The 487,587-nt window shown below is 39.8% G+C and overlaps 1 protein-coding gene and 1 pseudogene across 1 annotated transcript; both read right to left on the reverse strand.

Annotated features, from left to right (window-relative positions):
• Positions 1-95,681: 95,681 nt before the first annotated feature.
• On the reverse strand, positions 95,682-171,713 carry LOC101277139 (60S ribosomal protein L7a-like; annotated as a pseudogene).
• A 57,170-nt stretch (positions 171,714-228,883) lies between these two features.
• PID1 (phosphotyrosine interaction domain containing 1) lies at positions 228,884-486,831 on the reverse strand. Its single transcript, XM_004262616.2, has 3 exons — positions 486,506-486,831; positions 371,473-371,619; positions 228,884-231,042 (listed from the first exon to the last, which is right to left on the reverse strand). Exons 1-3 carry the CDS (start codon positions 486,533-486,535, stop codon positions 230,566-230,568), a joined length of 654 nt encoding a protein of 217 aa, XP_004262664.1. The 5' UTR covers positions 486,536-486,831; the 3' UTR covers positions 228,884-230,565.
• Positions 486,832-487,587: the final 756 nt, after the last annotated feature.

Here is a 487,587-nt window from a genome sequence, read left to right on the forward strand (position 1 = left end):
TTTTTGGCTGCGAGGCATATGGGATCTTAGCTCCCCGACCAGGGATCGAACCCAGACCTCCTGCATTGGAAGGGGAAGTCTTAACCACTGGACCTCCAGGGAAGTCCCAAGGTTAAATTCTTGCTTTTCTTCTGAGCTGAGACATCCATCTTCTCCTGCCTGCCCTTGGGCATCAGAGCTCCTTGTTCTCAGGCCTTTGGACCATGGGACTTACACCAGTTTCCCCCACACCCCAGTTCCCAGGCCTTTAGTCTCAGACTGGGAGTTACACCATCAGTTGGGACTTGGACTGCCTTATACTCTCAGCATTCCGAATTCTCCAGGTTGCATGGCATAATTCAGCTTCCATAATGATGTAGGTCAATTCCTATAATAAATCTCTTCTTAAATATCTCTACATATGCTATTGGTTCTGTTTCTCTAGAGAACCCTGATCAGTACACTCAGTCTTGTAGATTTGCCTTGTCTTTCAATTTGGCACAATGTTTCTCAAAACACGGTGTGTGTAAGAGTCACTGTCCAGGGTTATATCTATGAGACATGTATTTTGTAAATAATGTAAGGGATGTTTTCAGGTAGTCATCAGAAGATAACCTCCATTTCATGTAGGTGAAACTCCACAGCTAGTCCCTTCTAAAATCAGATATTTCTACAATTAAGCAGTAGAATATGAACTCTAAAAAGAATGATATTAGATCAATACATTTAAAAATAAGACTCAGAAAAGGGGAAATACTCACTTACTGATATTAGAAGGCGGCAACTGACCTTTGCCTACCTTCGTCTTTTAAGTGATAAAGCCTCGTAAGAGGGAACACTTTTTCAAATCCTTTTACTGGATAAATAAAGGCTGGATATTCAACATTAAAGATCAGATTGTTCATTGAAAAAGTTATATTTTTATGATATGTGAAAGTAACTGTCTCTATTTAGTAGTTATAACACTATAATACTATAAGAAATGTTTTAGTCTAAAATGTCTTGTGTTAAATGAGGAAGTAAACAATGTAAGTAATTCACCCAAGGTCACATAGTGAGGTTCTTTTTTTAATATCTGCTAATGGTTACAAACAAACAAATAATAATAATTTCAGAAATTATATAGTTCCCAGCAATTACCAAATGCATCCTTGATCAGTGAGAAAACTCATTTTCTGCAGCTCAAACTCAGCCACAATGCCCGTGGGACCTGTAATTATAGTGACTCATCCTTGAAAAAGCTATTGTGAGTAGTCACTGTTCCTACAATAGTGCATTGGTTTTTGCTTATTAAATTCCCCCAAAGTTAAACCAACTTAGAGATGATGATTTTGGTGCAGAAATTATTACATCAGGGAAGTCCATAGGTAAATTGTTTCAGCACAATGGGTTTTATGTTTTTCTCGACGTTTTTTCTCTTAAGATTTTTCTCCTGCTCTTCCTCCAACCTCATTGTTTACTTACACGGCCTTTCTGTTCAGTTGAAATCATAGGCTTCATTATTTCTATTGTGACTTTACTGAGGATAAAATACAATACAGTTACTGGATTCTTAAAAGACCATAGAAACAAATCTGATTCAAACTCTTAGTTTTAGAGATTAGGCCACTAAAACAACAGAAATGTCTTCCTCAAAATCACATTTAGGAGGACCTCCTTCGTGGCGCAGTGGTTAAGAATCTGCCTGCCAAAGCAGGGAACACGGGTTTGATACCTGGTCCGGGAAGATCCCACATGCCGTGGAATAGCTAAGCCCATGCACCACAACTACTGAGCCTGCGCTCTAGAGCCTGTGAGCCACAACTACGGAAGCCTGCAAGCCACAACTACTGAGCCTGTGCTCTAGTGCCCACGTGCCACAACTATGGAAGCCCACGCACCTAGAGCCAGTGCTCCGCAACAAGAGAAGCCACCACAATAAGAAGCCCGCGCACCTCAACGAAGAGTAGCCCCCACTCGCTGCAACTAGAGAAAACCCACGCACAGCGACAAAGGCCCAATACAGCCAAAAATAAAATAAATAAAAAATAAAATAAATTTATAAAAAATTTTTTAAAAAGAATCACGTTTAGGGAATATGGACTAGAATTTAAATCACCTGATATTTATCCTGAATCTCTCCCATGTGTTATGTTGCTCTTCAGTGTTAGACAGACAGGTCAGTCTTCCTAAAGCTTTGGTTTCATGTTGTTGTCCTTATTTCCTCCAGGATAAAATTTGGACTTCTAAGCCTGGCATTCAAGACTCACCCCAATTTGGTTGAAGTTATTGCACTAAACTAATCATATTCACCATTAGTCCTCTGCATAGTACGCTACTGAAGTCAGTTTGATCTTTTCCTGTTCACAGAACACACCCTGCTGTCTGTGCTAGGTAATAAAATAGGTCAGAAAGATCTATAAGACTGATGAGAATGCCACATAAGCAAGATGTTAAGGCAAAGAATTTTACTATTACATCAGTTAACAGGGAGGAGTAAGTTCATAAAATCAAAAAATCAATGGGCTCTGACTCAGAGAGACCTTATAGTGCCGTAAAACAGAAAATTGAGAGGTAGAAATTAAATATTATTTAAACGGGCTGGCATCAAGATGTCATCAGTTATAAAAGCCAAGTGGCCCCAGGATGGAGATAAATTCTAAAGGAGGGTGTCAAGATCAACCTTCAAAGTTCTGAATAGAAAGTGGAAACATGCACGAAGTTAACTCTTCATAAAGATGTGTAGATCTGCATTCAAGTCATCAGATAGAACTGAATGAGACGGGTAAGAACATGAATTCTAGAAAGGGAGACAAGGATAAAGACCCAGGTCCAGGCTCTGATAACAAAGTGCTGCTTGTTGACAGCAAGACTATGGCAGTTGAAACAGAGACAGTGACACTTTTAACTCTGGTCTTCTCAGTCCTATGTAATCAGAATCGGCAAGTATTTCCTAATGGGCAAAGAAAGACAATAATTTGTTCCCCAATACTTCTGGGTAGCCAGGGGTCACAGCAGAAGTTTGAAGCAAAAAAATCTAAACGCACACGTACACACACTTAAAGACAGCTGTGCACCAACCATTTCCCCTTCTCCCTCTCTATCCAGGTTCTACCTTCTTTTGTTGTTTGAGGTGAGGGGATACATGTACACTATTATTTTGTGCACATGTTCATCCTGCTGGTTTCATCATTGATATCTGCATTGTTTTAAGATCATTCTCATAGTTCCTTCAGAGAAGAGATTCAAAAGGAAAACTAAAACCTGTAAAGAGCAAGACCCAAGTTCAGTTTATTTAAGTGCGCTGGTATTTGGTTTCAAAAAGAAAGTAGAGCTCTTCCAAGTTTATTGGTATTGAAAAAATATATAATTTGGGGAGATTTCCATCACCCCTGTATGTATACTCATCTCAGTCACAGAGAAATGAGGTAAAGCCAGAAACTTAAAAGCAGGGCTCTGCGTATAGACTGCTTTAAAAAAAATTATTGCTAAGGGTCAGAAGAACACAAAAGAGCAGGAAGAGAAGAACAAGAGACATTTATGAGAAATATTCATAAAATAGACAGAGTACCAATAAAATGTATTACCTCTAGTTTAAAGGAAACCATAAGTAAAACCTCATGCTAAGACATGGCTACCTAAACTGTCTTTTGAAATGGAAAAAAAATGGGGAGGTATTAATTAGATCTCCGTAGTATTTGTTGGAAAAAGCATCATAAATTCTTCATCTCAACAGTGCATTATATTTATTGTATAAAAACCGTGACTATATTCTGTTCAATACACAGAGATACTTATATTTTAAATATTAAAAAGTAACTGAGATACTTAGGATAATGAGTAAACCCCCAAATTCTTAGGGATCACTATGATGTTAATTTTTAGTTTTCTGCTAAGAGTTAGAATTTAAAAAAGCAGCCTGTTCCCTCCGAGTTATAAAACCACATTCATTTGTAAGGTGAGACTTGCCTTGTTGGTCTCTGCACAGGAGTTGTATCCGACTGACTCGCAGCATTATTCATGCTGTCTCCAGCCAGCACTACAGAAGGATGGCCTTTTGCCCTCAGGCCAAGCTCAACTCAGGCAAAATTAGTATGTACAAGATGAGCCCATCAATTGGGGGCAAGAGGCCGAATAGAATATGAAAGGAAGGCACATGCTGAGGTACCTGCTTCAAACTGTCTGGACTCCTGTCTTTCCAAGGGTGTTTGCCAGACATGTGGAAGTATTAACCGAACTAAGATTTACTGTCTCGTCTCTCCTCGCTGTCTGCTGTACACTTCTTCCACGAGGCAAATCTGTTTTCTGCCTTCAGTCTGTCTGATGACCAAAAGAGAAGGGAAGAAGCAAGAAGAGAGCCAAAAGCTCTACACGGGTTTTTAATCAAAGGGAAATAGCCGTTCCTGGTTGGATCCAAATACAGAAATTTTTAAGACAAAAAAAAAAACAAAAAACTGCTATCTTTACAATCTCTCTCGCTAGACTTTATTTGTCGTCCTTTGAAGAGACTCTATTTCCTTATTTGCCAAACTGGCCTATTTTAAGGGCTCTTTCTTGAGTCCCTAAAAGAACAGAATGTCCTGTTCATTTACATACAGTAAACAGATGTTTCCTCCAAACAGCACGAAGTTGGGAAATAATTCTGAAACTCAATCCATTCACTGAAGCTTTGAAAAACCTGGCTAACAAGAATCCCCAAAGGATGAACTGCCAGTTGTTTATATGAGCAGATTATGTTATAAAAACATGTTTATGAAAGACCATTCATCTTTTGTCTCCCGCATACTGAGCTTCAGTTTAACTACAATTTCAGAGACAAGCGTTATGGGCTTCTATTATTTATCTATTTGTGTTGCGATAAAACTGGGATTCATAAGCAGACTGGCAGTATACATGTCAAACTTACTTTACTGTCTTGGTTCAGTTCTACTTCGGAAGTTGAAAATAAAATCTTAAAGAGAAATATTGTCTTCCAGAAGTCATTGTCTAATCTTCATTCATCTGGCAGAGATCATTTCCTCTCTGTGTCTCTCATTCTGTAAATTAGGAAGAAGAAAAAGAATTCTTCCAACTGTTCTGGGATTGTTGTTTTCATTCCCATCAATGATCTTGGCCAGTCAGCCATGTGAGTATTCTCTAAATCCCAGATGGAACAATAGTTTGTACCTTGATGTTGAACATTAACAGATTCTAAAGTAGTAAGCAACAATGGACATAAAACATAGAGTAGATGGAATAATTGCTCAGGTCTCTGTAGGTTTTGTTTTGTCTTTAACAACTTAGCAAACTAGGTTGTGCAAAGCCTAGCAAACCTAGAAGTGCAAACTAATTGTAAAACGGAGCAAACATCCTGAAACTACCTTCCCCACCCCGTATCTGACCCCATATCAGAGGAAGAAGACAAATCCTGGAATAATCCTAAAATGAGATCCCTAGCCGAAGTACGTTTTGGATTTTCGGGTGGTTTCCCAAGATGGTCTCAATTCTAGACATGACCTGATACGTAGTTGTTTCACCAAGTGGGAGGTTAGTACTTGCTTTATCGGTGAGGCAGCATTGAAGATGAAAAATGTAGAATAAAAAACCCAACCTTGGACACAGCCAAAAAGTAAATAACCTGTAAATAACCCTAGGGCCAACACTGCTTGAGATCTATGAGAAGACATCACATGACTTTTCCCAAGCTACAGAAGAAAGTCTAGAATATTCTGAGGTGAAAAGTCTATATTCACATTTCTTTTATTAAAATGAGGTTACTTGACAGGCATTTATTAAGCACCTACTGTGTTTCTAATACTATTCTAGCTGCTGGGACTATAGTCACAATCAAAACACAAATTCTTTACTTTCTAGCTGGGGGGAGACAAACAATAAACAGTAAGATATAAGATATGTTAAATGGTAATAAGTGCTCAGGAAGAAAAAGTACATCAAGGAAGTGGTATATAAAGTGTCAGTGGGTAACACTTGAGACAGGGTGGATTGGGAGGCTTCCCCAAATGGGGGATTTTGAGTACAGCCTGAGTCCTTCCCAACGTGAAAGGGCTCTGTGGATGTTAACACAAGAGTGCTCCATACAGAGGAAAGTAGGTGGAGAGGAAGGGCCCTGGAATGCTCAAGCGACAGTAAGACGGTGAGGTGGTCGCGAAAACACCATGGCTGGATTTCCTGCTGTGGTGGCAATAGTTGGCTACAGCCCCGGCTTTCATTCCCCCTGGATTCCCACCATGTTCACACTGAAGCCATGCTTCCCGTAGGCTGCTCCCAGCCAATGACTGACCACGGTGAGGGCACGAGTGCAGGCCCCGACCTGTGGGATGGGAACTCCTTTCATTATACTTTGAGGACTTGTGAGGATTCCCCATCAGCCTGGCCAAAGCTTTCCTAGACTGACTCAGAGTCTGACACTATTCTAACCCAATTCTCTTTCCTCTCCTGTATCAGACCTGCAGACCTGGTGTGAAAACTCTGCCTACTTACTCCTTCTTCCTCCCCTTAATTCTCAGGCATTTTGAGAACCGCAGAATTGTCTGCAGACCCATATCAACACTGTCCAAACCCCTGCACAAAGAGACTTGACCAAACCCTAGCATGACTTCTAGCAGCATAAGGTGTGTCTCTAGGATAACCCTAGCTCCCTACTAAAATGCCTGCCTGAGAAAACTTAACACTGCCAGGAACATTTACTATTTGTTCTAGCCAACAGCTGATGATAGGTCCAGATCACCCTTACTTAGATTTACTGGAAAGGGCTTACAGTTGTGACTATGTATTTTATGCAACTCAGAAGCGTCTTTCTCTAGGACCTGAAAGCCATTCCTTTGCAATGTTATCATCAAAAAATAGGACCTCTGCCTCCCAGGTTCTGTGGGGTGATAGATTCTTAACTTCAACAATTGCCGGCCAACAAACACAGCTGGCCTAATCACATTGACACTGACCAACCCTTTGTGATTTTTCACTTTCTGACTCTCTTGAGCACCTGCTCTCCTCTCTCTTTTACTCTCCCTTTAAAATCCAAGCAGAATTAGAGACACAGACATAGAGAACAAATGTATGGATACCAAAAGGGGAAGGGGTGGGTGGGAGGAACTAGGAGATTGGGATTGACACATATACACTACTGATACTATGTATAAGATAGACAACTGATGGGAACATACTGTATAGCCCAGGGCACTCTATTTAATGCACTGTAGTGTCCTAAATAGAGGGAATTTATGTATACGTATGGCTGCTTCATTTTGCTGTGCAGTGGAAGCTAACACAACATTGTAAAGCAACTATATTCCAATAAAAAGTAATTTTAAAAATATGTTCAAAAACCCCTGTACAAATCTGAATGGAGCTCTTCTATTTTCCCTACTGCCAGCAGTTACTGAATAAAATCCGTTTTCGTCACTTTAATTAATGTCCAGCTGTGCTTATCTTTGACAATCTCCACCAATAAATCTCTTGTCCATCTTATTCCATCTTGAAGTCTTCTTCTTGAAGAAACTAAACTAACACAGGAGCCCAGTGTAGCTGGAGTCTCTAAAAGTGGGCTAGGGATGGACGGATGAAGCCAAGGAAGCAGCAGTGGATCAGGTCATGGTTAGAACTGAAACCTTTTATTTTGAGTGAGATGACGATGAAATAAAGAGTTTTGAGTAGAGAAGTGAAATGAACTGTCTCTATTATTTTTAAGATTCTTCTTAGATGTGGACCATTTTTAAAGTCTTTATTGAATTTGTTACAGTATTGCTTCTGTTTTATGTTTTGGTGTTTTGGCCACAAAGCATGTGGGATCTTAGCTCCCGACCAGGAATCAAACCCACACCTCCTGCATTGGAAGGCGAGGTCTTACCCACTGGGCCACCAGGGAAGTCCCTGTCTTGTTGTTTTTTGTTTTTAAAAAAACCAGGGTTTGTCTGGCTGCTCAGGGGAGGCAAGACCAGGAGTCCGAGGGGGTGCTACAGTAATAACGAACAGGAGCGGTGTCTTGTATCAGGGTGGTATCGGTGGGGGTAAGGGGAGATGGTCAAACTCTGGATATATTTTCAAAGCAGAACTAAACATATTTGCTGATGGAACAATTGTGGGGTTTAGAAGTAAAAGAAAGGTCAACTGAGAAAATAAGGCCATCAATTTGAGCATCTAGAGGAATGAAGTTATGAGTAAGTCTGCAAGAGGATGTGTTTTGGAGCAGAATATCAGGAACACAGTTTGAGCCATGATATGTATATATGGCTAAAAAGTATCTGAAAGTATTATCTCTTAGTTGCACATGAAGATTTCCAGTTGAGGAAATGAAGAGATAAGTGAGAGAAGAAGTAAAACATTCTCAGTAATGCAAATAACCAAAGGAGAACAGCTAAAATAACATGTTATTTGTTCTCAGTTAACAATTGAAATTTAGCTCCAGATGAAGATCACTGAATTTGCAATTGGGTAACATGTTGTTCTGATGGGGATCCCAAGGCATGAGCAATGGGTACATTCTGTCTGGGCTCCAAATAGTCTCTCTGTTCAAACTCCAGAGATTTATAACCACAAACATCAACAACCCCTTCAGCACAAATTAACTTGTCACGATGGTTCATCTTAAGCAATATCTCAAAATCTCATTAAGTTCAAAGTTAATTTTTTTGGTATCTTTATTTATATAGTTTATTTTCTCTAAAAGTTATTTTATAATACTTTTGATGTCACCCTGTAATCTATAATTGAATCCCTCGCTTATGCATCCTTGAATGTTTCTTTATCAACTCACCCTCAAATTCTTAGTGTAGAGTTAAGATTTATTGCCAGTAAAGTGTCTCCAACCTTCACCTTGTTTTAATACTGGGCGTCATCCGTTCCTCCATATCTCAAAAAAGTAATTTATTCACTTGATCTGGGATATACAAACTAAAAAACTTTATTTTAAAGCTTATTCCTCCTATCTAAAATAAAAAGAATAATAAATTCAACAGTTCTCTTAACTAGCTTAAAAATGGATTCTACTGAATAGAATATTATCCCACATAGCCCATGGCTTATTTTATTGTCAGAAAGAGGTCACTCTTCTTTTAACTGCCCGCTATTAATTGTTATTTGATTTGTAACAGTATGATATTTAATAAGGGATTTGAAGTTAGAGACATTGGTTAAAATATTGGTCTATCACTTTTGAATAACATTTCATAAACTTCAGTTAAGATGGAATATCAAAACTGTGAAATTTGTTCAACATAATTCGCGGCTAGTGCTGAAGATAGAGGACCCTCACCAACCCAGCTGAAGAAAAACAGTAGCTAAGGCAATGAGCATAAAACAGCATCAAGGAAGATTTAACTCTTACAGCTGGAGCCTACGCCACAATAACTTAGACATTGGAGGTGAAACTTTGAGCAATATCTGTGAACCCAGAGAACCAGACTGTAAACCTGAAGAAACAAGATAGAGAAAGCTCTGTTGATGAGCTGATGAGCCACAGTGAGGTAAGGTTAGCACCATAAACAATCAGGGAAGGAGAGGGAAGAAAATCTGGGTGAGTGCTCTGTGGCCTCATGGTCAGGGAGAAGAAGACTCTGGATTACAGATGATACAACATCTGAAGGAGCATCCAGGGGTATTTCCTAAAAGATTTCAGTGTGTGAGTCAGTATAAGTCCTCTCATACTTCTCATAACAAAATAGTCATCAAGATATACACACTATTGGGCTTCCCTGGTGGCGCAGTGGTTGAGAGTCCGCCTGCCGATGCAGGGGACATGGGTTTGTGCCCCGGTCTGGGAGGATCCCACATGCCGCGGAGCGGCTGGACCCGTGAGCCATGGCCGCTGAGCCTGCGCGTCCGGAGCCTGTGGTCTGCGATGGGAGAGGCCACAACAATGAGAGGCCCATGTACCTCACACACATACACAAAAGATATACACACTATTATATATAAAAGAGATAACCAACAAGGACCTACTGTATGGCACAGAGAACTATACTCAATATTCTGTAATAACCAATTAGGGAAAAGAATCTGAAAAAGAATGTATATATATATATATATATATATGAAACTGAATCACTTTCCTGTACATCTGAAACTAATACAACACTGTAAGTCAGCTATGCTTCAAAAAAATAAATAGATAGGGCTTCCCTGGTGGCGCAGTGGTTGAGAGTCCGCCTGCCGATGCAGGGGACGCGGGTTCGTGCCCCGGTCTGGGAGGATCCCACATGCCACGGAGCGGCTGGGCCCGTGAGCCATGGCTGCTGGGCCTGCGCGTCCGGAGCCTGTGCTCCGCGGTGGGAGAGGCCACAGCAGTGAGAGGCCTGCGTACCGCAAAAAAACAAACAAACAAACAAACAAACAAAATAATAAATAGATAGAGAAAGCTATTTAACAAGATCAATTCAAACTAAAATATGCAATTCCTCATCTAGGAATTTATTCTAGATGTGCAATAATAGGACATTGATTAAGTGCATTATGACATAATAGATACATAACGTGCAGTAGAATATAATACAATAGTTAAAAAGAATGTGAAAAATCTTGTATTTCATAATCAGTATTTCGTAATAACTGTAAATGGAGTGTAACTTTTAAAATTGTATAAAAATTTTAAAAAAATTTAAAAGGATAAAATAAATAAAGACTGCCCATAAGAGGACAGTCATAAATGAGTTAAAATAAATACCATAATAATAAGTGATCAATAGCAACATTTATAGTTATTGGTTATAATAATATATATGTTTAATTCTTACAATAACTAGTTTACCAGTAAAACACCACATATCATATTAAAAAAAAAAATTGTGGAAAGTCCCATATGGTTCAAGTGGAGAAAGTAAGCCACAGTGTAATACGGTCTGGAGAGAAAAGCAAGGACCAGTGAGACAGAAATATTAGGCCATATTAAAAATTTTGGAAACTATTAATTGACTTTTACCCAAGGAAGGTTTAAGTTCAGATTTAGACTTTTAAAATTTACTGGAAGTAAAGATAAAAATAATTTACTAGAGCTGGGCAAAAATTAATGCAAAGAGATTAGCTAGAGGTTATCATAACATTTTAGGCAACACAGGAGGGTGGTCTGGAGTAGGTAAGAGGATTAGGGTTAGAAAGAAGTAGGTGTATTTGATTTGCAAATATTTTTTCCCATTCTGAGGGATGTCTTTTCATCTTGTTTATGGTTTCCTTTGCTGTGCAAAAGATTTTAAGTTTAATTAGGTCCCATTTGTTTATTTTTGTTTTTATTTTCATTACTCTAGGAGGTGGGTCAAAGAAGATCTAGCTGTGGCAATGGACAAAGGATTAATCTTCAAAACATATAAATAGCTCATGGAGCTCAATATCAAAAAAACAAACAAACCAATTAAAAAATGAACAGAAGCTTTTGTGTCCAGGAGTCCCACTGGGTCCTGCTTGATTTCAGTAGGGGTTTGGAGCCAGGCAATTTACATGCATTTATTCTCCCAACAAAACCGAGTGCTAACCCTGACTCTGTTCTGAAGATGGGTAACAGGTTCAGAGAGCCGTGTGTCTGACAGGGTCTTGGTGTTCCAACTGGGTGTCAGGCCTGAGCCTCTGAGGTGGGAGAGCTGAGTTCAGGATATTGGTCCACCAGAGACCTCCTGGCTCCATGTAATATCAAATGGCAAAAACCCTCCCAGAGATCTCCATGCTAATGCTAAGACCCAGCTCCACTCAATGACCAGCAAGCTACAGTGCTGGACACATATGCCAAACAACTAGCAAGACAGGAACACAACTGAATCTATTGGCAGAGAGGCTGTCTAAAATCATAAGGTCACAGACGCCACAAAACACACCACTGGATGCTGTCCTGACTACCAGAAAGAAAAGATCCAGCCTCATTCTCCAGAACACAGGCACCAGTCCCCTCCACCAGGAAGCCTACACACCCACTGAACCCACCTTGGCCACTGGGGGCAGACACCAAAAATAATGAGAGTCACACACCTGCAGCCTGGGAAAAGGAGACCCCAAACAGTAAATTAAGAAAAATGAGAAGACAGAGAAACACAGCAGATAAAGGAGCAAGGTAAAAACCCACCAGCCCAAACAAATGAAGGGGAAATAGGCAGTCTACCTGAAAGAGAATTCAGAGTAATGATAGTAAAGATGATCCAAAATCTTGGAAACAGCATGGGGAAAATACAAGAAACAATTAACAAGGACTTAGAAGAACTAAACAGCAAACAAACAATGATGAACAGCACAATAAGTGAAATTAAAAATTCTCTAGAAGGAATCAATAGCAGAATAACTGAGGCAGAAAAACGGATAAGTGACCTGGAAGATAAAATAGTGGAAATAACTACCACAGAGCAGAATAAAGAAAAAAGAATGAAAAGAATTGAGGACAGTCTCAGAGACCTCTGGGACAACATTAAATGAGCCAACATTCGAATTATAGGGGTCTCAGAAGAAGAAGAGAAAATAAAGGGACTGAGAAAATACTTCAAGAGATTATAGTGGAAAACTTCCCCAATATGGGAAAGGAAATAGTCAATCAAATCGAGGAAGCACAAGGAGTCCCATACACAATAAACCCAAGGAGAAACACAACAAGACACATTAATCGAACTACCAAAAATTAAGTACCAAGAAAAAATATTAAAAGCAACAAGGGAAAAACAACAAATAACATACAAGGGAATCCCCATAAGGTTACCAGCTGATCTTTCAGCAAAAACTCTGCAAGCCAGAAGGGAGTGACAGGACATATTTAAAGTGATGAAAGGGAAAAACCTTCAACCAAGATTACTCTGTCCAGCAAGGATCTCATTCATATTTGATGGAGAAATAAAAAGCTTTACAGACAAGCAAAAGCTAAGAGAATTCAGCACCACCAAACCAACTCTACAACAAATGCTAAAGGAACTTCTTTAGGCAGGAAACACAAGAGAAGGAACAGACCTATAATAACAAACCCAAAACAAATTAAGAAAATGGTAATAGGAACATACATATCAATAATTACCTTAAAAAATAATAATAATTACCTTAAACGTAAATAGATTAAATTCTCCAACCAATAGACATAGACTGGTTGAATGGATACAAAAACAAGACCCATACATATGCTGTCTACGAGAGACCCACTTCAGACCTAGGGACACATACAGACTGAAAATGAGGGGATGGAAAAAGATATTCCATGCAAATGGAAATCAAAGGAAAGCTGGAGTAGCAATTCTCATGTCAGACAAAACAGACTTTAAAATAAAGACTATTATAAAAGACAAAGAAGGATGCTACATAATGATCAAGGGATCAACCCAAGAAGAAGATATAATAATTGTAAATATTTATACACCCAACATAGGAGCACCTCAGTACATAAGACAAATGCTAACAGCCACAAAAAGGGAAATTGACAGTAACACAATCATAGTAGGGGACTTTAAAGCCCCACTTTCACCAATGGACAGATCATCCAAAATGAAACTAAATAAGGAAACACAAGCTTTAAATCATACATTAAAAAAGATGGACTTAATTAATATGTATAGGACATTCCATCAAAAAAACAACAGAATACACTTTCTTCTCAAGTGCTCATGGAACATTCTCCAGGATAGATAATATCTTGGGTCACAATCAAGCCTTGGTAATTTAAGGAAATTGAAATTGTACCAAGTATCTTTTCCGACCACAACGCTATGAGACTAGATATCAATTACAGGAAAAAATCTGTAAAAAATACAAACACATGGAGGCTAAACAATACACTACTAAATAACCAAGAGATCACTGAAGAAATCAAAGAGGAACTCAAAAAACACCTAGAAACAAATAACAATGAAAACATGATGACCCAAAAAATATGGGATGCAGCAAAAGCACTTCTAAGAGGGAGGTCTATAGCAATACAATCCTACCTCAAGAAACAAGGAAAATCTCAAATAAACAAACTAACCTTCCACCTAAAGCAATTGGAGAAAGAAGGGGGAAAAAAAGCCCAAAGTTAGAAGAAGGAAAGGAATCATAAAGATCAGATCAGAAATAAATGAAAAAGAAATGAAGGAAACAACAGCAAAGATCAATAAAAATAAAAGCTGGTTCTTTGAGAAGATAAACAAAATTGATAAACCATTAGCCAGACTCATCAAGAGAAAAAGGGAGAAGACTCAAATCAATAGAATTAGAAATGAAAAAGGAGAAGTAACAACTGACACTGCAGAAATACAAAGGATTATGAGAGATTACTACAAGAAACTGTATGCCAACAAAATGGACAACCTGGAAGAAATGGACAAATTCTTAGAAAAGCACAATGCTACGAGACTGAAATAGGTATTAATAGAAAATATAAACAGACCAATCACAGCACTGAAATTGAAACTGTGATTTAAAATCTTCCAACAAACAAAAGCCAAGGACCAGATGGTTTACAGGCGAATTCTATCAAACATTTAGAGAAGGGGTTTCCCTGGTGGTGCAGTGGTTGAGAGTCCACCTGCCAATGCAGGGGACATGGGTTCATGCCCCAGTCTGGGAAGATCCCACATGCCGCGGAGCGGCTGGGCCTGTGAGCCATGGCCCCTGAGCCTGCACGTCCAGAGCCTGTGCTCCACAACGGGAGAGGCCACAGGAGTGAGAGGCCCGCGTACCACACACACAAAAAAAAAACATTTAGAGAAGAGCTGACACCAATCCTTCTCAAACTCTTCCACAATATAGCAGAGGGAGGAAAACTCCCAAACTCATTCTATGAGGCCACCATCACCCTGATACCAAAACCAGACAAAGATGTCACAAAGAAAGAAAACTACAAGCCAATATCACTGATGAACATAGATGCAGATATCCTCAATAAAATACTAGCAAACAGAATCTAACAGCACATTAAAAGATCATACACCATGATCAAGTGCGGTTTAACCCAGGATGCAAGGATTCTTCAATATATGCATATCAATCATTGTGATACACCATATTAACAAATTGAAGGAGAAAAACCATATGATCATCTCAATAGATGCAGAAAAAGCTTTTGACAAAATTCAACAGACATTTATGACAAAAACCCTTGAGAAAGTAGGCGTAGAGGGAACTTACTTCAACATAATAAAGGCCATATATGACAAACCCACAGCCAACATCATTCTCAATGGTGAAAAACTGAAACCATTTCCACTAAGATCAGGAACAAGACAAGGTTGCCCACTCTCACCATTATTATTCAACATAGTTTGGGAAGTTTTAGCCATAGCAATCAGACATGAAAAACAAATAAAAGGAATCCAAATCAGAAAAGAAGAAGTAAAACTGTCACTGTTTGCAGATGACATGATATTATACATAGAGAATCCTAAAGATGCCACCAAAAACTACCAGAGCTAATCAATGAATTTGGTAAAGTAGCAGGATACAAAATTAATGCACAGAAATCTCTCACATTCCTATACACTAATGATGAAAAACCTGAAAGAGAAATTAAGGAAACACTCCCATTTATTATTGCAACAAAAAGAATAAAATATCTATGAAAAAATCTACCTAAGGAGAGGAAGACCTGTATGCAGAAAACTGTAAGACATTGATGAAAGAAATTAAAGATGATAGAAACAGATGGAGAGATATACCATGTTCTTGGATTGGACGAATCAACATTGTGAAAATGACTATAATACCCAAAGCAATCTACAGATTCAATGCAATCCCTATCAAAACACCAATGGCATTTTTCACAGAACTAGAACAACAAATTTCACAATTTGTATGGAAACACAAAAAGCCTTGAAGAGCCCAAGCACTCTTGAGAAAGAAAAATGGAGCTGGAGGAATCAGGCTCCCTGACTTCAGACTATGCTACAAAGCTACAGTCATCAGGACAGTATGGTACTGGCACTATATATATATATATATATCAATGGAACAGGATAGAAAGCCCAGAGATAAACCCACACACATATGGTCACCTTATTTTTGATAAAGGAGGCAAGAATATACAATGGAGAAAAGACAGCCTCTTCTCTAAGTGGTGCTGGGAAAACTGGACAGCTACATGCAGGAGCATGAAATTAGAACACTCCCTAACACCATACACAAAAATGAACTCAAAATGGATTAAAGACCTAAATGTAAGGCCAGACACTATAAAACTTTTAGAGGAAAACATAGGCAGAAATCTCAATCAAATAAATCACAGCAAGATCCTTCTTGACCCACCTCCTAGAGTAATGGAAATAAAAACAAAAATAAACAAATGAAACAAATGAAACTTAAAAGCTTTTGCACAGCAAAGCAAACCATTAGCAAGACAAAAAGACAGCCCTCAGAATAGGAGAAAAGATTTGCAAACTAAGCAACTGACAAAGGATTAATCTCCAAAATTTACAAGCAGCTCATGCAGCTCAATACCAAAACAACAAACAACCCAATCCAAAAATGGGCAGAAGAGCAAAATAGACATTTCTCCAAAGAAGATATACAGATTGCCAACAACACATGAAAGGTTGCTCAACATCACTATCATTAGAGAAATGCAAATCGAAACTACAATGAGGTATCACTTCACACCAGTCAGAATGATCATTATTAAAAAATCTACAAACAACAAATGCTGGAGAGGGTGTGGAGAAAAGGGAACCCTCTTGCACTGTTGGTGGGATTGTAAATTGATACAGTCACTATGGCGAACAGTATGGAGGTCCCTTAAAAAGCCAAAAATAGAACCACCAAACAACCCATCAATCCCACTACTGGGCATATACCCTGAGAAAACCATAATACAAAAAGAGTCATGTACCACAATGTTCATTGCAGCTCTATTTATTATAGCCAGGACACGGAAGCAACCTAAGTGTCCATCGACAGATGAATACATAAAGCAGATGTGGCACATATATATAATGGAATATTACTCAGCCATAAAAAGAAATGAAATTGAGTTATTTGTAGTGAGGTGGATGGACCTAGAGTGTGTCATACAGAGTGAAGTAAGTCAGAAAGAGAAAAACAAATACCCTATGCTAACACATATATATGGGATCTAAAAAAAAAAATGGTTCTGAAGAACGTAGGGACAGGACAGGAATAAAGATGCAGATGTAGAGAATGGACTTGAGGACACACAGAGGCAGAAGGGTAAACTGAGACGAAGTGAGAGAGTGGCATGGACATATATACACTACCAAATGTAAAATAGATAGCTAGTGGGAAGCAGGTTCATTGCATGGGAGATCAGATTGGTGTTTTGTGACCACCTAGAGAGGTAGGATAGGGAGGGTAGGAGAGAGACGCAGGAGGGAGGGAGCATGGGGATACATGTAAATGTATAGCTGATGCACTTTGTTATAAAGCAGAAACTAACACACCATTGTAAAAATGTTATACTCCAATAAAGATGTTTAAAAAAACAAAAATGAGCCGAAGACCTAAATAGACATTTCACCAAATAAGACATACAGATGGCCAAGAGGCACATGAAAAGATGCTCAGCATCACTAATTATTTGAGAAATGCAAATTAGAACTACAATGAGGTATCACCTCACACCAGTCAGAATGTCCATCATCAAAAATTTGCAAACAATAAATTCTGGAGAGGGTGTGGAGAAAAGGGAATCCTTTTGCACTGTTGGTGGGAATGTAAATTGATAACAACCACTATGGAGAACAATATGGAGGTTCCTTAAAAAACTGCAAATAGAACTACCATATGACCCAGCAATCCCACTACTGGGCATATACCCTGAGAAAACCATAAGTCAAAAGGACACATGCACCCTAATGTTCATTGCAGCGCTATTTACAATAGCCAGGACATGAAAATGATCTAAATGTCCAACAATAAATGAATGGATAAAGAAGATGTGGTACATATATACAATGGAATATTATTCAGCCATAAAAGGAAAGAAAGTGGGTCATTTTAGAGATGTGGATGGACCTAGAGTCTCTCATATAGAGTGAAGTAAGCCAGAAAGAGAAAAACAAATATCGTATATTAACACATATATGTGGAATCTAGAAAAATGGTACAGATGAACCTATTTGTAGGGCTGGAATAGAGACATAGACGTAGAGAACAGCCATGTGAACACAGAGGAGGAAGGGCAGGGTGGGACGAATTGGTAGATTAGTTTTGACATAAATACACTACCATGTGTATGATTGATAGCTAGTAGGAACATGCTGTATAGCACAGGGAGCTCAGCTGGGTGCTCTGTGATGACCTAGATGGGTGGGATGGGGGGTGGTGGGAGGGAAGCCCAAGAGGGAGAGTATATAGATATACATATAGCTGATTCACATAATTGTACAGCAGAAAATAACACAACATTGTAAAGCAATTTTACTTCAATGAAATAAAGACCTGTGTAGTCAAATAAATAAATATTTTTTTAAAAAGTAAATGTATTCAATATGAGTCAGGCTTTGGTAATTTTTAGATAGAGGGAAGAGGTGAGAGAGAAGAAGTAAAGATGATGCTGAAGTTTTGGCTTTTACTAGATAATTGACACAATCATTTCCTGACATTAGAAAAATGAAAGGCAGAAAAAGTTCAGTGGGAAATATCACTTCGGACTAGTTCATTTTGAGGTGTTCAAAGGTACTTAGGTGAACATGTCACATAGACATTTGACATATTGGTTTGGATTTCCAAAAGCAGGCCACGGATTTGGCCATGGATTTGTCTGAAGACATGGAGTTGGGAGTCACTGTCTACCCAATGTTCACCTTCCCCTTCTCCATTGCTAGCAAGACTCTAATTTTGTTTAGTGATAATATGCCCAACTAAAAGTGCACACCTTCTCAGAATTATTAATATATAGGGTTGGTCAAATAACTCAGATTGCTCCAAAGAGACATAAAAGAAACTCTTCTAGGAACTGCAGGGAATGTCTTTGCTTTCATGACATGAGCATAACTTTTTTACCCACTTGCCCTTCTCTTTCTTTGCCTGAGGAACCGTGATCTATCTGGAGATGCAGCAGCTATATTACAACTACATTCCTAGGATAAGTGGTAATTGAGTGATGGGAATGGATAAAATGTAAGAGAAACACAAAGACAGTGTAAAACTAGAAGTGCATATGTTCAGAGACAAATCCTAAGAAAATTCAAAATTGAATTTTGATTAGAGGAGAAAATGCTAGATGAAAAAAATGAGGATGAGTAGCCAAAGATGTTGGGAAAAAATGACAGTGTGGAAGGAGAGAAGATGAGAAAAGAAAATGTTTTAACAAGGAAGAAGTGGTCAATCATTTTAAATGCTGTTGAGAAATTAATACAAATAGTTTATATTTTCCATCTAGAAAATCCAAGATAAACAAGTGAAAATTAATAAATGTATAGAGGAGTTCAATAAGTGGATCTGATCTAGGATAACAATGAAAATCTGCCCCAATTGAACCTTCAACCCATCCTGAAATATGAATGCCCCTTGAATATTACTTTTTCCCCTTTGACTTGACTCTTCTATTTTTTTCTTTATTTTATCACCTTCCTGGAGAATCCTTTCACAGGCATTGCCAGGTAGTCAGTGATATCCGCACAATGTTATTTGTACCCTCTCAATGCCACTTGCAACTCATTTACAGCAAAATGAATTTTTAATATTTGGGATGTTTAAGTGATTGTTTTATACTTTTTTTCCCCCGAGATAGTGAGGTTTTAAAAGTCATTATTCTGCAGAAAATCCTAGATTATCGCATAAGAAAAAATCAATCCTCATCTGACTGAGAAAAATCTCACAGCGATATTGAAATGAAGCAGATTCCCAACCAGTGTTTCATAATTTTCCTTTGTGACTACCTGAGCAAAACTTTTCCCAGCACAAGGACCATCTAAGAACATGACCACAATTATTTACTTATCATTACTGCTGAGAGACAGCTAAAAAGATGAATTGCTGGATCACTTTTATGGTTAGGGAGAATGCATTTTTTTGTTTTTGTTTTTTTTGTTTTTGTTTTTGTTTTTGTTTTTGTTTTGCGGTATGCGGGCCCCTCACTGTTGTGGCCTCTCCCGTTGCGGAGCACAGGCTCCGGACGCGCAGGCTCAGTGGCCATGGCTCACGGGCCCAGCCGCTCCGCGGCATGTGGGATCCTCCCCAACCTGGGCACGAAACCCGTGTACCCTGCATCAGCAGGCGGACTCTCAACCACTGCGCCACCAGGGAAGCCCGGGAGAATGCATTTTATAGAGATGAATGTCATAGAACATTTATTTTTACTTCAGGCCATGTCCACTGTATGGGAGCCAATAAAATATTCATTTTCTGCTGTCCTCCCCTTTTGGGGGGTAATGGGCTGTTATAAAGGGCTGTAAAGCATCACTATGCTAAGCAGCTTTGTGACAAAGGGAGCCAACTCACCTCCTCCTCAAGTCAGGAACTAGTGTCTGTGTGGCATGATTCTGTTCCACATGTTTGATGACCAGACTAATCCCCAAGAACTGGAGAACCAGGGCCTGGTCAGCAAGGGGAGGGCACCGTGCCAATGAAGAGCCATGGTCCTGGCTGCCAGGAATTCTCCAATGTGATCACAGAAAAGATGTCCCATGTGAGCTTCTGGTTGCTTTGCCTTCTCTGCCTTTTCCCTTCAAAGTGCAATTCTGGAAGCTTAGAGAGGTGGGATCTGGTAAGTAGTTTTTACAAGTTGTTTGGGTAGGTGGCTTGCCTTTTGGGAAAACAAAATCAAATCGGTAACTGTTAATATAATGCTGAATTCGTGGGGTTTTTTTTTTTCACTTTGTAACAAATTACCACCAACTTTGTAACAAATTACCACCAACTTTGTGTCTTAACACGCATTTCAAATCTCAGAGTTCCTGTAGGTCCAAAATCCAGGCATAGCACAACTGGGTTCTCTGCTCAGGGTCTCATAGGATTGAAATCAAGGTGTCCACTGGCTATTACCTCATCTGGAGTTAACTGTCCTTTTTCCCAAGATCTTTCAGTTCCTAATGGTTGTAGAATGGAGGCTCCCATTTTTAAACTGTCAATCAGGGTAGCTCTCAACAACCAGAGGTCACCCCCAGGTCCTAGTTAACCGGTTCCCTCCATAGATGGTTCACTACATGGCTGTTTGCTTTCTTCCAGGCCAACAGGAGAGGACTTCTGACTTCTGAGAAGGCCTGGACACTTTTAAAGGGTTTACCTAATTAGGTCAAGTTCACTCAAGAAAGCATCCCTTTTAATTTACTCAAAGTCAACTGATTAGGGATCTTAATTTTAGCTACAAGATCTGTTTTGCGATGTAATGTAATATAATCTCAATAACGAAATCCTATAATATTCACAAGTCCTACCAGCACTCAAGGGGATGGGATTATCCAAGGTATATCTATCAGGAGGAGGGGAGCTTAGGACCCTCTTTAGAATTTGGCCTCCCAGACCACTCTAACCATATTTGACTTCTTGAGACAAAACTCCTCCTTACTCTGCTTTATTTTTCCATAACACTTACCCACTGTCTCATACCGTATTGTTTATGTATTTACTTATCTATTAATTATCTCCCATTAGAATGTCAGCTTCACTGGACCTGGGACTTTGTGCCTCTTGTTTCACATACAGATAGATCTGCCTGCACAGAGTAGGCAGTCAGTACATATTGGTTAGTTGAGTAAACTAAAAAAGGAGTGAGTAAGTGAGTGAAGAGGGAATCAAAAATGTAGGTTTTCTACATCCTGATAGGTCCCCTTACCCTGCATGCTTCCCACAAGAAAATGAATCAAGTCCCACCAGCCCAATCTCCCTCTCCTTGGAGAATGGAGTCTTGCAGACAAGCCCCTAGATTCACACCAGTGCCAGCATGAACTGGAATTCTAACACTGCTCTGAGATTAATTATTTCACTAACCTTGCCTTTCATTTTCCTCTTCTGGTTTTAATTTCTGAAGTTAATTTTACATTTTTCTCTACATAATGCATACACAGAGCTAAAAGTATTTGATGGTACCAAAGTCATGCGTACAAGGGCACACACACACACACACACACACGCGCACACACACACACACACACACACACACACACACACACACACACATAAGCAGGCTCTTCCTTTTCCTTCCACACATCCACTCCCAGAAGCAGCTTTGCTTCTAACATATTTAGAAATAATGAACTTCTGCTGTTACTTCTTGACATGGCTTCTGGGGAGTATCTGCTGTGGTAGTTGAGGACTCAACTCCAGAATTCAAACACGTGGTGCAGATCCCCCAGCAGGCAGCTTCCTTTCTTTGGTATCCTGAGATTCTTTCAATATAATAGCTTCTGCATGAGGCTGAACCCAGGAGAGGTCTGAGGCTTTAGCTCATTAGCACTGAGTTCCCAGAAGTGGTAGAATTGTGGTCTCAACCACCTGTCATGAGACGGTGACATTTCTTCAGGAGAGTTGGATTGATTTGGAAGGTTGCTTCTGTCAGGCTGCCATGGAAGTAGAGGGACATCTAAACTGACATTGAATAATTGAAGCATTTTGTTACCTGAGTGATTGCTAACCTGGCATTCCTTCTCTCCTGTATGTGGCTCATTTGTCATTTTCTTTATTCTCTTACACATTCTGAACTTGTTCTCCAACATGCTTCCCCCACCCCAGATCACTGACAGCATAGGCTCCCTCTTTCCCTAGTCCATTTCTGCTATTCTTGAGTTTTTAATCAACCTGTCATCCTTGATTGTAATCCCAATGACTGACATCCTTGCTCCACTGGCATCTTGCAAGGTATTTCATTTTATGTAGCTTCTCATTTGTGTTTCAGTTTTGAAATTAAGGCATTTTGTCACACTAGGTTAAGTCATTTAATCTCTCAGACTCTCTGCTCTTTAGTCTGTAAAACCTGGATAAAACAGTCCTCTAATTACTTCACAGTGCTGTTGAGAGGGTGAAATAACATATGTAAGCATTGTTTGCAAACTATAAAACACTATTCTGATGTTATTATTAGAACACAGAGATGAACACGCTGTTCTAATAATAACATCAAAATAGTGATGTTATTGAAGACCCGGGTGCAAGTGTGTCACAATCATTCCCTACGTCTTGGGCAAGTCAATTCAAATGGACTTTCATCATTCTAACTTCTATATCACTTGCTTTGACTGTTTCCATGGTCTACAGTATTCATTCCCATTGGAAAATTGAGCTCTTGAACTGGATGGACTGAAGGAGGGGTCTGTCACTCCTCGATGCTTGCCACTGTCTGACAAACCAACTAGCTTCCTTTTGCTTTGACAGCTAGCTCCTCTGCAGAGAACCCGTGAAGGAGGGTGCTGTGATCTGCCTGTGCTCCCCCCTCCTAATTCATATGTTGAAATCCTACGCTCCAATGTAATGGTATTAGGAGGTGGGACCTTTGGGAGGTGATTTGATCATGAGAGTGGAACCCTTCTGAATGGCGTTAGTGTCCTTATAAAAGAGGCCTGAGAAAGACCCTTGCCCCTTCTGCCATGTGAGGACAAAAGAAGTCTGTGGCCTGCAAGAGGGGAAAATGATAGCACCTTAGTCTTAATTCGCAGGCTCCAGAATTGAAAGAAATAAATTTCTGTTGATTTATAAGCTACCCAGTTTGTGGCATTTTGTTATAACAGCTCAAATGGACTGAGACAGAGGAAAATACCCAGGTTGTGTGATCTTCCCCGTAACAGACAGGCTCAGGAGCTGCTTCACAAAGATGGACCTTAGCCTTTTAGAGGGCTTGGCAGGAGATGGCTCTGAGAAGGCCACTACTAAGTCAGCACTGCCAGGCTCCACAGAGCACCCAGAAGGGCCTGATCAAGTTCTCCCTTCCTAAACGATAAAATCAGAGGAACAGCGAGACCAAACAACAATCATCAAACTTCCTTGTTAATTAGGGAGCTTGCGGAATCCCCCAGTATCAGGAAAACTAAGACTCTTGGTCCTGGCGCCCTTTCTGTCTCACATTCAAATTCTTAAGTGCTTAAAAAGTTTTCTAGTTAGTCATTTGTATATTTATCTTCCTTATGACCTTGAAAGCTTGGGCAGCTGCACCAATACAACTTTCAAGGCCAAGTTGTCTTTGGAAACTGAATGACATAGACTATCCAAAGCTAGCCAAAGGAGGAATAAGGAAAGAAAGGGTGAGAGTAGGCACACAGTAAATATAAATACAGTGTGAAGGTCTACTTAAGCTTAAAATTTTTTAAATAGTAAAATTGTTTGACACCTAATTCTCTAATGGAAGTTTATACTGTACATTGAGAACAAGGACTGACCCTTTGCAAACATGTTCACTGAAAGTCTTTGGTGGCTGAAAATTATTAGATTAGAACACAGGAGGGACGCATAGAAAGCACATCTGTTTCTGTTAGTTCATCAACACAGAGACAGACAAGTTATAAAGTGAGCCAGTGTCCATCTCTAGTGCTAAAGGAAGGAGACACCAGACAGGAATGTTTGCATGGAGGTGAAAATTTCTGGCAGTAACACATTCTGCTGGATGTGGAGCAGAACAAGGGCATTGGCTGGGGATGGGCAAGATCATTCAAATGTCTTTGATCATGATGGACTGAAAGCAATCTATTTGACCTTTTATTTTGCATTACGACCCTGTAAAACCATACACATACATACATACACACACACACACACACACACAAACAGACACACACGACTGAAACAAAAATTTATAGAGCAATATTTAGCCTTGTAATATGTCATTCTGGCTTGCATTTTCTATTCCATTCTCTGTAAGTTTTTATAAAATATGATGATGACAGACTACATTCTGTGTGACCCTCTGAAAAATATGTCCGGGAAAATATTCTGAGAGTTATGATGGGTCTGTCTTGCCTTCTTTGTGCTTCCTTGGAAGTGAAGTTTTGCCTTTTTGGAAATGTTGGGGTTGAGGTGGGGAGCTCTGATAGTAAATGTGTGCAGTGTGATTTCAAAAACACCAAGGAATCAAACCTTTCCTCATCACTTTTCAGACACATGAAATTTATCATCAGTTTCATCTCCTGCTTCAATAGTGGTGTAACAAGCGTCTGTTGTATGTCAGGCACTTTTTTCTCTATGAAGGAACTTTGGGTGGTCATTTTCTCTTTTCTACTTTTTGATGGTTTCCTTTTTCCTAAAAAGCCCATTGTCTAAAAAGGAGGATGTTTCAGAATTATTTTCAGTGACTTGGAGAAAAACTACATTGATTTCTAGTTATTCAAAATGTTTTTAGCTGATAGAAATAGACATTTAAATTGTGGCTTTCACGTTCAAGGCTTAGTTTAATATTCTGGAAAGGAAGAGGTGTGTACATGTGAGGAAACCTATAATAATACCATTTGTGTCCAAGCCAGCTTTCAAATTACATAACCCATCACCTAGACCTATCTGTCCATGAATTTCTAACATCTTACTCCCATGTGGGAAAGCAAAAATACTTCATTGCCTTTTGCTGATAGAAAAAAAAAGCCATCAATAATCGCTGGACACTTGCTAACTAATAGAATCTTGTCCTTTCTCAATTTCTAATAGTGTGTCAAGCTGTCAGCCAGGATAGAACCACATAAAATGATCTGAATCTTTTGTCTGTTGGTTTATTTTCATTGGCATATTCAGGAAAATCAGTCTGAATGGCTTGTCTTACCTGTTGTAATAGCTTAATGTTTTTCAAGGTCCCAGGTAATATTTAGGTGCTCATCAAAAATGTTGTTCTGGGCTTTCCTGGTGGTGCAGTGGTTGAGAGTCCGCCTGCCGATGCAGGGGACAGGGGTTCGTGCCGCGGTCTGGGAAGATCCCACATGCCGCGGAGCGGCTGGGCCCGTGAACCATGGCCGCTGAGCCTGCGCGTCCGGAGCCTGTGCTCCGCGACGGGAGAGGCCACAGCAGTGAGAGGCCCGCGTACCGCAAAAAAAAAAAAAAAAAAAATTGTTGTTCTTTCTCACCTTTATTACTGCACTAGCTTTTTTTGACTGGTTTCTTTCTCCTCCACATTCATCCTTCTGCAGTTTAGCCTACTTACTATTCATATCAAAAAATATTCTTCACAGCTTCTTATTCATGTCCTCAAATGTTCTAACTCTGTTCATTGCTACATGTAATCCTTCCTCTTGGAATGTCTTTCCTAACTTCAAGTGTTGAAGTTTATCAGTCCTTCAGGGATCAACTGAAGTATTGATATTCACTCAATGATTTATTCATTCAGCAATATGTACTTATTACAGGCTTATTAGATCCCAGAATTTCTGTTAGAGCCCAAGGATAGGTATACCTATAATAATAATAATAATACACTGTTGTTGTTGTTGTTGTTATTTATTCCACCCTCTCACAGTGCTTACAGTCTAGTTGGGAAGGAAAGAGAGTAAACCGGCAATTGTATTACAATGTGATGATTACCATATTAAGGGATGTACAGAGTGTTCTGAGTTTCCATACGAGAAACAATTAAAACCGGTTTATTGGAACTAGGGAAGGTTGTAGAATAAGTAACATTTAGGCTAAAACTAAGATAGATGAAAGCTAATAGGGAACATAAGACAATGATCCAAATAAGGGGGAAAGCATGTATGAGACATCTATAACTAAGAGAGTAGAGCATTTTTAAGGAAGTAAAAACACTTAGTAATGGCAAGCCAAATAAAAGCAAAATTGAAGCTTGGAAACTAAGCAAAAACCAGATAAGGAAGGACTCCATCCTGAAAGAAACATGGAGCCCTTGAAATATTTTAAGCAGAACAGTGGCCGGATCAGATTTGCATGTGAGAACAACAGTTTTGGCTGCTCTAAGGAAATCTTCTTTAAGAAGGGAAAACTTGAAATAAGAGGCTCTGACAGAAGTCCAAATGCAAAATGATGATGGCCTGAACTGGAGAAGTGGCAGGGAGAGAGAGTGAACTGAGAAGGTTTGGGACATTTCGTCGTGGAATGCAGGCTTTGCTGCTGGATTGGATGTGCAGGGAGGGAGGGAGGGAGGAGTGAAGCATCATCTCCAGCGCTGTGATCTGGACGATGGGTCAGTGGAGGGTACCAAAGAGAACACACAGGAGAATGCATGATTTTAAGGTGAAAAATGGTTTTAGATTTGGGAATGTTAATATTACAGTCCTTGTGGGAAAGCCAAAAGAAGTAGGATATCAAGTAGGATATCAAGATCTGAATATCAACAGACACTTACGGGTTTTAGTTGTGAACCTGTGAATCCACATCACTAGATGGTAATTCAAACCATCGGAATGGATCGCATTTACAGGGGCAGATAATGAGCAGAAGATTTAAAACAAACTCTAAGGAACACAAAATTTAGTAGCTCAGAAGAGTAGGAATCCCAAAATAATGAAAAAGGATCACCAGAAGGAAATGGGAAAACCAGGTGTGTTGTCACAATAGGGAAGAGGGTGCTTTAGAGAAGAAAGGGTGTGCAATGTTCCCAAGTAATCAAGTCAGATAAGAACGGAGGTGTAGCATCCCTGTAAGTACTAGTTTGCCCAGGAAAGTCCCAATTTTTGTTATTAAGGCATCATTATTAGTAGCCCACCTTTCACTCTCAAAAGCATCCCATTTTGGGTGATAAATGGTAGAGCTATCATTGGTAAGGATAGTTTTAGGAGAATTGGGGAGTGCAAAAACTAGCAAAAAGTGGGTTGAGAACTGTGTTGTATAAACTGAAGTAGAAACACACTTAGCATAGATGGTTCTTTGGTTTGGCTGTGACAGAGAGAAGGTGGGCGGGTTGGATTTAGCTGAGGAAGTCCTGGAGAAGAGGGAAAGGTGTTTACAATAACCGTGTTTAAATGTTGACAGGGAAGAACCTATATGCAAAGGAAAGATAATGACCAGAAAGAAGTTTCTCAAAAGGCAAGAGGAGGTAGAGTTGGAGTTACCAAAAGATGAGCGTTAGAAAATAAAATAACTTTTCTATTGCATCTGAAGAGAAGGAAGAAAGGATGAAGGGCTGAATACAGGTAAGTCTGTAGATATATTGGAAATATCTATCAGATGACTTCTTTTTTCTCTGCAAGGTTACAGGCTAGATTATTTGCTTGGATTCCTTTATTCTAATATTCAAACTACATTTTTTGAGTGTTGTAAATCAAAGCACAGTAGGGTAGCTATTATTAGCTGAATTGTGTGAGGATAAAACCAAAGATTAGCTATTTTAGGTTAGTTTCCAGGGTATATTTTCAGTGGCAGGGGTGGCGGGCAAAGGTGGGTGCTAGCAGGAGAACTAAAGGAAGTTGCTTCTATGATGACAAAGCCTGAGCTCTGAATCCCATGTGAATCTGCTGCTATCTTTTCATTTCCACATATATTAAGGAACAAACTTTTCCAATTTCCAGCCCTTTTTTGAAAGTGGTAGGAGGTGGTGCGAGACAACACTTCAATTAAGTGTCTCCATGATTTCTCCTTTGGAAATCCTTCCACACTTTATAAAAGAGGAGAGCATCAGCATGTTATCACAGCCCTTCTGCATTCCAAAGAAATCACGCTAATGGTCTTACAGGTTTGAGGGCTGTATGGACATTCCAACTAATACGTAGCTTTAGGACTGGACAATATAAATTCGATTTTTTTTTTTGTACCAGGAATGGAAAGAATTCTGAATTTAGAGATAAAATACCTGGGCTTAAATCTCAATTTTGCTACTTAATAGTTATGTGAAACTATTAGAAAACTTACTTAAACTCAAGCTTCTGTTTTCTCATCTGTAAAAAGAGGATATTGAGCTGTGCTCTGCTGAATGCATACAGCTTCTGTGAGAATTAGATCGGGCAGTGCATATGAAAGTACTTCTAATCAAATACAAATTATAAGACCAAAAGAAGTGCCTGGGCCATCATTGCGTGCCAGGAGATATATACAGGCTCATGATGTAACAGAGTGGACTCACGGATGGAGTAGAAAACATAAGAACAATCTAAAGTCAAATTTCAACCAGCTAGAGTTCAATTAATCAAAACTATTAATTTATCAATCAAAGGTTTATTTGTATTTTATGTTTAGGAGAAAGACTTCCCCTCCCCATGCTCACTCTCACTCCCACACCCTACCACTAAATTCCTAGTATATATCCCTGAATTTAAAAAAAATGTTTAATACCTGAATCAACAATATCGAAGCCTTATACACAGTGAAGTTTAAATCACATTGGGTTCAGTAACTTCCACTACATTTTATGTCACAAGGCAGGGGCAGTTTTGGAGTTTATAATGAAGTTATAGTTTTTTCCCCATTAATTTTGAATCACCAAAAATGCAATGCCCTTGTTCAAGTAATCCAAGAAATTATAATTTTATTCTAGGCCATCATTAGACATTTGACAGTGTTCAGGCTAATCTATTTAAATTTGTTTATATGAATGACATACATTTGGTCTACATTTTGCAATCATCATATAATCATCTCACCCTGCCTGGAATATTTTTCCTCCTAAGTGGGTCCATCCAATAGTTGCAGGTAAGTACATTTGCAGCCTGGGTTTGCAGACATATGTCTGGAAGTGCATTCACTTTGAATCTCTGCTTTTGCAATCTAGAAAAGACTGTTGACATGCTTTGGAGATGGAGGCACTGTCCAATAATCTGCACCTGGCCCAACCTTTTGCTGCAAAGTCCCATGAGGATGGCAGTACAGACCAGGCCAATTCGCCTCAATCCATACCCAAATGAAGTGCCAACTGATATGGGGGTCAAACCTTACAGCAATGAGTGAGAGCAGCTATTATGAGGAGTTTAATTCAGATGTAATTCTCTTCCCTGATGTTGCGATTTCAAATGACAAAGAAAGACTCCAAAGACAGACGCAACCAACATGATGGTTATTTCCTTTCCTACTTCAGGTCTCACTTTCCCCTGTCATGTGCTCAGGAATGGGACTCACTCCATAACTCCAGTTTGTGAATGGCAATTAGTATTGTCCAATCACGGTGATTCTATGTCATTTGCCAACAATGAATAGAAGAATAAGCATATGACAAAAATTCTGGTCAACAAGATGTAGGTAAAAATCTCAGTCTTCTGGAACAGGTTTTATTCATTTTTAGGAAAAGATGTAAGAAGAGGCTCCAATGTTTTCCTGCCCCCGGTGAGGTTGTGTGTGGACAGTTGTCTAAGGGTGGGATACCTGAAGTCCAGGCTGCCATTTTGTGACATGAGGGGGCACGTTGGATGGTGACCGTCAGTGTGGTGCAGACAGCAGAGTGGAATCAAGGAAAGGAACTGGGTCCTTGATGCTGTTGTCACACTGCTGAGCAAACGGATTCTGTAACAAATAGACTCTAGGCTCACCGTTATCAGAAGCCAAAAATATCTTATACTACCCTTAATTAACTTTACAAGAGATAATTTTAATCTTTCATTCTCAGCAAGACAGGGTTCATTGGCAGTCCTTTCATTACCTTCTGATAGAATGAATACCCACAGGTCTGCTCCATAGAGGTAAAAGGTAGCATAAAAAGGAAAAAAAGTAGCAAAGTACTATTGTCATCGAATCAGAACTTCATCAGCCCCGTCAACCTCCTGACCCTCTGAGCCAGGAGCAAAACCTCTGCCTTTCAGCTGCCCCTACCATCCTCCCTGAACAAGGCCACCCGTTACCTAGACCTCAGCTTCCCCCGTGGCATTTCCTGTTTGTCTGGTTTTCCACACAATCCCAACCTCTGCCATGTGGTCTCATTCCACTGCCATTCACACAACAATATGGTATGGTCTCAATTTTGAGCTTGACTCATAACTTTGGCAGGAGTCAACGTACTCTCTGTGTCCTCAGCGTCCACCCTAGAACCCCTAACAGTACCTGAAGATCAGAAACCTGAAACCAGAACCTGACTGAAAGGACAGTTTTCAACTCAGACACTGCACTCCTGCACTGCTGTAGCATGAATCTTGATGCTGTCTTGTCTTAGGTTCTCATTAATGAGCCAGTTAAAACTGTCAGCCAACTTCTTACCCTCCTTTCCTGTCTCAGTCTCCAACATGTTCTCTTGATCCACATTGAGTCACTTAAGTCTTCCTCTGTTCTGATAACATTTAAAATCAATAATTAAATAATTTACTCCTGTTTTCACAAGCTCTATTTAAAAATTATTGACTACTGTTTTTCTTTTTTATATTATAATTAATATAGTACACATGATATAATGTATTTTATAAAATAATTTTATATTTTATGTTAAATGTTATATATTATGTATACCTTATATTTAAAAGTTCTCCTGATTCCAAAAATTACCATCCTTTATTTTTCTAATGACTTCACTCTAGCATCTTTTTGTATTTCTATTGTGAGCTAACTTTCCTATATTTCCAATGCCTTTTTTTTGTTTCAACCTTTTTCTTTTGTCTTTTTTTTCTTGGTCAAAACCTTCCTCCCCCATCCCAATGACACCACTACTCTTAAACAATTGGTAAAGAGTGATCATCTTCCACTGTTCTTTTTTCGTGTGTGTGTGTGTGTGTGTGTATGTGTGTGCACGTGCGTGTGTGTGTGTGTATGTGTGTGCACGTGCGTGTGTGTGTGTGTATGTGTGTGCACGTGCATGTGTGTGTGTGAACATGCACATACCTGCATGAGTTAAGGGGCATTTTGAGGAAGAGAGTAAAGGAAAAAGGGGCTCTTACCCCTTACACTCTCCACATCAACCATCAACATGCTTTCTTTAGAAGTTCCAGCTGAATCAGTCTCTTTTTAGGCTTTACATGTTATTTATGTCCAAGACTCCATGACACTCCTGAATGTATATTAGGAATTTGACATCAGACTCATAGTTTACATACTATTCTAAGGGTCTAACTTATTTAGGTAGACATAGGAGCCATCTAAGGGTTTGAAAGTTGAATGTGATTCTGTCATATTTGACTTTAAAATCAGTCACGCTGGAAGCTGGATTTAAAATGTATTTGAGGGAGACACATCTGGAACACAGGAGGCCCTTTGGGAGACTGTGTCAGTAATCCAGAAAATATTTGATGAGGGTTTAAATTAAGGGAATAGTATCAGAAATGAAAGGAGTGGACGAATTTAAGAAATGCTTAGATAGTAAAGTCAGTGGGGGTTAGTCATTGATGAGATACAGAGAGTGAAGAAGGCAGAATCAGAAACATTTCCCCAGGCTTCTAGCTTGAGTTATGGGTAGGCAGTAATGGCCCCCCCAAAAGAAAGAATAACAGTATTGAAATAATAATAATAGCCATCATTAATTGAGCACTTACATACCAGGCGTTCTTCAACATGAATTTTATTTTTTCCTTTCATCCTCACAACATCTTAAAGAGATTAAATTTTATTTTCATCTTCAGAAGAAAAATGAGAGGTACAGAAAGGTTAACTAGCTTACAGAAGTTCACGCAGGCACGGAATGATGGAACAGAATTCATACTGAGACACTCTGACCTCAGAACCTGTCCTCACAGTTTTACAAATCAGGGTCATGGGGACTTGAGGAGGCAAGGGGTGACGCAATGATGAGTTCCATTTTATAGATGCTGGATTTCAGATTCCAGAGTTTTTCTTAAGCAAGAGATTAGATATAAGAGTTTGAATCTCTGGATAAACTTAGAGATTTGAGAGAATCGTTAGCTTAACAGGAGCCATATTAGATAATATTTGAGTGGATGACATCACTCAGAGCACTACAGAGTGAGATTTAGAGTGCGCTCGAGACAGAGCCCTGAGGAACAGCAACATAGAAGGTATCAGAAAAAGAGAGCCTATGAATAAGAAGGAGGCAACTGTCATGGAACGTAGAAGCAGAAGCAAGAGACTATGCTGGGAAAGTTCAAGAAGGAGGTGAGAGCCATGCTGCTGGAGGGTCTAGTAAGACGAACCCTGAGAAACTTCCATTCGCTTCTCAATGTGAAAATCATTGGTGGCTCCAACAAAAATAACTACCCAAAACTTAGGAAAAGTGGAGGGAGCAGAAGCCGGGTAGAAACAAGCTTGGAAACAAATGGGAGGTAGCCAGGTGTTAAGTCAAATTTAGATTAATTTTCCATAAGTTTATATTAGAAGAGGAGAGTAATTAGATGACAGCTAAAGGATGTAGGATCAAGGGAGTTTATTGTTTGTATCATTCATTTAGGTATACATTTAGGGTGACAGAAAGTTAAATAGGCTGTTGCCTATGTAGAGGGAGAGGATGAAGACAATCTAGGGATGGTTATGGAGGAACATCCCCCCTGCCCCAAGGAGATCCCCTGATCAAGCCCATGGGAGGAGGTGGGCTTCCATGTAAATATGCCTCTGTGACTTCTCCCATTTTTTGGTTCACTCACTCTAATAACCGAAAGCCTAGCAAATAAACATAAGGGCAGTCTCTCCACATCTTTCTAAGGTTGGATACCACCTATCTGACCTTGATTCTATCCTTGGCTCAAGAACTTAGATCATCAGTTACCCCTGCCATCCTCTGTACTTCCAGCCCAACTCCTCCATTAATACTTTCCTCCTGGTCTCAAAGAAAGCCCAGGAGATGGCACTCCTTTTCCTCAATTCTACTTTTCCCTCCAGTTTCCAACTATACAACTTCTATTTTTCACTGCCAAGCTTTTATTTTTAACTTTTTATTTTATATTGGAGTGTAGTTGATTAACAATGTTGTGTTAGTTTCAGGTGTGAAAACTAACAGCAAAGTGATTCAGTTATATATATACATGTATCTATTCTTTTCCAAATTCTTTTTCCACTTAGGTTGTTACATAATATTGAGCAGAGTTCCCTGTGCTATACACTAGGTCCCTTTCGGTTATCCATTTTAAATACAGTAGTGCGTACAGGTCAAGCTTTTAGTAAGATTAGACTACAGGCAAAGACTTCATTTCTTTCCTGCTCATTCTGATACTGACCAGGGTTCTTTGCCTTCCCCAATCAATAGAAATTGATGAGGCCAGACAAGAAATTCAGGCAAGGCTTTACTGGGCCCCCTGCTGTGGCAGGGGGGAGCAAAAACAAGTAACAGTTTCCCTTGCTCACTCCCTCAGAGGGGCGTGAGGGTAGGGGGGTGTCCAGGTGTCAGGTTGGAGGGGCGGCTTAGGTGGCTTGCCCACCTTTTTGGTGGTGTTGAGTGCAGGGGGCATGCGCAGTACCCTGCTTTTGCTCCTGACACCCTGTTTTTCTCCCAGATCTTCAGAAGTGGCAGTTGGGTGTTTGGTCTTTTTGTATCTTGTCCATAATTTGCCCCAACTGCACATGCACACAGTTATTTTTAGTTCCTTATAGTTTCTTTGTATTTTGTTGCTCAAAAGGGTCCCAGGCCCCAGGGTACAGCCTGTCTCCATTCCTGCAAGTGTTTACAATTAGTCTTTAGATCCCACTCCTCTAGGATATTATTCTCTCAAAAGCCACTACCACTTCTCCAGTCTCCGTATCTGGTGAATTGAAACCTTTAGTTCTTTTGCAACAATTGCCTTCCATTTTCTTCTGCTTTTCCTGTTTCTGATTGTAACTCTTTCACCATTCCCGGTAGTAATAATATTGACTAAAACTTCCTGAGTCCTTATTATATCCTATAGATTCATCTTAACAACATTACAAATATTAAACATTTAATGCACATACTTATTTATGAAGTAGGTACTATTGCTATCCTCATTTTGTAATTGAGCAACGGAAATTCATATTGGTTAATTAACTGACTCAAGCTACTGAGTGACATAGCTACTGAGTGACGTACACAAGATTTGAACCCAGGCAGCCTGATTCAAATCCTGTGCCCTTAATCCCTAGTCAATGACACCTAGAAGCCGTCTTCTCCAGCATCATTTATAAGGGTGGCTATATATTTTGGTTGCCCAGGACCTTCCAAGTTTAGCCTGTTATTGCAGCATGATTTTTAAAGCAGCCCCTTTTATACTGAAAAATGTTCCAATTTGGGTAATAAATTATGTGGTCATGTTAACTTTATAGTCCCCTTTTCCTGTGTTCGCTAAAAAGCTGCCACTTCCAGAGCGCCCATTAACTGGACAAGGCATATCACACCCATCAATACTAATCCTTAGCCCAACGTATTGAGCTTTGTTTCCTTATCCTCATGTGAAAATTGAGCTTCAGGTAATTAAGGCCATATAGGCACTAAGTGGCTGAAACTGGCAGGATAAAAACAAAGGTATGTGTGACTCTGAAACCTCTTCAGTGTGTTTCTTCTCCCTCAGCATTCTAATCATTTCTTCACCTCTCTGGATTTCTCCAGATGATATCTTTGCTTCTGTCTTATGTTATGGCTGTGTGGTTGTCTACCCGTAGGAAATGGGAGGGCTCCACAACAACATGGCCGGTGCCGCAATCATTTTTATATCCCAAGGGCCCAAGGCATTGTCTGGTCCTTGTAAAGTCCTTAGGAACTGTATTTTTTGGGGTTTTTTGTAGTCTCCCTACTATTCACATTTGTCCCAAGTGTTGAATTTAACTTTCATGCTTTTCTGGCTTTCCTAGAGGCAGGCTTCTCACATATTCATTCCACACACTACTACATCCTCTGATATAGTCAGACACGGTCTGTTGAACACAATTTCCACCCGATGATTAGAAGAAGCAGTCCAATCTAAAGCACATCTGCCCCAACATCCTTTGTTATAATTTGTTAGCACGGCAGGCCACCTCTTGCATTCTGAAAGCACCAGTTTCTTCCTCCTACCCAAGCTGCAGAGACGGTGATGTTTCCTCCCTTGGCAAAGGAAATGTGTTTCCCTTTTTATGTTCACATGCAGCAAGTGTATCCTCCACTCAATAACTGAGGCTTCCCATTACATGGATTTAAGCTAGTGCAGTGGTCCTCGATGCTGGATGCACAATAAAATCACTTGGGGAGGCTTTAAAATATACTGGTCCTTGGACCCCACAGCAGACTAGTTACATCAGAATCTCTGGATACCCACGTTTTAGTAAACTCTCCCTCAGGCGATTCCAACATTCAGTCATGTTGAGAGATACTAAACTGAAAGGAATTTGTCTGTCCCCATTCACACTTCAGAGAATATTCTAAAAGTATCCCCAAATAAGAAAATCTCAAAATATGATTTAAAAAAAAGCCATCCTATTATCATGGTTCCAAGTTGTGGCTATTTATTTTTTGTGCTTACACAGTCTTTGCTTCTACACAAATGCAGAGTCATATCCATCCTTACACATAAGTATTAGAGAAATTCTTATTTATTGTTAAGGTGGCAATGTATCGTTAAGGTAATTCTACAGCTGCCATCCATAGATTGCTGTTCTCTTTTCATCAATAAATATATAATTTTAGTGAAGACATCTATATCACTAACAGATCATGTTATGGGTTGAACTGTGTTCTCCTCAAATTGATATGTTGGAATTGTAACCCACAGTTAGAATGTAACTTCAGAATGTGACTTTTTTGGGGGGGAGGAGGACAAAGAATAGTGACTTTATTTGGAAAGCCTGCAGACCAAGAAGATGATGGACTAGTGTCCCAAAGAACCATCTTGCCTGTGCTTGGATGCTTTTTTTTCTTTTTAAAATTTTTATTGGAGTATAGTCGATTTACAATATTGTGTTAGTTTTTGCTGTATAACACAGTGAATCAGTTATGCGTGTACATGTATCCACTATTCCTTGCCCCTCCAAACAAAGAAAAAGGGGAGATATTTTTAGTACCTGTCTACTAGGGTTGTTATGAGAATTAAATGAGATAAATATGTGCATGAGATAAAGGGAGATCAAAAACTTAGCTCAGTGGCTGCCTTATATCCAAGTAAGCATTTGATAAATGCCAGCTGATATTACTTAAGTTGCTATTGAGCTGTAGTTAATAAATTTAAAAAGGGTTTGATATTCCTGAGTCTTAAATAAGTGAACACTGGTTACTAAGGAAAAGAAAAAAAGAAGAATATGACCTTATTTGGAGATAGAGTCTTTACAGAGGTAATCAAGTTAAAGTGAGGTCCTTAGGGTGGGCCCTAATTCAATATGACTAGTGTCCTTATAAAAAGGGAGAAATTGGACATGGAGACACACACGCAGGAAGAACACCAGGCAAGTAAAGGAGAGATGTCTGGAATCGACCCCTCCCTCATAGCCTTCAGAAGGAATCAGTCCCACTGACACGTTAATTTTGGACTTCTAGCCTCCAGAACTATGAGAAAATAAATTTCTGTTGTTTAAGCCATCCAGGTACTGTGTTACAGCAGCCCTAGGAAACTAACAGAAATAACCTTCAACTTTGAATCAAGTAGCATTAGACAAATAATTTCTAAGTCAATTATTTGTATTCAGAAGACAGTTCCCCACAGAAACAACTTAGACATGGACACTGGTTCCCAGGTGGGCCGGGAAAGTTCATTTAAACATGAAATGCACTTTTAGAACTAGACTAAGGAGTCATGTGACAAGTGCTGCAAAACGAAGAAAAACTGTAGTAAAGAAAACTTGCAGAGGAGGTATATGGGTTTTCTATCCTTACATGGGAAGGCTGGGACTTAGATGTTGAGAAATGGTCAATTCTAATGGTGTGGAGGGCAGGGGAGAAAGGTCCTAAAGTTTGCCTTGTGAGTGTTTCCCAGCACAGTGAGTGTGTCAAAATCAGGGGCATATACATATTCAAGATCTGAGAAGGGCAGACCAAGATCCATATGCAAGAGAAAAAACTTTAGGGGAGCTTTGGAACGAGGAGGTGGGCTTCAGGGGTCTGATCCTGAAGGCACAGGCTTGAAGTTACAGAGAGAAGAGCAAAGATTGTATAACAAAGGAGCAGAAGGCTGGATGGTCAGGCAAGAGGGCAGCTTGGGCCGGTGTCCGAGGTCGGGGTTTTTGGGGGTCTCATGTACCTTAGGGTCAGCTTCCCAATCTGTGGACAGGGCGGCTCCACGAAAAGCCCAAAGACATGCATCTTGCCTCCTTTGAGAAAGACTATTCTTGGGCCAGACCACCAACCATCGTTAGACCAAATATGTCCTGACTTTTTCTTTTGACCTCAAATCTCCTGCTGGTGTTGTGCACCTTTGCTACTCTTAAGCAAACAGAGCCTTCCTGTGGTTGGGAACACTTTTTCCACTCAATTCTGGTTAAATTCAATGTATTTCATGTTTTGAATCATTCCCCATCTAAACTTGATTCCGCTTCCTCCAATGCAGGTGAATTCACACAGGGCATTGGATGCAACATCCTACAATTAACTCACAGTGAGTCGGTGACTGATAGCCCATTAAAAGACATGGCACTACTTGCATTATCCAATGTGGCTGCTTACCAAACTAGAAGGATCTCTGCTTCATGAAACTTCAGAGGCTAGAATTGAACTGAGAAATCCATCAATTTGGGCAAAGCCTTAGGGAAGCACTAAGAATGTGTGGCCTAGACAAGCAGGCAGACTAGTCCATCCCTCTAGTTTTATTGTCAACTACTCTCACCTCTTCATAGTTTGCTCTATTCTGATTTCACAAATTTTCGAATAAACCCCAAATTTTCTGCACAATTGTTCCTACAGCAGAGAAATCTGATCATATAGGTTTTACCAGCTGTCTCTCAACCCTAGACTCTGCAACAGTAGTGAGTGACTAGTCTCTCACCAGTCACTTCTCTGACTTATTCCTTACATCCCTATATATAAAAACTAAGCCAAAGGTGAAAGTGGAGACCTGAGGAATAACTGAAGTGTTCCTTGGGTCCTCCCTGGGAAGATAGAAAGGTGAGCTTGAAGGTGAGGGCAAAGGTAGATTCCTGCTCTGTCCTTTGCAGATGTGTGCCTCAGGGCTGGTTTCCCTAATTCCACTCTGAACCCTTTGCTCTTGGACACATTTAGAAATACCAATAAATGTCTTGTTAGGACTAAATGCCCTAACATGTTGGTTTCCTTTGTTCCTTCTAACTCCATCCCTCAGGATGAGGGGTACATAGGAAAGAAGGACTTCCTCACTCAAAGCCCTCATCAAAATGTAACTGTGAAGTATGATAATCTTGTTGCTGTAAATGGGGTTTGAAGATAGATAAGCCTTCTCTGTTGCATTTAACACCTTTTCCTATTTTCATTTGGATCAGGAAGGTATATACAGGGCACTATTGAAAAAGGAACCACCTTCAGCAGAAATTCTAGGAACAATTATTTCAACAGGATAAGGAGAAAAGCTGGTGCTGAAGGCCCCTCTCTGTCAATAGGTTGAAGGATCCTGCCTGGGAACCTATGCCTGTTACATGTCCTGAACACAGCAAGGCTGCTTTAATTAGTGACCACTCATTTTGTTTTCTACTCTCTCATCCGAGCTCTAGACCTCCCTGTTAGGTGAAAGTCCAGCTCCAGTGATGACCTTGGCTGAAGTGTCTCCAAACGTCTTAAATGGCTTAAATGCTATTGGCAAAGGAGCCTGAGCTGTTATAATACAGTAAATTCATCTAGGCCATGAAAGCTGGGCTTACTGGCTCAATAGAGACTCACATTTGGGCACAATTATAAAAATCATCATCACATTCCTCAGAGGGCTTAATCCCAATTATGCATGCTTTCTAGTGCCATTACTTAGTGTACCTTCCAGAGCGTACTCAGCTGGGCAAAATAATTATGTCTGTGTCCCAGAAATGGAATATGAGAAAGTCTTAAAAGACCCATATTTCATATTAATACCAAATTACATATTGGGTGGGCTTTTTTTCTTAGTTTAAAAAGAACTGGTGATGAAGGTTAATAATTTAAATAAGTCTTTTGCCCACCCCAGCACCCACACTATCACCTCCATAGCGCACGGAGGCTGACACAGCTCACAGCAGCCACTGGAAGGAAAGCATTCACAGAACAGCAGCTTGGATTTTTCAGTTGATGACAGTTTTATTATTGCATCTTGAACTAATGTCTTTAGCTCATGGAGTTGCAGGGGAGAAGTTCCTCTGATAAGGCTCAAGTACAATCTATGCTGGGAAAAAAACATGACTACAAGTGATCTATAAGGGAACCAAACTCTTCTCTTTGACAAGAACAAAGGTCTCATTCTTTACATAACTTCACTCTTAACCTAACAGTCCAGGGTTCAAGGCCATTTTGTAGCCAACCCTGTATTCAAGGACAGCAGAAGTGGCTTAGATACTGGTTCTCTTTTCTCCCTGGCATCTAGTGGCATAGCTCAGCCTGCATCTAATGAGTGAACGGTGGAAAGCAACTTGAATACAGGTCCTCTCTGCAGCACTCACCTACCATGTAATCATCAGCCAGTTCATCCATTCACGTACTCCATTCATTCACTCAACATTTGCTTATGTTCCTTTCAATGAAAGGAACATAAGCAAATGTTGAACATACGCAAGGTACTTGAAATATGTCACTGAACAAAATAGACAGAGCTTTCTATCTCCATGGGGCTTAGATTGCAGGGGAGCAGAAAGTAACAAGAAAAAAAAAATACATGAATTACATAGTTTGTAAGAAAATGGTAGAATCGGGAGAATAAAAGGGAGTAGGGAATGGCAGCAAGGGGAAAAGGGCATACAAGTTGCAATTTTAAAACATGAGGGTAGGTTAGACGTGATTGAGAAAGAGACACAGAACGTGATAGATGTAGCCAGCAGACATCTGGGAGAGAAGCAGTCTGCATCAGTAACCCAAGGAAACAGCAAGAGTGGCAGATCTGGGTGAGCCAGGTGAGAGAAGACACAATCTGAGAAAAGGCGACAGCCAGATCGTGTGAGGCATGTCATCATTCTTTGTGGGTGGCATTATGAATCAGTATTGTCCTCAGACTCTCTTTTTCTGAATGCCCAAAACTTCTGTGCACATGCACGTCACAACTTCCTTTGAGAGACCCCTCAAGACCCTAGATCTTAGCTCCTTCACTGATATTCAGAGTCAGAATGAGCTTTGCCCATTATGACCTTCCACACTTTCACTACCATAACAGACCACGCTGGCCAGACTAGATGAGTTTTCTCTTCCCCAAGAAATCTAGTTTTCCATTTCCTTCACCCAGGCAGTGTCTTTCAGCTTCCTTTATGGTGCCCATGGTTGCACTACTTTCCATCTACTCGCACGTAATTAGCTGGTAATGATCCATTTTTCTCTACTCAGTTCAGTCCCCAAACTTAGAGTGAATTGTGATTATTAACTTCTTTTTTTTTTTTTTTTTTGCAGTACGTGGGCCTCTCACTGTTGTGGCCTCTCCCATTGTGGGGCACAGGCTCCAGACGCACAGGCTCAGCGGCCATGGCTCACGGGCCTAGCCACTCCATGGCATGTGGGATCTTCCCGGACTGGGGCACCAACCCGTGTCCCCTGCATCTGCAGGCGGACTCTCAACCACTGAGCCACCAGGGAAGCCCTGATTATTAACTTCTTGTTAGACCACGTGACTATGTAGATTAAGACATAGTCTTAACTGTTAATTATGAATGGTATCTTCTTTGTAAAATGGTTGTTTTGACATTAAACATGATCTGTATCATTTTTTCTTTAAATGGGAAGATTCCAAAAGATTAGAATTCTAACAGAAGTTTTTCATCTTTGCCTGATCTCGTAGAATCCCCAGGGTTTGCTTTGTTTGCCATTGATTCAGTGTAGTTTTAACATATAGAAATTTTGGGGCTAAGATACTTAGTAATTCTGGGAAGTTGTCATATAACAACCTTTATAATTTTTAGACATTTGTTAAGAAATCGAATCCAGAGGCATGACTTGTAGCTCCAGATGTCCCTAAAGACAGAGACTTGTGGACTCCTTTATCATGACAGTATTGAAATTATGGGTAAAAGTTCCATTAAAATGCATTATTTCTCATCTTTCCTAACTAACACTGACTCTGGTTTCTGAGTTATACACACGATACATTAGTAAAACTCCATAAATATACGTCAGTACTTTGTCCCACCCAAGCCAAAACTGTTGTTTATAAACTCTGAAGATAAGATTTCTTCTAGTGAAGTAATACTTTGAGCTACAGCTTTGCCTTAAGTAACTATGAACTTTCATCTAATAAGAATTTAGTTACTATAATACTAAATTCTAAAAATTTTAAGAATGATTATATAATTAATGAGTTTATAATTAATGAGTATATATATAAACTCATTAATTATATATGTATATAATTAATGAGTTTATAATTAATAAGTATATCATTAATAAGCTTCCCTAATCTCACTTTAGCATCACTAATAATCAAATTAGTGTTCGTTAATACAAAGCTTTAGAAGTGTTATGAGTCTGATTCATGTGATTAGATTTCAATTTCCCTACCACATGATAAAATTCATGAAACCTGAAATTGTGTCTTCTGCTTTTTGGGTTTGTTTTGCTTTCTACAACACAGAAACCAGCCACACAGGGAAGATATGGCAAAGATTTTATTTTCTCTTATTTTTTGTCTCAACTCATCTGGGGGCCCAGAGGGGGAGATGGGGTGCTCTTAGCATCTGTGTGTGAGCATCTTGTCTTCCCACTGCTGAGTTCTCCAGAGAGCTACAATTTGGCCCATGGAACAGCATTATTAAAGTTCCATCCTCACCAGCTGCATTAATCTTCATTGTCTTTCAATCTCTTCCAACCTCCCCCCATCCATAGACTTCTAGGGGACTCAAGTTTATTCAAAGTCATGTGAATTTTGTCAGTAAATTTTATAAAATTATCAATAATGTATACTATTATTTCTAAATAGTCTATTAATAAAATTGTACTCCCTCTAAAGTAATTCCCTTATGTCATCAAATAAATCCATATGGTAGTTTCTTTCAACATTAAGCTTCAGTCTGCTTTTCTTATGGTTTGATTGATATTCCTTTAGGGCAGGCTAAGATTTGGGAGAAAAAATGCAATTCATTTCCAAACTGGAATCCAGGCAGGTAAAATCTATTTCCCATATCAGATTTCAAACACATAATCCACATGAACAATAAAATGAAGAGAAATAAAAAGGTCTGTGGTCTTCTGGCATGCAGTAATATTTGGGATGAAACATGCATGTTGGATGAATGTAAGAAAAATGTTAGGTGGTGTTTACATAATTGATAGAACAGAGCTGCATAAGATTCTGAGCTCATTAAATGGAAATATATATTTTGGCCCATCCAGGAGAAATGCTTCCAGAAGAAAATACTTGATATAGCAAAAGAAGAGTGTTGGCGTTCATATGACTATGATGTGACCTTTATTGAGGGGATAAAAAGCACCAAATGGTGATTACAGATGAATTACTCCATAGACTGGGATTTTCAAGAGAATCTTATTTCTAAATCTTGAGACAGTGGGACCAAAGAGACGTATCTGTTTCTATTATTAGGAAGAATGTGAATTTCGGAATGAAAAACAATCTGTAACTTCAAAGAGAAAGAGCTGACAGCAAAATATTTGAATTAATTAGAGAAATACAGTGTTGTTCATTGGTGGGTACTTTTTGTAGGCATATTTCAAAACATCTGTGCTTGTTTCCATGGAGATGGTGGATGGTTTATTTTGTTGTTAATATACCACATGGGCATGAAAGATATTTGAGGAAGCTACCTGATGGAAAACTAAATATAGACATTTCCAGACAGTCTTAGAGAAGTTACAACCTCCAGACCTAGGCAGAAGTTGGTACAATTCCTTGATGAACTATGCCAAGTTAAATGAACTTTGGCTATTTTCTGAATACTTGCAGCCTTCTTAGAAACGATACCGAAAATATTAGTCTCGATGTCCACTGGATAGGGGACTCAAGTTTGAAGAGTTCCAGAAAATAAAAATAAGTTCATCCATTTCAAATGTTTAAAAAATAATAAATAATAATAAGCAAACTCAGAATGTAAATCCCGCCTGTGAAAAGCTCAAATGCCTCAGGTTTTGTTTTCTTATACGAGCCTTCTACTTTTTCTCTCAAGGTCACCACTCTCCATTATTTTTCTATTTCCTTCTAAAGCAGAGAGGTCCTCTTGTTCCTTGGGTTATAATTTTCCCACCCAAATTTTTATCAAAGTGGAGAAAGTGGAACAGATATGAAGCAGTTTTAGTACAGTTATTTTTTTCCATCTTCTTTCCTTCTGTCACAATCTCTTCTTTCATTAACTGTGTCTCTTCAGATTTTGTCCATTAGTACAACTGAACTTTATCAATGGAGCCAAGACCCTTCTACTTCAGAGTGTTCAGTGTTGAAGGGAATGGAACATTATGTTCTATGGTTTGGCATGTTCATTCAAATTTCAGTGTAACTCGAAACTTATTAGTTTCATTGCTGGTCTAGCAAGCTTACATCCATGACATCACTTATTTACACCATTAACCCATAAGAATATATGGTTCCAACTGAACCAATTATTAGTTTCAGAATTTCCTATAAGATGGGCGGGTATCTGCAGATGCCAAAGACTTTTGGGTTGTTTTGAATCTAATTAGCAAGAGAATGATGGCACCAAATTAATTTCAAAAACTGCTCTGGAAATGCCAGTAGTCAAAAAGATTTGGTAATTTGATATCGTGCTATTTAGAGAAACAGATGGAAGTTTCTCAACATTAGTGTTGATCTCAAAGTGTCATTTAATAAAAATCAATACTTGAACTAGGCTAAGTTATTTTTGAATTATCTTCTTTTAAAACACACACCATGAAGTTAAAGGTAGTCAAGGTTCCCATTAACTTTGTTGCTTAACAGTTTACCTCTCATATTTGAAATACACTGGGGATCACAGTTCAGTGGGTGACACAACAAAAAGAATGTAAAATAAAGTACCAAATCCAAGGGTAAATGACTCCAAACTCAGCACCGATTTTCTGTTAAATTCTCAACCATACAGATGGATGGAGAAAACATAACTGATCAAAGAAAATATTTATAGAAGTGATGGAGTTTTAAATTCTCGGTCATGCTGAACTGCTATATACCAATAAATCTTGGAGAACATTTTCTTGAAGGGTCATGGTGACATAGTTCAATAAACAGAGCAGGAGACTGAGTGCCAGGAAATTTGGTTGTGACCTAGTTTTGCCTCTCTCTAGGTTAAAAATATTTATTATTTTTTAAATAATGATGTTATTTTCCAGATACATATTAGCTAAACTAAAAGAAACAAAGATAAAACAGCACATAAAAGTGACATATTTAGCACTTAACAATATGCCAGGCAGTATTATGATATCAGTATCAGTATTATGATAGCACTTGGACATTTTCATGTGTTGAAAAATTCTATGAATTAAGTAGTATCCTCACTTTTCTCATGAGGAAACTGAAACACAGCAAAGTGAAGCAGCTTGTTTAAGAAGATAAAAAATGGTTGGTAGTGGGAAGCAGCCTCATAGCACAGGGAGATCAGCTCGATGCTTTGTGACCGCCTGGAGGGGTGGGATAGGGAGGGTGGGAGGGAGGGAGACGCAAGAGGGAAGAGATCTGGGAACATATGTATATGTATAACTGATTCACTTTGTTATAAAGCAGAAACTAACACACCATTGTAAAGCAATTATACCTCAATAAAGATGTTAAAAAAAAAATGGTTGGTAGATTAATAGTTTGAAACTTGTTTCCAGAGTCTATGCCATTGACCACTGTGGTCCACAGCCCCTGAATAAGGATGGAAAGACTGGTCAGAAATTCTGATTAAACTTTTCCTGCTATCTTTACTTTATAGGGTTTTACATTTAATTATACTTGAATTTAAGAGAAGCAAAATAAATTGCAGTGAAAGTGAAGGGATTGTTAAAATGCAGACACATCTTTCTTCATCATCAGAGATAATTGTTTCTGAAAGTATCCCCAAAATTTAAGAAAAAAAGGAGTTCATGACAATATCAGGATTCGCATGTGTTTATTATTTTAGTGTATATCAGTTGACTCCCTGTTATGAATGTAGAAGGAATAAATATACTTTGCTTCTCCCACTGCCCACCCTGATTTTTGTGCTTTTATTATTATTATTAATAGCATTTAAATTCTGTTTTATAATTATAATTGCAAAAGTGATTAAACCTACCAATAATACTATATTTAAAAATGGTGAGCACTTATCTCTGAACTCTGAATTCTTCCATGCTTGAGAATTTGTCCTTTGCCCTTATACTCAAGTGCAAGCTTAACTAGGTATAAAGTTCTTGGTTATACTGTCCCTCCCTCCCTTCCACACCCATCACTATCAGAATTTGTTTTTTTAAATATTAACTCACCGTTTTCCAGCAGTGAATGGAGTTGTGAAGAATTCTGAAATCATTCTGCTGTTTTCCCATGTGTATGTGTGTGTGTGTGTGTGTGTGTGTGTGTGTGTGTGTGTAGGTGACTTACTTTTCAGTCTGCATCCCTATATAATTATCTCTTTTATTCTTGAATTTCAGAATATGTCTCATTGTTGATCATTCCATTTCAATTATTTTTCTCCCAGACACTGTGCACTTTCAAAATGAATTTTAAAAAATTTACTTCAGGAAAATTTTCTCCTATCATATCTTTCAGCATATTTTTTTTCAGGTTCATTATTCAGTTTGTATATTGGATCCCTGTGTCATATATGCACATATTCTCCATAATGATTTTTATGTCTTTGCTCTTTATTTATTTTAAGGTTGATTTGAGAGGCCAAGAAGAAAGTTTTTAGTTATACTTGTTCTATTTTTTTGTTGCTTCTAGTGTGCTTTTTTATCTCTCTAATATTTTTTGCTTTATGCTTCTTTGACTTTTTTTGTGCACAGCCAGATTGCTTTTTGTCTCCTGGTTTTGTCTTATTATCTCTTTGTTGAATCCTTGAGTCTCTTCTTTGAGCTTTCCTTTAAAAAAATAGAGTAATGAATTATGTTGTCTGTTATTACTTTGAGACTATGAAATGCCATTTTTCTTAATTTTCCTTCCTTTTTTAATAAATAAGGCTCCTTTGTATTCATATTTCATTTTTCATTCAACTATTGCTTATGTATTTTATACATTATTTTTGGCTTTGTGCATTATTTTTTGCTTCATGTATGTTTCCTTTGTATTTTTCCTCCCAGTATCTGTGCTGACTCCTTCTATGTCATGGAGAGTGGAATTATCTGGAAGAGTCTGCAGCTCTTAGTGGGTCTGGTTGTCCCAAATGTCTCATCAAGCCAGACACTGTTGGTACATCTTTCTTCACTTTCCCTCCTTTGATCCATGAGGACATGTTCCCTCAATTTTGAGTATCCAAGAGCCAGTAACATCTTTGAGGAAACAGGCTCTATCGTCTCCCTGCTATCCTGCCTCACCTGTCACCTCCCTAGGCTAGTTGGTTGGGTCATAGTCAAGTGAAAATGATGTTGCTGGTGTGAATACTTCAGTCGTGTTTCCCCTGCAATTTTGTGGTTTCTAGAAGGATACTTCCTAATTCTGCCAAAGGGTGACAGTGGCTCTAGAGCTCCCAGGTCTAATCAAAGGCTTTGTGACAAGGCAATCATGACTGCTGAATTTAATTCTGTTTCCGAGTTTCTTCACCTGTTTTAGCATAGAATTCACATTATTTGGAAGGTAGGCATCAAATAGGGTATGACTTTGGGTTATGGCCGTGTCCTTATTTCATTAAGGATATTATTTTTCTGTTACTTTCTACTATTTGTTATTTGTAGTGAACTTAAGGAGGTGTGAATAAACACGCAATTACTACACAATCTTTATTTAGAAGTTGCTTTGAAGGACTTCCCTGGTGGCGCAGTGGTTAAGAATCCGTCTGCCAATGCAGGGGACACGTGTTCAAGGCCTGTTCTGAGAAGATCTCACATGTGGTGGAGCAACTAAGCCCATGCACCACAGCTGCTGAAGCCCACATGCCTAGAGCCCGTGCTCTGCAACAAGAGAAGCCACCACAATAAGAAACCCGTGCACTGCAACAAAGAGTAACCCCCGCTCGCCGCAACTAGAGAAAGCCCGCGCGCAGCAACAAAGACCCAACGCAGACAAAAATAAACTGATTAATTAAAAAGTACTATTATTATAACCGCCTTTTAAAAAACTGTTTAAAAAAAAACAAAAAACGAAGTTGCTTTGAATTCTTAGAGCAGATTGACCAATGAGGCCCAACTAAGTGTGTGCCGAAGCCTGTTTGTTCTTTATGCTGATTGCCAATTATCCTTTGGATTTCTCCTTAATTGTGTATTTCCTGCTATGCTTCCTACTCCTCTACTTCAGGGACCCCACCTCTACCCACCCCTCAATACACTCCTGACCCAAATAAAAGCAAGAAACTAGTAAAGGAATATGATTCGCAGAAAATCTTCCATTGGTAAGTTCTACTTTAATATGATTAATTCAGTGTGACCCTGTCCCTGAGATGTTTATGTTTATATTTGAACTATATGTTTATATAGTTCTAGATGAAAGGCAGTTGCTATGTAGAAAAGAAATCCTAGGTATCAGGCAGAGGTGAAGGATAATTTTGGAGGCAAGGGGAATTTTCTGGAACTCTGAAAATCAACCACTGGCCTATACCTCAGAGCAGTCTCACCTTTTGTTCTTCAGTCACAATATAGGCAAAACTTGCAAGCAACCTGTCACATTTCCTTAGTCATAAGTACTTTATGAGAAAAATGAGATCTTGAAGTGTTTTGGCAACTCTTCAGTACAGAAAATAAATGTGTGTAAAATAACCATATGCAAATGAGGATTATTAAGGATTTTAACAAGCTCAATATTCTCTTGAGTATACTAACATTCTCTGATAAGCATGGAGATACTATTAGATTGCTTAGAAAATCCTGCTTTTATTAAAAATAAGGCAAAGATAATCTTCTTGCAGGTATGGAAATTATTGGACTCAGAATTGATAAGGTTGTCCTATATCATAGTAATAATCATATTATATAGGTCATATAATCTACCTTATTATGATTAAACTAACAACTTCACAGCATGCCTCATTCAAAATATACTGAATAGTAAATAGTTAGCAGAACAAATTTTAGTTGTGATATGTTTTATGATTTATGAAAATAGTGCCATTTTTCCAATTATTAAAGTAATATATGTTCAGGGTAAAACATATTAAGATAATATTAAGAAAAGAGATGTTTAAAAAGTTAAAATAATTCTTACCCATATAACCCACATGTAATCACCATCAAGATGTGAGATATACAACCTTACAACCTTTGCGAATTTTCTCCATGTCTATGCTTTACAGTTATTAAGAACAGGAAAAAATGGAAAACGTGAGGGCAGTCTTCTAAGAGTTGAATTATTATGAGAACATGCTTTGTTGTTGATATTGATAACCAAATTCAGGTTCCTAGAACATGTGTCTTTTAGCCACAAGAAACATGGTTAAAACAAATTTCCCACAGTTTGGAAAGAAAACCAAGGCATAACAATATGGGAGTCAAGATAGCACTGGCAAATTCTTAAAATATGTTTAAATATCAAATAAAAATACAAACTTTGAATTGTTTTCAGAATTGAGATTATTGATTTATACCCACAGCTAATTTTACGCTTTGATGTTAACATGGAGAGCATTCTTATCCTGGATTTTGCATAGAGCTGTTCGAACAGTAAGATATATATATGTGCATCTGTCACAGATTTGTGATTCATACGTCTTCAGGAAAGTCATGTGAAATGTTTAGTTTAAATAGTCTATTAGCCCAATGAACCATTTTACTTATGATTATTTCATATAGCTATCTCCTCCTTTGATTCCCCAATTATATAATCAAAAATTTTAAATTGTAATATTTGTTAAATTGGAAATGTAAGCCACTTCCAAGATGTGATAAAGAAGTTGTACTGAGAGCACTAATTAGGAACACTGAGAGGTCATTTTGAGCCTTTCACATCAGACATGTAGAATACATTAAAATTAATGTGATGGAATATACTCATTGATATCTGTCACCCGTTAACTCAGTCGGAACACACTGAATTAAACTCCATGGGCTCTTTCAGCCCTTGCTTCAGGAAGGGCAGGCACTTAGGAGGGAGCTGGGTGCCCCAGGGACCCAAAGTCACAGTCTAGTCGTCAGATACCATCTACTTGATCCAACTACCTGTGGCTCCCAGCCTCCAGTCCAGGGTAAGCACAGGCTGGAGGCAGCAGGTTCATTATGGGACAGCATGGTTTTTCTCATTTGATAGGTGGTAATCATCATGGAACTGGTTATGAAACATTCACCAAGCATGCCTTTCTGTTTCTCAGCACAAACAATTGTGAGAGCATTCCCGAAATTTAATATGACTAAGTATATGGTAAAACTTATTTTTATTTTTTTAATAATATTTTTATTTTAGAATAGTTTTAGATCTACAGAAAAGTTGTGGAGAGAGTTCCTGACAGCACGTACACACTTTCCCCTACATTTGTCACAGTTAATGAAACAGTATTGATACAATATTATTAACTTCTTCAGATTTCCTTAGTTTTTACCTCATGTCCTTCTTCTCTCTCACCGTCCTGTCCAGGATATCATGTTACATTTAGTTGTCATGTTTCCTTAGGTTCCTGTTGACTGTGACAGCATCTCACAGTCCTTGTTTTTGATAAGTTTCCTTGTTTTGACAGTTTTGAGGAATACTGGTCAGGTGTTTTGCAGAATGTCCCACAGGTGGGGTTTGTCTGATCGCAGCATATCAAGGGTACATACTATCAACATGACTTATCACGGCTGACATTGGCCCTGATTACCTGGCTGAGGTCATGTCTCTCAGGTGTCTTCACTGTGAAGCTACTCTCTTTCCCCACCCCTTCCATGCTGTCCTCTTTGGAAGGAAGTCACTATACACACACAGCCCACACTTCACTGGGGAGTTCAGCTTCAACTTCCCAAAGACAAGGTATCTACATAAATTATTTGGGATTCCTCTCCCAAAGAGGTTCACTTTTTTCTTTTTTAGGTTTGGTTGTTTTTCTTTTTTTTTAATACAAATTTTAAAGGTTATACTCTGTTTACAGTTATTATAAAGTATTGACTATATTTCCCATGTTGTGCAAACATCTTTGTAGCCAATCTTATACCTAATAGTTTGTACCTCCCACTCCCTCACCACTATATTGCCCCCCCCCCACTAGTTTGTTCTCTATATCTGTGAGTCTGCTTCTTTTTAGTTATATTCACTAGTTTGTTGTATTTTTTAGATTACACATATAAATGATATACAGTATTTGTCTTTCTCTCTCGGACATATTTCACTTAGCATAATGCCTTCCAAGTTCATCCATGTTGCTGCAAATGGCAACATTTTGTTCTTTTTTATGGCTGAGTAGTATTCCATTTTTCACAGAACTGGAACAAATAATTTTTAAACTTGTATGGAAGCACAAAAGATACCAAATAGCCAAAACAATACTGAGAAAGAAGAACAGACTGACTTCAGAAGAAGACATTTCTTGACTTCAGATTATACTACAAAGATACAGTAATCAAACAGTATGGTACTGGCACAAAAACAGACACATAGATCAATGGAAAAGGATAGAAAGCCCAGAAATAACCCCACACCATATTGTCAATTAATCTACAACAAAAAAGGCAAAAATATACAAAGAAAAGACAGTCTCTTCAGTAAGTGGTGCTGGAAAAACTGGACAGTTACATGTAAAAGAATGAAATTCTCTAATACCATATAGAAAAACAAACTCAAAATGGATTAAAGACATAAATGTAAAACTAGATACAATAAAACTCCTAGAGAAAAGCATAGGCAGAATCCTCTCTGACATAAATCACAGCAATATTTTTTTGATTTGTCTCCTAAAGTAAAAGAAATGAAAGCAAAAATAAACAAATAGGACCTAATTAAAAGTTTTTGCACAACAAAGGAAACCACCAACAAAACAAATAGACAACCTACTGAATGGGAGAAAATATTTGCAAATGATATGATCAATAAGGGATTAATATCTGACATATATAAACAGCTCATATCACTTAACATCAAAAAAAAAATTTAAAAATGGGCAGAAGAACTGAATAGACATTTTTCCAAAAAGGAAATCTAGAGAGCCAACAGGCACATGAAAACATGCTCAAAGTCATTAATTATCAGGGAAGTATACAAATCAAACCCACAATGAGATATCATCTTATACCTGTCAGAATGGCTATCATCAAAAAGAACACAAATAACAAATGTTGGCAAGGATGAGGGGAAAAGGGAACCCTCTTACACTATTGGTGAGAATGTAAATTGGTGCATCCACTGTGGAAAACAGTATGGTGGTCTCTCAAAAAACTAAAAATAGAACTACCATATGACCCAGCAGTTCTACTCCTGGCTATATATATATATATATATATATATATATATATACCCCAAAATATTAATTCAAAAAGATACATGCACCCCAATATTCGTAGCAGCATTATTTACAACCGCCAAGATATGGAAGCAACCTGTGTCCATCAACAGATGAATGGATACAGGTGATGAGGTTCACTAGCTTTAATCTGCATCCCTCAATTAATATTTAAAATGCAAGTTGGTCATGACTTCAAACTGGAGTCATTACACATCTTAAACTGCCATTCACTGTCATTTTCTACCCAGTTACTTAATTTCCTACATTCCTGGAAGACTGAGGCCACAGCAGGTCCCCATGGGTGTGGATTGATTTGGAACTCATTGAACACCTCAGAGGATGTGTTCTCTCTCTTTTATTCCTTTCCATTTGCTCTTCCTTTGATGATAAGTCAGTGAAATTTTTTCTGTGGAAGTTATAGTCTTCTTTTTTTTCTTTAACATTTTCAGAAGGTTTTAATTCATTCAAGGACACAAATAAAATTAGTCATAAGTTCTTTTCAGCGGATTTGTGTCGTTTTCTTTCTGTTTACTGGCTTTTCATTTTCTACAGTTGAGCACAAAATGTTTTATTAACCCACAGCCTGATTCAGATTTAAAAGCACACATTCATACTTAGGCTATATATTTAGTAAACAAGTCTATTAAGAAACTTTTAAAATATTTTAGGTGAACCTAGAAAAGACTCTTGAATTTTATTGGCCTCAGTGTCCCCATCTGTGAAATAGAACTACCACTAGCAATTTATTACAGTATATTATATACGTACTATTTTATATATATAATAGTATAGGTAATTTACATAAATAATTGGTATCATATATACCAATAAATAGTACATATTACTATAAAACAAAATAATAAAAATTTTAATGTATTTTTTATGGAATTCACATTTTAAAAAATATCATGCTTTCAATAAATTATTATCAAGTGGTTTTTTTTGTGCTGAGTCTTGTATTACAGTGGGGACATGAGGAGGAAATCAACAAGATCCTGTTCCCAAGAAATATCAATCCTATGGGAGTTCTGTCCAGGTAACAAACTCTCCATCCACATTGATCCAACGCAACAATCTGGAAATAATAACTCACAAAACTTATATAAGACCTGCAGTTCTGCACAATGTTTCCAATCATTTCTGTAAAATCAAAGACAAAAGATGTTTCTGATTTTGATGTGTGTGGGTGTATCTTCTTAAAAAAAAGAAATAAGAACAAAAATTTCAACTCACAAATAAATCATAAGTCAATTTGGGGGTGAAGAAGCTAGCAGAGGAAGCTTACAGAGAATTTATTATGATGCTTAAGTACTTTGAAATGTGAGTTTCCTAGCAGAGGAAGCTTACAGAGAATTTATTATGATGCTTAAGTGCTTTGAAATGTGAGTTAGAAGGATAAGTACTGAAGGAGGCTAGATTTCTGTGGCCTTTTCAGTATAAATTCAAACCAACATTTCTTTGGGTCTGTCATCAGAGCTTCAAAGTCCCCCAAGACACAATCACATCCTAATATTCTTGATAAAAGTCTGAGTGTTCAGCCTCAGATGCAGAATGAAGAAAAAGAAACTCTGTCTTCTAGGATTTTAGCACGAAAAAGCAAGCACAGGTGGGAAGCACAGGCTATGAAGAGACACAGAGAAATCCCTCCCTTCCTCCCTCTCTCCCATCCCTTGAACCCAAAATTGCTGACATTTTCAGCCCAGCTCCATTTCCTTTCTCATAAACACCTGGTTGCCAACTCACTACTCAAACACATCAGGATTCAGAGATGCTATGTCTGCAAGGCCAGCTATAGAACTGCCAGTCACAGTGAAAACGGAAAATGCAGGACCCTTTGTGCACAATTATTGAGAATTTCAAGATGGCAACAACGGAGCCTGAAATCAAGTACCAGTCTCTTTTGAGGGGCTGACCCTGTGCCATTGTATAGTCACATGCCCCTGAAGCCAGCTCTGCAGACTGGACATGCAAAATACTCAACAGGGAAAATTTTATTTCAGAATTCCAGATTGGCTTTTCTTTTAGATAAGTAGTTGGAAGTAGGGAAGAACTATTGTTTCCAGCCTGCTCTGTCCAATGGGAAATGTCAGGTGTTAGAACTTCCTTTAGCCAGGAGCCCCTTAATAAGAAGAGTGGGAAGCAGTGTGATGGGGAGGTGTCTATATGGGAAAAGAGAAAAGGAGAGTCTCACATCACAGCTGGGAGGGGGGTGTTTGGGGAACCAGAGAGAGGATGAGAGTAGAGAGAGGTTGTTCTTGTCATTGTTGTTTCCTTTAAGAATATGAGAAAGTTAGGACTTCCTTGGTGGCACAGTGGTTAAGAATCGGCCTGCCAATTCAGGGGACATGGGTTCGAGCCCTGGTCTGGGAAGATCCCACGTGCCGTGGAGAAACTAAGCCCATGCACCACAACTACTGAGCCTGTGCTCTAGAGCCCGTGAGCCACAACTACTGAGCTCGCGTGCCACAACTACCGAAGCCTGAGCGCCTAGGGCCCATGCTCCACAACAAGAGAAGCCACCACAATGAGAAGCTCACACACCGCAACAAAGAGTAGCCCCTGCTCGCGGCAACTAGAGAAAGCCCACGCGCAGCAACAAAGACCCAATGCAGCCAAAATAAATGAATAAATAAATAAAACAAATTTATTAAAAAAAGAAGAAAACAGTTGCAAAAAAGTTTTAAAAAGAAAGAATATGGGAAAGTTGAGATAGAAAGGAAGATTGGGCAAAAGTTTACTATGCATAAAGAATAAACTTCCATTTTAGAATTTTTTTCAAATGACATAAAGATTTGCATTTCTACAATTAAAGGTATTATACCACATTACAGTTTCAATGAATATGATTCCATAACCAAAAATGGCCATGTAGAACCCTGGGTTTCATAGGAGTTACGTAATAAAAATATTATTAGTAAATTCCTAATTCATTACCATCAGTTTTTTTGCCTTAATAGAAGTTCACTTGATGGACTTAGTAATGCAAGTCACAAATTAAGCCTTAAGTCAAAGATTCACTTGAAAGAGAGAATCCTGAGAACATATTGATTAAAGTGTTGCAGGGATGCCATTCACAGCTTTATTCTTCTCAATGCTGCTACAACTGGTGGAATAAATAGACCTCTCTGCTCTTATTGATATATTCCAAATTAAACAACAAAATAATATATAGGAAATAAAAAGTGTTATTAGGTTAAAATAGTTTTACCAGCATCTTGATCTAATAGCAGCTCTCGGTTGGTGTTATTGCGTCAACTATAGAATTTCGAAAGTCTAGAGAAAAAGACAAAATCATATTCTCCAAAAGATTCTCCCCTAATAAACTTCCCTGAACTGGGCATTGGGAAGCAATCAATTTAGGGTCTTAGGGCCTGACAACCCCTTGGAAGAGAGCAGAGCTAAGTGTTAGATTGACAGCCTCTTATGAAATCTGAGAAGCTGGACAAGAATATACAGGCTTTAGGGTGGTGTGAAAGCCATACGCATTCAATAGAAACCTTCCATTGAATTTTGCATTTTGCCCTTTTTGTGATCTGCAGCACCATGGCTATTCCCTCGAGTGAGGTGCAGCTTCCAGTCACCCAAACCATCACAAGGGTGAACAAATTACAACCGTTCTGGACCCAGACAACCTTCCTCTATTTCACCTTCACTACAGTATTCAATAAATTCCATGAGATAGTCGACATTTTGTCATAATATAGGCTTTGTGTTAGATGATTTTACCCAACTGTAGGCTAGTGTAAGTGATCTGAGCACATTTCAGGTAGACAAGGCTAAGCTATAATGTTAATTTGGATGCATTTTTGACTTATGATATTTTCAACTTACAATGGGTTTATCAGGATGTTACCCATCCTAAGTCCAAGATGATCTATATACCTGAATAGAAGGCTGACTCACCTTCACACAAATCAGCCCAACCTTACAAATGCCAAGGAAAAATTAAGGGCTATCCCACCCGTGGTTTCAGTTTTGTTGCTGAAATGTACAAAGAAGAGGGAAACAGAAAAATAGTACTAATCTCAGAAATTCTCTATTTAATTCTTTCCTCTAGAGAACTATTTTCACTAAATTGCACTTTGGCCTTATGGCACTGGTGTACATTGAAAACCAATAAAAATGCCTCTTTGTCTACTGTAAGAAAATTGTTGAAAACATCATTGTTGAGAACAGTCATATCTCTGACATAGGACCCTAAGGAAAAATGTTTCTTTGCACATGTTCTGAACAACAGATGAGTAAGGAGCTCCTAGTTCTGCCTTTGATGAGACTCTAGAGAGAAGGGCATCCCTTTCCTATCAGAATTATGTCTTCAATGGAGATGTTTCCTGTAGGTCCGAACAAGAAGCAACATTCAGAATTTAGAGAACAGAGTCACATTGGATAGGGATTGTGGCAGCCACCCCCTGATAGTGTTAGGGGTCCCAATAGAGACAGTTTAGCTAGCAACATCATTTATAGGACAATGCTGGTCCTCAACTCTATGGCATCTTTATACTTGAAAAATGTTTTTAAAGGATGAATATCAAAGCAACTTTCAGGAGGAAATTAAGAAGCAATGGCAATAAGTATTCTGAGAAATGCAAGAAGGTAAAGAGAAAAGTTCCATCCACTTAAAGATGTATGTGAATGAAAGTGTACTAATGGGTTGATTGTGTATGTGAAGTGTCTATATGTATACACACACGTAATTACATACTGTGTGTGCAGTGTGTATATACAGTTGTATGTGTGTATATACATACACACCATAAACACACTGTCAGCCCATTGGTACAGTTTCATACGCACACTGATATATGATTTTACATGTGTACATATACATATAATTGTATGAGCATATATATATGATAGTATATGCATATATAGTTTTACATATATGATTGTATATATATTGTATATGTTTTATGTATGATTGAATATGTATATATACACATATTATGGCACATAGATATGATTATATATGTGCATATGTATTTTTATATGTTTACATACGTGTATCTGTGCATGCATGTGTGTATATTATACATTTTTAGTTTTTAAAGCACTCAGCAGCAGTCTACCACATTATTCCTGAACTTGGTTACTTCCTTGACTTATCAACCAGTGAAGTAAAAATGTAACCTTGATTCCCAGTATAAGCTCAGGAAGCCCCGATGATTCACCATGGACTTTGGGACTTACCTGACTAAGGTCAACGTGGTGGGGAATTAGATATATTATATGTGTTATATATATATATATATATATATATATATATATATATATATATATATATATAACATACATAACACATTATGTATGTTATACATATATTATGTGTGTTTTATATATATATTATGTATGTTAATAAATTAACATATATTAGTATGTTAATACTGCTGGTTCCTACCTCCTGCAATACAGTATAATACAGAAGAAAAATAGTGTGACAGTGTCGGTCCCTTGACCAATCATATATATATAAAACTATATATGCATATACTATCATATACGTGGAACTGGTTTTCACTACCCCTAGGATGAGGGTTCATTAGTTTCATATCACTTCAAGTTGAGGTGGAAAGTCAGTTTGCTGTCCTCCATGGCTGTGGTTCATGGACAGTTAGTTTCAGCCTCACTGAAGAATGTGTTGGAAATTCAGAGTCTCAGGCCCCAGTCTAGTCCTACTTAAGCAGAATCTCGGGGAACAGAACCAAGAAACAAGCTCTCCAGGTGATACACACCAAAATTTGGGAAGCAAAGTTGCCTTAGAGGTACAAAGCTGATGTGTTTTTTGCTGGATTAATGCAGGCTGTCAGGAAAATATGCAGTCTCCAAGGGAATGAAAGGGTGGGAGGCTGACTTACTTTTATTCGGGGAATTTGGGAATTACTAAACAGCTGAGGAAGAGGAACGCTTTGCAGTATAGTATTAAGATTTGGTAATTACCAAAACATCTAGGGAGGCAATATCCTGCCAGAGGCAGGGCTATGAAAGTGAAATGTTCTTAATACAGTTATATTTCCTGATGCATTTAAAAACATATCTGGTTTTGCTAGTTTCTAAACTAAAGCTGATAAGGAATTGGCACTTGTGAGTCTGAAGAGGCCAAGAAGATCACACTTTACCTGTTTTGCTTTTTCCCAAAATTGAACAGCTTTGTATCATAAACAGTTGAGCACTCATCCTGAAATTGTAAGGAATTACTGCCAAAAAGAGCATCCTGCTATGTGTTTCATTACTGTTGTTATTGATCATTGATGAGTAATAGCAAAAAACTAGGGATTATTCTGAACACAGGTTTGGAAGTCCATCTGGCCATTGGGCTCAAAATGCAAATGAGTCAGATGAGTGTCACACTTGAAGAGGGAGAGCAGAGGAGAAAGCTATCACGTGAAGCCACCAACTCCATGTCACAGACCATCTAAATCATTTGGTCTATCACCTGTGTTTTCTTAATTCAAGTTTGCCAATGTCCAGATGCTGAAGCTACTTTCCTTTTCCTCATCCTGCTAGAATTTACATAGCACTTCAGAGCTATTAGGCTTTTACCCCGTTCACTGTGATAATCAAAAAGAATTGCAATTCTGTTTTCCTGGTAAAGAATCTAAGGCATTGACAGTTCAAATACGTGATGTATTTTTGAAGCCATCACAGTGGCCAACAGCATTGACTTGGGGAACCTTAATTCTTTACTTGCCATCTTCACTCCTGGACCGAAACACATTTTGCACATAGAATACTTGCATTGATTTAGTCATGAAATTAAAAGTTTACAGACGTTTTAAAAAACTAACCACCTCTCATCTGCTTAGGTTAGATCAGAAGGCTTAAAATCATAAAGCCAATCCCAGGTTGAATAATTGAAAACCAAAGGGGCATAGATGCCAGTTGTTACTCTCCCTTGCCTACAGACCCCCAGTTCTGTCTGGGTAGCAATATTCACCATAATTACATGTAGCCCAAGTTCAATCATTGGTGAGTCGGTTTCCTTTTGATGTAGGTTTGGACAAGGGACCAAGTTCTGGCAAAGATGTAAGAGGAAGTGTGCTTGAAGTTTCTGGGAAATGTTTTCTTCCTGATACAAAAGAAAACAAGAAGAGAAAGCCCCTCTTGTCACTGCCACCTTCTTTTCTGCTTGGGACACTGCCCAAGAGAATGTAGATGCTTGCCATCCTGCAGCCATAAAGGTGATAAACCATCAAAGGTGGAAGAACAGCATGACAGGAGGAGCCTGGTTCATGGATGCTTGCTCCCCAGCCCCGGAATGCACCACCCCCCGCAAGCTGTTATGTGAGATCAAGAAACTCCTATTACTTAAGCCACAAGAGTGAGGTACTCTGCTATTCACAGCCAAATGTGTTTCATTAATACTCTACAGAATAATATTCACAAGCCATTACCAAAACTCTATACGACAAGTAAGAGGAGAAAATAAATCAAAATTTGATAGATTTTATCATAAGGCATAGAATACTTGGAAACTAAAGTTTCATGTGGCTTGCTTTTAGTTCTCCACAATCCTTCTTGGAGTTCAGATTCAGTATAAAAGAACTCTTTTATGAAGTGAGACAGCATGGCTGAGATATTCACATAAGAGACAAAATAAGACTTTTTGCATCACCAGAATGTACTGGAAACAGCTAGCTGTGGGGCATATGTTGAAGAACAAAAAGCAGAGAAACAGTAGGACATGTGATATAGATTAAAATCTGGTCTAATTAAGTACCAGTTTCATAGTAAGAAAACTTAAGAGCAAATAAAAGCATTTTTCCCCCTCAAGTTAATATGGGAAAATCTCAGACTGAGAGATTTCTTTTTCCATTCCCGAAGTAAATCATAACTAATAAAGTTTTTTTTAAGTAAAATGCACTAATACATTGCATCATATTTGTGATGTTTATCAAAGAAAATTGGAAACTGTGAAGTGTAATAAGCAATAGTGCATCAAACTTTCAGAATGTGCTGCCCTCAGGGATTCAGAGAAGGTAACAAGCATAACATTATGCAGGATGCTTTTGCTGCTAGTTTTCCAAAATGACAGCTACGAGAAGCCTGGAGAGAGAGGGAAATAGTTCTTTGCACAGACACAGAATTGACTTTAGTTGGTCTGTGCCCACATACAGAGTCAAGATAGTGTCATATGGAAGGTAGATATGATCAGTGACCATGAAAGGAAGAGCCTGGAGAGGAGGTGTGTCTGATAAGTTAAAGATAAATGTAGAGGTGGTTAGCTCAGCTGAATAACCCTTCAGGTCCATGAGTATTTGTCATAGGAATAATCATTCGACTCTTAACTTTTCCATGATGTGGGGATAGAGCTGCTTGGAGTCAGCTGAGCCTCAGTTTTCCCACCCTCCAAGCCCTACATCGGCTGAATGAAAAATTCACTTAACTTCCCATGCCTCGGTTTACTTGTCTGTAAAATATGATAGAACTAAGTGATTGCAATGAGTCTGATTCTCTCATCTAACAGATGAAGCAAACCTTGAAGGTAGTACAGGATCTCAGAATTGGGATGGGTCTGGGGACCGGCTTTTCAAGCTTGCTCAATTAACAGATGAGAAATGGAGGCCCAGAGAGGCAGGTCCATGTCTGCAAGGATTCATGACTGACAAGTGATAGATAGGACTATAGCCCAGGTGGGATGACCAATCATCTCAGTTTTCCAGGGATTGAAGGATTTCCCAGGACGTGGGATTTTCAGTGCTAGAGCCAAGAAAGCTCCAGGCAAACCAGGATGCACTGAATACCTTAAGACTGGGTCAGCTCATTTCCATCTCCCTGAACCACTTCTATGTACCATAAAAATATGCTTCCAGTGTCACACCACTCTGGTGACATACAACCTCTGCAGAGGCACTCCATGAATGGCTGGGTCCCCATCCACTCACTGTTGGTGACATTGATGATCAGATCTTGCCCTGAGGGCTCATCCACATCTTCCAGCTCAGTCCACTCAGCAGGAACGCAGGAGATTTCATGGCAGAGACTCCTTCAAAGGAAAAGTAAGGAGGGATGTAACTTTGTGTCCACTCGGAGCTGTAGCTGCCTGTGAAACACAGTCTGCACAGCATCCAGGGGCCTCTGCAACCACCACACCTAGTCAAGTTTATTCATGATGATGCCCTAAACAACAAGTAGCAGAAACCAGGGCAGGAAGTAGCCAAAACAATAAAGAAATGTATTATTAAACATACAATACTAAGGAACAGAGTGATCAGGCATAATATGAAGAGTTGTAAAACTATTTCATTTAAAACATTTTTTTTCTGTCTCCTCTGTTTCCCTTAATAGCAGCCTCATCCTGGTCTATTCATGGCTTCAAAATGCTGCCTATGAAAAGTTATGTGCTTCCTGGTCATGTTCAGTAGAAGACTGAGATGTGAAAACATGCCCCTAAATGTAACTATAAATTCTAAATTGTGTGCCCAGCCCTAAACCACGCACTGTCATTGGGGTATGTCATGTCAACTGAATAAGACCGCTTTCTGACGCTAGGAATGAAGTGGATGCTTGAACATAAGTAGGACTCTGTTTTATAAAAGGAAATGGGAAAGGATGACAGGTAGACAACTGCACTTAAAATCTGTTGTCGGGGAGTTCCCTGGTGGTCCAGTGGTAAAGAATCCGCCTTGCAATGCAGGGGACGCGGGTTCGATCCCTGGTCAGGGAACTAAGATCCCACATGCCACGGGGCATCTAAGCCAGTCTGCCACAACTACGGAGCTCACATGGCTCAACTAGAGCCTACATGGTGCAAACTACAGAGCCCACGTGCCCTGGAGCCCGTGCACCACAACTAGAGAGAGAAAACCCCACCACCACCACTAGAGAGAAGCCCGGGTGCCTCAACAAAGAGCCCACTCGCTGCAAGGAAAGATCCCACATGCCTCAACCAAAAAAAAAATAAATAAATAACAACTGTTGTCAACCCAGCACCATCCCTATCCTTCCAACTCTCCCTTATATTTCAATGGTTAAAATCCCTTAACTGCATCTCCCAGAAGCCCTCATTCATTTGATACTGGTACAAATTCTTCCAAAGTGAAACAATTCTGTGAAAAGTGGAAGGCAGAAGAGAAGCAGATGCTGTTATTCTCTTCAGGCAGCAGCTGACAGAGTTGTGCACGGACTGCAGTCCCAAGGAGCCCCATGGCTTCCAGGGGTTCTGTGACTTACTCACAGCAGCAGGCAGCAGACATAATTGGAGGCAACATCCTATGATTCCTATAATTCCTGATTTCCTAAATGTTAGCAAGAGTTTTCCTTGACCTTTATTTCCCAATCCTTCCAAATAGTGCTGCAAATACCTATTGCTTGGTACTACATTTTTTCCTGTTTAAAATAGCTAGAAGATTGTCAGTGAAGAGTTATGGTCCAACTTCAACTTATTTCAAACCCAGCATCCACTACACCAGGAAAGGGAAGTTGGGAGGTGATATTGAAGAGGGTGACTCTGATGAGCATAAATGCTGCTAGATCAGTGGTTCCCAACCATTTTAGCACCAGGGACCAGTTTCATGGAAGACAATTTTTCCACGGTCGGGAGCCGGAGGGTGGTTCAGGTGATAATGCGAGAGATGGGAGCTATGGGGAGCGACGGGGGAGCCGTAGATGAACCCTCACTTGCTCGCCTGCCACTAACCTCCTGCTGTGCAGCCCATTTCCTGACAGGGTGCCAAGCAGTACCAGTCCGCGGGCTGGGGGTTGGGGACCCCTGTGCCAGATAACTCAGAGGAAGGAGTGCCAAGAAGGGAAGTAGTATTTGCACTGTCCTTTCTAATCTCCTTCACAACATTTTACAGGATTATTTTAGATGCTTAACTAACTTGTCAACATTCATGTAGTGACCAGATAGAGACCCCTTCACACACCAAACTTACTTACATTCGGTGGCCCCAGATTATACATGCCTGGAATCTCTCTGAATGGAACAAAATAAGAAGCACAAGAGATAAAGGAGACAGACTTGACAGGGTGAACGTAAATGACAACATCTTTCTCTCCACTCTCTGTTCAAACCCTACTGTAGACGTAGCGATGGCTCCTACCCTCCCTGCTACTTCTAGTCACAAGAATAGTCTCATTTAAATAATCAAGATGGCTATTTCATGGTAATAATCATAATTCTGAACTGTCCTTAAAGTTTTATCTTTCTTCATTTGGATAACGCCTTTTGTTGGAAAAGCTGTCACGAGCTAGGGGCGTAAGATCAACTATCCCTCTCTGCTTGTCTTGCTCTTCTACTTTCTTTCCCCTCCCCTCTAGCTACAATTCTGGCTTAGTCTTATAGATGAGGTGGTCAAGAATACAGTAAAACTGGATGGAGGTACTTGGAATCTGGTACCGATGCCTCAAGACTTTGAAGAGAAAGAGAAAGAAAGACCCCTATCTCACAGTGCTTATCAGAGCTTCTTCAGTATTCTGCCTCGGGTAATCTAATGTCTCTCCTTATTCTGGCTGTGTCCCTCAACCTCTGTGCAGTGTCAATCACCCCTCTACTGGGTGACTTTGCCTCTCTATGTGTCCTTTGTGGGTAGAATCTCTTTCAGGCTGGATCCTTTGCCTCTTCCCATTGTAAAGAGCCCACACCCTTGGCCGGCTGCCAGTGCCTGTGTAGTTGGCTCCCCTATTGCCCTTTATAACTTTTCTCTGCCGCAAGCATGCAACTGCAGCTTCAGGTTTTCATCTTCAGTCTTCAGGAGGCAGGAATCAAGGGTGTTTCTCTTTCGCTTACTAAGATTGCATAATCCATGACCTAAAACTTACATGTGCAAAAGGACCATTTATGTTGCTCAAGGAGTCTATGAGTCAGAGTTCAGACAGCATAAGGAGACTATCCCATGATGTCTGGGGTTCAGCAGAAAGACTCGAAGGTCAGGGGTTAGGTTCTAAAGGCAGTTCACTGGTATGTCGGGTGACTAATATGGGATTTTGGCTGGGGTCTCAGTCCCTCTCCAAGGAACTATCTATGTGGGCTAAATAAGGCTTCCTCACAGCCTTAGGGCTGTATTCCCCCAGAACGAGTATCCCTACAAGAAGGACTCAGATGGAGGCTGGATCATAAAATAGAAGTCGGGCTTCCCTGGTGGCGCATTGGTTGGGAGTTCGCCTGCCGAAGCAGGGGACACGGGTTCGTGCCCCGGTCCGGGAAGATCCCACATGTCGTGGAGCGGCTGGGCCCGTGAGCCATGGCCACTGAGCCTGCGCCTCCGGAGCCTGTGCTCCGCAACGGGAGAGGCCACAACAGTGAGAGGCCCGCGTACCGCAAAAAAATAAAAATAAAATAAAATAAAATAGAACTCACACAGCATCATTCTGTCCTCTAGTAGAGCAGGCACTTTCCACCCAGATTTAGTGGGAGGTCAGAGCCTCCTCCCTTTCTTGGCAACTGGTCAGGTTGTGGAAGAACATGATTACTCTGGGCGTTTTAGGAAAAGACAATATGCTAAAAAGTCCTTACTTTCCAAACTGCTATGGACAGATATCATATTCCCAAGCCCTTCTCACTTAGCCTGAGGTCAGGAAAAGCACCTTTATCCTCTCCTCCATGTGGGGAGTAGAAAGAGGAAAAAGATGCCACAAATATCAACTACACGCTGCAAAGAAATTCTCTTTTCAGCTTCCAAACTAGCCCTGTTTAACTTTCAAGGTGGATGTTGGGCTAAGGAGGCAAACAGGTCTTCACATCATTTGCAAATCCTGTATAAGAGGTCTGGCACCTGAGTTTGGAAACTTGAGGAAGATGCATATTTTTTCTACCCTTGCTCTTTAGAGACACTGCTGAAATGGAAACAGAGTCTCATATAAGCATCTCATTAATTAGAAAGTAGAATCTGGCAGCACATAAAAGGAATACTGTCATATTTAGTGGAGTTAATTTTAGAAATGCAAGGATGGGTCAATATTTAGAAATCTATCAACATAATATATTTGTCACCCATAAAATACTGAGTGCTTTTACAAAACGATAGAAAAAGCATAGAATTTCATGGGAAACAGGCTACGGACATAAAGTGGTAAGTCACATAGGCACACAGGTACAAATAATCAATGGATAAATGTACAACCTCATTCAATAAACAGATCATGCAAATTAAAGTAAGTACTATTTTTAATCTAAAAAAATTATAGATAATATAGAATACTGCTACTCAGGTTTTTTTTAATACTCTGTCAAGATTCAGCTAAATAATGTCATCGCTTTATTAAAGCTTTCAATGATTCCTCTAAAGGGAAGGAATCCTAGCCCTTCCCCCCCCCAACCTCCCCCATGCCCTTCACTGATAACACTCTTGTGGCATTTTCTACTATTCATCTTTGCTATTTGTGCATAGGTCTCATCTTTACCTCTAGATGGTATTTGCTTCAAAGGCAAGAACCAAGTCTTACAAATCTTTTGTATCCTTAATGGCACTTAGCTCAATACCTTATACAGCATTTATTGAACAACAAATACAAAAATAATGTTAGTAATAAGTCTGATATTTATTGAGTTCACTGTGAGCCCAGCATTGTACCAAGCACTTGATACGAATCATTTAAGCCTCACAACCTTAGAGATAGATACTGCTATTAGTCTAATTACAGACTAGGAATCGAAGACATAAAGAAGATAAGCAATTTGCCTATGCAAAAACAAATCTCTTCATTTCAACAGCTTTCTTTTCTCTAATGAGCCTATCAATGCATCCTGGAGGTCTTAGAGTATTTTTTTTTTTTAGCATACAATGATAGAGAAAGGGAGGAAAATGAGAAAATTTTCTGAAGAATAAAAATACAGGCAAAAGAATGGTATACACATTCAAAGAAGGAACCAAGGATTTTATTCTAAAGCTATCTGAAATAAGAATTAGAGAAATGGAAAATGTAAATGTAGTAAATGTATGTTGCTGTTTAAAGATGGTCATCTTAAGGAAAAAAAACTGGTTATATCACTTTTAAAAATTTAAAATCATCTTTAAAATGATGGGAAAAAAGAAAAACTCTAATTTACAGGTAGATCAAATGCGTGCCAGAATGCATTTTGTCTTCTAATTCTTCTTGAATGAGTGTTTAAATGAAATTTCTCTATTTTTATTGATTATAGCTTTCTGTAACTCAACCCATCTTCCTTTTAAAAGGAGTGTTAGTATGATAAGAACTAAAATTCTGTGTACTTTTTAAATTGACTCCCACAGCCCTATGCCTTTGAGGATATATAATTTGCATCATCCAGGGGGCAAAAGGACATGTTTTAAGAGGTTAGTTGTGGCCTTATCTACTTACCTACGGGATACAGTGCTTCTGTTCCAGAACAAAGGAAGAAACTGACTGTTTCTGCTTAAAAGTTCACAGGCTCAGAAGGCTCCAGACAATCTAGGCGTTCACCAGGCGCATGTTGTGTTGGATGAAGTTAGAACTTTGAGTCACAATTGAATGTAAATCTAAACCTTTCTGAGTATAAGCAGCTAGGAGTATGTAATTCATGGCAGAAACTTGAATTTGGAAAAGAGGAATATTAGAAGTAATAAAAACAGGAAGAAATGAAGTGAGAATCCCATAGCCTTCCTCATATCCCAGAATAAAGTAGACATGTGTTATATTCTTTCCTTCTGTGGGTCCCTTCCACACCTGTTGTTGCTTTCCTGGGGAATTAGCCAAAGTGATCTTATTTCTAAGTCCTAGTGGGGAGAAATGATTCTGTCCCAGGAACAGGAAGCCAAGGTTCACGTTTTCCACCATTCTTCTTTTTAAAAAATATCTTTGATACAGGAATATCAAAAAATATCTTTGACATATGAATATGGCTCAGGGAAAGCAAAAAGGCCCCTACCATATGCACGCAGCACAGGAAAGTTGGTTAATATGTTAATAGATGGAATTACTAAAGCATCACTGTGGCTCAGAGCTAGGTGGGTTTTTTGTTCTGTTTTGTTTTGGTTTGGTTTGGTTGGTTGATTGATTATCAGTTGCTTGGTTTTTTGGACATGTTTTGTTAGAGAAATGACCCCTAAGAGTTGAGTGGACTCTATGTCTTAATGATTTCATACATACTTAGTTGAAAATGGTTGCTCTCCTGGACACATGGTCCCCAAACAAAGTGCAGGCTCTGATTTTATTAAAGTAAAAAATTCTTCTGCACAAATCATTGCCCATTTGTTAAGGTTTACAGGAAGAATATTTTATGCATGTACTCATCCTTCAATTCTGTTTTGCACACTTACATGACCAGCACTGAGCTTTATCAAAAAATTGGAAACAGTAATTATCCCCAGAAAATCTAAAGGTAGCATGGGAGATAAAACAAGGGTGGTCTACTTGAGATCATTATCACACATTCTTGATAAAATATTATACTGCCAACAAAATCACTGTCACATATAACTGTGTTTGTATTCAAGCAGAGTTGATTGATGGGTTTTTTTTCCACTGTCACAATGATATTTGAAAGCACAATCATTCATCCATTCCCAGTTTATAACTCAGTATTGTCACCTTCACCAAGTTACTTAGCTTCACCAAGCCTCAGTTTTCTCATCTGTCTAATAATAATACTTACTTCCTGGATTTGATATGAGAAGCAAATGGGATAATAAAATGCATCTTTTCAGGAATCAAATAGCATAGCTCTTTTCAACTCTGCAAGCATATCTCCATGACTAAATCATAGACATTGGCACAAAATAAAATATAATTCTAGCAGTCAGAGGTTTCCAAGACAGAATGGCACTGGACAGTCATGATTGCTGCAACTGGGAAGTTTTAATCTTATGATACGCTGGATGGAAGTTTGCAGGAGAGATCCAAGCATCAGATGGGTGTTTTGACTAATTGACTTTCAAGATCCCCTTCTCTAACTCTCTTATATTGGTCTGTTCATGTTTCATACCCTTCCCCGGATGAGGTCTTTATTTCATTTTGTCCTAGAATAAATAAAACCCAAAAACAACAGCAGTTTGTACTCTCTGCCCAAATGCACTAGAAAAGGCCATGAGCTGACCCTTCTGATACGCTCAGCCAGTAAATACAGATGATCCCAAAGAATGTGACTTCGGTCTCCTGCCAATCTGAATATATTCATCAGGATTGACAGTTTTATGTGGCTCTTTGACTCCTGAAAAGAAGATCCAAGTGCCAAATCTAGGTCTATCTGACTTCAGAGCGCTATTCCACACAACTTTCCAGATGTATCTGTGCACTGCCATGCAAGACTGATTCAGCAGTGGAAGTACAATTTCTCAACCTGTCATCTTAACCCAGCAACCAATATTTACCATAAAGTTTGAGATCTCTACCAACAAATGACATTGTAAGGGTTGAGGAAGAGGGGAAACTGACACCATAGGAAGTTTCTGACACCCTTCTTGAATTTGATTCAGCTGGTATAGAGTTAGACATTTACTGTAATTTATTTTTCTTAAGCAGTGCTTGCAGTGGGCAATTCTAGATTTCTCTGATATCTGATGTACTGCTACTTGCAGTTAAATGAAATATCTCTTACACACCACTATCCCCGCCTTCAGTAGTTAGGCAAGACTGTGAAACTAGCTTTGGGCAATGAAATAGTGAAAGCTCTATGTCTTTTTTTCCAGGAAAACTTTGTAATAATTGCTAGAGCTTGACTTTTCAACCTCTCTCCCCCGTCACAGGGCACCTTGATGATGCATGTGAGTCTGTGGTACCATAAAACGATGTGGAATAAATAAACAGAGCAGAGCCTCCCACAGACCTGCAACCGACAGACACATAGCATGAGGGAGAAATTAACACTTGTGTTTCAAGCCACTGAAATCTGGGGTTTGTTTGTTCACTGCTAGGCTGTCTATCCTGACAGATACAATGCCCATGTATCTGTAATTAAAAGGGTTACAACAAACAGACTGCAACAAACAAACTTTGTACTCATTTCTTTCTCCAAAGCTATTGCACAGGTTTTTATTTTTCTAGAAATCTTTATAAAGGAAGCAAAATACTAGTGGAGAAATCAAAGACCAGTTGATAATGTGCTTGGTTCTTTCATTTCACAATGTGAAATGAAAGCTATCTCTATTATAGCTCTTTGTAATTAAATAGGCACTAAACTATGAGTTTTTGTAGGACAGAGAGTGAGACATACTTCTTCACGGGTATCCCAGTGCCTACCACAGAACTTTCAGAACAACAAACGCTTACTGAATAATTACTACTAAAAAAGCTTGCTCTAGGCTTCTCCTTCAAGTGCAAATTTCCATCTGTTGATGTTATCCTTACCTTAGCTTTCTAAGTTAATTTGATGTGATTCTTGGGTTAGTCAGTAGAATGTTTTGTCTATAATACTCTCCCCATCTGAAATGCATTCCTTACTTCCCTCTGATGAATTTAATTCCACCTCCTTCAGAATCACCTCCAACTGTAATCCAACTCAAGCAGTTCTCAAACCTTGTGGTCTCAGGATTACTTAACACTCTTAAAAACTATTGAGAATCCAAAGAGCTTTTGTTTACACGGAAGATAGTTATTTACATTTATTGTTTAAGAAATTAAAAACAAGAAGATTTAAAAATACATATTTATGTATTTCCTTAAAATAACAGTAATAAACCCATTACATGTGAATGTAAACAACATATTTTTATGAAAAAAACCCTTATATTTTCCAAATCAAAACATCTTTACTGAGAATGGCAGTGTTTTACATTTTCACAAATCTCTTTAATGTCTGGCTTAATAGAAGACAGCTGTATTCTCTTATCTGATTCTGCATTCAATTTGTTGCAATATCCCACATCATATATCATCTGAAGATTTTCACTGTATACTTGTGAGGGTATGAGAGTAAAAATGGAAAATGCCATCTTAGTGTGATTATGGAAATTGTTTTGAACTTGTGAAAGGATCTCGAGGACTCTTGGTGGTCCCTCTCTTTCTTCTGTGAAATGCTTTTGTATTAAGAAATCCTATGCAGAGTTTACTACTTGATTATTCTCCAAGTGTTTTCTGTATATTAGACATGGTTCCCAACCTAAATTGTAAATACTGTGAAGGCAGGGATAATGAACGCTTACAAAATACAGAAAAGTGCAAATCCTGCTATAAATATAATCACAGAATTATGACACAGGATTAGCAGGTACTAAAGTTCTATTATTTTTAGAATAAATATACCATTAAAAATAATCTAAACTTTTAACTCTTATCTTATTCAACCTCTTACCCCCAGAGACAACCAGAATAATTAATGAGGTAGTCATTTTTACAATAAGTTCTTACCCTTTTACACAAATATATCTGTGTATAATATTCAGTATTGACTTGTTTGAGTTTTCCTTATGTAAATATTGTTTTAGGCATCTTACTTCTTTCTAGCTCAGAATCTTGTTTTTGAGATCTATCCACATTGCTACTTACAAACCTCGTAATGCCATATCTTATTTTTTTCATTTCCTAGTGGTAGACATTAAAACTTCTTAAATGATCATACATAGCATAAATGACGCTAAAATTGAGTATCCCTGTTCGTGTTTCCTCAGCTTTTTGTACAATAATTGCTCTAGATTAAACCCTTAAAAATGGAATACCCGGTCCTTTGTACACGTGCGCTTTTCTGTCTTTCTATATGTAATCATTCCAAACTGTACACACCATTTATTATATTTCTACCACTAGGGTATGAGAGTTCTGTTTGCCACATACTCTATAGTGTCAGATTTTATTTATGTTTTATCGTGCGCTTTTGAGGCTAGCACTGTTTTAGGACATAGTGTGCCTTCAGCAAATACTTGTTACCTGAAGAAGCTCTAACCTGAGGTTTGGACATTTGGATGTGGACATGTGTTACAAGCATAGGCCTGCTGCCTCTTTCCTTATCCTATGTGATCCATGAAATGGACGAGCAAGCTAGATCTCATGTAGGCTCAGCAGGGTACAAAACACACCCAGAAGCTTCTTCTGTTTTCTTCCATTCCAACAAGAACTTCATGTTCCATGCTTCGTTTTGTTTTGTTTTTTTAACACCTTTATTGGAGTATAACTGCTTTACAATGGTGTGTTAGTTTCTGCTTTATAACAAAGTGCATCAGCTATACATATACATATGTCCCCATAACTCCTCACTCTTGCACCTCCCTCCCACCCTCCCTATCCCACCCCTCTAGGTGGTCACAAAGCACCAAGCTGATCTCCCTGTGCTATGCGGCTGCTTCCCACTAGCTCTCTATTTTACCTTTGGGAGTGTGTATATGTGTCCATATGCTTCTTAAGTACAGTAGCTCTACCTTCTTGCCCACATCCTTAGCCTTCAAAGCAGCCGTCCTGTTTTTGAGGTCACACTCACCAAAGCACCCAGACAAGTCCGGCTGAAGCACTTCATCCTGGACAGAAGCTGCCAGAATCCCCTTCTGCAAACCAAACTTTACTGGGGGATGCATAGTTGTGCAGTGAGAGGCTGCTGTCTGCATTCAATTACTCTACTGCGAGGCTAACGTGATTGTTTCAAGACCATACAAATTACCAGATGTCGACAACCAACTCAAATGTGTTTCCCTGTCCCTATAAGCTGATGGAAAATGTAAAACTTGAGAAAGTGTTATCTCCTTGATGGTAGTTACTTCAAAAATATATGTATCTTCTCATTTGAGGGGAATAGTGGATGTGTGTATGAGAAAATGTGATGATAGCCCTGTTGTAACCCAGCTTGGCTTAAATACCTGTGACAGACTAAGCTTGCAACCATGTGCACATTCTACATCAAGAAATACATACTAGGGATATCAATGGGAGGTGTGGAATGACATACACTAGGTACTTCCATGAACTAGGTAAAACTAGAGTCCACATATCTTTGTGATTTTCCTATAAAATAAAACTCAAATTTGCAATGAAAAATTAAGTTACATAGGGCTTCCCTGGTGGCGCAGTGGTTGAGAGTCCGCCTGCCGATGCAGGGGACGTGGGTTCGTGCCCTGGTCCGGGAAGATCCCACATGCCGCGGAGCGGCTGGGCCCGTGAGCCATGGCTGTTGAGCCTGTGCGTCCGGAGCCTGTGCTCCGCAACAGGAGAGGCCACAACAGTGAGAGGCCCACATACTGCAAAAAAAAAATTAAGTTACATAGCATGTAGGACATTTGAAAATACTATTATGATCATTTAAAAGACCAGTAATGGTTATATTTGACAGAAGAGTTGAAAGAGAAGTGTGAAAGTCACTCACTTGGCCAGACAGATCAGGATGAAGACCAGGACCCGGTGCCCCTGCACAAACATAATCATCCCTAACTCTTCTCCCCACTTTCGTGTTTATGAACAGAAGGTTCTGGTGCTCATTTCTACTGAGTTTCCAGTCCCTCAGTCATTTCCAGGGAAAACTCAAAGTTTACAGAACTTGCGATTTGACCCAACGATTTGCAAACTGTGAGTTGTTTCTGCTGTTATCAAATAACCCATAGCTACTTCCCCAGGGGATTTAGTGAATGAAGTGATCTCTGGACTTTACAAATTTCTAAATTGGAGCTTGGTTTTTTCAAATTTCATATTCTCTCTCTCTCATGCTAGAAGTTCATATGTTTATTCAGCCCACTTTTCTCCAAACCTACTGAAAAATCTACTGGGTTTTAAATGCTAGGAATGTCAATTTTAGCCCTATCAACAAAGACTTCCAAAGCTAAAGGGCTAATAATATTTGCTTTCAGTATTATCTTAGGATATTTACAACTAATTTACCATTCTTTCCCAAGAGAAAATAGTATCAGGAATAAGCAAACCTGGGGTAGCTCTACATTTAAATTTCTTACTGCTATTACATAAAAGTATTTTTTTGCATCCCAAATATACATTAATAAAGAGTTTAAAAATACACATTTTCTTTCAGAGCAGGAATTAGAGAAGGTGTAAAGTTTTGGTTTGTGAATTTCATGATTTCTTTGAATTTTGCAGTTGGCATTGGTAAGAACATACTTTTTCTCAGAGACTTATCACAAAGTCAGATAATCTGTGTACATAATATAAAAACATTCCGAAAATGGTAAACTCATTAAAATACAATAAATAAATTTCACTTAATAAAAGCAGGCAAGAAATTAAAAGGAACAAATATATCCTCAAGCTGGGAAAAATCATTTTAAACTCTCAAACATTTATTTGATATTATCTTTCCAAGAATAATGGAGCAAAAATAATCACATTCCTTTTCCTTTACATACTTTTGTTCAGAGAAACCAGATGCAGAATGAAGCTTTGCTTCCCTGCCAAACTGTCAACTTTGTTTAATATTTAAGTTTCATACAACATAAACAAAAGATGCGAAATTATTGCTAGTGGGGTAGGTTCTGATTTTGAATCATTTTTAACTGATCACTGTGTATTCTGAAAATAGACATACGTCTCCATATTCCCCAGATCTTTTGAGTGTTTCCCACTGTAATTCCAATGGTGATGAAAAGTGGAGTGGTTTTATAAATGTGGGCATGCATACATGCTTTATATAAATTTCAAGTGGTATAGTTTCCCACTACTGAAATTTCTCCATGTTCTTTTGTTGTTGTTGTTTTTTGTTTTTGTTTTTGTTTTTGTTTTTTGCGGTACGCGGGCCTCTCACTGCTGTGGCCTCTCCTGTTGCGGAGCACAGGCTCCGGACGCGCAGGCTCAGCGGTCATGGCTCACGGGCCTAGCCGCTCCGCAGCATGTGGGATCCTCCCGGGCCGGGGCATGAACCCGTGTCCCCTGCATCGGCAGGTGGACTCTCAACCACTGTGCCACCAGGGAAGCCCTTTCCATGTTTTTTTGAAGAAATATCTCTTTCAAAGAAAATTTAAAAGCTCCTCAAAGGACCCTCTTGATCATGACCAATTTCATATGAATCATAGACTGAGTACTCTTTTTACCTACTTCACTCCCCTGATCTGCTAAATTGGTAGTAAAAGGCTGATTATTCACAATTACTTATCCCTGCCCCATTGTGGCCATGTTTCGCTCTAGATGACATATATTTAACTATCCTGTTGACTTTGGGCTTGCCCATGTGATTTTCTTTGGCCAATGGAACAGGGGTGGAAGTTTTAGAGCCACATTCCAAGCAGAGACTTTAAGTGCGCCTGCGTGGCTTGACAATCTCTCTCTCTTGTGTTCCTGTTCTCTGCTTATAAGAACAACGTACTCCAGATACGAGCTGTTCCTTCACCCTGCGTGCCACGATGAGAAGACATGGGGAGCCCATCCAAGCCAGCATCATCAAAAAGAAACAGTGGCTGACCCAGAACCCTTATACAACACAAGTGGGAAATAAATCTACGTTGCAAGCCACTGAGTTAATGTGGTTGGTGGTTATAGCAGCAAAAGCTGACTGAAAAATAACAGAAGAGGAAAAAAGCTATAAAACCACAACAATAAAAAGCTCTAGAGAGAGGCCATCTGAGGATAAAAAGACTCAAAAATGTCTGCAAGGTGGGCGGTTGCTGGAGGAGTGTTGACTGGAACAGTTTAGGTGAAACCACAACCTACAACACTGCAGCCAGGTTGGAAAGGAACCTGCCTTGCAGAACCTGGGAAAAGCTTGGACCCAGAGATACTAGGGAACTCAAAGTCTATGAAGCCACTAACCTCACCTTCCAGTACTTACACAGCCTAAGCTCACTGGGTTAAGAAGCCCCACGTGGGTGACAATGCTCATGGTTAGCTATTGCCCCATTCTTGGATACCAAGAGATACCAGTCATTTGAGTAAAACCTGTGAGAGAGGCAAGAAAAAGACCATTATCATGGATAAAGCATATCCTTGGAGGAAAGAAAGATGATTCATGAAGAAAAGAAAAATTTAAAATTACACGAATTAGTATTCTCAGAGAGATTTGAGAAGACACTACATTTATAAAAATAAAGAATGAAACAAAACAGTGTCAAGGAAAAAGAAAAATCAGACAATAATAAAGATGTTTTGGAAATACAAAATATTGTCTGCAATACTGGTGATGCTAAGTTTGATTATTTAATTAAGGTGGTGAATACTGGATATATCTATTGGGAAGATGTATCTTCCCTGATGTAATGTAATTAAGAAATAATCCATGCAGTGGTACTTTAAGACTGTAAATATCCTCTTTCACAACCACTTTACATCCAAGCAATGGTTTTAGCCTCCATTAACAATCCTTGTCTGAATCAATTATTATATAGAAAATAGCAAAATGATATTTTCAAATATTATCATTCCTTTTACATTTATTGTCTGGTTCTGCCTTTCTCTCTCTCTTCACTAAGAAGAATATCACTAAGGACTCATGGATCTTTATTAATTTTTAGTCAATGCATTGTTATCCATTATTATCATTTTTACCTTAGATATTCAAGTTGTCACTAATTTGACTCTAGGAGCCCCTGTAAGTTGGCTCCTATGAATTATGTACTTTTAGATTAATAGAACATATTAAATGGCTAAAAAAATGAAAAATACAGAAATGTTAGATACATTATTGGGAGATAGGAACAACAAAAGAGTCTAAAAGTTTCCAGATTATAAAACAAACAAGCAAATAAATGAACAAAAAGATTTCCCATCAAGTAAAGGGAAACAGATATTTTATCAATAATATATGAGAAAATTTTCTAAAGGAAAAATAATTTCAATCTTGAATTCTTTAATTATCCAAAGTATGAATAAAGCGTGAAGGAAAAGTAGAGATATATCCAGCATGCAATGACTCAGAAAATTTATCCTGAGAACACCCTTTTTCAGGAAGCTCTATCAGGATGTATGTCTGCAAAATTAGAGAGGAAACCAAAATAAGGAAGGTGGAGTCTGGGAAGTGATAGCTGCAATGCAGGAGAGCAGAGACAGGAAATTTCACCTTGTCCTTTGTGCCACAGGCAGGGAGGGCACTGTGCTCAGCGTGGAGCTGGGCGTTGGAGGCTTCCCATGGGCAGAAATCTAGGGAAAGACAGTGTCTTGCTCACCTAGGGCTGCCATAACAAAACACCACTGGCTTGGTTGCTTAAACAACAGAAGTTCATTTTTCCATGCTTTTGGTGGCTAGGTGTCCATGATCAAGCCGCCAGCAAACTCAGTTTCTGGTGAGGATGTGCCTTCTGGCTTGTAGACAGCCGCCTTCTTATTGAGTCTTCACATGGCCTTTTCTGTGTGTGTGTTTGTGTGTGTGTGTGTGTGTGGAGAGAGAGAGGGAGATCTCTGGTATCTCTTCCTCTTATAAGAAGAAGAAAAAGTCGTATAGATTACAGCCCCACCCTTAAGACATAATTTAATCTCTATTTCCTCTTTATAGACCCTATCTCCAAACATAGTCACCTTGGGGTTAGAGCTTCAACATATAAATTTTGGAGGACACAACTCAGTCCAGAATAGGGCAATTTTAGAAATTTGATACTTTCTTTGGAAAGTTACAATAATAATACCAGCTAAAGCATGTTAAGAGTGTAGAGTGTTTCAGGTACAGCTCTAACAGTTATGTAAGTAGTAACACATTTAATCTTATAAAGTCAGTTAGTACTATCATCATTATACTCATTTTACAAATGAATAAATTGAGAAATGAAAGATTTAAATATAGCCTAAGGACACATAGCTAGTATTTGCTAAAGCTGGGATTTTAACTCAGGTACCCTGATCCTGGTATACTCATTATGATGTTATACTGAAAGACCTCTAGAATGCACCAGAATGCGGTAAGGGCAGGTAATACAAAATCAATTATGAAAACCAGGAAAAACAAAAGGGAAATGTAAACCTACTATATCACCTGGTTCTACAGTGGATAACATTTATATGATCATAATAATAAAAATACTGTTTATGGAATTTCAAATTTTGGAGTGAAGCTACAGACATAACATGAAAGGCTTAAATATGTTTATAGAACAGGATATAAACTTGGTCATCCTGTCGATTTAAAAGTAGAAGACAGATTATGAGAGATGGAGGGTTTAGAAGAACTTAAGGCCCAGAATGTTAACAGTGTCATCTTACAAAGTGAAGTGTCCAAAGGGAATTTCTAATATTGATGGAAATGAGAATAAAGATATAATCATTGTTATGGGATGAGCTGTGTCCCCGAAAAAAGATGTGTTGGAGTCCTAACCCCCAGTACCTGTGAATGTGACCTTATTTGGAGATAAGGTCTTTACAGAGGTAATCAAATTAAATGATGCCATTAGGGTGGGTCCTAATCCAAAATGATCAGTGCCTTTATAAAAAGGGGAAATTTAGACAGAGAGACAGATATGCACAGAGGGAAGATTATGAGAAAAGGCACAGGGAGAAGAGGGCCATTTACAAGCCAAAGGAACGTGCCTGGGACAGATTCTTCCCTCACAGCCCCCAGAAGGAACCAACCCTGCTGACACCTAGCTTTTGGATTTTTAGCCTCCAGAACTCTGAGAAAATAAAATTCTGTTGCTTTAGTCATCCAATTTGTTGTACCTTATTATGGCAGCCATAGCAAATTAATAGAACGGTATAGGTTAAAGTTATACATTTATCCAATAGAGAACCTGGGAATATTTATATCCCTATATGGGCGAAAGGAAGGAAAGGAGAAAATGCTTTACATTCATTTCATCCTCTTCTATCAAAGCAAAAAGGCAAGAGAGAGTATCTGAAATTGATGAATAAAAAAGTGGTATTAAACACATGTTTAGAGAGATTGGAGTAACTTTCTCAATTATTAGAAACAGACTCAATTAATTTCCTCTGGGGACAGGATGAGGGTGGGAAAGGATGGGACAGGGAATAGTTGCTTTTGATTAAAAGTTTTTCTGTAGGAATACATTTTAAACTATGGCATATATTAATTTAACTAATTTTTAAATGAATTAAAAATAATAGTCACTTCAAAGTTTTTCGGGGGTCAACATTTAAGGTCAAATTCTATGTAACCAAGTGTCGGTCTTTGTAAAAGAGATCTCTACACTATATACAAGTATAAGTTACATCTTTCAATTTATCAAAGCTGAAACCTCTCAGAGAATCCAAAGAACATAATACAGTTTGTCCCCAAATCAGGAGAAATCTCAGGCAAGTGAGGCTTTAAAGTCACAATGGTCTTTAAAATGAACAGTTCATGTCATTGTTGAATGTTTAGATCTAGTGAATCATAGTAAGAACAGAAGTATTCTCAAGCCTGCAATATGCTGATGCTATTCGGGAAGAATAGAATAAAACAGTCTTGGGGAACATGCACGGGGAATTAGATGCAGTATGGTAAAGTGACGTGAGAAGCCAATTTCATTGTATCCCATTCTGTAATTTAATCATACATAATTCAACTTCCCACCCATAGTAGGAATGCAGCCTGAAGGATTAATGGGATCAGTGTTTAAAGATTAATGGAACCATGTCAAAAGGACATAGGAACTGGCTTGCAGGGGCTCCCATTGGCCAAACGGGGGAATATATGAGCATCAAACAGAATGACGATGATGGATTACAACACACATAATTTAAAAAAAAACCATGGGTGCATTGTTATAATCAGAAAGAGGGAGGGTAGAGAGGGAAATGGAGAAGAATGTTCTTTACAGAAGAATACGAAAAGACTTACCTTGTTTTTAAATAGAAGAATATAATAACGCTTACCTTGCTCTTAAATAGGAAGACTCAACATTTATAAAGATGTCAGTTCTTCAAATCCTCATGATTTTAATCTATGAAGAGAATGCAATTTAATACAAATAGCTACGTGAATTCGTAAGGGATTTAGCAACATGATGTTGAGTTCTATCTTGAAAATTAAGCTGATAAGAATAACTGAATAATTCTAAAAAGTCTGTGTGTGTGTGTGTGTGTGTGTGTGTGTGTGTGTGTGTATGTGAGAGAGTGAGACAGAGAATTTAGATATTTTTACAAGAATACACTGAGCAATGAACGAAACCGAATTAAGTGTAAAAGTACACCTGGGATTTTATATACATTTAAATTTGCACTTCAAATTAGCGGGGCAAAATAGAATGTTTAGTAAGGGGAACTGAGACAACATCTAGCTATTTAGAGTTAAAAAAAAAAAGAAGCTGGATTTCCTCCCTTATTTCTGATTTCCAAACGAACTTTAAAAGTTTAAAAAGTAAGTAGATAAACCATAATAATAATGGAACAAACTAACAGTATATATCTTAAAAGACTGAGTAGACAACATACTGGCCAGTGTTCTTATTTGCAAGTAACAGGAAATAAGTGGTCAACTGAAGATATTAAAGGATGTATGAAAACTTAGAATCCCTGGGTGGGCTGGAGGAGCAAAAGCGTAGAAAATGAGCAAGAACAAAGGAAGAGCAGGCAGACAAAGCACAGCCTCATTCACTCTACAGAACCAGCCCATGGGGTCTCCATTGCCACCACCTTGAGCATCACTGGGCTACAGGCACCTGGCATGGCTTCTCCCACAGGCAACATCGCCACAATGACCCTGAGCTACAAATGTTGCCACAGCTGCTACTTCCCCAGATTTATGTGTTTACTTCACTGGCTTCTGATGTAAAGTCCTGGGCAAGAGACTCAAACTGATATCACCAAGGTAGCAACAGAGGTCGTTCCCAACTTTAGTCTCCTTCATAAGAAGACCAACTTGCAACTCTCCATAGATAAGACACCATGTGAAAATCCCCAAACCTGGGGGGTGAAACTGAAGTACCCCACTGGACCACAGGGACCAAGAAGGACCACATTAGAAGGGCAAGAGGAAAGATTTTGCTGACCTCATCGCCCCTCTTCCAGGCCAGCACAATTAGAGAAGATGCTACTTATATTTGATCTGAAAGGATAGTAGCAGATGACCAATAGGTCATCCTATTGGTCATGACCAATAGGGAAAAGTCATCCTCAGCAAGGAAATAGCATGTAAAAACATAGAGAAGTATCACTGGGGAAATAGCAAAGAGTTAGATGGGACTCAAGGTGAGGAGATGAATGGAGTAAAAGAAAGTTGGCATGGCATCAAAGGAGACTGAAAAAACAATTTGGTGAAGTTGTCTAGGGAGCTATTTTAGCTTCTAAACCAGTGTACATCAGAATCATCTGGAGAACCTGTTGAACCACAGATTGTTGGGTCCCTGTATACAGATTCATAGCAGATCTGGGTTAGGGCCTAAGAAGTTGCATTCCAAAGGGACACTGAGGCTGCTGGTCCAGGACTATATTTTAAGAACCACTGCCCTATATATTTGCAATGTTCTAAAAAATTTAAACAGGGAGCTAAGATAAGAAAACTTGGGGTTTTGAAAGATTGTTGTAGTGGCAGATTGTGTGAAGGATACTGTAAGAGTAGTAAGCAAAGAGGTTAATGTGAAGGTTTTTTCCAAGAGTCTAAATCAGAGATGATTAGAATGTGAATTTGATCTGTTTTTGAGGGGTGTATAATAGAGGATAAGGTTTTGGTACATATAGGAGTGAATAAAGATACACAGACCATGGTGATAATCTTGGCACGGGAATGAGAGAAAGGACACAGAGGAAAATAACCACAGATTTCTAGGCTTCCATAACTGGGTGAATTCTATTGCCCTTAACCAGAAGATATAAAGCAGCAGATGATAGACAGATAGATGATATACAGGTAGACAGATAGATATCAATAGATATTGATTATGTATATAATATTGATATGTTTACATACATGCACACACATATAATAGGATAGATGGACAGACAGATATACATAATTAGATGTGGTAGGAAAGAAGACTAAAATTTTGTCTCTGTGTATTTTTAGCATTTGAGCTTAGGGTACCTGTGGATTAATCCCCATTTGAGTGTGATATTCTTTGAATCAGTTTGTCAAAGGATCAAAGCTTTGTAAATTATTAACTGGGGGTGCTCAATGAGGGGTGCCTGGGGGGAGGGGGACGTGGTAGTTACTAATTAATGGGCATAAATTCTCAATTGTGAAAGACTAATAAGACTAGAGATCTACTCTATACCATTGGCCCTGGAGTCAACAGTATTATACGGTACACTTGAAATTTGGTTAAGAGGGTAGAGCTTATGGTAAGTGTTCTTACCATGATAAAATAAAGCAAGCAAGAGAAAGAAAGAAAGAAAGGGAGGAAAGAAAGAAAGAAAGAAAGAAAGAAAGAAAGAAAGAAAGAAAGAAAGAAAGAAAGAAAGAAAGAAAGGAAGGAAGGAAGGAAGGAAGGAAGGAAGGAAGGAAGGAAGGAAGGAAGGAAGGAAGGAAGAAAGAAAGAAAGGGAGGAAAGAAAGAAAGAAAGAAAGGAAGGAAGGAAGGAAGGAAGGGAGGAAGGAAGGAAGGAAGAAAGAAGAAAGAAAGAAAGAAAGAAAGAAAAAGAAAGAAAGAAAGAAAGAAAGAAAGAAAGAAAGAAAGAAGGAAAGAAAAAGAAAGAAAGGCATAAACTGTATGTCTCCTAGGCAAATGAAACTGTAAGGTCACCCAACCACTGAACACCAAGAAATTACTATTGTAGCACAGTCATGTGAAATATCAGTGGATATCAGAGGATTCCTTTTCTGGCTCCCTGTGTTTTAGGTTGGCCCTTTCTCTCCACCACTCATTCTATCTCCCCACCCACCTCCACTCTAATTCTGGTAGACAAGCTGTATGTGCATAGATTTCTATGGAGACTGCTTAAACCTAAGAATGAATACTATCTTTTTTTTTTTTTTTTTAGAATGAATACTATTTAATGGAGATCTATCCAGCAATGTGAAATCAGCAAAAATGATTTCTCTCTCATCCCTGGAAATGTTGCTGTAAGAAGATGAGGATGTGTGAAGGAGAGTGAAAACCACATGCCTGGCCTCCCCAATTTAGTGATGATAGGGGTCTGGGAGGGAAACTGGGAGACTCTCCCTTGACCTTTTGGGGGGATGCTGAATGCAAAACTCAGGTGGCTTCATATCTCAAATTTGCAGAGTAGTGGGACATGCAGAGATGATCTAGTCAGTGTTGCTTGGCTATAGGGGAAGATAGCAGAGCAGGGGAAGAGTAGCACAGCTAGGTGGGAGAGGGCCAAGTCAGGCCCCACTTCCCATAGAGCTATGTTTGTCAAGCGTCCCATGGATTTCAGAGCTTTCCATGGGTGAAGGGGGTGCCTCAGACAGAAGTCGGCTAAAATCCTGAACCAGCCCACAGCTCTTCAGGAAACCATGGGAAGGACTCTTCTGGGGACAAGAAATAGAAACAGTTCTTTGTCTGTGGTAGCACACACCCAGGATGCTGATAGGTGCCTGGTTGAGTGCCAGAAGCTCTTTTTAAATCAGATGTTTTCTGAGCCACACAAGAAGGACTACAGTGGATACAAGCACAGATCTGAGAGAGCTGGGAATTGAACAGTGGATGGAATAGACTCAAAAAAATAGATACTTGAGATGGAAGTTACCCTAGATTATGTTCGAAAAGTGTGTCATTGCTGAGCTAGAATAGGTGCTTCTAAAGAAACTGAGATCTATTAGCAAAATAAAATGTTTATCAATCTGCACTTCAGACTTGTGATGGTGCTGTGTCCTGTGACTTTTTCTCCCTTCCCCTTTGGCCCGTTACAATATTGCTTCCTACTGGAGTCATTGTCAGCTCACCTCCGAAGAATAGGGAGATACTTTACACCTTTTCCACCTCTTGTACTTATTGCTTATTTGTAGTTTGTTCTCAAGATGTCTACTAAATGCATGCAATAAAGGCTACATAACAAGGATAGAAAGCCTTCTGCAAGTACACATGTTTGTACAAGAGTTAGTTCAAAGGCTGGGACTTGGGGGTCCATTCACTGCCAGGACTCACTTGGCCACTTGAGCTGACTAGAGAGGATTTTGTCTTTTTTTTTCCACTACACTGTTTATATACTCAGAAAGCTGGTCTTCATAAAAAAAACAAAAGCCTTTTCTCAGTTAAAGAACCGTTCCTCAGTTGAGGATATGAATGGATTTATTTCCCCCACTACGACCTCTAAAGACCATTAGATTTTTAAAACAAGTATAATTTGAAGTTAGAGCAAGTTAAAGTTTGGTTAAATCAACACCTTGTTAGTTGCTGCAAATTTTAACTTATCAGGGCTATCAGGAAATACCAAAAGTGTTAGTTAGTTATGATGACTATAAATGAATGCTTTCTCTGTAATCTGTTGAAACAAAAACATGTCCTCATGATTCACCAGTCAGATGAGGCTTGCTGCAAGCCAAATAGTGTTTTGCTCTTAATAAAGGATAATTATAATTTAGTAAAAACATCTGATAATTTAAACAAGCTGAGCACCACCGGCAAACACTTGAGACCCCAGTACACAGTCCTTTTTTTCCAAAACATCAGATTGAGAAAATGATAAATATGGAGCATAGAATATAAAATACTTCACCATGTAGCTTGCAGATGTGTATCACACAACCCACATTTACAAACAGCCCACAGAAAACATTTTCAGTGTCCTGCATTATTAAGAAAGATTTCAAAAAGTCCTTTTAGAATACATTAGAAACAAAGGAATTCCAAACAGAGTCCAAATATCAATAGATTCCAGCTGCTTTTATGTTGATGGCCAATATAACAGCGGTAGTAAGTTCCAGGGGTTACAGCAGGATTCTAAATTCTGATTTCTGATTTGAGTTGTGTGCCAGGTCCTTCCTTTGACCTGGAGTGTCATCTGGGACAAGTCATTCACCTCTCATGAGTTTCCTTATTATTTAAGGATTTCTAAAGTTTATTAGCATTTTGACAATGTTAGAACTACAAGGAAGACTTTCATAGCCCTGGAGATGAGCCCTTCTCCCGTCTTGTAAGTTGGCCCTTTCACATATAATTTTTCTTGAACATTATGTTTAATGAATCTTGGACTCTTAGAACAGGAAGAGGGTTTGGAGATAAGGGAGTCTAGGACAACCATGTCACATACATATGAATTCTCATACTCAAAGCAAGACATAAACTGATAAGACCAAATATTCTAGAGGCAGAGACTAAAGAGGAAGCCAGGTGTCCTAATTCTTTCCAGTACAGCCTTGTGCATCTTTGAATTGGTGGAGGGTATATGTAACTTAATGCTGGAACAGGGATAGAAGCTTAGAGTCAACTGGTCAACTCAATCAAGGTGAAATAAAACCTGTATCTATTATTTACTAGTTCTGGAATCTTAGACAATCATTAAGCTCACTGAACCTCGGCGTCTTCCTTTATAAAGTAGTTATGACAGTTCTTAATTCACACAAATGTTGTGAAATGAATTAATGCATATCAAAAGTTTCAGTAAATTATGATTGATATGAGGTGAGACATAATTCATTCCCTGCATCAGATTATTATTCATTCCTCCCTCTCTCTCTCTGTGTGTCTCTCCCCAGCCATGATCTCTTCCCACCTCCAACACCTTTCCTTATTTTTACTAAAATCCTCTTGTCGATAAGGCTCCACACCCCTGTGCTAATGCCGTTAACGCTCATACTTCACATCCAATCAATCTCTAAGTCCTGCAAAATTGTTTTTCATGACTTCCTCCACTCCCTCCTCATTAGTTTGATGGAGGTTTTCATTTAAAGGCAGCAGTTGAGTACAGAGGAAACAAAGTCAAAAATTGAGATACATAGGTCCAAAAAGATTATGAAGCAGATGTGAATCAGGAGCCAGAGTAGACCAAAGATGGCAGGACGGGCAGAATGATGAACTCAAGAAGCAGCAGAACAGGAGGGTTAATGAGAGTCACCTGGCTGAACCCTAGAAAAAAGACCTCATTGCCAGTGTGGATGACCTCCACTTAAAGCGCCAAGACCAAAGCAGAGCAAACTGAAAGACCTTTGAAGGTCAGAACTCTGTGTATTTTATCTACCATATCTATAGTATGTATGCATGAAGGTGAGTTGAACTGACTCTGAGGACTACTTAACATACTGGATTCAGAAGAACTATGTTTTCTAAACTCTGTTTTCTGTTTTCCTGCTCCTTCAATCACTCATTCAATAAATATTCATTAGGATGTGCCGGCATATAATTTGAAAGACTAAAAATGATGAAAAAGAAACATGAGGCAACAGAGATCTCTTTCTTCCTAACCTTATTTTTAATGTATTTATTCCATTTTTGTTCCTAACCTTTTTATGCATGCCTTGAATTGTCAGAAAAGATGACCTTGTGGTTGCCTGTGGACGTGTCCTCCTAGCTTATGTACAGAGGTAAGATTCCAGATTGTGGGGTACAGTGAGAACCACAAAATCCAGGGATGGGGAAACTTCTACGGTTATCCCAAGGCCTAGGATGATCTAGGGCGAATCCAGCCTGAATCTTACCATTTCAGAGGTGTAGCTTCCTGGGGCCCCTGTTGATCTGGTAAAATATCTCAGGAATTGCCATGCTTTCTGAGGACAAACGGGTGGGGAAAAAATTGCATTCTTCCAGAAGTTAGTGTGTACCTAAGTAGTTGAAGACCTAGATATCTACAGTACTTGTCTTTTTCTTAAAGGTCATTTGTTACTCCAGCCCCTACGTCTTAGCTCTCAATTGAATGGAAGGACCTTGCCTCCTGCTAACTCCACCCCATGGGTCTTCCCCTCTTTAAAGTGCAGCTTAAGCTCCAATTCCTGAGAAAATCTTCCTGGGTCATTTCACTCTGCAGTGGCTTCACGCTCATCTAAACTCCTAGAGCATTTGCTTCGTTTATATTTCTAAATAACTATAGTTAATATTTATTGAGTACTGACTAATGAGGTGCTGCATTTTACATTCTATGTGCATTAACTTCTCTAATTCTCACAAAAATCCTATGAAATAGATACCATTTTTAGCCTCACTCTGCAGAGAAGGAAACTGACCCCAGAGCCCATGCTGCACTGCCTCTCACTAGAAGAAAAGTTAAGAAAAATCCTACTGACCTTCAGCACAAAAACTCATAGTATTAATAATACGGACACTTGCTTTCCAATTCGGGAATTTGTTTTGTTTTGTTTTCTCTTTATATGTAGGCAGGTCATAAATTCACTCCTGCTGGGCTTAGCTGTCCAAAGAAAATGTAGCTTTATTTCATTTAACTGTCCTGGTATTTTCCACAAGTTCCTACTCCACTGGACAATAAACAAGTTAGACCTGCCAGTGTGTACTATCTCAATGTCTGATGCGTAATCAGTCTCTCTGTGTCTTTTCAGTCTAAAGCAGTCTTTTGCAGTTCTCTCTCCTCCCCCTGACCTCCCCAGATGATGTCTGGCTGTGTGTGGAAAGTAGGGCTGAGGTTCCATGCGGCAGGGAATGAAGGGTACAAACAAACTCTCCTCCCAGTGGTCTTCTCTGGATCCTCTGTGGTGAGTACTGTGCAGCAGTTGGTCTGGTTTGCTCTCAGGAATGGTGAGCCCTGGGGGAACTGGTCATTCCTGGCCTTTGAGATTGTGAGGGGAGCCACTCACTGCTGGATTCTGTGGTCCTGGCCAATTGGTGGTCCACTTGCAAATTCTCACAAGTGGAGACTTCCTTGTCCTGAGCCCAGACTCTTATTGGTCTGCCATCTCCCTGTAGCTCTCTGTACCTTCTCACCAGGCAGTTAGTAAATGTTAAATTCCATGATTTCCCAGAAGCCCTATCTCAGGCTCCTAGTCAACCACTTCGTCCCAGCAACCCTGAATTAATGTTCCCATGCCAGACTGCACAAGGCCATGGGGATGGGTGTGGGCTTCTCCGAAAGGCATTACTTAGTTAGTTATTATTTGACTTTTCTGCTCTACCTCTGTCCCTCTCTTACATGATCTCCAAGAGAAAGGGTGAGCTTTGCCTGTTGTCTGACAGGAGCTTTTCTACAGTCTTAATTGCAGATAAAGTGCAGAGAGAGAAAACAATATACCACTAGGGAAAATAAATTAGCAAGTATTGCAAAGGCAAAATTGAAATCATACTACAACACATACCATCCCTAACATTCACTCGTAGATTACTCTTTTTGGAATTCACTGAGCACATGAATTAGATGGGATCTGTCAAATGATTCTATTATTTAGGATTCAAGATAAGCAGTGTTTGAGGCTTTTCATTTAGTTATTTCCTTTAATTTGATCACGAGAATTCATATCAACAACATTAATCCTACATGAAAAAATGAAACACAAAACTTACCATGATGTTTAAACGTGATCCTTAATTTGAAACATAGGCTTGGATAGCTTAAAAAAAAAAAAATTAGAGTAGCATGGAAGGTATAAAAGAGTAAATATTCCCTGGCCAAAAAAAAGAAAGTAAAATTTTCAAACAATGTCCTTGAGGCAGTTATCTAGTCTAATCTGAGATAAGAATGGCCAAAAGGAAGATATGGGTGGAAGTAAGGGAATTGTGCTCTCTTATACAAGACTTGTGATGGAAAACACAAAGTACCCAATTACTATGATTTAAGGATATTGCTACAAATAGGCACAGACCAAACATAAAAGTGCTGGTGGTGATGTATAACATCTGACCACCACCAATGTGATGCATTAAAAAATGAAAAGTTTCCAAGGAAGTTTTCCACAGCTGCAGGCCAATATAAACTTTTAACTCTGCTAAACTCTTTTCTAAAAACAAAACATTAAAAAATAATCCCTCAGTACATTTCATAAGTTTTAGTTAGTTGTTAATTTCAAATATATTTTTTGCTCAAAATAACTATCTACCTCTCTGCCCTCACTCTTAAGTCTAATAGTTCAAACTGTCATGTGTCAAGAATCTCTCAACCTTAAAAAACTCTGCCTTCTCTTTCAGGAAGCCTTCGTATTTGGCCCGACTATCTGTTGAGAAAGCACATGTAGTAAGTTAATTTACTCATTGAGGAAACTGAATAATAACTATTGTAAATACTGCATTCAGCCACCAGCTGGTCGCCAGCAGCAGTCTGCTATAAATGAAACTCATCTTCAGTTGGGCTTTCATCAGGAAAATTCACAAAAGCCTACTTTGCTTTAGAAACTGTCAGTTGAGGAAGTGGTTCAGAAAGTTAGAGGAACTCCTCTTCTCCCTCATATTGAAGCAAAAGAAAATTTAAAAAGGCCAAGTCAGTGCAGAGAGAAAGTAATCTAGGAATATGTTTCAAAGAGAATAAGGATTTCACTCAAAACTTGTCTATTGATTAATGCCTTATGGTGGTGATTCATTATTTCCTTACTTCATTTAAAATTATTGGATTAGTCCAAGACAGGAATAAAAGGCTAATTTCAGTTGGACAAGACTGAAAATTGATGTGGCTCATCCCACAACGTTCTTTCTTTTTTTTTTTTTTTTTTGCGGTACGCGGGCCTCTCACTGTTGTGTCCTCTCCCGTTGTGGAGCACAGGCTCTGGACACGCAGGCTCAGCGGCCATGGCTCACGGGCCCAGCCGCTCCGCGGCATGTGGGATCTTCCCGGACCGGGGCACGAACCCGTGTCGCCTGCATCGGCAGGCGGACTCTCAACCCCTGCGCCACCAGGGAAGTTCATCTTTCTTTTTTCCTTTTCAGAAAATCCCTCCTCTAACTAAGCATTCTTCTGACTTCTCCTTTATTCCATGTATAAATGAATCACACAGTAAAGCAGGTGGAATAAATCTAACTTTGTTCTTTGTCCTCAAGATTTTATCTATCTAGATCCTTTGGAATTACATATATCTTAAAATCAATATATCAATTTCTACAGAGTGCTGAGGTTTTTTATTAGAATTACATTGAATCAAATTGACACTGTAATGATATTGATTTTTCCAAATCATTTCTTTAGGCCTTCATTAATTTCTGTCAGTAATATTCTGTAGTTTCAGAGTAGAGATGTAACATTTCTCTCTATATTTTTCCTAGGATTTGATATTTTTTCATGTTACAGTAAATGGTTTTATTTTCAAAAGTTCTTTCTCCAGTTGCTTAATGATAGAAATGCATGCTTTCTATTGACCTTGTAGCACAGGACCTTATGAAATTCGCTTATGATAGTAGCTTGTTTGAGGATTATTTTGGATATTTTACATATACAATTATGTGGTCTGCAAATAAATACAGTTTTACTTCATCCTTTTTCATTTCTATGCCTATTACTTCTTTCATTTTCTTTTTTATTGAAGTATAGGTGATTTACAATGTCGTGTTAGTTTCTGGGGTACAGCAAAGTGATTCAGATATATATATATATATATATATATGTTATAGGTTATTACAAGGTATTGAATATAGTTCCCTGTGCTATAGAGTATGACCTCATTGTTTATCTATTTTATATACAGTAGTGTGTATCTCTTAATACCAAACTCCTAATTTATTCCCCATCCTTTTCCTTTTGGTAACCATAAGTTTGTTTTCTATGTCTGTGAGTCTGTTTCTGTTTTGTGAAAAAGCTCATTTGTATCATTATTTTTAGATTCCACATGTAAGTGATTTCATATGATACTTGTCTTTCTCTGTCTGACTTACCTCACTTAGTATGATAAGCCCTAGGTTCATCCATGTTGCTACAAATTGCATTATTTCATACTTTTTATGACTAATATTCCATTGTGTGTGTGTGTGTGTGTGTGTGTGTGTGTGTGTGTATACACACACCACAACTTCTTTACCCATTCATCTGTAGAGGGACACTTAGTTTTTTTACTTTCTTTATTGTACTAAGAACTCCAGCCCAAATTTAATTTAATTTAATTTTAGTTGTGACTGGTGGGAGTAGATATCCCTAAGTTGCTCAAGGTCTTAGGAAAAACATGTTCAGTATTTCCTCATTAAGCATGATAATAGTCATAGGTTTTGCATAGATATGCATTATCAGAGTAAGAGAATTCCTATGTGTTTACATTTTACTGAGAGTTTTTCATCATAAATGGGTATTGAAATTTGTCAAATAGATGTTTTTAATCTATTAAATTGAACATTATTCTCATTTATTCTGGTGTATGTGTGTGTTGTGATTTGAACCAATGGATTTTGGAATATTTAAAAAGAAAAACAAAAAAACCTTGTGAAAAGCCAAAACAACAAACGATCTTTCATTGATGGAATAAATTTCACTTGGTCATTAAGATATTACACTTTTTATATGTTTCTGGACTCAGTTTAACAATATTTTAAAGGAATTTTTTCCATCTAAAATCATAAGGTTGTTGGCCTGTAATGTTTTTTTCTTGTAGTATTCTACTTGGGTTTTAGCATCAGAGTTACGCTAGCCTCACGGCTGGAAAGTTTTTCCACTCTGTCTCTGAAAATGTTTACTGGTGATATATTTTCGTCTTTAACAAAGTCACCTGGGCCTGGAGTTTTCTTCAATGAATGATTTGGTTTTTGCAAATGTAATATCTTTACAACATATAAGAATATTCAATCTTTCCTTTTCCTTTTGTGTTAGTTTTATAAAGTGGATCCAACGAATTTGCTCATTTCATCTAATCGTTGAGTTTGTTGGCAAGAAGGTGTTAACAACAGCTCCTTATTTTCTTTTTAAAATCTGTGCAATCTGTAGTGAGGTCCATCTTTCATTATAGATAACTATTTTTGTGGTCACTCTCTCTCTCTTCCTTGAGCACTCTCACTAAAGGTTTACCAATATAATTAATCTTTTCAAAGAATCAGCTTTTGGTCTTGTAGTTGTTTTTAATTTTCTGCAATGTCATCTTTATTTTAATTTAGTTGCTTTTTGCTCTTATTTTTATTCCCTTTCTACTTACTGGGTTTAATTTCCTCTTTTTATATCTCCATGATGTAGAAAATCAGATCACTGATTTTAGATTTGTGTACTTTACCAATGTATGCACTAAAAACTATAAACTTCCCACTAAACACAGATCTAACTGTACCCAGCAAACTTTAACAAGCTGTGTTTTCATTATCATACGTTTAAAACCTTTTTAAATTTCTCTTAGGATTTCTTCTTTCACCCGTGGACTATTTAGGAGTGTGTTTTTAAGTTTCCAAATACTTGGGAATTTTCTACTTATCTTTTGGATACTGATTTCTAACTTAATTTCATTGGTCTTAGAATATATATCGGCATGTTTTCAATTCTTTGAAATTTGAAATCTGCTATATGAGCCAGCGTAAGTTTACTTTGGTGAACGTTCTGTGAGCGAATAAAAAGACTGTGTATTCTGGATGTGAAGTGTTCTCCTAATGTCAGATCAATTTGGTTAAAAATGCTGTTCAAATTCTTACAGACATTTGCCTACCAGTTACTGAGATGTGAATGTTTCAAGTAGAATTTTCATATTTTTCCTTTAGTTTTGTCAAGTACTGATTCAGTTTTTATAAATATGTTATTTGATACAAACACATTTAGAATTTTTGTATTTTCTTGCTGAAGTTCCCTTTTATCATTATAAGAGTTACCTTTTTTACGATAGTGTTGCTTATCTTTAAGTCTATTTGCTTATATTAAAAATAGCTACACCAGCTTTCTTCTGATTAGTGTTTCCGTGATCTATAGACATTTTTCATAATTTTACATTCAATGTAAATGTCTTTATATTTAAAATGTCTCTGGTATAAAGAGCATATATTTGGGTAATTTCTAATCTATCCCTTAAATTTATGCCTTCTAAGTGGAGTACTTGTTTATTTACATTTAATGTGCTTACAGGTGTAACTGAGTTTAAATCTACTGTCTTACTAATTTGCTCCTTATCTTTCACATTTATTATCTGTTCCTTTCTTCTTCCCTCCCTTTTTTAGATTAATTGTGTATTTCTTTCATTATTGGCTTTTTGTATTTACCATTTTGTGATAATTCTAATGATTTTTCTAGAGATTGCAATATACATCTCAGGTTATCACATTCTACCATAAAATTATAACACCTGTTTATAGTTTAAGACGTAAGAACACTCTGCTGTCACTGTCATATATTTTACTTCTATATTTTTTTAAAACTCCACAGCATTTTATTATTTTACCTTTAAACAACCCGTGGTCCATTTTAAATGTTAACTACTTACCAACCTTCACCATTTCTGGTGCTCTGTGTTTCTCCCTGGAGATCCATGTTTTCCTCTGGTACCATTGACCTTCACTCTGATTATCTTCCTTTAGTATTTCTTGTGATACAGACATGTTGACAATAAATTTTCTTAGATTCTGTTAGCCTGAGAATGTTTCTATTTTATCTTCATGATGAATCCCTTTGTTAGATGTGGAATTATGGGTTCATGATTTTTTATTTTGTACTGTCTTTTGACTTCTATTGTTTCTGTTGAGAAACCAGCTGCCATACTTATTGTCGTTCATCTGAACATGGTATCACTTCTTATTCTGGATGATTTTATGATTTTTTTCTTTTTCCTTGGTTTTCAACAGTTTTGCTTTAATGTGTCTCTTTATATTTATTCTAACTTTCTATTGACCTCTCTCTGACGTCCTGGTCCTTTCTTCAGCTGTCCAAAATTATATTAAATCTATCCAATGACTTCTTCATTTCATATGCTTTAATTTTCAGTTCTAGAATTTCCACTTGGTTTAATATTAGATTTTTGCTTCTCTGCTGAAATTCTCTATCTGTTCATCTGTGTTATCCATCTTTCCTCTAAATGTTTTAACCACTTCATAATAATTATTTTTAAATTCCTTTTCTGTTTATCCCAAAATCAAGGAAATCCATGAGTCTGCCTTTTGATTATGGGTCACATTTCTCTGTTTATTTGTAAATCTCATATTTTTAAAAATATATATCACGTATTTTGTATAAAGGAACACTAGAGACTAAAGTATGTTTTTGTTTTGTTTTGCTTTTCCCTGACAAAATTCACACGTTTCTCTGCCAGCCAGCAAGTGTGCAGGCTGACCATTTAGGTATCATCACAGGCCGAAACTTTAATTAGTTTCAGTTCATATCTGGTTTCAAATGAGGTAACAGTCATCCCTCAGCATCTGTGGGGGGATTGGTTCCACGATCCCTGCATCTACCAAAGTCCAGGAATGCTCAAGCCCTTTATATAAAATTTCATAGCACAGTAGGCCCTCTATATCCGTAGGTTCCACATCCGCAATAGGAGGGGCCGACTGTACATAAATCTCTCTTTGCATTTCAGCCCAACTCTTGAATTTCCCTTATTGCCTTCTGAAGGGATCATTTCTTTAATCTTATTAGAATTTGAGCTGGGAGGAAATAGGTGAGTTCCAGTTTACCTCTAGATTAAATTTCAGTCTTGGGTGTGAAGCAAGATCTTCTTTTGCTCTCCTGCTATTTCCCCACTGGGAAATCAGCAAGATTCCCAGAGCATGAGAATTTGCAGAATGAGGGATTTATTTTGGCACTCATGCTTCTCCAGACTTCTATCTATCATGCCAGTTCATTCTGTTAATTAAACTTTAACTCATTTCTCTTTGCCCAGAAAAGTGTCTCTGTTTAGGTATCTCCCTAGCTTCTACCAGTACTAGGACTAAGGCAAAAGTGTCATGTATGAACATGGCTACTATTCTTTTTTTTTTTGCGGTACGCGGGCCTCTCACTGCTGTGGCCTCTCCCGTTGCGGAGCACAGGCTCCAGACGCGCAGGCTCAGCGGCCATGGCTCACGGGCCCAGCCGCTTAGCGGCATGTGGGATCCTCCCGGACTGGGGCACGAACCCGTGTCCCCTGCATCGGCAGGCGGACTCTCAACCACTGCGTCACCAGGGAAGCTCGTGGCTACTATTCTTTACTCTTTTAGGAAAGGCTTAGCCCTGTCTGAAATTTAGTCCATACTTTGGTGGTTTTTTAAAAAGTATAATTTTTAGTTTATCCATTGTTTTCTTGCTATTGTAACGGAAGTGACGTTCATTCTATCTTAAATGGAAGTGGAATCCACTGTGTTGTTTTATTATTGAAAGAGATAATATCTATACATTGAAGGAAATAACTTCTGTGACGTAGCTATAAAACATAAAAAGAATGAGCTGTCTATGAGGGGATATATAGAGTAATATGCATATAATCTTAAAGAAGTGTCTGTAGGAGTGCAATGAAAAATAATCAGTGTTAACAAAATGGTGGAATGGGATTTGAAAGAATTGAGCAGAAGTATAAATAAAAACTGACAAACTTGTTGGGAGACTGTATCCACTACAAAAGAATAGGTAAAAGAATAGGTATCTGATAATTAATAAGGAAACATAGAGAATATTCAGAAATATTTTCACCAACTAACCTTTAGTGGAATTGCCAATATTTTGTCAAAAAGGTCCAAAGTGAGTTTGTTCCAGTATGTCTTATGTGTCTTGAAAAATGAGCCCAACTGTTATGGGCTGAACTGTGTTCTCCAGAATTCATATATTGATGTCTCAACCTCTGATAGCTCAGAATGTGACTATATTTGAAGATAGTCTTTAAAGAGATGATTTAGGTGAAATGAGGTATTTAGAGAGGGCCTTCATCAATCTGACTGGTGTCTTTATAAGAGGACATTTAGAGAGAGATACCAAGAGTGCACACACACAGAGGGATGACCATGTGAGGGTGCAGTGAGAAGGTGGCCATCTACTAGCCAAGGAGGGAAGCCTCAGAAGAAACTAAACCTGCTGACACCTTGATCATGGGCTTCCAACCTCCAGAACTGGTAGAAAATAAATTTCTGTGGTTCAAGCCACGCAGCCTGTGGTATTTGTAATGGTAGACCTAGGTAACTAATACATCTACAAAGAGTAAAAACCATCACAACTCATTTCAATCTAAAACCATAGGAACTCTCTAATAAAAATTTCAAGGGTATTTAAATAAACAAACAGTGAAATCTCTAATCATCCTTCAGCTTAGTGGGGAGACTAATTACCATTTTTCTCCTGAGAACATAAAATCTGTTGGTGATTTTATGAAAGAGAGTATTAGCTTTGTCTCATGCTTATAGCCCAGACAAGGTGGCCCCAAGGCTGAGGGAAGGATAGCCAATATCATCTTTTAATCACAAGGAGCATAATTCGTGCTGGCTTCAGAGCCAAGAATGTAAAAACATAGTCCTCTTGCAAATGAAAATAGTAATTACAAGCCAACTGGAATGAAGTGTGGCTTTGTGCTTTCTACCATTGTTTGCACAAACTAAGGACAAAACGTGTTAGTCCAGACAAGTCAGAACTGTCCTATGTTGTATAATTAACTCGTTCAAGTAGAATTATACATTATCTAATGTATGGTCAGTCCTATTTCTTCATATCTGCTACAACCATGACTTCTTTTTAAAGTTTTTATTTTATCTATTTTAGAAACTATTTTCAAAGGCTGAAGGAGAAGAAGGATATCTAGATTCTTCTCTAAGTACTCAGGCAAGACATAATACTCAAATATCTTAATTCTATTACAGTGTATCCAGAAAACGTCATCCAAAAAAACATTGTATCATTTATCTTAAGTAAACCAAGGATTAAAAAAATACATATTTAGGGCTTCCCTGGTGGCGCAGTGGTTGAGAGTCCACCTGCCGATGTAGAGGACACGGGTTCGTGCCCCGGTCCGGGAAGATCCCACATGCCGTGGAGCGGCTGGGCCCGTGAGCCATGGCCGCTGAGCCTGCGCGTCTGGAGCCTGTGCTCCACAACGGGAGAGGCCACAACAGTGAGAGACCTGCGTAACGCAAAAAAAAAAAAAAAAAATATATATATATATATATATATATAAATTTTTGTAACCTAGATAGAACTTTGAGATTTAATTTTGGTTTATATATCGAGGATTTCCTTTCATACTGGAGCTTGCATATCCTTTTTGTGTATGGTATTTTTAGTTTACATTGATATAGCTTATGTAGTTCAATATGTAGTTTTTATCAATATAAACTTTAGATATACATCTATCTTTTATATTTGTATCTTGCATTTTGAAGACATATTAAAAAGTAGAAACAATCTCCATTATATTACCTTTTACCCATATCAAATGCTCTGTAAATATTTATTAATTTATTCAACTAAATTAATACTTTTTCTTTTAATTGGTTAATTCTACTGTTTTCTCTTCAGTTTTAAAGGGTATGGGTTCAGTTACATATCAAAGAGTTCATTTTCACTGGTAGGGAACATATCACATTACCAGGCATTTTGTGGAATTTATACCACATAGTAAAATCTAATTTCCTTTAGTCTAGGACAATTTCAAGGTATAATGGAAATAATGAACTGGAAACTCAACAGGCCTGGGTTTAAATCACCCCTTTTCATTTTACCAGCTAAAAGACCTTGAATAAGTTATATAATTGCTCAGAGCCTGTTTCTCCACTTTTTAAATGGAGATAATAATATTTACAGGGTCATTTTGACATTATACATAGTGGTGAGCACATAGTTCTTGTTCAATAAATATATTTTCTTCCTATTTCCACACATCCTGGGGATCAGCCAATTATCTGTTTATTTAGCCTTTTCAAATGATCTTAATTTATTCTTTCTTTTTTTTGAAGGAATTTTTTTTTTTTTTTTTTTTACTTTTATGTATAGAAAACTCAATAGTGTATACTTAGCTTAGTTTGATGGCCAGTTCTTTGACCTTTGCCTTTTCCAGCTTGGCAATGCAAGCCACCAACTTTGGACCCAGGATGTTGCCTCCTCAGTGATGGTGGATTTCATCGTATCTGTCATTGTAATTGGTCCTAATAGCTTCTGCCAGCTTAGCCTGAGGTCCTCTGTCTGCTGAGTTAACTTGTGTGAAGGTGACAGTGGTACAATTCTTCCTGTGGAATGGATTTCCAGCCTGGCCTTCCCTTTGCTAATGTGGTAGGGAACCCCCATCTTATGCCACAGGACAGGCAGGAAGACAACCAGCTCGATGGGATCCACATCATTTGCAATCACCACCAGCTAAAGCTTCTTCTCCACCAACGTAGTGACTGTATTAACCCCTGCTGGAAGAATAGATGGTCCCTTTGTGGGGACACCCCCTTTGCCGGCAGTTTTCTCCTTACTCTGAGCCAGCAACCTCTGCTTCTTCTTTTGCTTCATATCTAGTCTGCACTTGTGGGCCAGCTTAAGCAGTTGAGTAACTCTTTGGTGGTCCAAGGCCTGGGTGAACTGGTTAACCAAGGGAGGCACTTTCAGCCACTTTACAGAGGATAGCTCTTTGCCGCTGCAGCCAGATGTGGTCAGGCCATTTGACAAAGCGGGTGAGGCCCCTTTGGGGCTGATGTCCTGTCCTGATATGTAAAGGGCAACACTACGAGTGATGCTCAAGTTCCTTGTCAAGTTCGTGTTTAGGGCCACTCAGAAGGGTGTAGGTGTATCAGTGATCTAGGGGGTTTAAGATGCCATCACAATTCTGAATTATTCTTAAGTTTCTTAGATTGAAAAAATTCTGGTGGATCTTTGAAAACTAGGTCAACGCACACTTGCCAACTTAGAGCTGCTCCTCAAAGTACAGGCAGACCTCATTTTATTGGGCTTTGCTTAATTGCACTTTGCAGATTGCGTGTTTTTTACAAATTGAAGATTTGTGGCAACCCTGCATGGAGAAAGTCTATCAGTGGCATTTATCCAATAGCATTTGCTCATTTTTTATCTCTGTGTCACATTTTGGTAATTCTTGCCATATTTCAACCTTTTTCGTTATTATTATATCCTATGATTTTCTAGAAAGAAAAGTAAAAAAAAAATTCCTACAAAGAATCAGGAACTCAAGTGACTTTAGATTCCTCAATAGCAACAAAAGGAACAACAAAACAATGAAATCATGACTCTACAATGCCGAAGAAAAGTTAATTCCAGCTGCGTATTCTATATTCCAACTACCTATCATCTGCCAGGGTAGCATAAAGCATATTTTCTTAACGCAAGTTCCCAGAACATTTACTTCCATTACATTCTTGCTAAAGGGGCTGCTGGAAGATGATTTCCACCTTAAAAAAGAGCAGACCAAGAAAAAAAGATGATGAGGGATTCATAACAGAAAAGATACAACCCAGGAGGGAAGTGATGAAAGTCTTCAAGATAATGGTGGAGGGAGATCTCAGGGAGACAAGTGTGCCCCAGACATAGACATTCCTGGAGCAGTGTGACACAGGGAACAGACATGTGGGGGGCTGTCCACTCCATGCCCTCTGTAGAGATGCCATCTTTAATCTGATCAAATTACTGGAGGATGTGCTCCACACCAAGAGAGTAAATCAAGAAAGAGCAAGGCATAACATCCAGAAAACAGCATCAAACTCCAGATTAGTAAATTCCAAGGACAATAGTTCAGATAAGACGTAACCTGATGATAGCGTTCAGAAGACCTGGAGCAAAACCAGCCCAGAGAGAACAAAGAAGTCTCCAGGGGAAGAAAAGTCTGGGTAGATCAACTGATCTCATTGACCTTACGGAAAACTGTCCTATGGAGCTATTAGGAGGTCAGAAGAATTAGCAAGAAGTGCAAAGATAACCTGATAAATGAAAAAAACAAAGCAACTACTTCAATCTCAAGAAAGACAGAAAGTAAAGCAGGAAAACATCATGATCCACTGGATGTCCGACAGTGAATAATATTTGCAAAGGCATCAAAGAAACACTGGATATTCATTTAACTAAAAATTATAATATAAATCTATTAGGAAGGGGGTAAAGAGAAGTGGGGGTGGGATGGCAGTGTAAAAGAGCTAACATAAAAGGAAATCAGTATGAGATTATATGCACATTTGATCTAGATGGATATCTGTATGTTTCAATAGGGACTTGAGGAAGAGAGGAGAGAGACAGAGAGGAGACCTGGGAGCTAGCGGGCATGATGTCCTCCCCTCGAACATAAACTTCACAGAGCATCAACATCAGACAAGGCCATTCTGTGCCTGTGATGGATCAAAACAAAAGAAAACCACTCCATAGTCACATCTGAACACAGACAGAACATGAGGATTGTTCGAGCCACAGAATGACCAAACTCCACTTTCCTGCTTAATATGAGTGATCACTGCCTCTTTACTATTTAGCTCTAGCCTCACTCTAGTCTCCCCTTCTTCAAGATACAATTTATGATGATAGCCATAGAATTGCCCCTGCTTGCAGATAGCATCCAATCCAGAGCAAAGACCCACTTCCTTAAACCTTCCCTCAAATCACCTAATACAAGCTCAAATCCTGTGAGTTTAATTAACACCTACTTAGTCGGACTTCCCACAGATGGTGTGGGGTCTTCCTCATGACAATGAATAATAAACCAACTCTTTCAACCACAGGTGTGCTCCTGGTGGTCTTTGGTGGGCGAGCCTTTCCTTATAGGAAGTATGGGGAGGGAAAACACTGGGTTTTGTTAAAATTCTTTTAGTACTTTTGGACATATGAAAGTATATAGGCTTGCTACTTTGATAAAATACAAATTAATTTTTAAAAAGCTTATCACACGTTACTTACCAAGGTGGGAAAGCATAGGCATATGCTGGCTGATGGGGGGATTGTAATTGTTTTAAGAGGTGTCATCTTAAGAAGAAGGTCCAATAATTTCCAGTGATGCTGAAAATAACTGGAATGATAACAATCCTCCCTGGTCCATGAAGGGCAACCATTTTAGACTCTGGGTCTGGTCAGCAGCAACAGGAAGGGGTTAACCTGTAGAAGAATTGAAACTGAATCCCTTTCACTTGCTCTGCTTTGCAAAGACCAGATATTAAGGGAAGAGAAAAATGAGTATGGTTATTCCACAAAATTTGGATCACTGCTTAAAATAAACTTGCAAGTGTTTATTCATTAGTGATCCATGAAAATAAAGTACACACTTTAAAAGCCTAATTTAACATGTCAAGCATTGGCTGCACAAAGAAATGGATACAGTTTGAAAGTATCTGGTAGGTGGCAGTTTGGGTTGATCTCTAATTCACACTTTGTTTCTAAAAGCCCATCTACTTCTGTGGCTAATGTTAGTGGTTTCTTTTAATTACAGATTCTGATTCCTGGAGGTAATTAGAATGGCCCGATATTTTTTAGCTGACATTAAAGCCTCTCTTAAATAACAAAGGGAAAATGGAGCCACCCAGCAACATAATCATGACCCAGATAATCCCTAAAAGGCTTCGTAGTATCGAGGCGCATGAGTCAAACGGAGTCACAATTTTTAAATCTGCCAGGATGTCATAAACAGACTTTAAGGGGAAAATTCCAAACTTTAATTTCAATCATCCAGTTTCAATAACTTTCAACACATTGTCAATCCCGTTTTATTTATTCCCCCCACCCACTTCTCCTATAGCCCCAGAATAGTTAGAAGCAAACACAAGACACCATATCATTTCATCTATAAACATTTAAGAAAACACCTATAGAAAGATAAAAGCACTTCCTTTTTTTAAAGCATAAACACCATATCGTTGTTGCACAAAATCACCGCCAATAAACTTGTAATATCCTCAAATACCCAGTCAGTGTTCAAATTTCTCCCAAATATCTCATAAATATTGTCACATAAATGTTTATACAGTTCATACTTTTGAATTGGGATAAAAAGATTCCACACACGGCATTTGGTTGGTATATCTCATAAGTCTCTTTCAATTCTATCAGTCTCTCCCTCTTTCGTTTTCCTGGGTGCAATTTATTATTTGAAGAAACCAGGTTTTTTGTCTTGTAGAATTTCCGTACTCTGGATGTTATTTTTTGAACCAATGTAGTGGGTTTTTTTTAAATGTTCTCTCCCCCCACACACCCCTCCAAGACTTTAAGACTTTTTAAAGGTTAAGATTAATCAGTGGATTTGGGTGGTGTCAGCTTGATTCATCCATTATAAAGGTTTCCATCTAATGAATGCTGGAGAGGGTGTGGAGAAAAGGGAACCCTCTTGCACTGTTGGTGGGAATGTAGATTGATACAGCCACTATGGAGAAAAGTATGGAGGTTCCTTAAAAAACTAAAAATAGAGTTACCATATGGCTCAGCAATCCCACTACTGAACATATATCCAGAGAAAACTCTAATTTGAAAAGATACATGCACCCCAATATTCATAGCAGCACTATTTACAATAGCCAGGACATGAAAGCAACCTAAATGTCCATTGACAGATGAATGGATAAAGATGAGGTGTGTACACACACACACACACTCACACACAATGGAATACTACTCAGCCATAAAAAAGAATAAAATAATGCCATTTGCCATGCTATTCTTGGCTTATCTTGTCCATTTTATGTCCCAGACCTGGAATCAGCCACTCTCCATGGTGTTTCTGTTTCTTGTGGAGACAAATGACATTTAGAAATCACAATCTGGATTCAACAGGTGTTCCTTGCTACAGATTGACCATTGTTTCCATGCTTTTTTAGTGGACAAAGATAAGCAAAAAAATCATAAAAATGTATCCTGAATTCATACTATTATTTCCAGTTCAGATTTAGGATTAACTAGTTTTTACTTCATTTTGATCTTATGTCTTTTTTCCCTTATACTGAAAATCTTGGTTCCTAATAGCAGTAACGTAATTACTTATTTGCTATATCGTGTGTGTGTGTGTGTATGTGTGTGTGTGTGTGTGTGTGTGTGTGTTTCAGATTCTCTTTTAGAGTCATTTATATTTACATGTTTTAGAGTCGTTTGTATTTACATGTTTAGAGTCATTTTAGAGTCATTTATATGTTTAAATATATTTAATGATATATGACAAACCAGCTAACTCAAAGATATATGTGTATGTATATATATATATGTATGTATGTGTGTGTATATATATATATATGTATGTGTGTGTGTGTGTGTGTGTGTATATATATATATATACACACATTCCTCCTGAAGTCTAATTTTACAGAGATTCCAGATAAGGAGCAGAAACCTCATTTCACAGAGAGGCTATTGCATAGAAATTTTGTCATTTCTATGAAAAAATTAAAAGTCTGAAACTCGATAAAAGATACAGATGTGCCTGTCCAGATCCCAAGCTGGATGACCAGGACTAGTGATCTTTTTTCAGGTTGACATGAGAGGGACAAGAAGGTTAGGAAAATTCGCAGTAAAATTTTTTTTAACTGTCTTGAGAAAGATGGCCAGTGAGATGGGTATGGACTATTCTCAGTGATGTCTGAAAATTTCAGAATTAGGTGTAGTAGAATGAGCTAGCTGAATAGAGAGTAGTAGAAAGGGGATATTTGACAGTGAGATTGAGTGGTGATGGTACAATATCTAGGATATAACACTTTTAGTGCAGGGCCATGGTATGGTGATTGGAAACGTACTAGGACTAAAGAAGTCAAGGAAATGGGAATCCAGGTTTGGGTGGATCATCTATGCAGGTATTGATATCTTTAAGCTGGGGTGTGATCAACTCAGGGAGTGATTCAATTGAGATGTAGGAATAAAGTATTAGAATTTCTACTTATACCTGACAATATCCTTTCAAGATTCCTTTCTAGTGCATGCCTTATGTGGTACACTATAGTACAATACACTTTGTAGAGGGACTGATTTACATGAACAAGCAGCCAATTAAAGATTGGAGCTGACTGGACCCTGCAATCTCTTCATAGTGGCTAAATTATACTCCATGGTATGGCTATGCTACCATAAATGTAACTCATTCCTTCTTAAGAGAATATTTGGTTTGTTTCTAATAAAAACAAAAATAAACAAATGGGACCCAGTTGAGCTTAAAAGCTTCTGCACAGCAAAGGAAACCATCAACAAAATGAAAAGACAACCCACAGAATGGAAGAAAGTATTTGCAAGTGATACAACCGACAAGGGATTAATGTCCAAAATATACAAGTAGCACATGCAACTCTATGTCAAAAAGCAAACCACCCAATCAAAAAATGGGGGGAAGATCTAAATAGACAGTTCTCCAAAAAAGACATACAGATGGCCAAAGAGCACAGGAAAAGATGCTCAACATCACTAATTATTATAGAAATGCAAATCAAAACTGTAATGAAGTATCACCTCACACCAGTCAGAAAGGCCATCATCAAAAAGTCTACAAACAATAAATGCTGGAGAGGGTGTGGAGAAAAGGGGACCCTCCTACACTGTTGGTGGGAATGTAAATTGGCAGAACCACTATGGAAAACAGTATGGAGGTTCTTTAAAAAGCTAAAAGTGGAACTATCATATGATCCAGCAATCCCACTCCTGGGCATATATCCGGAGAAAACCATAATTTGAAAGAATACATGCACCCCAATGTTCATTGCAGCACTATTTACAATAGCCAAGACATGGAAGCAAGCTAAGTGTCCAGAGTACAGAGTAATAGACAAAGAAGATATAGTATATATACAATGGAATATTACTCAGCCATAAAAAAGAATGAAGTAATGCCATTTGTAGCAACATGGATGGACCTAGAGATTATCATACTGAGTGAAGTAAGTCAGAGAAAGACAAATATCATATGATATCACTCATATGTGGAATCTAATTTTTAAAAAAGAGATACAAATGAACTTATTTACAAAACAGAGGCAGACTTACAGATATTAAAAACAAACTTATGGTTACCAAAGGGGCAACGTGGAGGGGAGGGATAATCAGGAGCTTGGGATGAACACACGCACACTACTTTATGAAAGACAGATGACCGACGGGGTCCTAATGTATAGCACAGAGAAATCTACCCAATATTCTGTGATAACCTATATGAGAAAAGAACCTAAAAAGAATGAATATATGTATGTGTATAACTGAATCACTTTGTTGTAGACCTGAAACTGACACAACATTGTAAATTAATTATACTCCAATAAAATTAAAATATTAAAATTAAAAACAAATATTTGGTTTGTTTCCAATCTTCAGTATTATAAAAATGGTAAAATAAACACTTTTCTTACATATTTTTCTGCATAGCTATTCAATTAGGAAAAATTCTTAGAAACAGAATTAGTGGGTGGGAATTTATGGATTCCAAAAGTATATTATTAGCTAAATTGGTACATATAATTGGAAAAAATAATCTTATTGCCAAAATATCACTGAAAATTCTAATTGACTTTGTATTTTATGAAAATTCTTATCAAGTCATAAATAAAAGAAAATTGATTAATATGAGAAGGGCAGAGAAAAAATTTCATCAACACAAACACTGATGTACCTGATTTTAGGAAACCTAGAGAAATAAATATTTTGTGTCATTGATTCTACTTTTCATTTTTAATGATTCACACTTTCCTAATATTTTCTTTTATATATCTATTTTGTTATATAGACTTATTTGTGTGACTCAACTAAGTGGCCGATTTATGTCTCCAGAATTATGGAAATTTCACTAAGCAGAACAGAAACAGGAAACTGGCTTTCCCTTTGCCACTCTTTTTTCTCATAGTATCTGGGAAGAAAGTACCATAAAAGATAACACGAGGTATACCTTGTCAAATTCAAGGTAGCTAACTGATTCCTTAAACAACAAGAACAAATACCACCAAAAGCCCTCAGTCACATTTTTATTATTATTATTTTACAATTTTGCCATTTTATTTTTTACTTCTTGACACTGGTCAATGTTACTACATAATTTCAATTCATTGCTTCAGTTTCCAGATCTGGAAAACTCACACGAGATTTAGTTGGAGAATCAATGACATTCAACTTTAGTATCAAGCTGACTGCTAACAAAATTGTCAGAAATGGCATTTCCTATAGAGGAGGAACCATTCCACTCATTCATGTAATAGAATGAGAATTAGCTTCTGTTTATGTCTTTAATTAGTCATGTTCTCTTCTTCCAGACTGACAATGAACAAAGGAAAAAACAGAAATCTGATCATGCAGAAGAGAACAAAAGAGTGCTTTTTAAAACATATTAACTAAGCAATGGAATTCCTGTGGTTAAAGTCATAAATGGTCCCCAGAGACGCCATTGATAATCGCTGTTTTGACTGAATGGAGTCCTTCAGTCAATGCATTCTGTTTTAGTTGTCTTTTTTTTTTTTTAATTACCTGATTCACTGTTTTTGTTGTGGTCCCATGAGGCTTTGCCTTCTCCTGTGGAATTTTCCTGAGGAGAGTCTCATGAGATGACATTTCTTCTAATTAGATTTCTTGGCTGTTAGAGATTATTATGCTAGAAAAACCCCATTCTTTCCTCCCTCTTCCCTTCTCCATTACTACTATCCTGTTCTTGTGTTTTTATTTATGCAAGATGCAAGCCAGATATTATATTAATAAGAGAGCTGATTTTCCTCAAGGAGCTATTCATTAGCATAGAATAGAATTGCAACCCTTTTGCAATTTCTGGGAATCCTTTAAATTCTTTCCATGCTTTTTTTTTCATTTTAAGTAGTAAATTTTGGAAGATACACTTGAACTACTTCTGTTTACTGTGAATGTTGATGGAGATTTGGAGTTTTCACAATTAAATTTTAAAATTGAAGAGAGGATTAAAATCAGGAACTGTATCTTATAAACATAGGTAGCATATCACATTTGATGTGTGTAAACTTTTTGAAAACTTAATTAAATGGAACAAAGGTGCCATATCAGAGCAAGGGAGTATCTTACACAATGAAGTCCAGATCCTTTGTTATTTGAGATATGTACATTAAAATACATAGAATTAGATGATATTTTTATTTCTGTCACAAATGCTATTTTATTAAATGAATAATATTAAAACAAAAAATAAAGACCTTCTTATACTCTTCAGATGAATACATCTTCTAGGGCACAAAAATATTTTTTTTAAAGACCACAGTTAAATTCATTATGATTCCAAAAATAATCTCTTAAAACAGACATGAGATCCTTAAACTCCCAAACATCCCAGGAACACTCAATAAAAATTTTGGAAATCTTTTTTACATCCTCAGAAGACTTATTTTGTGTCTTCTTTCCTTGCTGGTTTAGGTTCTGTAACTTAACTTAACTGACCAGACAAAAGAGGTCATCTGAAGTCCATGACCACAGCGGTAAGACTTGAACCTGGGGAGCAATGCAGTACTTCTCCCTTTCAACAGGTTGTCCAGGCACTCATAACCTGTATTATTCATAAGTTGAAGCACCACCTTGGTTTTTATGCACAGCATATTTTTAAATCAAAATGTATGGACAGCCCCAGCAAACACTGCTTGCTCCTCTAGCGCTATAGCAGGTAGGAGTCGATAAGACTCATCCCTGACTTAATTAAGCCAATTCTAGTAGTAGTTATCTGCAACTAAAAATAAAGTCCTCACTGTCTCAAGAGCTACCAGACTTTTTATCTTATGTCTGGTTGTGCTAGCAACCACAGAGGTGGGGTGGACACTCTCTTTGCTCATCATGGGCCCTTCCATACCATTATCCCTTGGTCATCCTTAAAAACCTCAGCTTTTTTTGTTTTTGATTTGTTTTGATTTGATTTTTTTACATCTTTATTGGAGTATAATTGCTTTACAAGGGTGTGTTAGTTTCTGCTTTATAACAAAGTGAATCAGGTATACATATACATATGTCCCCATATCTCTTAAAACCTCAGCTTTGACCTCCGGTCTGTCCTCCTTAAACACTTTTTGCTTTCCAGGACTCTAAACTCTGCTGTTCTTCCTACTCCCCTGGCTGCTCCTTCTCAGTCTCCTTTGCTGATTTGTCTTCATCTCTCTGACCTCTTATTATTAGAGTCCTCCAGAGTTCAGGCCTTGGACATCTTCCCTAACTACTGCATTCCTTTGGTACTATCACCCTGGCCCATCTTTACATGCTGACTCCAAAATTTAGACCTTCACTCTGTACTTCTCCCCTGAACTCCAGACTTGTATATCCCATTGGCCACTCCACACTGCCACTCCGGTGTGTAGAGGCTTTGCAATAACATGCTTTAAACATCACCCGACTTCTCACACTTCTCACCTCCTCCGCTGATGCCACCTAAGTTCAAGTTATGACTATCTCTCCCTTGGACAATTACAATAGACTCCCAACCAGTTGCCTTAAGGATCTATTTCTGTCCTGCAGTCTATTCTCGACACTAGAGCCAAAGCGATCATGATAACAAATAAGATAAATTATGTCACTCATCAGTTCATATCTTCCCATATCTTTCCAGCTCACTCAGAGAGAACCCCGATATATTTACACTGACCAAGAAGACCTGACCTCATCCACTGGGATTTTGCTGACCTGAGCTCATATCCTCTTGCCCCTCACCTGACTTCAGTCACACTGGCCTCCCTGATGTTATCCAGATGCCCCTTGCCAGGGACTCTCCCACTTCAAGTCTTTCGTAGATGCTTCTTTCTCTGCCTGAAGTGTTTCTCTGCCAATGTCTATGTGGCTTGCTTCCTCATCACCATACCGTCCTACTTCATTTCTCTTCAATGCACTTGTTGCCATGTGGTGGATCAGATGTTTCATTTACTTATTTTACTTATTGCCTGCCACCCCCCAGACACAAAAATTTAAACTCTGTAGGGGCGGGAATTTTTGCCTTTGTTGTTCACTGATGTTTCCATATCCCCAAAAAGAGTACCTGGCAATACAGTGCTTACTCAATAAGTAAGTGTTGAATGAATGAATTTCAGACAGCCTTGAAATCATAGATATTACTGGTCAATCTGTTGGCAAACATAAAATGACAACCTAGAGCAATTCCTTAGTTGTGTCTTCAGTGCTATGGTGGACAAATATACAGAATAACTGCCTTCAAAAGAATTATAAGAAGTTATATTCTACTCTGGGGTTTTAGACACATCTGTATAGAACACAAACAAGCCAATGTAAGGACAACACATAAAGTAAGAATCACAATTGCTTCTGTATCACTGCTATCTTTTGAGACAGGACATATATCAATAAATACATCATTCTAAGACCTATGTTTTTAAAAGCAAGTTCCAACTCTATTTGTTTGTCAGGAACAAATTCAGACATCAACATACAGGTGGACCACAAAATAAATATTTGTTCAAATTTCATTTATTCAAACAGTTATTCAAAAAACAGATTCTGTGAGCCTCTCATGTACCAGACACTGCCCGAAAGACATAGGCTTTAATTGTGGATGAGAAGGGCCAGTAACTTGCACTTACAGAGCTTATCATGATTTGCTTGGGCTTTGACCTAACAGATGAAGGAAAACTGGAAAGTTTTCTTTGTTCTTGTATGCCACAGAAGCATGCTTCCCCTTATACCTGGAATTCCTTCAACATCTATTTGCCAAATATTGATAAGTTATATGAGGAAGAAGAATAAGGGCACAGGGGCAGTGAAAGACAGTTTGCCTATTTCACGAAAAGTTAAATATATACTTATCATATAACCCAGGAGTTTCAGTCCAGTAGACATGAAAGCAACCACAGAAAGACCGGTACATGGATGTTCAGAACAGCTAAATTAGTAATATCCAAACACTGGAAACAATCCAGTGTCCATCAACAGCTCAATGAGTAAGCAAACTGTGGTATATTCACACAATGGAATAATAATAAGTAATAAAAAGGGCAAACTATTGATGCATGCAACAATTTAGGTGGATCTCAAAATTGTCGTGCTAAATGGAAAAAAAAGATAACAAAGAGAATGGTATAATTTCATTTATATAAATTCTAAAAAATGCAAATGAATCCATAGGAACAGAAAGCAGATCATTGCCTAGAGACATGGAGGAAAGAAAGTGAGGGGCTTCCCTGGTGGCGCAGGGGTTGAGAGTCCGCCTGCCGATGCAGTGGACACGGGTTTGTGCCCCGGTCCGGGAAGATCCCACATGCCGCCGAGCGGCTGGGCTGGGCCCGTGAGCCATGGCCGCTGAGTCTGCGCATCCGGAGCCTGTGCTCCACAACAGGTGAGGCCACAACAGTGAGAGGCCCACGTACCGCAAAAAAAAAAGTGAGGACTGCAAAAGGGCTCAAGGAACCTTTTAAGAGAGATGGAAATATTTTTTATCTTCATTGTGGTGGTGTTTTATGGGAGTATATACCTACCAATGTTCATCAAACTGGGCTCTTTAAATACGTACTTTTTCTTGTACAAAAGTTATACCCCAATAAAGTTATTTTTAAACATAGGCATACCATACAATTTATCAAAAAAGAATTTTGGAACCACATCTTCCTCCAAGAAAAAGCACTGGCTGAAGCACCTAGCAGTGTTTGGTACATAGTGGTGCTAAATGCTAAATGCAAAAAATAAATATTTATAAATAACTGTTAGCACTTACATAATGCTTCCTATCTATCAGTAACATTTGTTAATTTAATTAAGCTAATAACAAGTGTATAAAGCCATCTTTATTATTAAAATTTTTTTTAAGAAATACTGTACAATTGTCCTCTATTTTAGATTAGGACACAGAGCTTAGTCCTCAAGGTTCTCCAGCTGGTGAGTTGCAGAACTGAGACTCCAGTGCATGCAGTCTGTCTCTAGATGCATGTTTTTAGCTCCCTCAGCATATCACCATAGAAGAAAGGAAAGAAGGAATTAAAGAACTCAGAGAAGAGAGGCTTCTCTGTGTGCTTGGCAGTCAGAGAAGTCTTTTTAAAAAGACAGGATGTTTGCTGAGCTTTGAAAGATAAGGAAGCTCTGGAAAAGGAAGAGAGTGGATGTGCATCTCAGACAATGTAGATGCTGCCAGGCATGAAAGGGCCTGAGAAAGTATTTGTCCAGTTTCTAGTGACATTCTTTACAGGGTGAGTTAGATCAAATTCCACTGACATTTTATCTTATAAATATTGCATGCAGGCTAGAAATAGCCAAATCAGTGGCGAAGAAGGACAAGGGGAGGTGATTTCTCCCCTGACAGAGGTCCCAGGGCAGGAAAGGAGCAGAAGATGGAGATAGAGCTGACTGTTTAATGATGAATGTGGCAATCTTTTTCTTTAATGTACAATATTATATGACTGAGAAAAGGGGAAATGATGAGCCTTGGCTTCTCATACCGACAGGGAAAAGGAAATATTTCTTTCACAGGGTCATGTGCCCACACCCACATTGGTTGTCAGAATTAGGATTTAATAACAATAAAAATATTGCTCTTGAGATTTGACCATGGTGGTGAAGATGATGTTAACCAGACATCCAGGAGGACAAATACAGTGCATACATTCACAGCTAAAGAAACCAAGAGACGTCTTTCACGCCAGAGAACAAACTATGAGGAAAGGGCGGGTAGAGGAAGGGAAGGTCACACAAGGTTGCTGAAGAAGCAGAGAGGACCAAGATGCAGACCTTGAGAAAGCAACCAACAACTGAAGAATGGAAGGAGGAGAGCAGACTTGTGGTGGAGGTGGAAGCTGCCCTGAATCCACGCTGATACAAAGAGGATAAAAGAAAAGTGGACAGTAAGCGACATCACGCAGATACACCCTATTTGTAGGAAGCGGTCTGCCAATGGAGAAGTGAGAGTAGACATACACTGCATGATGAGCAATGCTGCTGCTACCAATCTGAGGGATTGGGAAGAATAGCACTAAGTTCACTCTCATATAAAATTATACATCATAAAAGAATTTCTGCTAGCCTAAAACATGGCTAGTGCCCTTATTCCCATGAGCCTCCTGAAAATGGTAGGTCTAGGAGGAATTTAACTTATATATGTGCAATGATCAAAAAAGTACCCACCTAAAAGTGTATTCAAAACAATTCTCAACAGACTATTAGTGGAGGAAATTCAGCAGCACATTAAGAGTACAATAATACAAAATAATCTAGTGGTCTTTATTCTTGCAGTATAAGTATGGCTCACTGATAAAAATATATTAACATAATTCACTATAATAATTTGTTCAAAAGTAAAAATTTCAACACCAATTATTTATAAGAAAAAAATTTAAATGATGGTAAGAGAAAGATAAGCCTTTAATATGTCTTTATCAAATTAAGGCCTGAATTACACAAAGTGAGAAGCAGTGGAAAATTTCCTCTTGAAAACTGAGATGACCACTATCAATAGAAAAAGAATTGAGGTATAAAAAGTGGAAAGGATATGGATACAAGTAGCATCAGTTGCAGATGATATGATCATTTACTCAGAAAACTCAAGAAACTCAAAAAATCATTAGAAGTAATCAAATCAGTAGAATCTATGTATCGGTAGCTATATCTGTATCATATATTAAAACAAGAACCAGTCGGTATAATGAAAGCAACAGTTACAAAAAAGAAAGTAAATTATCAAAGACCAAATGTTATAAGAAATATGAAAACCCATATTAAGAAAACTTTAAAACACTACTTAGGTACCCAAAGACTTAAAGAAAATATATATCATAATCTTAGATAAGAAAACTCAATGTCATCAAGCTACCAACTCTTTCTAATTTAACCTGTGAATTTATAACTTTCCCAAGAAAATGACTAGGCCTTAAAAAAACAGACAAGCAAATTCTAAAGTTGATACAGAAAAATCAACAAGGAAAACTATCCACATAATATCTGAGTGAGGTTAATGAATTGCATTATAAAGCCTAATGTATTACTAGAGTGTCTTATTGTGAATGGATCGATAGATCAAAGAAAGAATATATAAATAGAACCAAATACATGAAGAATTTTGTTTTAGGGTATTTCTATCAATAGAAAAAATAGAAATTATTTAGTAAATGGTGATGAGGGAATTGGTTAGCCATCTAACCAACACTGAATCACTGTATCACTCTGCAATAAAATTCAGATGGACCCAAATTTTAAGTGTGAAAAGTAGAACCATGAAATTACAGTGTGTGTACTAGTAGAAAAGGCATTTCTAAATCAGATACAAAATCCAGGAAAAATAATTGCAAAAGCTGACTATTTGAAATATATAAACCCAAAAATGTCTACATGGTAAAAATTATCATAAAGATAAAGACAAAAATAAAATATAGAAAAGTAATAAACTATGGTCTTTAATGTTTAAAACACATTATGCTAAGTGAAATAAGTCAGACAGAGAAAGACAAGTACCATATGATTTCACTTATATGTGGAATCTAAAAAGCACTAACAAACAAAAATCCCCTACTTCCTAGATACAGAGAACAGATTGGTGGTTGGTAGTTGCCAGAGGGGTGGGTGAAATGGGTGAAGGGAGTCAAAAGGTACAAACTTCCAGTTATAAAATAAGTCATGGGATGTAATGTACAGCCTAGTGACTATAGTTAATATTACTGTATTGTATATTTGGAATTTGCTAAGAGAATAAATCTTTAAATTTCTCATCACAAGAAAAAATAATTTTGTAACTACATATGGAGAGGGATGTTAACTAGACTTATTGTTGTGAACATTTCACAATATATACAAATATTGAATCATTATTTGTACACCTGAAACAAATATAATGTCATATGTCAATTATACCTCAATAAAAAAAATTTTTTTAAGCAATAAGGTATGGCCCTTAACGTTTAAAGAACATTAATACAAATCAATACAAAAATTTCAAAATGTCTAAGTGAATAAATAATTATATATAGTCTTTGGTTGAACCATATACTATTCTAAGTGCTCTACATTACATATACTATCTCACATAATTTCCCAACAATACTACTACTGTACAATACTACTACTATCTCATTTTACATATGAGACAAAAAGTTAAGTAACATGCCCAAGATGACACATATATTGAGTGACAGGACGGGTATTTGAATCCAGGAGAAACGTATTCCAAGTTCAGAGTTTGACCACCATACTATGCTGTCTCACCACGATATAATAATTAGTCTTATAATGAGAATGAGGCAGCTCCCCAGGTAGCAGTTGGAACACTCCTCAGGATGTAAATTTAAATGGAAAAGGCAAAGTTCAGAATATGTATACAGATTCCACCATTAGTGTAAAATAATTAATGGACTATAGACACACACATGTATATACTTACTTCTGCGAAATATACTGAAAAAAAAAAAGACCTGGTACTTGGAGAGATAACTGGGTAGGTAAGGGTGTACAGGAGTAAGGGGGACGTTTTGCGGCATGCTGCTCTATGTTTTTGAACGTCGTGCCATGTCATGTATTAACCGTTGAAAAAAATTAAATATTTTTCTAAAATAATACATATTTAGTGTTTAGTGCACTGCATGGTTTATTGCAATCACACTCTTTGTAGTGAAAGTGCTTATAAAGAGTGAAATGGCCAAATGTTTACACATAGACAAAGAGAGAAGGCTTGAGCTAAACGGCTGTTAACAGCATTTTAGCTTTTCCCCAGTAGCACAAAGCCAGTTCAGAGCTGGGTCTAGAGTAGACAGTGAATAAACACTACCCAGGTGCCAGAAAGCTCAGTGCCCAACTTAACGCTGGTCACACTAACTCCCTGGACCCTTAAGTTGACCCATTTGAGTTTTCCTTTCTCCCTTGGTTCTCACATTCTGTGTCTACTATATTCATTTTACTGTTATTTCCTATGTTGTAAACTTCAAATCATTTTGGAGTGACAGATAGACTCTTCATAGTTAGCATATACAAAAGCATAATTTTAAATGTTTGCTTACCAAAGCATTTCCATAAAATGGAACAAGAGAATTTGTTGCTCTCACCAGGCATGGGCACTCACTTTCCATTTAACTTAGTGAAATCACTCACCTGTAACAGTCTGTAATTTGCTGTTTTTAGCAAAGCATTTTGTTTCTTTCCAGTGTTTGTGAAGTAGTGAATCAATTCATCTCCCTGAACATGAACTCTAAACTAAATGATCGACCAGTGTGCTCCTTAAAGCTTAACTTGGAAATGATAGTCACTTTCTAAAACCACCACAAAATAACAAGAACCTACCTTAATGCAAAGGCTGAAATGTAACGAAGGCTTTGTGGTGCTATTTATAAATTGCTTAAGCATCTGCCGCCAACTTGAGTTTCATGTGTTCTCAGGCTGCTGAATTACATCTTTGTACACGGTAAGGAAGCACGTCTAACATTTTTTACGTAGGGGAGATAAACCCTGTTTGTGAGCTCTGCAGAGAATGAGACTGAACTCAGTACTTGTTTATGGCCCCCAAGATTGTTCACCAAGCCTGAAATGTATCAAATAATTACCTGGTAGCAGTAGAAGCTGGAGCTGTGCTTTGTGTGCTATTGGCTCAAGTCAATTATAACTTCTTTCAAACTGCTCCATCAACTTCTGCAAATTGTAGCATATATTATCCCCGTGACAGAAAGGAGGCTCATCTTTCATTTACATTGCACTTTTTCCAAAGCCTAAAGATAGAAAATCCTGCCTTGACTGATTATAAATAACCCTCCCCTCAGGATATGACTGAGAGACCTAAGGATGTCTGCTTTTCTCCCTCTTCATTGAAAGGTAGTTGCCATTCAATTAAATTGAATTTTCCTTTCATTTTCTATGGATAAGTTTACTTAGTATCTCTGCAGGCACATGGAGACATCCGGGTTGCTGCCTGTCTGGCTACTCAAGGCAGCACTGTCGTTTCACCAACCGAGTGGAAGCTTCAGGATCAATCTGGGACCAAGTCATTGTATACAGAGCTTTATAATTTTCCCTGTTGTCCTCATTCTTCTTCCTAACCACCAGGAAGCTTATTCCGGGACCCATTCAGACTTGGATCATCTAGGTTGTTCCTTACCCATTAAAACCCAGTCTTGTTTCTCATTCTTTCAGATTTACTAGACATTAGCGACTTACTCCATTCTGGCCAAGATTAAAGAAAAGAATTAACTGCTCATCAGCTCTACTAACAGAAAGGCCTCTGAGTTGCTTTTTAACAACCAGGGCATGGAAACTGCTAAACCATTAGAATGACTGCACTCTGGAAATTGAAAAAGACGTTAGAAATTGTGTATTCTCCACATCCCATAGATTAGGAAATTGATGCTCAAAGTAACCACCTACAGAGTTAGTTAGTTGAAGATCTGAAACCAAAACTCAGGTCTCCTTTTCTTTCCATACTGATTTACTGACTGCAAATCTTCAATAGTTTTTGAGGTTTTGAATTGCAAGATAACCCAAAAGTGAAGCATTGCTGTTTGAGTCTCTGGCATATGTCTATCATATACTAAAAGGTGTAATATAAAAATAGACTATATATATATATATATATATAGAGAGAGAGAGAGAGAGAGAGAGAGAGAGAGAGAGAGAGACTATCTGTATTTATATCTGTAATTTATGTGTATGTTTCTACAACAGAATAATAGAAGATATCTACTAGATAATAAGGAGCATGAGATAAAAATTGTCATGTGCATTCTTGTGGGTGAAGAGGACTCATGGGAAGCAGAGTCCTTTCTCTTCATTGGGGTGTGCGATACAAAGATATTTACACTAAGGATCATCCCCTTTTATTTTAACCAGATAAAATTGGTTTGAAATAACCAATATGTTTATTTTTGAAAAGAGAATTTGTTACCTTCTCCAAGCATCAACACTAAGGCTGTCCACTCACTCTGTGAAATCGTTCACCTGTAATAGTCACAATTTGCATTTTTACAAGGACTGGAAGAGGAAATATCACAAAAGGCTTAGCTTCTTCTTAGGGAGGGCAGAAGAGTGACAATTTAAGAACATAGACTTTAGTGTTAAATAGACGTGGTTTTGAGTTCCAGTTGCACTATTTATTAACTAAGACATCTTGAAATGTTCTTCTTTAGGATTGCATTGTTGGTGAAAGAGTCATCATAAAGAAAACCACTTTGTAGAAGTTTTCTAAAGATGAATGAGGTAACGAATGAAAGTGCTTAGCTCTTTGCCTGAGTCATAGTAAGCCCTGATTGAATATAGCATATTCTAACCAAAGGGGCTGTGGGAAAGTGAAGAAGCTGTTCCAGGTTTGTTTAGGTGGTAGGGAGTATTGGAGAAAGGAAGCTGTCTTGAATATATATAATAAGACAATAGCAGATGGGGCCCTAGAATGTCATGTCTAGTGTCAGTAATAGATAAGTCATCTCCAAAATCACCCTGAATCCTTTCTAACTGATCTCTAGTCGTTTTACATAGTTTCTCATCAGTGCATTTTTCCCATACAGTCCAGACTACCTGAAATGCTTTCCACTTCTCATTGGCACCCCAGCTCTCGTGGTAAGGCCATTTTTTTTTTTTGGTCACGCCAGGACAGCTTGTGGGACCTTAGATCTCTGACAAGGGATCAAACCCATGCCCCCTGCATTGGGAGCATGAAGTCTTAAACCCTGGACCACCAGGGAAGTCCCTCATGGTAAGGTTACATATTCTTCAGTCTCCGATCATCCTCCTGTTTCCAAGTTCATCTCCTCAGTGAACTGAGCTCTTTAAGGGAACAGGCTATGGCAATTATAAAGGTTTTAATGTTATGCATATTTTTATTCCTAATACTTAAAAGAGTGTCTGATGTATAATAGGTATCCAAACATTATTTGACGAATAAATGTATGAATGAACCACTCACTGCTCAGCCTACCTGGATTAGAACCCCTGGAAAAATTCTGCTGACGTCCTTCTTTCTAAAGTGAAGAGCTATCCCATTTGCTCTTGAATGGGTGTGACCAAGCACTGGGGATTCTGTGTCTATTTTTCCAACAAGTATACCTCACCAAAAACAACAACAAAAAAAAAAAAATTAAAAGAAAAAACTGGATGGTCAACTTTTTCACTGAATGTGACAAAGTGGTTTATTCTAAGAAACAACCCTTTCTAATAACCCAATCACAGTAGAAAAAGAAATCTAGTGCCTAACCAAGTTCAAGGACAAACTCTACTAAGTCTCCAAAGTTCACCCACTTATTTAGACGGACTGTGTATTATATAATACTATTGTAGCACTGTCAAATTTCTTGGATCTAATAATGTTCTCCATCTTCTAATACATTTATATCTGCAAGTCTATTCCTAGAGACTTCTTTACCATTTTGAGTAATTTCCTCATCTACACCATGGCTCAGTGTTCTCGTCTATAAAACAGACATAGTAAAAGAGCCTATTATGTCTTCATAGGGAGGGTCTGAGGAAGAAATTAGTGATAAAAGTAAAACATTCAAAACAGCACAATGAACAATGAATAAAAGTTAAATATGATTATATTAAAATATTTTACATTAATTTAGGGGACTTTATGGTTATAGTTACATAATTAGAGGTGTGTAAATAAGTGATTCTTGTAAACATTGGAAAATTCCTCCAAGAACTGAAGAAATTTACTTTAAAAATAAACATTGTACGCTTACATTCCCTCATATGTTTTGGATGACTTATCAGAAAATGCATTTTCTGGATTAAGAGGTGCGGGACAAGGAGGTCTTCCTTTATGTGAATATTTCAGTCTACCAATGGCCCCCTAATACCTTACTCTTTCTTTCTCTTATACTTCTTCCATTTTCTCTCTTCTTACATTTCTACCCCACATGCTAGTGTAGAATTAAAATTCTATGTGATCATCATTAGTGTATAGGAATACAAGAGATTTCTGTGCAGTAATTTTGTATCCTGCTACTTTACCAAATTCATTGATTAGCTCTAGTAGTTTTCTGGTAGCATCTTTAGGATTCTCTATGTATAGTATCATGTCATCTGCAAACAGTGACAACTTTACTTCTTCTTTTCTGATTTGGATTCCTTTTATTTCTTTTTCTTCTCTGATTGCTGTGGCGAAAACTTCCAAAACTCTATTGAATAACGGTGGTGAGAGTGGACAACCTTGTCTTGCTCCTGGTCTTAGAGGAAATGGTTTCAGTTTTTCACCATTGAGAACGATGTTGGCTGTGGGTTTGTTATATATGGCCCTTATTATGTTGAGGTAAGTTCCCTCTATGCCTACTTTCTGCAGGGTTTTTATCATAAATCGGTGTTGAATTTTGTCAAAAGCTTTTTCTGCATCTATTGAGATGATCATATGGTTTTTCTCCTTCAATTTTTAATATGGTGTATCACAATGATTGATATGCATATATTGAAGAATCCTTGCATTCCTGGGTTAAACCCCACTTGATCATGGTGTATGATCCTTTTAATGTGCTGTTAGATTCTGTTTGCTAGTATTTTGTTGAGGATTTCTGCATCTATGTTCATCAGTGATTTTGGCTTGTAGTTTTCTTTCTTAGTGACATCTTTGTCTGGTTTTGGTATCAGGGTGATGGTGGCCTTGTAGAATGAGTTTGGGAGTGTTCCTCCCTCTGCTATATTTTGGAAGAGTTTGAGAAGGATAGGTGTTAGCTCTTCTCTAAATGTTTGATAGAATTTGTCTGTGAAGCCATCTGGTCCTGGACTTTTGTTTGTTGGAAGATTTTTAATCACAGTCTCAATTTCAGTGCTTGTGATTGGTCTGTTTATATTTTCTGTTTCTTCCTGGTTCAGTCTCAGAAGGTTGTGCTTTTCTAAGAATTTCTCCATTTCTTCCACGTTGTCCATTTTATTGGCATATAGTTGCTTGTAGTAATCTCTCATAATCCTTTGCATTTCTGCAGTGTCAGTTGTTACTTCTCCTTTTCCATTTCTAATTCTGTTGATTTGAGTCTTCTCCCTTTTTTTTTTTTTTTTGATGAGTCTGGCTAATGGTTTATCAATTTTGTTTATCTTCTCAAAGAACCAGCTTTTAGTTTTATTGATCTTTGATATAATTTCCTTCATTTCCTTTTCATTTATTTCTGATCTGATCTTTATGATTTCTTCTCACCTGCTAACTTTGGGATTTTTTGCTCTTCTTTTTCTAATTGCTTTAGGTGTAAGCTTAGGTTGTTTATTTGAGATGTTTCTTGTTTCTTGTTGGTGGGAATGTAACTTGATACAGCCACTATGGAGAACAGTATGGAGGTTCCTTAAAAAACCAAAAATAGCACTACCATACGACCCAGTGATCCCACTACTGGGCATTACCCTGAGAAAACCATAATTCAAAAGCAGTCATGTATCACAATGGTAATTACAGCTGTATTTACAATAGCTAGGACATGGAAGCAAGCTAACTGTCCATTGACAGATGACAATGGATTAATGGATAAGGAAGATGTGGCAAATATATACAGTAGAACATTACTCAGCCATTAAAAGAAATCAAATTGAGTTATTTGTAGTGAGGTGGATGGACCTAGAGACTGTCATACAGAGTGAAGTAAGTCAGAAGAGAAAAACAAATACCGTACGTTAACACATATATATGGAATCTAAAAAAAAAAAAAAAAGAAAGAAAATGTTCTGAAGAACCTAGGGGCAGGACAGGAATAAAGATGCAGACCTACAGAATAGACTTGAGGACACGGGGAACAGGAAGGGTAAGCTGGAACGAAGTGAGAGAGTGCCATGAACATATATACACTACCAAATGTAAAATAGATAGCTACTGAGAAGCAGCCACATAGCACAGGGAGATCAGCTCGGTGCTTTGTGACCACCTAGAGGGGTGGGATAGGGAGGGTGGGAGGGAGACGTAAGAGGGAGGGGATGGGGGATACATGTATACGTATAGCTAATGCACTTTGTTATAAAGCAGAAACTAACACGACATTGTAAAGCAATTATACTCCAATAAAGACATTAAAAAAACATCTTCCCTGGTGGCGCAGTGGTTGAGGGTCCGCCTGCCGATGCAGGCGACGCGGGTTCGTGCCCCGGTCCGGGAAGATCCCACATGCCGCGGAGCGGCTAGGCCCGTGAGCCATGGCCGCTGAGCCTGCGCGTCCGGAGCCTGTGCTCCGCAACGGGAGAGGCCACAACAGTGAGAGGCCCGTGTACCGCAAAAAAAGAAACAACAAAAAAACAACAAAAAACCCACAAAACTATGTGATCAAGAACATAATAAATGGCTTAAGTCTGAAACTCTTACATGCTGCTTCTTGATAGAGCATCCTTTCTCCCTCCACCCATCCCGCCTGCAGGTAAATTGTTCCCTGATCTCCAGCTGCCACCTTGACAAAAACTGAACCCCAGAGCCTGGCATGTAGACCTGTAATTTCCCATTTTATTTTTCAATCTCAGCATGGTGCTCCCTGGTGCCAAGCATTTCCCACTTTGAAATGAAATAGACCCCTGCAGAATTCTCTTACAACTGGTCCCTCATCCTGGTGAAGAGACTGAATAGGACAGTGGAAAAGGCTTACAGGATGATTGGGGAATAATATTCAGTGCTAGGAGGAGCTCCTGAAGTGAATGCCAAGATGATTGTTTTGTTCAAAGGGCAGTGAGTCATGTCCCCAGGGAAAGGAAGGAAAACTAGTTCTTCGAAGAAAAAGGATTTTACTTTTGGAGTCAATTTTCATTTTATTTGGCCAGGCCGACTTTATTCCATTTTTTATTTATTTAACTTGTTTTCTGAGAGATCCGGTTGATCTAGGATGACAACACATTCAACTATATAGTTTGAGGTTCGGATTGGTGCAGAAGTGACAATTCAATTGTCCATGAGATCCAACTTCAGAATAAAATGGCGTGAGCAATCTACTTTCTCTTAGTGTTTCAATCCCTTTTCAACCCAGTCACAACTGGTCTTTATTTTTGACATCAAATTCACAATCAAAGTACTAGAACACTTTCTTCTTTCTTTTTATCATCGGGCAATGTTTCCAGGCTCAAACAGGCAGAAGATGCACGAAATGATGTCAAAATAGAATATTATACCACAAGCAGAATGGAAGCAAATCATCCGCCTATCAAGAAAGTTGCTATTACACTGTAGTTTTGCCTGACTAGAGGTATTGAAAAATGTGTCTCAAGGGAATGCTTTTGGGTCACGAGTAACACCAGAGCTTCTGCTCAAAGACATTATGATACTCATTAACCTCACGTGCCACCATCCATGTCTTTTCGAGTGCTTTCCTTTTTGGTTGTTTTTCACACCTATTACAAAATATAAAAACCAAAGTAACCTGCTTTCACTGAGTTCAGAAGGGAGAGTAAGGAAGAAAGGACACCAGTATGGAAAAAAAAAAAAAAAAAGCTTTGCTTAAGTATACACTTTTACTCATTTATTCATGCAGTAAATATTTATGGAGGACTTACTATGCCAAGTGTGGTAGTAAGTACCAGTTTATACTGGGGAAAAAGACAGACAGGATTCCCGCCTTATGAAATATTCATTTGTCAGCAGAGGGGGAACGGACGATAAACAAATAAGTCCCCGTACATGTCAGATTTTAGATGATAGATTCTCAAAAATAAGCACTGTGAAGAAAATAAGACAGAGTGATGTGAAGTGGGGAGAAAGGGGAGGGAGAGGAACCTCCGATTAGGATGAGCAGTTCTCCCTGAGGTCATGTTCAGCTGAGACTAAGTTTAAGAAGGAGCCAAACGCGCAAAATCCAGGCACACAGTGTTCCCAGTGGAAGGGACGGCAAGTGAAAAGCTCGGAGGAAAGAAAGCTCTTGGCCTTGGTGTCTGGAGCAGAGCCAGCTACGGGGGAAGCAGTGTGGGAAGAAATCTGAGACGTGGCCAGGGGCTGAATTGCACAGCCCAAGGGAAGAATACAGCCATAATTTTCCCTGTTTGTGAAAGGGGAGGAGGGCAGAAAATTCAGCAGATAGGAAGTGTAGCCTAAAGGTGTGTAAAGATCATGCAGAGGACAAACGAGGTCATCAGACGCTGCTCTCACTTTGAATCTATCTCTAAAAATAGGACATCACCACCTTGAGCAAAGTCACTTAGCAAATCTGTAACCCTCTTAACCATGTAGATATCAGGCTCTCCTTGCTCCGGTGTACTGGAAAGACAATATCCTAAAACGCTCTTTGAAAATATGTTCACTGTGGTTATAATGAGTAAAATATACAGGTACGAAGCAAAGAGTGGAAGAGCATGTGCCAAAGGAAGCTTTCATTCAGACGGTACTATAAGGAAATGCTTAGTTGTCTCTTGAATGTTATAATGACATCTTTAGAGTAAAGAAAACCCATTTTTGGCTTTTACGGTATCAAAGCATACATTCACAACTAGGAAGAAAAGCTTTCAATACTTGAAAAATAGAAAGCAACTTTGGTTTTTATTCAAAGTATTTCATTTGGTCTAGGTAACATAAAGCACCATGAGATATAATGCTGGTGATTTGAATTAATAGGTTATCGCTTTACAGAAGTCTAAGAGATTTCGAGAGAAGGGACAGGATTAAATGAGCATCCAGCTGTTCGTCAGTTAATTGAGTCCTTTAAAGTATTCAGTAAGTGTTAGATACTGTTATAGAGTCTCAGTATGAACCAGTCACAGGCAAATAAGACACATGATGCCTGCTTTATGAATTTTGAGCTCAGCATGTTTTCCAACTGGCTTATATCCCTTAGGAGATAAGTTGTTCCCCAAATAATTAAGCACCTTTAATGTGTTTTTGCAATCTGGCCTAATGATGTGACAGAGGAAATGGTCAAAGTGTCATATGGCCTATGGATATGAAAATTTCCCAAGTGGCCAGCTGTCCTTCTGTCAAAACTTCTTTAAATTGTTTATCAACTTGTGTGTTTAATATATAAGTTTTTGGAACTCTGAATTATTTTAGATATATTTTGTAATGTTTCGATCCAAGAGTAGGAGTTCTCAATAGGTGTAAGATTTCGAACAATGGTTTCTTAGATATGACATCAAAAGGACAAGCAACAAAAGGAAAAATAAATAAAAACTTCATCAAAATTAAACATTTTTGTTATTCTAAGTACATCATTACCAAAGTGAAAAGACAGTCTTCAGTCTAAGAGAAAATATTTTCAAATTATACATCTGATAAGGGGCTTGTACATCGAATATATAAAGAACACTTACAACTCAATAATAAAAATACAACCCCATTTGAAAATGAATAATAGACATTTCTCGAAAGAAGATACACAAATGGCTAATAACCACATGAAAATATTCTCAATATTATTTGCATTGGCATTAGGGAAATACAAATCAAAACCACAATGAGATGTCACTTTACACTCACAGGATGACTACTGTCAAAAAGTCAGACAATAATGTTGTCAAGGAAGTGGACAATTTGGAACCCCTGCACACTGCTGGTGGGAATGTAAAATGGGGCAGCCTCTTTGGAAATAGTCTAGTAATTCCTCAAAATATTAACCATAAAGGGGACTTCACTGGTGGTCTGGTGGTTAATACTCCGTACTTCCAATGTAGGGGGCACGGGTTCAGGGTTCGATCGCTGGTCGGGGAATTAAGGTCCCACATGCCATGTGGCATGGCCAAAAAAAAAAAAAAAAAGGTTAAACATAGAGTTATGACATGACCTATCAGTTTCACTCCTAGGTATCTAAGAGAAATAAAAACATGTCCACATAAATACACAGGTATGTAGGGAGGGTGGGAGGGAGGGAGACACAAGAGGGAAGAGATATGGGAACATATGTATATGTATAACTGATTCACTTTGCTATAAAGCAGAAACTAACACATCATTGTAAAGTAATTATACTCTAATAAAGATGTAAAAAAAACCCACAGGTATGTATGTTCATAACAGAATTATTCATAATAACCAGAAATGAAAATAATCCTAATGAGAATCAATGGAGAAATGAAATGTGGTACATCCATATAATTGAACATTATTTGGTAATAAAAAGAAATAAAGTACTGATTCATGCTATACTATGTATGAACCTTGAAAACATCATGCTAAATGAAATCAGTCAGTCACAAAGACCACTTATTGTACGATGCCATTTATATGAAATGTCTAGAATAGGCAAATCCAGGGACACAAAAGGAGATTAGTGGTTGCCTAGAGGTGGGGACGGGGCGATCTGAGGAGAAATGAGAGTGATTGTTAATGGGTATGCACTTTCTTTGTGGGATGATGATATGTTCTAAAATTGAGTGTGGTAATGGTTACACAACTCTGTGAATATGCTTAAAACTATTCAATTGTACACTGTACAAGGGTAAATTATAGGATTATATGGTATGTAAATGATATCTCAATAAAGCTGCCATTTTTTAAAAGTAAATATTCTTAACAGAGATTATTGCACTATATGATTCCTATCCCAGCATATTTCTCCCCCAAAATGGAAGATTTCTAACATACTAAGAAAGAAATGGTCAAGTAATAAGACCAGAATTAACTGATCTCTCACTGAGCTACCTATGCTGCTAATTAAGCCCTCAACGTGGATGTGGAATCTAAAGGGGACAAAAATTAAACAATTTCCCAAAATATACGATGGTGACAAAAGTAAAATCTACTCTTGCAGTCTATTAACTCAATTACTCTATTTACTAGGACTCTAGGATTATAGCTTCAGAGGACGCTTCAGCTATCGCCTCATCAAACTTCACCTTATAAAATAGGGCAACAGAGACCCAGAAAAGTTCAATCCTTTGCTCTCAGGTCACAGAATAAGTGATAGATGGAGCAAGGAATAAGGGTCAGATCTTCTGAATTCCAATCCAGTAGAAGGTCAATTAGATTATCTGTTTAATATATAAGGGTCTCAGATAACAGGTTCAGCCATTATTTTAAAAGGAAAAAGAATGTCTTTCCTAAAGTAGTGGTTTATCTTAAAGACAAACACTAGATTTAATGCATACAATATATTAAATGTAGTGTTCCATATTAAAAGAAAAGCTAGAATTTCTTTCTACCAGGAGTGGTCAAGAGTGTTATCCTGGTGGATTCTGGCATGTGGGATTAAAGCCAAGGACAAAAATGTCTGTCCCCAGACACAGGTAAGGGATAAGAAATGGGTTGTGAGTATCCCTACAGAGGGTTCTTTTAGGTCTTGGGCAAATCACCATTTACAATCTGTTCATACTCTCTTGTCCCTTCTATCCCCTGGGTTTCCAGAAAACCTCAAAATGGCAAAAATATCAAATGAGGTAGGGCAAGAAAGCCACAAAAAGAGTAAGAAGCTGATAAAAGACAAAAGCATTGGGCTTCCCTGGTGGTGCAGGGAAGAGAGTCCGCCTGCCGATGCAGGGGACATGGGTTCGTTCCCCGGTCCGAGAAGATCCCACATGCCGCGGAGCGGCTGGGCCCATGAGCCATGGCCGCTGAGCCTGTGCGTCCGGAGCCTGTGCTCCGCAACGGGAGAGGCCGCAGCAGTGAGAGGCCCGCGTACCGCAAAAACAAATTACCTACTCTGTGACTGGGGTGAGAAAGAACGGCTGTGCGTGAGCCTCCATGTTCTCCTATTTCCTGTGGTCTAGATAGTTTCTTAAGGTAGGGACCAGCATCACTTTGTTAGAAAAGCAGAATTCAACCCCATCTCATCCCAGACCAATCAGAATCTGCATGTTCACAAGATTCCCAGGTGATAAGGGTGCACATTAAAAATCAAGAAGACCTGGAGAGCCAGGGGGTCTCCATCAGTTGTTTCTCTGAAACACTGCCCAGGTGTCTGCATCTTGGGGGGTCCAGGTGCCCATGGAGGCTTAAATAATTGGTTAGCATCTCTACATCCTTGGGCAGTTCTAGCTTCTGGGTTTGCATGAAAGTCATCCACTGTGGCTCCAACCAGAAAAGAAGCTACGCTTGTAGGAAGAAGTGTTAAGTCAGCTGGCTACTAACTCAACTTCCAGTCGCAAGTAATTTTCCAGTTTTCTCCCTCTCTCTGTTTAAAAGCTCCTAACGAGTTCCTGTAGCATCTCAGTGAATACATTTTCGTTACATTTCTGTGCTTTCATCCATGCAAAATAAGGAAGTTCTCCTTTCTCAGAAATGAATGTCATATCTCCTGTCAAACTCTTCATTTTCACAAGTTCAGACTAATTATGGCTGCAGATGGTACCGCTAAATAAAGTTCTCTGTTGTGGACACTTAATCAGATCAGTATTCCCAATAGAAATGTCTGTCTTGTGGTAAAACCTGTTGCTGTGGGTTAGTTGAGATTTTAAAGTTATGTTGGGTTCTTTATCCTAATTTTACTCCAAGCCAAAGATTGCTATGGAAACTCGTGTGCAGGCGTAGAAATATCTCTTTAGGATTTCTGTTGTCTAAATACTAAAGAAAATACTGACATCCCATTAGCATTTAAACACTACATGGCTTGTGCAGAGGAGCAAACAGCAGAGTGTGTAAAATGACATCCAAGTTCAGCTGACCAGTCACTGGATGCTCATTTTTCCCCATCTACAGTTCGTCTAGAACTCTTCTTCCAATCGCTAAACTGTCTTGTGACTATCTCATTATTCTCCAGCATCTCCACCAGAGGGTAAGTGGCTCAGAGGAAAAAAAAAAAAAGGAAAAACAAACAACAGCAAAAAAAACAGTTAACGTTCTTTGTGAAAAACTGCCTTTCTGAGTAATGTTTTACTGGAGAAGGTTAAATCCAAGGGCTAAAATGTATCTTTAGGTGGTCACAGATTCTCCATTGTTCTTTCTTTCCTCTCATTGCTCACCTAGGCAATAAAGATCTGTCTTCTATGACTTAAAAAACCAGCATCAGTGGCACTTAATTGTATCATATTTCAGGAAAAGATACTAAGAACTTGTTTTGTTTTTGGTTTTTTTGGCCACACACATAGCTTGTGAGATCTTAGTTCCACTACCGAGGATCGAACCCATGCCCCCTGCAGTGGAAGAACAGAGTCCTAACCACTGGACTCCCGAGGAATTCCCAAGAATTTGGTTTTGATTTTATATTTTAGTGGCATGTGATGAACAAGGAGAGACTCGAACCTCTGTACCACCTGACAGCTCTGTACGAGAAAATGCCCAAGGTTTACAACATAGCCAAACAAAGAATTTCCAGTTTCAGAGTTCCCTTCTCAGAAGTTTATTTTCAATGGGATGAATTTAGATTATGCGAGAGATAAGCGGTAATTTATACCTTAGGTGGGACTCTAAGCCAATATGAAGATCCCCATTATGGGCCATGGTCAAGTGTGGTCTCTCTCATAACTGGGTGACCACTTGCTTGCTGGCTACCCCATGTACACTAGCTGCCTTTACAGTTTCTATCCCCAAGACGATGGATCCCCGGATCAAACATTTTGGTGGGGTCTTCACAAGAGCCATATCGGACAACCAAACTCTCCCAGCTGTTTCCAAACCTGTAGGGTGCCCTTAGACCTTCTTACTCTCCAAAGGATGGCCGCAAGCCTGTAGAGATGTGAGTGCGTAAATCCAAGTAATGTTTAATTTATCACAATATATCTTGTTGTTGTTGTTTTCCCTGGTAGCTAACAAAAATAGCAATGCTGAACATTGAGCAGTCTGTAGTCTGTCTCATTCAGTGAGAATCAAGCTCCCTGGCTTCCATTTCATCTCTACCACTTCCTCATCAGTTGAATTTTTAAAAACCACTCATCTCTCTGGGCTTCAGGTTCCTGTTCTACAAAATGGAGCCAAGCATTGTAGGAGAAGCAGCTCTGCCTACCTGTAGAGACAGGGCCCCAGTCTGGTTCCTGGGCACATCTGCCCCCAAGTGTCAGCTCTGATCGAGTCATCAAAACACTATGCTTTTCAACTATAATATAAAATAATTATTACATTTATGGAAAATACTTGCTGTGTTCTTTCATGCAAAAAAGTGGTTCCCAGCAGTTCAACCATTTACATGTATTTCCTTTTAAGTGAGTCTGAAACTTCTGTGCCCTCAGTAGGCTCTGTAAATAGGTTGTCTTACACGGGGGACATACGTTTGTGAAAAGAGATGGATTTGCCTTCATATAGGTTCACGGATAGGAATAAAATGTTTTCTCGAACAACAAAATGTGTAACCCTACACAGAAACATCTATGAAATACCCATGTCCATCTCCATCCCTATCTCTAACCTTACCTCCACCTCCATCTCTATCTCTGTAACCTCTGTCTCCATCTACAGCTATACTTCCTTGAAGCATGCAGGTCATGCTCCCCATCCAGATTTTTTCTTTTCTGATAAAGACTCTACCTGGGGGGAACTTCCCTGGTAGTCCAGTGGTTAAGAAGCCGCCTTCCAATGCAGGGGACACGGGTTTGATCGCTGGTCGGGGAACTAAGATCCCACATGCCGCAGGGCAACTAAGCCCACCTGACACAACTACCAAGCCTGTGCACTCTGGAGCCCACGCTCCACAACTAGAGAGAAGCCTGCGTGCCCAACGAAGAGCCCAGCTGCTGCAACTAAGACCCAACATAGCCAAATAAATAAAATAAATAAGTTGAAAAAAAAGACTCAACCTGGAAGACTAAACTTTAAGAGTGCAGAAAACACTTAGACAGAAGCATTTGTCACTGCTGTTAAACTAGTTTCAAGATAAAACCTTGATAAGAAATATAAATAACAATTTTTCCCATTTAACCTGAAATGCATTTCCTACTCCCTTAAATATAACAAAGCTGCTGATAATTTACAATTGAAATTAAAATGTTGAATTGTTCTGAAAATGTGGTTTTTGTTTATTCTGTTTGGCAGATTGACCTGATCTCTGAATGCTGAGTACCAGGATGGGATGATTAGGTTTAACATTTAACATACACGTCTATAAACATAGATCTGGACACAGACATATCCAGCAAGGTTTCAACTTAGGAGAAGAACATAGAACAATAGTAGAAAAATAATATTTTCATGGGTAGGCATTATGGACTGATTTATGTCCCCCTCTTCCAAATCCATATGTTGACGCCTTAATGCCAATGTAACTATACTTGGGTCTTTAAAGAGATAATTAAGGTTAAACTAGGTCATTGGGTGGGGCCCTAATCTAATATAACCAGTGGTCTTATAGGAAGAGGAAGAGATATCTTGGATGTGTATGCATTGAGGAAAGACCATGTGAGGAGACAGTGGGACCATTTACAAGCCAAAACTAGAAGTTGCAGGAGAAACCAACCCTACCACCACCTTGATCTTGGACTTTCAACCTCCAGAACCGTGAGAAAATAAATTTCTGTTGTTTATGCCCCCCACTCTATGGTATTCTATTATGGCATCCCTAACAAACTAATACAGTAGGTTATCATCAACACGGAGTAGAGGGAAAAACTGGAAATAGAGAGTCCTTTCCATTACAGACTCAGGGAATACCCCTTTTGTGACCTTGAGTAAGTCTGATATACTTATCAGTAAAATTAAAAACTTGGGCTAAGAGAACTCATATTTATTCTTGCTCTTGTTTTGTTTTGTCCTATAATGATGCTAATGATAATCATTCTATAAGCATAGCATTCTTCTCTCAGTGCCTTGGGACACAAGGATGCTGAAACCATTGCCCCTTACAGCTCTCTTAGGCTGCAACTCTACAACATCTGTTTACATTGTTAGCGTCTCTGCAGAAATAAAGAGACTTTATTTACATAAGTTTATGTATGCCTTTCAACAGCTGTACAGTGTTTCTAATCATCTATCCTTCAAAGAGTTAAAAGTCTGAATATTGTCATGCCATGATTCGAAATTTCCTATGTTCTCAACTGTACACACATACATACTCCCTCACATTGTAGAAACATGCTTTTGTGTGGTGTATTTTGAAAAAATCACCTAAACCTATTCATGAAAATGATAGCTAATATTTTATGTACTGGAAGGTTTGTTAAGCAATTTATATGCATTATCAGTTCTTTGAATCCTCCTAAATGGTGAGGTAGGGAGTATCAACTTCATTTTAAAAAAGAGAAACCAATGGAACGATTCAGGAGAAATTTAGCTAGCAAAAGGCAGAACAAGGGACCTGAACCAGAAGAATCTGCTTCCAAAGCATGCATGTTTAATGCATTATGTAATTCTGCTTCTCTGGAAGACTTCTAATTTCTAGGATGGACTGCTTTTGGTTAATATGTAGGAACAAACCTTCAACAACAATAAAACTCAATAAATTCCATTCCAAACATCCCTTCTTCCAAAAGAATGTTTAAGAAAAAGATTTTCCAATCTTTGACAGTTATCATTTAAGGATCTAAATAAGTTCGCATACAGTTCTTTCTATATCCTTTACATACAAAGCCAAGCTCTCCTTGCTGTGATTTCCAACAAAACCTCCAGCTGACAGCTGCATTTAGCACTTAATCTCCATCTAAATACTGTTGGCCCTGGCAGATCCAGAATTTGCCATGGACAGAAGAAATCACCCTTCTCTACCCAGCCCTATGAACAGCCAGCCAAGATCATGTTCGAGGTAAAACTGACACCTGACTTTTACCCCAAAGAGCTGCTTACTCTGGCCATGGCTTCACCAAAAGAAACTAACGTCCTTGATATGCAATATGTACCAAGTTAGTATGTGGGCCATCAGAGGACATTATGTTTCTTCCAGGTCTGAGAATGACAAGTTTGTCCAAATATAGTAGTGCAACCAACCAGAATGTTCCATTTCTTTTGAAAGTTATAAAATTATTTTAAATCTACATAGGAATGTTTTAATCTGCACAGTAAAATTTTCTAATTTACCTGAAAAATGATATTCCTCTAACACTATTGCCCTAGATTTCTTTTTAAATTAAAGTAATATTTGCACATTCTTTAAAAAACCAAATGGTATTAATAGGCTTATAAGAGGAACAGCAGTACCTTATCAGATGCCATTCTACCTCCATTTTGCACTCTATTAAGGAAATCATACACGGCATCCTGCTGTCTCTTTCAAATAACATTTTCATATCCCAGCTATTTTTTGTTTGTTTGTCTTTAGACATTATACAGGATTTTCTGCTGTCAGCTCACACCACCACTACCATTCTCATTTAAGGTCAAGAGCTATGTTCTCCAAAGTCACATATCCTGTGTGGTCCAGATTAGAGCTTGCCATCACATGACCCACAGACATAGAAAACAAACTTATGGTTACCAAAGAGGAAAGGGGGGTGGAGGGATAAATTAGGAGCTTGAGATTAACATATGCATGCTACTATATATAAAATAGATAACCAACAAGGACCTACTGTATAGCACAGGGAACTATGCTCAATATATTGTAATAACCTATAAGGGAAAAGAATCTGATAAAGAATGAATATGTGTATATGTATAATTGAATCACTTTGCTGTACACCTGAAATGAACACAACATTGTAAATTAATTATACTTAGATTTAAAAAATAAATAAATAAAAGTAAGAAATGTACCAGAATTGATTATTCTGGGAAGGTGGAATGGTCAGATGTGTGTACAGACATGAGCTTTAGACTGGTTCCTGCCATGTGTATAAAAAGTGTCAGGTGTCACTCAACTGCTTCAGACATATCTTAACTGCCACATTCCCACTCTCTGCAGCTGCCCCCTGAATTTTTTTTTTTTTTTTTTTTTTTGCGGTACACGGGTCTCTCACTGTTGTGGCCTCTCCCGTTGCAGAGCACAGGCTCTGGACGCGCAGGCTCAGCAGCCATGGCTCACGGGCCCAGCCGCTCTGCGGCATGTGGGATCTTCCCGGACTGGGGCACGAACCCGTGTCCCCTGCATCGGCAGGCGGACTCTCAACCACTGTGCCACCAGGGAAGCCCTGCCCCCTGACTTTTTGTAGCAGTTTTACTGATGATCGCTCTCTCCCACCTGCTCCAGCTCTTCCTTCAGTACCACAACCTCCTGATTCTATACAAACATTCTACAACCAGAATTCAGAGAGAGGTTTCTGTTTTCTTGCCTGAACACTGACTGATATGGTTGTTGGTAATGGAGTTGATTTCAGGGAAATAGAGCCTCAAGGATGAGAATCTGGATGTGGTTCTCTGACGGGACTAGATTCTAAAATAAAAGTAACAATGACCTATGTCTTGTAGCAAATGGGAAGTCATATGATCTGCAGAGGCAAAATGACTGTTAAACTATCACCTCTAGTCACCAGGAATGAAAAGCCAATTAGAAGGCTTTCATCCTTAAAAGATGAAATTGCTAACTTAATAGAATACTATAGTAGTAATTAGAGTGTAAAACTGTGAGGTTGGTTGATCGCTTCTGAGTGAGCCAGTAAATGGAGCATAAGAATAAAAGATGAGCTCAGTACTGAAAATTTCCAGGCCATGGTTCAGATAAAGAACCAGCGTGATCCTATAACTTGCCTGAACAAATTCCTTATCTTCTGTAGCTATAGGGCCACAATTTCTGATAAACAAAATCAAAATATGATCCTACTGGTGGACAAATTAAATTCAGAATTTTGTGGAGCCTTTTGTGTTGAGGTTAGGGCTTTGATCAGAAAGGGATGAGATTCTGAAAACTAAAATGAGATACATGAAAATTACAATGAGATTATATGAAGATATACCTTGAACACTCAAACCCACCAGGCCACCCTTGATGGGAGGAGCAGCCCTTCCTTTCTTATCTGAGGACATTAGCCCCTCTTGTCTTAAAAACTCATATTAAACTGTCTTAATGTAGCTGACTTGCAGGGAGAGGAATAATCCTTAAGACTCACCCTCACCACCACTCGTTTCAAGACTTAAACCAGATTCATATCCCAGCAAGCTCCAATACGACAGGAATAATGTATGAGCTAGCTGGAGGTTGCATAAACATGAAAACAATTTAAGCTTTTTACAATTTATGTTGGAAGAAACCTGAATAATGTATATGAGAATGGATCCTAAAGATAGACTGTGATGGAAAATTGAAAATATTGGATTGGGTTGAATGTATTGATTTGGTACACAATCCAGATAGTCTAGATTCAATGAGGTAGTTTGGCAGGGTGTGGATCTAATAGTTTTCTTGAAGACAATAGTGGCCTATGTTAAATGAAGTTGCAATACCAAAAATTCCTTGGTATACTCAAGAAGAAAGGATCTAAGGATTTAGGAAGTTATCTAAAAGCTTAGGGAAATAAGAATGTTGGAGTAATATTATTATTATTATCACCTACTTATTTAAACTTTAACCATGGTCCCAGGATATTCCAGAAGTTACCCCGTTTCACAGAGTTTTAAGAAATACATTTGTGAGGGGAACACCAGAATCCATGAAAAGCTTTCTAGTGAATGATATCTTTAAGCTAGGAACAAGAGTGAGATGTTGCTGTAAAAATGAGGTTTGTGAATTCCATGGGATTGATGGGATTCCAGAATGGCAGGAGCCAGGGGATGGGGCTTAACCTATAGAGACAAAGTGGGCATGGTTCCTGTAATGGGTACCAGGACTGAAGCTGTAATCAGAATAGTTTGACTTGCAAAGTTATTGGTGATGTCCCTGGGACAGAAATATATGGGCAGTCTATGGAAGTCTTACTTGACTTCTACAAATGATGAACTCTTAGCCTCGTGGACAGAAATCTGACTTGAATCACCACAAAAGAATCAAGATGCCGTAGCCAGTTTCTAGACATGACCCAGTTCACTAACTCAGAGTCCTCTGAATGGAAGCCTGGTTTCCCGTAAAGAAATCTCCTGATACAATGCCAAAACTTTGCATATATTTTCTTCTTAGTCTTCTCCAATGGGACCCAGAAAAACTTAACAGGGCAGTAAATTGAATAAAGGAAAATACCCATAAAATTGTGGAGTGGGGGTAGATTACTAGACACTGACTTAACTGACTAGACTATGCTTAATTATGAGGCTTAACTGTTGCTAATTCCAGGGACTCAAATAAGATTAAGGTCAAATAAGATTAAGGTCCATTAAAGTCCAGAATAGGGGCCAATGAAATCCAGGTGATGATGGAGTTTGCCTTTGATGCAGCTCAAAATAGGTCTCTTGGGTTGCTAAACCCACTGCATGGTTATTTTTCTAGTCCTGGAAAGCATTATTGCAAAAGACATACTCATCAACTGGCAGATTCCCCATATTGTTTTCCTGACAAAAAAAGTGAGGGCATTGTAGTAGGAAAAGCCAAGTGGAAGCCTCTAGAACTGCCTCTGCCTGTCAAAATAGTAAATCAAAATCAAAACTGCCTTTCTGGAAGAATGCAGAGATCCCAACCACATCCCCATTCAATTATCCTAGTTAGCCTATGTGTAAGAGGAATGAAGTGGATTATTGAAAATTTAATCAGGACTTCCCTGGTAGTGCAGTGGTTAAGAATCTGCCTGCCAATGCAGGGGACACGGGTTCAATCTCTGGTCCCGGAAGATCCCACATGCCGCGGAGCAACTAAGCCCATGCGCCACAACTACTGAGCCTGCGCTCTAGAGCCTGCGAGCCACAACTACTGAGCCCACATGCCACAACTACTGAAGCATGTGCACCTAGAGCCCATGCTCCACAACAAGAGAAGCCACTGCAATGAGAAACATGCGCACCACAATGAAGAGTAGCCAAAGACCCAACCAATTAAAAAAAAATTAATCAGATGGCAAACTTAAACTGAATATGATATTCCGGATGTAGTTTCTTTGCTGGAGCAAATCAACCCAGTCTCTATTCCCAAGTATGCAGCTATTGGTCTAATGAGTGCTTTTCTCCTCTATATTAATATATACTACAACAAGTAGTTTGCAAGACAGTAATACCCTTTCACTGTACTACTCCGGGGATACATCAAACCTATAGCTCTATGTTATAATCCAGTCCAGAGACACTTTTTCATCTTACATTGCACAAGAGATGATGCTAATTCATCATATTGATGATAGCATGCTGATTGAATGTGCCGAGGAGGAAGTACAAATATCCTGGCAAAATACATGCAAACCAGAGAGTCGGAAATAAATCCAACAACATTTAAGCAGTCCGCCAACTCAGTGAAACTTCTGGGGCTTGAGAGGTCTGAGGCAAGTTGAGATACATCCTCCAAAGTTGGGTACTAGATGCCAAGTTATTGCATCTAGTATCTTCTTCCACTAGAAGGAGGCACAACGTCTAAAGGACTGTTTGAATTCTGGAAGCAACATACACTCATATATATTGAATAAGAAGCAAATCATTTACCAAGTACTCTGTAAGGTGGCTAGTTTAGAATGTTTCAGTGGGGCCCAGAGTAAGGTAAGTTTTATGACAGGTCCACACTATTGTGCAAGCTGCCCAGCCATTTGCACTGTATGACCCAGCAGATGTAATAGAACTTGTAATGGATACAGCAGATCTGGATGCCATCCCAGTCTTTTTGGCCAGTGCAGTTAATACCTTTAGTTTCTTTACTCTCTTTGTAGTGGACTTTTCAGGGGGGGACAAATGTATGCATTCAGTCCGTCCTATTTAAGTATAACTCCCTATCATAGCGTTTTACAAGAGAATTGATCTTATGGGAATTGAGGACTGAGTTAAGTAATAAAATGCACTTATTTATTTTTATAATCGTTACAACCCTCTAAATTACAATTCAAAGTCAGTCAATGGATTAGCCAGTGCTAGTTCTTCCGTGTACACTCTGCTTGTGACAAGTACACTACTTATACCTTTCTTAAATGGAACTCGACTGCCTCAACTCGAATTTTGTTAACATGATAACTAGAGAGTTGGCCTCAGATTTAGTGTATGAGGGCTGCTATTTCTTTATTGTAGGACCCTCGATAAATCACTTGACCTTTTGTGAACCTCATGTTTTTCTTATCGAAAGAGTAACTGAAGTACTTGTCTTTATAAAGCTGACTTGAGGATTAATATAAGATAATGCACATGAAACTTCCTATATATACAAATCCCTCAAGTTGGTAGAATTTATGGAGCTTTTGGAATAAATAGGAAATGGCCGGCATCGCCATTGAGATAGCACCAAGGAGAAGAAAATTTCTCTTTGTTGGTTAACTACACCTCCTGGAAAATACCTAGTAAAGGACCAGGATGTGGAAAGCACTCTATCGTTACTATTAGTCCTTTGAATGAGAACAGCAGCAGCAACAAGAGATCCTCCAGTAATCCCCAGATGACACACAATGTGAATCCAAACAAAGGGGCCCAACCCTTCTTGGCTTACAAGTACTTTACAGGTAATAGTGGCGAATGCTGAAAAGGGAGCCAAAGGGTCAGTAGGCTGCCAGCAAATGGAAATTTTATTTTTTGAAAATAAAATATTAAATATTGACAAAAATTCTTTTAGTGCTGATACTGTACTTAGGGAGACTAAAAAGACCACTGCCAAATTTGATATTGCAGGATAAGTTGTGGAAAAGGCCCATGAATATGTTTTCGGCAAATTTTTAAGTTTTTTAAGTTTAAGAAAGATGACTGATGCATTAAAATCTATTGTTAGAAAAAACAGCTGCTGACAATTTGATAAATTATTCATCCAAGAGTTTCAATAATCTAAAATAACTTTTCCCACATATGTTGACAGGGGAAGAACTATCTAGCAAAACAGATGAAACAGAATAATTTTAGGGTATTTCTAAAATGATTAGAAAATCCGTTTGTCTTTTAAGCCTCGTTCTTAATTTTAAACTAAAATTATTGAACATTTCTGACAAGGACTTAATGTAGCTTTAAAAAATATTTGTTATACACAAAAATACTATTTTAGCAGCACAGCAGAATTTAACATATATTACAGTGATCTTTTATAACAAAAATAGAAAATCTAGACCACTTAGAAGAATATGATTATGACATTGCCTTAACTAAGATTTGGGTAAGAAAAAATTGTAGAAACTCAATAAACACAGAGTTGCACAGCTCAGGTCCCCTACAATGAAGGATGTCCTGTCAGCTCCTGCAGAAAGCCACTGGGCCCAGGCCATACCCTTCACATGCTGGCCCAGGTCCTGTGACTGACTAATGGAAAGGAATTATAAAGGCTGGGCCATTTCAACCTAACATGGGACAACCCTGACACAGGTCATTTCAGCTTCAGAGCTCCCTGTAGATTTGGCTAAAGTTATCACGGAGTATATATCACAGCTCAACTCTCCCTGGGCCTAATCCCACTTCCTCCTCCTCCCTTCCAAGGATACTCCCTAATAAACATCTGCACAATAAATTCTGTCTCCTAATGTGATTCCCAAGCAAATGATCTGCAACAAGGAGCAAATGGCAGAAGTGAAAAATCAACTTTTCCATCATTCATTCAGTAACTCGACAAGCACTAATTGAGCGCCAGTTATATAGCAAATTAGATTGCGATTGTTTGCAAAGAATGAAATAAAGTCCCTGCCCCAACGACTTCACAATCCAATGAGGATGACTGAATTGCAATGGAAACTGAATCACAATAAAATAAGTGCTATGAAATCTTTTTTTTAATGTTTATATTTACTTTTCTTATTAGTCATCCATTTTATACACATCAGTTTATACACGTCAATCCCAATCTCCCAATTCATCCCACCATCACCCCCGCCCCCCACTGCTTTCCCCCTTTGGTGCCCATACGTTTTTTCTGTACTTCTGTGTCTCAATTTCTGCTCTGCAAACCGGTTCATCTGTACCATTTTCTAGGTTCCACATATATACGTTACACTATACTTGTTTTTCTCTTCCTGACTCACTTCACTCTGTATGACAGTCTCTAGATGCATCCACGTCTCTACAAATGACCCAATTTTGCTCCTTTTTGTGGCTGAGTAATATTCCATTATATATATGTACCACTTCTTCTTTATCCATTCATCTGTCGATGGGCATTTAGGTTGCTTCCGTGACCTGGCTATTGTAAATAGTGCTGCAATGAACATTGGGATGCATGTGTCTTTTTGAATTATGGTTTTCTCTGGGTATATGCCCAGTAGTTGGATTGCTGGGTCATAATTCTATTTTTAGTTCTTTAAGGAACCTCCATACTGTTCTCCATAGTGGCTGTATCAATTTACATTCCCACTAACAGTGCAAGAGGGTTCCCTTTTCTCCACACCCTCTCCAGCACTTGTTGTTTGCAGATTTTCTGATGATGCCCATTCTAACTGGTGTGAGGTGACACCTCATTGTAGTTTTGATTTGAATTTCTCTAATAATTAGTGATGTTGAACAGCTTTTCATGTGCTTCTTGGCCATCTGCATGTCTTCTTTGGAGAAATGTCTATTTAGATCTGCCCATTTTTGGATTGGGTTGTTTGTTTTTTTTAATATTGAGCTGCATGAGCTGTTTATATATTTTGGAGATTAATCCTTTGTCAGTTGCTTCATTTGCAAATATTTTCTCCCATTCTGAGGATTGTCTTCTCGTCTTGTTTATGGCTTCCTTTGCTGTGCAAAAGCTTTTAAGTTTCATTAGGTCCCATTTGTTTATTTTTGTTTTTATTTCCATTACTATAGGAGATGGATCAAAAAATATCTTGCTGTGATTTATGTCAAAGAGTGTTCTTCCTATGTTTTCTTCTAAGAGTTTTATAGTGCCTGGTCTTACATTTAGGTCGCGAATCCATTTTGAGTTTTTTTGTGTGTATGGTGTTAGGGAGTGTTCTAATTTCATTCTTTTACATGTAGCTGTCCACTTTTCCCAGCACCACTTATTGAAGAGACTGTCTTTTCTCCATTGTATATCCTTGCCTCCTTTGTCATAGATTAGTTGACCATATGTGCATGGGTTTATCTCTGGACTTTCTATCCTGTTCCATTGATCTATATTTCCCTTTTTGTGCCAGTACCATATTGTCTTGATCACTGTAGTTTTGTAGTATAGTCTGAAGTCAGGGAGTCTGATTCCTCCAGCTCCGTATTTTTTCCCTCAAGACTGCTTTGGCTATTCGGGCTCTTTTGTGTCTCCATTCAAATTTTAAGATTTTTTGCTCTAGCTCTGTAAAAAATGCCATTGGTAATTTGGTAGGGATTTCATTGAATCTGTAGATTGCTTTGGGTAGTATAGTCATTTTCACAATATTGATTCTTCCAATCCAAGAACATGATATATCTCTCCATCTGTTGGTATCACCTTTAATTTGTTTCATCAGTGTCTTATAGTTTTCTGCATACAGGTCTTTTGTCTCCTTAGGTAGGTTTATTCCTAGGTATTTTATTCTTTTTGTTGCAATGGTAAATGGGAGTGTTTCCTTAATTTCTCTTTCAGATTTTTCATCATTACTATATAGGAATGCAAGAAATTTCTATGCATTAATTTTGTATCCTGCAACTTTACCTAATTCATTGATTAGCTCTAGTAGTTTTCTGGTGGCCTCTTTAGGATTCTCTATGTATACTATCATGTCATCTGCAAACAGTGACAGTTTTACTTCTTTTCCAATTTGTATTCCTTTTATTTATTTTTCTTCTCTGATTGCTGTGGCTAGGACTTCTAAAACTATGTTGAATAATAGTGGTGAGAGTGGACATCTTAGTCCTGTTCCTGATCTTAGAGGAAATGCTTTCAGTTTTTCACCATTGAGAATGATATTTGCTGTGGGTTTGTCATATATGGCCTTTTTTATGTTGAAATAGGTTCCCTCTATGCCCACTTTCTGGAGAGTTTTTATCATAAATGGGTGTTGAATTTTGTCAAAAGCTTTTTCTGGATCTATTGAGATGATCATATGGTTTTTATTCTTCAATTTGTTAAAATGAAGAAGTGTATCAAATGTATCACATTGATTTATTCGTGTATATTGAAGAATCCTTGCATCTTTGGGATAAATCCCACTTCATCATGGTGTATGGTCCTTTAATGTGCTGTTGGATTCTGTTTGCTAGTATTTTGTTGAGGATTTTTGCATCTATATTCATCAGTGATATTGGTCTGTAATTTTCTTTTTTTGTAGTATCTTTGTCTGGTTTTGGTGTCAGAGTGATGGTGGCCTCATAGAATGAGTTTGGGAGTTTTCCTTCCTTTGCAATTTTTTGAAAGAGTTTGAGATGGATGGCTGTTAGGTCTTCTCTAAATATTTGATAGAATTCACCTGTGAAGCCATCTGGTCCTGGACTTTTGTTTGTTGGAAGATTTTTAATCACAGTTTCAATTTCCTTACATGTGATTGGTCTGTTCATATTTTCTATTTCTTCCTGGTTCAGTCTTGGAAGGTTATACCTGTCTAAGAATTTGTTCATTTCTTCCAGGTTGTCCATTATATTCCATAGAGTTGCTTGAAGTAGTCTCTTAGTATGCTTTATATTTCTGTGGTTTCTGTTGCAACTTCTCCTTTTTCGTTTCTAATTTTATTGATTTGAGTCCTCTCTCGCTTTTTCTTGATGAGTCTGGCTAATGGTTTATCAATTCTTTTTATCTTCTCAAAGAACCAGCTTTTAATTTTATTGGTCTTTGCCATTGTTTTCTTTGTTTCTATTTCGTTTATTTTTGCTCTGATCTTTATGATTCCTTTCCTTCTGCTAACTTTGGGTTTTGTTTGTTCTTCTTTCTCTAGTTCCTTTAGGTGTAAAGTTAGATTGTTTATTTGAGATTCTTCTTGATTCTTGAGGTAGGCTTGTATAACTATAAACTTCCCTCTTAGAACTGCTTTTGCTGCAACCCATAGGTTTTGGATCATCGTGTTTTCATTGTCATTTGTCTCTAGGTATTTTTTTATTTCCTCTTTGATTTCCTCTTCTGTGATCTCCTGGTTATTTAGTAACATATTGTTTAGCCTCCATGTGTTTGTGTTTTTTACGGTTTTGTCCCTGTAATTGATTTCTAATCTCAGAGCATTGTGGTCAGAAAAGATGCTTGATATGATTTCAATTTTCTTAAATTTACTGAGTCTTGATTTGTGACCCAAGATATGATCTATCCTGGGGAATGTTCTGTGTGCACTTGAGAAGAAAGTGTAATCTGCTGTTTTTGGATGGAATGTCCTATAAATATCAATTAAATCTATCTGGTCTATTGTGTCATTTAAAGCTTGTGTTTCTTTATTAATTTTCTGTTTGGATGATCTGTCCAGTGGTGTAAGTGAGGTGTTAAAGTCCCCCACTATTATTGTGTTACTGTGGATTTCCTCTTTTAGAGCTGTTAGCAGTTGCCTTATGTATTGAGGTGCTCCTATGTTGGGTGCGTATATATTTATAATTGTTATATCTTCTTCTTGGATTGATCCCTTGATCATTATGTAGTGTCCTTCCTTGTCTCTTGTAACATTCTTTATTTGAAAGTCTATTTTATCTGATATGAATATTGCTACTCCAGCTTTCTTTTCATTTCCATTTGCATGGAATATCTTTTTCCATCCCCTCACTTTCAGTCTGTATGTGTCCCTAGGTCTGAAGTGGGTCTCTTATAGACAGCATGTATACGGGTCTTGTTTTTATATCCATTCAGCAAGCCTGTGTCTTTTGGTTGGAGCATTTAATCCATTCATGTTTAAGGTAATTATCAATATGTATGTTCCTATTACCATTTTCTTAATTGTTTTGGGATTGTTTTTGTAGGTCCTTTTCTTCTCGTGTGTTTTCTACTTAGAGAAGTTCCTTTAGCATTTGTTTTAGAGCTGGTTTGGTGCTGCTGAATTCTCTTAGCTTTTGCTTGTCTGTAAAGCTTTTGATTTCTCCATCGAATCTGAATGAGATCCTTGCTGGGTAGAGTAATCTTGGTTGTATGTTCTTCTCTTTCATCACTTTAAGTATATCATGCCACTCCCTTCTGGCTTGTAGAGTTTCTGCTGAGAAATCAGCTGTTAACCCTATGAGAGTTCCCTTGTATGTTATTTGTCATTTTTCCCTTGCTGCTTTCAATAATTTTTCTTTGTCTTTAATTTTTGCCAATTTGATTACTATGTGTCTTGGTGTGTTTCTCCTTGGGTTTTTCCTGTATGGGACTCTCTGCACTTCCTGGACTTGGGTGGCTATTTCCTTTCCCATTTAGGGAAGTTTTCGACTATAATCTCTTCAAATATTTTCTCGGGTCCTTTCTCTCTCTCTTCTCCTTCTGGGACCCCTATAATGCGAATGTTGTTGTGTTTAATGTGGCCCCAGAGGTCTCTTAGGCTGTCTTCATTTCTTTTCATTCCTTTTTCTTTATTCTGTTCCACAGCAGCGAATTCTATCATTCTGTCTTCCAGGTCACTTATCCACTCTTCTGCCTCAGTTATTCTGCTATTGATTCCTTCTTGTGTATTTTCATTTCAGTTATTGTATTGTTCATCTCTGTTTGTTTGTTTTTTAATTCTTCTAGATCTTTGTTAAACATTTCTTGCATCTTCTCGATCTTTGCCTCCATTCTTTTTCCGAGGTCCTGGATCATCTTCACTATCATTTTTCTGAATCCTTTTTCTGGAAGATTGCCTATCTCCATTTCATTTAGTTGTTTTTCTGGGGTTTTATCTTGTTCCTTCATCTGATACACAGCCCTCTGCTGTTTTATCTTGTCTGTCTTTCTGTGAATGTGGTTTTTGTTACACAGGCTGCAGGATTGTAGTTCTTCTTGCTTCTGCTGTCTGCCCTCTGGTGGATGAGGCTATCTAAGAGGCTTGTGCAAATTTCTTGATGGGAGGGACTGGTCAATAAGTGCTATTAAGTCTTTATGAAGACACCTTTAAAGAATCTCAAGTATATGTGGAAAGACCTCTAAAGAATGGACGAATCTCAAAAACATTATGCTAAGTGAAAGAACCCTGACACAATAGTCTGCATAGTATATCATTCATTTATATGAAATGTCTAGAAAAGGCAAATCTATAGAGAAAGAGAGTAGATTTAGTGGTTACCTGGGGTTGGGGCTGGGAATGGGGATTGACTGCAAATGGAACAGTGGTCTTTCTGGGATAATAAGTATTTGTGAAAATTGATTGTAATGATGGTTGCACAGCTCTATAAAATTACTAAAATTCTTTGACTTCTACACTTAAAGTGGGTGAGTTTTATGGTATATAAATTATACTTTAATGAAGTTGTTAAAAATAAAAGATATTTGACATTATTTTTCTTCAATGCCATGCAATAAGTCAGAAGACTTACAAATAATTTTTTCAATTCCTTCATTCAATCCTCAAAATCACCAGAAGAAAAATTTATTCATTCCAAAGGATGATCTGATATAGTCACGGTCTGGAACATCAAACAAGAAAAAAAGCAAGAATTATGAGCTAAATGTGAAAAGTCCCTTTGCCTCAAAATTGAGCATGTAATTTACAGACAGCTCAATTAGCAGAAAAGAGAGCTTAACATGGTCCAAACATAAAAATGGTCATGCTGTCCTCCCAGATTAGTTCTTGAACAGTGACTATTGTTTGTTCATTCATCTCAGCTGCCATCTCCTTCAGCATCTCATTTAAGACCCACCTGTACAAAGAATCTGTCCTTTCCATGAGGACGTTTTAAATAGAAAAATTAAACCTGAAGTATTAGTTCATCCCATTAGTAATTATTCAGGATTGCCTGGGTGCCCATAATTTAAATCTAATTTAAATCCAGTGATGGCTCAAAGAAGAGAGAACATTCATATATATTTAGTTGTCAGACATTTTGTTACTAGAGTTAGAAATAATTTCAGGGACATAAGGATACATTTCATCACATCAGAAAAGAAGTGTTAATACTACCTAGGATGCGGCTTTATCTCATAAATTCTCTCTCTCTTCCTCTGTCTCTCTCTCACTCTATCTCTATCTCTATCTCCATCTCTATCTCTATCCCCATCTCTCTCTCTCTACCTCTATCACTATCTCTCTCCATCTCTCTCTCTCTCTCTCTCTCTCTCTATCTATCTATCTACCTCTTGCTCCTCCTCCAATTTTCTCCCTCCCTCTCTCTCATAAGTAGTATTTGACAGACCAGCATTGTTATATTAATTACTCCAAAATATTTACTGCACTCCTCCTATATGTGAGGTGCTGTCATTTAATACTGAAAACTTAACAAGATAGCTCTGACTTCAAGGGCTTTTCAATTTAATGATTTAAGTTTTAACCCAAACATTGCTAGAAAATATTCCTAGAGAGTGTGTATATAATAGATTGATTTAAAATGTGTGTTATTGGAAAGTGATAAATAATTTTTCTTGTTATTGTGTTTTCTGGAAAATTCCAAGCTATACATATCCATGGCTATTTTTTACTAAGAAAGTATTTCGATTATATTTTGTATAGATTTATTCATTAATAATATTTGATATCTGTACTGCAGTTTTAATTTTGCAAGGGGATTTAATAGCTCTTATTTTACACAGGCATTATTGTTTAACTGCATTTTTCAGATGAAGAAACTGAGGCTCTAGGGATTAGCATCTAAAGCCCTGTCCTCATCCAAGGACTCTGTTGCTCTTCAGTATTACACATGCTCTCTGCCATCTTCACTCTTGGTTGATAACATCAAAAATTTAAGCAATCATTTAAGCAAGTAGGAAAGAATGTCGACAGATTCCACCACTATATCTGCAGGCTTTTCAGCATCTGTCCTCATGAACTCACCATCCCTTCTGTTGTTAGAGATGAACTACCTGTATGCCTACTTAAAGCAAATCCCCCCATTCATGCATTTGATTCCACCCCTTCTTTCCATCCCAAGCATGTTTTTTCAGAAGTAATTCCCTTACTTTTCTATGGTATCTATGTTTACTTCTCTACTGGATCATTCCATTAGTATACAAACATGCTACTGGTTTTTTCATTATTAAAAAAGAAATCCTTCCACTGGACTTCTCTTCCTAAATATCACCCCATTTCTCTGCTCCCATTTGCAGTCACCCCAAAATGTTGTATATACTTAAATATCTAACTTTGCTATTCCCATTCCCTCTTTATTGTCCTCATAACTCCATTAAAACACCTTTGGCCAAGGTCACCAGTGACATATCACAAATTCAACTAATTCTTAGTTCACAGCCTACTTGATCTTTTACATTTTACACAGTTGATAAACAGCTCTTCTTGAAAGCACTTTATTTACTGGGATATCAAGAATGCACATACGTTTAGTTTTCCTCCTACCCCATTGATTGATCATTCTATGATTCCTTTGCCCCCATCCTCCCTAACCTCTCACATGGAGTGTCCCAGGGCATGGGGTGCTCTCTACACTCACTCTTTGGTGACTGTGCTTGTTATTTAGTTCCTGAGTCTCACCTTCAGGCTATTCTTTTATACTGGGCTTTGTAATACTGAGCTTGGGGTTCTACAAACCACATTCTCCTTTGCCAGCTGGTCCCATTTAGGTTCTGCCAATGGGGGCAAGAGATAAATTGGAAGATGAGAAGAGGGAGAAGAAACTTAAATGGTAGTGGAAGAGAGACAGACAGACCCTGGAAGAGACAGCTGATTCCAGTAGCAGAGATTTTTCCCAGTTTGTAGGGTTCCCCCCCCCAACATATTGCCAGAATCAGTCCTCTCTGAAGCACTAAGCCACCTCCTCAGAGGTCTGAGTCCCATGGGCCCCTCTTCCAAGACTTTACCTTTCATTAATCCCAACCTCTTCCCTTTGCTTCCCCAGCAAAGGAATGGTGACTGCTTCCTGAAGTTGTGTCTTCTTGCTGCCTTTTCAGTTTTCTAATACCTGGCTACCATCGTCTTTATGTTACATCCTCTAGTTAAGATCATTGATGTGGTTTCTGGTTCCCGATTGAACCCTGGCCTATACAGTGATCTAATCTAGTCACATAGCTTGAAATACTACCTTTATACAGATGATTTCCAGACCTTTCTTCCAAACTCCCGACTTGTGTCAGGTCAAATGATACAAAATTGCCATTTTTACAGTTATACAAGTTGAATATCAGCAAGTACATATGGTTCAATGCTAATATAAAACTAATAGGCCCCTCAATGTTAACAATTTCATAAAAGAATTCCTCCCCACCATCTTTGAATGACCCCCCCACCTCAGTTTGATGGTGCATTCACACCTTTGGTTAATCAGGCCAAAACCCTCTAAGTTTCCTCACCTCTTCTCTTTGTCTATACCCTGACTTTAATTTGTAAGCAAATACCATTGGTCCTGCTCTCAAAATGTATGCAAAACCTTGTCATTTATCATTATCTGCAGCATTAGTCCAGACTGAGTCCTTATAGGGAATTCCCTGGTGGTCCAGTGGTTAGGACTCTTCACTTTTACTGCCAAGGGCACAGGTTCAATCCCTGGTTCGGGAAGCTAAGATCCCTCAAGCCGTGCAACATGGCCAAAGAAACCAAAACAGACTGAATCCTTATCAACTCTCATCTAGTTTATTGTGATAGCCTCACAACTAGTCTCCCTATGTATATCCTTACAGCTGTTCTCATCAAAACAGCCAGAATGATCCTTTCAAATCAATCTCACTCCTCTGCTCGTAGCCCTACATTGGTTTTGATTTTACTTAGAATAAAAACTCTACCACCAGTTTCACCACCATTTCAGTCAAAATGAGTCCGAGGTGTGACTTGAACATTCCCAGTATACTCCTGCTTAAAGCCATTATGCTGCAATTAGTGGAATGTTCTTCTTCAAGATGTCTACCTGAATAATTCCCTCACTTCTTTCAAAACTGAAATATCACCTCCTCCACGAAGACTAGCCTAACCACTCTATTAAAACTGCAACAACCCTACACTTTGGCATCCCATGCCCATTGAGCTTGCTCTGTTTTTCAGTTGGTTGGCTTACTTATTTTCCTCTTTGTAACTAATAATTTCAAACATACTATATATTTATTTTACTCAGGACATACTGGTCTGCAGCATGTAAAGCCAAAAGTATCTATGCCAAAAGTATCTAAGAGCTAAACACAATAAATTTTATGTCACACATGAAACAGACCAAAGTAGTATTCCTTATAAGAGGGAAGATTTTTTTTTTCACTTGTGATTCAGTGATTGGCTCTTTCTATTCTGAGGCACCATCATCCCCTAGGAACCTGCAATTTTTTTTATTTTTTATTTTTTTGCGGTAGGCGGGCCTCTCATTGTTGTGGCCTCTCCCGTTGCAGAGCACATGCTCCGGAGGCGCAGGCTCAGCAGCCATGGCTCACGGGCCCAGCCGCTCCGCGGCATGTGGGGTCTTCCCGGACCGGGGCATGAACCCGTGTCCCCTGCATCGGCAGGCGGACTCTCAACCACTGCGCCACCAGGGAAGCACCCCCTTTCCATTTTTAAAAGTGGTTTTCACTGTTGTTCCTTTTACTCAGGACTTAGTGTTGAATTTCATTCACCATTTTTGTTATAACTACTAATTTGATTTCATATTTTCCTCTTTATGTGTCAACACTGCAGGCTATACCCAAGCTATTATTCCAGGTCTACCTTACTAAAAGAAAATTGATTTTGTTCAGATATAGGGGGCTTATGTAGTTCATGGTCTGGATGGCTCCCCAGCTCCTACAGGGAATTTTGATTAGTCTAAACAAGCTATAGTAATTCTATTATCTCTCCCGGTGGTTGGTTTAAACATGGTGGAGTGACGTGACTGTAGCCAATGACACATAAAGTGTATTCTGCTTGGGGAACTGGCAAAAGGGTATGGCAGGGACTCATCCTTTTTGTGAATATTTTTAGTATTTCCACTACCATCTTGCAACTATGCAGAGAATCATCTACACATTGAACACCACAGAGAGAAAAGATGAGTGGAACCTGGTTTCTTGATAACACAATGGTGCTCCAGAATTAATCCTGAAACTGCCCAACCTCTGGGCCTCTTGTTTTGTGGAATAATACTTGTTACTTTTTTGTAGGCTTCTTTCTTACTTGAAGCCAAAGGCATGTCGACATGTGTTGATTTACTTTTGTAGGTTTCCTAATGTTAAACCATTCTTGCATCTCAGAACACACCCTATCTGATCTTGATGTGTTTTATTTACTTTATATCATCCAAAATTAAGGTTGGTCAAAATTTATTTAGGCATTTGAATCTTATTCCATAGTAAGATTGCTCTATAATTTCTCTTTTTATACTGTCAATATTCTAAAGACATAATAGCGCCATAAAAGGAGATGGAAAAAACTCTCTCACTTGTTTTATTTTTTTGAAGAGTTTGTATCAAACTTGAATTGCTTATTCCTTGAACATCTGCTGTAACTTGGCTTACTGTCTGGGGCTGGTGTTTATTTTGCTTGCTGTGGTAGTTAATGTGTGTACTTCTGTGCATACATTTTGCAGGAGGAGGAAAAGGTGCTGCTTTGAATACTAGTTTGATTTTTTAAAGGGTTATGAGACCATTAGATTTTCTATATTATCCTGAATCACGTGTGGTAATATATGTTTTAGTATTTTTTAAGAAAAATGTTGATTTCTTCCAAATTCCAAATGTGTTGGCATAGAATGTTTTAGTATATACTCATAATAGTAAAACATTTCCCCATTATCCCTTGTAATGTTCATTATATTCCTAATATTCTTATTTTCTTCTTTACAGCTCAATCTTGTCATACATGTGTATATTTTATCCATATTTTAATGCACTCACTTTGAGCTTTGTGGATCTTCTCTTGTTTCTTTGCTTCTATTTCACTAATTTTTGTTCTTATTTTTATTATTACTTTTTTTCTTTTCTCCAGAGTTTTGCTGTTATTTTTTGACTTAGATCCTTAAATTATTAACTGTTAATCTTTGTTTCTAATGCATAGATTAGAAATTTCTGCCTGCATATCACTTCAGTTTCATCCTGCTCTATTTGATATGTGGTGTTTACATTTGTATTCATTTCTAAATATAGTATGTTCCAACTTCCATTATGATTTCTACTTTGACCAGTAAATCATTGAAAGTTTGATTTGTTCTTGCTGTTAATATCAGAGTGAACCAGTAAGCAGCAATCAGGATTTGCACCCAAGTTTTCTGGCTCAGAGTCTGTGTCCCTGACCATCAGACATACTTCCTCTCTGTCACTCTGGCTTTGCTTTCTCTCCTACCCTGTGGAATATCGGCCTGGCCATTTCTCTCCTTGAGATGATATTTGCATATATTTTTTGTTATAATTTATCTAGCTTTTCTATATGTATGTAGTGGGAGATAGGTTCCTGTTAACCCATTCACTATGTGGCAGAAACTAGAACTTTCTCCCAGCTTATATTTTACACACCAATTTTTCTGTGGCTAGCAGAACTTACTACAATTCTAGATGATCAACTACTAACACTCTGTGTTGCTATTGTCTTGAAATAAGTTAGATGAACTCAATGGAAGTCTAGAGGAAAATGTGAAGACATTGATTCTAGTCTTCCCGTTTTGTTTGGTTTCCCTGGAATCTAGGTGAGTTTTCTGTAAGCTGATGTCCATGCTCAGCCAAGTGTGGTTGAAAGTCAAAAAAGAAGGATGGCCCAGGTAAGTGTGTGGAGGCCCAATGCCAATTTTGCAGGTCAAATAGAATTTACTGGACCCACTAGCTTTTAAAAAGCATCCACAAAATCAATTTTAGATGAGCATGCTTTTCTTCCAGGAAATTAAAAACACATCTACAGACCATCTTATTTCCCTTCAGAATTTCTCTGTAAGCAGGCACTGTGAAGACTTTACTTTTCCCACTTTATTCAGGAAGAATCTGAAGCTCAGTATCTGAGGCCTATTCCCTGACGAAGAATCCAGGGTGTCATTTAAAATACAGCTTAATGTATGGGAACTATCTCTCCAATATTGTTTTTTTTTTTTTTTATGAAACAAGACATTCTTCAGAGATACACTTGTGAAGAGGCCGCATATTTTTGGAGCAAAATTTGAGCACTCCTTGGGTTTTATTCCTTCTTCAAATAAGATGCAGATTTATAACAGGGCTAGGAAAATGTTGTCACATCGTTTCATCCCACTCTGTACCATATCTTTACATAAGTAGTTTTAAATGACTTTGTTGGTAGCCACACAGACAGAATCTAGAGTGATGGATATATTTTTTCTCTTCTATTTTTACCATGAGGATGATATCTTCTTCAGTTACAAAGAGGAGCAATTACATAGTCTTAGAGAAAATAGAAAAATGGCTTAATATCATTTTCAATATAGTAAAACCTCATTTATTTGGCCTATAAATAGAGAATTTGACGAATAGACGGTACTTATCCTGATGTTTCTCATTCCCTATGGGTCAGGAATCTTTTTTTTTTTTTTTTTTTTTTTTTTTTTGCAGTACACGGGCCTCTCACTGTTGTGGCCTCTCCCGTTGCGGAGCACAGGCTCTGGACACGCAGGCTCAGCGGCCATGGCTCACGGGCCCAGCTGTTCTGCGGCACGTGGGATCTTCCCGGACCGGGGCATGAACCCGTGTCCCCTGCATCGGCAGGCGGACTCTCAACCACTGTGCCACCAGGGAAGCCCAGGAATCATTTTAATAAATAACGTTATGATGCAACCATATGTGGAAATAACATTTAAAATCTGTAGGAAAACACATTGCTTTCAAATACTTCATGAATAAATAATTGATACTCTATTAATAAGTCAATCTATTCAAAATATACTGCCTTAGAACTATGGTAGTCTGTATTTGACTTAGTGGCTATATCTAGAAGCAAATAACTGGGAATGTCTTTTGAATTTCAACTGACTATAAGTTCGTGAGCTTATATTGTATTAATTGACATTTTCCTTTAAGAAGTGGCTCTTCATTTTCCTTTAAGAAGTAGCTACTTTCTCTTTGTAACTCAAGGGCTTATTGTGGGAAAGCTGAAGGAAGCTTAGACCCTCACCCATTATCTTCCTCCAGCTTCTCTCACTGTCTACTCTCTACACAGAGTTCAGAATCAATACCTGATTAGATCTAGTCAAATCAGCAAAATAGCAAACACATCATTTCCACCTTCCTGCATCAAAATGACTCTAAGTGGTCTGCAAGAAAATAAACCATCATCTTCTCCATTACTTTAAGGATCTGTTCCTGAAAAATCAATATCTATTGCTAAGGACTTTATACTCATATATATTTTAATTACCTCTGGAATATGTAAATACCCTTAGAACAGGATTGAAATGCTTTGCTCATTATGTGTGTGTCTGCTACATCTCCTCCTACTACTTTTTTGGCAAGGATCTTTGGATTTTCAATAGAATCTCACATAAAGAACAATTTTAAAATATGAACCTTTCACAGCCTTTGCAAAGAATGTTATAGACCACAGATCTGCTGGGATTTGGGAGCAGCGATATTTTATGGCATAAGAATATAGCAGAGCTTTTCATGCTAGTACAGTAGTTGGACACATGGCTTATGCCAGGTGGTGCTGAATAAATAAAACAAGATTGTTGACAAGAGAAAGACTATTGCAACTGAAATCTTACACCAGTGGAACTGCTGTGCCTCAGCACAGTAGATATAGTCTATTCTGTAGTATTAGTAATGTCCATATTTCAGTCAAAATGAGTAATATTTTTGTATCTTCAATTGCTCTTTCAGGGACTACAGAAGGAACAGTTAGTGGATATATTTATTGATCTGCTTAGCTGACTCATTAGGGGGCCATTTATAAGAAAACTGTAAGAAAAATCTCAGTCCCAGACATCAAAGAATATCAATATGCCACTTTGTGTTCTAATCATTTGCACAACTGTTTTATCTGTTTTAAACTTTTTAAATGAAGTAAGTATACTCTTATCTTAATAAATCTCTCCCTTTTTAAAATATCCTCTGTTCCCTTTTACCTACTGGATTTATTTTCTCATAACTTAAGGAAGAGGCTCAGGTGCATGCACACTCAATCAGTGGTACTGCAAAGAGGGAAACACCCCGCTTGACTTACCTAGCCAAAGTGTAGGCTGCAATTTTTTGGAAAATATGTATGTATCCCGATGTGTAGGTTGGGTTGATTTCATCTGACATTTTTAACCTGACAATAGTCATGGATAGATCAAGCGATATAACTGTAGGAGGGGGAGCAACAAGGGGGAAAAAAAACTGTCTTTTGTTTACTGTATCATAGCACAAAAAATTCATATATTTCATATCTATCCATGGAAGAGACATGAGAAGCAGCTCTGCATTATCACAGGAACTACTGTTGCCATCAAAGGAGGTTATGGAGGGCAGAACTATTTTTTTAGTGAACAAATCACTCTTGCATAGGCAAAAAAGGAGAAAAAGCCACAACAATGCATCTGCACGTAACTTCCATCCTCAGCCACAAATTGATTTGGAATGCCTGTTTACAATCATCAAGCTGAAGAAGAATATAGAGGAGAAATCATATAAAGCAACCTAGAAGAAGAGGTTGAGAAGCATTTAAATAAATCAGATGCCTTTGTTAATTGGTTGAAGAATTGAGGGGGAAAGGAAGGACTGCCCTGTCCTGCAGCATGAAGAGCCCTAAATGTCAAAGAAGTGGAACACTTTTGAGCAGCAAAACATCACAGAAGTTAGGAGCACAGACCCCAGAGGTGTGCAGCTCTATTTTCTAGCTGTGTGACCTTGGCTGACTTGGATAGCCTCTCTAATGATTGGTTTTCTAGACTGTAAAGTGGGGGTGACACTGGTACCAGGGACCTCCTCCACTGCCACCCACTCCTGAACATGCCAACCATCCCTGTCTCAGGGCCGTTGTGCTTTTATTCCCTATAGCATAGAATGTTCATCACCTAGAGACCCTCATGCTTCACCCCCATATTTTCTTCAATTTATGCCCAAATCTTTCTGTTTCCTGAATTCTGGATTAGCTTTCTCTATAGCATTATACATTTATTTTGGTTGCCTGTTTCCTCCACTAGAACATAAGGACCAGTGGAACATGGACTTAATATATTCACTGCTGGAGCATCACCTGTGTGCTTGGTACATATGTGCAGAATGAATGAATGAAAGGCTAATGGATGAATGAATGAAAGAAAGAAAAGGACGTGTGGAAAAGGAGAGGGTAACTTCACTGAAGCCTGCAGAAATCAAACCACACAGGCTGTGTAGACTGAGTTGTGGAATTTATCCTTCATCCCCAAAAACAGAGGGATGCAATTTCCAAGGGATGTTTGAAGATTAAGTGACAGAGGGAAAGTGATTCGGCCTGGAATCAAAAACATCTTTACTCAATTCATGTCAATTACCAATATATTATTAATGAATGGCCCAATTAATCTGTTGCACAATGGGGTCACCACTCAAGTATTTATGGGAGTTGCCACTTTCCCTTCCAGAACCTTACAGTTTTCATAAGAAAATAGAGTATGAAATCCTCAGGTCAGTTGCCATTCAAAACTGTTACTCAGACCTTCTAGACCAGCTCACTGGAAAGACAGTTTGATAAAATCTGCCCTCCAGGGTGCCTAAAACCTCCTATATTATGGTCATTTAAAAGAAGAAAGGTTCTGCCAACATGAACAGACTGTCACCTTATTCTCTTTCTTGCTAAAATAGAGTCTAGTAGGTTGAATATCTGGATTAGCTTCCAGGCATGGCTCATTTACTAAGTCTCAGGCACTGTGTTAAGCATTTATAAAGAGTATTGATTAATAAACATAATCCTCACAAAGACCCTATAAGATAAGCACTATTTTTATCTGAACATTACAGATGAGGAAACTTAGGGTCAGGGAATCTCAATGAAACAATCTGCCCATGGTGCCACAGTTGGCCACAGTACATGGCAGAGCTGTGGGTTCTAGCTCCAGCGATCATGAGTCCTCTATTATTCTGTCTCTAATGCAAGTAAAGTGAGGATCAGAGAAGTTAAGGAAGTTATTGAAGTCACACAGCTGTGAAGAGATGGAGCCTGGAATCAAGTCCAAGTATGCAACACCAAAGCCTGTGTTGCCAAATCACCTCCTGACTAGTCTTGTGTGCTCTTCATTAATCTTTCATGATTTGAAGAGGGAAGAGATATGGGGATATATGTATATGTATAGCTGATTCACTTTGCTCTAAAGCAGAAACTAACACACCACTGTAAAGCAATTATACTCCAATAAAGACATTAAAAACAATCTTTCATGATTTGGGTGCATTGGCAACCCCTCCGCCTTCAATGCAAGTCAGGATGTATCACCTTTCAGAGCTGCACAAAGTACAAATCAGTGTACAGATGCACCGTGGGCTCAGAAGAGTTATGGATAAACTTTTGATTTGTATAATCTAGCAAGATTTCAAGTTTTCATTCCCTCTCACATGATATAATGCTTGCACATGCATCTGCAATGCAGCTTATAAACACTCATTAGTTCTTCATAATGTGGCATTTCTGCCTTGAATATGATAATTGCAATTAATCCTCAGCACTTCTGTCTTACCCAGCACCAATAGAGCATGGAAAAAGAAAGGAAAATGCCAGTGTTGAGTGACAGAAAGTATTAACTCAAGTAGCTCTTTTACTCCTGGAATGAGAAAATTTGAACCTTAGAGAGACTTATTTAAATGAGCTATATGATAACAGCACTTAAGGATCTGGGACGGGATGTTCACTTGGAACTTACCCAGTAAAATAGCAAGGATCCAGTTTCTTCAAGAAATTTCTTAATGCGAGAATTGGCTCAAAAACATGATAATTGTGGTTCTCTCTTTTCAAGCCAACAGAAATGGTTTATAATCTTAGTATCAGCTTCTCAGATACATGTGTTTTCAGCTTGCTTTACCAGCCCCAGCTGGTATTTATTGGATAAGGTATATCCAGTGGCTACTGTTAAGCATCCTAGAGTTACAAAAAGTAAAAAGATGATAAACCCAAGAAGAAAGGATTCTGGTCATTTTTTTTAAATGACACATTACCTCTCCTTTTGATATAACCTTCTAGGCTTCCATCAAGGATTATTAAACCATTATCAAACCAAGCCAATGCCTCAGAACATTTCCCAGCCATACACTAACAGTTAAGAATGGGTCTTCTCATTGCAAACAACTGTCATTACCTCAACCTTGTCCTAAATAGAATGTCATCTCTTCCTTTGATGAGAATGAGTTAACCAACAGATAACTTAGTCTTTTCACTCTATCAATTGAGATAAGTCTCCATTAAAAAGAGTTTGATTCAAGTTCACAAAACTTTGATATATGCAGCCACCATTGAACCACACAGCCAAGATGCCATTTTATATATTAAGATAGAGAGACCCTCTGTCAACCTCTCAATGTCTTGGTTTTCCTCATTACAACCTGAATACTGTGGGAGGTTCGTGGTAACAGAAATGAAGAGAATATGGACGCATCCTGATGAACATGAAGGCATTCTTTACTTTCTTGCAAAAAGGTCTTTCCACACTCTTAAAAAGAGGAATGCAAGCAAGCGAGCTGAGCTCTAATTTTTCTTTTTGGGAAAATCTGGAATTTGGTACTGTTTTTTAAAAATGGGCATTCCATCAGCCCTAATTACTGTTGGAAATGATTCCATTGGAACTACTTGGTAATTCAATACAGAGTTTCTCTCCAGACCACCAGTTCAGAATTGGCTCCAATGAGAAAGAATTCTGAGTTATTATCAGATGGCGTCTGCCTGCTAGGATGAGAGAGATTAGGGGAATTGATCAGTCTCCATGCAGGGGTGCAGGGCCATGTGAGTCAAATGTCATTAGTTTCAACCCTTCATCACTCATCCCCTCCCATCCACCTCCCACTGCCCTCAGCAGCACCAAAGCCAAGAAATGGGTTGATATAAAGACTAAATCATTATTTTTGTTCCATGTGTGGTCCTGTCTTTCAGAGATATCTTCAAGGCCAAGAGAACTAGTGTCAACAGTTATCACTGATATGTAAGTCCCAAGAACTTCTGCCAAGCCAGCATGTTGGTACATGAAAGGTCAGATGATTGTATCCCTGGATCTTTTGAGAGCCTAAGGACTGAAAAATTTTACTGTGTCATGCAGACACATATCAATTGAAATGAAAACAGATAAAACCATGAAAGTACAGGAAATTTAACAAAATACAAAGCTGAAACATTTTAAAATTATCTATTTCCAAATATTTTTCTCATTTATGGGGGATTCCTGCTTTGCTGCTGCCCCAAACGTGCGCATAGGCTGCATAATGGATATTACAACAAATGGTGTGAGACCCAGTGTGTTGAAAAAGTTCTAAATATGCAGTCTAGAGACCTATGTTCAAGGTTTGACTCTATGGGTCAAGAGGTAGGGACCTCAGGCAAGGCAATGAACTTCCAAAACAGATTCTTTCTGGTTTTTTTCCAGTTTGCTTAAGTATAAAATTACAAAAAATGCTCAGCCTTTCTGCCAGTAAACTTTTGTTAGATTCAGTTTAATATATATTCAGTAATAAAATATTATTAATTAATGAATGTTAATTTAATATACTCTCTGACTAATGATAAATACTGAGAGCTGGCCATGTACCAGGCAGTATTCTCAGTTCATTACTTACAATAACTCATGTGATTCTCATAACAACACTACAAGGTAGATATTATAACCATTTTTTAAAAATATGAGGAAATAAAGGTTCAAGGATGAATCTAAGATGGTGTAACTAGTAAATGGCAGAGCTGGGATTTCAACTCAAGCTACTTGTTTCAGAATATAAATTACTCAATTATAGTGACTTCCCATAAAGTGTGATTTTTTTTTTCTTTAAAACTAGGTGAGGGAAACAATGCTATACCATGTTTTCATTTTAATGTTTTCATTCATTTACTCGGTTTTGCATTATGCCAGCCACTGAGGATACACAATCATGTTATCTCTAGTGAGGGAGACAGACAAGAAATAAAAAAAAAAATAAGCAAGAAAACAAAGAAGAGATATATGCTATCAGGAAAATGAACTGGAATTATACAGAGTGATTGTTTAGTTGAGGAAGACACCTTTAAGATCATGACATTTGATCCAAGATTGGAATATCAAGAACAAGTCCACCATGTGAAGATATGAGTGTTCCAGGCAGAAAGAACTGCAAGGGCAAAGACCTTGAGTTGAGAATGAGCTTGGAAAATAATTTCCAATGTAGGTAGAAGTGGTTAGGTGATACAGATTGAATGTTTGTGTCCTCCCACAATTCATGTGTTGAAAACAATCCCCAGTGTGATGACACTTTGAGGTGGGGCCTTTGGGAGGTAAACAGGTCATGAATGGGATTGTGTCCTTATAAAAGAGGTATCAGAGATCTCCCTCGCATCTTCCACTATGTAAGGTTACAGTGAAAAGACACTGTCAGTGATGAAGCTCGGCCTCACCAGGCACTGAACGTGCCAGCAACTTGGTCTTGGATTTCCCAACTTCCAGAACTATGAGAAATAAATGTCCATAGCTTATAAACCACCTAGTTTGTGGCATTTTGTTATAGCAGCCTGAATGGACTAAGACAGTAGGGAAAGGAAGAAAATGGAGGGAGATAAGGAATAAGAAGCTAGACAGTGTGCCTGGAGAGTGAGAATGAGAAGAGGATTCAAGGGCAGGTAGAGGCAGACAAAGCAGGGCCTAGAAGGCCATGCTCAGCCCTGAAGAACAATGAACAACCAAAGTAGTGTTTGCAGTAGTTAGGTAATGTAATCAGATATTTTTGACATGCTTTGAAAACTTACTCTGACTGCCCAACAGATAAACAAATGGAAATCATAAGAATGAGAGAAGGGAGAGTAGTCTGGAGACTATTTCAAATAGCAAAGACAAGAGATGGTTTCCTGGTTTCCTTGACTCGGGTGCTGGTGATGGAGATAGTAAAACATGGATGGATTTGAGATATACTTTGGATGTAAAATTGACAAGTCTTGGCAGATGTGAGAAGGAGGTATGGAGGTTGACTTCTAAGTTTCTAGTTTTTATTATGGAATGAATATATCATTCTCTATGTGCACCAAGTTGGGTTGAAAAAATTCTGAGTTTCACTGTGGACCTTTGAGGTCAAGAAAGGTATATTAGTGAAAGATAAAAACTAAAAAATCTAATGAGTTTGATAAATATTTATTGAATGATTAAAGTAACTTTCTTTCCATTTTTCTGACCATGGATCATCACCAGTTACATACATGCACATACAAAATTTTGACACTGGAAATGTTATGGACTGAATGCTTGTGTTCCCCCAACCCAACAATTCATATGTTGGAGATTTAAGCCCCCATGTGATGGTATTTGGGGATGGAGATTTTAGGAGATAATAAGGGTTATATGAACTCATGAGAATGGGGCCCTCATAATGGGATTAGTGCCCTTAATAAGAGACACCAGAGTGCTTGTTTCCTCTCTTTCTGCCCACACATAAAGAAGAGGTCATGTGAGCACAGAAACATGATGATGGCTACTTACAGGCAAAGGGAAGAGGCCTTAAAGTGAAACCTATCTTTCTGGCACCTTGATCTTGGACTTTTGGCCTCCAGAACCATAACAATAAATTTTTGTTGTTTAAACTAACCATCCGATGGTATTCTGTTATGGCAGCCCAAGCTGACTAACATATGAAATTAACTGGTGAAGTGGAATTTAATGAATTGACAAATTCCAGATGCCATTTCCATTCTGATTCATCCCCAGATGATTTTATTGAATATATCATCTGAAACCCAATGGAAGTATTTCTACATCCTCTGCACGTGGCAATATTCAGAAAATGTCTACTCCCCATCCATTGGTCCCTACTTCTGGAAATGTCTCAGAACAGACTTCGTTTCTAAGATGAGAGAGGGAGAAAGAACAAATATTCACCTCAATGAATTAATCTCAGTTTACCCAGACGAATCTAAAGATAGATTCGCTGTAAGATACATTCCAGTATCAATTACCTCCATTGACTCAGATGATTAAACTAATCAACTGCCTCTTCCTGGTCTTATTTACTAGTTAGAGATTATAGTAAGTCCCTGACATACGAACAAGTTCCATTCCCAGCGTGGGTTGGTAAGTCCAATTTGTTCGTAAGTCCAACAAAGTTAGCCTAGGTACCCAACTAACACAATCGGCTATACAGTACTGTACTGTAATAGCTTTATAATACCTTTCACACAGATAATACATAAAAAACAAACAAACACAAAAAGTAAACATTACAACAGCTGGCATACAGGAGCTGGCATCGAACAAACAGGCAAGAAGAGTTACTGACTGGAGGAGGGAGAGGAGGTGGGTGATGGTAGAGCTGAAGGATCGTCAGCCATAGGAGACGGAGGGCCAGATGCAATTTCACTCATGTCTGATGTTGATGGCACAGGTTCTGGTTCCACTGATGGCTGGATTCAATTCTATCTACCTCCCTTAAAAAAACGATCCAGTGATGCTCTTTTTATCTCCTCATAGATGACACGGCAGCACTGGATCACATTCTGAACAGCTGCTGCAAACTTTGTGCAATATTCTACGTTTGGGTTCTGTGCCTCAAAAACTAACAGTGCCTCCTCAAATAAAGAAAATCCCCTTGCTATTTCCAGTATCATGAATCTCTTCAGTTCTTCAGTTACTGCTTTCTCTTGTCTCTCTTCATCCTTTCTCTGGGCCTCCAATTCCATCAAGTCTTCATTAGTAAGCTCCTCATGTTGCACAGCAGTAGTACTGTACAGCAAAGTACACAAAAGCACAACCACTAGAGGATGCATGCACGCGAAAATGTACACCAGACACATGAACTAACTTACGTGATTGGACATGAGAACACACGTTCGCATCTTTGAAAGTTCTCAACTTGAAGTTTCGTATGTAGGGGATTTACTGTACTCAATTGAACAAGGAAATCTTTCTAATAGAAGAGCAGTCAGAAAACTTTTTCTGTAAAGGACCAGAGAGTAAATATTTTCAGTTTTGCAGACTAAGTGGTCTCTGTCACAACTACCCAATCTGTGGTAGAGTGAAAGCAGCCACAGACAATAAAGTAAAGGGCATGGCTGTGCTCCAATATGACTTTGCTTACAAAAGCAGGCAGAGGTAAGATTTGGCCCATGAGCTATAGTTTGCCAATCCCTATAACAGAACATTGTTTTGGTCACATATTATGTTTTCAGATAATTTCACAATTACTTTAACATATTACACACACATAGGGCAAAAGCTGAAATCATAAGTGCCTTTGTAATCATTACAGGGCATAGCATATGTATATAAATATGTGGCTGTCTGTTAATATCCTTCCCAGAGTGTCATTCACTATTTATCTGGTAAAAGTCCAATCTGCCTTTGGGAAACCACTCCTTCAAATTACATGGATTCTGGTGTGGCTCTCATAGTTTGCCTTCCAATAATCCATGAGCAGCCTACACAGGCCAGTTAAAGCATTCCATTCTGCTAGTCAAAGAAAAATTAGCTCAAAGATAAAAGCAAGTTACAAAACTTGGATTATGTATGCATAGAGGGAGGGATAACTTTGTTCCTCCTCTAAAATATGAGGCCATAAAGATGATGTAATGCGAGACTCATTAGAATCATCTTCCAAAGCTACACGAATGAAGTCATCTATAGTATCAGCAAATGAGATCAATGAAATAAAAGAACAGAACTATCCAGCATTGCAATGACAGAATCTGAGGCCCAGGATCAAGCCTTCTGTTACACAAACAATAAACTCCTCTTTTTAATATCTACTGGAAAGTGGATTTCCAATGCTTGTAAACAAAGGGATTTGGAAAATAAAATTTCACTATAGATACTACAAAATCACAATGAAATGAGGCAATTTCAAAGAGTAAGACACGCCAGTATCATAACTGTACCAATCGTTGACTTGATTAGGGAAGAAATAAGTAGTAATTTGGGGGTATAGTCTTGTAAGAAAAGTTACAGAATGCCAGGCTGCTAGGAAAAAGTTTTATGACATCACATCTGAATTAATATTTAAGAAGTACAGAATACTTCATAGACGCAACGGATCATAGATATATGGATCATTCCCTAGTGTAGTATAACTTTATGGACAGGCAGAGAATGAAAGCTTTTGAAGTATTAGTGAAGTACACATAACAGAAAGAAAAATAGTGCAAATACACTTTAAGAATACAGAATAGTCCCCAGATATGAAAGTCTTCAGTGTAGCCTGACTGATTTTATTGACATGTCTAAAAGAAGAATGTTTTAATCATTAGGGGAATATGATGAGCCTTGGAAGCAGAGTAAATGAAAGTAGCAGCTTCCACTCAAGCACAGCATAGAGAGAAGGAATATTTAACCTTGTAGTTTCCATGTTCAAGTCCTTTTGGCAGGCATTGCCAATACTGAGACAATGACAAGGAGCTATAGCCCAGAGGACACTGTAAAACCACCTCTATTATGAGATTATAAGATGAGATGAAGCCTGAAGTCACTGTGTATTCAGCCCATCTAATTAATTCCAATCAACCATACAGTTTTTTTTCCTGATTTCAGCATACTGAGGAGACTTCAAATTATGCCCTATATTACTGTGGGAAAGACTTTGCCAATAGAGAGGGAATTTTCTGACCATTGTAGTCTTTAAATATTCAAATTCCAGTGACAGTGATTTCTCACTGTCAATTTCTGAATTGATGAATCAGAATTCTGATTTTATGAATCAATAGAACGTGTTTGGCTAATGTTATGTCTGCCCCTGGAAAATGAGACTATTCTCTGCAAGCCCACAGAGTCCAATTTGTGAGCCTCTGGAAAGGAGTAAGATCCAGACTCTGAAATGGTGAATCCTCTAAGCCAGTAAACATGTTCCTTCTGCAGTCCTAGGTCCTTCACAGCCACTGAAAAGGGAGCCTGCCAGGTCTATCAACTGGAAACTTCCCCAACAAGACCACTCATTGTTCTGTCTCTATTCCTGTGTCTCTTGGCTCTGTCCTCTAGGATCTTGGTTCCAGGCTGTGGATCATCCTGCCTTTGCCTTAAATAATAGCCTGTATTTGACGGAATAGTTATTTTTATAGTATTTCCTGCCTGTGGAAATAAAGATGTCAAGAACTTCTCATTTTGTGCTGTCTCTATGCCTTTTAGCCCGCGTTAATGGTGTTTCTGCCAGTATAATTTCTTTAAAACATTGTGGGGTTTCTATGAATTATCTTTTGTTGCTCAAGCCATTCAAAAAACTTAACATTCACTAATTTCTTTGAGATAGACTTTCTTCATCCAGGGCCCCTTGTGAAGCTGCAGTGGGATAATTCCCTTAGATTGTTTACCAGAGAGTGTCTGCAAGTTATATCCTTTAGATGGTTAGGGGGCCTTTGCCATCAGAAAGGACCCCTGAGGCACTATCTTAAATCCTTTCTATAGTTTACAAAAGGTTTTGCAGTCACACCATTAGCTTCATCCTTACTCCAAGACTATTTTCCTGATAGTGCTCTGAATTTGATCTTTGCCATGAGATCTTTCCTTACTTTGAAAATCTTTTGCCATCTGGAGAGGCTTGGAATTAAAATCAATTAAATTTTCCAACCCAGAAAGTCATGGTTTTATTTATCTTTCTACTAAATTTTGCTTGAAAACTAAATATTTCCTTTTTTACCTTATCTCTCTCTTTTTCTACATCTTATGATGCATGACTAAGAGAAGCAAGTTGGTAGTTTGAATATTCTGCTTGGAAATTTCATTAGGAAACCCACGAATTTATTAAGCTTATTTTCTATATCACCACATGATAATTTGAATACCCAACTGTGTTGTCAAACTTTTTTCTAATTTCCCATAATAATTTTACTGACCTTCCAGCTTTTATTAATACCTTCTTTGACGTCCTTCCAAATTTTCTTAGCAGAAGCCTCAAAACCCTTTCGTTTTCCATTTGCAACCTAATCTCAAAGACAGTGACAAGTTTTAAGTTTTTGTTACGGGAACACTCTGTTCTTGGGTGAATTCTGTTACAATTATCTATTGCTGCATTAAACGCACTCATAAAACATTGTGGTGTAAAGCAACAACCATTTGATGTGCTCACAGATTCTGTGGTCATGAATTCAGGAAGGGAGCAGAAGGGATGGCTCTTCACCTCTCATGATGTTTGGGCCACAGCTGAGAATATTCAATTGACTAGGCATGACACTTGTACGGCCAGGTACAAGAATCATTTGAAGGTTACTTCAATTAGATGTCTGACACTAGGCAGGGGTGACCAGAAACCTGGCCTCAGTTGGGATTGTTTACCAGAACACCTATACATGTTCTCTCCATGTAGCTGGGCCTTCTTGAAACAGAAAAGCTAGGTTTCAAGAAGAAACATCAGGAGAGGAAACATTTCAAAAGACCCAAATGGAAGCCCTAAGACTTTTCTGACCTAGTCTTAAGAATCATACAGTCTTACTTCCACCATATGCTATTGCTCATTGTAATCTTAGATCTCATGTATTTTGTTGATATTTTTTCTGTAAATAGAATTTGAATTGAGTCTCTGAGTTCAGCCCAGTTTCAAATGGAAAGGATTTAGAGTCCACTCATTAATGTGAAAGCAGGAAGCTCACATCACCAAAGAGGAGGTCAGATGGAGATATTATTAGACCTTCTTTGGAAATATGTCATAGACCATTGAATTAAACTACTGAATAAGAAGGAAAATACGAGAAAAGTAACTGTGAAGCCACAAGCTTATGAAGAGAAGACAAGTGACTACAGAAACTAAAATGAAGCTTAGTATTTTTGGAGAATCACAGTCCCTATATCTTGCCATGAAATTCCATCCTTAGAGAAAAAGGTAAAATAACATACTAGGGCCACTACAGGATAATGTTTGATACCTTACTCCCCACAGGACTAGACGTATTTTGCCTTCAGCAAGAGATAAGGAAATGTAAGCTGAAGTGGAGTGAGGCAAGTCTCTGTTTTCTCTCCTGCTGTTGGTATGATAAGAGGAGACTGGTTTATCCTCCATTCAAAAGGCAGGTCACACTTCAAGAACCAAGTAAGACCAGGATGAAGTCCTTGGAAGAAAGAAAAATAAATTTGGTTGATCAGGCATGGGTCTGGTCAAGATGCTATGGAATAAAGACAAAACTATTCAGTGGTAGGGATTAGGGAAGTGCTGGAATTGATCATCAGTCATAGCAACACTCAGATCACAAAGTATGTGAACACATAGATATTTAGATTAAACATTGCTTATAATGTCTTCCTAGTTGGTGCTCTTAAAAGCTTTAAGGAAGCTATCCAGATGGCTAATGAGTACAGTGGACAAAGCAAAAAATTCCCAGGATAGGAGAAGTTTGCCTCAATGTGCCTTTTGTAACTGTAGTGCTTACTTAATTATTCAAAGTTTTCCAACTTGGTGTTTCCATTGGACACAAAGGATAAAAGCTGGCTTACACCACTGAGGTGAGATGGTTCCTCTAAATCTAGACCCACATTATATCTGAGGAAGGAAGCTTGACGAATCTTTCCTTCCTTGAGTTTTGTGCTTAATAACTCTACCATTCACTTTCATGCCCACTTGGTCAGTACTTCCCATCAGTAACTATTTCTCCACCGGTTATCCTGCAGTATAGCTCTCGCTCTACTGTTTATACTGAACAATTGATGGTGATAATCAGAGCAAGGTGAATGAGGATTTAACATGGAAATCTGAAATTGTACGTTTTTGTGGATATTTATTTATAAAACAAGAATTCCAAAGACATTGCTTGCCATAATACTCTTTCTTTTTCCATTACATCTCTGAGATTACAACTGTGTTTGTTTGTTTGTTTGTTTGTTTTATTCTGATGCCCAAACTGAAATGCTTACAAAAGAGCCTAGCAAAGTATGCTAGATAGATAAATTAGCTGAGTTCACAGTTCAAGTAGCAGTTAAGCATGATTATGCCAAAGAAGATGTTTAAAAAACTATACAGGACTCCCCAAAAAGCTATTATCCCCATAAATGTGTATAGATGAAAGGTATCCTCACTAATAAACTAACTATACATAATCTTTTCTCTGTTATGAGGCAAAGAAATGTTTTGTTCCTAATAGCATTAAACATTCATTAAGAATTTTTTTAAGAAGATGGTTATTCAGATGGTACTCATCACTATTTTTAGGATGCATGTGTTTCCATATAAACACCAATGTTCACTAGAGTAGGTTCATTTGAAAAAGCAAAAGGCAGTAGAAGAATGTACTGAAGCCTGTAGCTGCTATTAGGGCCACATCATCTGTGCACATGTGCTACTATGTCTGTAAGTCCATATAGATAGAGGTACTGGTCAGTGAACAACAGCATTTTATTCTAAGTTCTAGTATTCATAGCCAGTTTATAAGTGCCGTCCTCCCCAACTCCGTCTCCATTTTTGCCCTTACTAAAACATAGTCTCTAATGAATATTTTAGCTGTATCAATAAAATGCCTCACATCTAAGGTAAAAATGATGGTTCAAGGTTATCAGTCTTGGTATGGTTTCAATGGAAATGAAAAATTCTTGTCAGTTACAAACCATCTTGTAGCCAAGTCACAGGTACAAAGAATCAAAGATACAAAAGAGAAACTTCCAGAAAATCTTTTAAAATTATTATCAGGGTGCTTATGTGTTCTAGACATGTCCTTAAATACTTTTGATAAGGAAGTCCAGAAACACCAATTTAAAAAGTGGACAAGCCCAAAGAGTGGCAAAGCTCCTGGCACATCACCTATGAAAATGAGGCAAAAGCAATGGTTATTCTACCCAGTCTCCATAATTATTGCCTTGTCTCTTCTGGGCCTGATTTTTCTCTCCATTCACTCATTAGTTTTACAAATATTTACTGAGTGCCTTCTATTTCTCAGACACTTTTCTAGGCACTTAGGATATAATCAATGATCAAAGCAAAGCTTCCTGTTCTTGCTGAGTATTCACAGTTGGATCAGAGTAAAGTGAGGAAGTCATACAATAAACATATATAATAGATAAATCATGTGGTATTTACGATGATGACAAAGGCTATGTAAACAAGGTATCTGAAAATGTAGGGATTGGCGCCTAGTAGAAGTTTTTAACAGGGTGTTCATGATAGACCTCCTTGAGAAGGTGTAATTAGAACAAAGATTCCAAAGAGTCAGCAAGTGCTCATGAAAAGATGGTCAACATCAGTAGTCGTCAGGGAAATGTAAATCGAAACCAGGTAAGATACTCCTTCATACCTACTAGGATGGCTATAATGAAAAGACAGAAAATGACAAGTGTTGGCGACGATGGGGAGAGATTGGAACCTTCATTCACTACTGGTGAAAATGTAAAATGGTGCATCTGCTTTGGAACACAGTTTGGCAGTTCCTTAAAGGTTAAACATAGATACCATATGCCTCATCAATTTTGCTCTTAGAGAAGTGAAAACCCAGGATAAATGAAAACATAGGTCCACCGAACAACTTGTATGTGAGAGTTCATAGCCACATTGTCTATAATAGCCAATAAGTGGAAACAACACAAATGTGCATCAACTGATGAGTGGATGAATAAAGTATGGTGGCATATTATTCAGTAATGAAAAGTCCTGATAAACATTATGCTGAGTGAAAGAAAACAGTCATAGAAAGCCACATATTACATGATTCTACTTGCATGAAATGCCCTTAATAGGCAAATCCATAAATATATAAAGCAGATTGGTAGTTCCCTAGGGTTGGAGGTGGAAGGGAATAGGGATTGACTACTAATATTATGAGAAGTCTTTTTTTGTGATGGTTGCACAACTTTGTGAATATAAAGCCATGGGAATGTACACTGTAGATGAGTGAATTGTATGGTATGTGAATTACATATCTCAATAAAGCTACTTTGTGTATACATATATGCACATATATCCATGTACACACGTGTATATGCACACATGCGTGCACACACACACTCACATAAAAGAACCAACTAGGTGGATATTTGAGATGACAAGAGTGCATTTTAGGCAGACTGGACTGCTAGAGCAAAGATCTAAGTTAGAGGCAGAAAAACAAGGAGTGGCCAGCATGGCTGGTACAAAGGGAGTGAAAAAATAGAAGAGGCCAGAGAAGGGGCAGGGAGCTGGGCCACATGGCCTGGTATGTTTTAGCAAAGGTATGGCTTTTACTCTGGATAAAATCAGAGCATCGTACATTTTTGAGAAGAGGCACTCCATGATAAAAGTCATGCTTTTGAAAGGATATCCTTGATCTCCCATGGTCTTTCCTGAGGATAGTATAGCAGAGGCCTTTCCCTTGGATTTGGGAGGCCAAGGATAGAAGCAGAGAAACCTGTTGGGAGGTTATGAAATAATCCAGGTGAGAAGGTAGAACCCATAGGATTTGCTGATGGATTTTATATGAGGCATGACAGAAAGAGAGAATTCAAGGATGACTCCAAAGCTTTTCTCCTTGGCAACTGGCAGGATGGAAGTACCAGCAACCACGTGAGGAAGGACATGGGTGGAGCAGGTGTGAGGGTTGCAGAAACCAGGAGTTTAGTTTAGGGCATGTTGAGCTCCATATGCTCTTTAGAGATCCAAGTAGAGATATTGAGTAGCTGATATTGAATAACATTGAGCCTTACTGTATTTTACCTTTTCACAGGAAAGGCAATGGGAGATCAAGGATATCCTTTCAAAAGCATGACTTTTATCATGGTGTGCCTCTTCTCAAAAATGTACAATGCTCTGATTTTATCCAGAGTAAAAGCCATACCTTTGCTAAAACATACCAGGCCACATGGCCCAGCTCCCTGCCCCTTCTCTGGCCTCTTCTATTTTTTCAGTCCCTTTGTACCAGCCATGCTGGCCACTCTTTTTTTTCCTGTCTCTAACTTTCTAACCAGAAGTCGTGGTTCAAAATATCTTTAACGATATTTAAACTTCCTCAGGAGCAAGGAAACAATTAACTTAGGTTGTACTCCTATTGCTAAACAAAAGCATTGGCTAACCCCGAGTGATGGGAAACATTATTCTAAAGCTAACATTGGTACTAACAAGAAAAATAACCATGATTTTTAAAGCACATACTACGTGCATTCCATTGACATCATGTCTAATTCAACAGTTACTCAGGAAAGTATTAAGATGCAGAAAATAAGTTACTAAACTTACCCAAATACACAAAACTAAATGCGTGGTCAAGCCACGATGTAACCACAAAGCTGTCGAACGTAGTCCAAGGCCCCCAGCAGGGGGCCTTGAAATACAATTATTTGAGAAATACAATTTGAGAGGCCTGAGTTCTAGGCCAGAATCTTGACCATTCACTTGAGACACCTTGACCAAAAGTGACCTTTTAGGTGCTATAGTTAAACACTCTGAAATAGATATAAAAACACCTAGTTCATTGGTTTTTCTGGAGACTATATATGTTAAAATAAAAGAAAGTGATTTGAATTGCTTTTAGCACCACACGTGTCCAAGCTACATTCACTGAACTCATTGACGTAAACTGCATTGCCCTGGGTGATGCCAACAGCAAAATACTTCTCTGATGAAACATCTGTCTCTGCCGCCACAACAACTTTGCATGTGTCGTAAAGAGAAAAAACTTGAGAACAGCCGGCTCCTTTTGCCTTATTGGTCAGAAAAGGGGATTTTATATATATATAGAGAGAGAGAGAGAGAGAGAGAGACAGACAGACAGACAGACAGACAGACAGACAGAGAGACAGACAGAGAGAGACAGAGAGAATGATGATGAATAAGAAATGGATAGAAACCAGGGCAAAGTTTAGGGGAAAGGGAAACAGCAGGAAGTCTGAAGACAACCGGCTGATAGAGGCATAAAATTAAGTATAAAGTAAAAACCTATTTCAGGAAATATACATTTATTTTCAGAGAAAGATTTAAACCACTTTAAAAATTAGCAAGAGAAATATTCATGTTACTGGAGATACAAAAATTAAAGGAAACTGGAAATCAAGTGTTACAAAGTTAACAGACTTTGGTCTATCACTTACAGTAAAATACCCCAGAGCAACCTTAAACCCAGGGAACCAGCAAAGAAGAAGGAAATTAAGACAAATAAAAGAAAAAGAGGTTCTTAGCTTTGAAAAGACTATACAGACGTAGAAAAGAGAAAGGTGTTAAGTCGGGAAAGCATAAAACAAGACAAAATTGGAGCGGTAATGATGGGTATGCAAATGACTGCTTCCCAAAGCATATGTGGTAGGTTAAAATATTACTTTAAATAATGATTTAGAAATTTGCTTTTTAAAAAGCTCTTAGCGCGTATCTGGTGTTTCTCTTTGCAAGCACTCCAAGCACGTCCAGAGACCGTGGAAGACTTTGCCCACACACCTATAGCTGCCACACGCATCTCCAGTGGGCACTGGGCCTCTGGTTATCTTCCAAAGAAGAGCTGGCTGACATTTTGTTGTATGGTCTTAACATTTATTTTTTGCTAAGTAAAATGCAAACAAATCATCTCTTGAGCAAGACAGGCCTCCTAGGATAAATTTGGCCTATTATACACTTAATTGATTCAATTTGCCTTTGATTATTTGGCTGGCATTTTCACAGAAAACAAGTCTAGTGCAGAGATGACCCAGTTCTAAAAAAATTCTCGCCACTTAATATAGAGTAAGCTGACAGAAGCAATGCTTACAAAGTGCCCACAGTATGGTAAAGTGGTAGCAAATCTAGAAAACTGGTTATTGTTAGCTTTAAATTGTTATTTGGTAATGATTGTAAGGATTTTGCTAATATCTGTTGTGCTGAACCAACCCCTTCCATTTGCCTAATAATTTAGTGTGCAACTACTCTTTTCTATTTACTAATGGATGAAGCTAAATCTCAGTTATCTACAGGCATCTCCATGAAAGGTGACCTAAGTATAGCAGGCGATTATGTTTTTAGCAATTCTGTTGTAAAAAAAACAGAAGTCAGCACGAACTAACTTACACACAAAAATAAGTTATTGGAATGCTCTCGAGGTACTCATTTAGTTAAATAGAAAGTTGTACAACTAGTTCTGGGAAAGCAGGTGCTACCCAGGGTGGCCCAGAGGTCTTAGTTTCAAAGTCTGTAGGAAGAGGATGTAAATGGCCAAAATTGGGTTATATGCTCAACCTTGGGGGAGGAGCAGGGAGAGGAGATGGTTCTGGAATGCTGGTAGCAAAACCAACAGACAATGGTATCCACCACCTTTACTCTAGCTCTTATCAGTGACAAGTTCTGTCCCACCTCAGTGCCTTTATAACTTGTTGGTCTCCCTGCCTGGAACGCAGATGTTAGCTTAACTGGTTCCATCACGTTATTAAGATTCAGCTAAATGTCCCCTGTACAGAAAGCTCTTCCCTAATTATCCCAATTGTAATTGTCACAAGTACCCCTTTTATTCATTGCACTTATCAACTCCTGACTTATTATATACTATACTGGGATACAAACTCAACAGGAGCAGAGATGGTCCTGAAAGTCCAGGGTGAATGAATGAATGAGTGGGTGAATGAATGAATGAACACATAAGGAAGTGAACTCTCAAGGTCATTGGAATATGCCTGATTACAGCCTTGCTGACTTCTCTGCCTCTCTCTTTGTGCCCCTTCTCCTACTCCAATGGATATAAACAGCATTCAATGTGGGCCAAGCTTGTCTCTGGGGCTTCTACTCCAGGAGTCGGTTTCAAGGGAAGTGGGGCTGATGCTAGGCCATGGCCCTGAGCTGGGGCACCTGAGCTCTGGTTCTGCCTCCCGATGTGTCCTGGGGAAATGACTCCACACACACACACCCCAGTACAGTTGTCTCATCTCTAAATGGAAGCATTGGGACTGGCCCAGTGGCTCTCAGCTGGGAAGCAGTACCGACCCCTAGGGAGCATTTTATAAAGCTGTGATAGTTTGTTCTTTTTTTTTTCTTTTTATCATCAAGTATAGTCATTCCTAAGCAGTTATATGTTGAAATATATAATACTGTGAGTTAATTTCCAATTATGCCTACTTCAAAGTAGAGTTAGGGCATTAATGTTTGAAATTATGTTTGTGTGTAGGTAGGTTACACAATCTATTATTTTAATTCAAGAGAGTAAAGGGGGCTTCCCTGGTGGTGCAGTGGTTGAGAGTCTGCCTGCTGATGCAGGGGACACAGGTTCGTGACCCAGTCTGGGAGGATCCCGCGTGCCGTGGAGCAGCTGGGCCCGTGAGCCATGGCCGCTGGGCCTGCGTGTCCGGAGCCTGTGCTCCGCAATGGGAGAGGCTGCAACAGTGAGAGGCCTGCGTACCGCAAAAAAAAAAAGAGAGAGAGTAAAGGAATGGTATAAAAACATGTGTTTTTTAAATAGGGGTGTTTTTTAAATAGGGAGCTTTAAAAGAGGAAAACAAACACCATATGCTAACACGTATATATGGAATCTAAAAAAAAAAAAAAAAGGTTCTGATGAACCTAGGGCCAGGACAGGAATAAAGATGCAGATGTAGAGAATGGACTTGAGGACACGGGGAGGGGGAAGGGTAAGCTGGGACTAAGTGAGAGAGTAGCAATGACATATATACACTACCAAATGTAAAATAAATAGCTAGTGGGAAGCAGCTGCATAGCACAGGGAGATCAGCTCGGTGCTTTGTGACCACGTAGAGGGGTGGGATAGGGAGGGTGGGAGGGAGACGCAAGAGGGAGGGGATATGGGAATATATGTATACATATAGCTGATTCACTTTGTTATAAAGCAGAAACTAACACAACATTGTAAAGCAGTTATATTCCAATAAAGATGTTTAAAAAAAAAAAAAATAAGGAGGTTTGGGACTAGTGCTGCATGGCCAGGTGACTCCTACAATGAAAACACAGAATGCATGGCTTTCTCCTTCCTCCTCTTCAAAGTCACCTCAGCGTGGCATCATGGCCTTGTCTATTGCAAATCCCCAGACCAGACACACCCATGAGCAAAAATGAATGCAAGCACATCTTCCAAACATGGACATCAAGAGAACTGAAACTCTGGGCGGTGGCCCCAGACTTTGTGCAACTTCTGGGGCAGATCTGCTAAGACCCAGGGGCCGTGGTCACAGGAGAAGGAGGGGGAGGTGATGGCAGGACAAGTCCGCCCACTGATAATGAAATCCTGCATGCCGTCATGACAGCCTTTCTCCAATCTAGACCTCCATCCACACTTTCCCCAGCTCTCCTGGTCTACGATGAACTCTGAACTTTATCTACCATCAGGATGCTCACTGCCACTTTATATTTTCTACTTTCAGACCCCTGGCATGGACTCTGGATAGAGTAAAAGTTCTTGCTTTCCTCCAATGCATTCCTCATTTATTGCCAGAATGTTCTTTCTCAACTGAAAATCTCACTGAGTGCTAATAAACAGTGAAATCACCCAAATGAAGGACACTAAGGAAAAAGAAACAAAAACAGAGCATCTTAAGATCTGTCCCACGCAGATTACCTGCCATCCGCTGGTTACAAAGACAACCCATGCTCCGGGACAGCTCTGAAATGGTGTTATTGAAGATCACTCGAGACTGTGTGCTTGCAGCGGGGGCCTGGGCTTTACTTGTCTAGAGAGATTTCCATTATCGTGGTACTGACTGTGCTATGATTTGATTTGTACTGTGTATGGACAGGATTCTTAAGTTATGGGAATTGCTTGATAAAAACTTGTTGGCTATTGACTGATATGAAGCAAATAAAGTATCTCATGCAGGAAGATGATCTTGCCCCAACCATTCCCCAAATGGTGGTATATCTGAAACGACTTCATTTACACCATTTATCACATATGCAATACCAAACTTATTTATAGAAAGCAAAGACTAGGTGGTATAAGGCTCTTATCCTGCATAAATGCCAAATACAAGGTCAAGTATGTTAGTGTATTAGTCTTTGCCTGGAATCTTTTCCTTTGGGGAATTTCCTTCTCCCCAAGTCCCATGGTCAGGCTCTCATCACAGGGTAGGTCCATGACCCAGTTAGGTCTTTCTTATGACTTTCATAGATCAACTGAGAAAGATCTGCTCATTTTAATCTGGGACTGTGTGTCAAAAGTCTGCCTGAGAATAAAGTCAACCAAGAGAAAACCAAAGAAGTGTACGAGAAAGAGAAATGAGTGGCATTATTTGACCTTTGTATTCTGGCCTTACCTGAAGTCCATGGTCATTTCGAATTTTACTTAAGCAAGTTTGAGTTGAGCTTCTATCACTTGAAATGAGAAGTAAATATTAACTAATACATATGGAATAAATACTAATAATTACAGAGAAATAGCTTTTACTCTAAACCACTCTCATTTTCACTCTTTATTCTGTTGTGATATGAAAAGTTCAGTACACATGGATCTAAGCATTTAATATATAAATTAATCTTTAACATATGAAGAAAATTATTTTATTATCTCCTTTACAACTGCACGATCTCAGACAGCTAGTTATTTTCAGAGCTGTGATTCCTGCTTGTCCTTCTCTGTCATACAAGTTTGCCTCCCTGAATGTTATCAAAACTTTGACCTCTTTCTAGAAGGTCAGGAGTCATTACCTCATTGCACAAGGGTGAGAATTTTCCAGCTATTCTACACCCGTGTTCCACAAACAAATTCCCATAATATTCACAGGAACGTAGAGAAATGGCTTGATGGGCTCTCCAGCATTCATTAGATCAGCATTGAAATTCTGACTTTGCCTTTTATTCATTGCATTACATGAACCCATGTATCATTTTCCTTTCCTGAAGAAAATGCCGTATGACTACTATCTACCTCAAAGGGTGGTTGTGAGATCTAAGTGAGCTAAAGTGCAGGAGGCATGGTCCATGAAGGTACAGGGCCAGTGCACAGCAAATGCCACTATCAGGACAAGACCATTTGGCACTCCAGCACAGCCCATCTCTTCAGTACAATCCACCACTCCTGCCCCTATTTCTGATACTGTTGGCAATCACCCTGGGCCAGCATAAAGCTACTCCTCCCTAAAGCCTCCGAGTCTATTTTTCTCACCTCAGTCAGTCATCACACAAAACTTGAGTCATTGTACTTGCTGGAAGAATGCTCCAGCAGCCTGCCCACCACGGTCCTCAGAGCCTGTCCATGAATCCTCAGAGCTGCTAAAACAAGGAGCTTGTCCCTGGAGAGCCCATGCGGTTCCTCCCCTCAGTGTTTATTATCTGAGAGTCTGTTTCCCTTTTGCCAATCGCTTCACACGGTCCCGCTTAAATAAGGACCATCTGACTGAAACATGCCAGAAGAGGTCACAGAAAGCAAGTTCTTGTAGAGAGCAGGATCTTTTTTTTCCTTTCTTTTTTTTTCTTTTTTTGGTTGTGTTGGGTCTTCATTGGTGCACACGGGCTTTCTCTAGTTGCGGCGAGCAGGGGCAACTCTTCGTTGCTTTGCGCTGGCTTCTCATTGCGGTGACTTCTCTTGTTGTGGAGCACGGGCTCTAGGCACGCAGGCTTCAGTAGTTGTGGCACGTGGGCTCAGTAGTTGTGGCGCACGGGTTTAGTTGCTCCACAGCATGTAGGATCTTCCCGGACCAGGGATCGAACCCATGTCCCCTGCGTTGGCAGGTGGATTCTTAACCACTGCGCCATCAGGGAAGTCCCGGGAGCAGGATCTCAATAGGATTTCCCAACCCTCATCTAGCTGCTAGCACCATGAAAGGTAGGTCAGACCAAACCTGATCAGTCCCTTCAAGTCTGGATCGTTAAAACTAGACGAGGCAATTTTCCTAAGGCCACATAATGCCCTCGTCCATGTTTTAAGTGCAGGACGTGAAAGGAAGAAGTAAACTATTGAATAATTTACTCAGAATAAAATGATGCAACCTCAGCTGGATCTGTAACAGTCTGGTAGACACACAAGGAAGGAACATCATGTGCCAGCCTTCCTCTTCTGGAGCTATATGTCATCCCTGCCAACGCCTACGAATCCCTCTTCCACCCCTCCTGCCTGAGTTATCTACAGTTCACAGAGTCTTCCTCACTTAATTACTCTGTTTAATGCATTTTTGCAAAGGCATTAAATGAGTGCTTCTGAGAGCTTAGGGCATACCTGCTTTCACTGCTACAGTGCCCCCCAACGCTGTGTTGCGCAAACCTTGCTCCACCCACCCCCAGTGCCTTCTGGGATTGATGGCCCACCTCCCTTGGCTTCTGCTGTCTTCAATCGCGGGGACCATGCTGTTTGCCGAGGTTCAATAGACGGCATCCCTTCGTGACAGTTAATTTATACTTTTTCCAATTCATGATAATGCTTCTAGAATTTGAAGAATCTAATTTGCATGAAATCTGTGAAGAATTCAGACTAAAACTAAAGGGCTTGTGTTTCAAAAAATATGATATATCAATTTTACTATATTAAAACATTGTAATATATTGTTAAATGTAATAAATAATTATATATTTGTATAATGCAACTATGTAATAATAATCATTATATTTGAATATAATAAAAATTAAAATATGAAATTATTTTTATTACATAAAATATATTTGTCAAAAAATAATTTTCTAAAACATATATTTATTGATATTTCTGAAAATACCTTCAAATCTTTCATTCTCTCCTATCTATTCATTTCTATAGCTAATACCAATAACAGCGACATATTTAAGACTTTTACGTTCTTCCCCTGTACCGCCAAATGCTTTTAGTGTCGTCCAGCTATGGACTTGGACACTATTGACGCTGATAATGAATTGTGTTAGTGCTCATTATGCTGACAAAGTATTTATGTACAGAATAGGTGCTAAAAGATTTATGGATGTGAGTTAATGAGTAAACAAGTGAACCGATGATCAGCTGAATGGATAAACCAAGGAATAGATAAACAAATGGATGCAGATGGTCCCCTCTCAATAGCAGCCCACACTAGGTGTCAGTCGCTGCATTAATAATGACATGGATATTATCTCAATCTCTTCTCACATCAACCTTAGGAGGAGGAAAAATTTAACTGTGTCTCGATTTACAAATAACTGAGCCCAGTTCATTTAAGTTACTTGTGTGAACTAAAAATGCCACCTGTCATATCACTAAACAAAGGATGTTGCAGCCATCAGCCACTACAGCTACCTCCCTCCCTCCAGGCACAGTGACCCCTGAGGGAACTCAGGATGGAAGCATAACGCCCACCATCGAATCATCAGATTGCAGCCACCCCTGACAGTGCACCCTGAGGAAACTCAGGATGGGAAAGCACAGGATACTGGCCCTGGATGGCTAGGGTACATATCAAAGGAATGATTTCAGTGAGCCCAGACTCTTGCATCTTCCCATACATAGAAAAGCTCTAAATTACTTAACTTGAGATGTCTGGTTTTCTTTAATTAACAGTAATCTTTTGATGTTCTTTCTACCTGATCTTCGTTGCAAAAACTCCTATATATATCCTGGATTCCCCCTTGCTTCTTCAGAGCAGTCCCCCAGAGCTACCTGAGATGCTGTGTCCTGGGCTTAAGTCCTTAGTTTTGTCCGCCAAGTAAAACATAATTCTCAACTTTTAGGTTGTGCATATTTTTCAGTTGACGCTTGCAGAATGTCACAGCTAGAAAATGGGCTTTGTCCACAAGATTTATCTGACTCCAGAGTCCTTGTTTTTTCTACCACTTTAGCGTTTTTCCCAGTGTTGAACCATGATATATATCCCCCCCACCACCACACACACTCCGTTTCACACCAACAGAGAGTGACTGTGAGTCTCCAAAGGCACTAGGAGAATAGCTTAAAGAAACCAACTTCAATTTCAATTTCCTTTAAAGACTTGTAGTTTACTTAATAATCCATGTAAATTTTGCCCTATATTCCAAAATAGGAATGCATTTCATTACCATCAAGAGAATGTGGTTTTGCTGTTGCTGTTGTTATTTTTTCCCCAGATAGTCTAATAAAAATCATTGCCCCTACAGAAGGGCCACATTTTCACTGTGCATCTACGGAACAATCTCACACCCACCATACCAACCAGAAGCACTCCAGGTGAGAAGCACAGGGGGCACCTCACTTGTGCGTTTTGATAAGGGATCAAGGAATATGGCAGGACTTTCCATGGATAACTGACATCTGTGGGGTGCCACACTCAGGGACTCTGTGTATGTAAGACACAGCCCAAGAGTCCCGAGATCCTGAAAAAAACAAAAAGCACAAAAATGGAAGATGAAAATAGCTAGTATGAAGTGCAGGGCAAAAAGATTTTTTGTTGTTGTTTATTTGTTTCACCGTTGGTGAGGGCTAAGTGTGGGCTGTGTGAATGAAAAATGTTGCCTGCCATATCAGCGAACAAACGATGATGCGATGTGGTCACCAAGCTATCAGCCACTGGTGCTGCCCCCAACAGTGAGCCCTGAGGGAACTCAGGATGGAGACAAACAGCTGCCCACTGCCAAGTCCTCAGCCCCTGCAGCCACCTGCAACGGTGCACCCTGAGGGGACTCAGGATGGGAAAGCACAGGATATGGTCCTAGATCACTGCAGTGCATATCAAAGGAATGATTTCAATGAGCTCAGATTCTTGCATCTTCCCGGACCTAGAAAAGTGCTAAATTTATTAACTTGAGTTATCTGGTTTTCTTTAACTATCACTAATCTTTTGATGCTCCAACTATTTGGTCTTTGTTACAAAACTCCTATATATCCTCCCTTATCTCTTCAGAGCAGACCCTTAGAGCTATCTGAGAGGCAGCCTCCTGGGCTTGAGGTCCTCAAAAATTCTGCCAAATAAAACATAATTCTCAGCTTCTACATTGTGCATCTTTTTACAGTTGACAGGTAATCGCCAGGATCCCTTTTTCCCAAGGGCTGACATGTCCTTCCATGCAGGGAGGCTCTGCTACTGTGACATTCCCACATCCCTCCTTCCCCGGGAGAGGAAAGCTCTTACTGATGAGGTCCAGAGAGGAACGGGACATGTAGAGCCCTCCTACTTCCTTTCCCTTTGCTCTCCAGAGCCACTGTACCCAGGAAGTGTGGGTTCTGGTCTGTTCCACCATGCTGTGTTACGGTGACAGTCCCACTGCATGGGGATACCTATCATGGTCCAGCCCTCCTGCAACTGGTGGGTATATCCGGAAATTCTGTGGTTCAGTTTGACAAAGCTCATTTCCCCCCACACATAGGCCACATTCTCCAAAATCAGCATTATTGTTAATTAAGATAGTATTTTGGTCAACCATCTGCCTTATTTCTCAGTTGGTTCAGAACTTGGATAAGGAAGAGGGGTGCTATTCACTGGGTCCCTCTCAAGCTCCAGCTTTTTTGTGGAGGGCCAGAAACTTTCAGAAAGAAGGAATGGAATCTGTGGGTCAAAATAGCACATAGAGAGATGTAGACGAATTTGAGACACATGGCTTTGTTCCTTGAACTTCAGTATGTAATTCATGAATGGGATGTTTTGACTTTGCAGGTTGAGCTACTCATATTGGACCATTAAGTTGGAGGTAACCTGAGTTTGCAATTGACTTTTTACTCTTGAGACCTGATAGACAGTTGAAGTTTAGTTGTGTGTCACTTGGAATTCTCACCTTGGCAGATCACTGCAGTTGGATGGTGATTCTGTTCACAGGAAAGTAGCTGTCTTGATAGAGTAAGGGCTATGCATGTTAAGTCTAAAGCAGGTGGCTTTAAGACCTTACCTGTTTTGGGCAAATCCAAGCACTTCAGTAGAGGCTCAGGCCCCAGGGACCAAGCCAGATGTTGACAAGGAAGGTGGACTTTGCAAGAAATAGGGCTATAGCCTGACTTATAAAAATGTGCAAGCCTTTTCTTAAGCTTTTCTTAAGACAATATAGCTAAGGCAAAGATCCATTATAGGGAAGAGGATTTTTCCATATACAAGCCTTTCAGACATTAATGAACAGAAAAATACATGTCATTTTCAAAAGGGAAGGCCTCCAAGTACTCTATGATCTATGAAGCATTAGTGAGAATCAAGATCAAACCTTTAACTCTAGGCCTAGGAATCCCAAATTCCATTCTGCTTTTAGAGTCAAGGTCGGAATTATGACAAGACCAATCTCAGATTCATGTGCCTTCTCCACAGGTTCAGGAGTTGGGAAACACTCCAAATCAAAAGAAGCGTGTAAGGAAAAAAAGGTATTCATGCCAGCAAACAACATCTGTGTTGAAGAAGGGAGAAGGCTACTTAACCAGCAGGTTAAACTGTTACTGTTTCATCTGGATCATTCTGAAGATGTAGGGAATGAGCATCAGGAAATCAATCAAGACACCTCCCACTTCTGCACAAGAGGTGTGGAGACAGAACAGCAGCAAGACTTGGGGAGCACTGCCCACTTGGCTCTGAATTTTGGAAGTATTAAGAGCGGTTTGAGCTCAGGAATCAGGAAACAGCCATCCCTAGCTGAAACACAGATGAGGGTGAGGGCAACGTTCCCTGGGAGGCAGGTTTCACAGGCCTCTCTTATGTCATAGAAAGAGAAGACTAGGACTTAAGATGCTCACTAATGGGCTATACTGTGTTCCCCCAAAGTTTTTATACTGAAGTTCTAGCCCCCAGTACCTCATAATGTGACCTTACCTGGAGATAGGGTCTTTACACAGGTAATCAATTAAAATGAAGCCATTAGAAAGGGCCCTAAGACTGGCCTTATAAAAAGAAGAAATTTAGGGCTTCCCTGGTGGCGCAGTGGTTGAGAGTCCACCTGCCGATGCAGGGGACGCGGGTTCGTGCCCCGGTCCGGAAAGATCCCACATGCCGCGGAGTGGCTGGGCCCGTGAGCCATGGCCGCTGAGGCTGCGCGTCCACAGCCTGTGCCCCGCAACAGGAGAGGCCACAACAAGTGAGAGGCCCGCGTACCACAAAAAAAAAGAAGAAGAAATTTAGACAGAAAATTTGTTCTGTTTCTGTCTAAATTTGTTAGACATCTCTGTTCCAGACCTCTCTCCTTGGCTTCTAAATGGTCGTCTTCATGTTCACGTGGTACATAAGCAGAGAATACCACGTGAACATGAAGACGACCATTTAGAAGCCAAGGAGAGAGGTCTGGAACAGATCCTTGCTTCACAGCCCTCAGGAGGAACCAACCCATCCAACATTTTGATTTTGGACTTGTAGCCTCCAGAACTGTGAGGCAATAGATTTCTGTTAAGTATCCAGTTTGTGGTACTTTGTTACAGCACCCCTGTCAAAATAATATGCCTTCACAAGGATGTATGGACATTAGGCCACTGGATCAAACCTTCACTCCATCTAGTCTTTGAGAGCTGAAAAATAAAAATTGAGACTTTTGATAAAGAAAAGAAGAAATTCAAATTAAACCTTGTGAATGGTGCTTCCACCATTGCAAATTTCTGAGCTTTGCAAGAAGGTAACAACATTTCGAATGTGCTCTGTCAGTACAAGTTGTGTAATTTCCTGCTAAATAAGGTAAGTGCAGAGTGCAGAGTATCTAGGTTTACCTCCTGCTGAGAAAGTTCTCCCAATTCAGCTTAAGTTCACAGGTCATGGAGCCTGGCTGGTCACTGGCTTAGGCTGATAAACATTGTGGAGAAGCTAAAAACTAAGATTTTGTCCTTTTACCCTCATCTTAGACTTCAATTATTATTATTGTTATTATTTTTTACTCTACTTCCAAGGTGATGTAAGGTTTCCATAGGAAATTAACAAGAGAAGAGGACTTATTTTGACATTTGAGGCATCTAATATTGCCATTTTAAAATTGGAATATACTTATTGCACGAGCTCTTTGACAATCTCAGAGAGGTTGACTTGCAGTTGCCCAGACATATTTTGGGATCAGAAATATAATAGGAGTGAAATTTTAGCCTTGGGTAACAAATGGCCATAGGATTTGATCTGCATAATACACTGTTCTGACCCATCCCCAGAGGATCTAGGAGAGGAAGCAAAGGTAGGAATTAGTATTGGGAAGGGGACTGGTGGACCAGCTCACTTTTCAGACCACACAGCCCTAGGAGTCAGCCAGCCTTTCTAGATTATTCAGAAGGCAATATTTTAAAAAACCGGAACGAATTCCATTAGAAAAGACTGTCTTAATAAGACTCTATTACTGGGAGACAATTAGATTAGACATGCTTCTCTAACCCTCTCCAGGAAACAATGGCAACGCTCTTCCCAGGAAGCCAAGTTGACTGTCACCCTCCTGCATGCGCAGCAGCTGTTTAAATTCACAGCCGGTTTTTAAAGAAGAGTTATAAGATACTCAGAATTGCCAGTGATCAATAAAGTGGGAGATGAGCCACATCACTGGAATTGCTGGGCCCAAATTGAAGCACACCTCGAGAAACATACGAAACACCATTTAACGCAAAGTCGCGTGCCCACTACTCACTGAACCCATTTTCATCTGGTTACAAGGGTTCATCTCAAGGAGACATGCTGAGGTCAACTGGAGTTCTGCCTGCCGAATACAAAAAGTTCTGTTTGCACTGGCCGACAAAGGGGAAGGTGACAATCTACCTGAAGTGAAAACAGACACAGAACAGTCCCTGGATCCAAATTTGGCCAATACCGTTCAGCTGAGCTGCCAGGAACGCACATGACACGCTCATGAAAAGCGATCTGTCCCTGCACAGGCCCGCCCTCCATGGAAATGACCAAAGCTAAATAGATGTGCATTTCAACCAATATTACTCCCAACACAGATCAGAACAGAACTTGTGTCTCAGAAACACCCAAAGTGTGGATGTTTTTGTACCTGAACAGTGGGTGGGGTTGAACATAGATATAAGGAAAGATGGAAGAATACAACGAGGCCATCAGCTTCCAGTGTAGCCAATTAAAACCCTTTCCTTAGCAGAGTAAAGCAAACATGTGGGAATAAAAGTGGCAAAGTAATTGCATTTCAAAACTGAGGCAGCTAAAATCTGTAAGTATGAGGAATTCAATTATAACAATGTAACAAAAAGTAAATAGGGCAAGTAAACACATATTTGCCAGAAATTATGATGGTCATGCCAAGCTGATTCTGCAGTTGCAGTTCCAGTGCCGGTCTAATCACCCAAAAAGAAATAAAATAATGATTTCACTAACCCTGAATCCTGATCTGAATTTTCTTCCAATCACTTGGATCATCTCACAGAGAGAAATAATTAAAAAATAAAAGGTCTAACAAATTGTCCTCTTCTAAGTTTAATGAGAAAGGTTATGAAGCATTCAATCTGAACATCTAATTTTAAAAAAGAAATGCCTGTTTTTTTTTAATTCAAGAAAGATAAATTTAGAAAATAGAAAAGTGAATAAAAGTAATGGGTAAATAAATAAACTATTTCAATATTCAACAATTAACATTGGTATAAACTTCCATTTTTTCATATGCATAGAAATTCTAGTATATATAATGTTAGTCGTGTAACGTACATTATCATTTGTGTTTTCGCTTCTTACTTAACATTATATCATTAGTATTTTTAACGTTGTCTTCCCAGCCACAATTTTAAATAACTGCACAGCATGCCTTTAATAGATGTGCTTAATTTCCCTCATATCGTATTGAATAGTTATTTTTTCTTTCCTTGTTGTTTTCCCATTAGTATTAGCACTACTGATATTTAATAATAGCAAACACATATACAGTTAACCCTTGAGCAACATGAGTTAGAACTGCATGGGTCCACTCATACATAAATTTTTTTCACTAAATACGTACTATAGTACTATACAATCCACGGTTGGTTGAATCCACAGAGGGCCAACTGTGAAGTTACGTGTGAATTTTCAACTGCATGGAGGGTCATCACCCCTCACCCCTAAGTTTATTGTTCAAGGGTCAACTGTATACTGATCAGTATGTGAGATGCACTTTATATATTAATTCAATCCAAGGGAGGGGACCTTGTGAAATGGGTGCTTTTATCCCCATTTTACAGATGAAGAAACTGAAGCACAGAGCATTCACCCAGATACTATAGCAGAACAAAGTTTCTAACCAAGGCAATCTGGCCCTGAGTCCATGCTTTTGATCATTATACTATGTGTAGACATAATTTCTTTTCTCCTCTTACTTAGGATTGTTTTTCTTAAGATAGATTTTCTGAGAAGTAGAATAAGTAGACAAGAATGGATGAACATTTCAAAGATTCTCAAAATATTATCGCTGAATTGCTTCCCCAACTGTTACGAATATTGTACCATCATTTTCTCCTAAATCTACATATTCTGAAACCATGTATTCAGTTCTAAATATTCAACACTATCCTTTTTTTATTGTGTTTTCCTTTGGTCAATAGAAAATGACTCCCCAATTTTTCTATTAAATATTTTTCTAATAATTAACTATACTTGTCTAACTTTAACGCTATTAGGTTAAATTATTTTGTTTATTTGTTGTTATTTGTGTAGATTTTTTACATTCACCTAGTTTATACTTGTCCAGTCTTTTACTTTAACCTTCCAGTGTCCTTTTGTTTTTGATATACCTCTTATAAGTAGTAAATTATTGAATTTATTTTAAAGGTCCAACGACTTTATATTGTTTTTCCACCACTTTTATACCACTATACCTCTGGTATCACTCAGGATATCATATGTGCGTTTATAATTAAAATTGATCTACAGATTGATTAACTTCCTTCCAATCTTGTCATTTTGGATACCTGAGTCCTATTTATTTCTTAGAATCAATTTGAAAATTTCTCAGGTTTCCTATGTTGGAAAGTTTAAATGGCATGAGAGTAATCAGCTCACTGACTATCTGAAAGAACTCAAAGTAAACTTTCTGGACCCAGAAAAATTGAAGGAGGGGAGAACACCATACTTTTTTATAATGAGTTTCAATGTATTTCATAGTTACATGTCAATTCAGATTTTAAAAATTCTTCTTGAAGCAATTTTACAAATTTGTATTTTCAATAAATTGCCTATTTAACTGAAATTTAAACATGTATTAACATAAATTTTAAACAATATTCTTTCATAATTAAAAAAAGAACCTTTACATTTCTGGTAATATCTCCTTTCAAATTTATAGTGCAGTGTGTCTATGATTACTCATTTTACCTCTCAGTTATTATCCCATTTTATTGGATTTTTCAGACCACTGGGACTTAAAATAGTTCACATATTTCAATATTTCTTGTCTTTTGTTTATTTATATACTTCACTAATTTCTGCTTTGATCTACAGCAATGCTGTTTTTTTCTCCCTAGGAATGTGTTACAGCTGCTTTTCTTAGCCTCTTGAATTGAAAACATTCTTTCTTCCTTCATTCTTTCTGATTAAATAACAAAGCATCAGCTACATTCCACAAATATTGATGTTATGTGATTATAATCATTATATTTAAATCAGTTTAGTGTGGTGCTTTAAAATATGTTCACTATGGGACACTCTCTTCAAAAAGTGGAGCCTCATTTGCCTCCTGTTAGGTGTGGGCTGTTCTCAGTGAGTCACTTAGAAGGAATAGAGTAAGGTGGAAAGGACAAGGGGTAACTTCTGAGATAGGTCATAAAAGCTTGCCTCTCCCACTCAGTTCACTCCCCCTGAGCTGCCATGTTGCAAGCAGACCTATGGAGAAGCCCATGTGGCAAGGAACTAAGGCCTCCTGCCAACAGCCATGTGAGTGTGCCATCTTGAAAGTGGATCTTCCACGTCTAGTCAAGCCTCAGATGACAGCAACCTCGGTTCCCATCTTGACTGCTCATGAGACACCTTCAGTCAGAACCACCCAGGTAAACTCCTTCTGAATTCTGACCCACAGAAACTGTGAAATAATAAACGTTTATTGTTTTAAGTCTCTAAGTTTGGGGGGTAATTTGTGATACAGTAGTAAGTAATACAACAAAAAATCACAGTTTTTTATTTCTTCTTGGACTTTAGATTTGAGGTTTTTTGACCATACGTCATTGGATATACTTGTGTCATGGTTCTTGTAAACCTTTTTCTAAGGCCTTTTTGATAAGAAAGTAAATTTTATACAATTTCAGCTATTTATAAGTTAGTATATATAATAACGGTTTAATATATAATCAAAATTTTGGTTTAATATATAATCAAATTTTGTGAATACTGTGTGGGCGCTGAAAAAAGTGATGTGTGTCTATGTTTATGACACCAATCTGATAAATTAATCTGATAAAGTATATTATTCAAACCCGATATAAACTCATTTATATTTTATTTACTTCAACAACTGAGATTGCAATGATAAAATCTCTTGTAGGTATTGTCTTTCAATCCATTTCATCTTGATTTTGAACAAATTTTTATCACGGTAATGTTTTTGTGAAAAAGTTTGTTAGTAGTTATATACTCATTTTAAAATGAATTAGTTAAAATTATAAGAGAAACTTTTGAAAAATGAGTGTAATGAAAATTTCCCATTGATTTTTCTTATATTTACTGCATTCCTAATATTAATACTGTAGTACCCTACTATTACATTTTCCTGATACAGCTTTCCTCATTTTTCACACCTAACTTTTTAGCCTTTGTTATAACGTTGTCTCTTGTAAATAGCATTTAGTTGCTATACTTTGATCTGAGAGCATTTGACTTTTAATTGGGGGATTTAGTCAATTCACTTTTGTTTTTATAATCATTTAGTTCTAAGCTTTCCTCTTTTCCTTTAATTGTTCATGGATATATTTTTTTCTGTCTTTTAACATATGAAATTTTTTGTTTTTCTTGCTAGTCGTTTTGTTTAAATTAAACAATATTTTTGAGGGTCTCTATGCTAGTCATAATTTGAAGAGTTCCCTTTAAATTTTTCATAAGTGCTCCTTAACTTAGATTTATCTAAATATCAAAGACCAAAATGAAATGTTCACTTTTGGTTCTCTTTATGTGAGATCAATAGTTTAGTACACTTTCACTTTCCTTCATCTATCAATATATTTGAAGTTTTAGATCAAGAATATTATATTTGTTCCATGACATGGAACCAGACTACACCATAAGATGAAGTTTTCAAGAGTTTTTCTTCCTTATAATGAATGTCACTTCTTTCTATAGTCTAAGACTTTTAAAAGTTGCTCTTTTAATTTTCCCATCAGGGATATTCTAAGAGAAATTAGGAAAATCTGTATTAGAGAATGTAATGAGAGCCCATTTCCCATTTTCCACTAGATATCTACTTAAGACCATTTTGAAACTCCTCTACTCTCCTCTATCACATCTCCACTCATTCTTAGCAGATTAACCCTTCTCTTATTTCACAAATAGAAGGAAAAATCATCAGACAGGAATGCTCGCTATTTCCTATGACCGCATTAATCTTCTTGGTTTCATACAGTTCTTTTTTATTCTACCCTTGTAATAAAGTTATGTTTCGTTTTCATTTATCTTCTGCAAAAAAAAATTAGAAAGAGAATTCCTCTTGGTATACACATTATAGGTATATATTACATATAACAATATGTTTTCAACATCCAGTCTCAAATAAAATAACTTTAATGTGTTTGGTACTTCTGACTTGGGTTTATATAATCTCATTGTAAAATGAAAAATAAAAGATTCCTCTCAAATGTGAACATGGCTTGAATTTTAGATAAAGTTAAGGAACTACATTTTTGGTGGGATTACGCTATTGCATTTTATATTTGGCTTAGAAGTCCTTATCTTTTTAGATATGCATATTGAAATACTTATTAATAAAAGTATATTGTCTTGGATTTGTTTCTAAATCATCTGGTGTTGGGGAGAGTGGGTTGGAATACCAAAAAAAAAACATACTGGACTTGGGTTGATAATTGTTGAGGCTGAATGATGGGTGTATGGGAGTTCATTATGCTATTTTCTCTTTTTTTATATATACTTGAAATTTTCCGTAATGATAAGTTAAAAATAATCACCTTAACAACATTTTAAACTGTTATACCCCTACAAATACATAAACACATATGAAACTGATTTTAACAATCACTACCAGGTCCCTACTGCTACAACTTCTTTTCTAAGTTTCTAATCATTTGGTGAACAAGTTCACCTCTTTGGAAAATCTTTTTCAGGAATTACTACAGATAGTATGTTTTCAGACAGGCTGAATCTGAGCTATTTATGAAAGCTTAATACGAAAATGTGTCTGTTGTCTTCATCAGTTGACTTGGATATTCTTGAACCCAGGAAAATTTTACACTGGCATCTGGTTTACTTGTATAAAGTACTTGTGACTTGATAAAAATATCCTCTGCTTTAGAAGTAACAGGGACCAGTGCTTGACAATTGCTTCGAACAATTTTCCCACTCAGACCTGCTGTCAAGTCTTGTGAATCACAAAAGCATATTCACTGTGACCTAGAAGAGTTGGTCGAGTTATAAAAGTGCATTTATTCCTGTTCATAACCTCTGCTTGCAGAGCTAAAGCAAGTTGACATTTTTTTCCTGTGATGCTACTAATACTTTCTTCTGTTTACCCGCAGATCTCAACACTTTAGTTGACTAGACCAACATAAAAAGTGGAACAGTTTTATGAGAAACAGCATTACCAAACTACACTACATTATCTTATTTGATAAAATCCGAGAAATTGTAAGGTTTTTATTTTTCTCACTGTCCTATGTTAGTTTTGATTTTCTAAAGGAAAGTTACAGAAGTTACAGATGTGTGTGTGTGTGTGTTTGTGTGTGTGTGTGTGTGTATTGTTGGTGGTGGCATTATAAATTTAATAAGAAAACATGTATTGGGTCGTACTGCATCCATACATTCATTAATCCATTCCTTTAATCAAACAATTTTCCTGAATGTTTAGCTCACTAAGTGGTACCCTCCATCCCTGCCTTCATGGAATTTTTATCCTAGTGCAAGTGGATCCTTTGAGGGAGGATAAGAGGATAAATACCTAGACTGAGAGGTAAAAGAAATTAGGATCTATCCCTCATAGGTCCAGAGAGAGAAACCCAAGCTCTTCCCTCGCCATGGCTCCTAGCTTAGTATGGCAAATGACTTAGACCCATCAGTTTTGATAAGGAATTCCTGGACCACTTATGGATCTTAGGAGGATCCATGTAACCAGTTAATGCCTTGAGTATTCTTCTTGAGAGACGATCTATCTGGTTTAGTAAGACAAAGATTTATACTCAGTCCTTCCTTGGCATGGCTCACTTTCTTCTGAGATTTGCAGTTAATTATTAGAATTATTTATACTCATAGAATATGAGATTATGAGATTATGCTTATTTTAAAAAGCAAGAGAGTTTTTTTGTTTGAACTGTCGATAATCTTGAGTTTAGTGCAACAGCCCCAGATGATAACAGTTTAGGGTTTTTTCTCTTTTTATGTTTAATGCAGAATGTTTATTTGATGTTCATTAAACTTAGTTTCTTAAGCTATTTCTTGGCATCATACAAAGCATTCTTAATGTCATAGTAGAGATATAAAAGATCTTTACAAATTAAAATGCGATGCCCTTGTCCCCAAATATTTTAATGTCCACAAATGTGCTTTTAAAGTAAACATTAAATTCATGTTTGACACTCTAAATTTTGTGTAATCTCAATACTACCAATAAGTAAACTATATTATACAGATGTGGAAAAATCTAGTTAGTATATAAATAATACTTCGCACCATTAACAACTTTATGATGTGAAATTCACATATTGACTTAGGAAACTGTTTTGAGCCCCCAAAGTAACTTTGAAATATCATCGTATTACTACAAATAAAAATCACACTATATAATTGAAAAAATTTTTGAAAATACCAACTGCCTAGTGTTGGGCTATAACCCAAAGCATAAAACAAAATTCCAGAAGTCCATACAGATATAAATAAATGGTGCATAAATAAATAAATGAGGGAGAAGAGGTGAATCTCCTATACAGAAGAATTTCACATAATTTCTCTAGATACTATGCCATCATGGAGGCAAGCATAACTCCCCACTCTGGTGTGGGCTTTGCCTAGCGACTGGTGACTTCCTTCCAAAGAAGGCTGTATGGAAAGAAGGAAAATAAAAGAGGGACTTTATAGTGAAGCAACCTGACCCTCCCCAAAGCCCCATAGCTTCAGGCTAATCATGAGAATGACGTCAGACAAATCCCAACTGAGTCAAAATACCTGACCAGGGCTTCCCTGGTGGCACAGTGGTTGAGAGTCCGCCTGCCGATGCAGGGGACATGGGTTCGTGCCCCGGTCTGGGAAGATCCCACATGCTGCGGAGCGGCTGGGCCTGTGAGCCATGGCCGCTGAGCCTGCGTGTCCGGAGCCTGTGCTCCACAACGGGAGAGGCCACAGCAGTGAGAGGCCCGTGTACAGCAAAAAAAAAAAAAAAAAAAAACCTGACCAGGACTCCTCAAAACTACAAAAGTCATCAAACTCAAGGAAAGTCTGAGTAACTCACAGCCAAGAGATGTCTAAGGAGACACAGTGACTAAATGTAATGTGGTCTCCTGAATGGGATCCCAGAACTGAAAAATGATGTTGCATAAAAACTAAGGAAATCTGAATAAAGTATAGATGAGTTAATAATAATGCATCAATCTTGGTTCATTCATTGTGAGAAATGTACCATACTAATTTAATACACTAATAGGGACAGTAGGTGCAGGGAATATGATACATTCTCATTTTTTTTCTGTAAATTTAACACTGTTCTTAAAAAAAAGTTTATTTTTTAAAATGTTACCTGCCGATGTAATTTTAATTTAAAAATGTAAAAAGAAAATTTGCCTTATATACCAAACAAAGACATCCTGTTAGTGTCTGGAAGTACTTTCTGCAGAATCAACAAGGGCTTTTAATTTGTCAGCAGTGTTACCTCCCCTCCAAATATCTTTCCAAATACCAAACCATTATTCACTGAATAACTTTAATTTCAATAAGATACAATGTTTGTTTTTGTTTTTGTTTTGTGGTACGCGGGCCTCTCACTGTTGCGGCCTCTCCCGTTGCGGAGCACAGGCTCTGGATGCGCAGGCTCAGCAGCCATGGCTCACGGGCCCAGCCGCTCTGCAGCACGTGGGATCTTCCCGGACTGGGGCATGAACCCGTGTCCCCTGCGTCAGCAGGCGGACTCTCAACCACTGCGCCACCAGGGAAGCCCAGATACAATGTTTTTAATGACTATATAAACACTTCATCTTCCACATACATAATTTTTCTAAAATCTTTCAAAACACAATCTATATAGTGACTTCATAACTGTGGTTACCAACCCCACGGTGGATTTCAGGCCCTGTAGCCAGTCCAGCCCGCTCTGTTGGTAAGACCCCACCCTTCCACTTCCCAATCCCATCACTGTTTATGTTTATGTCAATAATTTGGCAGGTGTGTGCGTCAAGCCATGAAACAGGGATGCTTCTTGAACAGCAACAAAAACCCTACAGTACAAATAATCATGGCATTGATTTTAATTGTAGCATTTCCCAATAGATTTTTCCAGAAAGAACAAAGCAGGTAGAGAATTCCAATTGTTAAAATAAAAAAGAAAGCAGTTGGGATTTTCCTGGAGGTCCAGTGGTTAAGACTTCTCCTTCCACCGCAGGGAGTATGGGTTCAATCCCTGGTAGGGAAGTTAAGATCCCACATGCCTCACAGCCAAAAAACCAAAACATAAAACAGAAGCAATGTTGTAACAAATTCAATAAAGACTTTAAAAATGGTCCACATCAAAAAAAATCTTTAAAAAGAAAAAAGCATTCAGAAATCCAAACTGAATACCATTACGAGACTCTCCAAGTGGAGCCTTCTCTATGCTCATTAAGAAGGTTTTGTTTTTTAAGAATGTCATTTTATGCTTACTGAGCAATGGTAGAAAGAGAGGGCAATGCTATCATTCCTGAAAGGCAAACTTATAGTGGAAAAATTCACTGCTATTTTAGGCTGCTTACAGATTTATATGACCTAGTTTAAACCTAACTCTACTTCATAATTTCTAACCAAATCTCATGGAAAAGAACACCTTTGTATACTCTTTCTGTTTGTTTGACTGGAGATAGCAAATTCTTTTTTAATGAACCATACAGGTCATTCTCACAAGATTTTGTAGGACTAGCATCCACTACTGACTATTAATAACTTACTTCCTGTTACTTGCAAGTTTGGCTATAGGGTCTAGAGTTCTAATCTGAGTTTCTCTATTAGCAAATGTTTTGGAAGTTCTGCTCATAAATATGATCAAATTGGCCTTTGTCACTATATATTTTAAGTCACTCAAAAGATAGTCATCTCACCTGTTATTTATTTTACAAAAGCAACCTTAGATGTGCAATATTATTTCCTATTGAGAGAAAAATCTGACTCTTCAACATATTGCTTCATTAAGATGAAATGAAATCTTGTTTTCACAGGGAATGTGAGTTACAGGAGTCTATCAGGACATGAACTGCTCTGTTCCTCAACTTACTTGACTGAGTTTTATTTCAAATTTCTTACCATTAACCATGGAGAAAAAAAGAGACAGAGGGAGAGAGAGAGAGAGGTGGATAGGGGATCAGGAGGTAAAGAAAGAAGAAAAGGAAAGAGGGAGGGAAAATACAGAGTAGGGGAGGGAAAAGGGAGGTGAGGTAGAGAGAGACAGGAAGGGAGCGGTGTAGAATATGGAAGGCACGCTGAGAGGGAGCAATCACTGTATAACCATGATAAAAAAAATCTCTTTGCAAGATATACAGATGCCAACAAACACATGAAAGGATGCTCAGCATCACTAATCATTAGAGAAACGCAAATCAAAACTACAGTGAGGTATCACCTCACACAGGTCAGAATGGCCACCATCAAAAAATCTACAAACAATAAATGCTGGAGAGGGTGTGGAGAAAAGGGAACCCTCTTGCACTGCTGGTGGGAATGTAAACTGATACAGCCACTATGGAGAACAGTATGGAGGTTCCTTAAAAAACTAAAAACAGAACTACCATATGACCCAGCAATCCCTCTACTGGGTATATACCCTGAAAAAACCATAATTCAAAAAGAGTCATGTACCACAATGTTCACTGCAGCACCATTTACAATAGCCAGGACATGGAAGCAACCTAAGTGTCCATCGACAGATGAATAGATAAAGAAGATGTGGCACATATATACAATGGAATATTACTCAGCCATAAAAAGAAATGAAATTGAGTTATTTGTAGTGAGGTGGATGGGCCTAGAGACTGTCATACAGAGTGAAGTAAGTCAGAATGAGAAAAACTAATACTGTATGCTAACACATATATATGGAATCTAAAATAAAAATGGTTCTGATGAACCTAGGAGCAGGACAGGAATAAAGACTCAGATGTAGAGAACAGACTTGAGGACACAGAGAGAGGGAAGGGTAAGCTGGGATGAAGTGAAAGAGTAGCATTGACATATATACACTACCAAATGTAAAATAGATAGCTAGTGGGAAGCAGCTGCATCACATGGGGAGATCAGCTCAGTGCTTTGTGACCACCTAGAGGGGTGAGATAGGGAGGGTGGGAGGGAGACGCAAGAGGAAGGGGATATGGAGACATATGTATACATATAGCTGATTCACTTTGTTATACAGCAGAAACTAATACAACATTGTAAAGCAATTATACTCCAATAAAGATGTTAAAAAAAACACTTCTTTGCAAAGTTATTCAAACCAAAAACTAATGTTATTGCTCATAGAATTGATCTATTTCAGCTTCAGGAATCAACATGGTACTATTTACTTCTGTGGCATAAATTCATTAAAGAAGGAACTTGCAATATTCCAGACACAGACTTCAGGTTCAAATACTTCAGATTTCAAGTACTCTAGCAGAGTCTGAAAGCTTATTTAGTTTCTATTTGCAAATGTATGACCACCATATATACAATCCTTTTTAGGGAGGATGTGGGAGGAGAATCCTTGCCTTTAAAAACTAGTATTATAATTTAGAGAGTTGACTAGGTAATAGATAATAGAATATCCAATAAAAAATCACTAGAGATCACATGAAATATTTTAACTCCCCTTTCTTGAGAATGTTCACTGATGAAATTGGTTACAAAACCTGTCCTTGGGCTTCCCTGGTGGCGCAGTGGTTGAGAGTCCGCCTGCCGATGCAGGGGACGTGGGTTCGTGCCCCGATCCGGGAAGATCCCACGTGCCTCGGAGCGGCTGGGCCAGTGAGCCATGGCCGCTGAGCCTGCGCGTCCGGAGCCTGTGCTCCGCAACGGGAGAGGCCGCAGTGGTGAGAGGCCCGCGTACCGCAAAAAAAAAAAAAAAAAAAAAAAACTATTCTTAAACAAATCTACAAATTCAATGAAGTTAAATGTTGAGAACATGTGAGAATCTTCAGATGACAAGTTCTAGAAGTCTAAAATTCTAAGGTCTTCATATCACTCTACCCCTGTCTTTTAAATGAAAACACCAAATGAACGTTTCTTAAAGTAACAATCTCTTGACTATTCTTGCAAAAATGTTAAGGACTCAACTGAAAACTTTTAACAATGAACAATCTAGCTACTCTTGAATGGTGTTTTCACTTTGTTATTCATCCAAAGAAAGATAAATGTATTCATGCTTCTGCACCCTTGTCTTCTTTATTGATAACCCAATTCCATGACATATCAGGCATACATTCTTCTTAAACCAGTTTTCTCAGCCACAAAATGACAATATCACAATAAAAAATTAAGAGAGCTTGCCCCAGTTAAAAAACTTCTTAGTAAGACTTTCCCTGTGGGCACATGTATGTTGTCTAAGCCCAAGCTGTATTCACCAAGAAATTGCTGTTCCTTTCTTTCAAAACCCTTCCACTTGTGAGTGAAAGAAACACATTACAGAGTGGAGAAGAGCAGAAGCTGAGGCTGCAAAACTCATAATTTCGTATTAAAATGGGATCAGTGAAACAAAAAGCTTGGTTCAGAGTTGCAATTGGGATGCCCCATCCGGCAAACTGCACCTTCCTATCAAAGATGGAATAGGACCAGTAATGTAAAAATGACTTAAACATAACAAATTATCACTAGGATGAAAATATGGTCATTTTTCTCTTGTCCTTCTCATAATTTCTTAAATAATCTGAAGATTTTGATATCCTTTCTATAGCCAACTAATGCATCAGAGTAAGTCCATGTGTGTACACACACAGACCCTCACCAACACCACACACACAGGCAATTTCTAATGCTCCAGGCTCCATGGAAGTGATTCTACTACAACAGTGAGTAAGCGAGGTGGTTTGACTGACAACAGACAGGTTAAATGTACAGGTGAGCATGTCAAATCAAAATGCAACGCTTTTCAAGTAAACATCATAGGTAAATGTTTAATTAGTACCTTTTAAATGTTTCATTGCTATACTACACTTGTACTCTCCCAGGTTGCTCATTTTTAATAATCTGAGTACTTTTTTAAGATGTCTGCAGCGACTGGTTGACTTTTTTATGACTTACCTAGTCCAGTACTATAGTTTCAGAAAACACACACACACACACACACACACACACGTGCATGCACACCCATTTGAGCACGTAAGCATCTCTCTTTGATTAGATATTAGGGAGATTCCTGTGACTCTCTCTGCTCATTTGCAGTAGCTTTCTTTATTCTGATTAATGATTTCCTATCCCACCTCTGCTCCCACTCTTTCATTAATTTTATCTCTTCTTTTTACTCTTCTTGCATTAGTAGTTTTTACTTTAATTTTACTTGCACTTTTTAAATTTAAGCCACTTAAAATCCTTTTAGAAATAGTCATGGTATGTGTATGTACCTGTGTGCCTGAGCAAACTGACACAAAGAGGGAAGAACAAAGAATACATCTTGTTTTATTTTTTTATTTTATCAATTTTTTAATTGAAGTGTAGTTGATTTACCATGCTGTATTAGTTTCAGGTATACAGCAAAGTGATTCAGTTATACATACATATATATCTATTTTTTTTCAGATTCTTTTCCCTTACAGGTTATTACAAAATACTGAGTAGAGTTCCCTGTGCTATACAATAGGTCCTAGTTGATCATCTATTTTATATATAGTAGTGTGTATATGTTAATCCCAAATTCCTAATTTATCTCTACTCACCTTTCCCCTTTGGTAACAATAAATTTGTTTTCTATGTCTGTGGGTCTATTTCTGTTTTGCATGTAAGTTCATTTGTATCTTTTTAAAATTTCCACATATAAGTGATATCTTATGAATATATCTTTTTTAAATAACCCTTCATTCAGGTGAGTCTGGTCTCTCCTTTCATAATTTATTCTAATATTTAGTAATCTATGAGCTGGAAATTCTTTTTTACACAGTTGTATTGTGAAAAAAAATAAATTTTTGTAAGCAGAATCATCTTTTAAGTGTATTGGGGACAGACTCACCAGGGTTAAAGGAGGCTCTAGAGAACATTGATCACATCTCACTACAAAAACAGATTCCTAGTTTCAAATATTTACAGAGAAGGTTAACTTAAAGTTAACACAACTATAAGGTGATTGTACTATTTAGGGATTTTCAGTTGTAAACAACAGAAACTGCTTCCATCCACATGTTTCCCAGCATCGTAACTATCCCCTAAGATGCATTTTTCCTTTCTCATTTTACCAATACAAGTGTTCCCTTTCCCAAATAGTATTAAGGCACAAAGCATCCCAGCTAAAGATTTTGTTTCCTACCCTCCCTTTTAGCTAAGAGTGGTCATGTGACTAAATTTTCAAAGATCAAATGCAAGAAAAGATTATCTCTGTTACTTCTACATCCTTCCTTTAAAAAAAAATATATAACTTTCCCTCCACTACTGTCCTCCCCTTTCCAGAGGGTGGAATGTGGATATGGTGCCGGTGATCCGGCTTCAAATACTAAGACTAGAACAACACTCTAGAGATGTGGACATCAAGACAGACTCTAATTCCCTGCAAGAGGTTGGGGAGATGAGTTGCCTGATAGTTCTGAGTTACGTTCATCTCAACTCTTACATGACAGACAACGTATTTGTGAGATTCTTCACTACAATAGCTTCGCTTGCATTATATACAATATTTTAATTTAATCAGACACTGGATTTTTTGGAATTATATTGGGGAGTTCACAGAATGAATAGAAATATTCAAAACCAAGCTTGGAAAATAGTCAGGGACCAAGAGGTACAGGACATGTCCAAAATCTTACCACAGGCTGCTGACATCATTCCTCTCTTCTGAATGCTTGAGTCTGTGGCAGCCAACCACAAATGCTCCCTGAATATCCTCAGCTTTTAAATTATTCTTCTATGATTCAAAGTTTAGATGCTGGGCAGACAAAAATGACAATGTCCACCACAGTCTACCTTTGCCCATGGGGTAGTCCTACAAATCCTTTTCCTAATTCTTATGCTTAAAAAAAGTCTCCCACTAAAATTTAGCTAATATTCATATAGCTGCAAACATACCTTCTTTCCAAGATGAAGATCAGGCATCCTGCTCAAAATCCAGCATCCTTTTCATTTCTCTTCTGTGTATGAGGCAATTCCATGATGATATCATGCACTATGAACAAAATAATAACATTATTCAAAAGTGTATTTGGCATTAATAAGGGAGAAGGAGTCAAAATCAAAGGGAAATCAGTTAAGTGTATTAATATATATTTGACACACCAAGGAAGGAAAGATAAGTTAATGTTTCAGTCCTCATATCTGTAATTATCATAAGGGCACAGTTGGTTATAAAATTTTCCATCCTCCAATACCCATTCCATATTCCCATTGACTCAAAACACCTTTCTGTTGGTCAAGATGTTTACCTGGGACAACACTGAGTGATTTATATAACCCCAAGAAAAGGTAGTCATTCACACTCTTGTCTCTAGAAGCTGCTCTTTATCAGCACACACGCACAAAAAATCAATAGCTATATGCCAGGTCCCAAGGGCTCTACTGATTTGTTCTAATAAGAAGACCACGCATGGAGCAGCAGCTTTAATTGGTGTCATCCCCTGATTAAACTTACAATTACTAATGGGCTCTGCAAGACCAATCAATCTTCCCCACTGGTCACGCTGGAAAGTTGAATGGACACATGGTTGCAATTACCACCCATGCAGCTTTCAAGTCTTGCATTATGGGGTTTCCCTCAGCATCTTTCGCCCATTGAAAATGGGAGAAAGACTTTTTTCTCATTGAAAACATTTACTTATTTTTTCTTCTATTTTTGACATTATTTTGAACTTACATAAAAGTTGCAAGAATAGCACAAAAATCCTCTGATGCTCTTCACTCAGAATCATTCTATCCTTTCTTCTCTTTCCTGTCTTTCTCCATTATCCTCCTTTCTTCCTTTTTCTCTTTCTCATTGTTTTCTCTCTTTCATTCTTATTTTTTTCTTAACTATTTCAAAGCAAATTGCACACATGGTGCCCATTTACCCTTAACTACTATGGTGTATATTTTCTTAAAGCATACAATTATCTTAATTATCAAAATAAAGGAATCAAAATCAAGAAATTAATGTGGATGATATATTATCTAATTCCACAGCCAATTCTACAATAATGTCCTTCGTAGTAAAAACAACAACAACACAGTACAACAGATCAGTTATTTTATAGACTGTCCCTCAATTTGTGGTTGTTTGATTGTTCTTTATTGTTAAATTCAAATTATGCCTTATTGGCAGGAATGTAACAGAAATGAGACTGTCTTCTTAGTGCCTGATGTCAGGAAGAACATGCTGTTGATTAACCCAACTACTGGTAATGTTAATTTTGACCCTGTGGTCATAACATGTGATTTATCCTTGAGAATGTCCCATGTGTGCTTGGAAAGAATGTGTATTCTGCTGCAGCTGGATCAGTAAATGACTGTGAGAATGCTCATCGTTGCTGAATATTTGTATATATATTTGTATATTTAGCAGTTAGAAAAATAACTTTAGGATGAGCTCAAAGGTGGACCTAATGTGAGACAGACTCGGGTCAAATTTTCATTGATCACTTGACCCTTCAAATTCCAATATGACTGAAGTTTATTTCTGGATCTCTCTGGAAGTGTGAAAAAGAACCCCAAACCTCTCCGTGCAATCTTGTTGAATGGCTGCAAATCCCTTTAACGTAGACCAAGCAAAGATCCACAGTACATGCATGTGATGCTATTGTGAGGTCTTTCTTTACGGGTCTCTAAGTATTCACCTTACTAGGGCTTTGGATATGGAAACTGACTCAAATCTAGGAATTTAATAAGGTGCTGTGACTTTCAAGAAGATCTCAATTTTTTTTATTTTTTTTATTTCTTTAAAATTTATTTTTAGCTGTGTTGGGTCTTCGTTGTTGCATGCCGGCTTTCTCTAGTTGGGATGAGTGCAGGCTACTCTCTTCATTGCAGTGCACGGGCTTCTCATTGCATAGCTTCCCTTGCTGCGGAGCACATGCTCTGGGAGTGCGGGCTTAGTAGTTGTGGCACACTGGGCTCAGTAGTTGTGGCTCGCGGGCTCTAGAGCGCAGGCTCAGTAGTTGTGGCACAAGGGCTTAGTTGCTCCGTGGCATGTGGGATCTTCCCGGACCAGGGCTTGAATCCGTGTACCTTGCATTGGCAGGCGGATTCTTAACCACTGTGCCACCAGGGAAGCCCCCAATTTTTTTCTTCATATTTTGTTTAAGTTATCCAAATCAAACAGGTGCTTAGTGAGTTATCCTTAATTTCAGTCCCTGGGACTCCATGATCAGAACATCATAATCAAAGCTCACTTTCTGACAGTTAACTTTTCAGGACAGTTAGAATGTATGAGTGCTTTTTCCACTGTGCTTCTAGTTGTCAGATGCTACGTATTTGTGTCTGACATTCTACATACTTTCATAGCATTGAAATATATAAAACAGATTATTTTAGCAGTCATAGAAAGTTCCCGGTTTTGAGTTTGTGCCTGAGAAAAGAATATAATAATTTGAGTTTATGGTTCTTTTTAAAATTATCCAGTGCTGTTAGTGTGAACACCCCACCCTGCATTCTTTGGATAATGCATGTCTTGATACTAATCTACAGCAGTGGTCGCTTAGTGGCCTTCAATGCGTACTCAATTCCAGTTCAAAACAGGCAATGATTTAATAAATCATGTTGCGATCATATATCATAGGCTGACAGATTCCTATCCTTTAATACCAGAAGACTCTAGATTTCCATTGATTTCAGCTCTATGAAAGCCAGATATAATCTGAGCTTTCCCTAAACTCTATAAAGAAACAAAATCACTTCCTTAATAATCTCTGCACTATAAATCTTTGCTTATATTTGTGTGTGTATATATATATATATATATATATATACTTGTTTTACTTTGTTTCAAAAAATAGAAATAAGCACTAGTTTAAACAAAAGACTTTGGCTGAAATAATATTGAGGAGCCCATAGGTGGTGAATTGCTTTAATGTCCTCAATTCTTCACCCTTCCCTGTATACGCAGCCTTAGCCTTTGCAGTATCCACTCTCTGTGACTTGGCAGTTCCTTCCACAAGAGGGAGTGTATATTTTTCCACCCCACAGATGTTGGGCTTAACCACATGACTTACACTGACCAATGAAATGTTAGCAGATATACTTGCAAAATGCTTGCTCAGTTGGGCCTGCTCTTCTGCATTCTTGCCTCTCACCATCAGAAGGACATTCATCCAGTAGCTGCTAGTCAAGGGAAGATGAGGAAAATGTGGAGTAGACCTGCACTTAAGCACAGCTTGGTCAAGCCCCATTAAGTCCAGCCTAGAAGGGCCAACCTCCTATCAACTGGCATTCATAGGAGTTTGAAACAAATATTCATGTTAAATGTCACTGAGCTTTTTTAGGGTGGGGAATTGTCATGCAAAATTATTACGGATATAGCTGATAGATCCATCATGGACTAATTAGAATGACTAGGGAGCCAAGTCTTGGGACAGAGACAAGAGCCTAAGGAAACTAGGAATGGTCAAGACTCCACCACAAAAATAGTCTATTTAGGATTCTACTGTAGGTGTCGTTACCACTGGAGACTGGCTACTGTCACACCATATTTCACATTCCCCAGGCACACACGGGAGTTCGCTATACTGTCAATCATACCACAGCTCCAGAAAATAATCTCTAGTTACCTCTGTTCTCATTCACCACTCTTCCATATTCAAAACCCAATCTGGAGCATTTAATCAGCCAACCAAGGTCATATAACTCCATTCCAACACCAAGAAGTTGGGAGAAGGCATAACTGCCTCCCTGTGGCTTGTACCAATCTTGTGATTCCTGCCAAATATAAGAAGTATTTAAATTCTGGGTAGCCAAAATAAGACAGATGTCCGTTACATGGCTTTTTTTTTTTTTTTTTTTTTTTTTGCCTGAAGGGGGATGGAAATGCAATGGAACCCACAAGCCTATTTTCAAGACAGACCGTGTCTAAATACAACAGCAACAATAACAGCTAAGATATACTAGGCAGGTACCAAACACTGTGCTAAAAGCATGATCCACACTTTTGTTATGGATAATATATCTCGTCTATATATAGAAAATGAGGTTTAAAAAGTTTAAGTAACTTGTTCTAATTCACACAGCTCATAAATATGGTAAAGCCAAGAGGTAAACTAGGCTGGTCAGATTACAGAACCCTGACTCTTAAACACTGAGGTGCACTATTTCTCAAGTATTAAAGAATTATTTCCAGGAAATAATGAGCTCTCTATTTTTTTAAGGCTAAGAGAACTGGCGACTCCATAAGCATCATCAACATCCTTCCCTAGTTCTTAATTCCACAGCTAGTTATTAGTTTTTAATTGCATCCATGCTATATTTTAAGCCAAGTTTCTTTTTCTTCCGCTTGTAGAGGAAATGGGAAGTAACTGGTCTTTCCCAAATATCTGAAATCCTATTATTTAAGCTTTCTATCTGCTTCTCTTATCCAGATTCTTACAACTTATCTCTGTCTTTAAATGGAGTGTGCTATTTTTTTCTTTAATTTACTTGCTTTAATTAATTTTGAGGGGTTAAGTGTACAAAGTTTTTCTAGAGAGAGAAATAACTTTCCATTTTCCCTAAGCCCTGACTACCCATGGAAGTTTCTTGAGGTTGGTATTCTGTGTGTGTGTGTGTGTGTGTGTGTGTGTGTGTGTCTGTGTGTGTGTGTGTGTGTGTGTGTGTCTGTGGCATGCCCTATTGTTACTGTTGCTTTTATTTTCAATAAAATTTCTGAGAGGCGTGACCATTAGTTAAAATGTTTTTTCTGCTGATATGTTGACAAACTACAAAAAAATTTGCCATGATGGAGAAGAGGATGAAGAAAATAGCCTAGTGGACCAGATTCTCGTGGTTGAAATGCTTGTTTGGTCATTAACTAATTGTGTGTCATTGGCAATACACACAAATTATCTGATCATTTATTCCATTGCTTGTGTAACGGGATAAAAAAGAAATAATGCCACATACAGAACAGAGCCTAATGCAAGTGGGTACTCGGTGATAGCAACTATCATCAGTATTGCTATTGTTTCGATATTATTGCTGTTTTGATTGTAATGGTGGTGAAAATAGCTATGGATCTTTCAGACATAGTCATTGGAGTCCATTTCTTAGAATTTCTTTTCCTGGAAAACTAGCAGTAATAATATTAATAATAAAAGATAATAATCACTTTTTTCAAGAAATTAAAACTCTACTGAAGAATGCAGTAATATTTATTCCTGAATTTTTAAACTCATTGTCTTATGATATCATCCTCAGGGACAGTTTAAGAATTAGAAAAATATTCATGTGAGCATTATATAACTTATCCATGCTGTTGTCCTTGTGTTACCACCAAATAACTAAGCTGGTTATAACCACTAGTGACCTAACTGGGATCTAGTGAAAGCCAGGTCCAGGATTAAAACATTTCTCATCATACTCTCTCTACTTGCCTCACCTTGCTGGTGTTTCCTGCTGTTAAATCAGGAGCCCTATTTTGAAGAATTCCTTGTAATTTAACCACTAAAATAGGGCCCAGAAGAGGCAGAAATGAGTTCACAACACCTGGGCTAGAACATTTGAGGGGAAATCAGTGAGGAAACACCAATATATGTTGGTCAGAACCATTTTCGCATTTATTATTTTCATTTTATTCAGCACCTGAAGCACAAAAAATATAGTAGTTTGGGAACTTGAAGTCAATGTGTTTCCAACAACTCTATAAATTATCTTTCTGACAACCCATCATATTAGATAATGGAATTACTGAGTAAATAAGGGACCAGATGACTCAAAGTGTTTTACAGTTGGGGACATCATGTCATATCGAGGCAGTACAGAAAGTCAACTTTGTAAAAGTTTGGGATTTCTCCTCCTTAAGATATTACATTACACTTCGACTGCCAAGTCGGAAAGAAACGGAATTAGTGATGTCAGTTCAAAGAACTAGGGAGTGATTTCCTTTGAATTTCATGATCTTCTCATCAGCTGCATAAGCAAAAAGTGAGATAATTTGTATTCATGGAGACAGATAGAATTCCATGTCATAGGCAAGGAGAAAAATTACCGTGGCCTGGTTACACTAATAAAGGTTACTAGCTACCTTTAGCCCTTTCAGAAGTAAGTAGGATATAGATCTTTAATACTTTAAGAAGCAAAGTGTCGGGCTTCCCTGGTGGCGCAGTGGTTGAGAGTCCGCCTGCCAATGCAGGGGACGTGGGTTCGTGCCCCGGTCCGCGAAGATCCCACATGCCGCGAAGCGGCTGGGCCCGTGAGCCATGGCCGCTGAGCCTGCGCATCCGGAAGCTGTGCTCCGCAACGTGAGAGGCCACAACAGTGAGAGGCCCGTGTACAGCAAAAAAAAAAAAAAAACAAAAAAAAGAAGCAAAGTGTTTTAGATACCATGGCTATGAAATAAATCAGTGGTAATACTAAAGTCTTTGGGTGGGGTTGGGAGGGGGACAAAAATATAATTTTATTATTGAATCAGAAATAAGCTAATTAGCTGAAGAACTTTAAAAAGGGTCTTGAGGGTTCATGCTTAGGATTAAAAATAGCCAAAGAGAGAGAATTAAAAATAAAAGTTTTTTTTTTCCTGGATAACATTTTCACTTTGACTAATGTTACTGTATATCTTCTACTTTTATTTTTTATATAAAGTGATATACAGTAGAAAAGATGCTCTCAGATCCCATTTGTTTGTCTCCTTCTGCAATATAAGTAACAGAGCCGAATTTGTGCAGCAAACAAAATAAAGTTCTTTTCCTCCAACACACATTCCATCAGGCATCTGGAAAACATTTGAGGTCACACTTATAATCCTCAGATGAAAGAACTGATATGAATGAGAAAAGATTGTGTTCCTCCAAGGAATGAAAAGATTTGAAAATGAGTTTTTATCTTCTTTCTTAGATGTATTTTCCAGTCCTTACTGAAGGCCAACAAAACGGGCTCAAGACTCAACAGCAGAGCCCGCACGTAAATGAGCTGGGCTTGTGCTTCTGCAATCAATCAGATAATCACACTTTACCAGATAGTTCAAAAGACCGTGATCAATGCTCACCTTACTCACAAAGTTTTACAGTTCTCTGTACAGCCTTGCCAGGAGGCAATTTTGGTACTTCTGTCACCACCTGGAATTATAGACCCAGCTGTCAGTGACCTAACAGCCCATTCATTCTACTATGATGAGATATGTCAGTCAAGTTTTCCACTGCACATGGAGTGAGAGGAGACTGGAGTGGGACTGTCCAAGCCAGCCCATCATGGGACTATTTCTTGCACGCTCACTAATAGAAGGTTCTCAACTCTCGGTGGACCATGAATACAATTACATTAATTCGGATGGCAAAAATTGTCTCTATTGTTTTGTTAACTTCTATTGAAAATTTAGCAATTCATTCCATTTTATTTTTTTTTCCAACCTTAAAATATTGTTCTAGAAATTTCAGAAAATGAAGTGTTATCTTCTACCTCATTTTATTTTCATTCTCTTTTATGTTCTCTCTTCTTCTCTCTTCATTTTTTAATCATATAGTTTCAGCCAAACTGAGGGAACCCAGCCAGTTATGAATTCAGTTCTTTTCTGCACTCTCTAAGACAACTGAAATTCCAAAGCTTCAGAGTCATGTTCGCTTTTTAAAAACTTTCAGCGTAAAGGCTCTTGTTGCTCAATTCAGATAAGGACATTATACTGTGGAATGGTCTTTGACTAAACTCTATCCAAATATTGATCAACACATGATTATAAATAGGATGTACTGGAATGCATTGTAGATATTTGCATCATCAATGTGATAACATGTGGTTGAACTGTTTGGTAGAAAAAGACTTCTGAGCATGGAATTACTATAGCTGCTGGTTACAATGTACAAGAATCTGCAGAGAAAATTGTGATTATGCATTGTGGAGGGACATGTTTTTTTTTTTTTTTAATAAATTTATTTATTTATTTTTGGCTGTGTTGGGTCTTTGTTTCTGTGCGAGGGTTTTCTCTAGTTGTGGCAAGCGGGGGCCACTCTTCATCGCGGTGCGTGGGCCTCTCACTGTCGCGGCCTCTCTTGCTGCAGAGCACAGGCTCCAGACTTGCAGGCTCAGTAGTTGTGGCTCACGGGCCCAGTCGCTCTGCGGCATGTGGGATCTTCCCGGACCAGGGCTCGAACCCGTGTCCGCTGCATTGGCAGGCAGACTCTCAACCACTGCGCCACCAGGGAAGCCCGGGACATGTTTTAAAGACACTGCACAACATGTACTATTGTGCTAAAAATCATTCTGAGAAGAGGTATTCTCCAGGCTCCCCCAAAGAATCCATGGAACAAAAGAGATTAAGAATTCCTGCTCTGAATCACACATAGTGGTTTGTCCTGTGCTCTTCTTTGGTGAGATGATGGAAGGGCTGGTGAAGCCATATCTGGAGCAGGGTTATCATGATGGACACGTGACCAGTGCAGTTACACAGGAGCATGGGCTCATGCTCTGCAATCACCATCTGGAAATTGGGAATTTTGGTTTTGCAAATGAAGTTCATTCGGAAGATGACGCATGAACCAAGGACTTGGAGTCTTGACTCATGCGGAGTCCATTCTATACCCCATCTTCACCTTCCTGACTCCCTGAGATAGGTTCTTGTCCATCCAGTCTCCCACCTTGTCCTGCTTTTTGAACAAGAGGTACCACATTTTATTTACTTTTTACATTAAAATTTATTTATTTATTTATTTTTATTGACGTATAGTTGATTTACAATGTTGTGTTAATTATGCTGTACAGCACACTGATTCAGTTATACATAGGTATACATTCTTTTTTTATATTCTTTTTCACTACAGTTTATCATAGGATATTGAATATAGCTCTCTGTGTTGTACAGTAGGACCTTGTTGTTTACCCATCTATATATAAAAGCTTACATCTGCTAATCCCAACATCCCAGTCCACCCCTCCCCCAAACCCCTCCCCCTTGGTAGCCACCAGTCTGTTCTCTATGTCTGTGATTCTGCTTCTATTTCATAGATAGGTTTATTTGTGTCATATTATAGATTCCACATATAAGTGATATCATATGGTATTTGTCTTTCTATTTCTGACCTACTTCACTTAGTCTGGTAGTCTCTAGTTGCATCCATGTTGCTGCAAATGGTATTATTTCATACTTTTTTATGGCTGAGTAGTATTCCATTGTGTATATGTAAGAGGAACCACATTTTAAATAAATGTTTCATTGTAGAATAGCTTTTATTTACAGAAAATTTGTAAAGATGGTACAGAGAGATCCCATATATCCACTATTGAGTTAATTAGTAGTGGAGTTGGGATTTGAACCCAAGTATATGAGGTCCCAATACTCACAGTCATAAAAATTTATAGAACCATCACTTTCTTCCTGGCCAAGGGCATTGGGAGGGTATGTTGTAGACCGTCTAGTTATCATTGACGCTCCTGTAACTCAGCTTCCTCCTCCACCTAAATCACCTAACACCACTCTCTCTTCTTCCATTCCTGCCTTTGTAAGTTTTGCTTTGTGTTGTTTTCCATAGTTACCTTCATAGCAGCACAGGATTTCAATATATGCAGTGGCCAGGTCCCTAAAAACATGATTAGCAGAGCTTGGATCTAAAGGTGAGTGTTGAATTCTCTAATCCCACTGTTTTGGAAATTCAGAAATCTCCAGTATCCCTCAGAGAAGGAATATGGTAAGTCACTTTAAAGCAGGGACAGAGACTGTTCTAGTTCTGGGTAAACACTTATAGAGAAATGATCCAGCAGGTTCCTGCTAACATCTAACTCCTCCAATCAAACTGCCTTTCTCTGGCAGGAAATTCTCCTTTTCCAGCTCTCCTAAGTGTTGAAACAATCATTTGTTTTATTACCTATTGCAGTAGTGTTGGCCATCAGTCTCATATTTGTGACTAGTTGACATCTGTTCCAATTAAAAAATTAAATCCATACTCATGATAGTCTATAACTTCTCTTGAGCTCCCACCAATCATCAGCAGTAAGAAGCATGAAAAAGACTGTCCACAGAAGCCTACCAGCCCTGCCTGGCCTGTCCCCCTCAAGCCTGCAGTACACCCCCTCCTACCATGTGTCACTGCCACAGGAAGAGAACAGTAATTAAACAATATGATTAAAGCTCAGTTTGGCACTCATTCTGCATCCAGGATAGAAGAATAGACATTAATCATGTTCTAGCTCTAGATTTGTTGGAGAAGAGGTAAAAAGCCACCCTAAGTATAGCAGTGGAAAGTGTTCTGCTAGGTTAACCATCCATTTTTCACCTGTTACTATGGTTGGGTAAGGCTGACCTCTCTCACAGTTAGAAAAACAGCAAAAGAGCTCAAGATGTGAATTTGAGCATTTCTTCTTGCGGGTTTGCTTTGAACTCTTTCTGGCATTTCATTATCCCCCAGGGCTCTGAAATATCTTGTGTTTCTTGAAGCTGCACTGAATCTGGAATCCATTACATTTTCTTCTTCTTTTGGTTTGGTGGAAAATCATTTAATAACAGGTAGGATTCAAAATTAAAACCATGTTCACTAAGTCTGAAACACCAGAGAAAAGCAAAGGTATATAATCGAGGGAAGCTATTTTGATTAAATACCTTTCTCAAAATCATCCAATTTTTCTTTTCCCTTTTAAATGTTTCCAAATTACTTCTTTTCCATCCTTTATACATATCTTGCTGGGAGAGACATGGCTGAGGTCAAACGAATGATGTGACTTCTGGGAAAGAAAAGGAGACATACAACATGGAAACTACACTTGGCAACCTTGGAGTGAGAATCAGAAGTCCCCAAAACCGAGTTCTTCAGGAGAAAATGTTTGCTTTGGTGTGCTAGGATAGGATACGTGTGGCTAGACCTTGCAGCTGAAACCACCTTAGATCCTATATTATCCTTAGTTCAGTTAGAGAATAGTATAAAGCCACAAATATCATTTAATAATAAGGGGAAATCTTTATATTACTCTTCCCCTATGGTTTCTGTCTTTTCAGAAGTTCAAACACATATTCAGAACATAAAAATAATCTTCTCCATGAGTTGTGTTAACCTGGAGTTTGCTGATATTAAAACAGATGCCTAGTTTTATGTGTGGAGCAAAGATTTGTTTGTTTCCAATTTTCTTCTTGAAAATGTCCCAAAAGTGGCAAGAAAAATGAGATAAAGAGTGTTAAGATGAAATTCAAAATCCACCATTGATGAAACTAGATAAAATTGGTAATTCTGAAACACATTATAAGAAGTGCTGCCAGATTCAGTGAAGATCAAAGAGAAGTAAAAAGTGTGACTGGGTGAGGATCCTCGTGGCATGAAGTTTTGAGAAGCATGAAAGTAGATATGAATGAAGAATCACCCGGTAAATCAAATAACCCCAAAGCCATCAGCAAAGGTGGCAGGTGAAAGAAAAGAGACAGGCCTTCTCTGGTGAGGAGACCAGCATCAGCTCATCTCAGTGAGCTGGGAAGGAGCAAAGGCCACAGTAACTCACAAATATAACCTTGAATTACGAGGAGAATTCTCACTAGCTTATGACATGGCCTTTGCTACTTATTAATTAAATTTCATAGAATAGCTGTTTAAGAATAATTATGTCAATCAAATCTGGGTAATGATGATTATTTATATTATGATCTCACAGTAATACATATAGCTCATACTATGTGCGAGGCAACAGCCTAGGCATGTTACCTATATTTAACCCTCACAACAACCCTACAAGTTAGGTATTCCTATTATCCCCATTTGAGAGATGAGGAAACTGAAGCACAGAGAGGTTAAATAACATAGCGGGTTTGAGTAAGTTTCCCAGGGTCAGATAACTAGAAAGGGGTAGTCAGCGTGTGGACCCAGACAATCTAGCCCTAGAGTCCACATTCTTAACTACACAAGCACATCTCCAGTGTTCTGGTCTCAGTATCCCATCACGCTTTAAGAGTTACTGAGGATGTCAAAGAGCTTTTATTTTTGTAATTCATTTAAAATTAACAATAATAAGCCCATTATATTTTAATATGAATTTTAATGCAATATAACTATAGTTTGCAAACCAAAAAAAGAAAAAATGTGTGAGAAGAGGGCATTGTTTTACATTTTTTTAAATCTTTTTTTTTAATTGGAGTATAATTGCTTTACAATGTTGTGTTAGTTTCTGCTGTACAATGACATGAATCTTTTAATGTCTGGATTAATAGAAAAAAGCTGGATTCTAATATCTGCTTCCACATTTAATCTGGTGAGATATGTTGCTTTGGCTGGCATATATGAAGAAAATCTGGCTTTACACAATATGTAGTTGGAAAAGGAGCAGTATTTTAATATAAGCTTTTTCAAGTAATTGTGGATATTCTTATTTAATACTAAAAAAAACTTGAAAAGTTGTAGTTTCTTAAAAGGTAGTTTCAGGGTGGAATATGAAACCTCAATGAACTTTTCTTACAATCCATTGGTCTAATTTGCACTTTGAATGACTCTTTTACCCATGCATGATTTTGTAACATGATGCACTGGTCATTTGGATCATTGAGTAATACAGATCTTTTAACTGTTGACTCATTTTATTGTGCAATATTAAGAAATCATACTGTCGAAATCATTATTAAACTCAACAGAAATGTTGTTAAGTGTTGGGAAGCTGTCAAGCTCAGAATGGCACAACAAAGTTTTTCCAAACTTCCAATTTTTGCTTGAAAGTCTGAATTTTTTATTGGCAACAAATTGTCACTTATCTTCTTTCATGTGACAGTCTCACTTGATTTATTTTTGAGAAAATATCTGCCAAATGCTCAAATCTGAATAATCTTAGATTTTCTCTCAGTTATTCTTTCATGTAAAGATGGTATTCCATGAACTAATAAGAATCTGCTGTATAAAAAATAAATAAAATAAAATTCAAAAATTCAAAAAAAAAAAAAAAAGAACCCACATGCCAATGCAGGGGGACACAGGGGAGAAAAAAAAAGAGATGGTATTCCATGAACAAGGAGCTTATTTTCTTTGAGACAAACATCACATTTTCATACTCAGCAGAAGTGCTCTATGTGTAATTCTCATTTCATTGTGCAAAATATTTTAAAGACATGTACTTAAAAGACAAGATTTAATAGAATTAACAATTATCTCTGCTTCATTAAAAATATTCTTACAGAAAACTAAAACCAGGAATTTTTTAAAACCATGAACTTATCAGTGTGAAAACTACAGTGACAGCCAGTACATATTGATGCTGCTGCCTTAATTCCTGTTAAGGACCAACAGTTTCAGCCACCAATGCTTTTGCACCATTGGTATAAATGTCAAAATAATGAAAAGGCAAATAAGGCTTTAGCAGTGTTATCAAAATAGTTTTGACCTTGCAGAACCCCCAAAAATGTTTTCAGGGACCACCAAGAGTCTGTAAACCACACCTTGAGAAACACTGAGACACATTATACTCCTTATAAAGTTTAAAATGAACAGGTAGAGTGTATCTATAAAGATATTACAAAAGAAAAGAAAACCTGTTATGAACTAAATGTTTGTGTCCCTTTGAATTTATATGCTGAAGCCCGATTCCCCAGTGTGATGATATTTAAAGAGGGCTCCTTTGGGAGGTAATTAGGTTGAGATGAGATCATGAGGGTGGAGCCTTCATGATGGGATCAGAGCCCTTATAAGAAGAGACACCAGAGAACCACATCTCTCTCTTTGCCATGTGAGGACACAGTGAGAAGGTGGCTGTCTGCAAGGCATGAAGAGAGCTCTCACCAGAACCTGACCATGTCATCACCCTGATCTCAGAATTCCAGCCTCCAGAACTGTGAGAAAATAGGTTTCTTTTGTTTAAGACACCCAGTCTATGGTATTTTGTTATGGCAGCTTAAGCTGACTAATACAAAAAGGAACAGAAATAAAAGCAGATGAATCTAGACCCACCAGAATTATGCTGCTAAGCAGTAGATTAATACTATAACTAAATGTATTGTCATGAACTTAAAACAGGGAAAAACTTAAGCTATTGCCTCTATAAAGCAAGAGCTCAAATCTGAGATAAAAGGGTTTAGGGAAAATATAGGAAGACCAAAAAAAAAAAAAAAAAAAGGATGAAATAAAACTGAAGAAAAGGAAGCAAAAGAACAAAACTAATCCTAAGTCCATTCTAGAACAACACAAAGGAAAATACAGTAAAACATGGGAACACAAAACTGAGAAAAGGTAATCAAACAAAATTAACATGGAGACAAAGTTTAAAAAGTTTGATTCCCTCAAAGAAGAAAACCAATGTGGTGAAAGAAAAAAAAATGTTTAAAGATATATTTAAAGAAAAATTTCCCAAAATAAAAGAAAATATGTCTCCACAGATTGAAGGCATACACTATATCCCAGTAAACACTGGAATAGAAAGACAACATTGCATTTAAGAGTACTGAGGACAAGATATCTATCTTTGCAATAGAGAAGCTTTAGGAAGCCAAGAAAAAAACATCCAATCACCATTAAAGAAAAAATCTGGTTGTCCACACATCATCTTCTCATTCCACATCAGGTGTAGAAGAGAATCAGTGCAAGAAGGCATTTGAGTACTCTCTACAAAGTCCTCAAGGAAAGAAAGCATTAAACACAAATTTTATACCAAGACACACTGCCATCCAAGGGTAAAGGTAACAAAAATTCTGGACATGTTAGGACTCAGGAATAAAGTTCCAATAGAATGGAAAATAAAAATCTATCACAAAAAGTTACAAAAATAAAGAATCAAACTGATATACTATATACCTGATAGCATTTCAAATCAGTAGGAAGGAACTGGATTTAGACTTGTGGGTCAACTAGTAGCCATATAGGAAAAAGTTAAAACGAATCCCTACCTCATATCTTACAAAGAAATGAAATCTAATACCAAAAAAATTTACGTATAAAAAATAATAGTGCTAAAAACAGCTTGGGAAACTTTTTTCTTATTATTTTGGCTCAGGATGACCCTGCAGGGAAAATGCCAGGTGAATTAATACATTGACATCACCCTCTTCCAACCTCCAATCTCTGGCCAGTGTTCCCGATTAGCTAAAACCAGATGCTGCCAGAGGGCAAGTGAGCAGATGGAGGCAATCCTGCAATACAGAGGATGTTGGAGAGTGGCTAGGAGAGGAAATGGTCTTGGACAAAGGCACCAAGAATACATAATCGGGAAAGGATACTCTCTTCAACAGATGGTTTTGGTTAAACTCTATATCCACATGCAAAAGAATGAAATCAAACCCTTACCTTACACCATACACAAAAATCAATTTGAAATAGATTAAAGACTTTAAATGTAAGACCCGAAACTGTAAAACTCCTAGAAGAAAACATAGGGAAGAAGGTTCATGATTTCAATTTTGGCAATGATTTCATGAATATGAAACTTAAAGCACAGGTGACAAAAACAAAAATAAACCAGTAGGACTACATCAAACGAAAAAGCTTGTGTGCAGCAAAGGAAATTATCAACAACGTGAAAAGGCAACCTACAGACTGGAAGAAAACATTTGCAAACCATATAACTGAAAAGGGCTTAATCTGCATAATATATAAGAAAATCCTGCAACTCGGTGGAGATACTTAAAAATCATTTTTCCAAATCCTGTCTCAGATGGATGGATGGAGATTTCCAGGTGATTCTGTTTTTCTTTTTTCTCATTCTTTTCTTCGTTTTCCATCTTTTTCTTCCCCTTCTTCTCCTCCTCTTCCTCCTCCTCCTCCTTCTTCTTCTCCTTCTCCTTGTTCTCCTTCTTCTTCTTTTTCTTCGCATTCATCACTAGGGCACCAAGAGCTAAGTATTAAGCCCACATTTAGTCAAGTGTTCAAAAGATTTTTGGCGTTGAACTTATCTTATTCATCAATTTTCATTTTCCCTTTTTTTTTTTTTTCGGTACGTGGGCCTCTCACCGCTGTGGCCTCTCCCGTTGTGGAGCACAGGCTCTGGATGCACGGGCTCAGTGGCCATGGCTCACGGGCCCAGCCGCTCTGCGGCATGTAGGATCTTCCCGGACCGGGGCACGAACCCATGTCCCCTGCGTTGGCAGGCGGACTCTCAACCACTGTGCCGCCAGGGAAGCCCTTCCCTTTTTTATTCATATATATTTGTATGTGGTATAGTGTGTACCTCTGTAAGATACTTGAAAACATTTTGGGAAAGGAGTGGTATATAAACAAATAAACATGAAAAGTGATATCCATTTTGTACATTTGTCTCTAAACCAGTCAGCATGAACTCTGGAGCCAGACTGCCTGGGTTCGAATGTTAGCCCTGCCACTTAGGATCTGTGAGACCTTTGTTATGACATGTACGTTTCCTGAGTGTCGGTTTCCTCTTTTGTAGAATGGGAGTAAATAAATGTTAGTATTTCCCATAAGGTCACAGTGGGGATTAAATTAGTTGCTATGTGTTACACAGAACTGTGTCTGGCACTTACAATATGTATAATAACTAATACAATACTACTTATGGTTAATGTCGAACTTCCATATTATACTCTGTAGTACAGGGCTTGGGTTTAGAAATGATGACCAAGGAATCACAGTTTGGGAAGAGCAGAGGGTTGGTGTAGAATAAGAAATGATCTGCAGTTCAAAGCTACTTTGGACATTAACTAGCATGGCTCATTATTTTAATTGTGGGAAACCAAAGCCTGAGATCCCAAAAGGTTACTTGCTTGCCTAGGCCACCCTCTCTTCTTCTAGGTGGCAGGGCAAGCCTCCCATATGAGTGAGTGGCCCCAGGCATATAAGCAGCAGACTTGCTATCATAAGAAGCCGGAGTCTAGCCTGATGGAAAGAATGCTGGATTCCAGCCCTGACCCCATCACTGGTCCAGGGATTGTGGGCAAGTCACTGGACTTCTCTAGATCCCCATCTAAGAAAAAAGCAGTAAACCATCTTCAAGACCTTTCATTATTCTCACAACTTGTAATTCCAGTCATTACTGTTCGCTTTGGGCAAATGTCTGTGACTAAACTGGAAATATTAGCAATTTGGTAGAAACAGAGCTTCAACCAGGCTTTGACCCTCCTCTGTACTCTTGCCCAATCTTTCCCGTGAAGAAATCTCTTTGAAGTTATTTTGACTCTGTTGAGTAAGGAATCAGTCATTCTGATCCCCAGACTTTGATCCCCACACAGACCAGATAGTTTAAACAGATGAAATCTTTGTCCCACAGTCACTGACCATGCTTGAGTGCAGACAGCAAAGCCTGCTGCCCCATCAGACAATCCTCAGCTGCTTAGTGAAACTCGTGGTGAACCTCAGCAAGGTGGTCATGTCCACACTCATCTTACTCTAAGACCAAGTCATTAATTCATTCAGAAAGTATTTATGGGTCCCATCTAAGAGGCAAGCATTGCAGTAGGCACTTAGGGAATTTACAATTCATAGGGGAATAGACAGCCATTATTTGTAGAGTCATGCCAATGAAAGGACAATTACAACGATGATAAGTGCTAGGAAGAAAATACACACGGTGCTACGCAACTAGAGTACCGTGTGGGACTTCTGACTCCTTCAAAGGCTAAAGAAGTATTCTCTATGTCATAGGTGACAGGTTTAAGACTAGGGGACTGTGGTCAGGTAGTGGCACTGTTCCAGGCAGTGTGAACAACATTGCAAAGGCCATCGGTGTGGGTATATGAGGAACCAGAGGACAACCAGGATACTGAGGCCCAGAGGACTGTAAGTCAGCTCATTGTGGGTTTATTTAAGGATAACCCTATGAAGCAGTTTTCTCAGTTACAGTAATACCCAAGTCTCCCTCTACTCCTCTTCCTGCATCTTATCCAGCACATGCAAGCAGCCGCATGGTCTTGGTTCCGTCTCTCTTACTTTGAAATGTATGAAGCACTTGCCAGAAAACTTAACCAAAGGTTATCCATGACAGTCCTTTCCAAATTCTCTTCCATTTCCTACGAAAAATCTACTTTGATGATGCAGTTACCATCATCATTAACCTAGGATAACACAATCATACTGACACGCATTTCCACAAATTGTTTTATTCCAGATGGCATATTTTCTAGTAGAAATGACTTGGGTATTACCTTCTGTTAGTGAAATATCTCACACCATATTGTGTCTTCTGGGAAGAATTTTCATCAGGGAAACCAATATTGTGTTTGTATTTTTTTCCTTAAAATCAAAGAATTAAAGAGCAAGAGAAATAATTCGTATATGAATCATATATGAATATGATTATACATACATATTGTACATGTGAATATACATAGGTATGAAATGTATATGAATATATATTTATACATGTATATGAAAGGCAGTACATGTTTATTAGCAAACAAGAGGAAAATTTTGGAAGGAACAATCATTCCCAAATCACGTCAACATGAGAAATTTGCTCTTGACACGATGATGTATTGAGACTATGACTTCCTTTCTTCTCTGTTATAAACATATTTTCTTAGATTATGAAATGAAGTTATAGAAGAGAAAGCCACTAAATAAAGCCAGAGTCGTGGGATCTCCCTTGGAAATAACAATCTGGTTGTAAATATCAGCATGCTCTTTTAAAATTGGGAAATCAAAGATAATGAGGAAGAGATAATACTATAGAACAGGAGGGCCATCTCAGATTGATTTGTGCAAAAATGCTGATGGAAGATCGACACAATAGGTCCTGAAGATTGTATGTTTTTCTTTTCCCCCAGCCTCACCGCATCGCTTGCAGGATCTTAGTTCCCCAACCAGGGATCGAACCCAGGCCCCAGCAATGAAAGCACCAAGTCCTGACCACTGGACTGCCAGGGAACTTCCTCCAAATTGTATGGTTTTAGAAATTGAACCGTGATTATGATACAGTGGTCTCCATATTTAATGAAGTCATGAATATTAGTATTCTATCATTCAAGATTCATTAGAGTAAATGGTATGTTTGACTAAATGGCAGTGCATGAAATGACACATTTATAATAATGAGTGAGAAACAATCAATGATCCCATTGTTAAGATCCAACTGTGCTCAGTACAGTTTCAGTACTATTTTTTCTGTATAGTCTATTTATTTGGATAATAACACTAGACACTAGAGTCCTTAATTCATAATGGATTTTGCATTACCCCTATTGAACTTCTTGGATGAGAAATGAAACATTTTAAGGAAAAATGAAAAGAATGGTGTGTTATAGACACCTATAGCACCAACAATTTAGAGATAATCTTTGCCATGTTATGGAAGATGCCCTTTGTACAAAGAAAATCGGGAAGTTGCCATCTGTACAAAGAACTGTCAGTCTAGCTATGCGTAAAAGTGGGAGAAATCATTTCATCTCTCTAGGTCTCAAAAAACTTTAACACCACATGGTATTAAAATAAGTAATATGTAAATGTGCCCAAAACATTTGGAAGATCTTTCTTCTCAATCTTCCATCCTTGAGAAATAAAGCCTTTGAAGTCGGCTCCAAGGTGTAATTTACTTTACCAGGACGAAAGGTGCTGGACTGATAGAAGTGCAGGAGGAGAAAGCCAGGCTACAGAAATATCTTTGTGACTTACCTGACTGGAAGATGCCCTGTGCCAGGCCCTGAGCTAAGGGTCTTTACTCACTTGAGAAGCTGGAAAAGACATGCAGACTCAGGAGTCAGACCACCTCCCTAGAATGGTGACATTTAGCAAATATCTCTCTAAACTTAACTTCCCTCAACTATAAAATAAGAATAATCATAGCTCCCTCTACATATGGGTTTTGTGAGGCATAGCTTTAGAAAATGAGAGTAAAAAGCTTAAATCCTGATACCTGGTAAGCTCTCAATAGATGTTCACTTCTTTTTTGATCTCATTTAAATCTCACGCGATTCAGGCTCAGGGTTCAGATTCCTGATGTGCATAGAAGGAGAGGAGGACTGAAGTGTACTTTCTGACTGGACCAAGAAAATACATTTGGGTGCCAGGAAAGGGATCAAAAAGAACCATCAGAACTGTGCAGGGCAAGTTAAGCATTTTTGTTTTGTGAAAAGGGGCCGTATTGGTGACAAGCCATCTTGGGGGCTTGCTGGCGGCACAAGTGTTGAAAGTGAGGCCATGAGAAGCCACTGGTGGCTGGAGCATCAACAGCTTCACAGACAGAGCCACTGGGTCCTCAGGTGTTAGCACAAGGCACTTGGATCTGTTGGAAAAGCTTGGGACTCCATCTGGGAGACCCAAAGTCCAAGTGGTTGGACTGTGGCAGGTGGAAGTGACTTGGGAGTTTCCTTGGAGCATGTAGGTATCTCCTAGGTTTGGGGATCGAGTGCCCTGAGCTCAGTCCCAAGTCTGCTTCCTAGTAATTGTGGGCTTCGGCCAACTTCCTGAAGCATTTTCAAAATCAACTCTTTGTCCATAATAAGGGAATAATAATTCTGACCACGGGGGGTTCTGTGAGAATTAAATGAAATGATGCAAAGTGCCTTGCACCTTGTATATGCTCAAAAGTATAAGACATTATTTGAGTTCCTTCAAAATGCTCTTCTCTCTTTAAACTCCACACTCAGCTCTTGGTGGAGTTCATGGAGCTACCAGTGGACAGGGTTGAGCCTGAAGGAAATAACTTGCTAATCACCATCTGGCACCTGACTCTTACTCCAGCAGCGTGTTCAGGAAGAACCTACAAATGTGCGTTCCTGTGTTTTCCTTTCCTAGGATATTCTTAGCCTAAAAAGGAAAGCCTAGAATATATTACTTCGTATCCCAGGTCCTAATGCTTAAATATTTCCTAAGACAGCCACCAAAGACAGCCACCAACTGAGACTAGCTATATTACAGTGTCAGATGGATTTGCCTAAAAACAAAGAGAAACTTTAGCACCACTAAAACTATTAAGTTGAAAGGCATTGCAAGGCTCATTAATTTTGCAGAGGAAAGGCGAAAGAAAAAGTTTCCCAAGTCCTCTAAAGGTAGCGCATTGTGGAGAAAAAAGATCTTCCTCTACAGTGAAGCCAAAGAATCTGATTCTTCAGTGTGGCACAGAGCACACACTTACAAGAAAAAGTGAGGCACAACGAGTCATATGGAGCTGCAGACACAGAAGCGTACCACAGTCCCTGAGTTATTGGCAGATCCCAAAATCTGGCCTTCAAAGGCTTCCTTTTATGGGATGTGGAGATTTTAGTTGAATCATACTGAGATGCCTGGAAAACACCAATTCCCAATGAAAAACACAAGGGGCTCCATGAGGGCATTAGCTTAGACCATGGTTGGCCAGGAAAACTTGGCTTTAAGAGTTGGCTAATGTTGTCACACCCAGAAAGGGCCATCCTGCCTGTTTAAAATTTTCTTACTTTTTTAGTTCTCAAACTGCTTTTCTCTCACAACCTCATTTCCCTCAGCAGACAACCAAAACCAGTGATTACCAGACACCAATGCAATAAAAGGAAACACTTAAAATAGAGAAATGGAAGATGGAAAAGGACAACTACAGGGAGATTTTCATCTCCTTGAAAGGACAACTACAGGGGAATTTCATCTCCTTGAAATGCATGTGTATTAAAGAACCATGTTAATTTTATTTCACAAGGAAATTCAAAACATTTAAATGAAAATATACTTCAAAGAACTGTCTGCTCTGGCCTGGATAACCCAACTACAACTCTGGCTGGCCAAGAGAAACCAAGCCTAGACAAAGAGCACAGGGGCAGGAGGAGGAAAGGTGTTGAATTTGGAGTAGAGCAAGGGCTACTCTACTTCGAGATCAAGCCCTGCTCTGCTCCTCTGAGCCATGAGCCCTGAAGCACGATTCGATGTTATTACCTGCTTTCTTGTTATGGGTTGAATTGTGCCCACCCCCCAAATTCGTATGTTGAAATCCTCATCCCCAGCATCTCAGAATATATTGTGACCTTATTGGAAAGGTCACATGTGACCTTATTTGGAAATAGGGTCACTGCAGATGTAATTAATTAAAATGAAGCCCTAATCCAATATGACTGGTGTCCTTATTAAAGGGGGACATTTGGAGACAGACAGGTAGACACACACACACACACACACACACACATACACACAAAGGAAAAAAGCCACGTGAACATGAAGACACAGAAAAAAGTGATGGAGCAGTAGTCAAGGAATGCCAAAGATTGCCAGCAAACAACCAGAAGTTAGAGGAGAGGCATGGAACAGATTTCTCCTCACAGAAAACTATTGACAAGATAATTACACAAAGGCACCTTTCCTGGCTGATGGGTTGTAAAAAGGTACCTCTCGCTCTGAAATGACATCTCTCCTGGTGCCAAGGAACACGCTTTGCTAGGGGAACACAGCCTGGTTGTCAGTGCTGCCCCCGGTCCTCTCTATCACAAGCTCCATTCTGTGTGCTCTCACCCTCAGAATCTCATACACCACGCAAACGGAGCAAACATGATGATCAGGTAGTTTGGTGGTGGATCACTGCAAGTCATACACATATTCATTGGTCTGAAAAAGTATTAAATGTTAAACTTCGTATATAAACCAAAGCACTAAACATAATTGGTAATAACTGACTTTTTATATGATCTTGATGAGTTACTGAGCTTCTTAGGGTGAGTCACAAAGATTTAGCATCCTGATAACTTAAGGGAGAAAAAAGACCTAATAACCAAGAGAAAATGATTAAAACTTGATGATCAGAAAATAACTTCAGTTGAGATTTGAGAAGATGGCGGAAGAGTAAGACGCGGAGATCACCTTCCTCCCCACAGATACACCAGAAATACATCTACACGTGGAATAGCTCCTACAGAACACCTACTGAACGCTAGCAGAAGACCTCAGACCTCCCAAAAGGCAAGAAACTCCCCACGTACCTGGGTAGGGCAAAAGAAAAAAGAATAAAGAGAGACAAAAGGATAGGGACGGGACCTGCACCAGTGGGAGGCAGCTGTGAAGGAGGAAAGGTTTCCACACACTAGGAGCCCCTTCATGGGCAGAGACTGCGGGTGGCGGAGGGGGAAAGCTTCGGAGCTGCGGAGGAGAGCGCAGCCACAGGGGTGCGGAGGGCAAAGCGGGGAGATTCACGCACAGAGGATTGGTGCCGACTGGCACTCACCAGGCCGAGAGGCTTGTCTGCTCACCCGCCGGGGCGGGCGGGGCTGCGAGCTGAGGCTCGGGCTTCGGTCTGAGCGCAGGGAAAGGACTGGCGGCGTGAACACAGCCTGCAGGGAGTTAGTGCGCCACGGCTAGCCAGGAGGGAGTCCGGGGAAAAGTCTGGACCTGATGAAGAGGCAAGAGACTTTTTCTTCCCTCTTTGTTTCCTGGTGCGCGAGGAGAGGGGATCCAGAGCGCTGCTTAAAGGAGCTCCAGAGACGGGCGCGAGCTGCGGCCATCAGCGCAGACCCCAGAGACGGACATGAGACGCTAAGGCTGCTGCTGCCGCCACCAAGAAGCCTGTGTGCGAGCACAGGTTACCATCCACACCTCCCTTCCGGGAGGCCTGTGCAGCCCACCACTGCCAGGGTCTCGGGATCCAGGGACAACTCCCCCGGAAGAACGCACGGCGCGCATCAGGCTGGTGCAACGTCATGCCGGCCTCTGCCGCCGCAGGCTCGCCCCACATCCGTGCCCCTCCCTCCCCGCGGCCTGAGTGAGCCAGAGCCCCCGAATCAGCGGCTCCTTTAACCCCGTCCTGTCTCAGCGAAGAACAAACGCCCTCCAGCGACCTACACGCAGAGGCGGGGCCACACCCAAAGCTGAACCCCAGGAGCTGTGCGAACAAAGAAGAAAAAGGGAAATCTCTCCCAGCAGCCTCAGAAGCAGTGGATTAAACCTCCACAATCAACTTGATGTGCCCTGCATCTGTGGAATACCTAAACAGACAATGAATCATCCCAAATTGAGGAGGTGGACTTTGAGAGCAAGATTTATTATTTTTTCCCCTTTTCCTTTTTGTGAGTGTGTATGTGTATGCTTCTGTGTGAGATTTTGTCTGTATAGCTTTGCTTTCACCATTTGTACTAGGGTTCTGCCCGTCCATTTTTTTATTATTATTATTTTTTTACTTTTAAAAACTTCTTTTGTAATAATTATTTTTTATTTTAATAACTTTATTTTATTTTATCCTACTTTATTTTATCATCTTTCATTCTTTCTTTCTTTCTACTTTTTCTCCCTTTTATTCTGGGCCATGTGGATGAAAGCCTCTTGGTGCTGGAGCCAGGAGTCAGTGCTGTGCCTCTGAGGTGGGAGAGCCAACTTCAGGACACTGGTCCACAAGAGACCTCCCAGCTCTACGTAATATCAAACAGCGAAAATCTCCCAGAGATCTCCATGTCAACGCCAAGACCCAGCTCCACTAAATGACCAAGAGGCTACAGTGCCGGACACCCTATGCCAAACCACTAGCAAGACAGGAACACAACCCCACCCATTAGCAGAAAGGCTGCCTAAAATCATAATAAGGCCACAGACACCCCAAACACACCACCAGACGTGGACCTGCCCACCAAAAAGACAAGATCTAGCCTCATCCACCAGAACACAGGCACTAGTCCCCGCAACCAGGAAGCCTACACAACCCACTGAACCAACCTTAGCCACTGGGGACAGACACCAAAAACAATGGGAACTACAAACCTGCAGCCTGCAAAAAGGAGACCCCAAACACAGTAAGATAAGCAAAATACGTAGACAGAAAAACACACAGCAGATGAAGGAGCAAGGTAAAAACCCACCAGATCTAACAAATGAAGAGGAAATAGGCAGTGTACCTGAAAAAGAATTCAGAATAATGATAGTAAAGATGATCCAAAATCTTGGAAATAGAGAAAATGCAAAAACATTTAACAAAGACATAGAAGAACTAAAGAGGAAACAAGCAATGATGAACAACACAATAAGTGAAATTAAAAATACTCTAGAAGGGGTCAATAGCACAATAACTGAGGCAGAAGAACGGATAAGTGACCTGGAAGATAAAATAGTGGAAATAACTACTGCAGAGCAGAATAAAGAAAAAAGAATGAAAAGAACTGACAACAGTCTCAGAGACCTCTGGGACAACATTAAACGCACCAACATTCGAATTATAGGGGTTCCAGAAGAAGAGAAAAAGAAAGGGACAGAGAAAATATTTGAAGAGATTATAGTTGAAAACCTCCCTAATATGGGAAAGGAAATAGTTAATCAAGTCCAGGAAGCACAGAGAGTCCCATACAGGATAAATCCAAGGAGAAACATGCCAAGACACATATTAATCAAACTATCAAAAATAAAATACAAAGAAAAAATATTAAAAGCAGCAAGGGATGGGCTTCCCTGGTGGCAGAGTGGTTGAGAGTCCGCCTGCCGATGCAGGGGACGTGGGTAGGGGCCCCGGTCCGGGAGGATTCCACTTGCCATGGAGCAGCTGGGCCTGTGAGCCATGGCTGCTGGGCCTGCGCGTCCGGAGCCTGTGCTCCGCAACGGGAGAGGCCACAGCAGTGAGAGGCCTGCGTACCACAAAAAATAAATAAATAAAAAATAAATAAAATAAAATAAAAGCAGCAAGGGAAAAACAACAAATAACACATAAGGGAGTCCCCATAAGGTTAAGAGCTTATCTTTCAGCAGAAACTCTGCAAGCCAGAAGGGAGTGGCAGGACATATTTAAAATGATGAAGGAGAAAAACCTACAACCAAGATTACCCAGCAAGGATCATTCATGCAGATTTGATGGAGAAATTAAAACCTTTACAGACAAGCAAAAGCTGAGAGAGTTCAGCACCACCAAACCAGCTTTACAGCAAATGCTAAAGGAACTTTTCTAGGCAAGAAACACAAAAGGAGGAAAAGACCTACAATAACAAACCTAAAACAATTAAGAAAATGGGAATAGGAACATACATATCGATAATTACCTTAAATGTAAATGGATTAATGCTCCCACCAAAAGACACAGACTGGCTGAATGGATACAAAAACAAGACCCATATATATGCTGTCTACAAGAGACCCACTTCAGACCTAGGGACACATACAGACTGAAAGTGAGGGGATGGAAAACAATATTCCATGCAAATGGAAATCAAAAGGAAGCTGGAGTAGCAATTCTCATATCAGACAAAATAGACTTTAAAATAAAGACTATTACAAGAGACAAAGAAGGACACTACATAATGATCAAGGGATCAATCCAAGAAGAAGATATAACAATTGTAAATATTTATGCACCCAACATAGGAGCACCTCAATACATAAGGCAAATACTAACAGCCATAAAAGGGGAAATTGACAGCAACACAATCATAGTAGGGGACTTAAACACCTCACTTTCACCAATGGACAGATCATCCAAAATGAAAATAAATAAGGAGATACAAGCTTTAAATGATACATTAAACAAGATGGACTTAATTGATATTTATTGGATATTCCATCCAAAGACAACAGAATACACATCTTTCTCAAGTGCTCATGGAACATTCTCCAGGATAGATCATATCTTGGGTCACAAATCAAGCCTTGGTAAATTTAAGAATATTGATATCGTATCAAGGATCCTTTCCGACTACAACGCTATGAGACTAGATATCAATTACAGGAAAAGACCTGTAAAAAATACAAACACGTGGAGGCTAAACAATACACTAGTTAATAACGAAGTGATCACTGAAGAAATCAAAGAGGAAATCATAAAATACCTAAAAAGAAATGACAATGGAGACACGACGACACAAAACCTATGGGATGCAGCAAAAGCAGTTCTAAGAGGGAAGTTTATAGCAATACAATCCTACCTTAAAAAACAGGAAACATCTCAAATAAACAACCTAAACTTGCACCTAGAGCAATTAGAAAAAGAAGAACAAAAAAACCCCAACGTTAGCAGAAGGAAAGAAATCATAAAGATCAGATCAGAAATAAATGAAAGAGAAATGAAGGAAAGGATAGCAAAGATCAATAAAACTAAAAGCTGGTTCTTTGAGAAGATAAACAAAATTGATAAACCATTAGCCAGACTCATCAAGAAAAAAAGGGAGAAGACTCAAATCGATAGAATTAGAAATGAAAAAGGAGAAGTAACAACTGACACTGCAGACATACAAAGGATCATGAGAGATTACTACAAGCAACTCTATGCCGATAAAATGGACAACCTGAAAGAAATGGACGAATTCTTAGAAATGCACAACTGCCGAGACTGAACCAGGAAGAAATAGAAAATATGAACAGACCAATCACAAGCACTGAAATTGAAACTGTGATTAACAATCTTCCAACAAAGAAAAGTCCAGGACCAGATGGCTTCACAGGAGAATTCTATCAAACATTTAGAGAAGAGCTAACACCTATCCATCTCAAACTCTTCCAAAATATAACAGAGGGAGGAACACTCCCAAACTCATTCTACGAGGCCATCATCGCCCTGAAACCAAAACCAGACAAGGATGTCACAAAGGAAAACTACAGGCCAATATCACTGATGAACATAGATGCAAAAATTCTCAACAAAATACTAGCAAACAGAATCCAACAGCACATTAAAAGGACCATACACCATGATCAAGTGGGGTTTATTCCAGGAATGCAAGGTTTCTTCAATATACGCAAATCAATAAATGTGATACACCATATTAACAATTGAAGGAGAAAAACCATATGATCATCTCAAGAGATGCAGAGAAATCTTTCAACAAAATTCAACACCCATTTATGATAAAAACCCTGCAGAAAGTAGGCATAGAGGGAACTTTCCTCAACATAATAAAGGCCATATGACAAACCCACAGCCAACATCGTCCTCAATGGTGAAAAACTGAAAGCATTTCCACTAAGATCAGGAACAAGACAAGGTTGCCCATTCTCACCACTCTTACTCAACATAGTTTTGGAAGTTTTAGCCACAGCAATCAGAGAAGAAAAAGAAATAAAAGGAATCCAAATCAGAAAAGAAGAAGTAAAGCTGTCACTGTTTGCAGATGACATGATACTATACATAGAGAATCCTAAAGATGCTACCAGAAAACTACTAGAGCTAATCAATGAATTTGGTAAAGTAGCAGGATACAAAATTAATGCACAGAAATCTCTGGCATTCCTATACACTAATGATGAAAAATCTGAAAGTGAAATTAAGAAAACACTCCCATTTACCACTGCAACACAAAAAATAAAATATCTAGAAATAAACCTAACTAAGGAGACAAAAGACCTGTAGGCAGAAAATTATAAGACATTTTGGATTGGATTGGCTTTCCATCTTGGATTGGTAGAATCAACATTGTGAAAATGACTCTACTACCCAAAGCAGTCTACAGATTCAATGCAATCCCTATCAAGCTACCAATGGCATTTTTCACAGAAGTAGAACAAAAAATTTCACGATTTGTATGGAAACACAAAGACCCCGAAGAGCCAAAGCAATCTTGAGAATGAAAAATGGAGCTGGAGGAATCAGGCTCCCTGACTTCAGACTATACTACAAAGCTACAGTCATTAAGACAGTACGGTACTGGCACAAAAACAGAAATATAGATCAATGGAACAGGATAGAAAGCCCAGAGATAAACCCACGCACATATTGTCACATTATGTTTGATAAAGGAGGCAAGAATATACAGTGGAGAAAAGCTAGCCTCTTCAATAAGTGGTGCTGGGAAAAACTGGACAGATGTATAAGTATGAAATTGAAACACTTCCTAACACCATACACAAAAATAAACTCAAAATGGATTCGTGACCTAAATGTAAGGCCAGACACTATCAACCTCTTAGAGGAAAACATAGGCAGAGCACTCTATGACATAAATCACAGCAAGATCCTTTTTGACCCAGCTCCTAGAGAAATAGACATGAAAACAAAAATAAACAAATGCGACCTAATGAAACTTAAAAGCTTTTGCACAGCACAGGAAACCATAAACAAGACGAAAAGACAACCCTCAGAATGGGAGAAAGTATTTGCAAATGAAGCAACTGACAAAGGATTAATCTCCAAAATTTACAAGCATCTCATGCAGCTCAATAACCAAAAAGCAAACAACCCAATCCAAAAATGGGCAGAAGACCTAAATAGACATTTCTTCAAAGAAGATATACAGATTGCCAACAAACACATGAAAGAATGCTCAACGTTCATTAATCATTAGAGAAATGAAAATCAAAAGTACAATGAGATATCATCTCACACTGGTCAGAATGGCCATCATCAAAAAATCTAGAAACAATAAATGCTGGAGAGGGTGTGGAGAAAAGGGAACACTCTTGCACTCTTGGTGGGAATGTAAATTGATACAGCCACTATGGAGAACAATATGGTGGCTGCTTAAAAAACTACAGATAGAACTACCATACGACCCAGCAATCCCACTACTGGGCATATACCCTGAGAAAACCATAATTCAAAAAGAGTCATGTACCAAAATGTTCGTTGCAGCTCTACTTACAATAGCCAGGACATGGAAGCAACCTAAGTGTCCATCAACAGATGAATGGATAAAGAAGATGTGGCACATATATACAATGGAATATTACTCAGCCATAAAAATAAACGAAAGTGAGTTATTTGTATTGAGGTGGATGGACCTAGAGTCTGTCATACAGAGTGAAGTAAGTCGGAAAGAGAAAAATAAATACCGTATGCTAACACATATATATGGAATCTTAGAAAAAAAAATGTCATGAAGAACCTAGGGGTAAGACAGGAATAAAGGCACAGACCTACTAGAGAATGGACTTGAGGATATGGGGAGGGGGAAGGGTAAGCTGTGACAAAGTGAGAGAGTGGCATGGACATATATACACTACCAAATGTAAAATAGATAGCTAGTGGGAAGCAGCCGCATAGCACAGGGAGATCAGCTTGGTGGTCTGTGACCACCTAGAGGGTTGGGATAGGGAGGGTGGGAGGGAGGGAGACGCACGAGGGAAGAGATATGGGAACATATGTAAATGTATAACCGATTCACTTTGTTATAAAGCAGAAACTAACACACCATTGTAAAGCAATTATACTCCAATAAAGATGTTTAAAAAGAAGAAAATAACTTCAATTTCATTGATTCTCATAGCGATTTTTCTATGAGAAACAAGAAGAGTTAGTCACGTCAGGGTTTTTTTTTGCGGGGGTGGGTCATGGTTAAGACCAAACATTTATACTAACTGAAGGTAAAGATATATGTAAATAATGCATGTTTTTTTAAAAGACGCATTTTATTACTTTCAAGGGCTCTGAATCCTACAATTGCATTAACCGTCTGTTGCTTTGTGGAGAGCCCACTCTAATCAATAGAAAAGAATAGCTTGAAACCAGCAATCAAAGTCTCACTTTCAGCTGGACCTGCTTCTACTTGTGCTGAAATTACACTATGTCCAGTAAATTGCTATTTGAATATGCAGAAGCAGAGTTTTCCTCAATAGGTAAACACTTCCAACAACAACATTAATTCATCCTATTTGCTTATTAAAAATAAGCATAAAACTTTAGCTTTTCAAGGCCAAAACCACAAACTCTTAAATAGTTCCAGCTAAATTAATGAGGTTTTTCTATACTAATTTCTAAAAGTGTGGTTCTAGATCCTAGGAAAAGCTAGGAAAGATAATTAAAATAGAGAAAGGCAACAGATAATTTGGCAAAAGACTGAATTAAAGGTCTAATTCCATCCTAAGCTCCCAAATTAAAATGTTTTTATAACCATAATAGCATCTACATGAAGTTAATCCAATTATGAACATAATAAAATTATTAGATTTCCTGTGCAAAATTGGTATCAGAACCATTATGGTCAGACCTGTGATGAAACTTGGTCTTAGTTGATCTTAAGTTTACTTTAAAAAGTGACCCTGGAATGGAGTCAACTCTTGGCTCTTCCTTGCAAGTTGGTGTTTCCTTAAATGTTTCTCTGAAGTTTTCCCCCCCAAGGACAAAGAACGTTCTGAAATGGTAATCAGGCCACGTAATTACAGGTTTGAAACCAAGCAGGTTCCATGTAGTGTCACGTTTCACTTCACAGATCTGATTATGTTTTCAAATGACTCAACCTTGGTCTAATATGTATGCTTAGATAAAGGGATAAAACCATTTTTACTAAGAAAATAGTTGTTAAATGAAGTTATAGATATGAAAGTATGGACCATTATTGGGAATTTCTATGAAGGAGTTGAAAATACGTGTAATGCTTCAGTAATTCCATTTTCACAATACATCAGCACCTTGTAGTTGCAGTCTCTAAGCCAAGCTATTGAAAAGTAGGAACTTGAGAATGTTTTAAAATGAAAGTCATTGTTTCCTAAGCAAAACACTATTCAGATTCTGTTTGAATGCCTAATTTTGGGTGCATAAGCAAAACCCAAGCTAATCTTACTAGGACATTCCATAAGAAAGAGTTCCCCAAATGTCTCTGTGAATGCCAGCTTTGCTCAAATGTACAAGACCACGTCTTAGATTCATTTTCGACAAATATAGTTTATTTGTAAGTAACCAAAATGAGATGGTTTAGATTTTTTCTTCCTCTTAGCAACTTGCTTTACCCATCAGTTGTTTTTCTTTCTAAGCCTGGGTTTATGCAACAAACATAGTTCTTTTCTGGTGTCTATTATCAGCTGGTACCTCTTCAGAAAGAGCAGCCAAAGTTCTTAGGTTGAACAATGCATCCCATAAAATGACTCCAAAAGCCCAATCCCGGCATCTAATAGGAACATTTCTTGAATATCAATAAGAATATGACAATTAGGGGAATCTTTCCCTTCACTGCTGTTTAGTCTAGGTTATATCGAGGAGATGAGAAGATAGCACACTTTAGGAATGCCTAAGAAATAGTAAGCTATGAAGAATTAAATTGTCATCATGTTCCATCTGACGGGAAAAAAAAATAATAAATAAGAGCAATTTAGGATCATCTGCAGGGTTCGACAGTCTTGTCAAATTTTGCATCAATGGACCATGAACCAAAACGTGATCTCAGATTCAGAGCATATATACTCTTCCCTGCTAAAATCAAAGAAAGTCTGGGATGTTATGATGTATATAATTAAATAGTTAAGGTAGGAAAGGAGGAAGGGAAGGAGGAAAGTCAAAGTGGAAAAAAACAGATAGAGAGGACAAAGAAAAAAGTATTTTCTGATGTATAAATTCGGGGAAAAAAGTTAAATTCATCTGCTTCATACTATCAGAAAAGTAAAACGCCCTCCCCCATCACTCTCTCTCTCTTCTCTTTCAGCAGCAGAAATAAACAAGCAAATGTATGACAAAAATTCCACAATCTACTAAATGCAGCTTCCTTAAAATACATTATCTGTCTACTTCCCTGGGATAACGTTTGTTCTACTTCAATCATATAGCTCACTTCGAACATTCTTCTTCTATCTCTAAGCAGCCACAAACTCGTTCTGGAATTAGGTAAGGAATGATGTTTTCCTTCAGTAAAAAGCCATTTGCTCACCTTTGAAGAAAGTGGGCAAGGGAGTCTCTAGGGTTCCATCCAGGATTCCAGGATTCTGTGCTAGAACTCGCAAATCAAAGCCTCACATAGTAACTTTTCCTTCCATCTGTCTCTCCCTCCCTCCATCCTGCTCAAAGAAACTTACTGAGTTCCCCCTAGATGACCGGTCCTGTGATGGAAGCTGAGGATAGAACGTGAACAAAAAGGAAAAAAAAAATCCCCATCTTAAAGACACTTCCATCCCCAGAGGCTTAAAAAATATTTACATAATTATAAAAATAAATATGTAATTGAAAACTTCAATGGAGGACATGAAGGGAAATTACAGGCTGCTATAGAATCCTGTAATAGAAGGATGTGATTCAAAGTTTTAACATGTCCTGAGAAAAACAAAACAAAACATGCATCTTGGTTTTAGGGGTAAAGAGAGTATTTTGTCCATTGACCACAGCCAATAAAATACTTAAACAAAATCTCATATTATGTTATTCGTGCTCAAATAAAATTTCTTGGGCCTTTGTTTGCTTTTAAAACTTTTTCTCTTGCTATAAAAAATGACTTCAAACATGAATAGCAAAGGATATTTACTACTAGTGGCTTAGGATGCTAATTTAAGATAAGCTAGAGGGTTTTAAGAGGAATGGAAATAAAATATCCAAATTAGAGCAACAGCCCTGGATCAGAAGTCAGAGGGTTTTTGTCCCCGTCAAACACATCTGAGCTGTGCTAGCTTGGCCAAGTTATACAGTGTCTCTGAACCTCAGTTTCCTCATCTCTAAAGCAAATGCCATATCTACCTTCAGTATCCTTCTGAGGGGCTTATGAGTTGAGGTACACAAAAGTGCTTTGTGCTCACCAGTCTAGAAAGTAGAGTATAAAAAGGGAGGAAACGAAGAGTTAAAAAAATAATGAATTCGTGTATTTATCTCTAAATTGCTTACTAATCACTAAGCAAAAGCTATTGCCAATATTATCAGAGTCAACTACTTAGCATGTCACACTTAGTACCCTGAAAAAAATACCAGCAAATGCTTTCTGCAATAAATAACCATATGTGCACTTGCAATCCAAATTTTGCTGAGAGAAGAAAGTGGCATTGTTTGGAAATACATGCTGGCTGGATTCTTTCTCCTCTTTCTCCCCCTCTTCAAAGCATATTCAAGGACAGTGGAGTGAACCTGAAAACGAGAAAAGTTCAACTTGAAAGAAAATGCCATTTTCATCGGAGGAGTGAGGTAGTAATTCTTCTTTGAGTTCCTCTCTTTAGCAGGCACCCGTATTTTCACTTTTGAAGCCTTTATATTTGGTACTGATTCCATGAAGAGTATTGCTCAAGACATACGGGCTCCATGGCCACCTGCCTTGCTTGATTAATGGGGCTGTTCTGAGAAATCATGGCCTGAAGGAGACATTTTTAACCAGTTCTGTCAGAAGGACTCACTCTGTTGACCTTCCCTGATTTCAGTGCAGGTTCTCCCAAGAGGCACGTGAGATTCTATAAATAGCCATCATTTGTAAAATATTCCAGAAGACTCACCTCTGAAATAAGCCCATCACACTAAATAACTTTCAATTATTGACGCGTTACCATCTCAATGAAGGGGCAGTCATTTTTACATAGAAAAAGAGCATTAGAAAATAAAACAAGATTTTTTTTGAACACCGTCAAGGAATGGGTTATTGATGACCAAGTTTTAACATATTTTTAGAGAGAATTCCCTATTTATTCAATCTGATCTATTTTGTCCTTCAGGTTTTCTTTACTTAAAAAAGGAACGACATATAAAATAGGAAACTCCTCAACTGTATTAATGCGAACATATTTTTTATTGAAGAATGAATGCATTTGTGCTAAAGAGTCGTTTACATTTGTTGTGAAGCAGCAAGCGTATCTCCAAGAGGTGCATATTCCCCTTGATGTGACTCCATGCTTATTCTACATGCCTTAACACCGGACCCACACTCGGGGGCACACGTACACACACACAGACGCAGACATGGACACACAGATACACAGACCAAAACGCCGGCACCACTGCTCTCTGGATTCAATAAACTCTCATTTAAGGCTTCTGTAAGGTGTCCTAGTGCCCCTAAATTTATTACCAGAATTCGAAACAGACTTTCAGAAAGGAGCAGTACCTGGAAAACTAGTCATCTGCTCTCGGCCTTAAATGCATGGATTTTAGCCAATCCTTTCAATGTCATTCAATATTGACTCTTTGCGTTTATGATATCTAAAGATTCATCAAACTGAGAAAACTCAGGCTCTCTTAGTGAGAATTTCTCATTAGAAATACCGAACAAACTGGCAACTCTGACCCTAAGAGATCAATCCGATTGGAAGATAAGGTCAGATTTCCCTTTAGAATGGACAGAGGTTCTCTAGATAAGTCTGGTTTATATCATTTGTCTCCTACTCGAGCGTAGTGTTGAGTGATGGGTCAAAGATTCCTTAGTGATACCAACTCAGATTTGAAGCTTGCCGTGAAAGGTTCATCAAAAAGGACCATCAACTAAATAAGTTACCATAAATCGGGGTTGAAGAAAGGACAGCCCACAAGGAGCTTGTTCAGTCGCTGATAACTCATTCCCTTTTTCCAACCTATCTGTGGTGGTAGTCTGAAACTCCCACTTTGTTTGATTGTTTCTTTCATCTGCTTGGTTATTTTCTTCCCTTTTGGTGTCCTGCAGTGTAGGGTGAGGCTGCATCTCTGTGGGGATGGTGGCGCGGACTGGAAGGGCGGAGAGGGAGGATGGGGCAGGCGGAGGAAGGGGGCTATTAGTAGTTCCAAGTGTTCTAAGAAGATAGATGAAGTGAATACAATAAGAGGGTACTACTTGATATACTTATGTAATAAAAGCACTACCTTTAACTGTGAATTAACTGCCAACTATCAGGTTGTTAGCTGTAAAGCTCAATAACAGCTGTGCTGATTTGCTTACTGAGGAGAGAATCTGAAGCCAGCCAGGGGAGAGGAGCTCTCAGGATCAGCCTGAGGTGTTCCTTTAGTCCAGAGGCCTCCTCGCCAGCAACAGCACTCACCACCTCCCCACACAACTAGGGATCCTATAGGGGCATCTAACATTCTTGTTGGGTTTCATAAGGCAAGTTGGGATGGTCCATCACATAAACAGCCGCAGTGTATTTGCCTGAGAGCGCTGAAAATCGGCATGGAGAGCTCCTACAGGGAGGCATTGGAAAATGAGAAAAAAAAAAAGAAGACCAGAGTCTAGAACTTTCCTCCCCAGCCACACTCCCACCTTCCTCATAGTCACAGCAGCAGCAGATTTCAATGTAATTACTTTAATAATACATTTCTTTAGATTTAGAATTGCTCTTCTGAATTTAAAAAGCTTGGTCAGCCAATAATTTGGCAGTCTTTTCATCCCAAATTTGAATCATTGCTTATTCATTGCTTGTCTTGAATGCCTTGACCAATGCTGCCTTTGCTGAAGCATCCTCAGTTCACTCAGCCGTCATCGGATTCCAATTCCTGGGACACCTCTTCCGAGGAGCTGTTCCTGTGGATCCGGCCGTCGCTCTTCATACTGTGGAAAGTCTTCTTGAAGGCCTCCATCATGGCGTGGGCCAGCTTCTTGGCCTCCAGCTTGCTCTCGCACTCGACAGCGTGGCAGTCCATCTGGTAGGACAGGTCGTCGTTAATCTCCCTGTAAACCCAGGCGAAGATGTCGGGGCTCACGTTGTGGTCGGCGGTGCAGTAGGCAATGCGGGCCACCTGGAAGGTATCCATGTGCACCGTGGCCTCCCCTTTGTGGTCGAGGTGATGGAGCCACACTTGGAACGGTCGGATTTCCAGGAGGGCATTGGCTGGAAAGACGTCTTCTCGGGCTAGCGTGTGCTTTTTCCAGAGCTCGATGACCGGCTTTTCTGTGCAGCCTGACAAAAACTGCATGCCTGTGGTGGGGACCTTACCCAGATAGGTCACCTGCAGAAGTAAGAGAGGAAGAAAAAGGAAGAGGTCAGCAGTAGGCTCTTCGTTCTGCTTGTTCACTGATGTTCTCAAACTATCATGGCGTCACCCTGGCAGGATGGAGAGACATCTTTCTTGCTCCCTAAAAGAATAACTGTCATCCGAATTTATATTTTTTCTCCCTAACAAGTTGACCCCTTGGCAAAGGTACTGAAATTTAAAAATAGGGTTAAACTTTAAAAATTAGAGTTTTACAGACCTACTCTCCCTCCCTCAGCCCCCTTTTAAACTCAAATTAGAATGAATGATTATGATCTTTTCCAAATTTGGCATTTCTTTGACACCGTAAATCCACTTGAAGTTTATTTTCAACCAAACACACGCAGAATTTAATGATAAAAAGGAGTCAAAAGGATGTTGCATCTGAAAAACAAAATCTTTATTAAACTTATCTCCGACTCTGGTTCTCTTTCCAAATCACTAAATGTCTGATTTCACCTAAGCTACTTGCTTCTAGCAAATGCCAAGGACACAAAAACTGTTCTATTTAAATTATGGCCTAAAACATGACTGTTTTCTCACCAACATAAAGTTTAAGCAATTCTTGAACTGATGGGCATCTGGTTAGAGTGATAAAAAATGAAAGATCTACAGATAGGTTAAGATTAGAACCCTGGTTTATCAAATAGCTAGATGGGCAATACTAAAACAAAGAAAAATAATTCCAGGTGATTCAGATAGTGTCCTTTAAAAAATTGGTTTATGATATACCAAGAAAAGATGTTCATTCTCTCGTTCTTGTTTTTGTTCACTCGTCAACATGGATAGACCCTCTACCCCTGGGCACCTGCATTATGGAAACACACAAAACTGAAGAAATCATTTAAGAAATAACACAAAATAGTATGTAATTTGGCTCAAAATTAGAGGCACGGATGTAAGTGCTATGAATTTTAGGAAAAAAAGACCAGAAAAAGGTCCAGAGAAATGGTGAGAACTGAGAAAGGACATTTAGCCACAATGATTCCAAATCAATGTTTCTGTTTAATGGGACAATAAAGTCCAGAGACAAAAAGTTCAGGGCACAGACGTTAAGTCCTGTTGCATCTTTTTGTGTTTTGGTTAGCTCTTATACAAGAGTTCATTGGCTAATCCCTTTGAAAAGATGACTCTTAGTAAAGAGGCACAAGTGCTGCCCACTCTAGAAATATTTACTAGGAATCTATTATGTACGATGGCAACGTGCCAGGTGGGCATGGGGGAGAGGGAGGATGGAGAGGTCCAAAATCAGTGGAAGAAAGTAGCTGAATACGTGTTCAGAGCAGCGTTTTTGAGGCAGGTGAAGATGAGAATAAATCCCAGCTCATCAGTTCACCGGGTGGGTGGTCCTGGACAAACCACCAGCCCTTTGCACATGCACAGATACAACTATGATGCGAGGCAGCCCATGAAAAGGAGAGGCGAAGGGTACCACCAAGTACCTGAGCATTTAGCAGAGCCAGTGATGGCACCCACCGTGCTCATGGAACACCTCTGGGAGGGGAGTCATTGGATTTCAAAGCATCAGAGCTTCAAAACCTAGATAGGAGCCCAGCAAATCAGATGGTGAGCAGGAAGAAGGAGCAGGAAGGCAGGGGCTGCAGTGGGGAAAGGCCTCACCTGTCTGGGCACATGGGGCACTTTGGCCTGACCACACATTTGCCCTAAGACAGCCATGAAGGAGAGACAGATGGTCCATGACCGCTGGATAAAAACAGGCTGAACTTTGAAAGCTGGCCTTGCATGCCCTCTGAGGAGTCAGGTCTTCTCTGCTCTTGATGGGATGCCACTGAGGGTCTACAGTCCAAGGGGTACCTGGATCTGATGGAGGTTGTGAACTTGGACGGCTTGACAGATGCCAGGAAGAAAGACGGATGGGGAGAGCTGCCTAGCAGCAGGATGATCAGGCAGGAAGTTGTTGCAGCAGCACAGCCAGGAGACAGGGGTGGCCTGACTTAGGAGTGGAGGTCGTGGGAAAGGACAGTGGGGACAGATGGGAACGAGATTCAGAGGTAAAACTGACAATACCTGGCAATACACTGAAGGGGGAAGATGACTCAGACAGACACTGCAAGTGCCTACACTCCCCAAGGAGGCGGCTGGGTGAATAGTTCCTTGTCGCTCTGGATTGGAGTCACACACTAAAGGTGGCTTTGTTAGGAGACGCACAAGATGCGGCTCTTGACTTATACTACTCACTGAAAATGTGCTTTCTGTATATGGTATTTATGATATCTTTATTAACTGTTAACAATTTTATTTTTTTAATTGAGGTGAAATTCACATCACACAATATTAACCATTTAAAAATGTACGCTTCAGTGGCATTTAGCAGTCAACATGCTATACGACTATCAGCTCTGTCTAGTTCCAAAGTATTCTCATCACCCCAAAGGAGACCCAGGCCCCATTAAGCAGTTACTCTCCACCGTCCCCTCGCTCCAGCCCCTGGCAACCACCCATCCGCTTTCTGTCCTTATGGGTTTACTATTCTACATAGTTCACACAATTAGAATCACAAAACATGTGGCCTTTCGTGTCTGGCTTCTTTCACTTAGCAAAATGTTTTCAAGGTTCATCCAAGATGTACCATGTATCAGTACCTCATTCCTTTCTATCACATCTTTACTTTTGGAAGTGGAAAAGCAAATGGAGTAAACTAGTTTTAGCGTTTGACGTGAAAAGTATTCTTTCTTACTGTCCCCCCGGAAACTAGAAATAACTATGTTTATATTTGTTATGTTTGATAGAAACATTCTTCAGAGGAAGGGAATCTCCTTTGATGTGCTTTAGTCTCTCTCTCTCTCTCTCTCTCACACACACTCTCACACAAACACAATTTTTAAAAAAAATTATACAGTGGCTTCTATCATGATATAATTAAAGGATGAGTTTTAAAAACTTTATTGTAAGTTGTTGATGGTTCCCTCCAGTGGAAAGCAACTTAATAATAGTAAAATTTTGACAAGTAAGAAAAAAATGCATTCCTCTCGTAAGTATTTATTACTTAAAAACTAAAGATTTTAAGGGAAATAAAGTTTTATTTTGGAAGTGTGCTTGAGAGAAGAATGGAGCAGAGATTATAACTCAAAGAGTTTAATACGACAACAATGAAAGCTATTTAATAATACGCAGACACTTATATAAAAATTTTTTTTAAACACTGAGGTTCAATGTATACATAGATGTAATCTCCTGGCACTAAAGTTACTAGGAAAGTAATATTTATTTACTGGCCCGGTTTCACTAGTATCACCTAAACAACACACTATATGCACCAAGCATAAGGTCCCACATTGCTGTTCATATACACCTGCAGCCAAATGAAGCCACACACTGAATAGTAATAACTAATATTTGTATCACACTTTAGGTAAAAAGCACTTTGCATGCATTAGATCCATTGACAGCCCTGTAGGTCAGGATGGAATATTATTATCACTAACCCGATTTTAAAGACAAGAACCTTAGATGGGGTGGTAGCACTGGGGTATTGAATTCCTAGACCACTTTGCTATTAGATGAGAGTCGTTTCCTTGTAGTTTCACTTTTCAGCCACTTATTCATTTTTCCCATCTTTGGGCTGTCAGAGAAATTTTAGCTTTGTATGAACACCCTAGAAGCAGTGGGTCCTCCCAAAGAAAGAATAGCATTCTGTTGTTTCGTGCTTTTGTAAATGACACTCCCTTCCATGCCTGGGCATTTCTTTAAAATTTATTCTTGTTTTATAACTGCAGAAAGTAAGATTCAAAATCCTAAACTTTTCAGGCAAAACAGAACACAAAAAAATAAGGTAATATATATTTATATGTTTTATATAAACATATAATATACACTTTTTGCAAATATTTATTATATGTTTATAATACGTATATTATGTTTTCTAAAACTCAAAAACACATATAATCTATTTACAACGAAATCAAAGAAAAAATACTTTTAATCTAAAGAACTGCAGGCTTCTGGCATCTTTCCAAAAGTTTTCTGTGAAAGGAGAGACATAAACAAGTTCTACCAGCACTAATCCTGAATATTCCATTAGCTTCATCTTGCAAAGTATTCCTAAACCTGCATATGGAGACAGGCTAAGAGCAGATTATGTGATGATGCCTCTCAACTTTGATATTGACAAGGGCCAACGTTCACACCAACTGTTTGCTGGAGCACCACAACTTATGTCTGCTCTCAACTGGGATTTGCAGTGGAGGCCACAGAGGCTGTAGTGGACAGACATGCCCTTCCTCCAAGCACAGAATTAGCAAACATGTATCTGAAATGCCAGAGAACCGCTGATTCTCCGGTGACGGCAGCTCCAGTCCTGATGCTTGAAAATACCAGCCTCTTGGCAAGGCTCTTAGGTGAGTCTTCTCTGATAAAAATGCGCTAACCCTGCCCAAACCTTCCCAAACAGTCCCGGTAATGAACTGCTCTCTGGTTCCTGTAAGGTGTGGCCAACACAAAACATGAGTCAGAGGGTCTAACTTATACCACTGGGTGAACCTTGGGAAGTCAATGAAATTTTGTTTTGTTACCTGTGGGGAGTTGATAACTTTGTCTGAAACCCCATGAGATTACATAAATACAAAAAATAATGTTAACAAGCGTACTTTTTTTTTTTTTAACATCTTTATTGGGGTATAATTGCTTTACAAGGATGTGTTAGTTTCTGCTTTATAACAAAGTGAATCAGTTATACATTTACATATGTTCCCATATCTCTTCCCTCTTGCGTCTCCCTCCCTCCCACCCTCCCTATCCCAACCCTCTAGGTGGTCACAAACCACCGAGCTGATCTCCCTGTGCTATGCGGCTGCTTCCCACTAGCTATCTATCTTACGTCTGGTAGTGTATATATGTCCATGCCACTCTCTCACTTTGTCACAGCTTACCCTTCCCCCTCCCCATATCCTCAAGTCCATTCTCTAGTAGGTCTGTGTCTTTATTCCTGTCTTACTCCTACGTTCTTCATGACATTTTTTTCCTTAAATTCCATATATATGTGTTAGCATACGGTACTTGTCTTTCTCTTTCTGACTTACTTCACTCTGTATGACAGACTCTAGGTCCATCCACCTCACTACAAATAACTCAATTTCGTTTCTTTTTATGGCTGAGTAATATTCCATTGTATATATGTGCCACATCTTCTTTATCCATTCATCCGATGATGGACACTTAGGTTGCTTCCATGTCCTGGCTATTGTAAATAGAGCTGCAACGAACATTTTGGTACATGACTCTTTTTGAATTATGGTTTTCTCCGGGTATATGCCCAGTAGTGGGATTGCTGGGTCGTATGGTAGTTCTGTTTGTAGTTTTTTAAGGAACCTCCATACCGTTCTCCATAGTGGCTGTACCAATTTACATTCCCACCAAGAGTGCAAGAGTGTTCCCTTTTCTCCACACCCTCTCCAGCATTTATTGTTTCTAGATTTTTTGATGATGGCCATTCTGACTGGTGTGAGATGATATCTCATTGTAGTTTTGATTTGCATTTCTCTAATGATTAATGATGTACAGGAAAAGAATTATCTGAATAGAGTTTCCCTAGAAATGGAATAAAAAAGAAATCTCTAAGTAGAGTTTCCTTGAAAATGGAATGCAAAATGATGAAATGATGTACCAAGACACTCTCCCCTCAGAATGACCCCTTTAAATCAGCCCTGCTATCATCCTTACTGGCCCGGGTTCCAGAATCCTGACTCTGTGCACTTTCCCCTAATAAGTCAATTATTTACTACCTGCCTGCAGATATCCTAATGATCCCATTACGTTCTCCAGAGTCTGGCATTCACCCATATTGCTGACTATAAGTCACTGAAAAAAATAAAACTATTCAGGCTTTAAAAAAGTGAATTTCTCTTTAATTTTTTATATATAATTTAATAGAAATGTGCCTTATGGCTCTGCTTTTCAAGGGAGACAGAGTAAAAACTTAAAAAAAATTATCTCAAAATACGAAAGATTCAGTTATGCTGTGCATGCAGCCATGCCCTCTGTGGTTACTGGACCACAGAATACATGTGTCTCAATAAATAGAAACCCTTGAAATACAGGGCTTTATCCATGTATCCCTTTATGTCAACACTCTTGCAGGGATTTACTCTAGCTGTATATAGAGATCCCTTCTTGCCAGTCTTTCTCATGTGGGAGACTTGCTTTCACACCCTCTGTAGGCACATCCTCCTTATGAGAACACAGGACTCAGTGTGCAAGGCTGCCTCGGGGCTCCCACCACTGATATAGCTGTGTAGCAATGTAGGGTCTGTGAATGAGAACCCTGTGATCCTGCCCGTCTATGAAAATATGAAAGAAGTGAATGTTTTCTACATGAATAAGTCCCTCTGAGCCTCATCCTTAGGGGTTGCTATTTTCCAGAGCCGCAAAGCAGACGAGAAACACAGAGTCGCGAAATTGTTCCCTACGTGTCCAAAACGGTAGACAGATTTTTTTCAAGGTGCCACCTCCCCAGGTGCTGGGAGAAAGGGACTTGGGAGACAACAAGAAGATTCTTCAGGAGGAGTAACAAGCCGTTGGAAATAAATACTGGCATCTCTTCCATGGTTGCAGAAACAGGCTTTGGGCAAGAAGCTCATGAATCATTCAGAGAGAAATAAACAAACAGAGCAAAGAAAAATAAAAAGTTTTTCCCTCTGTGTCATTCAGTGTCATAAACTGATGCCCAGACACAGACGTGTGTAATGTGTGTGAATCGGCTTTGCCTAATCCCAGCTGAAGAAAGTATTCGAGGATATTCATGGCGTGTAAAAATACAGAGAGGCCACGGAGCCAAGGGGCCCGCCAGAGTGTCTGCAGCACTTACAGTGTCTGACCAGGTGAGACCAGCGTCCTCAGAACTTCTCCTTCCCACGCATGAGTTTTCCAACACCGCAGCCAGCTCTCCATTCATGAATCACCATTCCCTTCTCATCTGAGGCAAAATAAACCCTGGCTGCCTGTCATGCATCCTTGTGGCCGAGCCAGCACCGTTGCGTTCCTTCCTCTTGGTGGCCAGTGCATATTTCATTCTGGCCTGAAAAACCCTTGTTTAAGACCCTGACTCATCTTACCTTACACTGGACAGGCAGGTGGAAAGGGTAATACCAGGGTCCCTAAATGAAGATGTGAGATGGAGTGGATGATCACGTAAGAAGCCAGGCACCTGGTTTCCTGGGGTCTTCCACCTTCCAGGCTGGATAAGCCCAGCTTCCCAACTTTGGAAGCCTGACTTTGGTTCAGTTTACTATGGGGTTTCTCCGGGATGACACGTCAAGAACAAAGATTCTCCAGAGGCCTTTCTTGGGATATAAAAGATCTTGTTGCTCTTTCATTGTCTGTAGGAGACTTCCTTTCCCCAGCTGACATAAAATAAGATGATATAAACACAGGATGGAGAAAACATAACTGGGAATCCCAATAGCTTTTGGGTTACAAGGCAAAAGATGAGAAAAAGAAAAGCCACTCTTACTCCTAGGCCAAATATCAGAATCAAGCTCTTCTGCTCTCACTTTAATTCCCATTTGCACATTTCCGAGAAAAGGGAAAGGACGAAATCCTGAGATTTATGATGTAGGCTTGAATCTACTCCTTCCTGGCTGGGTCAGAGAGGAGCAAGAATTCACTAAGCACTTTGGAGAGTGGGGATGGATCCAATACGCCAATGACCTAACAATCCACAATGCACAGACAGAAGTAATGCTAACCATGACCTTGAACTTGTATAATCTGCTTTAAGCCATGAAGACAATATTAAAGGATAAATACTGTGCACGGTGAAATCTATGAAGTTACTGTGAGAAAAATGAAATTGATTAGCCTTGAAAATTAAATTTATTTTCCTGTATTTTCATTTGATAAGCATTCACTAAGCACCTACTGGAAACCAGGTATATCAGTGAGTAAAACTGATAAAACTCTCTGCCCTCTTGGGGCTGACATTCCAGCTACATAGAAGATTCTTACGACTGAGTTTACAGAACTCAGCATTACATAGGCAAGTCTGGCGTCAGGGAGGAGAACATGCATGGGCCTCTGGGAATGTTTTTGATGAATCGGAAAACTTCTCTTGGGTTCAGAAAGGTCTTTCCTCTCATATGGCATAACTGGGATGAAAAAAGTCCCCATTTAGATTCTATTCCTTGGGTCAAGCTGTATCTCATGAAGGCTTATTAGTCTTTACATTCACTGTAGTTTGGCTTCCTGAGATGCTACCATGGTAGAGGGACCAGGCAGGTCAATGTCTTTGGAAGACTGCCAAGGGAGAGGGAAAGTGAGTGAGGGCTAGAAAGTGAAGGAGGTAGGAGATTCAAGGCTGACTCTGCCTCCCAAACAAGATGCCTCCCAAACAAGATGCCACTGGTAGTCTACATTTGCCCTGGCGACTAGACAGGTGGGGTGCCTGGCCTCACTTGACACCTGTGTTTTTACTCCCAGGATGCTCCAGGCACATCTAACTAATCTGCCTTCATTGAAATCTCATAGTAAAATTATAAGTTGTTTTAGGCTGCCCAGCATCTATTCTACTCTTCTTTGGTCTCTTCCTTTATTTTGGAGATCCAAAGAGCAAGTTTTCCCAGTGTTCAAACTCAAGGTACTGATAATTGTATTGCAATAAATTCCTAATGATTCGAAGGTATATCATCAGCATTATGGGCTTTTAGAGCTAAATGGGGCCAGTCAGACCAATCTAACACCACCCCTTTGTTGCAGAGATGATGATTCTGATACTTGCCCTGAATCACACAGCTGGTCCCTGAAAGAGCAAAGTGTGGAATGAAGGTCTCCACCACAAGGCCAAGGTTCTTTCCACTACTCCAATCTCTTCTCCAGAAGAGGATCTGGACACTTTTTTTCATCTTATATCATCTACTTCTCTCTGGCCATTTCTTCAATTGTCCACACTGAGACCAAGGTCTGGTCAGGGACACGGAAAGGTGACACGCACTCTATCAGGACTTGTTAAACATTCTAAAAGGAGGTTGGAATCGGAGTCAAACTGCCCTTAACCTGAGATGTGTCTGCATAGCTCAGGGATTTAAATTATGATGCTAGCATCAATAATTGAAAGAAGGTGACAGGAGTGCATACCTAATATTCAGATATCATATTCCTAAAGGACTCTGAAATGGTTCTTTACAAAGCAAACAATCCCTATTTCAAAGAATAATTCCAAAGAGTAAATAGTCAACATGTGCTAAGTGTGACCCACCCTGCTCTTTGTGGGTCAAAGAGCACGCCAGACGACAAGAGATGTGGAATAGCTCCAGGCGCCAGGCACCATGGTGAGCAGGCTTTGGCACAGCCCTTAACCAGGCCAGTCTGAGAGGCCTGAGCTCAGTTCACAGTGCATCTGGGCATCCTTTCTCATTGCAATAGCTCGAGGGTCCCACTCCTCAGTTCTTCAGGCTCTTTTAACTCATTCCTAAGAAGCCCAGATGATTCTGGACCAAAACTACAGTTTTCTTCTCCAGAGTGAGTCTTGGGTCTCATCCTGGGGCCTATTTTTTGGCAGATCTACCTCATCCTCATCAGGATAAGAGGAGACCCAGCCGTCCTATGGCTAGACAAGGATGGGGACCAATTGTGGTCATTCCCCATAAGGCCATCCTTCAAAGTCTTTTGCCTTCCTTATATCTCTTTGGCCAGGCTTGGATGGCTGACCAAGAGGCAGGGGGTGAGCCTGGCTGCCTAGGGTAAGCCTACCTCTGACTTTAACAGCACATTTCGGTTATCCCTAAAGGGGATGGTGATGACCCAGAAAGGCTTACAGACTTACTCATTTTTTCCCCAGTAGTAGCAACAATGCTGGCAGTAGAATGTAGATTTTCTAATATGCATATCCTCTGGAGCACATTTATGCATATGCCTTTGTTTAGTGCTATTTATTTCAGTAGCTTTCCTAAGGCCACACATATTGATAATACTTTTTTTTTTATTGTTTAGCAGTTCTTCCCAAGTATTGGAATGGGTTATGTTGATATAATCTATAAAAATATTAATAAAAATTTTACTGGAAGATATATTTTCTTTTTATTATGTAAATGTATATCATGGTGGGGAAAAGCAAATTTACTAAGACCCAATATCAAGAAATAATTATGTGCAATTTTTGCATTCTAACAAAGAGATGAACATTGCTTCTGCTGTTAAATACAGCATGTGTCTCACAATTAGGAATTTAAGTGACAGATTTATTTCTGTTATTCATATTACAGCTTAGTTCCACTGATGCAGAGTGACTTGAGACGCTGTGTCCCATCTTGCATTTATCAAGCAGTCCCAATGTGCAATATGTCCTGTCAGTTGGCTCTTGGATGTGTGAAGCTTGGAAATATTGTCATTGTCACTGTCAAAGACAGAAGCAATTAATCTAGAAGGCACTGAAGTGTGCTTCGGAAGACAAAGTCACTTAATAAAAATGACATCACATTAAAACGTACATTCCCTCATCTGGCCCCTTCTGGTGAGCTGGCCCAAGGATGGTATAACCACCGTTCTACTCAGTGGCACAAGAACAGTTTATTCCGAGACAAGTCTGATATCTCCTCTTCTGCCTTCTAATCCGTGGAATATACCAAAAAGGGAGAAATCCAGTAGAGCTCTCTAGGCCCTTAAATGTTCACAATGAGAAAATTCTCTAAATGATAAATCAGTATGAAGCACACTGCCTGTGTGCTATCCTGACAAATGGATTCAAGGGACAAGCGCTGGTGGCAGGTAAAAGAATGTCACCAATTTTTGTCCTTATAGCACTTTATCAATTCATTTTCCTTAGCACACAACTTGTTAGGAATGGGCCAGGAAAGGCAGTAAACATTTAGAAAGAATAACGTAGAGACAACATTTGGTTGAAGGTAATAAAATAAACACACCAGTCTGCTGGCTACAAGTCTAGAGCTCTTAATAGTAGGCCAGTGGAGGTTTGAAACAAGAGAGGTACTGTGAGGCTAACTAAACGCGGAATTACCAAGTAGTCCAGAAAAATGAAGACTTACGTTCAAACAAAACCTTTATGTGAACGTTCAAGGTAGCTTTATTTGTAATAGCCCAAAACTAGAATCAGTCCAGAGGCCTTTCAACAGGTGAACAGTTAATTGTGACACATCCATTCCATGGAATACTACTCAGCTAGAAAAAATGAACTACTGATACATGGAACAACTTGGATGAATCGCCAGGGAATTCTACTGAGTGGAAAAAAAAAATCCCCAAAGATTACATACTGTATGATTCCATTTATATATCATTTCTGAAATGAAAACATTTTAGAAATAGAGAACAGATTAGTGGTCGCCGGGGGTTAGTGATGGAGGCGAATGGTGGAGGTGGGGGGGGTGGTTATAAAAGAGAAACACGAGTCATTATTGTGAGGGACTTGTTCAGTGTCTTGACTGTGGGGATAGATACATGAATCTACACATGTAGGAAAATTGTATAGGGCTGAATACACAAACACACATAAATGAGTGCAAGTAAAACTGGGCAAATCTGAATAAGATTGGTGGATTGTATGAATGTGGTATTAAATCATAGTTTTGCAAAGTGTGATCATTGGAGAATACTGGGAGAAATGTATATGGGGTCTCTCTGGATTACTTCTTACAACTGCATGTGAATCGATTCTCTCAATGCAAATTTCAATTAAAAAAATCATCTCATCCATTTCATTGAGTTAGTTTTCTAATAAAACTACCTTTTACCTATAATTATTTATCAAAATTTGCAATATATTCATGTTGTTCTGACCAATGGATATACATACTAATTGTAAGGCTAACTCAAACCAGAGAAATATTTTAACTTACACATGTATTATATTTTAGAAAACTATTTTTGAAAATGTCAATTATTTATATATATATATATTGGGCTGGCAAAAAAGTTCCTTCAGCTTTTAAGTAAAAATAAAAGACATTTTTCATTTTCACCAAGAACTTCACTGAACAACGTATTCACCATTTTGTTCCACTACCTTCTGCTACTTTTCAGGCAACTTCGTAATTTCATTTTCGCAAAATTTTTTATCTTTTTGAGCAAAGAACTGTTCCAGGTGCCTTTTACAGTCTTCCAGGAAATTGAAATTTTTTCCATTAAGAGAATTTTGTAAAGACCAAAATAAATGAAAATCTTTAGGTGCAATGCCTGGTGAATATGGCGGATGAATCAGAACTTCCCAGCCAAGTTGTAACAGTTTTTGCCTGGTCAGCAAGGAAACATGCGGGCTTGAGTTATCCTGATAGAACATTATGCGTTTTCTGTTAACTAATTCTGGACGGTTTTGGTCGAGTGCTGCTTTCAGTTGGTCTAACTGGGAGCAGTACTTGTTGGAATTAATCGTTTGGTTTTCCGGAAGGGGCTCATAATAGAGGACTCCCTTCCAATCCCACCATACACACAACATCACCTTCTTTGGATGAAGACCGGCCTTTGGTGTGGTTGGTGGTGGTTCATTTCACTTGCCCCATGATCTCTTCCGTTCCACATTGTTGTACGGTATCTACTTTTCATTGCGCATCACAATTTGTTTTCAAAATGGAACGTTTTCATTATGTTTCAGTAGAGAATCGCATGTGGAAAAGCAGTCAAGAAGGTTGTTTTTGCTTAACTTATGTGGAACCCAAATATCAAAGCAATTAACATACCCAAGCTGGTGCAAATGATTTTCAGTGCTTGATTTGGGTATTTTGAGTATGTCAGCCATCTCCCGTGTGGTATAACGTTGACTGTTCTCAATTCATGTCTAGATTTGATCGCTATCAACTTCAACTGGTCTACCCGACCGTGGAGCGTCGTCCAGCGAGAAACCTCCAGCACAAAACTTCACAAACCACTTTTGACCCTTCTGATCTGTCACAGCACCTTCTCCATATACTGCACATATCTTTTTTGCATTTCAGTTGCGTTTTTACCTTTCTTGAAATAATAAAGCGTAATATGACGAAAATATTGCTTTTTTTCTTCCATCTTCAATATTAAAATGGCTACACAAAAATTCACCAATCTTGGTAAGTTTTTTTTTAAATGTACCCTGATATGACAGCTGTCACAATACAATCTAACAAAATCATTTCGAATGAAGTTAAAGACAAGGAAGTGCTACCAGAGCCAGCATACAGAAAAAAAATGAACAAACTTTTTGGCCAACCCTATATATATGTGTGTGTGTGTGTGTGTGCGTGTGTGTGTGTGTGATATATCAGAGGACATGTGACAGAGTGGGAAACAGATGAATAAACAGCAGCTCTGAAATCCATTCTCCCCCTTTCTTCAGGGAGAGGGGAGATGACCCTGGAACAGAGAGAAATAATCTCCTTGTCAACTTGTTAACAGCAGACCTGCTATTTGCTAGCAGGCAAGTCCTTACCTACGGAATACTTTGTGTAGGACGTACTTGTTTGCCTAGAGTTGCTTGTGCTGGAGTTATGGCACATGGCTTCCAGGAAAATGTCTCATAGGCTATGTAACGAAGTATAAAATGGAGATGTTTCTCTCCCATCCATTCTTCTAAGGGCTCACTCATCGTTCCTAAAAATCACTTCATCTCCCCTAAATTGCCTACTTTCTCTCTCCCCTTCCTCTATTAAGATGATATATAAGCTCCTAAATCTTGCTGCTCTTTTTAAGGGGGAGAGAATATTCACTTTTTTTCCTCTGTGACTCTTCTGTTCATGTGATATTAAAATAAATAAATCAGTACACCTTTAAAAAATGGAGATGTTTCATATTTCTGCGTAAGTAGTATAACTGCATATAGAATAAGGTATCTTCTATGTTAATTCGGGCTAGACTGTCTGTGATGCAGCAAGAAAGGACTGAAAGAGACGCACTGACAGTCCCAGATGTCAGCTTATTTTGCCTGTGCCTTCTGATTATTTGTTTCCCTGAAATTATTAGCAAAGTTTGGTACAGGATGAGATTTCTGATTTGAATATCCAACACTGTATGTAATCTCACAGGGTAATAAATAGAAGACTTTCAGGCATACACTTACTTATATTAGGATGACATTCTGTGGGAAATAGAAGGGTTATTAGAGACCACGAATGAAATGTGATAAAGTTTATGATTGTTAAAGAAGACCTTGTTCATGATATGTTTTAAACTACCAAAAATAAAATAGCTAGCTAGTGGGAAGCAGCCGCATAGCACAGGGAGATCAGCTCGGTGCTGTGTGACCACCTAGAGGGGTAAGATAGGGAGGGTGGGAGGGAGACACAAGAGGGAGGGGACGGGGCTTCCCTGGTGGCGCAGTGGTTGAGAGTCCGCCTGCCGATGCAGGGGACACGGGTTCGTGCCCCGGTCTGGGAAGATCCCACATACCGCGGAGCGGCTGGGCCCGTGAGCCATGGCCGCTGAGCCTGCGCGTCCGGAGCCTGGGCTCCACAACGGGAGAGGCCACAACAGTGAGAGGCCCGCGTACCGCAAAAAAAAAAAAAAAAAAAAAAAGAGGGAGGGGACATGGGGATATATGTATACGTATAGCTGATTCACTTTGGTATAAAGAAGAAACTAACACACCATTGTAAAGCCATTATACTCCAATAAAGATATTAAAAATAAATAAATAAATAAGATAAAAAAATAAACAGATGCTGGTTTGGTATTTAGGTTATATTGACTACATTTTAAAAAGCCATGCAGCAATTGTATTTAAAATTACAGTATTTAAAACATGATCAAAATTAAATCCTTTGCAACTATTTAAATGTATGATGGAAATATCTGCTATATACTTAAAAATGTGTGGTCAGCTACAACACTTACGCATTTTGTAAAAAACTAAACATAACCCCTAGAATATGTCTTACCTGACTGTTGTGTGAAACGTCTACTCATAACTAGAGAAATGCAAACTAAAACCACATGGAGATGCCTTTCTCACCCATCAGATTGGTGAGAATTAAAAAGTATGGCTCACACTGTGCTGGCAAGGCTCTGAAGAAACAGACACTCTCATATATTGCTGTATATGCAGTAAACACTGACACCGATACAGAGGTGTGCTTGTGTGTAAATGCATACGTTCACACACGCATTCCTATTTCTCTCAGCAGTGACCACTGAGAGGCTCTGCAGCAGTGACATGCCAGTAGCAAGGCACACACCTGAAACCCAAATCCTGGTTTCTAAATATCATTCTCCACTGAAAGGAACCAGCCCTTCTTAGAGAAATAGTTGATTCCAGAGCTGGCACACGAAAAGTATGAGATGACCTTGAAATATGCTGCGCCACAAAGTAGGAAAGTGCTCAAAGAATGACAGAAATATGTCCAAAGGACAGGGCACCAGCTTTTAAAGGGGCTCCTGTTAACCAAACCAAGGACAATTTGACCATCAAAATAAATAATGATAGTAATGATTACAACCCACAAAATAAGTAAGAATCCACGAGTCAATGTTGATATAAATAGATAAAGTTAATGGGAGAGAAGAAAAGTTCTTATAATAGAATAAAAACTAGTAAAGGTAGAGATGATGAGATTAGAAAATCACCATTTGGCAACCACCGTAGTAACAGACGGTTCAAGAAAGAATAAGCATCAATGAACGCTAAAACAAGGGGCTAAATGTCTGCTGAGAAGTTGGATATTTATATAACTTCAAAGCATCTCCCCACAAGATGCCTAGTAATTACAAATGGAGAGCAGTCAATTTTCAGGAGAGAAACTTAGCAGACCCCATCACAGCAAGTGACAAAGTAATGTGCACTGTGAAGGACACAGCATCACTTCTGTGACCTCCCTGCTAATCACCTGAAGCTGATCATGTGGAAATGTTGGACAAACCCAAATAGAGGGTACTGTTTAAACTTCAAAAACAAAAAGTCAGAAGGACAGAAGGGAAAAAAATGGGAATCTGTTCTAGATTAAAGGACACTAAAGAGACCAGTCATGTAATCCTGGATTGCATCCTGGGCCATCATTTATTTTTCTTTTGATATAAAGTACATTAGTCCACAACTTTCAAAATATCAATAAGGACTTTAGATAACATAATAGTACTGTATAAATGTTAATTCTCTGATTTTGGTATTTTATAAGAGAGTAACCTTATATATAAATATAGATAGATAGATATAAGGATATATAAGAATGGTTATATAAGATAATACCCTAGCTTCTAGGAACTACACCCCGATGTATAGGGGCATCATCTCTTATCATGAAAGGGGGGATGGGAAATGAATGATCAAGTAAATAAACATTTTAGAATCATACATATAGAAGTAGTTTATAATAACTTTTCAACATTTTTGTGTCTAAAATTATTTCATACTAAAAAATTTAAAAGAAGATAAATGAGTATATGTGCCCCTGACTCAACGCTAATTTAAGTAGAAAATAAAAAGAGTTTTATGAGCATATGTAGCTGACTAAGCAATGTTCATCTTCTGAAGGGTAAGTTTGCGATCAAAATCCACCCCCTCATGCTGACTGAATTAGTCTAGCTTGGTGACACGTGACAAATTCTACTCTAATCGTACCGGTGCACCTAAATCCGGGGATTTAAGTGGGCATGTGACAGGTTAAATTTTCTTCCATAAGCAAGCAGTACCTTTAGCAATCAAATCTGTAATGACTCAAGAGCTTTAAATGTCATATTTACCTTCTGTTTCCAAATAGAAACCAATGCATGATGTAAAGATCATTTTTAATCACTAGCATCATCAGAATTGTACATTCTTAGTTAAAACTTATCTTGGAAACATAGCTTTCCTGCTCTCTAACTCTTTGATAATATTGTTGCTATTTGTCTCTATACCAAAATTATCACGCTGAAAAAAAACTCCTATAGGATTTTCCTACTGGATTTCTTTTTAAGAAAGGAGAGTGATATCAAATATTTAGAAATACAGAAACAAGTACTTATAATATAGAGGCTTGTGTATTGTAGCTTCGAAGGGTGTCTTGTTCAAGTCACAGGTGATGAGTATATTCTTGAGAGGAGAAAAAAGAAGGAAGTTTCTCTTTGAATGCTGGGAAAACAAGAATACAGAATGAGGCGGAATCATAGGATCATTTTGAGATGAAGGACCACTTCAGCAAGTACAGTGATTTTTATTAAGAGTGCACTTGCACTGGAGCAAACGTTTCAAATCTTGATGGATTTAGGAAAAGCAAGAAGCTCTTCTGCTATTTTTCAAGAAGCACCTGCTCAGCGGTCAGAGTCTTACTTTCCGCCCCAGTGGAGTAGTACCAGCAGCGAAAAGGTGCCATCACCATCCAGTAGACAGATTCAGGACCACCTCCCTCCAACTTGCTCAGCAGAAACAAAGAGCCATGGAGGCCATCAGCCTAGATCAACAGAAAATGCAGCCTGACAACTCGAGGTGGAGACCTGTGAACAGCATCAGAAGGGACATCTGTGTGGACAGCAAAGGGAGAGCAAGGAGAACGTCCTGTCCATAATTTTTGAAGCCCTTTGCAAAGGGGCCTGTCTGACTCTCTAGACCCTGGAGACTTCATACACATAAAGCAAAGATGCAGAAACCATGACTCACAGGTTCAGGCCAGGAAAGCAGGAAACCTGTTTAAAAAAAAATTACTTTCATTGTTTTAGTATCTCCTTATAAAGGTGAAAGTCTTCCCTGTAAATTCACTGGATCTTACATATGGGTCTTGGCTTATTGATTCTGTTTTTGGTTGAGCGCATTCTATTCTTCCAGTGCCATGTTCTCACTTTCTCTCCATCACCTGCCCAACAGGGAGGCTGAGATGCTTAACGTGGTGAGATCTAAAGGGACCTAAAGGACAGTCCATGGGCGTGCAGAAATACAAAGGCCTGTCACTGAGAGAGCCGGTGCTGGTTCAGCCCATCTCTCCTCGTTCTACCAGGAAGGTGCTGTGACAGTTAATTTTCTACTCAACGGGGTCCTGGAGTGTCCAGACACTGGTTAAACATTACTCTGGGTGTGTCTGTGAGGATTGTTTCTGGAGGATATTAACGTGTGAGTCCTTAGACTGAGTGAAGCTGACGGCCCTCCCCAGTGTAGGTGGCCCCATCCAGATGAGGGCCTGGATAGAATAAAAGGTGGAGTAAAGGAGAATTTGCTCTCTCTGACTGACTGTCTTCAAGCTGGGACATTGGTCTTCTCCTGCCTTTAGATTTGGACTCAGGCTGGAACTACACCATTGGCCTTCCTGGGTCTTAGTGTGCCAACTGCAATTCTTGGGAATTCTCATAAGCCTATTACTTAGAATAAATCTCTTAATTATATATATAATACACAGAGGATCCCCCACCTACAGTGGTTCGACTTACAGTGTTTTGACCGTACGATGGTGCAAATGCGACATGCATTCAGTAGAAACTGTACTTCAAATTTTGAACTTGAACTCTTTTTCCAGACCTGCAGTATGATTCTTTCTTGTGATGCCGGGCAGCAGCCGTCACCACAGCCCCTGCTCAACCAGACAACCACGAGGGTGAACGACTGACACACTTTCAACCGTTCTGGACCCAGACAACCATTCTGTTTCTCGCTTTCAGTACGATATTCAATACATTACATGAGAGAGTCAACACTTTAGTATAAAATAGGGGTTTTTTTTAAGATGATTTTGCCCAGCCGCTGGCTAAGTCAGTGTTCTGAGCACATTTAAGGTAGGCAAGGCTAAGCTACGATGTTTAGTAGGTTAGGTGTATTAAATGCATTTTTGACTTATGACGTTTTCAATTTACAATGGGTATATCAGGATGGAACCCCACTGTAAGTCAAGAAAGGTCTTTATATAAATAAGTCTATCTATTAGTCTTTATCTGGTATGTTCCAGACAGAGGCCAGCTGGGTTCTGGACAAAAGACCACTGTGACTGACTCTGGGGGATGCTGGGATGAGCTGTCACTGAGATTGACATTGTCATCACAGCCTAATCTACACACCCTCCCCTTCCTCCCTGTGCATTCTTACAATAGTGGTCCAAAACTTTCACGCCATGAACAGTTTTGAAGAGGCAACCTGGATTGAAATAGGTGAATGTCCTCTTTCCAAGGAGCACATAAATACAGATCCTGTGATCTAGATCTAGATATGTGCGCACACACACACACATTCTATTGGTTCTGTTTCTCTCGAGGACCCTGACTAATACAGGTAGGATCCACCACTCCACCACCACCTGTCCTCCCTTCCCTGCTCGCACCCCACAAATTCTGCCCCTCATCATCCCCTCTCCTTACTTTAGAGGTAGCCCTGAATGTTCCTCAATTACTGCCAGCTCTCAAACTCTACACAGTGATTCCGTAAGAGTGATTCTACAGAGAAGCTAAGTTGTGACGTCTCTGAAGGGAAGTAGACTAGGGAAGTCACACTCGATTCCCCTTCATCACCAACTTATACTTGGGGAAAACAATGAGATGAATCTTCGTGCTCATCATTTCCTGACAGAACAGGCCATCCTTAGCCTCGCACAGGAAGTGCCCTGGCTTGGACTGTCGGAGTTCAGAGCAGAGACGCTGTGCCTTCAGGAGGTCCTGGCACCTCTCCTTCCCAGGACTCTCTCTTTGCGCTTCTTGTGAGGCTCCTCCATTCTGCCTTGTGTAAGACTGTCTAGGAATTGATAATAACAGCCCACTTTAGAGTGTAGACGCCTAGAATGCAGAGATGTGTGTCGTATTGACAGCACACTACACACTGCTTGAGCCCATTAAATACTAAAGGAATTAAAAAGTCAGTTAATTCTCCTTAACCTCCAACGTTTCCATGGCATAATAGCATTATAATTTTCCAACTCTTCATATTCATGCTAGTTTCATGTGAAGAGTTTCTTTTCCTTTTTGGTGTTGGTCTATTTGTAAGGGCGAATGAACGATAATTTAATAATAATTAATAACAATTCAATGACTAAAATGAATGACCGGTATCCTGAGAAAATAAAGAAGATATCAAGGGAACCTGAAATACAGCCAACCTGATATTTAAGGGTCTTTTAAAATTAATTTTCCTTACTCACTGGTTTAAAGGAACAGGAGCCGGCAGAAGAGGTTAGGAGCTGCTGGTGGCTTTGTTTGTTTTGGTGGTTCTCTTGATTTGCTCGAGGTTTCTCTACTGTCAGGCCCCTATTATCACAGCTGGCGGTGTTGTCTTATTTTGTTTGGTCAGTGCTTTTCCCAAAACTTATGCACATGCTCACAAGGTAACATGAGCACCAGCACGCCTGGATGGGCTGCACCAGGAACAAAAAGATGGAGACCAGAGTTTGGAGTGGAAATGAGAGGCTGGGGAAGACTTCCTCTTCTGAACGCAGCTACGAGGAAGTTTCAGGAAGCTGGGAGATTTCAATTAAACGGCAAACGTCTCAAGTCCAAGTCAAGATGCCGGCCCTGCCCCCCCCCCAGGACACGTCAGTCTTAATCTCTGGGTCTCAGGCCGAGAGCAGTAAACTGCAGCAAGGTCACTTAACACCGTCCGAATCTGTGCAACCACAGAACTGGCAGATGAGGCCCCTTCTGTGATAGGAATGCCCCCACCGCCTTCCTCAAGGGCCAACAGCTTAGACCAAACTCGACATCACCCATCTCTGTCCACAGTCAGTCTGCTTGGCCTGGTGGCAGTTCAATCCAGGGGCTAAAGGAGAAAATGGCTTCTCACTGATTCTCACTGATTCCAACAAAAAACCTACCCACCCTACCAGGACCCACATGGTAGTGAGGCGATGTTTCCTTCCACTGAACAAACAGATTCAGTAAAAAACTAAACAAGCTGGGAGTGATGCTACATTTTCCCACCAGTCAAACCTCAGTCCTAATACATAAATGTACGCACTCCACCAACTTCCTAAAATTCTTTTCCTGCAAAGCTTTTTTTGTGTGTGAATGCTAAAAGGAATTCATTTATTTTTATTGAGGTACAGTTGATTTACAATATTATATGTTTCAGATGTACAATGTAGTGTTGGTGTTCCCTTCATGTACACGAAGGGAACACCAACGTTCAGGCCAAGGGCACTGCCCAGCTATCAGCCATGGGCTTCCAGAACCATACAGGGTTAGAATCAACCCGGGAAAAGGGCCACCTGCCTATTCTAGGCCGCCCTGGGTCACTTGGACCTACACAGCTATGCTCTGCACCCAGAGTCATGCAGTTTCTCTTGAGTTGACATTTTTATCTGGTCCTCACTCTTCCAGCAAAAAGAATCCAAATTCAGACCAAAGGTCTGGACCAGAAGCAGACATCAGGCCACCCTCCTCTTTTCTGGTCAACATACCCAAAGAAAACTTTTCCATCCAACTCCAGCTCCAAATGGGAAACCCTCAGACACTAGGGAAGGGCAGGCAGGGAGGCGATTTCTGCTCTAATCACTTTGGGCCCCAGTTTAGCTGAGTATGGATGGCCTATTGACCCAAGAAAACACAACAAGAAAAAAACAAAACAAAGCATAATCCTCTTCATTAAAGCCAGTACTGCACTAAGTAACAATCTGATTAGGAAAAAAAGAAATAAACACAATATGAATTTTTTAAGAGATAATATTCAGTTTTATGTCACCAGGAAATTAAGTTAAAATAAACTTATTAAGACTTTGAATTATTTATGTAGGAGTCTTATCCAAAATATAAAAATAATAATAGCATCTAACATTTATGGAGTGATAGCTATCAGTAGCCTTGTGAGATAAGTACTGTTATCATTCCCAATTTTGTTATCATTCTCAGTGGAACTGAGACACAGAGAGGTTAAGTCACTGAGCCAGAGGTCACACAGGCAATCTGGATTCAAAGCTCAACTGTTAAGGGCCTCTCGTATCACTCCTTTGAATCAAAATAGGCTCTGCATTCAGATGCTATACGGTGTTGGCTCGAGAGCCTGAACAAAGAGTTTTTAATGGCTTGGTTTCAAGACTCTGCTCTACTTGTTAGAACAAGACCTCAACCAGAGGTGGTACGACGACGAGAGGAAATAAAAAAGCAGTAGATTCTGCATACTAAGATTGGGGATATAAAGAAACCAAAAGGTCCCCTTATGACATATACTGTGACTTAAAACAGATTTTGCTTTTTAGGGTGAGCCCTACGGTGGCAGATTACTTCTGCTTGTGATATGAGGAGTGATGCTTTTATATCTAGTCTCCTTCTGGGTGTGAACGAATGAGCTGAAGCCACATGGAATAGGATCTAGTGATTTTCCCCTCATTAAAAAACCCTCCTAATGGACCTAAGTCATGGAGAGTCCCCTGACCTAAGGGTCCCTTTGGAATAGCACTATGAACATATCCCAACCCTCTTTACTACCAAGATCTGTTCCTACCCACATGGTCTTGCCAACCCTCCCTTGGCCCTAGAGCAGCGGTCGCCAACCTTTTTGGCACCAGGGACCAGTTTCGTGGAAGACAATTTTTCCACGTACTGGGGTGTGCCGATGGTTTCGGGATGATTCAAGTGCATTACATTTATTGTGAACTTTATTTCTATTATTATTACATAGTAATATATAATGAAATAATTATACAACTCACCATAAATGCTGGCAGGAGGCAGAGCTCAGGCGGTAATGAGAGCGATGGGGAGCGGCTCTAAATACACATGAAGCCTCCTGCTGTGCAGCCCGGTTCCTAACAGGCCACGGACTGGTACTGGTCTGTGGCCTGGGGGTTGGGGACTCCTGCCCTAGAAGAAGGGACCCTCTGAAAGGGACGGGTCTCTCAATTGCAAAGAGGAGTTAGATCCATGCTGGGCTGGCATTTAATTTTTCTCTCCTATATATACTTCTCCTGGTTAGGAAAGAGGAAACAAAGCAACACTTGCAACTCCAAGGCCCTATCCAGAGGAGAGAAGCAACCCAAAGACTGATCCTGAATGCTCCACTCAGGGGTGCTAACCAGGGCAGGAAGAGGCTGAAATCCCACCAGCACCATGGAGTCAAAGGGAAGAGCAGAAGCAGTGGTTGATGACGTACGTTAAAACCATAATGTGTGCTACGGTATTTATTTATTTATTTATTTATTTTTTGGCGGTACGCGGGCCTCTCACTGCTGCGGCCTCTCCCATTGCGGAGCACAGGCTCCGGACGCGCAGGCTCAGCGGCCATGGCTCACGGGCCCAGCCACACTGCAGCATGTGGGATCTTCCCGGACTGGGGCACAAACCCGTGTCCCCCGCATCGGCAGGCGGACTCTCAACCACTGTACCACCAGGGAAGCCCATATTTTTTAATTTTTATAAATGTAAGATTTTACTTTGTTTTATTTTTATAATTTTAGACATGAAACATACTTTCAATATGAACTCTCACCGCTTTTGTTTTATGAATTCTTTATAAATTTTTAAAGTAACAGTATTGTGGGTTTTATGCAAAATTAATATTGCAATATAGAATACTGTCATATTACTGGAGGTTGGCATTCACCACATGACCTGAGAAATTAAATGCAAACTTGATCGTGCATTTGCATTTTTCCAAGAGAGGAGTCATCACTTTAATCAGATTCTCAAAGGGATTAGCAATGCAAAAGAAGACACTTTGCCTATAGTAAATTCCTAGAAGTAGAACTGTGGCAGCAATGAATATGAATGTTTTTAAGATTTTTACTTATCTTTTTAAATTGCCTTTCAGAAACACTTTGCTGATTTTTATCCTCCATAGCTGCGTATGAGACTCTTTACACATACTATAGACATTTTTCAACAATGGTGACCATCATCTTTAGTATCTTTGCCAGCTTAACAGAGGAAAAATGTTATCCTGTTGTTTTTTGATTGAAAGTAAGATTAATTTTTTATATGTTAATTGGTAATTTTTATTTCTTCCTTGGTAAATGACATGTTTAATTTCTTTGCCCCTTTTTGCTTCAACAGAGGATTATCTCCTTTTCAGTATTTGTATCTCACCTTGTTTTACATCTCACTCCATTGGCCAATATGTTCAGAACAATGCTAGTAATACTGGTGACAATGGCAACCCTGGTCAGTTATTTAAAATGCAAGGCAATTCCAGAACATCACAAACACACCCATGAGCAAACAGAAACAGCCAAATGCATTTCAACAACTTCTGTGTTACCTAGTGAGCAATTATCAGTAGCTCAGATAATTGATAAGCACGAGTGACTATACTGTAAGATAATATAAGAAGCATGTTCTAATTTCTTTCCCAAGTTCAACATCTCACAAAACCTGAAATTAATTTTCTAGCTCTCAGAAGATCAGGAGAAACTTTCTGACTATATGCATTCTGTTTTCAAATTCCATCAGAGTAGGGGAAAACAGGAGAGGTCATCTACAAAGATCGCACATAACTCTGGGAACAATTTGCTTCATTACAGTGACATGATATTGAATGGCCTTTTCTCAGAAGCACCTAATTCTCTAACAGTCAATTCAGCTTATCACAATCTTAGGAAAAAATTTACACACTAAGATATAAACATATGTACATTCATATCTACATGCACACATTATGTATAATTAACCTTGTGCAGTCGAAATCCTATCAATATTAATTATGGAAGAGGGAAAATATGAAAGAATGTCAAAATAATAAGTCATTTGACTACAGAACTTCTCCAAGACAACAGCTCCTGTTTCTTTAGGTTACCTTTTTCTGAATCTCAACAGAAGTGCATTCCCGGAGGCAAGACAAGAGATTGGGAGAACCAGCCCACTGTACAAAAGGCCCTGCAGTCCTATCTGTGAAATCCCCCATTAGAGCACACGGCCATTAGCTTTGCATCTCCCACACATATTACAGCGCAGAATGAGGGCCATGACTGATGAAAACCTTGGAGATTCCTCTAGCTGCCAAAATGCAGAGCCTCTCCAGCAGAGCTCTAAAATGGCATCAATTCTAAACTGGGAAATCAAGGGCTCAGAACCACTGTGGCAGCAAATCCATTATTCTGAGGTGAGCCCAACTATGTCCATCTAGAGAGTTTTTCAGGCTGTGCTGAATCAAGTCACTGGTCCTTAACATTTCCTTTCTAAAAAAGTCCATCTTCCCAAATACTTACATGGTAAGTATACTCTTAGCTGACAGCATGGTACCTACCAAATAATGGTGGATTTGAAACAGTCCCATGAATCTGTGGCCATACTCGTTAAGTGCTATGTGGATATTGGTGTGTGCGTACAATATTCCAGTACAGGACCCTTGCAGAGACATACCTGTCCCATCACTACCCATCTAAGCCCTTCAGTGCCCCATCTCAAACTAGAGTGAAGCTGCATATAAGTTATGGCAGACTCCCTAAGGAATAAGCCATGACACCATGATAAGCTGGGCAGTGGTCTAAGAGTCATACCTTAAGATCAAAAAATCACATTCTTAAATGTCAATCACTGCTCTTCGAATCATAAATTTGTTGAGCATCTCCTAATATTTCCTATGAAGAAAACAATCATTTGCTATGCATAGTAGATTAGAAACCTGTCAGACCGGCAGTGCATACAGTTCAAGAGAAAAGCTTGAACAGAAGCTAGGCAGGAGAGCCAACTGAAACAGTGGTCTGACTCCAGTGTCCCCCAGTTTCTAATTTTCTTCGAGGGTTCTCTACACACACTCCCGACTATCGCCACGACTCCTGATCTCTGTGGGAACTCTAGTCCAACCAAACCACTACTTCACGTGCAAACCCTTTTTCCTTGCCTTTTTCCTCCTACGTGGAGGAAATAAGCTCCAACTGTCTGTAGAATTTTATTTATAAAAAGGAACAAAAAAGGAAACTAAGAGAAATTTATATTTCATTTAAACAGATCAATACGCAAAAAAACACGATACCTTTTGGATCCTCAGATATTTGAATCCTTATTGCTATCTGAATCGTGAATTTTATGGCAAGTAGTTCGGGCTAATTAGCTGATGTGTGGTCTTGGGAAAATTAATCAATCTTGGTTTCACCTACAAAATGAGGATTCATTTAACAAATGTTTGCATGTTTATGCTCTGTTGGAGGTTGAGAACACAGCAGTGAAAAAAAAGACAACTGAGACTAACAATCGTTTATGTAATAAAAAATAATACCTATGGTATAGGATTGTGACAAGGAGGAAGTTAAATGAGATGATGTGAATAAATGTCCGGCACACTGTAAAGTCTCACAGTAAAAAAAAAAGCAGGGCTGGTGGAGGTTGCCTTTATGATTGTTACAAACTGATGTGACCCAGCTTACGGGTCCAACCTGGATTCTCTTCTCCTCCAGTTCCCAAATACTCTTTCTCCCTGCTTTCTAGGCCATGGGAAGGTAACATTTCCCTCCTATAACACTGGCCTAAACCCTTCCCATCCTGTCTCCAGACAGACTTAGACTAAGCAGCTTCCTTCAGAAAAGCTCTAGCTGCCTAGTGATAGATCAGGAGCGTCCTTTAGTCTCCAGCTCAGCGGAAGGACAGAGAAATGTGTGGCCTCAGAGTCCCACAAAAATCTGGAATCTTCCTGGCTTAGGTTCCGACTGCTGATCATGTCTGGAGGACACTGGTTAGTTCCTGCCCTCCACTGCCATTAGCAAAGGATAATTCTGCAAAAGCAATTTAACAATATTATAATGTCAAAATATTCAGTAACAGGAATTAACCTAATGTATATGTGTTAACACCTGTGGCTCCAAAGGTTACAATGGCCCAGAAAAAATGTACAGACAGGAAATCATTTTCTTGAGGTTACTGGAAAAAATCACATAAAAATGCACATATATGTGTGACAGTGCTCATGTATGAGCATTCCTGTCAAAGACGTTTTAGACTTTTTTATAATGCTGTATATGGGGGAAACTCTCCAGTTAAATTTTCTGTTTTAAAGATAGTCTTATTTTAACAAACACGTTTAGCCGTAAGATTCCATAATAAGTTTCCACTCCTCTGAAGAGCTGATTGACCATTTCTCCTTGCTATCAAGGGCCTTCCTACCTAATGGCTGGGATTTGGCTTCTAGCACCTCTTTTTCAACAAATAGAGATCGATAAAGCACTTGCTCCTCTGAAGACAGATTTATGCATTGGGCCATTTTCTCCTCCACAAGGCTTCCTACATGAAATAAATTTACTTGGTTATCCATTGTCTAATTTGACCTGTGGGAAATGTTCATTTCAAACAAGAAGAAAAAAAAATTGAACTGAAAACTACCTGGACATTACCTGGCATCTAGTTAAGTGAGGGAAAAAAGCATCAATAATAATTTCAGGAGCTGGTACCATGAGATCGATGGGCTACGTAGACTAGGAATAAGAAATCAGCAGAATTTTACTTTAAGCAATTTGAAAGTTTTCTTTACAAGTAGGAACTGTATTTACTAAAGGGCTCCAAGACTAAAGACTAATATAAGTTGTCTCAAACAACTTATAGTCTTTTATGGATGCCAAAAATAATCATTGTGAAAACTGCATTGCAATTAGTAAATGATTTTAAGTGGCATTTTAGTCAACTATGATTTGGAGCAACAAAAACTTGTGTCACAAAAATCTAATAGAACATTTGTAAACATATATGTAACGACCATTTCTAGGAAGAAAACAGATTTCTGTTTAAAACATCTATAAATGTATATAAATGTGTAATACACATATGGCATACTTTGGTTCAAATTATATTAACTTCTTTTCTTGACAGGACATTTCTCATAAAACTGGGATTCTTATCTGAGTTTCTAAACCTATTAAGGGAAACAATTTGAACACCACCAAAATAGGATTTTCAAAAACTGTAAGTTCAGAAACTATAAATATATTACACTGATTAGAAAATGAAAAACAAGCATTTGTTCATTCAAAAACAAACATTTCCTGAGCATCTAAACTATGCCAGATGCTACTGTAGGCAGGCAGAGACAGACGTGAATAAAACAGGCAAAATCTCTGCCTGCAGGTAGGAAGAGAAAAATCGTACTCTCTTATCTGCCATAGTCCAAACTAGCACGGGGGACGCCTGCCTCACCTGGGGCTGCATCAGCCTCAGGAGCCTGAAGGGAAGAGCGTCGGGTATCCACCCTCTCATCACGCACAGAGTCCAAATGCACTTCATTTTACACCAACCGAGATTAACTTTTTACCTTCCAAACTGGACAATTGCTTTTGGACATAATATGAAATGTAATTTTGTGGTTGATAGATACATTGAACAGATGCTTTGAAGGGACTTAATAATGAAATAAAAAATGACTGCTCCCAAGAAATATATTCCTTCTAAGGCGAAACCAGTAGTGAAAACCCAGTCAGTTGAGGCAGACCCATGATCAAGATTTTGGGATCTCTTGGGGGAAGGTTTGAGGATTAAGATTCAGAAAAAGTCCATTGCATCTTAGAACAACTTTAAGAAATGAAAAATTTCTTCATCTCTCCCATTTATTCAATTCTTGTTTTAATCATACAAATGGATGGTAATCAAGATTAGTAAGTATATAATGGGGGGTTTTAAATGCTCATAAAAGTGCAAGGTGAGATGCGACAAAAAAGAGTTTTCATACAATGAGGTACCACCTCACACGGGTCAGAATGGCCTCCATTAAAAAGTCTACAAACAATAAATGCTGAAGAGGGTGTGGAGAAAAGGGAACCCTCCTACACTGTGGATGGGAATGTAAATTGGTACAGCCACTATGGAAAGCAGTATGGAGGTTCGTCAAAAAACTAAAAATAGAGTTGTTATATGATCCAGCAATCCCACTCCTGTGTATATACCCAGACAAAACTACAATTTGAAAAATACATGCACCCCTATGTTCATAGCAGCACTATTTATAAGTCAAGACATGGAAACAACCTAAATGTCCATTAACAGATGAGTGGATAAAGAAGATGTGGTATATATACAATGGAATACTACTCAGCCATGCATAAGAACAAAATAATGCCATTTGCAGGAACATGGATGGACCTAGAGATTATCATACTAAGTGAAGTAAGTCAGAAAGAGAAAGACAAATACCATATGATATCATGTATATGTGGAACCTAAAATATGACACAGATGAACATATCTAAGAAACAGAAGCAGACTCACAGACATAGAAAACAAACTTGTGGCTGCCAAGGGGGAGGGTAGTGGGGAAGGGAAGAATTGGGAGTTTGGGGGCTTCCCTGGTGGCGCAGTGGGTGAGAGTCCGCCTGCCGATGCAGGGGACACGGGTTTGTGCCCCGGTCTGGGAAGATCCCACATGCAGCGGAGCGGCTGGGCCCGTGAGCCATGGCTGCTGAGCCTGCGTGTCCAGAACCTGTGCTCTGCAACGGGAGAGGCCACAACAGTGAGAGGCCCGCGTACTGTAAATAAATAAATAAATAAATAAATAAATAAATAAAATAAAAAAGAATTGGGAGCTTGGGATTAGCAGATGCAAATTATTATATATAGGATGGATAAACAGTGCGGTCCTACTGTATAGCACAGGGAAATATGTTCAACATCCTGTGATAAACCATAATGGAAAAGAATATGAAAAACAAGTGTGTGTATATATATATATATATATATATATATATATATAAAAAACTGAATTACTTTGCTGTACAGCAGAAATTAACACAATATTGTAAATCAACTATACCTCAATAAATTTTTTTTTAAAAAGCGTTTTCAATCAAGTTGGAGTCGACAAACATGAAGTGATCCCCGATAATACAAAACAACAGGGAATTGGGACTTCCTTGGCAGTCCAATGGTTAAGACTTCGCTTTCCAATGCAGTGGGTGTGGTTTCGATCCCTGGTCAGGGATCTAAGCTCTCACATGCCTCATGGCCCAAAACATAAAACAGAAGCAATAGTGTAACAAAGTCAATAAAGACTTCAAAAACAACAACAACAACAGGGAATTAAGTGATGGGTTGTTTGTTATTGATATAATCCATACACACAACACGCATCATAAGGGACAAGGTTTAACGAGGTTGAGGTGAACTGGCCTTCAACAGACGGTTGAGTAGGTTTAGAAGGAGACATTCCACAAAAGGTTGGGCTGAGGAATTAAACATGAGCACATGTGGAAGGCAGAAGATTGTCTGACTAAAGTAGAGTTTGTGTTTTGGAGAAAAGTGGCACGCAGTGCTAGAGATGTAAGAGGGTATGGAAGAACTTGATGACTGGTAAGAGTTCAGACTAGATAGAATCAATCAGGAAGCCAAGGAAAATTTGGCCAGAGTGAGTCAAATGATGAAAGCCATGCTCATGGAAGTTTAATCTGGTGGACAGGGTCAAAGTCAACCACAATGTGACCAGCCAGTCATAGAGAAAAAGGCTGTGCCTCAGTGGAAAACTATGCACTGTCTAGACTCTAGAGAACAGCCCTCTGAGTTACCAGATTCTGGTTCTAAGGGAGTATTTTACAACTCTGACCTGTAAGTGATAGAAATGCAACATAATTCTTGTGCAAATTCTGTCAAGAAGCGATCTGAGCAACTCCTATGCCCTCTGGGGGGCGGGCGTGTGTGCGGATTTTGCCTCCATCTGTACATTCATTTCAATATTCCTCATCTATCTGTAAGCTTGTTCTTCAGATTCTTTTTTGAACTGGCTATATCTTCTGCTTGGTTCCCTCACTGATTGATGAGATCGTAAGTTCCAAACACATGCGCATTTTATGTCCATATGAAAGTCAGGATTTTGCCTTTCCAGAAACCTACCCTGAAGGATAAAGTCATAGTGCAGGACAGAGGTCAGTACAAATGGAGAGAAGGGAGGAAACCAGACTCTTCTTAGAAAATGATGGACAAGACATGGTGGACTGAATAGATACCGTGAATAATTCCCAATTCATCACTGTGGTCTTTTATGTTTATCATTCATGATTAGTGCTCGTGCCCACAAAGTTTACAAATCTTCAGTCAACTGTGAGACCCTGCACAGGTGCCTGATACACGGAGAAGAGAGGCAAAGCATTTCAACCGACTTAGTTTCCTGACACCTGCTACTTTTTGCAACTCCTCCCGGCTCCTCAAGAACAGCTGCTCTCCTGAGACTGATGCCGAACACCAGTCTACCTGTGACTTATCTGCTGCTTCAACCTTCCCTGAGGAAGAAGAGAGATAAGCAAGGGTAATTTAACAGGGGTGGGATAGGGAGGGTGGGAGGGAGGGAGACGCAAGAGGGAAGAGATATGGGAACATACGTATATGTATAACTGATTCACTTTGTTATAAAGCAGAAACTAACACACCATTGTAAAGCGATTATACTCTAATAAAGATGTAAAAAAATAAATAAGCAGAGGAGAGAATATTGTCAGGAAAAAGATAAAAGGTAGGTTTGCCTCAGGTATGTCCCCATTTGATTAATCTATATGTGGATAATTAGAAATATACTCTGACCATAACTCTGATTTCTCCTGCTCATAGAATTAAAATAGAAAACCAAATATTGGTGTTTTTTAAGTTATCTGTGTAATATAATACATGTTTGGTTCAAAATACAGCATGTGATAAATTGAAGACCATGCTTATACAACACCATGCTTATAGCTAAACAAGTAAACTCACCAATGTATCTACCTATTTTGTTCTGAAAACCAGGATAGGGCCTGAGAATATAGCCATAGATGCTGGATTAGAACTTTTATAGGCACACAGTCTGGTTTCAATAATGATAATTCACTTGTAGCACTTTAAAAGTGTGCAAAGCATTTCCACATAGGGTATTACACTCAACTTTAATCTTGTAAGTCAAGGTTCCCAGTTCACATATGAGCAAGGTGAGGCTCAGAGGTTGGGTGGCTTGCCCAAGTAGACACAATTCATTAGGAGCTAGAATTCAAACCCAGAAAAATCTCAAATTCCAGTGAACTCTTAATTAAGCAGAAAAGGCGAGTTATCTGTGCTCTGTACACAGTCTGGTTCTTTTGAGTGATGGCGTGTATCTATTCACAGATGTTGTTCCTCATTCCCAATGAAATCTCAGTGGCTGCTCTTAGGAATCCTTTTCATAGTTCCTGAACCCAGATTAACCAAAGAATAAGAATATGGTAGGAGTATGAAAGCCACAGAGAAAGACACACCCTTTGGGAGACTGACTAATTCATGGCCTCAACTAATGGCCAAACCCTTGGCCACGTATGTCCATAATATTGCTGTTTAACTAGCCACTGGGTTTGGGGTGATTTGTTACATAGCAACACTGTAGTCACAGATAACTGATACACTCTGTCTTCTGTTAGGCACACTACCTACCTGGCTTTGACCTCTGAACATGTCTCTCTGGGAAGAAAGACTAATTTGAATAATTAATTGATCTCTCTTTAGGAAACTGGACTCTGAAATGGTAAATGCAGCACATTAATATGGCCTCAGCAAAATATCATATAAGTGAATCTCCTTTAAAAATAAAAATTTATCTCTGACTACAGCCCAGAATTAATCTTTTTCACCTGATTTGCTTCTTTTCTTTCCTTCCCAGTACAAACACCAAGCGATCTGATAGTCAAAGATGTTCACACACTTCTTGCTCAAATCACTTTCCAGGGTAATAAATTGCATTGCCAGCATGATTAAAATAAATTCACATCTTGTCCCTAGTGGGCCATCCTCTAATATACTCTAATATTAGAGACCCATATTTCCTGAATGTTCATGACCTAAAGTGAAAAAAAAGAGAAGCAGAATCACCTATGTACCAGAAGGGGAGCTGCTCCTTCCTTTGCAGGAAGAAGAGGCAGAGTTGTCTATTCAGCCAAAGAATCGCTGGCTTTACTGGACACAGTATTTTTCCAGGATGTTTTCTCCAAATGGAAAGTAATATTAACATAACAGACAGAAATTATTATTTTTACTGACCTCAAGATGTGCTGAATACCACTGAGGCAAAACCAGAAATAGACCAAAAACACCCACCCACAAGAACACAGAAGTTAATAAAAAGACTCATTTTTTATCTTTGGTTCTGTCTAGTGCTCCTTCCTCTTGCAAACAAGCACTTTGTTTGTTTGTTTGTTGTGTTTTGTTTCACTTCATCAAAGTAAACACTGAAAACAGAATTAATCTAAGTGAGTGAGAAAATGTCCTGCACCATGATAACTAAAATTATCTATGGAACTATATCAGGATTTAGCAAGTAAAATACCTAAATATTAGGTTAGAAATATCACTAGTGCGTGAGAGTCTGGTTGAATGATATTTCAGACTCTGTGAGTCAGTAGAACTGGTCAACCTTAAGAACTATCTATGGGCTTTTGTTTCAATGTTCCAGGAAGAGGTTGAGAAGGCATTTGAGAATTCACATGGAGAATAATGCTCATCTCAAAAAGTACTGTTGCACAGAGAATAGACACAGCGTTTTCTACCCGTATTCATTAAGAGCTGGATAGGAGCAGAGCTGGATAGGAGCAGAAAATATTTAAAATCAGTATTCAGTATGCATCGAAAATGGGACAGTGATATTTTGCTGACCTAAATGTTAACAAAAGAATTAAAAGGCAATTAGAAAGGCAGAGCCTTTCTTCCTCCGAGGCAGGATACAATTAGCAAGGTCAATTATGCCATGCTGAATGGCTATGAAGAGTAGGCGGAATAAATATAACTCCCATGGGCTTGCAAGGGCTGCTTCTCCGCCTGGACACCTGAACACCAGAGAACTATTTCCCAATCCTACTCTATATCGCATCATCTCAGGACAGTTACACAATAGAATACTGAGGAATATCTTCTTGGGAAATCAATAAAAACACATCGAGCATCTTTACCCACCACCTTTAGAGTATTCAAATCCGCTACTAGAAAACACCACATTCTGAGGAAGAGAAAAAGATGAGTTCACAGCAGGAACTCTTCAATGGTCTTTCTTTATTCTTCCACTTGTCTTGGTTTCTTGTAGTGGCTGTTCATTTTCCAGCAGAGAAGGTACCAAGCAGTATCAGTAGTGATTGCAACTCAAGTGAGTGCTAGCGGGGAGAAAACGGAGTGTCTTCTGGTTAAATGAATGTTCAAATTTATAAACTGGTCATACTGTAAAGATGCCCAGATGTTAGACCCTCCTACTGACACACATTTGGGAACTCGCCTGGTGGTTTTCCTTAGTGTGTGTTGTAGAACTACAGCTCTTTGCCAGCCACTCATTTTCATTCAACTTCAGTGCTATTGCACTTTCCAAGAGACTTGATAAAAATGCCAAGTCAATAGATGTGCTTTTGATCACATTAATTAAGTTAATTAAATTGAGAATAAGTTAAAAAAAGGGGGGGGGGGTCGGACCTCCAGGAGGGCAGAGACTCAATCTGATTTTCTTCTACCACTGATTTGTATCATGTCCTTAAGATATATTTGTCAACCATGACATATGCCTACAGAGAAAAAAAGTCCATTCCCACAGCTTCAAAAATCCATGAAAAGTGATGTATGTAGCCAAAAAGTGACGATACTTCAAAAAGGAGTCACATGTGAAATTAGCTGTAAGGACATAACTCTGTCCTTCTTCAGTGTCAATATAATTTTTAAATATAAATTTGAAATTATTTCAAGAGTCCTTAGCTCAAAACAAAACAAAGCTAACTTAGAAGTCCCTTCTTGAGGCTAAACTGTGCATTTTCTATAGGATAAGATACAAAAGGAGAAATGGATGAGAAATAAGGCAATGGATGAGAAATATAGTAGAACTGATGAAAATGGTGTGTGTGTGTGTGTGTGTGTGTGTGTGTGTGTGTGTGTGTGTGTGTTTGGTTAAGTTGGTTAAAGTTGTATTATTAGTTTTTAAAGTAAAAGGTGGACACTAAGACAGGACTGGTAAATTATATAAAACACAATGACATTAATTCATGTAATAAATACTGAAGCAACTTGACCAAGATGAAATGTCAGTATCTTTAGCTCTCACTCATGACAATATATGAAATTGACATTTACTGACTACCAACTATGTGCTGGGTACCAAGTGAGGTGTCTTCACATACAATCACACATGTAAACTTCAGGATCATTTCACCTCAGAGGAGGAAACTGAGTCTCAGAGAGGCCAATTGATCTGTCCAGTCCCCTAGGCTAAGGAATATCACTGGGCCTTGAACCCAAGCATTTTCTGAATCCAGTTTCAGTGTGCTTTCATCAAGCCATGCTAAGGGGTATAAGAACCGAACACTCAATCAAATCAGATGATCTCAGCTACAAGTCTACTACGTAAGTGCCATGACGCCTTCAGTTCACATGAGGATTGTAGCAAATACAATTCAATAAACCAATGGCAAATTCTGCTGAATGACATTTTTATCTCACCTTGTAACATCCCCCCAAAATGGCATTTCCTTCATTCAACAAATATCTACTGAGTAAATACCATGCACCAGGCATTTCCCTAGGTACTACGGATCTCACAGGGAGCAGAATCCCTGGCTTCACAGAGCTTACAGTCCAGTGGATGAAACGAAGGTAGAAACATATCCTTGCAATCAGTGTGCTAGGTGCTATGTTCTAGGAAACACGAGGTGCCATGGGGCTCAGAGGAGGACTCCAAGCCCAAACTTAAGGGAACAGAGGAAAGGATTCAAAGCTGAGATCTGAAGAACTGAAAGAGGGCGGAGGACTTGTCGAGGGTGCAGAAGAGATGGGTGTGTAAGTCACGTGAAGACGTTCGCCCTCTAGCCTGACCTCAGTGGCGCAGCCTTTCAAGAGTTTCAAGCAGGCAGATGGCATTCACAGATCTTTTCATTTGAGAAGGAAACTTTCTACTGCAATGGAATGAATGGATTGGGGGACTGGTGGCAAGCAGGCGAGTTAAAAGGCTACAGCAATAGTTAGAGTAAAAGAAGGCAGTGGTATAGATTGGGGGGGCGCGTGCTGAGAAGAAGTTAGTGGGAAGTAAAGTCAAGCTGATCATGATTGACTAGCTCTTGGTGATCACGGGGTGAGGATATTGGGTGAGTCAAGTAGTGGGAGGGGCGTAGTGCCACTCACGGAAGGAAAAACAATTTAGGAAGAGAAATGATGAATTAAACTTTGGATGAGCTGAGTTTGTGTATCCACCAGGCAGTCTAGAGGAAAGGGTATGGTCTGGGCTATAAATTATTGTGCTTTTCTGGAAACTTTTTTGAATGGTAGTAAGCATTGAACTTTCTTTCAGCTTCCTCAAAGCACAACTGTCTCAGGATTAATTCTCTAAATCTGAAAATTCTCCAATTTTTGACCAAGAAAGTTGCCATGTCGGAGAAGAAAAAAAAAAAGAGCTTGTTTGGGGTTATTGAAGAGCCACGCTGTACCTACCTACTACTGTTAATGACTTAAAATTACTGAAACTGTGGCCATTCTCTCTTTGCTGAAGAGAAATTTTGGAAAGTCATGATCACAGGACACGATCATATTAGAATCTTTCATTCTAATCTTTTACTTCTGGGAGTCAAACATAATTAAAGAGAAAAAAAAAAAAACCCCGATCTTACTTGGATGCTGGTTCCAAAGAAAGCCATATTATAATGTAAGCTTTCTAAAGCTAGCGTAATGGAAAATGTTCCGGAGTCATGGAAGGATACGGCAATTCCGTGTAGCAAACAGATGGTGCTTAGGAAAACTGTGAAATGTAAAAAAGCCTAGAGTAGCCTTTTAAGTGAGCCAGGCTCCAGAAAGCCATAACCAGATGCCAATCACTGGCCCCGTGCTGATAGTTTGCACTTTACTTTAACAGCCTGCGCAGATGGACAACACATTCTCAAGGTGCTTGGAAAGGAAGACCTTGGCTGAGCGCTAAGTAGCCGGGACCTTCAGAAACTTTGCTTTCAATTTAAACTACTCTTTTCTTTTTTTTTAATTTTTATTGGCGTATAGTTCTTTACAACGTTGTGTTAGTTTCTGCTGTACAGCAAAGTGAATCAGCTATACGTATACATATATGCCCTCTTCTTTGGATTTCCTTTCCATTTAGATCACCACAGAGCATTGAGTAGAATTCTCTAAGCTATACAGTAGGTCCTCATCAGTTACCTATTTTATACATAGTATCAATAGTGTATATATGTCAATCCCAGTCTCCCAGTTCATCCCACTTCCACCCCTCCCCCTTGGCGTCCATACGTTTGTTCTCTACGTCTGTGTCTCTATTTCTGCTTTGTAAATAAGATCATCTATACCAATTTTTTCAGATTCCACATATATGTGTTAGTATAGGATATTCGTTTTTCTCTGTCTGACTTCAGTCTATATGACCGTCTCTAGGTCCATCCACGTCTCTACAAATGACCCAATTTCGTTTCTTTTTACCCATTTAGAGTACCCTGAGGGAAACTCCTCTTCTGACCTCCAGCAAGAATCCAGGATTCTAGGGTTGTCCTCTTTTGACAAATAATGTTAAGTTCTAGAACAGTCTTTAGTGAAATAGGAAAAAAATAAACATTTTTCCAAAGCAGAGTAGACATAACATACATGATAAGCAATGTTGGTGACTGTTTTCCTCACTTTTGTGACCAATTAGATCTTGCACAGAGATTCCGTAAAAAAGTAGAAATGGCTGGCATGGTTGGCTGGAGGTCTCTGCTGTCATAAGGAATAGAAGCTCCATTTGCATTTCAATTGCTTAACTCCTTCCCCACTTGACATCCCCTATCCAAGTAATACACACATGCAATGTACACACACGCAGACACACACACGCACGTCAATCCTTAAATTCAAAGAATTAAAACCATAAGGATACTTTTCCAAGGTTTATTGAGATCATAATTTCCTCTTGAGAAAAGATTTGTTTTCTTTGTATGTCTTTTTAAACTCAAGTTACAAATGGGCCTTTTGTGGTTAAAACAACCATATAATTACCTTTAAATAACTCTTTCGGTTTTTTTGGTTTAAAGTAATTGCAGGAAGGTTGGGCTTATAAAAGACCTGCAAGGGTTTGAATTTGATGTGTCAGGTAGCAGATGAGGAGGGATGGGGGAGGTATATCAACTTCAGACCCAGTTGTTCTTCATTTGTCAAACTGAGGCCACCACCTGCCAGCCTCTGTAGCAGAAACAACCCTCTCCGCTCCCACTGCCCTACTCCAGGCCCCCAACGTCCCTCACATGCAGGAGAGCAATAGTTTACTAGCCGGTGACTGTTCTCCTTGCCTCCTTCCAACCTGCACCCCTTCCCCCATCAATGAGAGACACCTCAAACGCCTCCCCACCTATAGGATAAAGTCTAAGCTCCTGGCATGGCAAATAAGACCTTCCTTCACCCTTCCATAGACTGCATCCCTCTCCCCTCCAAGCTGTGGTCTCACATTGGAAGCCCTGTGATGCTGCCCCCACTCCTACCCCAGCCCACGTCGTCCCCAGTCCTCTGGGGCTTTGATCATGCTGTCCACCTCCTGGAGCAGCCTCCTCCTGAAACAAAAGTCAGTTCCAGAGCCTGCCCTGAAATCCCTAACGGGACTCCGTCGTCTGTGCACTCATAACTTCCCAGGCTGAAGGCTGGGAAGGCTCCCTCTGCACTCAGCCCATTCTGTGGACCGTCTCTTGTCTAGCTGTGCTGAGGAAAACGTCTCCGCAGCATCCGGAGGTGGATGGCTTCAGGGCTTGTCTTTTATTCCTCAGAGCGGCACGCAGCAAACAACAAGATCTTTTACCAAATTACACTGTCCAGCTGTCATGACTACGGCACCTTGGCTTTGACTCAAGATGATTTCCTCTGGAAGGACAAGCATCCTTTATAAAAGTGGACAAGTAATTAAATCAGGGTGTCAAGTTTCCCTTCTGCCAGGTTATTTCTTCAGTTATAGGAATTCAGATAGAAAGTGTGTTTTTGTTTCTCTTTTATCTGTGGGGAAACTGACCAACAGCTTTCTGACTTAGTTGAGGTCAAAAGCGTGTCTGGGTCTGAACATGAGCTCACCCCCATGATGTCTGGCACTGAAGGGATGAGAGTAGCTGTGTTCTCTGGACACAGGGACCTGCTCGGATGGAGGGGTTGCTGGCAGCAGACTCTGAAAACCAGGGACTTCATAGGCACCATCCATTTGCCCCCTCACAGCAACCCTGCAGGTGAGAATTAGTGTCTCCATGTTGCAGATGAAGAGAAACAGACCCACAGAGGCTAGGCAACTTGCCCTCTGAAGATCCTGCTGCTTTCAGGAAAATTAAGGCTGGGATTCCAACCCAGGCCTGACCATCTGGCTCCAAAGTCTAAGTACTTTCCATGAGCTGGGGCAGCCCGGACCAGTGCTGCCCTCTCAGAAATGCTACTGGAAGTCCCCTGTCTTCTGTCCTTTTTCTCTTCAAAGAAAAATATCTTTCTCATATTAACCAACCCTACCTCCAGTTTTAAAATGTATTTTAAAGTTTAATTCCTAAAAAAACATAATTAAAATTTCTTTCCTTTCTTTAATGAGAAGGATTGAGGTGAGATGATGGGGGAGGGGGATGTAGGGTCAAGTAGAGAAATTATATAATATTCTCCCGTATCCCATCTTTTTAAAAACAAAGGATTTTCAGGTAAGTTTACATAAAATGCAGCTGAATGCATTTTAAAGACTCTTTCCTTCAAGGGATAGTAACCGAAGGGTTCCAATATCTCCTCTTTAAATAGTAAGGCAGAGTGGTGGCAGGCACAGCAGAGGGTATGGCTGTGGATGTGATATTGATGGTTGGGAATGAGTCATAGTTCTAGAATTTACTATCTAACAAATCCTAGGCAATGGAGAAAATAGTCCTACCATACTGTCAGGACTGGAGTTGACAGGCATAAAGTAAATGGAACAGGGTTACACCTGGTGGTTATTTCCCTAAGGTACAATCTATGCATTTTAGACATAGCTTGATAGGTATCGAACAACTTAACCAACATTTACGGAGAAATGCCCACGTGTGAAGGTCTGCTAATGCAGTGGGTGATACAGAATTCAAGAAAAGGTTGGCTTTGAATTCTCGGAACTCACGACCTGGATGGGAAATCATACACAGATACAAAGAGGTGTCATTCCAGCTACCTGTGAGACAAGCCACCACGGAGTGCCAAGCATGAAAAGATCATTACTGCATCATCAGGCAAATGACACATTCCTTTAAGTATGCAATGTTTTTTCAAAAGTCTGGTCTATTATTCAAACTGATTTTTTCTGAGAGCATTTCACCCACAAGCACGAATCAGTCATTTCACAAGAGAAGAAAAAACACAACAACCGGAAGACAGAAAGCACTCATTCCTAAACGTTTCCATATTACTTCGCATCAAGAAACTTTTGTGGGTTGCCTGCTAGGCACAGGACCTGTGCGTGTTTGCCTGGGCGACAATTAAACCAGGCCCTTCCCTCAGTGTATGAGGATTTGTTGGAGACTACAATACGCAGAGAGCTTTGGATGTGTGCTATCATCTTTTTGAAATATGTGAGGGCTAAAGAGAGGAAATGCAAGGATGGCTTCCCCAATAAAGAGCCTTATAAAAATTGCATGCTAGGTTTACCTGAACGGGAAGGCAGCAGAGTACAGTGGTACCAAACCCAGACTGCCTGGTTTCAAATCCTAACTTGGCCACTTACTAGTTATGTGACACTGAGATTGTTATTTAATCTTCCTGTGCCTCAGTTTTCTCACTGAAAGTGGGATAAGAAGGATTAAATGACTGTTGTGAGGATTAAATGAGATCATTAATCCATGCAAAGGCTTAATACCCTACTTAGCAGAAGGAAATAACAGAATAATAATAAAGTCCTTCTGACAATATTTAGAACATACAAATAACATATAAAATGCAGATAAGAAGCTCTGATAATAAATCTTATATCCAATACTGTTGTGGCCACACTGCAGGAAGAGGGTGGACCTCCACCCAAATTTGGTTAGAATGCTGAGATTGAAGATGCCACACGCACACCAAAAGAGTATGAAAAGGCCTTGCGGGGAGGGGAGGGCAGGTTTCAAAAGCAGGTGCAACAATGGCTTGAGAAGACAAGGAAGGGCACTGGCTTGAGGTTTCCATAATGGTGAGGGGCTGGGGCAGGAGGTGAGGATTCTGAGTGTGGTTTCCTGTCGACACCAAAAGAGGGAGCACCTGGGCTTTCTTATCAGCTTTCCCAGATGTAGAGAAGACTTAAAAGCTGTCATCATACACACTACTATATATAAAATAGATAACTAATGAAGACCCACTGTAGAGCACAGGGAACTCTTCTCAATACTCTGTAATGACCTATATGGGAAAAGAATCTAAACAAGAGTGGATATATGTATATGCATAACTGATTCACTTTGCTGTACAGCAGAAACTAACACAGCATTGTAAATCAACTCCACTCCAATAAAAATAACAAAGGAAAAGAAAAAAAAAAGCTGTCAGCAGTTAAACATCAAAAATTGGAGTCAGACTCTTCATTACAGGTATACACAAACCTTCCAGAACAATCCATATACAGCTCAGTGAAAAGAATTCTGCACCCTACTACATGCTTCATACGTTGTGATTTTCAGGAATCTACGTCTACTTTTAGATGTATTCCATCAAGGGAAGTCAATGTGGATATTAATGTTTCATTTACTTGGGTTCATTTCTTGGAAAATAAATTAATATTATTAAAACTAAAGAACAGGAGAAAATTATGTTCTTTACATGCATCTTCACTATGATTAAAAAAAAAAACCTCAGAGTAAGAGGCACCTCTGAGTTGAAGAGTGTTATCCATGGGCTTGCAGATGGGTTGCCGCTAAGCTGACGGGGAAGGAAGTTACAATCCCCCCCTTCAACAGCCCATTCCATCCTTTCAGAGTCCTTGAAGCCACGTAACAATGAAATGACAGTATCACACTGGCTGTAAGTGAGGGTATTTCTCCTTGTTGAGGTTTAGTCCTTGTAGCTGTTGTTTTTGTTGTGGTTATAATTTAATATTTTCTGAGCACTTGCTAATTACCAGGCCCTCTGTTAATGACTCTACATTCCTTGGTCATTTAATAACAACCCTATGAGGTAGATGCTATTATTATCCCATTTTACAGATGGGAAAAAGCTGAGAACAGATGGAGTCCAGCTGGCCTTTCCTTAACAGCTTCTATATACATAACCAGTGATGTTTTGTCTTGTTTTTTTTAAACGTCTTTCTGTCACACATGGATTTATAGACATGTTGAGTTTTATTTGATGTGATTAACCTCCCCCACCCAGGAGGAATCTATAACTCTGACTTGGAAATTATATTGCTAGAAAAAAAGAGGGTATTGAGGAAAGGCCACAGTATGAGAAAACTCTCAGCATCTCCTAGTTTATAACCATAGCCAACTTTTTGAAACTATTAAAATCTATGGGGCAAAAGAACTTCCAGTGAAAAATAAGTAATGGCCCATTACAGGAAGTCCCTGTTTTATTTTTAAACATCATTTCTCAATAAATGGAAACATTTTCTACACCATGCTTACAAAAGTAATTTAATTTCTCTAACAGCCATAATACTGAAAAGTTTTGTTTGGTATTCTCAGATGGCTAGGATCACTCCTTATACAGTGATCCCTGTGGGATCATGTACAAATCTACCAAATACTATTTACAGTCTTCTCTTGTCAGCTGAATTTGCATTTTCAAAGGCACATATGTCTATCAATCTAGCAGTAGGAATGTCACGGAATCAAATAATATAGCTCACCATTTCATTATAAACCAAACATGTTCCTATACTTTTTCAAAGTTTGTAAACAATAATAGGATAAGAGAAAATAATATATATTTGGAAATGGGAGTTTAAAAACATCTTACAAGTTGAACTATTATAAGTTTAATATCCAGATGTCTACTAATTTTGTATAAAGCTATAAATGTACACCTCAAATCTAGGGTGACAGACATTCAGGTTCACTGACATTTTAGCTGTGGCTTTAAAGTTGCCACATTAAAAACATGTATTCTTATGGATTTGGCAGTTGTGCTTCTGCTGTTTTCAAGCCAATATACTCACCAAACTTGATGTAGGCTCTGAACACACCATGAACACAAAGACAGGAGTTTAATCAGGGGGAAAGATTGTAATAGGGTGCAGAAAGATCCTCTGGGAAAATAAGGAGCTTCTAAAAGGTATCAGAGTGCTTGTGAAATTGGAACCCAAGTTTAAAAGATCTCTTCATCACACCAGTGCTGTCACATGGACAGCACTACTCAGCAAGGTGCTTAAGCTAAACTGCAGGGCCTAAAATGGGGTTATCTTCACAAACTGGGTAATGAGTGCTATCTTCAAGCTGGCATTTGACCAAATAACTATAGTCAGCTTAAAAGACAATTTACTGCAAAACTAAGCGTTATGCAAAAATGAGAGGATTAGGTTGTGGTTTCATGCATTGTCCTGCTCTATACTGATGGAGTTTGGAGTAAACATGTCTTCTCACAAGATCAATACTCTCCTGTCTTTAGTAAATTTAACACCATCCCTTTACAATAGTGTACAACTTGCTCTGATCTGACTTGTAAATATTCAGCAGGAAGTCTAGACAGCATGCAGTACAACAGAACTGGAATCACCTTTTAAATAAATCAACAAACACTACTGCAGATCCAAACAAGTTTTTACTGGATTTAAGCAAAACTGAAGGTAACGTGCCCCAAGTTGGTGAATAAATTTTTATTGTTTAAGGCAATTTTGAAGAAAGCCAGAATATCTCGGTTCTTAAAGACTTTGGCTATTGGGAATACAGCTGAAAGAATATACGTTTTTATCAAAACAAACCTTATTTTCTTATTTTAGTGGCTGCAAAATGACCCAGAAGAATCAGTATGTGTAATTACATGTAAACAATATCATTTCCACACTAGTGTAAGAAAGCACACGTTCCCCTATCAAGGGGCTATATTACTTCCCTGCACCACGCAAATTCAATACGTTGTTCTTAAGCCTCCTCCAAAATAGACGCCATTAAAGCACCAATCAAGGGCTTACAGACTGACAAACTAAGATGTACATTCAGGTCTTACAGGGCTTGTAAATGGCACATCTGATGGTAAAACCTGTTTATGAAAACAGTGCAAGAAGCTTCTGCAAACGCTACAGTCTGTTCAGTCAGTGATGTTTAAGATAGTCGATTTCTGTGAACGCTACTCACTCTTCTAGGCTTTCTGGGACACAGACCCATCTCTGAAAACCCAGAGCAAAGTACACCTCAAGGGATAAATATTACTTAAATGAGAAAGAAGGATGAAGCAGCAGCAGTAAAATAGACATAGAATTGGAGACTAGTGGAAACCGGGAGTGAGGAAGGGAGGGAAGGGAAAGAATGAGAAGCAAACAACACAAAATCAAAGTACATGGGAGCTTTTCATAATATTTTTTTTTTTTTTTTTAAAGAAGATGTTGGGGGTAGGAGTTTATTAATTAATTTTTGCTGCTTTGGGTCTTCGTTTCTGTGCGAGGGCCTTCTCTAGTTGTGGCAAGCGGGGGCCACTCTTCATCGCGGTGCGCGGGCCTCTCACTATCGCGGCCTCTCTTGTTGCGGAGCACAGGCTCCAGACGCGCAGGCTCAGCAGTTGTGGCTCACGGGCCTAGTTGCTCTGCGGCATGTGGGATCCTCCCAGACCAGGGCTCAAACCCGTGTCCCCTGCAGTAGCAGGCAGATTCTCAACCACTGCACCACCAGGCAAGCCCCATAATATTTTTTTTAATGTAGTGTTATTAGTAAAAATAAAATGCAAAGAACTAATGAATTTAGGAGATGAGAATAATTTCTGACACTGAATTCTCATGATTCCTCATAATCCTTCAGCTAAGTGTTCCTAGATAGATACCAAGAGTTAGATGGCATTTATCTATTTTTAATTATTTAGGGTAGAAGTGACTTGATTAGACTGGTCTAGAACATGTCCAGCATATCAAATAGCTTTTAGGAATATGGTTTTGATGATAAATTATGTAAATAAATTATGAAAAAAAACCCTAACAGCTCTACTTTCTACAAATGACTTATAGTAGCCTGTAAATAGATGTTAAAATATATAGTGAGATTTCATGATGATCTGGCCTTGCTGTTGAGGAAATCTAAGAAAAGACAGGGACAAAACTAGCTCAACAAATAACTACTTGTTATTTTAAAAATTATTTTCTCTCCATGTAGCTAAAAGCATAGAATTTGTAATTACACAATACATATGCACTGGGAGACTTTACCTGTATTAGTATTCTAGTCAAATATACTAGTATAATAGCTAGTCACTCATATTTTTCACAGAAGCCTGGCTCATCTGTGATGCCATCACATATCAGTAAACACTGATGGATTTACAGATGGATGCTTTTACAGAAAAAATCCCATCATTTTAAATGTTTGAATTTTGAAGCATAAATGCAATGAAACACTAAGAAGTCATTTGAATTATGTCTGCAATCAAGGTAGACTGTGCAAGAGGTGCAAAGAAGAGCAAGTAAATGACGGCTATGTATCAATACAGGGCAAGATCACAAAGACAGCAATCACAGGGAAGTAGGTTCCCATTCATTGCACCATTCTCACGCTTTCCTCCATTCACTGTCACTCAAACTGGGCGCCCAACCCTCATCAAAGATCAACTCAACTCCTAAGTCTTTCCTCTTTTCCCGAGAAATAACTCAAGGATACTGGTCTCATACACGTTCCTGTCCTTCCTGGTATCTTCCCTGTCTTCCACCACTGGTCCCTTCCTCTTTGGGTTTAAATCAGAATCCCTTCCCCCATGGTGGCAGCTGCATCACCTTGCTGTCACTTCTCCCCACTGCTTTGTCTCTTGCCTTCCTTTCCCTGCTTCACTTCAAAAGCAGCAGCATATACTGGTTGCCCCTGCTGTAGTATTTCTCAAAAAGTGGTCTCCAGACCACCTACAGTTCAGAATCAGGAGGGATGCTTAGTTTAAAATGCAGCTCTATTAACCCATGCCAGGCCTCCTGAATCAGAATTTCTTTGGGTAAGGCCCAGGAACCTATACTTTTAACAAGCTTCCTAGATGTCTTAAATAAGTTTTCAGAATGACTGCTCTCTTTCCTCAACACCAATCTCTCCTTAACCCTCCCAGGTATGGCTTCTATCCCTGAAAATCCTTTGGCTCTTTTCTTCAATCCTCAATAACTTCCCCAAAGTCAAATCCCAAGCCTTTTTCCCATTCACTCTCCTGGACTACCCCGCTGAGCTTCATGAAACTCTCTCTTGTTCTCATTTTTACAGATGACACCATCCTTGTTTTACTTCCTACCTCTCAGAACATCCTCTCTTATTCTGCCCTTGTTTCCTAATAGTCCTCCCACTGTGGGTGCTCTCTGTGGCTGAATCCTGCTTTTTCTTCATCTCTCTACCACTCTTCTTTGTCATCTAAACCTTCTCTCTGAAAGAATTCCTCCTCTCCTGACTTCCAAGATTTTCACATTGTCAACTCACAAATGTACATCTCTAACGCGTGCATACACGCATATCTTTCCTTTAAACTCCCAGATATTGGGGCTTCCCTGGTGGTGCAGTGGTTGGGAATCCGCCTGCCAGTGCAGGGGACACGGGTACGAGCCCTGGCCTGGGAGGATCCCACATGCCGCGGAGCAACTAAGCCCAGGCGCCACAAGTACTGAGCCTGCGTTCTAGAGCCCGCGAGCCACAACTACTGAGCCCACGTGCTACAACTACTGAAGCCCGTGCACCTGGACCCTGTGCTCCGCAACGGGAGAGGCCACTGCAGTGGGATGCCCGCGCACCACAGCAAAGAGTAGCCCTTGCTCACAGCAACTAGAGAAAGCCTGCGCACAGCAACGAAGACCCAACACAGCCAAGGATAGATAAATAAAATAAATAAACAAACAAAAACTCCCAGATGCCAAATGATCTATCTGACCTTTGCTTGTCCTTGTTTATCTGCTGTTCCCTCCTACCCTCTATGATCAAAATAGATTATAACTCCCTTCTTCCCCAAGCTACTTACTTCTCCCTTGTAATTGAGAAATCTACATACACAACTCTAGGAAAATACATTTGTGAATTCCTCAAAGCAGTATCCCTGAGAACCTACATGACACAGAGCACCATGCTGACTGCAACCAGCTACCCAAAAGGCTGAGATCTTGCGCTTGAAGACCTAAGGTTAGAGTAGGAGATAAGCTATAGATAATGGTATTGATACATCCTCTAAGACTAGTGCAAACACTGCACTAGGAGTTTCAGAGGCAAAACGTAGATCCAACCAAATAGTCCCCATTCCCATGGCATAATAGGAAATGTGTTAACACTGAACCTAAGCTTTTCCAAAGAAGTAAAACCTGAAAATCCTTTTTATTGGCTGGTTACCAAATTAAATGTGCACTGATATTGGGTCATAATGAATTTTCACTCTTGCTCCCCAACTTTTTTGCAAAGAACAAAATATCACTTTGCAGAGAATAATGAGGAAAACTGGGAAAAATGCTGAGGTAAGTGTAGTTTAAATAAAAATGCTTTTATAACATTAATTGAATAAAACAAGCAATGTTACATTTCCAAGGTAGTATTGTTTGCGATATCAAGTACCTGTGGGAACACTAGTTTAAAATACAAAGGGAGAAACTAAATTGAAAATAACCAAAAGGAGTTTATTTAAAAGACCCACTTTTGCTTTTATTTTTAAGTTATTATAAATCAGAAACCAAAGCAATTTTGTAAATCAAAGCCCAGAATGAGCCTGAGCTTAAGTGAGGGGAGACAGGATTGGCCCTGGAATTGTTTTCGCTCCAGAAAAGCCCCTTTGGGGCATTTCTCATTTGCCGTGATTGTTACAAGATTTGTTGTATTTGAAATATCTATTCGTTGTTTCTATTCTGCCCTATATAACAAATCTTTTCAAGGATTTGAGGGTGTTTTTCTTTTCAACAAAAAAAATCTCTATTAAATCATTTTCTAATAGTTGCTCTGAGGAACAAAAGATGAGGAAGTGCTAAAAAGGTTTCATGAAACCATTTCCTTTGAGTCTCTTTCCTTCTATTACTATACCACCCACTGTCTTATCTTTTCTGGTTCCATTTGGGTTTTTACAATTTGTTCCCCCAAGTTCTCCACTCAAGCACAGGTACTTCCTGAGCACCTGTGGCACTCAAGGCATGGGAAAGAAGGTTGAGTATTAAATGTTTCCTGTCCTTCCCTTACATTCAAGAGCCAGATTTTTAGCATCTCACGTTGTTCCATTTGTGGAGATAATAGTGGAACGTAACAAAGTAAGAGGAGGCAAATCTTTCTCTGTATTCTTCCAAGAATCAATAAATCCAGAAGTTGAAAGAACAGAGCCTTGGATCGAGTGATTAAATCTCTCAAGTATTTATTGTTCCCTAAATGTACTTGAGGGAAAAAAAGAAGATTTCGAAGCAGAAACTGTATCAGATATTCCGGAGGGAGCAGTGAGGTTGAAGCCACAAGGAGGCAAAAAGGAAGGAGATGGGTAAGGAACAGTCGGCGTGGAAGCCGTGATGCAGGGGCCCGGTGGGAGGCTGGCCTAGGAGTCTATTGCCAGAGGGAGTGCGGCAGCTGAGATTCAGGCAGCTGTGCAGCCCAGCAACAGGGGAGGACCAGTCCTCTCCCGTGTCTACCTCCTCCGGCCCATCCTGCAGGGGGCACGTGCAGAGGCTCCACGGAGCACAGGTGCCGCCAGCGGGCTGCCTGGCCAGTGGTAGACTCTGGCACATTCTCATCTTCCCGTGGCTCGTATGAAAGAACAAAGAAAGTGAAATACTAATCTCATCATGTTACTTCCTGAAAACCCTTTCAGGGCTGCAAACTGTCTACTCGGCAAAGCTCAAAGCATTTGAGGCTTTTTCTAATCCAGTTTCTACCTCCCCTTACAGCCTTCTGTTCATCCCTGGCTCTCAGGCCCTAACAAATGAGGCACATTACGTTGACGGCACCACACCCTATACACACACCTCCACGCTTTCACGCATCCTGTGTTTTCCTCCTGGAATGGCTCTCCCATCCCCAATCCTAGCTCCGAGACGCGTGCTGTGATGCCCTCTCATCCTAAGACACATTCAAATACCAACTCCTCCAAGGTGCTTATCCAGCCTTCTCCTATCCCACCAGGTGGAATAACGTGCTTTGACCTCTGTGCTCATACATCATACACACCGCAGTTACAGCTCTCATCACAGAATTATGGAATCCATGTCTTTCTCCTGGAAGCCAGGATCTTCTCAAGGCCAGAAGTCACATGTATTCATCTTGCATCTTTCCATCATTAGCACAGTGCAGGAACACGGTGGGAACTCAATAAATATTTATGAAATAAACTGTGGATCGGTACATTCAAATCATTTCAGCCAACGTTTACTGAGTACTTACCACATGGCAGACCTATGCAAACCCCCAAGTTATAAAGGGAGGTAAGGCATGGTTAGTATGCTTAAGAGCTTCGAGTCTTGCAGGGAAGAACAAATGTGTAAAGCATAATTATAATACAACATAAGATGTATGGCGCTAAGGTATGTAATAGATTCAGAAGTAGTACATGGGATAAAACATTGAGATATAACTTGAGTATAGCAGAGGCTTTAATCTAGAAAACAGGGAAGAATAAATTTGGCCAGGAGGTGTTAAGCTGATTTAGCAGCCAGCAGAGAGCCATTGCGGAGCTTGGGAGAGGAATGGCGTGCTGATGCAAATGGTATTTTAAGAAGAACCATTTGGCCGCAGCATGATGAAATCACTGCGGCAGGGAGAAGGTGCAATGTGAGATCCCCTAAGCCTCCTTGTCCTGAAGTACAAAATAAGACTTTCTACTTTATAAAGCCACCTTAGTTCCTGCCATGAAAGGTATTCATTTCAGCGAGGGAAGGCAAGAAGTTCATGTCGCTTTAAGTTAAACGCTGCACAAACTAAAGGTGTGATGTGTGCAGAAGATGGTATATCTTGGCATGTACTGGGCCACGTAGTTAAAAGCACAAAAAATTTCCAAGTAGCTCAGGAAAAGTAGCACAGAATCCTCAAAGCGAGGAGAGTTCGGTGGGAGCACAGTGCATCAAGAAGCACTTTCATTCTGGAACTTCCAGCTGGTTTTTCAGAGAAACTGTTTAATCTCAGCAATACTCAAGTCAATTGAGGAAAACACAAAATAATAAGCTCAACCTCACAGAAAATGTGCATGAAACCTCAGTATTCTTTAATATATCTCAGAATTGTACTTCCATGGCTAGAGCTGCCTGTCAAGACCAGGAGTTCCTGAAATGTTGCCATGACACTGAGTAATTGCTCATGTCTGTAAGAGATTCAGGGCCTCCTTTAGACTCTGGAAGCAAAGAGGATGAGGCTGAAATGTGGGCTGTGATACTGAAAAGGAGGAATGATACTGTGTAGAGGAATGTACATCCCTGCCAGTGAGTTAAAAAGAAAAAAACCTTCTCTGCAGTGAATCTGGTATTTACCCCCCGCTCACCTACTGTGGTAAGCAGGATTCTAAGATGAATCCCCAGACTTCACTCCCTGGTGCTACTCTGGTGATTATGTTACATTACAGGGCAAATGGGATTTTGCCAGTGTCATTAAGGTTACTTATCAGTTGACCTTAAGAAAGGGAAATTATCCAGGTGGGTTTAATCACATGAGTCCTTTAACAGAGAATTTTCTCTCGATGCGGCAGAGGGGAAGTCAGAGAGATTTGAAGCATGAAGAGGATCCCAACTCTGCTGCTGGTTTGAAGATGGAGGGGGCTTCATGAGAAGGAATGTAGGCAGCCTCTAGGAGCAGAGAGTGACCCCTGGCGGACAGCCAGAGAAGCAACAAGGACCACAGTCCTACAACCACAAGGAATTGAATTTTGAATTGAATGACCTTGACGTGGGTTCACTTTCAAGTCTTCCAGATGAGAAGGCAGCTCAGCTGGTATCTTGATTTCAGGTTTATAGACCCTAAGCAGTGGGCTCAGCCAATCCCACCAGATTTTCTGACCCACAGTCTGTGAGATAATAAATGGGTATTGTTTTAAGCCACAAAGTCTGTGGTAATTTGTTGAGCAGCCACAGAAAACGAATAGGCCCTCCAATAATTATTATTCATTGATATATATTAATTGATGTACATGAAGGTCTTGAAAATGAATAGAGACTTCATCCTAATGTGATTTCACAAAGCAATTGTACAGGAAGCAAAAAATCAGAAGATAAGAGAATAAAAGAGCATTGAGGGTGGTAAATTTGGAAAAGGTAGTACCTGGGAGGAAATGTGGCCCCATAGGTACAATCTCTGCCCTGCGGTTCAGAGAACCCATTCCCTTCCGTAATCCAATTTTCCAATTTTCTGACAACATGGGCCCCATCCAGTCAATCATTTATTTGTCCAATATGCATTTGACCAAGTGATGGAGTGACCACCATACCCAGACCAAGAGTGCAAGGTCACAGAAGGTTACTTTGCTATGCTGCAATTCATCACTGCCTATGCTATGTTAAGAAAAATGAGATCCAATGTTACCAGCAAATAGAATGTTAAGATAGGTAAGGAAAAGGAGTCTCAGAGCCTCTGCCCAAAAGGTGAATCAAGGTTCACATAAACACTAGTATGAAGGCAAAGAACTCGAGGCAATCAAAATTAAAATGAAGAACAAAAGGTTTACTATTTAAAATACAAGTGTAAAGCATGATACTAGCAAACAGATTTGATTGATTCAGAACCATCTCTCTGGCTAAGCAATCAAAATATGGGGGGGGGGCGGTTATCATCCCTTGGCGATTATCAGAAATGATTCTGCTATGAAAAGATCTCTTGGTCCAATGAAAGTGAAATTGACCCAGGGAAGCTATTGGGACCTGAAGGTTATCTGTTCAGAGCTAACATGTTTATTTCAAGTACAACCACTGTTTAAAAACCCAAGCAAGCAGTCAGAGGTAATTCAGATTGCAACACTCTAGGTCATGTGCATTAGCTCAAAAAAGCCAGCACCACATGGGACCTGCCATGGGAGCAACACTCATGGCAGAAGGATGTGAGTGAAAGGTTGGCTGAATATTGAAGAAGTAGCCAAGGAATGCAAGACTGCCAGATTTTTACATTCTTGTGTTCCCTTAGCCAGACAGTGAAGTTCAGTATCCTACTACATGCTGTCTGCATAATAGGAAACATTTACTACAGTGAATGATCATAAACAGAAGGCTCTTAAAACAGCTCACAGCCAATCGGACCCTTGAAATATTTACATTCTGCTGGCTGACGCAGACCCAGTGTTTATTACTGTGGTTGCTCCATGCAAGGTCTAAACGAGACCTACACACAGTGAGGTTATCTGGCTTCCCTGGTCATGCCACTGGCTATCTGGGGGTTAACAAGGCACAAGGTCAGACCTGAAGCCAAAGAATGCTCGTCTTCCTGCTGTTGGCCACCTCCTGTGTTACTCATCATTATTATTTATTCAGTGCCCACATGGCCATCATTGCATACAAAGTGGAAATATTCTCTTGGCATACCTCTATGGGATATTTTCACTGTTCATCATGCCAATAAGTGGGAAAAAATAAAACCTTTTCTTTCTAACTGGTAATGGTGATGACAGCTCTCCGTATTGCCTCCAGGTTAACCTAAAATGATTGAGCTGACGATAATGACTTGACTCAGCTGGTAGGTTTACAACCACCTGAGCTGGGACTGTCTCATCCTGGCCTGCCAGGATAAATGATTTATTTTCCTTGCTGCAAACATAATTATGTTCTTGATTAATAACAAATGTTGAGACTCAGACTGTGAAGTGAGGCTAAGGCGACCGATTCTCAACCATCACATTTGTTTTTTAATCATTAAAAAAAAAGGGGTTCACCAAATTCAGAGCAGAGATGGCAAACGTTTCAAGAACAAAGGGCAAGATGGGGGCTTTGCGGCAAACTCTAATATAGCATCGTACATTAGGTGAAATGCAGGGCATTGACTCTCAAGTCACTTGAGAAAAGCACATTTTCTCTCTAGTGCATTAAAGCTGCATAATTCACAGCTAGCAAGCAGTTCATTTCCCTCTTAGGACGTGGCCCAAGAAAAATAATGCTTTATTTTCCTTAGCAGTTCAAAGGAGATGGTTCATGCCAGTAGGAAATCAAGTCACCTCTTTTTAAAAAGATGTTTTCTTCTTCCATTTTGCTCTTTCCTTCTATTTTCTGGATTCTGAATACCTCTCTCTTTAAAGAACTTAAGACAAAGCTCCCTAACTAGTAAAATGGAATAAAATAATGTACCACATGTTCTCTGTGGATAAACTCTCATGATTGCATCTATGTTATTGTGATTATTTTCACGAAACACAGGGCTTAGGAACACCATAGAATCCTATTGCATCCACAGCTCTCTCAGCCTCACACTCTACATCCTTGTGAAAAACAAACAAGTACTGTCTTTATGCAAATGAGGGAAACTTAATCACACAATTTGGATGTGACTTCTCCAGTCCTTCAGGAAGTTTATGAAAGATCTTGGGGCTTGATTCTAGATTTCTCTGATCTCCACGAGGGCATAAGTCTTTAAAGTCAGGAAAGCTGTCTCATTCATCTGTGCATTCTTGCCACCAGCCCCACACCTTGTGCTTTGAAGCGGTGTTTAATAAAGGTGTGTTAGATTGAATTCAACTAAGAGAGAGCTGACTGGACAACCAGTCAGGCATTCAGGTTCTGGAACATTTAAAAGCTCTAGGATGATGTGACTATTGTGGAAACATTAGCCGAATTGTAGTTAGAAGATACCCATGAAGAAACACTGCTTTAAAAATGTGTATCTGCGATATCTTGATAACACAAGGAACCGGTGACATAAATGGAAAAGCAAATTCCACCAATCAAGCAAGCTCCTTTCTCCTTCAGTCAGCCAGTTAGATGCATGTTTCGTCACACCCCAAAATTCATTTTAATTCCAGTTGATCTGCATTATCCCAAATCCTGTTAATCCTTATGATACTATGAATCGGGCAAATTTGAAATTATTAGGTACACGAGGAGACCTTCAAAACTGATTAAAACTTAGAAAAATCGATTTAGGGATAAACTGCCTTTTATTTAAAAAAATCATACAATTTTATTCAGACCAACAACATTAAAAATAAGAGTCAATATTTTATAGACTCTACAATCCACACACTTTTTTGAGCTGTTTAATTATATTTAAATTCTGGACCTATTCAAAAATATAGTGAACATGAAAAACCAACACATCTTTATTTTTAAAAGATAATTCATTTTGGATGATTTCTTATTTGTATTTTCTATAAGCTGAAGTTTCTATTACTTTGAGAGGTTTTATAAAAGTAAAACAGAGAGAATTTAAATAACATAAATGCTAATCCAGCATTTGAAAGTCAGATTTCACTTTTGTAAAAAACTTAAGGCCTTACTGGGAGTGAGACAGAAGTCCAGGTAACAGCTAAAGAAGACACACTAGCTAAAGACGCCAATTAAAGTCTCCTGCTGTGAGCGGCCAGACAGAGACGGTGATTCATACATAACATTTGTAGAGTTTCCTCTTTTTGCGGTACGCGGGCTTCTCACTGTTGTGGCCTCTCCTGTTGCGGGGCACAGGCTCTGGACGCGCAGGCTCAGTGGCCATGGCTCACGGGCCCAGATGCTCCGCAGCACGTGGGATCTTCCCAGACCGGGGCGCGAACCCGTGTCCCCTGCATCGGCAGGCGGACTCGCAACCACTGCACCACCAGGGAAGCCCAAGTTTCCTCTTTTAAACAGAAATACCACCTTTCAGGGTAGCAGACCTCATACTGGCAGAGCATACGTATCCACACAATCGATATTCTTTCCACCTCACCACCCTTACACGTGCGCTCACATACACAAACACACACTGAAAGGGCAGCCAGTGACTACCACGAAATTTCCAACCACAAAGCGCTGTCAGAATGTTTACTGAATTTTAGCTTTTCAAATAACTAGAAGTATTACCAGATTAAGTGGAGACGACAGCTGATGTATTTAAGGTTTCACAGTTTAAGGCATCACATTACACTCAACGTTGATCAAATTCACTGCATAACTGCTCATCAAATTACACGAGGTGTTTCCCCCCATGAGAAAAATCTAATTATGACACCAAATATTTGATACCAAAAAAAAGAAGTCTATCACGATCTAGAGAATGCCTGCATTCTTCAGATCAGGTGCCGTGGAACCCACCATAATTTTAAGAGTCGCTGTTAAGGACATGATGCTAAGTGAAAGAAACCAGATAGGAAAGAGCACTTGCTGTGTGGTTCTACGTAAGTGTAGTTCAAAAACAGGAACATCTCAATCTACGCTGTTGGAAATCAGGATAGCGCCCATCCTTGGGAGGTAGTGACTGGAGGTGACAAGGAGTATGAAGGTTGTGACGGTCCATTTCTTGATCCCAGGCTGGTTGCATCAGTGCATTCACTTCGTAAAAATACATCTGACTGTACATATCCCATTTCCATGCTTCTCAGTATGTACCTCATGCATCAATAAAACTTTCCTCAGAAACAGTCACCTTTGGGTAACCAAGTATACTACCTCTCAAGTTTCCCTTTCTCCTTAAAGCGTGCACACACACACACACACACACACACACACACACACACACACACACAAAAACATCAGGATGTCCTAGCTGAGCGAAGACTAAAGAAAGTGAACACAAAGTTTTGTCCTTTACACCTTGATTCTCAATTCGTCATGACCTTCAACATGGACACTGAAGTACATTCAGAAGCCAAGTCTTCACTTTGTATTTAAATTTTAAAAGTATCATTGAGAATAGCTGTGCAGCCACAGAAGGCAGACTCAGGGAGGCTAGGAGCATGGCCATGGTCTCACAGCCAAGGGGAGGGTCGGGATTGGGGTCTCAGATATTCCCAGCCTCAAAGCCAGCCAGCCGTCTGCTTTGTAGCCGTTTACTTGCCAGCCTCCTGGAAGCACAGGGCAAAGTCAAGGCCTGCCCCATGGAAGAGAGCTGCAGAATTCTGAGGCCATCGGTCTAATCTCGCTCTGTGCAGAAACCCCAGAGTAGAAGCTGCTGAGGGGTCCTTTCCTTCCGGGAGGTCCGCAAGAACAGCCAAGAGCGGGAACTAAGTCCAAAAAGACAGAACTGAGCTCCTCTCACGAACAGCTTCTTGCAAACAGTTCTGGGAGTTTCTAAACGTCATCCATTCTGAAGGTTATAAAGATGCTTAATGGAACAGGTGGGTGGGTCTGTCAGCAAGGATTTTTTTTCTCTAATACATGCCTTCATTTTGAAATGTTTCTTGAGCAACTACTATATGCCAGGCCCTGAGGATACAATGCGGAAAGAGGCAATGCTCTGCCCACAAGGAATTCTCCCTAGTAAGCTGAGTACAGGAATGTAAGGAAATACGACAACAGAGTATTAGTGATGAAATAAAGACGTGGACAGAGTACATCCTCCTAGGAGAAATGAGAGGCCCTGAATGATAAGAAACACTCTCTCCTTCTCAACTTTCCATCATTAGAGAAAGAAACTTGGAAGCACGGAGCTGAAATGGAGCCTAAATACACATAGTGTCAGCAGTTGAATAAATAGGAATTTGACCGTAGTTTTTAAAATCACGCTAAGCTCTTAATTCCAATTGTGTTCTATTATCGTAAACTACAAAAGAAAAAAAAAACAAAAAACAGAGGGGCAACAAATACACCGGAGCCCTGTGCTTCCGCCCTCCTGAGTAATTACCAAAAGACAGTTCACTATTTCCCATGATTACTGCCTAAGATTCCGTTCTTGTCTTTTCAGGAATTTATCTTTGTCCAAGTTCTCTTCTGTTTATATTTATAAGCCATATGGTAGCTTATAATGTTAGAACCACCAAAATAAATTCTTTTGCCTTTAGGATCAAAGAATTGTTGGCGCTGGCGACTCCCATAATTTTCCCAGGAGACTCAATCTTTCCTCTTGAAAGTTCATTTGACATCTTAATTCTAACTTCAAATTGGCATACAGAAGACAGACAGGAAAAAGAGCCTTGGTTTTCATACTTGTACAACATTCAAAAGTAAAATAAAGGAGTGAAGGAGAGAGAGAAGAGATTTCATAGTTTTTCATTCTTTTTTATTCCATCAGTAGCCATAGCTGGTCATCAATGGCTTTTCCACTGGCTTTTTGCCTGCAGCCCTTACTTAGCTGATACCAGTAAAGCTCTACATATTTAAAGATGGACCAAAAGCACTGGCTTATTTTTACACTTCGAAAGGCACTGGATAAAATGTATTTTGGTATCTCCTCTCAATCACTTAAACCCTATGGGTTAATCTCTACTAAGATTTTAGTTGTATCAACTTTGAAAAGACTGAGCTCCTTTAGAAAGAAAAGGTAATAATCAAGGCATTGGAATAACCTTGATCCCTAGACTCTGGCATTTCCCTTGAGTGAGCAATTCTTATTGTCACGCTCATTAAGTAAAAACATAAAGGCTTTCCCAACGCTTTACAGGAGGGAACTCTTCTGGCAGATTGTATTTTATGAAACCTGTGAAATGCTAGGAGGCATATTAATTAAGAACAGTAATGTTAAACATATATGGAATACATAATTAATTCACCAATATGATGCACTTAATACTTGAAATCCTAGAGAGCCAATTCGCAGTAATCTGTCTAGGAAAGGAGCTTTTGTTTCTAAAGAAAAGCAAGATAGGTTTGAGACCACAGTGGAGATTTCTGTTTTGTCAGCTGGAAAATGTCTGTTATCAGCAACTAAAAGGTATATTTCTGTGTGGACTGCAGTAAAGCACTCCATGGTGGATAAATAGGGGCAGAAGGTAGAAAGAAATAAATGAGAGCAGGAGGTTAAAATCGAGGTTGTGGCCTGTGGTTCTCTAGGTAAGTAGAAGACGCATTTGGTTGAAACAGTTTTGCACCCCAAATATGCAACATACGTGAGCAGCTCCTGCTATTTCCTGGTTAAAGGTCATTTAATTTATCCCAGTGAAATCTGATCTCAACTGTAATTACCATGCAAAGCTTAAACTCAATCCAGACCCTTCAGTTCAAATCGCCCTAAAATAAAGACAATGACCCCAAACAATTTTCCCATGTGGCCCCCAATCAGAACCCCCCAATATCAGCCTGCTGGTAATGTAATCCTCCTTGTTATTTTATGTCTAATGAAATTAGTTAATCAACTCAGAAAGAACAGGATCTATAAAAACACATTCAAGTAAGAGAAACCAGGGATCTGTTCAACAACAGATTAATTCAATTCATTTTAGCCAACTTTTTATTGAACACTTGAATACATTCAAGGCACTGAATCAGACACTGATGAGAATTAGGTCCTGGCACTCTCTACCCTCTCATGACACCTGGAAGAAAGGTGCAGATCATGGCCCAGCTGCTTTGGCTGTGTCTCTCTATCTCCACCTCATGGGAGGTGGGGTGTTGTCAAGACGCAATTATAGTGTCAGTGGCTTATAGCTTCCACCTTCCATCCTAGACCAGTGTTCTTGAACTCAACAATGCAAGGGCCCTCCTGAATTCTACTCCTCCAACACTTGCAGTAGTTTTTAAGTACTTCAGCCCGTGTATTAAATCCTTTTCCACTTAAAACATTGGGTTGGGCTTCCCTGGTGGCGCAGTGGTTGAGAGTCCGCCTGCCGATGCAGGGGACACAGGTTCGTGCCCCGGTCCGGGAGGATCCCACATGCCGCGGAGCGGCTGGGCCTGTGAGCCATGGCCACTGAGCCTGCGCGTCCGGAGTCTGTGCTCCGCAACGGGAGAGGCCACAACAGTGAGAGGCCCGCATACCGCCAAAAAAAAAAAACAAAAAAAAACCAAAAAAAAAAACCATTGGGTTGGCCAAAAAGTTCGTTCTGGTTTTTCCATAACATGTTGTGGAAAACCCAGACAAAATTTTTGGCCAACCCAATATTTAGTGCTTTTTTTTTTTTTCCTGCAATTAATCCTAATGAGTGCCCCAGTGCTGTATTTTGGTAAACTAGTGCTGAAATGGAACAGGAAAGAAATGGGAGAAAAGTAGGTTAATGGGTTGTCATCATTCATTCACTCAAGCATGCATTCATTACATGATTCACCCATACAAAAATTTATCGAGCATGTACTACGTGCCAGGCAGTGTGTTACTGCCAAATAGCTTTGACCTTTCAAGGAATCAGGGTAGTGATGGGAGTAAAAGAGAGAGCTGGTAACATCCATTAATGTCAAACCCTCTTGCTAAGGCCCCTCTACTGTGTTCCTGGTTTGAAAGCTCTGATAACTGGTTGGTATGCCTTCATCTCTGTATCCTTTACCCATTCTCTCTATTATCTGCTACAGTTTCTCCTGTGTACATTTTACACAAAAGAAAGCCCTGTGCAAGACTTTCCAAAGAGCTATTTCTCTTCTACGTTGAGTTTTACTACACATCTTATAATACAAAAATAAGCATATTCCCAATTATACACAATTAACATGATATGACTCGTTAGGGATAAAATATAGTTTTTTATTCCAGAATATAAGAATTAAATTATTTTCTAAAAACATGTGTACTAAAATCCATATACATGTTTACTAGCAAAAAGGACATGCAATTGCCTTTAAAAACAGTCAGGTGTTTAGACTGCCATGAATAAGTAAAAGAGAATCTGCTCAAAGTAAGAATCACAGAAGCTCCCTGTGGTTTAAAAAAAAATAAGCTGGACTTCCCTGGTGGCGCAGTGGTTGAGAGTCCGCCTGCCGATGCAGGGGACATGGGTTCGTGCCCCGGTCCGGGAAGATCCCACATGCCGCGGAGCGGCTGGGCCCGTGAGCCATGGCCGCTGAGCCTGCGCGTCCGGAGCCTGTGCTCCGCAACGGGAGAGGCCACAACAGTGAGAGGCCCGCGTACCGCAAAAAAAAAAAGCTGATGAGTTCTTACATTTTCAGGAAGTATCAACCAACTCTCCAAAATTTATCAGATGGTCACATTAGTCAGACAACCTGCACATCAGCCTTGATATTCACCGTGACTGGCAATGGTAACCTTCTGGCTGGAATCCTTTTGGATTTTTATTGGCACGTGTGAGTGGCAAGGGTCTGCTGACTTGCTTTGTCCTTCATGAACCTGGTACAAACAAACACTAAAGATGCATAATGCCCCACTGCACGTGCAGCTAAATCATATCTAGCCTTGGAAGCTCCACGCACATCCAACCTGCTTGAAGCTAATGCCAACTACCCCGGCATATACTGATCTCTTGTCATTACGAGTGTCTACTGCTTCACAGAGAGATCGATCTGACAAGGTTACCAGTAAGTTGTTTCCTACTTGTTTCAAGGATGGGTTTACAATTCTCAAGCTCATGTCTTAATATTTATGCATTTATTTAGTGCCTCGTCATCAAAGGGTCTCCACTGCAAGCTGATAGTACAAGATGGAAAAACATAGAACCATGGCTTAAGAGATGTACAGTCTAGTAAGGAAGCCAGACAGCACAGCACAGAGAGTATCTGTCTGAAATAAGGGAAAAGTGTGAGAGAGGCTTAGACAATTCAACTAACTAACCAGCTGAAAAAGAGAAAACAAAGGGAACAGTGATGAGGTGAAACTAGTTAAAAAGAAAGACAGCCACCGTGGGTTCAGGTGAAGAGTTGCCTTGAAGAGTCCCACATGCCTTCTCTCTGGTTCCAGAGGGAGGGTGGCACCTTGACCACGGTCCGAGCTGAGCGGCACTGTATCCAATCTCTCCTTCAACTAAATGACTAGGGGCTGAGATGGGCAAGACCCAAGGGCGCTGTCAATCAAGTAAGCGTTCGGCATCTTCTCTTTTCCCAGTGCTGCCTGGGGGCTCCTGAGGTCACACTTGCCTTCTGCTTATGTACCTAGAGCTCACATGGGTCCCAACAGGGCTCCTGGAGCTGCCCAGAAAACCAAATCACTCAGACTCATACCCGAAAATGTCCTTGCATAAAATAAAAGTACAATACACTGCTCATGACACCGTTTCTTAGGAATAGCTCTTTGTGTATCTTTCTGAACCTTTTTTTTTTTCCTTGCCAAGCTCTGGGAGAGGACAGTCTCCAAATCCTGTTTAAAGTTCTTCACCACGTGTTCACTCTCTTATGACCTGACTTTTGCTCCAGTCCCAGTGCTTGGTCCCACTACAACTGTTCTCCATCAAAGTTAAGAATGATGCCCAAGTAACAGGTCTGCTTCTCATTATCAGCCCCCTTCTCACAGTTTGTGATACGCTCTCTCCTCTGGTTCTTTCTAAATCCTGTTACTCCCTCTGCTTTTTAGTCTTTCTTTTCCCTCCTTCTACATCACTTCATTTTTGCTGTGTAACAAAAATGTAAGAAGCACCAGTGGACTGTAAAAAGCACTATTTACTTCGCATGCGTCTGCTGATTGGGGTTTAGCTAGGGGTCTGTGGGTCTGTGAAACTTGTGCATGTGTCTGTGCTCTGGCTGGGGCCTCTGCTCCAGGCTGGCTTGACTAGGGGACCTTGACTGTTTTTTGTCTTGTTTCTCCTCCTCCTCATGGGACCACTGGGCTAGTCTGGTCATGGCCTTCTCATTTTTCCTTTTTATTCTTTTTCAAATTCTTCTCCCATTTAGGTTGTTACATAATATTGAACAGAGTTCCCTGTGTTACACAGTAGGTCCTTGATGGTTATCCATTTTCAGTACAGCAGAGTGTGTACATGTCAATCTCACACTCCCTAACTCTCCCTCCCCCCCAACCCTTTCCCCCTGGTAACCGTAAGTTTGTTCTCTAAGTCTGTGAGTCTATTTCTGTTTTGTAAATAAGTTCATTTGTATCATTTCTTTCTAGATTCTGCTTATAAGCGATATCATATGATATTTCTCTTGCTCTGTCTTGACTTACTTCACTCAGTATGACAATCTCTAGGTCCATGGTCATGGCCTTCTCATGATGCTGGCAATAGTGTAGGAGAGCAAAGGGAGAGGTATGGCCTCTCGAGGCTGAGGGGCTGAACTTACAATCGTCAATTCCATGTCACAGTGTTGACCTAAGCAAGTCACACAGAGGAGCCAGACTAAAAGGATCATATACTCTGTCTCTTTAGTGAGAGAAACTGTATAAAATTACATGGCAGAGGGCATGGACATAAGATGGTATGAAGAACTGGAGATCAAGGCTATTAACACAATCTATCCACTCCTCTCCCCAATAATTCATACATGTGTGCACGCATTTATGTAAATGTATGTGTATATCCCCTCAACATCTACAAATATTCATTCATACACAAACACACACACACACACACACACACACACACACACTGCAGTGAATCTCAACCCAGAGCAATTCTGCCCCCTCCATCAGGGGACAGTTGGCAATGTCTGGAGACATTTTTGGTTGTCATGACATTGGGTGGTGGTGGTCTAGTATGATACTGGTATCTAACGTGTAGAGGCCAGGGATGCTGTTAAACATCCTATAGTGCACAGGCCCTCCCAACAACGAATGATCCAGGCCAAAATGTCTCCTGTGCCAAAGTTGAGAAACCCTAAAATATGCGCACACACACACACACACACACACACACACACACGCAGAAAGAAATGGAGAGTGAGAGAGATTTTCCTCTAAGTCTTGCAGTGATTGTTGGCTACGCCTCCAGCCATTTGGATCACTAATCTGGAAATGGTCCCTAAATCCACATCTCTCAGAGCTGATCCAACTGCCATCTTGCCAATCCCACTATAATGGTTCCTCAAATCTATGACAGAAACAGACTCTAACTGGATTTATCTCCAAACCGAAGTCCGTGATCCTGGTTTGTTTGTTTCTGTGAGTGGTACCTCACCACGGCCTAAGAAAAGCACATGGGTCCAGAGTCAGTGGGTCCTAGATGCAGGTCACTGTCTATCAGTTACTAGCTGTGTGTCTATCAGCCAAGCATTCAGCCTCTCTCAGCCTTAGCTACTGCATCTATAACATGACGTTTTCCAAGGCTGGCATAAGCATTTCAAATTAATTGAAATGTATGAAATTCAGTAAATATTAGTTCCTTCTCAAATAGTAAACCTTGGGCTTATCTTTGGTCCAATTAGTTACCAAGCTTGAAAAAATTCAAGAGCTATCACTCTTGAAGTTTTCTCATCTTCCAGGCACTCATTACCTGCTCACAGGAAGCACGTGTTCTGCTTATCATTTGAGATTGTTTAATTGTACCTGTTTCATAAGATTGTTGTAAGTATGAAATAAAATGGTGTACGTACATCCTTAGCAAAGAGCCCGGTATGGCTAATAAGTGTAAGCTGCTATTATTTTCTTTACTCACATTATTATTATTTATTGGTATTATGGGGAAAAAAAGGCACCTTTTTGCTTCAAATTTTTTAAAGTACTTTTTTTTTTAAAAAAAAATGTCAGGTCACCATTTATTACGGACCAGGTGCTATGCTGTCCATGTTATGTTACATGTATTATTTGATAAAATCCCCACCATACCCTAATGATAGTAGCATCCTACAGATGAAGGCAATAATGACTGAGGAATTAAGTCACATGCCAAAGCCACACAGCTAGTGAGTCTCAGAGCTGTGATTCCCTCTCATTTCCCACTTCAAAGGACAGGAAAGCTACTCTTCTGTGTCCTTCCCTAATCCCTAAATCACACAAATCCAGAAAGACTCTGGTTTCCCCTATTAGAGACAGAAAAATGGAAAATACTTGGAAAGATACAGATGTTAATGATTTGGTATATTACCTCTATCTTAGATTTCTGCATCTCAAGGCCAAGGTGAGAGAAAAATGCTTAACACAAAGAGATGAAACCTTCAATTCTCTAATGGCAAAATTCAAAGCATCACTGAGGTATCTATGTTGTGGTAGGTAATCCTCCCTCAAATTAGAGCATTTAGGGAAAATTTCCCATTTTGCATTTTTGGACAAAGGTTATATGTCTTCATTTTTCATTGCACAAATTTGGAGTAATTTCTGATTAACGAATTCCTTTTAAATTGCTTGCTATGCATGTTCCTTCAGAAATCCAATTACAATTCCATTATCGGGAGGCATGAATTAGAAAGTAAAGACATGCTTGCATAAAATTAACATACCAATGGTTTTCCTTGCATTGATAAGCAAATTTCTTTTCATATCAGAAACGATTCATACAAAGGTGCTCATTACAGACATTAGAATCTGTCAGTACATCACACGCTGTACACCCCCATCATGCTGCACCCAACATTTGCCCAATTCAAATAGACTCGTAAGTCCTTTACTGAAAAATGTTTCTCCTGGATATGGGCATAGTCATAAAATATCTTTCAGTTGTAGCCATAAAGTTACCGCTCACCCTTAAATGTGTAATAATTATAGGATTTTTCTGATCTATTTGGTTCTACCCAATTTGATTTCCAAGTTTTGAGGTGAAGAAGAAGACATCTTTGCATAAGTCCAATGTAAGAGAAAGTAAATTATATGAGCTTTATCTTATATATGACTTTTACAGGGGTAATCTGTAAGCACATCAAACGATGTTAGAGAAGAGTCATATAAGTAATAGAGCAATGTCTATAATTTTGTCTATAAGCAAAATGGTTTAATTGTCTATAAGCAAAGCAGCCATATTTGTATTAGAATTACTCTTACAAGTTTAAGCAGATACTCATTTAGAAGCTGAATCTAAGGAAATGTCATGCTTTTCCTTCTTTTACTTTGGGGAGAAAAGAAAAAACGGTGATTGATTTGAATTAGGAAAGGAGAGCACAATGTTAGCATTTGCTGATATATTCCCTTATATGCTCATTTTATCAAGTAAAAGGGGATGGCACTCTCTGGACAGTGTCAGCATTAGTCTAAATAATTGGTTTTGGAGGCAATATCCCTGCTAAATGGAGTGAAGACAGTTTGGAACCTTCACTCAAAAGAAAGACTCTTCACTCAGCCATTTTCCCTTAACATATCAATAAAGACATCTCAGTTTCACCCACTTAAGGTCCACGTCATGGGGTAATTTCACTAGAAGTTGACCACATGACATAAAGAAGAGAGCTTGACAATTACACATCTGACTCAGGACTGCATTATAGTTCTTGACTTGAGCTTTAGAATTATCTTTTCCACCCCGTGGTTCAACTGGAAGATAATGATGTGAGGCTCTCTGAAGAAGATCAGACGGGTAATATCAAAAGCCCTGGAGTCCTAAGTACATGAATCTTTCAGAAATTCAAGTCTGGGTTATATCTCCATGGGAGGAAAAACATCATGCATATGTTTGGTCAGAAAAGAAAATAATTTCTGAACTGTGTCTCTTAACCCCTCACTAAGGATCCCTGTAATGTGCCTTTGTACTAATAACCCCACAGTTGGATCTCAAGAAGAGGGTCCTGCTTACAAGAAGGCATTCAGATGTGTCATGAAAAATAAACAAGTCAAAAATGGAAAGCAAAGTAAGAACATATGAAACACACCATAAACCTCCAGCACTGGGAACTCAGCTGTGAAAATAGCTTGTTAAAATCACTTCGTGTTTGATTAAAAAAAAAAAAAAAAAAAACAACCTTTCTACAAAAACAGCCACGTTTGAAGTCTACCACTGCTACAAGATAAAATGTAGCCTTTAAGGAACTTCCAATATAGAAATACATGAAGTGTTTAGGAAAACAAAGTTCTGTTGACCTTATGTGTGAAACTGCACTTTTGCTGGTATACAAGTGCCTTACTGAAAACTTCAAGTTGAGGAAGTTTGACTTGGTGGGAAATCATCACAGAAGCAACAAATGTCCTCTGTCCAATGTTCTCCATCACAAATGGCAATACTGAGTTCTGAATACATTGAAGAAAGTAAGAGGAGACATAAAACAGGGTCTAGAACATTTTGACTAAAATTCCAAGCATATTAACTTGGGAAATCATTGCTAACATAACTGTCTCAGGCCGTCTTGGCAGTTATAAGGGAAATAGACGTCTTTAATTAGAAGTCACTAACTTTCTTTCTTTGCCAATTATCTCCAACTGAAGCATGAGAATCACATAGTATATGAACCCTAGCTTTTCTTCCTAAAAGGATTCATTTACTTGGCACCATCAAATACAGTTCTCCTGAAAAAAGAAAATGGCATCTTCAAGAGGGAAGCATAATTAGGAATAGATTCCAACTAATTGTTATGGCCACTTAGGCTCTTTCAAGCCATTCTGTAGAAGCACGTTCTAAACACATTTTCTCCTATAAATAACATTTATAAATTCCTCTTTCTTTTCTTAATCTAACAAGCCTAAAGCTCTCCTTTCTATTCTTACTGAAGAAAATGTGCCTTGCGTTGAAACCGCAATGGTCTGAATCTACAGAAAAGGGAAGCCATGGGAATTCCTCAGAAGATTTGCTTTCAGTAAGCAAAACCTTTGCTGTAAGTTAGATGGAACCTGTGATCTATCTGGAGCATTCTGAAATGCGAACTAGGAATTCTGTGAGGTCAAACTGCTGTTACACTGCCAGGGTCTCATGGGTCTCTTACCACAGGAATGAGCTTGAGGTCCAACAAAAGTGCAAAACCATCCTTCAGGGGCTGATTGAAGGCTGAATCTACATTGCATGGCACCCAGAGTGTTCCTGCTGAGGGCTGGGACCCTTATCAGTCTCAGAGGCCAACAGCTAACAATGGTCGGTTTGTGTATAAAACACGGGACTCTAACCTCACCTCAGTCCTTGAAGAATAAGGAATCTTGGAGAATTACACTTTCTTCTGGCCCACTTCTTCATTTATAAAATGAAAGCTATAGACAAGCACTCCTAAATTTCTTTCACCAACCAATGCCTCTGTAAAAAGCAAAAGCCTAAAGGAAGGGGAAAGGTCTATCGTAGTTAAATACATTTGGAAAATGTTGTAAAAGGGAACCATTTCTTGAAGACAGGACTCCTCAAAGCCTTTAAATAAAGTCTGTTTGTCTGATGTACTCAGAGCTAAACAACATTAAAACGTTCAAGCAGTTTCTACTTGCTAAAGTGGTAGGTGCCCACTAAGTGCCCCGAATTTTCTACTTCTCTCAAAACATCTCCTTTATGGTTAAAACATCTAGTAAATGCGGTTTCCTGGGGTTGGTGGAGAAGAAACTGGGATCCTAATATATCCTAAGTAAAGTTTCACATGCAAGAGTGACGTTCTCATCCCCATTCATTATCAACTCTTACAGCCACCTCCTCGATCCCATAATTCTCCCCCTTTCTGAGATCAGGTTCACCTGGCCTTTCCAAAGCTCGCTCCTCCATTCTGTTTGAAAGCAGCTCTCCTGCTATTGGAACCAGGGTTCCTATTTAAAGCAAGTTAGGAGTTAACAGACTATTTTCTTTGGCAGCCTGGGGTCATTTGCTTGCACCTTGTTGATGCTTTTTTTAAGTTTTTTTTTTTTTTTTTTTGCGGTACGCGGGCCTCTCACCGCTGTGGCCTCTCCCGTTGCGGAGCACAGGCTCCGGACGCGCATGCTCAGCGGCCATGGCTCACGGGCCCAGCCGCTCCGCGGCACGTGGGATCTTCCCGGACCGGGGCACGAACCTGCGTCCCCTGCATCAGCAGGCGGACTCTCAACCACTGCGCCACCAGGGAAGCCCGATGCTTTTCTTTTTCCAGTTTTCTTTCTTCCTTTACCCAACTGAATCTCCATCATCAGTTTTTGGCTTTTTGCTCCACTGCATTTCTCTGACGCTAAAGGGACTCAGAACTTTCTCTCCTTCTGCCAGAGCAAACAGCAAGAGGACTGGTTCCTGCCCAGGGCACTGTGGCCGCACTGGGGAAGTTGGCGGATGCTGGGGAATGCTCAGGACTCAACGCTTTTCCGCATCACCTTTTAACCATGGGCACAGTTTCAGATCAGCCTTCTTCTCTCCAGCCCCCAGCCGCCCACTCCCCAAATCTTGCCCTATAAAACCAGTAAGTTAGAAGCCAGGTGAGGAATTCTTAAAATATGTGCCTATAAGAGAAGAAAATTTTAATTCAGAGAAGTAAGGGAGCGGATGAGGTTGGGGAGAGGGCGGGTAGAAACACAGAACGCGCTCCTACTTTATTCCCTACCTTCTCACACATTAGGCAGCAGATGTGGTTTATATTAACCACATTATGCGAGCAGATTTGCACCCACCGGCTTTGGCACGACCATTTTGAGGCAGGAAATTCAGTACCCGAAGGCAGGGCACTAATAGCATAACTTACTGTGGGATTCCATGAATGTTGAACTAAACACGTGAAAAGAAATATATATATAAAAAATTCAGAGAAGTGAGAGAGTTCGTTTGGTTAGAAACCTGGCGTAAGCACATTAATGTAAAATTTAAATCCCATTTTAGAATGGCACTCTGATTGAACGTGACTGTCCAACTGCGAGTGAAAAGTCAGCCAGAGCGGAAGTGACACGAAAAGGCACAACATTTGATCAAAGCTTAAAATTTGGGGCTCCTTTCTAGAAGCCCTGCCTCTTGGTCAAGATATCCTCTCATTGCCCAAAAGGATCAAGCTGAAAGAGTATAAAATGATAGGGGGAAAAGACTTCATTGATCTCTTCTGCATTTGAAGGTGTATAATCCCCTCCTTTCTTCTACAGAAGTTTTTCTTCTTATATTGTAAAACTAGAACATCATACTATTATAATTATTTTATGCTCCAAACTCAGTTTCAATAGGATTGTAATAGTTTACAGTAAGATCATATATGTTAACAGCTTAATAAAATGTTTATATGTGCTAGTTTATGAGTTAAGATAGGTTATTTTTTATCACATCAGACAACATTTTGTGTAAAGGGAATTAGAAAACTACAAAGGAAATGAAGCCTCCCTAATGATCCAGTGCATTTTTTCCCAAAGAATAAAAACAAGCCTTCTCACATATAACAACAATGCAACTCAGGTAAAAAAAAAAAAAAAAAAATCACTGCCTCCTTCTGTGTGCTTCTGACACAGGCAACAATAATATTTAAAGACACACATTCACACACATGCACACACACACGCGCACGCCCACACACACATGTGCACGCACACACACACAGCCAGATTCCTCCTCTTCCATCAGCTACTTCTATAGAATTTAGAGAAATCTCTCTCTGTGCCCACTCATAAAGAGGTGGGTGCAAGATCCTTTAACTCCCCAAGATGAGTTAGTCCACTAAAAGCCCTGGTGCTCAGATCAAATCTACCCCAGGCCTGCTTTGGCGATGGACAACTATTAAAATCAGAGGCAGAGCTGGGTCCTCTCTGCCAGGGACGATCAGCAACAAAAGGTTCCACGGTGGAAACCCTTCCCTGCACTTACCTGCTCCTTGGCAAGCCAGATGCTCAGGGAAGCCTGACATCACAGAATAAGGTCTAGCAGCTGGACAGCCCTCTGATCCGTCAAATAGACCCACTGCACTATCCACACGTCTCAAAATACAGCTAATCTGTTCCTACTGAACAAACCCTCACGTGGTCTGTTACCTAAGAGATAGTCTGTGTTTTACACAATCCAAGCAGTTGGTGAAGTTGATTGACAAGGGTTTCCTCCCCAGGCAGAAACCTGGGGAGGATGGAAAAGGGATCTCGGCCCTGGTGGGAACACAGGATACTGGACATGGGGTGAAAAAGCATCAATACCTAGTGTCAGATCGGGGTGACAAATATAAACAGAGTTTCTACTTCTAAAAGGGTTCTCATGCTCCCCTGTAAGAAACTTGAAAAACAACTTTGCTGTCACCCAGGGAATGCAAAAGCCAACGCAGGTGTATGCAGAAGCTAGCTGCATAGGACACAGCCCTGCCCTGGGCGATCAACAATCATAATTCAGTAATTACTAACAGCTAGTCTATCAGCTCTAACTATGGCCTAAATGCAATGCAAAATTTTTGTGTGCATTATCTCATTTAAAACCACAATGATTCTATGGGGGCAGTCCTATTATCATGTCCAACTGATAATTCAAGGAAGAGAGGCATAGGGCAGATAGAGTTTGCCCAAGGTCACAAAGATGGTGATATGAAGCGAGAAATCCCAGACTTTCTGCTATTAGACACTGGACTCTCTATCAGCAGCTTCAGATGCCTCCTCTTAGCTCAAACTGTTCGTCTAAGACCACAAGCAAAGGGGTTTGCAGAGCCAGTGGCAGGCAGGATAAAGGCCTCCCAAAGACGTCCACATCTTATTCTCGGGAACCTTTAATTCCATATGTTAACTCTCCTCTACCATGTAGTGTAACATATTCACAGGTCCTGGATTCACAGGTTGCTAATCATCCGACTTTAAAAGAGGAAGATTATCCTGGATTATCCAGGTGAGCCCAATGTCATCATAAGGGTCCTTTTACATGGAACAGGAAGACAGAAGCACATCAGAGTGAAGCACCATGGGAAAGACTTGATCAGCCATTGCTGGCCTGAAAGATGGAGGAAGGGACACACACAAAGGCATGCAGGCAGCCTCTAGAAACTGGAGAAGACAAGGAAATGGGTTCTCTCCTGGATCCTCCAGAAAGGGATGTAGCCATGCTGACACCTTGATTTTAGCTGAGTACCATTCCAGCCCTACAGAACTGTACTAGAATAAATGTGTTATTTTAATTGGTTAAGTTTGTGGCAGCAATACGAAACGAATATAGAGCCCAAGACTCAGTCATCAGGGTTTTGAAACAAGAAGCTGATCAAGAGAAAGAACCACGTGGGCCTCCAAGTAAGGAGGAAGGTGAGACCTAAGCAGAGATGGTTCCTCCCAGAACTAGTTCAGAGCTCTCACCTTATCCTCAGGGCAGAGAAACGAAGGTGAGATAAGAAGCTGCTCTGCATCGTCTCTCGGGCTTGACTATAAGCAGGCAGGGAGATGTGTGTCGTTCTCTTCACAGACTGAGGGCTCAGTCATTCTCATCAAATCCCTGTTATCTTAATAGACTCCACAGGAAAAGAACCCTCTCGGTACTGTTATACATAGCATCTGTCCAGGGAGCCCTCTACCTGACAATGAGAGTCAAGACTGATGCTCAGAGTGGGCAAAACCAGGTACAGAGCACTCTGGGAGGATTCAGGCCAGCAAAACTGATTTCCATTTGCCATGCAGTCTGGAACACAGGACAGCTTCCGGGCAACCTTCAATAAGGGACTGACGGAAACGCCATCTCTCGGGGACTGGATGCTTTAGTTCCTTGCAGTTGTAGCAGAGATGTTATCCAGTCTCTTGGCACCAAGGAAACCAATGAAGAGGGAGGTTACCTCCGTGGTCAAACTGCAGGTCTGACAGGCAGGGAGGATAAACCTTATTCATCGGATACATTAACAGAGTTTAACCTCTTTAGGGCTAAGAGTTTTTCCTTTCGTCATGAAAGGATGCAGGGGTACATGCTGCAGAGATGGTAGATTTCTATCCAAAAAAAAAAAAAAAAAAAAATCTAGGTGTGGGAGAGACTCTGGTGCCTAGCAACCTAAGGGTCCCCTCTTGGACCTGAGTACCCTGCTAGAGGACTGTCACCAGCCCCCTGCAGCAAGGTGTGGTCATGGTGCTGATGTAGGTCACCTTTAGGAGGATGCACAGGGTCTCTCTTCCTCTGTCTGTCAACCAGATACGAAGGATCCAGGGAAGGAAGCCAAGGACTCTGGGTGTGGTGAGCACAGTGACCAGATGGCAAGAGCTGAGATCCTAGACCCTGGAGAAGAGCCCCTCGTGGACCATCCATATTGGACTTTTTGCTGACACAAGAAACAAAGGCTCATTGTGTTAAACTACCTGGGTTTCAAGGCCACTGGTTACGAAAGTTGTCCGGACTAATATGCTGGATTTTACAAACCAAGGAACTCTTCCCAGACTGATGATTCAGCAATTGCTAAAAACATTGCCCACCCTTGCATCACAACAGCGAGATGCTCTCCTGTATCAGACTGATATTTCTTATTAGGCTTGTTACCTCCCTGTTCAAGAAATTCTACCTTAACTGGCTTATTTCTCTTTTCTACAAGACTCTGAATTCCCTGAGTAGCTGTCTAATTTATCCTTCCACTTCCTCTGCTGAAGCAATGTTACCAAATGAGTGGGACTCAATCTGTATGAACGAATGAATGAATTCGCATCTTCTGCCACTGTCACTCACTTATTTGGTTCAGCTTACGTTACAGAAACCTTTCAACTAAATTTCCTCTGAATGGCCTCTGCATATACTGCTGTGGGACAGCTTTAATTAACCTGACAAAACAGCACTGCAAATGTAAATGTTTCCAAGAAATGTTTAACGTGAGCAGCATATGCTCACGATACAACTAAGAATAGACTAAGAATTGACTTCACGGTAGGAAACATAGAGTGTTATGAAGCTGTGAGTCGCCAACTATATGTTTTATGTGATTTTTAAAAATACATTAGACTCAAATTAGTCTGAACTCATAGAGCAATTATTGACTGTATCACTCATTAGGAGTTAATCATGAACTGTCTTATGGCATCTCCCCTGTTGCTTTGAACTCAGTAAATTGTTAATTATCACAGTGAACTTCCAACTTACATAAACCCAATATAGGCAGTGCTCACTCAGAAATGCCCTGCTGAAATTCTTAGGTTTTTATCTTGTCTCTGTTGCTTCCTAGATATGGAACCTGGGAGAAGTGACTTACCCATAAAATCGGAATAATATTGGTGCTTAACTCATAGGGGTGGGATGAAATGAGATAACCCACAAGAAGCATTTCACATCCCACCTGGCTAAGGAGGCCAACCGCCCATGCCAGCTGCAAATATCATGGGTGCAAGGTGTTAGGTGGGTCCCCAACTCTCTATAAACCTGAATTTCTTCAGGAAAATAAAAAGAGGCACAGACACAAATGTCTCCGGCACCACAGAACCACGTGCACTGCTCTGACAAAGTTCCCAAACAGTAAACACAACTTGTGGTAAACCAGTCATGGAGTCACCAGGACCCATGGGATGGTTATGTCCTGGGTGAATTTTTTTTTTTAATGGTCAACAAGCTTTGAAATAAACTTGTGCAAGAAAGCCCACAATGTTGTAACATGCGATTGTTTCATTTATCTCAGTTTTAGAATAACAGGAAGCAATTTCCATAAGCCACGGAGATGGGGACACTTCCTTTAGCCTGGACTCCAATCTGATCTGGGCACACTTCACTCAAACAGCTTCCCGCACTCCCAAGGGGAGATTCAATCAGCAACGAAGGGCTTCCTTCCGGCTGTTAAAAGCTGAAAAACCAATTCAGCCATGCTAAACCCAATCTCTCCCCTCAGGACAGAAGGAAATGGTCCATTTGGTAGATTAGAACAAATCTCTTGAGATATCATCTATGGAAAGGGAAAAAAGGGTTCCTATGTCACTGTGTGAGAGAGGAGGGCCCAGGAGTGTGGGCTCTGGGACGTGTGCGCTCGCCAGCTATTATAATTGTACAAATGCCACTAGTGACTTAAACTGCTACAAGGATTGCTGGTTCCCTGAGTCACCCAGAACCACACGCATGTCCAGGGCCCAGCAGAATGCCTGGGAGGGAGGCCAGAGCCTGAGCTACATACTTTATGTCCATCATTTATATCAGTCCTTACAAAAGCCCAGCTGCGTACATTCTAAGAAAAAAAAAGCCCAGCCTTGTAAGTATCAATCATCCCATTTACAGATAAGGAAACCAAGACCCAGACTAAGAAACAGATGGAGCTGACACTTGCCTCTAGTGAACACTACTTCTAAAAACATGCTTTTCCCATTATCCATACAGCCTGCCACCAAGATAGTGCTTAGTAAACGTCATCTTCAGAAAAAAAAAAGAAAACTGCAAGAAAAGGCAGGAGTCAGTGGAATCAAAGGAAAGACTGCCTAGGTTCTTAGTATATCTTCAGAAGGTGATTCCATTGAGGACTGCCTTCCCTCCCTAGTTTGACATAATTATTATAACGAAAAGCTCTTCCCTCCTTGTGGCATTTTATATTTTACAACACATTTCATCAGTAGCACCATATTCAATTCTTATCAATAACATTGTTAAGTTGTTACAGCCAATAGCATCATCTGCTTTGCGGGTATGGGAAAGTGATTTTCTTCAGACACTAGTCTGATTCTTGGTATGCACATTAGAATCAGCTGGGAGCTCTGCACACACACCCAGACCAGGGCTGTACCTCAGACCAAGTGAATCAGAATCATTAGTGTTGGTGGCCAGAGATAGGTAAAGTAATATATGACATTAATAATTTTGATCACATGTTGAAATAAAAAATATTTTGAATATACTGGGTTAAATAAAATATATTATTAAAATTATTTTCACCGGTCTATTTTCACTTTTTCATGAGGCTATCAGAATTTAAAATTACCAATGTGGTTCATATTAGATTCCTATTGGACGGAGCTGCTTTAGGGCACGTCTGTGCTCACCACCTCACATGTATTTTCTCATTTCACCATCCCATCCACTCTACAACCTGGAGACTCCAAATAACCCCATTTGAAGGATAAAATAACTGAGGCACAGAGGGTGGAAGTACTTTGCCCCAAACCACAGAGTTGGCGAGAGGCGGAGCCCAGATGTGCTCCAGGCAGATAGAGCCCAGTTTACTCTGAAGCAGGACACTATACAATGCATGCTCTCTTTTTCAGGTGATGGAATCTGTGTAGATTGGATAAGTAAGGAAGAACCTAAAGAAATAAGCTATTGTCCATTATTTTGCTAAAGGATCTACTACCTACACGTAAATTCAAGTTCACATGTTAGGACCAAAATAATTCGAAAATCCGACATAGAATTTTTTTTTTTGGCGATGGAATATTCCAATAGCAGTAATACGGCACAAGATACGTATTCTCATCTTTAAATGATGACGTTTCGAATCATTTGATTCTGGTTTAGCTCTCATTGTCCAACAGTAAAGAGACTGTATATTCCTTTCCGTGCTCACAATTAGAATCTTGGAATCCTATCTACGCAATGATATTGATTTCTAGGAAAATCTGATTTTAACTGATTCTAGATCCTGAAATGAAGCCTAAAAGAAAACAGCTAAATCCTGAGGGATGGCTCAGGGCCAACTGAGGTTCAGTATATTAAGACACGGTGAAGCATCCTAGAAGGCACTAAACACCTTGCCCTCCATGTATTTTCTGCTTGTTAACTCATTTATTAACTAGCCATTGTTTTGAAAGATGAGGACAAATTCCCTCCTCTCTAGTGGCAAACAGGTGAACAATATATTTACATCTTCAGGAGACTTTAGAGGAATGGTACAATTAAGAGTCTTTTACTTCCATCATCTTGTTCCCTGTACCTAATTGGCCAGGGAGGCAGGTGGTGAAATATGAAACTTACTTTATGCAAGGAGAATAATACATCATGCTTTGTGCGATCAGATAGCAACTGAAAAGCTGTGTAGACAGTGAATTTTCAATCAATTGAATGATCTTTTCCAACTGCCTTAGAAATACTTTACCTTCACATCAATCAGCATTGGCTTCTAAATCTTATTATTATCTAAGTAATTAATGAATGACAAATCAAGACTTACAGGCACTAATAACCCATATTCTTGAAAAATGCCTTCATGCTTTCTGGAATGAGATGGCATAAAAATAACTGAGCAGATCAGTAGACTGCTGTCTGGACAGCTAGGTAGCTCGATCAGTGGGTAGGAAAAAGAGGAAGAAATAAATAAATAGAGGCCATTATCTGAAAGAAAGCTTACAAATGAAGGAATCCATTCGTAATAGCATTAAATGACAGGTATCTCATAATTGCAAAGATTAAATGAAAACTTTAAAAAAGTTCTTTGCGCAGCCTCTGCCACATATAAAAAGCTAATACCTGTTCATTACTGTTTCTTTAATTATCATTACAGTTACTAGGAGGGATGGAACAATGGCGTTGGCATCTTCCCACCCCCCTCCTCCAATACACGGAGGAGGGGGTTGGGAGGATGCACCTCCCACTCTGCTCTGCACAGAATAGGGTGTTTGTATGTATTATTCTCTTGCACCAACCTTCACATCCTGATTCCACAATGGATTCAGGGTACAGTGGATCAAACAGTATCTCCCCAAAAGATATGTCCAAATCCCAACCCCCAATATCTGTGAATGTGATCTTATTTGGAAATGTATTTCCAAATAAGATATATGAATGTAGTAATGATCTAAGGACATCCTGGATTCAGGGTGTATCCTAAATCCAACGACTGGTGTCCTCATAAGAGACACACAGGGAGTAAGGCCATGTGAAGATGGAAGCAGAGACTGCAGTGATGCGGCCAGAAGCCAAGGAATTCCAAGAGTCACCAGAAGTTCGAAGAGGCAAAGAAGTATCGTCCCCTGAAGGCTTCACAGGGAGCGTGGCCTCATGGCTCTACCAACACCTTGACTTCGACTTCTGGCTTCCAGAACCGTGAGAGAATAAACTTCTGTTGTGTGGAGCCACCAAGTGTATGGTACTTTGTTACGGTGGCCCTAGGAAACTAATACACAGGGGTTTTCCGGAACAAATGGGAAAGGTTTCCTAATATCTGGATACAAGGATATTCTCCTACAAGAATATTCTAATCCTCACCCAATGGAAATGGGAGCCAATAAATTGGTTTCGGGAATGCCACAAAATGAACAGCTAAGTCTTAGTAAAATTTTACTAGAAAAAAAAAAAAAAAAAATTTTACTAGAGAGAATGGTGAGATGTGCCTCCTTTCACTCTAAACCCGAGCACCAGGAAAAAGGGCTGAAGGTCATCAGGATGCTGGATGTCTTGTTTCTGCGCTGTGAGCTTGCTTGCCTAGACTCCAAAATGTCCTGTGCAAGCCCAGAAAGACAACAATATGAGGCCTGTTCAGGTTGCTTATAATCAGATCATCTGTGGCGCTTTTTTACTGGAGCATTTTGAAACAGAAGGAAACAATTTTGCTTTAAAAGTCTCACCAGATGAAAATGCTGAGACACCCTCTGAATGCTACTGCCTCGTGCTCTAAATGTGGTCCATGGACTGGTAGCACGGACGTCCCTTAAGAGCTTGTCACAAATGCACAACAGCAGGACCCTTGCCAGATCTACTGAGTCAGAATCTGCATTCTTAATTGAGAGCCCCAGGTGTTCGGTTGGCACGTGAAAATTTGAGATACCCTACAGCGGAGTATTTAGTTGACAGCTTTTTCAACAACCATGAAATTATGCCATCTTAAAACAAAAATGGCCAGAAACTCATGGAACATGCACACCCACTCACACATGCTTTACCCTTCTCAGCTCTTTTGACTTTGGCAAGAGAACACTACACAGCCTTGAAATTTAAAAAAAAAAAAAAGGAAAAGAAAGAAAAAAATGAAAAAGAATATTTTATGTGTTTCACTGTATTTACTGAATGTAACATTTTCTAGCTGGGTTAGACTCCTAAGAAAGAGTTAGACCCAGAAATCCAAGGGATCAGAAGCTGCACGTTTTTAAATTATCTTTTCATTGTGTGGCTTTGATCTATTATTAGCTCAGTTTATTAGAAGAAGTCAATGCTCCCATGACAGCTCAGCTGGTGACCACCCTCTGAAGCCACCACTTACGAGCGCGCTGCACTGGGTGACAGATGACTCTAAGTCATTGGTAACAAGTGACGACCTCACCCTGCGCAAAGCAGAGGAGACAGAGACATGGTCAATTTCAGCGTGGAGAGGCAAGTGCTAACATAGATGGGGGTGGGTGCCCCCAGGTACAAAAGGGCCCACCTGGGGCGACCAGGGAACAGTTGCTGGAGGAAGTAGTGTCTACACAGAGTCACAAAGAATGAGTCGGAGGAGTCTTGGCAAAGAAGGTAGGGAACGGCAGTCTGGGGGAGGGAACAGCATAACAAAGGCACAGAGGCATGAAGGAATCTGGGTCTGGTAACCAGGGAGCACAAAGTAGCAGTCAGAGGGTGATGGAAGGGGCATGATGAAGCTGGAGGGGGTATTTAGGGGCCAGGCCACGGAGAGAGCTGTGTGGTCCATGCTTAAGAGCAAGGGCATTGCTGTATGAGTGATGGTCAGTCCATCTTCCTGCTACTGGTGGTAGGAAATCAAAAGCCTGAACTCTTCCTTTCTGGAGAATCCGCAAATCAGACTTAATAATGGAGTAATGAAACTGTATCCTTACTACAATACAGTATTAGAAAAAAATGGGACACTTCTAAAAGGAACACTTTTATCAATTAAATTTTATGTTGACAAAGTATATAGGAAATGCTTAGGTCATATCCCATGGTTAATTCAGTGTACTTAATAATAATGATAATAATAATTCAGTGTAATAAAATGTTATGAGAAGAGGCTAATACCAAGACTTGTAGGTCTTGCTGATTCAACAGGGATAAATGCAGACAATGGAGTTCAGTCCTTAAAATCATTTTCTGGGGCTTCCCTGGTGGCGCAGTGGTTGGAGTCCACCTGCCGATGCAGGGGACGCGGGTTCGTGCCCCAGTCCGCGAAGATCCCACGTGCCGCGGAGCAGCTGGGCCCGTGAGCCATGGCCGCTGAGCCTGCGCGTCCGGAGCCTGTGCTCCGCAACGGGAGAGGCCACAACGGTGAGAGGCCCGCATACCGCAAAAAAAAAAAAAAAAAAAATCATTTTCTGCTAAAAAATCATCATGAAAGACATTGTGGTGATTTGGCAGCCAGATCACCTATTTGAGGAGATCCTTTGAGCCTTCTTTAACAGAAGGCACTGGACGCCTTTGGGGGCACATACAAGCTTCTCCAGGCTGCAGAAACCTCTGAGTTCTAATACCGTCTGTACTTGTGTCTTCATGGCAAGGAGTCAGAAAAATAACATGGAAGCTTCCAGGTAATTAGGGAGGTAGAAAAGCCGGTGTGTCAGCCACACACTCGTTGACATATTAATGTACTGGAGGCCGTGGTGCTGAATTCCACGTGGCCCAGTCCGTAGACACAAACTGCATCATTACCTCCCCACCAGTGATCCTACAAATGCGTATTTCCCATCCCAGGAGGCATCAGGCAAGAGACGATGGGTGATTTAGGACCTTCATCAGTATCACCCCCAAAATCACCATTGCAGGTGAGTTACTGAGGGTGGGTGAGTGGCATAATCTTCATGAAAAGAAAAGTGAAGTGTGATCTATTTTGATGATTATTTGACGTAATCCTATTTTATATGTTTAATTAGAGCACACGCATCCAAAGAACACAGATGCAGTACCTGGAATCTACTACACCATGGCAAGGCTTGGTGTCCTGGGGGTTTGGAGGAAAAGCAGTCCAACCGATCTGCATCTGGTGAGTAAACAGCAGCTGCATAGATAGTCTGGCCAGGACTGCAGTGCATCGGGGAAAGCAGATTCAGTCATTGCAGCTGCCCTATGTTATAAACCCATTTTTTTTCCTTTAAAAACCCAAGCTGTTTAAAGTACTCTACCTCATCATACACAACATATTAACAAGGACTCCAGGTAGTTGCTCTATACCTGGAGGAGATGCTCCACCTGTTCATGTTCCTTGGAAGGATCTGGGGGAATGTCTGCCTCCTCTGCTGGGCAGGTGCCTGGATTTCACCCTGCAAGACATGCTCAGACCCCAGTGCCTTTGGAACCCAGCAACACTCTTAGGTCGACTTTAAAGGCTCTATGATAGAAGCAGCAAGATCCTTTGGTTTTATGTGCTCTGTATCCTTGTTCCTTGTCTTCTGGCACATGCCAGGGATGCCCTGGCACCTTCCTGGACATGGGGGTGGATCGGGACTCAGCTGAGCTGGAGATCCAGGAGGCAGAGTTGGGTGTGGGAATGACAATGACCCACCCACTGCTGGGAAAGACGAGCCGCCAGGAACCAAACTTGGGAGAGGTTAGGACAAACATAAGAGTCCCACCTGACCAGAAGAGTCTGTGCTGGGGAAAGACAAGGTTAAGTGAGGGAGGAGTAGGGAGGAGGGGTTCCCTGAGAAAATGGGAGACAGAGCCAAGGAGCAATTCCTCGGCTACAACAGTGTGGAGGGCATTCTCATGAGGCAGAGACAGGTAGGGACAGTTTTGCCATTAGAGCAGAAAAAGCTATAAGAACTGAAATTAAAACGTTGCAAAACTTGGGACTTCCCTGGTGGCGCAGTGGTTGAGAGTCCGCCCGCCGATGCAGGGGACATGGGTTCGTGCCCCGGTCCGGGAAGATCCCACATGCCGCGGAGCGGCTGGGCCCGTGAGCCATGGCCGCTGAGCCTGCGCGTCCGGAGCCTGTGCTCCGCAACGGGAGAGGCCACAACAGTGAGAAGCCCGCATACCGCAAAAAAAAAAAAAAAAAAAAAAAAGTTGCAAAACTTTTTTTAAAAATCAGAGATGACAGCTGAAAGAAAACCATTAACTGTATGGGATAAATAAGGAAACCTCATAAATAAATAAGGAAATAAGGAATTTCCATAAATAAGGAAATCTCAATGAATATGACTATATTATTTATAAGTATTATAAACAATTAAACATAAGGTAGACAAAAAAGGCAACTGATCATTTCTGTATGGATTGAACTTTCAACTCAAAAAATGTCATAACTATTGTATCTTATTTACATTCCCATGGAATCTAAAAAACAAACAAACAAAACCCTTAAATACTCCCTAGCCTATCACATTTTGGGAATGGTCTAGTCCTTGCTGGGGTGTGAGGAGTAATACCAGCGGGGAAGTGAGGATGGGTGGTCAGTGCGATGGGCCTGCTCTTACTCTCTGCATCCCCTCCATCATCCTCCCTGCCCAGACTCACCTGGACAGTCAAGAAGGAGCCTGAGGCGGCAAGGAAAGATGGCAGAATGGCAGATGCTAGCAGCAGGGGAGGAGTCACCCCTCCAGATATTGGCACAGAAGGGCTTCAAGTGGAGAAAAAATTTCAAATAAAAGTACTGAGGCATCTCCCATGGATCTCCATTACAGAACTGGCATCCGCTTAAACTGGAATTTTTATTGTCTCAGAAGTTAAATCATAATAAGATACAGTGATAGAGCGATATTTTCTGACCCAGAAAGTCTTCAGTTTAAGTGTTGTATATTTATTTGAAATCCGCCTTTTAAAAAGCATAAAAAGGATGGAGGAAAGATATGGGATAAGGGCAGAGAGATTCAAACAGGGCCACTTTTCACTCCCTGTATCCCAGCTTAAGTGAAAGAAAATGAATTCCTTTTCTGATCCTTTTTTCTGCACAGATTGAATACTCCATGTCGGGGAAACAACAGAAACACTATTCCAAAATGAGACAGAGGATTACAAATTTTAATGGACTTATTTTAAATCCTTTAAGCCTTTTAATATGGAATCTACTGATTGAGAAGTAAAAGAGATTTAAAACAGCCTGTCCAAGGACAGCAGTGGGCCTGAAGTCCCGATTATGTGATAAATTAAATGACATCAAAATAAGAATGAAAGTAATTTGAAATAACTTGGAAATGATCTTTCTAAAAATTGTCTCAAAATGTCAGAGACAAAATTCTAGTGACCTTAGCAAGAAAAGAGAAAAGCTGGCCCAAAGCTTCAAAGATGAATATCGTGCTCGAATTGCTGTGATGGAGGGAGAAGGTGATAGTTTGAAGGTCCTGAAATCTTTAGAGCCGTATGACAGTGAATTGCACAACGCTCCAACCACTGTATGGCATGTGATAACTGATTCACAAATGTCCACTAGCCCTGCTAATAGCTTCTCATCTATCATTTCAATGCTAAAACTATCTCATCCATACTGAGCTCTCAGCTCACACTGGCCCACATATACTGTCGGCAAAACCAAGTTAAACAAAATCTCACCCTCGAAAGGTAGAGAATAACGAAAAAGCTTTGAGTCTATCAGGTATTTTCCTAGGCTCTCTGACAACAAGAAAATGCTTCTGATGATTAACTTTTCCATCAGTGTTAGGGTTCACAACTTAAACTTCCCTAGCAATATACTCAGCAGTACCAATGCACGTCACGTCTAGAAACACTTGTCTTAAATAGAAGGGGTGAAGTGTTTCTAACATGTTTTTAGAAAAGTGAGCCATTCTGTCTATCTCTGAAAGCCTCACACCTGCAGGGGAGCAAGTCAACTAAAAAAAAATCAGCTCACAGATGCCACCACTGCACATGAAACCCCCCTTCCCAGAATGGGTTGATTCAGCCTCATAACATGAACAATGTTTCACTTTATCTGTGGTCTTGGAAGATTCTCTCTCCATACCAAGGATCTCTGCCACACGAAAATCCAATATTGTATGCTAATATCATGCCGGCCCACCCTGCATATTTTAGACTTGCCAGCCTCCACAATTATGTCAGCCAATTCCTTTAAGTAAATTTCTCTCTCTTCTCCGGAGAACTGTACACGTTACAAACTTGAATTTATAATCCAGATCTTTGTTTCTCGCTCCTTAAGGATGCTTTTGAGAGGTGCAGCCGTCTTTTCACTGCTCATTTTCTCTTGCTCTGCCTCCCTCCGTAGTGTATCTGGACCACTGCAATAGCACCTTTTTCAGTCCCCCTGCCTCCAGACCTGCTCTCCACTCTAACCCCTGCCACAGATGACCTCCCATGATACATAAATTACCTACTGAGCAACTGCTTGAAATTCTTCAATAGCTCCTTAACTTGGCCTGCAGGTCCTTCATAATCTGTCCTCTCTACGTTGACATTCTCCTCCATTCCACTAAACGCAACTTCGTGTTAAACGTGCCAAACGACCCCTTCCTCTGAGTCTTTACTCTTCACGTTGACTACTCAAGGTGACTCAGCTCACGTTATTATATCCTCTGTGAATCCTTCCCTATACCATTCCACGTTCCTCCTCTGAGTTCCTAAAATCCATCTTTGTAATAGAAATTATTTCCTTGTTTTGTAATTATTTGTATCGCCTTATTGAAATGTGAAGTACCTGAAATCAGAACCTGTGTCTTAAGAATCTCTAAGAATTTGCACAATGTATTTTCCATTAATTTTTGTTGCAGCTATAAACACCAAGTCTCCTGACTCTCAGTCAATAATAGACCTAATTTAACTGGAAAGGTAAAATTTAGTTATTTCCTTCCTTTATTTATTTTTCACGTTATTACTGAGAGATTAAAAAAATCAGAGTTTAGATTTGCACTTATATTAATTTTTTGAAAGAACGATAGATATCTGGAATTTATATCCAACTGAGAATCCAGTTTCTTGTTTTACGCTGCTCTTTTATGCAAAGAACTCAAACAATCAACCATAACAAGCAGCTACACTGTTCATTCAGCTGTTCATTCACACTGTTCATTCAGTTCATGCAGTTCTTAAGAATGACGTTCTATAAAACCAACCCCAAATTTGAGCATTTTCAACAATTTACTGTAAGCTATACTTTTCAAAGTAGAATTTAAGGAGAGGAAATACATAGTATGAATTCTTCAAGTAGTATTGTTTCCTAATCTGTATTTAAAAAATATTTCACCGAAATCTTTTTTGAATTTTATTTAAATGTTTTTATATAGCATGTTCTTATTAGTTATCGATTTTATACATATTAGTGTATATATGTCAATCCCAACCTCCCAATTCATCCCACCACCACCCCGCTTAGCCCCCTTGGTGTCCATATGTTTGTTCTCTACATCTGTGTCTCTATTTCTGCCTTGCAAACCGGTTCATCTATACCATTTGTCTAGATTCCACATATATGAGTTAATATACGATATTTGTTTTCTCTTTCTAACTTACTTCACTCTGTATTACAGTCCCTAGGTCCATCCACGTCTCTACAAATAACTCAGTTTTGTTCCTTTCTATGGCTGAGTAATATTCCATTGTATATATGTACAATGTAAATTTTCTTTATCCATTTGTCTGTTGATGGACATTTAGGTTGCTTCCATGACCTGGCTATTGTAAATAGTGCTGCAATGAACATTGGGGTGCATGTGTGTTTTTCAATTATGGTTTTCCCTGGGTATATGCCCAGTAGTGGGACTGATGGGTTATATGGTAATTCTATTTTTAGTTTTTTAAGGAAACTCCATACTGTTCTCCATAGTGGCTGTATCAATTTACATTCCCACAAATAGTGAAAGAGGGATCCCTTTTCTCCACACCCTCTCCAGCATTTGTTGTTTGTAGATTTTCTGATGATTCCCATTCTAACTGGTGTCAGGTGACACCTCATTGCAGTTTTGATTTGCATTTCTCTAATAATTAGTGATGTTGAGCAGCTTTTCATGTGCTTCTTGGCCATCTGTATGTCTTCTTTGGAGAAATGTCTATTTAGATCATCTGCCCATTTTTGGATTGGGTTGTTTTAATATTGAGCTGCATGAGCTGTTTATATATTTTGGAGATTAATCCTTTCCCTGTTGATAAGTTTGCAAATATTTTCTCCCATTCTGAGGGTTGTCTTTTCATCTGTTTATAGTTTCCTATGCTGTATAAAAGCTTTTAAATTTCATTAGGTCCCACTTGTTTATTTTTGTTTTTCTTTCCTTTACTCTAGGAAGTGGGTCAAAAAAGATCTTGCTGTGATTTATGTCAAAGAACATTCTTCCTATGTTTTCCTCTAAGTGTTTTATAGTATCCAGTCTTACATTTAGGTCTTTAATCTATTCTTAGTTTATTTTTGTGTATGGCGTTAGGGAGTGCTCTAATTTCACTCTTTTACATATAGCTGTCCAGTTTTCCCAGCACCACTTATTGAAGAGACTGTCTGTTCTTCATTGTATATCCTTGCCTCCTTTGTCATAGATTAGTTGACCATAGGTGCATGGGTATAGCTCTGGGCTTTCTATCCTGTTCCATTGATCTATATGTCTGTTTTTGTGCCAGTACCATATTATCTTGATTACTGTAGCTTTGTAGTATAGTCTGAAGTCAGGAAGTCTGATTCCTCCAGCTCCATTTTTTTTCCCTCAAGATTGCTTTGGCTATTCGGGGTCTTTTGTGTCTCCATACAAATTTTAAGATTTAATGTTCTAGTTCTGTAAAAAATGTCATTGGTAATTTGATAGGGGTTGCATTGAATCTGTAGAATGCTTTGAGTAGTATAGTCATTTTCACAATATTGATTCTTCCAATCCAAGAACATGGTATATCTATCTGTTTGTGTCATCTTTGATTTCTTTCATCAGTGTCTTATACATGTCTTTTACATGTCTTTTACCTCCTTAGGTAGGTGTATTCCTAGGTATTTTATTCTTTTTGTTGCAATGGTGAATGGGATTGTTTCCTTAATTTCTCTTTCTGATCTTTCATTGTTAATGTATAGGAATGCAAGAGATTTCTGTGCATTAATTTTGTATCCTGCAAATTTACCCAATTCATTGATTAGCTCTAGTAGTTTTCTGATGGAATCATTAGGATTATCTGTGTATAGCATCATGTCATCTACAAACAGTGACAGTTTTGCTTCTTCTTTTCCAATTTGTATTCCTTTCATTTCTTTGTCTTCTCTGATTGCCGTGGCTAGGACTTCCAAAACTATGTTGAATAATAGTGGTGAGAGAGGACATCCTTGTCTTTTTCCTGATCTTAGAGGAAATGCTTTCAGTTTTTCACCATTGAGAATGATGTTTGCTGTGGGTTTGACGCATATGGCCTTTATTATGTTGAGATAGGTTCCCTCTATGCCCATTTTTTGGAGCGTTTTTATCATAAATGGGTGTTACATTTTGTCAAAAGCTTTTTCTGCATCTATTGAGATGACCCTATTTTTATTTTTCAATTTGTTAATATGGTGTATCACATTGATTGATTTGCATATATTGAAGAATCCTTGTGTCCCTGGGATAAATCCCACTTGATCATGGTGTATGATCTGTTTAATGTGCTGTTGGATTCTGTTTGCTAGTATTTTATTGAGGATTTTTGCATCTATATTCATGAGTGATATTGGTCTGTAATTTTCTTTTTTTTTAGTATCTTTGTCTAGTTTAGGTATCAGGGTGATGGTGGCCTTGTAGAATAAGTTTGGTAGTGTTCCTTCCTCTGCAATTTTTGGAAGAGTTTGAGAAGGATGGGTGTTAGCTCCTCTCTACATGTTTGATAGAATTCACCTGTAAAGCCATCTGGTCCTGGACTTTTGTTTGTTGGAAGATTTTTAGTCGCAGTTTCAATTTCATTACTTGTGATTGGTCTGTTCATATTTTCTATTTCTTTCTGGTTCAGTCTTGGAAGGTTATACCTTTCTAAGAATTTGTCCATTTCTTCCAGGTTGTCCATTTTATTGGCATAGAGTTGCTTATAGTAGTCTCTTAGGATGCTTTATATTTCTGTGGTGTCTGTTGTAACTTCTCATTTTTCATTTCTAATTTTATTGATTTGAGTCCTCTCCCTCTTTTTCTTGATGAGTCTTGCTAATGGTTTATCAATTTCGTGTATTTTCTCAGAGAACCAGCTTTTAGTTTTATTGATCTTTGCTATTGTTTTGTTTCTATTTTATTTATTTCTGCTCTGATCTTTATGATTTCTTTCCTTCTACTAACTTTGGGTTTTGTTTGTTCTTTTTTCTCTAGTTTCTTTACGTGTAAGTTCAGATTGTTTATTTGAGATTTTTCTTGTTTCTTGAGGTAGGCTTGTATTGCTATAAACTTCCCTCTTAGAACTGCTTTTGCTGCATCCCATAGGTTTTGGATCATCGTGTTTTCCTTGTCATTTGTCTCTAGGTATTTTTTGATTTCCTCTTTGATTTCTTCAGTGATCTCTTGGTTATTTAGTAACGTATTGTTTAGCATCCATGTGTTTGTGTTTTTTAAGTTTTTTTCCCTGTAATTGATTTCTAATCTCATACTGTTGTGGTCAGAAAAGATGCTTGATATGATTTCAATTTTCTTAAATTTACTGAGGCTTGATTTGTGACCCAAGATGTGATCTATCCTGGAGAATGTTCTGTGTGCACTGGAGAAGAAAGTGTAATCTGCTGTTTTTGGATGGAGTGTCCTATAAATATCAATTAAATCTGTCTGATCTATTGTGTCATTTAAAGCTTGTGTTTCCTTATTAATTTTCTGTCTGGATGATCTGTCCATTGTTGTAACTGAGGTGTTAAAGTCCCCCACTATTACTGTGTTACTGTTGATTTCCTCTTTTATAGCTTTTAGAGTTTGCCTTATGTATTGAGGTGCTCCTATGTTGGGTGCATATATATTTATAATTGTTATATCTTCTTCTTGGATTGATCCCTTGATCATTATGTAGTGTCCTTCCTTGTCTCTTGTAACATTCTTTATTTTAAAGTCAATTTTATCTGATATGAGTATTGCTACTCCAGATTTCTTTTGATTTCCATTTGCATGGAATATCTTTTTCCATCCCCTCACTTTCAGTCTGTATGTGTCCCTAGGTCCGAAATGGGTCTCTTGTCGACAGCATATATATGGGTCTTGTTTTTGTATCCATTCAGTGAGCCTGTGTCTTTGGGTTGGAGCATAATCCATTCACATTTAAGGTAATTATTGATATGTATGTTGCTGTTACCATTTTCTTAATTGTTATGGGTTTGTTTTTGTAAGTCCTTTTCTTCTCGTGTGTTTTCTACTTAGAGAAGTTCCTTTAGCATTTGTTGTAGAGCTGGTTTGGTGGTGCTGAATTCTCTTAGCCTTTGCTTGTCTGTAAAGCTTTTGACTTCTCCATTAAATCTGAATAAGATCCTTGCCAGGCAGAGTAATCTTGGTTGTAAGTTCTTCCCTTTCATCATTTTAAATTTATCATGCCACTCACCTCTGGCTTGTAGAGATTCTGCTGAGAAATCAGCTGTTAACCGTATGAGTTCCTTTGTATGTTTTTTGTCATTTTCCCCTTGTTGCTTTTAATAATTTTTCTTTGTCTTTAATTTTTGTCAGTTTGATTACTATGTATCTCGGCATGCTTCTCCTTGGGTTTAGCCTTGACTCTCTGCGCTTCCTGGACTTGGGTGGCTATTTCCTTTCCTATGTTAGGGAAGTTTTCGACTATAATCTCTTCAAATATTTTCTCAGGTCCTTTCTGCCTCTCTTCTCCTTCTGGGACCCCTATAATGTGAATGTTGGTGTGTTTAACGTTGCCCCATAGGCTGTCTTCATTTCTTTTCATTCTTTTTTCTTTATTCTGTTCCGTGGCAGTGAATTCCACCATTCTGTCTTCCAGATCACTTACGTGTTCTTCTGCCTCAGTTATTCTGCTATTCATTCCTTCTAGTGTATTTTTCATTTCAGTTATTGTATTGTTCATCTCTGTTTGTTTGCTCTTTAATTCTTCTAGGTTTTGTTCTTTAATTCTTCTAGGTCTTTGTTAAACATTTCTTGCACCTTCTCGATCTTTGCCTCCATTCTGTTTCCGAGGTCCTGGATCATCTTCAGTAACATTATTCTGAATTCTTTTTCTGGAAGGTTGCCTATCTCCACTCCATTTAGTTGTTTTTCTGGGGTTTTATCTTATTCCTTCATCTGGTATATAGTCCTCTGCCTTTTCATTTTGTATATCTTTCTGTAAATGTGGTTTTCGTTCCACAGGCTGCAGAATTGTAGTTCTTCTTGCTTCTGCTGTCTGCCGTCTGGTGGATGAGGTTATCTAAGAGGCTTGTGCAAGCTTCCTGATGGGAGGGACAGATGGTGGGTAGAGGTGGGTTTTGCTCTGGTGGGCAGAGCTCAGTAAAACTTTAATCTGCTTATCTGCTGATGGGTGAGACCGAGTTCCCTCCCTGTTGGTTGTTTGGCCTGAGCCGACCCAGCACTGGAGCCTTGAAGCTCTTTGGTGGTGCTAATGGTGGACTCTGGGAGGGCACATGCCAAGGAGTACTTCCTAGAGCTTCTGCTGCCAGTGTCCTTGTCCCCACGGTGAGCCACAGCCACCCCCCCCCCAACCTCTGCAGGAGAACCTCCAACACTAGCAGGTAGGTCTGGTTCAGTGTCCTATGGGGTCACTTCTCCTTCCCATGGGTCCCGATGCACACACTACTTTGTGTGTGCCCTCCATGAGCGCAGTCTCTGTTTTCCCCAGTCCTGTCAAAGTCCTGCAATCACATCCAGCTAGCCTTCAAAGTCTGATTCTCTGAGAATTCCTCCTCTTGTTGCCGGAACCCCAGGTTGGGAAGCCTGACATGGGGCTCAGAACCTTCACTCCAGTGGGTGGACTTCCATAGTATAATTGTTCTCCAGTTTGTGAGCCACCCACCCAGAGTTATGGGATTTGATGTTATTGTGATTGCACCCCTCCTACCATCTCATTGTGGCTTCTCCTTTGTTTTTGGTTGTGGGGTGTCTTTTTTGGTGAGTTCCAGTGTCTTCCTATCAATGATTATTCAGCAGTTAGTTGTGATTCCAGTGCTCTTGCAAGAGGGAGTGAGTGCACGTCCTTCTACTCTGCCATCTGGAACCCTAGCTCCAATTTTGCCTCACCTAAATCATGTTCTTTATTTTTTTTTTTTATTATTTGGCCACACCACAAGGCATGTGGGACCTTAGTTCCCCAACCAGGGATCAAACCCATGCCCCCTGCATTGGAAGTGTGGAGGCTTAACCACTGCACCACCTGGAACATCCCTAAATCTTGTTCTTTACCCTCTGCCCTATTCATAGGCAGGATTCAAACATTTATCAGGAAACTATGGAAACATTAGTTCACAAAAAAGACACACCAGACATGCCCAACTTCATCTAGTAATACTAGAAAGGCTATTTTCAATATTTTATTTTGTCAAGGTCTTCAATTTAATAATTCGAAACAGCATTTATAAAAAGTTACTACGTGGCTTTTATGTGGCCCAAAATCCAGAGGCGAGTCAACTGAGTTCAGTTTTTAATCACTTCATGTGTTTCCAACTGGCTTCCAAGTGAAACTCAAAAAAACAATAAATCATTTTGATCATTAGAAATATTCAGTAGGGAGAATTCTACATAATTTAGAAATGAGCCATGGCGATATTAGAGAAAAATCACATCCTGAGACTTTCTACTTTAGTGTTCAGTCCAGTTTGAGTTGGGTTATCCACTCTCCTAATGGTACCACATCCTCCCCCTGCCCTCAGCAACATCTCACACATATTCCTTTGCCTTCCACACATCACTTCCTCCTGGCTTTTGGCCTGCCACCATGGTTCCTTGTTCTCAGTTTCCTCTCTGAGGTTCTTCTCCTGATCTCTAAATATTGCCTGCAACTCTGTCACACCTACCCTAACCCTTACCGACATGATCTCTTGTAATGGCACATCTGAACAGACCAAGCATCCATTCCTTGGGGCATGACCTGGGCCCTCCTCTTCTCTCATCTGGCTCTTCTCTTTGATGACCTCATCCCCCTCCATGGTTTTATATACCATCTATAAGTGGACAGCTCAGCTGTGTATATTTTCAGTCTAGTTCTCTATTCTGAGCCCTGGATCAACAGAGCCAAGATCGATGTCTATTTTAGTGGCTCACATATCAAACTTAGTTCTTCCAAAAGATAACTCTTGTGTTGCTGCCCACCCCTAAGGGGAAAAAAATTGTTCTTCCAGGTATCCCTGTATCAATAGATGGAATCATGTCATACCCCCAAGTCTCCAATGCCCCAATCCAAGAGTCATAACCAAAATTGTCCTCTCCCTCAGGCCTCACCTGCAATCAAGGCTGCCTTCAGATCTATCATGCCTCTCTCCACTGCCACAACCCCAAGTCAAAGCCAACATTACTGCTCCCCTGGACTACTGCCAAAATCTTCTAATAGGTCTCTCATGCAGCCCTGCCTTTCTCCATCCTTCCTTTCTCTGCAGCCAGAGTGTTGATACCCCTGTCTGCTCTGAGCTTTTTAATAATCTCCCACTGCTCTACAACACAGGTCAAAATCTTCTGCATCATCATCAAGGCTCTTGCAAGACCAAGACCAATGATCGTCAGTGGCTCTTACCTGCTTATCTCTGTCATCTCCCTCCACTTGCTCTCTCACTTCAATCTCTGTGTGTCTCAAATATGCCAAGATTCTTGCTGCCTCAGGACTTTTGTTCATGCTCCTGTCTTTGCCTGGACTCTCCGTATCCCTCTACCACCAAGCATCCACCACCTGCCACCTGCTACCCAGATTTCTAGTCTTAGCTAACAGCACTTCTTCAGGAGACTTCCTGAACTCCCATGCTCAGTTGAGATGCCCTGTTACAGGGGCTCATGGTACCCTGTATTTTCCTTTCAAGCATTTACTCTTGTTGCAATCATTGTTATTGAGCAGTTAATGATCCACTGCCTGCCTGTCTCTCTCAATAGATTGGAAGTTCCATGAGGCTGGAACGGTTCCTATTTTCTTTACCCTTTTATCTTCAGTGACTTAAACAGAACCTGGCACATAGCAAGCACTCAAAAAATACTTGATAAGAAAATTAATACATGGATAATTCAATGGGAAGGAAATGCGATTTGTTCAATTTCTTTTTCTATTTCCTCCTTCTTTCACATCATCCATCTCTTTTGGTCCTCCCAATGTAGACACAGGTTAACAAAAGGGAAAAAAAGTCGTGGCTTATCTGAATATTCTCCCCTATTCAGGATTGGTAACAATAAACAATATTATTTCAGTGGGGCACTAGAATATTATTTTCCATTTCTCCAGGCTTAACAAAGGATCCTCATGTCTACTTATTCACGTGCGTGTGTCTCAGAAGAATGCCAAGAGGTTGTCATTAGTATTATAACAGGGAAGGAAAAGATCCTAGCTCTGTTACTACAGCTCTGAGACTAATGGTAAGTCATTTATAGCTCCACACCCCAATCTTTCTTCTATGAAGGGGAAAAACAATCCTACTGACCCCATATTTTGAGATGCTATGATGCAATGCTTTGGAACAGCAAAAGGAACAGAGAAGAGAAACCATTATCTGTCCCACACAAGTGAGAAAGCAATCAAAAGCGACCTATGTGTTTGCTGGTCTATTCAAACAATGTTAACACACTGTTTCTTCACAGGAAAGTATTAACCATAAAAGGATTTAAAGTAAAATATATCCAGAAGGCAAAATGTGTCAATCCTACCAAGAAGGGCAGGATCTCTGCCAATGTAATGTTGTTTCCTTGAGTCAGTAAAAAAACAAGATGCTGACCTGTGTAACTATGAAAAGAAATCTGGTATATCTCAGCAGCAAAAGAGTCTTGAACACAAGAATTTAGCCAATTTGATGAAACTTCACTTACCTGCTCAAAAAAATCCAACTGGGGCAGACTATTTCTCAAGTTGCTTTCTAACTTATTATGCATAATTTGTTTTCTTTACCTGGACCACCTTTTTCACTCCAGGGGGAATATCATTTTCAAAGTTTCAGCTACTAAGGAGCAAATGCCTTGGACAGGAAGCTTGGGGTAATCATGAAGTCATTTTCTAAAGAAATAGAACTACCTTAAAAGTGTGTGCTGTGGACTTCCCTGGTGGTGCAATGGTTAAGAATCCGCCTGCCAATGCAGGGGACACAGGCTCGAGCCCTGGTCCAGGAAGATCCCACATGCCACAGAGCATCTAAGCCTGTGTGCCACCACTACTGAGCCTGTGCTCTAGAGCCCGTGAGCCACAACTACTGAGCCTGCATGCTGCAACTACTGAAGCCCACGTGCCTAGAGCCCATGCTCCGCAACAAGAGAAGCCACTGCAATAAGAAGGCTGCGTGCTGCAACGAAGAGCAGCCCCAGCTCGCCGCAACTAGAAAAAGCCTACACGCATCAATGAAGACCCAATGTAGCCAAAAATAAATAAAATAAATCCATAAAAAATAAAACGTGTGTGCTGTGGCAATGGTGATGTTACTTGCATAGAGCATTCTATAACAAAGCTTTTACATATATCGCTTCACTTATTTCTCACTACCCATAGAGTAAGTACCATTTTCTCTATTTTACAATCAAGAAACTATGGCTTAAAGATATCAATTCATTTGTCTAAAACCACACTGTGAGTACATGGCAAGGCCAAGATCCCCCACAAAGTCAGTGTACTTCCTGTTGTATCATTCATCTCTACAAGAGCAATGTATTACTTTATCAGGACAATGCCTTTACATTTTAGCACCCTAAAATAGTTAACACCCTAAAATAGCAGTAGCCAGTGGGTGAAAATAGTTCAAATGCTTAACCTTGTGTTATTTATTCTTTATTTAAAGCCAATGCTGATGGGAAACCACTCTTGCCTTCCTAAAGGAATGGTATAATTTCTCCTTTGATTTATCAAAATACCTAGAGAGGCAACTTGGGAGCATAGTGAGGTGACAAAGAAACAGCATGTACAAGAAAAGTCAATGATCTTGAACTAATTAGGACAAAGTAGGAATACAGAGCCTCCTCTCCCTACACCTCAAAATCTCTGAGTACCACATGGGTGATGGGGGTCTCAGCCAGTTATTGTTGAATCTCAAAGGAACAAGGTTCCCCAACTGACATCTGGGTTATACTTAAAATATAGTATTACTCTATGGTTAGTAAATATCAGGACAGCTAAACATTCCAATGTAACTTAGTGTTTTTCTACACATTCTAACTTCGAGAACCATGTACGTAGGAATCACATCATCTGAGGTATAGTCTTTGTTTTGTCATTTTCTTTTGACCAAGGGAAAGTCCCTTCACCACTTGGACCCTCAGTCTCCTCGTCAGGAAAGGGAGTTGAATAAGAAGGTCCTTCCAAACTCCTACATTCCCTCTACTTCATCAGTATGATCTAGGTTTCTGGAAGCTGGGTAATGAGTAGTTACAACTGAGAAATGGACATATTCATTCATTCATTATAAGCTCTGTGGGGCTCTCTTCTCAAACTGTAGTTTGGGGAGAGGAGTGTGTGTGATACTTGTTTATTCATTTAATAAATATTTATTGAGTACCTACAAGAAGCCAGACACTGATCAAGGTGCTAGGGACAGAACAGCAAAAAAGATGAATAGGGTCCTGCCCTAATGAGGCTTACATTCTATGGAGGAGATATAAACAATATAGAAATAAATATGCAGCAAACAGGGAGTGATTATGGCTGTAGAGAAAACAAAGGACAAAGGGATAGAGAAGAATAGGGACCCTGAGGTTTTTAACAAGTTATCAGGGAAGGAGACTGCAAAAAGCTCCCATCAAGAAGAGGCCTGGGGACTTCCCTGGTGGTGCAGTGGTTAAGAATCCGCCTGCCAATGCAGGGGACACGGGTTCAATCCCTGGTCCAGGAAGATCTTCCACATGCTCCCTGGCGGAGCAACTAAGCCCGTGTGCCACAACTACTGAGCCTGCGCTCTAGAGCATACAAGCCACAACTACTGAGCCCACATGCCACAACTACTGAAGCCCACGCGCCTAGAGCCCATGCTCTGCAACAAGAGAAGCCACCGCAATGAGAGGCCCGTGTACCACAACAAAGAGCAGCCCCCACTCGATGCAACTATAGAAAGCCTGCACACAGCAACGAAGACCCAATGCAGCCAAAACTAAATAAATAAATTTAAAAAAAAAGAAAGGGCTGAATGAAGTAAGAGAATGAACTATATAAAGAGCTGGACTGTCATTTCTTTAAAAAATGCAATTTTCATAAATATCTCTGAGAGAATCAGTGTTTGCTTTCCTTATACAGTAAAGTTTTACTGAGATAATAGTTTCCATAGCTGAAAAGTTAATGAAAAAGTTTATATAATTTATAACAATCCAGGTCTCTTTTGCACAAAGTGGCAGAGAGATGGTTTCTATGCAATTATTAATTAATTCAACAAAACTTATTATGTGCCTACAATGTTTAAATAAATGTAGTCCGTACAATGTTGGGCATAACGGCTTAAACAGTCACATCCATGTGTGTCTTTGCTAGAGAAAAGTCCAACGGCATTACATAGAGTGTGCAATGGCACACAGCAATGGCTGAATGGTTTTCCACTGGAATCCCAAGCAGGAAGTTACTCTTCCCTCTAAACAAGTTTTGCAACTCCTTTCCCCAAGGCCACCCTGCCTAGAGAATGCTGATGGATCACTGGAGTGTGTGCCACCCTACAGTGAAACCAAGACCCAGACCAAAGGCACTCAGATTAGAGAAAGCTCTAGATATTTCCAGCATCACACAGCCAGCTGTGTTCACTGGTAAAGCAGGCAGCCAGCATTTGTAGAGCATATTGAAGGAAAGCAAGCCTACCATAGTCACTCCTGGAAATCAGGTTTGAGGGCTTCCATACTGTACTTCATCGAGTAAGTTCATTCGCAAATATTATGAACTTTTAGCAAACCTTCTGCCCTGAAGCAAGAAGTGAGACATCTCAGTGTGGATGGTGTGGAATGGAAAGGGAGAGGTGCTGAGAAGGGGATCACTGGAACAGCTAAGAGCTGTTACCAGTTCCTTAGTAGGCAACTTTGAACCAGAACTTGGAACCCACTGGACAGCATTATAAACTACTGAGCCAGTACACCCTCCCCGGCAGGGTTGTATTTCGGTATTGGAACTGGATGAAATCAATCTTACTTTAAGAAGAGAGACACAATTGAGATACAATTCACATAACACACAATGCACTCATTTAAAAAGTACAGCTTACTGGTTTTGGTATATTCACAGAGTTGTGCAACCATGACCACAATCTAATTTTAGAACATTTTCATCACTCCAAAAAAGAAACCCCATACCCAACGAGCAGTCACTCCCCCACTACCTGCCCACCCCTGTCCAGCCCCAGGAGAACACTAATCTACTATCTGTCTCTGTAGATTTGCCCATTAGGACATTTCATATAAATGGAATCATATCATATATGGTATTTTGTGACCGGCTCCTTTCACTCAGCATAATGTTTTCAAGGTGCATCCACGTTGTAGCAGGTATCAGTGCTTCTTTTCTTTGTATTGCCAAGTAATTTTCCATTTTATGGGTTTACCGCATTTTGTGTATCCATTTATCAGCTGATGGATATTTGGGTTATTTGCATTTTCTGGCCACTGTGAATAAAGCTACTATGAACATTTGTGTACCAGTTTTTATGGAGCATATATTTTCATTTCTTTTGGGGTTTTTTCTCTTGGATATTTTTTCCTAAGAATGAAATTGCTGCTGGGTGATAAAATAACTCTAACTTTTTAAAGTGATATAATAACTCTAGTTTAACTGTTTAAGGAACCGCCAGTGTGTTTTCCAAAATGGCTGTACCATTTTATATTCCCACTAGCAGAGTATAAGGTTTCCATTTTCCCCAAATCCTCACCAACACTTACTATCTTTTTGATTCTAGCCATTCTAGTGGATGTGATAGGTTTTTTTGTTTGTTTTGTTCTGTTTTGTTTTGTTGTTTTGTTTTGGGTGTGATAGTTTTGATTTGCATTTCCTTACTGTTGAAAGACTTTGAGCATCTTTTCATGTGTACATTGACCCTTTGTATATTTTCTCGGGAGAGATGGCTAATTATCTACCCATTTTTAAAATTGGGTATTTGTCCTTTTTATTAGAGTTGTAAGATTTCTTTATATATTCTGGATACAAATCCCTTATCAGCTATATGATTTGCAATTATTTTCTTTAAGATGCTAGTGGACAAAGTAGACCAATTCCAGGTAATGAACTTCCCTCAGGAGATGCTGCCTTTGCAGGAGATGCTGCCTTTCCCTTTCTGTCAGACTCTGCTACATGGTAAATAAATCACAGAAAGGCTTGAGGATACCATGAGAGACTTTCTGTGTATGTGTTTGTTAAAACCTGGGGCAAAGACAAAATAAAATGAAATGTTTACTCTTCAGGCATCATGCTGAGTTAATTTTATTATTTTCTTTTTGACCTAAGGAGGAGTTTCGAAAGAGAAGTCTGGAGCTTTGCTTTTGTTGGTGGCTGCAGTAGATGGGTATTAGGCAATCTATTTTCCTATCATAATCTATCTATCCTGGGATGGCTCCATTTTACTGCTGTGGTATTCCTTCTGACTTCTCCCAGGCAACTGACATTTTACTTATTTTGGGTAAAGAAAAAAATGTTTTTTAATTGTAACAAAATAAGAAAAAGAAAAAAATTGATAAAAGATTATCTTAATTCTCTCAACAGTTACAAACAAGAAAGAACTGAGGTTATGTCTGGCAGTAAATCTGATAGCATCACCTTTAATTCTCTATAATTACATGTTAAAGTCCTTTTCTCATGCTTCATATTTGCCTTTAGTCAGTTTAACAGACCCTGAAAATGAGACTTGTGACTATGTCTCACATCTATGGACGTATTACTGATATCTGACCTGCTGTTTAGAAAGAAAAAAAAAAAAGAAAGAAAAATAAAAGAAAAAACCTAAATTTAGTCTGAGCTGCATTTTATTTTTTAAAATGAGGTGACTAAATTAAATGTTCCCAGTTCAGAGATTATACTATGCTTGCTACTGCATAACTGAGTCTAGGGTGGAGGAATAGCCCCTAAAACAAAATGCTTTACTACCACCTGTTGACTAAAGATTTATACAATGGAATACTACTTAGCCATAAAAAGGATGAAATTTTGCCATTTGCAGCAACATGGATGGACTTGGAGGGTATTCTGCTTAGTGAAATAAGTCAGACAAAGAAAGGCAAATACTATATGATATCACTTACATGTGGAGTCTAAAACCTAGAACAAACTAGTGAATATAACAAAAAAGAAGCAGACTCACAGGTCTAGAGAATAAACTAGTGGTTACCAGTGAGGAGAGGGAAGAGGGAAGGGGCACGATTGATGTAGGGGATTAAGAGGTACAAACTATAAAATAAGCTACAAGGATATACCGTACAACATGAAGAATAGAGCTAATATTTTATAATAACTATAAATGGAGTATACTTTTAAAAATTGTGAATCACTATATTGTACAACTGTAACTCATATAATATTGTACAGCAACTATACTTCAATAAAAAAAAAAAGATTCCTGAGTTGGAAGAAGAACCTAACTCTTTGTATATCTCCTATCCTGAACAGTATTTCTAAAATTGCCCCTCATGAGACTTCTTCATTTTGCCTTGGAGGCCAATTTCAAAATTGGGCTTAGGGTTAAATGTCTACATGGGTGAGTGTGTATCTCTCAGGGTGGGACGGTGAAGAAAATATTACCACTATTTACTGCTATGCAGTTTCTGCTTCTAGTATTCAGGACATCTCACTTCCCTGTCTCTCTGAGGTTGGTTTTAGCTATAAGACTTGCTCTGGCCAATAAAATTGAGCAAAAGTGATCTGTGCCTCTTTTGCTGAAGCACTGAAGAAGGCATGTATGGTTTTCCATGCTCTATTGCCCGTTACTGAGACCTGTGAAATTCCATAGGCAGGAGCCTCTGGCAGCTGGGGTCTCAGAGTAAAGATGACATGAGTCAGAGCCCTCCACCAGTGGGTATGTGCTGTAAGTAAGAAACAAACCTGCATCGTTTTGGTTACTGACACTTGAGGAATGTTTGTTATCAGAGCATAACATTCTGTCCTGACTAATACAGGCAGCAAAAAAGAACTGCTTTCATTCTGGGTCCAGTTCTTCCTCTGCACACTTAAAAATTCTCTATCAATTATTGAGGCAAATGACAAAGCAAATCAAACTTGATCTGATCAGTTTACAAAACCTGCCTCTTGGAACTCGAAAACAACAAAGAAAAAACTGCCTAGAATATAGGTTCTACTATACTGAAACGTGTAAGCAGTTCTCCCTTTCCTTCTCCCCTCACCACCATAAAAACAGACATTGTAGCCTCATATCCATGAAAATAAAATAAAAGATGAGAAGAGACAAGTTTTCTGAAAATCATCCCATTCTTTAAATATTTAAATATGGGCCATCGAGCGTTTACCTACTTACTATGTACTAGCCAAGCTCATCTCCCCATGTGCATTGTATGCCTGTGGGAGGCCTGTCTTCACACAGGCAGCTTGGTCTACCATTGAAGGCTGTCTCCATTGAAGTATATTGAGCATACTGAACAAAATGTGAACCTTCTGTCTCTCAGCAACAAAGCTCCTGCTAGGTTCCAAGATGGCTATGGACTGCACGTTCTTTGGGTGCTATTTAGGGAGCAACAGAAGACAATCCGACTCTAATGTGTTTACCAGGTCAATTTCCTGCATAGTTATAAAGCCTAGTTTCTCCTTGCAGCCATCCCACAAAGATCTTAAAATGTGACTACATCATGAGTTTGAAAGACTCTCAAAAAGAGCCACCTGCCAGATGCAACAGCAAATCTCTCTCTCGCTCTCAAAAAACAACAACAAAAAAAGTTTCCCTAAAAAGATGCTCCTGTTCGAAGAGTCTATGAAATAATGACGATGCAGCCCCAAAGGATATAGGATTTTGGAGAGAGAAAATTAAAAGAAAAAACTCATCTGAAGCCAGAGCACTGAGTTTTTCCCATTATGCTACATAAAAACGATGGGTCTGGAGGCAATTTAACAAGTTTAAATTACAACTTGGAAAGTAATAAGCTTTGGCTCTTGAGATGCACAACCAACTGGGAATGGTCTGGTAAAAAAAAATTCTCTGTCTTCCACATTTCTCAGCTAAATCCCAGATGCATATGCAACACTTAGCATTTAGGAGATAATATGTGAATTTATGAATCTGCAAGCAGGATTTAGGAGCCTGAAATCACTAGAATGATGGTCTGAGATATAAATAAGCTTTCACCCACTGTGTAAAATACCGATAAAGAGGTCTTAACGGATGCTTTGATTTTAAAACGTGATTCCAAATAGAGTGTTACAAATATAAACACCAGCAACTTCAGAAATGTCATTCATTTCGTATCTCTGCATATTCAGTTGAGGTGACTTTCTCCAGAAAGATGGCCACAAGCCAAGTGTGCCCTCATGTTTGCACTTGTCTATTTCACTGTCTTATTAGTGAGAGCAGGCTAATAACTTCTTTAACCAACATTTTGGAGGCTTAACAAAGTAAAGGTTTAGTTTTTGCGCCAGTAACTCTCCAAGGCTGAGCTTCCTGGTCAGACAGCTGTCCTCCAAGCAGCAGGTCCTCCCTCAGCCTGTGACTCCACCCTCCTCTTAGAACTTGGAGCCTCTCCATCCAGATGGCAGGAGGAGAAGGAAAATGGAGGAACATTTGCACATTTCATGGGCCAGGCTTGGACAAGGAATACATCTCTTCTGCCCACATTTCAGTGGTCAGGACTCAGTCATATGGGATATCTACCTGCCAACGAGATTGGGAAGTGTAATCTAGCCGCACGTCCAGGAGGGAAAGGGAAAGGATTTGGTGACTCCTTTGCTCCCTTGCTCGCTAAGACATAACCCTCTGTTTTCTGTTCTATAAAATGGGCATAGAAATTGTACCTGCTTATTATTATTCTACCTCCACTTTTGCCCAGGGTATCCAAAACTGACCGGACTCAAAACTGACTTGAATTTTAAGAAATTTATGAATGAGCAAGTTTGCCAGCTTATTTCAATTGGAGGCTAAAAAGTTGTCAGTCACCAGCTAGGACACCCCTGTTGGGGGCTGAATGTTTGTGCACCCCAAAAATTCTTATGCTGAAATCTAGTTCCCAAAGTGATAGTATGTGGAGGTGGGGGATTTGGGAGGTAATTAGGTCATGAGGTTGGAGCCCTCATCAGTAGAATTGCCCTTATAAGAAGAGGCCAGAGGGACTTCCCTGGTGGCGCAGTGGTTAAGAATCTGCCTGCCAATGCAGGGGACATGGGTTCGATCCCTGGTGTAGGAAGATCCCACGTGCCGCAGAGCAACTAAGCCCGTGAGCCACAACTACTGAGCCTGCGAGCCACAACTACTGAGCCCATGCACCACAATTACTAAAGCCAGCATGCCCTAGAGCCCATGCTCCGTGACAAGAGAAGCCACCGCAATGAGAAGCCCACGCACCCCAACGAAGAGTAGCCTCCGCTCGCCACAACTAGAGAAAGTCCGCGCGCAGCAACAAAGACCCAATGCGGCCAAAAATTTAAAAAGTTAAAAAAAGAAGAGGCCAGAAAGCTAGCTCACTCTTTGGACCAGGTGATGACACAGCAAGAAGGCAGCCATGTACAACCAGGAAGAGAGCGCGCATCAGACACCAAATCAACCAGCCCCTTGATCTTTGATTTCTCAGTCTCCAGAACTGTAATACATTTTTATTATGGATAAACCACTCAGTTCACGGTATTTTGTTATAGCAGGGCAAGCGAAGACAACCCCTTTCTTGAGTCAAGGTGTCCAAAATGCAAAGTAAGCCGTCAGAAGGTGACACTCTGAGCAGGGGTAAGTGAGAAGGACACGCGCCAGTCTGAAGGTGTGTTTTTTTTCTACACCAAGTATTTCTCACCCTGGCACTACGGAGCTTTTTGGCTGGATAGTTCTTTGTTGCAGGGCTGTACCACACATTGGAGGATGTTTGGCAACATCTCTGGCCTCTACTCACTAGATGCCATTAACACCTCCCCAGTTGTGAAGACCAAAAATGACTCCAGACATTGCCAAGTGTCCCCTGCGAAATAAATCTGCACCCCTTAGCTTTCAGAACGACTGTTCTAGATCATGAAAATGTATAATGAACTAACACAGCCCACCATGTGGCTGGAAAACTCCTATATGCCAGAGATGGTACCTGTCTGTCTATCTGTCTGTTTTTCTGTCTGTCTCTCTCTCTCTCTCTACCTCTCAGACAGTCTGGAAAAACAGTGCCATGTACATCCTCTTTGGCCCTCCTTTCTCTAGCCTCCATACAGTTCATCTTCCTCAAACGTCACATGCTTCCTTCAGATGTGTAGTGGCCATCGATGAGATTACACCTCTCTCCTCTACAGTGAAAGCTGTCAGAGGCTCTGTCTGTGTCTCCCATTCCCCCAGGACACCAATGTTACACATTTTGTTAGGGACTAAATTACTAAACAAGCTTCCAACCACAGGTAAATGGATTGGGACTGTTACACCAGTCCCCCCGCAAATGTCACCCACTTATTCTCAACAGCTAAAGGTGTTTCCAAGAAGGCAATAAGGAAACTCGACATTTACAACCTCATCGTAGGGCACTTATTCAAAGCAAAATCCAGTTTAGGGAAATGCATTCCCGTAAACTTCCTCTGAAAACTCAAATAGAAAAATATTTTTAAATCTTGGTCCAAATAGTGATACTACATTGTCTCCCTTCAACTAACTGTTGCATCTCAGCAATTAGAGAAAGACTCTCTGATGTTGGTATAACCGTACAAAGTTCCAAGTGTTTCAAGTTGAAATGTGCAGAGGGACTTATTTATTACTTTCATTGCTCAAAGGAGAATCTTTGATAAGGAAAAAAATGTTCAAAGCCAAAGAATGCTTTTATTTGTATAGAGTGGACTTACTCTAGGATGATAATGCTTGGAAAACCCAAGCTATTTAACGAATATTACATGAACACTGCAATAAAAAACTGTCAGCTTTCCTTCGTTTCAATTTATTTTTAAACTAAAAGCAACAATAATAATAATAATCACCACCATGCATTGAGTGTCTATCACCTTTCAAGCCACTCTGTTCATCACCTCTGATGCTTACAAATACCCTGTAGACAGGTATTTATATCATATTTTCAAAAGATGAACAAATTGAGGCTTAAAGAAGGCAAGCGATTTGTCTGGGAACGCACAGCTTGGTAAATACAGAACTGAGACTTGAAGACAAGTCCCCCTGACTGCAAAGCCCTCCGTGTTTATACTATTTCCACCAAACCGTGAAGTTATGGGAAGTTCATTTGTTGAAAATTCCACATCGGCAATCACAGGCATGCCTACACAACAAAATCTAAATGTCACCGTGGTAACAGATATTTTAATTTTCATTTCCTTGCCCAGAGGTTCTCCTCAACTGGATAACATGTTAGGTTCTGCATAAGTAGATTAAATCGAACCCCAGCTATTCAGAAAGTGTTCTTTCATTACTATCTTGGAAGAGCAGTTTATGCAAAGAGCATTATTAAGAAGCACATTTCTAACAACAATCTGATTTGCCTGTATCCCCCAAGTGAGTCATGGTCTCTTCCCTAAGAGTACAGGCAGAGGAAACGAAGCATAATGCTTCTCTTTCTCATCTGTCCCCTGACACTTTCGCCCCCGCCGCCCCCATGCAGTGACCTCATAAGCTAATGAGAGAGGTGGTGGCTCAGTAGAGCAGCACCCATGGCTGAGCTGTCGTGTTCGCACTCATTACAATGAAAATCTGTCCTGCTGCCCAGTGGGCTCAAGTCACCATGGCAACCCACCAGCAACATCACTCACACAAATTACAGCAAAGAAGCATGGACCAGCTCCACCCGGAAACTGAAGCAGTCACACAAAGAAGGAGGTATTTCTCAAGGATACTTTGCTCTTAAGTAGCCATTGGCAATCCCGCATCTGTTCAGCTTTATCACCAAAATAAACGTCAGTTCCCTTAAAAGTCGTTAAACAAAATACACTTGAACCTGCGTTGTGACTGAAATGTGAATCGAAGCTCTGAATAACTATGTCATGAAGGGCAGGATAAGGAGTCGTCTCAATAGCTTTCGAGCCCTCAGCCCATCTGGAATGCTTCAGGCACACATGTGCCCTCGCGTCCCCAGGGTGGCAGAACTTTCCCTACCAAGTGTGCAGGTCCCAGCAATAGGTCCAGGGAGGAGAAGCCTGGAGCCACAAAGGAAAGGGACAAAGTGATGCCTGTGTGATGTTGAGGCAAGAAAAGGAAACTTGGTCCTTTTGGAAAGTTCTTGTTTTCTTCTTAAAAAAAAATACATATACGTGTGTATACATACATATATATATATATATATATATATATATATATATATATATTAAAGTCTTTAAAAATATCATCTTTAAGAAATACCACACGAGAGGCAGAAGAAAGTCCTTTTTTACCGGAGGACAGTGGAGATGAAAGGAGGACAGCAGAGATTGAATAGTCACCGTGGAATGTGGTTGAGTAAGTCAATTAGGGAACTAGTAGCTTCTCAGATAATTTCATGGGTCCATTCAAGTTGGTGACTACGAACTTAGAAGGACACCAAACTTCCCAATTCCTTTCAGTCCACTTCCTTCGTGACACTGGACACTGAAGGCTTAATTCCCTCTGTGTCACAGGCACCTAGCTCAGCTTCTGGCACAAAGTAAAGGCTCATAAAAGGTAGCGGACCTCAACTAGAAATGGCACTGTCCCTAAGGTCTGATGCATTAGTTTCCTGGGGCTGCCGTAATGAAGCGTCACAACTGAGTGGCTTAGACAACAGAAGTTTATCATTCCAATGGCCAGGAGACCAGAAGTCCAAGATCAAGGTTTCAGCAGGGCCGTGCTAGGGAAGGGTCCGTTCCAGGTCTCCAGCCTGGCTTCTGGAACTTCCTTGGCTTGTGGCGGGATAACTCCAGCAGTCACATGGAGTTCTTCCCGTGTGCGTGTCTGTGCCCAAACTGCCCCTTTTTATAAGGACAGCAGTCACAGTTGATAAGAGGACCTCCCCACTCTGACATAACCTCACCTCAAGTACTTACACTTAACCACGACTCTATTTCTAAATAAGGTCACATTTGGAGGTACTAGGGAAATAGGACGTCAACATATTAGTTTTGAAGGGATACAATTCAACCCATAACATCTGAGCATAAATAAACCTTAAATAAATACTAGATTGTTCTATGCAAAAAAAGTATGCAAAGAGTAAAGAATCCCCTTCACACACAAAAATGACCATGGCAGCCAGACTTTAGGAGTAACTTATTTCCTGTAAGACTATAGCTTAGGCAAAATATCCATTCTCTCAAAAGGCACCAATTCACGCCAGACATGAATTCCACTCATTGATCCTACTTAGCAATTAAAAACCAAGATCTCAGCATAGACCTGAATAAATCACAAAGGTCAATCAAGTAAAATTCGGTTCTTAAAGGGGCTTAATATTTTCTGAAAGAGGAAACAAAACTCAGCTTAGGTTGAAAGGAGTACGAAATATTTATCTAACTCAGAATCAATCACTGTCAAGCAATTTCCAGGAGACAGAAGAAGGCTGGTTATAATCTAGTAATGGCATCTTGAGGTCTGGGAGCAAACCCGTTAAGCAATCTTAGAAAAAAACAGTGCAGACGCTGACAACTGTATTGTTCTTGGAACCAATCCTTGAGTATTAACTTCTGTGTTTCCCAGATGGTAGGCTGTTTCTCATTTATTTAATGGCACTTAGTAGGATCATCTCCTTTTAAAGGTGCACATCCTCCTCACTTCTGGGAGAAGGAAGGCTTAAAATTGGCTACAGGAAGGGAAGGATATACTTATCGCACAGAGTAAAGGGTTAGAAGATGAACACGGTCCTTTCACATCTCCAGTGACGGTCTGAGGACCACAAGCCCCCATTTCCAACTGACAACCTCAGCAAGAGGGTGTCCCCTTCACACACTGGCCCCTCTGTGCTCATGTGACAGGTAGTCACCATCCCAGAGAAATTAAGTGAACGGTCAACATTACAAAACTGACTTTCAAGCCCACAATTCAGAATAAATAAATAAACATGAGAATTCCAGCTTTTGGCCGTCATTATCACTGTATGCTTTTCTGGACTTGAACAAACCCTCTGTTTTGCTATTGGCATACATTGCTAAAACTTTGTCACAAAATGCTAGAAATTCTTAGTTTCTCTCTGATACATACCATTTTGAATTTTGTACAAATGAGCTCTAGGTTCAGGTGACAAATTTATCCAAGCTCATTATGTAATTAAATGTTTGATTAGGAGCAAGAATTAACATACTACACAGAGGCATATAATTTTATGAGACAAACTAGTTAACTTCAATGAAGAGATTCATCATGGTAACAAATTACCTGACCCATCCAATTCAATATGTAATTCAAAATAATTTTTCAAGTTATCTAAAAATGTAGTTATTAAAGAGATATATCAAAATGCATGCACTACCCTGTAGAATTTTTTAAAAATTACTTGGGCAAAAGATGAGGAGATTTTAAATGTACGCTTAAAAATATACAGAGAGTAAAGCTCAAAGCTGGAATTCAGAAAAAAAGGAAGAAACGTTGACAATTTTTTTGCAGCAAACACTATGTGCTTGAATTTCTATTTTTCAACTTGGTGATATTTGGAAATGGTGCATTTAATGCATTTTTCAGGCTTTCTGGTTATCTTGGTAAAGGGAACTGGCTGGTAGCATTCAAACTGGAGATGGATTTGTTTTAACTGCCAGATACAATCTCTATTAATCAATCCGAGGTCTTCAAGTACAATTTTGTTTGCTACTTCAGGAGCTGGATGGTATACAATTGCTCACAGCTGTTTCTAATTACACCTTGATCCAATAAATAACTAAATATTTTTTAACATTCTGGTAGTAACTACTTAAGAAGATGCACAGATCAATAATTAAAAGTAACACTTCCAGGCATCAACCTGCATAAATTAGAACCTGTCGAAAACACAAACACAATTCAGCAGGTGGCACTATTCCCTCAGCCAGAATTCTCTTCATTATGCTTGATCTGAGTACTCTCTACGTGGCAGTTACCTTTATTCCTTGCTTCCATATCTGGTATGGAATTCCATGACCTAAATCAGTATCAACATGCCAACCTCAAATATTGATATATTGCCTGGCTTCTTCTCACGATCCAGATTTAAAAAAACAATGGAACAGATAGCAGGTGTAAGAGGAAAGAAACAGCTTGATTTCTCATCATCAGAGTGCTACTTCAAAGTAAATTAATTCTTTATACCCCCTAAAGACAACCCAAGTGATGACCTTTTCTACTGATACTATCCAATGAGCTAATTTAAAATATTTAAACTAACCAATGCGCAGTTTTCTCTTCTTCAGCACTATTGACATGTGGGCTGGATAGTTCTTCATTGGTGAGGAGGTAGGGGGATGACACCCTGGGCATTTTAGAATCTTTAGCCGCATCTCTAGCCTTTACCCACTAGATGCCAGTAGCACCTCCCTGGTTGTGACAGCCAAAAGATACTGTCAAATGATCCTGGGGACAAAATCATTCCGTCTGAAAGCCATCATTCAATGAGTGTTCTTCCTTTATACTAAAGACAGATCTCTGGCTTCACGGCCCGAAATGGAGCTATTCCACTAGCACACTTTCAATAACAATGTTTATTATCCTTTTTTATCTGATTCCAAAGGTTGATGCATATGCACTGTTGAAAATTCTGAAGACAGGAAAAGCACCAAGAGGAAAACTAAAAGCACCAGTAATTGCCCCATACTATGACAATGACTGCTCTAATTGTATCACCTTAATTTTTTTCTTCATGAAGATGCACCCAGATTATGTATAATAATTATTTGGTTTGTTAAAATCTGAGGAAAATACAGCAGTACTATTTTGTATAAAAAAAGAAAAAAAGTCTTTTTAATCTCTAAATATATACTCTGGCATTAAATACTCAATTAAGCATGATTTTTCATGGCTGTAGATTATTCTTTACAAGAGATAAATGTGATCATTTGTTTTTTTTAACGAAGCTCTTGTACTGGACTTTTTTTTTTCTGATCCCAAAGGTTAATGTAAATTAATTTTACTACACTCTAGGGATAATCCCCACAAATAGGAAATTTTAGTACTAACCTATTTTAGTTCTACCTTCACGCAAAGAGAACAAAAGCGGGAAATAAAGAAGTGAAAAAATGAAGAGCGCTTCCCTGGTGGCGCAGTGGTTGAGAGTCCGCCTGCCGATGCAGGGGACACGGGTTCGTGCCCCGGTCTGGAAAGATCCCACATGCCGCAGAGCGGCTGGGCCCGTGAGCCATGGCCGCTGTGCCTGCGCGTCCGGAGCCTGTGCTCCGCAACGGGAGAGGCCATGACAGTGAGAGGCCCGCGTACCGCAAAAAAAAAAAAAAAAAAAAAAAAAAAATGAAGAAGGGGGGAACAAAGAGAGAAAGGAAGAGAGGGAGGGGGAGAAAGAGAGAGAGACTGAGAAGGGGAAAAGCAGGGGGTAGGGGAGGGGAGAAAGGGGTGAAGAGGTGCAAGAGAGCACAGAGGGAAAGATGGAGGGAAGGGAAGCAGTTTCAGTGGACGCTGATTTACAAATGAATTTGCTGGCATCCTTCCCACTGTTCTTTCTTCTCAGTCTTTGAATGGTTCCTGCGGTTCATCCTCCTACAAAGATGACACTGCTCTTGTCCACCATTCAGAGAGCACACGTGTTGAATTATTTTCCCTCATACGCAGCATACACTCGTGAAATGGCTACGTGAAATAAAACTGAGAAGCCTTGAAAACATGATGATGCTAAGAGAAAGCAGCCGGACACAAAAGGCCACATATTGTATGATTCCATTTATACGAAATACGCAGAAAAGGCAAATTCATACAGACAGAAGGTAGATGAGTGGTTGCCTGGGGCTGGGGTGTAGAGGATGGAGAGTAATGGCTTGACTGGTAGAGATGTCCTTTTGGGGTATGAAGATGTTCCGGAACTAGACCGTCTTGATGATTGACAACAGGGCGAACGTACTAAACGCCGCTGAATGATACACTCCAAAATGGTGAAAATGGTAAGTTGCACAATATACGTTTAAAGCAAAAGTCATGAATGAAATAAATAATAAAAGAATCTTTTTAGAAAAGCATTTGAGTTGAGTTGTGGGGATTTAAAAACTACATAAAAAAAAAAGCAAGAAAAATAATAGCTATTTTATTTACCATCCACTACCTGTTACTATCTTATTTGGCCTTCACAGCAACCTTGCCAGCTGAGTATTAGTCCCATTTTACAGATTATGTAAGAGAGACTAAGAAAATTAAGTTCCTTCAGGATAGGCAACTCCTTGCCATATGCTCCAGTAATCCCATTCCTGGGCATATATCCAGACAAAGCTGTAATTCAAAAAGATACATATACCCCAATATTCACAGCAGCACTATTTACAATAGCCAAACCATGGAAACAACCTAAATGTCCATTGACAGATGAGTGGATAAAGAAGATGTGGTACCTATGGACAATCGAATACTACTCAGCCATAAAAAGAATGAAGTAATGCGTTTTGCAGCAACATGGATGGACCTAGAGATTATCATACTAAGCAAAGTAAGTCAGAAAGGGAAAGACAAATATCACGTTATCACTTATATGTGGAATCTAAAATATGACACAAATGAACTTATCTACAAAACAGAAACAAACTCACAGACATAGAGAACAGACTTGTGGTTGCCAAGGGGGAGGGGGAGTAGGGAAGGGAAGAACTGGGGGTTTGGGATGAGCAGATGCAAACTATTATATATGGAATGGATAACCAACAAGGTCCTACTATATAGCACAGGGAACTATATTCAATATCCTATAATAAACCATAATGGAAAAGGAAAAAATAAAAGGATAGGCAACTACAGCAAGGTGGAATTAGAATTTGCTTCTGACTCCAAAACTTTGTGACCAGGTTAAGTAGGTGGATAAAATCCTTGACTGTGGCCTTACACATATATTAACTTCCTGAGTTAATGAACACACCTCATCCACACAGTCATTTAAGAAAGGAGAAAGGTCCTTACCCCGTCTGTGTCCTTGCCATGTCTCATCTCAAATGAGGCACTATTTCTCAGCAGGAAAAGAAACAGGATGAAAACACAGAACATAGAATTCTAACTCCTTTTCCCACAACCATCTCATGAGCAAAGTGGAGCTTAACCTCCCACTTCTGCCAAATGAGACATAATCAATCAAATTAACTAGCTAAGTCACTGAAGCCAGGATGGAATATCATGGGGAAAAAAATAGATGGTTTCATGCATCTATGACTGACTTCAGAAGTCATATTTTCTTTTTTTTCCAGCTTTATTGAGATATAATTGACATATAACACTGTCAGTTTAAGGTGTACAGTGTGGTGATTTGATACAGGTATATGTTGTGAAATGTCTACCACAATAAGGTGAGTAAACACTTCCTTCATCTCACATAATTACCATCTTGTTATTGTTGTGATGGTGAGAACGTTTAACATCTATTCTCACAGCAGCTTTCAAGTATAAGTACAGTATTGTTAACTATGATCACCATTATCCCTGGAACTTACTCACCTTACTGTGGAATGTTTGTACCCTTTGGCCAACATCTCCCCATTTCTTCCACCCTCCATCCCCTGGTAACCATCAGTCTGCTCTTTGTTGCCAAGAGTTTGATGTTTTTAGATTCCACATGTAAGTGAGATCACACAGTATTTGTCCTCCTCTGTCTGATTTGAGATCATACAGTATTTGCCTTCCTCTGTCTGATTTATTTCACTTAGCATAATGCCCTCAAGGTCCATCCATGTCATCACAAATGGAGAACTGCCTTCTTTCTGTGGCTAAATAATATTTCATTGTATGTATATATACACCACATTCTATTTATTCATCTGTCAGTGAACACCTAGGTGATTTCCATATCTTGGCCGTTGTGAATAACGCTGCAGTGAACATGGGAGTGTAGATATCTCTTCGAGGTAATGAAGAAATCATAAATTTTCATGATGCTTATAGCCAAATAGCAAACAGACAGGGATGACTGACAAATCAACACACCTCATATACAGAACTTTCATTAACATTTCATTAGTTCACAAACAGTCAGCACCTTAGTCAGTTGCCTATGTTTTGTCTTTGTTACACAGAAAAAGAAATCTAGCTGATGCTTCCAGCAGTGACTAGCTAGTTACACATATGCCAACATCTACTTCCCATGATCCGGGAGGGCTCTCCAGTGTGGTTCCTGTTGAGTTTGGTCAATCCTAAAATACACTGGCGCCTCCCTCCAATCCTGATGGAACCTTCACTTTCAAAAAACTATGGTACTTGACAGCTTCAGAGTGTGAGCTGTGTGGTCTGCAAAGGTGCACCCCAATAGACTATCTTGTGAAGAGACGGCATCCTCCTTGGCGGCACCTGATACAAAAGTTCTGTATAAAAATGCTTAGGATATAATTACAGCAAAACCTAGGGCTACAGAAAGGCTAGTCTCCAGCAGGTCCAGCTTTTCGAAACAACACTGAACAGGGGTGGGAGTCAAGGAGTGGTGCAGGGAATGAAAGCATCTCATTGAATCAAGAAGGAACTTCGGCTGCAAAGCTGCAATGAGTGTTTTTTTGGTAACTCCCAAATGTGGCAATTAAATGAATTACCGTTCAGAAAATAAAAGAAGGACACCCAGGGCAGCAAAGAAGACCCAAAGGTAAGGATGGGTACATTTTAAAGCAGGAAAAGAGTAATCATGTGAAATGCAGAACTCATTATTAGACAGTAAACAACAAGCTCAATTTATGCTTGTTGATTAATGGAATAAGGTCTGAAGAGCAGGCAGCAGATGTGGTTAGTAGTTTCTAAGATGGCCCCAACAATCCTCACTTCCCACTATTCACGTCCTTGTATAATCCTCTCCCCTTGAGTGTGGACCGGATCTTGTTGTGACTGGCTTCTAAGATGCCACTTCCAAGTTTAAGTTACAAAAAGACTCTGTCTTGTGTCCTGCTTATCCGCCTCCCCCACTGCTCTCTCACTTGCTTATTCTGATGGAAGCCAGCCGCCATGTTGGAGAGCTGCCCCATGGAGAGGCTCTCGTGGCAAGGAAATGAGGTCTCTGGCAGATGTCCTCAGTCCAGCCACCTGTAAGGAGCCGAATCCTGCCAACAACCACCTGAGTGAGCTTGGAAGTAGAACCTCTCTCAGTCGAGCTTTGAGACGAAACTGCAAGCCCAGCCAACAGCTCCATCAATGACAGCCACAGGAGAGACCCCGAGGCAGAGGCAGCCAGCCAAGCTGCGCTCAGATTCTTGAACCTCAGAAACTGTGAGATAATAAATGTTTGCTGCTTTAAGCAACTCATTTGGGGGTAATTTTTATGCAGCAATGGATAACTAATATAACAGAGTTTTCTGATATTTCACTGGTTAACAGAGAATCATTTCATAAAGTTAATATTCCTCCCTCTTGGACTTGGCCCCCTAACCTATTTCCTACATATGAAAATAGCTTCTTTGGCCTCTTTATGTGAATTAAGGATAACGGATTATTTACCCTCCACTAAAAAATCAACTAAGGATTGGCGCTTCCTCTTTGATTCAAACCTACTGGCTGGTTATTCTGAACTTCAGGGGCATAAATTGACTAAGGAAATTATTAGTACTGTTTGACCCCTGAGAAAATTTAGATAACTATTGGCTCAAAATTCTCAGCTCTACCTTAACCTAAAACTACACACTGCAGTGATGCAAAACATTAAGTAGAAGGTTCATACACCCTATGCCAGATCTCATCACGTACCTTTTTGGTAAACATGTTTTTCTTAGAGAAATGAACCATAAACTAAAGTCTATGCAGCAGAAAAATTCAACTCCCTTAAGACAAACGGCTATCTCCTACCACTAAGCTCTGCTTGTAACAGTGAAGGAAAAATGCAAGCGGAAGATGAGGGATTTTTTTTTTTTTTACATTTAAGAGCTTTAATAAATTAAGTTCATGATCCTTTTTCTTTAATCACAAACCTTTGTGTATGTCATCAATTTCAAGTAAAGTAAACTGCATGAGGCAATGCCCTTTTCTGATTCCTCATAAGTAGTTGTTCTATTTAATACATTTGGGGAAGTCCCAGGAACAAAAGCATAGAGAAAATGAAATGATTTCTGTCAGACATGCCATGCATATTTGTATGGGTAAGTAGGTGACATATGTACTTTAATAAAAAGAACCAGGGGCCCTGAGAGTGGAAAATAAAGCATCATCATTTATCCTTTTATCATTCTTTATGAGACAACATATTTAAGTTAATTTCTAACAGTAAAGATGATATTTATCTCTTACCAGAGGACTGAATTTCAAATCAAGGACACTAAATTCAGTCTGATGTTTCCAATTAGATGTTAATGGCTTAAATATATTATGTCCCGAATGGAGGCAGAGAAATGAACAAAGGCTTGAACTCAAAACACTGTAAAGTAAGTCAGTCCTCAAGCGCTGAAAGACACAAATAAACAAAATAACAATAAAGACACATACACACTTCTACGCGGGGATGAAGAGAATAGGTGGATTTAGGTCGAATGCATCTGCATCAATTACACAGGTAACTGAATCTCCATAAACCAGCACCAAGAGTTATGCTTTCTATAAATGATGCACTTTGCTTAGCTAATTTATAAATATACACACATCAAGGCCATTGAAAACTGCACGGAACGGGCCTTCCATTGTTCTGTTTGAGAAACTGGAAGAAAGCAAAAGACAGACTTTGATGGATCACAGGGAAACGCATCAGCCTTCCTCCGCGTAAGGCAGGCAAAGCTTTTCCTTTGTGCAGAAGAGGCACGGGTCTCCCTCCCACTGCACCTTGCAGAACACACTGGACCCTCAGCCGGTAGAAATGAGAAATGAAACGACGTGCCTGGAGAAAGGCAAACAAGTTCTTGGAAACGTAGAGGACAACGACAGCAAATGGCCTTTTGCTTCCATTGTCAAATCACAGCAGAAAGCAGCCCCCACCCCACGCACCTCCACGTTTCTCCTGGACCCTCAGAAGGAGGCAGGAAACAGTGGTGATGGTCACGTCACATGTGCAAAGACTAGAGCAACAAGTTGTCTTCTGAAAAAGCCTCAGCACTTATAAAAATTTATTAGACATATTTTAGCTTTATTGAGGTTTAACTGACAAATGAAAATTGTATATTTTAAGGTGTACAACTGTGATGCTTTGATAGATGCATACAATGTGAAATGATCACCACAGCAATGCTAATTAACATATTCATCGCCTCACACAAGTTGTCTTTTTGTGGGTGATAAGAACACTTAAGATCTACCCTCTAAGCAAATTTCAAGTACACAATACAATATTGTTAACTATAGTTGACTACGCTGTACCGTAGATCTCCAGAACTTATTCATCTTGCAAAAGTGAAACTTTGCACCCTCTGACCAACATTTCCTCATTTCCCCCACTACCCACCCCCTCGGACCCTGTCAACCACCATTCTACTCTTTGCTTTGACGAGTCTGACTATTTTAGATTTTACTTATAAGTGAGAACAGGCAGTATTTGTCTTTGTGCCTGGAGCATAATGTCCTCCAGGCTCGCCCACGTTGTCCCACATTTCTCCGGATTTCTCATGCAGTTTTTCTCCCCTATCTGTCCATCACTAAAGTCCAACCGAAACGCCTGCTCTTCAAAATGGGTTCCAAGAGCCTCTTTCTTGCAGAGTTACCTGCATACCAACTCCGCATTCTCCAAAATACTCATTTGACTATTGGGTGATCATTGAATCAAAACTGGAGCAGAAACAAGACACCCTGTGGCCTAAGATCTAATGTTCTACATCGTCATCTTGCTATTTGCTATAGACGTATTTTTGTTGTTTCACTGTGTCCGTTTCCCCTTTCCACAGTCCTAACGTATCTGATTTCCCTTTGGAAGTTCAGGTAGCCTGAGTAAGCTCCACCACAGAAGAAAATCCCCAGGCTGGTACCTTCCACCCCTGGACCAAGGTGATTTGCTCAGGCTGGGAAGGTAGTGTGAACCTATCTAATCAGAGGCCCTCGGTGCTTTTTCTGGACAGGTGAGATCCAGGGTATAGGAGGAGGGAAGGAAGCAGGAAAGGGGACAGTGGGAAAAGGGAAGAAATGGGTAGGAGAAAAAAGGGACTAGGAAAGGGTGGAATAAAGAGAAAAAGAAGGGCAAGAAAAAGAGGCAGAAGGAAAAAAGAGCTTCCTTATACCAAACGCTCCTTCACAATACACGAATTCTCAATCTTGCTTCCACATCACTGTCAAGGCACTTAACCTACCTTTATTCACACTTAAAAGAAAGAAAACAGGATACAACGTCTCAAATACCACCTTATTCACAGCCACAGCATAATCACTAGCTAATGAGTCAAATACTGAAGCCTAAAGACAAACCACTATGAATTCATGAGTGAGGTGAATCCATCCTCTATCCTACAGATACAGTGAAAACGACACTCTGCTCCTTTCACAGAATCCTACATTTTCCATGTTTCAGATAGTGCTGATCTCAGCATCCTTCTATTCCAGAAACCTGTGTTGTGATCTATGGAACAAGAAGAACGAAAAACGCCCAAGTCTAAACACTCAGGCACTGAGGAAGTCTCTTCTGCTTGCTGCAAAGACATCTCGACCCACAAATGTGGAGTCTGCCCTAGTTAATGAACCATCTTGGCTATGCTAACTGGCTGCTAGCTGTCAATAAATTTCAGAGTTTGGCCAAAGCTAGATGAGCTGCATTTCCTTTGATGTCTTTAACATCCACATGAGTGATTATGATTTCTTTTCTTATCTCTCCGGTGATACAGTAAGGAGGAGCAGTGTTACCGGATTGGCCCAGAAATGAAGAAGATGAAACAGTAAGGCTGATTTCCCATCTCTTTTTTAAGAATGTCACTCAGCCTGATGGGTCTAGGCTTTCTCACCTGCTGCATGGCCCAAGAAGGCATTTGGTCTAAATCTAAATATCTCACACCAGCCTATCACTTTTTCCTCCTGAAACAACAGCAAGTATCAATGAACAATCCTGGCATGCTCTTCTGCAAAGCCAAGAAGCAGCCTCAAGGTCTTTACCACCGTACTCCAGGTCCTTTGTCTTCGAAGTACACCCCGGGAGGTATGCAATAGAACCCCTTAGGTTAGGGATGGTGTACCTTAGAATTTCTATTTACAGTTATTTTTATCTTCAAAAATGTTAAATAAATTCAATATAATTCATGCTTAATATACAGACTGACACTGGCACCCTCAGCCAGTCCATATGTCAGATAACTAGTGTCACACACAGAACAAGAAGTCTCCAAGGGTGTGGTTCTGCCGTGGAAAAGGAGTTGACGGGGCCGCCCCACTCTTGTGATCACTCAGAACGTTACCCCATTCACATTTGCTCATCTCCATGAATTTGTGGGTTTCATAGTCTGATTTTAACAAAGCCCAGCTGAAATCCCCGCTAATAAACAACAGATTTAAGATAATAAAAAGAATTCACACACAACCAGACGACATCTCCTTCTGTCATGTGATCTCTTCTACCTCATTCTAGGGTGAAAACTGATGATCTGATTAGATCTGAAAGGTTAGACAAAGAATACTGAAGTCATCAAAGCCATGTGAAATTTGGTTTTACATCTACTGTAATTAAAGAACCTGCCTAAGCTGATGATAATATGAAGCCATTGCAATTAAAAAGATAGATACATAATATCATTTATTTCAGATTTAGCTCATTCTTCTAAAATTTCCATTTTATGTATTTTTAAATATACATAAATGTATCAGTAACCATTAATATATAGATTTACCCTATATATTAATAAATTTATAGTTATCAGTAGTGAATGTTTATTTTGTTTAAAAGGAAGCAAAAGGAAAAATGCATAAAGTCCCTAGTAGGGATTTTAGTGACAGATAAACTAATTCATTTCATGAATGAATAAACTAATTTTTTCTTTGTCCTAAGGGGACTCTAGATTCCCTTCCTTTGACTCTCTTTCTCAGAATGACTCCAGTATACACATGGCAGAATGAGTTACCTCCCTCCCTGCTCTTCCTCTCTTCTGAGGGGTGACCCTTGCTAAGAAGGACAAATGAAATCCAGATTCTGTTGGCATAGCTATGAATAAACCAGGTTTTTGCTATAGAAAAGAGTCAATTTTTGTCCTCAAGATAAAAGTTTGTTTGGTGGCAAATTTATGCTGAGGGCCCTGAAAGCCCCTGTAGGTCTCCCCAACCCCCAAATGCTCCCGGTCAGCCAGACCCAGTAGAGGATGGGGCTGTGAGGGAGGGGTAAGGACTGAAAGGACTTTAGGACACCTTTAGAATGAGAATAAGGAAGAGAGAACAAAGAAGGGACTTTTGGACACAAGCAAGGTGAGCTCTGAATGAACTGATGAGCTATTCAAGGAGAAAAGTAAACATTTGTTTTGCATCATCCCATGAATAGACTAATAGTAAGATGTCTCTGTGATCACGGACAGCACCTTCCCTGCCCTAGCAAATATTATAGGCACAGCTAGATGGTGACAAATGAGAATTTTAACACTGCTCATAAGTGTCACAAAAACAAGTTTTAAAGAGAATGGATTCATCCATCAATGATGTGGGGGGAAAACCTAATTTCAGTAGGATCATTAGCTCACAAGGTAGCTTTCCTGTTTCCCAGGATGATGAAACCTCATTTATCCCCATTACTTCCTGAGTAAATTATTTTATAATTCCCGGATTTGCCTTATGAAGATGACTGGTGACTCATAAACGCCAATCTAACTAATGTCTCACTCAGAGAACTCAGTATGCACGGAAGCCCAGACATCATTTCTCCTGCCAAGAAATGAATGTATAATATTTTCAGTAAAAACAAAGAAATGAACAGCCAGCACACCAAGGAACACATCTGCCCCTGTTGTCACAGTGGTTTTTATAATTACTTGCTGGTAGTCAGGAACTGAAATACACAGAGATGTAATAAGAAATAGCTGTTCCTATTTAAGAGCACGATTAATGACCTTTTTATGATCTGGGTAATTTATTGCCACTTTAACATCTATATCTCATTTGCCACCATTTTGTCTATAGTTCATTGACCTTTCCATTCAAACCAAGGGGAGCTGTATTTGAATAACAATGGTACTTTATTTATACAGCTCTACTCTTAGGAAAAGTTCAAAGTACTTTATAAATATCTCTTTAAACTTGAAAGCAAGTTAAGCATCACCATTTCTATCTCAGATAAAAATATAAAACAAGGAAGTTTAAACAGCTAAAATTAGCAATTTAGAGAGGGTTTAACAATTCAGAGAGGATTTCTGGATAAAGATGGTAAGTTGACCTCAAATATTTATGTCCTCTGCAAACTCCACTAAATTGATCATAACGGACATTTTTAAGTCATAAGCACAAAAGGACAAAATGAATGGGAGAGAACAGAGTAACATACTAGGGGTCCAACAAAGATTTGAAAGCTTGAGAAAACCCAGTGAGTCTATACAAATAAGCCACATCCTCCAAAGCAAGTTTTATAAAGCTGGTATTTTTATCTGATCCATCTATATTGTTTCATATTTGTCAAATGGTTTCAAAAATAGGAGGGGAAGGAGAAATTCTACTCAAGAGTCCCTAAAATACCAAGAAATAAGAGTCTCCAAATTGAAAAGATCCACTACTTTCCAATTAAATGAATTGGGGCAAGGGTGAAAAATTCACACCAAGACACAGAAGACACAGAAATCAATGGGCAGTGCCTTCACAATTTAAGAAATTATATCTAACTTATATTTCTATACCCAGCCAAACTTTCCAAAAGGTGAGAATAGAATGAAGAAATTTTCAGGCACACAAGGCACACAATTTTTATTTCTTAATATGTGTTCCAGCAAAATAGGAGAATAAATTTTTTTTAAAAAGAGGAAGAAATCAGAGGAGTATCCACCACAGGAGAGAGAAATTCCAGAGTTATAACAGTGAAGACTGCCTAGAAACAAATAGTCTAGTCTGGTGCAGAAGCACCAGAGAGAATCCCAGGAGAAGATTAAAAAGACTCACAGAATTTCTATAATTGACTAGTTGAGTAACATATTTATTGACAGGTATATGCCAAATCTGACACAGTACTGAGGAACAAACTATACTAACTCTAAACTTAAATTATTAATTCAAAGAAAAGTGAACAACAAAAAAATACAATCAGGGTGTAATGATGGACCCGTTAGTTATTACGCACATATTGAATAAACTAAAATTTCAGAAGTAACTATATTAGGAAGATGGAGGAAGGAAAGTGGGTAGGGTTATTACATACCTAAATCTTTATCTACCAAAATACACAGAAGATTTCTAAAATAGGTGAAAACATAGTACTTAAAATATGAAAGTAGGGAGAGGACCTTCAAGATGGCAGAGGAGTAAGACATGGAGATCACCTTCCTCCCCACAAATACATCAAAAATACATCTACATGTGGAACAACTCCTACAGAACATCTACTGAACGCTGGCAGAAGACCTCAGACATCCCAAAAGGGTCTTGGTGCTCCGACCAGGTGTCAGGCCTGGGCCTCTCAGGTGGCAGAGCTGAGTTCAGGACATTGGTCCACCAGAGACCTCCTGACCCCATGTAATATCAATTGGTGAGAGCTCTCCCAGAGATCTCCATCTCAGCGCTAAGACCCAGCTCCACTCAATGACCAGCAAGCTCCAGTGCTGGACACACCATGCTAAACTAGCAAGACAGGAACACAACTACAGCCATTAGAAGAGAGGCTGCCTAAAATCATAAGTTCACAGACACCCCAAAACACACCACCGGACATGGTCCTGCCCACCAGAAAGACAAGATCCAGCTGAATCCACCAGAACACAGGCACCAGCCCCCCCCACCAGGAAGCCTACCCAGCCCACTGAACCAACCTTACCCACTGGGGGCAGACACCAAAAACAATGGGAACTACGAACCAGCAGCCTACAAAAAGGAGACCCCAAACAGAGTAGGTTAAGCAAAATGAGAAGACAGAGAAATATGCAGCACATGAAGGAGCAAAGTAAAAACCCACCAGACCAAACAAATGAAGAGGAAATAGGCAGTCTACCTGAAAAAGAATTCAGAGTAATGATAGTAAAGATGATCCAAAATCTTGGAAACAGAATGGAGAAAATACAAGAAACGTTTAACAAGGACCTAGAAGAACTAAAGACCAAATAAACAATGATGAACAATACAATAAAAGAAATTTAAAATTCTCTAGAAGGAATCAATAGCAGAAAAACTGAGGCAGAAGAACAGATAAGTGACCTGGAAGATAAAATAGCAGAAATAACTGCCACAGAGCAGAATAAAGAAAAAAATATGAAAAGAATTGAGGACAGTCTCACAGACCTCTGGGACAATGTTAAGTGCACCAACATTAGAATTATAGGGGTCCCAGAAGAAGAAGAGAAAAAGAAAGGGTCTGAGAAAATATTTGAAGAGATTATCGTTGAAAACTTCCCTAATATGGGAAAGGAAACAGTCAGTCAAGTCCAGGAAGCACAGAGATTCCTATACAGGATAAATCCAAAGAGAAACATGCCAAGACATATTAATCAAACTATCAAAAATTAAATACAAAGAAAAAATATTAAAAGCAGCAAGGGAAAAGCAACAAATAACATACAAGGCAATCCCCATAAAGTTAACAGCTGATCTTTCAGCAGAAACTCTGTAAGCCAGAAGGGAATGGCAGGACATACATAAAAGTGATGAAAGGGAAAAACCTACAATCAAGATTACTATATCCAGCAAGGATCTCATTCAGATTCGACAGAGAAATTAAAACCTTTACAGACAAGCAAAACCTAAGAGAATTCAGCACCACCAAACCAGCTTTACAGAAATGCTAAAGGAACTTCTCTAGGCAGGAAGCACAAGAGAAGAACAAGAACTGCAATAATAAACCCTAAACAATTAAGAAAATGGTAATAGGAACATACATATCAATAATTACCTTAAATATAAATGGATTAAATACTCCAACCGAAAGACACAGACTGGCTGAATGGATACAAAAACAAGACCCATGTATATGCTGTCTACAAGACAGCCACTTCAGTCATAGGGACACATACAGACTGAAAGTGAAGAGATGGAAAAAGATATTCCATGCAAATGGAAATCAAAAGAAAGCTGGAGCAGCAACTCTAATATCAGACAACATGGACTTTAAAATAAAGACTATTACAAGAGACAAAGAAGGACACGACATAGTGATCAAGGGATCAATCCAAGAAGAAGATATAACAATTGTAAATATTTATGCACCCAACAAAGGAGTACCTCAACACATAAGGCAAATGCTAACAGCCATAAAAGGGGAAAACAACAGTAACACAATGCTAGTAGGGGACTTTAACAACCCATTTTCACCAATGGACAGATCATCCAAAATGGAAATAAATAAGGAAACACAAGCTTTAAATGACACATTAAACAAGATGGATTTAATTGATATTTATAAGACATTTCATCCAAAAACAACAGAAAAAACTTTCTTCTCAAGTGCTCATGGAACTTTCTCCAGAATAGATGATAACTTGGGTCACAAATCAAGCCTTGGTAAATGGAAGAAAATTGAAATTGTTTCAAGCATTTTTTCTGACCACAACACTATGAGACTAGATATCAATTACTGGAAAGAAATTGTAAAAAATACAAACATATGGAGACTAAACAATATACTACTAAATAACCAAGAGATCACTGAGGAAATCAAAGAGGAAATCAGAAAATACATAGAAATAAATGACAATGAAAACACAATGACCCAAAACCTATGGGATACAGCAAAAGCAGTTCTAACACGGAAGTTTGTAACAATACAATCCTACCTCAAGAAACGAGAAAAATCTCAAATAAACAACCTAACCTTAATAACCTAAAGCAATTAGAGAAGGAAGGACAAAAAAAAGCCAAAGATAACAGAAGGAAAGAAATCGTAAAGATCAGATCAGAAAGAAATGAAAAAGAAATGAAGGAAACAGTAGCAAAGATCAATAAAACTAAAAGCTGGTTCTTTGAGAAGATAAACAAAATTGATAAACCATTAGCCAGACTCATCATGATAAAAACAGAAGACTCAAATCAACAGAATTAGAAATGAAAAAGGAGAAGTAACAACTGACATTGCAGAAATGCAAAGGATCATGAGAGATTACCACAAGCAACTATATGCCAATAAAATGGACAACCTGGAGAAATGGACAAATTCTTAGAGAAGCACAACCTTCCAAGACTGAACCAGAAAGAAACAGAAAATATAAACAGACCAATCACAAGCACTGAAATTGAAACTGTGATTAAAAATCTTCCAAAAAACAAAAGTCGAGGACCAGATGGCTTCACAGGCAAATTCTATCAAACATTTAGAGAAGAGCTAACACCAATCCTTTTCAAAATCTTCCAAAATATAGCAGAGGGAGGAACACTCCCAAACCCATTCTACAAGGCTAGTATCACCCTGATACCAAAAGGAGAAAAAGATATCACAAAAAGGAAAACTACAGGTCAATGTCTCTGATGAATATCTATGTAAAAATACTTAACAAAATACTAGCAAACAGAATCCAACAGCACATTAATAGGATCATAAACCATGATCAAGTGGGGTTTATCCCAGGATTGCAAGGACTGTTCAATATATGCAAATCAATCAATGTGATAAATCATGTTAACAAACTGAAGTATAAAAACCATATGATAATCTCAATAGATGCAGAAAGAGCTTTTGACAAAATTCAACACCTATTTACAATGAAAACTCTCCAGAAAGTAGGCACTGAGGGAACCTACCTCAACATAGGCCATATATGACAAACCCACAGCTAAAATCGTTCTCAAAGTTGAAAAACTGAAAGCATTTTCGCTAAGATCAGGAAAAAGACAAGGTTGCCCACTCTCACCACTGTTATTCAACATAGTTTTGGAAGTTTTAGCCACAGCAATCAGAGAAGGAAAAGAAATAAAAGGAATCCAAATTGGAAAAGAAGAAGTAAAGCTGTGACTGGTCGCAGATGACATGATACTATACATAGAGAATCCTAAACATGCTAGCAGAAAACTACTAGAGCTAGTCATTGAATTTGGTAAAATAACAGGATACAAAATTAATGCACAGAAATCTCTTGCATTCCTATACACTAATGATGAACAATCTGAAAGAGAAATTAAGGAAACACTCGCAACAAAAAGAATAAAATACCTAGGAATAAACCTACCTAAGGAGACAAAAGACCTGTATGCAGAAAACAATAAGACACTGATGAAAGAAATTAAAGATGATACAAACAGATGGAGAGACATACCATGTTCTTGGATTGGAAGAATTAACATTGTGAAAATGACTCTAACACCCAAAGCAATCTACACATTCAATGCAATCCCTGTCAAACTACCAATGGCATTTTTCACAGAACTAGAACAAAAACTTTCACAATATGTATGGAAACACAAAAGACCCCAAATAGCCAAAGCAATCTTGAGACAGAAAAACGGAGCTGAAGGAATCAGGCTCTGTGACATCAGACTATACTACAGAGCTACAGTAATCAAGACAGTATGGTTCTGGCACAAAAACAGAAATATAGATCAACGGAACAGGATAGAAAACCCAGTAAAAGAATAAAATTAGAACACTTCCTAACACCATGCAGAAAAATAAACTCAAAATGGATTAAAGACCTAAAGGTAAGACTGGACACTATAAAACTCATAGAGGAAAACATAGGAAGAACACTCTTTGACATAAATCACAGCAAGATATTTTTTGATCCACCTCCTAGAGTAATGGAAATAAAAACAAAAATAAACAAATAGGACTTAATGAAACTTAAAAGCTTTTGCACAGCAAAGGAAACCATAAACAAGACGAAAAGACAACCCTCAGAATGGGAGAAAATATTTGCAAATGAATCACTGGACAAAGGATTAATCTCCAAAATATATAACCAGCCCACGTAGCTCAACATTAAAAGAAAAAACAACCCAATCCAAAAATGGGCGGAAGACCTAAATACACATTTCTCCAAAGAAGATATACAGATGGCCAAGAAGCACATGAAAAGCTGCTCAACATCACTAATCATTAGAGAAATGCAAGTCAAAACTACAATGAGGTATCACCTCACACCAGTCAGAATGGCCATCATCAAAAAATCTAGAAACAATAAATGCTGGAGAGGGTGTGGAGAAAAGGGAACCCTCTTGCACTGTTGGTGGGAATATAAATTGATACAGCCACTATAGAGAATAGTATGGAGGTTCCTTAAAAAACTAAAAATAAAACTACCATATGACCCAGCAATCCCACTACTGGACATATACCCTGAGAAAACCATAATTCAAAAAGAGTCATGTACCACAATGTTCATTGCAGCACTATTTACAATAGTCAGGACATGGAAGCAACCTAAGTGTCCTTTGACAGATGAATGGATTAAGAAGATGTGGCACATATATACAATGGAATATTACTCAGCCATAAAAAGAAATGAAATTGGGTTATCTGTAGTGAGGTGGATGGACCTAGAGTCTGTCATACAGAGTGAAGTAAGTCAGAAAGAAAAAAAACAAATACCACATGTTAACACACATATATAGAATCTAAAAAGGAAAAAAAATGGTTCTGAAGAACCTTGGGGCAGGACAGGAATAAAAACGCAGATGTAGAGAATGGACTTGAGGACACGGTGAGGGGGAAGGTTAAGCTGGGACAGAGTGGCACTGACGTATATACACTACCAAATGTAAAACAGATAGCTAGTGGGAAGCAGCCGCATAGCACAGGGAGATCAGCTACATGCTTTGTGACCACCTAGAGGGGTGGGATACGGAGGGTGGGAGGGAGACGTAAGAGGGATGGGATATGGGGATATATGTATACATATAGCTGATTTATTTTGTTACACAGCAGAAACCAACACAACATTGTAAAGCAATTTTTCTCCAATAAAGATGTTAACAAAATAAAATAAAATATGAAAGTCAATATAAGAAGAAACTGTTGAAATAATTATAATTTCCCTTTCAAGCAGGGCTAGGGTGTGAGGGAGAGATATAGTTTATGTTTCATTTTTCATTATTATTTAAAGCTTTTATTCATGCAGATATTGCTTTGATTAAAAAAATTTGAGGCTAAAAAATCTTCTGCAAAAATAAGTTCAGGCTTGTATGAGATTATTATCACAGTCTATATTGTCTAATGCGTCCTTATTTAATGCTCATTTTTCCATTTAACAAAGAATGAATTAAACTAGCCCTAGCGTATCAGTCAAAGTGTTGCTGTAACATTTCACTTCCTCATTACAGGTGCCTCTAATGTAAAATGTAAATAGAACACTGGGAAAAACATGATAAAACAAAGAATGATAAGTAGAAAATATATATAATTTAAAACGTCTTTTAAACATTAACTAATTGTATTCAAGCATTATATTTACATAAAGCAGATTTTAGTTTGGAAGTTATAATAACCTTGTAACCATCTCTAACAAGTAGTACAATCTCTGCTGCAAACAAACCATAAAGCATATTATTAATGAGTTTTTGCCAACTTAATTGGTTTTCTGTGTGGTGTTTCTGTTGGTTGCCTAACAGATGAAGTCTACCACAGAGGAACTATATTTTATCCACAGAATTAATCCAGGAAAACATGCAGAATAATTAAAATGTTTTCTGAATAAATGAACCCTAAATTCACATAATGATTAAATTTTCAGAGCTAAACCAAGAAGTTGTTTCAAAGACAAACTGTCTAATGAGCAAATCATGAGAGAAAAAATAACTTCATAACAAGATACTTCTCTCAGGCACACACATCACACTGATGATAGCTTCCAAACCATCTTCAAAATTATCCTTTAAGCTTTGATGGGAATGGGGAGAAAACATTATTCTCACTCCCTGTGGCAGAATTGTGGACTTTTTTTACAAACAGTGTTTAATATGCTCACTATGCTGAACCATAACTAACTACAAATGCTCACAACTTTGTGTGAGAAAGCTGACCCCATTTAAAATGTTAACATATCTCTTCTTTTTCAGAAATATTGATAAGTAAATAAGACAAAGAAATGTGGCTCAACACAGGAGCAACCTTCCTCATTTTTCTATTTTTTTAAGTAGTTTTCTGAATTCCAATGAAAGAATTTTGTTAGGCTCAAGAAATAATAAACTTAACCTAAACAACTTATTAACTATGAAGGTTATATTTTTGCCTGAAAGTTCTTACACTTCTAGAACTACCCACTTATAAGGGTAGAACCTACAGTAAATGAAATAATGGCCACCCAAAGATATTAGGTCCTAACCTCTGGAACCTGTAAATGTTATAAGGGAAAAGGGTCTTTGCAGATTTGGATAAATTAAGGATCTTGAGATGAGGGGATTATCCTGGATTGTCTGGTAGACTTTAATTCTGATCACATATGTCCTTATAAGGGAAAGGCAGAGATAGATTGATACATGCAGAAGAGGAGAAGGCAGTGTGGCCAGAGACAGAGATCAGAGTGATGGGGCCACAAGCCAGGTAATGCCTGCCGCCACCATAAACTGGAAGAGGCAAGGAACAGGCTCTCCCTTAGAGCATCCAGAGGAAGCGTGGAATTGCCGACATGGTGATTTCTGCCCAGTGATACTGATTTTGTCTTCTGGCCTCCAGATACGTGTGAGAATAAATTTCTGCTCTTTTAAGTATTATACTAAGGCTGCCACCAAGCAACTCTGAGGAAACCAGTACCCCATCCTTGCAAACATATAAGAGTAGGATTACACTTATTTTGCTGAACAGACCAGACTAGTCTGCCACCAGTCAAGTCACAAGTTAGATGGTTAGTCACTTTTCCTGAAGCTATGGAAATGTTGATTTGGGCAGAAAGAAGAAACAAATGTCTAAGTTGGTGACTTAGAGGGAGCTCTTTGCCAAATGCTCTATGGAGAATGTAGTTTCTTACAGATAACTTTCCAGGCAACCTCCTCATCCAAGGAATTTTTTTCTTCAATAATTACTTTTAAAAACTAGTTACAAAAGTAAATCTATGTTCATTGTTGAAAATTTATAAAAAGCAAAAAATAAGAAAATCAAAAGCTCTACCTATAATCTCAATATCCAGGATCATTTCTGTTCATATCGTAGTGGGATCCTTCTATTATGAATATTTGCATATAATTATTTTATTTTACAAAAATAGGATCTAATAACACTTTGCAACCAGCTTTTTAAATTCATTTAATACATTATGAACATTTTCCTCATCAGCATAATTTCTATAACAAAATTTTTAATGACTACATGTTTTCCATAGTATTGCAGAGCAAAAATATTATAATTTCTTTCGTTTAGATTATTTTCCCACTTTTCGCTGAGGAGTCTTTGCTGATTTCCGAAGAGTTTTTAAAGGCAAGAAGTAAAGTAGGCAGTGACATTACAAATTTGGAAATACAGGACGATATCATCTTTGACATTATACGAAGGTTAAGCTTTAATGTCAAATTGGTTCCCTAGAGTAAAATGGTCATTTTCAGCCACAGCCCTTACAGTGTGTGGGGCAGCAGGAAATAAATAGTTTGAAGGTATAAGGATCCCCAGAGAACCCCTCAATGGGCCAAATCAATCATGAGAAAGATTAACCTCTTAAAGAAGTCTGCCATCCTACTCAACAAGCATTCAGGCAGAACGATAATCTACATTCTAAATACTTCTGTCAGCTGAAATAAAGACACTTCCCAGGATGAAATGATTTTAGTCATCATATAACAAAAGTGAGCTCATGAAGGATGAAGAACTTTGTTGAAGTCACCACTGCTGTCAGTGGGAAGACTAAAGTGTAGAATTCAAAGTCATAAGTTAGGACTCACGGCCAAAAAGTTTACATTAAAACCATAAATGAAATCCCTCCACACTAGGTACCACAGCAGCAACTAAGTAGCCTGTATCTTGAACACACATACAGAGAGCAATCCTAAAATAATGTACAGGGGCTTCAGCTATCCCTAGACTTATATCCATTTTTCCTCTTGATACTTCTGAGAGTTGAACAGGATGGTGAGGGGAGTGGGCAATGTGTGTAGGATGAAGAGGAAAGAAGAAGGCTCAGGCGTGATTCAGTGCCCTGTGGGGAGGAGAGCATCCTCTGGTTTTCCTAATGCTCCTTTCCCAGTGATTCTTCTTTCTCTCTACCGTCCTTAAACTGCGTGATTACATAATAGTCCCTACTCACCAGGTCCTTGTGGAGATTAAATGTGTTAATCATGAGAAGCGCTCAGAACTGTGCTTGGTCTGCCCAGTCGTGCTCAGCGTGTTATTGTAATTGGTGCTCACGTATTTCACCAAGTCTAAGGTGACCATTGTTTCTCATGTTTTAACAATCCTAAGAATGAGACGTGTGTTAGCATCAATGGCATCATAAAAGGATCAGTGACAGCCTTTTCCTTTTATGGTGGTAAAACTGGAAGCGTCTTAGATTCAATGAATTCAGCATGAGACCTTCTCCTGCACAGGATGTTGAGATGTCTGAATCGTGGATTTAAGCCCTGAAGAGTATGTGCATATAAACTGTGAACACCGTACCGGATTCTGCCAAAGAAAAGTCATTGAATAAATAAGTTCTGCAGTCAAAAAAAAAAAAAAAAGCATGATTATATGTGTGAGTTTGTGTGTGGGCGTGCCTGTCTCATTCCTTCCTCTTCTCCCAGCCCCACTCTCCTTGAGAACATCCTCAAGACATCCATGAAGCTCCGAATCCATTTAACGAGATGCCCTTTGGGTGTTGCCACGGGTGGTCCCACAGACATCTCAAATTTCATAAGCTTGAACCTGTTACCTCTTCTGAAACCCTGCCTCTCTTTCTCTACTCTACACTGGACTAATGGGCTGCTATACAGAAACATCTTCCATAAGAATTCAAGGGAATGGGCTGGGCCATAACACAGGAGGAAAAGCAGCCCTTGCCTTGAGACCCGAGGACACTGCATTTTCCTCAACCACCACTGCCCTACCCTGCAGAGTATATGTGTCTCCCTCAAGGTCATTAAGCCTGAAGAACTTTTTTGTAGTGGACACTTTTGTTCCCTCTCTAACATCTCCTGCTCTCTCCCCTCCTACTGGAATTTGCAGATTCAAAAGCAAATAAATGTTAATGATTTAAGTCAGTTCGAATTAGGTTTCCTGTTATTTCAACCCAAAGCATCCAACACCACTGTTCATCTTTGTGTCCCTATTAATAGCCTTGAGGGTGTGCAATATATTCTTGTGGATGAAGAAAAAAATGAAAGAAAATCAGGAAGAAAGGAAGGGAGGAGGGAAGGGGGAAGAGAGGGAAAGAGAAAGAAAATTTACAAATCAACAGAGAATAAAAATTGCAGAAAAATAAAAGCTTGTTGATATGAGCTAACAGATGTTAGCTCGTATCACCTTTCACCCTCCTCCATTTGGGGAGACAAGCAGAAGTGACTGTGTTTTGATTTGTTTACAGGGAACTCTGAGAAAGAATGAGGAGAAAATAAGTTAGAATTAAATATCATCCACTCTGAATTCAGAGGAAAATAACCCATAAAGACCACGGGCCCAAATCTTATTTCATCTATCACTACTTTTTGCTTTATTTGTATTCTGTCTTCATATCTAAATCAGAAACTTATTTTGCAAGGAGCGAGGCTCTATAATTGGCATAACTGAGTTCATGCAATGTCCAAAAGGACCTACACCAAGAAAGGGCTGCAAAATGCATTAGATGAGGATGACAATATAATCAATGTTTCTCCCTTCTGTTAGTGTGTAAAAACAATGGGCCTTTAGCTAAAGTGAGAAAATATAACTGTATTTCTAATGAAATACACAACGGATCAAATAAACACAAAATACAAGTATAGAAAATAGATACCTATGATGCTAATTTTAAATATATTTAAATTCAAATCAGGAGGTCTTATTAGGTAAATGGGGTTGCTGGAATCCACTTCTAAGACTGGCCATTTCACATGCGCATGAAATGGTAGGAGTTGAGGAAGCTGAGGATTTCCTGCTACGCCTTCAGTTCAGAAACTCTCCTCTCTGTCCCATAAAACTGTAAATCAACCAGATCCTTTCTGAGAGCTAAGGGGCTACGACCAGCACGCCTAAGCACAGCAATCTCAAAGAGAGTAAAATAAAAATGGTCACGGTTTATGAATCATTAACTCCTTCTTAGAGACTAGTTTGTTTGATGGTTTCTGCCCTCACAATTGGGAAGAAGACAGCAAGGGCCTTAGATGCCAGGCCAAGTGCCTCACTCAGGAGGAGGTGAGATTTGGGAACCGGAGCATCACTTGGAGAGCAGGCCCAGGTGAAATGCTGGTGGGGCCCACGGGGAAGGGTGAAGGGACGGGGCAGCTGGACAGCTACCAAGCTGCAGAATGAAGGCAAAGGCACCCTCAGCATAAACGATAAGGGAATGGAAAGGGAGGGGATTGGAAAGAAACATCACATGCTTAACTAGCCCTATTCACCAGCAACTCCCAAAGCCTGCCTGGTGGCCAAAAGGAGCATCCCCTCTGGAGACCATCCCTCCAGACCTAGCTTAGGACCCTGGCTCAGCCCAGCGATGCTGAGAGGGTGTAGAGGAAGACAGCCAGGTAAATCCAGAGTAAAGGCAGACAGACCCAGACCCAAACAGGAGCCCTATGTAAATAACTTCTAATTTTCCTGCTTTTCCTTCTTATCTCTTTCCCCACACATCTTCCCTTGGTACTTCTCTTCCATGTTATTTCCCTTCTTAGAAATGACCACTAATCACAAACTTTATAAAAAGTTTTAAATAAAAGATAAATGCTGTAAGATGTCCCAAACCTCCGGTTACGTGTCAGTGTATTTGTTACAGCATTGCTGCTATCTTGCTTTAAAACTGTAAGCACCATGTAGCTGGGGACCATCTCTGTGGAATGGATGTTGTAGAGGGTCCACAAGGCTGTACAGGAGCTCACTGGACATTTCATGGTTTGTTCCATACATATTTGTTATAAGGCATGTGACTTCTCATCGTAGACTGTCCTTTCTTTTTTAAAGAAAACCAAATTTGAGAATCCAAGCAGTATATCTGGGATGAAATTATGATGCTGTGAGTACACTCTCCTGATCCTTCTGGCTTTTAGAAGCAAAGATAAGATTCTAATTCAATTAAACAAGGTAAATCCTTGACTCTTGGACTTTTAGGTAAGAGGATGCCTGATATATAATGACCCAGGTTAAGGCCTATGAAAGAGGCAGAAACTGAAACCTGCAGAAGAGAAACTTGCTTAAATGCACATGACACAAACAGTCAACCAGTTTTAAGAGCTGTCTTTGGTCACTGAGAAGCAGTGGACTCTAGTGGGAATGAGCACAGGCTGTGGAGCCAGAGTGATGAAATTCAAATCCAGGCTCTGCCAGTGACTCACTGGGGACCCTGGGACAGGCTGAGCCTCCCTGTGCCTCAACTAGCTCATCTGTGAAATGGGGCTACAGATGGCACTTGATCCGTTGAGGCGTCCTGAGGACTAAATGGCTCAGTACCATGAAAAGTACATAGGCAAATGCTTACTTATTGTACTAATAAACGTTAGCTTTTTACTAGCATCTATTTCTGTAGTATTAGTATTTTATTATGATTTTTATCATCATCAGGTCACCATTTCATGAAGGCTTTGAGGCCTCTGGTGAGTAGGCCCGGAAGTGACTCAATCCAAAAAAGGACAAGCACTTCCTGTAGGACACGACACTACACCATGCTGTCTGAAGGGTGCACATCTGATGCGAAAATGATAGAGCCCAATCTCTGCTTAGATGTCAGCTTCCTGGTCAGCTGTGTGGCAAACCCAGTCTGACCCCCCCAGTGCCAGCTGACCACACACACCATTTCCCCACATCTCCCACTTCCCTACTGTGTCTCCATTTACGTCACTTATATTGCTCTGTCCACACCCTCCTCTCTGGTTCAGGTCCTCAACCTCAAAGCACGTCCAGGTGCCACTTTCATGTAAATTACACATGAAATCTAAAGTGCAGGCTCTTGTTCCCACCAGTAAGCTGAGTGCCTGAATCAAAATCTTTGGAAAGCAGGTCCAGAAATCTGCCCTCCAAGGGTTTCTGTTACACATACCAGTATCGGAAGCACTCTCAGTTTATCTGGGCACTCACCTCATGCCTCCTACTTGACTATTAATTGCTTTACTCACTCACGACACCTACTTTGATTCCTTTCACCGCAATTCTATGTACACAGTAGGTTTCCAATGACTATTAATTTACTAAATGTTTGCTGACAAGCCAAAGCCACCTTAGGATCTCATCATGTTAGGCAGGGGAAGACGGGCAAGATAAGCCATCGTTTCTGCTGCAAAATCAGACACAGCCTCTGATACTCTGAACAGCTCCAACAAGCGTCCTAATGGTATGCGGTGGATTGTACAGTTAAATAACTCCACTCCAAAAAAAAAAAAAAAAAAGAAAGAAAGTGGCAGCAGTAGAGGAGAATGCACAAAGACCCAGCTGCCTGCAACATGAATAGCCTGGCGGGGCCATCCCACCAGAACCCACGGAGAATACAGATCAGAGGGAAACGGGAAATCTGAGAACAGCCAGGGCCTCGACCTCGCCAACCATAATCCATTTTCTACTCCCCTTTCCTTTGCTTCCCCTCGCCTCTGTCCCTCCCCAAACCTAAAGTTATTCAGCACAACTTGAGAGCTGTAAGGCAAAAAGAACCGGCACTGTGTGGAAACGAAGGGTCTCGATGCTGGCTCTGCAGCTGGGCCCCGGCTACATTGTGCTCATTATTCCTGGCAGGCCTGGGCCCAGGAGGGAGATCCTTCTGCAGCTGGCATTTGGTGAGCTAAATTACTCGCAAGAATCAGAGAGGAAACACTGCACTTTGTTCCTGGGGATGATCTGGGGGAAAAAAAAAAAAAAAATGGCGGAGGCCTGAAGATTTTAAACAGAAATTTCAAGGCTCAAAAATCTACCTTTGTTTTGTTGTTTTGAAACCAAGGAATATGACTCTGAACACAAAGGTGACATTGTCCCTGAGAATGAAAGGCTGTAACTCCAGGACGTTTGCAATTAAAATGTAAATATGTAAAGTGGATTATTGTACGCAATTTAAAGAATGATACCTTAGAGGTTTTCTTCCTTGCAACAGAATCAAAAAGCTGGAAAGTACCTCAGGAAGTGTTGGCCCAGATCCCTGACTCCAGGATTATCATTATCTACACCTGGAATCTCCTCTTCAAGATTTCTAGGGCTGAAGAGGTCATAAATTTTTGTAGCCCAGTGGAAGTGGTTTTCACGTTGAACACAGAAGTTCTTCCCTGTATCCAGCTGAAATCACTGCTGATTTCCCTTTGTCTAAGTAGCCCCACAGACTGATGCCAGGGCAACCCTCACGCTTTTTGGCATGCTCTTCTGAATTCCTTCTATTTCTTTTTCAGCATCCCTCTAGAAGTAAAATAAATAAACCTGACCTAAAGCAGTACACAGAAAAAAATAAGTCCGGGAATCTTGAACCCTATATTCCTTGTCAGAAATATTATAGCTTTTATTCTCCTAGCAAATATTTCTCTCTCTCTCTCTCTCTCTCTCTCTCTCTCTCTCTCACACACACACACACACACACACACACACACATATATCTCTTTTGTATCTGGATTGCATTGCTAGGTGTTTTTATTTTGTAATTGCATTTTCCCTCACATTTAAACATGCTCTCTAGACTTTATCAAACTTCTCCTTATACTGGTCCCTAATTGACTTCATCTTGCTTTTGAGGGACCATTTTTCCCAACAGGAACAGAATTCAAAATGACTTTAGGAAATCTCTAAAGGAAATATAAGCCAATTTGATTCCTTATCACTTTCAAATTTAATGAGTAGTTTTGTAATTCCTTTATATCACCAGTTCACCAAAAGCACTGCATACAATGGGACTGAATTCTGTGGGTCCACTCTCTCCCACTGAAGCAGAGCCACTGGCCACTTCTTTGTGGGAGCTGGAAGTTCACCTTAGCAGAATTACCATTTAAAAACACTTTTTCAAATGGAGTCATGTAACTCACTTGGCTAAATCCCTCTGATACTTCTCCATAGTACTTAGAGCAAAATCTAAACTCCCTGCCATGACATCAAGGCTCCCTATAGCAGGACGCGCACCAGACTCCACTACAAACCATAACATTCTCACCTTCCCAGGTTCGCTGGCCCATTGCTTTCCATTTAAAATGCACAAGACCATTAGCCCTCCTGATCCTTCTGCCTGACAGATTCTTCTCCAAATTCTTCACACACTGGCTTTCTCACCAGCCAATGTTTGTTCATCTGTGCTTATTCCTCCCTCTGCCTCCAACTAACAGTTAAGCCCCATAAAGATGCCCGGTGGGGTCTTGCTCTCAGTGCCTCCAGTGCTGGGTAGACACTGAGCACCCAGAGCATTTGTGGGATGAATGGACGTGTGTGAGGTTTTGTGCACACACTCAAGATTGCTGCAGGCTCCAATCTGACCACAGCTAAGAACTGGGGAGGGGATGGAATACTGCAGCAGGAAAGATCAATGGATCTTTGCTTCCCTAACCTGGAGAGCAATAAGGAAAGGAGCACAGCTACAGGTTATAAAAGAAATCCACAAGCAAACATGCATTTTCCTGCCCGTTAATTTAATTTCACTACTCAAAACAAATTTCTGATGACAAAATATGCATAAGACATATTTTCTTTGTTACCTCTAAACCGATGACTATATTCATCAACATATGCAAAAAAGAATATTGTGTGAGAAGGAAGCCAAAAGCTTACCAAAATTATGCATTACATTTCTGGTTTTCTTTCCATGTCAGCATTATGGCTTACATAAATGAGAAACGTTTTTTAAACGTATTCTGAGGCATGAATATTGGCATAAATTTTGAGAGCTGAAGAAAAACAAAAATGTCAAAATTACCCCCAAAGGATTTGGAAGTACAACCATTGAGAAACTTGTTTTGTTTTTTGATCTTTAAGATATATTTTATTCAGACTGCAACTACAAAGGGAGGAATTATCATCAAGGACAGGACTTTTCTTGTCAGGCACAAAGTTCCATAGGGCTACAGAAAATATGGTGAGAGTTGAGAGCGGTGAGCTCTTTGTGGTGAAGCTCTCCAGGGAGCAGGAGACCAGCCAGCTACTCAGATCAGGGTTCTGAAGACCCTTGGGCATCACAGGGGTTGAAAAAAGGATGCACGCAGGGAGATGAGAAAATGGGGGCCAAGGGAGTGACTTATCTGTCCAAGGTGACACAAAGTACAATTGGCTGAGTCAGGATTTGATCCCAAAGCCTGTGTTCTTCATCGCTATGCTGAATTTCTTCCGATAAGGCTCTTGTTAACACAGACTACGTGGGATACATACAGGAGCATATTGCTGGCAATTAACATGGACCTGCTGGACTGTCAGATAAAACAGACCTTCAAATGGTGGAAGAGTAAGACGCGGAGATCACCTTCCTCCCCACAAATACATCAAAAATACATCTACATGTGGAACAACTCCCACAGAACACCTACTGAATGCTGGCAGAAGACCTCAGACTTCCCAAAAGAGGAGGGGTGAAAACCAAAGCTGAACCCCAGGAGCTGTGCGAACAAAGAAGAGAAAGGGAAATTTCTCCACGTGGCATCAAGGAGCAGGGATTAAACCCCCAGAGTCAACTTGAGGTACCCTGCATCTGTGGAATACCTGAATAGACAACAAATCAACCCAAAATTGAGGCAATGGACTTTGGGAGCAACTGTAGACTGAGGATTCCTGTCGGCAACTGACTTGTTTTCTGATTTTTATGTTTATCTTAGTATAGATTTTAGCACTTGTTATCATTGGTAGATTTGTTTATTGGTTTGGTTGCTCTCTGCTTTTTCTTTAATTACTTTCTTATTTTTTCATTTTAACTATTTTTTAATTTTTCAATTGGATTATTTTAATTTATTCTATTTTATATTATTTATTTATTATTTTTAATTTTTTTCTTTCTTTTTTTCCTCCCTTTTCTTCTGAGCCATGTGGCTGACAAGGTCCTGGTGCTCTGGCTTGATGTCAGGCCTGAGCCTCTGAGGTGGGAGAGCCAAGTTCAGGACATTGGACCACCAGAGACCTCCCAGCCGCATGTAGTATCAATTGGCGAGAGCTCTCTCAGAGATCTCCATCTCAATGCTAAGACCCAGCTCCACTCAATGACCAGCAAGCTCCAATGCTGGACACCCCATACCAACAACTAGCAAGACAGGAACACAATCCCACCCATTAGCAGAGAGGCTGCTACAATCATAGTAAGTTCACAGATACCTCAAAACACACCACCGAATGTGCTCCTGCCCACCAGAAAGACAAAATCCATCCTCATCCACCAGAACACAGGCCCCATTTCCCTCCACCAGGCAGCCTACAAAGCCGAATGAACTAACCTTACCCACTGGGGGCAGACACCAAAAACAACAAGAACTACAAACCTGCAGCCTACAAAAAGGAGACCCCAAACACAGTAAGTTAAGCAAAATGAAAAGACAGATAAATAAGCATCAGATGAAGAAGCAAAGTAAAAACCCACCAGACCAAACGAATGAAAGGAAACAAGAGAAAGAATTCAGAGTAATGATAGTAAAGATGATCCAAAATCTTGGAAACAGAATGGAGAAAATACAAGAAACGTTTAACAAGGACCTAGAAGAACTAAAGACCAAACAAACAACGATGAACAACACAATAGATGAAATTAAAAATTCTCTAGAAGGAATCAATAGCAGAAAAACTGAGGCAGAAGAACAGATAAGTGACCTTGAAGATAAAATAGTGGAAATAACTACCACAGAGCGGAATAAAGAAAAAAGAATGAAAAGAATTGAGGACAGTCTCAGAGACTTCTGAGACAACATTAAACGCACCAATATTCAAATTCTAGGGGTCACAGAAGAAGAAGAGAAAAAGAAAGGGTCTGAGAAAATATTTGAAGAGATTATCGTTGAAAACTTCCCTAATATGGGAAAGGAAACAGTCAAGTCCAGGAAGCACAGAGTCCCATACAGGATAAACCCAAGGAGAAACATGCCAAGAGACATATTAATCACACTATCAAAAATTAAATACAAAGAAAAAATATTAAAAGCAGAATGGGAAAAGCAACAAATAACATACAAGGCAATCCCCATAAATTTAACAGCTGATCTTTCACCAGAAACTCTGCAAGCCAGAAGGGACTGGCAGGACATACATAAAGTGATGAAAGGGAAAAACACACAATCAAGATTACTATATCCAGCAAGGATCTCATTCAGATTCGACGGAGAAATTAAAATCTTTACGGACTAGGAAACCTAAGAGAATTCAGCACCACCAAATCAGCTTTACAGAAATGCTAAAGGAACTTCTCTAGGCACGAAACAAAAGAGAGGGACAAAACTACAATAACAAACCCCAAACAATTAAGAAAATGATAATAGGAACATACATATCGATAATTACCTTAAATGTAAATGGATTAAATGCTCCAACCAAAAGACACAGACTAGCTGAATGAATACAAAAACAAGACCCGTATATATGCTGTCTACAAGAGACCCACTTCAGACCTAGAGACACATACAGACTGAAAGTGAAGGGATGGAAAAAGATATTCCATACAAATGGAAATCAAAAGAAAGCTGGAGTAGCAATTCTCGTATCAGACAAAATAGACTTTAAAATAAAGACTATTACAAGAGACAAAGAAGGACACTACAAAATGATCAAGGGATCAATCCAAGAAGAAGGTATAACAATTGCAAATATTTATACACCCAACAAAGGAGCACCTCAACACATAAGGCAAATGCTAACAGACAAAAAAAGGGATATCGACAGTAACACAATAGTAGTACAGGACGTTAACACCCCACTTTCACCAATGGATAGGTCATCCAGAATGAAAATAAATAAGGAAACACAAGCTTCAAATGATACATTAAACAAGATGGACTTAATTGATATTTATAGGACATTCCATCCAAAAACAACAGAATGCAATTTCTTCTCAAGTGCTCATGGAACATTCTCCAGGAGAGATCACACCTTGGGTCACAAATCAAGCCTTGGTAAATTTAAGAAAACTGAAATTGTATCAAGTATTTTTTCTGACCAAAACACTGTAAGACTAGATATCAATTACAGGAAAATAAACTGTAAAAAATACAAACAGATGGAGGCTAAACATTATATTACTAAATAACAAAGAGATCACTGAAGAAATCAAAGAGGAAATCAGAAAATACTTAAAAGAAAATGACAATGAAAACACGATGACCCAAAACCTATGGGATGCAGGAAAAGCAGTTCTAAAAGGGAAGTTTATAGCAGTACAATCCTACCTCAAGAAACCAGAAAAATCTCAAATAAACAACCTAATCTTACACCTAAAGCAATTAGAGAAAGAAGAACAAAAAATACCCAAAGTTAGCAGAGGGAAAGAAATCATAAAACTCAGATCAGAAAGAAACAAAAAAGAAATGAAGGACACAATAGCAAACATCAATAAAACCAAAAGCTGGTTCTTTGAGAAGATAAACAAAATTGATAAACCATTAGCCAAACTCAGCAAGAAAAAAGGGAAAAGACTCAAATCAACAGAACTAGAAATAAAAAAGGAGAAGTAACAAATGACACTGCAGAAATACAAAGAATCATGAGACATTACTAAAAGCAACTCTATGCCAATTAAATGGACAGCCTGGAAGAAATGGACAAATTCTTGGAAAAGCACAAACTTCTGAGACTGAACCAGGAAGAAATAGAAAATAAAAACAGACCAATCACAAGCACTGAAATTGAGAATGTGATTAAAAATCTTCCAACAAACAAAAGCCCAGGACCAGATGGCTTCACGGACAAATTCTATCAAACATTTAGAGAAGAGCTAACACCTATCCTTCTCAAACTCTTCCAAATATAGCAGACAGAGGAACACTCCCAAACTCATTCTACGAGACCACCATCACCCTGATAACAAAACCAGACGAAGATCTCACACAAAAAGAAAACTACAGACTAATAACACTGATGAACATAGATGCAAAATTCTCAAAAAAATACTAGCAAACAGATTCCAACAGCACATGAAAAGGATCATACACCATGATCAAGTGGGGTTTAACCCAGGAATGCAAGGATTCTTCAATATATGCGAATCAATCAATGTGATAAACCATGTTAAAAAACTGAAGGATAAAAGCCACATGATATGCAGAAAAAGCTTTCGACAAAATTCAACACCCACTTATCATAAAAACTCTCCAGAAAGTAGGCATAAAGAGAACTTACCTCAACGTAATAAAGGCCATATATGACAAACCACAGCCAACATTGTACTCAATGGTGAAACACTGAAACCATTTCCACTAAAATCAGGAACAAGACAAGGATGCCCACCCTCACCACTATTATTCAACATAGCTGTGGAAGTTTTAGCCACAGCAATCAGAGAAGAAAAAGAAATAAAAGGAACCCAATTTGGAGAAGAAAAAGTAAAGCTGTCACTGTTTGCAGATGACATGATACTATACATAGAGAATCCTAAACATGCTATCAGAAAACTACTAGAGCTAATCAATAAATTTGGTAAAGTAGCAGGATACAAAATTAATGCACAGAAATCTTCTGCATTCCTATACACTAATGATGAAAAATCTGAAAAAGAAATTAAGGAAATACTCCCAACAAAAAAATAAAATACCTAAGAATAAACCCACATAAGGAGACAAAAGACCTGTATGCAGAAAACAATAAGACACTGATGAAAGAAATTAAAGATGATACAAATAGATGGAGAGACATACCATGTTTTTGGATTAGAAGCATCAACATTGTGAAAATGACTATACTACCCAAAGCAATCTACAGATTCAATGCAATCCCTGTCAAACTATCAATGGCATTTTTCACAGAACTAGAACAAAAAGTTTCACAATATGTATGGAACCACAAAAGACCCTGGATAGCCAAAGCAATCCTGAGAAAGAAAAACAGAGCTGGAGGAATCAGGCTCCCTGACTTCAGACTATGCTACAAAGCTACAGTAATCAAGACAGTATGGCACTGGCACAAAAGCAGAAATATAGATCAATGGAACAGGATAGAAAGCCCAGAGATAAACCCATGCACATATGGTCACCTTACATTTGATGAAGGAGGCAAAAATATACAGTTGAGAAAAGACAGCCTTTTCAATAAGTGGTGCTAGGAAAACTGGACAGCTACGTGTTAAAGAATGAAATTAGAACACTCCCTAACACCATACACAAGAATAAACTCAAAATGGGTTAAAGACCTAAATGTTAGGCCAGACACTATAAAAGTCTTAGAGGAAAACACAGGAAGAACAGTCTTTGACATAAATCACAGCAAGATCTTTTTTGACCCACCTCCTAGAAAAATGGAAATAAAAACAAAAATATACAAATGGGACCAAATGAAACTTAAATGCTTTTGCACATCAAAGAAAACCATAAGCAAGACGAAAAGACAACCCTCAGAATGGGAGAAAATATTTGCAAATGAAGCAACTGACAAAGAATTAATCTCCAAAATATACAAGCAGCTCATGCAGCTCAATATCTAAAAAACAAACAACCCAATCCAAAAATGGACAAAAGACCTAAATAGACATTTCTCCAAAGAAGATATACAGATCGCCAACAAACACATGAAAGGATGCTCAACATCACTAATCATTAGAGAAATGCAAATCAAAGCTACAATGCAGTATCCCCTCACACCAGTCAGAATGGCCATCATCAAAAAATCTACAAACAACAAATGCTGGAGAGGGTGTGGAGAAAAGGGAACCCTCTTGCACTGTTGGTGCGAATGTAAATTGATACAGCCATGGAGTTTCCTTGAAAAACTAAAAATAGGACTACCATATGACCCAGCAATCCCACTATTGGGCATATACCCTGAGAAAACCATAATTCAAAAAGAGTCATGTACCACATAGATAGCTAGTGGGAAGCAGCTGCATCCTACGGGGAGATCAGCTCGGTGCTTTGTGACCACCTAGAGGGGTTGCGTAGGGAGTGTGGGAAGGAGACGCAAGAGGGAGGCGATGTCGGTATATATGTATACATATAGCGGACTCACTTTGTTATGCACCAGAAACTAACACAACATTGTAAAGCAATTATACTCCAATAAAGATGTTTAAAAAAAAAAGAAAATATGGCAAGAAAACTATTTCATTCACACATACCAAACTTATACCTTTATGTGAACCCCAAAATGATGAAGAGTGCTATATCATCAAGAAAAATAGAGCAGGGTATGGATTCAGACTACCGTCACTCAATGAGCTTAATCTGTTAGTCGTTGATATTTTCATTCCTAAAAAAGTTATCACTTTGAACAAGAGCCTTAAGGGTATACATCCTTTTGTCTGCCCCACCAAGAGGTTCCCTGATGGCCATGTGCCTCCTACCTTGCAGCCACTGTGAGTTCTGGTCTTCATCAGGGGCGTGGTGGTGCACAGCTCAATGGCCTCAGGCTCATGGAAAATGACTGCTGGCAGAGGTTCCTTTTTCAGTGTTAGGACATTCAACTTAGACTTCAGCATGGTCTGAAAGTGCTGGAAAGGAGAAAAGAAAAAACCAAACAGAGTTAACTCATTTGGAATTATTCAGGGTGCAACTGTACAGCAAACCCAGTAGCAAAGTCTTTGTTTTATGAATTCTGTTTTACTAGAGCAGGCCAAAAGGTATCAAGTGAAATAGAAGGAAAAAACTGTCAGGATACCACCAAAATGAAACTGTAAGAGACAGCCAACCCCTACACAGATGCCATGAAAACATGGGGCAGTGGTAGAGTCGCCAGGACCTTGCTCTGAGAGGTTCTTCCAAAGTGATACGTATAGATGAGATTCTAGACGTGTAATCCATGCTGAATTCAGCAAAATAAGTGAAGATGTTGGGAAGGGGATGTTACAGGAGATACTTTGGGGAAAGTCTAGAGGTAATGAAAAAGGAGAAGAGCTGATGAAAAACACACACACACAGGACTTCTGTTTTCTGCCTTCTCTACTTCTGCCATGCATTGGCTGTAGAACTTTAGAAAATTTGCTGTTTCTCAATGGACCATTTTATCTGCTGCCCCAGGCCAGGACTCTAGGTAAATATTCATTCTATATGCAACTCCTGTTGGCACTAGTTTTGAAATATGCCCAGAATCCAGCCATGTTTAATCACCACTATCTATCTATATACCCAATCCAGGTACCATCATTGTTTGGCCTATTATAGCAGCTTCCAAACTAATCCTGCCATTTCCAACCCTGCCACATAGCAGCCAAAGGGGATCCTTCTAAAATCCCACCATGGCTGTCACCCTTCTGCCAAAAGTCTCCCAAGTCTTCCCCACTCCTCACCGAAAAATTCTAAGTCCTTACTTTGGCCTTCAAGCCCATGCATGATTCAGGGACCCAAAGTGGCTCTAACCTCATTTTCCATCCATTATCCTCCCATTTACTTGGGTCCAGTAAATGATGAATGATAAATTCATGTCAATAATCTAAAATTTAAAAAAATTTTTAAACTTAGAACAGGATTAAACAGCAAATTAAAAAAAAAAAAAAAAAAGAAGGAAAACCACCATGATTCCAGAGAGAGATTCATGGAAGAAAAGAAAAAGCTTTATTGTCAGTACTTTTAATGGTACTTTTTTCTACTTTTTGAATGGAGGACATTGATTTTCATTTTATACTGGGCCCCACAAATTATGTAGCTAAGTTTGGTACACATAAATACTCAGTAGAAGCTGTTTGAATCAATGAAGTCTCCCAAGTACCTAAAACATCACCTGAAACCTCACAGATGTCCAAGGAGTATCTGTGGAAGGTAATGCAGGTAATAAAGTGAAAGAAAAATACACAGCACAAATGTAAAAATAATGATCTCTAAACCAGGGTTCATGAAGTATACCTGCTCACTACTTCATCCAACTTGATCTTTCTGGACCTGCTATAGTTTGTGAAACAAGCACAGTCCTGAAAGAAGTGAATGATGACATATATACACAAGTACATTCACCTAAATATAAATCACCAAAAACAGTTCCCATACAATTCAATATAAAGGCAGTAGAGGTGTTGAAATCTGTATCAGGATTTCGAGGCCTGCATTTCACAAGTCCACACAGAATCTACTAGAACGCCAACTGACCACTTGGATGATCAGTTTTACATGTTAACTTGGCTAGGCTACCATGCTCAGATATTCAATCAAATACTAATCTAGGTACTGCCATGAAGGTACTTTGTGAATGTGGTTAAAGTCCATAATCAGTTGAATGGAAGTAAGAGAGATTATTTTAGATGATCTGGGTGGGCCTGATTAAATCAATTTACAGGCTTTAATATGTGAGCTGAGGCTTCCCTGAAGAAGAAATTCCACCTGTGAATAGCTATTTCAGTCTATGTCAGAGTTCCAGCCCACCCTTCCTGACAGCCTGCCCTAAGGATTTCAAACTTGCTTAGCCAGCCCCTACAATCACATAAGCCAACTCCTTGAATAAACCTCTTAATATATATCTCCTAGTACTTCTGTCTTTCTGACTTAACCCTAACTGATAAAGCCACGTTTTAGAATACAAAGTTGCCAGCTCTGATATTTTTTAAATGGGAGAGAGATTTGCACTTAGGTCTCCCAAGGAGTAGTGATTTGCAGTTTTTTAAATGTAAGGAAATCTTCATATTAATTGCATAAATGCAAGTCTTCATATTAATCTGGAAGTTTCTATCTTTGCTCTTAATTGATTCCAGTCCAAGAGGGTGCAGGTTTAGGGTTGCAAAGTGGTCTGGGAAGAGCAACAGAGATCCCTGGGAGGGACAGCTGAAGTTAGTTTGCCTCTGTGAGCAACTATATGGAGCTATGGGATGAAGATGATAAAGGGAGAGGGGCTCAGAAGACAAAGTCATGAGCAAGTGGGAACACTCTCCCTCGGCTGCCATTTTGATGGCGCTCTACGAGAGGTACATGAAATTGAAGCTCAACTCGGCCTGACTCGTGCCACACAGGAAGGTCCCAAAGATGGCACTAGAAGTGGCCGTGTTCTCATGCGGGTTGGACAGTCAAGCTGCCCAGAAGTTCTGACACTGTCTTCCTGTCCCCACTGTAATTCCTGTCAGAACCAAATGGTTCAATTACCAGGCACAGAGAGAGACTGGAAGTTACAGATGGGCACATGTAAGGCCCCCTTGCCTGGGAGCTAAGTAAAAGAAATAAGCTTAGGGATAGGAAAATAAGGGAGTTCAAATTCCAACTTCAACACAATGTGTGGTGTAACCTCAACTACATAATTCTACAGAGTTTGGGCATCTCCAGCCAGGTAGATAGCTGCCCTGTAATCACTCACCAATCCAACCACCCACCTTTACTCAACAACCCCACTCAGCCAGCACTGTGAGAGGCACAGCTCGAACAGAAATAAAATGTGAACCTCTGCTCGAAAGATTTCTCACAATCAATAGAGACTGTGAAATCAAATGACAACAATTCTACATGAGAAGTTCCTTACAAGAGCTAAAGAAAAAGGCTAAGACAATATTTGAAAGTGAAATAGAGAAAGTTTTTTTTAATGTCTTTAAAACATTAAAGAAAAAAAGTGTTTTTTTTTCTTTAATGGCATTGTCTTTTTTGTCCACTGTGAAAGGATGAAAGTAAAGAGGGAAATAAAATGTAGATTATGTGATGAATCATTGAGTCTACAACAATACATACTTTTACAGAAAATTAACATTTTTATGTAACTCTGAGTCTGTCTTGCAAACCTTCAGTGGTCGAAGTGCAATAGCTAAACCTGCTTCTGATAAGAACACTCTTCTGCCCCTCCCTTAGGGAAACTTCTCCACTACCATAGGCTGCTTTGTGAAATGGGGCTGTCATTCATAATTCCCCACCCCCTAACATTGGGAAAGAATACGTGACACAGGCTGACCATCGGAGTAACCCCATGTACCTGGCCAAAGGAATTGGTTCAGATGAAACTCAAGACTGGCTGAACAGAATCACCTGGGAGGTTGATATGTAGGGTTTTTGCTAAAAGGGGGTAAAGAGTTCAGAGCTGCTGCTGACCTTCTCTTCCCACGAGGTCCATCGGTGAATGATAAGACCACACAGAGACAACAGGAGAGCTTAGAAATGGAAAGTCACAGACGACAAAGCTGAGCCCCTGGATCCAGCTGCATCTGACTCAGATCTATCCACAGCCTTACTGACAGAATGAACCAATACAGTGCCTTTTATGCTTAAGTGAGCTTGAGTTAGGTGTCTGATCCAAAAAATTCAGAGTCTCACCAATACAAAACTGCTTTTTAATAAAAAATCATCTGTAAAAATAAAACGGAGATAAAAGTTTTAAAAGGCCCTCATAAATGTTAATCTGCATGAATGAACAGCAACATTATCTTTAAAAAAAAAATAGCGAATCCTGCACTTAGTTATTGGAATAGGCTGAGCCGTGATGACCAGGCACCAAATAATAACCCAAAGAAAGTATTTCAGTCCCTAGTTATTAATACTTAAGGCAAAGCTCTCTGAGCTACTGCCAAAAGAAGAGGAATCCCAAGTCTCAAGAGACAGTCGAATACTGTACCTGCAATAATACACAATTCTTGCTGAGTAGCCAAGACCCATTTGCTATAACCGACTCTGTCAGAACTGCATGGCCTTATACTTCCTGGGCCTCAGTTTTCTCATCTGTCAACTCTAAAATGCTTGTTATGACCAGTCAAAAATAATATCACTTGTGCTTTGCATGGACATACAAGTGCAGTAAAGATAATGCAACCTCAAATAACACAATCCAGTAGCATCATAAAAAGGCAACACAAGAGCAATCTAATAGAGTAGCTTGGAAAAGCTACAGTCCCCGAATGACGGATGCACAGGGTTCCATAAAGAAAATGCGTTATTCATTCTTAAAGAAGGGACGTGAATAGTATTGTAGAAAATTAGGGCACTGCCTAGGACAAATTAAACAAAGCTCTGCTTTCTACATTTGGTGCTTTATGTGCGATCCTAAAATAGAGCCTCTAAATCGAGCCCCATTATGCAGATGGGGTAATCGCATGCCCTGTATAATTTTACAGTTGGTGCTTCCCACTCCTATTCAGACATTAATCTCTGACAGTTTAGCAGGCAGAGATTTACATATTTTACCAATTCAAATCCAGCGTATCTCACCTTTGTATTGATTCTGCATCCAAAATACAGAACTTCTTTGGAAGGCAAATCCTGCCTCCTCTTTTTCTAAGATAACTGGAACACTGCCTTCACACAAATTAGAGGGAAGGCATTAAAGGTTTTAATCCCTGGCTCACCTTTGCATTTTGAAGGCTGACTAAAATGGTCAGTTTTAACTTGCAAATTACTGATTCAGTAATGCCCTAATCAAGCTTCAAAAATATTGCAAATGTTCTCAAGAGAACCGCAAGGAACAAGTGGGTGAATGGAATTAATGGAAGAATACTCAGTACCCCAAACAAATGTTAATTTGTACAAGTGTACAAAAATCAGTAGGGCTTTGACTTTCTACGCATAATCGTTTTATTACTTTAGGGTTCTGTAAGAATCAGTGGAACTCAGTTGTGCTTTCCTTACATTGTATACCACTTGTCTTTTAAAATAACAAGTGTATTCAGGCCCCACATATGAATAAAGAAACAGGTGTGATGACTTTTGTGTCCTTTAATAAATTAGATCTAATAACCTTTTGCTTCTATTTAATGTATATTCTCAGAGTTCTGCTTTTAAATATTTATTCTAGCACTTTTACCAAAAAAATCCCATAAAAATGAGAAAAATATGTTGTTAAATAAACAGCAAATGATTTGTTAGATGATTAGGAGTAATTACGTGAGTGAATAAAAGAAAATTTTACTTAAATTCAACTTTCATTTAAACACATTTTAGTGCAAAGGTTTTGTTTGTTAGTTTTTGTCCTTTTTAAAAGTAAAGCAGGGTTGGATAATCTCCCCATTTCTAGTAGGCATATACAAAATTGCACTATTTTATTTCAAGAATTAAATTTTTAATGCAATTTGTGCTGATCTGGTATTTCAAGAAAAGAAAGACATACACCAATTTGGCATGAAGCTTCTTGCTGCAAATTATCCTAGTAACTGCCATGTTCCAAAAAGTTACAGCTTAAAGGCCTACATCCAGATATTCATAAATTTAAAAGACTGTCTATATCTATTAAACTGATAGCTATTATTAAACTAACTTAAAATACTCATGTTCACACACCCATATTTATTCATGCAGTTTTAATTATGGAAGATTTCTTTTGAACATCACAGATTCTCTCAAGAGATTATGTGGGAGAAGCATAAAAATAACTCCATGCCCACAGAGTATGCAAAAAGCCCCCAAGACTTGTGAAAGACTCACTCAGGGGAGTGTGTGTATATGTGTTTGCGTGTGTGTATCTACTTATTTACTTTTTGTTACTGATCTGAAATACATACATATGCACATACAAACAAAAAAAATACCTATGTGCTGTATCCCTAGCTTCAGTGGTTTCTGTAATTTTCTAAACTATTTTTGTATATGTTAACAAACAATTTATTGTTGAACACAGGTTGCAAGCTCACAGCCTGAAGGCATACTTAGCCTGTAAATAAGTTTTATTTGATTCACAGACTGCTTTATGATCAAAATTTGAAGTAGTATTCAAAAACTGAGATACATATGATTAAAATCTGCATTTCTACTTCTCTTGAAAGATCAGAATATCTACAAAAGCAACTTGCATTCCCTCAGGGCAACAATGAGTTCCAGCTGGTTGTTGCAAACGCCCTTATTTACTTAGGCGTTTTCCTCTGCAATTCACCATGGTCCCTCCTTCCCCCAGTGCCAGATTTCCCTTCTATACTAAAGACCAGTGGGACTACCCTGGTGGCTCAATGGTTAAGAATCCCCCTGCCAATTCAGGGGACACGGGTTCAATCCCTGGTCCGGGAAAATCCCACATGCCGCAGAGCAACAAAACCCGTGCGCCGCAACTACTGAGCCTGCGCTCTAGAGCCCACGAGCCACAACTACTGAAGCCCTTGAGCCCTAGAGCCTGCGCGCTGCAACTACTGAGACCATGCACCGCAACTACCGAGGCTGCGTGCTGCCTGCATGCCTAGAGCCCATGCTCCACAACAAGAGAAGCCACCACAATGAGAAGCCTGCACACTGTAATGAAGAGTAGCCCCCACTCGCCACAACTAGGGATAGCCCATGTGCAGCAACGAAGACCCAATGCAGCCAAAAATAAAAAATAAATAAATAAAGACCAGTGACTATTTATGCCTTACCAACTTCACTCCTATACTTGCTTGACCCTTACAGGCATCTGAATTTGCAACCCCTGATGGAAAACGACAAATGCTAGGAGCATAGAACAAAAATTCCACCCACTCATGAAAAAAATTCAAGTACAGTTGAATTAACCCGTATCTATATTTAAATTATGAATATTCAACTAACAGAGTGTGAGTGAATGATAGAGAGAAGTATTAATAAAATGGGCCAATTGTCTGGTCATTCCACATAATTAAGTATGGGATAGGAATAAGCATTTAGAAATCTGTTCTTCTCTAAGTTATTCCCACATGCTCCTGGTGGTATGAGTGTCTTATTGCACTGAATTCAATTAAACTGCTAAAGATCAATGTTTTTTACTTCGGTTTCAATCCAGATGGAGTAACAGGAACCAAATAGATCCTGCCACCTAAAACAACCAAATAAACTAGAAAAAAAAATATGAAGCAACAGTTTGTGAGACACTGGATATCAGGCAATGAAGGACAGTGATCTCTGAAAGATGTGACACAAATGAGATAAGTTATACAATTGTCCAGCTTACTACCTTGAGGGAGTCTGCAGGCTGCCATGAAGGGAGGAGAAGGGCCCAGCAGAGTCCCTGAGCTAAAGGTGACAGAGATGAAAGCCCAGGGAGACAAATAAAAGGGGATATCTGCACACAGAGAGAACTTTGGAAATCTGCAGCGTGTCCCCTTAAATATTCAGTTGTGTACTAATCAGAGCATACATGAAAGGAAACTAACCAAAGGAAAAGAACCACTGGAAAGAACTAGAGATGAACGTGCTGGTGCTCACACAGAACCAGCAATATTGTCTGTTTCCACCAATGAATGGAAAAACTCATGAGTCATAGGGCACTGGGTAGAGTACTCAATGTCTAGTCACAGTAGTAGGAAATAATTAGCACTAGACTAAATGCCACTCTGATTTCACCTGCAAATCTTTAAAAGATGATCCAAAATAATCAAAGTACTTCAGAGTAATTTACCTGAATTCCACAAAAATTGTTGAAAAATATTTATAGGATTACAAAAATATCCAGCAACCAACAAGGTAAAATTCAAAATGTCTAACATCCAATCAAAAATCACCAGGCATGCAAAAAGGCAGGAAAATAGAACCCATAATAGAGACAAATCAATTAATAAAAACCAGCCAAAAATGACATAGATGTTATAATGACCCGGTAAAGACATTAAAACTGTATTTCATATATTCCAAAAGGTAAGTAGAGATATTGAAGATATAAAAAGATCCAAATTTAACTTCTAAAGATAAAAACTATAATGGTAAAGGGGAAAAGCACACTGGGTGCTACTAACAGATTCCATTATAGAAAAAAAACATTGGTGAACTTGGAGACATAACAATAGAAACTATTCAAAATGAAACAGAGAGAAAAGAAGAAAAAAAATGCATCAAGGAGCTAAGGGACAACTTCAAATATCCTGATATATGTATAACTGGAGCCCCAGAGGAGAAGTAAGGAAAAACAAGAAAAAAACTGAGGAAACAGCTAGAAATTTTCTAAATTTGAGGAAATTATAAACCCACAAATACAAGAATCTCAATAAGCCCCAAGCAGAAGAAATAGAAGAAAATTACACCACAGCAAATCAAGAATTCTGGGTATAGAATGAAGGTAAAATAAAATTGAAACAATTCATTGCCAGTGGACCTTTTCTAGAAGAAATGTTAAAGAAAGTCAGTTGGGCAAAAGAAAAGATGAAAATATAGATCTATAAAAGGGAATGAAGAGCAGAGAAGAGGGTAACTATATGGACTAATAAGTTTCTTTCTTATAATTTAAAATTCATTCAAAGATAATGAATAATTATAATTTATAATAATTATCAGATAATTTTGACTATTCAAAATTACTAAAAATAATAACAATGTGGTACGGGATTTTAGCAGATATAAAAGTAAGATGTATTGCCACACTAGTACAATGGTCAGAAAAGGTAAAAATGGAAGTATACTATAGTAAGGATCTAACAGTATATATGACGTGGTTTAATATCATCTGAAGGTAGGTTGTAATAAGTTAAAGGTGTATACTATAAACCATAAAGCAATGACTAAAATAACAAACCAAAGAGTTATATATAAGTATAAAGAAGATAAAATGGAATCATAAAAAGAAGGCAGAAATAGAGGAAAAAGTTAACCAAAAAAAAGATAAGACAAATAGAAAACAAATAAGATAAAAGATTTAAAATTAAATGTGTCAACAATTGTATAAAATGTAAATGGCCTAAATATCCCACATAAAAGAAATATATAGCGAGATTGAATCAAAAACAAAACCCAACTCTAGGCTGCCTATAAGAAATTCACTCTAAAAATGAAGAAGCAAATAAATATGATAGACCACAAGGATAAGTAGTAGACAAAAAACACAAATACGGTTGGCAATTTCAATACTGCTCTCTCCAAAATTGATAGAATGAGTAGATAGAAAAGCTGTAAGGATATAGAAGATTTGAATAGCACCATCAACCAACCTAACATGACTGATAATTATAAACCACTTTACCAAAAAACAGAATTCAAGTGTACATAAAACATTTACCAAGACAGACAAAATGCTGAGCCTCAAAAAAAGTAAGTTTAGGATTCAAGCTATACAAAGTAATAACAGAAAAATACCTGTAAATTTTCCAAATATATGTAAACTATATAGCACACTTCTAAATAACCCATGGATGAAAGAATAAATCAAGAGGTAAAACAGAAATTAGTTTGAACTGAATGAAAATGAAAACATAATACATCAAAAATTCTAGGATGCCACTAAAATGGTACTTAAGGGAAATTTTATAGCATAAATGCCAGTATTAGAAATATTAGAAATAGATTAGAACTGTAGAAGAAAGTTCTCTATTCAACAAACTCAGCTTCAAACTCAAGAAAAAAAAGCAAAGAATAAATGAAACCCAAAAGTAAGTAAAAGAAACCAAATAATAAAGACAAAGGAGAAATCAATGAAATATGACACAGAAAATCAATACAATCAACACAGTGGCCTATCTTCAAGTTCACTTATTTTTCCTTTGGTTGGGTCGAGTCTACTGATGAGTTCATTAAATTCTGTCTTCATCTCTGTTACTCTGTTGTTGCTGTTTTTGTTCTTGTTTTCCCTAGCAGTTTCATTTGATTCTTTCTTACAGTTTCTCTTTGCTGAAATTCCCCATATGTTCATGTATGCCCTCACTTTTTTCTCTAGAGCCTTTGATATACTAATGACAGTTATTTTAAACTCCATACTCAGGTCGCCACTGAGTCTGGTTTCACTAATGGCTTTGTCTCCTCACCATGGAGAAGACAAATTGTTTTTTCTCTTGATTTTTTGCACATCTTATATTTTTTACTGAATTCTAGACATCATTTCAGTAGTGTAGTAAATGCATTTATACCGGAAATGGACCACATTCCTTCTACAGCTTAGTGAGCACTGGTGCAGTGTGTCAAGTCAGTCTAGCCTGGAAATCGTCTGGGTTGGGGCTTTATTGCTGTAGTACAGACTTCAATTCCACCAGCATTTCTTTGTCTTCAGGATAGGGTCTAGTTTCCTGGGAAGAATGTCTCAATACTCGTGCTCCACCCTCAGCTTTCAGACTCCTCTGTACACCTGAGTGAGAGAGTCTCTCTTGACACTTCTTCCCTGCCCCTAAAGGTTGACTGAAATTTCTTGATACTAGGTGCTTTCTAGGGCATGTCCTGTGTCCTTTAGTCTTGGAAATCATGCTCTCAATGGTCTTGACTTTGCTACAAGGGACCTCTACTGTTCTGGATCCAGGCTGGTTTCCCACCTTTCCCCTAGATGTAGAGGATTTTTTCTTTTCCTCTCCACAATTTACAATGGGTCTTCACCTATGCACAATGGGTCTTCACCTTCAACCACCATTTCTTGACTCCTTCACCTATACCTTCACCTAAGGTAGGATTTGCCACCCTACCTTAACTGTGAAATCTTATGCTTCTTAGGGAGAAGACTGAGGTGAGGCTTTGTGCCTGATAACCACATGTCAAGGGAGGCTTGCTCTGGCCTGTAGCCTGCCTCTCAATCCCTCTCCTGAGCTCCAGTGGCAGTCAGTTTAGAGAAGCCTGCAAGACGGTGTGACTCCCCCATGGGTATACAGCCACCGTGGGTTCTATACTCTTGTGGTAGCCCATAATTGACCTTTAGAAAATTGTTAATAATTTTAGCTGAATTTTTCTTTCCTTCTTGTATCACAGGCCATCTTCCTCCCATCCTCTTCCACATGTGAGCCATAACTCATATGTAGTCGCTTTTTGGAGGTCTTATCCTCTGTATATTGCAGGCTGGTTGGATGTACTATGACCCTGGCTCTTTGATGGATTCAAGAGAAGCTATGATTTTATAAACTATCTGACTTTTTCCTGTTGATACGATGAAAGTGATGCATCCTAGGCAAAGGCATAAGTCAATTCATATTTTTAATCAGTTAAAAACTAAGTGCACCGAAGAATGCTTTGTGTTTGGGAGATACACATAAAATGTTGTGAAGTGCATATTAGCATCATCTATCATTTCCAAAGGTCCTTTCCTCCAGACTCTGTTTCTTTCCATCTCAGATGTTTACGGTTTCACCAATGCTGACTACTATCTGATTGTGGTCAGTTTCTTATCTCCCTTCTCAGATACCTCTTCTTAGAGATATATTGGTCCTATCCTCCCTCATAAATAAACATAGAAACATAAGCCATAAACTCTGTGGGAGGAACTAGCCAGCAATACAGACTACACCTTTCAGATGAACTAGACCAACTACCTCATTTCACTGATGAAGAAAACAAAGCCCAGAGAAGTGAAGATTATGTAAGATTCCGAAGAACTGTTTCTCACATTCTCCCAAGGGACTACATTCGGGCCCTGAGTATGGCCCCAGGGGCACCTAAATGTTCCCATTTGAAATGCTTGGCTTTATGGTGTCAGTAAATACCTTGCTCCACAGGACCTTGCAGATAAATGTTCTGAACACAAAGACATTTACATCTACACACATTTGGTTTTATTTTCACTTCATTTTTGCCAGACAAAATTCCTCTATAGGACAATGTTTTGGTTGATGCAGGATTGAACATTATCTTGGCAGGTTGGAAGGAAACTTAAAATAATTTTGTGCCCAGGCTTCAAATGGTCAGGAAGGTGACAAGACAGAGCTTTGGCAAGACCAGAGTTTGCTTTGATCAGGGGTCAGTGGAGAGCGCTACACTGCAGAGTCATCTACAGAGGACTGAGAATTCATTTGCTATACATGATACCTTTAGGAGAGTTTTTTAAAAAGAGCAAAAATTAATACACATTGAGGGAGACAGCAACTTTAATATTTTGTTGACTGTCCTCTCAATTATGATCACATCTATAAAGGCTTTTCTGAAACTCCTTACCTCCCAGCCCGGGTAGAATTAACCTCTCTGTCTGCTTTATGCTTGAACCATACCTGTACAATAGTGAGTATCTGCACACCACCTATAACATCTGAACGTACTGTTTACAAGGTTGTCTTTTCTTTGTAATCCTCGTCCCTCACAAAGCACCTGACGCAGAGCAGTCACGAAATAAATATTTAATGAATAAATGAATGATTAAGTGAGTAAAGAAAAACAACATAATTGGAATTTAAAAACAAAGCCATCAAACTACACATACGCCCAAATCACCCTGTTCTCATCTTCCTTCTCTTCCTTTCATTTCTTGACTCCACACCACAGCTCACTACCATCAACTAGACTGTTGCGTTCTGAAAATCACCTTGGTAATGATCTCTGGTCCAAGTCCACGACCAGACCACAATCCAGCCTCACGTGTAGGATGCTGACAACTCTCCCCAAAGGAACCATTACTACTGGCCATACTTGGTTCCCAGAAATCACACAAATTTCCTTGGAAAGGAAGGGCTCCATGCCTGCAGCCCCTAAAGATCCAATATGTAGGAGATACAGGCCATCTCTCAGGCCAGTCTCACCAAACTACAACAGCAGAAAAGGCTCATCTCCACCCAGTCCTGGCAGAGATGGCAAACCATTTCAATGAGGAAAATGACTCCTTCTTGAGTAACAGCCAAAAGGTCCAAACATCTGAAGAGGGGTTTTCTGCTGTTCTCCAAATGGTTCAAGAATGGAATTTCCTTTCTTACTCCAGGGAACCCACAAGCAAATGTCAACTATGTTATCAACGCAGCATATGTAAGAAAACAAGGAAACAGTAGGAGGAAGAGAGGGAGGGAGAGGACAATTATTTAGAAAAGTCTTCATCAAAAAAATAAAATAAAGAAAGGAAAAAAGAAAAGAAAGAAAAAAAAAGAAAGAAAAAAGAGAAAAGAAAAGAAGAAAAAAAAAGAAAAAAAAAAGAAAAAAGAAAGAAAAAAGAAAAAAAGAAAAGAAGCCCTACTTCTCTAGGGCTGCCATAACAAAGTACCAAAAAGAAACAACAGAAATGTATTGTCTAACAGTTCTGGAGTCAAGAAGCCCCAAATCAAGGTGTCAACAGGGCCATGGTCTCTTTGGCAGCTTGAGGGGAGAATCCTTCCCTCCTTCTTCTAGCTTCTGGAGTCTGCTGGTGAGCCCTGGCATTCCTTGGCTAGCAGATGCATCACTCCAGGCACATGGCTGCCTTCTCTGTGTGTCTTCACATCACGTTCCCTCTGTGTACATCTGTCTCTGAATCCACATTTCCCTTTTTTGTAAGGACACCATAGTGGATTAGGTCCCATCCCAATGACCTCAGTTTAACTTGATGACCTCTGCAAAGACCCTATTTCTAAATAAGGTCACATTCTCAAGCAACAGGGATGAGGACTTCCACATGTCTTTTTTGAGGGAGGAGCAGGCACAATTCAGCCCGTAACAGAAAGAGAAGGTGCTCACCACGTGGACTCTTCATGGTTTCAAGCTTATCTGGGCACAGATATTTCACTGGCCACTGCCAGTCAGTATTACTTGTTTTCACTGCACCTGAACCCAAGGTAATGCTAAATGCCTCAGGACCAGACAAAGAAAGTGGGCAGGACTTGCCCTGGGCTCGTCTGAGTTCAGTGGATCTGAATCTGAGTCTAAACTGCACAGTCATGAAAATGCCAGTGGTTCAATAAGCAGCCCTGGCCCCCTGAAGAAGCAATTCTACCCTGTGGTTAGTCTGTTTTCTAAGAGCTCTTGAAGGCAAACTGCACCTGATACTTGTCAGCTTTCATTACCACCTTGTGCCCTACCAGCTCTGACCTCGCTGGAACTGGAACACAATAAAGAACACATCTCAAACCTGTGCTGGTTTATTTTGACATTTATTCATTAATCCTCTCATTTGTTGAATCAGAGACTCTGCTGGGTATACAGTGTTGAATAAGACAAGCATGCTTCCTGTATTCATGGAGCTGAACTTCAACCAGGGAGACTGACATTGAGGAAATAAGAGTTCCCCCATTCCAAACAAAAACCATTCGTCACCTTTCTTCCTATTATTCGAGTCACAAAGTGCTAAGAAAGCCTACAGCTGACACTCCTGGTGCCCTGCCTTTAGCCCTAAGGCCTTCCCATGTCTGGCTGCCCTGTAACTTCACCGTCAGTACCTGCTTCTCTCTGCCAGGGGCCTTTCCCAAAGACAAAGAAGCAAGTGCAGTGGATGAACATCGTTGGGAGTCCTCAGTCAGTGAATGACAGAGAGTCAGAGTATAAATACCCCAGCTCCCCATCCTTACAAGTGGTTGAACTCTGAGTTGGGGGTACTTTTTTGTTTCAGTTTGGCTTTAGGCTTGGTTTTTCACATTTCTGAGAACTTCCCGCAGGATTAAGCTTGATAACATAGCTCACTGCCTCCTCTCCTTTCCTGCCCCACCTCCCTGCTCCCGACCAATGTTTCCTGAACTTCCCAAAAGGCTACTTGCACTTAAATCTCAGGGTCTATTTCTGGAAGAACCCAAACTATTATAAAACCTAATTTCCCTTTAATTCATTTTTATTCAATTCACAAACTACTGATTACAGGCATTCTATTGGTACTTGATAACATTATGAAGTTCATAGTCAGATAAAGGAGAAAAAGCTGAAATACAACCAGCTTAAACACACAGCAGAAGGACTTCCGGGAAGATGGCGGAAGAGTAAGATGCAGAGATCACCTTCCTCCCCACAGATACACCAGAAATACACGTGGACCAGCTCCTACAGAACAACTACTGAACACTGGCAGAAGACCTCAGACCTCCCAAAAGGCAAGAAACCCCCCACGTACCTGGGTAGGGCAAAAGAAAAAAGAATAAACAGAGACAAAAGGATAGGGACCTGCACCAGTGGGAGGGAGCTGTGAAGGAGGAAAAGTTTCCACACACTAGAAGCCCCTTCGCGGGCGGAGACTGCGGCTGGCGGAGGGGGAAGCTTCGGAGCCGCGGAGGACAGCACAGCAACAGGGCTGCGGGGGGCAAAGCGGAGAGATTCCCGCACAGAGGATCAGGGCCGACCGGCACTCACCAGCCCGAGAGGCTCGTCTGCTCACCCGCCGGGGCGGGCGGGGCTTGGAGCTGAGGCTCGGGCTTCGGGCGGAGCGCCGGGAGAGGACTGGGGTTGGCGGAGTGAACACAGCCTGCAGGGGGCTAGTGCATCACGGCTAGCCGGGAGGGAGTCCGGGAAAAGTCTGGACCTGCCGAAGAGGCAAGAGACTTTTTCTTCCCTCTTTGTTTCCTGGTGCGCGAGGAGAGGGGATTAAGAGCGCTGCTTAAAGGAGCTCCAGGGACGGGCGCGAGCCGCGGCTAAAAGCGCAGACCCCAGAGACGGGCATAAGATGCTAAGGCTGCTGCTGCCGCCACCAAGAAGCCTGTGTGCGAGCACAGGTCACTATCCACGCCCCTCTTCTGGGGAACCTGTGCAGCCCCCCACTGTCAGGGTCCTGGGATCCAGGGACAACTTCCCAGGGAGAATTCACGGCACGCCTCAGGCTGGTGCAACGTCACACTGGCCTCTGCCGCTGCAGGCCCGCCCCTCAATCCGTGCCCAAATCAGCTGCTCCTTTAACCCCCTCCTCTCTGAGCGAAGAACAGATGCCCCCCCCCCCCCCCCCCCCGCGACCTACATGAAGAGGCGGGGCCAAATCCAAAGCTGAGCCCTAGGAGCTGTGCAAACAAAGAAGAGAAAGGGAAATCTCTCCCAGCAGCCTCAGGAGCAGCGGATTAAAGCTCCACAATCAACTTGATGTACCTGCATCTGTGGAAGACATGAATAGACAACCAATCATCCCAAATTAAGGAGGTGGGCTTTGAAAGCAAGATTTATTATTTTTTCCCCTTTTCCTCTTTTTGTGAGTTTGTACGTGTATGCTTCTGTGTGAGATTTTGTCTGTATAGCTTTGCTTCCACCATTTGTTCTAGGGTTCTATCCATCCATTTTTCTTTGTTTTTTAATTTTTTTTTCTCTTAATTATTTTTTTATTTTAATAATTTTATTATATTTTATCTTATTTTATTTTACTTTATCTTCTTCTTTTATTCCTTCCCTCCTTCCTTCCTTCCTCCCTCCCTCCTTTCTTTCTTTCTTTCTTTCTACTACTACTAATTCTTTCTTTCTACTTTCTCTCCCTTTTATTCTGAGCCGTGTGGATGAAAGGCTCTTGGTGCTGCAGCCAGGAGTCAGTGCTGTGCCTCTGAGGTGGGAGAGCCAACTTCAGGACACTGGTCCACAAGAGACATCCCAGCTCCACATAATATCAAACGGCGAAAATCTCCCAGAGATCTCCATCTCAACACCAGCACCCAGCTTCACTCAATGACCAGCAAGCTACAGTGTGGACATCCTATGCCAAACCACTAGCAAGACAGGAACACAACCCCACCCATTAGCAGAGAGGCTACCTAAAATCATAATAAGTCCACAAACACCCCCAAACACACCACCAGATGTGGACCTGCCCACCAGAAAGACAATATCCAGCCTCATCCACCAGAACACAGGCACTAGTCCCCTCCACCAGGAAGCCTACACAACCCACTGAACCAACCTTAGCCACTGGAGACAGACACCAAAAACAACGGGAACTACAAACCTGCAGCCTGCAAAGAGGAGACCCCAAACACAGTAAGATAAGCAAAATGGGAAGACAGAAAAACACACCGCAGATGAAGGAGCTAGATAAAAACCCACCAAACCTAACAAATGAAGAGGAAATAGGCAGTCTACCTGAAAAAGAATTCAGAATAATGATAGTAAAGATGATCCAAAATCTTGGAAACAGAATACACAAAATGCAAGAAACATTTAACAAGGACCTAGAAGAACTAAAGATGAAACAAGCAATGATGAACAACACAGTAAATGAAATGAAAAATACTCTAGATGGGATCAATAGCAGAAAAACTGAGGCACAAAAACGGAGAAGTGACCTGGAAGATAAAATAGTGGAAATAACTACTGCAGAGCAGAATAAAGAAAAAAGAATGAAAAGAACTGAGGACAGTCTCAAAGACCTCAGGGACAACATTAAACGCACCAACATTCGAATTATAGGGTTCCAGAAAAAGAAGAGAAAAAGAAAGGAACTGAGAAAATATTTGAAGAGATTATAGTTGAAAATTTCCCTAATATGGGAAAAGAAATACTTAATCAAGTCCAGGAAGCACCGAGAGTCCCATACAGGATGACTCCAAGGAGAAATACGCCAAGACACATATTAATCAAACTGTCAAAAATTAAATACAAAGAAAACATATTAAAAGCAGAAAGGGAAAAACAACAAATAACATACAAGGGAATCCCCATAAGGTTAACAGCTGATCTTTCAGCAGAAACTCTGCAAGCCAGAAGGGACTGGCAGGACATATTTAAAGTGATGAAGGAGAAAAACCTGCAACCAAGATTACTCTACACAGCAAGGATCTTATTCAGATTTGATGGAGAAATTTAAACCTTTACAGACAAGCAAAAGCTGAGAGAGTTCAGCACCACCAAACCAGCTTTACAACAACTACTAAAGGAACTTCTCTAGGCAAGAAACACAAGAGAAGGAACAGACCTACAATAACGAACCCAAAACAATTAAGAAAATGGGAATAGGAACATACATATCGATAATTACCTTAAATGTAAATGGACTAAATGCTCCCACCATAAGACACAGACTGGCTGAATGGATACAAAAACAAGACCCATATATTTGCTGTCTACAAGAGACCCACTTCAGACCTAGAGACACATACAGACTGAAAGTGAGGGGATGGAAAAAGATATTCCATGCAAATGGAAATCAAAAGGAAGCTGGAGTAGCAATTCTCATATCAGACAAAATAGACTTTAAAATAAAGACTATTACAAGAGACAAAGAAGGACACTACATAATGATCAAGGGATCGATCCAAGAAGAAGATATAACAATTGTAAATATTTATGCACCCAACATAGGAGCACCTCAATACATAAGACAAATACTAACAGCCATAAAAGGGGAAATTGACAGTAACACATTCATAGTACGGGACTTTAACGCCCCACTTTCACCAATGGACAGATCATCCAAAATGAAAATAAATAAGGAGACACAAGCTTTAAATGATACATTAAACAAGATGGACTTAATTGATATTTATAGGGCATTCCATCCAAAAACAACAGAATACACATTTTTCACTAGTGCTCATGGAAAATTCTCCAGGATAGATCATATCTTGGGTCACAAATCAAGCCTTGGTAAATTTCAGAAAGTTGAAATTGTATCAAATATCTTTTCCAACCACAACGCTATGAGACTAGATATCAATTACAGGAAAAGATCTGTAAAAAATACAAACACATGGAGGCTAAACAATACACTACTTAATAGCGAAGTGAACACTGAAGAAATCAAAGAGGAAATAAAAAAATACCTAGAAACAAGTGACAATGGAGACACGATGACCCAAAACCTATGGGATGCAGCAAAAGCAGTTCTAAGAGGGAAGTTTATAGCAATACAATCCTACCTTAAAAAACAGGAAACATCTCAAATAAACAACCTAACCTTGCACCTAAAGCAATTAAAGACAGAAGAACAAAAACACCCCAAAGTTAGCAGAAGGAAAGAAATCATAAAAATCAGATCAGAAATAAATGAAAAAGAAATGAAGGAAACGATAGCAAAGATCAATAAAACTAAAAGCTGGTTCTTTGAGAAGATAAATAAAATTGATAAACCATTAGCCAGACTCATCAAGAAAAAAAGGGAGAAGACTCAAATCAATAGAATTAGAAATGAAAAAGGAGAAGTAACAACTGACACTGCAGAAATACAAAAGATCATGAGAGATTACTACAAGCAACTCTATGCCAATAAGATGGACAATCTGGAAGAAATGGACAAATTCTTAGAAATGCACAACTTGCCAAGACTGAATCAGGAAGAAACAGAAAATATGAACAGACTAATCACAAGCACTGAAATTGAAACTGTGATTAAAAATCTTCCAACAAACAAAACCCCAGGACCAGACGGCTTCACAGGCAAATTCTATCACACATTTAGAGAAGAGCTAACACCTATCCTTCTCAAACTCTTCCAAAATATAGCAGAGGGAGGAACACTCCCAAACACATTCTACGAGGCCACCATCACCCTGATACCAAAACCAGACAAGGATGTCACAAAGAAAGAAAACTACAGGCCAATATCACTGATGAACATAGATGCAAAAATCCTCAACAAAATACTAGCACACAGAATCCAACAGCACATTAAACGGATCGTACACCATGATCAAGTGGGGTTTATTCCAGGAATGCAAGGATCCTTCAATATATGCAAATCAATCAACGTGATAAACCATATTAACAAACTGAAGGAGAAAAACCATATGATCATCTCAATAGATGCAGAGAAAGCTTTCGACAAAATTCAACACCCATTTATGATAAAAACCCTGCAGAAAGTAGGCATAGAGGGAACTTTCCTCAACATAATAAAGGCCAAACCCACAGCCAATGGTGAGAAACTGAAAGCATTTCCACTAAGATCAGGAAGACAAGACAAGGTTACCCACTCTCACCACTCTTCTTCAACATAGATTTGGACGTTTGAGCCACAGCAATCAGAGAAGAAAAGGAAACAAAAGGAATCTAAATCAGAAAGGAAGAAGTAAAGCTGTCACTGTTTGCAGATGACATGATACTATACATAGAGAATCCTAAAGATGTTATCAGAAAACTACTAGAGCTAATCAATGAATTTGGTAAAGTAGCAGGATACAAAATTAATGCACAGAAATCTCTGGCATTCCTATACACTAATGATGAACAATCTGAAAGTGAAATCAAGAAAACACTCCCATTTACCATTGCAACAAAGAGAATAAAATATCTAGGAATAAACCTACCTAAGGAGACAAAAGACCTGTATGCAGAAAATTATAAGACACTGATGAAAGAAATTAAAGATGATACAAATAGATGGAGAGAGATATACCATGTTCTTGGATTGGAAGACTCAACATTGTGAAAATGACTCTACTACCCAAAGCAATCTACAGATTCAATGCAATCCCTATCAAACTAGCACTCGCATTTTTCACACAACTAGAACAAAAACTTTCACAATTTGTATGGAAACACAAAAGACCCCGAATAGCCAAAGCAATCTTGAGAACGAAAAACGGAGCTGGAGGAATCAGGCTCCCTGACTTCAGACTATACTACAAAGCTACAGTAATCAAGACAGTATGGTACTGGCACAAAAACAGAAAGATAGATCAATGAAACAGGATAGAAAGCCCAGAGATAAACCCACACACATATGGTCACCTTTATCTTTGATAAAGGAGGTAGGAATGTACAGTGGAGAAAGGACAGCCTCTCAATAAGTGGCGCTGGGAAAACTGGACAGGTACATGTAAAAGTATGAGATTAGATCACTCCCTAACACCATACACAAAAATAAGCTGAAAATGGATTAAAGAGCTAAATGTAAGGCCAGAAACTATCAAACTCTTAGAGGAAAACATAGGCAGAACACTCTATGACATAAATCACAGCAAGATCCTTTTTGACCCACTTCTTAGAGAAATGGAAATTAAAACAAAAATAAACAAATGGGACCTAATGAAACTTCAAAGCTTTTGCACAGCAAAGGAAACCATAAACAAGACCAAAAGACAACCCTCAGAATGGGAGAAAATATTTGCAAATGAAGCAACTGACAAAGGATTAATCTCCAAAATTTATAAGCAGCTCATGCAGCTCAATAACAAACAACCCAATCCAAAAATGGACAGAAGACCTAAATAGACATTTCTCCAAAGGAGATATACAGACTGCCAACAAAGATATGAAAGAATGCCCAACATCATTAATCATTAGAGAAATGCAAATCAAGACTACAATGAGGTATCATCTCACACCAGTCAGAATGGCCATCATCAAAAAATCTAGAAACAATAAATGCTGGAGAGGGTGTGGAGAAAAGGGAACCCTCTTGCACTGTTGGTGGGAATGTAAATTGATACAGCCACTTTGGAGAACAGTATGGAGGTTCCTTAAAAAACTAAAAATACAACTACCATATGACCCAGCAATTCCACTACTGGGCCTATACCCTGAGAAAACCATAATTCAAAAGAATCATGTACCAAAATGTCCATTACAGCTCTATTTACAATAGCCCAGAGATGGAAACAACCTAAGTGTCCATCATCGGATAAATGGATAAAGAAGATGTGGCACATACATACAATGGAATATTACCCAGCCATAAAAAGAAACGAAATTGAGCTATTTGTAATGAGGTGGATAGACCTGGAGTCTGTCATACAGAGTGAAGTAAGTCAGAAAGAGAAAGACAAATGCCGTATGCTAACACATATATATGGAATTTTAGAAAAAATAATGTCATGAAGAACCTAGGGGTAAGACAGGAATAAAGACACAGACCTACTAGAGAATGGACTTGAGGATATGGGGAGGGGGAAGGGTAAGCTGTGACAAAGTGAGAGAGTGGCATGGACATATATACACTACCAAACGTAAGGTAGATAGCTAGTGGGAAGCAGCAGCATAGCACAGGGAGATCAGCTCGGTGCTTTGTGACCTCCTGGAGGGGTGGGATAGGGAGGGTGGGAGGGAGGGAGACGCAAGAGGGAAGAGATATGGGAACATATTTATATGTATAACTGATTCAGAAGAAGAAAGAAAATAAATTAAAAAATAAAAAAATAAAAAAAAAATTTTAAATACACTGCAGACATACAAATGAAATGTCTATAAGTATATAACAATTAAGTTTGCTGGAATTGGGTTAGGATAGGCTTTATGGAAGAAAGGACAACAGAGCTGGGCTGAAAGTAAAGCTGTGTCTCTCAAAGTTTTTTACACAATCAGCCACCTAAGGAGCCCTTTTCAGACTTTTCTTTTTTCTCTAATTGCCTCCCTCACCCCCCTGAAATTTTAATAGCACAGGTATATTGTGCATCTCTTTATGTTCTGTGGTACAGATATTCCCATTATAATATCTAAGTTTTTTCCCATTCCAAGAACCCATTTTTGCCACCATTGAAAATGCATGAAGTAAAAAGGAAGGAAGGACGATACAGGTAAAGAAGCACCTTGAGAAGTGCCAAAAGATATGAATGTGAATAGCTTACAGAGGCAGAGATAAGTAGTCCAATTTGGTCTGTGATAAATTAAAAATGGCTGCACATTCTTTGACACCCCTCACCTCAAGAGGAAGGGTCTACGTCCTTCTGGTTCAACCTTTAAGAGACTGGCAGCTTCCAGCTATTGTCTCTTCAACAGTAGGTCTTGGAATCTAGCCACCATGCTATGAGGAAGCTCAAACAGCCCCAAGGAGAGAAACATGCAGACAGGAAACAGCACAACCCAGCTGTGCTCCTAGCCAACAAGCAGCACCAACTTGCCAGCCACACAAACAAGCCATCTTTAAGCAGATCCTTTAGCCCTTGTTGAACTGCCTCAGCTGACCCCACAGAGCTCTGTCCAAATTACAGATTTGTGAGCAAAATAATTGGTCATTATTGATCTACATATCTAATTTTGGAAAAGATATGTTATACGGCAGTACATAACTGGAACATGGTGCTTGTAACCACTACTCAAAGCTACCAAATCTCACAGCAAAGTCACTACACATTCACACACCACAATCTTAACCAGGCTTTATTCATTGCTTTTGACTGGGCTGCATACTGAGAAACTCAAGCAAACGCTGGGTAAACAAGGTGGGTAAACAAGCTTAAGTGACTGACTCATTAATATGGTTACAGGTCGTACTTTGCTTGTTAAATATATATATATTTTTTAATTTTACGTAAGGCTGTTCTTGTTTATGAGTCAATTAGCTTGTCAGTAAAAACTCTCACAAGCCTTTGTGAACAACAACATTTTTGTATTTCCAAAAACCAGGAAGATAATAAATATTTTCAAGTAGTAAAGAAAATAAGCCACCAGCCCTGAAAGAGTAGTTCCAAACAAGACGGAATCAAGTGGAAAATACTTTCAATTACACACAGTGGGCAACCTTTTCCACGCTCATCCTGGAGGACAACAGAAAGAGGGATACAGGAAAGGAGTAAATAAGTGACTCTAATACACTCTCACCCTCATGTTACCCTCATCCCTCTCTGAGGGCTGCTGGTCTTAAATTATCTTTTGATCTAAAACAAGACCATTTCCTATCATTGCTTCCATTCACCACCTTCAATCAAATATTGACCTAAACATGGGCCACTCAATATTATGATTCAGTTATTTTAAAAGGTATTTTTACAGGACTAACATGAATAATCATGGTATCACAAATGCATGATACAAATGACACACATTTCATTCACTTCCTCTCTCAGGAAACAGACCCAAGTGGACTTTCCAAGTTTTTGCAACCAAAAGGTGCGTTTGCGAAAGATTTTTTCTTCCATAAAATCTCCTGCTAATGCCAGCTGGACCTGTAGAGGGAGAGGGAAATTCTGTGATTGCTTAAGATGGCTTTTACTCATTGCCTTCCATCATGCCCCTCAAGTACAACACAGCTCCCTGCGCTTGTTCCAAAAAGTAATATCTATCAAAGCTACAAATTCAAAGCAGGTGCATATTTAGCATATAATTTTAGAACAACTTTATATTTCCTTAGTTGCGTTCAGCATGCTCGTAAAATCTGGATTTTTGCAGTTTCATCCAAAGTTCCTACAACCTTTTTTTCTTAAAGACAATTAGCAAATTAAATTAAAAACAAGAAGGATACAAAAACTTGACTCCCACCAGTGAACTGGCTTGGTAAACGACCTTAGGTGCACATCTAAGCATACATTAATTGGTCCCATTTGGCTCAGAGATTCCCCTCAGCTCACAGTCACACACCCAGCAGACTCTGGCCTGAGGACATATGACTTTTAGTTCCTGGATTCAGCACACATTCCAATACAGCTTTTGCTATATGTTGTTTCTGTTAGGTAACCAGGTCCTCAAATTCAAAAGCCTACATTCCGGCAAGTTTCAAAAACTTTAGTTGACACTGACAGCACTGATGATACTAACACAAGATCTTTTCCTATAACATTCATTCTGCAGATGAGCCATGGCTGGCTCCAATAATTCTTGAAGGATGTCTGCATCTACTATGTCATCTGTTAATGTTTTACTCAACCCTGCCATGAAACAGAGAAAGGAACTGTAGAAGCCCTAAATACCTAAATATTTCTTTTGTATGACAGACATCTACACCTGCTTTTTTCCTAATCATGCAATTAGCAAAAGGAAGCAAAATAACCTATTGTGGGCCAGGAGGAATGCACCAGTGGGTCAAGAATACATTTAAGGGCTTCTCTGGTGGCGCAGTGGTTGAGAGTCCGCCTGCCGATGCAGGGGACACGGGTTCGTGCCCCGGGCCGGGAAGATCCCACATGCCGCGGAGTGGCTAGGCCCGTGAGCCATGGCCGCTGAGCCTGCGCGTCCGGAGCCTGTGCTCCGCAACGGGAGAGGCCCCAACAGTGAGAGGCCCGTGTACCGCAAAAAAAAAAAAAAAAGAATACATTTAAGAAGCTTCACTTCTTCCACGACAGTGAGGGTCGCTTGAATTAAAATGTTGGTTCCACCTCTTACTAGATGCATGAACTTGGAAGTTCACATAACCTTCCAAGCTGCAGGCTGCTCATCTGTAGATGGGGACATTTATAGTGCCTACACTTCACTGGGCACAGGTCCTGACTCAGGGCAAGAGCTGGGAAGTTAGCCATAATTGCAATGCAAATCATTATGTAATTAATGTCATTCATTACTAGGCTTATTTTCTTCTTTCCTTCCTTTGGTTTTGGTTTTTGCTTTTCTCATTTCTCAATTCTTCATCATGTTACTTTCCTTTCCTTAATTGCACTGATTTCAACATTTCTTTTCATCTCTCTGAAACACCAAGTGACCTATTTCCATTTGTGACCTATTTATTGACGGGTGGATTCTGCAGATTGCTGGTTTTGCCCTCTGATAAAGAAAGGATTAACAAGAAAAGATGTTGATTGCACAGGCCAGGGAGAATGACTACCCAATTAAAGCCCTGACATTTTACATCATCATCGTGGTCGTCATCATCATCTTGCCTAACATTTATTGAACTGTATTTCAGGTGCTATTTGAGGTGTAATGACTCAGGAAATGCTTAAACCAACTTTGCAGAACTCACGACTGAGAAACAAAGAGGTCTGATAACTTAGCCCTCGTGTACCCAAAAGTCAAAATGCCCAAAACTGGGCTCCTTGTCTTCTCCAGGTCCCCTCCAGGAAACGTCTCCTCTCTCCAGAGTACCTGTCTCAGCCCCAGCATCAATAAAGAGGTCAAAGAAAGAGATTACGACTGCATTTTACTTCTCTTTCTTCCTTAAACTGCATATCCACTGAATCAGACTATCCAACCAGTTCTTTTTATCAAATCCCTCCACTAATATGTTTTTATATTATCAGAAACTAAGGGGAAAAGGTGGAACCTGCCCTACTTGAGGTGGTCCTGAATTTGTGTTGTGATTTCCCCCTCGGATTCTCTATCCTCAGGAGAACGACCGCAAATTCACAGTGGGGAAGGCCAGGCGTGTGGCTTCTCACAACAGGCCATCTCCTGTGTCCTGTCCCTTCTGGCAGTCATTAGTTCTTGTCTAGCCTAAACCAGTGAGCTGTGATCTCAAAAGTCATCTTGATTAACAGTGGTATATAAAGGTTTTAGCATATTTGCTTCAATTCACTTTTTAAGAAAAAAATAAAGGTAATTCTTTTGTTGGTGATTATCCTGTATTCTCACATTTAATTTTTATTGTTTACCCATCTTTCTCAGTTACTCAAATCCTCCTTGAAATCATGCCTTAAACTCCATGGTTCATTTTCTATAATTGGCCAGGATGAAACCATCCCATTCATTTTGCGTATATGTTTGTTAAGTACACTCAAGTAAATGTATTTTATTACTTATAAAGGCATTTGAATTGCCCAAATGGAAATTAAACCAAACCACTTTGGTTTCAAATAGAGCCAAACTATGTGATCGAGGCTATACAGACTCTAAAACTTCAGAGGAGGGAAGACTCTCTTATGGTCTGGAGGCATCAGAGAAAGATTTGCAAGAGAAGTGGACCCATCCATGTGCACTGGGCATGAGTCAGGAGAGGGAGGGATGGCAGGACATGTACACTGACCACACCAAGAGCCAAGCCAACTCAGGGTGAGGCTCAATCAGACTTTACACAGACTAAGGCCCCAACCCGAAGCCAGACCCTCTCTGTAAAGATCAGATACAAAAACTCCATCCAAAGAAATTGCATGTCATCTTCTTAACCACTGGCTCATTCACACACTCACCCCTCCAGTTTGCACTGCTTGGAATGGAGGGTGAAAATTCACTCCCCACTTGGTCCCAAGACCTTCAGTAACTCTTGCCACCCGTGAGCTCAATTCTGCTTCTCCTCAGCCTAAGGGTCTCAGCCCCCGCCCTATTCACACAAAGAAGGAATGCCAGTCCAGAGCTTCCCACAGCCCTATGCAAAAGTGGGGCATGGGGTGGAAAACTGACCCAAGATTGGTTGGTCCTCAAAGACGGAACCTGCAAACTGGGGACCCTCATAGCTCTGATTAGCCCACACCTGGTCTTGAGAAACAGAACTAATTCACTTCCATCTCTTCTAAGACACGAGCAGAAATCTGGGCTCCTCCCACCCCTGATCTTATGCCCCATGAGGAAAGTGCTTCTCACCCAAAGCTACAAAGTCAAACCGTTCAAATGGAGTGATGAACAGGAAACACCAAAGGTAAGTTGGGAGAGACACATGACTCAAAAGGAAGATGAAAGAACAAGACACCCTTAAATTTTTACACCATTTATATACAGATGATAGCATCCCTTTTAAAAACCCGAACCATTCTCATTACTAATCTATTAAAACGATATTTTCCCTTTAATGCAACATTATTATAAAACTCAGTCATGCAAGATTCCCAGCTTCTTTTTTTTTTTTAATTCTCCTAAAAGCAAAGGTTGCTAGATACAAAGTAAATGCCAGATTTTATCTGGCTGTATGAGAACAGTCTGTTGAGCTGATTTAAGCAAAGGCAGCTGTGTGTATGTCATTTGTTTGTCCTGGACTTAGCCCTGAATAGAGCAGCACAAAGCTACAAAAAAGGCTGACCCCTTCTTGACCACAAGGACCTTTGCTCAGAAACAGCCCAATCTGCCCAGACTCACCTTGTCCCTCTTCTCCTCAAGACAGCCCTTCAGAGGACATGCCCCGCTCACCTCCCTGCCCAGCACAAGCCGAAACAGGCACCAAATACAAGACCCGGGTCAAAGGGTCTGGCTATGTCTCCTGTAGTTCTAATAAATGCCGTAATGACATCCACATGCACTTAGTATACAAGTTCCAAATTTGAAGTCTCCTTCCTCTTTTAAATCTCTGCTTTATCAGCTTTTACAGAAAGTTCAAATGATCTAATTTTTTCTGGAGTACCATAAAATTATGATTGACGTTTATAAGGATACACCTTAGGCAATGCATGAAACAGAGGTGCCGACTGATTCATCCAAGATTAAATTATCTTCAATGTGATTTTGAGTATTGTAAATATTGCGGTTTATTGGAAATGAATAATCTTTCAATGTGCATAATCTGTGTGCATAGAGAAGACATTAGATAAATAATTATTGCTCAGTAAATATGTGCTAATATTATGTTTGCAGTGTGACAGAACAAAGCTTTAGCAGAAATAAATGTCAATGTAACTAAGAAAGACTTTAAACCTTTAGCATGGTGGTTCTCAAGATATAGATTCCAGGCCCAGCATCAGCATCACTTGGGAACTCAATGGAATTGCAGGTTCTCATGCCCCAACTCTGGGGATGGAGCCTGGTAATCTGCCTTCTAGCAACTTCTCCAGGTGATTCTGATATGCACTAATGTTTGAGAATCACAAGACTAAAGGGAAGCCTCATTAAAGAGACATCTTCTGATCAGGGCCTTGAAGGTCAGGTGAGCTCACAGGATGTTAACAGACCCAAGGACAGGAAGAGAAAGAACCCAGGGGCAGGAAGGAAATCTTTTTTTTTTTTTTTTTTTTTTTTTTTTGCGGTACGCGGGCCTCTCACTGTTGTGGCCTCTCCCATTGCGGAGCAATGGCTCCGGACGCGCAGGCTCAGTGACCATGGCTCACAGGCGCAGCCGCTCCGCAGCATGTGGGATCCTCCCAGACCAGGGCACGAACCCGTGTCCCCTGCATCGGCAGGCGGACTCTCAACCACTGCGCCACCAGGGAAACCCCAGGAAGGAAATCTTATATCTAGGAACAAGTAGGTGCTGTAGTTTGGCTGGAATGTGTGGTACAAAAAGGTGAACAGCAAAAGATGATGCTGCAAAAACTAGATATGGGTCAGGTGAGGAAAGACTATACTATATTCTGCCATCCATGTGGAGTCAATGAGAACCCGATGGGAGGGTCTAAGAAGATCAAAGCTACCCATCAGGAAATATCTTGGGGAGTCAGATTTGCTACCACATTATAAAATAACAAATGACAACAGTGAAGCCAAGAACTTACACTGATGCCTTATCTCCAAATATTCCTCTGAGGAAGACATCTCCACTGATAATCAAAAGATTCCAATTCATAGATTACAATATCCTTAGCATCTTAATTTTACATTTAGAAGTCCTGAACCATTGAACTGCAATAGGTCAGCTTGGAAATGACACTCTGCTTTACTTATCTTTGCAAACATTACCAGAGATATTTCTCCCCTAAATGATGAAGATGAGAAATATAGCAAGCATCAGCTGTATGAACAGATTACTTTTTATAATGAAAATGAATAACCCTCTGAATTTGCCTAGGGTAAGGAGGCTGAACACCATAATTAAAAGTAATAAAAGAGGCTCCCTGGAACAAGAGTTACGTGATTTTAGGCAACGTATTTAAAATCCTAGGTACTTAAAGGCCACTAGCCCACAGCTCCATTTTAAGCATCCAAGTCTCTGACCGTCATCTCTTATTAGTACCAGTGACCCTCAGCATCTTCAACTAGACAGGAACTTCAACCCACTCATCTGTCACCCGTTCCCTGTGACCCACCCTCTCATGTCCTCTCAGCCTTCCTTACCCAACTTTACATCCAAGGTCACTCATCATAACAATTCCCCTCCAAACACCTTTAATGACCACTTCATCAAATTCCCTTGGAAGACCAACCCTGGTAAAATACCAACTTTCTGCTCAAGCCAAGGCTGCACACACATGGCTGGAAACCCCACACATCCATGCTGGCTGGCCTCACATGCAGCTCATGACCGTGAACCACAGCAGGCAGTTGAGGTTGCTCAGCATGCTCTGCAATTCTTTCATCATCAACTTTGCCCCCCCTCTTATATGACTATTTTAACCTCTCCTCTTCTCCATCCTCATCCCCAGCTGAGTGTCCTGCTTCCTACTATGAGTTGAATTGTGTCCTTCAAAAGATATGCTTGAAGTCCTAACCCCTGGAGCCTGCATATGTGACCTTATTTGGAGATACAGCCTTTGCATATATAATCAAATTAAAATGAGATTATTCTGGATTAGGGTGATCCCTAAGCCAGTGACCTGTGTCCTTCTAAGAAGAGGGAAATTCGGACCCAGACACACATGGGTCTATGCCATGTGACAATGAAGGCAGAGTTTAGAATGATATGTACAAGCCAAGGAATGCCAAGGACTGCCAGCAACCACCCAAAGCCAGGGAACAAAGAGGCGTGGAGTGGACTCTCCCTCAGAACCACCGGAAGGAACCAACCCTACTGACACCAGGATTTCAGATTTCTAGCCTCCAGAACGGTGAGGGAATACATTTCTACTGTTTTAAGACTCTGTGGTGGTTAATTTTATGTATCAACATGACTGGACCATGAGGCGCCCAGATATTTGGCCCAACAATATTCTGGATGTTTCTGTGAGGGTGTTTCTGAAGGAGATGAACGTTTAAATCGGTGGGAAAGCAAGTTGTTTCCCCAGTGTGCATGGGCAGCATCCAATCAGGTGAAGGCCTGACTAGAACAAAAAGGTTGAGCCTCCCTGGCATAAGCGGGAATTCCTCCAGTCTGACTGTCTTGAACTAGGACATCAAACTTTTCCTGTCTTTGGGCAACAAATTTAAACATCAGCTCCTCTTGGGTCTCCAGCAGTCCAGCCTTCAGACTGGAACATGCATCCTCAGCTCTTCTGGTTCTCAGGCCTTTGGACTCAGACTAGAGCTACATCATGGGCTCTCCCGGGTCTCCAGCTGGTTGTCTGCAGGTCTTGGGACATTTCAGACTCCATAACTGTGTGAGTCAATTCCTTAAAATAACTCTGTTTCTATATCTGTATACGTGCTATTGGCTCTGTTTCCCTGGAGAACACTGACTAGCCCAGACACCTAGTTTGCGGTACCTTGTTACGGTAGCCCTAGGAAACTAACACACTTCCTGTATCTCTAGAGCGTTGATGCAGAGAGAAGAGAGCAACTCTAAGCATCTGTCCTGTGAGCCCCTGCCTTGCCTCCAGTTGCCATAGATACCCCGCCAATACTCCTAGGTATCACTCGCTAATCAGTCCACTTGCTCACTGATCCCATCCCCTGCTATCTGCTCAGACACATCATTCCAGCAACTCTCCCCCCTCTTACATCATTCATGTTCCCCTCTCTACAGGATCATTTCCACATGCAGAAAACACACTATAATTTCCTCCAGCTAAAAGAAAAATCCTCTTTGAACGTACCCCTCCTGACCCTACTACCAACATCTATTTTCCCATTTCTCTCATCCAATCTAAAGAAAAACTGAGTTTTCGCAGTTTGTTTACACTCTTCTCCAGTTCCCCTCCTTCCACTTTCTCTTAAACCCACTCTAATCAGGCTTCTGCCGCATGCCTCCCATGAACTGGCTCAACAAATACTTGAATGACCTACTGGTACTGCTCCATCACTGGGAATATTCTTATCCTTCACATTCCTGTTCCTATTATTCCTATTGGTTCTTAAAACCATACCTACCTCATACACGGCACACGTGACATGTCACGAAACACACAGGATCACAACTCACGAGCAGTATGCCGGCGGTAAGTCATTCATTCTCTCCAGATTTCTCCATCTTTCTAGCATCTCCAACAGAAATGCTAAGAGTTGACTCTGAACCCTTCCTGACTTGACTTTCTATGATTGGCTTCCATTCATTCCCTGGTGGTCAGCTATGGACTACCAGTGCCTGACCCATGAGGAAAACACTTCCATGATTGGAGACTTTGGGGTGCATGTACTTCTCCCCTGAAAGAAAGGGGAGGGAGAGAAAGAGTTGGAGAGGGATGAGAGGAGAGGAAGGAATAAAGCAAGAAAGGGAAAGAAGGCGGCACCACTCAGAACACTCTTCTGTTAAAGAAATATTCATTTTTATATCCTTATCCTAGAACAAGAAATGATCATATGAAATAATTGCTCCTCAAATCTCTTGGTCTTTATTTAGTAAGCATGCTTTTAAATATTTGTGTAAAGTCTATTTTTCTTCTACGCTCAATTTCTCTCAATGACAATTACTGGTAACTGCTTCTCAAGCACCCCTCAGAACAAAGAGAATATATCTAAGGCATATGTGACAAGATTGAGCTTCTCCACTTACCCCTAAATCTTGAGAAGAACCTGCAAAAGTCCTCTCCGTATCCATTAACCCACATCTCCTTTACCTTTATACAGACCAGCCGGGTGTGGTTGCATAGGTTACTCTTGCACAAGAGCAGCCCTTAGCCACGGATGGATGGAAATCCACTTGAAGGTCTGTTCACCAAGCACACACCCAGGGAGCTGGACCCAACCCTACTTCACACACACTTGACCTATGGACTACCTGGGGCCATGCACGGTCAGTGAGGACACATCTTCATTCAATCATTCCAGCGACAGATAAACATGGAGCCACTGCTCTGTGTGCACCAGGCACGGTGCTTGGCACTAGGAACACGAAAGGAAATAAGAAACCTCCAATGGTTCTAGTTGACTACTGACGACACTGCATGGGTAGACAGTCAAGGGGCAGAAAAGGCAAGGGCACAAAATTACCTGGGCTTACCTGACCAGTGTTTCTAAAATGTAGGAGAGACCCCTGGGGTACATGAGATGAGATGGTTTTTGGTTAGTACACAGATACAGCATTATATAGCATTCAGTCACCTGGTGAGGAGTTACGCCCACTTCAGTTCTCTTTCAAACAATATCAAGGAGAAAGTCTCGGTCTGGTGCCCATGTGTCCTGAATACCTCTCTTCCACGCTAATCTTCCTTTTTAGCCCAAAGTGTACTGGCTCCCAGTTCAGAGCCTTCAGAAAGCAATAACAGCTCATTAATTTTTCCTACTTTATTTTTATTGGCCCCATGTATTTATGGCAGTGCTACTGGTTTCCCATGTAAGGCAATGACATAAATATTTCACGACTTGAAGGTTCGTATGTAGGGGACTTACTGTATAATATATTAAAATTCAATGGGGAGGGTATCATTAGCAGAAAATGTCTGAAGAGGCTCCTTAGGGGGCAATAATGAAAGAACAGGGTTGAGAAAACCTACTCCACTTTCTCGACTTCGGCACTGTTGACATGGGGACCACATGATGCTTTGTGGGGGCTGTCCTGGAGCTGTTGGGTGTTCAGCAGCATCCCTGGCCTCTACCCACTCGATAATTGTTGCATCTCCCAGTTGTTTTCAGACGTTGTCAAATAGCTCCTGGAAGGAGGGCAAAATTGCCCCATTACAGAACAGCTGGGCTAGAGGAAACTGCTAGCAGGTATCAAATGCAGGTAGACAGTGACTCAGACACCTGGCCCAGGGCTCTGAGAAGAGGGACCTCCCAAGGATGTGAACGTCCTCTCTCAAGAGAATGGAAGGAAATTCTTATGTATCCAGGTTGCTCTCCCAGGGCTCATGTGGCATGGTGCAGAGCCCAGCAATCCTCACTAAATCACACAAAACGATACATCCATCAGTGCCTCAAACAGATCTTCACCATGAATAAATGTGAGTCCAACCACTAATGCACACCCTGCAACCTAAGGCCTAAAAGGCTTAGGGGTATTTTTCAATCCACTCAGCAAGTTCATTCATGAGCTTATATTTAGACACTCTTAATACTTCAACCAAAAGTAATAGGTTCAGAGCACCAGGGAAGCCATGCAATATGTGAATCAGCACTCTTAAATTGGATTAAGATTTTTAAAAGAATTGGTAAATCAAACCTAAGTAAAATCAATCTCGTCAACAAAAGAGCAGGCTTACAAGAGATAGTGAGGCATTTTACACATCAGAAACAAGGATTCAGAAGATGGATTCAAACTCCAATTCCATCTTTCACTACCATGTGGCTTTAGGAAACCAAAATAATCTCCAAAATTTAAAGTTATGCGTTTTAAAATTTAAACCTGAAATAGCATATGTGCTATGCTAATAGCACAGGGTTAAAGTTACCCAAAGAATATTAGTGGGTTTCCTTCTTTCCTTCTTTCAGTGAGCATGAACACATGCTCTTTGTAACTGTAAGTACAAAGCTAAAGAAAAAATGATTAGAAGAAAATAGGGGACAAAAAAACCACACAAAAATACAAAGAATGTAGGGGCAATTCATACTTCACTAATAATTAAGATGAAGACATAGTTCTTTTATACACAAGACAGCTCACCAATTGGCACTGAAGTACCTTTTTTCCCTCTCTACCAAGATCCATTTCGATGGACTATGTTATGTGGCAACTGCTGTAACCACTATGTTTCTACTTGTAAGGTGTACCCCTCACTTTCAAGTGTGGCTCCCTTACAACATGACTGAAGACCAAAAGAGGAACCTTTTGATGTTTCTAGTTCTTTCTATCGTCCCAATATATAAACAGTATTGGGATAAACTGCACTAAAGACTCTGACATTCCCTTTACATAACTGATTTTACTTTACAACTTTGAAATTTCTTTTGGTTCGGTAAAAAAAATTCTTGAGCTTTCACAAATAGGACACTAAATCACAAGTGATGATTCAAAGAATCTTAGAAACAGAATAATAGGAAACTAGAGGTTAGAAAAATATATTTTATAGAGCATATGTGAGCAGTTTCCTGATTTCTCGAAGCTTATTTTCCCATCTGTAAACTGGTATTAATAATGAAATGATAATAATAATAGCTATAATTTACAGAATTGGTGTGGAAATTTAATTATGTATTAAAACACCTAGTTCAGTGCCTTGTACAATACCATTCAGTAAGTGCTTTCTTTTATTACACTGAGACATTCTTATTATTCTTATTATTCTACAATTCTCTTTTTTTATATCTGAAAAAAAATAAAGTTCAAAGAGATCAGTCAATTTGCTCATAGTTACACAAGTTAGTAAGAATGAAACTGTAACTTAGACTTTCATGTCCCAGGTCCTTCAATGCTGCTTCCTCAATACACTATTCATCATATTCAAACTGGATTTAAGAAATCAGTGTACATATTCTATTCAGGTTATCTTTTACTGCATAACAAATTACTCCAACATTTAGTTGCTTAAAACTTTTTTTTTTTTTTTTTTTTTACTAAATCTTATAATTCGGTCAATCGGGAATTTGGGCAGGGTTCAGCTGGGTGATTCTTCTGCTCCACAGGATGCTGATTAGGATGGCTCAGTGAGGGTTTCCCTGGTGGCGCAGTGGTTGAGAGTCGCCTGCCGATGCAGGGGACGCGGGTTCGTGCCCCGGTCCGGGAAGATCCCACATGCCGTGGAGCGGCTGGGCCCGTGAGCCATGGCCACTGAGCCTGCGCGTCCGGAGCCTGTGCTCCGCAACGGGAGAGGCCACAGCAGTGAGAGGCCCGAGTACCGCAAAAAAAAAAAAAAAAAAGATGGCTCAGTGACTTTCAGCCGTGGACAGGTTGGTCAGAAAGGCTTCATTCACTTGTCTGATGCCTTGGCAGGCATGGCTAGAAGGCTGGGTTCAAGTGGGACTGCTGGCTAGAAGTCTTGCACATGGTTTCTCCAGGATGAACTCAAGGTAGTCAGACTTCTTACCTGGTGGCTCAGAGCTCCCAGAGAGCATGTTCCGAAAGGCCTGGGCAGAATCTGCTGCAGGAAAACTTCTTCTGACCCAGCCTCAAAAGTCTCGAAAGTCACTTCTGCCACATTCTACTGGTGAAGTCACTAAAGCCAATTCAGATTCAAGGAGGGTGGAATTAGACTCCATCTCCCAATCGGAGAAACAGCAACTAATCTGCAGCCATTGTTAGTCTACCTCACAGACTCCATGTAAACACAAATGATAATGTTACTGCTCTTGTGAGTCAGGTCTCTGGAGTATTACAAACAAGGGCTTTGTTCTGTTATGTCTCATGTCATGTGTGGATGTGTGTGCGTGAAGAACTTAATTAACATGTAATAAATAAATACAATGCACTTAATAAAGTTATATTATAACCTTATTGGAAAATGACCTTTCAGAGTGGCTTTTCCAGAAATAAAAAAAAGTAAAATTGATGTCAAGTACAATTTGCTCTTCCAGCCAAATTAAACACTGGTTTCACACAATGAAAGGAAAGCCATATGTTATTTTCAAAATGGCCTCCCCAGAGGACAGGTAATATTGTGAAGAGGCACTAAAGTTGTGAAATGGAACCACACTGTCAAAGAGGACTTATTACCTCCATGCGTAATAAGAATAATCTCCAGTCCCTTGCCACCGAGCTATGGTCCAGAAAGCCTAATGAAAAATTCTAAGAGGGAATTAAATTTAATTTGTTGTTCTGGCCTTCAGGAAGACCCACAGCTATTCCAAGAGTATACTGTACTTTCTGAGTTTTCAAAACATAATTTCAAAATGGCTAGTTAATCTCAAGGTCAGAAGAAGTAAAAAAAAATAAAGGACATACACACAAACTAAGTAATTGAATTAAAGCAACAGAAGACCTAAGATGATTTATTACTAACTCAATCTTTATGATTTAGGCATTTCCCTTAAAAAGAAAAGAAACCCACACAGAGCCTTTGAAAGATATCCTAGAACGAGAGAAAGAGAATGTCATTCTAAAAACTTAGATGAAGGAGGCAGGCTTTCACATATTGCTTACTATAAAAATTTGAAGAAAATTTTAGAAAACCATTCTGCAAGTTCACTAACATATAAGATGACATCACCTCTAAGAAACAAGGAATCTAAAAACTAAAAACAATATGAATTTTGAAATGAAATGAAAATAGGATTACATTAAATACAGAGATATTTCTAATTCAAATTCAGGATTATAGGGGGGTTTACATTTAATCCTTCAAATGTATATTTACTAAAATCTTGGTTCCTTAGTGACATGAACATAATCACTAATTTGGTTTATTTTATGATGTATACAGAAATATATAATAAAATATATATCCTACTATGTGTGTGTTAGTATATGTGAGTGTGAGTGTATGAACACACAAGATAAAGTAATAAAGTAATGAGTAATAAAGTATAAGATATTGTACAATAAGAAACATTAGATAAAATGATTACTTATACAAGTATTATGAATATATACATATATACTATATGTAAAAATACATGTTATATTATACATACACACATACACATATATACATGGAATCAGCTCAGAATAACAATGCCAATATAATTACTATAAAAAGATTAGTAAAACAAATGATTAATAAAAACATTTCAATATATCTTTGCTGATTTTTTTTTTTTGGTTATATCTCACTAGTAATGGACAAACAGATGAAAGTGTTTTAGTCATTTGACATAATTCTTCTCCATGAAGTTAAATCACCAACTTGATACAAAGTTACCTCATTGTTTAAATTTTGCCTTCAGTTTTTAGAAAGTACACATTTTACTCTGCTTTAATTTTACCTATAATTATGTAAAATATTTACATAGTTTTGCAAATTTTTTCTATATTTAGAAAATTCTAGTTTCTATCCCTGGCCCCTCTATCCCGTCCCTCCTTCCTCTATAGTAACCCGATTTTTTTAGTTCTTTGGTTTATACAAAGAATTTGGTTTTGTTTGTTGTACACACACAACATGTACATATATATAACACATACATGCTATACATACATATACACACATATATTCATATTTCTCCATTCCTTCCTTAAACAATAGGATACTATACACAATCTTCCCCACATTGGTGTTCTTTTTTAGCTTAGCAATATGTACTAGAGATAATTTTTAATTTCTTTTCATAACTGAATAGTATTCAGAGCACGGGTATTCCATAGTTTATTAAACTGGTCCCCTCCTTATGGATTTGAGATATTTCCAGGCTTTTGTTAACACGGTGTTGTAATGAATAGCCCCAGGATTATGTCTTTTTCTATTTTCAGCCAGAGCAATATAGAATTTTGATAAAAACAATGAAGAATCCATTCAAGAGGTCATTTATATAGATCGCGAGTGCTTAGAATATATTGCATCGACATTTCCTTCTTTTCTTATAAATGTACCAAAAGATGCAAACTGAGAGAAGCACCAAAATTAAGAATCCAAGGATATACAAACAAAAAGAAGATACATGATAAGAATGTGGTACCACTTAACGACAGTAATTAGGAGTTATGCTTTAACCTATCTTATGTAACTGTACAGTATAAATCATGTTTCTTTTTTTAGGAGCAGATGAAACAAAATTTGCTGTTACACATGTCAAATAAATATAATTAAACTATAGAAACAAGGTATATTTAATGTTAAATACATTGTGTTGAATGGTAAACAATTGCAACCCAGTACCATGACAAACTAAAAATTTCTTATCACAGAGTACAGCTAATATAATTCATCTTGCCTTTATTTCTGAGATTCATAAAGTGGGAGTATGAGGACACCCATGCCTTGCCTACAACCTAAACTATAAACTATACATTTTCTTTGTAATTCTTCAAATAATGAAATATTGATATTTACTGAATCATTTTTCCTTTTATGACTGTTGTACTACCATTTCAAATTCATTTCCTTCTTTTATTAAAAAAACAAAAAGAAAACTCTGAAAAACTCAATCAATTCAACATCTAGTATTCCGGCTCAAAAGCCAAGGTTAGAAAGTGGTGGTAGCGCTGAACAGCTGAAAGGAAATTTTTCGGAGTTCTTGATGCAAATCCAACCTATGACAAATAAAAATCCTGATAGCTTTCAGGTTTAAAGTAATAGGAGGCTATAAAATGTTGGCACACTAAGAAAGCAATCTCAACTTTTCAAACAAACATTTTTTGGAAACTATAGGCACAGATCCTCTCCAAATTTATTATCCTTCCCATGGTACTAGGAAGATACAAAAATAAGACACATGAGGTTTTTGCCTGAAAATTTCATAATTTATCAGGGAATGATTTATGCAGCATAAACAGCTTTCAAACCTTCACAGAGTGTAAGACAATAATCTGTTCTCAGCATCTGTCCTCGGCAGCAGTTGATATGGTAGCACAACATTTCAGGGTCTAGTTTAGGAGAATCCAGCAAAGGAGCTCTGTTCTCAGACCATCTCTCTGTCCAGAATCTCTCCCGGGTAATCTCACCCTGTGCTATGGTTTGAAACCCCAGCTATATTCCAATAACTCCCAAACATATATGCCTAGACAAGACCTCTCCCCTGTGATCTAGATTTGTATATACACTTGCCTTCTCAGCATCTTTGGTGCCTGAACGAGTATCTCGAAATTAATATGGCCAAAACAGAATACACAGTTCTTTCCCCAAACAGAAACTTGCCACCATCTCCTCCCTCCCAGCTCAGTAAATTCGCCTCTTTGTTTAAGCTAAAACCCTAGGAGACACTCTTGAGTTCTCTCTGTCTCCAAGAGTCTACTCCTTATCTATTGATAATTCTATTGTACCTATACTCAAAATAGATCCCAAATCCAACTGTTGCTCACCATCTCCCCCTGACAGAGCATCATCTCTCCTCTAGATTCAGTAATAGCAGCTTCATAACTGGCCTCCCCGCCTCCACTTTTGTTTGCTACAACCCATCCTCCAAAACAACAATCAGACATGTTCTTTCTGCAAAAATAGATCATCTGTCAGCTTGCTGTTTAAGGTCCATCACCAGCTTCCCATCACGCATGGGATGAAATTCCAAACTGCCCACCACAGCACACAAGGTCTAACTCCTGACTACTTTTCCAACCTCTTTGACCTCTTCTGTCCTGTCCCCTCACAATGTGCTAGACACTGTGACCAAGGTTGTTCCCAACCCAAAGCCCTCGCAGGTTCTGTCCCTTCCGCCTGCAGTGTACCTCCCCCAAATATTCATGAGACGACCGCCTTTTCATTACTCAAGTTTCAAAGAGCACCTTCTCAGAGAGGCCTCCCATCTCTTCCTGAGCTAAGTTATCACATTACCTACATTTTCTCTTCTATGCAGTACCAGCACTGCCTAATGTTAGGTTATATTATATTACTGTACTATGTTATTTTACATTTTCATTTTTTGTTGGTATGTATACTGTACGTCTCCCACCATGGTAATAGCAGCCCCTGGAAAGCAAGAACTCTCGTTTTCCATCACAGTTGTATTGGTACCATTGTTCTGGTACCTAGAACACTGCCAGGCTCATGGTTGACTTTCAATAAATATACATTTTTGTGGTTGACTATAAAACAATGAAATTAATTTTTTCAAATAACAAAGACACAGATAATAAAATAAAGTACAACTGAGGTTAATTAGGGTATGCTTCCACAGGAAGTTTTGAATTTATGAAATCTATAAACTTTCTGCATGACTGAGTTGGAAAGAAGCTGCTTAATGTACCATGGAATATATCTCTTTAAGATTAATAGGAAATTTCAATTTTAAAAAATTAATGTAAAAAATAAGGATATCTTTCTATCAAAGAAAATCAACAGTATTTTAGTATTTTGCAAATCAGAGCTTGCCTGTATAATGAAACACATATCATAATCAAAGAAATTTAATTTTGCAATCAAGTAACAAAATGTTCCTACATATGCTATACACACACATACACCCAAATATAATTTCTATCATCAACACTTTGAGGAAGTCAACTTGAAACTCATGCTGCAGGAGGCACAGATTCCACCACTAGGGAGAACGTGGAGAAGGGAATTGATTCATTTGTGAAGCTACTGAACTGAGTGGTAACTCTGCTGCTTCACTCCCCCAACTTATGCTGGGTCCAGTGGGAACAGAGGCCCTGGCCATCTATGAAGCTATTATAATTCCTTCTCAAATAAGCAAATCAGCCTGCCCCTCCCTTCTTTACTGGGGCCAATCAAGTGAAAACATATGGAGAGCTGTTCCCAGGAAGTGTATCCCAAAGCTTGTTGTTTTTTTTTCTCTTTTTACCAAACAGTCTCTGAGAAAATAATTGATGGTTGAACTAACATCAGTATGCGGCCCGTACATATAGATGCTATAACGGTATCTGTTGAGAAGCTGGTCCAAATCTCTATCTGTTGTATATCTCACTGTAGCATGTCTGTGAGTGACTGTATCTGCCTCCCCCACTCCACCAGCAGCTCCTCTGAGAAAAGGAAAAAGTCTTTTCAACCCAGTATCACCAGAAACCAGCATACATTTCAGCACATGGTAAGCACTCAAGGCATGCTAGTGGGATGAATAAATAACTCAGAACCAGACTCTGACAGGCTCTGACAGGCTCAGCATCTAAGAAGAACACAAGGCCTCTGCCAGATGTTCTCCTGGCCCCAAACTTCCCATGTGTATCAGTTGCCGCTGCCTCTGCCACCAGCCTGAGCTCCAGTGCCCATCATGCAGCTTCCATTCTGCTAGGACTTTCAACCACATTGCTCTTTTTATGAATTAATTTACTTCCACCATTAGAATGGCATGACGTTTACTGAAACATCTAACAAGCTCTTAAATTTCTTCCTAGCTGTTAAAAAGACAAACATAAAACTTGTATTATCATGGAATTATATCATTTGACATAATTCCATGATACTATGCCAAATGAGTAGGTGGGTCACGAAGCAGAATGCATCACTTGTTTCCTGTATTGTAAGCACATGCGTGTGCCTATATATATGTACATATAGAAAACGGAATGTAGCATAGACCCCAGAGCATTAACAGCAGAGTTTTAATGAATTTTACTTTCTTTTTCATACCTTTCTATACCATGAAACAAACTTCTTACTATAAAAATACCATTGCTATCAAACCAAAAACAAAACAAAATAAAGCAAAACAAAACCCAACAAAACAAAAAAGTTTAGACTATTTCAATTATTTAGACAAAAAAGTATCCTTAACCTGGTAGAACCATCAGGTTCAAAGAGAAAAAGATAAATCTTGTTTTGAGCTCTACTCCATCCTCCACACCTTTGCCAACACCCAGCATAGAGGGACAATGAACAAATATTTGTTAACTAAATGGGCTATTTCCCTGTGTTGAACGCTCACTGAGGCGTCTCCATCGGCAGGCCTCAGCCTGGCCCGAGTCGCCGCACTCTGCATTCTCATTTAAAAGGAGTCACGGTAAGATTGTTGTTTTCCATGTCTGTGAGTCTGTTTCTGTTTTGTGAATAAGTCCATTTGTATCATTCTTTTAGATTCCAAAAATAAGTGATATCATATGATATTTGTCTTTGTCTGACTTACTTCACTTAGTATGACAGTCTTATGGTTACCAAAGGGAAAAGGGTGCGGGAGGGAACAATTAGGAGTCTGGGTTTAGCAGACACACACCACTACATATAAAGCAGGTAAACAACAAGGACCTACTGTAGAGCACAGGGAACTATATTCAATATCTCGTAATAACCCACAATGGAAAAGAATCTGAAAAGAGAATATATATGTGTGTGTGTGTGTATTGTGTGTGTGTGTGTGTGTGTATATATATATATATATATATGGGAATCACTTTGCTGTACATCTGAAACTAACACAATATTGTAAGTCAGCTACACTTCAATTTAAAAAAAATTTTTAACAACAAAATAAAAAAATTAAAGGTGTCTCCAGCCCACAAGAGACAGACAACTAAGAAAGACATTTTTTAGTTGTGTGAAAACATCTTTAAATCATTTTTTTCTCCAATTTTTTTAATTGTGGTAAAAGACACATATAGTGACATAAAATGCACTCTCTTAGCCACGTTCAGTTCAGTGCTGCTAAGTACATTCATGTTGCTGTGTAACCATCACCACCATCCATCTGCAGAACTGCCTCCATCCTGCAAAACTGAAACTCTGTACCCATTAAACAATAACTCCCCCATTTTTCCCTCTCCCCAGCCTCTAGCAACCACATTTCTACTTTCTGTCTCTATGATTTCAACTACTCCAAGCACCTCATGTAAGTGGAATCATACAGTATTTGCCTTTTTGTAACTGACTTACGTCACCTCACAGAATGTCCTCAAGGTCCGTCCCTATTGTACCATGTGTCAGAATTTCCTTCCTGTTTAACGCTGAATCACATTCCATATGTATTTGCCACATTTGGTTTATCCCCACATCCATCGATGGACACTTGGGTTGCTTCGACATTTTAGGTACTGTAAACTATACTGCAGTAAAAATGGGTGCACAAATATCTATAAGACTCTCAAACAGGCAGGACACTCTATGACATAAATCACAGCAAATCTTTTTGACCCACCTTTTAGAGAAATGGAAATAAAAACACAAATAAACAAATGGGACCTAATGAAACTTCAAAGCTTTTGCACAATAAAGGAAACCATAAACAAGATGAAAAGACAACCCTCAGAATGGGAGAAAATATTTGCAAATGAAGCAACTGACAAAGGATTAATCTCCAAAATTTACAAGCATCTCATGCAGCTCAATATCAAAAAAACCCGAACAACCCAATCCAAAAATGGGCTGAAGACCTAAATAGACATTTCTCCAAAGAAGATATACAGATGGCCAACAAACACATGAAAGGATACTCAACATCACTAATCATTAGAGAAATGCAAATCAAAACTACAACGAGGTATCACCTCACACCAGTCAGAATGGCCATCATCAAAAAATCTACAAACAATAAATGTTGGAGAGGGTGTAGAGAAAAGGGAACCCTCTTGCACTGGTGGTGGGAATGTAAATTGATACAGCCACTATGGAGAAAAGTATGGAGGTTCCTTAAAAAACTAAAACTACAACTACCATACGACTCAGCAATCCCACTACTGGGCATATACCCTGAGAAAACCATAATTCAAAAAGAGTCATGTACCACAATGTTCATTGCAGCTCCATTTACAATAGCCAGGAGATGGAAACAACCTAAGTGTCCATCATCGGATGAATGGATAAAGAAGATGTGGCACATATATACAATGGAATATCACTCAGCCATAAAAAGAAACAAAACTGAGTTATTTCTAGTGAGGTGGATGGACCTAGAGTCTGTCATACAGAGTGAAGTAAGTCAGAAAGAGAAAAACAAATACCGTATGCTAACACATACATATGGAATCTAAAAAAAAAAAAACGGTTCTGAAGAACCTAGGGGCAGGATGGGAATAAAGACGCAGACCTACTAGAGAATGGACTTGAGGATATGGGGAGGGGGAAGGGTAAGCTGGGACAAAGTGAGAGAGTGGCATGGACACATATACACTACCAAACGCAAAATAGATAGCTAGTGGGAAGCAGCGTGATCTGCTCGGCGCTTTTTGACGACCTAGGGGGTGGGATAGGGAGGGTGGGAGGGAGACACAGAGGGAGGGGATATGGGGATATACGTATACATATAGCTGATTCACTTTGTTATACAGCAGAAACTAACACACCACTGTAAAGCAATTATATTCCAATAAAGAAGAAAAAAAAAAAAGACTCCCCTTTCATTCTTCTGGGTATGAACTCAGAAGTGGAATTGCTGGATAATATGGTAATCCTATTTTTAATTTTTTTTTTTTTTTTTTTTTTTTTTTGTGGTACACGGGCCTCTCAATGTTGTGGCCTCTCCCGTCGCGGAGCACAGGCTCCGGACGGGCAGGCTCAGTGGCCATGGCTCACGGGGCCAGGTGCTCTGCGGCATGTGGGATCTTCCTGGACCCGGACACGAACCCGCGTACCCTGCATCGGCAGGCGGACTCTCAACCACTGCGCCACCAGGGAAGCCCCTCTCCTTTTCTTTTTGATAGTAGCCAGCCTAACGGGTGTTAGGTAGTAGGTATCTCAGAGTTTTGATTTGCATTTCCCTGAAGATAAACCATATTCATGTTTGCTTCAATAACATTTTTTTCCTGACTCTGAAGATGAAAGATCTTTGCTGTCTTAACCAGCCAAAGCCACATTAGTACAGCTCCCACAGTATTTTCAGGCCTGTGCTTCCTCTCTGCCACCTGCTATTACATGAAGAGACATCGAAGGGAAGCTGGTAGTTAAATTATTTGTAACTTCACCCACAGAGAGCACCCTGACAACTCCAAGGAACAACTGTCAAATATTTCTTAAAGAGAAAAGTGCACCTAATCCCTAAAGAAAAACTACCTATTAATTTGACTGTCTGGAAGCACAGAAAACATGTCTGAAGAATATGAGGTTCTTATCACTACTCTGCAAAAAGTCCTTATTACCAAGAAGTTTTAGAAAACTGATGAAGCTATGAATCCAGGGTAGGCATCAATTTGGCTTTTATTTGCTTCTCTCTTTGAACCTCAAAGTGGAATTTTTCTTAGAATTCGAGTCAATTACTTTGATAACGTGATTATTTCATCTATACCAACACCATGTCTGCTCTGAGTTATTAATGCCTTCTTACCACTTTATCCCTATGAAAATGAATGAGGTGTTTGCCATGAGCGCAAAACTTCCAGGGGTATTGGGATGGGATGACTAATTGTCTGAAAGGGTTTTCAGGTTGCCTGTTCTACTAAAAGAACATAAGGTGTCTGCACAATCCACCTCAGGTAAGGTATAAGTAATGTACTTCTGCATCTATAACACCAGCTTAATCTTTCTGTAAATGTCCCTGGCCATTAACTATTATGTTTTAAGTGCTACTGGCAAAGTACCTAAAATCGTACTCCCAAAGTAGTCCATTTTTTAGTTTGAAAGTAAAAGTGGTTTATTCGAATAGTTCTCCCATTAGAATATGATTTCATCACACTACCTATGAATTCAGTCCATTTACCTCCCAAGCTCAAAAGGTAACAAGTGTATGGTTACAATTAATGTCCTTCATTTCAGTTACAAGAACAATGGCTCATAAACTCTTTTTGGATTTCAGACCCCTTTGAAAATCTAAATAAAACTTTGGATCCTGTCCCCAGAAAAGTGACAGAATCCAAAACTAGAAAACAGTTTCAGAGGTTTGTTGATCATCCCTCTATAAACGCCATGTAAAGAGCCTTTTCTACATCAGCATCCTTTGGGATGCCGGTTACAGCAGAAGACTTCTGAGTAGGAGAATGGCATCTCCACTTTTTTTTTTGGCGGTACGCGGGCCTCTCACTGTTGTGGCCTCTCCCGTTGCGGAGCACAGGCTCCGGATGTGGAGGCTCAGCGGCCATGGCTCACGGGCCCAGCCGCTCCGCGGCATGTGGGATCTTCCTGGACCGGGGCACGAACCCACGTCCCCTCCATCGGCAGGCGGACTCTCAACCACTGCGCCACCAGGGAAGCCCTATCTCCACTTTTAACAAAAGCTCCTGTTGATTCTAATGAACACCAATACTTGAGAGCCAGTGTCTTAGAGGATGACAGACCTTGAGGTTGATAGGACCAGGTGAAAAATTCCTGATAAAGAATGTAGGGCCACAAGGTAATGGGATGGGTTGGTAGCTCTCTGCAGAATCAGTTTTATTATAATCACACCTGTGGAAGGGACGGGGGAAGGAAATCCCAAATCTAAGATATATAATATAGTAGAAATAAATCATATACGTACATATGCTTTCTATACCAGAGATACTGTGCTATACTACTATAATTTAGCATTTCTAGGGAAGGGTTCTTCCCTTGAAGTGTTTAACCTGCTAACATTCAATGGATGCAAATGTGAGCAGTGGAATATGAAGAAGCCTGCACACAGGTGAACCCTGCTCGCAATCCACACATGGACGGATGTACCCAGCTGCCTGAGCAGCCAGCCCAAGCCTCATACATCTTCTCATCCCCAAGCGTGGAAAATAATGCCTGTTTACCGTGGATGCTCAACACACACCCTTTGGATTTGTTTAATATGTCTCTGCTAACAACTCCATTCCAAATCCAACCATGTGCCTCATGATAATAGACTGGATTGAGGTCCATTACAGTATTAAAATGGAATTTAATAAAGCTGGAAATTTGACAAATCATACATGTTCTTCTCTTAATTCTAGAAGAGCCCTGATCGATACACACTTGCCCATACTCGGTCCCTTCTAAGATGATGAACTTTACAACGCTCAGAAGACGTCAAGGCTCTATATCTGTTGCTGATTGCCAAAGCTGCCAGTTAGGGGTGGAGTATAATTTACAGAGTGTAAATTACTAGAGAGGAATGAGAGCAACTTACAAGTGAGTACTTAGGAAGATCAGTTTCTTAACTTCAGAATCATGTTTACTATACAAACATAATAACGATGATGATGAGAAACGGCACATGTTCATCCACTCCAGGATGATTAGACATGCACTAAGTTAATGATTTGGTATAAGGAAAAATGACCTTTGGGGAAATCACGGACCGCTTAAAGAATCAGATAAACTAGATTTGTGCCAACGAGCACAAGATTTACACAAAATTTTCACTTTGTGTCAAGGAGTTCTCTGATCCCTGGAAGCCCATCAGTGCCTACAAGTTTGTTTCAACAGCATTTGGTAAGTTTGTCCATGACAGTCATGACAGCAGTACAGAGGGGAAAGAGGGACACGAGGAGAGAGGTTACATGGATTTTGATCCTGTGACACAATACAACAGAAATAACATGAGATCCGGACTCAAATAATCCTGCCTTGAGACTTGACTCCATGGCTTTATAACCACAGAAAAACCAGGACTGCTGTAAGGATGAAGCAAGTTAAGCTGATGGGTACTCTCTGGCTAGTAAATGCAGATGACACTTTCATTAAACAAATATTATACATTCTTTATTATATAGGATCCTAGATGTTAATATCTTTTAGGTCACACTTATGGTATGAAACTCCCCAGATTGCAATCAGAAGTTTATAGTTACCTTATTTAAGTTTTTAAGACCCTCTGAACACAAGTCAAGAGAAATTTGACTATACCAGTTCTATCCCAAAGCAAAAAGAAGAAATGTATCTTCTTTACATAAATAGAATAACAGTTGTATAAATTTCTCCTTAAGAGAAAGCCAACATCATCATTCATAAAAAGGTGGATGTTTAAAAAGTGACTAACATACACATCATTAAATTACATCATAAACATTTACACCGCAAGCCAGCCACCGACACACACACCCATCACACGTACATACCATACACATACACACACACGCACACACATATTTTTATGTCAATCTATATGTGTGTGTATGAATCATCATATAATCTTCATTTGCTTTTCATTTCCTAAACTCTGCCTGGCAATAACTGACTTTCATCTACCAATTAAAATCTACTGCAAATTCATGTCTTCCACAGACTGACATGCTTTTCAAAAAAGAACATGCAATCTGGTGACAGGGGGATGGAGGGATTTTACTCAATTAGAGTTTTAATTAAATCATTATTTTCTCACAGTGTTTTACCAGAAACAAATTACTTTCAATCCTGAAAAGATATTCTTTGTTCGTGCTATATCAAGAAAATTTAGTTACAAGATCGGTAATAGTGAGCCCAGGATTTTGTAAGGTAAATGCCACCATTTCAAATCCCAAAGTCAATTCACAGTAGCGATTTAAGAGAAGCAAAAGGCCTGGCAAGAGTATTTATTTCCTCCAAGAATCCTCTGCAAGCAAACTGTCCATTCAGCAATTCTGCAGGCTACTGTTTCACCATGCGACAGGCCCACTTATTCATAAACAAATCATTAACATTCTTGACATAAATCCATAGTGGACCATTAATCCCAGCTATGATAATGTTTTAGAACATTTGCTCTGCCCATCATGAAAGGGAGTGTTGTTTCCCAGAACCCATCCCTGACAAATAAGAGACAAATTATGCCCCATGAGAAAACTCAGAGAATGAACGACTTACACACCAATTACTGTCTCATTATCAGGCTGATGCCGAAATAGATCCTGTGTGCTTTGGGTGAAATGTAGATTTTTCTTACTCAGACCAAAACCACAAGTATATACAAAACTATTTGCCAAAGTTAATTCCACTGCTCTGATTCTTCTGCAAGCCACACTCTGGGGATGTTCCTCATAAAAACAAATTAAAAAGTATTGCCTAAAGAAATAAATATTGCTAATAAGTGATTGTGGTTGCTTGCATAACTACCAAAAAATACCAAGAACCTAACAACTGTAATAAGAGATGATTAATATGGCCTTTTAGCATCTCAATGTTCATTATATTCTGCCTAAGAGTCATCAGGAAAGGGATATAAGTAATAGAGAAACAATAATCATGGCAAAAAAACCTTATTTCAGTTAAATAGATCCTGTGTCCTGACAAGTCTCTTAAATTCAGTTTATAGATTCTCCCAGCAGAACTTCAACAATAAACCTCTTCACAATCAAAAGGCATTGGTTATGCACTCATACATAAGAAGTACTCTGCTGTATGTTGTTTTTTTTTTATGTTCCAAGGTAAATGGATCCAATTCTAGCTCTTTAACCCTGACATTATAAGTTAAATAAATATGCTTACAATTCGACAAAAGCAATCAAATCAAATTTTTTATTTTCTATATCAGTACCCTTAGTATGACCTACAAATTATCTCCTGGGCTTAACTCCAGGCTTCTGCTCTGTCAACCATCACTTCTCACATCTGCACTGGCAGGGACAAGACGATGAGCCTGTTTATTTCTCCATAAGATATCTGGTTTCCAGCAACGGTTCAGTATTTCTCAAACTTTATGTGCATAGGCATCATTGGGGATTTTGTTAAGATGCAGATGCTGGGTCAACATGTGTGGGGTGGCACCTGACAATGGTCTGTTTCTCTAGCAAGCTCCCAGGTGACACTGATACTGCATCCTTGGCCCATCCTTTGAGAAGCAAGGTAGGAGATGACCACGTGTTGATAATGGCTTGGGAGATCAATAGCTTGGTTCTCCTTGGGCATGAAATAGAAACTCTTCTATTTAATTTTGCTTTTCCTATTACTAATGTAGTTATTAACTTTAATAAATAAAAAATTTTAAACCATGTTTTATATGATTCAACGTAAGATTTAAAGGGCACAAATCTAGAGAAATACTTGTGTGGCATTGTTATAGGGTCACCCTACTGATGACCTGGATTTGAATTTTTTTTTTTTTTTTGCGGTACACGGGCCTCTCACTGTTGTGGCCTCTCCCATTGCGGAGCACAGGCTCCAGATGCGCAGGCTCAGCGGCTATGGCTCACGGCCCCAGCCTCTCTGTGGCATGTGGGATCTTCCTGGACCGGGGCACGAACCCGTGTCCCCTGCATCGGCAGGTGGACTCTCAACCACTGCGCCACCAGGGAAGCCCTGGATTTGAATTTTATTCTACTCTTCCATTAAACAAAACCATGGGGCCATAAACGTGGCACTGAACTTCTCCTGGCCTCAGTATCCTGAGGTGGAAAATGTGAATGGAAAACACTCACCTCGCGGTGTTAGCATAGGATGAAATAATAACATATGAATACTGTTTTAGCATAGGAGATGCTCAACAATGAGTTTCTTTTTTTGCTGTCTTTGATTATTATCAAACCTTACCAAACATATCAAACACTTTAACCCTGGCTCCAACAGATGAACTCAATCTGCAGTAAAAGATGCAGTTGGAGTTGGACCTGGATCTGCTATTTATGAGCTATCCATCCTTCGGCAAATCACTTCACCCAGTGGTTCTCAGATGTGGACTGTCAGACCCACACCAAGCCGGCTGTATAACAATCACTTGATAAAAATTCAGAGTCCTCTGCCTGCCAGCCAGGCAGAGCTGTTTTCATACAAGTCTGAGATAAAGCCTTGGAGTCTGCATTAGTAAATACTTCTATAGTGGTTCTGACCTACAGCAAGGACTAGAAAACACCGTCTTCATATTTAGAGCCTCGGATACCTTGATTATGATGCCTTACCCCCTATCGCCGGGTTTTTAAAACAGGGCTTACTTAGTAAACAAACAGCAAAAGCTGCTACAGCGTTTAAGACTGAGTTGTCACTACTACCCTCATCTATAGGCTCAGAGGGTTAACTCACAGTAACTCCCCTTGGCTCTGAGTATCATGTGCCTAAACGCGCCCCTCACTTCACAGCTCTGGCCATACCTGGATCAAGAGCAGCTGCAAGCTTCAGTCCCCGGTGCTCTTCTTTGTTAATCACCACCACGATCTGGCTCCTGATGGAGATGGCTCCGTTGTGTCTTTCTGCCTGTGAGTTCAGTGAGTGAGGCCCGCCAGGTGACCTCCGGACTCTGGCTTTCTCTACCATGACTTTGCAAAGTAGAAAGACAAGCACCCCATCACTACCCGATCAGTTGCATCTCTAGAGCAAGGGCTTCGTAAATCCCCATGAAAAGCCTTTTCAGTCCGAAGGGAAGGATTTTCTCTCAGCTCACTGCTATGTCTCATCTCTTTTACCACTTCCCTTCTGGACATACAATTGGTCCTGGTAACAATTATCACAAAAAGAAACATATATTTCTCCACTCCTAGTTTTACAGGATTAAGATCCCATTTCCAATTACAAATCTTAGATAGAATAAAATGGGGCTTTTATATAAATAAAATATATAAAACATATTTATGCAGAATGCAGCTAGGTTTTTACGCAGAGACCCAGAAGAGTTTTTTTCTTTTTTTTCTTTTTTTTTTTTCCAAAAATCATAGAATGCATTCCCTTCACTGTTCCCTTCATTTCTCTTCCTCCTCCTTCTCCCTCCCTTTCTTCCTTCCTCTCAACAGTAATTGCGGGGCTTCCCTGGTGGCGCAGTGGTTGGGAGTCTGCCTGCCGATGCAGGGGACGCGGGTTTGTGCCCCGGTCCGGGAAGATCCCACATGCCGCGGAGCGGCTGGGCCTGTGAGCCATGGCCGCTGAGCCTGCACGTCCGGAGCCTGTGCTCCGTGACGGGAGAGGCCACAACAGTGAGAGGCCCGCATACCGCAAAAACAAAACAAAACAAAACAAAAAAAACCAGTAATTGCAATTCTATAAACTCACTGAAACCATTCCTAACCAAACAGAATATTATTTCTTAGACCTATCTACGTTATAGGTGAGTGTCTCCTATAATCCATCTGGTATAACGAGATAGAGAAAGAGAGAAAAATAGAGAAATACGGATAGATGGTAGATAGATAGATAGATAGATAGATAAATAGATGATAGAAGAGAGATAGAGAGAGAGAAAGAGAGACAGAGACAGAGACTGGGACTGTGTATCAGTGTTCTGGTTTCCAATCTTGGAGTCATGAAGGAATTAGAGAAGCAGGTCTGGTATAAGATGATAAGGGCAACTGATGCTTGGCTTTCTTGAGAGACAGCAGGGAATGCTATGGCAAACAAAAGAGTGCATGCCCACTCAAAAGGCAGAGCCCCCCACTGAACTCTAAACAAAAATGAAGCAAGAATAGAAGTAAACACTGCCAGAGAGTCACATTTTTCAAGAGAAGCCAAGAGGCCAGATATTTATATAAAATCTCCTGATCTTTTGGTGTCTGCTACAATTTAAAACTTCTACAAGCACTGTGTTGGCCAAAGGAAATACATCAGCAAGGCCAAGGTGGCTCACTGGCCAACCACTTGCACACCTTCGCCTAGAAGAGTCTCTGTGGCAGGGATGCTGGCTGGTCACCAGAATCTGTTTCCCCTCCTTCCTGGGTACTTGGTTGAACCATGTCTCTTCACATTCCTTGGAATTAGGAATGAACTGATGGTTGAGTTCTAGCCAACAGAATATGAGCAGAAAGGACACGTGCCTTCTTATGAGCAAGACAGACTACAAAGAAGCAGCTGCGCCTCCTCGTGCCGTCTTTCCACTTCCACAAACCAACAACAAGCCCTAAGGGCAGTGAAACCAAAGGAAATAAATGACCTTTTAAAAAACGGTTAAAATATGGAAAGACATTGGGAAGATGGGCATTCTAGATGACAAGGAAGAGTTTGTCAAAAAAAACTTAGAGTGGGAAAGTAAGAAGGCTTCAAGGCTCTTTTTCCAATACGTCTTGCTGCATAAGTAAAAATAAAATTCAAAGAATGTAGCTTTTTGTCTTATAATTTTGTTTATTTGCATGCAGATTATTTGTTGGGAAAGTGGAAAAAAAGGCTGAATGCCATACGCCAATATGGCGCCAGAAGCCAGCAGTGAACCATGGCTGCTCCGGAAATAAGATCCACCCCTACAGACAGGCTTTATATGTGCCAGGCAGTCCCCTACAGGCAAGGCATCTAAAAGCTTGGTGAAATCAGTTACAGAGGGTTAATAACTTTTTCCATTTACTTCCAGCCAATAAGATTTCATTAAGTATATTTTAATTAAAATTTAATCACGCTTTTTGTGCCTACAGACAGCCTCTGCTGAAAATTTCATTAACTAGTATTTTCTAAAACTCCTTTCCAAATCTGCCTAATAATGAAGAAATATTTATTGTGGTGATGTTGTATTCTCTCCTCAAAAGTGCGGGAAGGAGTTGAGGTGGGGGGCAGTGACATGATTATATAAAAGAGATTATACCACAAAAATGTGTGAACAAATATGGGAGGCTGGTTTGGGGGAAAAAAATTGATCCATAAATCAGAGGCTTAAGCAAAGGAGCATTTGCTAGATTCAAAATTAGAGTAACACTTTGTCTATGTAAGCACTGAAAAATGAGGTTTCTGCATAATCTAATGTCTGTATTCTTTCCGCCCTTCACTCGTTTATTCATTCAGTACATTCATGGACAAGAACTGCTCTGGAAACAGTAGTCTAAATGGCAAGCTGAGGTTTCCAAGTGCCAAACCTTCAGATGACTGTGAAGAACAAAACATCTTTATTTGCATACTTGTCATTTTCTTAAAGTGTGTAAGTAAAATATAGTTGTTTATTGATCACGTTTACTTCTGGTATGGGCATAAATTATACTACTCAGCTTAAGCAGAGAAATGCTCTCATGGGTCATTGAGAAAGGTATGCTTCTCTGTTCCGAAGCCACATGGTACCACATTACAGTTTCCATTTATTTGTCAGGCTCTCTATCACCTCCACAGAAGCATGGGCTTTGTGGTATGAGGCCCATGGGGCTTTCTCAAATGCTTCTGGCCAGACCCTGGTAGTGTTCGAGATGGATGAGGTGATCAGAAAAGTAACTTTTTAAGAAAGACAGCGTCACAATGCAGCTTTATACATACCTTCCAACAGCATCGTAATGAAATGTTTGACGCTACTAGCACATTTTGGTCAATCAGAATTTTAAGAAAATTATACATTCTAATAAATGAATACCTTCGTCAACTTGAGGTTGAATACAATTCTGAAAATAACTTAAGATTCCTCTAATGTATATGAAACTTAGTGGGTTCCAAGGTCACTCTTTGGAAATCAATTTTAATTTCATAGTTTCTCAAATACAGAAGGTGCCCTACTAGCCTAGTGTGTAACAATCCCAGACCCTCTAAGTCTGTGTTTTAAAGCCAGGCCTTTATCGTGGCCTCTTTTTCTTAGAATTTGCCTTTTACAGGGGAAAAAAAATAGAAAACAAAGAGAAAGTACCTGGTTAAGGGTTCTACCTATTTAGTTTCTTTTTTCCTATACTAATGTGCTTCCTAAGTTAAGTTTAAAATAGATTTGTCCTCAATGCCCTTGAATCAGGTGTCCAAAAGTTTCTTCTGGAGAAATTTATAATTCCCTTTCAAAGGACAACTTTTTGAAGTTCACCTAGAGATTAAGCAGTAAGCCATCACAGAGAGATGTTTTATAGCTGTCACATGTTATGTGACTTCTTTATTTTTTCCTCCTCTGTCAAAAGAAACGCAGTCCAGGTTCCCATGTGGCAAAGAGGAAACTCCTATGAGAATGTCACTAAGAATTGGAGGCAAGCCCTAAGCAGCTCTCTGCGTTCTACCTGTAGCTGGAAAGGGGGCTAAATTTGGAGAAGTGTGCTTTCCAACGTGCCATTTTAAATCTATTTCCATGCAAAGATAACCTTGTAAATATGCTAATAGGAATAGGCCACAAAGATATTCCAGAAGGTTTCCCTTCCAAGGGCTGGACCTCACAGTTATTGCTGCCATTGAAGGTTTATTAAGCAGAGTAGGGGCATGTGCCTTCGGCCAAAAACTACGTGGGGCCTTTTATAGGCTTTTGCCATTTACTTTTCACATAAACCCTGCTAGACAGGTAATATAATTTCCTTTTACATATGAGAAAACTGAGACTTAGTTACTTACCCGAAGCACAGCAAGGCAAGTGAGACAGAATCAGAAGCAGGGCACCTAAGCCCCAATCACAGTCATCCTCCTTGCCTGTGCGTCCCAGCTGACGCACCAGGAAATACACAACTCCCCTCCCCCCTGCCCCATGACCCTGAGCTCCTTTTCCAAACTCACTCTCAAGACTAATCCCCTTTGTAACCAACAACAGAAATTAATGACACCAGGGGAAGAGATTAAGTACCTACTCTGGGTTCTTGAAATAAAGAAGTTAACCAAGGAGACCAGAGGGAAAGAAAAAAACAATATGAGTTCAGCAGGTGAGACCTGGACTCCATCCAATCCAGGCTCTGTGACTTTCCAACTTTAGGTAAGTAAATGAACCCCTCTAAGCCTCCACTCTTCATGGATAAATGCCCAGCTTCCAGGGTATCTGTGAGAGCTGAGTGAGATGAATAAGCCAAGCCCGGGGGCCAGCGTGCAGGGGGCAGCCTCCTCTCCATCCTCAACACCAGCCCTCGTTCAACTCATCAGGCTCCCCGGCCATTTCAAGGGTCATGTCTCTCAAGGGATACATCTGTCCACAGCATCCATCCGCCTCCAGGGTTGGCTTTTTTCAGTTAGGAAAGTTAAATTCAGAGGATCTCAGTCAAACACAAAGGCAAAACTTAGAGACCAGAAAGGTAGAGAAAGTGTTGACTCAGGGAAGGGCAATTTCCCATCTTAAGCTCTAGGGCCCCTCGAAAGAATAACAAATCACTCACAATTTTCCTCCGACCACCTTCTCAGTCAATAACGTGTTCACTGACATAGTCCATTGTATGGGCAGCCCCTGACCCCAAATTCTACAAGTCACATGGCAGAGGTAGACACACTTCTCAGAGGTGGACATTACGTCTTCTTTCCATTCTTGGTCCTCAGCACAACAAATTCTTGACACGACTAGGTACAGAGCATGTATGATTTTTATCAGTGAAAAAAAAACCCCATAAATCATGTAATGTGCCATCACTTAAGCTAGCCAAAGACCCTTGATCAAAACATCAAGTCAGTAGGGCTTCCCTGGTGGCGCAGTGGTTGAGAGTCCGCCTGCTGATGCAGGGGACACAGGTTCGTGCCCCGGTCTGGGAAGATCCCATATGCCGCGGAGCGGCTGGGCCCGTGAGCCATGGCCACTGAGCCTGCGCGTCCGGAGCCTGTGCTCCGCAACGAGAGAGGCCACAGCACTGAGAGGCCCGCGTACCGCAAAAAAAAAAAAAATCAAGTCAGTAAATTTACTGTCAAACACCACAACAGCTGTATACAAGCTTAAGCCATGTAGGACTTAATAAAGAGCGCACCAGAGGACTTCCCTGGTGGCGCAGTGCTTAAGAAGCCGCCTGCCACTGCAGGGACTGAACACGGTTTCGATCCCCGGTCCGGGAAGATCCCACATGCCACAGAGGAACTAAGCCCGCGTGTCACAACTACTGAAGCCCGCGCGCCTAGAGCCCGGGCTCCGCAACAAGAGTAGCCCCCGCTCGCCGCAACTAGAGAAAGCCCACGTGCAGCAACGAAGACCCAACACAGCCAAAAATAAATATGTAAATTTATAAATAATAAATTAAATAAAATTAAAAAGAAAAGACTGTACCAGAAATGCAGATTTTAAATATCAAATTTTGAACTGGAAAAGGTGTTCCATTTTACTCTATCCAACCATCTTAAAGGTAAGAAAACTGAAACATAGAGGTGAGGTGGACTTGCCTATAAACATAAAATGAAAGAATAATATCTGATGTGATTAAGACTACGTTCCGGAGTCCCTTCTAAGTGTTTTGTAAGTAGTATGCCTTGCCTTTCATATAACCCAATGCGGTTGGTATTTTTTTCCAGCTTTATTGAGATATAATTAACAGCCCCATTTCACAGATGCAGAACAGAGGTTGAAAGAGACTAAATAATCTGCCCCACGGCATATCTCTAGCAGTTGGTAGAGCCAAGTCAAACCCACCTCATCTGACTCACAGTCCACTTTCACAACCGTTGCTCTCAACTGAGAACCCACAGCATGGATTCTCCCACCAGGGAATAAGCCGGGTGTTCTCACAGCCCCACCAACCCTGCCGTGGAGAGTCCAGGGAGCCGTCAGGATGGGTCAGTCAAAACATAATCACTTCTTAAGAAATAAGTTAAAAAAAGAAAAGAAAAGGAAAGAAATAAGTATATCTGAAGGCTATGGAAACCTTGGTCAATTAAAAAAACTACAAGTATTTATTTAGATTCTTAAAAAAATAGAATTCTAGAACCAAATATGGGGAAGGATTAGGGCATTATTAGAGAACGATTGAGAAAGAATGGAGGACTTTTTATTAGTTTTACTATCACTAAAGATATCCACATGCTTGGTATAAAAAAGGAAATTGAATTAACACAGAAGGGCAGATAGTGAAACATAAAAGACCCCTCCTCCTTTACTCTGAATGTTAATGTCAAATCCCAGAGTCAATCACTATCAGCAGGGTGTTTATTGTTGTTTTACTTGTTGTGTTTCTCTTGCAGCTCTTTCCAGAAATGTTCAGGGCAGTTAAAGGATAAGAAGATTTTTCTTTTCTGTTTCCTTTTTTTTTATAAATGTGATAATACCATATTACTATTTTGTAGCTTACTTTTTTCTCTTACTATATATTGAATATATTCCCCTAACAGCAACACACAGCACATCTAATCACTCTCTCTGTCATTCTCTCCCCCTCTCCTCTCCCTCCCTCCCTCCCTCCTTCCTTCCCCCTCCCTGTCTCCCTCCCTCCCTCTCACTCCCTCTCCCCCCCCCTTTCATTTCTCTAAGTTCTATAGTGTTCCATTAAATCGTGGCTACATATTTTCACTAATCACATAAGGGTATTGAGGCTGTTTCTTGCAGTTTGGGTACATTGTTGCTACTATTACAAACAATGTAGAAAAGTACAGGTGTTGGGGGCAACTGTGAAATCAATTCATAGGACGGAAACTGCTGTTGTCAAAAGAACGTGCCTTGTTTTTCTGGACACATCACCTAAAGCCTCCACAAAAAAAAAAAAAAAAAAAAAATCACAGCAGCAATTTACAGTTGTACAAAGAGCAATGAGGTCTGAAAGTGATGAGTATCCCTTCCTCCTACTGACACCTGGGGGGAAAGACTGTGGTGGGGAAGACTGACTACTGCTATATTGTCCACTTCTTTAAGGGAATGAGCTGACCATCTTCTCGAACGTTTACTGGAAATTGTACTTTCTTTCTGTGACCCTATTTATTTAAGTCTTTTGACCATTTTTCTACTGGATTGCTTGTCTTTTCCTTATGAAGTGTGAAAGTGATTTGAACTGAACAAAACAGACTGGTGGTCAAACGTTTTGCACTAGATTTTCCCCAATGACTTATTTAACTTGAGGTGGTGTTTCGGGTAATTCTGCCTTAGAGTCTGAAATGCCTATTTAATCAGTATACTAGATTACAGAACACCTCTTTATTCCCACAAAACCACTTGACCATGAGCAGAGCGTGGACCATGCAGGGGCACCTAGGCTCTCTTGGCATGTAACCGAGCATTCAATCATGCCACCTTCAGGTGTTCTCATGACAAGGGCATGTGTATGGACAGGTGCAGGCTTGAATTCCAGAACGAATTGTGTGGAGCTGACTTCTAACCAGGGATGCATCTTATCCTAAGTCCAAACATGTGCATAGACATGACAGGAGAAATTTTATTGTAAAGTCAGAAAAGCTTGAATTAAAAAGTTGAACCAGCGGTCTCCAAGTAACATACTGGTGGTCTCCAACCTGGTAAGATGTAACCCATAACACAGCCGACCACTTGTACTGCCTCGTTTACTACGGTTTCTAAGCAGTGAAAATATACCCTGAGTCACCTCTGCTGATGTGGTTTGGAAATCACTGGGCACCAGGAAGAGGCCAGCAGAACATCGCTTTTCCTGTAGCAGAGGATGTGCCCTTCAGTACCAGGCTTTTCTCAGTTTTGACAGCCAGGCACGTGGCTTTGAGAACAAGAGCTCCCAAAAGGTGAAATCATTAAAACTTGGCCTTGTGACCTGGCTCATAGGATCTTAGGCAGCAGAAGAACAAAATACGAAGAAAACTTGTAAAAGTGGCTAACAGCAAATACACTGCCTATCATGCGGTGCCACTCCCTGGGGCCATGCACGTAAGCGCCTGTGTGGGGGCAGCAGACACGCATGTTCACCTGACGGTTTCTCCTCCAAGTTGAAATCGTGATACTGCCAGTCCGCTTCTCAACTCCAGCCGCCAGCATCCCTGTCCCTTGTGGGTTTCTATGGCTTTAGCTCCAAAACGATGGGATGAGAAAGCAACACAGGGACTCAAGGGAGGAGACTATCCCACCACCAAGATGGCCAGCATCTGAATAACCACACGACCCAGAGAAAAGATCAGGAAGCTGACGGAGATGCTTTCGATTAAAGATGAAGGTCTTCGATTTTGATCTTTCAAAAAATGTGTGGGTAATCCTCAAGTTGTCAAGTTCTTAAACATTAATGACTCTTGCTGCTGTGACACCTTAAACAGTTTTTTTTACAAAGTATTCATTAAATAGTATTCCACTATGGAAGAAAAATAAACCAGAAACAAGACCCAGAAGTAAAAACCAAAAACCTAGCATGCCACAATTCAAAGGAGGAAACTGATACACAAAAAAATAGAAGAAATTGACCCAAAGCCACAAATGATATGATCACTGTCATCGTCCCTTTGATTTGCAAGGTCCTCTCCTGAAAAACATACCTCAAATTTCTTATTAAAAATAAAGAAGAAAGTTTTGGGGGTTTTTTAAATAAACAGATACCTTTCTTTACTTAGAATTGGTATTGAGGTACAATTTACATACAATGAAATGTACAGATCTCAAGGACAAAGAGACTGAACTTTTAAATAGGCAAACAGATAACAGCACTATATGACCGCAGCCCAGAGGTCCATATCCCAGTCTCCTGGGACAGGCTGGCCACAAGTGGCATTCACTTTCCATTAGCCCCTCTGCTGGAGCAGCCTTCTGGGGACAGAGCCCATTTCTATCCAGGATCTACAGGGTGACCCATCTGAGCTCTGCGATGACCTCAGAAAACTCTGTTCCAGATAGTACCGCACAGCGTGGAACACTCCACCAAAATGAACATCTGCACTAGGTAAGCTCCAAGCTTAACTTATTTTAATGCTGATGAGGCTTACAGGTCTCTGAAAATATGAAGCTCAGCCATTTAGGATTTGCTTTGTTTGTTTTGCTCTAATGAATGACAGTGCCTTTCTGGAGAGGAAACCAGGACCAAGAAGAAAGATGGTCGGAACTGATCTCTTCAAAGCCTCTCCTTTGGCTGCGGCCCTGAAGGGAACGAGATTCGTTCATCTCCCTCGGAGTCAGAGAAGCGGGGGCGAAGGCAACAGGTGTTTCCACCTGTAGACAGGGAGGCTTTGAGAGAAAAGATGAGACCCAGCGCAAGCGCCAGGCTAGTGGAAGAAGGTCAAGGCGTGGCTGGCGGCTTGTGGAGAGGAGCCAGGATGACCATGACTGGTCTCATCAACAAGGCCTCCAAAAGCACTGAGATACCCAACATGAAACCGTCAATAGTTACTTCCCAAGCCCCTCTCAGTCAAATCTCATTAATTTAGACTTAACTCATTCCAATTTTGCAATAATTCCCTGTCACCACGGGACAGTCTCCTTATCCCGGATTCTAAAGCACTTCTAAACCTGGTCCAGCTCTATCCCACAGCTTCATCTTCTACTTCTTCTCATGAACCCTCCAGTCACCCCAAACCCGTCCATTTTGTAAGCATGCCAGGCAGTCCTTCACTCCTCCAAGCTTTGGCAATAGTGTTTCCTCTCCATAGAACGTCCCTCAAGATTCAGCCTAAATGTCATTCACTCGGAGAATACTCCCCAAGCCCCACTGCAGACAGTTGGCTGTCTCCTCTGCTGTGCACCCCAAAACCTGTGTACATGCCTCTCTAACAGCCCTTTATTTTCAATACCTGATTATTCTCTCCTCCACTAAAGTACTAATTCCCTCTCCATGGCCAGAAAGGGGCCTGAGACAGTGCCTGCAATATAGCAGATGGTTGAAAAACATATGATTAAAGATGAATTAAGACTTCATGACATACACTTGTACAGATTCTCTCCTGAAATGCTTTTCCTTCAATGACCTTCTCCACAATTTTGTTTTGGGTGGGTGAGGGGGGGAATCATAACAATGAAAGAAATAGAAAAAAGAAAAATCACTGACAATCTTCTCCTGTTTCATTTCCTTTTGTTCCCATTCATCCCAGGTCCACACAAGGTCAAGTTGTATGAATTATAATCACAGGGTAAGTCTTGCTGCACATACTTTAGAAAATCAATAACAGAAACAAGACAAAGCCTGGGCAGTGACAGAACTGGACAGAGCAGAGGCCAAGGTCAGGGTCAGTAATTACCTAGAGGGCAGAGTGATTACCTCAAAGTGGGATAGTGCAGACAGGTCTTGGAGGACAGATCCAGGATTTGGGATAGAGTGGATGGGCCCCGTCCAGAACCAGACTCCATGTTTGGAGCCCTGAGATTCAGGGGAGAAGACAGTAGTGGATGGATAGCCAAGGTCCAGAGCACAGGCCAGACTCAGAAGTGGGGGAGAAGGAGGTACAGTAACAAATAGAAAGATGGGTAGTGGGGATGCAGGCAAAAAGCCCAAATTTTACCTAATTTATCGATCTGCTGAACAGAAAGCTCTCTGTACAGATCTTCCCAGAGTTTGATTAACTTATCTGATCCACATCCCCTTCTTTGTAGCCTTCTTGAGTCTTTTTTCCTCAACTAAATTCTCATTTTCAAATGTCAGGATATATTAAACTGAAACCTTCCCTTGAAGTCATTCTCTCAAGTCACCGCATAAACACACAATTATTCACCTTGGTCCAAGCTTCAAACAGCACCAGGAAAAATGCATTAATTCAAGAACTGGACAGGACCCTAGGGATCGACCAATTCAGACCTTTCTTTTTGTAGGTAAGAAAATGGAGGATGAGAGAATTGCCTAAGGTCATGTGGTTAATAAGCAATTGGGACACAACTAATAATAATAATTAGCACAGACACTGCGCTTATCACTATATTCAGGTGATTGACTCTAAACCACCCACGCGGCATCTTGCAACCTCTTTTCCAGGGAGAGCTGAGCCCCGGCAATGTTGGGTGGATTGTACAGACCTAGCCAGTGGCAAGGAGCCAAGTGAAAGAGCACCAGACAGAAGGGCATCTTTGCTTCACAAACCTTGTCCTGAATGCTAACAAAAGGACTGTACAAGGAATGAGAGAAAAGAGTCACAGAGAAATCAGAGATTGGTCCCAAGCCCACAGGGCTTGGAAAGCAGGAGTCCAGTGGCCCACACTCTCCAGGGAACCAATAGGCAGTGAGGTTGGGGAACCCTGGTGAGACTGGGGGTCTGGAACTCCAGTACCCAGGAGGTGGCAGGAGTCAGAGCCCAGCCCAGGGAACAATGATTCCACAGGTACCGTCAGCTCCACTAGATGACTTGGGTCTTTTCTAGGACCAAGGGTCTATGAGCCCTCTGTCTTTAAACTCAGTGCTTTCACTTATCAAACAGCACACCACTTCCCCATTACTGCAAATTAATGAGGTGTGGTTATAGGATTTTTATTCCCCATTGTGTCAAATTAAAACTAAATAAATAAAACAGTAACTGGAAAACTCAAATGGGGAAGCCATTTAGTGTAAAACTGTCAATGTTGACACCAGTGCTTTCCTTTCTACGGTTTTATTGTGCCACTCTGACTTGGTTTTTTTAACTAAAAATTTAAAAGAAAAACAACTTCTTTTTCCCGGAATTTCACCAGATTGCTTCAACCCAAAAATACTTTCAAAAATATTCCCAAACTCTCCATCCCACTAAATTGGCAGCTCAGCTTAGCCTTGTTCCCTTGTGTTGCCACTTAACTGCATTATGTATATACATCTGGTACCCTCGTCCAGGCTTAATTGCTCTTAGAGAACGGATATTTTAGCTGACACATTCTGTATAGGTTGGGTGGCCAACTTGTCCTCATTGGTCCGGGACTTTCCCGATTGGAGCATTGAAAGTTCTGCAACCTGGGAACGCCCCAAGTCCCAGGCAAACTCTATCTCTGAGCCTTTGAAAGTCCTGCATACTTTAGAGTCATGTATCTGCCTCATCACCGCCATTTTGTTCTTCCCTCTCAGTCATCTGGGTTCTGCTCCCATCCTTCCCCTCTCCATGCTCCAGTGTAACCTGTTCGGTCCAAGGTCCAATGACCTAACCAAAAGCCTCCAATGAGGCTTATTCATACCTATTCAGGCTGCTGAACCCGCAGCCTTGTTCAGTCCCACCATCCACTTGCTCTTTCTTAAGACTCTATCCCCGTTCCATTTCCACACGTACCTCCAACTGCTCCTTCTTCAACTGCTTCCTCTTTCCACCCATCTCTAGACCTCAGACCTTCCCAGGGTTCTGCCCGCCGCTGTCATCTTCTCTCCTGAGGCAAACATTGCCTGGACATCCTCCACTCTTCCAAATGCAACCATGCCCGCAAGCCAAGATGCCCAAGTTCCACCACCACCACTTCCCTGTCTCCCAAGGACAAGACCTGTATCCTCGCAGTCTAAGGACTGCACTGGAGGACACCATACTCCCAACACATTCAAAATGGAGCCAGAATCTTGCCTCTCTTCCCACTCTTCTAAATAGCATCGCCACCCACGCTAAGAAGGCAGCCTCCTCTCTCTCTTCTCTCTCTCCCACATTCCCACATCTGAGCACCTGACAAAGGCTCTCAGGTGCCTCTCTCCACTCCTCTCCATCCCCACCCTGCCCTGCCTGCTCAAGGCTCTCATTACCTCCTGCCCAGGCCATTAAAAGGCCTCCTAAGCGCATCCCTCCCGTTCTGAAGCTCTCGGTGCTGTGAGAGTTCCCCAAACACAGATTTAGTTATGACATTTCCAATGGTTTTTCCAATGCCCCTAAGGACAAAGTTCAAACTTTTTATGATGGTATCTGAAATTTTCCGCAACTTGGCTTCCACTTACCTATTCAGCCTGATCTTGGGACACTCCATTTCACACACCTAGAACTCCATGTGCCAGTGTAAACATCTCATGTGTTCACAGGTCTCAGGTGAACCCCTAACCTTCCCATCGTGTTACATCCATTATTTTTATTTTTCTGTATTTACTCTCAATGTTAATCCCTATATGGACTTTATTGCATTAAAGGCACAGAATAAATTTTTTCATTCCTTTTTCAATTGACATCATTAGTATCCTTATATTACTGTATAACTTCCACAATTAATTTGATGACTATACAGACCCATAATTCATTGAATCTTTTCCCTGTTTTGGGACCTTTAGGTGGCTTCCAATAGTTTGCTATTATAAACATTACTGCAATGAATATTTTTTTACACATGGCTTTCATTGCCTTTTTAATAATTGCCTCAAGATAAATTCCCAGGAGTGGGATTGCTGGGTCAAAGGGTGTGGAAATTTTATGATTCTTCATAACTGCTGCCAAGTTGCTTTTTCAAAGAGGCCATGCAAACTCCACGGCCACTATTCCAATGATCTCATAATTTCCCTAGCTTTGGTCTTCAAAACCAGAAACAAACAAACAAAAACTATTATTCATTTGAGGCATGTAAAATACCACCTCATTATTATTTTAATTTGCATTTCTTTTATTATTAATAAGCTTAAAATTTTGCAAATTTGTTTACTAAGCACATTCGAATGCGCTAATTCTAATGCATGTCCCTTGTCTATTTATCTGCACGCTGTTTCTTATGCATCAGTTAAAATATTTGCTATAAAATATAACCCTTTGAGGGCTTCCCTGGTGGCGCAGTGGTTGAGAGTCCGCCTGCCGATGCAGGGGACACGGGTTCGTTCCCCGGTCCGGGAAGATCCCACATGCCGCGGAGCGGCTGGGCCCGTGAGCCATGGCCGCTGAGCCTGCGCGTCCGGAGCCTGTGCTCCGCAACAGGAGAGGCCGCAACAGTGAGGGGCCCGCATACCACAAAAAAAAAAATAAAAAAAAATAACCCTTTGACTGTCATATGTGATGCAAATATTTTCCCAGTTGGTTTACTGTTGGCTTGCAGCTACATGGTTGTTCATTTCATAGAAGTCAACAGGTTTTCTAGAAAAGGAACTGCTAATTCCTTTCTTCATGGTGTCCTAAAGGTCAGGATGGAAGTGATCCTAAGACCCCAGGGCAGTTAACAGCACTGAATCTGGAGTTAGCATGACAAAGACAAAGGCTCTGGGCTGCAGAATTGTCTGCCACAGGCCACAGGCAGGTTTCTGGGCCTCAGTTTCCTCATCTGTGAAGTGGGGAGTAACCCTTTTAAAGCCCCTCCGCTGCACCTGGCATCCACTAACTGTAACACCTGACAACAGTATCACCTCCACACTGTCATCTCCCGGTCATCACTCCATACATTAAGCATTTATATCAAACTCTGGAATGAATTTTGGTATTTAGTATATAAGTTTCAAATTATTTTTTCAGAAATTGTTACTCATTTACTCAAATACTGTTTTCCTTCCTCTTGTTTTTGATTCACACATTATTCACCTCTTTTATAACGGACCATCACGGTTTGTGGGCTTTTCTTTTCTTTTTTGTTTTTTTTTTAATATTTATTTATTTGGTTGTGCCATGTCTTAGTGGCAGCAGGCAGGCTCCTCAGTTGCAGCACACGGGCTCCTTAGTTGTGTCATGCAAACTCTTAGTTGCGGCAGGCGTGTGGGATGTAGTTCCCTGACCAGGGATCGAACCCGGCCCCCCTGCACTGGGAGTGCGGGGTCTTATCCACTGCGCCACCAGGGAAGTCCCTGTGGGCTTTTCATTATGAGCAAAATGAAACAGTGATCCCTGAGGCAAAGCGGGGGCTGCTATTTAAGCAGAAGGTCTATATAACATGTCTTTGGTTTGGATTGGCTTGATTGAATTAAACTGTCCTGTTGCCAACATCTTCTAATTAGCAATGGGGTATAACTTGCCTCAACAACTGACTCAGAATCAAAAAACCTATATTCACATGCCAGCTCTGAGATAGTTTTGTAGCAGGTCATTTCACCTGAACCTTTGCTCTTTTCATTAGTAAAATGAGGCTAATAATACCTAACCTTTTAAACCCCCGAGAACACTGTGAGGGTCAAATGCAATGATGTCTGGAAACATAAGGCAGGGGCATTCTTCCCACTATTATGATTCTGACTGTCTCCATAAGGTGTGGTTGCCATATTTTTTCACCTTCTGATACACCTTCATGGCCCCTCTCACAACACGGAAGTTAAGAGCTTGGACTCCTGACTTGGGTCATTAACCAACTGTTGGATTTGGGGAAATGTGCATCACTTCCCTGAGCTCAATCTTCTCATTAGTAAGGTGGAGACTGCAGGGGATGGGGTTGGCTAATGTATGTGCGAGTACTTAGCAGCTTGTACACACACAGCAGCACTGGCCACATTACAGTCACATGTTGGTTATTCTTGTTGACCCTGAAGAGCCACTGTCCATCCTCTGTGGATCGCATTCTTCACTTGCCCCCAGGCTTCTGAGAGGTGCCAGGCAAAGGCAAGGACAGGGAAGCAGCTGGAGAAAGATACAGTGTTTATTCTCTCACTCTTCTTCCAGGGCTTCCACTCGCCTCGATCCAGGGCCATACCTCCTATTCAGCAGCCCCTCTCCCGAGGCTCCACTGGGCCCTTTTCAGGCCTAGAGGCCATACGAGCACCCCATGGATGCTGGCCTCTGGGGCTTCATTATCTATCTCCTCCGCATCCCACTAACCCTGTGGACCCTTGTGTAGACAGTCTATTCTTAAAGTCACTGCAACTCATCTGTCCGGTACTTCGTCTTTTGTTCAGCTGTGACACTGATACGAATCTTAGTGCTTGTTTTAATTGTTGAGCAAGTCTGTCTTAGACCTTCAAGTGCTGTAGGTCTGACAAAGTCAGTGTCCACAGCCCAGCAAGAAGTGTGTCTCAGTCAAAAAGCAAGTACTTCTCATGCTTCCCAACTTTCTAGAGCTACTTTAATGGTTCCTTTAAGGGTATAGAATTTCATGTCAGAGAAAGTAATCACTTTTGTTCTGAATATCACAGAAAGCGAAAGATGCGTTGTATGGAACCTACAAGGCACACGAACATTCTAACCTGGAGGCTAAGCTGATGTGTTGCTGTCATATTTCCTGACAAGACTGAACAGGGATGACACTGCCCCCATCCGCGTGACTCTGAGCTCCAGCGATGTTTCCCATTAGCACGTCTGAGGTCTGTACCCTTCCAGCTTGGATGTGTTCACTCCATCAGAGCTTTGGCCAAAGAGTACTGCCAGAACCTCCTCCAACACCCACATATACAAGGAAATCAGAGCTGGGAGGACTCTCAATACTGAAAACTCCCTGGTCTCCTCTAATATTTCTTTCTCATGAAACTTGCCAGGAATAAAATTAAATCCAAAATAAACTCACACATTTCAGAAATTGGGACCATTTCATGGGGGGAAACACATTTGCAGGTAATACAACAACAGACAGCAAGGAACCAAACTGTTAGAGCAACTGCCTTTACAGATTGCTTTGTCACAGTGTTACTGCCATAGTGCTGACGTGGACAAACATGAGGTGTTTAGTTGCTGGTTTTTTTAATTTGCAGTGGCATCATTTTTTTTTAGCTACAGAAGAGCAATCTCTAGAAGAGAAATTTTCTTTCAAAGAAATCTGTGCTAAGTCGGAGAAACTGATCTTTGGGCTAACTTTACAAAGCAAAGATAAATAAATATAAAATAAAGACAGACACACAGGGAAATAATCCTTTTGCAAAATATCAATGTTATAAAATCACGCTTAACCACAGAGGGGCTTGATTTTTCAAATGTCAGCACTGCGCCTCAAAATTATTCAAATAACTTTAATGAACAAACTGCGTTACCTAACATGGCAGCCGCTAGCCGAGCCGCATACGACTATTTAAATTTATTAGAGTTCAATACGATTTAAAAACTCTGTCACAATATTGACGCATTTCAAGTGCTCAATAGTCACACGTGGACAAAAGCCACCGTACTGGCCAGCACAGACTATTAAATATTTTCATCACCCCAGGAAGCTCTACTGGAGAGCGTTAAGTCACACTACTTCATTCTACGCACCCTGCACAGTTACATTTGCATTGATGGCAGATCAGCAGCAGCAGCTACAATTCATTGAGGTTGCAGACCCTGTGGCTGGCAGCAATTACCCATACCCCTCTGCCTCAGCCTCCCTCTTCAGAGGCTGGAAACGCCTAACAGGCTTTGTAGGCTTGGGATACAACGCCAGCCACTGGGGACTCCAGGGAAACCTTGTATTTTCCTCATAAAGGTATTGCTCCTTCTTCATCTTTGAACATAAATGTGATGACTGGAATTGCAGAAGCCATCTTGCAACCAAGAGGTAAATGCGCTAAGATGAAGGGCAAAACACCCAATTCAATAGCCTAGGAAGACAGAAAGAACCTGCAATTATGGTGGCACAGTTGAGGAACTAATCAAATCAATACCACCAGTCACTCATCTCTTGTTACATGAGCAACTGTATCCTATTTAAGCCACTGTTAGAAGCATTTCTATTAGAAGCAGTCATGGTCTTGTTACAGTCATCAATCTACAATGGTGAGGTTCCGTAAACCTGGGTTTCCTGAGCTCTAAGATCATGCATGTCATTGGAATCATTAAGTCCAAAACAATCCAACTGCTAATAACAATTTATATTTACTTTCATGCTAAGGCTCACACAGATGTAAGCAGATAACATAATCACCAAAAAATGATTAATTAAATTCTACACTTACTATTTAATATGTGCATTTATATATTGCAAATATGGAAAAATATTTTTAGAGTATGATGAGAAATTAAAGATCAAATAGCAATACACTGAAGAGTTTTAATAAATATCTTTGAGTGCAAGTATATGGATAAGTTTTCTGTTTTAAAAATATTCTTTAATGAGCACATACTCCCTTGCTGTGTATATATGTGCAATTTATAAACACCCAGGAAACATATGTGGATAGAGATTTTCACTCTCATATTTAAACAAAAAGGGATCTGTTAAAACCATGCTGGTAGTGTCTTCCTGAGACAATTTTAGAGATTAACGGAAAGATCCCTTTATAAACAGAAATACCATGTGTTGGTGCCTTAAATCTCATCATCATAAATATCTTTGGCTTAAGCAAAACAGGAGTTTTGAAGCCTGTTAAAAATAGAATTTTCCTTTAGGAGAGAACGTATCCCTTGTTGGTTGTTTACATTACATGGTACAGGAAATACACCTTATCTCAAAGAAACACTAGAATGTTGCTCTGGGGGCAGTGGCTTGAAATCTCATCAAAGTTTAATAACGGAGAAATGACAACTCCCTTTGTCAACCTAGTCCCAGTGTCATCTGGGACAGCCTAGGGCCATCACAAGTTTCTGTGGGTAGTAAAACTGAGACTCACAGTGGGAGCTGAGTAATGATTGGTTAGTGAATGAACGAATGACCAGAAATAAAACCCACCCTTTGCCCTGGAACACAAAGTTTCTCCAATACCCCCTACTCTCAGAAGGCTGTCAGCAAGCTAACCTTGAAGGCACTGTGGTCTCCTAGACTTCACACTGCATTTTCTGCAGCTTTGCATCATGTTTATTTTCACCCCAGCTTGAAAGTTGATGGGGTATCCTACTGTTGTCCTAAACACAAGGAATGTTTAAAAGCGATGTTATGGCCAAATTACAGTGACAAATACATCACTGTATAATTTTCCTCATATCAAAATGTTCCACCATGCAGACAACTCAAATACAGGATGTCCACAGATATTCAGGTGGGCATCTCTTATCTTCCATCTTACTTCTCCCATATGTGCCTTCTTTCCTGGCGGAGCTACACCTGGGAAAGGGTGCCAGTCTAAAAGAGAGTAATAATTTCTAACACATGGTAAAGGAGTTTTAGATCTGCAGGTAAATTAAAGGTGCTTGGAATTGTAATTTGGTGCTAAAAGCAGGTACTATATTGCACTCCACCATCAGAAAGAAAGGAGAGAGAAGAGGCGAGGGAAGCGAGGGAAGAAAGAAAAGAAAGACAGAAATAATAAACCTTGGTCGGTGAAGCAGAGACCACTAGGGTTTTAAAGTGCTGAAATTCTGCCCCAGACACAGGCCAGCGAGCCAGCTTCTGCACGTGCTGTTCACAGGTCTACAGATCAAGAGGAACTATACAGGAGGAGCTGTATTTGAGAAAGTCAAAAAGGCTCCTTCAGAGCCTCATCTGAACCTGGACCTGATTACATGACAAGACCCAGGACTTCAAGTTGAGGCTTTGGTGGAATGAGACATTGGGGAAACTTGGAAATGGGACGAATCCCCAGAAATGAAATTGTTGCATCATGAGCATGTTTATTCCCCTTGTCTGAGCCGTGTGGATGAAAGGCTGTTGGTGCTGCAGCTAGGAGTCAGTGCTGTGTCTCTGAGGTGGGAGAGCCAATTTCAGGACACTGGTCCACAAGAGACCTCCTAGCTCCACATAATATCAAACGGCAAAAATTTCCCAGAGATCTCCATCTCAACACCAGCACCCAGCTTCACTCAACGACCAGCAAGCTACAGTGCTGGACATCCTATGCCAAACAACTAGCAAGACAGGAACACGACCCCACCCATTAGCAGAGAGGCTGCCTAAAATCATAATAAGTCCACAGACACCCACAAAACACACCAGCAGATGAGGACCTGCCCACCAGAAAGACAAGATCTAGCCTCATCCATCAGAACACAGGCACTAGCCCCCGCCACCAGGAAGCCTACACAACCCACTGAACCAACCTTAGCCACTGGAGACAGACACCAAAAACAACGGGAACTACAAACCTGCAGCCTGCAAAAACGAGACCCCAAACACAGTAAGATAAGAAAAATGAGAAGACAGAAAAACACACAGCAGATGAAGGAGCAAGATAAAAACCCACCAAACCTAACAAATGAAGAGGAAATAGGCAGTCTACCTGAAAAAGAATTCAGAATAATGATAGTAAAGATGATCCAAAATCTTGGAAATAGAATACACAAAATGCAAGAAACATTTAACAAGGACCTAGAAGAACTAAAGATGAAACAAACAATGATGAACAACACAATAAATGAAATGAAAAATACTCTAGATGGAATCAATAGCAGAATAACTGAGGCACAACAACGGAGAAGTGACATGGAAGATAAAATAGTGGAAATAACTACTGCAGAGCAGAATAAAGAAAAAAGAATGAAAAGAACTGAGGACAGTCTCAGAGACCTCAGGGACAACATTAAACGCACCAACATTCGTATTATAGGGGTTCCAGAAAAAGAAGAGAAAAAGAAAGGAACTGAGAAAATATTTGAAGAGATTATAGTTGAAAATTTCCCTAATATGGGAAAGGAAATACTTAATCAAGTCCAGGAAGCACCGAGAGTCCCATACAGGATGACTCCAAGGAGAAATACGCCAAGACACATATTAATCAAACTGTCAAAAATTAAATACAAAGAAAACATATTAAAAGCAGCAAGGGAAAAACAACAAATAACACACAAGGGAATCCCCATAACATTAACAGCTGATCTTTCAGCAGAAACTCTGCAAGCCAGAAGGGACTGGCAGGACATATTTAAAGTGATGAAGGAGAAAAACCTGCAACCAAGATTACTCTACCCAGCAAGGATCTCATTCAGATTTGATGGAGAAAATTAAAACTTTACAGACAAGCAAAAGCTGAGAGAGTTCAGCACCACCAAACCAGCTTTACAACAACTGCTAAAGGAACTTCTCTAGGCAAGAAACACAAGAGGAGGAAAAGACCTACAATAACGAACCCAAAACAATTAAGAAAATGGGAGTACGAACATACATATCGATAATTACCTTAAATGTAAATGGACTAAATGCTCCCACCAAAAGACATAGATTGGCTGAATGGATACAAAAACAAGACCCATATATTTGCTGTCTACAAGAGACCCACTTCAGACCTAGAGACACATACAGACTGAAAGTGAGGGGATGGAAAAAGATATTTTATGCAAATGGAAACCAAAAGAAAGCTGGAGTAGCAATTCTCATATCAGACAAAATAGACTTTACAATAAAGACTATTACAAGAGACAAAGAAGGACACTACATAATGATCAAGGGATCGATCCAAGAAGAAGATATAACAATTGTAAATATTTATGCACCCAACATAGGAGCACCTCAATACATAAGGCAAATACTAACAGCCATAAAAGGGGAAATCGACAGTAACACATTCATAGTACGGGACTTTAACACCCCACTTTCACCAATGGACAGATCATCCAAAATGAAAATAAATAAGGAAACACAAGCTTTAAATGATACATTAAACAAGATGAACTTAATTGATATTTATAGGACATTCCATCCAAAAACAACAGAATACACATTTTTCTCTAGTGCTCATGGAAAATTCTCCAGGATAGATCAGATCTTGGGTCACAAATCAAGCCCCGGTAAATTTCAGAAAATTGAAATTGTATCAAATATCTTTTCCAACCACAACGCTATGAGACTAGATATCAATTACAGGAAAAGATCTGTAAAAAATACAAACACATGGAGGCTAAACAATACACTACTTAATAACGAAGTGATCACTGAAAAAATCAAAGAGGAAATAAAAAAATACCTAGAAACAAATGACAATGGAGACACGATGACCCAAAACCTATGGGATGCAGCAAAAGCAGTTCTAAGAGGGAAGTTTATAGCAATACAATCCTACCTTAAGAAACAGGAAACATCTCAAATAAACAACCTAACCATGCACCTAAAGCAATTAAAGAAAGAAGAACAAAAAAACCCCAAAGTTAGCAGAAGGAAAGAAATCACAAAAATCAGATCAGAAATAAATGAAAAAGAAATGAAGGAAACGATAGCAAAGATCAATAAAACTAAAAGCTGGTTCTTTGAGAAGATAAACAAAATTGATAAACCGTTAGCCAGACTCATCAAGAAAAAAAGGGAGAAGACTCAAATCAATAGAATTAGAAATGAAAAAGGAGAAGTAACAACTGACACTGCAGAAATACAAAAGATAATGAGAGATTACTACAAGCAACTCTATGCCAATAAAATGGACAACCTGAAAGAAATGGACAAATTCTTAGAAATGCACAACCTGCCAAGACTGAATCAGGAAGAAATAGAAAATATGAACAGACTAATCACAAGCACTGAAATTGAAACTGTGATTAAAAATCTTCCAACAAACAAAACCCCAGGACCAGAAGGCTTCACAGGCGAATTCTATCACACATTTAGAGAAGAGCTAACACCTATCCTCCTCAAACTCTTCCAAAATATAGCAGAGGGAGGAACACTCCCAAACTCATTCTACGAGGCCACCATCACCCTGACACCAAAACCAGACAAGGATGTCACAAAGAAAGAAAACTACAGGCCAATATCACTAATGAACATAGATGCAAAAATCCTCAACAAAATACTAGCACACAGAATCCAACAGCACATTAAACGGATCATACACCATGATCAAGTGGGGTTTATTACAGGAATGCAAGGATTCTTCAATATATGCAAATCAATCAACGTGATACACCTATTAACAAACTGAAGGAGAAAAACCATATGATCATCTCAATAGATGCAGAGAAAGCTTTCGACAAAATTCAACACCCATTTATGATAAAAACCCTCCAGAAAGTAGGCATAGAGGGAATTTTCCTCAGCATAATAAAGGCCATATATGACAAACCCACAGCCAACATCGTCCTCAATGGTGAAAAACTGAAAGCATTTCCACTAAGATCAGGACCAAGACAAGGTAGCCCACTCTCACCACTCTTATTCATCATAGTTTTGGAAGTTTTAGCCACAGCAATCAGAGAAGAAAAGGAAATAAAAGGAATCCAAATCGGAAAAGAAGAAGTAAAGCTGTCACTGTTTGCAGATGACATGATACTATACATACAGAATCCTAAAAATGCTACCAGAAAACTACTAGAGCTAATCAATAAATTTGGTAAAGTAGCAGGAAACAAAATTAATGCACAGAAATCTCTGGCATTCCTATACACTAATGATGAACAATCTGAAAGTGAAATCAAGAAAACACTCCCATTTACCATTGCAACAAAAAGAATAAAATATCTAGGAATAAACCTACCTAAGGAGACAAAAGACCTGTATGCAGAAAATGATAAGACACTGATGAAAGAAATTAAAGATGATACAAATAGATGGAGAGATATACCATGCTCTTGATTGGAAGAATCAACATTGTGAAAATGACTCTACTACCCAAAGCAATCTACAGATTCAATGCAATCCCTATCAAACTACCACTCGCATTTTTCACAGAACTAGAACAAAAACTTTCACAATTTGTATGGAAACACAAAAGACCCCGAATAGCCAAAGCAATCTTGAAAACGAAAAATGGAGCTGGAGGAATCAGGCTCCCTGACTTCAGACTATACTACAAAGCTACAGTAATCAAGACAGTATGATACTGGCACAGAAACAGAAAGATAGATCAATGGAACAGGATAGAAAGCCCAGAGATAAACCCACGCACATATGGTCACCTTATCTTTGATAAAGGACGCAGGAATGTACAGTGGAGAAAGGACAGCCTCTTCAATAAGTGCTGCTGGGAAAACTGGACAGGTACATGTAAAAGTATGAAATTAGATCACTCCCTAACACCATACACAAAAATAAGCTCCAAATGGATTAATCTTTAATGTAAGGCCAGAAACTATCAAACTCTTAGAGGAAAACATAGGCAGGACACTCTATGACATAAATCACAGCAAGACCCTTTTTGACCCACCTCCTAGAGAAATGGAAATAAAAACAAAAATAAACAAATGGAACCTAATGAAACTTCAAAGCTATTGCACAGCAAAGGAAACCATAAACAAGACCAAAAGACAACCCTCAGAATGGGAGAAAATATTTGCAAATGAAGCAACTGACAAAGGATTAATCTCCCAAATTTATAAGCAGCTCATGTAGCTCAGTAACAAAAAAACAAAGAACCCAATCCAAAAATGGGCTGAAGACCTAAATAGACATTTCTCCAAAGAAGATATACAGATTGCCAACTAACACATGAAAGAATGCTCAACATCACTAATCATTAGAGAAATGCAAATCAAAACTACAATGAGATATCATCTCACACCAGTCAGAATGGCCATCATCAAAAAATCTAGAAACAATAAATGCTGGAGAGGGTTGGAGAAAAGGGAACCCTCTTGCACTGCCGGTGGGAATGTAAATTGATACAGCCACTGTGGAGAACAGTATGGAGGTTCCTTAAAAAACTACAAATAGAACTACCATATGACCCAGCAATCCCACTACTGGGCATATACCCTGAGAAAACCATAATTCAAAAAGAGTCCTGTACCAAATGTTCATTGCAGCTCTATTTACAATAGCCAGGACATGGAAGCGACCTAAGTGTCCATCAACAGATGAATGGATAAAGAATATGTGGCACATATTTACAATGGAATATTACTCAGCCATAAAAAGAAACGAAATTGAGCTATTTGTAATGAGGTGGATAGACCTACAGTCTGTCGTACAGAGTGAAGTAAGTCAGAAATAGACAAATACCGTATGCTAACACATATATACGGAATTTAAGAAAAAAATAATGTCATGAAGAACCTAGGGGTAAAACAGGAATAAAGACACAGACCTACTAGAGAATGGACTTGAGGATATGGGGAGGGGGAGGCGTGGGCTGTGACAAAGCGAGAGAGAGGCATGGACATGTGTACACTACCAAACGTGGGGTGGATGGCTGGTGGGAGGCAGCCACATAGCACAGGGAGAACAGCTCAGTGCTTTGTGATCACCTCTAAGGGTGGGATGGAGGGTGGGAGGGAGGGAGACGTGGGAGGGAGGAGATGTGGGAACATATGTATGTGTGTGGCTGATTCATTTTGTTGTAGAGCAGAGGCTAACACACCATTGTGGGGCAATTATACTCCAATAAAGATGTTAAAAAAAATAAAAAAATAAAGTGCTGAAATTCTGCAGTAAGTCCTGTGTTTCGCAATACGAACACTTCTTGGCCCTCACCGCACACTCCAATTAAACACCACTCAGATCCAAAGCTTATCTCTTTTACAATTGGAAGTTTTTATGTGAATAACTTCTATAAGCCTCTTTGGTATAAAGCGCCCCTAAGTTGTTTGGTATGTCAGCTGTACAATTTCAACATTTGTTTCACAAGCTTGGACCCTAATGCGATTTAAATCAACAAGAGGAATTTATTGCCACCTTTGGGGCTTTGGTAATATATGCTTGTGAAGCCTTGTGTGAGTTACTGGGGATGAAAAAAGTTAACCTTTTTTTTCATTTTTTTATATCAAATCACAGTCTCCTTTTCAAAATAGAGCACACTAATTTCTAAAGGGATATATTTTACATGCACAAACATATACACTCTAGAAACATAAATAAATATATATGCAGGCCCTCTTGTGCATATATACATATATATATTGTGCTATCAATCCTCTTGATTTGTTTCTCTTTGTTTTGTGTAACACTTAGCAATGTTTATTAAGCTGAAAAGTCCATCAGCACCTCCTCATAAGACAATCATCAAAACGAGTAAACTCTTATCTTTTCAACTATGAGGGCTGCCCAGTGATGGGGAGACCACAGCCATGTGCGGCATTGTGTTCTCACCCCAGCCAGTGTCCCAGCAGAAACCCAAACCCCAGTGTCAGGAACAACACAGGACATCTGCACCTCAGTTCACCCACATGGCTAGAAAGAGGATTTGAGGACTTTGGAGATCATGGCAAATGCTCACGGCTCATGGGCAGCCAATGAGGCCAAAGCGTGAAAGGACCAGCTCTATTCAAATAAACCACACAGGCTCTTGAACCCAATAAACAGATCCAAGCTGTCCCTTTGGTCTACAGGGAACTGTTCTCCAAGCCCCGTATGTGGCCTTCTTCTATAATTTTCACATTCCAGTGTTCCTCTCCTCCTTAAAGCAGATCCCTTTGCTCATTAAGTCATCCTGGGATGTACCATCACAGAAAATATGACTCACTGGCTTTCAAGACCAAACAATGGCTGCCAGTTAACATCCACCATGGAGCAGGTATTTAATCTGTGGTCTCTCTAACCCTTCAAGGCAAGCATCAGCAGCCCCATTTTACAGGTGAAGGCAATGGAGCTCAGGCACTCTGCAAAACCTGCCCAAGGTCACTCAGCTGATCGACAGCAGAGACATAACTGAACCCAAATGTGTGTGGTTCCAAAACCACACACTGTCAGGTGAGTTCCCAAACTTGTGTCAGTTCTCTCCCATAAATGTAACAGAGGAAAAGCAGAACAAACACCACGTTGGAACTGCCGCCCTCATTCTTTAGCTTATGTACTCTATTACTCTAGCCCTGCACATAAGGAGTTAAATATTAGAGAAATGTTGCTTGTGCCCAAATAGCTCATTAAGTTCCCCGAAAGAGTCCCCATCCCATGGTCCCGAGCTAGTTATGGCTACCACTTGTTATAGATGAGTTTGATTTTGGCCCAGAAACCTTGCTAATAATCAGAGAAAAGAATGGTAGAGTAAAAATAACTGCTAATAATTTGAAGTTTTTGCACGAGATTTAGAATCCAGCCTATGTAAGCAAGCAGAAGAACAAAGAAATATGTTGTGCTTCCCTTGAAGGCCAGGTGGCTCCAAGAAGTCTGCACTCCACCTTTACCCTTTAATCTTGAACCCTCCTGCTTCTCCTTTCCCTTAACATAAAAGAAGGCTGCATTTCATTCCGAGTTAAGATGGTTCTTTAGGACACTAGTCCGCCATCTCAGCTTGCTGGCTTTCTGAATAAAATCACTATTCTTTGCCCCAACATCTTGTCTCTTGACTTACTGGTCTATTGTGTGGCAAGCAGTAGGAGCTTGGACTTGGGAACATAATCATGTTTTCATAATGTGAATTGCCACTGATGTGTCTCAATGTTCCAGACATGGGGTGCCATTTTACGTAACCCACTTCCCACACCTCTTGTTTAACCTCCTCCTTTAACCATGCACATGGGGACAGAAGTCACAACTTAGTCCCTCCCATCCTCTCCCATCCACACTTCACCAAAAATATGTAAGTGTGCATATAGATATTTATACACACACGTGTGTATGCATCTGCTCACACTCATGCTTATAGGAGAGAAACTGCTGGAAAAAGTATGTGAAATACGAAATGCAACCTAAAGCAGCAGAAAATCACTCTGAATTGAGTCTGGAGGATATGTTTATTAAGTCCACTTTTTAATAGCATCACATGGCCACTAAAACAAATGTGTGCTCTATGTATCCCTAAGGCCAAGTTGTAAGAGTTCAGATGGGAAATGTCAAGATACACTTATGAACAAGAAGGGCAAGAGGAGACAGTGGATTTCTTCACAAACCACAGTCCCTCAGTTTAAATTTTTAAAATAAAATTTTTGCTACCAAAAAAGAAACCAGAATAGTTAAAATTGCCTATGAGTTTTTCATAATATAATACAAATTATTCTAATCAGATTACTTGTTCAACGCTGGAAGGAGAGATTTTAGATATGCAGGAAAAGCAAGGGGATGAGAATAAAAAATTGTGTAATATGGGAACATTCAGAGGGTGACAGGCCAGCCAGCAAGCGATCACAAGAGTTTTTAAGTCACTTACAGGTTCTAGATGTATACATGGGCAGGGTGGGTGTGGGGGTAATGGAGATGGGGACCAAGATGGGAAAGAGTTACAGAAATGGAAGGTCTTGAAGTCTTGGTAACCAAAAGTACCCCTTGTGTGAGATTTCTGATGGCTACTGTGCAATAAGGAAACCTCTACTACCAAGTATATGTCTCCATTATTTTTAAAGAATCACTTTCAGTTAGTCAATCAGCAAACATGAATTTAACATTAACTATTGGCACATGGTATTGGAAGATCCAGAAAAATGTCTTTACTCTCAAGAAGTGTATATCTTGGAGGGCTAAGACTTATGCAAGAAATACCCAGAAAATAAGGCATGATGCCTAATTAATAAGCTGAACACTGTATGTCAAAGATTATAAATGCTATAGGGAGAAATCAGCATACCGCCCAGAGCTGCCAGAGCTTCCTGGAAAAGGTGTAACTTGAATTTAACTTTGAAAGATGAGGAAAAATTTGAGACCTTGAGACAAGACAGGTAATCTTGTAGGTAATCAAGAGAACACAGCAAGTACACACTGCCTTGAGGGTCGTCAAAGAAACACAACAAGGAATTGGCTGGACTACAGATACAGAATCCAAAGTTGGATAGGTGAGCTCTGACTGCTAGATTTTGAAGCTGAACTTTGGGCTTGTAAGAGGGATGAAAGAAAGCCACTGTAGTCCTTGGGCAAAAAAAAAAAAAAAAAGAGAGAGATGAAATAAAAATTACTCAGAAAGATGCATCCAACAGCATTGTGTAAGTTGAATCAAAAGCCATGTTTGTCATTTAACGCCTTCCCTTCCACCACCTCTTTCTGACTGCAGCTTGAGAAAGTCCTCTGCTTTTAAGGTTTCATTTGGTTCAGTGGGCCCCATCTGGGTGATCCAGGATAACATCCCTGTTTTAAGATTTCATAAACTTCTTCATTACACAGCAAAAGTTCCCTTTGCTATGTAATGCAGATGTAGGCAGAATAATGCCCCCAACGCCTGATAGATCCTAATCCCTGGAAACTGTGGATATGTTATATTTACAATGCAAGGGGGAATTAAATTTGCAGATGGAATTACGGTTGCTAATCAGCTGATCTTAAAATAGAAAGAGTATCCTGGATTACCCAGGTGGGCTCAATGTAATTACAAGGGCCTTTTAAAAGAGGAAGAGAGAGGAAGGAGAGTCAGTGTCAGAGGGATGCAATATGAGAAGGTCTTGACCAGCTTTGAGGACAGAAAGGAGCCATGAGCCAGGGGATGCGGGCCGTCTCGAGATGCTGGAAAAGGCAAGGCGACAGATTCTCCCCTTGAGCCTCCAGGGGGAAGTCAGCCCTACACATTAATTTGAACCCAGGGAGACCCATTTTGGACAGTAAGATAATAATCCTGTGTTGTTTTAAGCCGCTAAATGCGTGATAACCTATTACAGCAGTAAGAGGAAACTAACACATATAACATTCTCAACTTCCAGCTATTAAGGTATAGACATTTCGTTGGTCTACTACAGGTGTGTGCTCATCTCTTTTACTGAATAGCAAACTAACGGGACCAGGTAGGCAACCCTGGAATTTCTGATGGCCATGTTATTGGACCTATTTTGAAAGGTCATTTTATTATAACAGATTTGGGTATTTTGGCGTACCTAGCATGGGGTCTAACCCATAACAACCCTCAATAAATATTAACAGTTATTTTTACATTATTAGTGGTTGCAAGTCCAGTTTTCTGCATCCTGGTCATCCAGTACACCATGCTTTATTATAAATGCTGAAATACCTGTCGTGATACTGTTATTTCACACTCTAATCCACAACTTCCCTCCACCCCAACCCCGCACATGCCTGACCCTCCCCCAGGCTTTTCTCTTCCCTCCCATCCTCAACACCCTCCCCTCAAGCTTTCTCTGCTCCCCTTTACCACTCAGCTCATGGGCGCATTTCTCCACCCCCAAGCCCTCGTCATCAAAAGGTTGACCCTGGTGACAGGAGGAGCCCTCAAGAGCAGTGAATCTCTCCACTGAATTAAAAGAACAAGTTCAGGAGGAGAAATAAATCAAAACTGCCGCCAGCCCTACTCATAGTAGCCGCAGGCAGAGCAGAGGAGCTGCCCAGAGGCTGTGGTCCTGAAAGCTGCACTCAGGGGAGCGACACTGCGGGAAGTCCTGAAGTCTGCAGCCCAGGACGTCTGAAGATGGCAGCTTCCATGGAGATTTGGTAGGAGGGAAAGATGCAATTTAGCCAACAGCAGCCAGACGGATGTTTTCTAGTAAGTTCTTAATTTTTTTCATTCGACGTTTAAGATTTATTTTCACTGATTCTGGAACACTTCTTTTTTTAAATGCTGATATTAATCCTTGAAATAGCCACTGGAACCCTGGCATTATCATCTTCCTCCACTGTTTCAATAGCTGACCCACATTAGCATTGTTCTTGAGCAATCGGATAAGCTCATGACAGTGACACTGTAATACTATCAGGTACTTCAAATGGATGGGCCAGAGGGTTGAGGGATTAAAATCATTCAGGGAAACTGGCTGATAGTCACTGCAGTGGGGAAACCTAGACCAAAAGGACCTCCATGAAAAGAGAGTCAATGTGATGGCATACACGTATCTGGAGGGCAAGAGAAAAAGGGGCTCGTGGTCAGCTGGACACAGAAAGCACTAGGTGGCAAACTTGGAAAAATACATGAAGACATTTCTTCTTCAGTAGTTCTTCAATGGAATGGAAACCAAAGCCTGTATTTCGGAGGAAAAAGTCTGAATATCATCTTAAAACAAGATTCCATGAGAGCTGGTGGCAATACATCACCCCAAAGATGACCTGTACAAGGCTGCAAACACTTTGCTCTATGGATATATTAGGTGGTGTCAGCTTTTAAGAAAACCATGTACATGTAAATAGTCACTGAAGCGGTCATTTCAGGTGTAAACTTTGAAGAAAGAGGCCCTCTTTTATGAACATAAACGCACCCCAAAGAAAAGCAAGTAACAGAAGGAGGAGGCGCCTCATGACGGTAGGTCCAGAAACTTTTATGGGATTCGGAGGGGCAGGGGAGGCCATTCCAGATGGAGCAGTCAGTCAGAGCTTCCTGGAGATGGTTCTCTCATAAGCCCAGTTGTTTCGAGGAGCAAAACCTCTGCTTACCGCCCTTACTAAGAAACAGCCTCCTTTATCTAAGAAGGCTATTCTTTTCTACTCTGAGTGCAACTTCAGGACGGACCCTCCTGGAATGGTAAAGGAGGACGGGGGAAGCTGATGGTCAGAGCAACTGAATACACCCTGGTTATTTGGGAGGAAGAGAGGCTGCAGCCAGGTCACCATCACATCCTAGGAACCTTCAAGGAGCAGCGTCCTCCTTGAACAGATAAGAAAGCATTCTAAGATGAGGGAGACAGCTTGAACAAAGATAGGGAAGAAGGAAAACACAGGATCCTCTTCGAGTAGAAGGAAAGGGTGAATAGGCTGAAAGGGAAGTCATAGGGCAGATAAGTCTAAAGCTATTACTACTATAGAGCAGGGTCAGCAAACTACAATCCAGGACAAACCAACCCTATCGTCTACGGCTGTTTCCATACTGCAACCTCAGAGTAGTTACAGCAGATTATGGTCCACAAAGCCCCAAATACTTACTGCCTGGCCCTTTGCAAACACACACACAAGCTGCTGACCCCCAGTATAGATGATGATCTACATGCTTTTGAAGTATTATAAAATCTCACCCTAATATGAATAAATTAAAACACACAGAAGAACTCACTGGTAGGTCATGTGTAAGGAAGAAAATTATCTACTGTGGGAACTTAGGAACCCCTTTACCTCCAGAGAGCAAAAATGGAAACCCAATCCAAACTTTGACTCATTCAGTGAATATGTGAAAGGGCTCAGGAGAAAATATGCAGTCATCAACAGTAGTCAGCATTGCAGAATGGGTAGCTGACCCATTAAAAGAGCACTACAGGTCTGAATGACTTGGATGGAAAAGAAGAAAAGTAAACAAATGTTATGTGAACACTTCCACTTACCATTTCTTTTCATTTAAGAGTGTCCCATAAAAATAGTGGCATAGCAAACTGCCCTAACAAGCATTATCCTCTAGATAGCACACAGTTTTGACTGGAGAGGTAGCAATACTTTGCAGTGACCTGCTGTGCAGTAGAAAAGAGAGGAAAAGTCTTTGAATCTCAGGCAAGTGCAAAGCTGGTCATTTGTTTTGACCTGTGTGTGATATGAGAAAGAGAGGGGAACGGATGTAGGTACACAGGCAGAGAATGAGGAGAAACTTTACCATTCCCAACAGATACATTGCTTAAAATTAAAGGCTACCCTAGTATAAATAAAATTTGGAGTTAAGTGACATTTCTTAAGTCACCCTACATTTCTATGCCCTTCAATACCCACCCCCTCCCCACATACACAAAAGTGTTTCTGAATTCTTAGGAACATCTGATAAACTCTCAATTACTGAAGCAAACCATGGAAAGGAGGTCTATGGAACTATGAACAGTAGAGTTAATTTATGCTTACATTGGAATTAATTTATTCTGACTTACACATAATAAAATTAGTCATTCCAATTTTAATTAATGTCCTTCTTTTAGACTCCTCAAACAAATGGAATCCACACAGTGGGAAGGGTGGGAGCTAGCATCAAATTAATTAGTAACTTTGAAGGTTCATTTAAGTTTCTACTTTCATGTTAAAAAATGGTGACATTAAATTTCAATTTAGAGAGCTCTTTTCTCTCCATTTAATATGGTTTGTCTTACTTCTTTAAAACTCTCTATTTCCTTGCTCGTCCAAAAAGCAAAAACATCTTGGAGGTAAAATAAATCCCTCAATTACCAGGAATGAAATTTGAAAACCTGCCTCTAATCATCCAATAAAGTTTTTTTAAAGGTAGGGGTGCATAACTCGGCAGGATAAGGGCTTCATTCAAGCATTAATTGCTTTCAGAATCTTCCAGCTTAATACTGTATTAACTGTTTAAATTGCCAAACCACATCATTGCTCAGTTGATCTTGGAAAGCTTCAAAAACCACAAACTAGAGCCCAAAGATAAAAGGTCAGTGAATTGGTTACTTCCAGAATGAGATAAATTTTTGAAAGAAAACAGGCTATAAAAATTTGTTTGCACAGGGCATAAAGTATAACATTCACTCTGCTTGATCAAAGTAGCTTCGGATATTACCTTGGGAGAGGGGGTAAGTCACAAATGAGTAAGACAGACACGAGCTTGCAAAGACATGAACTTTGGCTCCACTTTTTGCATTTACAAAAAGATCTCTAGCCTCACAGGGGACAAACGGGCAGGGATGGGAGGAGACAGACATTGTCTGAAGTCTCAGATAACATTACCAAGCGGGTCATGACATTGTTGCTAGGACTAGTCTGGCCAGCATCATAATCCTGAGGTTCCAACTAAATACCCTGACCTTGGCCAATTTTTTCCCTAAACTGATTCCTCACTATAAAAGCAATCACATTAGTACTGACCCCAGGAATACTGTGAGAATTAATGGAGATAAGGCATGCAGAGAGTTTGACCTACAGAAAAATATTCAGTAAATATTAGGTTCTATTATTTCTTTTGTTTGTTTGTTTTTGCGGTACGTGGGCCTCTCACTGTTGTGGCCTCTCCCGTTGCAGACCACAGGCTCCAGACGCGCAGGCTCAGCGGCCATGGCTCACGGGCCCAGCCGCTCCGCGGCATGTGGGATCTTCCTGGACTGGGGCACGAACCCGCGTCCCCTGCATCGGCAGGCGGACTCTCAACCACTGCACCACCAGGGAAGCCCCCTCTATTATTTTTTTGTGAATACTACTAATTGTTGTTATTGTTATTATTTAAAATATTTCACTTGATTTGAAAGGGGATCAACCAACACCCTGCCACAACCATCACTAAGAACTTTTGAGTTCTGCTTTACCTTTGTTATTGGATAACAAACAGGATGGAAAAACTATTCACAAATGCTTCCTTATTGTAGGGCAGTGCTTCTCAAGCCTGAGTGGGCCTCAGAATCCCTAGATCACCAGAAGAGCTTATCAAAGCACAGACTGCTGGGCTCCACTCGCAGAGATTTAGTATGTTGGTGGGAGGGGTCAAGAATTGGTATTTTTAACAAGTTTCCAAGTGATTGATGCTAAAGATCTGGGGATCACCAATTAGAGAACCGCTATAGAAGAAGTTTATAGTCTTTGGTTAGGAATCTTTGGTTTAGAAAGAAAAGACACTGAGATTCACAAATTTCTGGGGCAAGTGAGAGAAAGAGAGACAGAGAGAGACAAATTTCCATCATATCCTTAATAGCCACAAGCAAGAAGACAAGCACAGCCTCACACATCAATCAATGTTAATGCAATGGGAGCCTCAATGTGGTCCACATGGAGATCTCAAAGTCAGCCATGGAAAGGGAGTATGTTAGATTTCTGGGGATGCGGTGAACGGTTAGATTACTAGGGATGCTGTGACTGGACTTAGGAAGAGGAAATAAGGAAAACAACCAAGTCCAAAACAAACCTTTTGAATGATGATCTCTTCAGCTCCATTTTCTAGTATACACAAAAGAGGGTCATGTCACTGAGTAGCAGTGAAATTTTTCAAGAAGTTGAAATTTTATTTTAACTAAAGGCTTAAGTCAATTACAATGTAGTTCTGGACTACCTTTACAACTTGCTTTTTTGTAGCATTAAATGACAACATTTCATGTTTAAACTCCACATAAGACTACATATAGATACTCATAAGACAGAGACAAAAAGATAATGATTTCATTGTAATCCAACTCAACCTATATCCCTGGCACTATTATACTCATAAAATATGCGTTGAGAACTCTAGATGGCAGTTCTATTTTCATCTATAGATAAACAGTCTAAAGAGGCAACACTGAACAATTTAGCCCTGCTGGAAAATATTTCACCTGGCAACAACCCAAAGCCATTCAACCTCCCCAAAATGTGCTATTAGGAGGAAGAAACTGCAAGGTAGGTAAAACTTCACATTTTCATTATTACAGACATAAACAGATTTACATCCCCAAATCACTTTATCCTGGAAATATCACGAACATAAAAATGAAGAACAAATAATATCAAATTCCATTCCCAAAGTTTGGCATTTCTAGAAATGTTTTACAAATAAAATTAATCCCCTGAGACATTCTGTGAATTAACAATTTATAGTTTAAAAAAAAAAAAGCTCAGAAATTGGCAAACGTGATATCTTTTTTTTTTTTTTTTTTTTTGCGGTACGCGGGCCTGTCACTGTTGTGGCCTCTCCCGTTGCGGACCACAGGCTCTGGACACGCAGGCTCAGCGGCCATCGCTCACGGGCCCAGCCGCTCCGCGGCATGTGGGATCTTCCCGGACCGGGGCACAAACCCGTGTCCCCTGCATCGGCAGGCGGACTCTCAACCACTGTGCCACCAGGAAAGCCCGTGATATCCTTTTTGTAGGAATTCCCGATTTACTGAGAAGTCATGTAACACAGAAACCTGTCTAACTTTGTCTGGTTCAGAGCTTCTCAAACTAAGTAAGCATAAAGTTCTGTTTTTAGGTACATAGTATGATCTTCCCCGGATACAGAGGTGTGGTTTGACAGACTGTTCTTCTCTTCCAGCTCTTAAAAGAAGTTATTCTCATTGTCTCGTACTCTCCAATATTTCTGATGAGAAGTCCGTGATGAGTCATATCACTGTTCCCCTGCACGTAATGGATTCTTTTCCTCTGATTTTTGTGACTGCTGTCATTATTTTTTTCAATTTCAGATTTTGACTACAATTTGCCTCAGATGTAGTTTTTTGGGGGTTTCTCCTAGTTGGGGTTTGCTAAGATTCTTGGACCCATAAGTTGATATTTTTCACTACAATTAGGAAATTTTAAAACATCAGTTGTTAAATTCTTTTTCTGCCCCAGTCTCTTTCTTCATTCTTTTGGGGACTGCAATTACACGTTTCTTTTATTGCTTGATGTGTCTCACAGTTTGCTGAGGCTCTATTAATTTTTTTCAATCACTTGTTGTCTTTTGTGTTCTTCAACTGGATTAACTTTTATTGATCTGTTTTCAGGGCCACTAGCCCTTTCTTCTTCCTTCTTCTATCTGCTGTTAAGTCCATGGAGCAAAATTTTCCATCTTAGATGCTTTTCAGTGCTAGAGCTTTCATTTTGTTTTGTATAGTTTCCATTTCTCTATTGATATATTCCATTTGTTCACTCCTTGTAACAAAAACTTTAGTTCCTTAAACATATTTTAGTAACTGCTTTGAAGTCTTTTTCTGCTATTCCAACATCTGTGTCTTCTTAGCGTCTGTTTTGACTACTATTTCTCTTGGCTATATGTTGCATTTTCCTGCCAAAATGTTTTATTTTACACTGAACGCGGTGGATGACACATTTTAAGACTCTGGACTCTGTTGTCATTCTATCATAACAAGAATGTTGATTTCTGCTTTAGAAAGCAGCTACTTTACTAACTAATACCCTTGAACTTGTGGAGGCTTGGTTTTTCACACTTTGGCATGACTGGTCTGTTTCAGTGTTGCCCTCAATCCAAGGGCAAAATTTTCATCTTACCCAGGAAGAAAAGCCTACAAAATACGTTTACCTAGTCATAGGAAATCTGAGTGTTGCACAAACAAAACAGAAAGAAAGCATTCTTCACGTGAACACAGGTTTTCAAGGTGTCCAATTCTTCCATTATGATCCTGAAAGATACTCAAACTGTTTCATTCTAAAGAGCTGGTGAGCTTTTAAGTAGTACAAAAATCACAGACTGCATAAATCAAGCTTTATCTTCCCCATATGGGCAAAAAAGATGAAATGACCAGACTTAATGACCAAACAAGAACCAAAATACCTTACAATTTATCTGCTGCAGTTAAAATAGTCTTTTTTATTTTTTGAACAATTTTTCAAGAATCAAATGTAAGAATACGCTTGCATGTAATACACACCTAATCTGACACCATCTTCACTAGTTTGGGTAAATTTCTTAACCTCTGTAAAGCATCTTTCCTCACCTGCAAAAATTCGTAACAGGTACCTCTTAAGCACAATGGCAGGTACAGAGCTATTGTTCAGTAAACACTTATGTTTAAAGGCAGAGACTTCTGCCTTTAGATCATGAGGTGGAAAAAACATTTAATCCAACAACTAAAATATAGTTTTCCTGTTCTGCCTAATTAGAGACCAGCTCAAATCAAAACTCACACCACTTGCTATGACTCAGCACACTCCACATAAAAAACAACTAAAAACTGCACGCCCACAAGCTAAAATATTTAGTTACAGGTGGGCAAGGAAAACTCATGATTCTGACCCCACCCTATCCCACTGCCACCTGAAATCTGCTCCTTCTATTACAAAACCTGACTGACCCCATATGCAGCATGACCTTCCACTCAAATGCCCAGGCTAGGGACCTGAATATCACCCTCCACATTTCCCCTCTCCCCAATCTGCTATCCATCTATTCTGCCTCTTAACTCTCACTCAAACCCTCTGCCACAGCCTCACCCCCCAACAGTCACTGCTTTACGTGATATTTTCATCCCCTCTTTTTCTGCACCATTTCCAACAGCGTCCTCATTTCCCTGCTTTTAATTCATTTTCTAAGCCACAACCAGAGTGATCTTCCTAAAACCAATACATCTGAGTTCTTTGTCTCCTAAAAGCCACCAGTGGTTTCCCAATGCCTAAAAGATGAAGTCTATGCTCATAAATAACCCATACAAGGCCTTTCCCAATTGTGCCTCAGCTACATTTTGGCTTTTTCATTCTTTTACCCCAGTCCCTCTCCTACTCCCCAACCTCAAGAGATGTGCTCACTCTTGTCTGGACAAGCCTGAGTTCGCAGCTCTGAACACATTCTTCCCTATGCCTAGGGTAATCTTCTCGACCTAGCATTCCCATCTAGCACAGGGTTCCTAACTGTCCCCTCTGTACTACAGCAGGTATGTACTGTAATTGACATGTTTGCATGTTTATTGCATTCTCAAGACTGTGAGCTCAGCATAGTATCTGGCTCATAGTAGGTGCTCAATAAACGTCTGTTGAACTAATAAGTGAATATCATCTTTCCATTTCTGCAGCTAGCATTCTACAGATATGCGGCACTGGAATATTAAAGCCGAGAGATGAAAAACAAGAACGGAACAAAATATTTTGCTCACAGTACGTCCCGTCACCCAAGGACAACAATCAGAAAAACAAGAAACAGGGAGACTTAGATTAATCGCAGTCATTGTTATCTGCATTCTTCCCATACCAAGAGGAAAGAAAATCGTTTCTTTTATAAGTTCAAAGTTCTATCTATACTGGTCAAAGCCCAGTTTAGTAACACTCAACTTTTCCAAGCTCTGACACATTTTAATTATAATGCTTTCTTTTCAGATCTTGTAAAGTTAAAAAAAAACCTTAACTTGGTTTTTGTCAAGCAGAGGTTCACAGTGGATATTTGAATCACAAGACTCATGTTTGGCATTGGAACTTGGCAGAAAGCCCCACGTGTACTTTCTCTGGGACTAAACTGCTCATTTCTAATACAAACAGAAAAATAAAGCAAAAACCAGCACTGCGTAAACAAAACATGTCACTTTTTAGTTCTCAAGAGAAACTTAGCGCACCTTTATTTAACCACTATTTCGATGCAACTTGGGATTTTAATGTAAAGTAGGGAACCCAGGACTCCTCGTCAAGCATTCGGCAAAGTCCTCAATCTGGTAGTCTTTTTTCCAGTCGCACTTGTAAGTAGTCTGGCATCCTTTTTTTCCAAATACAGAACCAAGTAGCCCTGATTCTTATCGTCATCCAAACAACTGCAAAAACTAGAACTGGGGATGAAGTCTGCCTGCAGGGAGCCGCTCAAAACTACCAAGCGTGACTGTTTCATCAACAAATATTCATGATCCTCTTTCCTGAAATCCTAACTTTGCAGACCACCTCATTAAAAAAAAAAAAAGACTCAATCCTTCAAAATTATTTTAACTCAATCAAAATAATGTAACCTCGTCTAAGAAAACCAGTTATCTTCACTTTTTGGTTTGTAGTTTGTATTCCCCAAACAATGTGTTTATTACAAACACAAAATATCTCTTTCTATCCTCGTAATCTTGACGTATTATCTAAGCAGCAAAAGCAATTTCCATTCTTTTAAATGTAAAACTATGTACTCTTCCTTTCTCACTTCCTCAGAAGAGTCTCATTTCCCAGACTTTGCTTTCTGAATTCCCATCGGAAGGGTTCCTACAAAATCCTCCTCAATCCATGCTTTGCTTCTGGCAATATTAGGTATGACATCTGGTGGTGCATTAGTCACTTTGGTGCTTAGAGAAATAGGGAAACCATCCTGTCAAATTTCAAAGCTCCAAACCCAGAAGCTTCAGTTCATTTAAATGGAGCGTTACTTGCTTTTCAATTGCCTAAGATCAAAATCCCACATACAGGTCTGTCATGTAACCAAGCCCATCTGTGCCAATAGGCATGTTTTTCTTTACACTTAAAAGAGGTGTCCAAACTCATTATGGCATTTGCATCTTCTCCTGGACGCACTTAAAAATCCACCTGTTGTTCAAAACTCTTTTGCATGACCAAGTCCCTTGCACTACTCTTTCTCTGTGTTGTCTGAACACACAAATTCGTAAAGCTTCCCTCTTGGACGAGTGCCTCTCTATTCCAACCAAGGCCAAGGTGAAAACGATGCTTCTTGTAACACCCCAAGCCTCCTGGCAAATGCCACAGTTGTCTCTACATACTTAAGTGCAAGGGAAAAAGGAGATTTGTTTTACTTTGCCAAACTTCCCTCTCAGAATGTTTCCACTAACACTAGTAATCCTGAAGATATGGAAATGCTACTCGTTTTAATCAGAGTATATTTTTGCACATTACATAAAAATTCTGACAAATTCTTAATAATTACTGTTACCTAGAGCACAAACTACAGGGCCCCATGCCAGGAAAGTCAGTATTGGAGGTCTGGGGGAGGACAAAGCACTGCTTTAATTAGCTGACTGCTAAAAAGCAATTGAACATATTTTACAGGTTACAAGACACCTTTACATATACGGTCTCATTTCACCTTCAGAAGAACTCTATTATTAGACTCATTTTACTGAATAGGGAAACTGAGACTCAGAAGTTTATGTACTTCCCCAAGGTCATATAGAGAGTACTCAGTGGGGCTGAAATTGACATGAAAATTCCTATCCTGCCCTGTTCCCATCATACCAGGTTCACTTAAGCCGGGAGAATATTTAAATCATTTCTATCATGCACCCCTCTACATTTTGGTTTTAGTTTTAATTTGTTTAGTTGTTGTTTCCTTTGGTGTTTTGTTTGTTTTGTTTTGCAGACCAAAATGTGACAGAAATAAGTTAGTTGCTCTCTCTTTTCTGTAGGAATAAAATAAAAATTTACATACAACAGCAATCACTGATTCTTGTCAAGGCTAGTTGAAATCAAAGAGCTGGAAGACCTCGCTCATGGCAATGCCAAAAATCATCCTTTACATTCAGGTGATTATCAATTATCTTTCAGATTTATATTAGCCAGGGCAACGGGAGTTAATCCCGCCCACCAAGAAAGTATGCTTCCAACTACAGAGCTGCCAGGTCATGAAATAACATTATTATGGGAATGATGCAAATAAATACAATCTGCATCCATGCAACATTTTAAAAATAAGTGTTTTAACGGAAATAACTGCACACCATTCAATATCCCTACAGGGTTCATTTTCAAGTTCCTGAATTTCAATGCACAGAAACACACCTACATGTAATTGAGGAGTTGAGCCCCATTGCTTACATACCAGTCTAACAATAAACAAGCTGAAAGTCAGTTTCTCTATTTATGTTGTCCTGTGGGCACACACACCCATCTATTATCTGTGGGAACGAAGGCACCACAAACCTTCGTGGCAATAAATAGCTCCAAAGGAAGAACTGTCCAGTGAACGAGTAAAAACATGAGTGGATTCCAAAAAGTACAAAGATTTGCTAAACAAAACTCACCAAGCAGAAGGAGCACTTAAAAAATCCGCTCCGAATCCTTCCACTGAAGTAAAATGTTTTTGGCAACTGGAAATAGTTAAAATTTCCTGTTTTCTCCTTCTTTCAAGTGCTTACCTCTGCACACCCAGTCTCCAGCTTGGTCTGTCAGGACAAGAAACCTCCTAGGAAAGCCAGTCCTCACAATCTTTGCAGATCAAGTTAGCAATTTGCAAAACGGAGGTTTGTCATGACAGAGGAAAAAGGAGGGCACCCTCAGCAGGAAAAGCACCCCAAACCACAGATACTAACCCACGCACTCAAAGACAGGAAGAGAATCCCTATCACAATAAGAAAAATCCCACTCAGGGAAAACAGAAAGAAGAAGAAAAAAAAAAAGGCCAGAGCATTTCTATAGTTAATGTGTATATGGGACAGACTGAATGCAAATCTCCGCAAAGGAACAAAAATTCAATAGTGATGATTTTTAGAAAGTATAGTGTATCATTTAGGATTCACTCCAGCTGCAAAGGAAAGAAAAAGCAAAGAAGTAGCGGTTTAAAGACAGACGTTTACTACTCTCTCACATAAGTGAGGTCTGGAGGAAGCAGCCCCGGGTGAGCACGGCAGCTCCCTGGCATCAAGGATGCCAGCCACTTCTCTTTCTGTTCTACCATTCTTAGCATAGGGCTCCCCACAGATGGTTTAAAAGGGCCTCTCAACACCCAACCATTACATCCATATTCCCACCAGAACAGAGGAAGAAGGGGCAGAGAAGCAGGTGTCCTCCCTTTAAGATCCCTTCTGCTTACATCCCACTGGCTACAACGTTGGGTGTTTTTTGTTGTTGTTCTTTGTTGTTGTTGTTGAGCTGTGCCACAATGCATGTGGGATCTTAGCTCCCTGACCAGGGAGCCAACCTGCACCCCCTGCACTGGACTCGAGGAGTCTTAACCACTGGACCGCCAGGTAAGTCCAGCCCACTGGCTACAACTAACTTCTTACATGGCCATAACTAGCTGCAAAGGAACCTAAAAATATGTCTTTACAACTGGCATTTGCAATTGTGCCAAAATCAATATTCCACAGCTCGAGGGGCTTCCGGGCCCTGGGGTTCATGCAACCATCAAACAAATATTTCTTAACTGCCTACTTTTTTCTACCAGGCTCTGTACTGGGTGTGTGGTGAGAAGCAAAGTACAATAGCCCCTGCCCTCATTCTTCAGACGTTCAGCGACCACTGCTCCCCAAAACCACTAGAAACCACATTCGTGGACACATAGGTGTTTTTCTTTAACATTTTATATTAAAATAATTTCAAATTTTCTAAACATAGCAAGAATAGCTATGCCTTCAGAGAGTAACCTGGTGGTTACCAGGTGCTGGGGGTGCAGGAAATGGGAGAGATTGGTCAAAGGTCACAAACTTCCAGTTGTAAGATTAACAAGTTTGGGGATCTAATTATACACTGTGATTATAGCTAATAAGACTGTATCACATATTTGAATGTTGCTAAGAGAGTAGATCTGAAATGCTCTCACCACAAAAAAGAAATGGCAACTATACAATGGGATGGAGGCATAGCTAGTACAATTTTGCAATTTATAAATGTATCAAATCAACGTTTTTACCACCTTAAACATACACAATGTTTATGTGTCAGTTATATCTCAATAATAAAGCTGGAGGCTTTCCTGGTGGTGCAGTGGTTAAGAATCCGCCTGCCAACGCAGGGGACACGGGCTGGAGCCTTGGTCTGGGAAGATCCCACATGCCGTGGAGCAACTAAGCCTGTGCGCCACAACTACTGAGCCTGCGTGCCACAACTACTGAGCCCGTGTGCCACAACTACTGAGCCCATGTACCCAGAGCCCATGCTCCCAATAAGAGAAGCCACCACTCGCCGCAACTAAGAGAAAGCCCGGTGCAGCAACGAAGACCCAATGCAGCCAAAAGTAAAAACAAATAAATAAATAAATTTATAAAATAATAACAATAATAATAATAAAGCTGGGAAAAAAAGGATAGTTATACCTTTTACCAGCTCTCCCAGCCATCAACACTGAACTACATTTGCTTTATAATATATTCCCATTCTCATTCATTTACTTCCTCCTGTCTTTCTTTTTTCCCCTTTGCAATTTCTCCCTCTCTTCTTCCCTTCCTCTCTCCCCCTCTTCCTTTCCCTCCTATTTCCCTCTCCCTTCTTTTCTCTCTCTCTCTCTCCTTCCCCTTCCTCCTCTCTCTCTCCATCCTTCCCTCCTGTGTATTTGAAAATAAGATACAGACCACAGAAGTCATTCCCCTTTCACCCTGAAAAACTTCAGTATGTATTTCCCCAGAACAGCAACATTCTCTTGCAAAACCATAGGAAAATTATATATCACCAACCATCTCAATGAAATTCTTTATGCAAATTTTTTTTCCTGGTCTAAGATTCAATTCAAGATCACACTGCATTTGGTTGTCACATCTGGAACCGTGCCTTGGCCTTTCTTTGTCTGTCTTAGCACTGAGAGTTTTGAAGAGTACAAGCAGTTATTCTGGAGAACATACACTCCTGGGACAGAAATAGTGTGCAAGTGGTCCTTCCCAGAGCACCATGTCAAGAAGCACATGATAATGGTCTGCCCCATTCCGGGTGATGTAAACTTTGATTATTTGTTTAAGGTGATGCCCTCCTGATTTCTCTGCTGGAAAGTTACATTTTCTCTTTTTTTCCAATTGATAATTTGTAAGGAGAAACTTTGAGATTATGTAAACATCCTGTCCGACATCAAACTTCCATCAACTAGTTTTAGTATTCACTAATGATAGTTGCCTGGACCAATGATTACTATGATGGTTACAAAATGGTGATTTTCTAACTCTATCATTCCTGCTTTATTTATTAGTTGATATTCTACTTTACGGAATAACTTTCTTTCCTCACCTATTTATTTATTTGTTTGTTTGCATCAGTATGCCCTCACAGATTCTAATTTTATTTAGGGATATGATGCACGACAATAGTTGTTTATTTTGAGGCTCAACATGTACTGTATTTGGCCAATGGAAGCCAAGCTGGATTCTGTGCTTCTGTATCCTTTGGAAATATCTTTTTTCTTTCTTTTTTTTTTTTTGAGAACTTCCTATCTATCACAACAAATAATGTATTTAGCAATCCTGGAGGCCTCCAGATTTCTTGATGATATGCCCAACTGGAGTTCATTGTATCTTCCATAAGGAAAAGCCAGCCGCAGATTCCCCCATCTAAAACTCCACTATAATCAATGACCAAGAAACAGAAGTAATTCTAAACAAGGCAGTTTCTACACTTTATATTTTCAACTAATTATCATTTATTATAAATAGCCCTGACTGTTGACATCTCTTGCATTCCAGAGATTAAATATAACAAAGATAATATCCCGAATATAAGCAAGTAAGCAGGCAATAATTTATGTACAAAATAGATACAATGTATGATATGTTGACTTAAATGTCAAGGAGATCAGGACATTTTCCAAAGAGCTTAATATAGGCACACAGTTGTGTGCTTCCCCATTAATCGCTGGCTGTAAAGAGAAATACAAGAAAGCCTCTCGCTCACGCTCTCTCTCTCTCTCTCTCTCTCCTCTCCCCCCCCCACCTTGCTCCCTACCTCCCTCCTTCTTTCAATACAAAAGTCAAGCTGTACTCTTACCATCCTCCCCAACTTACAACGGCATGCATACCATTCTACCTCTCTATTCTCCTTCCACAGAAATTAAGAGAGATGGCAAACAAATTGTAAAATACCATTAATTCACTGAAACACTGTTCAATAAATATACTTCTTGGGCTTGTATCGTGTTCTCAGATTTATATCCCAAGCATTATGCCAGGTGCAATCAGATATACGATGAGGAACAAAGACCTGGTCCCTAACCTCTAAGGCTCAGAGGCTTTTAGGAGATGGAAATACACCAATAATTCTAATAAAAAGAAAAACTAGAATGAGGTAAGGGGTATAAGTGAGACATAAGAACAAACTGTGGACATCCAAAAGAAAGGGATGATTCATTGCAACCGGAGATCAGGAAAAGCAGAAGAGAGACAGTCTCATCTGTACGGGAGGAGTGTCATCTCCGAGGCAGAGCATGAAGGTGATGCAGAAGGTTATTTCAAACTAAGGAAACAGCATTAGCAAAGGCATCAGATATCAAAACACACAAAAGTGTGGAAAATAGTCCACAGCACATTAAAAGATGTGGAGACAGATGAAGATGGTACATGACTTGAACCAAAGAATCAAAGCAGTTCCTTAGCATCTGATAAGGATGCTTCTTTACAAGAACCAACCACACAAGGGAAGGAAGAAAAGGTTCTGCCTAATCACTAACACTTTAGTTCATTTTGCCTCATTCCATACAATTTTTTCACATCCAACGTGTAGAAAGAGGAGGAAAAAAGGATATGCAATACTGACCAAATGACATTTTCCCAATAAGAAATTAGCCAAATAGCATCTGTCCAAACAAACATAAAACTTAAATTTCGAAACCCTCAGATGCGATTTTTATTTTAATCACAAAGAAAGTCGTCCTTTCTTAGTACTCTTGTAATTCTCAACACATGCCATTGGACTTTTATTGAAAGATGGGCTAGAAAACCATCTGATACCATATTAGACGAGCATCGACTGACTGTTGAAATCAGAGGACTATGTCGATTTCAGTATGATTAATCCAAACCACGGGGAGGAAAAGCACGAAGGCCCTAAGGAAAATTTAAAAAGGAACAGAATCTGGGGATACCGTATCGTCCACATCTGCTATTACTTTAAATTTAGCACCTGTGGTAGGAATGGTGCATCGCCTGCCCTAATTCCCCCTGGCCATAGTAACAGAACCCCAACTCAGTTCAGGGCAAAGTGCCCAGTGAAAATATCTGCTCTCCCAGCAACGGGCGAGCATGTGCCACAGTCCCCACCCCTGAGATATCAGAATCCTCCTGGGTGGGACTTGAGCGAAAGCATTCGTGTTTCGAATAAAAAGGGACAGGTCACAAAGGCCCTCATCTTTTGCCTTTCACAGCGTCTTAGGATGGAAGTCTTCCCCATGATGACAACTTAGTATTTAACTGATTGCAACCTTCTTGAGCACAGGACGACTTTTTAGACCCACCTTAGAAATTAATGCAGCTCCCTCACCCAAGAATAAAAGGTCAATGAACACTTGCTGGAAGTAAAGCCTGTGAGAAACGGACATGAAGAGAGGCACTGTGACAAGGCTCGGCCAGTCAGGGTATTCCTCCCGCGTAGGCGGCACTCATGACATCTACAGTGCTGGACTCTTTCAAGTGTCACAATCTTTTTTAAATCCAAAATGCTGCTGATTCACACAGAGGAGTTTGGTACCCATTAATGGAAAAGGTGCATAAAGTCCAAGAGCCGCTCTGAATCAATAATGATTTCAAATAAATATTTCTTTAAATAAAGCACACAGGATTTGAAAAGTAGTTGCTTTTTGGCAAGGTATATTTTTGGAGTCTACAGAAAATGTATAATGCACATCAGGTTCATGGATATCTTAAAATAATTCCATGACCCTCGTGAGTTCCAAGGTCCACAGATCAGGAAGTATTCAGCCATAATAAGAGCATTTTAGTTGAGCCTATTCCACTGTCAGTCCACTACCCAGAACCCCAAGGATGTGAGCTGTAACAGAGCCATGGCTTTGTCTTCTGCTTTGGCCAACCTTAATCTAGTTTTAGTTTCTGAAGCAGACGTCTGCTCCTATTTATAATGTGAAGTTAAAAAAACATGCTAACACTTAAGAAATTGTTATGCGACATAAAAATTCTCCTGAGTCTGACGTGCCCACAGAAATGCGAGAGATGAAGAATAATTTTCCCTAGCACACGTTTTTATTTACCATGATGCATTAACAGCTTCAAATCAAGCTTCAATTTCCTATCTAGAGGGGCCAATAATCGAAATTAAAGAGATAAATAGCCTTGGTCCTTTAACATGACAAAAGCAGGCATCCGCTCAGTTCCAAGACAGACTTTTCAGTGCATTTTACAAGAAATCAACAATATATCAATTTCTTCCAGTCCTCAGATCAAAATGGATCCATTGGTTCTCTTTCTCCACAATCCAAGAAATGAGTTTTGATGACTGTCTAATGCAAAGATAATACCCTCTTAACCATAAGCCAAAAAAGAAAGTTAAGAAAAAAAGAAAGAAAATCCCTCCAAATAAGCAATGGCTTTGAGCCACAGCCAAATTTGTTTTTGTCCGATTTAGCTGTGACTTTCAGCTCATCAGGAGCCTACAGTCACTGAAACAGGAAGATGGGAGAAAAGAGAGGTGATGATCACCCCTTGCGAAAGCTATAAGAAGTGTCTAAAGACTCAGCAGTTAGCCAGAGAGTTCGAAGAAATTCAGAAATGGAAAGAACTCCACTCCCATTAATTGTGAGGAAAGGAGGAGGAGAGAAGAAAGGAAGAGGCTCAAAAAAAGAGAGAGAAAACACAGATGTGGCCCCAAATCGCAGAGCAAGACTACCTCATGTGTAAAGTTGAGGTCCCTGCAAATTAAGTTTTATTTCCAAAAGACTCCCTCCAAGTTTTCACTGAACGCTTGCCCTGCTCGTAGGTACCCTGCCAGCACACAGGCCCTCCTGTTCAGAGCACACACATATCTCCCGGGTCAGCCTCTGTTCAACAAGGGCATTCAACTACATTATGAAGAAAAAGGCCAGTTCTCTGGGCCAAGGAGTAAAGAAATCAGCCTTGAGCCTGTGCTATTTACCATTAACACAGCAGAGAGCAGGACACATCAATTAGCAGGCTTTTTAGACTCTGTATTCTTCATTCTCTAGACTGCTCTACTTCCAGAAAACCATTGAGCTGTACCATTCAGACAGTCTGTCAACATCCTAAAACAGATATTGGCGGTTTAATGAATATTTAAATATAATTTCAATTTCCGCAAGAGGATTCCCACAGGGGGAATGCTGATTTGAATTTTCTTTGGTTGTACAACACTCTCCCAAATTTGCACTTTTGCAAAGCCATTCATTTTCTACAAAGCATCGAGCTCCTAGAGAAAAGACAAGGGGGGTGGGGTGGGGAAGGGGGCGGGAGATGCCCAAGCTAACTGATGCCAGATGAACTTTTCCTGCATCCAGAGAACTTTGTTTTGAAGATTTCCGCCTTGTATTAAATCAAAGTGGCAAAGCAGGTCTTGAAAACTAGGGAACTGTATTCTCTACCCTGAAGGTCAAGACTGCCAAACTTGTAGGTATTTAACTTTCTGGGCTCAAGAATCCACATTGTCCTAGAGTGAACTTACAGAGCCATTCATATTTTTAACCAATAATTACAAATGCTTCTCAAGAACTGAGGCTCAGACAGCCTGAGACCCTGTCTTTTCAGCTATTTTGGCCAAAACAGCTGTTTGTGTCCCCGACACCATTTCTACCCCAGGCTCCTGAGACAAGAGACAAGAGGGATTCACTTGACTATGTGCACCAAAATACTTTATTTGTTTTGGATGCAGTAAAAGCATCATTACTTAACATGACGCTCTGCTTTTTCAGTGCAGAGATTTGGCAGGAAGGTGAAAGTGACATCCAAGTTATAAAAACCTTAAGATTTGTAGCAGATGCCAATAGCAGGGCTACACCCTTATAAACAACGAAGACAGAAATCTTTCTCCAGTGACAGGCCAGAACTTGGAAGCTGTGGGCCAGGACTATAGGATAATTAGGATTATTTTTGTTCAGTGGCACATACTAAAGTAAGGGTATATGCATAAGAAATGCCGGGGTGGGGGGAACATTTGCATCCATTCTTTAGTAAGCATGTACAAGTTTTACAAAGAAGGTGTACCCACAAGAAGGGGCATGTGTGCATCCCTGGGTTTCTGGTTGGTATCCTGGAGATCCTTCAAGCATGGCTCCCTCACTTTCCTCCACACATACGTTCTGTTCTACATATCACCTTCTGTGAAACAGAATTTGAAGACTGAATGTTAAACAGCTCAAAAAAAAGAAAATCTACCTGTACATCAGTCAGAGTTTTGTAGTTACAAGCAATGGGTACCAACTCTGGCTCGTGGAGGCAGAAAAATAAATAAATAAATAAATAATTGGAGTGACACTGGATTAAAAGGAGGGTAGAAGGACCAAGCTCAGCAAGGACAGGTATCAAGTTGCTCCCAGGGTCCATGCAGGAGGACTACAGAGTTTCTACAGATCACGGTGAGTAGAATTACCAGGTTTTGGCTACTTTCAGCCTTTCTGCCACCCTGCTCAGGATTCCCACTTTTGGGAGAAATTGTCTGGCTAATCTAGACATTTGGGGTACACATCGACCCCACAGCTAAAGGAGGGCACACTGATTGCCAGGCCCCTCTGAATGAGGTCCCCCCACTGGACCAGGGGAAGAACAGTTCCCAAAAGCAAAATCGGAGTGCTGTTAGCAGAACATGGGAAATGAAGATGGGCAGAAAAAAACACAGATGTCCACTTCTACATAAACAGTCTTAGCATTCCTACTGAATTGTTTATTTTTTCAACTTCTAAGGACAACTTCGGCAAAAACTACAAATAATGTTATTGCCCAATAGTCGGTGTTATGATGTCCCACATGTTATTTCCAGGGTCTTCAATTTAGGAAAATGTCTGGGGCTGCAGATGAGCTGATGTACATCCTATTCTTCTATTAGGTAATGAGGGCCAAATAACTCATTATGTTTCTCTTCTTACTTAGGCTGCCAGGAAGCTCAGAGCTAGGAGTTTTAGGCTTAGTGGTAGCACCTGTCCTCAGTCTAGGTTTTCAAGTACAACTAAATCTCTCCCTTCATGATATGACTAGTATTTGAAGAGTTTTACTTCAGTCTTATTTTAACGTCTCAAAGGCATAACTATCTTTTATTGAAAAGTACTTCAAAAGCATTTGAATTTTTTCCTTCCTAACCAAAAGTCAACCTTTTCATAACTCTGTAAGTATTTAAGGTGTAATTATATTTTCTGAGCTTGTAGATTGACCAGGACTTTCGTGTCCTGCAGCCAGAATCATCTCTTTCCTTTTTTGCTAGATTCAATTAGGATAGATTAAATTAGAAAGATAGATAGATAGATAGACAGATACATAGATAGATGATAGACAGTTCTAACTCTGGGTCTGATTAGATTGTGCAATAATTTTTAGGATAGTTATCAATAAAGTTCATAAACCTTTATTGGAAGATCAATAGGGAACTGTCTCAAACCTATAGTTAGAGAGCCTAACCCAGAGGAATGATCGAAAACTAAGGAACCAGGAAGTGCTCAGCACTTGTGCTTTCAATGAACCGAGTAGACGGTTGAAGGTTGGGGGTCTAATTCATTGTTTTATAGCTCAAGCCACTGTCTGAGTTAATTCCAAGTACTTTTAATATCAAAAATAATCAGAATCCCCTAATGCTGCAGGAAATGGGCAGAGTCAGGTAGAACAGTGGCAACCTGGGAAGGTAAATGAAAGCAGCAGATCTGCCCCCAGGATGACCAGAACACACTTGCAAGGTGCTTTTGGGTGTGTTTTTGGTGAAACGGGGATTCTTAATTATAAAGGTGTTGCCACCCTTACAGATGTCTTTCAGTTTGGGTTTCCTAAAATAGCATTTGAATGGTTCTTCATAGGTTGATAACCTGTGGCGAAAAGGTGGAGATCCATTCAATTTAAAACTACTCTCCACCCTCTAAATTTACTCCCTTTTTTGGAAGCAATCTGTTCCAATGTTTGGCAGTAAAAATGCTCCCGAAGAGCCAATACCGTAACAGGGAGGAATTTTAGTTACCTGGTGTGGGAGATGTAGGAACCGGCTGACTGGTGTTTAGTGAGAAGTGGGAGGAGCCTCCCACTTCTGCCCGGAGGCACCCCCCCCCCCACCAACAATGTGCTAAAGGGCAGAAAATGGGAGGAGGAACCCCACTTCTGGAGCTGAGGGTGGGCTCCCAGAGTGGTGCCGGGAGAACTATGGACGGTGCTAAACAAATAAACTTAGTCACACAATTGTTTATCACATTGGCCTTTAAGAGCCAGGAGACTGGGACTTCCCTGGTGGCGCAGTGGTTAAGAATCCGCCTGCCAATGCAGGGAACACGGGTTCGAGCCCTGGTCCAGGAAGATCCCACATACCGTGGAGTAACTAAGCCCGTGCGCCACAACTACTGAGCCTGTGCTCTAAAGCCCGTGAGCCACAACTACTGAGCCCACGTGCTGCAACTACTGAAGCCCACGCACCTAGGGCCCCGTGCTCCGCAACAAGAGAAGCCACCGCAATGAGAAGCCCGCACACCGCAACGAAGAGTAGCCCCCGCTCAACACAACTAGAGAAAGCCCGCACGCAGCAACAAAGACCCAACGCAGCCAAAAATAAATTAATTAATAATAATTGTTTTAAAAAGAGTCATGAGACCAAGGATCTGGTCCTGATTCCAACAGAACATGAACTTGGCATTCAATTCTCTCACCAGCCAAATGAAGTTGCTAAGCTGGATCGGGGTCCCCAACCCCAGTACCTGCAGGACCCAGCAGGCGATGTGATAAGTGAGACGTGCTCCGTAAGGCCTGGGTGGAGCTGGAGACCACACCCGACCCCAGTGGAGCAGCATCTGGTCAGCGATCGCTATGGGAGAACCTGGGCCCACGGTGGTTGGACTGTCCGCGTTTTTGAGAGAATCAGAAAGACCAGCTTTCTTTATAAATTCCTCTAATTTTTCAATCCTGGAGACTAATTTGTGATGTTTTCATATACACTGAAGGGGCCAAAGGAAACATTTGTGTAAGCTAGAGCCAAACCTCAGGCCACAGTTTGTCAACTTTAAGTTCAGGTTGTATATCGAAGTGCCCTGGATAGTGGGTGCGCCTTTATATAGGGATTATCTTCTCCCCTCCTGTGGAAATTCACAGGGCATTGGCATCTGAAAGGCTACAGGAAGTCCTGTGCTTCACCTGGTGCTCCCCAAACCTACCCAGAGACTGAACTCCTTGTGGCAAGACTCATAAGAGCAGCTCGCTGAGCTTGTGCCTCATGGAACAGACTTTGGGAAACACAAAACTTATCTGCTTGGTTCCAAGACGCTACCCTGCTATTCCTAGTTCACTCTTGGATCTGAAGCAGGGGAAGAAATTAGTATTTACCAACTCCCAATAACGTGCTAGATACCATGTATCCCACATTTCAACTGACAGTCAGGAGCTAAATGTTATCATCCCCATCTTAAAGTTGAAAAAATATAAATCAGAGGCCCTGAGGTAACCCCCAATAATTGAAGCAGCCAAGATTTGGATCCGTGGGTGATTAAAAATCCCACGGTCTTTCCACTATTCAGTAGCTTGCAGGGGCCACAGGCAGCCTGATCTGTACCCTAAAGAAATACAGTCACCATCCGTATCTGCGGGTTCAGCATCCACAGACACGCAGGGCCAACTGTACTGCATCATTTTATATAAGGGACTTGAGCATCCACGGATTTTGGTACCCACGGGGGTGCTGGAACAAACGCCCGCTCAGATACTGAGCGACAAGCTTATTCTCCCATCACCTCCCATGTCTCCCTTACTGCTCACCCCTGTGGCTTTGGATCTACCTTTTTTTCCCCTCAAAGTTTCCAGGCTCTTCATCTGAAAAGAACTGTTTTTCCAAGAAAGCCAGGTAATCCACCAAAACATTCGGCATCACTGAGCAGGTGTGAGCATCTGATGCCTTTGCTCAAAGGAATAATGTATCAAAGCCGACAGCTGCATTGAAGGTGTGACAGACAGCTAACCTTTGTGGTGCACGCAGACATGCCAGGCATGGTGCTCACTCCCCCGCCCTTCCCTTTCTTCCTCGTTTGGTGTCTGCCCATCCTTTACCCCCTCAGCTCCCCAGTCTCCCCTCTGCTTGACTTTCTCACCCATCTGCCATCCCTCACCTCAACCCATTTCATTTCTTTCCTTCACCCCCAAAGTAAACAGAGGAACAGAAGTCTAGCATTTTATGTGCCACACTCAGGAGTGACCACACATTCTGGTTTGCCAGGAGACGGACTCACAGGTCATGCCTGCTGTTCTCATTAGTTATTAATAGCACCCCATCACCTCAACAGGACCTCAGATTGGACAAGAGGCCACATGATCTTATTATATATTTATTAAACAAAGGCTTCTATTCCTTGCCCTTTATAAGAGATGAAATCAAATTCCTCAAATTTTCCTCCCTGAGGGGAAGAATGTTTTCTAAACTAAAGTTATTTTCATATGCTTCTCAATAGCTTTTTACTAAAGTTCAGTGGCCATTGGTAAAGTTGTTGCATCTTATCTAACGTTTTAGTTGCTATCTTCTTGAGAAAAAGAATTGTTCCATAAGAAATCCAGACCCTATATCTGCTAGGCATATTACCTCCGCAAACTAGACTCAAGACCCACAAATGGTTGTGCAGAATGTATTCTCTGTGTGTTTCCTATCACAGGAGGAAGAATGGCAGGCAGGTGGCCCGACCAGCTGCAGGGATCACAATACCAGAAATTCACCCTTTCGACAGCAAAATCTCCTGAGTCTACTGGCCACTAGGGGAGGAATCAGATGCTAAGATACAGGGCTAAAAAGGGCCCAGAGGATTGGGGCAGCTGGAAAACCAACATGTTAGAAAGAAGTGAGAAATGCGTCCCCGGGAGGATGGAGGTTAAAGGGGCCATCCTGAACGAGGAAGATCCGCCGAGGCATCGGCTGGAACGTTCCATCCTTGGGTCTGGATTTCTCCTCTTGCTCAACTACTAGCTTCTCTCAGATCCTCGGGCAAACTGAGATGGATGGCAAATGTCATTTCAGGAAGTAAACAAAGAAATGTTTGAAAAGGAGAGAATGGAACTCTAAGAAAAATATAGAGTTCATTATTTACATTCTGGGCTAGAATTTTAATATCCAGTTAAAAGAAAACAAGAACTACAGAGAATTCGCAGAAGTGAGAGCAGAAACTAGTAGTATTGTTTAGCTCCCCAACACCTGGCACTGTGCCTGGCATACAGTGAAAATTTCACGTGCCCTTTAACAGCTTCAGGTATAAATGACGTGCAGTACACTGCACAAGTTTGTAAGTGTTGACATATGTACAAGCCCATGAAACCATCACCGTAATCAAGACGCTGAACACATCCCATCACCCCCAAAAGTTCCACCCACCCCAGGCTCAGGCAGCTGTAATTCTGACTTCAGTCATTTTACATCCCCACCAGCAGTGCATGAGAGGTCCGGTTCCTCGACGTCCTTGCCAACAATTGGTACGTTGAAGCCTTTTTAATTTTAGCTGTTCTATAGTTGGGCAGTGTTATCTCATTGTGCTTTTAATTTGCATTTTCCTAATGACTAATGATGTCTTTTCATGTGTTGATTTCCTAACCATATAACTTTTTTGTTCAAATCATTTGCTCATTTTCTTTAATTGGGTTGTTTATCTTGTTACAGTATTGAGTTTTCAGAGTTCTTTATATATACTGGATACAAGCCCTTTATTACAAATATATGATTTGCAAGTATTTTCTCCCAGTCTGTGTCTTCTTTTCATTCTCTTACAAATATCTTTAAAGAGCAGAAATTTCCTGCTCTTTAAAGAGCAGAATTTTGATGAAGTCCAATTTACCCAAGTTTTCTTTTATTCAATGTGTTTTTGTTATTGTTCTAGGAAATCTTTGCCCAACCCAAAGGAACTTTTGGGTGTAGTGGATCTGTTCATTACCTTGACTGTAGTAATGTTTACACAGATGCATACAAAGATTTTCTGCTGTTTCTGTCTAGAAGTTTTATGGTTTGATGGTACACCTGGGTCTATGATTCATTTTAGGTGAATTTTTGTATAGAATATGTATGAGGTACAGACTGAAGTTTTGGGTTTGTTGTTGATGGTATTGATTTTGCTGTTTTGCATATGGATTGTTTCCGCATCGTTTCGTTGAAAAGACTATCCTTTCTCCGGCAAACTATTTCTTTACACTTTTGTCAAAATCACATTCACTTCTGATCAAAAAGGAGAACTCTCAAAAAAGGCCCTCGCTGACAGCTGCTAAAATTTAAAACATGCATCCTCTTTGATTCAGCAACTCCAACTTTATCAGTTCCATCTAAAGAAATACAAGCACCATGATAGCGCGCAGCTCCTTATAACAGTATTATTTACGGGAGGAAAACAACAACAACAACAAAAAATGGGTACAACCCAAATATTCCCTGACACAGGAAGGACTGAATAAATTACAGTCCAGCTCCACCACCAAATTTTATGTAGGGAGTAAAAGGAATGAGTTGGGGCTACATGAACTGACCAGAAGAGATACCAAGAAACATTCTGTAAAGTGAAAAAAGCTACAGTTTTATATACATAATGATTACATTATTTAAACAAACGAGAAAAACCTAAATATGTATCTATATATTTGTATGTGTTTGTAAAAACCTAGGGAAAATTATGGGCAAAAAACTACCAGACAGATCACATGAGTTTCCTTCATGGGCAGAACTGAGAATGAGGGAATGAACAAGATTATCAACTTCTTGGTACCCTAAGCAGACATTATTTTGTAATTTTTGAGTCAAATCAAGTCTAAAATAGTAGCCATGACTTTGCCATGCAGAGGATGTGCACCCTATTCCATTACACATCTGTACCACCACTTGGAAAAAAAGTGGGTTTTTTTGGTGGTTGGTTCTAGTAGGGAGAAATATTTTGGTACATGAGGGATAACCCCCCACCAAAAAAAATTCCACACTAAGTATATCATAGGTTGAATTGTGTCCCCAAAAATTTCATATGTAAAAGTCCTAACCCCTAGTACCTCAGAATGTGACCTTATTTGGAAATAGGATCATTGCAGATATAATTAGTTACGTTAGAATGAGATCATACTGGATTAGGGTGGGCCCCTAATCCGATATGCCCGGTGTCCTTATAAGAAAGGAAATTTGGACACAGAGAAAAACACATGGGGAGAACAGCACGCAAAGCTTCAGCTGGAGTGAAGCTGCCACGAGCCAAGGAATGCCGAAGACTTGCAGCAAACTACCGGGACCTGGGAGGGAGGCATGGAAAAGATGCTCCCTCACGGCCCTCGGAAGCTATCGACCCTTCACGCAACCTGACTGGAGACATCCACCCTCCTGAACTATGAAACAGTACATTTCTGTTGCTTAAGCCACCCAGCTTGTGGTACTTCATTAGAGCGGCCCTGGGAAACTAATGCACTAAGCTCCCAAGCAGTTAAACCTAAAGCAAAAAAAAGTAGCAAGAGCCACTCATCAGCACCACGGTCCCGCAGCCCCCAGGTCCGTGCCTAGGGAGCAGCCTCAGAAGACACAGAAAGTAAACAGCAGTGTCTACTGTCCCGCATTATAGGTGGCTTGTACACCAGGATGCCGTACACACCTGAGGGAAAGCTGGTTCCTGATGTAAAGACATCAAAGCATGCGGTGGGCAGAAGGGGCTACAGTATCTGCGTGTTTATCCCCAGACCCACAATTACACAGAAACCGTGGGGAAGGGTTTGTCGTGAAAGGATTAGGGTGGATCTACTATTAAGAAAGGATAACGATTAAGGAGCCCCTTTCTCCTGGCACCTCCCCCTCCCTTTCACATGTGCAGCATCCTTCCCTACTGAGGAAGAGAGTGGAAAGTAAAGCAGCCTTTCAAAACTTGAGTGACTCTCAGTATCCTGCAACAAACCATGATGAAAAAGAATGTATGTGTGTGTGTGTGTGTGTGTATATATATATATATGTATAACTGAATCACTTTGCTGTACAGCAGAAATTAACACAACATTGTAAATCAACTATATGGTAATAAAATAAATTAAAAAAAAAAAAACTTGAGTGACTCTTCACTCTGAGAAATGCAAGTCCAACGAGCAGCTGTGCAGAGATCCAGGCTCCTTACCCTCGTCAGGACTGGAAACGTCTGTGCCATCGTGGCTACTGTATGAAAAAGAGGAGCTGGCCCAGGAGAGCAAGTACTATGACTCCTAATGACGTTTATTTTGTCTTAAAAGTGAGTTCCAGCATAGGCATGGATACCTCATTAAAATACTTTATGCAGTCACCAAGTGAAAATCAAAACAAAATATCCAACCAGATACGAATAATCAACCAGACATACTCTGAAGCTGTCCTGGAGGTTGACTGGAAATGGATTCTAACATCAATCTACAGTTGTCCTTGCTGGGAAGAGGCAAATCCCAGAGGCTGGCTACCCGGGACCCTGCAGAGACTGACAACCCCGATCGTTTGAGAATAAAGCCCTGGGCCTCCCTCGGTCCTGCCTGTCTGGAAGAGGGTCACTGAGATCCTCCTTGAATTGACTGTCTTCCACACCCCAGCCCATAATTTTAAGTACCAGCATGAACTACCTCTTGAAGCACATTTACTTCCAGAGGCCCTCCCTTGGCAACAGGGCACACATTCCTCTCGGTGTTGGCTTCATTTTCCCAGGATGTTGACCAGAAGTGGATGAGAGAGAAAGCAGCAGCATTTAATTGTTCTTTAATGTCCGTTTTCATTATTTTTCAAATCCACCATAAACAAATTCACACTCCGCACAAAAAGCATGCTATACAGAAACACTAATTTAGTCCCAGTATATGAAAGTCAGGCACACCTTAGCCTTCGGAAGTACAGTGACAGAACACAGACAAAGGCAGCAGGTTTCATGAATGTACTAGCGTGTTAGCTTCCTAGGGCTGCTATAACACATCACCACAGACTGGGTGGTTTAAAACCACAGAAATGTACTCTCTGACAATCCTGGAGGCTGGAAATCCAAAACCACGATGTTGGTAGGGCCATTCCCCTCCAAAAGCTCTAGGGAGGAATCGTTGCTTGACTCTTTTAGCCTCGGGTGGTTGCCAGCCGTGCTTGGCTTTCCTTGGCTTGTGGTAGCATAACTCCACACTCTGTCTCCATCTTCGCATGGCCCTCTTCCCCGTGTCTCCCCTGTGTCTTCAAATCTCTCCTTATAAGGACATTAGTCATTGAGTTTAGGGCTCACCCTAATCCAGTATGACATCGCCTTCACTCAATTACATCTGCACAGACCGGGTTTCCAAATAAGGCTACACTCACAGGTCCCAGGGTTAGGATTTCGACATATCTGTGTCGGGGTGGTGGTGGGGGCGGGGGGGAAACAACTCAACCCATAACAATGAGTAAGACATAGAGACCAGGCTCTGAATCTGACTCTTGGTCCCTTTGTAGCCGTGTCAGTTAGGAAAGCCAAGGGTGCAAGTAATAAAAGACCCAACTAATTCATAGGCTTCAAAGAACAGAAGGAGGTGGTACTTTTTCTACTACTGAAACCTCCTTTATCAAATTAAGACCTCAGTCACAACACATGAGGGGAGGAGATGGCCTGGGCTGTCTTACTGGGAAGGGATATCTCGGCAAATACCAAGTGGCATCAGTACCAAGTGAGAGAGCCTACTGTGACTTTGGTAGCATTGGAATATGCCAAAGGCACAAAGCAAGTCTGTGCTTTACCCTTGACACCATCCTATTCCAGTTCTCGCCCTGGGGTTTGGACCTGGTGAATATTCTGATGCTTTATCACTGGAGAGCAGCTAAATTGGGATCACAACCTTTTCTTTTTTTTAAGTTAACATAAAATGATAGTAACGAATTCCACGAGACTCTAAGGAGGTCTTTGGACAAATATCTCAAATATTTCTTCTTGCTCTCCTTAGATAAAGCTTCCATTTAGATTTGTGCCCAAAGGTGGCTGAGCAAAGCACACTGCAGCCATTGAGTGCTTCTGGACTGGTTTTATTTGCTGACCACTAACGAGTCCCTAAACAGCAGCTAATTGGAGGAGTCAAAATAGCCCTGTGCAAGGGAGCCTGATGGCCAATAGCCGTGGGGCTGTCCAGCGTCAGCTGCTCCAGGATCCAATTTATGGGACAAATTCATACGGTGGAATGGAGTCAGTGCGAGGGAAGGCGGGAAGAGAGAGATAATCTGGAACATCAAACAAAATGCAAAACGTTGCCTAATGCTCCAGGATAACCCAGGACAGTCAACATTAGGCAATGGGTAACCAAGGGTCAGAGAGTTTTTTTCCCAAGACTAGCATTTTGCAAGTCACTTAGTAGAGATTTTGCTCTTGAACTCTCTGACGTCCTCCCTCCCTTCCCCCCCAGTTTTGGTCCAAATGGGGAACGACTGCAGAAGTGATCGGGGTTATTGCCAGCTTTTAAGGTCTCTAGTTTGTCAAAAGTCCAGGAATGACCCAATGATATAAGGTAGCATTTTACTTCTGCGAGACCTCAAATTAATGACAAGTCCAAGTTTTCTTTAGGAAGGATAAGGCCCAATGCTTCATGCTTACTCAACTATGAGGGCTGAAAAGAACAGCAAAACGTAGGATCGATTTAGTGAGAAACCTGTGTGTCTGTAAGAGCAGCTATTACTCATTTCTAAGCAATTGCTCTTGAACTCTCCGACCTCCTCCCTCCCTTCCTCCCATTTTTGGCCTAAATGGGGAGCGACTGCAGACGTGATCGGTCTTTATTGCAGTTTCAAGGTCTCTAGTCTGGATAAATGCCATGTGCTCCAGCTTAAGAGACTCTTAAATGGCACTTGGGAATTTCAGCTTGAGGACGACACAGCAGTTTACTTCCCCCAGAGATTTGGGCCACCAAAAAGAGGGTAGCCCTTGGTCCACGCAGGCAACCACACGGCTTCAACAAGAGATATGAAAGTAGCCTCTCAGAGCCCATGAGGCCCCCACTGTTGCCATTCTGTTTATTAATAACAACAGCACCCACATGTGTACATCATCCTGCTGTCTCATCCTTCTAAATGACAGAAGAGCGGTGATGGAGATCCAGAGCAAACCTCCTGCTTCGAATTCCAGCTCAGATCATGTCTGGCTGCCCAACCCTGGCCAGATCATTTAAACTCTCTGGCTTTCAGTTTCTTTATCTATAACAAGGGGATAAAAGCGGTTATGGAAGGTAAATGAGCTAGATAATTCAAATAAAACCCCTTAGCGTCGTGCCACACACACAGCGCGTGCTCCATAAAAGCTGGTGTTGCCATGATCTGCCTCGCTCTGTTTTCCTCCTGTCAATTTGGTCTGCCAGGAAAAGTGTCGGATTTGCCAAGCTTTTCTCTCTGCCTGATGGGCCCAGTCTAACGGTCTCTAGCTGATCTTTTAGAAGGTTCTTCCATCTCCCTTCTCAGGGGAAAAGTGGAAGTGGGTAATAACAGAGAAATAAGTCATGAACAATCGACGCTCCAGGCCAAGGCAAGATCCGCCCGATGTGACAAGGCAGAGAAAGGGCAAGACGAAGTGCTGTTACCGCCTCCAATCTCCAAATATTGGGCTGGCCAAAAAGTGCGTTCGGTTAATGAATACGTTGTTCGAGAAGGTTCTTGGTGAAAATGAAAAATGTCCTTTCTTTTTACTTAAAACCCAATGAACTTTTTGGCCAACCCAATAGTATTTAGTCACAAATGTAAACCTTTTTATCAGCCAGACGTTTAACAAGAAACTAAAAGAAAGGTTCTTCAGGATCTGGTTTCCTCCCTACCCTTCCTCATTTCACCCTCTTGGAGGTTCTAAGGTACAGCCATTGACCAAAATGTGAATGAAAAGAAAAAAGAAAAAAAAGTGGTGAGGGGGAAACACGGTCCAGGCTGAGAAGCCAAAAGCCAGCTTTATCGATAAAAGTTCTGTATTTTCTGGATCTGCCATGGAGACATTTTAATTACAGGAAAAACAGGCAAATTACTAGGACCTTTATAGAACGTCTCATAAGAAGATGGTCACACATAGATCTACTCCACAGTTAGAATTTGCCAGAACTTTTTCCCATACCTTTCTACTACCACTCTCCATTCCGTCCTTGTAGTAACTACACGACAGGCAAGGATGCATTGATCTCCTTTGTTCCAAACTCAGTCTCCAGTCATCTTTCTCCTGCTCTCCACCTTTCCAGGCTTCCAAAAAATGTATGTGGTAGCACCCTGAAGACAGACGCTCTGGGGAAACGCACGCTCCTCGTGGCTGAGCCCACACTCCTGAGCCGATGAGTCTGTCACTTCTAACGCCTCTGCCCGGCCCAACAATGAAGTCAATCAGGCAACCCATGTAAACTGTAAAATATCGAGGCCAGAAGTAGTCTCATCTCTATGTTGAAAAACCAACACTTAGCCTTTTTTACTGGAAAGTCCTCTTTCACTTTTCCGAAAAAAAGCCTGTTTTAAATCTGCTTCTTAAAAAATTTATAACTCTCCCAAGTCCCTCTAAGGAAAAAAGTCTGCTGTGCAAAGGAGAAGGTAAGAAGGGAAGAATTCATATTTATTCCACTTTAAAAGCTGGGGTGGTAATTTAAATCTTCACATCCCCTTTGATCCTACTATATTTTTAATGGCAGAAGCTCCCAGTGAGGGCTCGAGTGGGATGTAACAGAAGTTTTAACATTCAGGGGGGCAGGTGAACTTGCCGCAGTCTGTGTGACTGAATGAGAAATTCCCCAGCTCAGCCCCGCTCGGGGCAACAGGTCACTTTGCCTGTACTGGATTTGGGTCAAACAGCAAAGCCACAGATCAAAAATATCAGCGTTCGTTCATTTGGCGAAGAAGTGGGGTTTGATAACAATAATCCAGCCTGACCAAAGAGGCCATTTCCCGAGCAAGAGAGCTGGATACTGGACTCACATGAGTTAGAGGATGACTGTCCAGCCTAAACAGAGTTCAGCCACGCTCCCTCCCTGGGCCATGGACCTTTTGAATGGCGTCATCTAATAAAGTCAGTTAAGGAAAGATGTCCTTTTCTTCCCTCACCTCTTTTGTTTCTAGGTATTTGTACAAGAAATTGACTCCCTAGTCCTGTTAGGAAGCTCTGGGAACACTTCCTTGAAGCATTCTCTTCACTCAAGCTCATCTAAGTTAGAAGGTTTGCATTAAAAATGAATGAGGAAAAAAAACCAGGGAGGTGGTATGAGAAAGTTAAACAGATTTGTGTAAGGAGGTTGGGGCTTTGACTCTGTTACAGACAGGGATTCATCATTATTTCCCCATGGAACACGCTTTCCATTGCCATTTCCATGGCCACAACATCTGGGCATGTGAAGCATCCCATTCACTGAGGAATCGGAAACCAACGTTCCTATACAGTGGTGCCTTGAGGGCAAAAAAGGGAAGAAAAAATCGCAGATGGCAAACAGAGCCCAAGTGACAAAAATAACCACAAGGAATGTAAACAAAGTATCATTACAAGCAGCTCACTCACCATGTCACCCTCAACAGCTCCCTTCCCCAGAAGCAAAAAATAAAAACATACAAATCGTGCTGTAAAGAAGAGCTAAGCTGCTATTGGGGAAGAAGCCATGAATACGAAGATTCTTCTCCATGTGGCTCACTTTTATAATTGCAAGCCTTGAGGTATACTTTTAAGAGAACCAGGTCTGGCTGCTAATTTAAATTAGGGCAGCATGAAGTTAAGCCCTGTGTCGATAAGTATCTTCCAATGGTGACTTGATTTTAGTCAGTGACTAGGCATGTTTACTTGAGCTTTCAAAAGCCAAAAACCCCTGCTCTTTCAATCTGACACTTCAAAATGAAACAAATGCATTGCAAATGCACACTGTAATACACCAGGCTCATGCCAAACGCACATGTGTACATTTCACAGAAGAGCCAGGACATTTCTAGCGAGGAACGATCGCCATGCGGAACGCAAGCCAGAGCTAGCTCCTGCCAAGGGTCACGTGCTGTGGAGCACACAGGAGTCCCTACACGAAACAGGCCGGTAGAAATAACTTCAAGAGACAAAAATCTACAAACTCTGCAGAGGCACGGATCCCCAGGCCACAAAAGCCACCCCCAGGAATTCTGACCTCATCTCTCTAAGGACCTCCAAGAGCTTCTCTCCTCACTTGGATGGGAAGCCCTCCGCCCTCGCTAAGTCACTCCTTCCTTTACAATAAATTCACCACCCTGAACTGAAGGAAAAATGCACACGTACAACTGGTAACTGATGCCAGGGCTGAAATACATTTACATCACCTTTGGCCAATCATTCAGAGCCCAATATTGACTCTCTTAATAAGAGAAGGAGAGAGTTAGGAGGCTGGTCATCCACCTCCCTATCTTCAAGGCTAAAGATCTCTTTTCTTGTTCATTCTGTTTGAGACCCTAGGGGACTGGCCTGGTGTCTCAAGCTCTTACTGTGAACCCACTCCCCCAGACTGCAGGCCCGGGGAGGCTTGGAATGGGGTTGTGAGGCATCTGCTTCTGCTAAAAGCAATGCCCTCTGCAGGTTAATCCTCAGTATGAGAACTCACAGGCAAAGGTTAGACTCTCCTAGCATCTGAGAGACAGACAGTCCGTGTTTGGCCCTTTGAATTTTCATTGAGAAACCTCCAAAGCCAGTGAAGGCTCCTGGCCTCCACTGTCCCAAGTCTTCAGATGCATTCAGCTTCCAACGGTGCTGTATTTTACCACTGAAACACTTCTTCAAAGTTTACTATGAAACAGTGTGGCTCTAAGCCTGCCAAAAGTTTCACTGCAGGATTCAGTGGATTTTATCTGGCAGAGTAGCTGCCCTTCCTCCTGAGAATATTTTCCAGCGAAGGCAGTCAAACCTTGCAGTCAGGGTGATTTCGGGGTCCCGAGTGTCACTGAATGAGCTCCCCTCTGAAAATGCCCCTCTTTCTCACTCTGACCGCCTTCCCATCTCATCTCCCTGGCTTCAGAATCCAAAGTAAAAGCAGTTTGGCATTTCAGTAGACAGCAATGAAAAACTTTTGATGGGATGACCCAGGGCATAACTATTCCTGGCTGAATTTAACTTTTGATTTTCAAATATGTAGGGGAGCTTGGGTTCAGGGGAGACGAAGGGAGAGCGCCAACAAATAGGAGAAAAGAAAATAGAATAAGCAGCATACCATGACCAAGCCAAACCAAGCTTGATATTTCCAAATTATATTGGCAAACGTATGCTTTCTCAAATCATTTGTTCTGTCTTTCCTGGAGACGAAAAGGAAAAAAAAAAAAAAAATCTGGAGGCAAAATTCCTAACCCCAGACCAGTAAATTGTGTCAGTGGAATACAATCTAAAATTGCTGGTCAGAAAGTCCAGCGTTATATATACCTATAGGCAACTAATCCCCAAGGCAAAAGTTGCGCCGCCCGAAGCAATGCGTTCGTCAATTTCATCACCCCCCCACCCCCCCACCCCGACCGAGTGCCCGGCGCTGGGTTAAGCCGACAGCATCAGGTTCTAATCCTTGCGTTCACACACGATCGCTTTGGTCAAATCCTTGGCAGTGGTCAGACGCACCACCTCTGCTCCTCCGGTGCGAGCACCTTCTCCTCCAGGCTGGCCCCCGGTCACCCGGTGCCCCTTACCTGCAGGCGCTCCGTGGCCGGCTGCCACATCTTCCAGCCGCGGGGTCTGGCAGGGGAGACGCTGGCGAGACTCTGTCGATGGCGCCGGGGGGCGAGGGGCTGGGGGGCGAGGGGCTGCGGTGCCGCTTCACATCTGGGGTGGGCGCCCGCGGGATGTACGTCCAGGGGCCGGCGACCGCCGCGGGGTGGGCGCTGGGGTGCTGCGAGCGGGGGGGGGCGGCGCGGCGCTCGGCTGCCGGCAACTTGTGGGCACGGCCGCGAGCCGCCTGTCCTGGCGCAGCTGCGAGAGGACTGCGCAGCTCCGCCCGGGCCCACGAGCGCACGGCGGCGGCGGCGGCGGCGACGGCGGCGGCAGCGGCGGCGGCGGCAAGCGCTCCCTCCTCCTCCCCCGCCGCCGCCGCCGCCCGGACCTGCGCGCTCTGAGCATGCCCGGGGCCGGCCCCCGCCCGGCCGGGAGCCCGCATCCCGGCCGCGGGGGACCCTGAATCCCGGCGAGGGGAGTGTGCGGAGGCCAGAACCGGCGGCCCTGCTCCCCCGGGGAGCCCCGGGTGGGATGGGGTCTGGGCGAGGGAAGAGCCTGGAGAGGGGGGGCTTCCTGAAGCCAGAGCCCATAGCCCTCTGGGGTCCCAGTCTTCCTGTCAACAGGGATCTCCGAATCGCCTGGGTCTTGACGGGCACTGTGCTGGGCCACGGAATTCCATTCATTCCTTCCAGTGGAGTTAACTGAGCATCTATTAGGCTCCAGCCCCTGTGCTGGATTCTGAGGATTCAGTGGCACAGAACAGAAGACAAGAGAATGTTCCCCCTCTCCTGAGCTTCATTCTACTTGGGGGAGACAGTCAGTGACAGAGGAAACACCTGAAAGGGCGCTAGGTCAGGTGGTGAGACATCTTGGCAAGAAAATAAAACAGGGGTGATGGGTGAAGAAAGGGAGAGGAGAGCTTCTTTGAGGGGGGTCCAGGTATGTCTGGGGTAAGAGAGGAAGATGGACCAGGTGAGGGGCAGAGGACTGGGGCTCCTACACCTGGGTGAGGAAGGTAGCACAAGATGCCCCGTCCTCCATCCACCCTGAGATCTGCCAC

Source organism: Orcinus orca, chromosome 7 (assembly GCF_937001465.1).
Source record: "Orcinus orca chromosome 7, mOrcOrc1.1, whole genome shotgun sequence".
NCBI lineage: Eukaryota > Metazoa > Chordata > Mammalia > Artiodactyla > Delphinidae > Orcinus > Orcinus orca.

Coding starts and splice junctions, on each gene's coding strand:
- PID1 (XM_004262616.2), bottom strand. CDS start 486,535: ATGTGGCAGCCGGCCACGGAGCGCCTGCAG. Junction 371,620..486,505: donor CGGCCACGGAGCGCCTGCAG/GTAAGGGGCACC, acceptor TCTCCTTTCCAG/CACTTTCAGACCATGCTGAA. Junction 231,043..371,472: donor GAACTCACAGTGGCTGCAAG/GTAGGAGGCACA, acceptor TTACTTCTGCAG/GTGACCTATCTGGGTAAGGT.